The sequence below is a fragment of the Pogona vitticeps genome, chromosome 1 (assembly GCF_051106095.1).
Source record: "Pogona vitticeps strain Pit_001003342236 chromosome 1, PviZW2.1, whole genome shotgun sequence".
Taxonomy (NCBI): domain Eukaryota; kingdom Metazoa; phylum Chordata; class Lepidosauria; order Squamata; family Agamidae; genus Pogona; species Pogona vitticeps.
The window spans coordinates 53,656,620-54,218,946 of NC_135783.1; the positions used below are offsets into that span (position 1 = coordinate 53,656,620).

General features: G+C 40.6%; 6 protein-coding genes across 10 annotated transcripts in view; 1 reads left to right on the forward strand and 5 right to left on the reverse strand.

Moving 5' to 3' along the window:
* Positions 1 to 3,669: 3,669 nt before the first annotated feature.
* On the reverse strand, positions 3,670 to 381,841 carry KIF26B (kinesin family member 26B). 2 transcript variants are annotated; one of them, XM_078383091.1, is made up of 15 exons: positions 381,190 to 381,841; positions 380,011 to 380,436; positions 260,834 to 261,235; positions 225,588 to 225,754; positions 137,596 to 137,779; positions 95,756 to 95,962; positions 95,283 to 95,376; positions 93,974 to 94,236; positions 91,219 to 91,402; positions 85,872 to 86,031; positions 33,210 to 33,372; positions 26,175 to 29,574; positions 13,215 to 13,414; positions 11,956 to 12,106; positions 3,670 to 7,643 (listed from the first exon to the last, which is right to left on the reverse strand). In XM_078383091.1, exons 1-15 carry the CDS (start codon positions 381,250 to 381,252, stop codon positions 7,495 to 7,497), a joined length of 6,213 nt encoding a protein of 2,070 aa, XP_078239217.1. In that variant the 5' UTR covers positions 381,253 to 381,841; the 3' UTR covers positions 3,670 to 7,494. The 2 variants fall into 2 exon arrangements, with proteins under 2 accessions (XP_078239217.1, XP_020644059.3); XM_020788400.3 differs by having other exon boundaries at positions 260,702 to 261,235.
* A 25,345-nt stretch (positions 381,842 to 407,186) lies between these two features.
* DRC8 (dynein regulatory complex subunit 8) lies at positions 407,187 to 428,761 on the reverse strand. Its single transcript, XM_020787909.3, has 7 exons — positions 428,158 to 428,761; positions 419,271 to 419,355; positions 417,506 to 417,578; positions 413,899 to 413,978; positions 411,846 to 411,888; positions 411,690 to 411,756; positions 407,187 to 409,599 (listed from the first exon to the last, which is right to left on the reverse strand). Exons 1-7 carry the CDS (start codon positions 428,213 to 428,215, stop codon positions 409,484 to 409,486), a joined length of 522 nt encoding a protein of 173 aa, XP_020643568.1. The 5' UTR covers positions 428,216 to 428,761; the 3' UTR covers positions 407,187 to 409,483.
* A 19,098-nt stretch (positions 428,762 to 447,859) lies between these two features.
* HNRNPU (heterogeneous nuclear ribonucleoprotein U) lies at positions 447,860 to 459,272 on the forward strand. The gene is made up of 14 exons (XM_072992893.2): positions 447,860 to 448,689; positions 449,381 to 449,489; positions 449,576 to 449,649; positions 451,615 to 451,754; positions 452,379 to 452,478; positions 453,328 to 453,440; positions 453,636 to 453,899; positions 454,113 to 454,232; positions 454,845 to 454,973; positions 455,297 to 455,465; positions 455,920 to 456,165; positions 456,698 to 456,900; positions 457,554 to 457,625; positions 458,167 to 459,272. Exons 1-14 carry the CDS (start codon positions 448,005 to 448,007, stop codon positions 458,218 to 458,220), a joined length of 2,478 nt encoding a protein of 825 aa, XP_072848994.1. The 5' UTR covers positions 447,860 to 448,004; the 3' UTR covers positions 458,221 to 459,272.
* Positions 459,273 to 465,455: 6,183 nt separating this feature from the next.
* Positions 465,456 to 472,900, reverse strand: COX20 (cytochrome c oxidase assembly factor COX20). Its single transcript, XM_020787879.3, has 4 exons — positions 472,567 to 472,900; positions 468,255 to 468,369; positions 467,509 to 467,572; positions 465,456 to 466,296 (listed from the first exon to the last, which is right to left on the reverse strand). Exons 1-4 carry the CDS (start codon positions 472,594 to 472,596, stop codon positions 466,155 to 466,157), a joined length of 351 nt encoding a protein of 116 aa, XP_020643538.3. The 5' UTR covers positions 472,597 to 472,900; the 3' UTR covers positions 465,456 to 466,154.
* Positions 472,901 to 485,894: 12,994 nt separating this feature from the next.
* On the reverse strand, positions 485,895 to 504,173 carry DESI2 (desumoylating isopeptidase 2). Of its 4 annotated transcripts, none has more exons than XM_072992928.2 (5): positions 503,990 to 504,173; positions 491,748 to 491,820; positions 491,204 to 491,297; positions 490,184 to 490,325; positions 485,895 to 489,348 (listed from the first exon to the last, which is right to left on the reverse strand). In XM_072992928.2, exons 1-5 carry the CDS (start codon positions 504,026 to 504,028, stop codon positions 489,190 to 489,192), a joined length of 507 nt encoding a protein of 168 aa, XP_072849029.1. In that variant the 5' UTR covers positions 504,029 to 504,173; the 3' UTR covers positions 485,895 to 489,189. The 4 variants fall into 4 exon arrangements, with proteins under 4 accessions (XP_072849029.1, XP_072849020.1, XP_078239218.1 ...); XM_072992919.2 differs by having other exon boundaries at positions 485,895 to 489,423; XM_078383092.1 differs by lacking the exon at positions 503,990 to 504,173 and adding an exon at positions 499,595 to 499,618 and having other exon boundaries at positions 485,895 to 489,423.
* Positions 504,174 to 527,838: 23,665 nt separating this feature from the next.
* CATSPERE (catsper channel auxiliary subunit epsilon) overlaps positions 527,839 to 562,327 on the reverse strand; it is a 171,240-nt gene continuing 136,751 nt past the window's right edge. Inside the window, exons 13-22 of the mRNA XM_078383093.1 lie at positions 558,528 to 558,603; positions 555,487 to 555,539; positions 551,648 to 551,689; positions 540,491 to 540,527; positions 540,293 to 540,372; positions 534,942 to 535,041; positions 532,794 to 532,904; positions 530,132 to 530,289; positions 529,038 to 529,091; positions 527,839 to 528,737 (exon numbers count right to left, since the gene is read on the reverse strand). Coding sequence (XP_078239219.1) covers positions 528,554 to 528,737; positions 529,038 to 529,091; positions 530,132 to 530,289; positions 532,794 to 532,904; positions 534,942 to 535,041; positions 540,293 to 540,372; positions 540,491 to 540,527; positions 551,648 to 551,689; positions 555,487 to 555,539; positions 558,528 to 558,603 — 895 coding nt within the window. The 3' untranslated portion in view covers positions 527,839 to 528,553. The remainder of the gene's footprint in view (positions 528,738 to 529,037; positions 529,092 to 530,131; positions 530,290 to 532,793; positions 532,905 to 534,941; positions 535,042 to 540,292; positions 540,373 to 540,490; positions 540,528 to 551,647; positions 551,690 to 555,486; positions 555,540 to 558,527; positions 558,604 to 562,327) is intronic.

The window sequence follows — 562,327 nt, forward strand, 5'->3', positions numbered from 1 at the left end:
CATCTTCTTCTGGTTTGCTTCACAATAGTGGAGAGCAGGGTTTCACTTAACTAGGGCTTATTTTGGGGGTAGGGCTTATATTACGAGCATCCTGAAAAATCATACTAGGACTTATTTTCAGGTTAGGTCTTATTTTAGGGGAAACAGGGTATGTAATGCCACATTTTATACTCACCAAATCTTATCCCAACAACCTGTTGAAATAATTTTTTCCCCTTGAAGTCAATTTTTTTTTTTGTTTTAGAAAGCACAAGAATTAATAAGATAAAAGTAAACATTTAATGCCACTATATTGATATCTTTTAAACATCATATTTTTGAGACAATATGTTTCACACCTCATATACCACAAATGGTAAGAGTTTCTTTTTTTAAGCCAGCAAACAGAAAACTTTACATTTTAACGGCAAAAGGCTTGATATATTTGTTCAGTGAAGCTTCAGATCCTGTGCTTCTCCGATTCTTTTCCTTTCTTAACCTACTGCTGTCTGTTTTCTGTTGTTCCAATAAACCTTAGCTGATATAGCACTATTTAGCTTTGTGGGTCTGTCTTCTTGTGGAACTTCTCATCCTTGTTCTGCCCATAAAAGAGGGCACCTTCCAACCTTACGTGACCGTATTATACCACTGTTACTATGAAAAAGGACATAGCCACAGACAGAATGAAATGGATCCAGCAAATGTACACTTCAATGCATAGCACTTAGATAAGCATTTCCAATCGTAACGGGTAAATAAATTATAAAGTACAAGCAATTCTATAAAGCAAGAACATCCTGAGTTTACAAATAAATTATGTCCTTCATATGTCAAATATGTGATGGATGTCCAATAGCAGTTTCAGCTGAGGAAAGGGAGGAAAGCATTAAAATGTAGAAAAAGTAGTATCTATGTATACATAAAATCTCTAGGTGAATGTGGTTTATTTAGAAACAATTCAAATGCATATTATATAATATACAAGACTGCAAAATTCATATAGAGAATATATGTAATATAGATAGAGCTGAAACTGCTTTAAGCACCATTTTAATACCATCATTTTAATATAAAGTATGCTCCGCAGAAGAGTAGGACCACTCAAAGTTGCACAAAATGCATGTTTCTGATTTCCTTTGGAAGAGACTGAAGGCTAATGGGATGAGTATTGCTCAGTTTTTTCAAATATGAGCATCATCCAAGGAACTCATAATGGATTTTCCTACAACATGAGCATCATGGACTACTCTGACTGCGTTGGGCCTCCATATAAAAAAATCTAACTGCCAGATATAGTCTGACAAAAGATGCTCTTTGAGAAACATGGGTCGAAATCCTGTCACACAGTTACATGTACGCAACTCAAGGTTTCTCCTGTGGTTGCTGCAATAGCACTGAGGCGCATGTGCTGTCCACAAAGCACTTTCAGCAGCCCATTGCACAGTTGGTTGTGTTGGAGACATGCAACTGGTTGCGTAATTGAATAGTGTGATGCCTTGTTCATGGGCATAAAATCTGACACATTTACACTGGCATATCTTTGTTATTATGCCTGCATAAACAGGATTTTGCTCGTATATTAAGCCTGGACCAAAGGGAAATGGTTCATTAAAAATGTTAATTTGGAAATCATTTACAAAAGTATGATGGGTGGCTTTCATTTCTTGACTGGATGTTTCTATTAATCATGAGTGTCTATTTATTATTTTGTAAACGTAACACAAAATAGATGCTATCAGCTACTCCATCCCAAATAATATTAGTTTTATAAAATCCTGTATGTTCTGAGAAATCATCACAGCAGATATTTTACGATACAGCACGCTGCTGCACACTACAGTAAAGTACAGCAATGAGAATATATGGGCTGACGTTTAGTCTGCTGACATTTGTGATAGCATGTCACTACTTAATGAGAATGTAATGTTTTACATTTTGGTTATGATCACAGCAAGAAAGCAGCAGCCATTTTGGATGCATATCAAGACAAAAGAAAAGAAAAGTAAAGAAATAAAGAAGACAAAAACATTGTGGCACCTTAAAGACTAATTAGTACGTTTTAATGTGAGCTTTGTGGGCAAGTCTTTCCTGTCTGAGGGAGTGAACTGTCCACAAAAGCTTACACTAAAATATGAACCATAACATTTATTATGCCACAATTTTTTGTCTTCTTGATTTCTCTTTTCTTTTGGCATAATATACTAGCACAGACTAACATAGCTACCTCTTCTAAAACTACATTTTGGATGCATGATTCTTTCATCTTATGTGTGTTTTTTACCATCATGTATATGTAGTGTATATATAACATGGCCACACATATTGATGCCAAAATGTCTGTGGTATAACTCTTTGCCTCAACATGGCCAGAGAACAAATTTTTAAATATAATGGCTCATACGCTTTGTTGCAATTCTACACCAACTGGACAAGCCCATATATTGGGGCTAGAAATATCACAACAGTGGTAACGGTGAGTGTGCAGAGAGAAAGAGAGAGCACAAAGATTTACTCTTTGTTTTAGTCATACTGTCCCTGTTTGTATTACTTGGGTGACAGAGCTAACCTGGCAAGTCTAGAGTACATCAGATGTTAAATTAGTTACACCCAAATGTGTTTTTCTATTGATTTTATGGATGTTAAAATTTTTCAAAGGTTTATATGAGGCAAACACAGCAGCTTGATTTTATAAACTGAAGAAGCAGCATACATGGTAACACAATACTTATTTTTAAAATACAGTTTCCATAAAATGTGGCATACATAAATGGTCAGGTGGCTGGTGAGTGGGGTTGTAAAGGTTTTATTGATATAGCTTAGTATCAAGCTTCATAAGTTATGCTTTGCTGCTCATGAGAAATTACATTAACTCAAACACATAATGTATCACACAGATTTCTGCCTGTGTTTCTCTATGCATTTCTTTTATTGCCTACACTCACCCTCCCCCAACCCTGTTGTTTTATCCCAGCAAACTGAGAAATATGTGTGTGCAGTGGTTGTTAAGAACCATATCTGCTTTCTAGGGCCAAGAAGAGTTTAAAATCATAGATATGGAACATAGGGCCAGGGATGGTTGACTGACAACAGGAAATAGTGTGCTAGTTCTATGCCCTGTTGCAGGTGATTTGGGAACGAATGGAACAGGATTTCTACATTCGTTCTTCACCAAACTGCCCTTCAAGAATTGAATCTTCCTCATGGGGAAAACAGATTACAAACGGAGATCAGAGTTTGTAAAATGGCTCAGATAGAAGGCTTAAAACTGTTCTTTTCCAGAGCAAGCTCTGTCAGCATCAGAAAGCCCATCACTTGTATTTCGCCTTTCAGAAAACTGCTGCAGTCTCCCAACGTCCCATCTAATGGGGTCCAAGAATGCAGACTTCCATGTGTTTGATGAGCATCCAAAGGTTACCTACAGGTCCCAGGTTAGCAAGTGATACACGCACAGACGTCCCCTTAGCCTGATCTAGTGAAGTTCTCTCCAAATAACTGGAAATAATTTATCAGGGGATGTCTTCAAACTCCTAAGGGGCAAGAATCATATGTTGGTTCTAGCAAGCTGAAATGTTTTGTTGCACTCTAGTAAATTCAGATTGTGGGGTATAATCAGAACTGCTGATTTTAATTTTTTTTTTTTTAAAGAAAATGTCAAACACATGAATGCTGGTCACAAGAATGGGGAATGAGAAAGAAATGTTATGGAAGACATGCATCCTGATCCCAGGGAGACAGAGGGAGGAACACACGTTGAAACACTGTGGCTGTTGATACAAGTAGACAGGGACAGCCTATATGCTTGTCATTCTCTCTCAATCATCTATCTGACTGCATATGAATGAAAAAACTACCCAGATTGCATGCTTTAATTGGACAGATGTTCACTGTACTATTCCTTGGCTCATGCCAAGTACTGGCTGCGGTTGAAAACAACAACAAGAAGACTTTACTTGCACTTCCATAAGTGGGAGTCAAAGACAACTGAATTTATATGAGAAACCAGAATTAGATTCACAACCCTTAATGCTTCCAAAACAGAAGCACTACTATGGATAGGGAAGCACGTGCATTATTTTGTCTTTGTGCAGCTAGAAGTCCAAAATAGGAGTGATATTATACTACTCATCACAACAGCAAGCCATTAATTTAATTACAGTCAAACACTGCTAATTGTCATACTGCTATATTATATTCCTGAAACAGCTCTTACTGGCTGACTCTATTATTCTGATTCCATTGTGAGATGGGGCCCAGCAACAAGGCCTGCTCTTGTTATTTTTCAGTTCAAAAAAAGTTAGGGTGAACGCTGCTTGCATAGATGTCTCCCGACCTCGTAAAATTCTGCTGATACATAATTTCTTAGAGAATTACTGATTTTGAAGAAAATGATCTGCTTCTTCTCCCAAAAGGCAGAATGATAGCATTTGCACTTTATTAAGAATGGTCTTTACATGTGCATCTGGCTGTGGGATCAGGTAGGGAAGGCAGATGCTAAAGATCAATTCATGCACAAAGTTCCTCACACTGATAATGGAAGTCTCCCATGTCCTTCATTGAGCCGGACTAGAATAACTGAGTAAATGACATTGCGTCTCTACGTGTACATCCCTGGTAGTGATTATGGACTTGGTCTTCCCCCTTGAATATTTCTAACATCTATGAGGATCATTCCATTTTGAATAAAGGTGTCCATATTATTTATTTATCAACAAGAACAGAAGCTTGAAAGTTACTTTGTTGACATAGTTTACAATACCCAAGGCAGTATAGCTCATAGCCACACTAGCTGGTGGGTTCTCAGTGCTGTAGTCTAAAAAAATACCTTGCCCAAGTTTTAACCAAGGCTTTAGATAGAAAACACGCAAACAACTTGTGCTATGATTTTCTGAAAAGCAAAATTGCTGCTGACATTTTTATAATGTTCTGATTACATCTGATTGATCTGTTAGGACCCTACAATACTGCTTCAGAGGAGAATATTTCACATCTAATATATAATTGATCACATATTTATAAAACTAGGACTAGAACAGGGAAGTTCATGATAGGACCTTTCAGAGGTCATTAATTCAACTTGATGCCATGTAATAACAAGGCTAGAATCCTCAATGCATACTTACTGGGAATGGGATCAAGCTCCATTTTAACATCAGAGATCTTATTTATGGCTGAATGGCTCAGGGAACCTATGGGAGGGGATTGTGCAGCCCCTCTTGATTGAAACTATTTGGTCTGGAAAAAATCTGCAAATGTATTGTTGACATGTTTAGCACATAAGCAGAAAATCTGGTATTCCTTTGGTGACAAAAAAACACGGATTAATTTTTAATAAAGCAGGAGTGACGGTAATTTATGGTGATGACAACTAACACTTCTGAAAGTCTTGTTTTGTGTCTAAGAATAACTAACTTAAAAACAAGAAACTTTAAGTAGATATTCAGTGTAATGTCATTTTGCTAGCAGAGGGGAGGCCCAAATCTTCATTTTTGTTACAAACAGCTTGGTAAAGTTACTTTTTAAAATGAAAACTCCCAGAATCCCCCAGCCAGCATGGCCAATGTCAAGACTAGGAAGAGTTTTAAGGATTCATAGCACAGAATCAGTGTGTCCCCTTCCTGACATAAACCAGAGGGAGGCACTCCCCTTAGACTTCCATTGGGGCACCAGTGTCTTCAGAATGCTAAAACACTGCTCTGCTTTTAAATGCACAAGAAAAATGATGAGTGGCCAGCCAAGTGGTCATATGTCACCTGTATTTATTTCCAAGCTGAACAGAACACAAGTTCCTCCTTATGTAAAATGGTGATTATCAATGGAAGGACAAAGAAGGTACATTTAGAAATCAAATGATCCAAAAAAACTTGATTTCTTAAAAAGTTGACGTGTCTTATTTTCTGAAACTTATGCTGGACAGTATTTCACACAAAGTACTGTAATTTTAGCAGGCAAGTTCTTACTTTTTACAACCTAGTAACAGAAAAGTGTAGGACTGAGGTGTGTCCAACTTTTTATCTGATGATGCAAGGTACAGAATGTAAATGTTCCCTTAGAACACAGACAGAAAATGGTCATCCTACAATTGATCTATGACTGGAACCTCCATCACCTCAAACCACTACACATGGTAGCTAGGCCTGATGGGAGCTGTAGGTTAAACAGTGATTATTTAGTTCTTCTAAATGGCTCTTAAAAGTGCCCTTGTAAGGTTATATTTCATGCAACTATGACCAGTTTTAATTTTGGTGGTCACATAAAATTTGCCAACTGTCTTGTAATTCTAAACTGGGGAAAGGATGCAGAAGTGAGCTTCACCTCGATGTGGCCCAGCGCCATTGCATTGGACATAAGACTGTGATGTGAAGATCTATCTGAAGCTCTGTAGCAGCTGAACACTACTACAGAGCTCCCTTAATCAGGAACCCCGCCTACACACAAGCAAGGATCAGCTTACACAAGCCTATTATTTTCAGCCCTATCACAGAACAGATCTGGTACAAGAACCCCCAGCCCCATTTAAGAATGGGCAGTTGATAGACTTAGTTGTGTACCACAAACTACAGGATGGCTACAATGATCCCCCAGGAAGAAACCATTGTAATGTTTCATTTGAACATCTATTGAAAACGCTTGGTATATAAAATTGTTTCAGTGCTTGCTTAAACCCCCAAAGACCCCATTTTAATCAGTGAGGTCAATGCTCAGTCTTGCCCTGTTGCTGGATAATCCACAACTGTGTTATTTAGCAACAAGAGTTGGGGGAAACCTTTCTTCCTCCATTTTTCTTAATTATTTTGAAAGTTTATGTGGGCGCTTTTCCTTTGAGTGGCCTTACTCTGATGTGTAACAAGAAAACACAGTTAACATTTACTTATATGCTGCATCAGTTATGAAATATCTCTATAAACACAAGTTACATAGAAACAGCAAGTCAGAAACAGGATAAAACACCAAGGGAGAGGGGGAGTGAACAAGTTGTAAATACATTTCCAGAAACAAAAAGGATTGATTTTTTGTCTTTTTTCTTTTTCGTGACTAGCACCATCTGTACACGACAATGTATGGACATAAATGTTTGGATAATAAAGGTTTGCAAGGCACTTAAGACAGTTTTTCTGTGTATTTTACTTTAATGGTGCTCTCAGCAGCGGCATTCCTACACCTGCTCTGCCTCCCTCTTCCATTATTATTCAGGAAAAAGTCACTTCTGCCAGCAGTTCCTATGTACAAACATGTCCTTAAAGATTTCTCAAAGTGCTCTTTCAGGCTAGGAGAATCCACATCCTTTTTTTTCCTCAGCGTCTTTGCTTTTCATCCTCATCATCTATCCAGTTTATGCTCTGCTCTTCGGCATAACAGAGAGCGGGGGAAAACATTTCTGCTCACACTCATGCACAAACAGTCAAAACGTGACACCAACCTTCATTCTCATTCTGCGTCTTTGGGGTGCTGTTCAAAAGAAAGAAATGGGGGTGGGGTGGGGGCAGCAGTAGCCCAAACCTTAAAGATGGATCTTTTTCACCGACGCCTCGAAGTGATGTCGAAGCACGTGATCATCATGAGGTGGGCCTTGCAGTAGTTGACACGGTTTTCTAGCCGCTCAGTCACACATTCGAGAGCCTCCAAGTATTCCAGGGAATCCAAGTCAAATACTTGCTCCAAGTCAACTGTGAGAATGCAAAGGAAAGCTGGTAGAGAGAGGACACATGGCCAGAACAGGATTTCTTACCTGTGAAACCCTTAAGAGTTAATTCAGACATGCACATGTCACATTTAGTGGGATGGAGTGCAATGCTGCTGTCACAGAAAAGCTTCACATCAGGCCTTAAACCTTCTTGACATTAATCTTTATTGTACTAGCAGCACTGCATTCTACCTCACTTGCACAGATTCTTCTGCAGTACAAGCACTATCTATCTCATTGTTGTTTTCATTTTGGTTTTCGTGCTGTAGTGCTTTTGTTCTTAATTTGGCTTCATCAGAAATGGGAAGCATTTGGTCGTTTGCACTACAGCTCACAGTAGCCATTCTGGCTCTAGGATTCCTGTTACTTGAAAGCCAAAGAAAACTAAATGCTTCCCATGTCAGGGCTGTAGCTGTAGCTGTAGCACGTGCTGACTTCATCTGCGGTTTTGTGGTTTATTTTTAGTATATCTATTTAAATATCTGTTTGAACTGGGTGATGTTTTTGTTCTTGTCTTTATACACTGTCTAGGTACCTCTGACTTATGGTGACCCTATAAATGAAGTGGCCTACAAAGTGTCCTGTCATTGACAGCACTGCTCTTCTGAACTCAATGCTATGGCTTCCTTTATGAAGTCAATCTATCTCCTCTTTTCCTGTCTTCCATTTTTCCCAGCACCACTGTATCTTCCACAACGAGTTTTGTCTTCTCATGATGTGCCCAAAGTCCAACAGCCTCAGTTTTACCAATTTTTGCTTCTAAAGAGAGCTCAATCTTCATTAGATATAAACCCCACTTGTACACTTTTTGATAGTTGAGGTTGTCCACAAAACTCTCTTCTAACACCACATTTTAAACACATTTTTTCCCTGTCAGTTTTCACTACTGTCCAGCGATCAAACCCACAGATAGTAATTGGGGATCAAACACTGTGGATGATCTTGGCCTTGGTCTCCTGTGACTCTTCCTTACTCTTAAAGTCTTCTCTAGTTCCTTCACTGCTGCCCTTCTGAGTCTCGGTCTTCTTTTGATGTCCTGGCTGCAAATCCTCAGTTAGATTGATGTTGAAAATTTCTGAGGGATAAATCTTTAACATATATGGTCTTCAACTTTTCCTGCTTTAACAATTAAAATATTTAACAATTTCAGTTTCTTCATTCTCAACATTAAAGCCACGATTTTTGTCTTCATAATATTCAGCTGCAGTCCTGCTTTGGCACTTCCTTTCAATTTCACTAAAAGTCATTTCAAGTCATGACTACCTTCTGACAGCAAGATGGTGTCATCTGCCTATCTTAAACTACTGATGTTTCATCCACCAATTTTCCTTCCTCTTTTATTTGAATCTAATTCAGCTTTCTGTATATGTTCTGCATACAGATTAAACAGATAAGGAGATAAATGCATACTTTTCTCCATATTTTACCCCCCTCCCTTTTTGTTGTTCTTTTCTAATTCTTTAGAGAAGAACCTGTCACTTTTTGTATAGGTCTTTAGTATATTTCTCTTCATCCTATCCTGGTTATATATCATGTCCTCCTGTTAGGAGGTTATAATTCATGCAACTATGACCAGTTTTAATTTTGGTGGTCACATAATCTAGGTTGAAAAATGTTTTGATCCTCTGGAACAGCTCTCCCCCCCCCCCCCAATCTCTTTTGTTGCTCTTTTCTAACTTTTTGCACTGGCCATTGTAATTATCTTTATTTCTACACTATACTCACAGCAAAGCTGCATTCAGGATTCTGACCCTGCTTCTTTTTAAATTCTTTAAATAGTTTTTGCATATTTAAAAGTCTTTTGCATATTTAAAAAGCTCCTAAAAGCAGATCTGTTCAGAGAAGCCTTTGGGGAGAATAGCTGCGACACTGGTGGAAAGAGGAGACGAATAATATAGTATATATTCCAGAAACTGTAGAATATTCCAGAAACTGTTTTGCCACCTGTCTTTGGTTATGATTTATGTATGTTTTATAATCTATGTTTAATTTGTTGTATTCCACCCAGAGTAGAAGTTTGCTAGATGGGCAGTATATAGTAAATTGAATGAATGAATGAATGAATGAATGAATGAATGAATGAATGAATGAATTCTTCATTAGTAATATCTGTGGTTTCAATCCATAGTTCTTCTGGTTCACTGATAGTTGAATTTAGAAATGCAAATTTATTCTTTATGTGGAATTCAAATTAATAAAAATGTTCTTTATATTATATTTCTTTTACTGATTCTTTTAATGTTTTTTTTTCAGCTCTGCAATGGTTTTTGGCATTAACCATCATTAACTTGTGATCAGTAAGACAATCTTCTATTCCTTTTCTTTTGGCAGAAGTTCCATTTCCTACTTTCAACTATGTAGTCAATTTGAGTTCCATGTTGGCCATATGGTGGTGGTATTCAGGTATGCAGTCATCTATTTTGTTGCCTGAGACATGTATTTGTAAGAATCTGATTGTTGACTTCACAGAATTCTGTGGATCACTCTCCAGCTCCATTTCCGACCCTAAGGCCAAATTCTCCAAGATTTGGTTCAGTTTTGTTTCCTACTTTTGTATTCCAGTTTCCATCTTCTCATATTCAGACAGAGCTCGCACTGTGACCCCTAACTGCCTAAACTACATCTTGTCTCAGTATTAGAGCTACTATATATCATCTGAATTTGCCATTTCCTGAATAAAACACTTTATAGTTGTCTGACTGAAAATATTCTTGTTCACTTTTGTTTGCTCACATCAATAAATAAATAAATAAATAAATAAATAAATAAGTACTATAACGCACAAATGTTTCATTTCTTGCTTTACAGTTTCCAGTTTACCTTGATTTATACTTCTTACTTTCATGTTCTAATTGTACGGTTGGCAAGCATCAGAATTTTCTTTCACCTCTGTGCATGTTGGCCACCAAATGTCCTTTCAGTTTTAATTTAGGTGCATCATTAGCAACAGCGCTATTTGTACCTGTCCTTTGCTCTTCCCCAGTGGCTGATGGAATACCTTCCAACCTGGGAGTCACAAGTTCCAGCACTTTCTTTTGTTTAATTTTGGATTGTCTTATAGGGTTTTCAATGTAAGAAATATCCACCAGTGGTTAACCATTGCCTTCTTGTCAGCAGTACTAACAAAAGTTATCTTGAGGGTCATTGCTGCTGTCTATGAAAGATCCTCCATCCTTATTACCTTCCATTACTACTTTTGCCCAGTAGGTGCTTCTCTGCCTCTTCACCACTGGAACTAACTATTAGTGGCTCATGCCAAGTACTAATTGGAACTTCCCTACAGGAACACCCCTAGCCCCCTTCAGCATATTATATAACATTATATAATGTTAGCTGGGTTCTATAGGTGATAGCAAGTATTTTTATGTCACCTTCTCCTCTGCACCTATCCAGCAGTTGACAACTCCACCCAAACAGTCTGGCCAAGAAGTCATACTGGGTTTCCTTTTCATTATATATAACACGTTAATATCGAACAGGTAAAAAAATTATCACAAGTGCTGCTGCAGATGTTATACATTCTCTCCCTTTTAACATATACATCTCTGTCAACCGAGATAACATTTTATGCCTCTGATAAAATGGAACATTTTTCTTTGTAAGCATGGAATATTCCTTTGGTTTTATACAAGATCAGATTGTCTGCTAGTACTAAGTATGAAAACCACTGGGTTTTAAAAAAATAATGAGTCCCCACCCATTGCTCCCTGACAGCTCAAAGCAATTTGTATCAAAATTATATATATAGTTTTGGTCGTGTCTGCATCTTTTAAAAATTAAAAATCCTCTTTAGAAGTATCCTTCATACTTTGAATGTAGTAATCCATTTACAGCTGAGTTGTATGAACTTAGTATATATAGCAAACTAAATTAATCTCTTTTAACCAAGGGTCAAATTTGCCTCAAAAGTATTATTTCACAGCAGGGAGCAAATTTATAATATAATTCATATGTCTGGGCAACCTGAGAGCAACAGGCAAGCAAAAAAATAAAAATCTAATTTTCAGAAGCTGTGGAGTGAGACGCATAATCTAATGACGGCAATATTCCTGACTAAAGTACCTTACAGTTCCTCGATTCAGCTCTTGAACAAATGGGCCCGCTTGGTTCCAGTGTCACAATTTAAGAGAAGCATTTGAGAGCTTAGGTCTGGAAACATAGCCAGTTCAAACCTGTCTAAAATCAATATCAGCTCAGTCTTCGCTTATGAATACTGTGGCTCATGGTTTTATTCTAACACCCGTAAACTTTTATATTCCTTAAACAGAGGGGAAAAAATAGCAATGATATCTTACATTCAGTAAGCCATTTATTAGGATCCAGCATCAGGTACTGTTTGGTGACTTCCAGCTCCCTCATTAACCACTCATACTTGGCCTTGACCTCTGCAATTCGCTGCTGACGGTGTTCCAGGATCTTCAGTTTAGCATTGAAACAAATCACCTCCTGCCCAATAAGGCATGTGAAGAGAAAGGGGGGAGGGGGGGAAACAGAAGGGGAAAAAATGAGGCAAGATTAGATTTTCCCCAATTAAACTATCTTCCATTCAGTAGTAAGAATTTCAGAAATTTAAGTGAGGAAAGTGATGGGAATTAATTAAACAAGTAAACCTTTGCCACTGAAGGGATTGTTGGATTATTGTGCTTTATTTGACACAGGTAACGATCAGGCGTCTCCTTAGACTGAGCATGCTTAAGGTAATGATAATACATAAAATATTTTTCCCAGTTTTGAATGGGAAAAGTATTTTATTATCATTACCTTAAGCATGCTCATGTTTTAAAAGCACAAAACAAAAAACAAAATTGTGTTACAAGTGTCTGACTAAAAAACTTTGGGTTGCCAGGTCCATATTTCCCTCACTAAGTGCTAAGGGGTTTTGGTATGAGGGAACCATGGGTAGGGCTGAGATGTTTGCCCTTCCAACACAAAACCTGTTTTTCCCCCCTTATAAATGCATCTCCTGTGTCAGTGTTTTCTCCTGGCTAGTGTTTGAAATCAGAAATGAACCTATCTGACAGAAAATGAGTGAGGTGATATTGCAGGGAGATACATTGCAGGGAGAATTAAATGCCATCAGGTGCCCTTCCCTCCAGCTTGTTCTTCTGCCTTGGAAGGCTACTGCAGTCTCATGAGCTTAGAAATGGGGACTAGACAATCTACTCCTCAATGTAATACCTAGTTTGGTTCTGAAAGCAGAATACTAATGTTCGGTAAATGCTATATAATGCTCATATTCCAGCACTAAAGTCCCAGCATATAAGGCATCTATGGTGGTCGGTAACGCGTTACATTATAATTCACTGTTATAATTTACTGTAGGTAACTCTACTAGCTGTAACATCTTTCCAAACTCTGGGTTTTAAATGGGTGTTTCGGGTTCAGTGTTAGTTTATGAAATAAATGAGGATCTTGAATAGGATATAAAGAGTTATTGCCTATGGCACAGCTTCTTTATTATTTAAATTTCCTTTACTGAGCAAAGTGGAGTAAGATAAAATTGCCATCTTTGCACTTAAAAGGAAGCAACATCTGTCTATTAGAATGGTCTTACATTGTTGTCCCCCATGCGCCGTCGCTGGAGCCTCTCCACATCATCAATCTCATACACTTTGATCTCAAAGGGCTCCCCCATTCCTCTCTGGGCACTTCGCAGGGGTCCATCCACCCAGCGTACTGCTGGGCTGGTAGGTTTCCGTACAGGAGATGTTGTGTCGAGTGATAACGCTGGAATGAGTCTCCGTCTCTGAGAACCTAAACAGTATCAAATATAAAGTTTTGTTATTAAAAGATACATCTTTTGTCCTACAAAAAGTTTACACCATGCAAGATAAATACAGTGAAGGAGATTACCCTTTAGCTCTGTGTTATGAAACATAGTTCTGAGGCATTTTGTGGAATGAGAATTATGAGGTGAGAGAAGAGCTGAAAAACACTATGTTGTTGTTGTTCTGCCATCACGTCACCTAGATAGTCAATCCATCTTGTATTTGGTCTTCCTCTTTTCCTGCTGCCTTCACCCTTTCTCAGCATTAGAGATGGGGGGTATTCGTATTAGTATACGAACACCCCCGCACAGCCTGACTTAATGAGGGTCCGGCACTCACGCATCTGGTAGTAGCCCCTCTCTTCCTTCCAATCACTCCCAGAGCCCCATTTGGCTAGCGACTCAGCAGCCTTGCAGAAAGACTCATCCTCACTCCCACTGCCAGGAGTGGCTAGCTCAGCAGGGCTCTGTGAGCAATGTAGGAAGAGAGGAGCCACTGCCGCACACATGAGTGGATAGCCTGGCCCCAAGGGGCTGGACCCTCGTTAACCCCATCTCTACTCAATATCATCGTGTTTTCCAGAGAATCTTGTCTTCTCCTGATGTGCTCAAAGTAGGACAGCCTCAGTTTCAGCATTTTTGCCTCCAGAGCTACAATCTAAAGGGAACTTCTTGACTGCTGAAAATTAGTCCTGTGCTAAAGGGGAAGGGGGCACACATAATGATTATTTTTAGTGAAAATAAAATAATTTTGATGATTCTAAGACGCATATTGGACACAAACTCTTACCAAGTATTGCCAAAGTGCTGTTTGTTTTATTTTGGAAAAATTACTAGAAACCCCTTGCCCAGCTGATATTATTATTCCAATAATTTTAGTAGCTAATTAAAAAAAATATTTAGAAAAAGCTGAAGCTTTTGATAATAAATAGAATTATGGTTTCGTATAGCACTGTTTTGTTTCTGCCTGTAAAAGAGATCTTATTTGGCAGTTGTACTTTCTGCTACAAACTTAGAAACTGCTATTGTTAAGCCAACATGTGGATTTTCTCAGGAAGGGATGGATAAAAAGATGAGCAGCTGAGCAACAAGATCACAACCCCCACTTGCCTTGGTACACTATCTACCCATTTCAGATTATTATTAGTTGCAGTTCTGGAAGCAGATCCATATCTTTTCTGTTGATCTAGTTGTGGATCTGACTCACTGGAATCCTGTGTATTGGGATTGTCATCTTTGAACTCCATTTGTAAGTGCTTATTCATGGATGAGATGGTCAGACAGTGTCACTGAAGCTACCAACATGAATTTGACCCAACTCCATGAGGCAGTTGAAGACAGGAGGGCCTGGCATTCTCTGGTCCATGGGGTCACAAAGAGTCAAACACAACTTAACGACTAAACAACAAATTCATGTTGTTGAAAGCAAAAAGAAGCAAAGTGGGGAGAAAGCTATAAATTGCAAGGTGTATTGGCCAATTTGTCTGTATTCAATGGCACAAAAATCAACTACCTATGATTTTAACTTATCTTTCATGTTCAGGTCCAAAGTGAACATGGCAGCACCTCCAGAAAAGTTCAATGTAGAAGATCATAGGACCATAATCAAGTACCTGTTCCTCCAAGGGAAAGGTGAAAAGCAGATCCATGATGAAATGTCACAAACTATGGGTGACAGTGGCCCTTCATATGCAACAGTTAAACGTTGGGTTGTCAGTTTTATAACTGGCCCTTTCAGTGTGGAAAGTGAGAAACCGAGTGAAAGGCCTGTTTCTGTTTCTGTCCCTGCAAATGTGAAAGCCATCCGTGACATGATCATGGAGGACCACTGAATATCAGCCAGAAGTATTGCTATATATCTGAGAATATCACATGAGAGAGTTCGTACCATTATCCACAACGACTTGGAAATGAGAAAGCTGACAGCAAAGTGGATCCCCAAACTTTTGACAACTGAACAAAAGAGGAAACTTATGGAGTCATCGGTGGCTGTTTTGGAACACTTTGGAAGAAATGAGTCAGATTTCCTGGGCAAACTGGTAACTGGTGATGAGACATGGATCTACTGTTATGATCCTGAGACAAAGGAACAGTCTAAGGAATGGAGGCACAGTGGTTCCCCCAGGCCAAAGAAGTTCTGAGTGCAAAGGCCGGTGCAGAAGCAAATGGCAAGAGTTTTTTGGGATAAGAAGGGAGTTCTGCTGGTGGACTGCCTCCAACAGGGTTCAACCATCAATGCAAAATATCACTGTGGTTTATTGATGAAGCTGAGGCAAAACATCAAGAAAAAACGTTGAGGGAAGCTCTCCAAAGGTGTCATCCTGTTGCATGACAATGCCTCATCACACACTGCAGGTGAAACAATGGTAAAACTGACTTCCTTAGGGTTTCAAGTGATGCCCTATCCACCTTATTCTCTCGACCTGGCTCCTTCTGACTATCATCTGTTCCTCAAACTCAAAAAACACCTAAATGGAGAATGATTTGGGAGTGTTCAGGAGGCAACTAATGCTGGAAATGAGTGGTTACACCAGCAGTTGGAAGAATTTTATTTGCAGGGACTTAAGAAGCTGCAGGACAGATGTCGCAAGTGCACCGACTTCCTGAGGGAATATGTAGAAGAGTGTAGCAGTTACAGCTTACTAGCTCAATTTTTTTTCTGGGAAAGGCTCAATACTTATCTGCACCCCCTCATATCCAGTGTGTATCTGTGGTTAAAGTGATGGACTAGGACTCAGGAGACTTGGGTTTCAATCCCCTGCTCAGCCATGGAAATTCACTGGGGGCACTGGCAGAACCACTCCTTAAATATCCCCCTCACCTCGAAAGCTCTATTAGGGTCACCATAACTCAGTTCTGATTTGATGGCACAGAACAACAACAAAGTACTACCCAGGAATTGCTCCTCTCAGATGTTGGGGAGTAGACCTGTCTCTGACTCCACTGCAGAGCTCCCCTCTGCTGGAAAAGTGCAGAGCTCTCTGTTGCCCCTCTGGAGGGTCCAGGTTCTTCCTGAGCTGGAGTGTCTGGTGGGGGTTCTGGGTCTTCACCTGACAAGGAGTCTTCCAGCAGGGGCATATCTGCTGTTGATTTTGATTTGAGCCTAGCAACATAAGCCTTATAGTATGTGTAGATACCGAGTCCACAAACCAACCACCAATAAAGTGTAGCAACAACTTAACAATGCAAGGAATAAACAAAGTTTCCTCCAAGGTGAACAACTCTTACTGTTCCAGTATTTCAGCATACCATGATGTAGCACTGACCTTTTCATTCATGGAAACTCAGGAGTGAAATCTGAATAAAAATCCACATTTTCCCTCTCCAGTCAATTTATCCATTGTGCATGCATGTCTACCAGTTAATTCTATCAGCCATTGCCACAATCTTTCCACATCTGCCCTGTGTACCCTTATCTAACCTCATTTCAAGGCAGACCATTTAGAACCTGTAAATGAATACAATTTCTCAAGAGGCCAGCCCCTCAATGAGTATGGCAGATTGACAAGCAATTTGGGAGTCCCAGGAAAGATGTAGGTCATAGCAGACAGGTCATAACATCCAGCCACCAGCTGCACAGTGACTCCTTGCACCCTCTAAAAGCTTATTTTTTCACAAAAGCTAGGTTTCGATCCACTATGTCTATGTCAGTTGTTTGGCACTACTGCATTTGGATGATACTGATCTGGTTGTTGCCCTAAGTACAAGGCATTTTAAAATTATTTAATGAATTATCTTGGTCACTTTTCTAGCCTTCCTAAAGAGAAGTGGCTCCAGACAAGCCAGTAGCAATTATGTCCTTGTGAGCTAATTCCAAGCCAGCCAAGTTAGCAGGTTTTATTTACTAATGGTGTCCAACTCAATCATGCATGTTCCACAGAGTTTTCAATGTGCACAATAGCCCAGTGCTACTTTCTCTATTAAATCATTCCTATATTCATGCGGTCAAAAAGCTCAGTGCTGGCATGTGGCAGTCAAGCGTGTAAAAAATGATTACTTGAGTCCCTTTCAGCACAGATTTGCGGCACAAAATGGCCTAGCTGTGACCTGAGAAAATCAATGCTGTTGTTTTTAATGAACAACAACAAAAAAATTGTGATTGGGGGCCCATTCCACCATCTATGCTTTGAATTCAACACTTCAAGGGTTTAAAAGGGTCACCAAGCACACTGAGGTTCATCAGTTCCTTTACTATTACGACCATCACCTGTAAGGTTAAAAAATAACTCTGTATATGAATTATCATTATATTATGCATTAGCATAAAAATAATTCTGTATATAAATTAGATGCTATTATCATGATTTATGGATGAACTAAGAAGCAGCTGTGCATGATGTCGCTTTGGTTCAGGCATCATTCCAAACACTGGTCACAATCCTGCACTGAGTTCACTATAGTGCAGCCACATTTTACTCTGTTGCACTACAGCTCCTGCACAGGAGCCACATTTCTGTTCTTTTGGATACAGGAAGGAAAATAATCCACTTAATCAGTTCACCATAAATATCTACATATTTTCTAATGATACAACTGTTGGAAATGATTTAATTGATTTGAGGGTTGGACTCCAGGACATCTGTTCTTCACTCAAATAATAGTACAGCAGGAAACAACCAAAATACCGTTAGTTCCTAACCTGCTCTCTTCTACACACTTCTAGGCATCAGCCCCCATAGCCACATAATCCAGAACACAGGTAGCATTACAAGGAACACCTGTTATGCAGTGGGAGATACAGTGGAGCCAATCTGGTCTTGGATAAAATAATATTTTAGATTCCAAAGGACAACTGCAAGAAAATGAGTACACCGATATAATTATCTAATGCTCACTTGATGTCCACAACCACATAACTTTTTAAGTTTAGCACTGTCATGAGAAGATACTTTGTTACCATTAGTAGCCCCAATATTGGAAAGATTCTAGCTTTTTCAACAAGCCCAACCGCCCTCTCCCACATGCCCCCCTCCAAAAATCAACAAATAAACCCATAGAGCAGTGGTCCCCAATCTTGGGGAATCAGGTGTTCTTGAACTGAAATTCCCAGAAACCTTGGCCAATGCAGCTGGTGATGGTGGGGGGCAGAGGGGGGGCAGGGGTGGGTGGGTGTGTTTTTAGTAACCCCCACAAATTGATGAATAAATTCATTATTCATCAGTTCATGGGGGCAACTTCGTGCTTCATGTTTTGTCAACTTTTGACGACTCAAGAAGCAGGATGACTTGCCAAAATGGTGAATCATCGCCATCTCTAGCAGGTCTCTTTCTGATACCAATGTCAAAACATCCTTTGTCTTGTTACTTGACTGTTGAGGTCATGGCTAGAGATGGGGGTATTTGTATTCATATACGAATATCCCTGCACAGGTGGAAATAATGAGGGTTATAACTCACGATTTCACCACTGCCGCCGACTCTGTAGAAGCTTCCTATTGTGCTGTTCTCCACAGTGGATTAGCCACTCTCTGACCTAGTAGAGAGGCTTGTCATCCCGCCTCCTGCCAGGACTGGGTGGAGCCAGCCCTATTTATTTATTTATTTATTTATTTATTTATTTATTTATTTATTTATTTATTTATTTATTTATTTATTTAATATCCTGCCTATCTGGTCGGTTATGTGGCCGGACACTCATTATGTTCACCTGTGTGGGGATATTCGTATTCGTATCCAAATATCCCCATCTCTAGTCATGGCCTCTCAAATCTTCACAGAATAAATATGTTTTTCTTTAATAGATTTCATTTATTTCCACACTTCCTCTGCCACCAACCTTCAGCTGCCCCTATGTGTGTAAATCTGCCCCTTTATTCAGAACCATATAACACTCCCCACATAGCAAGCCCTCAGGTATTGAACTTGGCGCTACTCTGCTTGAATTGAACAAATACGCAAGGCTTTATCAAAATAGTAGTGTTGATCAAACGTTGTTTACGCCTAGACTTCAAATTCTCAGCTAATCAGAACCATTATTAGCAACATTCCATACTCCTCACTCAACCCTTCCCATCATATACTTACCAAACCAATGCATTTCAAGTAATAAATCTATTGTCATCATAATATAAATACTGTACATTTAAATTTAATTGTAATATAAACAATACATGTAAATATAATTGTGTGTCTGTGCATGCGTGTGTACAGATAGCTATATGAATGCCCACTTTTGCTCTAGCGGTTTCTGACTCCATCTGTTAACGGCTGCTGTGCTGTCCACCCTGCTACCTACCATGGGCAGCCACTGCTACTAACCCTGAACAAGGATGCTTCTTTTAGGATGGAGGACAACGTTTTTGTTCCCGGTCTTATTGGTATGGATTCCCAAACTCTGTACTGCCTTCTAGAAGCTGTTGTAGTTTGGCTAGTCCTCTCTTAATGAGCACTTTTTTTCTATATGACGTGTGGCGGCCAGATTAAGTCCTACTAGTCAGATCTGAAGAACCTGCGGCCTGATCCTTTCTCCCAGAATGGTCATCCATTCAAACAACGGCATGCTTCCATATCCACAACCGGATCTCCCTTCCAAGTGAGCTAGCCCAGTCTGTGCCAGTAGCCAGGCAGCCAGTGATCTTGTGACAAAAGGATACTGGGGCCCTTCTCAGACAAGCTGCTCTCTACAGGCTGGTCCCCAAGCTTCCATTCCCTAAATATCCAAGCCTGCTATTTGGATCCATCTCTTGTGGGCTTTCCATAGTTCACATTCTGGGCTAATTGCTTTGCAGAAAAGTAAATGCCTTATAAAAGAAAATGAGTGCCAAGGATCTATAGCAGCCCATGCAGGCGCATGCTCTTAACGATGGAAACGGTTCTCTCCTGAACCAGCATCAGAGGCAATAATTAGTCACAGTTTCAGACAGGCCAAGAGCCCTTTGATCTATCTGTCTATATTAAACGGACAAGGGCCTGTTTTATAGAAACCAAATAAACTTTAAAGGGCCAGAGGGTGGGGAAGCCTGAGGAAGATCTCTCTAGCTTCCTTAGAAAACCTCACACTGTTTCAAATGATATTCATTCAGTGCTCAAGGGCTTGCTGTGGACTGCAAACACCACAGGGGGACAGGAACCGCAAGCCAATAAATACTGTGTTGGAAAAAGCCAAATCCTTTGAGAGCTTAAGTGGTGCCTTGGTACATGAGGTAAACCTAATTACAAGTTTGAATTTGTTACATTTTTCACCATTTTCTTTCTACTTGCTTGGAGTGATACGCCTGAAATATTTGATACTTGTACAAAGAGCCTCAGATTCAGCTCTAATAAGATTTGCAGTATGTTTCACTGGCTAACACTGGAAAATAAAGAAAACTAATAGGATCACCTAAATACTATATCATCACACTATATTGTGATTTCATTCTTGCAAGTGAGAAAGATGAATTTCAAAACTATTTCCTGATCTGGGAAAGATTACATAATGCATTTTTTTTTATAAAAAGTTTCTGAGAGTTTTTGTGAAAAACTGGCTGAATTCTATTGGCTTTGTCAGGGTAATGCTCACATTGAGTAACTGGTATGCAGAATTAATCTAGTTGGAGGTCACATGCTCAGACGTGCCCAGGTCATGCACTTAGTGGCACCCTTGGTTACACACCTAGAAGCAGGGCAGACAGCTAGAAAATTGTGAAGATACTTGCACAATTTTCCTTATAGATGTAGCATTTCCAAAAAGAATTCTAGTCAAAGTATATTTTTCAGGGGGGAAAATGCTTTTATTTTTTTCCTCAGAATCTTTATATTTTGTGCAAAATACTTTTTTGTGTGCGCAAAACTGAACTGTTGAGCAAATCTCTCCCCCCCCCTTCTTCTAATGGTGCTGCTAACGAAGAAAAGGCTCTGGTCTTTTTGCCCTCATGCAGGAGCAAAATGTTTTGCAGCAGTTGACAGTTCTTTTGATTGGTGTCTCAGTGTGTTGAGACATCTTCTTTCGACAAGGATGAGAAACCTTGTACTGTATCTGTTACATCCTTACTGTGAACTGCTCCACAAATCAAAAACAGGAATATATTTAACCGGACTGGAACTTCCTTCATCTCTCCATCTTGGCTAAACTGCTGATGAGCTGATGAGCAAGCCAACAATATCCAGAGGCCCACACATACTCCACAGAAGTTCTCTTATCAGGAGAAAGGGCTTTGACAAAGCAGGCTGGGAATGTCAAAGATAAACCATTTCCTTCATCTTGGCTACACCTTCAAGACTTTTAGCAAGAGACAAAAGGCTGAACTTAATTATGGAAAGAAAGAAGGGTCATAATCTCAGGGGTAAGCAGTGCCCAATATTGTAATTCTGGAAGAATAACACAATTTGGTTTTATTTCCATCAGTGTTGTAATGAAGTATCGCATGATCACCTTAATATAACAACAACCAGAACCTAGAATCCTTATGATTAAACAATGTTTTCTGATTTTGACAGCCATGCTAGTTGGAGGACCTTAGGTGTCATATTCCATAAAATGCACTTTTTCAATCTCTGGTTAAGGGCTCCTGATTTAGCCCTCAAGGTTAAGGTCCTAAGTCCAATGGCTTCTTCATCAAAAAGAAGTGGTGTGAGGAAATAACTCCCACTAAAAGGGAGGAGAGCTAGGAAGTATCTTTCAGGGAGAAGGGCTGGAAAATGCACTGGAAAGCCACTGTCACATAGGTTTTGCTTAGCAGGAAAGGACCCTATGGACCATCGAATCCATCCTCCGTCAAGGAGGCACAGTGGGGAATCAAACTCCCTGCTTCTGGCTCCACAGATACCTAAACCACTGACCTATCCAGCATTGAGAGAGTAACAAGGAGAGACTAGGCTTGGTTATTATTAACAACGGCATTCCTGATGTTTAAAGCATAAGGTACAGTTTGGCCAAAATGAAGAATATTTGACTTCTACTAATTTCTGTGGGAGAAAGATAAGTAGCGATTGAACCTACAATAATCAACAACCAGCTATTGAACACTTAACTTATTTATTTATTTATTTATTTATTTATTTATTTATTTATTTATTTATTTATTTATTTATTTATTTATTTATTTATTTATTTATTTATTTATTTGACTTATATGCCGCCCACACTACCCGAAGGTCTCTGGGTGGCTTGAAGTCAGTGGGACCTGAACATCCTCCAGTTTTCTCCACTGCAACTTTTTTCTTTCCCTACCACCTGCTATACCAGAGTACCTTCTCTTCGGTACTGATAAAGCCTCTTACACTTTGTTGAAGCCAGAGATGTTATGCATGCCATGCTTATAAGGAGTCACACTTTTAACTTAGGGTCACTGTAGTTATCTCCTACTAATGGCATTTGAGCTCAGTCATGTGTGTGTGTGTTAAGTCTTGCCTCCTTGAGCTATGCTGCTACTAAATCACACTTTCCTTTCTAGAAAAATAAAATGACTGCCACTCTTGGAGGCAGAGGTTAGTGAGGGGAAGGAAGAAAGCAAAGAATAGATAGCGGCACAGATGATCAGAGGTGTCATGGGAGAGAAGATCTGTCACAAAATGACAATTATAACTCAAATTCTCCACTCAGATGCTCTAAAATGACAATGGCTTTAGGAAATATGAAATCCTGTTAACTGAGCCCAAGGCCAAGAGCCAGAAAAAGCTGCAATCTAATTGCATGGGCCTGATTCTGATTTGCCTTTCAGCCCAATCCCAAGAACATCTCTGGGAAATAACACTATAATGTTACGCTCAGTCCTACTGAGTTCAGCAAAACATCTTCATAGAATCTGAGAATCTTTCTCTGTGCTGCTCTTTTTCTGCATCTTGAATGATATAAAGAGAGGGAGAGATAACAAGGCTTACAAAGAAGAAGTGGATGCTAGACACATAATGAAAAGTAATGAAAATACAATGGAATTTAGGAACTTCCATGCTTTTATTCTTTTAAAGGTTTTAGTAAACTGAGTAGAATGTACAGCGTTAAAAAAAAAAAAAAAGAAGGCTTGCGATTTCTGGAAAAAAAGGTTCCAGGAAAAGCCAATATATACTTAGAAATAGAAAGATACTCAGTGACTAAAGGAAAGATCTGTCCACAGAAGTAGCTGGGCTAGTCTATCTAAGCATGTTGGCAAAAAGAAAAGAAAAAAAGATAGCGGTGGTGGAGACTAAAGACTAACAGATTTATTTCAAAGTCAGCTTTTATGAATCAAAATCCACTTCCTCAGACACAAAGCATAAGGGATTTGTATTTGTGCTACTTGTGCCTGAAAGAGTGGATTATGATCCCCAAAAGTCTTTCAAGTGCCACGATATTTAACTGTTTTTCCCTTCCTCCCACATTTATTTTTGCCAACATGGAAGGATATCCATGTATGTACCTAGAAAATAATCAAGCATAACTGCAGTTTCTTCTGCTTACTCTGCAAAGAATCGAAAATTTAATTTGGTTTAAAAATGAACGATAAATTTGTCTTGGCTTTCAAAACACACCATGTACCTTTCACCACCTAAGGTTCTAAAATCTTTACATAAGTATATACAAGAAGTCCACTTAAGAACAAAACAAAAGGCAACAAGACCGCAACCTTTCAGAGCCAGGTTAAAGAACAACAGCAAAAAACAGCCTTGGCACTGTGTTGAAACTTCAAAAGTGTCTGTGAAATCTAAGAAAACCGCTGATGGTTTCCTTAAAAGTCTTTGTGCCTCTCTTTAAAGGGGCTCTCTTGTGATTCATGTTGATCATGCCTGACAGCTAGCATTTCCGTTAATAATAATCATAAATAAACTGGACAAGGTCACCTGACCTGAAATGAGCATAGCTACAGAGCCGTATCCATTATAGCAATGTGTACCTGTGACAGCAAATCAAGATGAGTCCAATGCTCTTGACACCACAGATTAAAATAACAGCTAAACGGAAATGCCTGAGCTTCTGAAATATTGTTTTTTTAATTCACAAAGGCAATATTTTATACAGTAAGAAGGATTAAGGGAAAGATACCTTTTGTTAAAAGGAGTAAAACACTGACGTACTACTCTTCTTATCCATAGTTAATGCTAAAAAATCCCCCTTTTGCATCTCTGCTAAATGTTGACCTGGTACTGAAATCATAATCTTGCTTTTATGACCTCATAAATCCACTGACATGTAAAAGATTGTGCTTCCACCAAATCCAGAAGTATGATTTTATTGCTGGGAGCACAATGCAAAAAGGAAACCTAGTGGAAGGCTTTAGTCATTGACAAGAAAATGTTTAATGGGGAGAAAAAAACATTGTGAATTGATTTTTAATTTTAGTTTCAAAGCATTGTGAGATGGGTAGGAAGACCAGTTAGAAGATTAATTAGAACAGGTACAAGTCATTGAAAATGCTGATCAGAGAATGAATGAATGAAAATAGAGGCACCCACAGTAAAAAAAAATTAAGCCTCTCCATTTGCACAGCCTTCCTTGCACAATTTTGTAAAGATGTGCTTTACACATTGTGCTGAAGGTCAATGGATTCAAACTCTAGCAGGGCTAACAGGCCAAGCAATTCCCTGGGAGCCTGAGTACTGGAAGGGAGCCCAAGGGTCAAGCCATCCAAACACCTGCATTATACTAGGATTTGCTAGACCTAAAGCATTTTTGACAGATGCTTTATTCAGCTCCTTCTTGGAGCTCTAGAGGAAAACTCCCATAGATGAAGCAGACCTTGGCAAAGGTAGTTTTTCTGTACTGCACATCCCAGAATTCCTAGTTAGTATTGCCAGTTGCCACGTTGGCTACAGGAATCTGGGTAGCCTGGATTTAAAAAAAAAAATCTAAAGTTCTTGTATCATGACAAAACATGTTCTGCCTCTCAGCAAGCTATAAAATGGCATGAACAAAAAGAATGGACCTATAGGTCTTCATATTTATGAACATTCTCAAGCAAAAAATACCCTGCTTCATTGGCACAATAAAACCCATTTATTCATAATAAAACCCATTTATTTATATACTTATTTATGGAATGAAAAAGCCAATCAAAGAGGCTGAGGTCTAGTACTGTAACGTTATGCCATGAAAAGCTGGTGAAATATATCAGTTGTGGCTGTTTTGGGGGAATTAAAAACGACTGATTCCCCCTGCCTCTCAATTTCCCATGGTTTCTTTAGTCCCTTTTATCCCGAGGAAACCCTTGGGGGTTGTGGGATGGGGAAAAATCTTTAATTTCTGAAAATCACCATTCCCCAGAGTGATTCATTGGTCACAGAGTTAAAAAAAATTAAAGACCCCCCCCCCTTGGGAGTTCTCACAGGAGTCTCAGAACGTTGGGGTAGGGGGAGAGATATTAGAAACTTTTATTTCCTGAAAAACAGCCATGGCTAATGACATAATCAGCCTTAGGTAGCTTATCTTCACATTGTTAGATTTCAGCTATAGGGTGTTACAATGAACAAAGCATTGGCCTATACCTGGTCTCCTAAATCTGACCAGGAGGTTCCAGTAACTTAAAAAACACATGGCATAACTTGGGTTGCTAAGGCCTAGTTTGAATCCCTGTCTTAAATGTAACTGAGTGGCCCTGGGTCAATCTTCCTCAGCACAATATATCTCATAATGTTGTTGCATGAATAAAACTGATGATTCCCATACTGTACCTCTAAGCACATGAGAGGAAGAAGTCGAGACTCTTCTTAGAGCCAATTTGTGTGCAAAAGACCCCCAAGAGTTAAAATATATACCTTCTGCAACTGAACGGGATGTCCTATAGTGTCACACATTATTCCAGTTTACAAGTTAGGATTTCCGTGTTATTCTTAATTGATACAGCCAAGGACATACCTGAATTTGAGCGCTTCTTTGGATTTTTGAGACTTCGGCACCTCCCACTGACAGAGCTGCTGTTCTCGCTCATAGAGTCTTGAGCTGACGAAGTGCTTCCTGTTGCTTCGCTATCTCTCATCATGCTTTCATATCCGCTGCTTCCTCCACTGTGGTAGAAAAGGGCTGTTTTCCCCATGGCGGGGGGAAGTTCCCCACTCAGGACGCTACTGTTGTCACTTCCATGGCCACTGCTGCAGCGATGGGGCTTTCGAGGTGGGGTGATCTTGCTGTAAGGCGAAGGCAGCAGATGAATGAGGGGCTTCTCCTCTCCGTGAATGACACCACGCTCATCAGTGTCTGAGTTTCTGCGCAGCTGCAATCCTCTGGTACTGGTGCTTCCCTGCAGCAGTTCTGAAATTCTACCATTCACAGCTCTCAAGGGCAGTTTTGAGGAGAGGCCAGAATTCCTATTCCTGCTGAGAGACTGAGTGGACCAGGACATATTCTTTCCATTCGGAGGCAAGTTTGAACTCTGCCCCACAGACTGAGGAAGGGACTTCGTTGAAAAGCTAAGCGTTTTGGTGGTTGAAGCAGCTAGGCTTCGGGCTTTTGGACTTGCCAAAAGCAGCTTGCTCACCGCAGAGATCTTGGACTGACTGGCCTTTGGCGAAGCCCCTGCCGATTGAGAAATGGCCGAGTTTGTTGGTGAGGACATTAGACTGCGGCTGAGACTCCTTCCCGCTCTTGGCATTGTGGTATCTTTCCCAGGACTCATCTTGGAGCTCACAGAGGAGAGACTCTCTGCCCTTTCCAAGGACAGGCACTCATAATGGCTCCCGCTGGGCCTTCCTAGGGAATTACTTCTGCTAGCCAGCTGTTCAAGTTTGGCACTAAATAACTTACTACTGCTATTAGTACTATTCTCTGTAGTGGCACCCTTTTGTTTCCCGTTCAGGTCATCATTAAAACTAGCCAGAAAAGATACTGGTTGGTTTGAAGGGCTGTTGGTGCTACTACTGCAAGCACTGTGCTGAGGGCTGGCCCTGTTCTTTTGATCAAGGCTTGATTTTCTCACAGGAGGCAGTGGAGGGTTTCCTTTTGGACGTGTAAGAACACAGTGCTTAGGGGAAGCAATTCTTCTTTCCAGGCTAGCTTTTGAGGTCTGAGATAAAACTGGAGAGCCAACTATATTGTTCTCTTCAAGATAAGGAGAGGACGCCAAATCCAGTTCCTCTTGCTTGCTGGTCTTCTGGAGTGCCCTTGTGAGGCTCCCGTTTTTAAAGCTCTCGGTAGAATGAACTGGGCTATGGGTTCCAGAACTGGGCAGTCCCATTTCACATCCATCTACAACTCTTCTCAGGTTTTCTGTTCCTGGAGAGCTAGAGGTATCTCCACTGCTGCTACTAAATCTGTCTGCCAAGTTCTGTTTCTTACTTTGGTCAGGTACAACCTCGGCCTTTGGACCGCCATTTTCTTTCTTTACACTGTCTTCCCTCTTCAGCCAAGGATCATCAAATTTGATCTCTTTCCTTACACTGGATTCTTTTACCTCTTGAGGATGGGGAGCTCTGGCTGGTGACGTGACAGCCGAGATAGCCTCATGAGTCCCTTGTGCCTTAAAGGGACTAACAGCAATACAAGGATAGACGGTGATGTTGGTCTTCATTGGAATGAAGCCTTCACAGCTGCTCAGGCCCGCAGCGTTTGATATTGTGACTGTAGTCTTTCCTAGGGCTGATATTTTACAACCTTTGATGGATGACATTTTATTAATACTTTCATCAGCCACCTCGGGTAATAGAAATATATTCTCTGTCGCTGGCTTTTGCTTATCACCTATACAAGCAGCACTATTATTCTCCCCAAGCTCGGCAAGCTCAGGAGCAGAGGTTTCAGCCATTGCTTCCCCATGACCATAGCATGCTTGGGCTATGAAGCTGTGGCAGGACTGTTCCCCATCACTTCCAGTGCTCATCTCACTCAGCCAGGAACTGATAGATGAGCGTCTGCTTTCATCTTCTTCGGCTTTGTTGCTCGGGCCCATTTTTGGAAGGGGCAGAAACTGAGTAATGCTAACCTCCGAAACGGGAGCTGTACTGGCATAGCATTCAAGATCTTCACTAATACTGCTGATAATGCTAACTGGCCTGGACCCAGAAGCCAAAGCCTGCACAGAACAATCACTGTTAAAGCTGATGATACTTGTAGGCCGTCCATTCTCCAGAACCCCACTAATGGTCAGCTCTTCAACTAGGGTGAATACCAGCTCGTCCTCCCCATTCAACTCTAATGGTTGCTGGACTGTGACCATGGTGGTGCTCAAAATCTCCTTCTTTGACTCTGGGGACCGTTGTTCTTGCTCTGCACTATCCATCATCTCTTCATAATTGCAGCTGCTGGAAGACAGTGACCTTTTCATGATCTGTGGGCTCATTCCAATGGGAGGGGTGCGGATCTCTGGTTGCATCAAAGACTCACTGGACACCATCCCCGAATCTTTGCTTAGTGATGATGGTGGAGGTGCAGGGTTGGGCAAGACCCCTTTCTGGGTGTACACCTTGCACCTCTGTGAAGGAGAAGTGGGTGGCTTATACTCTGATGTCTTGGAGAGGCTTGCAATGCCAAGCCGTGGTGAGCCCATACAGCGAGGTTTGGTTTCTACAAAGCCACAGGTGTTGAGACTTTCTCGGCTGCTTTGCAGGTCTGTGCAATGAGATTGCTGGGAAGAGGTCATTTGGTTACTAGGGCTGCCTGTAACACTCCTGGGGGAGGGAGGAGTGGAAATCTCATTAAGTACCCCGGAGTGGACAGGGGAGTGATTTCCTTGAATTCTGTTGGCTGTTGCATTTAGGTTTTCCCTGACATATTCATCAGTGTCCTGGCAGCTCAGCAGGCCTTCTTCCTTGTCTGTCTCTGATGTATTACTGGGCTCTGTCACTTGGCTTGACCCTGGGCACTTCGTTGCGTGGTCTGAGCTATACTGAACAGGCAGCTCTTCAAAAGGAAACTGGTCTGTCTCCTCACTGCCATCAATGCAATCTAACCGCTCCTGAAGTTCCGCAAATGTATTGCATTTCAGGCAGTCTCTCTCAGAGGTGCAGGGGGCTGTCTCACTCATTTCCTCTAGCTTGCCTTCATTTTTCATTTTCTGAAGGGCAGGAACGATGGGGACAAAGTCAGGCGGTCCTTCATTATCTGTTAGCTCCTTATCTGAGAGAGCTGTGCCATTAGGGCCAACATAAATGACAGTGTCACACGACTGTTCACTGCTAGAAGAATAGTCAGGGTCACTTGACAAGTGAAGAATAGGAAAGTCTGGATCAACAACGTTCCGAGAATGGAAGGGTCTCAGCTGGGTGGGCCTCCGCATTCTCCCTTCCTCACAAGAACTTTCTCCCCCAGAAGAGCTTGATGTGTACTAGGAAGAGGAAGAGAGATAAATGGTTAGGTTTTCAAACCACTGAGAAGTAGAGATGATGTAGATCTGGTACATTAATACAGCCAGTGATGTGCACAGTGGTGAATTAAGAGGTGATCCAGTGGATTGTTTCACCCAACATCAGGTGAGATAATCCACTTGACTGTAACATGGAATGGGGGCCTTCTTCAAACCAAATACAATCTGTTGCTCCACTGAGTCTTATTTCCTCCCATGAATGCCACACTGGCAGTGTAACATCAACTTGATTGTGAAAAACCTGCATCTCCTAACTTCAGCATAATGAATTAGATGTTTGAACTAACTAACAATTATATAAACAGTTATTCCTTTTCTACTAATATCCTCATATTTGGTTCCAACACATGGCAAAAAGTGAATGAAAATTCTGTAAACAAAGCCCATCACTTAGGCTGTAACTGAAAATACACTCATTTGGAAATATATTGCACTGAAATCGCTGAAGCTATTTTTCAGGAAATCTATGTATGATTATACTGCTGGAAATGAGAGCGGAAACTGAGAAATAAAACAATGCCCTTACTTTCAATATTCTCACTCATTACCAATTCCTCCACCCAAAAAACCAAAACAACAACACACAAGTGTGGGAGCGACTTCAGACAGGCTATTCTCTTCTCAGTTTTGTAATTTCCCTCCATTTTAAGACCTTCCAGCATGGTTTGTTGATGGGGGACACAGCTTCCTGTACCTCTAGGTCTAGTAACATCAAATACTGTAAATACATATTGAGTAATTTCTTTAAAACCCTCTAAAAATGTATTCCACAACTCCTCTGGGCAAGTCATACAAATTTAATTACAGCTACGACATGTTTCCTTATATCAATCCGGAACACAGTGGGACTTGTTTCTAAATAAACATCCTTAAGATGTACTATAAGAATCATGTGAGTTTTATTTATTTATACATTATAGAAACCTCCTTTCTAAGTGACTTCCAAAGAACTTCTGAAATGAATAGCAAAGAAAAGAATAAGCAATATAACAAAATAAAAGGATCTGAACAATCCTACACATGAATTTGACATAGCTTTCTCTCAGGTAAATAGGTGTAGGCATGCAGCCTTAAGCTGAAATAATAAAAGCCCATTTTGTGATTATGAGGAAGAATTTAACAAAACAACCTCTCTCCCAGATGGCATAAACTACAGAGTGGCAGAATCATTTGGGAGGAGCTTCCACATGCAGTCACCAACAATGTTTTGGAAAGCTTCACAGTGCTTTTTAGATAATAGCTCCCAGAATATTCCAGCTTTTCAGGATTTGTAGTACAAAAATCTACTTCTAGGCTCTGAACACCAGCATTGTGATCTAACTTTTAAAAGGAAGGAAGATGAAACAAGCGAGCACTAATAGATATCAGTGATTCAGGGTGGGGAAAATATATTCTTTTTCCAAAGTTCTAGGCAACTCTGAGCATGCACTCCTGATATCAGGGTACTCTGTTGCTTTTGAAAATTTACTGGGCGTTGTACAGAGTAACACCTATGGTTGTATGAACAGACTTCAGCGTGTATGAAAAGACTGTGCCCCTTCCTCTTCTCCCCCCTCCCCCACACTTCCTACACAACCTAAATTTACCCTACGTCCTCTTGAGGTAGTTCAAACCAAATTTTTGAGATCTATTCTTACAGTACCCCCATGTATACCTAATGTAGCCCTTTGTTTGGAGGCTGGCCTAATCACCATAAGAGCACGTGTCAAAGTCCACATGTTTAATTACTGGCTAAAGCTTCTCTTCTCTTCAGAAGGCTTGGCACAGATGTCACTTTTTGACTCCTTTCAATCAGAATGGAAACTACAATTTACGAAAGAAATAAGGCAAATGGGCTTTTCCACCAGTGCTCTTTTGGCGATGGGGCATGTCGGTGCTAAAGCAGCACAAAAACAAGGTTCACTGATTTTAGCATGAGGGTGGTTTGTAGTCAAATGTAGAGAATGTTGTGGTCCCAACTGAAGGGAGGAAATATTTACAGATCTTTACAAATATGTAGGAAGGACTCCCTATAACCCAAAGACCCTATCCAAGCCAGTTTGCCCTAGACAATCCAATGGTTCAAAGGATAGCTATAAAAATACTGTATTTGATTCTCCCCATATTTTACAGCCTGTACAACCAATACATTATTTGTTGTACACTTTTAAAATTGCATTTTGTATATTTTAACCACATAATATGTTTTATGAACTGATTGTATATTTTTAAACTGCATTTTGTATATTTTAGCCACATAATGTTTTATGAATTGGTTGTATATTTTTAAACTGCATTTTGTATATTTTAGCCATAAATATGTTTTGTGAGCTGCTCACCTGACCGTAATAAATAAATTAATACTCAAAGGGGGGTATATACTGCTGTGGGTAAGATGCAGTGAAAAGAGAGAGAAAAAATAACCTTTCAGCAATGGTAACTGTTCCACTATAACCAGAATAGTGTAGTGGATAATGCCAAACTGTCACTCAGGAGAACTAGGTTCAAATCTATTCGCGAAGGCTTTCACGGCCAGGATCTAACAGTTGTTGTGGGCTTTTCGGGCTCTTTGGCCGTGTTCTGAAGGTTGTTCTTCCTAACGTTTCGCCAGTCTCTGTGGCCGGCATCTTCAGAGGACAGAATGCTGTCCTCTGAAGATGCCGGCCACAGAGACTGGTGAAACGTTAGGAAGAACAACCTTCAGAACACGGCCAAAGAGCCCGAAAAACCCTCAACAACCATTAGGTTCAAATCCTCGCTCGGCCACAAAAATTTACTGGGGCGGGGGGGGGGCTGGCAAATGAACATCTTGCATAGCACAAAAACTTTGTTAAGCTCACCACACATCAGAAGTGACTTGATGACACATACAACAATAGCATATTTTTCCCCCTGGTAGAGGAATTTTGCTTACTGTCTCCATACATTTGTATTAGAGAACGAGCATTGAAAAATGGATCCAATGACAATGGCTACTTGGTGTTCCTTCTCACTACAGACATGAACGTCTAAAAATAGCATATAATATTCATTCTGACTGCCAAGTGTCTTAAGTGTTTTTTTGGGGGTGCGGGGTCAGTCACAAGGTAAAAGACCAGACTGATGCATTGACTGAACAATTAACCTGACTACATCTACACATATTGTTTTATAAAAGAAATTTAAACTTGTTGAAAAAAATCATACACTATAGCCTGTTTTATTGCAGAGATTCCTTTCTGTGAACAAATTATTGTGCAGGCACATGTGTGGAATCTGTTAATTGATCTCTGCTCAGATTTAATAATCTCAGCTTGGGTCATTTCATGTGAACAATCATAATAAATTATACTAGCCTGAAATTTCACTGGGATTCATTGCCAGAGATATCCTCAGAAAACCACTTGAGAGTTTGAACTCCCTGTAGAGTAGATGACAGGTATGAACACTGAATCATTCATCTCTTACTAAATATATTATTCTTTCCCCCCTCATGCATTCTGATGTACTCCCATCCACTTAGAAATTACAGATATTGATTTTGTTAGAAACCGTGCTTTCAGGCCTCTTCTTTAAAAGCTCTGACTGCTCTGCTGTTTCCAAAGAAAGACAACAAAAGAGTTCCTCCTTGCCCTTACCTTTGTTTTCTTTTTCTTCATTCTTAAGACTCTGGATGCAATCTGGATGGTGGAAAGTGTTTCAGCATAGTTCCCTGCAGCTGCCGAAATGTGAGCTATCATGGTGGTACGGCAGTTCATGTTCCCGAGGGACTCCCGAAGCAACATGGTCAGCTTGCTGTCTCTGCAAAATAAAAAGAATTAAGCTTACATTAGTGAGCCATGTTTCACGTCGACTATTGAGATGCAACTCCGGGTCTCAGCAACATGTGTTCCTTTTTAATGGAATACTAATTAGCATTGTTCTTCGGGATTCTAGTGCACTCCATCTGCAGCCGAACAAGCTGGAAAATCCTTATGCTGAAATGAGAGCCTAGCCTTTAAGAATTTTCTGCCTGTCTTGGTTTTCTGGGCTAATTTCAGCAGTCATGTTGCTTTTAACATGGGACAGCAACTCGCAACCATAGTGGACCGGAGTTTTCAAAGACGGTTTATAGCTAATGTCCAGAATGATCAGGCCTTTAAAAACACTATTTGCGACACTCTGTTCATTCTTTGCAATGACTGGAGATGGGATGAGTTTGTGCTGTCTTCCTTTCCTGTCAGTCACCATGTCACTGAATAGATTCAGTTTTAAAATTCTAATACCCTGTCATCACCACCTCCCTTCCTCTGGAACTCCCAATGATTGTAATGAGACCTGGAAATGGTATTGCATGACAATTGCTTTGGAAATGAAGAAACTGTGTAAACATAACCCATTAATACAACCAGCTTATTACTGTGAATAGTGGTGCAATGTCAAAATTTCAACAAAAGAGAAAGGAAGAAAGGAAGAAAGGAAGGAAGGAAGGAAGGAAGGAAGAAAGAAAGAAAGAAAGAAAGAAAGAAAGAAAGAAAGAAAGAAAGAAAGAAAGAAAGAAAGAAAGAAAGAAAGAAAGAAAGAAAGAAAGAAAGAAAGAAAGAAAGAAAGAAAGAAAGAAAGACATCTGTCTCCTGTTAGCAAATGCATAAAATAATTCAGGAGTAAGACAGCTATTACATGTATGCGATAGTGGTGAAGAACATTAATTCAAATGCTATTAACAAGGACACAACCCACTGGGGGTTTCTCCTGTGAAAGCCCCAATGAAATGAGGGGGAATTGTGCTGAAGACATGTAAGGATTCACTTTTTAAAATCCTACGGTATTTTTTTCTTGACTTAACAGGATTTCATTCCCCAAACCTTAAAGAGAACTCACTTCAAAAGGTAATGATTCACGTACTTATTCTGACTGAAAAACAGGCAGTGTATTTGGGCAGTCTCTCCTGTTGGCTAGAGAGTTATTGTGACAAACCCAGACCTACTGGGATCTGCCACACAGTTACACTAAGCTGCCACCAACCATTCCCTATAAAAAGTCACACAGACCAGGGATGGATTTTTAAACAGTAAAAGAATAAGGTTTATTTTAAATACAAACAGGGTAAATAAAACAATCAGGTGAATAAAATAAAGTAACGTGGCTTATTCTCACACACACAAGCATACAGTTTGGTTCACCTAGAACCTTTAACTTAAAGCACAGACCCTGAACCCATCAGTTCTGGCTAACCCACAGACCCCTGAACCTTTCAGGTTGGTACTCTGACACACAGTAGTACCCTGTCAGACACCCAGACTCCCACAACAGCTTCTTCTTCCCCAGCTGCTGCTTCGTCCCAACCCAGTGTCTCACAGTCTGTCTCAGCATCTCCTCTTCACCACACAGGCATCACATATTTATACAGTACAGCCCCTCCTCCTGATGTCCCGCCTTCCACTCCCCATAGGATGGAACTTTCCCTCCAAACCCATGACAGACAGGTAACATCAGTGCTGTTATGTAACACCTCCCCTCTTTATAAGTTGTTTTGTAGGGGGAAAGCTAAGGTGCTTTTCACCAAAAAACAACCTGTATAAAATACACAATAACAGTTATACATACCATATTATACTCACTCATACTTACATTCTAAGTTAACCATAGCAAATAGGCATTTAAACATTTACCATATACAATACATCCATTTACCTTTATTCATACAAACCAAATTCAAAACCAGGTACATTTTAACTTTTGTCATCATTATATACACATAGTCCATGTTCTTTCGCCGTCTTCAATCTTCAGGTCTTCTTGATAAGGCGTCAGCAACACAGTTCACTGACCCTCTGACCACCTTCACTTCAAAGTCATAGTCCTGTAGGTTTAAAGCCCACCTCATGAGTTTGCTATTGTGGGTTTTCATTGTCTTTAACCATTGCAATGGTGAATGGTCAGTACACAGAATAAAATGTCTTCCCCAGATGTAAGGCTTGGCCTTCTGGATCGCGTAGACTATGGCCAAACACTCCTTCTCCACGGTTGCCAAATGTCTCTCACCTTTTTGAAGTTTCCTACTCAGGTAGGACACTGGATGCTGGTCACCATTCTCATCCTCCTGGCACAGAACTGCTCCTACCCCGCTGTTAGACGCATCGGTGTAGATGATGAACTCCCGGTCGAAGTCTGGAGCCCGCAACACTGGATAGTTGATTAGCGCCTCCTTCAACCTCTGGAACGCCGCCTCACAGTCGCTGGTCCACGGGATGCGGTCATCAGCCGTCTTCCTCGTCAGATCGGTCAGCGGAGCCGCAATCTCGCTAAACCTCGGGATGAACTTTCTGTAGTAGCCCACCAACCCAAGAAATGATTTGACTTTTTTCTTGGTGTTGGGTCTAGGCCAATCACGAACAGCTTCTATTTTGGCCTCCAGGGGTTTTATCATTTCTCCCCCTACCATGTGACCCAAGTATTTTATTTCTGGGCTACCCAGCTGACACTTGCTGGCCTTTACTGTTAGCCCTGCTGCACTTAACCTCTGCAGCACTACCTCCAGGTGTATCAGGTGATCTTCCCAGGTATTACTGAAGATCCCTATGTCGTCAATGTAGGCCACTGTAAAGTCACTGAGCCCTGCCAAGGTCTGGTCCATCAGCCTTTGGAATGTGGCTGGTGCATTTCTGAGACCAAAGCTCAGGACTCGAAACTCATAGAGACCAAAAGGGCTGCAAAAGGCAGTTTTTTCTTGATCCCTGGGATCAATTCTTAATTGCCAATATCCCTTTACCAGGTCCAATGATGAGATGAACCGACAACCCCCTATGGTTTCAATCAGGTTGTCTAGCCTGGGCATTGGGTAGGCATCAGGAGTGGTTACACGGTTTAATTTCCTGTAATCAACACAAAACCTAATGCTCCCATCAGGCTTGTCCACAAGGACTATCGGAGAGGACCAAGGACTAGAAGAGGGGACGATTATGTTCTCCCTCAGCATCTCGTCCAGCTCCTTCCGCACCTTGTCCCTATAGGGTCCCGTTACTCGGTATGGGGATACTGCCTGCGGGGGTGCATCCCCTGTGTGGATCCGATGCATCACTCCCTTCACTATCCCCGGCTTGTTGGAAAACACCTGTTGATATTTACTAAGCAGCATTTTTAGTTCTTGCTGCTGGTCTTGGGTGAGTGCAGGACTGATCTTTACCTCCTCTGGGTTGTATTTTACTTCCCCTCTACCCTCCCAGAAGGGTAATTCAGCTTCCTCACTCTCAGCTGCCTTTATCGCGAATAAAACCCTCTGTTCCCCTCTGTAGTAGGGTTTTAGGGCATTCACATGAACCACCCTCCTTGCTTGGTTCTCCTCCTGCTCTATTAGGTAGTTCAGGTCTGACATCTTGGAAATGACCCTATATGGTCCTGCCCATTTGAGCTGCAGTTTATTCTCTCTGCAGGGCCTAAGCCAAAGCACTTCCTCCCCTGGGTCAAAGTGTCTCTCTCTAGCTTTGTGGTCATACCATGTTTTCTGTCTGACCTTCTGAGCTTGCAGGTTTTCTGCTGCCAGCTCTAGATTTCTCCTTAGGTCATTCATCAAGGTGTCTATGTAAGTCACAACGTCTTGTGGGTCATCCTGGGTGATCTGCTCCCAAATTTGTTTGATCAAATCAAGGGGCCCTTTCACCCCTAAGTGTGCAGCAAACATGTCAGAGTGCCCCCTTTGTAAGATCATGGGGCGATACTTTTCAGGTACCACCAGCTGACTTCTGATCCCATCTCCCCCTTTTGAGACATTCCTCAGGGTTTCTCTATATAAAATCCCCTTTTTCTCCAGAAATCTCACTGGGGTTTCAGGTGTTAGCTGGGCGTCAGTCACCTGTTCAAAACACTTTTGGAGAGTGGCGTCTGCCTTTTGCTCCTGTCCAAATCTGCTGTCTGTGGTTAAGGTTTCCACCACAGCTTCTGAACTCCCCTCTGCTTCCGCCTCTGGCTCATCATTACCCCCCTGAACTGTCCCCGTGGTGGCTTGTGAGCGTGTAATCACTAGCACCCTTTTCACATGTTCAGCCAGGTCATTTCCCACGAGCACGGCTGCTGGCAGAGTAGATGAAATCGCTATCCGCCAATCTCCCCTCCAGCCTTGAAAATTGACAGGTACCTCTGCTACTGGCAGAGAGATTACCTGCCCCTCAATACCTGCTACCTTTATGCTCTCATTTGGGATTATAAACTCCCGGGGAATGATATCGGGATGGCACAGGGTTACCTGGGAACAAGTGTCCCGCAGCCCCCTATACTGACGGTCAAGTATTCCTACGTCCACCCCGGCTGTCTCAAACAACTGAGAATCTGTTTTTATCAGCAAGCAGCGCTTTACCTCCACAAGAGGACCATTTTCCTCAGCCTGCTCAGCATAGGTAGCTGTTCCAGACTGAGTGGCCATGGCAACAGGCTCCCTCTGTGACACTGAGCCTTGCTCTTGCTGGACACAGAACACAGCTTTTGGCTTGGTCCCACTAGAATTCTGAGGCACCATTCCTTTTAGCTGCTTCAATTTCTCACACTCTGAGATCAGATGACCCTTTCCCTGACAGAAATAGCATTTTCTGGTGTATTTTGATTCTCTCTCCTCTTGTTTGGGTTTTCCCTCCAAATTCTGAGGGCTTGGTTTCATGCCTGAGGGCTTCCCTTCACCATGGGCCCCTCCCCCTTGCTGGCTTTTCCCTGGTCCCTGAGAGTACTTGCTGTAGGTTTCTTTGGGTTTACCTACAGATTTCCCCTCACCCAAGGGCTTTCTTATTTGGGAGATAAAATCCGCGATTTCTGCGGCTGCTGCCACAGATTTCGGTTTCCTTTCCCTCACCTGGAATTTCAATTCCCCATGCAGAACTGAATAGAACTGTTCCAGGGCTATCAAGTCTTTAAGCTGTTCATAGGTCTCTGTTCCCTCCTGCGACAGCCATTTCTCAAGCAGCCTCACCAATTGGGCCCCCACTTGGGTAAAAGTCTGTTCTGGCTTCTTGGTGAGGGACCTGAACCTTTGTCTCAGCTGCTCTGCATTTATCCCATGTCTTGCAAACACCAGTTTTTTAAACTCTGCGAAATCTTTCATCCGTTCCTCAGGCATCTCGGCATAAACCTCAGCCAGGCTACCACTGATTAAAGACCGCATGATGGTCATCTTCTCAGTTTCCCTCACTGAGAAGTCCACAAACGCTCTTTCCACTAAGGAAAAGAACACCTCGGGACAATCTCCCTTGTGGTACACAGGGAATTTCTTCAGGTCAGCCTTAGACAGTTGGCCCCCCTCAGAATCCCTATTATTATTATTGTTCTGGTTCATCAGTTCCAATCTCTTTAATTCAAACGCCATTCTCTCTCTCTCTAATTCAAATTGCCGCTGTTTCTCTCTTTCCCTTTCCTCCATTTCCCTCACCCTCAGTTCATGCTGTTGGGCTATGAGTATTTTTCTGAGTTCTGGGTCTTGCTCTCCTGTGCTGTCACCTTGCACTGAGCCAAATTCATCCTCAGAACCTTGGTCAATCTGGGGGTCTTTCACTTCACTCATGTCTGCTATCTTGCTTCGAGTCAAGGGCATAATCCCCCCTCAGAACAGGCGGCTTTAAAAAGTCAAGCCTCAAAATAAAACGACCACTTTTTTCCTTCTTGCCTCAGAACCAGCTCTCCCTAGAGATTGCTGCTGTTCTTCAGCACTACTTGCAACAGTATCGAGTCAGAGCCTACCCCCCTCTGCTGGGCCTCTCAGCTGGCAAGCTAGCTCGCTGTTGCTACGCAGTTTTGCCTCAGCGTTTTCCCGCCAAAATCAGGCTGCCTCAGAGCACCTTAATCTAAGTCTCCCCAGTTGGCACGTTCTTCTACTAGCGCACCTCCCCGTGAGGTACACCTAGAAGATTACCTACGCGCCTCAGACTGTCCCTGACTAGACCCCCCTTGCTCTGGGCACACTTGCCAAGGCTTTGCTGGACCGCTGGACAACTGGACCAGTCGTATCCCACACGCTGGACACCAATCAATGTGACAAACCCAGACCTACTGGGATCTGCCACACAGTTACACTAAGCTGCCACCAACCATTCCCTATAAAAAGTCACACAGACCAGGGATGGATTTTTAAACAGTAAAAGAATAAGGTTTATTTTAAATACAAACAGGGTAAATAAAACAATCAGGTGAATAAAATAAAGTAACGTGGCTTATTCTCACACACACAAGCATACAGTTTGGTTCACCTAGAACCTTTAACTTAAAGCACAGACCCTGAACCCATCAGTTCTGGCTAACCCACAGACCCCTGAACCTTTCAGGTTGGTACTCTGACACACAGTAGTACCCTGTCAGACACCCAGACTCCCACAACAGCTTCTTCTTCCCCAGCTGCTGCTTCGTCCCAACCCAGTGTCTCACAGTCTGTCTCAGCATCTCCTCTTCACCACACAGGCATCACATATTTATACAGTACAGCCCCTCCTCCTGATGTCCCGCCTTCCACTCCCCATAGGATGGAACTTTCCCTCCAAACCCATGACAGACAGGTAACATCAGTGCTGTTATGTAACAGTTATGTAGGCGTAATAGAGGAGCTGAGATGAATCAGATATTAGAAGTTTCATATGAGACTACCCGCCTGCAAGAAATAGGGTGGAAAGGTGTGCCTACATTTGTTTCATTGCAGTGCCATTCCAGTTTCAACTGCTGCTTTCAGACACAAAGAAACGTCTTCTTTAAAATCTGTCACAACTACAATAGAAAAAAAGATTTTTCTGGTAGCTATAAGCAGTTCGCAGTTATTTCTTGGCTCCTATAAATACTTTGTGTTCTTATCATGTGTAGGCTAGGAATGTGACAGGTCCTTACAAATGTGGTGCCATATGTTTCTCATTCTCAGTTATTTTTCAAGTTCTGCCATGCTAAGACTGTCTACTGAAACTTTCCCTTTAAACCAGGAAGATTTCTTCACTTTCAGCAAAATGGGACCCTGGTCTTCTTTATGTTTAATATTAATTACAGACAGGGTATTCATACACTAATACTGCTGCACAGGGGGACATAATGAAGGTCCACCCCCATGTGGCCGGATGGTCTACTCACTGATCCGTCATGTGCGCAGGCGCTGCGGAGCCTTCCAATGGCTCCAGAGATCGCATTCGGCTCGCCACTCATGGTAGGAGGTGGGACGACAACAAGCCTCTCTGCTAGGTCAAAGAGGAGTTCGTCAAACGTGGTCTCCAGAGCCATTGGAAGGCTCAACAGCACCCGCACCCATGGCGGATCGGTGAGTGGAGCATCCGGCCCCATGGGGCTGGACCTTTGTTATGTCCACCAGTTCGTGGGTATTTGTATACGAATACCCTCATATCTAATATTAATAATTTTTCCCTGCAACAATGGGGTTTTCTTAGGGATATCTGCTCCATCCATTAGATTTTCTGACTAAATCTGTGCTTACGTTCAAGAACAAATCAGAAAAATATGCATGTTAAATGCATGAGTTGCAGAAGAGGAAAACTATGCAGCACATTTGCCATTTGAGGGACCATCTCTTCTAAAACTTGCTAAATTTATCATCTAGTTTGATTCCTAGTCTTTGGTACTGGTAGCTAATGGCCATTGGGTAGTGTCATAATGTGGATTATTTAGCATTGATTATTTCATCAAACATCACAAGTCTCTGACAAAGATTATTTCAACCCAGCTCACTTGACTTTGAAGCAACAGATTTATATTCTCTGAGACACACTTCACAACTGTCGAGATATATGCAAATACCCAGATAAAGCAAAATATTAGTCTTTTGTAACAAAAGCAACAAGGATACCATAGGCTCTTTAAAGATTAACATGTTTTATTTGGCACTGTGGACCAGAAGACTATGGTCCACAGTGCCAAGCGTAAGAAAAATGACATTACCAGAGAGGCAGATAATAGTTTATTAGAATCCCCACTGTGATTCCTCATGGGGTTTCTTGTTGCTTGCAAGCTGGGTGACTTTGTGTTTGACCAGGAATCCAACATGGGACTTTTAATTAATGACTGCCACCACCCAATTTACATGCAGTGAGGAACTTCCCTACATAGGGATATCTTATGCAACAGGATTTTGGCATCCATCTCTTTAAAAAGAAGTGTAAGACACTGGCTACAATACTGCCACCCAGATTGATCCATTCAGCAGCAACTCATTTTAATTTCCTTAGCTTTAAGTTAAGTATGATATTTTTTTTACTGTGTGCTAATTTTGCCTGTTGTTTACTTCTTGTGAGCAGATCAATCAACTGCCCCATAGCATCGTGGTGAGTGACATCTACAAAAGTCCATTAAGCAAGAGAGCTGTTCTCACTGATAACCTAGCTCAGCTCTGAATCCACAGTTTCAGAGATAAAAGGATGTCATGCAAGGTTTGGTCATCTTCTGTCCATCAAGTGTTGTGCCAGAGAGTAACCACCATTCCAAAGATGATGCACATGGAAATTATTAACATTTTATAGGAATCAATACTGTGACTTTCATTTTACGCATGCTTCCATCAAAGCAAAATGTAGCATGACAATGCAGAAGGGCAATGTGCTACATTTAGTAGGTCTCCAGAGGATGTGGAGCGATAATCAGTAAACCAGTGTGGTCTTCCCAGAGATGAGAAACATTGGTTGCGCATATGCTCTCTGAACCTTATTTGTATTAGACAAAGTGTCTCACCCTTAGAAGAGAGATGGAATACAGCAAATTCTATGTTAATAATAGAAAGAAATTACCTTTTCAAAGACTATTCTGAAAGCGAGTGAACCTTCACTCCCAGCTACAAACAACAACGTACACAACATTCTTATCTAGCTTTGTCACATTGATCTTTTCCATTTTGTTGCAGACCACAGTCAACTGCTTCCCTTCTTATCATTCATATCTGGTCAAACCACTTCCATGGAGAAAATTACAAAGGGAAATGTTACTAATCACACAATCTGCAAACATTCTGCATTTCATATTCAGAGATGGAATGTACATTTCAATGGTTCAATTATTTCTTTAAATATGATCTGTTAACAAGTGAGTTGTTAAAAACCACAGCCAGAAATATATCATCAAATAGTAGCCAACCTGTCTCTGCCTTTTCTGACATGTTACTTTGAAGTATTTTAACCCATGAGATTCTTTTTTTATATTACAACTATTTTATTTTAAAATATACCTAGCTGCTGTTTTTTTTAAAGTGATGTTACTTTACTGTCAGAATAGAGGACAATGGGATTTTAAAATGCTTTAAGGAAAACCACTGTTTTCAGAAGCCAGGTCTAAGTTCTTATAAGGCAGATATTCTGATAGAAAGGTATTGAAAAAGGATATTTCTGATGTTAATTTTTTTAAAAAATATGTTTATATAAGTAACTGCTTATATAAAGTAGCATACTGAAAAATATGGATTGAAATGCTTGAAGGCCTTTTAAATCTGAAGTTAAAAATCCCCTTTCCTATGCCCTAACGGGGTGGCAGACCATGTAAGTCTGTTCCAAAGATGCAGTTAGAATTTTGTGTTATAGAATATTAGAAAACTGAGTCTGATGGCCACTTTTTCAGTGATTGATGAATGACTCTATGAAGGTTCACTAGTGCTGATTTCAGCCATCAATATAGCTGCTCGAGGCATTCATTTAACTGACTTAAGTCTTCCCAGCTGATTGAATGTTTAGGGCACACACATGAGAGATGAACCTATGCAATGGTAGAATAGCACTTTACGTCAATGGTGCCCTGAAGAAATCATTATGATAGCAGTATTCTTAATGGTAAGAGATGTAGAGAGCTTCTTGGGTCTCTGAGATTGAACCACCATCTTGTTTTCTTATTAGAAGAAAGTGGAACTGCTTGGGTTCCCAGATCCTTTATTTATTTATTTATTTATTTATTTATTTATTTATTTATTTATTTATTTATTTATTTATTTATTTATTTAATTCATACCCCGCCTATCTGGCTCGCCGGACCACTCTAGGCTTTTAATAACCCAGTTGTGATTTGCTGAAAAAAACTCTAGATTGCCTTGACAAGTCTGAAAAGGATACTACCATTCAGTCTGAAAAACAGTGGTAGGCTTTGGTCTGCAAGCTGGCAGGGCTCTAGTGTGATATGGAGCCAATGACAGGGCCAACACAACAATGCACTGAGAGCTAAGGCTTACTATTGCTTGGGGACACCTGTTACCCTTTCTTTTTTGATCTGCAGAATTAGTTAGGACCTCAATTCAGATCATAATTTAGTCTGCCACAAAACTGAAGTACAGTATGGATTTCAGTGCAGCTTCACTGCCGTATCTCCTCTGTAATAGCTCTTAGTTCAAATAAATTACATTTATTGCTGAACTGTGGTCAATACAGTTGGTCCAGCTCAATGGGGTGGAGCTCCTAGGACAGGGCCAGCCAAGATCATTCAGCATCGCTGATGGGATTATGCTCCTTACCACATGTGAGACCACAACATGATCTCAGAGAGCTACAAGGAGGAGGGGTACTGGATCCATTCTGCCTGATCTTTATATTGATTATTCAGCCAGTTAGTGCCCCATTTACTGAGCTTTTGCTCCTGTTGCTTCTGAACTGTTGAAAAGAGCAGTGGTATTGCCTTATTTTCCAGTCTGATAAATATCCACAAATACTTATTTCTACGTATACTAATATGTTTTTCAACATATGTTTGATGCCATCAGTTTCACCACGCAAGAATCTGAAATGATATACAAGAGTTTCCGGCACAGATTTCTGTCTGTTCCACACAAATCAAAGCTCTATTCAATTGTTTATTACACCTTCTATCCAACATACTTAGACAGAAACACCTCATCCCTCTTCTCTCTGGCATCACTTTTCTCTATATAGGAAACTGATGACTGGAGGGGAAAGGGTTATGCACCTGTTTTGCTCAAACTAGATTAATCTAGGGAGAGACAAAATCAATGTTGAATGGAACTAGTAATTCAGAGAGGAGCAGATATCTACTATGGGCTTCAGAAATCCCATGTAACTCAGGTTTTGCATCTGTTTACTTTTATCTATTTGGTTTCATTATCACAAAATGGTAAGTGACTACAGTTGATATGTATGTTCTTCTACAAGTACTGTATAAAATAAAGAGAGAGACTGTATCTTTCTTCCAGATATGTTAGCTTTTTTATAGGCAGGAATGGTTTTATGTACAGAAACATTCTATCAAGTGAATCCTCACCTGAATCCTGTTATAGTCCAAGCTTGGATAGTAATGTGTCTAATTTTACAGAGTACAGCTCTCTGTGTGAAGTCTGATTTAAAGATAAAGAACTGTAAGAAAGGAAAACAGCAGCCTGGCATAGTAAACTAATAGACAGCAACCTAACAGACAGCAGACTGAGCAGCCACAAAGTTCACCTGGTCAGTCTTCACTGTGGTGGTGAGATGATTTCTATTTACTGTGCAGTAATTGCTTCTAAATATGCATCTGTGTACATATTGTAAATAACAATCACAATTTTGCCACTTTGCTTCCCCTTTTAATTCCCCTTTTTTCTTGTGATCCATGTCCTCCTTTTTTTAATATATGGAAGTGGCTATCCTGGCCCCAAAACAGCTTTTTGGCATCAGTAAGAACTAGGTTTCTGAATGCTTTTCTGCTTTCAGAAACTTTGAAATTCATAACTGTGAATTACTAGAAAGGAGAAAATATTGAAGATGATCAAGTTTTTTTTAATGACCATGAAAAAGGAAATTATTTGAAGGGACAAGATCCAATTTAATGACATTGAATCAACAATTTCCCTAACCCTATTCTAATAGATTATGTTTATTACAGGTTTTAAACATATTAAGGCACAAGTTTTTTTTTCCTTTTGCTCCCTTTCACACTTTCCCCACCCCTTTCCATTTCTTTTAGGATCATCACCAATAAAGGTTGCAAGCATCACTGACAACACAATTAAAGCTGCAAACACAACATAACTTTTTTTAAAATTAAATATAACACATGCTAGGGCATGTGTTCCTGTACTCATACAGTGATGTATCATGATGTCTTTCTAGGCACTAGGCCAATGGCAAATGCTATTAACCATGCAGGTGCATGAATATTACACGATAAAATAATGTATACCCTCAGGCCTGCTGTAGTACAGAAATTTATTGGCACATACTCAGCAGATGCAAATATATTCCATGTCATTGGTAAATATAAACGTTAAGTCTGAACATGCTTCTTTCCACACAGTCAACTGATGAGAACTAGTATGATTCAGTGCAGCATACTAGTAACAGAACGTGGGACATCCTGAGTCCTTTGATGAATTCGGTTTAGTTGATGTGAGTCCTGTTACTAAGCTCATTCTACACTGTGAAGGTTCATGATCAGATCTCTGCCCTCTTTTTTGGCTATGAGATTGTCGATAGTCTCCAACAGAAGGAACAGGAGACACAACTAGGCTTCCCTGCCCAGCAGCACTACCTGGGCATATTGGATACAACCATGTAGCATAAGGGCGTCCTTGAAGTAACACAACATTTTGAGGTGGACACTAGCTTAGATGACTGTTAAAAGATGACAACCCAGAAGAATGGATGCTCCATGGCCAGGGCTTTCTACAGTTATTAGTTGTTACAGTTAGACTGAACTTCTGTGTCAGGAGGCACTAGGCCTCTGATGATCACGTGCTGGGGACCAAGAAACAAACAGCAATCAAACTTCTGCAGGCACTTCTGCTAGAATGGAAATATCAGATCCTCACTTTGCTCAAGAAGCCACTGTACTGATATTGATGTGGATAATTAGAAAAACGTTAGTTAAATGCTGCATAAAATAAGACGAACCTGTTGATCGAAGCACAGTGTACTGTGGGATCTCCTGTTTCTTGGTAAGCAAGGTATCAAGGATTTCCTTGGTGCTGGCCAAAGTAAGTAATCACAAAAAAGTGCTCTGTTGCTCAGGATAATTGCTTGTTTCCAGGTGCAGCCAATCAAAAATACAACATGCGTGTACACATGTATTAATTTTGAGACTGAGTGTCCGTCATAGAATGTAATCACAAGCTGGTCATAAACAATAAACTAACATAGAATGGCCAGATGGCACTTACATTAATTGTCCCAATTAATCATGGTCAAAATGTCTTAAGCTGTGATTTTTCTGTTACTGAGATATTGTTCATCATTACTATTGTCCCACTTTAAAGACAGATATGAAAAAAAAAAGAGATATGTGAATCCAGGATCTTTTGATTCTCAACATTATATCCTAACAATATCCCCAAACATCTCTGATGGGTACTATTAAGGTTAATGGAAACTATTCAAATTCTGAGTGTCACAGAAGAGCAGCATATTGTTGCACTGCTATCGTATTTTGACTAGGATGGGGAGAAATTTGTTTACTGTACATTTTAATATAAATCTATTTAATATAAATCTGGTTTTATTTGTAGAACCAATCTACAAAGAAAAATCCTATTAGCATTTCAATATATAATTGATAATTACATGCCATCAAAGTGATTCCTGCTTATGTTTTCTTTTTCCAGGATTTTCTGGGTATGCACTATTCAGAAATGTTTTTACTATTTTCTTTGGTATATATTCCTCTTTAAATTTAATTTAAATCAATAAATTCTCTGATCAAAACTGGTTTAAAATGCATGATATAAGTGGGAATTATTTGGAAAAATGAATATTGCAAATAGAAATGAGTGCATTTATAGGCTTGCGCATGAAAATAGGTACAAAATTTTATGCAGGTTTTCACAGAAATACTGCAAACAGATGTGAAGAATGTAGGACAAGATAAATAAAAAACAAAGTGAAATGAAAAGGACAAATTTCTTCTTTCTATATGTTTACTCCCAAGAAACAAGGAGAGGCACTTGAATGGTTTTCTGCCTCAGGTGCTAAAATAATATGTCTACCCCTTTCTCACTGCACATCATGATGTGAGGAGGATAGGTGGCAAAGCAATGCTTCTAAAAACACTGCTTTTAAAAAGATGAAAGAACTGGAGGGGAAGAAAAAAAGATATTCTTTGTGTGGAGTTCAATTATGTTTTGTATGCTGGACAAACACAGATAAGATGCAATTCCAGTTCTTGAAGAATTGCGAGTTAAAGAACAAACTAGGAAAGGGAAAGGGGCTGAGGAAGAAATGGTGACAACCATCCTGAAAAATGGCCACAGCCCTGTTTGCCATAAGTCTTTGAATGATCTTTGTGATCTATTACTGGCCAATAACTTTTAGTGAGCAAGCAGTATTATAAAAAAGAGCTTAAATGCAAATATCAGAATTGTTTCTTGTGTCATTTCTTAACAAAGATGTATTTAGTGGCTTTGCTACTGAGAAGCATACAGAACAACAGTACTTTAGTCAAAGTAGGACCCCACATATTTCTGTATACATCAAAACAAAAGTCAGACAATCTAAGGATAGATCACCTTCATTCATTTCTTGTGAACTGTTCAGGCACTGGTCAATCAGAGAACCTTGTGAAGCAGGGAAAATGGAGGAAGCTCACTTTAGCCATAAACTTTGTCACTGATGTAAACCTAAGCGCTGATTCACTGACTCGGTGGAATTCAAACAAGCATCGCTTTACCATTTAATTGGCCTCTTCAGTTAGGATTAGCAATTGGATTTATACATATGGTGCCATCTGTTTCAAGAGTTCCACACCAATATAAAGCAGAAATCATATTTTTATCATTTGTAATTACTTAATTCAAAGTCTGAAATTTCTCAAAGTGGATCAATTGTATTCTATACTCATCTATACAGAAGGAAGTTCCAATTACTTCAATGGAACTTTCTTGTTGTTCTATACCACCGGGTTGCCTCTAATTTATATCAACCCAATGAAAGACTAACATCCAGAATGTACTATCATTCACAGCCCTGCTCAACTATTCCAAACTCAAGGCAATGTCCTCTTTTATGGAGTCAGTCCATCTCATTTTTGGTCTCTCTGAACTTACGCCCTGGCATATAGGAGTAATACATATAAATAATAACCACATGCCATCAAGTTGATTCTGACTTATGGTGATCCTTTTCAGGGTTTTCCAGGTGAAGAATACTCAAGATATGATTTACCATTCCCTTCTTCTGGAGACGTCCTGGGACTGTGAGTCTTGCCCAAGGTCATACAGGCTGTTTCTACTCACAGGAAGCACACAGGGGGGAATCAAACTTCCAACCTCTGGCTCTGCAGCCAGATACCTAAACCACAGAGAAGTAACATAGATACTGTACAAGAGTACAGTCTCAATATCCCAAAACTATGAATGTTTATTCAAAAGTCATCACCTACATCTAACGAGAGACTTATTCACAAGTAAATGCATGTACAACCTCTCTCTACAAAGCAACCTTTAGTTGATGCAAGACTGAACCATACAATTGTACCAACAATGGACAAAATCCAAGAATGTTGGAATGGCTTTCTGTTTGCCCAATGAGACCTTATCTTTTTCTCCTCCCCGTTGCAGACCTAGGCACAGGTCACTCCTGGGAGATAACTGCCCCCTCTATTTTCCACCAGTAGAAGCCACTCTATGGGTTAAAACAGTTAGCTGAATATTACCTAGTACCGTATAATAATATGAAATACCAGAACAGTTACGGTAATCCAAATTATATAAATCTTTATGAATAACTGAAATATAAGCAGCAAGCAGCACGCTTTTGAAATTCTAGAAGCAAATATGTACTGAATGGATTGATGATTGCCACAATATACTTATCATTTGCTATATACATTTCTATTTCATCTCCAGCTTTAATTTAATTTAATTTAAGGGTTCATTTTGAAAACTTGTCAACTACCTTTGTACAATCCTGACATTTAAAAACTCTTGATAGAAATAGGAAAGATGTTTGCTCAGATGTCTCGAAACTGGCTGCATATACAATGTGGCCCTTTCAGAGCCCATTGCCATAAAAGTTTGACTGTATCCTGTCCCATTTTCACAAGGTGCTCCCAAAAGCTTTACTTAGACCCATGAAGAACAGTCCTAATGAACTTTTCCATCTTTCTTTTTGTCTGCTCTTTGAAAATGACTTGTGCCCCAGGCACACAAAAGAAATAAAAGACATGCTTAGTTGAGTTTATGTAACTGTGAGCTTTACTTCTCGCATCTACTGTATATCTACAGAGGATATAACATGGCACAAATGTCTTACTGTTCCTTCCCAGAAGTACAGAAAGCTTTTCATAGCAAGGATGGCAGTGGGTGGGGTGGAGATATTCAAGCAAAGGATCTCCATGCTTTCCGTGAACTCAACTAATTTTGATAACAAACAAGGTATTCAAAAGCAATAACTTGCCTGATAATAACTCCCTTCTCTCCAAATCTAGGGGGAGAGAAATTTCAAAGAGCTTTAGAAGATGTCAGATTGGCTAGGCCACTAACTATTTGTAGCATAAAAATATTTTGTTCTTTAAACTCTTTTAAAGTTTAGAAAAAACTTGTTGGGTGTTGCATATATCTAGCACAGTTATACAACAACCTTTTTCATTCTGACCAAGGAAAGGTCTGCAGACGTCTCATGTGTCTTTCAGTTGAAGGAGAACCCAAACACCAAAGTGGGTGTCATGTGTGGGGTTTGGAAGCAAGCGCTCTGTGTGGGATTCCATTTTTTGATCCAGCTGCCAAGATGATGAGGTAGCATCAACTTTGACTTTTTCCCCAAGTTGGCTCTGAGTGTAATGCTATGGCTGCTACGTCACAGAGAGAAACTATGTGTATAGCATGTGGGGCTGCACACCTGCGCACTGTACAGTTGGACAGTTCGTTTTTCTTTTCTTTTTTGAAAAATTACAAAATGATCCCACAAAGGCTTTTTTGTAACATCTGAAAAATTTCTCTAGTCCCCATTCTCACACAGTGAATGTGCTTATAATTGGAAAGGAAGGAACAATTATAAGAAGGAATGTAATTTTTGCTTGCTTAGGAAATACATACAGTATACGCAGGGCTTTTTAAATGAGAGTAATGAACATGGCTTGTATGCTGATAGTTACTCTTTCATTTCTCATAGACACAGAACTTAAACACCCATTTTGTTTTGTAATATCATTTCCATGGTCTTTCTTTCTTTCTTTAAATTACATTTTTGAGTCTGATTTTATTTTTCTGTATGACAGGTTCCTTTCTTCTGATAGCTCAACATTTCATAGTCCAAAACTGACCTGTGACTGTGATTTATTTATATTGTTTTTTAATATTTATACTTATTTATGTTATGACTGTGTGTTACCCTGCTCTATTAGGTGAGAAAAAACAGAACTCTAAAATAAACCTGTATATCTTTATAGATGGCAGTTTGTAATAAATGGTGCTAAATAAATAAATGAATGAAGAAGAAAGTCTAGTTAACCAGTGAGCTAATTAGGCTGGCAGATGCACACACACAAAATTTCAAACTGCTAAAATAGTGCTGATGAAAGGTAGGGTAGGCTCAATAAAATAGTGCTGACGACACACATTATGGCCAACAGATGCCTAGTGATGTACTGTGCGCACACCTGGCATTGTTACAGACACAAATAACTGACATATAAATTAGTCAGTTTTCACTAATAATGATAACCAGAATACATCCACCATGTATAGTCCACTGATGGAGGAAACCCAATGAGAGGAAATTAGAGGAAGAATAGCAACAACTAGAGAAGGCAACAACTGACATTTGGGTCTTGCTATCTGCCACAACAGTGACCCTCTGAAAATATGATGGGATAATCTCTTAGAATAGGGGTCCCCAACCCCCAGGCCACAGACCAGTACTGGTCCATGGCCTTGGAAGGACCGGGCCACTGAGACAGATTTCCAATGGCTGAAGGAGTGCATGCATATGCATGTATGCACACATGCATGCACTTCCACCCACTCACACATGCGTGCTCCCGCATGCACACCCACACTCCCACCCATCTGTACACCCCCGCACATATGGACACCCACCTGCCTCCCACATGCACGCATGCACACACTCCCACACAGACGCCGCCACCCCCAATCCTTGGGAGAATGGTCCTCAACTAAATCGGTCCCTGGTTTCAATACAGTTGGGACCCACTATCTTAGAAAACAGCCACATTTCACACACCATGTACCTAAGGAATATTGGGCATATCTCAGGGCTTAGAAATAACTTGTTAGAATTAGTTTGTTGCCCCAATTTGCCTTTTTAAACCCAATAATTAAAAAATATATACAATTTTTCTTAAGATATGGAATATTTATAATGTTAAAGGCCAAGAAATAATTTAATCTTCCATCTGGTTAGATTATTTCTTTGTTTCTTTTAGGATTAATTTATGGGGTTCATCTTTTTCAAAAGCATCTATTTATTTGCTCTGGTCAGTCACCTCTCCTGGATAGCAAAGGCTGTGATTAAGGTGACCTATTTGGCTACTGAGTCTGCTATCCAGGATTAACTCTGGGTGGGCCACATCAAGTTACTGAATGCCCGTCTTATGGTTCTTTATCAGTATAGAGGGGACATAATTTTATACTCTTGCCCAGGGTGCAAAATTAGCTAGCTACATCTCTGTCCAACTATATTCATTTTTCCCCTTCCCAAACAAGAACGTCACATGTTATACAGGAAATATGTTTGACATGCTCACAATTTCAGCATTTTTAATATGGTCTGAAGCTTCCCAATTAGGCAGAAACAAAAGGTTGAAAGGGATAGATCAGGTATTGCCAAATGAACTCATGCCTACTAATGCCAAATGGATGATGCAAACTCCCATTTACGAATGAGGGAGTACTTTACATTATATATTTACATTATTATATATTTATACTACTGGGACTCAGAAGGACAGCAATGAAGGAATTAGAAAAAAAAATAAGAGTAATTTCACTGGAGACCAAAACCAAGATCATCCACACTCTTGTACATCCAATCACTATGCGTGGTGTGAAAGCTAAAAAATGAAGAAAACTGACAGGAAACTACTGAGTTGTTTGACGTGTGATGATGGAGGAGAGCTTTGCAAATACCCATTTGACCATTTAAAATATTTAAATTTTAATGAGTCATTGTCTGAATATTGTATTTTTTAATGATGTTTTGCATGTTATATTTATTTTATACCTATACTTATGCTTTTTGTCTAACTGTTGTGATCCGCCCAGAGTAACTTGTGTAGACACACACACACACACACACACACACACACACACACACACACACACACACACACACACACACACACACACACACACACACACACACACATTCTGACTGATAGGAAGGCGAGCAAATCCTAGATCAGATCAGGTCTGAATTGTCTGTGGAGGCAAAAATGTTGAAACTCAGGCTGTCCTTCTTTGGGCACATCAAGAAAAGGCAAGATTCTCTGAAAAAGATGCTGGGAAACGTTGAAGGCAGCAGGAAAAGAGGAAGACCAAATACGAGATATGTTGACTCCATAAACAAAGCCACAAGCTTGAGTTTACAAGAGCTGAACAGGGCTCTTGAGGACAGGACATTTTGGAGATTTTGCATTCATAGGATCATCTTAAATCAAAACTGACTTGACAACATGTAACAGCAACAACGTACTTCTTTATATAATAATATATCTTTTGTTTACACACAGTGTAGCATAAAATCATAGCAGAGATAAATAACAGAATATCAAATAATTTCCAAAAATTACCAATTACTAACAAAAATAAAGAGTAGCAGCATAGACAATTACAGCCCAGAATACATCTCTGTATACGAGTCCTTTTTCAGAACGCATTTGCAACTTGCCATTGTTTCTCCATCTTGAACTACACAAGGGAGAGCATTCCATAGAATGGGTGGCGCCACTGAGAATATCTGCTTTTGTGGTGTTACACGGCAGCACCATTGTAGCACCTTTCGTGACATTTCCTACTGTGTCTGGACGTTGTATGGCCAAGGGAAACTTTTCCTGAGTTCCCCAACTCACCTGGTGACTTCCCGTAAATGTCACAAAGGCAGAATCTACATTGTTCATTGGCTTCATTGTATGCAATAGCAATTGGAAAAAATGAGGTAACCGTAATGTGGTTTTGAATTGCTGCTTGCGTTCCCACAGGCAGGGCCAACCATCCGTTGATCGGTGCTGCCTGGGAAGACAGAGAAGCAGCAAAGCCAAATCCCACAGCTGGGAGGAACCCCCACCCCACCCCACAATCCCAGCTGGGAATTTGGCTCCACAGCTTCCCCTGGATTTCTGACCTGGCACCTGTCAGCTGATGGTTAGCTCTCCGGCTGCTTGGAAAAAGCTGTGTAGGGAATTTGCCAGCTGGGAGGAGGCTGCCACTGCCACGGCTGCCTGACAAAACAAGGGGAAGAGAGGGCACAGGGTGAGGATGGGAGGGCACAGGAGCAGGTGACGGAGGGGTGGGCGGGCCGTGGGGAGCGTTATTTTATTTTATTTTAAAAATTCCAGCTATCTGGTATTGTACTGGAACAGATAGCAGGGATTTTTTAAAAAAAAATAGTGGCAGGGGTATTCATAGATGTGGAATCTATTATTCAGCATTCCTATAAATTGATTTCACATCCACCCCCAAATAAATGGATTTCTGCCAAAGGAGCCGAATAATTTGATCCCCTGGCACAGTAGCCCACTCATGCATGTGCCTCATATGTATGCTTTAAATTGTGTCATTTAAAAAAAAAGAGAGAGAACCCGGCACAGCAGCTGGTTTTTTTTTTTTTGTCTAGGTGAAATAAGGCCCTAAGATAGCTAAGATTTAGACCAATTTTCAGGATGCAATTGGATTGAAAATGCCACAAAGATTTTTATGATTGTAATGGGACAATACACTGGATAACACACCCTACAATGCTTTCCAGCATCACTTTTCAGTACAGTACAATAAATTCTGCCTCATATTCCCCTGCTGTGAGTTTCATACAATTCAAATGTGGAATGTCAGGGTTATTTCCTCAAGTGAAATTAACATCAAATATTGGATATTGTCTCATGTATATGCATGAACGTTTGAGATTTCATAATTATATCGCTTGAGTGAGACTCCCTTGATCTAGCAAAAAATCTCCTCCTTGCTTGTACCAAACTTCCCCCAACCCCCAAAGATGCCAGCAATCTCACAGCATGACTTTCCCAATTTCCTGCACTGGAGAGCTGATCTTTTATCCTCACTGCAATTCCAAACAGAGTGATACCTGAAAATAAAGCTGTTCAATTTTAGAAACTACTCGGTTTGAGACTGTAAATAGTATAAATAGATCAACTCTCTAGGACGCTGGAGAGGTCACTCCATCAAGTATTCGGCCTCTGGAGGACAAAGCCTTTGTGTGCCAGTCTCCTTGTGCTTTCCGCCTGCAGCACAGTAGTTGAGAAAAGCATAACTATTTCTGTGCTACAAATTAAATATTCCTTGCCTGAGGATGTACCTCAGTTCATACAGTTTATTCCGTCCAAAATAAAACCATGAAAGCATGTTTCTGATCCACTGGGGTCATTTGGGAGTTACTATTATACAGTTTACCCTTGTTGGGCCTTATCTCCTTTCCAAAATGGCATCAACTCTTGCAATCGGCTTTGTTCCTTCCTCTTTCTTAACACAAAATCAATGAATTCTCCTCATATATATGTATATAAATGCATCTCTGCCAATACATGCTACCCAAGAGACACATTTTCTTTGACAACAATCCTGGCATTTACTTGAGAACAGAATTTTTTCCTCACGTCTCTCTCATTGACAATACAAAAATTCTGTAACTTTTTGATAAAACACTTAGCAATCCCAAAATGTAGTTGCTACCCAGCTGAAACTGTGACTTGAACAAGCCATAAGAGGTGAAGAAGCCTACTGTGCATTGTGAAGGGGACATTCACAATGCACAATTGGACATAGCACCTGCTGGTCATCAGGGGGATGCAGATGTGGGTGGAGTGGCCCAGGGTGAGGAGCAGGAGGTGTCAGACAGGGTCCAGCTGTATCAGGAGATAGGGGCTGGATTGAGCAGGCAGCTATTGAGACCCCAACCCCAGTAAAGATAACTTGGCATTCGGTGAAAACAAAGCAACCCAGAATGCTAGTGCTAATAGCTCAGCCCTCCCCAAAGGACTGAACAGTTGGGAAGGGGTGGTTACTGCTTCTGTCCCTAAGCCCTGCTTCCAAGCCTCAATAGATCAAATGTTGGACTAGGATTGATGACACCAAGCTCAAAAGCCCACCCAGTCATGGTTGTGACTTTGGAGTCATCACCAGCTCTCAGTCTGATCTAACTCAAAGTGAGTTAAGTGCAATGTGTGTGGGATGTGTGTGTCAAGGATGCCTCCCTAAGTTTCATGGAGAAAGGATGGCATAGAAATTTAATGGTCCAAATTCTGTTGCATATCTACAATTACAAACTTTGCAATGCACTTGTAAGATTCACACCAAGGTGGAAGTCATATCCAGCAAGCAGTTCTGAAAGTGAAGTTGGGCAACTAGTTGTGCAATCAATTCCAAGTTGTGCAGTTCTGAAAGTGAAGTTGTACAATCACGTATGTACTCTTCCTAGGTGTAACTCTCAGCAACATTCCACAGGCATAACTTCACGCTATGCCAAACGCAACAGGGTTTCAGCCAAGAAATAAACATGTGTTTCTAATTCTAGTGACTAAGAAATAGTCAGCCTACTGGCTCCCCAGTGTGCAGTCCTATTACATATTTAGTCATCCTGAAGACAAAGGCAAAGAGAACAGACCTTGTGAAAAGTTACTTGGACTACAAAATGGCCATCCGCCATATAGGCTAAGGGGATGCCAAGAGCTTAAATCTTCACAAGTCATTTCCCCATCTTTTGAAGGCACAACATCAACAACATTGCTAGATGGTACTGGACATAATCTTTACACAGCAATCCTCCATTTATATTGAGAAATGCCACACGTATGCATTTTTAAGGCAGCCTGCTGAGTGATCAGTTCTTTTAACACATATTTAAAAGTCCACTTAACATTTTAAAAATAGGCAGCAGTGTTCTTTCCAATGAAGCCTGCCAAGTGACTAGAGTCAGGCTGCATTTCTCCCCTTTCCCCACAATGAACAACACAAAGCACAACTGAGAAACTTGCTACAAACACAGGACTGCAAAGAGCTATTGCACCCAAGAATAAAGAACCTCCAACAAGGCACTAATGCAGAACATTTCAATATGTGGTTCTAACACGTGAATCACTCCCTCAAAAAAACTCATGTACTGCACAGCAATGCAACCCATAAAGAACACAATATACTGGAATAATAATTCTTTCAGTGTTTGCTGCTTCAAGCAATATTATCAATCCTATGCCCTTCCTTTGAGAAGTACAATTAATCAGAAAATAGTGGCAAACTAGTATATTAAAGCTAAATCAAAGAACACCCTGTATCCTATGGGTGGGGAACATGTCTGATCCACGTTCTTAAATATAAGGTATAAATGAATTGTGCAGCAGTGCGTAAATTACTTCAATTTATTAAAGCAGGCTAAAAGCCTGCAAAAACAAGTTGGGAGGTGGGTGGAGACAATTTGAAGAAGACTGAAACCAGGAATATATAGTACAAAGCACTGGCTCCTTTTTATCTCTATGCTGTCGAATCCAGACTTGTGCTCAATATAGCTCCATTTGTCCCAGAGGAAAAGAGTCAGGTTGTGATATTTGCCAATTCCTCTTTCCCCTTCCAACCTATGAGGCTGCCTAAAAGTCTCCACTGGGGGCATGAGGGACTGTCTGGAATAGCACGGAGAGGCATGGTGTGGGAAGAAAAACTGGTGTCAAGAGCTGCAGCCTTCTCTGGATTCCCACTTTCCTCCAAAAAAGAGGAGAGTTTATTGGCAGAGGGACAAGTCTGGATCCAACCTGTTGGGCTCAACACCCGGCAAATTAGTGGGACGGTAATCTGACTGAAGTGGGACAACACAGTTGCAAAAGCTCTATATTGAACTTTAATCACAGCTGTGTGTTTATGCATTATACCAGATGTATTTAGCTTTTAAAAGGTTCTCTCTTCCTTTCCTTGTGACAAATTACTTTCCTTAAAAGAGAGAGACTTGTTGGGTATCACTCAGAGCAGAATGTGATCCACTTAAAAATAACAGCATTATATACAATTCTTAAAAGACCATGTAAAAGCAAACATATGAGAGCACAATTATATTCCATGCAATTTCGCCTCTTAACAAGAACACTGCTTCTTGAAAATCTTAGCTTTTCTTAAGCTACAAACAAACTTACACAAACAAAAGAGGAAGGGGAAGGGGGACAGAGAGAGAAATTAATATTTTAAAAACAATTCATGGACGTGTGAGGCAGCAACTGACGACAGCTGGGTGATGGAAAGAGTTATGTTTCCTATATCTATTTGATTCTAAATATAGTCCATCCAAACAGCCATGAATGGTTCACATCACAGTTAATGATGAAAAGAATTAAATACAGTCTAAAATCAGTAGAATAGTTTGCATCTATAAAATAGTTTAAATTCCCTCAATGTGGAAGAATCAGAAAATTACCTAATTTTTTTTTTTTTGCCTTAGCCCACCCTCAAACCTGTTATGATACTCCAGACAAGAATATGATTGCTTCTCACTTCCCTTTCAGTCATCCGGCCTGCCCGAATAATAGCTGTAGTGGTAGCACGAGATGTCTAGAACTTGAGAGCCACCCTCCTCCACCTTCCTCTGTGGTACCTAGAATGTCAGCATTCTAGGTCCTAGCACTCATGGGAGAGTAGATCTCCATCTCCCATAAATACCAGGAACTGGGACAATAACATTTCGAACTTTAGGACACTGGGACTCTTTGGCACCTCTACATCTCTCTTTCCACTGTTTCTGGTGATGATGACACATGATAACAAAACATAAACCTAAATCAAAATTAATAATTCCAACTATCACAGACCCACCGAAACAACTTATTGGATGGTAAGTTAAAATTTATGCAAATTCCATTGTATAATGGGCCTACTATATTTGGGACTACAACCTGTATCCAGGCCTACATCAGATATAAGGCAGGAAAGAATTCAAGGGAACTAGAACACAATGTTAGGTATATAAGTAAGCTGTACCAGCCCCCTACAAATTTGGCTACATTAACAATAAAAACAACTTGTTATGTGTCATCAAAGTGGAATTGAGTTACAGCAACCCTAACAGGGCTTTTAAGGCAAGTACAGTATTTAAACAGTAGCTTGATCAGTGCCACATTCCACTGAGTTTCTGTGGCCAAGCAGATATTCAAATCATGGTCTCCTGAACTCCTAGTTTATCGTTCTATCTACTACATCACACTGGGTATACATATATATAAATCACTGCTGGAACTGATCCTCCATTGTGATCAGCAGAGCATTTTAATTCATGTCATGCAGTAGGAGATTAAGCAGTTAAAATTTGTTGAACTTGCCAAGAAAATGTGTATAACAAAAAGCTGGGAGGAGAAGATTGCACTAAACTGAAAGAGGATGTGCCTTACTTCATTTTCAGTAATTGTAAGAAAATGGTAAAGAGTCGTTTCTAATTTTGCTACACAGAAGCAAAATTCATATAATGAATAAAAACAAATCACAGAACATGGAAGGAATTATATTCTATCAAGACTACACAGTCATGCAGCAGATGAAATACAGAACCTAGAAAATGCTGCTTTTTCCTTTTGTTGTAGTTGATACAGTATTACTTTAGACCACTACCCTGTTTCAGCTGCTTTGAGTGATATCCAAACAACTCTCCCTCTTCTAAGGAAAAGCAGTTGTCACAAATCACAATCAGAGGAAGAGAGACCACATAGGATCTCTTCCTTCCTGCAGACGCTCCTACACCTCAACAATATGTTCTGGAGTGTTGGGGGAATTTTTGGAGCAGATTTGAAACACAGGGGATGTAGGGAGAGGGGGAGTCACTGGGAAGAGCACTGTGACATCCACCCTCGTGCCCCTTGCTTGACCTTCAAGCCCCAGAGCACACGAAGGCAAACAAACCTCACTCTTTTCATTTGCTGCCACCAGGTGATCTCTAAATCACCATTTACTTCAGAAAGATTCAGGTTCACACTTCAAGTCCTTTTAAATAAAACTTTAGTTTATTGATTACATAGATTGATTCATAATATTTTCTGTAGTTAATCACATCTAAATTTCCCAAACTACACACTTTATTACTCAGTCTGGCTTTTCTCTCCTGCCTGACTCTTACATTTCTCTAACAGAATCAATCTCACTCCATCTACTCACTGACTTGAACTCCCTAATCTGACTTCTGACTCCGCCTCTTATACTATCGCTCTTGGCTCCGCCTTTCAGCAACATGAATATTCATAAACCATTACATCATACAACAAGAACCATAGATCTAATAAATGGAGACCGCTACAAGCACCATGCTGACGGATGTCTTTCATCAGGGGAGGAGCACAACCTTCTGAATTTTTCTGGATAGAAAATGAAACAGAAGTATTTAAAACCAACTAAGAAAACTACATGAACATATCTGCTCCAAAAGTAATGGGTTACAAAGGCAGGGCTTTTGTTGCCATCTTGGTACATGATTTGATGTTTCTATAGGAGATTCCTGGAAACCAGGTTTGTGGTGATGGTACAGGGCAAGGTGGAACATCTCCTGTTCCATTGTAACTGGAATGGCTCATTTATGCATGTGTGCCATCTCTTTATTTTTCAGTCACTGAGAGATGAATACAAGTGTGGATAAACCTAGGAAGCCATTTACTGCACACTTCAGGCAGCTTTTGCAAAGTACTGTAGCTCCCAGTATCCTCCACCAATGACTACGTTGGCTAGGGCCAGAGAGTTGCAGTCCAACAGCAGCAGGAGCGTCCTAGTTTGCTATCCCTGAACGAGGGTATGTAATTATCATAATTTCTAAGGTCGGCTCAGTTTCTCTTTTACAAAAGGCACATAATGTTGTTTTTTTCCCTTGTGGATTGTGCCAGACTTCTTCTCCTCCCCCCCATGGAGTTCTACAACTTGAAATTGCTAACTTTGCCACTTAACTGAGGTCCCCTGATGAAATGTGTATGCCTGTCCCACCCCAAAATGACTGTCACAGGCCTTGCCTCATGCCCACTGATGACTAAGCCAAGTCTACAGAGAGTACCGTGGTCAGCCTCTCTCTCTTCAGATGGCTCTTCTGATTGTAGGCTGTGTTACTGCAATGTTTGGAACATTGGGTTTCTTTTGAAGACTCATAAGAAGCCAGTAAAACTAAACCAAAGCTTTCAGGTTACTGAGATGAGACAAAGGTGAGTATGTCTTCTGTTCTTAAACCTACACTGCCTGACAGCACATAATCCAAAGTGTCAGTGCTCATCTTTAAAGCCCTAAATAGCTTGGACCCTGGAGATGTAAAAACCCTCTCCCCCCCACAGCCCCCCCCCCAAAATCTAGATCTTATGCTCATCCTCAGAGGCCATTCCATGTATTCAAGAAGTGGGCAAATTCTGCCATGTCCAGGACTACTCTTCCAGGTGGTTAACTGCTCATGGGCCACAAATCTAAAGGAGGCATGGCCTTAGGAGAAAGGATGACATTTTATACTTCCACCAAACCCACTCAGGTTCAATCAAATATCTAATTAATTATAAAACATTTTGAGTCAACACTGGGAAACATTCAAGTTAAATTTCTTCAGGGTGGTAGAAGCAACAGCATGATTATTAACCACTGTCCATTTAAATACCTCAGGCGAGAAGGTATCCTTTTAAACAAAGCCTTGCAATTAGGTTTAAATAGCAGCTGTTGCTTTTCTTTTTTAAAGTAATGCTGGGAAAATGCCTGTAACTAGCCGTTAATAAAGGGTTTGCTGTTTTAGTAAACTCTGGGGCAGAGCAGGGGAGGGGGGAGAGGCTTGCAAAGAGTAAGCAAGAGATTTGTTGGGTTGCTACTGAATTTCAGAAGTCAAGTCTGACTTTCAAAAAATATAGTTCTTGGGAGTATTAAAACACTGGCAACGATAAAGGCTTGGAAGACTATAATGCAGGTCTTGGGTCACACTTTCCGCCATCTTTCAGGGCCTCTGTTTTCTGAAGACTGGAGAGGGCGAGTGTAAAGGGGCTATTTTCAGTCCTGAAATTGTTCTTGTATTCCAGGCAGCTTTGGAGTCTTTGCAGACTTTTCCCTGTGCCAGTTTTGGAGACACTTTGCTCAACTGTTGGTATAGCTTGCCAAGGTCAACCAAAGCCTATTTAAGAACATAAGAAGAGCCCTGCTGGATCAGGCAAAGGACCCATCTAGTCCAGCTTCCCATATCTCACAGTGGGCCCCACCAGATGCCTCTGGGAGCACACGAGACAGATAGAGACCTGTTTCCTGATACCCCTTCCCCTGCATCTAGCATTTTGGAGGCACCTTCCTTTTAAGCCTGGCGATTATACATCCCTATTATTCCTTGTAACCTGCAATGCACTTTTCCTTCAGAAATATGTCCAATCCCCTTTTAAAGGCATTTAGGCCAGATGCCATCACCACATCCTGTGGCAAGGAGTTCCACAGACTAAAAACACACTGGATAAAGAAATATTTTCTTTCAGAAAATTCAAGTGTGTGTCTCTCACAATGCTTCTTTTCCCCCTTCAGGAACATAGGATTAAAGAGGGAAACAACGTGTAAGAAGGCACATCTACCTTTTTCTATGACTAAATCTCACATCCAGAAGGGGATACAACATTTTGAAATGTTCTCCTGGTAGTGGGTATTTCATACAAATAAACTGGTCAGTTTAAATATTTCAGCTGTTCAAACATTATTATATGTTGTAGTTATTCAAGTGTGTGTCTCCCTGTGTTACATAACAGCACTGATGTTACCTGTCTGTCATGGGTTTGGAGGGAAAGTTCCATCCTATGGGGAGTGGAAGGCGGGACATCAGGAGGAGGGGCTGTACTGTATAAATATGTGATGCCTGTGTGGTGAAGAGTAGATGCTGAGACAGACTGTGAGACACTGGGTTGGGACGAAGCAGCAGCTGGGGAAGAAGAAGCTGTTGTGGGAGTCTGGGTGTCTGACAGGGTACTACTGTGTGTCAGAGTACCAACCTGATAAGTTCAGGTGTCTGTGGGTTAGCCAGAACTGATGGGTTCAGGGTCTGTGCTTTAAGTTAAAGGTTCTAGGTGAACCAAACTGTATGCTTGTGTGTGTGAGAATAAGCCACGTTACTTTATTTTATTCACCTGATTGTTTTATTTACCCTGTTTGTATTTAAAATAAACCTTATTCTTTTGTTGTTTAAAAATCCATCCCTGGTCTGTGTGACTTATTATAGGGAATGGTTGGTGGCAGCTTAGTAACTGTGTGATAGATCCCAGTAGGTCTGGGTTTGTCACATTGATTGGTGTCCAGCGTGTGGGATACGACTGGTCCAGTTGTCCAGTGGTCCAGCAAAGCCTTGGCAAGTGTGCCCAGAGCAAGGGGGGTCTAGTCAGGGACAATCTGAGGCGCGTAGGTAATCTTCTAGGTGTACCTCACGGGGAGGTGCGCTAGTAGAAGAACGTGCCAACTGGGGAGACTAGATTAGAGTGCTCTGAGGCAGCCTAGTTTTGGCGGGAAAAAGCTGAGGCAAATCTGCGTAGTAACAGTGAGCTAGCTTGCCAGCTGAGAGGCCCAGCAGAGGGGGGTAGGCTCTGACTCGATACTGTTGCAAGTTAAGTGCTGAAGAACAGCAGCCTAGGGAGAGCTGGTTCTGAGGCAAAAAGGAAAAAAGTGGTCGTTTTATTCTGAGGCTTGACTTTTAAAGCAGCCTGTTCTGAGGGGGGATTATGCCCTTGACTCGAAGCCAGATAGCAGACATGAGTGAAGTGAAAGACCCCCAGATTGACCAAGGTTCTGAGGAGGAATTTGGCTCAGTGCAAGGTGACAGCACAGGAGAGCAGGACCCAGAACTCAGAAAAATACTCCTAGCCCAACAGCATGAACTGAGGGTGAGGGAAATGGAGGAAAGACTAGAGAGAGAAAGAAGGCAATTTGAAATAGAGAGATTGGAAAGAGAAGAAAGATTAGAGAGAGAGAAAATGGCGTTTGAATTAAGAAAACTGGAACTGATGAACCAGAACAATAATAACAATAGGGATTCTGAGGGAGGCCAATTGTCTAAAGCTGACCTGAAGAAATTCCCTGTGTACCACAAGGGAGATTGTCCTGAGGTGTTCTTTTCCTTGGTGGAAAGAGCGTTTGTGGACTTCTCAGTGAGGGAAACTGAGAAGATGACCATCATGCGATCTTTAATCAGTGGTAGCCTGGCTGAGGTTTATGCCGAGATGCCTGAGGAACTGATGAAAGATTTTGCAGAGTTTAAAAAACTGGTGTTTGCCAGACATGGGATAAATGCAGAGCAGCTGAGACAAAGATTCAGGTCCCTCACTAAAAAACCAGAACAGACTTTTACCCAAGTGGGGGCCCAATTGGTGAGGCTGCTTGAGAAATGGCTATCTCAGGAGGGGACAGAGACCTACGAGCAGCTTAAAGACTTGATAGCACTGGAACAGTTCTATTCAGTCCTGCATGGGGAATTGAAATTCCAGGTGAGGGAAAGGAAACCAAAATCTGTGGCAGAAGCAGCCGAGATCGCAGATTTTATTTCCCAAATAAGAAAGCCCTTGGGTGAGGGGAAATCTGTAGGTAAACCCAAAGAAACCTACAGCAAGTACTCTCAGGGACCAGGGAAAAGCCAGCAAGGGGGAGGGGCCCATGGTGAAGGGAAGCCCTCAGACATGAAACTAAGACCTCAGATTTTGGAGGGAAAACCAAAACAAGATGAGAGAGAATCAAAATACACCAGAAAATGTTATTTCTGTCAGGGAAAAGGCCATCTGATCTCAGAGTGTGAGAAATTGAAGCAGCTAAAAGGAATGGTGCCTCAGAATTCTAGTGGGACCAAGCCAAAAGCTGTGTTCTGTGTCCAGAAAGAGCAAGGCTCATTGTCACTGAGGGAGCCTGTTGCCATGGCGACTCAATCTGGAACAGCTACATCTGCTGATCAGGCTGAGGAAAATGGTCCTCTTGTAGAGGTCAGGCGCTGCCTGTTGGTGAGGACAGATTCCCAGTTGTTTGAGACAGCAGGGGTGGACGTAGGAATACTTGACCGTCAGTATCGGGGGCTGCGGGACACTTGTTCTCAGGTGACCCTGTGCCATCCAGATATTATTCCTAGGGAATATGTAATCCCAAATGAGAGCATGAAGGTGGCAGGGATTGAGGGGCAGATAATCTCACTGCCAGTCGCGGAGGTACCTGTCAACTTTCAAGGCTGGAGGGGGTTTTGGCGGCTAGCGATTTCATCGACTCTGCCAGCAGCCGTGCTCGTGGGAAATGACCTGGCTGAACATGTGAAACGGGTGCTAGTGATTACACGTTCACAAGCCACCACGGGGACAGTTCAAGGGGGTAATGATGAGCCAGAGACGGAAGCAGGTGGGGGGAGTTCAGAAGCTGTGGTGGAAACCTTGACCACAGACAGCCGATTTGGACAAGAGCAAAAGGCAGACGCCACTCTCCAGAAGTGTTTTGAACAGGTGACTGACGCCCAGCTAACACCTGAAACCCCAGTGAGATTTCTGGAGAAAAAGGGGGTTTTATATAGAGAGACCCTGAGGAATGTCTCAAAAGGGGGAGATGGGATCAGAAGTCAGCTAGTGGTACCTGAAAAGTATCGCCCCATGATCTTACAAAGGGGGCACTCTGACATGTTTGCTGCACACTTAGGGGTGAACAAAACACAGCAGAGAATCACACAGAATTTCTACTGGCCTGACATAGGGAAGCAGATCAGGGAGTTCTGTAAGCAATGTGATGTGTGTCAAAGGCAGGGGAATAACCGCGACAGGACCAAAGCCAAGTTGTGCCCTTTGCCTGTGATTGACACTCCGTTCAAATGCATAGGGGTGGATATTGTGGGACCTTTGCCCAAGGCCACAAAGAGGGGGAACAGGTTCATCCTAACAATTGTGGACCATGCCACAAGGTATCCTGAAGCCATACCCTTGACTAACATTGAAACTAACACAGTGGCCGATGCTTTGGTGGGGTATATGTCCAGGATGGGATTTGCCTCAGAGATAATCACAGATTTGGGAGCATCGTTCACATCAAAGCTCATGAAACGCTTATGGCAAATCTGTGGAATTAAGCACAAGGAAACCACTGCCTATCATCCGGAAAGTAATGGGTTAACTGAGAAGTTCAATGGGACTCTAATGCGCATGATTAGGGCTTACTTGGCAGAGAATCCAAACAATTGGGACCAGAAGCTGCAATCCCTTTTGTTTGCGTATCGATCAGTGCCACAAGCCAGTACCGGGTTCAGTCCATTTGAACTTTTATTTGGGAGAAGGGTGAAAGGGCCCCTTGATTTGATCAAACAAAATTGGGAGCAGATCACCCAGGATGACCCACAAGACGTTGTGACTTACATAGACACCTTGATGAATGACCTAAGAAGAAATCTAGAGCTGGCAGCAGAAAACCTGCAAGCTCAGAAGGTCAGACAGAAAACATGGTATGACCACAAAGCTAGAGAGAGACACTTTGACGCAGGGGAGGAAGTGCTTTGGCTTAGGCCCTGCAGGGAGAATAAAATGCAGCTCAAATGGGCAGGACCATATAGGGTCATTTCCAAGATGTCGGACCTGAACTACCTAATAGAGCAGGAGGAGAACCAAGCAAGGAGGGTGGTTCATGTGAATGCCCTAAAACCCTACTACAGAGGGGAACAGAGGGTTTTATTCGCGATAAAAGCAGCTGAGAGTGAGGAAGCGGAATTACCCTTCTGGGAGGGTAGAGGGGAAGTAAAATACAACCCAGAGGAGGTAAAGATCAGTCCTGCACTCACCCAAGACCAGCAGCAAGAACTAAAAATGCTGCTTAGTAAATATCAACAGGTGTTTTCCAACAAGCCGGGGATAGTGAAGGGAGTGATGCATCGGATCCACACAGGGGATGCACCCCCGCAGGCAGTATCCCCATACCGAGTAACGGGACCCTATAGGGACAAGGTGCGGAAGGAGCTGGACGAAATGCTGAGGGAGAACATAATCGTCCCCTCTTCTAGTCCTTGGTCCTCTCCGATAGTCCTTGTGGACAAGCCTGATGGGAGCATTAGGTTTTGTGTCGATTACAGGAAATTAAACCGTGTAACCACTCCTGATGCCTACCCAATGCCCAGGCTAGACAACCTGATTGAAACCATAGGGGGTTGTCGGTTCATCTCATCATTGGACCTGGTAAAGGGATATTGGCAATTAAGAATTGATCCCAGGGATCAAGAAAAGACTGCCTTTTGCAGCCCTTTTGGTCTCTATGAATTTCGAGTCCTGAGCTTTGGTCTCAGAAATGCACCAGCCACATTCCAAAGGCTGATGGACCAGACCTTGGCAGGGCTCAGTGACTTTACAGTGGCCTACATTGATGACATAGGGATCTTCAGTAATACCTGGGAAGATCACCTGATACACCTGGAGTTAGTGCTGCAGAGGTTAAGTGCAGCAGGGCTAACAGTAAAGGCCAGCAAGTGTCAGCTGGGTAGCCCAGAAATAAAATACTTAGGTCACATGGTAGGGGGAGGAATGATAAAACCCCTGGAGGCCAAAATAGAAGCTGTTCGAGATTGGCCTAGACCCACCACCAAGAGAAAAGTCAAATCATTTCTTGGGTTGGTGGGCTACTACAGAAAGTTCATCCCGAGGTTTAGCGAGATTGCGGCTCCGCTGACCGATCTGACGAGGAAGAAGGCTGATGACCGCATCCCGTGGACCAGCGACTGTGAGGCGGCGTTCCAGAGGTTGAAGGAGGCGTTAATCAACTATCCTGTCCTGCGTGCTCCAGACTTCGACCGGGAGTTCATCATCTACACCGATGCGTCTAACAGCGGGGTAGGAGCAGTTCTGTGCCAGGAGGATGAGAATGGTGACCAGCATCCAGTGTCCTACCTGAGTAGGAAACTTCAAAAAGGTGAGAGACATTTGGCAACCGTGGAGAAGGAGTGTTTGGCCATAGTCTACGCGATCCAGAAGGCCAAGCCTTACATCTGGGGAAGACATTTTGTTCTGTGTACTGACCATTCACCATTGCAATGGTTAAAGACAATGAAAACCCACAATAGCAAACTTATGAGGTGGGCTTTGAACTTACAGGACTATGACTTTGAAGTGAAGGTGGTCAGAGGGTCAGTGAACTGTGTTGCTGACGCCTTATCAAGAAGACCTGAAGACTGAAGACGGCGAAAGAACATGGACTATATGTATATAATGAAAACAAAAAGTTAAAATGTACCTGGTTTTAAATTGGTTTGTATTAATAAAGGTAAATTGATGTAATGTATATGGTAAATGTTTAAATGCCTATTTGAAATGTTTAACTTAGAATGTAAGTAAGTATAATATGGTAGGTATAATTGGTGTTGTGTGTTTTATACAGGTTGTTTTTTTGGGAAAAAGCACCTTAGCTTTCCCCCTACAAAACAACTTATAAAGAGGGGAGGTGTTACATAACAGCACTGATGTTACCTGTCTGTCATGGGTTTGGAGGGAAAGTTCCATCCTATGGGGAGTGGAAGGCGGGACATCAGGAGGAGGGGCTGTACTGTATAAATATGTGATGCCTGTGTGGTGAAGAGTAGATGCTGAGACAGACTGTGAGACACTGGGTTGGGACGAAGCAGCAGCTGGGGAAGAAGAAGCTGTTGTGGGAGTCTGGGTGTCTGACAGGGTACTACTGTGTGTCAGAGTACCAACCTGATAAGTTCAGGTGTCTGTGGGTTAGCCAGAACTGATGGGTTCAGGGTCTGTGCTTTAAGTTAAAGGTTCTAGGTGAACCAAACTGTATGCTTGTGTGTGTGAGAATAAGCCACGTTACTTTATTTTATTCACCTGATTGTTTTATTTACCCTGTTTGTATTTAAAATAAACCTTATTCTTTTGTTGTTTAAAAATCCATCCCTGGTCTGTGTGACTTATTATAGGGAATGGTTGGTGGCAGCTTAGTAACTGTGTGATAGATCCCAGTAGGTCTGGGTTTGTCACACCTTGTAACCTGCAATGCACTTTTCCTTCAGAAATATGTCCAATCCCCTTTTAAAGGCATTTAGGCCAGATGCCATCACCACATCCTGTGGCAAGGAGTTCCACAGACTAAAAACACACTGGATAAAGAAATATTTTCTTTCAGAAAATTCAAGTGTGTGTCTCTCACAATGCTTCTTTTCCCCCTTCAGGAACATAGGATTAAAGAGGGAAACAACGTGTAAGAAGGCACATCTACCTTTTTCTATGACTAAATCTCACATCCAGAAGGGGATACAACATTTTGAAATGTTCTCCTGGTAGTGGGTATTTCATACAAATAAACTGGTCAGTTTAAATATTTCAGCTGTTCAAACATTATTATATGTTGTAGTTAGGAGATATGAACAGTAATTTGCCAAGCATATTGTACAGTAGGACCACGGTAGCTGCAGGGTCGGTATCTTGTGGTTTCACTTATCTAGTGCTTATAAATATTAAATAAAACTCCCCAGAAATACATGCTTCCACAATGTATTACCAGAACTGGCCACCAGAGAGAACCAGGGACAATGCTATATATACCATTTCTACACCCACACTTTTCAACATCTGGAGGGGCCCCTCAAACCAATCCCCCATGGATATCATAGTCCCACTGTATTTCAATGCCATAGAACTGCAAGAATGGAAGAGACCTCTGAGTTCACCTTGTTCAACCCACTGGCAATAAAGAAAATCCTAACTAAATAATCCCCAACACATGGCCACCAAATCTTTGCTTTAAAAATTCCAATGATAGACAGTCCATCTCTTCCTGAGGTAACTGGTTCCACCGCTGACCAGGGATTATCCCCTAAAATTTCCCCTAAAGTTTAGTTGAAATCTCCACATAATATTTTTTTCACGTATTTGAACATAGCTATGAATCCCCTCTGCTCATGGCTAAGCATATCCATCTCTTTCAACTGTTCCTCACAGAGGTTGATTTTCAGATATTTCACCATTTTGATCATCCTCCTCTTGGCAATTTCAGCTTGTTGATATCCTTCTTAAACTCCGGTACCCTGAATGGGATGCAACACTTGAGGCAAGGCCTGATTAAAGCAGAATACTGTACAGTGGTTTCATTACACCTCTTGAACTTAACATTATATTTCTGTTGATGGAGCCTAGCACTGCATTTGCCCACCCTCTGCCAGACCCCAACCTCATCACACTGTTTAGCTTCTGGCTTTCTAAAACTCCTAGCTATGTTTCACTCATATTACTACCAAAATTGGTGTCACCCATCTTGTATCTGTGTATCTAAGTTTCCTGCTTAAATGTAGGACTTTACTTTTCTCCCTGTGAAGACCCATTATATTTATCTAGTCTAGTTCCCCAACCTAAGGTCATCTTGAATCATGACTCTGGCCTCAGAGTATTAACTATCTTTTCAAAGTTTGCAAATTTAACAAGCATCTTCTCCTTCATTCAAATCATTCAAATAAAGACATTGGATAATGCTAGACCAAGAACAGTAACTCATAGCACTCTATTCTTTTATATCTTTACATTACCTAATGTGTTTGGTTTTTTAAAAAACGGACACTATCAGACAGAGATGGGGAAATCTGATTCTTTGAATTATGGCTCCTAGAGTATTCTAACTAATAGAGCCAGTGGCCATACTGGCCAGGATAATCTGTGATGTTTCCCATCTCTGTACCAAGGATGAGATGAAAACAATGATCAGGAGAGTCTGGAAGCAGAAGAAACCCTGAAGTCATAACTGGCAGGAACAAAACAGTCAAATAACACTGTGAAACATACTGGAGACAGAATGAAAGCTGTGCTCTACCTATGCCTCCTGTCTAGAGATGGGGAGCACAGGTTGTTCAATGACCATCCTGGAAAGATGGGGTTAGTCAAGAGCACAGGAATTGTGCACTACACCCAGGGAGGGACTCCACACTTAAGCCTTTTCTAGAACTTTACATTTATCCCTATAGAGACCTATTTTGTATCATAAAAATGTATAAAAAGGAGAGAAAGAAAAAAAAAGGAAAAAGAGGTAGTACCAGAAAGCAGAGAGGAAGAGGTTTCACCGGGATGACATTCAGACACTTTTCAGAAGGCAATCATATCCCAATCATAAACATGACTTGCTAGAACAATTACTAGCTGAAATTAATTACTGTATCCTTTCCAAAGGAGAAATTCTGTTATTATTCAGTTGCATTTGAACTAGCTAAAAACAGTGAAAACACAGGAGATCCATGGCCGGATTTCTCTGACTGAAATGATTAATGCACATGAGACCATTTTACTACATTAAGACAAAACTGACATGAATGCGTAATTGAGTTCTAATCAGGTCATTTTTGAGCAACAAGAACACAGTGGTGGCTGATATATGAATTACCAGATGTGTTCAATTCTTATCTCCTCATTACCCTTCCCTCTTATACAAATCTGGCAGAAACTGTAATGTATTGGGTTTTATGCATATATACCAACAAACCACATTTTGTGATTCTATTCTGCAGTCCAGTATTATTTGTCTGTTATAGTATCTATATAACATACCTGATCTGCTCTAAAAACACCAAGTATAAATCTGTTATACTTATACCAATATTGCACTCCAACAAGACACACTAATCACCCATCTCCTGAACAAAAGCCTATCTCACGGCCATAAATACTTCACTCCCAAGCAAACTACACCAGAGCACAGAGTGCTGTCCTCTGATGATGCCAGGAACAGAGACTGGCAAACATTAGGAAGAACAACCTTCAGAACACTGCCAAAGAGCCCGAAAAACCCACAACAACCAATAACTCTGTGTACTTTGGGCTGCAACTGAAATCAACAGGGCTTGAATATAATAGTGTACAATCCCATCAATATCTATTTAAAGAAAGGGTACAAATATACTATGGGGGGGGAACATATGAATCCCCTCTGAATTCACACCTGGGATTTTGGGTTTCCCCAGGTGAATTCACTTCAGCTGACTGGGCATGAGTCAGCAAAGAGAGAGAGGAAATTAGAAATCAGTCCTTCCTGCAGCTGGTTAAAGCAGCTTCTGCTGTAGCCCTCAGATTTGCAAGAATCATGACTTCAGCAGAGCTTCCTTAACAAGCTGCAAAAAAGTGCTGATTAGCAATTCCCCCTCTCTTTCCTTGATTTTGTTGTAGCACATGAGACCATTTTACTAAGATTTTTTTTCACTAAAGGAATAGCAGTATTGGCAAAGATTCAAATTCTTCTTGTCTGAGTTGACCCAATGTATTGTAGTTCAACTTCCTAAAAGGGATGCTCATTTGAGGGGAATTGACTCCAAGTGCTCCTTTTTATTCCCCTATCCCCACCGGGCCTAACACCAAAATCTTTGTTCATCCTTTTCTGCATTAGCTCAAGCAATCACACAGGCAGAAAAGATGCAAATGTGTTTGTGACAAAAAAAAGCAGAAGACCCACCATCAAAGAAAAAAAAATCAGATGTAGGGAATTTTAGGATGATTTGCATTGATTTGTATGTCATGAAGTCAACAGAAAATAATACAAATCTATCGCAATCTATAGCATTTCCTTATTATTTGCCAATGCAGTAACTCTTAAGGCTAATGAGTCAACGAGTAAATGGGAACAGGATTTCAGCCTAAGTGTGTATCTTGAATTTAATTTATCATAAATTAACCAAATTTTGCTTCCACTAGATTGCAAATGTGTATTAATGAGACCAAGCACAGGAAAATCTCAGAAGTTGACTCCTTTTCTTCATCAGTTAGCCCAATTCTCACCCAAACACAAAGCAATTATCATTGTTATTCAGACACAAATCAGCTTGAATGGTAGTGAGCAGAAAAGGGTATCCTGTAGAATACCAGTAGTCCCCAAACTTTTGGGGACCGTGGACCGGTTGAGCCTCTGAGGAAGGCATAGCACACACACCCCTGCGCTCATGCTCTCTCTCACACACACATGGGCAAAGTGGTGGGGGACCACGTGCATGCCAGCACCACCATGAGTAGTCTCCCACCCCTTCAGGCATGTGCAGGAGCGCCTGCACACCCACCCGCCCATGCATGCACCCACCCCTTTGCACGGGCGCATGCGTGAAAGGGTGAGGGAGTGCTCATGCCGGCGCTGGCACGCATGTGCAAAGCTGCTGTGGGGAGGGGAGTGCGTGCAGGGGGACAGGCGGTCTGTTTCCACGGCCTGATGCAGCTCAGGCCACGGACCAGCACTGGGCTGCGGACCGAGGGTTGACGACCTCTGGAGTAGACCATCTTGACTACTGCTATTGGTATTGTCAACATTCCAGTCTGCCCTTTACTGTGTAAAGCTTGGTAGCCCTTTTCCTGTTGGCAATACAGGCATGATATTATGCAGCAATATTGCACCATTTTCTGGCATTCTGAATTGTAGATACAGAAGCACAATATCCCATGTTCATTAACTGCAGGGTTGTTGTTGTTGTTGTTGTTTTGAGAACTAAATTTCCTGGCTTTTAAAAATAAGAAGTTAAGTGTATATACACCATACACAAATTCCAGCTGAGAATTCCCTCATGTAAAATTACCCAGTGCTGGAGGATCCCAGAAGATGAGCACATGATCTGTATGTACTATAGTTGCTGGGAGGGAGCAGAAGCAGGAACAACTGGGGCGTGGCTGTGGTTCTTCTGTGCCAAAATATTTTGAAGGGCTGTTTTTGGACTTAATGAAATAGTGAAGCAAAAGTGTGAGTAAGTGCAATCCACACAATGGAGAAACACACACACCCTTTAATCTCTCAGGTAAACTAATATTGCTATGCCCACTCCACATAACACAGACCAGAAAGCTACGTTCCAGTGTCCAAACCCTTTCTTTGAGTTAGGCAACCGGAAGAAGAAAACCAATATTGGACCAAAAGCATTACAGATACATGTGTATGTTTTCCAAAATATGTGTCTTCACGTTCTGAATTTTAAAAAAAAAGGAGAGGATGGAGTTTGTAAAGATTGTCACCAAGACTGAAATCATCCATACTATGTGAAAGAAAGATCATGAAGAAAGACAGGAACAAAAATCAACTCACTTGAAATATGGTGTTGGAGAAAAGCCTCACAGATATCACAGTCAGAAATACAGAAAAGGTGTGCAGTCAAATCAAACCTGAACTCTCACTAGAGCAAAAATTCGGCTGTCCTACCATGCACATACAATGAAAAGACAGAACTGACAAGAAACAACAATTTTACTGGGGAAAGTGGTGGGGCAGTACTTGCTATGTTTATGTGTGTCCCCACTCCCAGTCAAAAAGGAACCTTGTGTTTCACTAGAGGGGGGAAAGTATGTTGAATGACTGGCAATCCTTGGCCTATCAAGACTGGGAAAGGTGTTCCAGTCAGCACCACAAGAGATGAAATCTGAAATGGTACCTCTGACTTGAGTCTGCAGAGCCTACTTTGAATCTTTTAACAAAGGAACCTGGCCTGTACTTCCGGTCATGACTTTGGGAGCGTTCTGCCCTATCCATAGCACTGTGATGCCCAGCCTGCTGAAAACTCATACAAGTTGAAAGTTAGCTCCTGTTTGTAATTTTTTTAATGGTCTAATAAAGTTAACACACACTCTCATGCTTGGATCTTTCAATTTGGTTTCCTTATGCAACATTCTAGTGCAAACTATTAAAACGTGATATCAATGAGTCCATTCCAATAAAGCACACTCCTGTACTGCAGTGAGTCATGGACCCTTTGTGCACGGCAGGAGAGGAAGCTGAACACCTTCCATATGCATTGCCTCCGACGGATTTTTGGCATCACCAGGCAGGACAAAGTTCCAAACAGAGCAGTCCTAGAACGAGCTGGAATTTTCAGCATGAACACATTACTGAAACAGCGACGTCTACGTTGGCTCAAGCACGTCGTGAGAATGGCTGATGGTCGGATTCCAAAGGATCTCCTCTATGGAGAATTAGTGCAGGGAAAGCGCCCCAGAGGGAGACCACAACTGTGATACAAGGACATTTGCAAGCGAGATCTGAAGGCCTTAGGAATAGACCTCAACAGATGGGAAAACCTGACATCTGAGCGTTCAGCCTGGAGGCAGGCGGTGCATCACGGCCTCTCCCAATTTGAAGAGACCCTTGCCCAGCAGGCCGAGGCAAAGAGGAAGTCACAAAAGCAGCAAAACCAGGGAGCCGGACAGGGGACAGACTGGATTTGTCTTCAGTGCGGAAGGGACTGTCACTCTCGAATTGGCCTTCTCAGCCACACTAAGCGCTGTTCCAAGCCCTCCATACAGAGCACGCTACCATAGTCTTTCGAGACTGAAGGATGCCTAATTAACTAAAAATTCCAATAAACAGATTAATGTACCTATTGTAAGATATCTCTCACTGTAATAGCACTTTGACAGAAGGCCCCATATATCATGGTTATACCAGATTATACCAGCTCTTACATCACCTTACATCTTGGTGGACCCCTTGTAATACTACAGGGTACAAAAATCCAATTATTTTTTGTCATTCTTCGTTTGCCACAACTAGTACCCTGTTTTCCCGAAAATAAGACAGGGTCTTATATTAATTTTTGCTCCCCCCCCAAAAAAACCCCCGCATTAGGGCTGATTTTCAGGGGATGCTTTATTTTTTTCAGGTACAATCTACGTTTATTCAAATACAGTCACGTCATCTTCTTCTGGTTGCTGCACAGTGGTGGAAGGCGGGCTTTCGCTTAACTAGGGCTTATTTTGGGAGTTAGGTCTTATATTACAAGCATCCTGAAAAATCATACTAGGTCTTATTTTCAGGAAAACAGAGTAGATGTTCATTTGTCACCAGCTGCCAAATCTGTTTTGCCTCCTCTCTAGAAGGGCAGAGATTCCACCCAAAGCAAGAACTGGGGTTAATTTTGCACTTGAGGTACTTAGCTGCATTTTGATTTTCTTAAACAAACCAGGCTCTGAGCCATTTAATGAATGGTAGCATCAGGAAATTACTGTAAACAAACCTCCATAATTTTTAACTGTAAAATTTTACAGAAGGATATAAAACAACAGCCTCTTCATGTATTGATGCCTTGTCGAGGCAAAGGGGGTTAAGTAATTCAAAGAAGCTATGGGATATGTTGTGCAGGGCCACCCAAGACGGACAGGTCATAGTGGAGAGTTCTGACTGAATGCGATCCACCTGGAGCAGGAACTGGAAAGCCACTCCAGTATTTTTGCCAAGAAATCTCCATGGACAGAAATAATAGGCTAAGTGAAGGCAAGAGAGAGAAGAAGGGACAACACAGGACGAGATGGTTGGACAGTGTCACTGAAGCTACCAACATGAATTTGACCCACCTCAGGGAGGCAGTGGAAGACAGGCGGGTCTGGCGTGCTCTGGTCCATGGGGTCACAAAGAGTCAGACACAACTTAATGACTAAACAACAACAACATAAAACAGCAGAGTTACATTCCATAAAATCAGCAAACACTGGCTTATTTGATATCTTTCCTAAGAAAAATGCCAATGTGACCAAGAGGATATGTAAAAATGAGCCAAGGAGGGTATGGCATTGACCAACTACAGAATGAAATGGGTTTCTCTGCTTCCAGCCACCAGCCCCACATGGGAGATTCCTAAATACATCTAGGAGTGATTCTTTTACCAGCAGAAAAGTAGGGTGAATGTCCGTGGTCAGCACTGTTAAGCAGTAACCAAGAAGAAGATTGTCCCATGTAGACATAGTGTACTTGCATGGTCCTGCTCATGTGGCTTTTGATCCCATCAGTAAGGACATGTGACATCCTTCAGAAATTCTGCTCTTGTTGTGCTCTACTGAACGTTACAAGTAGTTATTGCAGTGGCTATAAAAATCAGTGGCTGCTCTTAGGTACTCTTCTGGGGCCTACCTAAAAGCAAAGGGTCAAGTCATAGCCACCATAGTAACAATTCCCATCATACAAGGACAAATCAAATTTTTAAAAAGTTTTACCATTCTAATGGTTAGCAAGAAAATGTCAGATTAGTTTACCTGGGTCACTTGCAATGTGATTCCCAAATACTATTAACTGAGTGAAATCATTAGAAAGCACCAGACACCAAAAATGCAGAATGTTGCAGTACTCAGATGCACTGCTAAAAAGATTTATGCCCTAATATAAATTAAACTGGAATTATTTAGCAGAGATTTTGTAAGTACTTACATATTTCTAAACACATATTTTACATTCTAATACTCCCCATACTGCATAAAATGATCATTTCCAAAACAACGCTACCATGAATTATCAGTCCCGCTGCCTAGCAACCAGCATCATTTTTTTTAGCATTGAGCTGTATAAAGTAGTATCTGGAATTTGTGCAAATGAGTATTCATTTGTGAGCTGAAGAGACACATTCGTCTTAGAAATCAGACAGAGATAATACAAAGCATTTAGAGAAACAAAGCACTAGCAACCATTTCTGCATGCATCTTAGTAAAAAAAAAATCTCACTATCACTTGTTATGCAAATCCTGTAAAACCCAGCTATAGGACTGACTGCCATTTTTAAAACTCCTCTAGAAGGCTGTGGAGAGTTTTACAAGGCTTGTTATTTAAGAAACAAATACCAAGCCCTGTACATTTTATTTAGAAATAAGTTTCTAATAAGTTTACATTTCTGATATCCATGGATCTTTGCATGGAAATATCTTCATTCATTTAAATGACTGAGACAGCTCTAGTAAATATACAGTTGTGTTCAAAATTATTCAACCCCCAATGCTGTAAAGGGGTTTAGGGACTATAGTGTACATTTGGAATTGTATTCAGAATGAAATCCTACAAGGACGTTTTAAAGAATCAAATGCAACTAAAATAACATCAATTGTTTATGTAATACAGTAGTAAATGTTTCTTTTGTGGTTTCTTCATTGCCACAATTATTCAACCCCTTAAAGACTACCACTCTGAAGAAGAGAGGTTCATTCAGGTGTTTTCGATCAGGTATTGAAAACACCTGTGGATGTCACCGAGCACCAATCAAGCATAATAAGCACCAATTAGGCAGCTTTAAAAGGACTGTGATACTCAGCTCCTTCTAGACATTTACTGGTGTAGTTACAAACATGGTGAAGTCAAGAGAATGGTCCAGGAAGACAAGAGAAGAGGTGATTTGTCTTCACAGGAAGGGCAATGGCTATAAGAAGATTGCAAAGAAGTTAAACATACCAAGAGACACCATAGGAAGCATCATTCGCAAATTCAAGGCAAAGGGCACTGTTGAAATGCTACCTGGTCGTGGAAGAAAGAAGATGCTGACTTCGACTGCTGTGCGCTACCTAAAGCGTAGAGTGGTGAAAAGTCCCCGTGTGACTGCTGAGGAACTGAAAAAAGATTTGTCAGATGTGGGTATAGAAGTTTCAGCTCAGACAATAAGGCGCACACTGCGTAATGAAGGTCTCCATGCCAGAACCCCCAGGCGCACCCCCTTGCTGTCTCCCAAGAATAAGAAGAGTCGACTGCAGTATGCCAAAAGTCATGTGGGCAAACCACAAAAGTTGTGGGATAGTGTTCTGTGGACTGATGAAACAAAATTAGAACTGTTTGGGCCCATGGATCAACGCTATGTTTGGAGGAGGAAGAACAAGGCATATGACGAAAAGAACACCTTGCCTACTGTGAAGCATGGCGGAGGGTCAATAATGCTTTGGGGCTGTTTTGCTTCTGCAGGTACAGGGAAGCTTCAGCATGTACAAGGTACCATGAATTCTCTTCAGTACCAGGAGATATTGGATGAAAATGTGATGCAGTCCGTCACACACCTGAGGCTTGGGAGACGTTGGACCTTTCAACAGGACAATGATCCCAAGCATACCTCCAAGTCCACTAGAGCATGGTTGCAGAGGAAAGGCTGGAACATTTTGGAGTGGCCATCGCAGTCACCAGACTTAAATCCGATTGAGAACCTCTGGTGGGACTTAAAGAAAGCAGTTGCAGTGCGCAAGCGTAAGAATTTGACTGAACTGGAGGCTTTTGCCCATGAAGAATGGGCGAAGATACCCGTAGATCGCTGCAAGACACTTGTGTCAAGCTATGCTTCACGTTTAAAAGCTGTTATAACTGTAAAAGGATGTTGTACTAAGTACTAAGATTGAATGTCACTTGGGGGTTGAATAAAAACTAATAATGATGTGAGCACAGAAAAGACATTTGTGGTTATTTCATTATAAACTTAAGGTTATATTTCTCTGACCTACAAGTGCCTCTTTCATGTAAATGTAAGCAAGATGACTGAATGATCAAAATCAATGTCAAAATGGCCAAAACATTCAATTTCAGTGGGGGTTGAATAATTTTGAACACAACTGTACATTGATAACTTGGTCTGGGAAATCCAAGTTTGAAATTCCTGGGTTTGAATCCTGAGATTCTATTCCAAATTAGGTCCAGCCTTCTCAGAAACCTGAGCCCAGCTCACAAGGGCTGTTGAGCTTGCTGCATCACCCTTCCCGTCCTCTTGTCCCGCAGCCACATAGTGGAGGGCTGCTCAAGAGCCTCTTGTTGTTCATAATGAATGTTGTTCATAATGTGTCTCTTGCTTAAACCTAATGACCACTTAAAACACTAAGCTTATCATGGTGTATCATTATCATCATCATGATCATGTTATAAAGTGCAACAAAGGCATGATCCTTCGTAAGTTTGACATTTTTAATAGTTTCATTTTAGACAATATTTCAGGTCAGTTTTGAACTGTTGTTTTTATTATGGGTTGTCAGGTTACTTCTGACCTATGTTGACTCTGTGAATTGATTTCCTCCAAGAGATCCTGTCACTGACAGCCTTCTTCAGGATTTGCAAACTAAAGACCGTGGCTTCCTTTATTGAGTGAATCTATTTCATTTGACGTTTTTAATTTTCCTCTTTTTGTTTGTGTACAAAACACACTCCTACAAATTTTTCAGAAAAGAGATCTCATCATACAAAAATGCTTGAAATGTCTTTTTGAAATGTTTCCTTTCTCATCCACAAGGGGGAAAAACATCCTTGTGTCCTACAACCCTCAGTTTCACTTAGAGAGTATACTTTGTCAGTTCTGACAAAAGGTACAGAAATTACATTTCTTCTTTGATTTCTAATGACAGTCACAAGGGAAGCACAATGTTTTGGATTTGAAAAGAGAACATCAGATTAAAACACAGTCAAATCAGCTGTCCTCCAAATCAGTCCAAAGAAAATAATGTTACCTTCCCAATTGTAAAAACTGAGTCCAGACCAAATCTATAGTCAGTACACACCTAATATTCAAAGATAACAAAGCTAAAGAGGCTGCCTGTGAGGGCATGATTAATTTAGCCAATTTCAAATAATGGCGATGTAAATTGCAGGAACAGTAATGGAGACTTTTCTCTTTAGCTACAACTAATAACATTTAATTATTATGGCTCTTCTTGTCTGTTTGTTTGTTTGTTTGTTTGTTTAGAAAGAAAGAATATGTACTGCAGTTAAACAGAGAACAAAGAACGATATAGAAAACACATTAAGCTAATGGATGAATGTAGCCTATCCTGTGTTTATTAAAACAACAACAACCACAACCAGCCTGGTTGGTACAATGGCATACAGGAACACAGGCTTAACTATTTTCTCCCATGCTACAGTTCTGGGCTATCCTTTCCCATCCTTGCTTGAACAACAAATCAGAAATTGATTGTAAGTGATGCTATGAGTATTTGGGATGGGTGCACACTTACCTAGCTCTGGAAATCCTTAATTTATTTGTTACTTTATGTTCACAAACATACTGCGTTGTAATACTGTGGTATTATAACATACCACTATGCAACTTTGCTCCCTCATCTCTGTCAAAACTCCTCTGGATACTCGAGTGATGTTGAGGTATTACCTTTTTTTCTGAGCACTGATCTCTTCTGTCATTGTGCCTGAATGTTGTGCAGCCTTGTTCTGAACGTGATCCCATGGAGTCTCTGAACTGGGTGCAATACCCACTTATTCTTGTCCAGAATTGATTTTCGAAAGGGATCTCTTGCTCTAAGTTGATTTACAGCCCTCATGCCAGTTTATAAAGATCTCTGTGTTCTTACAATACTGTACATTACATCCTCAGGACTGCTTCTGTTTCATGGCTGGCAAGCCATTGGAACAGGCCAACTGGTTCTTTTCAAATAGATTCTGTGACTGAGAAAAGGCTTTGTGTCTCTTTTCATGAGTAAGATGCAACGACGAGCAAGTGTTCTGGCACCTGTATGTCTGCAGAAGAACTATGGAGTTGACAGCTGTGAAGCACTGCAACAGGAGATGGCAGAAGAAGAAGACTTTTCTAGCATCAGAAAAATCTTCCCTGTAGACATGCATTGCCCCCCCCAAAAAACAACAGCAACACACATGCACAGCTGTTAGAGTTCACTAACAGCAATACTTTGTGAGTTAAAACTAGTGGCTTCCCTCTCTTTTTCTTTGGTCTGAGTTATTCCCGGGTCCAGACTATCACAAGAAGGGATACAGACATGACAATGATGTTTTAGATTATATTGAAGAACATAATTAGAAGCAAGATTCAAACCAGCAGTTAAATTGGAAAATAAAACCAGGATCATTCTAATGATGATATTTCTGGTGAAACGCAAACTCCACTCTAAGAATTGGATTTACTCAGGTACCCTTGTTCAAAACTGATAAAGTGGACAAAACAAAAATTGGAAACTTAACTTCAGTTTATCATGTTGAGATGTCTCAAAGGGTGAAAGAAAAACATGGTAGCTGAAATCTTGTCTGTGTTAGCTTATGATGCACAACGTTGCTGATGTTATCTTCAGAGGTAATAAAGTCATATTAGTGGTAGTGATTTCCAGTCCTTCTATTCCACAGCAGTTAACAGTTCCCAACAATGAAAGGAATTAAAAGGGAGCTGTGGGTGCCTTGGGACAGGATTAATAAATGTTTAATTTTAAAAAAAATTGTCCTGGCTAATGGCATCATTCGCCTTATGTGGTGTAACTGATACAAACAGCTTTCAAATTCAATATGAGCTATTATTCATTATAAACTTTAAAACTGAGTTATGATTTAGATGCTATTGGTTGATGGTAGGAACACGAGCGGTAAGGAAGGAGCCTTATACTAAGGGAAACATTTGGGATATTTAGCTGAGAATTGTTCACATTGTTTTCAGATTGGAGTAAGGCATCTTTCCCAGACATACTGTGACATGCCAGGGATCAAACCTGAGAAAACTTAAGCCACAATCCTTCAGACCTGGGGAACAACTGAAGAGGAATATCTCCCTGTCCCAATTAAATAAATAGAAGCTGTCCAGAAGCACTTTCCGAAGGATTACCCTCTAGTTTAACAGTGGCTATTGCGTTTGAACATGCACATATGTGAACAAAATACATTCACATATAAACTGAGGATAAAGGCTCTATAAAAAAGGGAGGAGCCCCTTCCTTAAATCCAAACTGCATGATGGTCATCGGTATGATGGGTATGAAGGATTACTGTAAGAAAAGAAAATTTATGAGGCTTCAGTTATGGACCTGGTACTGTATAAGAACTCACCCAGAAGGCTTAACTCGAGTATTCCATGCCAAAAAGAAGGCTGACACAGCTGTTCAGATTGAGGCAGCCACAAATGACATGGCTCCAGCCTATATTTATTATCAACCTTGCTTCAAGTCTGGTGGGGTAACACGTAACAGCTGTGCTGTATCAGACCCACATGGGCCAACACAATCACTTGCTTATGGGAAGCCCACAAAGAATAATGTGAGCAAAATGGTGCATTCTCAGTGGTGGAAACACAGCGTGAAAAAGAAGCATACACATAAAAATCAGAAGTTAAACCATACTGAAAAGTCCGCAATGAAGACAGAACAAATAAAACCCAGTTGCAGATACAGATAACAAAGTTAATTTAATGAAATTAATGAGAATTAAGTCTGTCTTAACAGCCACTGTGGTGTATGGACACAATATCAGCCGAAGACTCATAATACTGGGGTTCCAATTTCTGCTTTGCAATGGAAAAACACTGATAGGTGGCCATGGTAAACCACTCCGTGGACAACTGTAAGGGTTGCCATGGATCAGAAGCAACCTGATGGCATATAACAACAGGTTTGTCATGACAATGTAAACCTTATTGATTTAAATGAGTCTACTCATTGCATGAGAGCCAGTGCAGTGTAGTAGACAAGGGTTGAAGTCCCTGTTCATCCATGGAAACTCACTGGTGGGTGACTATAGTAAACTACTCCTTGAACATCCTAAAAATGCTGATTAGCCTGCCATAAGTCGGAAGTGGCTTGGCAGCACATAACAACAATAGCTCACTGCAGGGTTAATTTAACCAGCACCTGGCACAGAAAGACACTCCTTTAAACACTGAAAGTAATAAACAGCCATTATGAACAGCAGCAGTTGATAGTCATTCCTCCAAGAATCTGTCTAATTCTCTTTTCCACAAAGTGTTTGGGCATCAGTGCAGTAAACAGAGTATTTGGAGATAGGAAGGCAGGGGGAAACATGATGGGATTCCAGGAGAAAAGAGAGTTCACTTTAACCACTAAACCTCCAATACAAGAAAAAGAAAAAAAAAGAAGTGCAGTCCTCGTACATAATTCAACGGCAAGACTGGGTGATACTTTTTTAAAGACCACTAAACAAATCATCAACAGAAGCTAGCTTTCAACCCTGTTCAGGTCTTCATCATGCTGTGCACCTGAGAGCTGAAGGTGGAACAGAAAAATCATGGAAAAATAAGTAATTGTAAGCAAGCACACTAATTCAGAGGCTTCATTCATTCTTGCATGTTATGTAGATCGGTAAAGGGGCCAAGAATGAATTTGAATAGCCAATGTAGACTAGCACTAGCTTTCATACTGATGCCTGTATCTCCAAGGCATGTATCACTTTGCAATAGATTTTGCATTTGCTGTTTTTTCCTTTAAGTGAACGTATATCATAAATTAACATCACATGTTTCACTGTGGTCTCCGCATTTGCATTAAGTTTCATAATCTTTCCTCTCTCCCTCAATATGTGCTTGGTTCAAGTAGGAACTAAAATATAAGCACCCTCTAAAACAGCTGAAGTCTCAAATTTCAATAATATCTGCCTCTATGTTTATGCAAGCATTGACAGGCTATATTTCAGGGCATCGTAACACAACCGCTCTTGCTTACTGTATATGAATATTCATATATCTCATGGGGCAGGAAGAGACTGCTCTTCCTTTTCATTTTACAACTGTGCCTTGTGGAGTGTCTCCTCCAGGAAATCCTACCTCTTCTCCTTCTTCTCAGATGCTTAGGTTCACGAGGCAGAAGACGCCTGACTATTGCCAACCTCTGCATTGTTTTCTCTTTTTGGTATTTACTAGAAAAGCAACATCATTCACAAAATCAACACTATCTCGAATCTGGGGAGGCATCACTGGGTGACTTTGGCAAAATTGCAGTAGGATCTTGCAAATCCTTCCTTCGCTCATCCTTTCAGACAAGAATGAGAAACTGTAACAATTTTCTCCTTGCAAGCAAAAATGGCAAGGAATTTCTTGGTGTTTGTGACACAGTTTTGGCATTGGTAAACATGGTATTTTGCACAAAAATGTCCATTGGCTACTGGTGCACAAAACTGCCTATTCTTGTGAAAATTGCACTTTAAAACTTTTTTTGCAATTGGTCAAATTGTACAATTTGCTCTGAACTAGGAATGGTGATTGTTTTAGAGAATGTGAAGCATTAATTAACACTTGCTGTGTGTGTGTGCTTTGCAATAGCTCTTGGAAGGAGGTGAAGAACCTTGCAGAGCTTCAAAATGCCTCTTTGAGGTACTTCATTGTTTTGAGACAGCCTGAATCTATGGAAAGGTGGAACTGAGGGGGTATTCCTTCCATCCCTCGATACATCCCCTCAGACTGGAACACACAACATAACAGGAGCCAGGAAATAAAGGAAACAAGGGCCAATCATATTCTTTGTAATGGAGATGGGCAACATGAAGTCCTTGGCTCCCTGCAGAAATCAAAATGTCACACAGGGCCCCAGTACCCTTTGAGCCATATGCTCCAAAACATAAGATTTCCTCATATCCTGTGGAGAGTGTGGAAGTAATTCTTAAATGATCCCACCTGAAGTATCCTAACCCCTCAATGAGATCTTTTTTTTAACTATGACCACTAGGGAGTACAAGAAGGATTTCTCACTAAAAACACCCAGTTTAGTAAGAATTTTAGTAAGAAACATTTTTGGGGAATAGGAGCCACAAGAGAGGTGCAGCCCACCAAGGTCTGGGGATGGGCATGGGCAGCCCCCTGATCCGCATCCCTGCATTAGGTAGAGCTCTCGCCTCCCTAACTTTACTGCTGTAGTACAGACTCCCAAGTTAGGGTTAGAGGTGGGCACATATCACTGGACTGGCAGAAGGGCACATCCCCCTTTCTTTGCAGCAGTCAGCAGAAGGAAGATGTTGGGTTTCATTCAGTATATGCATGGATCAGTAGAACAAATATGACACAACATTTTGCATCTTGATTGTGATGATGTTCAATAGCACCCTCAGTTTTAAGTGAATTAATGTCACTGGAAAGACTTTTAAGCTTTAAAGATGTGGTTTGTTTGAGTTGTTCTAGCAAAAAGAACGCCACTGTGGCAGTTTGAACCCTAACCCATTTACTCTGGTATGATGTTTCATAGACTAGAGCTCATCAATTGCATCCGACAAAATGGGCCATCAAACTTTGTTTTTCAATGAAGTGCCAAAGTTGTAGAAGTGGCCTCTGAAGACATTTGAAATGTTCCACACAACTATCTTACAGACAGGAGGAAGCAAATCCAATTCTAGAAATGAAAATGACAAACTCTTTAAAAAACAAACCATCCCAGTACAAACCACACATCTATGTTGCTTATTTAGGTTTGTCAGTGATATTTGTTCCATTTATGTTTATATCATATTTCAGACCGACTGCTTGAGAAAAGACAGTGAACTCTCTTCCAGATTTCACTCATATAAGTGTTCCCATGCAAAATCACCTGCAAGCAATTCCTTCTTGCTGTAAGGAAGCTAGCAAGTGGTTCTGGTCCATGCCATCCCTCTCAACACTGGAAAAACAAGGTTCAGAAATTAACTACTACTTCAGATAGCCATCGTATACTAAGCAATCCGATTCTGTCATATTGCTACCCGTGGACCATTTGCCTCTCCGTTCCTTAAAAGAACTGGATCTGGTGCATGATCTTCCATTTATTAGCCCTGCAGCTTTCATGTGTTGCTCCAGTACAAACCAGACAGCTTTGGTTTACCTGTCACCAACCACCACCTTTACAATTATATAGGCAAAATCACTTACTTGTATGGAATGTGCTTGCTGCCATTGACTAAGGCAAGGATGACATTGCCCAATGCAGACAATGAGAGGCAGAGTCCGGAACCTCCTTCACGATTTTTGCTGAGGGGTTTAACACAGCTACCCAGGTCAATAAGGTGTAAGCGGCTACGGCCTCCGGACACTACCACGAAAGAAAAAGGGGAAACCAAGTAAGAGTTATCTTTAAAAAGAACTGTCATTCCAAAGTGTGGTGTGGGGGGAGGGGAGGACGCTTTGATCCCATGTCATTTTCTGAAAGTAAGTACTATGGAACTTAGTGAGACTTGCTTTTGAGTAGATATGTATGGTCTTGTACCAAAATTAAGGTTAATGCTCTTTGTGATCTGCTGAATGGTCACAGTAAAAAAACATAATTCTAATTAGACTTTGTATTAACAAAGAAAGAGAGCCCTTTTTATTCATCTCCAGCATTTCTCATCAACAATTCTAACCACTAAATATTTACCTTTGTAGTACAGTCAGTTCTCAGCTATTTTTAAGTGCCTTTCATATAGTATTCACACCTCTGCTATTACTTCTCTGAACATCTTTGTCAGAATTTTAGGTCAATTTTAAAAATGCATGTATGACAAACTCCCTGGAAGACTTAAAACCTACAGCCTTTTCCAAGTGTTAATACGAACAAGAGTAGATCTGTTGAATCAATGCAATTTATACCAGTGTTGACTTAACAAGTGATGTGCATTCACTGGGTCTATTCCAGATGGCACTTTGATTCAGCTACGAACAGCCACCTGACAAATGAGAATTAACGAGGATTCATCCATTCTAAAATGTTTGTTTTCTAAGTATTTGATAAAGTATTTTTAGAAGTGCCAAGAAACGTATAAACAAATGTAAACAAATGTAACAGTGTCTCAGGATGTAAACAAGGTAGAATGCAAGGAATTATAACATTGTAAATGCCAATCTTGGATGCAGAGAAGATATACATTAATTGTGAACCATTTGTACTAACAAGATTCAAACCCTGCTTAACCATGGAATCTCACTGGGATGTGAAACTGGTAAAACCCACTCCTTAAATACCTCACTTACCTTGAAAGCCACATTACAGTCACTATAAATCAGTTTCGATTTGATGATACATAACACCACATACAATTCATTAACCTTTCAGAGGTTTGTCCCATGAAATTAAATTGACTTCTTACTCCCAACTAGTGCAGACCATTAAACTAATGAGACTTGGGTAAATCAACACTTATATAAGTTTCATTGATTCAGTGGTTCTACTCTAGTAAAGACTAGCAGCTGGATTTAGTTCACAGAGACCAAACTGCAAAATGGTATCTGTTAATATAAAGTTATACGGAAATGTTCTTAGAATAGAAAAGACATGATTTGTGGATTAGCTGAAGTGGTTTGTTAGTTGTACTGGCAAACTTCAAATTGCCACCTTTAAAATGTGTATCTCTATGTCAGAAGTACTAGAGCAAGCCTATTGCAGCATCATTTGACCATGAAGCCTCTGCAGTATCCAAAGCCCAGCCAGGTTCCTGCAGGCAGGATGGCACCTCCATTTTTTATTTGTTTTTCACTACTTCCCTCCCACAGGAAGCAATAAGAGGAAATCATTTCAACCAACGCCAGGAAGCTCTAAATGTTTCCTTCCCTTGGCAGCATGACCAGGGAATGCCTTCACCTTACACCGTGCCTCGCTCTTCCTCATCTTCCACTACCACAGCTCTTATGGCGGAGAGATAAAGGCCTCAGGGATTTCCATGGAGGCAGGGATTTCCATGTTGCATTCCCCCTTGAGTAGGCTGAGTAGACTCACATGTACTCTGAGGCAATGGCTTTGTCACCTGACTCATAGTGTTGCCTGTGGTTTTCGTGACAAGAGTCTTAGATACCACAGGACTACGATACAAATCTGTGAAAAAACATGGTCTGGGTAGAGTTGACCATACCATTAGGCAAAGTTAGTTAGCTAATTCAGTGGACCCCTTAATCTTGCAGATGTTTGGGGCAACAAATCCTAAAGTCCCTTCCCATTGATCAAGCTGGCTGGGACCTTTTGGAATTAAAAGTCCAGAAATCCCCACAAAATAGAACAACCAGAGGGCCAAGGGTCCTTTACTTCTGCTCTAAATAAAACATTTCCTAGGGTATAGTGTGTCTCCCAGAAGTCTAAATTAAGTGAACATTTTACCTGAAGCAATGGAAATGGCGGGAGGAGGAATGTGATTACTTTTGGACAGCCACCAATGTAATGTTTATTTTTCTTTGCAATTTTAAAAGCAAAAATATTGGGTTTAATGAGCTCAGTAGGTCACCTAGAAGCGGAATGTGAATGAAACCAAAACCTGTGGGATTTTGATTTGTTGCTGTATAATTTGTCAAAACTGACTTGAAAAACTATAGCATTTCTCTATTTACCTGCATTAGAAAGTAATTACAAAGATACGTATGAGTGTAAAAACAAATAATTACATGAGTTCAATGGTAATCTCCTTGAAGCAAGCTATTCTAATTTCTAATAGCAAGTTAGTCTGGGCATTCCCAGTCTTCCTTTCCACTGAAGTGTAGTTAATTACTAAAACCTTTGTTAATTGAGTTTTGTCTGGCAATTCAGTAAGGGTTATTAATGAAAGACAAGCAAACAAAACTGTCATTTTACAAGATGCTTGGACTGTAATGGATATAAAGACAAGCTGGAGCCGGATTTAGGCATTTTCCTGGAAAATCAAATAGAGGTACCTTTCATGAGCAGAGTGGGAGGCAGATCCTGAATTCAACCCTTTGTGCATAAACTGTTTGGTGGTCTAAACTCAACTGCTGGTCCCAATTAGCGTAAACCCACTCAGTCAGTGGCTAAATGGGAATGTAACACTTACATAAATCACACTGATTCAGTTAGTGTACTCTAGGCGGGACTGCTGATTGGATTCATGCTTATACAGTAGATTTTATACTTATGCAACTGTACACACAATGGCTAAAATCCTGTTCCTTAGCATAGTAAATCACAACTAGAGCTAGCCAGTGGAATCAATTGAACTTATGGAGGGTTTGACTTACCAAATCCCCACTGATTCAGTGGGCCTACTTGAGTTACAACTTACTATACTAAGCAACATGATTTCAGCCAATGTGTAAATGTTTGACATCACAAGTTCATTGTTTGATAAGTGGTGATATTATATACACCAGGTAGTGTGGAATACTCTGAACTGTATGTATTCCAGATAACTTCACCAACAAAATTCTCCTTGGACATTGCAACATCGTCTAAGGCCTTATTCCGAATCTACATCAAAGCAGTCAATTTAGCCTGGCAGAATAAGCACTGTAAAAATCTGAACCATGAGGCAGCATAATTTCATTATTCAGCAAAAAAGAAAGTCTGCAGTGGATAATTCCATCCTTTTAAGTAAAGGAAAATGAATTCTTAAGGATAAGAGAGAAGATTTTATTACAGTCATTAAATTTTGGACAAATGTGAAAATATGAACCAAGCATGAGGCAAATGCAGGATGGACTAAGAAGAGTCAAAGGGTACTCAAAGGGCACAATCAGCGCCCTCCACAAACCTCTCATGCTAAAGCCAGCATGTGTGGAGCTAATAACGTTACAATTAAAAATATGTATTCTTGCATTGAGCAGGGGGTTGGACTTGATGGCATTGTAGGCCCCTTCCAACTTCACTTTTCTATGATTCTGTGTGTTCAGTTAAAAACAAAGGGAAAGGAACTGAAAGAATCAATACCTTAAGGAGGACAAGCTGGTGCCAAAGGAGGAAGAGACTGACAGTTTCACTCCACAGTGAAGCACAAAACCTTGCCACAAACTCCAATTGCTGAGGCACTGGACAGGGTCTCTGAAGGAGGTCATAAACCCATCAAGCTATAGCAGCTACTAACAATATTTTGCAATTTTTCTTTGGCTCCAGCACAAACTGAGAGACTTTCATTCAGTGGAGCATACTGCCCTGATTGGGTCTTTAGTACTATTTGTACATACCACCTCTCAGAATGGATTTTTTCCTTTTTAGTATTTGCATACTTATTTTTTTACCTTTAATATTGGCTTTTGACAATATAAGCTGCATTTTTATAGTCATTGTTATTAGTTTTAAATAATGTACAATGTTTTAATGATGTAAACCACCATTGTAAACTCTTTGTTTTCAGCTTTGAATATTGCATTTCAAGGATGTAAGCCACCTTGGGACCTTTTTTTGAGGAGAAGAGTGGAGTAAAAATAGTTTAACTAAATAAAATAAATAATTTCCCCGGTTATTTTAAAAACATTTTGGAGTTATCCCACTAGAACGTGTATGTGCGTACAGGAAAATGCCTGGAATCCTGTGGTCAGGCTGGAATTTCACTTCAGAGTGTTAGGGTCTGTCACCCCAACCCTGCTTTGCCTTCTCCTTTCTTCTTCATGCTGTGGTGTCATTGCCAAACTTCACAATAGATGTCTCCTGCTTTTTGTTTTGTATATGTGTGTTCTTTGGGCTGGAGGTGGGTAAATAATTCTAACACAAATAATTCTGCTATGTACTCTCTAACCCTGACTGAAAGCAATAACCATTGCGAGTTCCAATTCATAGGAATGTTCTTCTTGTTGTTTTCCACAGAGATCTGGAACCACACAAATACCAACATGGACACAAATAATGATTGGGCTGCAGCATCTCCAGAAGAGTACAGTGCAGGTTGAACCCCAATCTGTTTGCTGTTATTCAGGCACTGACTACATCAAGATGTCTGCAATGAATTAATGACCATGTCTTATTCATACTAGAAAGAGCAATCCATGATGGCCCTTTTAGTTCAATACTGCTGTGCCGTATCTGGAATCTAGGCAACAAATCACAACTAATGAAAATGTGATTAGGGCTGGAACAAGGGGCAAGAAAGTCACTCTGTTCTCTCTGAAGAACTGCTTAGATTGAGAGTAAAGGTAGATCTTGGAATTTTTAGGACTTGGTGATCCCTTTGGTTTCTTCTGTCACTTGCAAAACTGCAACTCAACTTAACCATGTCAGATAACAAGTTGCAGTATCTCCTTCCAGTAATCTGCAACAGTTGAATTCAAAATCAAACATGAACAGAATTTTATAGGTATGCATAACAATAATTCATTTCTGGTTAATCTTGAACTGGATTGCTTAACATCACCATACCAATAGATCCTCCAAATCTAGATTTAACCATGTACACTCACATTTCAGGAATGGCTCATGATATAATAAAGTCTTGAGCACATGTTACTTTCTGGTATATTTTCATCAGTTCCATAGAAGTGCATAAGCGTAATTTAAACAACAGTAAACTAGTACAAAAACAATGCAACTTACTTCCCCCTTTGCCACTTTTTTCCATTCGGTACTGATAGATGTGCAATGTGAAGAGCATGTGAGAATTCTTATGATCTTCCTCCCGGCAATCTTGTTGGCTGCTTCGGCGTGAGGCAATAGCTGCATCAAGGAAGAAGGCAGCTTTCTCTGCAGTGGGAGCTCGGAGTTCACTTTGATTCTGAAGCTGCAAACACAAGGGATGGAAAGCACACAATATGTGCTTACTGAGATCAACACTGGTAAGAAACTTTCTATTAGCAAAACCAAAATGCAAAATACTTTGGAGCAGAGAACAATCCTGTTTGCAGAGTACATGTGGCAAACTGGAATTCTCATACTGAAATGCCTTCACATTTTTAAAAGCAAGGTGTTTTATCCCAGACCAATTATGCCAAGCATTCTTGCCCCCACTCCCACTCACTACATGTTTCCATATTTTTCATTTCCAGCCAGATCCAATTCATCATTTTACCAATAACATTCTTATCAAGCAACCTCTCATCTACACTTTCTTGCTCTTTCCAGCCAACTTATGGTGGGGAAGTCGATGCCTTGTTATGGACCATGTTACATACTACCTGACCTTAGCAGTTGCTTTGAGGATCCTCTCTCTCAAGGCCAAATTAGACGTGAAACTGAAGACTCCAGATACAGTTTCTCCTTTCCTATACTTAATGTCTGGTACAATTATTCTAGAGGCAACCATACCATTGGTAAGACACAAAATAGATCTAAGAGATCACAAAAGAGTTTTCATAACATTTACTTCCCTCAATCCATACATCCTCCTGAGAGAGAGAGAGATATGCCATCTCTTCGAGATGCTATCTGACAGATTATCTATGCATGACCTTTTGGCATGCTAGAGATCAGTGTTACTTTACCTACCGTTTCCCATAATTGAATAGGCCAGTCTGTTATCAATGATAAATATAATAAATAACAGAATGCCTATAAAATTGCAAATGTCCTTCTCAAGAAATGGTGGACTTTTTATTTCTATCTTGGTTGGGCTCAATTCTGAAGACAGTGTCTGGTGGACTATAAAGCAAGAAAGGCTAGGAAGCAGTAAAATGAAATTTGGATTTGGGAAATCCAGATTCTAGTCCTCACTGAGTGATGAAACACATTGGATGGCCTTGGGCCAGTGACACTCTCTTAGTCTGATCTACCCCACTGGGCTGCTGTAAGGAGAAAACAGGGAGGGTGAGAGCCAGGTACATGCCCAGAGGAAAGGCAGGAAACAAATGTAACTAATAAATAAACACACTGAGACATTCTGTGCCTCCATGTCCTCTCCCATATTATTTTTTGCCAGTTCTAAGAAACAGAAGCACAGAACGTTATGGTATCAGGACTAGAGATGGGGGTATTTGTATTCATATATGAATATCCCTGTGCAGCTGGACTTAACAAGGGGTCGGCGGCAGCCTTGATCATCCTTCCAATTGCTCCCGGAGCGCTGCTCTCCTCCTGCTCGCCTGGCCACTCCAGCCAGTGGGAGGGAGGACAAGTCTCCCTGCATAGCTGCTGAGTCGTTGTTTTCACTATTTAATACGCCCACCTCTAATCAGGACACTATTCAGTGTTACAGAGGGAAACTCGGGAACTAGATATCTGTTCAGAATCACATCTACATTTATGTTCTTGTTTTGTCACTTGATAGTGACAAATGACCCTCTGGTCTTTATTACCAGAATTCTTACTCATTCCCTAGTCCAGTGACATTTGGCATTTTTCACAGAATGCTACAAAGTCACAAATTGCCTGTCAGTAAACCAAAGGCTGAGAGGTAGTAGTATGATCTGGTGCAAAAAGGGGAGTCATGGTCTTTTGAAGAATCTGAGGAAATCACTGAAACCCTGAATGGACAGTAAGGTGTACAACCTGTGCTTTTGGACCACAGGCAACTGGGGGAACTCTGGGAATTGAAGTCCAACAAGCACAGATCTGCACCCCTTTAGTTCTTTGTTCTCCAAACTTAATTTCATGTTACTTTCCCCCACCCCTTTCTTCCTCCAGAAGTCTTTCCACACACATTAACACTGGAAGAAAGGAAAATCACATACCATAAGGTCATGGTCCCACATTTTGTACAAACATTTTGTCTATTAGCACCTCAGCAAGATGCCTAAATGATTAGATTTAGCAATAATGGTGGAAGAGGGGAGGGTCACAAGCTTACTGCAACATGTGTATCTTTCAGCTTGGACAGGAAGCTGTTTTTTGTTTTGTTTTTTAAACCCAGTTGATTGCTTCTGTCTGAATAACACAATAATTCTTGGCTCAGCCTGGACTTAACATCCACAGTTTGCTTGCAATTAATAAATAGCTATTAATACTTCCTACAGTGTTACTAATCCTGCTACTATAAATAATGTAGTTTGTGCAGATATAAACAAACATATTATTCACCTCCAGCTATTTGTGCAATATTGTAAATATTTTAGTGTGTTGTTATACATTGGAGAAATTATTACTGGACGGAGACAAATTTTGTTTGATCTGAATCCTTTCACATTTTATAACAAACAGAGGTCCCTGCTCAACATCAACTAATGCCAAAGGCACAAATATTTAGGCCAGGAGAGCAGATGGTCCTGCAGCTGCAGGTCATAAAATTCTTTGTGTGCCTGACAGTAAACACTTCCAAGTTAAAAAAGTTTATGTTTGGGGCAATTTATTATTTGAAACCACCCTAGTAAAAACATGGCAACCAGCAGTATATATTGTGACTTAAAAGAACTATATTCACCTGCATCCCACAGATCGGGTCCTCACAAAGGTAGACACCTGGAGACTGGCCATCTTGTAGGCTGCCTGTTGCCACTTCTGACAGCAAGTCCCTCAAGTTTTCTTCTTTCCCCCACACTTCTACTGCTGAGATGCGGACAGAGAACCGGGCTCCTGTCTTCTCTTTCCGCTCATTAATCAGCTTGAAAAGCCAAGAGATGGCACAGGGGATTATGCCAAGGTTCTGCATTGAGTCATCTTTTCCAATCATACTGTAGGACTTTCCTGTGTGAAGTAGAGGAAAGGAAGATAAAACAACTGCAGTTGTAAAGAAAAGAACACTATATATGCATGCTTAATGAAAGAAGCTTCATGCTGCTAAATAACAACATACAAATCCTCCTATTTTTGTTACTGGCTGAGGATTCCACTGGCTACATTTATTTTATTTTTGTCACTGAGAATCCAATTTTTTAAACTAGATGTGATAAAGCCCACCTCCAACTATAAAGTGTTAATAACCACGAAAAGTGTTATAACCATGACATATATCGTGGAACATTAATCGGTACATAAACAGAGTCTATTTAAAAAAAAGAACAACAATAATCCTGAGTTCAAATAATACTGGGGATAAAATAAGCTATCCAAGAACCAATGAAACTGGAAAAAGATGACATGTTCAAAATGTGAAAACTCAAAGGCCTAGGTTTTGTTTGATGGTGGCAGATGATAACTGCATCTGACTGCACTGTTGCTAAGGAGGAGATTTCCAACTTATGTGGCTGCATTTGGTAGCCATTCATGAGGGAGGCGGCGCTGCACAGGCACTTGGTTGGTGCCTTGCTATTAGGCCAATAGGCAGCTAGAAATTATGCCTCTTAGCCATTTTGCATCTGCCAAGAACCACTTGTACAAGGACCGGAATGTCTCTTTGCACCAATGAGAAGAACTTAGAGCCACTCACACAACCTCCAGTTCTGTATGCATTGAGTCCCAACAGGAACCTGGGGCAACTGAGAGATGAATGAATGAATATACATGTTATGTGCATTGAGTTGTGCTGAATGTTGGACATCTTTCACTGCAACAGAAACAGCTGGTAAGCTGGATTTACCCTCCTTGATGCAGTGCCCTCACATGTCCCCCCCAAATCTGCTCTGGGTAAACTTCTGCAGTAGATTCATGGGGGAAACAAAGCAAGGAGTGGTCATACTGCAGAAGTGGATACCACCTTTCCTGACACATCAAACTATTTCTATCCCACAGAAGTTCTCTACTCCTGGGATTAACTTCTTGTACATTACTGTTTGAAGATGAAACATACAAACCTAGTTTGGCATGGCCAAAGCAAAATACACATCCATCTGCACCATTCACCACAGACTGGATCACTTCAGCTACAGTTCCTGCACATACTTCAGCCTGTCATAAAGTGAAAATTATTTCTTTATTATTAAATATAAATGCAATCCTCTCTAGAAAACAGGAAGCTAGTGATACTTCCACAAAATAAACAAATCCCTCACTCATATAATTATATATATCAAATTCCGTATGATTTATGACAACCATAATAGGATTTTCGAGGTCTATTTAAGGAGTGGTTTTACCATTGCTGACCCCCCTTCCCTCATGAGTTTCTGAAGCCAAGCAGAGATTTGAACCCAGGCCTCCTGAGTTCCAGTCCCTCACTCTATCCACCATAGCATGCTGGCTCTCATATAATCCCAATATCAAAACAATATTGTGAATAATGGTATGACAATTCCTAAAAAAGTTGTGCAAGCTGCTCACAACATACCTGAGAGGCATCCTGAGGGAAAACAGCATCAAAGGCAAACATCTTGGGTGGCACTTGACTACTTCTTTTTTGGAAAGCATTCTGACCTCCACAAGACAAGGGGTCATATAAGGTTATTTGCTTCTTGCGAGGATCAACCTTTAAGAAGGAGCTGGATTCAGAGGAGTCCCTGGCCAACGTGGAGCAAATGCGCACCATGACCTTCACCTGTCAGCAAAAGCAAAAGAAGAAAATTCTCACATATCAGGCTATAAAATAATGGGGGGTCACTTAAATTGGCCTCATCTGAAAGTTTTGTTTTTAAGTGACAACTCTATTGACTGTCACTATGAGCACTGCATATGAAAGAGACATGCAAACAATTAAATAAACTGATATTTTAAAAGCTATACAAGTGCAGGTATATTCTAAGCAGAAGCTGAGATTGCTGTTAAAATTGTCACTTCTTTCTCTAATAATATGTGTTTCTTAACGTGGGCAATAACGCTCCCCAGGGGGTGATTTCATTTTTCAGGGGGGCGGTAGAACGAAAAGGGGGCAGTGTGGGGGCAAAAGAACAGAAGGGGGGCGGTAGGGGGGCACTGGAGAAGGTGACTGAAGCCGCAGTGCTGGCAGTAGATCTAGTGCTGCTGCTGCCGCCAAATGATCCAGCTCTTTCTACCTGCCACATCTCGCCTTTCTCCGTTATGGGAGCACTGAGTGTGGATCGGGTGAAAAGAAAGGGTCTCTTGGGTCCTCATCCTCACCCCATGAAGCGCTGCCTCACACCCGGGTGGGGAGGGAGACTAGCTAGCTAGCTAGCTAGCTAGCTAGCTAGGTAGGTAGGTAGGTAGGTAGGTAGGTAGGTAGGTAGGTAGGTAGGTAGGTAGGTAGGTAGGTAGGTAGGTAGGTAGGTAGGTAGGTAAGATATCATCACCTCAGGGAGGGGGGCAATGATAACTTCTTCAATGGCTCAAGGGGGCGTTTCTTTCAAAAAGGTTAAGAACCACTGACATAGAAAATTACTTGGCAAGATCTGCTTATAGCCATAGCATGTAACATCTAGTTTGGCTTTGAATACAAGATGGTTTTGTATATGTATAATTGGCAGGGCTCTGCAATTATTACCACTCAATGCCATATGTGGTTGTCTTCTCAAAAAAGTCAGTATTTCATAAGGCGGTTATGCTGATTGAATGTGAGAAATAGCATCTTGATATGCACAAGGCCAGTTCTTATTAAGTCAGTTTTTTTATTTCCCCCTCCCCCAGCTTGACATTCAGATTAGATAATGTGGAAATTTGTATTGTCTGTACCAAAGTGACCTGTTATAGAGAAGGTGAAATGAATGGTATGGTTTAAATTCTCAGTGAGTCCAGCCCACTACTGGAAGTGTAAATCTAAAATGATTCTGTTAACATATTAGCTTAATTCTGTTGTGTACCCTGATCTGTATTCTGATTGAAAACATATATAACTCAAAGTAAAGTTTCATTTGAGAGGGTAAAACCAGCTGGTTTCAAAAGTGCACTTTCGGGGAATTTGCAGAGGATCAATTATTTTATTCCTACTCAGATATCATAATCATAATCTTAGAACTGCAGAGCCGGAAGGGACCCTATGGTTCACTGTGTGGGAAATCAAACTCCCATCCCCCGGCCCAGATACCTAAACTGTTGAACTATCCTATAAGTATAATTCAGTGGAGAATATTAAATTTCATTTGGTTGTTAGCTACAGATTTCTGTGATGTCTGGATCTAAAACAACAGAACACTTTCGTATAAGAAAAAAAAAGACTTGTAAGATTCTAGGGGTATGCAGGGGAGGGGAAGCAAAAACATTTTACATTTGATCTTAAACTATATGTAGCACTGAGGAAATGAACTTCAGTTACTGTCATTTTTCTCAAGTAATAACTCATTTAAAATATATAGATATTGATTTGGGAATCAATAATTGAATTTTCATACAATTCTAAATGCATGATGAAAAGCAAACATGCTGAAGTTTGAGGAGTGAATTGGGCTTAATGTAGGAGACTGTGATTAGATTTCTTGTTAAAAATAATTATTATGACACTTCTTTGAGCACTTATCGAAGGACAAGTCTTGGAGACCATTTCAAATAGTATACATTGGATTTTTCATTTCTCTGCTGTGAAGAATTCTGAGAACCCAGGTTCGGCCTGTGTGCATTTCAGTTACTCAAAACATGTAAATTTCAGATCTAGTCTGTGTAGCTTGTGCTTCATTGATCACTCAGCAGCACTAGATCTGAAACCTTCGCCTTTGAGATTATCTTTTAGTTTCCTTTCATTGTGCCTGTGGAGAATAGTTAATTTTAAATTTATTTAAGGGTAAACTTTACACGCTTAAATAGGCTTTAACAGTATGTGGACGGAGAACTCCCAGAAGTACAAGCTGGATTCCGAAGGGGCAGAGGAACTAGAGACTAAATTGCTAACATGCGCTGGATTATGGAGAAAGCCAGAGAGTTCCAGAAAAATATCTACTTTTGCTTCATTGACTACGTAAAAGCCTTTGACTGTGTGGACCACAGCAAACTATGTCAAGTTCTTAAAGAAATGGGAGTGCCTGACCACCTTATCTATCTCCTGAGAAACCTATACATGGGACAGGAAGCAACAGTTAGAACTGGATATGGAAAAACTGATTGGTTCAAAATTGGGAAAGAAGTACGACAAGGCTGTATATTGTCTCCCTGCTTATTTAACTTATATGCAGAATACATCATGTGGAAGGCTGGACTGGAGGAATCCCAAACCAGAATTAAGATTGCCGGAAGAAATATCAACAACCTCCGATATGCAGATGATACCACTCTGATGGCGGAAAGTGAGGAGGAACTAAAGAATCTTGTAATGAGGGTGAAAGAGGAGAGTGCAAAAAACGGTCTGAAACTCAACATCAAAAAAACTAAGATCATGGCCACTGGTCCCATTACCTCCTGGGAAATAGAAGGGGAAGATATGGAGGCAGTGACAGATTTTACTTTCTTGGGCTCCATGATCACTGCAGATGGAGACAGCAGTCACAAAATTAAAAGACACCTGCTTCTTGGGAGGAAAGTGATGATAAACCTTGACAGCATCTTAAAAAGCAGAGACATCACCTTGCCAACAAAAGTCCGAATAGTCAAAGCTATGGTTTTTCCTGCCGTGATGTATGGAAGTGAGAGCTGGACCATAAAGAAAGCTGACCGCTGAAGAATTGATGGCTTTGAATTGTGGTGCTGGAGGAGGCTCTTGAGAGTTCCCTGGACTGCAAGGAGAACAAATCTATCAATTCTAAAGGAAATCAAACCTGAGTCAGATCCTGAAGCTGAGGCTCCAGTACTTTGGCCATCTCATGAGAAGAGAAGACTCCTTGGAAAAGACCTTGATGTTGGGAAAATGTGAAGGCAAGAGGAGAAGGGGACGACAGAGGATGAGATGGTTGGACATTGTCATCGAAGGAACCAAGATGAATTTGACACAACTCTGGGAGGCAGTGGAAGATAGGAGGGCCTGGCGTGCTCTGGTCCAGTGGTTCTTAACCTTACTCAGGTGTTTTTGGACTGCAACTCCCAGAAGCCTTCACCATCAGCTGTGCTGGCTGGGGTTTCTGGGAGTTGCAGTTCAAAAACACCTGAGTAACCCAAGGTTAAGAACCACTGCTCTGGTCCATGGGGTCACGAAGAGTCGGACATGACTAAACGACTAAACAACGACGAAACTTTACACCCACATCCCAAAGTGGTATGCAGCCTTTGTTTGAGAAGATAATGGGTGTTGTCATATACAGTGGGGTCTTGACTTGAGAACTTAATCCGTATTGGAAGGCGGTTCTCAAGTCAAAAAGTCTGTAGGTCAAGTCTCCATTGACCTACAGTGCATTGAAAACCGATTAATCCCGTAACAGGCCGTTTTTGTTCTATTTTGTTTTTTTCTGGTCTGTAAGTCAATTCTCAGGCTGCAAGTCAAACCTAAATTTTGCGGCCAGAGAAGTCTATAACTCAAAAAGTCTGTAAGTCAAGCCGTCTGTAAGTCAAGGGTCCACTGTAATGTCATATTTCTTAATTACAAACCCACTGTTCTATGTGGCTGGGGGAGAGGGAATAAAGCATTCCCCATCCCACACTGTAACCCCAATATAAATGGAGACACTCCCCAAACAGATGTTTTTAAGGGAAGAAATTATTTTGAGGATACACCAAAGATTTTTCTACACAAATAACTTTTAATTCGGCCCTAGGGTATGTCATGAGTTCATCTAGCAGCGTACGATCTACAAATATCTCTTTAACATTTCACGCAACAAGAGGCCCCCCCCTTCATAGGTGTCTCATGGTCCAAGAGGGTGGGACATCTCACCCCTCTGTTTTGAGAGAATGGATCCCACTTGACTTTGGCTATGAGCTGCCCCTGCCCTTCCTTGCACCACTTCCTACAATCTCTGCAGGTGCTAGGTACTGAGATAGATTATGGAGCCTTCCCAATGCTTGCAATGCTATACTCACAATTTGGGGAGAGCTCTATTGAACAGCGCAGAGATTATTTCCTAGTAAACATGCATAACATTGGGGGATGTAATTTTCTTCTCCCATTTCCTCTGGAAAGGAGATAGTATTCGGTATAGCCGTTGTTACAAGTCTCCCTTTTGTACATTCAGAAAAATAATTTTCCTTTCTCAGAGAAATTTGAGATCTAATAATATTTGTAAAGTGGTTCAGGTACTGTCAGATGAAAGGTGCTATAGACATGCAAATTATGGCAGATTCGTCTTCTGTAGATAACTTTAAAAAACCGAGTAGATAGCACAGCCCTAGTTGTGAAAATAGTAAGTCAAATGGACTTCATCAGGCAGAACTGATGGAGCCATACGGCCGACTGCATTCCTATTTCACATGCAATTTATGAGTAAGTAGGGGTACTGGATTTAAAGTCTGGGGATGACTATGAAATAAACTACACTAGGGAGCTAACCTGAAGGAAGAACAGCAGCATTTCATTCAACTCAGGGATAGCCTGAAGAACTTAATGGTCTTTAAAAGAAAAAAAAAACCCTTCAATTCCATTTTATAGTTAAATATCCCAACTAATACTACTCTGGCTTAAAAATACAGACAAGAAATGCATTTTCAAGTTAAAGGAAATAAATTAAAGTTATACTTTCTTTGCACGAATACTATAAAGAACTTACTTCCTCTACATATGACTGTTGAGATATATTATTTAAGGTTAGTCAAGCCAACTGCTAGGTGTTGCATTTTGTTTTCAGTAGAATATATTCAAGTTTTGCCAGAAGTGGAAAACCAAACAAACAAATCATGTCCCTGTTTGGTAAAAGGTTAAGGTTCCCCTTGACATTTTTAGTCCAATCGTGTCCGACACTAGGGGGCGGTGCTCATCCCATATTCAAGCCGTAGAGCCAGCACTTATCCGAAGACAGTTTCCGTTGTCACGTGGCCAGCGTGACTAGGGAAAGCCGTTTTACCTTCCCACCAAGGTGGTACCTATTTATCTACTCGCATTTGCATGCTTTCGAACTGCTAGGTTGGTGAGGAGCTGGGACAAAGTGACGGGAGCTCACTCTGTCACGTGGATTCGATCTTACGACTGCTGGTCTTCTGACCCTGCAGCACAGGCTTCTGCGGTTTAGCCCACAGCTCCACCACATCCCTGGTAACTGTCCAATACTCACTTTTCTTATTCATTTATATTACTCTCAGCTCTTTTATTTGCCCTTATTGCCACAATCACAAGAGGAAATATGGTGGCCTGTATGATGACACACAGTTTACTGCATAATCACAAAATGGATGATTACATGTGAATAAAGTGAGAAGCACTGGCTATGTTTAGCATTGGCCTAATTAGCCCCCAGTGATATTCTCAATATGTAACCTAACATGATTGGCAACAAGCCATTGTGAAGTCAATCCTTAATTGATTTGTTCTGGAACTGCCAAGGAGTCACATGAAAAAGACACAGCACTGAAGACAATCAGAAAACTAAACACTTAAAGTCTATATTTCTGCATCTGCTTCATTGAACTCAATGGACCATGTTTCTGTTAGGCATATGCAGAATTCCAGCACCAGAACAACTTTCATCCCACTGAAATATCTAATGAAACCATAGAATATTCAATGCATTCCTTATTTCCAGAAACTGATGCTCTTCCTTGATAAGCCTCACACTGAATTTTGTTTTGTATCAATTAAAAATGAATGGCACGAACTAATTCCAAGCTTGTTTTCTTTAAACAAGAAATGCTGTATTGAGCAATCTGGAATAGCTCTGCCAAATTCCTTGGTTTGAATGTGTATTGCAAAGGCACTATACAGTGGTGCCTCGCTTAACGAGTGCACCGTTTAACGAAAAATCCGTATAGCGATCCCTTTTTGGGGATCGCTATACGGATCAGCCCCAATCGCCGCACTCGCTTTGCGACGATTGGGGCTCCGGCGGCCATTTTGGAGCCGCCAAACAGCTGATCGGCGGCTCCAAAATGGCCGCCAGATGACCCGAAATGGCCCCTATCAGCGTTTTCGCGCCCTCCCCTTGCTTACGGAGGTCACGAAAACGCTGCGGGGGGGCATTTCGGGCCATCCGCGGCCATTTTAAAGCAAGGGGAGGGCGCGAAAACGCTGATAGGGGCCATTTCGGGTCATCTGGCGGCCATTTTGGAGCCGCCGATCAGCTGATCGGCGGCTCCAAAATGGCCGCCGGAGCGAAAACATCGCTGGAGGGGGTAAGTTTACACACTTATTGGAACGCATTAAACTAAGTTTAATGCGTTCCAATAGATTTTCCTGCCCCGCACAGCGATGTTTTCGTATAGCGAAGGTTAATCCGGAACGGATTAACCTCGCTATACGGGGCACCACTGTATATTCTTGCATGAATATATAGTCCTCTTGCAAGGATTTGTTATATGTTACAAAAGAGCTATGCTAGCAAGACTATGCTCAAATCATCCAAGGTAGGCTTCAGCACAATGTGGACTGAGAACTCCCAGAAGTACAGGCTGGATTTCGAAAGGGCAGAGGAACTAGAGACCAAATTGCTAACATGTGCTAGATCATGGAGAAAGCCAGAGAGTTCCAAAAAAATCTACTTCTGCTTCATTGACTATGCAAAAACCTTTGACTGTGTGGACCACAGCAAATTATGGCAAGTTCTTAAAGAAATGGGAGTGCCTGACCACCTTATCTATCTCCTAAGAAATCTATATGTGGGACAGGAAGCAACAGTTAGAACTGGATATGAAACAACTGAGTACGACGAAATTGGAGTACGACAAGGCTGCATATTGTCCCCCTGCTTATTTAAATTATATGCATAATGCGAAAGGCTGGACTGGAGGAATCCCAAACCGGAATTAAGATTGCCAGAAGAAATATCAACAACGTCAGATATGCAGATGCTACCACTCTGATGGCAGAAAGTGAAGAGGAATTAAAGAACCTCTTAATGAGGGTGAAAGAGGAGAGTGCAAAATATGGCCTGAAGCTCTACATTAAAAAACAAACAAATAAACACCTAAGATCATGGCCACTGGTCCCATCACCTCCTAGGAAATAGAAGGGGAAGATACGGAGGCGGTGACAGATTTTACTTTCTGGGGCTCCCTGATCACTGCAGATGGTGACAGCAGTCAAAGCTATGGTTTTTCCAGTATGGAATGTACGGAAGTGAGAGTGGGACCACGAAGAAGGCCCACTGCCGAATGATTGATGCTTTTGAATTGTGGTGCTGAAAGAGACTTTTGAGAGTCCCCTGGACTGCAAGGAGATCAAACCTATCCATTTTGAAGGAAATCAACCCTGAGTGCTCACTGGAAGGACAGATCCTGAAGCTGAGGCTCCAATACTTTGGCCATCTCATGAGAAGAGAAGACTCCTTGGAAAAGACCCTGATGTTGGGAAAATGTGAAGGCAAAAGGAGAAGGGGACGACAGAGGACGACATGGTCGGACAGTGTCATCGAAGCTACCAACATGAAGCTTCCAGGAGGCAGTGGAAGACAGGAGGGCCTGGCGTTCTCTGGTTCATGGGGGCACGAAGAGTCAGACATGACTTAACTAAACAACAATGAAAAGAACTTATACCAAAGCAATTGTTTCACAAGTAATTTTATCCTTTCCATTTCTTTTCTCCATATAAATATTAAGAATATCCAGAGAATCCAACAGGAATCCCCCCCCCTTTTTTTTGACACTGTGGGAAGAAGCCTCTTCACCAGCACTGCAAGCACAATGCAAGCACATTGTTTTCTTTTCCCCAACATTTGCACTAGACAACACTATCCTTCTACTGGTGCAAATGAAAGCCCCATGACATTGTCACAACTGCAAGCCAGAAAAGAGGCTGAGGAGAGCTGCACTCATGCCACGTTGTGCTCTTCTACCCTATGCTTTGTATGAGTCATAGAACGTTATGAGGTGTGTTTAAGTGCTTTATGCGTTTTCTGAGTCCAGCACAACTACTCCAGAGAATTGGCATTATAATTCTTATTTCCTGACTCTTCAGTACTCAATCTCTGTCATGCATTCCCAAGTGTTTTTCCACCCCTTACCTTTCAGCTGCAGTGGAGGTAGACATGAATTATTAAGATATTGGGGAAGGGGAGCATATCTTTATCAGGAGTACTAGATACCTTGCCTAACTTCATACAGTAAGATTCCTAGTTTGGATTGTTTTGCTTCTTGCATGTTCGCATAAAGCTGATATATTTTCTGCATGGTGTCTTGGTGTCTTTAGGAGCAAGGAACCCAATCAGTCATTCCGGCACTTTCCATTGGATGTGCATTGTACGGGGGAGGGGGGATGACAGGCTTGCCACTGTCCATTGAGACAGAGGCAGAGCACAGCTATCAAGCTCTATTAGGAGTCCATCAAGGTAATGGCAATTGCTGACTATAGAAACCGACTTATTGGAGGTTAATGAAGACGAGGCTCTGAAATTCCTCATTGCTATAGCTTTAAATAATAGGGAAAAGCTGACTTCTTTTTTTCTGTAAAGCAATCATAAAACAGAGTGCCATCATAAAATCTATATCATGTAATGACATGTACATTCCTATACAACAGAAGCATCTTGCACAGAAGGAAATTAGGGTTCTAAATAAATATACAGTCTACGGTCACTATGCTTCTTTCACTTGCATTCTCATTTTCAATCATGGAAGTATATATCAGCATTGGCAGCCATTCAGAATTTCACCAACACAGCTGCAATAAAAATCCAGAAAAATTGGAGTGCTCAATGTTTTCTTTTCTCCCAATATACATAACATCTTAATGGGTATTAAAGATGTACTCAGTAGAAATTGTTTTGGGGTCAATTTTTTTTTGTTATCTGGAAATCTGCAACATTTTTACAAGCTGCTTTGCATTTTTACAAGTGAGGAGCTTCAGTCCCAGAGGAAGAGCTTTCGCCAGATGCTTGAAAATACTCTGTTTGTGGGTATTGCTGCCACTTGCCACCCAGTTGTTTTCAATTTATGATTACTGTAATAAATAATCTTTAACATCCTTTCTCAGATCTTGCAAACTGAATGTAGTAGCTTCCTTTTTTGAGTAAATCCATTTCATGGCATGTCTTCCTTTTTTTCTACTACCTTCCACCTTTCCCAAGATTTATTTTTTCCCCAGTAAGTTTTTCTTCTTCTCCTTATATGTCCAATAATAATTAAAAAAAATAACTTTAGTTTCTAGAGAGATCTGGTCTAGAATCCAGCTCTCTCTCTTTCTACAGTCCATGATCTCCACAAAGATGTCCTCCAGCACTACATTTTAAATGAATTCACTCTTTGTCCTCTGAGCTTTCTTCACTGTATAGTTTTCACATTCATTTATCATAATCAGGAATTCTGCAGTATAGATAGCCTTGGATTTGTTTATTAGTAACTTAATTCCTTCAGAGTTGCCTTCCAAAACTCAGTTTTCTTCTGATTTCTTGGTTTCACTATGCATTTGTATTGGTGATCGATACAACCTTTTACCATTCTGATTGTTTTTTCAAATCAGTCACAGAATGTGGTAACAGGTACAGTATACTTATTGTTTATCTGCTGCTATAGAGCTGTGTATATTATATAGAGCTGTTTGTATATTGTTTATCTGCAGCTATAAAATGGGGGGGGGGTTCCCTGTCCTTCTGCCCCTTGCCTTATCAAGAGCAAATTTTATGGACCATAAGGGAATCTCTGAAGATTGCCTCCTCTCCTATTCAACCACAGGAAAAGCTTTGCTGGAACAAAAGCCCCCTGCAAATTAAGAAAGCTTTTAAATCTAAGGGAGGCCTTTGCTAGATCTAACTCCATGTTTCTGCTGCTTCTGCTTTGCTCCTGTCCTCATGTTTTTTAAACATGATTTATGATTATTTGATCACTATTTTAGTGCACAAGCCATTCTGACAGACTATTGTTTGAAGAGTGTCAAGCAAGTAGAATAATAAAATAAAATATGGAAAACAGAATGTAATTGAAGCAAGAAACTTCAGGTGTGTGTGTGAGTGAGTGAGTGAGAGAGATTTTCTTGTCTGAATGTTTTAAGTCTAAAACGTTTTTGAAAATGATAGATAGATAGACAGACAGACACAGCCATGTATCTATCTAAAGTCTGCATATTTAAAACAGCCCTGTCATAGCTTGATAGTTGTAACTCCCAGTATCTTTCATTCTTTATTACTATGCAGTCACAGACCCAAATTAAAACAGCACAATATGAACAAAATAATAAAATAATCATTAAAACATACATATATTTAAGAAATAACCACCAGTCAAAACAGCAGTGTTTTGTTTGTTTGTTTTTGGAAATCACAACAGGAAACTAAATGTTGGCCACAGACTCTGTGACTATTTGATTTATACCAGCTAACAAATGCTCCATATACCACATGAATGGCCTTTCAGGGCATTTCCTCACAGTGGGACAGAGAGGTCTGTTACACTATTTGTGGAGCCTACATTCAAACAAGGCTTGACTGCTTAATCTCTGTAGGCACAAAGCCAATCTTCATATGGAATACTGCGATAGCACCCTTCCAATACTGCTGAAGGGAAACAATGGAAGCTAGTTCTGGAGAAAGTGTGCAGGTATTTGGAAACAGTAAATTTATCTAGATACCTAGCATACTTAAGAAACTCAGAATTGAAGCCAAATGCATTGGAGAACAGATCATAGAGAACATTCAAAATCCTTCTTTAATTCATTGTTTAATTCATAGAGAATATTCAAAATCTGTCTTTAATTCATTGGGTTTTATAATGCAATAATCCTGTGTGTGAAGAAAATACATAGAAATGTCTAATAATCGTAATTTAGCTATAAGTCCTTTGAACTGAGAACTACGGTAATAAAAACACCTTTTTGCAAGAACTAAAGGTGGCCTATGGATGGGTCAACATGCACAACCTTTAACCAACAGTTCAGACAATACCATGCCACAGGAACCTTCAGCCTGCTTCACTAATCTCAAGCAGGCCTCAGGTACCCTTGACATGGCACTGGCAAAACTAATCTGGCTCCATTCCTTCAAGCATTTGGCAATTTAACAACAAATGGTCTACTGGACCACTAGAAAACAACACTCCTCACTGAAGATTGTTCACAAAGTGTTCTCAAAGTCTACAGTCCTGGTTTTTTAAAAGTAACTGTAGAAGATCCATGTATTAAAACACCCAGATAAATTATGTACCTTCTGCCACAAGTACAGTATTACAGTACTAGAGAAGTACATATGGCTCCTCGTCACTCAGTTTCAAATTAAAAAGGTAGAAAACAGAAGCTGGATCTACTGTTATGAAATTTAATGATAATCCAAATATGGGGAAAATAATAAGCTCCTCCTCAGCACCTTCACAGATAAGCATGACAGGCAAAGAATATTCTGGGCTGACCCAGGAAGCAAATTATCCTAAATGTTGTTTTGATTTATACCAATATGGTTTCTACGATTGCATGCGAAGGAAGTAGTCCACAGTGACAGTTTTCCAGTCCATAGTGCAAGTGAGGAAATAATGAGCAGCAATGCAATTAAATGGGAACAATTACGTTCTTTAAAGCTGAAAAGGGCAACAAATTGTGATTTAAGGTAACCATGTGTGCAAGGGACAGGACAGGCGGGAGAATGAAGGATGATAAGTACATTCACTCAATACAAGCAGCTTAATTCAGAGGACTGGGCAAGGAAAAGGGGGCTAGGTGCTCACTAGATGGAAAGCCAATCTTGGCCAATAAATGTCTGTCTGTGAGGAGAACACAAAGCAGAATTGCTGCTGGGGTTCAATATACTGTAAATCCAAAAAGGTGGTGTTACCATATAAGGAAACATATCTGTTATCTATCATGCCGCTAGAAGTGGAACAAATCACCATAAAGCGATGTTCAGGAGAAAGCAATGAGATTAAACATGCCTTCTGGGACATAAAGGCATGAGACAAGAGGAAACTGCATGCAGATGTGTTTGTTTTCTTCTACAACATAAAATGATTCTGTATTTAAATCAGAAAAGGGGCGGCAGTGTGGATACTTAGTAAAGGAAGCACTGAGCGCTTATCAGTGGAAAGTCACACATGAATAGTGTAAGGAAGAACTTACTCCTTATAAACTGCTAGATTATACCCCACAGAGGTTAGAATGTCACTGTTCTAATGCCAGGAGCATAGCATTTTTAAGTTAAGTGTAGGTTTAACAAGATAATTTTGAGAACCAGATAGCCCCTATTTTGCTATATAAAATCACCCTCCCAGCACTACTGCTGACTCCTAATCCTGAAGACTGAGCAACGTAGTACCAACACAGTAGTTAAAACAATGTACCTGATTGGAATAATGATCTCTAATGCTGCTTAGCTCTTCGTAAAGTGCACCATGTAGTACATGGTTACAGTGAATGAGAAAAGTAGCTAATTGCCACAGAACAGAATAAAGGGCTCGTTAGCATTCACTTCGTAAGTGACCGCTTGCAAACTTTACCTTTAACGTGGCAATATTATCATATTCTGTTTCTTAATTTTGGCATGACTTGTTGACAGACGTTCTCATCAAGCCACCTTAACACTTGCTCACAGAAACTCTTCCCAACAGAATAATTCATGACTTTATGTGTAGCTCAGGGGCTGTGAAGGGTTTTTTTTCCTAGTGTGTAGCAACCTTTAATGAATGGCACCTGATCAATAATGTAGAATCTGACATCTGAGAATAAATAAAAAGGCCTTCCGTGTGGGTTATGTCTGTAGAAAATGTCACAAGCATTTATCATGGGCCTAGATTGATGCCCTGCAGCTGCAGTCCACAAAGACTCTAAAATCTAACTTTACAGAGTCTTGCAAATCTTGTTTTGTGTCCCCCATAATTAGCTTTCCTCCATGACTAAAACCCCAAATAAAGTCTGATTGAGAATGTGTGTGGTGGCGATTATCAGAGCTTTATTGGAAGCCAACTTTGCCATAATGGCACTTTGTTTCCAAGCTGCCTCTTCCATAGAGTTAATTTATCTTGATTTCCAGGTGCGCTCTTAAACAATCCTTTTTGTAACTCTATACAGTCTGAGCTGCTTAATCCAAACCACTTTGCAAATTGCATTTATATTGAGATTTTAAAGCCACAGATTAAATAGTCAATTGAGTGAACAAGAGAACCAAACAAATGGCAAACACTTTGTGTCTTCTGACATCCAGGCATAAAGCAGAAGAATGCAGGTTCAACCTGGACTTGCTGCTCCATGAAAGGCTTCACTGAATGGAGAGCAACCAAAAAAAGCAGAAACCAACTGCTCTTTGATTTCACAAATCACCTGCTAAAATGAAGACAGAGAGAAGAGAGAAGTGGGGGAAATATGCTTTTGAACTGCAGAAATTTAGCAGGGAATAATCATCATGCTGTGAAATTTTCACTGAGTGGTTTCTGCAGGTCAAGCTACTGTTAAGGATACTGGCGCACTCCAGATGAGTTGGCAACCCTACACCTGACTTTCTGGGCTGACGTGATTGTATAACTACAGTGTCTAGCACAAGCCAATGGTTCCTTTCAGCCTTTGATTTCAAAGAGAGCTCAACCTCTCTGCTCAGTGTTTTCTTTTGCTCTCTTTAGTTTGTTGGTGGCAGTGGGTTTCTCTCTCTCTTGATCTGTAACATAAGCCAACTATAAGAAAAGATATTCTTTCCCCTATGAATGTCTCAAAGTGAGTTAATTAGGCTCTAAGTACCAGTTAATGGGAAAGGGGGAATCTGTGGAGTTTGAAGCCATTCTCCTCTGTGGGTTCTCTATACCTCTACTGTGTAGCAAAAAAGGGAGTTTTATCAGAAATTCAAAACTCTGCAAAAAATCAAGACACAAAGCTCACTATAAAACTCACCTATCAGTAATTTCAGTGCACATCATGCCCACAGTACCAGTGAGATCTTTTAGGAATTTCAATATTGCCACTTTACGAAGCTTCTCTAGCCAGAGGAGTCCACAGTTCTGCAGAATGGGACCTCCCTCTTATGGACTAGATAGTGGCGGGGATAGCGACAAATCATCATCTCTTGGATTGGCACAGATATAATAGGCCCATGGTACTGATATTTCTCACTGGAGCATCCTACATTTTTTCCACATTTCAAAAGATTTAAGAATCAAGGCAGCAGCCAACCAGACAAGATAGAAGGAATGGTGTTTTTTTTTAATGTGCAAGTGGTATCCTCCGATTTTATTTGATATTGCTTCTAATTTGGTTTTAATTGATTTGTGTTTTAATATTACAGGTTGTTTAATTAGGATTTAATCTTCTGACCTTTTGAATTTTTAGCTGCATCTTTCCACATGAACCTTGTTGGGAGCCAAATTGTGTCTCACTTTTAAGAGACAAGTAGGGGACAGACATCAAATAAAGAAATACATTGTTGACTACATTGTTTTCATTATTTCTAGTTACACACATATTTTTCAAAAACAGAATGGTACTTATTCCCAAGTACAGTATATCCCTTTGGCATCTGGAGCAAATTCTACTTTTATACTGTACATAAGATGGTGGTATGGTTTAACTTTAAAGTGTGAAACTACATGCTCAGTATATTTCATTTTTTAAAGGAAGCTTGGGAAAGTTTCATTGCTTGCTCGTCTAGCAAATCAGTAAAACACAAGCAGTTGTAAAGCACAGAATAGAATGTTTGTGGGAAGCTAGAGAGAGAAAAAGGATATCCAATGTGGTGTTGTGGAGACCTGAGTTTCGATCCTGATTCAGCCATGGAAACTCACTGACACGGGAGGGGGCAGGAGGGAGTAATATGGGTGAAGGTAAAAGGTAAAGGTAAAGGTTCCCCTTGACAATTTTTGTCCAGTCGTGTCCGACTCTAGGGGGCGGCGCTCATCCCGCTCTTCAAGCCATAGAGCCAGCGTTTGTCCGAAGACAATCTTTCCGTGGTCACATGGCCAGTGTGATTTAGACACGGAACGCTGTGAAACAACTTCTTAAATATCTCAGTTAGCATGAGAACTCTATTAGGGTTCCTATACTGTGATGGCACATAACACACATACAGAAAGGAAATGAGAGCCAGAGTGGTTCTGATAATGGGTCCTGTAATCTGATAATGGATCAGATTACAACTCACAGACCTGTTTCTGTTTTTGTTTTCAGTGGGAATAGGATTTGGAGTAGGGGGTGGAGGGTAAGGGGAATGGCTGTGGGTCGGGGAAAGGTAAAATTCCAGACAGCGAGAGAGTACTTTTAACATCCACTTATATAATTGTGCTAAAGAGGAAGATAACAAAAAAACTATTTAACAAATCTTACCAGAATTTTTATAGTTACTAATCCATTCCCTAGTTGGACCTTCACATTTTTCTTTTATCTATGCTTTCCAATCCATATTTTGAGTCCAGCTATAAAATCGTTCCCAAATTTTGAGTCCTTTTTGAAATGAACTTTCATTTAATGCTTCTGTTAATACATCCATCTCCATCACATCCAGTATCTTTTCTGTCAGCTCCTCTAGGGACGGTATTTCTGCTTTCTTCCAATATTTCTCATGTAGTATCCTAACTGCCGCAGTTACATGTGTTATCAAATTTCTCATTTGTTTATCTACAATCCCAAGCATAATATTAATTTAAAACAATTCCGGTTTAAATAGTATCACACCAGATACATTTTTGTCACATTTCATGTACTGATTTCCAGTAATTTGTTGCTTCCCTATATGTCCACCAGATATAATCAAAAATGCCCTCCTGCATTTTACATTTCCAACACTTTTGGAGACATTTTCACAGCTGGAGTCATATACCATCTATAAAACATCCTATATATTTTTTTCTTTCAAATTGACTGATTTTGTAAGTTTAATATTATTCTGCCATATTAGTACCCTCCTGATTTTTTTAAATTTGTCAACAGACTTGTTTTTAAATCCCCACTTGGCCTAGAAATTCACTGGGATGATGGTAGACAGCAATAGCAAACCACTTCTTTAACAGCTGACATACCTTGAATATCCTGTTAGAGTCACCAAGCAACTTGACAGCACATAATAACAACTGAGAAGACAAACGTGTGCTTCAGCTACACTTGGGTGTCTATAGGAGCCGTTGGTAAGGCCATTAAATCCATTGCCTAGCCACACCATTGAGGCTTGTTCCATTCCATTGCACACAAAAGCAACATATGTTTGAATGAAGAATTGACTGTTGCTTCTTATTTATTTGTTTTCCACAGCAGCATATAAAGATCAGTAAAAAGATGATATCTGCACTCAACATGACAATCTAAAAGACACCACACAAAAGGAAAAATGGGTGAAGGGGAGAAAGAAACAACAACCAGCTTGGCCCTCGTTCTTATTGAGAAATTTCTGTAGGTTATGTTGATTGATCTAGAATTAGAATAGAAATGCTTTAGCTTCTTGTCCTTTAAGGGGCCTTAGCCATGGTGACCGATTGCTGGAAGGATCCATTTACCTGGACAGGTGCCTAAGTGTTGCTGCTTCTCCTTTTTATGCCAACTAGTGGTTGGAGAGAGCAAATGCCCACCTCTCTAATTAAGGAATAGCCTTGACCTGAAAACACGCATATTCTATAAAGGATAAGAGCTTCTTGTTCTATAGCTACCTCAGTTTCATCATGTAATAGTAAAACACAAATCTTTCTTTTTCACAGGCTGTAATAATTCCTCAGACATGTTCTGGGATATGATTCAAGTTTTAGAAAAGTTGATAGAGGTGTTTTCCCTTACCCTTTCCTTTGACGTTACTATTCACTGGTATGTACTGTAAGTCCTCTTGGAGAATGCACTTCCACAGGCTAGACCTTCTTCTGAAATTTATGTGTAATTGCAACCGACCAGACAGACTTAGCCAAAGGGAGGAAAGTGTGATTTATGTAAAAGCAACTTCCCGTTATGAAAAACTTGGATTCTCTCCTAGTAGCTCAACTGGGATTTAGATTTCTTTTTAATTTACATCTAATACATGAAATCTCAAGGCTGTCAGTTCAAATTTCAGCTGCTGGGGTTATGCAATGGTTACCACTACCACCTCAACACAAAATATTCCAAGATGAATTTTATGGCCTCACTATTTCTACGAGGATTTTGTTCCTCAACAGCATTGTTTTCCATGAGCCCAGGATAACTGGGAGTGCTCTTATCCTGCACAGCAGTCACATCTGAAAGGCAGAAATTTTCTGTTGTGCAAAATATTTATTTCAAATAAACGTTTAAGCCTATTTAAGGTTAAACTGCAGGGCAGGCAGCAGGGCACGGAGCACAACGGCAACAGCACTAGCAAGAGAAGGAGGAAGAGGAGAAAGCAGGACTGGCAACAGGAGAGACATGTGGTGGGAAGGCAAGAAAGAAAAAGTTCCCAGGATATGTGGGTGATGAAAAAGTTTAACAAAATAGAGAAACACGGGGGGAAAAATTCTTGTGGCAGAAGTCCCTCTCCCTGGCAGAAGAAATAAAATGAAATGTTTCCGATCCCTTCCTTTGTTTATATGAATCCTCTGGGTTTCAATATCTGGCTGCAGAACCAGAGGTTGGGAGTTGAATTCTCACATTGCGCCTCCTTGACAAGGCCTAGACTCAATGATCCATAGGGTCCCTTCCAGCTCTGCAGTCCTAAGATCCTTATCTTAGTTCTTTTAGGAACCCACTAGTACGATTAGCACCATCCCTCCTTGGTTTCAGGACACAAGTTTGAACCTGGCTTTTCTCACAAGCCCTCCATAGCCTTACCCCAAAGTAGTCCTGTCAACTGGTGGTTCATGTACCTACCCTGTTTTCACCACCTAATATTACTGTATTTCACATTTTATAGTCTTTATTTTTAACTAGCTATTTTATCCTTTGTTATTATCTTTCAACTTTTAACAATTATGTGGGTGTTATTGGGGTTGTTTGTATTGTGCTATTATGATTTGTTTGCCACTCTGAGTAATGGCTCTGCCACTAGCTGAGGGGAGAATACGAATATAAATAAATAAATAAAATAAGAAAATTGGGGGGGGGGAAACTAAGAGAGACTTTCCTTTTTTTTTTCCTTTGAGTTTTAAATGCAAGTCCCATCCCTAATATTCTTTCACATCAGCTTAATCATTCTAACTTTCATTGCAATTAGCAGTAACTAATGCATACACCTGGTGCATATCCATATGTGCCTATGGACCCAGACGCAGACCACGCATTCAGCTTGAACATGTGAGCTTCTCCTTATAGCAGCACTCTGGTATGTCTTAACTATGAAATTGCAAAAACACTGTCAGGGAGAATCAAGCCTTCCAGGGCAACAAAGAGAGAGTAATCATTCCCATCTGAGAGCACAGACTTTTAATATGCTCCTTTAAAGAAATACAAAGACAAACTGTTTACTGAATGTTTCTAGTATAACATGAATTTTGCCGCCAGCTGACAAGTAAATGTATCCAATGAATTCCACTGCTGTGACCTTACAGCAAACAAACACCGAGGTCTTTTTAAAATTTTACTAGTGCTATTTCTGTTTTGTTAAGAGACTTTTATGAAGTCTGCGCCATTTAAAATGCTGATCTAATTATGTTGATTGTTATGGGTTAGATTAGCTGCAGAGTATTTTATTGATTTAGTGCAGGGGAGGAAAAGAGCACACAACATGCAAAGACAATCCTGCACATGCAAATGAACAAAGTACAAGCAATCTCACTTAAATATTGAAACACACACACACACACACACACACACAAAGAGTACACATGTGCACAGAACACAACAAAGCCCCCACACCAAAGTAGTGTGAGCACAGTATAGTACATCCACGAAATCTCAGGCAGCCAGAGGAGCTGCCCTAATCAACCTTGCTGGCACGCAATCTCACCCAATCGTAGGGGAGGGAACTCTGTATCACAAAGCAAAGAGGATCCAGAAATGCCCCATAGCACTTAATGGACTCCTTCCTATTTCTTTCAAGCCCACACAGTGGAGCTTGATCTGCTGGCAGTTACCAAGTTAAGACTCTGAGACGTAACACATTCACTTTCCAACAGGATATAAAGTTGCCTCATTCAAAAGATATCGTCAACATTTGTGCTAGGGATGGGGATTAATATTTGTTGCAAGAGCATGCACACAGCAAGAAGAAAGTTTGTTTAAGTTCTGACTCTCTACCACAGCGGTCTCAAACTCAATTTACCTGGGGGCCGCTGGAGGCAGAATCTGGGTGAGGCTGGGCCGCATCTGATTCTCTGCCAAGCGGAGCAAGGGTCCAAGGAAGCCACCCAGGAGTTTCCTTAGCCGGCAGACAGGCGGGCTGGCTGGCAGGCTGCAGTTCCAGATGGAGGGTGCAAGAGGCCTTGTCTTGGGAGAGAGTCGGCGAGCGAGGCTAGGCTTTTTTTTTTACTCTTGACAGCAGTGGATGCATGGGTGCTTCAGGGAGCCAGGCAAGGCGGGGGCCACAAACTATCATCCGGTGGGCCGCAAATGGCCCCCGGGCTGCATGTTTGAGACCCCTGCTCTACCACTTGCTTTTTCTTCACGCCTCACTTTGGGAAAGAGGGATAGGATAGCAAAGGACTTCAGTGACAAGAGTCTTATCTAGGAGAAAGTAAAACTTTGAGCACCTTTTCTTACCACTGCCATCAGGGGCCATGGGTCTGGCATTCCAACACAAGGTTGCTGCTAATCCTATTTGGGTAGCTGCCAGGGCTCTAGAACCCCACAATGGCCCGCTATTGACATTTGGGCTGTACCCCTTTGTGTGCCATCCAATCTGGCAGTCTTAAGCAGCTTCATGGGACCACTATTTTAATTTCCTACAGTGACCTGGAATAACCTACAATGAGCTGCCCCACCACATGTGCAAAAGATCTAGCAAATGGATGAGATAATGATATTGAAGTTGCCCACTTCTGGTGACAAATAAGTCTAATTATCATAATATTTTAATTTGTTTTTAATTTTATTTTATTTTAAAATTTATTTATTTATTTATTTATTTATTTATTTATTTGTTTGTTTGTTTGTTTGTTTGTTTGTTATTTATTTATTTATTTATTTATTTATTTATTTATTAAATTTATACCCTGCCCATCTAGACCAAAGTCTACCTTGGGTGGCTTTTTATCTCTGTTTTATATATGCCCATAATTTTAAACAGTGAAACACTCTGATATGAAGAAAGAAAGAACAATGCAATCAAGATAGTCCATTCCCAAATACAGCCTTGAATCTGTACTGAAATGTATCTTTAAAATGGGCTGCATCATTATTGTCTGGAACTGCCCATCACCCTCTCAGGCACCCTGCCAAGAAAATATATTTACTGACTTCTAAACCTTAGTTAGCAGTGGATACTATTTATGAAGATATTTTTGCAATGCATAGAAACACTGAAAGACCAGAAACCAAAATATTGCAATTAATTTTTTAATGAGGGGATTACATCACATGCCTTAATCCATTCGTGGTTAATTTGTACATCCGAGGAACCAAAAGAATTTTCAGTCATTTTTTACTTGTGACAACTGTAACATCTCGTCCTCTCAGGATCACTAATCTAGCAACAGTGGAGGGTGCTAAACTAGCAGTTTCTCTAAAAACTTTGGGAGGTGGAGTCCTTTCTTGAATAGGCAGATCTTCCCTAATCCTACAAATAGGTCAGTGACAGTGACAGTTTCACACTGTTCCAGCACCAAGAGAAGTGACATTGAGCACAATCATATACAGCCTCACCAATTGTGTACAGTAGTGGGGCTTACTTGCATAGGACTATGTTGCTAGTAATGTAAGAAATCAAAATTATCTTATAAAATTGGGTGCAGTACAATTGCTATCCAGATTGCTATCACCCAGATTCAGCAACATAGAGTGAATGCATGAAGCTCCCTTATCTGCAAGGACTTGCCCATTTATCAATGGAGGAATAAAGTAGCACTTATTCTTTTTTGCATAAAGAATGCCTTCTTCTGTAAAAATAAAGGAACCTGATTTTTTCATGTGTCTCCTAGTTCTTCTGTACACTGTCAACCCGAATAGATGGAAGGTGGTCTTTGTCTTTAGTTTGACTTGAGGCCTGAGGCCTTATATAACAGGAATGCATGGTCCACAACTTACTATTCAATGTCGTGAAACATGACTCCTCCAGTCCTAAAATGCTCATATTCAACTCATGTTATACTGGCCTTTTTCTACTTGGTATGTTATTTGGACAAAGGAAAGGTTGTATATTTCACTAACCAATCACCAATTTAATGACGACAAGTTCTGATCTTCAGGCAAGTTGTGTTCCCCCCTCCATCCTCAGTCCCTACTTTGAATGAATGCCTTGTTGAATGCTATGTTGATATAAGGCGGAGACATGCACCATAAGGGACCAGTTTCTATACAGCAGCCCACACAACATTTCATTCTTTTTCTCCCTTTTTAATTAAGGCAATATATCACTCAGCATATATACGATGTTTAAAAAATAGATGGGATATGCAAGTACGTTATGATTGAAAGTAAAAAAGTTAAATTTGTCAGAAAAGATACTGAGGCCATGACAGAGCATATGAATTGGCAATATTTCTTGTGTATTAAAAGGCAGAAGAACAACACATTAGTGAGATAAAGCAGAATAGACAGGGTTGAATAGAGAACAGCTGGGAAAGGGGAAAATGAGCAGAGATGGCTATGATAATAACAATAACCTTAGAACGGCATAGCTGGAAGGGACCCTATGGATCATTGAGTTCAGACCTTGTCAAAGAGGAGGCACAATGGGGAATCGAACTTCCAACCTCAGACACCTAAACCACAGAGTTAACCAGCACCTCTTTATGCTGGTTTACAGTAAAGTGCGCACATTCTTTGACTGCAAAGGCAATCAAATGTGAGGAGCATTATATGAAAGTAGAATTAAAGAATAATGTACCAAATATATATTTATGAAGTCTTATTATATCTATCTATCTATCTATCTATCTATCTATCTATCTATCTATCTATCTATCTATCTATCTATCTATCTATCTATCTATCTATCTATCTATCTATCTATCTATCTATCTATCTATCTATCTATCTATCTCTGAGTAAATAGCAACTTTCCCCAATAGGCCATGATACATGTTATGCAACAAAAGAAACTTTGTGTCCCATCAAGTTGCTTTGATTTATGGCAACCCCACAAAATTGTGACTTCCAAAACCCACCCTATACTTAACAAACCTCCTCGTGTCCTGCAAACTCAAGGCTCTGGATACTTTTATTCAGTCAATCCATCTCATATTTGGTCTTCCACTTTTTCTGATGCCTTTAGCTTTCTCCAGCATTAAATTCCTTTTGTGATGAGTCTTGCATTTGCATGAAATGTCCAAAATATGACAGCTTGTCAGCTTTCTTCACTGCTCAGTTTTTACAACCAAACCTTTTAAAAGGGAGTACCAAAGAACAGGCAATCTTGACCTTCATCTCCAATGATAAATCCTTGCATTTGAGAATCTTCACAATCGCCTTTCCAAGTCTTCTGTTTTCTTCACTATAGCCTCTGTTTAGAATGATTGATGATTGAACCAAAGTATGCAAAACCTTTACCAAATTATATAACTCCATTCCCTACATTAAAGTCACACAATCCTTTTCTAGTTATGATTTTAGTCTTGTCAATATTCAACTGTAAATCTGCTTTTGCCCTTTCTTCATCAATACTCATGTCAAATTACCATTTCTTTCTGCTTACTGTTACTGTATATAGCTACCATCAGGCTGCAAGTAACCCTCCAACCATTTAGAAAACTCAGGCTTTTTCATGGAAGGCTCATGACCACATGCATATGATTTATAGTAATACAGTGCCATGTGCATATAATAAATTGCTAATGGTTTTAGCCCTCAACCTAATTAAATCCAAATTTCCTTGTGTATTCATTGGAAGACTATAACTACATCTGTTCCCATCATCTTGGAAGGCCACATGGATAACAACATGTAAAAAAAAATAGTACATTTTATGTCAGGAACAATTTTTTTTTCACAATTATTTCCCAGTCAATCATCATGCAAATAAAATAAAATAAAATAAAATAAAATAAAATAAAATAAAATAAAATAAAATAAAATAAAATAATAATAATAATAATAATAATAATAATAATAATAATAATAATAATAATAATAATAATAATAATAATAATAATAATAATAATAATAATAATAATAATAATAATAATAATAATAATAATAATAATAATAATAATAATAATAATAATAATAATAATAATGAAAAATGAATGAATGAAAATTTTAAAGCCCATCAAGAAGTCCAGAGGTTTATCTACATTGCACAGTTATCATAGTCTGGTACCCATTCAGCTGAACATGCTTGGCACTTCCATGACTGAGAATCCTAATAAGACAGGCTCCTTGATCATATTAGTGTTGTGTGTCCAACTGAACATGCTTACAAGTATCTCTGCAGTTCTTCATAGTAAATGCACCAAAGACTGCCTCATTTCCAGGTGAGATGGGAATGTACGTGATGGGATTAATGTGTTTCCCTGTGTCTAAAGCACACATGTAAATCTCCACCCTTTCTAGCTTAACTCCTTGGTGACTATACCACCAAAAGATAAATATGAGGCATCTACAGCATTTTACCACTTAAAGGCCAAAATGTTATTATGCCTGGAAGACAAGTGATGTACCTCAAAGCAACTTCTTGCTGGCTAGTAATGAGTCCCATTTGGATTTCTGGTCTCATACTAATTCACCTGACTGGCATGTGCCTGAGAATCCAAACAGGGATTCGTTAGTTAGTAGAGAGGCTGCTGTGACTTAAGCCATTCACCTCCTTCAGGTGTAACTGCACAATAGGATTTGGGCCAGAGTGTGTAGGTTATGACATCACCAAGAAAGCTAAAATTAGGAAACTGTTATACAGCTACCTTCAGACTGCAAGTAACTCTCCAACCATTTAGAAAACTCAGGTTTTATCATGGAAGGGTCATGACCACATGCATATGATTTATAGGAAAATCTAAAAATCTGCTGGATTAGATGAGAAGAGGAAATAATCCAAAATGCAGATCAACCTCCCACCATTGAATGCTGTCCCAGACGTAATAGATTGTAACTCTCTTATTCCCTGCCAGCATGCTGGGGTGATAGGATTATAATTTGGACCTTTTTCAAAAATTATATTCTTTTAGGTTATGAATCCCATATAGATGATAGTCAGCAACATTTACCAGAAGGTCACATGCAATGTCAGATTTCAAGGATGAAATACGATAGAGCTACCAATTATGGTAACAGGACAATAATTTCATTTCCACATTAATATAGGCAGTAGAGTACTTTACCGAGACTCTAGCTGTCAGTTCTCAATCTCTTAAACACATAAATCAGTTTGGCTACATCATCTTATAATTTGAGCCTGTGTTGCTTTAAAAACTTTAATGACTATGGATGAGTGAAGTTGATCTAAAACTTTAAATGGTCATTGTTTAAAAATCACATTTAAAAATATACATGATTTTGTATACACTTTTGCCATAAAATATGCATGCAGAATGCAGTAGCCATTTCCTCCACATATAGCAACACAATGTCCATTTTGACCCATGTAAAGCAACATAAGCTGTTTATAATTCGAACCTATGTTTTTCAGGAACATGTGTGAATAGGGATAATTTTGTTTTTTGGTTTTTTAAAACTATTCTGGAGACATACAATTTATAGATGCAAACCCCCCATGAATCATTTTAAAAAGAAAGCTGCTTTTGTGCCGTATATTTGTTTTTTTAAATCATCCTTTAATAGAAAACAATTTTGAAATTAATGGAATTAAAGACTTAAATTAGAATGTAGGTTCCATTTCTCATTCTGACATTGCTCTCATGAAGGAACAAAATCAACTTAATGTGGGTACAACTGACAGCCTAAGGAATGTTCCTTTAACTGATTTATGTCAGCAAGCCATTTCTGCAGTTATTTAATGACGCTTGTACATTCAATAAGTTCCACAAAGAATAAAAGTCCCCAGATGTCCTTGGACTAAAAGCCCCAGAAGCTCTCACCACTAGCTGTGCTGGCCAGGATTTCTGGGAACCAAGGGTGGGAACCACTGGTCTAAACCAAACAGGTCAATACATTGCCCGACACAACAGATATCTAATCTGCCTGTCTACAGTAATATGTCTATCACCCTGTAAGAAAAACACAAGAAGCCACATGTATAAAAGTAAGTGCTCTGCTAAACACAACAGAATTAATAGGGGAAGGGGAACCAAGCAGTATGTTCTTTAGTCGTACTGCCCTGATTCATTTAAAGTAAATCAGTTCCCTAGAGTCTCAAATGGCCATTTATCTTCCCTATCTAGTTATTTTTAATTTATACCTCTGTTATTATCACTGCATTATTAATATGCTATGATAAGCTGGAAAATAACTCAGTGGTGCCTCCTCCTGCCACATAATAGCCCTCATGATAAATTGTCCCCCCGCAATCTGAAAAGATTCACAATTCCCACTGTATGTCAAGTACCAGTCTCCCGGGGAGCACCATTTCCTCACTTGTGTTGCTGCTGAACTTTCCCAAAAGGAGCATGGGGCCTCCTTATGTTTATCGCATCTGCACATGCTGTTATCAATCAGTGTGCATGCCTTCACCTTCTGTGTGGCCAGACAGCACACACATCCTTTGTGCCGCTGTTAGATCTTGTGCCAGCACAGAGCTCAGTACGCTCCTGAGAGATGACAGTAATTTAAAGGCAAAATCCAATGTTTAAATTATTTGCAGGCAAGGCAAAGACCTTTGGAGAAGGGCAGATGCCAGAGTTTGGGGTTAAGGTGTATGGGCTGACTTAGCTGAATGAAGATTATTATTCATCATGTTTGGAATACAGATATCAGTTACCCATATGCAGGGTTGTAAAACAAAGATTCCTAGGAAGGATAATTATGTCTCACACTATTTTAATAGACATGTTGCATTTCAGGTGGGAGAAACATCTATACATTTGTAGCATTCTTATTCAGTAATTTTTTTTTTTTAAAAATGCACATCTATTTCTTTCATGAGAAATCAGTGAAGAGCCTTGTGATACATTGAAAACAAAGAAGTTTTACACGGCATAAACTGTCATGGATTGCACTCCACCTCAAGAGATGCACCAAGCAACAATATGCTTGCTTTTTCTGCAAGAGACTAGCAGAGTTTCCTTCTTCTTAGTAAATTTTCTTTTCTTTTTAATTCTTTTAAATTATTTTTCAATAACACTACAGAAAAACCTTAAAACATAAAACACAAAAACAACACAATGATACAAAGTGCTCACACACACTGGGACCACCTGGAGATAAAAACAATTTTCATTCTAGTTTACAGCACCCCATTCCTCTTCCAAAACTGCATTGATTCTTATGAAAGCATGCAGCCTTTCCCTTTTTAAAACACGAACTCAATAAAATTCTCCCCATGTGTCAATAAAAATATCCTTATTTAACCATTGCTTTTTAATTTTCATATTAAATATTAATTTATCATTAACAGCCATATTCGAAACTTCTTTATACCATTCTTCCAATTGAAAACCATGCTTAACTTTCCATTTCCTCCCTACCATTAATCCTGCTGCTGTTAATAAATTTTAAATTAGTTATTTCATTGCCCAGCTCCACTGATCATTAATAAATATTGATGAAGGTGCTATTTTAGGGCAAACCTCTATATTTAACTTTAATATTTAATTTATTTCCTTGAAGACAAATCTCCAGAATTTCAATATATTCTCATATTCCCACCACATATGGAAATAAGTACCTTCTTCCTGACACACCTTCCACTGTGGATTAGAATATTTAGTCTCCATATGATTTAATTTCACCAGAGTTAAATATAATCCCCACAGTAATTTATACATTTTTTTTCCTTTAATTGTCTTTTAACCCATTTATTCTTCTACAACTTGGTACTTATTTCCTCTCTCAAATCAAATTCCCATAATCCTTTAAGAACATCTTGCTGGGGATTTGAAAGAGGGACTGCAGGGTAGACGGACCACAGGACTCCAGTCCACTTGCCCAGCGTAACACTGGAGCTGGATAAGTGCCCTGGCCAGCCTGCTTGCTGGTTTTTCCCTTCCTCTGCCCCTGTCCCTATTGTATGGGGCATGGGATGGTATTACAAATTATTTTTAAACTGCATTATGGGTATTTCATGTTTGTGGGTTTTTTTTTTTTACAACTTCAGATCCATATGGCATGAGGGCAGCAGGCAACAGCATGTTTGCCCAGGATGGTAAAGGAATCTATCTGTACAAGGAGCTGGGGTACAGGGCTGAGGGCCTGGCACTGCCCTCAGGCGGTAGACAGTCATAGAGTGGCATACACCCAGATAAGTGACCTCCAGAGGACTGCTGCTCCTAGTGGAATCTTTAGTGGCTGCTGAAGCAAATGCTGGTTGGCCTCTCGATGCATTGGAACCAATCTCAATGATGGGCCAGGGACAGCTACTGTAAGAAACCACTTCTGAGTATTCTATAGCCAGAAAAAATTGGAAAGGATTAATGTAAACTGGAGTCAACTTGATGACATGTAATTATTACTAATGATGAGATAGCATACAAAGGTGCCCAAAGATGTGTGTAGAGTTTAAGCAGTTAGGAGCAATGACATAGGGCTCAAGGTTTTCTGATTATTTGCTTTCTATTCAGTTGACATTGACTGATAAGTTCCTTCTACTTCTTTCTTCATTCAGATAGATATTTGACAATCTAGTGTACTCAACAAGCTCAGAAAAGAGTACCTAGTCACACCCCTAGTCACAAAATAATACTCTTCTTTCTATAATTGCTTTCTCCACTTGATGTCTTCCTTATATGTTGGTGGTTCCCACATTTCTTGGCAGCACACATCATTTTTTATGTTTGAGAAACTCTCAGGCCCTCCAGCTCTTCTCTACTAACATTCTACTTGCTCTGAAAAAAGATTTCAGTTATAATTTAAAATTACAGGTAAACACAAAAACATACCAAAATATTTTAAATTAACTCCATATTATGCAATTTGAATATTAAAGTATTTTTGTCTTATGGAAACTGTATAATCTTGCATCTCCTTGGAATTTATTTGAACCTACAATATTATGCTGAAAAGCAAGTTGAGTTGTGGCAAAATTATCAATTTTAAATTGACTCACCATTTTATTTCTACATATGTCCCTCTGACAAATGAGGGTTGGTTTGGAAACACTCTGATTTAATTGGACCTGCTTCTTAATAGATAGTGGTTTACTTTGGACAAATCCTGAAATATTCCAAAGTAGCTCTTCTTCATCTCTAGATTTAAGCTTTGCCTGAAGCTTAATCCATATCACTAGTGTGTGCTGAAAAAGTTGATAACTGAGCAACTGATTAGCTATGCTTTTAACGCAACTTACAATATTTATTTCAAATGACAATATGTAACACACAAAAGAGCCAAATGACAGCAACGAAAGCACTAAATAATAAAACACAAAAGGAAATATCCAAGACCCAATTTCCAAATTTGTTCATATGTTGGGCTAAAGATGGAAAGATAATACAGAATATTCTCACCTTTCACTTTATTCCATAATATAGACCCCTGTTTGCCTTTATGCCACCTTTTGGTTTTGAAACACAGATACAGTGGTGCCTCGACCTACAGCCGTCCCAACATACGACCATTTCGAGTTGCGACCAGCTCCAGCCACAAAATTTTCTTCGACTTGTGGCTGGAGCTTTGAGTTGCAAACAAAAGAGGCAGGGGAAAAAGGCGGGAAATTCAAATTACAGGAGTAACCATTGGTCGACAAAGAGCTTCTTTGTAGTTCTTTCGCCCCAACGGTTAGAGTGTGTGCATTTGTAGAGAGGCTTCGGATTGCCTGGTGCTGCTTTCTGCTCCTAAGTAAGTACATTTACTTTGTTTTGCAGCATGGGTTTGGGTTTGGGGGTTATGTTTCTGTGCTCTGATATTTTGGGTGTGCTTGGTGTGTCTGTGTTTTTTTCAGCCCCATCGCGTTCCGGTGGGGCTGGCTGTGTGTGTAGTTTTTTTAATTTTATTTTCACCCCCATCGCATTCCAATGGGGCTGGCTATGTGCCTGTGTGTTTCTTTTATTTTTAGCCCCCATGGGTCTGGCTTTGTGGTGGGTTGTGTTTATTATTATTATTATTATTATTATTATTATTATTATTATTATTATTATTATTATTATTATTATTATTATTATTATTATTATTATTATTATTATTATTATTATTATTATTATTATTATTATTATTATTATTATTATTATTATTATTATTATTATTATTAGCCAAGAAAGGGTTAATGGGGTTTCAGTGCATTTTAATGGGAAATGGTGCTTTGACTTTCGATGGGAAATGGTACTTTGACCATTTGGAGTTAAGACCGTTCTTCTGGGACCGGATTAAGTTCGTAAATCGAGGCACCACTGTAATTTTTAAGTGTTAAACGCTGCATGGGTGGCTGCAACTTATTTAAAATCTCACTCTGCTATGACTAGAAGTCCTAGGAGAGCCAATTTACCTCTCATTATTGAGAAAATGGGGGTTCAGATGAGTCTAGGGACTAAAGGCTGCAAAATAGCCTTGGGTGCGTCATTTTGCCCTCTGAACACTGTTCCCATCCTTGTTGAGTATCATTTGAGGCCACAGTTCTTCTACTCATGAAGTGGAATTGTCTCTGGTACAACAGAAAGCCATGGAACTTGCCTCCTATGTACTATCTTGGTACAGCCTCATATCTTCAATGCACCACAAGTAATATATTTAGCCAAGACAAAGTGAGTGTCTGGCGAAAGAGCAGAACTGTGTGACCTTGTGGCTGAATCAATAGACTCCACTGGATCATTAGTCTCTGTTATTACAGCACTGCTTTAGTGCAGCCTCCAACAGTGTTTCCATCCTGTCATTTTCCTCTGAGCAAGGCTCATGGGCACATGCAGAGAGGAATCAAATAACAAAAGGGTTTTAGTGAGAAGAATAGCTTCAGAATAAGAACAAATACATTATACACAAGGCTTTGTTTCAACACAGATTTGCTTGGATCAGAGCAATATTGCATCAGTTCCAACTAGATCTGAAGCATTTCAAATCTAAATTCGTTTTATTCAGCATCACAACAGAACCAACATTTAACGTTAAGACAAGGGTGGGTGCTTTTTTAAAAAAGTTTTTTTAGACCACTAATGTTACAGAGCTAGGAGTGGAGCAGAAAAAATGTTCCAAAATCCAGTGGGAGGTGGGAGGTCTCATATTTCATTGCTCACTAAGGGTGCAACCAATCCTGACCTGGGTTAATCTAGATCAGTAGATCTTAACCTTGGGTTACTCAGGTGTTTTGGACTGCAACTCCCAGAAGCCTTCACCACCAGCTGTCCTGACTGGGGTTTCTGGGAGTTGCAGTTCAAAAGCATCCGAGTAACAAAGGTTAAGAACCACTGGTCTAGAACAGTGGTTCTTTAACCTTTGTTACTCAGGTGTTTTTGAACTGCAACTCCCAGAAACCTCAGCCAGCAGAACTGATGGTGAAGGCTTCTGGGAGTTGCAGTCCAAAAACATCTGAGTAACAAAGGTTAAGAACCAGTGGTCTAGAACATCCGAAATATTTTTTTTTAAAAAAAAAAGAGAGAGAACCACACCTCTGTACTGCATAGCCTGATTGTGCACATGACTGCCTTGATCTAATAAAGGTATCACCTACCCCACTGTTCATTTCAAAAAGTGTACAAGGACCACACTATTTTTTCTCCTTTTCTTATAATCTTATTCGTCTCCAAAGAACTAGCTGTGCTGGTCTATGCAAGCATATCATACAAACAAAACAAAGAAAAAACCAAGAAACACGAAGTTTCTCTTTTTCTCGCCTTTTTTGTTCTTTTATTAGTTTCTTTTCTAATTTACAGTAAACATTTCTATAGGGAGTTCAGCTTAAATATATTTAGAACTCTGTTCAAAACACAATTTTGGAAGTTGCAACAGAACAAACAGATTAATTAATTTGGCCTAGTCTAAGGTCAAAAAAGCCTGTGTAATATGTAGCACTCAATAAAAAAATGGTGAACCAAGAAAAAGAAAATATATGGCTATGTGTGGGGTAAGGTGTTGGAGTGTTTTAATCAAGCTATTGAGAAGTATAGGTGCAAATTATGCCATTTCAAAACTTTTAATTCCAAGATTGTAGTTTGCTTTATTGAATTCTACTATAATCTGTGATTATGACGATAATGATGATGATTCAAAACACTAGGCAGTTGTTTATTATTCTTATTGTTCTTGTTTTCTTATTATTCACTTTGTTATTTTAAGAAGAGAAGTTATTAATTTAGGGACTGGCTTTTTGCAGAAGAACCCAAACTCAACAATTTCTGAGTCTACTTCACTAGCACTCTTAACAAACCTGTCATATAAAGTGTTATAATACAACTGACATTTGAAACATTAATCTTATATTAATGGGAAAGCTTACTATGCCACTCCGTTTTTGAGAGCAAATGTACCTCAAAAGAGATAAACATAGTATATCAGGAGGAAAAATATTAAGAATGATACCATTGATGAGTAAAGGCAATATCATGCTTCAATAAGAATATTGCTTTCCCAGTAAAAGGATATAGCTGTAAAGTTGTCACTGGGGTCAGCAATAGGTAGCAGAATTGGAGTACAGAACAACTGAACATCCGATATTTCCACATAAAATAACATATTGTGCCATTAACAGAGTAACACAATTATAGCAGAACAGAAGTAAATTACTGCAATGCTCATGAGTTGTGAATTACCTGAAACCTCAACAAGTTTTTACCAGACCTGCACTTACAACATGTACTACACCTGCTCTTTTTCTTAGTTACTACAATCATGGGTCCTACAAGTTCTGAGGTTGCCTCTTTTCATAACACATTACCTGTGTTTCTAAAGTCAGCTAAAGCTTTTCTGGATCTCAGCTTCCAGAACCCCTTGAGAATGGCCAGTGGAAGCTGTTGTTCAAAAAGGCAGATTTTCTAAGTTCTGGACTTAACCCAGATTTAACCAACTCCAGACCCAGGTCTACCAGGAAGAGGTCTGCTTTGGGACACTCATCTTCCAAACAGAATAGGTATTTAAGAATGCAGTGTTTGCTACACATAAGAAAAGTTGCTATTGGCACTAATTGATAATGCATATGGAAACATAGAGCAGTACAGTGAAAGCTTGACCTAAAAGCTGTGACTGCCATGAGCAAAAGAGTGTTGTGAATGATAGTCTAAACTAGAAAATCCATTAAATGTTGCATTCATCCAAAACTGAAAACGGAGTTTGTTACATTACTGGAAGTACATTATCCCCACTTTTAATTTCAGTTTGACTATTTTACAATATGCTACAGACCAGGTTGTTTGGCCAGGATTCACCCAAAACTACTGTGTGGATTAAACTCACAGCTATCATTGAAAACAAATACTGTAAGTTATTGTCTAAGTTAAGCGCTTCTATGTAACTGCATCTGTTTCGCTCTACCAGTCAGATACTCAAAACTCATGGATTTACTTGACAGTACACCAATTGGAGTCATCTGTATCTGCCAGATAAGGCCACTTAAATGTATCATCAAGGATCTACTGCTGTAGAGTTTTGAATTTTTGGTTAAATTCCTCTAGCTGCATAGCAGAATTGCAGAAATTCACAAGGAAGAATGGCTTCATGTTCCCCAGAGTAGTCCACCCATTTTTTATTAACTGGCCCTTACAGTCTCAACAATTCACTCTCAGACATTTGTAGTAAAAAGAACGCAAACCATTTCCTTTACTTACAGTTGTGAACAGATCAAACAGCTGGTTTGCTTCTTTTGCCTCTGAACACATGATGTATACATGCCATTGCAAACCAGCCCACCCTAATCAATGCCTATCTGCATTGGAATCCTTGTCAAGAGGCTACTGGTGTTTTTAAAATGCACATAGGACTGCTCCATTTTGCTTCAGTTCCACTGTGTGTGATCACTGGGATCAACCCAAAGAACTGGTTGGTAGTTTCTTTGCTTAAGCTACTTAACGATCATATGAAATGGGTGGCTTCTTTGCTGCTTGTCTGTAGAGGGGATGGGAGAGGAAGTTTTGTATTTCTTTTTAATTGTTGTTAACACATTAGTGATACTTTGAAATGTTTTTTTAAACCTATCAAATCATTGTTGGTGCACTGTGTCAGTTAGCAAAAATTGAAAAGAAATGCAAAACTCCCTGTCCCCCTCCGCAGATGAGCAGCAAGGTAGCTTTCAATTACTCAAGATCATTAAGTGACTTAGGCAAAACCTGGAGGAAGAGACAGGAAGGGGATGGGGGGGGAGAGAGTCTTGTTTTCTTTTGCCTTTAAAGGGAAAAGAAATTTGTTTATAGTGCTAAATAGGGTTGTTTGTGGTGTGGTTGCTCAATGACATACAGTACCTCAAAGCAACCCTATTTATCATAATTTAGACCAATTCAGACCATGATAATTGGGTCATCTATTTGCAACCTGATATGACTGCCCACAAAATCCAGTTGCAGAACACTTCAGTCTCCCAGGACATTATGTTACATATCTCAAACTACCTATGTAAAGAAAAATATTTAGAAACAAAGATGGATTAGAGGAAGAGAGAATCACAGATCTCAGAGAATAAATAAGAACCAAGGATTCTTAGGACACTATATGCAGTATATTAATACTCTTAATTCATCTATAGTTTTGGATATGTGTGTACTGAAATGTTCTTTTCCTTGACACAACACTAATGTTAATGCACTTCATGAAAACCTTCTGATTGCTGATAACAGACTGCCTATGTGATAGCACTTTGACTGATAATTACATACAAGTATCAGCAACATCACTATTATTTTGAGAGCTCATTAGAAACTACTTATCATCGACAAGGCTATGGGGATGGTCCTGCTGCCTCTTTCTAAACACTGTTGTACCCCTTCATGTATATAAGGCTAAAAAGAACTTTATTTTATATTATACCATTTGTACAGCACATATACCCTAAAATACAAGCAAAGATCAACTTTGCCATTTTTTTAAGAGATGATGGACTGGAGATGTAATGGGTTCTTATCCCTGATCTCTGATCACACCTAAGCACATACATGGTTCCTAGTGCAACCAGCAAAAGGACAATCTACTTTATGGTAAGGGGCACACATAGAGTCAGATTTTCTGGTTTAGAAATCTATATTTAAACACGGAAAATATGCTTTAAAAATGGTTTTGTTTAGAAACATTGTTTATGGTTTGATTACTTGAAAGTGTTTTGTGGCTGCTTTTGGTTTTTTAAGACAGGTCATTTTGAAATGTATTAAACATTTTCTCGAATATGTAGTGTTAGTTGGACCTCAGCCAGTAAAGACCTCAGTCAGATCCATCAAACCTATTTACTGAGGAATATCACTTGTCATGGGCCACTCTAACATGAAGGCAAAAGGCCACCTGGCTTTCATTCCAAGTGGAACTATTTAATGTATAGAACAATCGGTTTGGCTACAATGATGAACACACATGTCTTCTTTAAAATGGCTCATGGGGTATTCCTTCTTGTTTCTATTTCAGTAACCATGGAAACTCTAAGGAGAAACAGTTTTTGTTCTTTCTCTCAGAAATTGTTTCCAAGGGGAAACAGTTTTAACTCTCGTGAGTCCTACAACAACTCTCTTTTGACTTACTATGTGCCCCAAAGCTGAAGTTTCAAAAGGAAAGACAGTTTTTCTTTCTACATTCTTTTTAAAATATTCTCAGGATGAATATTTGCAGTACATATTTTAGCAGCTCAATAGGCATTACACAGAACATAGGAATATTGATAAATATTTGTGCAACCCAAAAAATCTTCCCATACACAGATTTTCTAGAGTCAGCTCCAGAGCTGTCTGCTAGAGCTTTCCTCTGTTCCTTATCTCTTTTTCCTGCTCTTCAATTGTCCATCAAGACCGACAAACTGAGCAAGCTAATACAGTGGTGCCTCACTAGACGATGATCATCCGTTCCACTGAAATCGCTGTTTAGCGAAATCATTGTCTAGTGAAAAGCATTTTCCCATTGGAATGCATTGGAACCTGTTTAATGCGTTCCAATGGGGAAGAATCGTCGTTGTCTAGCGAAGATCGGCCATAGGAAAGCCACTTTGCGAACCGCCGACCAGCTGTTTAAATCACTGTCTTGCGAAGCTTAGGTCCTGAAAACACCTGTTTTGTGAGCACAGAGGGAGCTATCAAAATCGTTGTCTAGCGAAAATCAGTTTGCGAAGCAGGGACCAAACATTGTCCAGCGAAATTCCCCCATAGGAATCACTGTTTTGCGAATCACTATAGCGATCGCAAAAAGTCAATGTCTAGCGAAAAACCTGTCATGTGGGGTAACTGTCTAGCGAGGCACCACTGTAACTTCTTTGACACAGATAGGCCAGAATCCTGTTGCTTAAATTGTACTAAATAGGCCTACTGAATCAATGGAAATTTAGTGAGTAAACATCCCCGTAAGTTCCATTGATTTCAAATGATACTCTACAGTGACTCACTATTTACTATTAAACTCGCATTCAGAAAGTGACACCAAGCAAGAGGATATTCCGGAAGCTGACTCCTTTTCTCATCAGTTAACCACTTCTCTCACACACACTAAGCTATTTTTAGTACTGTTTTCTGACAAGTATGAATAGTAGTGTAGACCATCTTGACTGCTACCATTGGTGTCGTCAACATTCAGGCTGCCCTTTGCTATGGAAAGCTTGGCATCCTTTTTCCTGCTGGCAATGGGGGGCATGACACTCTGCACCAATATCAGGCCACTTCCTGGTGTTTTGAATTGCAGATACAGAAACACAATACAGTATCCTCACATTTATAATCTGGAGGGTTTTTGAGAATTGAATCCATGATTAAGATGACATTGAAATAAATCTGCTGTACCATGGCAAAAATACTTCCATGTTTGTTTTGTTTCTGTTATATATATATTAACATGGAAGCATTCTTAGTTTGAAAGGAAAAGCAGAAACATATTATGTTCTCACAAAAGAGAAGGGAAGACAAAGAGCATCCAATGCATAGGCACTAAGGCTTGGGCAGGATCATATAGCTAGAAATAATGTTTAATTTTATTGCTGTAATGCCCAGCCACCCCAAGATCTGGCCCAGGGAGAAGGGATTAATTGAATACTTTGATCAACAAGTAAGTCACATATCCCTGACCACCTACTAGAAGACCATGAGGGGAGTTATGTAACCATGTGGGATAATCCTGACTCTGCCATAGCCCAGTCCTCAGGTAAGGTAAAGTAAGGTAAAGGATCCCCTTGACATTTAGTCCAGTCGTGTCCGACTCTAGGGGGCAGTGCTCACCCCGTCTCCAAGCCATAGAGCCAGCGTTTGTCCGTACACAGTTTCCGTGGTCACATGGCCAGCACGACTGGACACGGAACACCGTTACCTTCCCACCGTGGTGGTACCTATTTATCTGCTCACATTTTTACATGCTTTCGAACTGCTAGGTTGGCAGGAGCTGGGACAAGCGAAGGGAGCTCACTCCATTACGTGGATACGATCTTACAACTGCTGGTCTTCTGACCTTGCAGCATAGAGGCTTCTGCGGTTTAATCCGCAGTGCCACCACATTCCACAGGTACTGTTACTCTAAGCAGAAATCTATTACTATCATGTACAGGTTCAGAAGGTATAGAAAAGGGTTCTACAAACATACTGAAACACATACACAGTGTTCCTCCATGTGAGGACGGACTGTGAGTCAGTCAATACTTCACGTGGTGTAGTGGGGTAGTCAAGTTGGCTGAGTATCACTGCTGTGTTTTTTTAATTATTAATATATTTTAGAAAAACTCTTCTCAGGATTTTTTTAGTTTGCTTTAAAATGAGGCGAAACAATTTACTTATTTATGAAGCAATAGCCTTAATATAAATAGATTCCATTCATCTTCAGGGAAGCCATTTGCCATACTGATTGGGGGTCTCTGGCAGTTGTAGTCTCCCCCACAAAGTATTCCCCCCCCCCCAATCTCTGAAGCAAAGCACTGCTCATCAAACAATTCAATGTATGTTCCAGGAATAACTATGGGAATTCATGATAACATCTGTCTGCAATCCTGCTCTTGTCGCAACTAATTGTACAAGTGAAATTATCTGTGGAGTAGATGAGTATGCAGAGATTTGTATTAGTGAGTTTGAAACCAATTCTAAACCAATTCTGCTATATATAGCTCATAATGCTATACACATTTCTTACTTTAATTGGATTTGGTTGGGAATTGATCTGGAAGGTTCATGGAAGATAGGTGACGTGTACATTACTTCATTCACTGTTCCCTCATCAGGATTTTTGAGTCTCAGCTGCAGTATTGCATTTGACACTGGAGCACCTCCATTAAAAAGTAATGTGAGTATGGTGTCAGAGCGGTGAAAGTTATATTAAGGTAAAAAAATAATGAAGCAATCTCATCAGCTCTATTGTCACCTTTAATGTGCTGTTAAAGGCAGATGTACTTGAGAAGAATTATTTCATCCTCCAACAAATCTCAATATGTCACACAAAGTACCTAATGACAGTTACACAAAAAACAGTCACACAAGATACCTAACAACAAGCAATCTGTTATTTTTCATATGTGTCAGTACATTTTAAAAATACACCAATGGGCCAATAATGTACTAAGTTTCAAGTGACCAGAAGTCCCACCACTGCAACAATGCTGGATATTACTGCTTGTGAAAACCTCACTGCTTAAGAGGTGGGCAGCTTTCTTTCTGGAGAATACTGCTTGTGCATTGGCAATGCTGGTACAAGCAGTGCAATCCCCACATTGTGAGACTGAGAGGATTTTTCCCCTTAAGAGGAGGTCAACAAGAAACAGCAAAATTGACACTTTAGGCTGCACTCTTCTGTGAACTGTCCTACACTCGACCTGTTCAAAAACAACAGCCTAAGCTAGAATAGAATTCTAGCCTGAACTAGAGTAGAGCAAATAATTAGATGAGATTTGTTAAGCCAATACTTTTGTAAGTCCCCTGGGATATATGGGTCTACTCTAGTTCTGACTAAAAACCAGAGCTAGCTTACTTAGGACAGTAGAAGGAGCCTCCTTAATGTCTCTGAAACTGTATAAGATAGCAAGAATCTTTACAAATAAATATTAAGAATGGATATCCAGATGCTTCAGTCCTAAGCAACAATTAAATCAGAAAGATACTACACAAGTGCAGTTTAGTACCTATTGATTATTCCGAAAAATCCTCCAAATAAATGAAACATCATTCTGTAAATTACCCCGTGTAAAGTTGATGAAGTTATGAACTGCAGTGATTTTTTGGAAACAAAATATGTCCAATCCCCCCAAAGATCCTGAGGCTCCTGTGAAATCCCTTTTGTCATCAGGAAGCCATTAGGAGCACAAGCTGGGGTAGAGGAGTCTTTAATTACAAAAAATGTCTGCCACAGGGATGATTTTACTGGTGGCAGTGATTCTCTGTAATAAAAGACTGCCCTCATCTCATGGCGTTCAATGACTTCTGGATGACAAAAAGGATTCCCTGGGAGCCTCAGTACCTTTTGGGAGTGGGGTTTATAATCAGAAACACTTAAAAAAACACCACAGCTGATAACATCAGCAGTGTTACGCAGCATAATTTTTAGCACCAGCCAATATTGTAAACCTTTAGATATACTGTTTTTGCTTAAACCCAGATCATATGTCTTAGGGTCATTTTTGATGTTTAACCTTTGTAAAAATGCTTTCCAAGAAATGTGCATAAAAGGGATATATTTCCCTCTACAGCATGGACACAACTACAGGTGAATTGAAGTGGAAGGTTTCTTTTCACTGCATCTATGGATGAAACTGCACCCATTCCAAATGCAGGCAAGAATGCTCAATAATAGCTCTCTGCCACTGGAACCCTTCTTCTGCATCTACCAAAGCATTTGCACATCTTGCAACCACTAGGTATAAAGGGCCTTAGGAACTAAGGCAAGAAACAAAGAGCTGGCTTCAGTTTAAGTAACTACATGATGCCAGCCAGATATCTCAGTGAGTTGGGAGTACCTAGCTGAGGAGCCAGAGTCAGGAATTCAATTCTCCATTGTGCCTCTTGGGAGAAGAGCCAGCTCATGTGCCTTGGACAAGTTACATGATCAGAGCATCTGCAGGAGAAAAGGTCAACACACCATTTCTGAGTACTCGGTACCTAAGAAAACCTGGCAAGGATTGCCACAAGTTGGAATTGCATTAATGATACGTAATACACACGTAAAATATGATTCATTAGTTTAAAATCATGTAAAGAACTCTGCTTGTCCCAGCTCCTGCCAACTTAACAGTTTGAAAGCATGTAAAAATGTGAGTAGATAAATAGGTACCACCTCAGTAGGAAGGTAACGGCATTCCATGTCTAGTTGCACTGGCCACGTGACCACGGAAACTGTCTTTGCACAAACACTGGCTCTATGGCTTGGAAACGGGGATGAGCACTGTGCCCTAGAGTCGGACATGATTGGACTAAATGACAAGGGGAACCTTTACCTAAAGAACTCTGCATGTGGAAGAGGACACATTGCTGAATAAATGAAATTAATTTCATAAAAATATGTGTATTTGAACAGAGATTAGAAAATTAGTTGGGGGGCATGTTAGCTGGAGTATTTGGAGTGTTTTAGTCCAAAAAGAAACATTTCCCATCTTTGCATTTGAAAAGAGAATGAAGAGTTGCACAACGTACAGGATCTAAAGGATGCAAACTAAAGGAAATATAAATAAATCAGTGACATCTGTGAGACAGCCACTGATTTAAATGAGAATTTAAACCCTTCATTTTCTTCACTTCATATCAACTCTACGTATGCATATGCCCGAGTAAGCTATTATCATTATCTTACCATTTGACCATGCTTGAATTTTTTATATACTGTAACTTTTGTGTCCTTTAAATTTTGACTGCACAAGTCATATTTTTCATCTGCAATTATTTACATACATTCCATAGTCCTATCTCTAATGTATTAAAATATACAACATGCTGCAAATGTAAAATAATGAGACACTGAAATGAAATTATATGAGCTTTAGGTCATAAAGACAGGGTAACTTCAAGACACACGGAGGAAAGCAGGAATGTATGCTAGAAACTGCCGATTACATGAATTAAGCATTGTTTCTACCATCCTATCATTTGAGAAGCTTCTGTTTCATTTCTTCAAACATGTCCTTTCCATAATATCTCTGATAAATTGTTGTGAAAGGAAATAAGGACCCTCTTGTGCACCCTAAAAATAATTTTACAAAGGCTCTTCCCAAAGGGAACCAAACAAAGAGTTTGGTAGTAAGAGCAGACAGATGTTCTGATTTCATTCCTGAATTTAATGAAAACGAAAATGAGTTCACAATGGATGGTTCATCCACAGCCATTCACAGTTTTCTGCCAAATGTATTACTAATTTGTAATGTTCACACTAACCTTTTAGGAGTACAGCTAAAACTCGAGGATTTGAAGTTTTTCCTCAGCCTGACAGTTTCCATAGTTTTCCCCTCTAATGTTCCACAGGCTGGGGAGTTGCTATCCCCTAAAGAGTCCATCTAGAATCTCAGATAACTGCTGAGGCAGCCTCAACAGGCAACCTGTCGTGACAGGATGTAATGGGGGAAGGTCTCATTCCACACAAGTAGGAGGAATTGGTGCTGTGCTACTCAGACCATGGGCTGCTGGTAGCTGTCCACAGACCTTGTTGGAGGCTACAAAAAGATCTGTGCATCCTGATGAAAGAAACAGGCGAAGGTGCCCAACCTAAACAACATATCTCACCAATCTCCTCGGAAAGTGCTTGTTGTATTTTGTGATGGTTCTTCCCCCCCCCCCCGCCCCGTAACTTAATGATGTAAATGGCTTTTGGAAAAAAGATGGGATATGAATGTAGTCAATAACATGAAATATGAAAATCAAGTGAATGCTCGGCATTGGTTGTATTCACACCATAAAGTGTGAATAAAAGTGCTTTTAAATCTCAGTAATAAGTCAAAAGAAAAATCTGACGTGTGGCACATGTCTGTTTAGAAAAATTTGTTTGCTGTTCATCTGTAAGGCAAAATTCCTACATCGTCCACTTCAGGGCAGGACTTAGGATAATATTCCTCAGAACTCAATAAATTATAGTAATATAAAAATATACAGAATGTACTATAAAGATTCATTTTAGAATACACTTAGTAGCCCTAGTATAAGGACAGCATGCAAGTTTTCTGCATAAAATATAACATAACTGTCCATCTTCTGAATACAAAGGTTTCTTCCCTAATAAGAAAAAGTAAATAATGGTTAAATAAATATCAGTTACAGGTTAATCCCTACCTTGCCCAAACCAGGAGTGTCTTTCACTTTGTTGACAGCTCTCAGCAAACATGGTGGAGCAGGTGGAGGAGAAGTCTGCAGGATAGTGCTAAACTTCGTAGTAAACAGATGAGATTCAGAAACAGAGGACGTAGAAGGTCTATGTTTCTTTTTCTTGGATGACAAGTTCAACTTCTGTGCAGCTCTGTAAAGGAAACACAATAAAGAGTTTAACAAATAGCTACATAAAATTAATAGCATCTTACCGACAGTGGATATCGAAGCAGGCTCACTGACTAAGAAAAGCTTTTTTTAAAATCAAACCCATTTTAAGTCACTTCTTTAAGAGAAAAACTGTACTGATCCAAATGAATTTCCTTACTATGAACCAGTAAATAGTTAAATAGAGTCCAAATTATACATTTCCTCCTTATTCCACAGAGTTCTTTAGCACACAGGCTCCATTGTAGCCAATCATCAAATTAATGAAGCACAGAAACTGCTATTTGTGTTTGACAATTCAGTTTCATAAGTGGACTTTTTGCTCACAAAGAACGGTTTTCATTCCTACATGTTTCGAAGCAGTGTGACTGCCCGTGGAGTCTCTGGAAACAAACAGCCAATCTTAATTACGTTAATGCTCATTATTAGATGCCCAAGTGAAATTAACAAACATGTAAGAGGCTAGCCTTAGCTATTTTAAACTTCTGACACCTCATAAAGATCCAGCCTACTTCCTGACGTGTGCTTACCAATCAATTTTATGCTATCTGTAAAGAAAATGGAGAACCATACAAACTAACAATTCAGTAGGTTAAATAAATTAAGACTTTGATTTAGGTACTGAGAGCTAAGGTGAGGCATGCTTTCAATTTAAAAACAGACGTTTCCTATATCCAAATGCAGACTTTAACTTTATTTGGTCACAACTTCTATTTGTAGTAGTTGGCAATTGAAAATGGAATTGGCATTGAAAAACTACTGAATACTGAGCAGGGGGCTACCTCCTGAATTTGACATCTTTAAATTCGCACCTTCTACAGTACACAAAAAGCAGTCTTGCTCTTTAAGAAAATTAAAATCCCATGTCCACAGGTAACACATTTATTAAGACTGACCAAAATGTCTCTATATGGTAAATAGGTTCTTTGTCTCTCAAAACTGTCCATCAAGCCAGATGTGCAAATAAAAAAATGATCTGATGTTATACCACAAAGACTGCATAGTAGGTGGGAAATTTTGGGAGATGTAGTTTAAAAAAAATCCAGGTTCTGGAAGAAAGCTATAGATCTTTATGGTAATTTCACAACTAATTGGATGCTCAGAATCTTACCACATGAGTAAAGATGTAGTGTTTTATTATGCTGAGCAACAGTATTTTGGCCATTGTGTCTGAATCAGCTTAGAGCTGAAATAAATGCCCACACATAGTTTAACTTTGCTGTTCCAGTATTGATGGAGTGGAGGTGGGAATGACTTAAAAAAAGGAATAGTAATAAAGGCAAATCTCAAAACACACTGCAAATGTAGAATTCTAACTCAAAATTTGAAATTCAGGTACTTAGAGCTTATAAGTTAATTTTTTTAAAAAAAACAATGCATTATGTATCAACTATTAAATATTAGACAGCTTTACAAGGGCTGTGCATCAACCAAAACACACCACTAAATACAGCATTATTTATAATATACTTTTTGTCCTGTCAGGGAAGATTGAGATCCTTTGGATTTAATAAGAAAACAATTAAAAAGCAGCTCTGTGATCACTACTCATCTGCCTCTGTAATGCCAAACCACAGAAACTTGAATGAGTTTTAGGACATTCCACGAACAACGAGTGACAGTTAGGACAATGCTTTCCTTTTTCTATGCCCTAAGACATCCAGAGTAAATCCTGAAAAGTGCTCATGAAAGGGTAGTTTCCAACCACTCCTTCAACAATATTAATGATAATTGTGTTGTGTCAGGTAAATTCTGACTCGTGGTGACCTATTCCAGGGTTTTCGAATTATAGAGTACTCAGAAGTGGTTTTTGCGGGGGCACCTTGGAACTGTGCAGCTTCCCCAAGGCTACACAGGCCGGCTCTTCTCCCAAAATAGTTGAATAGCGGCTCAGACATCCTAGCATGCATAATTAACTCATAGTGATGAAAAGTAAAAGTGGAAAAGGAAAGTCAAATCAGAACATATTCTACAAAGAACAGATTGTTCACCATATGAGGAGGTGTGAACTTGCAATCTGCTTTCTGGCAGATTCGGTGAATTCACATAAACTGGGCTACAAAAAAAGGTTCAGAAAAAAAACTTTAGGCAACCTCATACTGTGGCTAGGTAATTTTAGCTAAGAACATTTTAAAAAGTCTGGCACCTTGCTAATCTGCTGAGCTCAAAATGAATGCCCAATTGTTAACCATGCCCTTCTGATGTTTATATGTTGGACTAAACAGTGTCTTCATTTGTCTGTTTCTCAACGTCCTACCTTCTGCTTTACCTTTTCTGACCCTAAATTAATTTCTTTCATTAGAAAGAAAAAAGATCATTTGTATACAACTCTAAAATGAATACAATCATATGTATACTTTTTATTACTCAAAAATGTTAACTGTTTAGTTTAGATTACACAAATCCCATTATAGTATTTAGATAAACCTAAATTACTTTTATTCTACAGCATTTAGTAAGTTTCTTAGTCCATCTTGTCACTTCTGTGTCTCTCACACCCTCCTGTTCCACACTGCTTAGCTTTCTCAAACTTCCTCAAGTACTATTCAGCTAGAAGGCCCGATGCTGATATTTTTCCCCTTAAAAAGCAACAGTATTGGAAAGTAACTGGCCTTTTCAAAACCTGAGAATGATATGCCATTTTGACAGTGCTAACCTTTGGAATGGCATTAAACCAGAAGAACCTTAATTCATTCTGGCCAACAATTGGAAAAAGAATGTAAAATATATATGTTACAACTCTTTTTTTCTTTAAATGTGAAAAACAAAAAAAAGGAAAGAAAGAACAGAATAACTGCACTGTTTCTACTCATGGAAAGGAAGTCAAAAGATACATCTCTCTCTAACACCAAATAAAAGTGGATCTAGAAGAAGTGGTTGATGTTTATAAGATACCTCTAAAAACTGTATGCATAAAAAACAACTATCTACATTTTAAATAAGGGATGGTTGTGTGGAGTGGATCTTTTGGATTGCCCTGGACTTCAGGACATGCACATTAGCTATTTTAAGGGTTGATACAGCTAGAAGGGTGCTAGAATACAGAAGTCTAATGAAGAAACCAGTACAGTACAAATTAAGTAATGAGAATATATTCATTAAACCAGACCTTTAGCAATGTAATGCATAAGTTTGAATTCCTCAAGTAGAATAGTCCCTTAATTCACATATTGTCCCTCAGAAAACAAAAACAGAAAAAAGCAAAATTTAACTTAGTTAAAAGTAATTAGCAAATGGTTTATTAGGTACACTTTGCTGTTAGAAGAGAAGAGAGTTTCTACTCTTTTTCCTACAAGGGATTTAAAGCTTCCATTTCTGATTTACTCTAAACTTATTTTTAATATGGGTTGGTGCAAAAATACTGTATGGCAGTTCGTCACTGTTACTTTAATTGGATCGTGTTACTATAAGGAAACTACCATTCTTTATAATATACCCCCTTTTCATCTCAGAGTTTCAGAGGAATCATAACACAATACGAGGAGCCAAACAAGCCTTCTGCTTCATAGAACAACTATAAGCAAGATATGATTCTAAGTGGTCCTGGATTTTGCCTCCCCCACCCACCATCAAGTGGAAGAGGCCTGTGTGAGTTTACCAGCACAATTGCATCTCCACAACACATAGGAATGGTGGCTACTAAGTGCTGCAGAGTTGACAGGCAGTCAGTAAGTGAAACCTCTCCTCCCCTTCAATGCATCTGACATTTTATGGGAACAAAATAGGATAGGGACCACCACCCCCTTTTTTTTCAGGACCTCATGCCAGAGATGGGCAGGGTGCTCCCAAAATATTGGTAGGCTTAAATATGGAGTCTAGAGAAGGTTGCAAGGAAGAACAACATGCATTATGCAAAAATAAGTAGCATCATGAATGTTATTATCAAATCCACACCAAAGCACATCAAAGGATATCTCCTGAACGAGCAGTTTACATAGGTTAGAGCTGGCATCTCCTTCCAACAAAGCAAACACTTTTTAAAAAATAAATTTTATTGAATTTTTTAACATACAGAAAACCACAAGATACCAAAAAAGAAAAAGAAAACCAAAACGAAGAGACGAAGAGAAAAGAAAAAAAAGACCATATAGCAAAGAGGGGAAAAAAACAACGAAACTAACCCCTCTATCTGAAGTGCCCCCCCCTTGGAGTCAAAGATTCCAGCCTCATTAGTCCTCTATTCTCCCTATATCTGTTTACAGCATATACTAATAAATTTCTACATGTATCCTAAATTTCACCCTAAACTTCAGTCTTCTTCTGGGCCCAGAGATATATTAGTTCCCCAGCTTTGTTTTACATAATCTCTTGGCTGTTCCCGCAATGCTTCTGATAGAGTGTCCAACTCTGCCATGTCCCATAGTTTCTTTAACAGCTCTTCCATTGTCGGAACCTCTTCTGTTTTCCATTTCTGGGCCCAGAGTAATCTAGCTGCTGTGAGTATATACATACAGTAAGACAATGCTTCAATTTATTGTCATTTACACCTGAAATGACATTCAGTAATGCCATTTCAGGTTTCAGCTCTAATCTCTGCTGTATAATTTCTTTTACTAAGTCCCATACCTGTGTCCAATAGATTTTGACCTTTTCACATGTCCACCACATATGGTAGTAAGTTCCGACCTTTTTCCTGCATTTCCAATATATGTTACTGTTACCCTCTGACATTTTTGCTAATCTTATGGGTGTATAGTGCCATCGGTAAAACATTTTGAGTACATTTTCTCTTAAATTTGCTGGTTTCAAAATCTTACTGCTTTCTTTCCACATCATTGTCCAGTTATCAAGATCTACATTATACCCAAAATTTTTTGCCCATTTTATCATTGTTTCTTTCACCCTTTCATCTTCTAGTTCATATTCTAATAGATAGATATACATTTTCTTAATTATTGCTTCATCCGTATATAACCACAGTATGTCTACCTGAACTTTGCCCTTAAAAAACCCCAGAGCCCTGTCTTTTTTATATCTTGATTCTAATTTTGCCATTGACCACCAGTCCACCGCTATACCCATTTTTTCGAGCTCTTGTTTATCCCTTATCTCCAACTCATTTGTTAGCAGATTTTCATATGTGGTTAACCTTCCTTTCTGGTTCAAGGTTTTAAATGAAAATGCTTCTATTGGTGCTACCCATATAGGGATTTTTTTCATAAGTTTGTGCTTGAAATTTCTGCCATTACATCCCTAAAGCCTTCCTGATAATAACAAAGCAAACACTTTTGACTGGATTTAGTTCCGGTCAGCAAGGCCTGCTCAAACACATAAGCAGAGAAGTGTACTAAGCAGTTGCCTCCATTTGAGGGGTGCTAATTAATCACTGCTGCTCCTAGTTTACACATTTACTCAGAAGAAAGCTTCAATGGAGTTTCCTTGTAAGTATATTTAGGATTTTAGGCTAAGCTTAGCCAACCAAGCAAATGGGAACTATATGTGACAATGAATCAGACAACTCATGAATAAAATGAAACTCTTCAGATGAAATTAATCTCAGTCTGGTTCTCAAACATTTGTATTTTCCCCCATTTTACCATTCCAAGGCAGACTTAAGAAGATCTGGATATAATTTTAGTTTCCGCTTGACTCACAGTGTGGATATGCTCATGTGTGAGAGCATTTCTATGTCTGCCAGGATCTATAAACACGTCTCTTAAGAGCCCAGTAAACACTTTACGCTTGTTGTTCTTATTTTTATGCACATATTCAATTTCATAGCAACAATAAAGCTATCCAAGCTGTGCCTTTCACAACTCTTTCTATTTTACATCTTGGGTGGTTTAGCTCCTTCAGGTTTTGGCCTCCTACAATACCCACTAACCAAACTCTGCTGGAGGTGGTATAATCACACACCAAAGCATTGTCACAACTTGTTACATAATAATTATACACAGTCAGAGCCAAATCTGTAATCCTAACACAGAGCCTGACCCCCCAAATCCTCAGTCTCCTTTGTCAGACATGTAATCGCACTGAAATCAGTGGGGTCATACTCTAATCTGAGACACCAATCTTATACTTGCTGTGAATCTATTGACTTGAGTCACTGTCAGCATGCATCGTTTCCATGCAAGGTTGTGGACTGTGAGGATTTTTCACTGGGGCTCCTAATGATACCGTCAGAGATATCTTTGCACTTTTCGTTCGAAATGTTAAGACATTCCTACTGTTTGGTTTTTTTGAAAAGGGAAGAAGATTACTTGGTATCATAAAGTTTGAAATTGTAAAAAATAAGGCCAAGAAGAAGAAGAAATCAGTATATACATTCATAACATCCATCAAGGTGATAAAAGACAAGTAAGCCATTTCCTTGTCCTAGATCATAACTTTGAATAATACTCACTTAGCTTTCTTTTACTTCCTGTCCAAGAGACTACAGTTGGATTTGCTGGGATTAGAAATGATATTATTCTTTGAACAGCTTCTATAGCCAAGCTCTGTAAGATTTTCCACCATACGATTTTATATGATTTTAAAATCCAATAGGCTGACCATTATGTCTTGAAAGGAAGACGTCAAGCATTCCCTGCTTGAACCAAATAAAACAGTTGCGGTTCAGAATAAAACCCAGATCTACCCAAATCACCTGTCATTGCCAGCAGGGACAGCTGAGGGGTCTGACGCCGAGAGAGGCTCGGAAGCAAAAAACTAGAAACCGGGCCTTCTCGGCGGTGGCCCCTCGGCTGTGGAATGCCCTTCCAGCAGAAATTCGGCTGGCACCCTCGCTGGGTGTTTTTAAAAAACAGCCAAAAACTTGGATATTTAAGCAGGCCTTCCCTCCAGTCAGCTAAGTTTTTTTATTTTTTCTTTCTTCCTTCTTATTCCATTTTGCTAACTTTTAATCTAATTGTATTAATATTTTAATTGTATTTTATGATTATTTATATTTTATATTGTCCATTTTATGTTGTAAGCCGCCCCGAGTAGACATGGTCTAGAGGGGCGGGGTATAAATAAATAAATAAATAAATAAATAAACAAACAAACAAACATACATACATATATATATATACATATATTAATGATTTTGATTAGGCATCCTTCAGTCTCGAAAGACTATGGTAGCGTGCTCTGTATGGAGGACTTGGAACAGCGTCTAGTGTGGCTGAGGAGGCCAATTCGAGAGTGACAATCCCTTCCACACTGGAGACAAATCCAATCTGTCCCCTGTCCAGCTCCCTGGTTTTGCTGCTTTTGTGACTTCCTCTTTGCCTCGGCCTGCTGGGCAAGGGTCGCTTCAAATTGGGAGAGCCCGCGATGCAGTGCCTGCCTCCAGGCTGAACGCTCAGATGTCAGGGTTTCCCATCTGTTGAGGTCTATTCCTAAGGCCTTCAGATCTCGCTTGCAGACGTCCTTGTATCGCAGCTGTGGTCTCCTTCTGGGGCGATTTCCCTGCACTAATTCTCCATACAGGAGGTCCTTTGGAATCCGACCATCAGCCATTCTCACGACGTGCCCAAGCCAACGTAGACGTCGCTGTTTCAGTAATGTATTCATGCTGAAAATTCCAGCTCGTTCTAGGACTACTCTGTTTGGGACTTTGTCCTGCCAGGTGATACCAAAAATCCGTTGGAGGCAACGCATATGGAACGTGTTCAGCTTCCTCTCCTGCCGTGCACAAAGGGTCCAGGACTCGCTGCAGTACAGGAGTGTGCTTAGGACACAGGCTCTATAGACTTGGATCTTTGTATGTGTCGTCAGCTTCTTATTGAGCCATACTCTCCTTGTGAGTCTAGAGAACATGGTGGCTGCTTTGCCAATGCGTTTATCCAGCTCGACATCCAGAGAGAGGGTGTCAGAGATGGTTGAGCCAAGGTACACAAAGTCATGAACAACCTCCAATTCTTGTGTAGAGATGGTAATGGAAGGAGGTGAGTCCACGCCCTGGCCCATGACTTGTGTTTTCTTCAGGCTGATTGTTAGTCCAAAGTCTTGGCAGGCCTTGCTGAAACGATTCATGAGTTGTTGGAGGTCTTCAGCAGAGTGGGCAACGATGGCTGCATCATCTGCGAAGAGGAAGTCCCGCATGCATTTCAGTTGGACTTTGGTCTTCGCTCTCAATCTGGAGAGATTAAAGAGCTTTCCGTCTGATCTAGTCCGGAGATAGACACCCTCGGTTGCAGTTCCAAAGGCATGCTTCAGCATGACAGCAAAAAAGATCCCAAAAAGTGTTGGTGCGAGGACACAGCCCTGTTTCACTCCGCTTCGGATGTCAAAGGGGTCTGATGTTGAGCTGTCAAAAACTACAGTGCCTTTCATTCCCTCATGGAAAGATCTGATGATGTTAAGGAGACGAGGTGGACATCCAATCTTGGGAAGTATTTTAAAAAGGCCATCCCTGCTAACCAGATCAAATGCTTTTGTAAGGTCTATGAAGGCCACTAAGAGTGGCTGTTGTTGTTCCCTGCATTTCTCCTGCAGCTGTCGGAGGGAGAATACCATGTCAGTGGTGGATCTATTAGCTCGAAATCCGCACTGTGATTCTGGATACACTCTGTCTGCAAGCACCTGGAGCCTCTTCAGCACAACACGGGCAAGCAGCTTCCCTACAACGCTAAGAAGAGAGATGCCACGGTAGTTATTGCAGTCACCCCTGTCTCCTTTGTTCTTGTACAATGTGACAATGTTTGCATCCTTCATGTCCTGTGGTACTCCACCTTCCCTCCAACAGAGACAAAAGACTTCATACAGTTCGGTGGTGATGATCTCCTTACAGCATTTCAGCACTTCAGCAGGGATGTTATCCTTTCCAGGTGCCTTGCCGGAGGCAAGGGAGTCCAAGGCCGCTTTTATTTCTGCTAGGGTTGGTTCGCTGTCCAGCTCTTCCAAGACAGGTAGGCACTCAATGTTATTTAATGCTTCTTCGGTTACTACATTCTCTCTGGAATATAGCTCAGAGTAGTGCTGTACCCAGCGTTCCATCTGCTGTGCTCGGTCCTGGATGAGCACACCTGTAGCAGACTTCAAGGGAGCAGATTTCTTCTGTATTGGACCTAAGGCCTGCTTGATACCGTCATACATTCCTTTAATGTTACCTGTGTCTGCTGCTAACTGTATATGAGAGCAGAGCTGGAGCCAATAATCGTTGGAGCATCTCCTGGCAGCCTGTTGGACTTGGCTGCGAGCAGCTCGAAGAGCTTGCAAGTTGTACTCGCTAGGACAGGCTTTATATGCTGCTAGAGCTCTTCTCTTAACCTCGATGGCTGGCATTAACTCCTCTGAATGGGCTTCGAACCAGTCAGCCATCTTTTGGGTCTTCTTGCCAAAGGTGGACAAGGCGGTGTTATAGACAGTGTTCTTGAAGTGTTCCCATCGTTCAGGTGCATTTGCATTAGCCGGACCTGGAAGGGCGTCCTCAAGTGCTTGGGCAAATTCTTTCACTTTTCTTTGATCGCGAGTCTTGCTGATGTCAATACGTGGTCTTCCTTCCTTTTTCGTGTGATATACTCTCTTTGTTCGCAGTTTTACTCTACTACACACCAGGGAGTGATCAGTATCACAATCAGCACTCTGGTAGCTGCGTGTGATCGTAATACTAGGAAGGCTGGAACGTCTAGTGAGGATTAGATCGAGCTGATGCCAATGCTTGGATCTTGGATGTCTCCAGGAAACTCTGTGTTGCAGCTTCGTGTTAAAGAATGTGTTGCTGACGCAAAGACCATAATGGCAGCAAAGCTCCAGCACGCGTTGGCCATTTTCATTCATCTTTCCAATGCCAAAACGGCCTAGACAAGTGGGCCAAGAATTATGATCAGCACCAACTCTAGCGTTAAAGTCTCCAAGAATGAACAGTGCCTCTCTTTCAGGGACTTTTTGGATAGTAGCTGCCAGATCGTCATAGAATTTGTCTTTCACTTCTGGAGTGGATGACAGTGTTGGTGCATATGCACTAATGAGGGTTACTGGTCCTGCTGATGAGTGGAGCTGCAGAGACAGGATTCTTTCACTCCCCACAGTAGGTGGAACAATGCATCTCAGAAGAGTATTTCTGACTGCAAAGCCAACACCATATTCCCTGGTCTCATTCGATGGTTTTCCCTGCCAGAAGAATGAGAAGTTTTTTTCTTTGACAGATCCCGAGTCTGGCAATCTTGTCTCTTGCAGGGCAACAATGTCCATCTGCAGTCTACTCAGTTCCATGTCAATGACAGCTGTCTTGCGCACATCGTCTATTTCTTGCAGGTCGTTAGGAAAGCCGTAGTCAGGAAAGCCAGGGGTCATTGTCCGTACATTCCAGGTGCCCAGCTTTAGGGCAGGCGTTTTCTTACGATTGTTGCATGGTGCACAGTTATCGATCTGCTTGTCGGGTTTGACCCTAAACCCCACGCACCCCGTGAAGTTAACAGACCGTGGCGAGGTAGCACCTTACTGGCTGGGGGCTGCCCAGCTTAAGGCGGGCGGTATCTACCTGGTGAGGTGTAATGACCTCTCCCACCGTCAGAAGTAGCCCCTGGCGTCATGCTCTACGCCAATTGAGCAAGGACTTATAACCGGTAACTGCTACTTCCCGTGTTGTTTCGACGCTGTATGCGAAGCTGGAGTGTCCTCTCCAGAGCACGAAGCCTGGGTAAAATAATATGGAGGATAGGCTGTTACCCAAGCAGCAAATCCCCCCTCTCCACGTCACTGAAATAGCCCAGTGGAAAGGCAAGAGCCAGTACAATTGGTTCCAGTGACGTCGCAGGAGTTGGCGGAATGATATAAACTGCCTCCGGGACTCCGGCTCCGGATTTTGCCTCGAGGTTATCTCCTGAAGCCCTTTCCATAAGTGGATATAGCCACAAGGCAGTGGAGGTTTGAAGTCGGAGTTTTCCTTCTCCTACAGTAGATGGGCTGCCTTCCAGGGCTGACGAGCCCCACCTACCCGGCCTCCTCTCTAATAGTGTGGAAGTGTTCTATGTTAGTTGTCATTCCAATTTATCAAATTTCGGTAAAGATAGGATTTGAAGATTTAGCACGCCATTTGACACGCTCTCCTACATATATATATACATACATACATATATACATACAGTACATACATACATACATACATATATATATAAACCAGATAGTATTGTTATTACAGCACACAATGTAACAATAAGCCTCCACAAGTAGAAAAATTAATTTACAGTAATTTATTTTTTACAAATTAGGATTAATTAACAGAATACTTTCCTGTCACATAGGGAAGTACCATAGCAAAGTGCTAAATGTTTTCTATTTCATGAAGAATTAGTAGATGCTGGCAATAATCAATACTAAAGACACTTTATATATAGATACCTTTCAAAAGATGGTATTTAAAAGCAAAGTGTAACCTTTAAAAATAAGGGCTAAAATTGTGTCTGTCCTCTTTTACATGGTGTCAAGAAACTGGGGTGCAGAATTCATCTTGAGTTAGGTCTGAGTCTGTCAGAAAATGGTGCTTTAGAAATTTGCCCAGCAAATGGAAGGAAAATGCATGTGTCTTTCTTTATCTCTTGAGAACAATCATCCCACGGACAAATTGGTACAGTGCTCATTAGAGAACTGGTCTTAACTAGACTGAGGACAAGATAGGAAACACTGCCTGCCTTCCAGAATATTCAGAGAAGAATGAGACCCTGGCTGGCTGATAGCATGAAACAGACTATAAATGGACTTTAATGTATAAAAGGGGGTGAGCTGTACATTAATTGGCTTAGCTTACTTCTTAGGAGGATGCTGTGCTTAGTCACTATCCTGTTGTTTTGTTATTCTAAGCTTCTGTGTATGCTCTGAAGCTATACTGAATTTTATATTAGATAGTGATTTGGTTTCCTGGTTTCCTTGTTGTGATCTTCTGCTTTTCCCTAAATTTGTTTCATTTAATGATTTTTTTACTTTTTGCTTTTTCTGGTATTTTGGTATTTTTTCTTATTTTTGCCTTTTTTGCCTTAAAATATATATATATTCTCCATATTAAGGAGAATATATACTGTACTAAAAATCTTCTCCATATTAAGGCCTAGTCATTGACTCAGAGAGTACTCATACTAAATCCATCCTAGACCCTTGAATACCTGTGAGGTACAGTATTTTGGGTGTTACATTAGTGCGGTGAGAGTAATACTTTACAAGGCTAGTGTCCTTTATGGAGTTACAGAGATGTCTACATGTGTCTGTTGGAGGGTAAAAATACCCCGTTTTGTAAAATTTATACACTTGATCTCAAATGTAGGTTGACTGAGAATTAGTGTTTCCTGAATATCAGATATGCTATGCAAATTATTATATGTCAATATTTAAAATAAATGAATTTGGCAAGAGCTATCACTTTAATTATTGAAAGATCTGGCTTGTCTCCACACTGTGATCAAATAGTCTCAGTGCCTCTACAGTTGGAAATGATTATTATTCATTAATGCATTCATTTATTTAAAAGAAGAAGAAAACACCTCATACTTGTCAATATACTCTGATGCACCCCCCTTTTTAAAGCTCTGAAAATGTTATAAAGTTAGTTTTCCAATTTGCAGCTTTGTGAGTTTACACCATTTGTGCTCCACCATTCACAACAAGAAAGTTTAGACAAGCACACACACACACACACACAAAAACACAGAGAGAGAGAGAGATTTTGAGAGAGAGAGAGAGAGAGAGAGAGAGAGAGAGACAGACAGACAGACAGACAGACAGACAGACAGACAGACAGACAGAGGGGGGGAGGGAGGAGATTTTGGTGTGCCCTTGCTCCAGTCAAAAAATTCAGCTTGTTAACAGAAAAACTACATAAAACCGGAAAGAAAGGAAATAGCTATCTCTGCCTTTTGTACTTTTTGATTTATTTACACACACCAAAAATGTACTTAAGACCACCGGCGTATGCCAGCCCTCTGTGTTGAATTACAATTTAAAACTCTGTTTAAAATTATCTGAACAGTTTAATATCATTATACTGTATAAGTTATGGGCCACCACCTTGGTGTAACTAACATTTCTTAATAACAACGTGTCACAATTACTGCATTACATAAAATATTTACAATCTAGCCTGTTCTAATTGCAGTCACGTTCTCTTGAAACTGAACCAAATATGAATGTGCCTTCAACTTGCCCTTAAAATGACTCTGAACATCTACTGTTAAATACCTTTTCCTTCCTTCCTTCCTTCCTTCCTTTACATTTTTATCCCGCCCAACTAGTAACATAGCTACTATTCCTGGTGGCACACACAACCAAATATAAAAATAATAGGAAACAATAAAAACCACTGGTAAGGAAAATTCCAAATTCCAGGACCATGATAAACAACAACTGATGGGTGCAATGATCCAACAAGCTTCTAGGGTGCAAAAGATTCACAGGAACAGACCAACAGAGGAACACAAGTTTGGGGCAAACTAAAGAAAGGCTTAGAAAAACAGCCATGTCTTTCAGTTGGCTCCTGAAACCTAAGAGGGAAAGGGCTAACCACACCTCTCGTGGAAGGGAATTCCAGAGTGAGGAAGCCACCACAGAGAAGGCACAATTACTGGTGGACAACTTCTGAGCCTTGGGGTGGCCAACTGGAGCATCCCCATATAAGAGGTACAGGTGGGATGGGTACATGTTTTGAGGGAGAGGCAGCCATGCAGGTAACAAGGTCCTAAACCATTAAGGGCTTTAAAATCTAACTTAAACACCTTAAATTTGGGGCAGAAGCATACAGGCAGCCAATGCAGATGGGCCACAATAGGAGTTATATGGTCACATTGAGATGTTCCAGAGACCAATCTGGCAGTAGCATTCTGTACTAGCTACAGCTTCCAAACTGCTTTGAGGGACAGTGTTGCAGTAGTCTATTTTTCAGATAACAAGCTCATGGACCAATCTTGTGGGGATTTCCTGTTGAGATGGGGTGGAGGTGTGCAATCTGCCTCAGATGGTGAAAGGCAGAGTTGTCCATGGCCACGATCTGATATTCCATTGTGAGGGCTAGGTCCAGCAGCACACCAAGATTTTGCATCTTAATGGAGTGTGACCCCATAAAGACCAGGCAGACAGATGGATACAAATCTGTGCTTCAGCTGGAATCTTATAGGGAATAGTCCAAAGGACTTGTGAAGTGCTCCAAAGGATTCAAAGAGACAGGGAGGGGAAAAAGTGAACGTAGAAGTAACCACACCAAATAGGTAAACACTGTGACAAACCCAGACCTACTGGGATCTATCACACAGTTACTAAGCCGCCACCAACCATTCCCTATAATAAGTCACACAGACCAGGGATGGATTTTTAAACAATAAAAGAATAAGGTTTATTTTAAATACAAACAGGGTAAATAAAACAATCAGGTGAATAAAATAAAGTAACGTGGCTTATTTTCACACACACCAGCATACAGTTTGGTTCACCTAGAACCTTTAACTTAAAGCACAGACCCTGAACCCATCAGTTCTGGCTAACCAACAGACCCCTGAACCTTTCAGGTTGGTACTCTGACACACAGTAGTACCCTGTCAGACACCCAGACTCCCACAACAGCTTCTTCTTCCCCAGCTGCTGCTTCGTCACCACCCAGTGTCTCACAGTGTCTGTCTCAGCATCTACCTTCACCACACAGGCATCACATATTTATACAGTACAGCCCCTCCTCCTGATGTCCCGCCTTCCACTCCCCATAGGATGGAACTTTCCCTCCAAACCCATGACAGACAGGTAACATCAGTGCTGTTATGTAACACCTCCCCTCTTTATAAGTTGTTTTGTAGGGGGAAAGCTAAGGTGCTTTTTCCCAAAAAACAACCTGTATAAAACACACAACACCAATTATACCTACCATATTATACTTACTTACATTCTAAGTTAAACATTTCAAATAGGCATTTAAACATTTACCATATGCATTACATCAATTTTACCTTTATTAATACAAACCAATTTAAAACCAGGTACATTTTAACTTTTTGTTTTCATTATATACATATAGTCCATGTTCTTTCGCCGTCTTCAGTCTTCAGGTCTTCTTGATAAGGCGTCAGCAACACAGTTCACTGACCCTCTGACCACCTTCACTTCAAAGTCATAGTCCTGTAAGTTCAAAGCCCACCTCATAAGTTTGCTATTGTGGGTTTTCATTGTCTTTAACCATTGCAATGGTGAATGGTCAGTACACAGAACAAAATGTCTTCCCCAGATGTAAGGCTTGGCCTTCTGGATCGCGTAGACTATGGCCAAACACTCCTTCTCCACGGTTGCCAAATGTCTCTCACCTTTTTGAAGTTTCCTACTCAGGTAGGACACTGGATGCTGGTCACCATTCTCATCCTCTTGGCACAGAACTGCTCCTACCCCGCTGTTAGACGCATCGGTGTAGATGATGAACTCCCGGTTGAAGTCTGGAGCACGCAGGACAGGATAGTTGATTAACGCCTCCTTCAACCTCTGGAACGCCGCCTCACAGTCGCTGGTCCACGGGATGCGGTCATCAGCCTTCTTCCTCGTCAGATCGGTCAGCGGAGCCGCAATCTCGCTAAACCTCGGGATGAACTTTCTGTAGTAGCCCACCAACCCAAGAAATGATTTGACTTTTTTCTTGGTGTTGGGTCTAGGCCAATCACGAACAGCTTCTATTTTGGCCTCCAGGGGTTTTATCACTCCTCCCCCTACCATGTGACCCAAGTATTTTATTTCTGGGCTACCCAGCTGACACTTGCTGGCCTTTACTGTTAGCCCTGCTGCACTTAACCTCTGCAGCACTAACTCCAGGTGTATCAGGTGATCTTCCCAGGTATTACTGAAGATCCCTATGTCGTCAATGTAGGCCACTGTAAAGTCACTGAGCCCTGCCAAGGTCTGGTCCATCAGCCTTTGGAATGTGGCTGGTGCATTTCTGAGACCAAAGCTCAGGACTCGAAACTCATAGAGACCAAAAGGGCTGCAAAAGGCAGTCTTTTCTTGATCCCTGGGATCAATTCTTAATTGCCAATATCCCTTTACCAGGTCCAATGATGAGATGAACCGACAACCCCCTATGGTTTCAATCAGGTTGTCTAGCCTGGGCATTGGGTAGGCATCAGGAGTGGTTACACGGTTTAATTTCCTGTAATCAACACAAAACCTAATGCTCCCATCAGGCTTGTCCACAAGGACTATCGGAGAGGACCAAGGACTAGAAGAGGGGACGATTATGTTCTCCCTAAGCATCTCGTCCAGCTCCTTCCGCACCTTGTCCCTATAGGGTCCCGTTACTCGGTATGGGGATACTGCCTGCGGGGGTGCATCCCCGGTGTGGATCCGATGCATCACTCCCTTCACTATCCCCGGCTTGTTGGAAAACACCTGTTGATATTTACTAAGCAGCGTTTTTAGTTCTTGCTGCTGGTCTTGGGTGAGTGCAGGACTGATCTTTACCTCCTCTGGGTTGTATTTTACTTCCCCTCTACCCTCCCAGAAGGGTAATTCCGCTTCCTCACTCTCAGCTGCTTTTATCGCGAATAAAACCCTCTGTTCCCCTCTGTAGTAGGGTTTTAGGGCATTCACATGAACCACCCTCCTTGCTTGGTTCTCCTCCTGCTCTATTAGGTAGTTCAGGTCTGACATCTTGGAAATGACCCTATATGGTCCTGCCCATTTGAGCTGCAGTTTATTCTCTCTGCAGGGCCTAAGCCAAAGCACTTCCTCCCCTGGGTCAAAGTGCCTCTCTCTAGCTTTGTGGTCATACCATGTTTTCTGTCTGACCTTCTGAGCTTGCAGGTTTTCTGCTGCCAGCTCTAGATTTCTCCTTAGGTCATTCATCAAGGTGTCTATGTATGTCACAACGTCTTGTGGGTCATCCTGGGTGATCTGCTCCCAAATTTGTTTGATCAAATCAAGGGGCTCTTTCACCCCTAAGTGTGCAGCAAACATGTCAGAGTGACCCCTTTGTAAGATCATGGGGCGATACTTTTCAGGTACCACCAGTTGACTTCTGATCCCATCTCCCCCTTTTGAGATATTCCTCAGGGTTTCTCTATATAAAATCCCCTTTTTCTCCAGAAATCTCACTGGGGTCTCAGGTGTTAGCTGGGCGTCAGTCACCTGTTCAAAACACTTTTGGAGAGTGGCGTCTGCCTTTTGCTCCTGTCCAAATCTGCTGTCTGTGGTTAAGGTTTCCACCACAGCTTCTGAACTTCCCCCACCTGCTTCCGTCTCTGGCTCATCATTACCCCCCTGAACTGTCCCCGTGGTGGCTTGTGAGCGTGTAATCACTAGCACCCGTTTCACATGTTCAGCCAGGTCATTTCCCACGAGCACGGCTGCTGGCAGAGTCGATGAAATCGCTATCCGCCAATCTCCCCTCCAGCCTTGAAAGTTGACAGGTACCTCTGCTACTGGCAGAGAGATTATCTGCCCCTCAATCCCTGCCACCTTCATGCTCTCATTTGGGATTATAAACTCCCTAGGGATGATATCTGGATGGCATAGGGTTACTTGGGAACAAGTGTCCCGCAGCCCCCTATACTGACGGTCAAGTATTCCTACGTCCACCCCTGCTGTCTCAAACAACTGAGAATCTGTTTTTATCAGCAAGCAGCGCTTTACCTCCATAAGAGGACCATTTTCCTCAGCCTGATCAGCAGAGGTAGCTGTTCCAGACTGAGTAGTCATGGCAACAGGCTCCCTCTGTGACAATGAGCTTTGCTCCTTCTGGACACAGAACACAGCTTTTGGCTTGGTCCCACTAGCATTCTGAGGCACCATTCCTTTTAGCTGCTTTAATTTCTGACACTCTGAGATTAGATGACCCTTTCCCTGACAGAAATAACATTTTCTGGCGTATTTTGATTCTCTCTCATCTTGTTTTGGCTTTCCCTCCAAAGTCTGAGGTCTTGGTTTCATGTCTGAGGGCTTCCCTTCACCATGGGCCCCTCCCCCTTGCTGGCTTTTCCCTGGTCCCTGAGAGTACTTGCTGTAGGTTTCTTTGGGTTTACCTACAGATTTCCCCTCACCCAAGGGCTTTCTTATTTGGGAGATAAAATCCGCGATTTCTGCGGCTGCTGCCACAGATTTCGGTTTCCTTTCCCTCACCTGGAATTTCAATTCCCCATGCAGAACTGAATAGAACTGTTCCAGGGCTATCAAGTCTTTAAGCTGTTCATAGGTCTCTATTCCCTCCTGCGATAGCCATTTCTCAAGCAGCCTCACCAATTGGGCCCCCACTTGGGTAAAAGTCTGTTCTGGCTTCTTGGTAAGGGACCTGAATCTTTGTCTCAGCTGCTCTGCATTTATCCCATGTCTGGCAAAAACCAGTTTTTTAAACTCTGCAAAATCTTTCATCAATTCCTCAGGCATCTCGGCATAAACCTCAGCCAGGCTACCACTGATTAAAGACCGCATGATGGTCATCTTCTCAGTTTCCCTCACTGAGAAGTCCACAAACGCTCTTTCCACTAAGGAAAAGAACACCTCAGGACAATCTCCCTTGTGGTACACAGGGAATTTCTTCAGGTCAGCTTTAGACAGTTGGCCTCCCTCAGAATCCCTATTATTATTATTGTTCTGGTTCATCAGTTCCAGTTTTCTTAATTCAAACGCCATCTTCTCTCTCTCCATTCTTTCTTCTCTCTCCATTCTCTCTCTCTCTCGCTCTAATTCAAATTGCCGCTGTTTCTCTCTTTCCCTTTCCTCCATTTTTTCTCTCTCTAATCTTTCCTCCATTTCCCTCACCCTCAGTTCATGCTGTTGGGCTAGGAGTATTTTTCTGAGTTCTGGGTCCTGCTCTCCTGTGCTGTCACCTTGCACTGAGCCAAATTCATCCTCAGAACCTTGGTCAATCTGGGGGTCTTTCACTTCACTCATGTCTGCTACTTGGCTTCGAGTCAAGGGCATACCCCCCCCCTCAGAACAGGCTGCTTTAAAAGTCAAGCCTCAAAATAAAACGACCACTTTTTTCCTTTTTGCCTCAGAACCAGCTCTCCCTAGAGATTGCTGCTGTTCTTCAGCACTAAATTTGCAACAGTATCAAGTCAGAGCCTACCCCCCTCTGCTGGGCCTCTCAGCTGGCAAGCTAGCTCGCTGTTGCTACGCAGTTTTGCCTCAGCGTTTTCCCGCCAAAATCAGGCTGCCTCAGAGCACCTTAATCTAAGTCTCCCCAGTTGGCACGTTCTTCTACTAGTGCACCTCCCCGTGAGGTACACCTAGAAGATTACCTACGCGCCTCAGACTGTCCCTGACTGGACCCCCCTTGCTCTGGGCACACCTGCCAAGGCTTTGCTGGACCGCTGGACAACTGGACCAGTCGTATCCCACACGCTGGACACCAATCAATGTGACAAACCCAGACCTACTGGGATCTATCACACAGTTACTAAGCCGCCACCAACCATTCCCTATAATAAGTCACACAGACCAGGGATGGATTTTTAAACAATAAAAGAATAAGGTTTATTTTAAATACAAACAGGGTAAATAAAACAATCAGGTGAATAAAATAAAGTAACGTGGCTTATTTTCACACACACCAGCATACAGTTTGGTTCACCTAGAACCTTTAACTTAAAGCACAGACCCTGAACCCATCAGTTCTGGCTAACCAACAGACCCCTGAACCTTTCAGGTTGGTACTCTGACACACAGTAGTACCCTGTCAGACACCCAGACTCCCACAACAGCTTCTTCTTCCCCAGCTGCTGCTTCGTCACCACCCAGTGTCTCACAGTGTCTGTCTCAGCATCTACCTTCACCACACAGGCATCACATATTTATACAGTACAGCCCCTCCTCCTGATGTCCCGCCTTCCACTCCCCATAGGATGGAACTTTCCCTCCAAACCCATGACAGACAGGTAACATCAGTGCTGTTATGTAACAAACACTATTCCTGTTATAGCTTCTGAAGAATTCAAGAGAGTATTAGCAACTAAATTGTAGATCAAGTAACTAAGGCCACAACATAAAATTACAGCTTTGTCTGATGTGATCACCATTGCTGTAACTCAAAGATAGATGAACTTGGAGGTAACTGTGGACAGTCCTGGGCTACAGGAAACAAGGAAATGCACAATGATTAGACTGGAAAAAAGCCATCTCCAGCTAACAGCATAAGGCATAAGAAAAATTTAGGGGGAGACAATGGACAATGACAGATAATGCAGGATGTATTTCTGTATCAATTGTTGATATTTAGTCATTTAGTCGTGTCCGACTCTTCGTGACCCCATGGACCAGAGCACGCCAGGCCCTCCTGTCTTCCACTGCCTCCCGGAGTTGGGTCAGATTCATGTTGGTTGCTTCGGTGACACTATCCATCCATCTTGTCCTCTGTCGTCCCCTTCTCCTCTTGCCTTCACACTTTCCCAACATCAGGGTCTTTTCCAGGGAGTCTTCTCTTCTCATGAGATGGCCAAAGTATTGGAGCCTCAGCTTCAGGATCTGTCTTTCCAGTGAGCACTCAGGGTTGATTTCCTTCAAAATGGATAGGTTTGTTCTCTTTGCAGTCCAGGGGACTCTCAAAAGACCATCATCACAGTTCAAAAGCAACAATTATTCAGCGGTCAGCCTTTTTATGGTCCAGCTCCAACTTCCATACATCACTACAGGAAAAACCATCGCTTTGACTATGCTGACTTTTGTCGGCAAGGTGATGTCTCTGCTTTTTAAGATGCTGTCTAGGTTTGTCATTGCTTTCCTCCCAAGAAGCAGGCATCTTTTAATTTTGGGGCTGCTATCACCATCTGCAGCGATCATGGAGCCCAAGAAGATAAACCCTGTCACTGCCTCCATATCTTCCCCTTCTATTTCCCAGGAGGTGATGGGACCAGTGGCCATGATCTTAGTTTTTTTTTTTTTTTTTTGAGCTTCAGATCATTGTTTGCGCTCTCCTCTTTGACCCTCATTAAGAGGTTCTTTAATTCCTCCTCACTTTCTGCCATCAGAGTGGTATCATCTGCATATCAGAGGTTGTTGATATTTCTTCCGGCAATCTTAATTCCGGTTTGGGATTCCTCCAGTCCTGCCTTTTGCATGATGGAGTCTGCATATAAGTTAAATAAGCAGGGAGACAATATACAGCTTTGTTGTACTCCTTTGCCAATTTTGAACCAATCAGTTTTTCCATATCCAGTTCTAACTGTTGCTTCCTGTCCCACATATAGATTTCTCAGGAGATGGATAAGTTGGTCAGGCACTCCCATTTCTTTAAGAACATGCCATAGTTTGCTGTGATCCACACAGTCAACAGCTTTTGCATAGTCAATGAAGCAGAAGTAGATGTTTTTCTGGAACTCTCTAGCTTTCTCTATAAACCAGCGCATGTTAGCAATTTGGTTCCTCTGCCCCTTTGAAATCCAGGTTGTACTTCTTGGAGTTCTCGGTCCACATACTGCTGAAGCCTACCTTGTAGGATTTTGAACATAACCTTGCTAGCGTGTGAAATGAGTGAGTATACCATCTTTATCTGTACCAATAAAGATGGTCATCTTTATGCTGGTTATCATAGAAAGCGCCTCTGCCTGAAGTTACTTTAATTATATTAAAATGAAAGGAGCCAGTCCCTCCCTGCATTTCTTTAATGCATGGATCTGCTTCTGAAAACAATCATTGGAAATACAGAAGAATCATAGTTCTTTAAAAGATCAATATGAACAGAGTTCTGCAACAGGACAAGAGTTTGAAGGTTTTCCAATAGTGAGGAGGTCTCATGTTTTCCATTAAAAAAAAAATCCTAAAATCACACCGTGTGTGATGCAAATATAGAATATCGGCATTCTACAGTAAATGTGTTGTCTTCTAAATATATGTTTCATATTCAGAGTTTGCAGAATTACACATATTCTTACTCACCTTTTAATGTATTAATATCTTGGCATGAGAAGATGAAGATTGAACCTTTTCCAAATGCTTGAGGGTTGGGTTCCTCCCCCCCTCCCAATTGCAACTAACTAAAATGCATACAGTATTACAGGTCAGGAAAAGTACTACCATGTCAAACTACTCAGCAGCATGATTAAATAGCATAAAGGAAGCTACGGTGGGGAGGGGGAGTCCCTTGCCTAGACCTGCTTCCTCTGTCACAGCCTACTCCTTAAATATAAACGATTACAATACTACTCCTGACACAGTGCTAGATTTGTGGAAACTTCGCCCAGACAAGGAGAACTTACCTGAACACACAAAAATGGATCTTGAGGAAGATGTTGGTAGTAACATTAATACAAATAAATAAAATATGTATTTGTGTAAATACAGTGGTGCCTCGCTTTACGATTGCCCCGCATCATGATGAAATTGCATTACGACAATCTTTTTGTGATTGCAAAACGATGGTCTAAATGGGTTTTTTTGCTTTGCGATGATCGGTTCCCTGCTTCGGGAACAGATTCTTCACAATACGACAATTTTAAAACAGCTGATCAGCAGTTTCAAAATGGCCACCAGGTAAACAAAATGGCTCCATGCTGTTTTCTGAGACGGATTCCTCAGAAGACAGGCAGCGAAAACGGCTGCCCTATGGAGGATCTTCGCTGGATGGTGAGTTTTGACCCCATTGGATTGCATTGAAGGGGTTTCAATGGGTTTTTTTTTTTGGTTTTACGATATTTTCGCTTAACGGCGATTTTCCTGGAATGGATTATCGCCATTAAGCGAGGCACCACTGTATAAAATATAATAAAATTTGTTCAAATGGAATTGGAAGGAGAGGTGCTCAGAGAGGTGAATGATGGTAATGGGAGGATAAGGAGATTACAGAGAAGGCATATAAACTGTTAGCATGAAAGAGGCTGCACTATGAAGAGGTGGAGGAGATTCTTTTTCTTAACTGCTATCTTTGGAAAGGTAATCTATGGAACAGAGGCAAAAACTGGTGACAAGAGACAGTGTCTTTGACCATACTGACAAACTGAAAACAAAGAAGTTATGGGGTCCAGATGGTAGCCACTCGAGATCTCTTTAAATGGCAAATCAGTTATCTTCTAATGGACTCTTTCCCCCTACTCTCTCTTCAGTTCCTGAATCATTCAAAGACCTCTTTTCTTACCCCTATGATTCAGGAATCTTTGGTGAAAGGATTTTCAAAAATCTCATCAAACAATGTCAACCAGACCACAATTCTATGCATGGTTGCTTGTCAAAGAACTGTTTCTGGGCACAATTCAAAGTGATGCTTTTTTCATCTATAATGCCCAATTGGCTTGGGTCCAGGCTATCTAAAAAGACCACATTGCCCTCTATGAATCTGCCCAAGCTTTAAGATCACCAATGGAGGCCTTTCTCTGGGTCCCATCACCCTCACAGGTGCACTTGGTGAGGACACAGGAGAAGGCTTTCTCTCTTGCTGCTCCCAGACTCTGGTACTCCCTCCCACAAGAAGCGAGGCTGGCTCCATCTTTGTTGTCTTTCCTCAGGCAGGCAAAGACCTTAGTCTTCAGGCAAGCTTTTCCTTAATGGCGGGTGGTCTGAGAGGGTTTTTTAAATGGACTGTTGTGTTCTGTAGTTCTATTTTTTAGTATTGATTTTATTTACTGTATTTAATATAATACTTGTGATTTTAAAAAATATTTGTATACTTACTGTTTTAGCTTTTAAATATTGTCTTTTTTATGGTGTAAGCCGCCTTGGATCTTTATTAAGGAGAAAGGCGGGAAATAAATAAATAAATAAATAAATAAATAAATAGAATGAATGAATGAATGAATGAATGAATGAATGAATGAATGTTTGCTTCCGTGGGTGTGGTGTGTGGGTGTGGGTGTTTCTGTCTCGGACCTCTGTCCCTTCTTCAAAACTCACCCAGTTTTGGCTCTCACGACTCCATCTCCTTTCAGTCCCAAGCAGCAAGGCCAAGCCTCCAGACCTTGGTGGTGCTGCTGAATTGGAATCTCCCAGTGAAATCAAGGGAGAAGACAGCAGTGGCCCTCCAAAGGTGTGTGTAAGAAAAGCTGCCTGCATGGCTCCTACTGGTGTGCCTGGGCTTTGCTGGGGGCAGGCTGGCAGAAACGTTTCAATTGCAACCATTAAAAACAACCACCACCATGTAGTAACCTCAACAAATATACGACACAGCCTAAAAACAGTTGTACAACTGTATACTTAACATATACTGTAATCTGGAGGAAACAGCACTAAGATGACTGACATCACCTATATTTCATACTAGGTTCTGAGAGATACTTAGAAATAAGCATGGATTGCCTTCCCTCTAGTCAATACTATGACCAAATGTTTGAAGGCAAATCATTTATTATTTATTTATTTATTTATTTATTTATTTATTTATTTATTTATTTATTTATTTATTTATTTGATTTATATCCCGCTCATCTGGTAAATCTATACCACATTTAGGTTAACTAGACACATTTAATAACAGTAAGCATGCAATGAAGTCCATTAGGGCTTATGGCACCCCTTCTCAACATTTGTATATATAAAATATTCAGACGTGGGTTATATCCCCTTCTTCTAGGGCAGTGGTTCTTAACCTTTTTGAAAGAAACACCCCCTTGAGCCATTGAGGAAGTTATCATCGCCCCCCCTCCCCGCGGTGATGATATCTTTTATTTATTTATTTATTTATTTATTTATTTATTTATTTATTTATTTATTTATTTATTTATTTATTTACTTACTTACTTACTTACTTATTTATTTATGTATTTATTTATGTATTTATTTATTTAAGACACTTAAATCCAATGACCCCTGAAAACAAAATTCAATTCCGAGAAAATGAAATGCCCCCCAAAAGTAACATTTAATGATTTAGTTGCAAGCGAATTTTAAGACGCAAAAAGAAATATAAAAAGGGCATAAAAACAAACCGCAATGCAGAAACTAAAAATTTCAAGATGAAAACTCTGAAAGTAAATTAAGATTGGAGGAAAATATATATTCATGCACATTGTAAAAAGGCTGCAGCCATCTTCATAGGTTTGGCTTGCTCCAGTGCCCCCCTACCGCCCCCCTTCTGCCCCAGCGCCCCCACACCGCCCCTTTTCGTTCTAATGCCCCCCTGAAAAATGAAATCGCCCCCTGGGGGGCATTATCGCCCACGTTAAGAATCACTGTTCTAGGGTATCCTATATATAATGTAGCTTCCCCAAGATCATATGGACTAGTTGTCCACCCAGGAGGCATAGTAGGGAATCAAGCTCCTGACTAGAGATGGGGGTATTTGTTTACGAATATCCCCCCACAGGTGGAAATAATGAGGGTCCGGCCCCAAGGGGCCAGACTGTCCACTCATCATTCTGCCATGGACACGAGCTAGACGGAGCCTTCCGATTGCGCTGTTGTCCACAGTGGATTAGCCACTCCTGGCAGGAAGCGGGATGACAAGTCCCTGTGCAAGGTCGCAGAATAACCAATCCATACGGACAACAGTGCAGTAGGAAGGCTCCGTCAAGCTTGCATCCACCACAGAATGGCGAGTGGGAATAACCCTTGTTATTTCCACCTGTGGTGGGATAGTCGTATATGAATACAAATACCCCCATCTTGACTCCTGACATACACTCCTTCTATAAAATGTGCTCCTTTTTCTTCATGAGAGTACCATAACTTACATTACTTAGAACAAAAATTACAAGTCTGTCATGCTGTTGCATTTTTAGCTTTTAGTGCTGGCATTTAAATAAGCCCTTTCTTCTCAATCTTCTACTTTCAATCAAATGAAATGAAAAATGACATTAATTGAATACATTACTCAAAAGAATAATTCATGGGAAGGAGCAAATTGTATGAGGTGCGAAAGACACCATCAGGAAAAAAAATACACAGGGTAGAAATCTTTTATAATTGGCAACTCTTCTCTCATTATCTTTTGGTCATTCAGTAAAAAGCTAATTAATTTTCAATTATGGGGAATACGTAACATTGGTTTTATGGCTGCTACATAATTAAGCAAAAGTCTGACATTTGGGTTTGTTTCCAATGAGCAACTGTTCCGTTTTATAAACTGAAATGAAACTATATGGAATTGGAAGAGGTATCTTGCAAGTAGGCTTATAATGGAAAGAGAAAGGCAAACACCAGACTGTATATAGACTACTGTAATGCAAATACTGTATGAACACATATCCCCAGTCTTGGCATGCCTTTGTTGGCTCCCCATTAGTTTCTGTGCCCAATTCAAGGTGCTGATCATGATCTATAAATCTCAAAGACTGTATCTCCATTTATGAGCATGCCTGGGTGTGCAGATAATCAGGCAAGACCTTTCTGTCCCACAATCCTCACAGGTATTCTTGATGGGGATCCAGAAGAAGGCCTTCTCTGCCGGTGTTCTTATCCTCTGGAACTCCCTCCCATGGGAGGTCAGGCTGGCCACATCACTGCTGTCCTTCCACAAGTAAGTGAAGAGCCTATTCTTCAGAGAGTCTTTTCCTTAGTGAGTGACTCTCTAGCAGGGGTTTTAAAATAATAGAATATGGTTTGCATTTTGTTGTTTTTAAATCTGTTTTAGTAATGCTTTACCCAGCATTCTTAACATAATGTTAGTAATTCATTTAATATTTGAGTGCCGTAAGTCACAGTTTTTAGCTTTAATATTATATTTTAAAGATGTAAGCTGACTTGGATCCTTTCTTAGGACTTTTCTTAGGACCTTCTTTAAATAAATAAATAAATAAATAAATAAATAAATAAATAAATAAATAAATAAATAAATAAATAAATAAATAAATAAATAAATAAATAAATAAATAACCGCCTCTTTCTGCAATAATTCTTCCTTTTCTATGTGGTATTATATGGCTTTGTATGATGTGGGTTTAATGTTTTCTATTTGTAGGCTGATTAACAGCTTCTAAGTTATTCATAAAATTAAATAATAAAGAGTGGTAAGTTCTGAGCAAAGAAAAGGGTTTTATTAAGACAACATAAATAAATGGTAGGGAAACATAGATTCTATATCAGATAAAAGGTAGAACTACTAAAATTTTAATACAGTATATTTTTCTGTATTCAAATTCAGAAGAAATACTTTCACAGACTTTCTACCCAATGCACTATCAATAAGATGTCTTTCAGCTCTCTATCACAAAACTAACTCTGTATATTATTCAGGCATTCACAGCCATTCATCAAACCTGTTATCAATATTCTTTACCAATATACTTGCATGACTGTCGAACATGTGTAGAACTGCCACATGGAGTATCATCTTACTCTCACCTCTGTTTTTGGCAGCCTCAAAGCCTTTGGCCTTTGCGGCAAACAACAATTTTTTCCACACAATGACTGAAATCCTGTAATGACGCTACACAACATGTGAAACTTTTGGAGCCAATTGCCTCAAATTAAGAAATCTCCATCAACACTGCATGTTGCATACTCAGTGTGCAACAGATGTCTATGGAGATTCCTAACTGGAGACAATTCACCTCCAACAGTTATGCCTCTTGTATAACAGGATTTCAGCCCATATATAGCAAAACCCCACAGCCAATATTGCTAGGCTTGAAGAAGACTCACAATTTAACACCTTAATCTTACATTTCTATATACTTTTTTAGCAGAATTAATATTGAAGGTTCATGTTCATTACTGCTAGAAGCTCTGACATGTTCCATTTCATGACATGTAGAAATGACCAGAGTAGAATATTACTTTTTAGGTCACAGCTCCCAGAATCCCCCACCTGCAGGGATATATAATGGCTAAGGGATTTCAGGAGTTATCTTAAAAAGCAACTTTCCCAGGCTCTGGAAACGACCAAGGGAGAACTACAGTCAGTGTGTAAAGAAGTAGACAGCGAAAGCATAAGTGCACTCTGGCATCTTAGAAACTCGCAAGCAAAATTAAATAGATCTTCTTTCTGTTTATCTTTTAAAAAGAACAATCTCAGATTAAAATGAAAGCTTTATTTTTATCTGCCAACTATTGATTAGTTTAGGACTTATCTTTGCTGGCTGGTTTTATCACTTTAGAGCTTCTGGGATCTGAAGAGCACCATATGTGACACTTAGAGGCAACCAGAGGTTCTTTTTTCATCTTCTCCTAGCCTCTCACCTTGACTTTACCATTTCACTGTTCAGCACTTTTACTGATTTCAATCAAGGCTTTTCTCAAAGACTCTTTGAAAACCGCAACACATCTAAACTCTTGTTCACAAAGAAAAATTCCTCAGCAGCCTTCCTCAGAAACAGTGCCCTTGGCAGCTAATAATTTTACTTTTAATAGCAAAGGTAATACGTTTGGTGAAGGTTTAATAGGAAGCATTAGGGGACATCTATCGATGGCAATGAAGAGATCTGAAGAGATAGCAACCTGCTATTCAGGAATTGATGTTATTGTGGTCAGTCTACCTTATTTCTGAGTTGTTCCTTCAAATTGTCGTTATAATACACAAGCACTGTGCAACCTTACACAAACGCAGACTTTAGAAGAAATATAAGACATGGTCTGCCTGGAGGCCTGACGCATTAAACGAATTCGAAACATCATCTGGATAATATTCCGAACATGCCACATTTTCAGTAACCTTTGCTTAGGTCTAGATTTCACAGCTAAATCCACTGAGTGCATGGACTTCCTGCTAAGGAAAGAAATTAGATTGGTTGGCATGGTTTGTTTGTATCTAGTAAGTGGATTCCATCCAACATCAGAAATGCTGGGAGTTGCAGGCCAAAACCACAAAAGAGCACACTCCCAGTGGTTCCACTCTGTTTGCTCCATGCTTCTATAATAATAGGGCTTTTAAAGAGTAGGCTTATAAAGTATAAAGGCAAAGGTAAAGGTTTCCCTTGACATTTTTAGTCCAGTTGTGTTTGACTCTAGGGCGTGGTGCTCATCCCATTTTCAAGCCGTAGAGCCAGCGCTTGTCCAAAGACAGTTTCCATTGTCACGTGGCCAGCATGACAAGGGAACGCCGTTTTACCTTCCCACCATGGTGGTACCTATTTATCTACTTGCATTTACATGCTTTCGAACTGCTAGGTTGGCGAGGAGCTGGGACAAGCGATGGGAGCTCACTCCGTCGTGAGGATTCAATCTTACGACTGCTGGTCTTCTGACCTTGCAGCACAGAGGCTTCTGAGGTTTAACCCGCAGTGCCACCACGTCCCTCCTATAAACTGTACTGATTTACAACTCAAGAAGAAGACCTAGATCCTCATCAGGTCAGGCAGGAGGGAAGTCACAAGGCCTGCACTGCTCTTTACAACACTGCACCACTGGATGGTTAATGCCTCATTGTGTAACGTGGTCTGTTTCCACAGGATGCTGCTTTATATTGAATCAGATGATTGGTCTATAGCTCAATGTTGTCTACAACAGGAATGGTCAAGAAGTGGCCTCTAGGGGCATTTTGGCTACATGCAGGATCCCTGGTTTCTCAAGCTTCCACACACTGGGTCCTGCAGTGTGCAACTTTGCCATGTTTGGGGGCCCTCCCATATTCCTGGCCCTGCCATATGACTTCAGTTTTATGATATAAGAAGACTCAAGGGGACTTTTATACTTAACAAATTTTTAAAGGTCAAAACTATTTTCAGTGAACAAAAGCCTGGATTAGCAACCTTTACAAAATTTTAAAAAAATGCAGATCAGCCTTTTTGGCCTGGTCTTTCCCCAATATGAAAAACAATCCTTGACCCCACTGAGATTGCCAACCTCATCTATAGCAAGTCCTACAGCTCTCAAGAAGGTTACTTTTGTTCAGAAGCGAGAAACCAGGGTTATATGGGTTGAACCAAAATTATGTTCCTCATCTAGAGCCATTAAAGCTGCACATGAATAAATGGTAATGCAATATGCTAAATCACTGCCTTCTGGTATATTAATATCTCATGCTTTTGGAATAGCTGGGAGAACTGCATTTAAAAAAAATAACTAATTGGAGCATGGTTACAAACCACTCAAAGTATTGAAAACTACATGAAAATTGATGCTGTATTTATACTCGTGCCCAGTCAAAATAAGATACAGAACTCAGTACTAACCACTTGTCGGTTCTGTGCTTTCTCTTAATTTTTCCTTTGTGCGGGTTTTACGCTGTAATCCTCCAACCACAGAGGCAAAGAAATGTTTAGTGTCTTGTCTAATATAATCAAACCATGGAGGATGTACTCTTCTCCCAATTGCAATGTGTGCTACAAAGGGGATTTTTATAATAATCTAAGATGGACTCAGGAGTCTTGTAATGAGATGTGCACTGGACAAAGCATGCCCAGCTCTGTTAAGACCCTGGATCTGAGATTCCTACTAAAAACAGAATTAGAAAAGCTTGTAGTTATGGTGTTTCGCCTTAAGGCAAAGTGAAATACTAGCTGAAATTATAGGCAAACTGTACTCATTGTGTTAATCCCCAGATATTTTAAGTGTATGATGTCAAGTCAGGGTGGATGGATGGGAGGAGGGAGACCCTAGCTATTTTCAGTTCTCTTGTAAGGCTAGAAGCCAGCCAAATCATTCTATACAATGTAAGGTTGCCCTGTGAAACTAGCATCCCTTTCCATTTGGAGAACATTATTTTTAATTGGTCCGTACTAATTTTGGGTGCAGTAATCCTCTGCAGACTAAATTTAGCACAGCAACAGTGGCAGCAGGCAAAAGTAGCAACAGCACAGATGAAGAGAGGGAGGAAGGGTGACAAAGGAAATAAGTCAAAATTAAGATTTTAAATGGCTTGTTACAAGAGAAGAGACATTTGCAGGTGGCCTGTTAGCGGAATGCCCCAAAATGCATACAGTAATAGGAAAGGCTACTTAAGGTAAAACACTGAAGGTGTTTTTATACCACTAAACACAAACAATATGGAGTTTACTGCAAAATAGGCATGGGGAGTCCCTCCCCCCAATACTTTTGCATCACTACTTCCATCATCTCTGGCTACTGGCTATGGGGATTTATGCTGATTGGAGTTAATTTCCAACCACATCTGGAAGGCCACACATTACCCATTCCCACAAAAAACATGTTCCACCGCAATTAGTGCAATGTTAGTGTCTTCATCAATGATCTGCCTGTTGTAATTGAGAATAATATGCAGACCGTACAAAACAGGGGAACTCCAAAAATATCAGAGGATATACTAAATGTTTAAAATGACCTCAAGTGCAGAAATAAGTGGACAACAACAAAATTAAACTGGGAACAATGTAAAGTGCTTATCTAAAAGGAACAACTAGCTAAGCAGCATTTCTTAGGGACTGGGGTGGGGAAAAGAAATAGATTGAAAATAAACCAACAATTTTTAAAGTTGCTTTTTCAGAAATCCAATGTCATTGTAGGTTGTATTAAAGATGGAGAAGAATAGTACCGTTATCCTCAGCAATGAACATTTGCACACATCAGTTTAGGAAGATGGTAAGAGGGCACAGGCAATTTGGAAAAGGCTTTCAAAAAGCCACAATACAGAATCTAGAATACAGATCATATGAAGATACTCTGATGCAACTGGACATGTTTAAGCAAGATCATGTCTACACAACCTGTGAACCACCAGGTGGAACATGGGAGTTTATTGAGCCTGGTCAGCTATAAACCAACTACGGCTGTGTATGGCTATAAACCATACACAGTGGCCAACCAGACTTGATAAACTCCCCAGTATATGATAGGCAAAACAGAACAGTGATACAGGTATATTCCCCCGGATATATATTTTTCCTCCTTATCAGCAACAATTTTGTGACTAAAGCTACCTGTTGGGACTCCCGGATCATATACAAGCTAAATAATAATTTCTACCTATTCCAGTCCATGCACTCCACCAAGGCAGAAACTTGAAAAGGATTCCACCCTTGGGATCCCACAAGGAAGCAAGTTGTGTTTGGTCACACAACTAAAATATAAGATTCCCTTTCTCTGTCAGAGCATCAGAAAATGTAGAGTGGGGCATGGAACCTAATATAAGGCCTCTGAGCAATTTGGGGTCCTTTATTCTCTACAACAATTTGAATTACCGTGTGACTCAAAACATATATTTCCTAGTCCTGCATTTTTACAGCATGGTCACCTCAAGCCATCTGATTGGCTGACATTCTAATCCAGCGATGGCGAACCTATAGCATGTGTGCCACAGCTGGCACGCAGAGCCCTTTCTGCAGGCATGTGAACCATAAGTCTCCGGATCACTACTCCCCCACTCCCCCCCCTGCAGCCGAACCTGAGGAGGCAGCTGCAGCCGTGGTCCCGGTGCCTGGACAGGTGGTGGGCCAGGATCCAGAGCAGCTGGCACAGGCTGCAGATCCGGAGTGGGGTCTCAAGGCTCCTCCATGCCCAGATTCCCCCATCCACCACCACTTCCAGTTCCGCCACCACCACTCCCAGTTCCGCTGCCACTGTGGCCCACCAAGGGTTCCCCCCCCCCTTCTTTTCAGTTTGGGCACTCAGGCCCGAAAAGGTTCACTGCCACTGTTCTAATCTATGGCACAAAACCTGTCCTTACAGAATCTTGTACTAGGCCCTCTAAGGGCTGATTGCAGTAACAGCTCATCCTTGGATTAAGTCTTTAATAAGCAAATTGGCTGCAACACAAACTATGCTGCCATCCCATCCTAAAAGCAGAGTGAGAGTAATCTGAGGCTGAACCCGGACAAGACGGAGGTCTTGAGCGTGGGTGGTCCCTCCATTAGCGGTCTAGGTGACTCCCTTTCTTTTGGGGGGACGACCCTTACCGCAAAGAGCGATGTCCGCAGCTTGGGGATACATCTGGACCCGGTGCTTACCATGGAAACCCAGGTGGTGTCCGTGGTCCATTCCACCTATTCTCATCTATGGCGGATTGCCCAGCTGCAACCTTACCTTGATGGTGGGGCCCTCACTACTCTAGTCCACACGCTCGTAATCTCGAGATTAGACCATTGTAATGCTTTCTACATGGGACTGCCTTTGAGATTGATGCAGAAACTTCATGTGGTCCAGAATGCGGCAGCCAGGCTTCTTAGTGGAGTGAGAAAATATCAGCATATGTCCCCCACTCTGGCTGCTGGATGCCCATCCATTTCCGCATTGATTTCAAAGTGTTAATGATTACATAAAAGCCCGAAACGGTTTGGGACCTCGATATTTGGCAGATTGTCTTCTTCCACCTAGATCTACCCGAATCACTTGACATAGCCAGCAGGGACGGCTGAGGGGCCTAACGCCGAGAGAGGCCTGGAAGGAAAAAACAAGAAACCGGGCCTTCTCAGCAGTGGCCCCTCGACTGTGGAACACCCTCCCTACTGAAATTTGGCTGGCACCCTCGCTGGGTGTTTTCAAAAGCATTTAAAAACTTGGCTCTTCAGGAAGGCCTTCCCTCCAGTCAGTTAGCTGATCTCTATTTTTTCTTTCTTGAGTTATGTCATCTTGGTAATATGCTGTTTAGAAACAAGTGTTAAAATTGTTTATTGTATGATTTTTTATATTGTTATATTGTTGCATTTTTATCCATGTCTAGGGGGGCAGGGTAAAAGTCTAATAAAAAATAAATAAATAAAAAATAATCACTTAGCTACATCTAAGTTACTGTCTCATACAGGTTCCCACTTAAATACATACAGTCGAGAAACCCATTGAAATGAGAAATGATGTGGTTTCTATGAGCCATGTTCTTCTGAGAAAAGTGTACAACAGTCATATACCAAGAACCCTAAAACATGGTTTCTTCTTATTAGATTATTTTTCTAATACATCAATAATACTGTAGTACTTACATGAGGCAATAAGCTGGCTCTAGTCAGTGCCTCTAGCTAAGGTAAAGAAGAAAAAATCTCTTCACTTGGGAGTCCTGCTGCCTCACGTAGTCACACAGCCAGTGTAACTGAGAAATCTTCAGGGTTTACTCTGCACTAGAGCTGTCTACTCATATACCAGAACCGAGAGACGCTGCAAACATGTCTCATATCAGCTAAAGAGCAAACCCTTAAATTTGGCTACATCAGAAAAACAGCAACAGTTTTTACAATTATTTACAATAAAACCTGTTTTTGATCCATCCAGGCATACAGTAGATTGCGCACCAAAAAGATAAGGAACAGTCTAGACTCAAGCTTGTCACTCAAGTGCATTATTCAAACATCCTTCAATAAAAAGACTGTATAATTTCACCACTACCAACATGTCTACATTAAGTGAAAAGCAAAATCAGGAATGTTCTAATCGTAGCTTTAAAAGGTATACATTGAGAATTGTTGATGTGGTTTTTAAACAGAGGAATGAAAACCCTTGATTTACTGCCATAAGTAAACAAAATGATATCCACTTACACAGCTCTCCAGTCCATCCTCAGCAGTTCTACATTATACCTAAATAATTGAATGTGCAATCTGTCTCTTCAAATCAGTTAGCAGGAAGGTTCTCTCAAAACGTTCCTCACAGATCCACGGCCATGTCGCCAAGACTTGCAACAGTAAAGAAAGGGGGGGAAAAAGCACGGTAAAATCGACAGGGGGCTGAATATTCCTGGAAGAAACTCAGGAATCCCAAGTATTAGGTTATTCCAGTCCCATCAGGCTGCTTCAGACTCACAACACCGCTTCTGGATCTGAACCAACTGTTACTTCTTATTCCATACAGCATCTGATCCATCACAAGTCTTCCTCTCTATAGCAGATCTTAACATTTTCAAGATGATCTCTCAGCAGTTGGGAAGAAATGGCATCAGCCACTCTGTTCTCTGTGGTCTCAGAAAGGATTTCGCGTGTATGTGAGTATGTATGCATGTATGTGTATATGAGAGTGGGGGAGGAAGAAAGGTAAGAGTGTGTGTATATGTGCTTTGCATGTGAGAAAGCGAGACACAGAGATAAAGATACACCTTGCTGGTGCTGCCATTAGCATACTGTAGCTTGGGAAATCTCTAACAGAGCAGCAGCTGTGAAAAAGCAAACTGTCAATTCCGTGTTCATATGAGGTTATCTTACTAAGATGGAACCAGTGGTTCATCTTGTTCTCTGACTAGTTTTACACTGAATTGTAGCACATTACTAGGTCTGCAACATTGCATAGAAGTACCAGCAACTAAACCTGGGACACAAATTCTAAAAGTGTGATACAGTCTTTCACTTAGGTTGTTACCATGCAAACCTTAAGTTTAAGTAAAATCAGTGTAATTTTACAATTGTTATAAATCTGTCTATTTAAAAAAATCAAAGAGTTAAAGTCAGAGGTAGAGGTAATTGGTCCTTTTGTTGTTGTTCAGTTGTTTAGTCGTGTCTGACTCTTCGTGACCCCATGGACCAGAGCACGCCAGGCCCTCCTGTCTTCCACTGCCTCCCGGAGTTGGGTCAAATTCATGTTGGTAGCTTCGGTGACACTGTCCAACCATCTCGTCCTCTTGGTCCTAGATCAATCCAAATAAATCAAGTCAGGGTGACCAACCCTCTGTGTGAGATGATGGGTTGAGTGTGCAGGTGACAGAAGAATAAGCAAGACAAACTTGGCTTAGAGCCCATTTGAAGGTCTGTTCTGTGACAGCACCAAGAAAGTTTAATGCCTCATCACCACATTTACTTAGTGTCACAGAATGTTTCCAGACACTGCACAATCAACAGTCACTAAAACCTTTGAACCTCTAGAAGTCTGCTGTGGCTTATTTCCCAAGGAACTTTGCATGCCTCCATGTTAACTCAGGTACCACAACAGCTGCTCGTTCTATGATAGTATTACTCTTAATCAAAGCCAATTACAATTCACTTGGTAAATTTCAGCTGATCTTATTTTACCATATAGACGGAGTGCCTGCAGAAATCGAGGTCTTAACATGTCCTGTCAACCCTACCCATCTTGGTTAATATTATGTATCTAACCATGGAAGACTAACCTGATGATTCAGTATGTTGGTCATTGTGTCATTATTATTAGAGCAACATGTATCTGGTAACTTGAAGGAAGCAGTTACACATGCACATCTGAAGAAATCTCTTACTGACTCTACTTATGTAATTAATGAGCAGTTCCCAATTTGACTTTTCCCCCCAGCAAGCTATTCACATTGGTAGCTGGAAGCTGACTCCAAATGCTTTTAGATGAAGCACATAAATTATTTATTTATGTATGTATGGTTTCTGGCTTGGTTCTGAAAGTAAATCCTGGTCACCATGACTGACAGTCTACACGAAAAAAGCATCATGGGAAATATAACCCACATGGTTCTCACAGGAAACTTAATGGCATTCAAGGTACCCCGCTGGACTGTGTTTTTGGCAGTGATTGAATAGGGCTATTAAAATATGCTCTTTTTCTACTGTTATTATATACTTGGGATAGTAGATGCATATTTTATACATACTGTATATACTTTCTGTGTCTCTCTATTTTGTGCACCCACAGCAAGTGCCTCCCCTTACCTTGGGCTTGTACAGTGGCTGCTGCTACAGTGTTGGGATTGATCACAAGCTCATTGACCCATTACAATGCCAGCAACACCAGAGGGCAAGGTTAGTAGATGCCGTGTCTATCCCACAACACGAGCCATTCTTTCACACCTTTCTTTAAGCAAGTGTGACTGAGCGACTGCAATGCTCACACTTGTGGCAGCATCTAAACAGCTGAGGAGCTCACGTGGTGATGTGATCTGGGAGCACTTGGCCAACGAAGGCATCTTGTGGAAGTCACCCCACAATATCTGGAGAAGAGCCAGATTATATTGGTTCTGCTATACTGCACATCCACTAACTTGCAGCAAGTATCAGTCCATAGGATTGCCCTTATTCTTAATCTGGAAAAGTTTAAGATACTTCCCCGCATATTCATGGAAGAACAGACAAAATGATTTGGATTAGTCAGAAATATGTATTAATGTCATTCCCGCCTTTATATTTTCAGCAAGTAAACCAAAAATCAAACAGACAGCTTTGCCAATTTGGAGAGAAAGATGATTGTACTTTGATTGACACAGTGAAGTATCCACAAAGCAAGGAAGCATCTGCAAAGGGCAGCTGTGGAGGCATATCAAGCTGTGCTTAAAAACTGGGTGGGGTGGGGGAGAAACGGCAGTTACGGCTCCACAGAACCCTTGTCCAAAGGAACACAACCGGTGCAAGACAGACAGTGGCAGTTGGCAAGTCCCCAAACCAGTGGTTCCTTCTGTTCCACAATGTGATTTCAAGAGCACTTCTTCATGTACTCAGGAAAAGGAGGTGTGTAAATAAAATATGAATGTGCTCAGTTCTGATGGAATTGTTCTGATATAACACTGTTGTAGTAAACCTGTGAGATAATAATTGTGTTGTCAAGTCAATTCCAATTATAGTGACCATTTCCAGGGCTTTCTAGGCAGAGAGTACTCAGAAGTGGTTTACCATTCCCTTCTTCTGGGAGTACTTTGGGGACTATGCAGTTTGCCCAAGGCCACACAGGCTGGCTCTTCTCCCAGGAGGGACAGTGAAGAAGAGAACTCGCGGCCTCTGCCTTCACAGCCACATACCTAAATCACTGAGCTATCCAACCAGCAAAGCTATGAGATACCATAAAGCAAAGAGGAGCTAATTTAGGACATTTGTGCATAAATGAAAATGAAAATTATGTACCATTTTATGACTGAAGTTCCATTCCCAGAAGCCTTCACCACTGGTTGTGCTGGTCATGGTTTCTGGGAATTGCGGTCGCGGAACATCTAGTTACCCAAGGTTGGGAACCACTGACCTAGAATGATCTGTGTCTCCCTTTCCTTTCCTTTCCTTTCCTTCCCTCCCTCCCTCTCTCCCTCCCTTCTTCCCTCCCTCCCTCCCTCCCTTCCTTCCTATTGCACAATTTAAAATTATGGACATATATGAAATACAGATAAAATTAAAAACAAATTTAAAAGTTAAGATAATTGCACTATTTTTGCCAAGAAGCAATAACATTATCTCAGTCATCTGCTAGATATTCTTTGGTACATGCAGTGTGGTATAAATTGCATGCGCATAAGGGTTGAACTGACTGAATTTCAACACAGTCACAGAAAATTTGTCCTGCAGCCAAGTTTTACTTGATTATTCTTTGATCTTCCTACATTGCTTTGTTGTCTATTAAGTGACTTCCAGGTGATCCAGCTAGAGTCTTGTGCTGGTGGAAGGCACTCCCGGCATTCAGCCATGTGAGTTCTTTTTGTTCTCCATAGGTTTAGTCTAGCCTCTTCTGGTCTAATATTTACACTGGGTCAAATCACTTGACATGTATGAACACATGCCTATATTAACCCCTTGTGGCAATTCACCCACAAGATTTACACCAATTGCATTGCAGCACTGGGTGTAACTAATAGAATTTTGGCTATTATTTGTAGAAAAATCCGGATAGCTCAAGTGTATAAAGCTAATATAATATGCAATACTTTAGTTACGGGGAAATGAGGGAGTTCTCTAGAGTCTTGTTCAGTACTGAGAGAAAAACAAAGCAAGAGACCTTCAGGGGTAAAGAAACAGACAGGATGACATTTGAAACAGTAGTGGAGAAAAGTCCTTCTATAATTGAGCTGTTGGTTCCAAAGGAATCAGTGAAATTAAATATTGAAAATGTATGCATTCTTTCTAGAACTACTGTTTATGGTTAGAGGGGATGACAGTGACACAGCCTTCTAAAATAGAGCACAATGTGGGGTATAGCTTTACAGTTTTAACACAACTAAATACTTACATGCACCTGTTGCTCAAGAAATATGGAGTATTACTGTTCAATAAAAGCTTTAAAAACATTTTCAAGCAAGTAATGAATTTTGAAATCACCATTCATAAAACTCAGATACACTGAATGGTTTGTATGTCCTCTTCTTGTCCACTTTGATTTCTACTCCCTTATTTATTTCTATTATTATTTTACTGCTTTGTATATTTTTATCACTTTTTTTTAACTCACTATTATATTTACACCACAATGTTTTGTTTAAAAAAATGCAGGAAGCCTAAGACCAATAAAATCCACAACAGAAAATCATTAACCCATATACCATAATGATCAGTGGCATAATAAAAATATACAAATATCAGATAAGAACAGTGTTTTGTTTTGCTTGTTTAAAGGCAGCTAGTTGGAACACAATTAAAGTAAAACTACAGGTTAAAAACCCATGGAAATTGACATTAATATAATGGCAGACACATTTTGGTATATCAGTATGTCATGATCCCCAAGGGGTCACAAAGTATTTCTGGGGGTCATGGGTCACCTTTTATGTGTTGTAGCCCTTGTTAAATAATTTCTTCCTTGACTTTTTAGAGCCAGATATTAAAGTTAGTGTATATGCGTATATATGAGAAACAGGCCCTTTGGGGGAGAAAGGGATTACTTTCTGAGAAGCGATGACTATACCCCATTAAAATGCCTTTTTATGAAGACATGGCAAGAGGTGTCACGGACTACTTGGATATTATAAAAGAGGGTCATGACTCAAAAAAGGTTGAGAATCACTGTGTTGTACTGTTCCGTTATTTTACTACCAAATTGAGGTGGGCCTTAACAGAAAAGCGCTCTGCATTTTATGTATCTCATTTGTAATGCCTGCTAAAAATAGTTATTTACAATGTAACTAACTCCTAATAGAAAGCCTCCCTCTTTCCATTTCAGTATCTACTACAAAATATTTCTCTCCAAGAAAAGCTGTTGCCTTTAAAGAAATAGCTGGTTGGAAGGGTCAAGTTAATGAAGCAATGCCTAAGGATAAACCCAGTGCTTCATCAGGCCCAAATTTAACAGCCAGATCAACAGATCATTTTTCTTTAGGGTAAAGAATACTCAAGGGAGAGACTACACCAACCATTAGTCTCAGTCAGCAAACGAGCAATCTAACTCATGAACAATGACTCCTATAGTGCAGTCTACAGATATTTAAGTATCAACTTTAACTCAAACTGTGTACATCTCTTAAAAAAATTTTCCCTAAAAGGCTTCACACTCTTCAACATGATGCGGTCATGAGTACTCAATTTAGAAATGTAATTATCTTGACTGCAATGAGACTCACTCAGAAAAATAACCCAGAGGCACTGAGCATGCACAGAGAACAAGGAATAACTGCAACCACCGACTGCTTCCTGATTCCATTAGACTGTGAAAACTGTCTCTGCAGTTCATGCACTGTGCAGAGTCACCTAGGTGATCAGGGGTCAACTGAAAACAGAGAGCCTGTATCAGAGCCTTTTTCCATTGCCGGAATAAACAAGCAGAAGGATGTGTGTGTGTGTTTTTTTAGGGCTAAATATCACATGGACTTGAACCTGAATCCAAAACATTTATGGCAGCATGTGCATCCACACTGCCACGGGTGAAAGGGCAATCCAGTGGGCAGGGGCAAGTGAGTGAGGGGGGCAGGTGGGTGGGCACCCACTTTCTTTTTTTAAATTCCTGCTATTTGGTTTTGTGCTGTATCAGACCGCAGGAATTTTTTAAAAAGCAGATGGGGTATTTAAATATGCAAAATTAATTCCAGTGAATCAATTCCATGTCTGCCCCAAAATAAATGGACCTCTGGCAGAGCAGCAGAAAAACGGACTCCCCTGGCACAGTGCTCTGTGTGTGCACGTACCTCGTGTGTATGTTTTTGTTTTTAGATACAACAGCAGGTTTTATTGTCAGTGGAATTAAGCCCTAAGTGAGTACCCATTTCTCAGCATTATTTATAATCTTGCTATGCCAAGACATGTCATGAGTCTTTCCCCACATCAGAAAATCCCCTCATTAATTAAAAATGACCATGAAAGGGCTGATAATTTCTGTGAGATTTCTTATGAGATTTCTCAGGGGCAGGGGGAGCCTTACACAGATAAATTTTACTTCAGTTTTTTGTTGAAAGTGAGGAGCTGTGTGGTTCACATCCCTCACCTATGGGCATATAATCTCTCTGTGTGTGGAATATTTGTAAGTATGAACACGTATAAGTCAATTTTGCACATCTTGGTAAGCTAAATTCTAATTTGTTGAACCCAATTTTTCTGTCATGTCAAAACCTATCCTTGCTAATAAACCATAGTTCGTTAACTAGAAACAAATCATTTTTTTCAATGCCAAGAGTTGTAAAGCTGTTTTATTAGAAATGTGGCTTGTTTAAACTTTGATTTGTTATTACATCAAAATCTAGAACTTCAGCTTGTTCTTTCTTTTCCAACTACTAATCTCGAACCAGTCACTCACAAAAATAATGCAAGAGAAACAGAGCAGAAATAGGGAAATTAAACTGTTTGGCTGTTTGCATGACAAATCATGACTAAAGTGAACACAATCTATGGCTTAGTGTGCCAGGTGAATCCAACCATATATCACAGCAGGGCTTCTTGCCACATAACTATTTTCCATTCTGCATCTGCCATTGCTTCTGTATTGTCTGTCTGAATAAAGTTCTTCTTTGTCTCCCCTTCCTTCATGTGTACTATTTACAAGTTAAGAAGCGGATTGTATTTGGTTTAAATAACTGAGTGACTGGCAAGGTGACACAGGTAACTACTAATTGACTCTTTCTAGAAGCCCATAATATTCTGGAGGCCGGTCAATCTGTACAGACTGTATTCTATAGAGTATGTTAAGTTAGTGAAACACAGCCATAGATGTTTTTAACTATTTAGTTAAACTGCATTTACATTGAAAGGTATACTTTTTAATGATTATGTTAATTTTCAATTGGCATTTAAATTTGTGATACTACACTAAATACTTTTATCAGTCCAGAAGAAAGTCCAGACCCTTTCTTCCCTACTTTTGAATGTGTACTCTTTCAAAGATTGTATACACTGGCTTGGCAACGCCCAACTATTTTCTCTCTTCATGCAAGAAATGCTTAGAAAAACACAACAATGTTTCTTTATTCATACAGTTAATTGCTTTATGTGACTGATTGCTCAGTTCAGTTGCTACCCATCTTCTTGCCTTGACAACATGCTGTCTCTCCTATACTTTTCCTACCCTGGCTAATGCTAATTTATCATATTGCTAAAGAAATACACACACAAATACACACACTTCATCCAAGCACTTTTGTTTTGAAAAGACATTGTCATTTTTTGTTACCAGACGATCAAACTTAAATGGAACTTCATTTATTATACGTAACACATGAGAAGCAATCTGTGTTCTATACTCTCTTTAAAGTAGAATTGTAGCAGTGTGTGGAAATTATACAAGCATGGACTAGAATTATGTTCAGAATCTCATCTAGCCTGTTTTCCCGAAAATAAGACCAAACCTAAAAACAAGCCCTAGTAGGATTTTTCAGGATGCTTGTAATATATGCCCTACCCCTAAAAAAAGCCCTAGTTAAGTAAAACCCCACCCCCCTCCACCATTGTGCAGCAACCAGAAGATGACATGACTGTATTTGAATAAATGTAGATGGTTGTACATGAAAAAAATAAAGCATCCCCTGAAAATCAGCCCTAATGTGTTTTTTGGAACAAAAATTAATAGACAGTGAGTCCCTGTCTTATTTTCGGGGAAGCACGGTATGTGTTTTTCTCACTAAATAGTTAAAAGGAAAGGGCTGACAATTAAGAATAACACCCTTTTGCATGTGGAGCATGACCAATCTGAAGAGGAACAGGCCTCACTACCTATGGGAGTGCATCACATGTACTAAAAAACTGGAAAATCAGAGTCCTGACTCAAGTGAGAAGCCCTCACAGAAAGCAGAGGATCACCTCCTCAGACCAAGCACTTTCCATGTGTAATGACATCATACAAAACAGGGGCAGGTTGGATACGGGTTTCTGTAGTGACTGTAAACAGATAGAAAACAACTGAACTTGGCTTAAAATATACTTTTACATTCAACTCCTGTTTTGCATCTTCCAGGAGTCTGTCTTAGCAATGAAGCTATCGGACAGAACAGAGAGAACTGGCAGTAAGAGCCTGTTTTCCCTCCCATTACTATTCTCACCTATCATGTTCTCTTTTGTTACAATGTCATGATTTTCTTATGGGGTTGGCCAAATATATATACATGTCAAAAGCAAGATGACCTCCCCCTCCCCAAAAAAGGAATATTCTACATTATTTTTTTCAGAAAATATTTGTTTCATTATTGACACTTTGTTTGGCATGAAAGATTGGTAGTATTTTATGGATGAGCAAACCAACTGTTAAGACTTAAACTGTCAGGACTGTTGTACTTCCCAGGAGGGAAGAGTTATATCATACTGTTCTTGAGTTGCGATTTGAAAGGGTCATGGTTTTGAAGAAAGAAAGAAAAACGAAATCCCCTGAACCCAAAATTTTGTCAGTTAGAACCACCACTGGAAAATGATCTATTTTTTGTTGTAAGATACAAGTTCTGCAGCAAAATATAATCTATTCAGATAAAAGTGGCATTGCTGCTGCTGATAGTTCTCATGAAAGAATAAAGCAGAGAAAGAAGAAAAATGTGAAGCTCCAAGCTGGAGAATTTACAAAAGTGAACAAAAAGCAATTTTGAACATGCCACTGGCTTGTTCTATACAGCATTGTGGCCTTCACTTTACAGTCTGAATCAGATAAAGCACGGCATAAATGTCTGGTTTATCAGCCTTCCATGGGGTCTAATGACTCCTTATCACAATTAATTCTTGCTATTTTTCCCCAGGAGTCTTATATCACAGTGCCTGCAAGCAATATCCTTCTTATAATAATGTTGGTGGAGAGACTGGTGTTGGTAAGTTCTGGGGATTTTTATCATTTCTGTAGTTCAAATATGTTATTCTTGCTTTGCTGCCCATCTATCTAAGTACCAACAGCTACTTTAAATGGGTGTGATTAAAAAAAGATCTTACCATCATAGAACAGAATGATCCCCACATACCTAATTTGAAAAACAGGGCCAGGTGGACTAGCCGAGAACATTTTAAGCAAAATCTAATACATATCTGGTCAACTAAATGAAATACGTAATTTTTGGCTTCATGCTTTAATATAAGGCAAAAATCAGAATAGAATTAAAAAACATTTTAAAATATCTCAGTTAAAAACAGTAATTTCAATAAAACAACTGAAAAGCGCAATGTATTTGTCCATCAGTTGCCAAACTGCCTAAATAGGAAAGTGTTTCCATGCCAGCAGGATGGTATTAGAGGTGGCCAGCCCAGGTTCTCTTCTCCTATAGTTTGCGAGTGGCCATTGGGAAGGCTGTTTCTGATGTCCTCACGAAGGTGGTGGGACTAGAAAAGGGGCTTCTCTCACAGATCTATGAGGCTAGAAAGACTTGTATGGGAAAATGTGGTCTTCTATCCATTACGTGCTTCTGCACAAAATGGTGGCTCTGCACATGGGGAAATTCAGTCCTGAACCTAAATCGATTGCTAGCCTCCAGAGTTCTGACTCCTGTCCTCTAAAGATGCCGGCCATGGAGACTGGCGAAACGTTAGGAAGAAAAACCTTAAGAACACGGCCAATAGGCAACAGTCTTATTATTGTCATACTTGGGTATCTCCAACACTGCCTTGGTGCAAGGAGCCACTTACCATTTCCCTTACCCACTCAGTTATTCCCTCACCTATCACTTTTATAAGGCAGCAAAGGCAAAGGTCCAACATCCATTTAGTGGCCCTGACAGTTGACAAGGTTGGGAGAATCATTCCTATTCATCGCTAGTGGGCTTTGGATGAATGACGGTGAGGACTGCCTCTCTACTGTGCAGTGCTTGCTCAGCACTGGTGCAGCCTAACTCCGTTGGGGAGCAAGGGGGCTGGACTACACCAGTGCCAAGCAAGTAATATAACTGATGATGACAATGATTATTGATGAATCTGATATAATAAAGAGTTGTGCCATTGCCTACACAGGTCTGATGATTATGATGATGATGATAGGCAGTTTTTTTGTTCACATCTGTACTGTTGCCAATGATGATGACAATGGCTACCATGTGATGTGATGATGATTCTGAATGCAATTAATACAAAACACTGTACTGCTTGCCTACACAAGTCTGATGAGTATTGATTTTTCTTCCTCATGTTGTGTCCACTTCTGGAGTAAATTATTGTTGTCTGCTGCTTTTGCCTCACTTTTTCATAGCTGTTTTTAAAGGTTCCTTTGGGTTTTGAAATTGGGACGTGGTGGTGCTGCGGGCTAAACCGCAGAAACCTTTGTGTGCTGTAGGGTCAGAAGACCAGCAGTCGTAAGATCGAATCCCATCACTTTGTCCCAGCTCCTCGCCAACCTAGCAGGTCGAAAGCATGTAAATGCGAGTAGATAAATAGGTACCACCTCGGTGGGAAGGTAAATGGCGTTCCATGTATAGCCGCGCTGGCCACGTGACAACAATGGAAACTGTCTTCGGATAAACAGTGGCTCCACGGCTTGGAAACGGGGATGAGCACCGCCACCTAGAGTCGAACACGACTGACTAAAATGTCAAGGGGAACCTTTACCTTTGGGTTTTGAAGGAACACCAGATAGGAAAAAATGGTCAAAAACAAAAGAATGAACACTTTCACCATACACATCACTAATGCCTATTACCTCCCTTGATCTTTTTATGCATAGTTGTGGATCTACACTTTCTGTTAATGTTCATTATTCAGATTACCATTTTCTCTGGCTTCTACCATTTTGTTTTAAATGCTTAAATACAGTGGTACTCTGATGTTAATGCTATTTTTTTTTTCATTTTCGACTCTCTTCTATTCTGTCTAAAAAATTATCCAATCATCCCTTTCTTTTCTACATTTACTTCTTTAATTTTGAGGTTGCTTTCAGTTGCAACTTACTAATTTAAACATGAAGCACCTGCCTCTGAGCTATCTCAGCTTGCAGTCTTAGTACTGCCTTCATGAATCCCTTCTTTTCTAACAGTATATAAAATTACATCACCTGCTTTTTAAGTTTCAAAGCTGCTTCTCTTTCAACATTTTTTAAACATTTTAATTTGAAGAAAACAGCCACAAAATATTGTCATTAGTCGTGCAGGGACTTCCGTGTTTACACTGTCATTGGTGGCAATTTGAATGTGATGCTAGTAACTATAAGGTTCACAAAACTGTGTGATTCATTTTTCATATGTATGCCATCTTCCTATCCATATTTTCCCACAAAAACTATGCAGGCTTCCTTCATTCTTAGTATTAAAAAAGTCATGAATCCAAAACTGCTGGATGGCTCAGTAGTTTAGGTAGAGGTTGGGAGTTTAATTCCTCACTGTACCTCCTTGACAGAGGCTGGAGATGATGGTCCATAGGGTCCCTACCAGCTCTGCAGTTCTAAGATGATGATGATGATTAAATGTATGTATTTCTTTTTTGTATATAGTTATTGCTGGGTTCTTCACTGAATTTTTCTTCATCATAATCAGTGACCAGGGCATGTACTTGTCGGATGCTGATGTCTGCTGGATTTACCTTTAGTTGAATAAGCACCACCCAGTCTTAGTCGGGAACAAAGTTTATAATGGCTGCACTTACACCTTTTGTTACTTCCAGCTCAGTTCCCTTGTGCATGATGCCCATCTGGCTGAGAGGTTCATTTCCTTCTGCCAGCTCCCCTAAGATCTCTCCTACATAATTTCTCATTAATCAGCTCAGACACACATCTCTTAGTTTCCAGTGGTAAAATATTTAAGCCTTCATGATTAGACAATTAAATATTTACTCAGCATTGCACAATGACATATTTTAATCTTTAAATTACTTTCTGCTAACCATTATTTTATCTGAGGTGCTGGTAATTACTTACGTGCCAGCCAAGATGCCTCATCAACATCTCAAATATAGGACAGTAGTATACTGGTAGTATACATCATAGAACATAAGGTTGCCTAGAAAACAGGTATGAAGGATTCCATTGTAGAATTGATAACTGCATATATGCAGAACAGAGCAATTAAACCATCATCCTTGTGCCCAAAAATCACAAGGCAAGGCCCTTTCCTATGTCTCCACCTACAGTGGAGGCAAGGTTGATGGCAACAGGATAAAGGGCCTTTACAGTGCTTGCACCAATACCATGAAACACCTTGTGACATAGAGTACATGTGGTCATATCTCCAGTTCTGTTTCACCAGTTAGACAAGAGGACGTTCCAATCTGCAACTGTCAAAGGGAAGGACAGTTGGGTGAGAAAGAAAATGTCAGTATACAGAAATATAAAACCCTGTTTTCTGACCTTCACACAAAGGATCTAATATAAAAAGGGGAGCAATCAATCAAGGAGGAATAGATGTCGAAAGAGAACATGCACACACAAACTCCTGGCTTGGTCATAGCTCATCTCAGGGTAACAACGGCAAATCTATGTGAGAAAGAACTCAGGAAGAACAGCAAATAATGTTGAAATGTAATTCACTATTGAACACATAGCTGCACACTGGGGCTGTCATGACTTTCCTACTCCAGAATGATTTATATGCTGAGGCTGATGATGGATATTGTGTCCATTCATTCCCATGATAGTCCACTGCCACAGAGATGTTTAGATGAATGTCCATTGCAAATGGGACGCCACTTCAAAAAAGCAAAGCTGAGATCTAAAACTTGGGAAAATGCATTCTTTCCACCTAATGACCCCACTAGGCATCTTAAGAAACTGAATCAGTGGTCCTAACCGACCAGATAGGCAGGATATAAAATAAATAAATAAATCAAAGTCAAATAGCAGGATACATTAATTTTCCATATTTGTCCAAAGTTGTTGTGTAGTTTGAATTATCCATGTACTGTATAGCTATATGCTCTTTAGCAAAACACTTTGGTGGTATATTGTCCTCTAAAGCACATAAAGATACTACACAGTTTGGAAGAGTTACTTTTTTGGACTGAACTTCCCTGACCAGCATGGCTATGGCTGGGGATTCTGGACACTGTTATTACAAAAAAATTTTTTTCCAGAACCTCTGATGTTGTCACTCAACACATAAGGGTCACTCTTAACTTGGGAGAACCACATTCCACATTGCTCATCTTCCTCCAAGGGTCCTGCTCTACTCTCATTGCCCACAAAAGTATGATATAATGGGAGAAAGAACTAGGGACAGAAAGAAAGAAAAACTTGGCATGTAGAAGTTTGGTGTGATGGCCTCCATATTTATTATTATTTATTTACTTTATTTAAAATTGCTTAAGCTACCTTACCCCTTAAGAAGTACTCAAGGTTGCTTACATAATTCAAAGACAATATGCTGAAAGGTAGGCCAAATATAATAAAAGAATGGACAAGAAAACAGTGGAGTAAATTTTACAGTTAACTCAAAAGTTTCATTGCTATCCAACATATTTTGGCCCTTCATCAAAGAAATCCAGAGCAAATATACAAATAATCCTTGATTATAACATTTAAACTTACTGATATCTAAAACCGTGTTTTGAATATGCAACAATGCTGCGAATTAAAATAATGTTATACAGATGTCCATGCACCAGGCACAGGTTTCTGCTTATTATTGAGAATAAGAAGCTTCTCCACTAGCATTGCCTCTTTGCATTGTCATTCTGCAAGGGGTTTGAGGACCATCTGGGCACTTTCAGGCTGAATGAAATAAACATATAATTTGAACATTTTGCATGTTCCGAAGGGTTACCATTATAAACATTTTGCCACAATTTGGACTACATAGATGATGCGAACCTGATGGGACACATGTCTAGCACACTGACTCATCTATTCCTGTTGGATTAATTACTGGTGATGAGACCTGAGAAGATGGACAGAGCGATGCCATCTGTTTGCCCAACCATGCTCGATCCTCAACCATTTTACGAGATTGGAGCTGATCCATCCAACTTGAGGACCTGGATCCAGAAGAAGATTGGAGTTAATTACCAATCTCTTTAAAAGAAATGACCTTTCCAGGAGAAACATAGTGTGAACACATCTCTGTAAGTTTTTCTAGATTCCTCAGTTGCTTGTTATACCATTGGCCACAGTGCCTGTCTGGGGAGGCTGTCTGAGTTGAGGGAAAGTATCTTACAGGAAATATTCCCTGCTCCTATTGGGATGAACACCGGGGAGGAGAAATTTTGGTTCGGCTACTTGCTCACCCTCTAGGCTCTTTTTTTGTCTTTTTTTACATCTACACTATGAAAAACTTGAGGTAACATTATCTGGACCTATGTATATGTCCTCAGGTCAGCTATCGCTCTCTCTCATTTTCTTCAAATACTGTACAGTACCAGCAAAGCAGTGACAGTCCTGAACCACTGTTTAGGCTCAGTAAAGAGGTGGAGAAGGACAAACAGAATGAGACTAAATCCAGACAGGATGGGGATTCTGGAGAAGGTGTTTGGTTCTGCCAGTTAGGTAGTGTTCACTTTGTCTGAAATGGAATTGAACTCCCTTGGAAGGAACAGGTTCATAGTTTAGGTGCATTCACAGAGCTATATATCTTGAGGCACGAGTAGCCTCAGGATGACACTGACTTTTATAAGCTTCAGCTGACATAATAGGATAGTAATAGTCTGTTTGCAGTAATCCATGTACTTGTGGTCTCCCACTTGGATTACTGCAGTGGGTTATATTATTTTATATTTGGGGCTACTTTTGAATACAGTTTGGAAATTTTAGTTAATACAGGCTGCTCTCTGGTACTCTTTGCTTCTACATAGGTCTGCATGGCTGCCTGTCAGTTCCAGACTTAATTCAGTGTTTGTGTTGACCTGGAAAGACGAAACAATTTAGGAAGAACTCAGAAGACTTATCTAGCATTCTCATTATATCCACTGATATACAGATTAAGATCTTCTTATGATAAGCAGTTGAATCTTTAATTTGATGCTTTTTATCTTTTTACTGCTTATTTTTAATATATTAATATTTCAGTATAGAAATTTTATTATTGTTCTGTTAATTATAGCCAGATTTTTATTGCTGTAAAGTCCTCTCTCTCTCTCTCTCTCTCTCTGTGGTGTGTGTGTGTGTGTGTGTGTGTGTGTGTTACACAATAAATAATCATAAATAACCATTCAGTCAGCTTGTTTGCTTTTGACTGCATACATTTATAAACTGATGGAACAATTCCTTTACTGGTTCTGACAAAGTATCGTGAATCAACAGTCCTGGCATTCAAACAGTATTTACATCACCTTCCAAATATAGCCCAATGAAGCAACCTCCTTTGGAATGCATTTCAATTCTCTCTCTCTCTCTTCCTGGGCATACACTCAGTTCCCTCTTCCATGATCCTTATCAACAGTTACCTTCTGATCTAGGCCAAAAGCAAAAGTCTACTCATTTTTGTCCTGATGCTCTTGTCCTTCTCTATTCTAATTTACTGGACCTTTTTAGATTGTTCCTCTGGGCTTGTACATGTGACACCAGAACAAGCAATTTCATCTGGGCCAACATCTGGAACCTGACACATATGACTATATTTTGCCTCAAGGAAGTTGCACTAAGCTTCTACACCAGCACGTACAAGCTGAATTTTCTGAGCCAGTGCTGTTGCTTTTACAGCTTTTCCAAAACAAGCCTCTGTCTGTAAGCAAAGCCAGCTATGTTCCTCCTATGACCAATAAAAATGCACTCTGCAGTCTTTACCTGAGCTCTGTGCCAAGTTAGAAGACATTAAAATACTCTCCCTGCACCCCTGTGCTTCTTAGATTTATAAAGCAGACACTGATTTCGAATGAGAGGAAAAATAGAATATTGAGATATCAGAGCAAGCTAAGCAGAGTTTTAACTGCAGCACTTTCCCAAGAGAAATCAAGAAGCAAACACCTATGCCATTTAGCTTTATTTATGCATCTTGATCTACTTCCTCTTCCTCTACTCTGCTCCATTTCATAGGTTGATACTGAGTCACTGTAAGATTGTTGCCCTCTGCCAACAAGGAAGTCCAAACACCACCCATTCCCCCTCCCAGGAAGATAAAACAACCTGGAACAGACCCGGGGATCATAGAAGAGAAGATGAAGGAAATGTTGGTTAAAGAAGCCAGGACTGTTTTGGCAGGAATAGAATGGAAGCCCCAGGTGGAGGCGGGGGCTGGTGGATATAAAAAGGGGGGAACGGGGACCTGCCCTGTGGTTGGGAGTAGATCTGGTTAGAAGATCCATGAACTGGGAAGGTTGAAAAGTTAAGGGTCCCAAAGGAGGAGGCGGATGCCAGAAAGGAGGAGTGGGAGTAACCCCAAACCCTCTTATTGGGGAGAGCGAGAGACGAAAGAGTGGAGGAGGAAGCTGAGGAAAGAGAAGGAGAAGGTTGAGAGAGAGAGAGAGGAGAGAAAGATTGGAATGGAAGGTGATGGAGCTGGAGAGAAGGGGACCATCGGAAGACTCTGGCCGGAGGACTCCCCTTTACGAGACCAGGTCTGGACAGATGACCAGGATGAGGACACAGTCCCCCTACTGGAAGGGGAGACAGGACAATTATTGAACACAGATTTTTCACTGGACTGGCTGGGTCCTTGGAACGTTCAGGGGTGTAATCCCTTCAAAGTTAAAGAATGGAAGCCCTCATCTAACCAGTAGTTGGAGGGAGGAAATGGCTGGAGTACTTTTGTTCAAACAGGTTACTTGTTAAACAATCCAATAAATGTTAGCATGATTTTCAAACCAAGGAAATCTGTTGATTTATTTGAAGAAAAGCAGGAGCCCAACACTGAAGTCTCGCAGTCATCCTTCCCTATTATCATGATTTGTGTTCATTCTTTTTTAAATACAATCAGTGTTATCAGTTATTACCAATTAAAGTACAAATAAGAAAAATCAAATAACATCTAACTGAACCCTAATGGTCATCTTTTATCCTCCCTTTTCTCATGCTTGTACTTTGCCATTTTAAAATGCCAATGCAGCAGCAGTGTATTGATTTAAAATAGAGATTCAGAAGAAAGGGGAGACATAGATCAATTTTTCTAAATCTAATATTTATTAACTGTTCTAAATCTAATAAAAATCCAATATTAATTTTGTCACTCAGCCTTACAGTGGAAGGACAGCATGAGTTTACTGGGTCTTCCTCACAAGCAGTTGCAAGCAGGGATGTAATTTGAAGCATATCTAAGTGAGTGCATACCATGAACTGTACCATAAAAGAACTCAAATTAATATATTTAATTTTGTGCGCAACATTTGTCAAGAAATAAATATATATATTTCTACCCCAACGAGCAGAAAATATTGATAGCAAAAATATCATTACTGCAAGGCATTTTAATGACGGTTCAATCATTCATGATGTGTCAGTTGCTTTTGAAAAAACTTTATTAGATGAAATGTTTTAAAATTAATGCAGTGAAAAGAAGCACTTCCAATGGTGTATATAATGCACTATGGGGCATGCCAAATATGACCTGCCAAACTAATTCAAGTCCACAGCAATCGCTTGAAGGCAGTCTAATTAATTAGGCTCTGATGGAAGGAGGAAAGGGGTGATTACGATGAATTCACAGATAGCTGACTGCATAATATCTTGAATTTATTAATCCACATTTATTCCCACAATGAATAGTAGCCGGTGGTTGTTGTGGATTTTTCGGGCTCTTTGGCCGTGTTCTGAAAATAGTAGCCAGATTTTCTTACAGATCAATCTGAAGGTCAGTAAAAACCAGAATTTTTGCATCAGAGCCAATCTATACTTATTACAACTAGCTTACACTCTAGAACCATCTAGTGGCGTGAACTAATCTATGAACTAATCTTAACAGGGATAAATGGCTGCCTCCATTGGGATTTAGGATCACGTAAGAAAAATATTTGTACCCTTCTGAGAAGAACCAGAACATATCAGATGAGCTATTGACGAAAACAGTGAAAACCACTGACAATACCATTCACTGTGCCAACAGGTGTCACATACAGCATGCCATTCATACTGGCCACCTTAAATGGGGTTGAGACTATCTTGACTCTCATCTTCCGTTGAGACAAAAATTAGGATTCCAAGCACAGGAGGAGAATCTGCCCTTATCTTGCTTCTCCTAAGGGCATCTGGAGTGAAGCTCTTGTTGCTGCCTGAAGAGAAAGTGGAGGTGACAGATCTGTCCCCCCCCCCCCACAACAGCCTAGCAACTGGTTGGCACGGGCCAGATTCTCCACCCCACTCCCAGCAAAGAAACAGATATGATAAAATGGAACCGTACTGAACAAATACATGAGACTATTCTTTACTACAGTTAAATATTACATGCTGAAGAATTGTAACTTAAGTGTCACTGTAAAGGAAGAAGATAAGAAGAAAATCAGAGTGTGTTTCCGTTGGTTTCAGCTTCCCTCCTACTAGGAACTCTGCCCTGTCAGATGCAATGGGCACCAGCATCCACATAACATCAGAAAAGATTTTACCAGAGACTTAAAAAAAATTAGTTCCAGTCTATGTAAATCTACATAGAAAACCTACCAAAAAGAATGCAGGATTGATCACACAGCCCAAAGGGAGGCACTTTGATTTTTTTTTTTAAGGGTGGTTTTCAATCCTGTCAAACCTCTGTTCAAATTTCTCCTTGCAAACCCATTTTCATCTGACCTTTCTGAAAAGGGGAAGCACAGGCCATTATTAAATTAGCCCACACCAAAATCAATGAAATCAGGGACAGAGTTTTAACCTTTTAGGAAGACATTCTGAACACTAATGAATTTTACAGGAACATTTTCTTGTCCTTAAATTTTTACTACCATACTGCAGTGAGGTGCAGTCGATAGAGTGACAGACTAGGCCTCTAAAGACCAGAGTCTGAATCCCCACATGGCCATGCATGAAAGCTCACTGGAGATGTGGAACTCATAAAACCACTCCTTAAATATCTCAAGTACCTTGGAAGCCCTATTAAGGTCACGATAAGTCTGTTGTGACTTGAGGGCACAAAGCTAACTAACTGCAGTGAGATATGAAGTCCCGGATGATGCTGGCACTCAGCACAGATCTGCCCACAGATAAAAGTTGCAAACAAAAGTCCTTGGGCAATTCCGCTCTAGCATCCTGCACATTAGCGCTTTCAATTACAAATGCTTTTTGAAAGGCTCATTGCAACCTACAGTTCTCTTCCCATTCACATGAGAAACATTTCAATTTGCTTACTGCTGCCTTCCCACTACCTACCACTTCAATAAGTTATCTGATGGACTAAATCAACAGCTGGAGGTGAAACTGCAAATGGGTTCATTAGCAAAACTAACATAACCAGCAGTATCTGCAAGGTTCTGTTTATACAGAAGGAGAGAATGTTACTGGAGTTTAAGTATAGGGAAGACTTTTTTTTTCTCATGTGGAATCCTCTGCTGGTAATTTACATTTTTAGCTTTACCATACCACTGCATGCTAGTCATTTCAAGATGCTCTAAACAGGAAAATACTGGTATATACTCCTAGCTAAAATCAGGAACAAAAGGGTCCATAAGGATGTCAGAGAAGCACTGTGCACCCGCTTTGTGTTTTTGATTTGTTTTGAATTCAATAGTTGTTTACAATATGTTTACTAAATACGGTTTATTAATTAATTTATTGATTTCATTATATTAAATACAATTAAATGTTACTGTTTTTGCAGACGTAATATGGGCCATTCATATGTCTGGCGTCCCACCTCTTCAGGTGCAGTGGAGGACAGCTTCCCACTGCCATTGTGGAACAAAGACTGAACTAAGTCCAGTCTGCCTTATGCATCAAATGAACTTTACAGAGACTGAGCTGACTAGACCGCAAATAGATGAGGCTGGCTATGGGATGTATTCTATTTGCTAGCATATCTGAAGGACACCATGTAAGGCAGGGCTGAGAAATAAAGTTTCTGAGCTCACCTTTCAAATAAAAATAGCAATACCACTAAAAAAAAGTAAATAGGGCAAACTCTTCTCTGTACATAGGAGAGACTTTGCAGGCCTTCATTGCAAGGTGGTAGCATCTTACAACTAATTATTTAATTGCATGCTTCAAGCTCTGCATAAGAAATGCCAGCCAAAGCATTTTTCCCTCTTCCTCTTTCCAGTGGTTGCCCCAGATAAACAGGTTTTAGTTATGGTTCACAAACCTTGTTTTCCACATGCTTTTTGTGATCAGTTTCATTTCCAGCGATAGTTTTTGACACTCTGGTAGAGTAAACGATAATCTTTTCCTCAACCTCTAATTAAGCATATGGAGCTGACAATGATAACCTTCATATCCTGGCTGTCTTATCGCTTTGCAAGCTCTTGAGGTTTCCAATTCAATTTCTAGCTCCTCTGATCACAGAAGAGTAATTAGGATGAAAATGCAAATACTTCCAGCACAGGAAGGTTCCTTCATTTAAGATCATCCACAGGTGGCAGCAGTCAAATCTCTTCCTGGCTGGTGGGACATGAGGACACAAGCAGCAGTTGGAGATTATTGTTTTTTGCACCACACCTCCACGAATTCTCTGGCCAGGACTCTTGAAGTCTTAGTCCAAAAAGGTAATGTTTCCAAGCTGGGCGCTTGCATAAAGCTACCCACCAACTGTAGCAACAAGAACACAGTGGTTCAAATCCTGCAGCTTGGCATAAGAAAATTCATAACTTTCAGTTCATTTCTAATCAGCAGGAAAAAGTTGCCAGCTGTACTCCAACTGTACAAGTAAGATATATTAAAGTGACTGACCATGTTTTTCACAAGAAACAATTGGATACCAAACTGCAAAGAAGGGGCAACAAGGAACTCAATCTGGGCTAAAAACCTTCCCACACAGCTGAGCTGAGGAATCTAGTCATCTTTTAAGCCCCACCGGCAGTGCTTTGTACACAATAATTTCCATACCTGTAGAATCTGGGAGGTTATGCCCTTAGTATTTCTGAACACAATACCTTCCCCTGTGTATTTGGTGTAATATGTTCCCATAATTATGTACAAAGCTGTAATTTTCTTCGAACAGACACAAAGAACAGAGCACAGGACCCTTCAAGCGAACTGAGCAAACAAGTATGAATCTGGCTTGTAATTGTTGTAGTCATAGGAAAGGGTCTTCAAGGAATATATTCTGTTCTCTGATTGGCAGTTAGTAGCAGGCTCCTCTTATAATATCTTCTTTATCTCTCACTGTTTTGTTTTAACAGAGTGAAGCAGCAAGGACAGACACAGTGCTATTTCCCAAGTAACCATGATTTCAGGCCCAATTCCCCTTGTCCCTTACAGCTTACAGGGCAGCTCTAAGAGGTAACTAATTACACCTTAGTAAATGTTAATTTACCCCCACTGTCTTTCATTCATCAACTCCCGGGTTATATCAAAACAGAGAGGGAGAACCCTCTCTCTGCTTTCCCTGTTCATGTATTTCTGCCTCCCATTTTCTCAAGCAGCGCTCACCGAATGCTGTTTCATCACTGACTTGTCAGAGCTGCACAGCTCTATGAAACAGAATTCATAAAATGGAATGCCAGCACTATAATATATATGAATGTGTCTGAGTCTGTGTATCATTTTTCAAAATGGAGCTTTTAAATGTTTGTTTAATTATTTAATTTAGTTTGATTTTGCCAGCTATTCTGCAATTTTTACTCAGCCAAGACGTTAACGATCTTAACTGAAATCAAGCATAGGTTTATATTAAAGCAATGTACAATTAAAGGTCAAATTGCTCTGCCCTGAGAGACACTCACAGGGGAAGCCTTCGCTTACTTGGGCCAGTTATGGTTCTGTCCCTTAAATTTAGCAACATATCAAGAAATGAGCAAGATCATCCCCTCTTGTTACACAGCTCTAGATCAGTATGTCATCCTTGTGCTTCATTAGCAGAGCTTCTGTTCATTCAAGTGCTAAAGCTACACCTTGCCAAAAACACTTAGAAGCACCTTGTCAGATGCATAAAGGTCTGACACACACCCTTTGTGGGTTGGGGAATGTTGGTCAAGGGATTACATGTGCCCTTAGGTCCTCATAAAGCCTCAATATGGCTACAGAGTATATCTGATTTTGGAACAACTCTGAACGCAATTTTCATCATTTTACTTCATAATTCCCTTCACTATCAAGATGAAATTACAATTATCTTAAGCATATGGAGGGTTCTGTTCATTGCTAATTTAACTTCTCTCTTACTCTATCAGAATCATCACCATTCTTATAAGATGTTCTACAGCAAAATTTCTCATCCTTTTCTCCTTAGGTTTCTGCTTTTGTAAAACATAAAAATGTCTTCTAGCCCTCAGACCTTCTGAGGCAGACTCCTTTTGGACAAGCAGTGAGTGGGCATTGTCCACACCACATTTAATCTAGGATTATGTCTGGAAAAATTTTGATACTGGAGGAATCCATACATTTTGGGAGAACTTAATGGGATTGCTTATGGCATCATTGACACTCAATAAATTCCACACTACAGTGCAAGCCAGAAAAACAAGAAAACAAACAAACAAGAAAAACAAAGAAAAGATAGTCAAACTACACATAGTTCCCTTGAAATGTTAGCACATGCATCCTTGAACACAGTACAGTGATTGAGAATTACTATTCTGGATTATGGTTTATGTTGGCACTGAAAGGGAAGTACAATAATTTTACAGGATTTGTACTAGGGTTCAGTGGATGCATTTTGGCAATCCTGAGTAGTAAATATATTTTGTATTGACATGTAAGTGATCCATACTAGAATACTACATTACCTCTTGCATTCACAGTGGTGGTTTGTATTGTCAGGAAGCTCAAACTATGAATCAAACAAATAAGAGTTGTATTATCCATTTCCAAAAGCAGCCACTGAACTTTCCAAAACCCACCGAACCAGGTATAGAAATGGAAATTGCAAAAGACAGAACAAATAAAACACTTTTATATATACTACTTTTGCAACTCATCTACATTGGTTCACTTCTACAATTCTTAAAATGTAGACGTCATTTTAATACTTCTGCATTCAAGGGCAAACATGTGAGAAACAAGCAGAGAAATGGAAGCAAATGAGGAACGAGGAACCACTTTCAGCATACTGATCATTAAAACAAAAACAGAAAAGATGAATTACTGCTAATGTCCTGTGGATGTTGCAGTATACCGTTCTGCCTTAGTGGTTCAGATAACAAACATTTCTCCTTTAAAAATGAGAGGAGCCAGAGATTGTTTTGTATGGCCTATATGAAGCAATAACCGTTTTCTCATTTGTGACTTAAATGAGGATAAGTGCTTACAGGGAAGTGTAAAGCACCGCAACAGAGCCTTACTACAGAAAGGGTGAGAAACAAGCAGAGTGTGGAGAAGTTACTTTGGGAGGGAAGCTACAACTCCTGGAAGCTCCAACTGGCCCTGGTAGAGGAATCCCTGGTAGAGGGATTCTGGGAGCTTCCATAGCAAAAAGAAATTTTATCAAACTCTGGGAACAAGGAGCTGGAAAATGGCCACCTAGAGATGAGCAAAATGCCAAGCAAAAGCTGCTGTGAGAATAGAAAAGGAGGCAATTATCTGAAGAGTCGGGATCTTACTCCAACATCTGTCCATCTCACACATTCTGCTTTTATTGATAGTATTGATAGTACTTTAACACAGTTAAGTTGCAATGCAACCTGATCCTATGCAAGCTTACCATAAAGCCTAACCCTGTTTAGAAGTCCCAATGAACTTAGTGTGGCCGAACTCTATAGCTTTTATTTGCAGTTAGATCATTTCACTACATCAATGGTCAACAATAAAATATGAAATGCTCTTCACCCTTGCACACCAGGGGTGGGCACTGTATTATTATTATAATTATATATTATTGAGTAGATGTACCTACTCAACAGCTGAATATTACTACTAAATATAAATTGAAAACACAGTGCAAAATGATGCCCCAATCAACCTCAAAATGTTCAACAGCTTAACAGGGATTAAAAAACTTGTATATATTTAACAGGCATTTTTCCGGTACTAAAACAGCAACAAAACAGGTATCAGGGATGACTCCCAAAGAACAGTGTTCCACTTTAGGGCCCTGCCACCAATCTCACAGCCATCTGTCTTCCATTGAGAAGCAGACATTCCTGGAGCAAAAAGGAACTCTTTTAAGATGAGAACTTCAGAGTACCGGTGAATTGATACAGGACATGGTCTGGGGAAACAATATATCTAGCTCCCAAGCTGGGTGGTACTTTTAGTAAGCACCAATACTATTTAATTTCACCTCCCATTTAATCTATGAGATCTTGGACAGACCCTCAAAATTATTAAACCAACAAACATGATTTACGAAGAAAGAGACCAAACTGTATCACCACCCAACTGCTGGAAACCACTTCCCTCCATAAAAAAAAATGTTTTACACACAATCAATCAAAACTTCTAATTCTTAGACGTCTATGGAACAGAGACAGCTATCATAGTTCCTTGCAACTTATGTTTTTGCAAAAAAAAAAAAAAAGTATACGCCCATTCACCACAGATGTGAGGTAGATATATGACCCAAGTAAGAAATTCCCCTTTAACTCTTCAGTCTCCAATCCAGTCATCTTGCCTCATCTCTCCCTCTCCCCTCATAGTTACTGGGATGACGCTCTGCACTCCAGCAGCAAGTGGTAATGAGAAGATGTATAAACATCATACCCTGTTTCCCCTAAAATAAGACCTAACCTGAAAATAAGCCCTAGTATGATTTTTCAGGATGCTCGTAATATAAGCCCTACCCCAAAAATTGTTGAGAGTTCTGGTACTGTACTGAATTCCAGTACAAAATGCACAGCAGAAGTGCCAGCCGGTTCAGGCAGAATTAGCCAGAAGTTTCCCTTTGTACCCGCCCCTCACCAAACACTAGCACTCAAGAATAACACTCAGGAGGCCTTTTTGTATAAAAGAAAGAAATCTATATTGTACTCACGAAGATAAGCATTTAGAAGGTTTCAGGTAGATACAGGAATAAAAATAGCGAATACAATGTTCTTCTGTTCTGGCCCCACGTGGCTGGAGAGGTCTCCAGGCTCAGTGGGCCGGCATGGAACCTTTACATCTTTCCAGGTGAAGAGCGTGTGCAGGAATGGTGACCAACAATGGTGGTTCAAACACCTCATGGCCAGGAGGGCCGGAAACAGGGGTGGAGCCTCCCTACCCGGGAACAACAAAACTCTCTAATTGGTCAGCATGTAAACAAACAAGCAAACAAGTTAGTTTGTGTTGCAGGCCCTTCCCCTTTGAAATTTGCATCTAGATTGCTTGATCATCCAACACCCCTTCTCAATCTAGCATGCTAAATTTCAACAAGTCCCATCAAGCTTCGCAGGTTCTGGAAGCGATCTCTTGGTAGAGGTTTAGTCAGGATGTCTGCTGTCATCTCCGTGGATGGACAGTAGGTCATCTGAATGGTACCCCTCTGGACCAGGTCTCGCGCTAACTCATGTCTCACACTAATGTGCTTGGTGCGCGCGTTCATCTTTTCTGCATGCGATAGCCTGATGCAGCTTTGATTGTCCTCCATCATCTGGAACGGTGTTCCTCCTTCTATCTCGAAGTCCGTCAGCAGCTTCTCCAGCCATAGCAGTTCTCTGCATGCTTCTGCCGCTGCAATGAACTCTGCTTCTGTGGAAGACAAAGCTACAACCTCCTGTTTACGACTGCCCCATGAGATAGGACCATCCCCATACATAAAGAGGAAACCACTAGTGGATTTACAATCTTCTGGATCCTCAGCCCAGTCCGAATCTACCATTCCCACAAGTTTTGGAGTGTCACTAGCTGGCAGTCTTAGCTTAAAGTCCATGGTCCCTTTCAAGTATCTAACTACTCTTTTTACTGCTGTCCAATCACTCTGTGTCGGTGAGCTGACTTTTCTGCTCAATATTCCTACTGCAGTGGCAATATCAGGTCTTGCAATAGTTGTCAAGTATAAGAGCTTCCCTATAGCTGCTCTATACTGGTTATTGTCGGGTAAAGGTTCTCCTTTTTCTTTACTTTTGTAAAAATCTGTAGTCATTGGTGTAGCAGCACCATGGGCATCCTGCATACCTAGCATATCTAACAGTTCAAGTATCTTTTGTTTCTGACTCAATAAATATGAGCCATCTGCTGCTTTCTCAATTTGAATACCCAAATAATATGTCGCATTTCCCAACTCCTTTATTTCTACCTCTTTGCTCAGATTCTGTACTATACCTCTGTACTCCCCTTCTTCATGGGTTGCTACTATGAGGTCATCAACATAGGCTAGAACATATGTGTAGTGTCCATTCCTGTTCCTAGTATACAGGCACTGTGTGAAGCCTTGCTGAAGTAGCATTTTGTTCAACTTCTCATTCCAGGCTCTGGCTGCCTGTTTCAGTCCATAAAGGCCTTTCTTCAGTTTGCAGACAAAGTCGGGGTGCTTCTTGTCAATGAAGCCTGGTGGTTGTCGCATGTAGAGGTCTTCTTCAATTTCGCCATGAAGAAATGCAGTTTTGACATCTAGATGCTTGACTAGCATCTGTCTGGATGCTGCAATACTCAGGAGCATTCGTATTGTGCTGTGTTTCACAACTGGAGCAAAGGTTTCATCAAAGTCTTCTCCATACTTTTGTAGAAATCCTTTGGCAACTAATCTTGCTTTGTAGCGTTCCACTTGTCCATCTGCTCCCTTTTTCTCTTTGAATACCCATTTGCATCCGATTGCTTTCTTTCCTGCTGGTAACTTTGTCAATGTCCATGTTTCATTCTTGTGTAGGGCTTCTATCTCCTCTTTCGCAGCTTGTTTCCATTTGGCTCCCTCTTGTGCTGGCATTTGTTCAACTTCTTCCCAGCTCGCTGGCTCGTCTGTCTGCGACGACCTTGCAAGGTAGGACAGGCGAAGCGGCGGCACACCTCTGTTGGACCGTGATGAGCGTCTGACCTCTGGTTCTGGAACCTCTGGCAGCGTGGTGCCATCCTCTGGTTCTGCAGAGTTGTTGACTGCTCCATCCGTATCCCCTTCTGTTGGTGTACTGCTCTCATTCTTCATCTCATCCTCATCTTCCTCTTCCTCTGGTTCGTTTTGTGAGGGCACTGGGATAGGTATGTCTAGGAGAGGTTGGCTGTATTGATTCTGTTCATCAGAGTTGTCTAGCACAGTCCCTCTCTTGTCAGCCTTCCTTTGTTCATCAAAGTGAACCACGTGCCTTGTACTGACCTCACCAGTTCTCAGATTCATGACTCTGTAACCCTTGACACCTGAATCATACCCAATAAGAATTGTTTGTTCAGTTCTAGAGTCCAACTTATGCCTTTTCTCTTTGGGAATGTAAGAGTATGCAATGCTTCCAAAAACTCTAATGTGTGAGATGTTTGGGACTCTACCATGCCAAAGTTCAAAGGGTGTTTTTGTGGTAGCTTTTGTTGGTAGTCTGTTCTGAAGGTAAGTAGCAGTTATAATAGCTTTACCCCACATCCTGGTGGGTAGCTCTGCATCTGCAAGCATGCATCTAGTCATCTCCAGAAGAGACCTTAGTTTTCTCTCAGCTACTCCATTTTGTTCTGGTGTGTATGGAACAGTCCTTCTGTGTAGGATACCTTGTTCCTCAAAGAATGTCTGTGTGTGGTTTGAAATGTACTCACCACCGTTATCTGACTGAAAAACCTTAGGTTTTCTTTCAAATTTGTTGCTCACCATGGCCACGTATTTCCTCAGAAGGTTGTGGGTTTCACTCTTGTCCTTCAGTAGGTAGGTGACACAGTACCTTGAAAAATCATCCAGAAAAATTAGAATATATCTGTTGCCTCCCATCGATGGTACATTAATTGGTCCACATAAGTCAGTGTGAATCAAGTCTAACACTTTTGTGCTTCTTTGTTCAGTACTTGAATGAAATGAGGGTCTGACCCCTTTTTCTGTAAGGCAACTTACGCACCTGGATGTCTTGTTACTGTCATGTGGCTTTACCTCAAGTCCTTTGACCAGATTCCTTTTGTGCAGTTCCAGGATTGCACTTGTGTCTCTATGTGCAAATCTGCGATGCCACAGGTCCAGGCTGCTCACTTCTTCTTGCACTGTCTGCGCTGTGTTGATCTGCACCTGTTCATCTAAGAGACTGACTTTATATATGCCATTAGATTCATAAGCTTCCAAATATATTTCATTGTCCTTTTCAACTGTGCATTTTTCACCATAAAAATGTACATCAAAACCCTTTTTCGCGAGACTTGACACACTGAGCATATTGCAGTCAAGGCTGGGAACATAGACCATGTCACTTACAGTAGTTTCATAGACTGCATTTGGTGTTAGACACATCAAAGTTCCAGACCCCTTGCCTTCCACCTCCACACAGTTCCCATCAGCCACCTTAATTTGCCCATTGGCTGATGAATCAAAAGTTTTAAAAAATGTTTTGTCATGCGTAGCATGCTGTGAACATCCACTGTCAATAATCCATGAGCCTCTATTTCTCTGGTAGCTCGGTGTAACTTCATAAGCTATAAATGCACTCTGTTTAGTTTCTTTCTTTGGCCTTTCTGTAGCTCTGTCCCTCTTGTGACCAGAAGCTGCATTCTTGCCTTTGCTAGCTCTTTGTTCAACTTGGTGAGAGCTCCCATTGGCTGGAGCCTCCTTGTGGGCGTCACAGTCCCTTGATTTATGTCCTTTCCTCCCACAAGACCAGCAGCTGATACGTGATTGGTCGTGGGGCGGAGCCTTTCTATGGCTCCTGTTTTGAATCAGGTAATTTGATCCACTTGCCTCTTGGGAACTGAAATAGCCTCCTGCCTGGTTTCTGCATTCATCTCTCAGAGCCTTAACACTGGCATCAAAAGACAACTGTTGTGCATTTACAACTGAGGCAAAAGCATCAAAACGTTCTCCTAGGGATGCTAGCAGAAATCCCCTTTTCATCCTATCAGGCATTTGATGACCAGATGCAATCAGATTATCTGTAATATTTAAAAATTCAGATATGTGTTTTTCACAATCCTTCTTATTATTTAAGCGGATCCTGGTTAAATCCTTAATTAATGCTGCCTCAGTTTGGTGGCTTGCAATCCCAAAAGATTCCTCCAGATTTTTGAGCATTTCTTTTGCTGTTTCACAATTTGCAACATAGGCCAATTGTTCATCAGTTAGGTTGCGAAAAATTATTGTTTGTGCAGTTATATCTTTCTTTTCCCATTCTACTTTAGCTTTGCTTTCTTCTGGTTTGTCTGAATTTAAGCAATCATTGAGCTCCATGCCCTTAAATTCCAGTAATAGTCTTTGTTTCCATCTCACAAAATTAAATGAGGTTAAGGCTGGCAATTTAACTTCCTTCTTTTCTGCCATTTCTGCCTCCTTTTCAGCACAAAATCAACAAGCAAACAATAGCAAACTCTCTTCAGCTAGTTTGGTATATTGAGGGGGGGGGAGAAAAACAAACGCAAGATACACTTGGAAAACAACAAACGCCCGAAAAATACTTCTTAGCTAATCTTTTCCTTTTTGCTGGCTGTTTAGTCATTCTCTGGGCCACATAACCTGTTGAGAGTTCTGGTACTGTACTGAATTCCAGTACAAAATGCACAGCAGAAGTGCCAGCCGGTTCAGGCAGAATTAGCCAGAAGTTTCCCTTTGTACCCGCCCCTCACCAAACACTAGCACTCAAGAATAACACTCAGGAGGCCTTTTTGTATAAAAGAAAGAAATCTATATTGTACTCACGAAGATAAGCATTTAGAAGGTTTCAGGTAGATACAGGAATAAAAATAGCGAATACAATGTTCTTCTGTTCTGGCCCCACGTGGCTGGAGAGGTCTCCAGGCTCAGTGGGCCGGCATGGAACCTTTACATCTTTCCAGGTGAAGAGCGTGTGCAGGAATGGTGACCAACAATGGTGGTTCAAACACCTCATGGCCAGGAGGGCCGGAAACAGGGGTGGAGCCTCCCTACCCGGGAACAACAAAACTCTCTAATTGGTCAGCATGTAAACAAACAAGCAAACAAGTTAGTTTGTGTTGCAGGCCCTTCCCCTTTGAAATTTGCATCTAGATTGCTTGATCATCCAACAAAAATAAGCCCTAGTTAAGTGAAACTCTGCCCTCCACCATTGGGCAGCAACCAGAAGATGACATAACTGTAAAGTAAAACATCCCCTGAAAATAAGCCCTAATGCATTTTTGGAGCAAAAATTAATATAAGACCCTGTCTTATTTTCAGGGGAACACGGTAACCAGCAAATAAAATGTGTTGTATTAATAGCAATTTACACTGTAAAGCAAGAGGTAATCTGGTGGGCTCACAAACACAATTGTGATATTCTGCACCAGCCTATGGCAGAAAACAATAATGACTCATTCTTTCTGTTCAGGTTCTTAGGTAATAGCACTTTTCATTCACATTCCCCTCTAGCTTTCAGCCCCGCTGGGTGGGGCTCCACCCCCCCTTGCAACTCTGCCCCCTCCATGCACAGCTCAGTCCCCCTGTGGAGTTCCATTGCAACCGGAACCAAAGGGGATGGAAATGCTCACTGTGGGTGCACAGAAGAGGGAAGCTGCACAGAGGCTAAGGCTGATAAACACTGTAGAAAGTAGGAAGTGGGTAAGGAGCATCATACTTGAAAAGCCAGTAAAAGAAAATATTGATTTGTTACATCATACTGAGGTGTGGTAGACTTAAATAACTACACATGATTTCCAGTCTGTCTCCTTGGTATGTAATGTACAATGATGCAAATGTTCTCCGTATTTCCTTTCAATTATTATTATTTATTTATTTTTTTGAGTTTCTTAGGGAACAAGAGCTCGGTCAAAAACACACACAAATTGTTTAATCTTTATCTGAATATGTTACAGAACTACATTTGGTGCATCAATGAATATGCAATAATATGAATGGAATTAGCAGAGCCTGGAATGGTAGTTTTCTAGACTGCAATGCCCAGAAAGCCTCAAGCAGTGTGGCCACAGGCCATGCTAGCTGGGCAATCCTGGAAGCTGTTTTTCTAAAAACATTTCCTAACCTGGTGGATAAATGCCATTTGGGGGGTCAAACTACACAGGCAAACTTTCTTCCTACGGCAACTATCTAGATGTGTCTGGAAAGAACATGAATGGCACAACCCTTCCCTGTTGTTCTCCTAACACTTGGAAATCAGAAGTATAATCACTGAAAAAGATATCCGGTTTAATTATCAAGGTGGTAAAATCACCACAGTATGTGGACAGAAATTAACCTTCCACAAGATGCTTCACTGTATCTCCAACCATAAACTTGTTTTGAATCATTGGAAAAGATGGCTTCATTTAAAACCACAAATAAAACAAGCCACAAGCCTTTTCAGGGCATTTATGAGAATCCAGCCTTGTTGAAGCTAAGCCACACAAGCCTAGATTCATTTTTTTCCTTCGGGTTCTAAAACTCAAAGGCTATAGGAGTCCAGAATTTAATTTAATGATCAAGGGATCTGAACATTTTTCCATGAGAAAATGCTAAAGCATAAAAAAAGAAGAAGAGAGAGAACATAAATAGGTAAGAGGGTAGTCATGGAGATGTACGTATGGGACTCTGCATGGAGTAAACAGACAAGGAAATTTTTTCCCTCACCCTCATTCTTAACACTAAAACCTAATGTCACTCAGGGAAATTGATGGACAGAAAGCATTTCATCACAGAACACATAATTAAGGTTTTGGAATTTGGTACCATACAATGTGACTTAGATGGCTTCTAAATAGGATAATTTGTGGGGGATAGATTGATCAATGACTATATTAGCCATGATAGCTAAATTGAACCACTCCACTGTGTTCAGAGGCAGAATATCAATTGCTACTGATGACCAAAAGAGATTGTGATTGCCTCCATTATCTGATGCTGGGTTTGCTGGAAGCATTACGCTACTAACTACTGGAAATAAATGGTTGAACTAAATTGACTCTTTGCCTGGCCAAGCTTGGAAAAGTTACTTTTCTCTAATACAACTCCTAGAAACCCTCAGCAAGCAAGACCAATGGTCTAACCAACAGGGATCTTCTTAAGTTTGAAGTGTGAAGACTACTCATTTAAATTCTTTTCTTCTAATAGATTTTGGTAAGACATTAGGTCAGGGACATTCTAACTCTCTCTGGGTATCATCTCCGTTGCTGAGATTGGCTCAGCATATCTCCACCGATCTCTAATATATGGATTAGATGTTCTTTATTAGGATCCAGCCAGTCTCTGGTGTTACCCATTCAATAAATTTTCAAGTTGTGCAAGATTCCTCTCCCCTAGAGGAGAAAGAGAGAGAAACAAGGACTGCTATATTTTTCCTATCAAGATCTCTGTACTTTGGAGCATCTTTGCATAAATCTAGTGCCCTTTCCCTTTCAGAAGTAGAGCACATACACACACACAGCAAATACAAAACAACAACAGCCATTGTCACTACGTGCCACTTATTTGAATTGTTCATATTACCTTCCCCAATAATACATTGTTTTCCTTAATCTGCAAAAAAAAAAAAAAAACTGTTCTCATTCTTGTTCTCTTGCTGAGTGTGCCACAAAATATCTCACCCTCTCCACAAAGTGAGGAGAATAATTTTGTGACTCCTCATTTTGTTACAAACAGGTAAAAAAAGAGAGGCTTTCTTCATTTCGGTTAAGTTGATACACTTCTCATAACCAGCTAATGACAATGACAGTGTCTGCGCTCGCCCCTGGGAATTGCAGCATCAATGCTTTGTTTGCTAGGGAGGCACACCATATCATTTAGAATTGTAATATTATTTATTCTTTCTCATTCACAGGAGTTAGTTTTATAAATTTCATATAATTTGCCAGGAAGGAATGGAGAGAAATTGACGTTTGGGCTTACTTCAAGCAGGATTTTAGCCAGCATTTAAGTTTAGCTACACTAAGATTTCCAGGTTTTAAATATTTAATAGCGGGCTTTATCTTTGTTAATTACAAACAAAGAATTAAACACCACACATTTCAACGGTTATTTTCCTTTTTACACTGGAAACCACAGTTTCCAAGTTTCTTGCCTTGAATGGGATGTAATAAGAGCTGCTAATCCATGCTGCTGCAGGCTTGTGCAAATATTGGTTTGAAAGGAAAACATCTGGCTTTCGAACATATTCCCAGAAATATTTTCATCTGTGGACCTGGAGTTCCACTTTACATTATTAACTCTCCACTAGAAGCTACATGACATGGCAAAATGATTGATTTATTAGACTGTTTTGCCCAACCATGTGTGCTCTTTAGACTTTTCTTAGGAAGAATAAATGGTGGTGGCTGTTGTCCAAGGACATAAACTGGGTCCACTAGAGCAGAATTTTGAAACTTCTACCAGTGACAGAGGTTTCCAGAAAATGTTGAACTGAGTGTCAACATCTGACCTTGGACCACTTGCTTAGCCTTCCTTACTCCTCTCACAGCAGTCTTTAAAAAGGCTGCATTCTTCCCTTCCAAACCTAAAATACATCAGAATCTTAACAGAAGAGTCAGTGTCATACTGTGATTATGAGATTAATGGTTGTTATGACATTCAGTGTTGCCGTCTGTCCAGGCTCAGGGAAAGAAATCCAACAGTGTGCTGTGTTTTTTTGAAAGAGAAGCAAAAAGATCATGAGTCTAGGTTCTGATTTTGATTTCAATCTGATCTGATCTGCATAGCCAGAAGATGAATTACTTTGGCTTATTATTTCCAATTTTTGTTTGTTCTTTTAATATTCCTCCCTTTATTTACAGATCAAGCAAACAAAATATGTATCCTCCCAGATACAAAATATGTATCCTCAGAAATATTCATTTAAAATAATCATTTAAATATTCATTTAAAATAATCATTTAAAAATGCAGATTTCAAAATGGCCACAAAAAACTACATTCTGATCTCTTGCACAAGGATAAAAAATGGCTGAAATCTTGTTGCTTAGCATAAATTGCATTAGAGTCAGCCCACTAGATCAATGAGGATCTGGTGAGTCGACTCCTCTGAAAGTTCAATTGATTCAAATAGGCCTCCTCTAGTTGTGATTTATTATGGTAAAGTAAGTCAATGTCTTTGATGGCTAAGAGAAATTTGAGACTGCCAAACTGGCATAATATTGCATTTGTGTCCATTAATTGTTATTAATGTATTTTTATGAAACAGTGATTTGTGTATGTCTGTACTGCATTTCACCTAATGTTACTTCTCCAGCAGTGCTCCCTGTATATTTCAGTACTGCTTCTGAAAAATACATTTTATTCTGTTTATTTAATAAAATAGAAGTAATGATTTTTTTTTTACAAACAACACAGTTCACTGTTTTAACCATATCAGTTGAATATGCATGAAAACTCTCATACTTTTAGGATGGCTTTTATTTAACAACTGTTGCACTACATTTGTTTTGTTAGACATTACACAGAAACAGGTGCTGCAAAGTGAAGCCCTGAAGAACCACTAAGAAACTTGAACAGACTTTTCTGTAGTGCCCCCTGATGCTTAACAATTGCAAATTGCCAATTTTTCTCCCAGTCTTTCCAATTTTACATAAAGTTTGGGGGGGGGGAGAGAATCTTGCCATTAGAAAATAAAGCACAGTAGATTGACCCCCTCCCTCACTTCAAATAATCCCATCACAGCCTACTGTCAGCAAAAATACCTCTTAATAACTATAATTAGTTTACTGCTTCTTTTGGTCAGGTCAATTGAAATTTAATTAAAAGTATCTCCAGAAAGAAGCAGGCTTTGCCTAATCCTTGTTCAGCATCATTGATTCGGGGCAACTTGCACTCAAACAGTTGCTCAATGGCTCAGAACACTTTTCAAAATGCATAATCAACAGCAGTGGCTATGAATTTTGTAATGGGAATATACAGCTAATGAGTAAGTGTGTTTCCAACACAATTATCTTAGCTGCTAAGTCTTATACACAGTCAGTTATCAGGTATTTGTGGCCCACAGCAATAGAACTCAGGTCAATGTTTCAATCATTTGAACAGGAAGCAGGAAACCTCATTTTACTTTGGGAAGAATTAATTTATAGGGCGGACTAATAAAATGCTGTTTATGAATGCATTTTGAGAATTTGTTCCTTTCAATACATCAGTCTTTTTCAGGCTATCCAGCTTCAAGGAATACTGTAAAAGTCAACCCGTCTAGTTAGGGGTTCACTGATTACCTGTGTGCCCGTGCATTGCAGATTGTTCTGTGCCATGTTACAAGGTTTATGTTCTGTTTACTTAGAGCAGTGGTTCCCAACCTTGGCAAAGCCAGGTGTTCTTGGACTGAAGTTCCCAGAAGCCTTCACCACCATATGTGCTGCCAAGGGTTTCTGGAAGCTGCAGTCCAAAAACACTTAGGTTTGGAATCACTGACTTATAACACTGGCAGAGCTCATCAGTGGATAGAAAACAGTGGAGATTAACCCACTAGGGGAAAATGCAACCCTGCTCTACTTCAGGATCTACTGTTGGCCAGCCTATTCTGATCTTCTTCCTCACCACAGATGCAGGCTCACAGCCCTGAATGTGTTCGCTCCTAAACACCCTGCCTTATGACCATGCTTTTATTCAATTAATTTTATTAATAGTTAGATTTTTGCTAGGGACATTTTTTGCCTATTTTATATATTTATTGATGGTTATTTGTTGTATTTTAGTGGGACGTGGTGGCACTGCAGGTTAATCCACAGTCTGTGCTTCAAGGTCAGAAGACCAGCAGTCGTAAGATTGAATCCACGCGACGGAGTGAGCTCCCGTCGCTTGTCCCAGCTCCTCGCCAACCTAGCAGTTCGAAAGCATGTAAATGCAAGGAGATAAATAGGTACCACCACAGTGGGAAGGTACAGTGGGGTCTTGACTTAAGAACGACTTGAGTTAAGAACATTTTGACTTAAGAACCACTCTCATAGGAAAATATTGACTTGACTTAAGTACTTAGATTTGAGTTAAGAACTGAAAAAACCCACGTGGGAGGCAGGGAAAGTGCAAAATTTGAACTTTCGGTTAACTGTTGGCCAGTGAAAAGGGTGCTTGTCTGCTTCCTCACTCTTCCCAGCGTTTAGAGAGTGGATTGGGAGTCTTCAGACTGCCTGGTACTGCCTGGGCTGTATTTTCCCTGCCTTCCCTGAACCTTTCTTGACCTAAGAAAAAAAGAAACAAAATATCCCCCTCTAGTGGTCGAAGGCAGAATAGCAGCTTCCCATTAGTTTCTATGGACGGAAAAGAGCAGATACGGATCAAATGGTTTTCAATGCATTCCTATGGGAAATGCAGATTTGACTTGAGAACTTTTTGACTTGAGAACCGCCTTCCAATACGGATTAAGTTCTCAAGTCAAGACCCCACTGTAATGGCATTCGATGTCTAGTCACTCTGGCCACGTGACCACGGAAACTGTCTACGGACAAATGCTGGCTCTACGACTTAGAGACGGGGATGAGTACCGCGCCTTGAGTCGGACACGACTGGACTAAATGTCAAGGGAAACCTTTACCTTTACCTTACTTGTTGTATTTACATGTATTTTAACGAGCTGTAAACGACCCAGAGCGTGTGTGCACTATGTGATGGAATTCAGACTGAATAAATGAATAAATAAATCCCTAAAAACCTCATCAGCCCACAATGAGAAAGAAACATCTAATCTATGATTTTATTCCCCTTCTTCAGCTGGTTCTGTTAGGTTTTGGATAGAAGGAACCAGCTTCATGAATTTTTGAATTTTCTTTTTTGCCTCCCTAACATAAACATATAAATAAATAAAAAGAACTCCTGGATAGCTCAGTGGTTCAGGTATCTGGCTGCAGAGCCAGAGGTTGGGAATTAAATTCCTCACCGTGCCTCCTTGACAGGGAGTGGACTTGATGATCCATAGGGCCCGTTTCAGTTCCACAATTCTAAGATTATTATTAGATTATAAAGGGGAGGGGAGTTCCTCCAATGGGAGGTGGTTAATTGATTTCATTTTCTGGAAATCACGCCTTTTATCTTTTTCCAATTTTCTATTCTTTTTTTCTTTTCATCTTATTCTCTTACATTATCTCCCTGCCAAATGTGGTGTGTTTATTTCCATTTCAGGTACACACACACACACACACACACACACGAGTACTTTCATTCACATCAGAGGTATAATTTGATGCTCCTTTTGCCAGGTGCATGCACCTCCAAAGACTGCATAAACCAGCTTGTTCAAAACAACAGGAGGAAGTTTCTTCATTCACAAAGCTAGTTGCTCAATTCAATTACTATCATTCTTGTTGCCTTGACAACAGGCTCTTTCCTGTACCCTTCCTTCCGTGGCTAACATTAATCTAACATATTGCTGAAGAAACACTCAGGCAAAAAAAACAAACAAACAAACAACAGCCCAAACTTAAGTCAAGGGCTTTATATATATATGGTGGTGCCAATCCCTGCTTATGATTCTTTGTGTGAATGTCTCAGTGAGAGTAGGGGAAGAGAGAGAAAGAAGAAATAGAGAGAATGGATATAAGTGAGAAATTTAATGGCCCACATTTTGTAATTTGATAACATAATATATTTTTCTGCTCCTCAGCTGAATTGTAGAATAAATGATGAATGAAAGGGGTAATGGTAAGGTAGCACCAGACTGAATGCCTCCTTCTGTATGCATATGTGTGTTAATGCCTGCTTGTGTGTGTGTGTGTGTGTGTGTGTGTGTGTGTGTGTGCGCGCGCGCACGTGTGTACCAACTTTTGCCCGAACTCTGCCTGTGACCCTTGACTCCATCCACCATTGTCTGCTGTGCCATTCATCCCATCAACCTAAGTGAACACCAGCTGCCACTGGTGGGAGTGTGTCCTAGAACACCCCCAATGTTCCACTGTATCTGGACATTACAGGGATAGGCAAACCCCTGCACAAAATAACAGCACTAGTATTAGAAGAAAAGGATCTTTATTTATTTAATAGTAGCAAATGAACCCGGCCTGACTAAAACCCTATGAGCCATATTCTTCTCCCCCTCCTTTCTCCAACCCCTGATTTTTGTACTGGTCTTTCTCTCCACCCTGGTACTCATCCTACTTGAAGCCCCTTTGTCCTATCTCCCACCTAAGTGCCTGCTCTCTTTTATTCTATTCTCACCCTAAATACCTTCTTTTGCGCTGGAATGTCTTCTAGAGTTATACATTGGTTGGAATCCTATCGTGCAGGTACGCAGTCATAATGTTGTGCTCTTAAGAGTAACAATAGCACCAAGTGCTATCCTCAACATACTTCTGCTGATGCATTGTACAATGGTCACAATGGGAAACTTATGAACGATTGTACAATCAAATTTGAAAATTCCTTGTTCTTTTGGTGCAGCACTCAGAAAATTTCTGCAGGTGTAACTTTACATTACACCAGCACAAACAAGATTTGGACAATTATGTTATTTCCAGTTAAACATTTTGAGAAATATAGTAACATAAAACAAGTAGGAAAAGTAGAACAAAATTAAGAGCAGCAGGAAGAAAAAACATTAAAAGCAGTACACATATTAAATCACTTTTAGTTTCCTGAAATTAAAAGTCTTGAATGCATAAAACTATTATTACTTGATGCCCAAACCATATTAGAGTAAGGACTATGCACATAGTTCTGGAAGGACAGGTTTACAGATGCAGGGATCTACAGACAGCCTTCCCAGATGGTGTCAGATTCCACAAGTGTTTCTAGCTCCTTGATTTGTATTCGAAAGCATCCCTGACCAATGCCTGGATAGCTGGACTTGCAATTGCCACATTTGGTTCATTCTAGATAATTTATTTATTTTTATTTATTTTATTTATATGCCGCCCACTCTACCCAGAGGTCTATAATGAAAGTATAGTGTCAGCACTGTCGTTACCAGGCTAGGTAGGGCAGAAATGTGGAGAAAAGTGTAGTGAGATATCTAATTTTGATAATGATCCCACAAACACAATGTCTGTGAGAAATGTTTGCAAACATTTCTACTGTTTTAATTTCCTTGTCAGTGAGAACAACAGAGGAGCTCAAATACATTATCAGATTTATTCAGCTGAAAAAAACCATTTATATGTCAAAAATTCCTCAAGAGATGATGTTTGTGTAAATGACGAAAGGCGCCTCTAACCACTGCCCCCTTTTCACCCAAAATGATAAAGTAAATTATTTCCCAGCAGATGCCATGGGCTAAATACTGCTAAAACACTCAATGTATATTTGAGTGGCAGTTTCGAAGTGACAGTTCCGCACAGGCTTCATGACACAAAGGCGCACGAAGAAGTAACTCGCTCTATTTACACAGCTCAATTATGAGAGACAACCATACGGTCAACTCCTGTGCTGCCATTCCAGTATCCAACTAGGATTATTCCTAAATCATTCTCAAGGAAATCTGGACATTATGTTTCAGCCTGAGAAAGGATCTTCTGCTACATGTCAGTCCTCATCCTCATCACAGAACTGCAGAGCTGGAAGGGACCCTATAGATTACTGAGTTCAGCTCTTGTCATGAAGACACAGTGGGGGAATTGAACTCCCAACCTCTGGCTTCTAAACCACTGAGCTATCCAGCAGCTCTTATGTACGGGATGTGGGTGTGTGTTACTTATCTCTTCACAACTGTGAAGAACTGTAACAACTTCTGCCATAGTAATCAACTCGGTAAGTTAAATGTACGTTTATTTATTTGTTTGGAGAATAATTGTTCTCATCTTTTTTCGTGGGATTTTGTCTCTACTTATTACACAACACCAATTTTTTTTACAACTTTGCAATTATGTTATTTAAGAAAAAGAATAATGTTATGCCATTATTTTCCCCAAATGTAAAGCATGATAGTTAACTTTTAACTTGCCACTAATTATTTCCATGTCCAGTCTGTTTCTCAACAATTCTCACATTGTACACTAAAGGCCATTACAGTACTTAAATTTGGCAAGGAGGGAATGGGATTCCAAAGCAGCTGCTGATATGGCTTAAAGAGTGGGCAACAGAACAGGCTGTATATATAAACAAACCCTGAGGGACTTATAGCTTCATTGCCCCACAAATACTGGACCAACCGCAATGCATGCATAATGAGGGAGACATCTGACAAACACAGATCCATTACAGTGCTTCACCTCATGCTGAGCAAGTGCTTATATCCATATGTGTTATTAGGATGAAAAACTGTTCCACAACAAAGGAACATCCAGGTGAGAGACAAGTATAACATATGAGGATGTAAATTTTGCAGGGACAAAGTACATCTTGAATAAGAATGTATACTGGAGAAGTCCCTGTCTAATACACAGTTTAGTACTCCCCCTGTCCTTTGTTTCCAAGATATAAACTTCATTCCCTTGGCTCTCTAATCTATGCATGAAATCAGACTGCTGGATAGTCATTATGATGCAATTTGAAAGATGATCAATGTCATTTGCAATATTCATTTGATTCTATTGCTGTTAGAACTTAATAGGCTTTTCAAACAATTCTGATATCATTTGGAATTTAGCAAGGATACCCGTCATCGTTTAGTTGTTTAGTCGTGTCCGACTCTTCGTGACCCCATGAACCAGTGCACGCCAGGCCCTCCTATCCTCCACTGCCTCCCGTAGTTGTGTCAATTTCATGTTGGTTGCTTCGCAGACACTGTCCAGCCATCTCATCCTCTGTCGTCCCCTTCACCTCTTGCCGTCACACTTTCCTAACATCAAGGTCTTTTCCAAGGGGTCTTCTCATGAGATGGCCAAAGTACTGGAGCCTCAGCTTCAGGATCTGTCCTTCCAGTGAGCACTCAGGGTTAATTTCCTTTAGAATTGATAGGTTTGTTCTCCTTGCAGTCCAGGGGACTCTCAAGAGCCTCCTCCAGCACCACAATTCAAAGGCATCAATTCTTCGGCGGTCTCCTTTCTTTATGGTCCAGCTCTCACTTCCATACGTCACGACAGGAAAAACCATAGCTTTGACTATTCGGACTTTTGTTGGCAAGGTGATGTCTCTGCTCTTTAAGATGCTGTCAAGGTTTGCCATTGCTTTCCTCCCAAGAAGCAGACGTCTTTTAATTTTGTGGCTGCTGTCTCCATCTGCAGTGATCATCGAGCCCAAGAAAGTAAAATCTGTCACTGCCTCCATATCTTCTCCTTCTGTTTGCCAAGAGGTGATGGGACCAGTGGCCATGATCTTAGTTTTTTTGATGTTGAGTTTCAGACCTTTTTTGCACTCTCCTCTTTCACCCTCATTACAAGGTTCTTTAATTCCTCATCACTTTCTGCTATCAGAGTTGCATCATCTGCATATCGGAGGTTGTTGATATTTCTTCCGGCAATCTTGATTCCGGCTTGGGATTCCTCCAGTCCAGCCTTCCACGTGATGTATTCTGCATATAAGTTAAATAAGCCGGGGGGGGACAATATACAGCCTTGTCGTACTCCTTTCCCAATGTTGAACCAATCAGTTGTTCCATATCCAGTTCTAACTGTTGCTTCCTGTCCCACATATAGGTTTCTCAGGAGATAGATAAGGTGGTCAGGCACTCCCATTTCTTTAAGGACTTGCCATAGTTTGTTGTGGTCCACACAGTCAAAGGCTTTTGCATAGTCAATGAAGCAGAAGTAGATATTTTTCTGGAACTCCCTGGCTTTTTCCATAATCCAGCGCATATTAGCAATTTGGTCTCTAGTTCCTCTGCCCCTTCGGAATCCAGCTTGTAATTCTGGGAGTTCTCGGTCCACATACTGCTGAAGCCTACCTTGTAGGATTTTGAGCATAACCTTGCTAGCAAGGATACCCACCAAGAATCTAATCTTCTGGTAGTCTTCTGAGTGGAGCACAACCCGCAGAACACAGCAACTGACATGTCCAACAGCCATTCATGATTGCTGTGCTCTGGGAATCACAGTCACAGTCACAGTAACTTTTTCAACTCTAAAAATCATCAAGTATTAGACAAGATAAAACTTAACACAAACTCAAAGCGCCCAATACAGGGCAGAACAAGCCTGAATGTAGAACTGCCCGAGCCAAACCACCCACCAGGCTTCAAAGCTTCAACCATAATATATAAATAGAATTTGATCTCATCTACAATATTCCATGTTGCTTCACTGTACAGTATATGCCATTCCAACACAGCTGGGTGTGGGTGAGGCTGGGCAGATACAGTTGGATAAATGAAAGCGTGTGAGTGTGCTGGCAAGTTTCTACATCTGGTTCTCTGCCAGCAAGAAGAAGAACAGCAAAGAAAGCTATATAACTTGGCAGCATGCAATAATTTTTCATACTCCAATGTCATCTTTGTATTTCTCCAGCCATGCAGTTGCACTTAATCAGCTGTCTGCAAATCAAAGGGCAACGAGGAAGCACTCCATGCAAACCATTATCAGCATTCACTGCTGAAGCTTGTGAAGGCAAAGTGTTTGACCTGAACTTCTTAGAATTATAGAACAGGAGTGCTGGGAGGGATTCCAAGGATCCAGCCTCTTGTTGATGCCAGAAATTCACAGCAAACGCATCCGTGACACATAGCTATCTAGCTCTTGTTTCAAAACCTCCAGGAAAGGAGAATCTGCCCTCTCCTGAAGTAGCCCATTCATTCCCCAACCAGATTCTTCCTAATATTTCATCTCTTTTTCTGCCATTTGAATCTATTGGTACAGATCCTACACTCTGGACCCAGAGAAAACAGGCTTGCTCACTTGCTCATCTTTTGTGTGATGATACTGGGAAGGGTATGTCTTATCATGTCTCTTCATATCAGCCTTTGCTTCTCCAAATACACCTTCAGTCTCTTCTTCTAAGTCTTTGGTCCAGACCCTTCAACTATCTTCATTAATCTCCTCTATACGCATTCCAATTTCATCAGTACTCTTCTTAAACTTCCCAGATTTTTATACAATGTTCCAGGTGTGTTTGATCAAAGCACAACAGAGCAGTACTATTACTTCGCTTGATCTGGTCACTAGATCAAGTTATCGCATTACTGCAGCCTAAACCTGTTTCCCCCATCTCCTCACCACACTACTCTGTTAAATTATGTTTAATACCTCTGGATCCTTTTCATTGACAAGCCAGATTTCTGCCATCCTACATGTGTTTTTGATTTTTTTTTCCTGCCTTAATGTAAGACTTCATGGTTTTCCCTCTTGAAGTCTGTTTTGACCTACTTTGACAAACTGTTCATGTCATTTTTGGCCCCCATTTCTCCCCCCCAAAAAATATATATATTGGTGCTCTCTCAAAATTTGGTGTCATCTCTAAATTTGATGTGTATGCCCTTGTATGCAAATCCTGATAAAACAGAGGACTAACATGAGGTCTAAGATACTGACAAATAAATCTCAGCCACAGATTTGGTAGAACAACCAGAACTAATGAAGAAAGAACTAGCCCTCTGAAACAAAGTTGTGGCAACTGACATCCGTATTTCCACTGGAATCTACTGAACCCTGCCAACATTAGAGCCATATGATAGTTTGACTCAATTAAAATGGAACAAGGAAGAGTTCCCTCTCCCAAAAATTTTCTGAAATCTGGCCTGGATATGAATGCTTCAAAATGTCCTTCAGTGACTACTGGTGTGAGTGTTCAGAGCCATCAAGATGGAATCAACTTAGAGTGACCTTAATAGGGCTTTCAAGGTAAGTGACACATTTAAGAGAGTATCCATGGCCTAGTCTGCCACTCTATCTACTGCATTATACTGGGAAAGAATATACTCAGGCTTAAGTCTACCTGAGTAGCTGATGACAAACTATGTGCCATGTGTCTGATCACAAAGTTAGGCAAAAAGCAGGCCCTTTCTTCCACAAAAGTAGCTTTCCCATGAGATGGCACAGTAGGAATGGCAATAAACCATGTGCCTGCTTACCATCAAGTACTGCCACATCAGCAGAGTGCTATGCCAGCAAGTGGGCAGCAAGGGTCACCAGAGCAGCAAACCCCCTGAGTGGGTGAGAAGGCAGACTTTCAGAAACAGAGGGCCGTCAGTTATCTGGAGAGTTACACTGGCACAAGAAAGTAACTGATGCAGCTTCCTAAACAGCTCAGATCCCTGGCCTTCAGGCAAAGCTTATTCATTCATTCATTCATTCATTCATTCATTCATTCATTCATTCATTCATTCATTCATTCATTCATTCATTCATTCATTCATTCATATCCTGCTCTCATTAGTGCCAAGAGCTATGCAGTGCAGGAGATATATCTTGAAAAATCCCTTGTGCCTTTTGAAGCCATAGCAAGTCTTCATAGAAGGCTTGGCTGTGTAGTGATGGGTAGGAACCAATGATGGCAGTAGCACTGATGCCCTTGTGCCTCAAATGGAAGAAGTGCTTGCAACTCCTGCTTCTTCTCCAGTAGATAGCTAGATTGGATGATAAATCACCACTGTGGCATGCAACTCAGCTGGTGATTACATGTGCCTATTTCACTTTGGTAAGGCTCTTGTTTCTCGTGAGCACAAAGTGTTAGGACAGGTGTCTAATTTTTACAACCAGGGTTTCCCAAAAATTCTGGCTTGTCTCTTCCCAGCAGCAATCTTTGTTATGTTTGATCAGTAACCTTGAACACCGTAAAGGCTGAAACTGGCACATTTCTGGACATGAATCTCACTAGTCACTTAGGTGAAGTCAAATTAAATATAAATTGTCATGTGCCACCAATATTTTTTTTTTAGGTACGTGGTGGAGCTGCGGGCTAAACCGCAGAAGCTTGTGCTGCAGGGTCAGAAGACCAAGCAGTCATAAGATCGAATCCACACGATGGAGTGAGCACCCGTCGCTTGTCCCAGCTCCCGCCAACCTAGCGGTTCGAAAGCATGCAAATGCAAGCAGATCAAAAGGGACCACCTCGGTGGGAAGGTAACAGTGTTCCGTGTCTAAGTTGCACTGGCCATGTGACCACGGAAGATTGTCTTCGGACAAAACGCTGGCTCTATGGCTTGGAAACGGGGATGAGCACCGCCCCCTAGAGTCGAACACGACTGGACAAAAATTGTCAAGGGGAACCTTTACCTTTTAACCAATATTTTTAAAAATCACAAGGATTAAAAGCAGGTTTATTGAAGCATTAAGTGAGCCCACGCTTAGAGGAGGAAAGAAAGGATCATCAAAGAGGATGAGGACGAAGTTAAGAAATGCATGAGACTAGAGAAGTAAAGATTCAGAACAATGCTGCCTGAGATAAAAGCAAAGAACAACCTTAAAAAGCAGCTATATACTATTATCAACAAAAAACTAAAGAGGGTATCTTAAAAGGATTATAAAGACTTTAGAAATTGAAGACATTATGGGATAAAATGGACCAGGGAGTTTTCTTTAAAAAAACAAACCCAAACCCAAATGTCCAGCACTAGAAGAGGAAGAAAGAGAAAGTCCAGCAAGGGATAACTAATGGTAACACTGATCACATGGTACAGAGCAAAAGGGGGGAAAGAAGAAAATCTGCTTTAGTTAAATTAAATTTTAGAAAAAGAATAGATTAAAGTGGAAGCCATTAATACATTAGCAGCCAAGCGCTATGGTCGAACACATGGATGAACTTTTCAAAATGAACTTCCTATGTAAGTAGATCACTAATCCTTGTGCTTAAACTTGCTATGGAAAAAAAACAACTGTCCTAAAGCTCTCTGGAACCCAGATGCTTTTTGTTCTTGCTGATTCTGCATTTCCACACAAAGGGAGGACAGGGAATTGCTTAATCTATTGACTCAGGCAGGGTTATCTTATCACTTAGTTCTCTCCACACAGGTGAACAAAGCAAATCTTAGTAGAGGCCCTGGCACTCACATTCCTATGATTTATGTTAGAGCAGCTTTGTCAATTCTGATTTCACCTTTCCTCAAGCCATCCAACAATCCACACATGGATGCCAAAGTCTTATATTGCAGTTCTGTAAATCGGCAGCTCCAGATTTTCCTTTCTGCTGGAAGGTAACTTTGGGGCTGACAGAAGGGTTTAGGGGTGCATGGCAATTTAAATAACAGACACTTCAGCTTCTGTTAAATTAAAAAAAGGAAGTCTCACACAGGATGCTGCTCAAGGTAAATGTCCAGCTGCTGTCATGGTCCCTTCCATTTGTAACCCATCCTTTATCTTAGGAACTAGGGAAATGGTTAGTTTATTTGACGTTCACAACAATTATGTGAAAGAGTGACAATTATTCACACACAACCTTATAAAGCTCATTATACACCATATGACTTATACAGTCCTCATTCAGCCTATTTTCTTTTCATACTCGGTTTATGGCCATGGCCAAAAAAAGGTTGAGAATGGCTGAGGCATACTCCTTATAAGGATGTACATTCTAATACATTAGGGTTTTTTTATCTATAAACTTTGCTCAGGGACGCAGCATCACCAGGTGAACAGTTTGACTGGATTCAAAGCCCAGTGTTTTGCTTTATGAAAGAGCCAGCTCAAAGCAAAGGTACAATGAAGTATTGTTAATATGCTGCAAATCCATCTATCTGTTCAGAAAACAGGGACATTTCACTATTCCCTCTCACTGCCCAGCATACTGTGGTCTTGTTATTAAAATAAAACCAAGCTGGACAGAGGTATACAACCACACCAAACTGAGAGTGACCAGACATAGGCTCCCTTGCCTTGATGTTAAACAGAGGTTTCTTTACAGCTCCACGTGGCCATCAGTTTTTTACCCACTAATTGCAGGGAGAATGTTGACTGAATGAATTGCTCTCTTTAGCAAAGACTAGTTCTTTTAGCAGGCTTGTTAACAGAACTCAGCAGACATGGTAAATCTTGGCTGGAATCTAAAAAGACACTACAGCTGTATTTTAACAACTGTCTTATTCAGTAATTGTCATAACAGTAAGACAGTTATCAAATCAATGACTTGTGGTTTAAAAATTACACGTGTATAACTCTACTGTTGAGAATTTTTACATTGGAGCTATGAATGTTCGAGTCTTTGATTATTTAGTAACAAGACACAGAACGTGGCTTGTATTTCTTAATGTGAATATACCAGTTTATCAATATTTTTGTCCGATCAAGAGACCAAAATGTAAAAACTATTTATGAATCTTGTGCCAACCTTTAAATATGCAAATGTAGACTGATATGTTATATAGCTCTAGCCACCACGCTGTTATGGTAAATGGCAGGTTTCTATATTATCTCCCCTATATAATAAATTGTACAAACGAGTTTTTCCTTTTTGGAAAACTTTTTACTATGGATGTTATTCACTGACACTACAGTTCTACTTCTCAATCCTGTCAGCTTTTGAAACTTGAAGTCCCTATTTGCACGTTCTGCCCAAGTGGTCAATATAGATTGCTAATTATGGGGTAAAAAATATGGTTTTCTAACCACTGCCCTGGGGTAGGATTAACTTCTGGCAGAAAAGCTGGAATGTATTTCCTGGGAGAAAGCTTTGTGTAGCACCTCATAGGAAAGCACATTGAGGACTAACACCTTCTAGGCCAGAATACAATTGAACATTAACAGTGTTAAATCGCTACTACTTAACGAGCCTCTAAGTGAATTCCTAGTAACATGTTGAGTCACAAGGAATTAAATCAGGAACTCACAAATTCACCCTTCCAAGTTACTACAATGCACTTACATTGGTGGAAATATTCAATTGTATTCGTCATAGGAAGCACCACCTGTCTCCTGGTGAGACAGACTTAAATGGCTACTGCCCTATTTCAATAGTGGCATCTTATCTAAGAATGGGTGTACTACTGATTAAAATTTTCAGTTTTTGTTGAGGGATAAATTTTCCATCGTTGCTGAACATGATTAGGTACATGTTTAAGGCAGGGTAGGCAACCTGTGCTCTCTAGATGTTTTGAACACCAATGCCCATCAGCCTGAGTCAGCATAGCTAATAGTAAGGAAATATGGGGACTGCAATCCATCTGTAACACACCAATTTGACTCTTAATCCATGAATTACATTCAGATTTGCCATTGTTTAAGGAACTGGAACTCTAAACAAACTGCGGATGGCATGCTCAAACAAAGCATTCTTTTGTAACAACACCAGGTGTTTGGGTGAAACATCTGAGTGCTAGGATCATTATAACAATAGGCTGAAAGTCTTTCCAATCATGTTGTACTTAAGTAGTCATTTAATACAGAATTCTATTTCTATTTTCTTGGCCTCATATATACCACACAAAATGCAGCATCTAAGCAGAAAAAAAAAGGAAGTCATTTCTAGTCACTTCTGCCAATGCAGAATGTTCCCACTTGCCATTGAGGATTAGAAGGCTTATATGCATGAGTATATAAGTTCAGCAGGTAAATCATTCATATTGGGATAAGTTTTCTGCTATAAGACTATTTTGGGCAAATATTCTTGCTAATAGATATAATCTCAGATGCTTGGCCATGTAGTTCTCAAAAATGTCAATTTGTGTCTCCAGAGATACCATGCCTTGTCTTAATAGCAAAAGTGTTTTTATTTATTTGACAAAAAGACCTCAATCCTATTAGTTCCCTGCAAATGGATGCTTAAGCAAATGCACGAATACATATGCTTTATATAAGGTTACTGATTTAGTTACCATTTTTAAAAAAATTAAGTAGTTATTGTTATTGCTAATGATAATTTTTCTCCTTTGAATAAAGTATAGCAGGAAATTGTTGTTATGGGTTTTTTGGACTCTTTGGCCATGCTCTGAAGGTTGTTCTTCCTGATGTTTCACCAGTCTCTGTGGCTGGCATCTTCAGAGGACTAGAGTAGGAACTCTGCCCATGCTCTGGTGCAGTTTGTTGGATAGTTGGGTATTTATAGCTGTGGGAACAGCTTTTATCCTTTTCAGGAGATAGGGTGATGAAGGTGATCAGAGTGCTTTTGTTGTGGATGTATTATTGTGATAAGGGGGGAGAGATTATCTGCCGCTGTGATTAATGGGTGTCTTTAGCTGGTCTTTTTTGTGCACAGGGAAGCCACTGAAATCTATAATCAGAAGAAGAGCTTCAACAACAAAAAAGAAAGTCTAAAACTTAACAAGGTCTGGCTCCCAGCACTGAAAAATACAGCCTGCAAAAGGTCAACGAACTCTACCCAGCCACAAGGACCAGGGATCATTGCACAAAAAAGACCAGCTAAAGACACCCATCAATTACAGCGACAGATAAACTTTCCCCCCTTATCACAACAATACATCCACAACAAAAATACGCTGATCACCATCATCACCCTATCTCCTGAAAAGGACAAAAGCTGTTCCCACAGCTATAAATACTCAACTATCCAACAAATAGCAACAGAGCATGGACAGAATTCCTACTCCAGTCCTCTGAAGATGCCGGCCACAGAGACTGGCAAAATATCAGGAAGAACAACCTTCAGAACATGGCCAAAGAGCCAAAAAAACTCACAACAACCATCATATCCCGGCTGTGAAAGCCTTCGAGAATACATATAGCATAAAAGCTATCCCAGTATGAATGATTTACATGTTGAACTGCAGATATTTCACAATTATTTCAAATGGTAAATAACTAAACAATTATTAATTTTCTTACTGTACAACTAACCTGAAAAGTTATTATTCTAAAAAAAGAAACCTCCATCTGTTGCAAATATTAAGATTATAGCAACCAGCAGAAATGAGCTTTTATGTAGAAAAGAATGGTTTAAATTGAGTTTTACTAACTAGTGATTTAAATCAAGATTTAAATCAAATCCACCCTGACTATTTCCATAATACTTTTTCCAAGAAAAGAGTGAATTTTGCAAGCAGACTTTCATTTTCAACAGATGTCTCTAATTTGGGGTAATTCAGTTTCCTTCTTGCTTTCATTTTGGAAACATAATATCTACCACTGTAAATAAAATTAAAGCCATTTACAAATGCCAGAGGTCCAACTTTAAAATAATCACAAAAATCAAGCATAGCATTTTTACAGAGGGGAAACTTGAAGAGGGACATCTTTTAAACTACTTCAAGACTGACAAAACTCACTTTTTTCCAGCCCTTGTTAACATAATATACTGAACTGAATAAGAAAGATCAGGTGTGTGATGAAGAAAGGGTACGCAACCTTTCATCCTCCACATATTTGGACTTCAGTTCTAAGGGCCAACATGGCCATGGTCAAGGACTCAAGGTTTGTGTGTTCCAATCCAAAATGTCTGGATAGCCAAAGTTTGAATATTACTGTTATATTAAACTACAGAATTTTCTGCAAATACCAGAAAATTCCAGCCCCCACATTTCAAATATGTTGCGATAAGATTTAAGAAAACTAAGTCAAGTACGCCCAAAGCCATATTTGTTAATGTCATCTCCTTTAAGAAGCCATTCCACAGCTCTGCCATGGGATGTAAGAAACCAAGCCAGTTACTTGCTTTTGCCTTAACTTACCTCAGACACCTTATTCCTCCTATTGTTCAGTCCCTCTATGAGTTTATAGGCACACTACACCTCCCTCCCTCCCGTTCTTCCTGCAAGTCTTCATTTAACTTAAGCCAAGCTGAGCAACCTCAGTCCTTCACTACTATTCACTGAATGCAAATTTCAGATTACTTGATGCTTCTGTGGATCAACCATCTCTTGGATTTTGTTTCAAGGTATTTCCAGCTCTTTTACCAAAGACTAAAACTGCATATTGGCCAGTGCCTGTTTGCCACCCCAAACAGCAGCCCTGTATCTTTTCTTCTTCTTCCTTAGTAATTATTAGTAATACAATCAACGTGTACATCAGTGTCCAATGAAGTGGAGGGAAGAACGGAAACATGCAATCTGATGACACCACGTCACTCATTTTGCAATGTTAAATATTACAGCACACAGAAGATAAAGAGCACACATCTTGGCAGCAGCCACATCTTTGGCCCTGCTGTGCAGTTCTGGATGTAGTTTTATCTCTACCTGGTGACACACAAATGTCTTTCGTGGCAACCCAAAAAATGGATGGAAGGAATCAGGCAGTAAGGTGTCTCCATTTGCCTTATCGGTCAAGATATTGACTTTGCCCGTAAATGTGAATAGTTTAAGGGCAAGGTCTCTGTCTATTATTGAGCATATATTATTTATATATTTCTGTTTCTCTGAACATTAGATGGGATCACTTTGACAAGTAAGCAACAATGTCATCCCTGTCATTAGGAAGAGAGAAGTTAACAACGCTTGACAGTAGATACTAAGGGCTGATCACAACAGTGTCCCTACAATGGTTCCTGATGAATATCTCAGTAACTCCCATATTACCATCTCTACACAAGAACTGGAGGTTGTTCATGATTTCATGTACCTTGGCTCAACGATCTCGGACACTCTCTCCCTAGATGTCAAGCTGGATAAACGCATTGGCAAAGCAGCTACCATGCTCTCTGGACTTACAAAGCGAGTATGGCTTTAATAAGAAGCTTGACGGGATACACCAAGATCCAGGTCTATAGAGCCTGTGTCCTGAACACACTCTTCTACTGCAGTGAGTCCTGGACCCTTTGTGCACAGCAGGAAAGGAAGCTGAACACGTTCCATATGCATTGTCTCCAATGCATGTTTGGCATCACCTGGCAGGACAAAGTTCCAAATACTGTAGTCCTGGAACAAGCTGGAATTTTTAGCATGTATAGATTACTGACATAGCAACATCTACGTTGGCTTGTATGTCGCGAGAATGGCTGACAGTCAGATTCCAAAAGATCTCCTGTATGGAGAATTAGTGCAGGGAAATTGCCCCAGAGGGAGACCACAGCTGTGATACAAGGAATGGACCTCAACAGATGGGAAACTTTGACATCTGAGTGTTCAGCCTGGAGGCAGGCGGTGCATCATGGCCTCTCCCAATTTGAAGAGACCCTTGTTCAGCAGGCCAAGGCAAAGAGACAGTCACGAAAGCAGCAAAATCAGGGAGCTGGACAAGGGACAGATTGTATTTTTAGTGTGGAAGAGACTGTCACTCTCGAATTGGCCTTCTCAACCACACTAGATGCTGTTCCAAGACCTCTATTCAGAGCATGTTACCATAGTCTCTTGAGACTGAATGATCCCTACACAAGAATTACAGAACTGCATTTACCACAGGGCCTGTTCAGGGCCTCTAAACTGTCCTCCCACCTCAGATGATGTGGAGGAAATGGTATATTTAACAAGCAGTTTGGGGGTTTTTTGAATGTACATCCTCTTCTTACCATACAGTATTTGCTTCAGGCAGGAAAATGTATTGGGCTGGCCATACTAACCAGTCATCTTATTCTGAAATGTGTGGAACTCTGAAAGAAGATGGTGTAGAGTGTAGCCTATAGCAGGGGCCCCCGATCCCTGGTCCGCAGTTCGGTGCCGGTCCATGGCCATAACAGGACCAGGCTATGGAAACAGATCTCACACCCTCTCGCATGCACTCCCCCCATGTACCCCACGTGCACACATGGCCTGCCACCTGCACGCACTGTTGCCCCTCACCTCTGTGAGCATGCCCCTCCCCTCCACACATGCACGTGATCACCCCCTCCCCTCCGCAAGCATGCCCCTCCCCTCTATAAGTGCACCCCGCCCTCGCATATGTGAATGATTGCACCCCTCCCCTCCATGCATGCACACAAGCATGTCCCACCCCCAGCGCACAGATCCCGCCCCCCAACTGGTCCAACTGGTCCACATTTGGGTGCCCTAGAGCACCCAACGACAAGTTGCAGGTCTCTGCTATATGCTGCTTTCCATTACAGTTAATCCAGAATGGAAAGAAACACATGAACATCTACCACATTCCTTAAGCAAGAGTCACAATGGCAACCATACATATGTAAGCTTGGCATGAGAGGCCACATTTAGTAGAATGAGATGACACATTACCCATACATGCAGCAAAATAGGGTGGATCATACCACTATATGTGATAGACGAAGAAAATTTCCCACACAATAAACTTGGTGCAAAACATCCACATCCACCAGAGAGAAAGATTTTAGTCCATTCAATATTCTGCTAGCTTCCTGAGCTAGTTCTCTGGGTGGTAGGGGAGGAAGAATCATTAAAAATAATGATTCCCTACATACAGCTGCAGGATCATTTATAATTTATCATAACCTCTTTCCCAAAAAAGCACATGTACTAAAATTATGTTATTGTCCTTATACGAGGAAAATTCCATTTTGCAGGTTTTGTGGAGATTCGAGGTGATTAAAAAAAATAATCTGAATATAAAATGTTTACCTTTTGTTGCCCATTTAAATGAGCTGATGATGGAGGAACCAAGAACATAAAAATTTTTCTATTGCACCAAATCTAGACAATTATTTCACATAAATCTTTACAATGTAGCATTGATTCCATTATCCAATCCCTCCAGTGATCCTTTCAGACTTTTTAACTTGAGATCTAAATGTGCTGCCACCAAAATGCTTGTTGATGGTAAGCCAAGATGTACAGAGAAAAGCCACACTTTCAGACTTACCTGGCAAAAAAAGACGCTGCTACTGAGGTTCCTGTTGATGTATCAGTGGCCACACAGGTGCTTTGGGAGGCAGGAAAGCTATACATAGAAGGCTTGTCTGCATTGTAGCGGTTCAATACAGCTTCAGTTAATCCCTCTCGGCCAGTCTCGGTCATCAACTGGGAAATCTGAGATTTAAAAAATCGAAAAGATGGGGAAAGCTTGTTGAGTGGAACTTTACCTCATCACAATGTATATCGGAAGAGGTGGAGAGAAAAGTATCACATTCAGCACTACTGTGACCTTTTAGATGCATTTCTTGCCTGTACAAAGCCATTCAGAAGCATTTCGGCTAGGACTTCACCTCATTTTCATTAAAAGCAATGGGCTAAAATAACCCCTGACATTCTAGGTTTCCATTATGGCTTTGCTGCTTCTTATGTCTGAAGGAGAAAGTGTAAAGCATTATCATTGCTCCACTTCAACACCGTGAGGAACATGAAGACATTAGTCAAAGCCTGTTTAATAACAGGAAATCTTCACAAATGTTGTAACTGCTATACAATCTAGCTGTTTTTCACACAAGTCAACCTGGTGACCAGGAAGAATAGTAGGCATATTAATGTCTTCTGAACTTCAAAGATAGGTGATTAGGAGTAATGCAATAACTTAATCTATATTTCATAGACTGTTAGCTATGATTTCGTATGGAATAATAAATATCGATGTAAGCATAGAATGTAAAGGACAGCACACATTCATTGGCTGAATTCCAGTAGTAAGTCACAGTTAGAATAGGTCACTGAATCAACTGAATTTACAGAAGAGCTTACTCACCAAACCCTTTACTGATTTAATGGGCCTATTCTAGTTGCAACTTACTATTGGGTTTCAGCCATTGTCTGAAAATGTGGTTAGTGATATAAATTTTTCTTGTACGTCTCAAATGACATCATTAGCATCTGTTGTATCTACAACTTTCTCTGCCCTTCCACCCTTTTTCCTCTAAGAAGGACCACTGTCTGCAGTGGTATATTTACTCTAGATAATAACTGGTGTGTATTTCATAAGGAAGGCTACAAGAATACACATTGCATATCAAAAGTGATACATAGTTGGTAGCATTTCACTCTTGGTTGATTCATTCCTTATATTTGGATCAGTAGATCAAGAAATTGTGTGTTTTTTAAAGTCAAGTTTTGTGTCCCTTTGAGAATTCTGTTGCACCTGTCAGGTGAAAAGTTCAGCCTTCTCTCCTTGGTTTATACAATCTGATGGCCAGCAGAGCTAACATTTTACAGATAACTAGAATTCTAGCAACAGAGAACTAATAGATAAGAAAGACATCCCCATCTATATATGGAAAGAGTGTCTGTTTCCTATTGGGTCTTTCTTGTAGGAGCAAACGTCTATCACTGTTGCCTTCCTTTTCATGCAATTTACAGTTCCTCCCATGACTTTTATTTCTTAGGCTAGTCCTTTCCTTTATTCTAGATCTATTTACTTCAAGAAGAGTAACCTTGATTTCAGAGGACTGTAGTTCCAGGTAAACAATGGTAGCATCTGGTTGTCATAGCTTAATCATTTCCAACCATGCGCTGCATTCACCTTCCTGTGCAGTACTGTTTTATGTACATCTGCATCAAGCCTGCACAATGTATGACCCGAAGCTGTAGGCAGCTGACAGCTGACTGTGGGCTTGTTAAACCTCTCTTTCTCCCCCACAAACAGGCATCAAGCACCTAGGAAAACATAATATGTCGCTGGCGTGCCATCTTCAGCTTGGAAGATCAGAGGTTGTAAAGGTCTAATCTTCATGCCAATTCTACTACAGAGCATAAAAATAATTTCCTCTTGTGAGGAAGGAAGAGATTCCAAGAAATGATAGGGCATGGCCTTCTGCAGCATCACTCCCCTCAAATAATCCCAGTAAGATAGTGGTACCAAATAATGGATTAGTGTTTACACAAAAGATCACAAATTGATACAGTCTCTCCACCTGGACCCGGCGCTCACTATGGAGTCCCAAGTGGCGTCAGTGGTCCGTACCGCCTTTTTTCACCTTAGGCGGATAGCCCAGCTGCGACCCTACCTTGATGTGGGGGCGCTCACTACCTTGGTACATGCGCTCGTAATCTCCAGATTAGACCACTGTAATGCGCTCTACGTGGGGCTACCTTTGGGGTTGCTGCGGAAACTACAGGTGGTGCAGAATGCGGCGGCCAGATTAATCAGCGGTGTGAAAAAATACCAACATATTTCACACACTCTGGCCGCCTTGCATTGGCTGCCCATCCGTTTCCGCATCGACTTCAAAGTGTTGATGCTCACGTATAAAGCCCTAAACGGTTTAGGGCCTCAATACTTGGCGGAACGCCTTCTCCCACCAAGATCTACCCGTGTCACCCGCGCGAGCCAGGAGGTGAGGTTGAGGAGCCTAACGCCGAGGGAGGCCCGGAAGGAGAAGACAAGAAATCGGGCCTTCTCGGCGGTGGCTCCTCGCCTCTGGAACAACTTACCTCCTGTGATCCGCAGGTCTCCCTCGCTGGGTGTCTTCAAGAAGCAATTGAAGACATGGTTGTTCCGGCAGGCCTTTCCATCATACTCCTCTTGACCCCCCCCCTTTTTTTGTGTGTGTGTATTATATGATTTAATGTAGTGCCTTCTTTTTTTTTTTTTAGAATTGTCTGTTTTCGTTGTTTTATATTATTTTTACGGTTGTTAGCCGCCTAGAGTGGTCCGTTTGGACCAGATAGGCGGGGTATAAATCAAATAAATAAATAAATAAATAAATAAATAAATAAATAAATAAATAAATAAATAAATAAATAAATAACAAACCAGGACCAATAAATTGAACTATGAAAACCTAATCTAGCATGCAAATGGAAGTGTCACATGACATGTTCCCATGTCAGCCTTGAATATCTATTCCAAATAGTATTCCAAGGGAGAAAAATTCACTAATAAAGGCCAATATCCTTTTCAATTCTAGACATATGGACAATGACAATCACTTCCTCCATTTTCCCAGATGGCTGTCATGCATCTGATTGAGCAGTCAGGGGATGACCAGGAGCACAACGCCAAACCCAGAAAAGAGCTCACTCTGATGGCACAATGGCTGTTGTGCAATGGCATAACCCAACAGGGTTCTGGTTAATAACATTAGCAACAACAATAATAGCATTTCTAAAACTGTAACAAGAAGATCAGGTGAAGAAAACAAAAAGGCATATTTGTGCTCTACAAGCTTACCCAATGCACATTATCAGATCAACAGTGTTTCAGAGTTTGTTTTGTCATTTCATCCCAAGATATCAGAATAGTTTTTAGAAGAATACTTCAGTATATTAAAATTGACCCAATATTTGTGACAAGTACTATGTTTTCTGTTATCTGTCCACATGTGATAACTAGACAGTTTTTATCCCATGGCAGAATGACAAAGGCCAGGTAAGTGTCCGCTATGAATGCCAAAAGGAACAGGATACAAAAGGAAAAAAAATGTAACATGCACAGTTAATAGTGAAATAATAAAGAACCTGACATGGGTTGTATGTTCTGCACAGCCCCACATTTCTGCAACTCACTTTGCAAGACAGTGTACATTCCTATATCCAAGTTTCCTACTAAATCAAGAGAAGATATCCCTGTGTTCCTATTGTATCACAGGAGATAAAATAGCAACAGTGAAGAAAAAATTGATTGAACATTATTGCCTAACTCAGCTACAACAGACAGAACACAACACAATGTAGTATTTCATGCTATACTGAGAAAATATTTAACAGCACACGATCAACACATATGTTTCTCCCAAAGTCCCGTTCTTTGCTCTAGGCTTTTGTTTCTGATCATGGGGCGTTCTTGGCAAAGATACTGGAGTGGCTTGCCACTTCCTACTCCAGGTGGATTGCGTTTAGTCGGAACTCTCCACTATGTCCTGTCCGTCTTGGGTGTCCCTGCACGGCATAGCCCATAGTTTCTCTGAGTTACTCAAGCCCCTTCGCCACGACAAGGCAGCAATCCATAAAGAAATGGGAGTGCCTGACCACTTTATCTGTCTCCTGAGAAACCTATATGTGGGACAGGAAGCAACAGTTAGAACTGGTCATGGAACAACTGAGTGGTTCAAAATTGGGAAAGGAGTACGGCAAGGCTGTATATTGTCCCCCAGCTTATTTAACTTATATGCAGAATACATCATGCGGAAGGCTGGACTGGAAGAAACCCAAGCCGGAATTAAGATTGCCGGAAGAAATATCAACAACCTCCGATATGCAGATGATACCACTCTGATGGCAGAAAGTGAGGAGGAATTAAAGAACCTTGTAATGAGAGTGAAAGAGGAGAGTGCAAAAAACGGTCTGAAACTCAACATCAAAAAAACTAAGATCATGGCCACTGGTCCCATCACCTCCTGGGAAATAGAAGGGGAAGATATGGAGGCAGTGTCAAATTTTATCTTCCTGGGCTCCATGATCACTGCAGATGGAGACAGCAGCCCTGAAATTAAAAGGCGCCTTCTTCTTGGGAGGAAAGCGATGACAAATCTTGACAGCATCTTGAAAAGCAGAGACATCACCTTGCCAACAAAAGTCCGAATAGTCAAAGCTATGGTTTTTCCTGTCGTGATGTATGGAAGTGAGAGCTGGACCATAAAGAAAGCAGACCGCCGAAGAATTGATGCCTTTGAATTGTGGTGCTGGAGGAGGCTCTTGAGAATCCCCTGGACTGCAAGGAGAGCAAACCTATCAGTTCTAAAGGAAATCAACCCTGAGTGCTCACTGGAAGGACAGATCCTGAAGCTGAGGCTCCAGTACTTTGGCCATCTAATGAGAAGAAAAGACTCCCTGGAAAAGACCCTGATGTTGGGAAAGTGTGATGGCAGGAGGAGAAGGGGACGACCGAGGATGAGATGGCTGGACAGTGTCTGCGAAGCAACCAACATGAACCTGACACAACTCCGGGAGGCAGTAGAAGACAGGAGGGCCTGGCGTGCTCTGGTCCATGGGGTCACGAAGAGTCGGACACGACTAAACGACTAAACACACACACACTTGCTCTAGGCTGATGAAGTATAAGAACCACATAACGTCACTCCTTTTTTTTTCTTTTTTTTCTTTTTTTTTTTGCTTGACAACTGAAAATGGGTCTCTCTGAAGATCCCAGGGGAGTATCTATGAACTTTGGAAGTATAAAGGAAGGAGTTCCTTATCAGAAAATTAAATGATACTTGGGGTTTTCTTCATATAATGTTATTAACATGTTCTAATAGAAAGCAGTAATGCTGTTAGCTACAAAAGTAATGGAGAGGGATTTTTTTTCTTCCAAGAAATTAATTTGTATTTCTTCTGCCATATCCTGCTTTTTCTGGGATGATGTTGGCACCTCTTTTCTTCCCTGGAAGCAGTGCGCGGGTGCAGCAAGAGGCTTGGAACAGCTACGGGAACAGCACCCCCATGTGGCAATTTTAAGCACTTTGGGTGCACCTAGGAAAGATTTCGTAGGACATACAGCATTAGCAAGCTGTCAATGTTTTCTTGATAACAATGATGTCTAGAAACTTAAAAACAAAGCTACAGTAATTTATTGGCCATTATTTTTTTGCCTAGTCATGTGCACTCCCGCTCCAAATTATTTACTACTTTCCACTGATCCTCCCAGTTCTTTATGGAGATTACTTCAGTATTTATATGGTGGCTCTAAGTGCTATTCAGTTATGGTTGATGAGAGAGTTCTGTTATCTTCTCCACAGTATCGAATGGTGGGAAGTGAGCTCCCTGCCCCCAGTCTTTCTACTAGAGCTACTAGTTACTGATGTTTCATTCCTATCTCTTGTCTTGGCATCTTCTGAAAACATGAAGGTTCTACTTGTGCATTCTAACCAAGGGGATGGATGAAAGAGAGTGGGAATAATGGATGACAGCTGTGGTTTCTAAGCCCACCTATTTGCATAAGATTAGCTTTTGCTAGAACACATCTGATCCTGGAATGGGTTTTCTGGGTAGAAATGCTGCCCATCAGTCCCCTAAGGGAACTGCTGGAGAGCTTAGTGGTTTAGGTGTCTGGCTGTAGAGCCAGAGGTTGGGAGTTTGATTCCCACACTGTGCCTCCTTGGCAAGGGGCTGGATTCAATAATCTATAGGGTCTCTGCCAGCTCTGCAGTTCTAAGATAAGACTGCGACTACCATCTCAATGGCTGTGCTGGCTGGGGGATGCTCTGAAAAGTAACATTTCCAAGCTTTGAAATATTATTTTTGCATTTTATAATAGCAAGTGCTGAGCGTAACAGCCCACATTTTGATCAGTTGGACCTCTGCCAATTTGGAACAACCGATGAACAGCAGTCAAAACTGTGTGCAATCAAGTCAAACTTGGCTTATGGCAACCCTTTTCTCCGTCGTTGAACGTAGAGAGTACCTAGAAGTGGTTTACTATTCCCATTTTCTGGGGCCATCCAGGAACTGTTCAGCTTGTCCAAGGCCACATAGGTTGGCTCTTCTGGGATGCACAGTGGGGGAATTGAACTCCCAACCCCTGGCTTTGCAGCCAGATACTTAAACCACTAAGCTATCCAGCCAGCTCATTCTGGTATTAATGGTTCTAAAACTCATTTCCTGTATCCCAATCATATAGGAATATAAGAGCCAGTTTTGTGTAGACCAATCCCATATCACTTTGATTCTCAGTATAACCTTCATCACCACCATGAACAGATCCTCTGGTGTCCCAAATAAGATAAGGTATTTATTCCTCTTCAGAGTCCATCACTGATGCAGGTTTGTTTCTGCCTTTAAAAACTTCGATGTGCATACTTAAAGAATGTAGCAGGGATACTATCTAAGCATCTCAGTCTTATTTATCTGCTCGTTTTCTGGAAATTTAGTCGATTTTTAATAACTCACAAAAGTGAAACTAGTAATCCAGTAATCTGGAGCAGACAAAGGCTAAAACCCTGTTGTGAAGCTCTGTCTAGGCAATGGGAATGATGTCACAGGAAGCAGTATATTGCTTCTGATTAAAGGCTTCCTTTTGTGATTTTAGGGTGCATATGACTTGCCTACAATGTAATAAAGTTGCCTGTACCCCAGAATTACAAAAGAAAGAAGTTAATGAGCAGCAGAGCCCTACCCAAAGGGATTTTAGCCAATGACTTTCTTCTTACCAGATGTTCTGAAAAGGGAAAGAATCAGCTGTGGAAGTGGATTTGAATTTTGGCAGGACGGTCAGCTTCTATAAGTCAGTCATCTCTCTGGAGAACACAGGGACCCAAATTGTGTGTATATAAGGAGCTGATCTGTATGCAGCTCATGTGTACAGCTCTCTGTGCATAGATGATCAATGAGTGAGTAATGGTCACAACATGCCTGTCAGTAATCCTGATCCCACCTGTATCCACTGATAAACTTTAAACACTGCCCTATGATTTTCTGGATTGTGCATGTCTGTGTTTTGCACTGCCTATCTGTTAGGCAGATTGAGAACCATTATTGAAATGTACTGTTGAAATGCCATAGTTTTCTTTTCTCCCAATAATGTTAAAATATAATGATGCCGTTTCCATTTAATTAGAAGCCCTTGCCAACATGCGCTGCATTATGGAGAAAGCCAGAGAGTTCCAAAAAAAATCTACTTCTGCTTCATTGACTATGCAAAAGCCTTTGACTGTGTGGACCACAGCAAACTATGGCAAGTCCTTAAAGAAATGGGAGTGCCTGACCACCTTATCTATCTCCTGAGAAACCTATATGTGGGACAGGAAGCAACAGTTAGAACTGGATACGGAACAACTGATTGGTTCAAAATCGGGAAAGGAGTACGACAAGGCTGTATATTGTCCCCCAGCTTATTTAACTTATATGCAGAATACATCATGCGGAAGGCTGGACTGGAGGAATCCCAAGCCGGAATTAAGATTGCCGGAAGAAATATCAACAACCTCAGATATGCAGATGATACCACTCTGATGGCAGGAAGTGAGGAGGAATTAAGGAGCCTTGTAATGAGGGTGAAAGAGGAGAGTGCAAAAAACGGTCTGAAACTCAACATCAAAAAAAACTAAGATCATGGCCACTGGTCCCATCACCTCCTGGGAAATAGAAGGGGAAGATATGGAGGCAGTGACAGATTTTATTTTCTTGGGCTCCATGATAACTGCAGATGGAGACAGCAGCCACGAAATTAAAAGATGCCTGCTTCTTGGGAGGAAAGTGATGACAAAGCTTGACAGCATCTTAAAAAGCAGAGACATCACCTTGCCAACAAAAGTCCGAATAGTCAAAGCTATGGTTTTTCCTGTCGTGACGTATGGAAGTGAGAGCTGGACCATAAAGAAAGCAGACCGCCGAAGAATTGATGCCTTTGAATTGTGGTGCTGAAGGAGGCTCTTGAGAGTCCCCTGGACTGCAAGGAGAACAAACCTATCAATTCTAAAGGAAATCAACCCTGAGTGCTCACTGGAAGGTCAGATCCTGAAGCTGAGGCTCCAGTACTTTGGCCATCTCATGAGAAGAGAAGACTCCTTGGAAAAGACCTTGATGTTAGGAAAGTGTGATGGCAAGAGGAGAAGGGGACGACCGAGGATGAGATGGCTGGACAGTGTCTGCAAAGCAACCAACATGAATTTGACACAACTCCGGGAGGCAGTGGAAGATAGGAGGGCCTGGCGTGCTCTGGTCCATGGGGTCACAAAGAGTCGGACACGTCTAAACGACTAAACAACATGTGTGGGAGAAGAACAGGCACTCACCACGAGTGTCCCCATAGTCACACACAAAATGAAAATTAAAAATGCAAGAAACAATGCATATGTGTGTGTAACTGCGCTATATGTGTGCATATATCCATGTACACACAGTCACGCAAACATTTTGCTTTACAGCAGGATCACTCACAACAGAATATGACTGTTCTTGTGAGAACTACAGCTCTGCTCAGATGAAAGAGGGAAATGGGGCCGGGTGACAGATGATGTCATCAACCCTCCTAATCAAAAAGTCCTGGCACTTTGATTTTGCAAGCCTGGGTTCCCCTATAATGCTGCCCCTACTCCCTTCACAGGCTGCACCTCTGCACTACCATAATTCTATTCCATGGAGGATGCTTTGAGAACAGCCACCATGACTTGCACAACGTCTGCCTGCAGTATTTATTATAATTAGGTATTTCACTTATTCCCCCAAACAAGCTGCCAGCCAGCAGTGTCAGGACCTTGTAAGAAGTTGAGATCCTACTATAAAGGGGCTGCCACACCACAAGAAGCAATCTGTAAGCCATTGACCTTGCACTTATGGGCTGACAGGAATGGCATCAGGAGCTACCCAAGTGTGTCAGTCTGCAGCCCCTGCCTCAATGGCATTATTGAGGCTGCGAACAGCCGCCTTCTAATCTCCAGTGAGACAGTAAGCAATGCTGAGAACTGGTACCTCTTCATACAGGCAACATTTTAAACCGCATCATTAGTCTTTATTTGAAAGAAATATGACAAACTTCTACTGCAGAGAGAGTGGCAGGAAGGGAATTACTACTCATGGTGCTCAAGACAAAAATTACAGAAAGACAGGCACTGAATGCAAAAGCAGAGAAGGCTTATTTCTTGAAATCGGCTATATTAACTCCACACAAAGGCAAAGGAGCTCCCGCTCCGCCTTTCCTGGCACTGGATATCCATCATATCTTACATATAAAAATGAAGTCGTTAAGCAAAATACTGCTTTCCTAAGGAAAACTGCCAGAATTCAATAACCTCATTAGTTCTAAGCAGTGCTTTGGGCTGAAATCCTAAACACACTTACTAGGAAAATATAAGCCCCTTTAGACCCTATGGTGAAAAGGAGGACATGATTGCACAATCAGCCCACACGTACTTGTCATTCAGGTGTCACTCTGCAGACCAGCAAGTGTAGGTTTTCTTTTCTGCTTATATTTCCTGCACCAAAGGCCCTTAGCAAAAATCTTGGATCCAACCAAATCTCAAAGGCAATTTTATTTCATTTCCACTCACTAAGAAAAATGGGCTGGGCACCGTTTTCCACATCTATCTATAAACACCACATTCCCAGAATTGTAGGACAAAGTAGGGTGAAGCTTTGACTTTGTATAGAACGTTTTTACTAAAGGGGGGGGGGAGTTATGTACCATCATCATGTTGATATCTGAAATGAAGCCCAACAATACTGTTGCCAGACAGCTGCAGTCGCCAGACCGTCTTCAAAGGCAGCCCCACGTAAAGCACATTGCAGTAATCTATGTGAGATGTTACCAGTGCATTGTGTAACTGTCATGAGACTCTGCTTGTCCAGGTAGGGCCGTAGCTGGTATAATTTCCACAGCTGAAGGAAGGCGCCCCAGTTCACAGAGTCCACCTGGGCTTCCAGAGTTAGACTGGGATCCAGGAGCACCCCAAGGCTGCGGACCCTGTCCCTTAGGGGGAGTGAAACCCCATTCAGGGCAGGGAAATGGCCCTCCAACCTGTCTGGTGAAGCACCCACTAACAGCACTTCCGTCTTGTCTGGATTGAGTTTCAATTTATTAACCCTCATCCAGTCCATTATCACGTCCAGACACGAGTTCAGCACGGAAACCACCTCACCTGGATTGGTGGAAAACAAGAGGTAGAGCCGAGTGTCGTCAGCATATTGCTGACTCCTCAGCCCAAACCTCCTGATGACCTCTCCCAGCGGTTTCATGTAGATGTTGAACAGCATGGGGGACAATATTGAGCCCTGAGGAACCCCATGACATAAACGCCATGGGGCAGAGCAACTGTCCCCCAGCATCACCCTCTGGACACGGTCAGCTAGGAAGGAGCGCAACCACCGTAAAGCAGTGCCTCCAACTCCCAAGCTCAATTGATTATTTCAGCATGTGAAAAATACATATGGGATAAGGTTATCCTTTAAGTATTAAGATACCAAACCATTCAGGGCTTTGTGATGAAAGCAAGCATCTTGAACTGACCCCAAAAGTAGATCAGGAGCCAATGAAAGTGGAAAAGAGCTAGTGCAATATGTTGATAATGACAAGCTGTACATTTAAAACCTCACTTGCTGAGTGGAAACTAGAGAAGCAATCGCGTCCATAGACTTACTCTTTATCCAGCTAGGTTGTAGACTAGGCATGTGATAAGTACTTGCGAAATTTTCCCTTCTTAGAGATTCTCCACTCCACATATCAGGATTCTGTACCAAGACATCCCCAACATCAGCAAGATTTCCTGGTTTCCGAAGTAAAATTATGTCCTAACATTTTCCATTTTTCTTCTGTTTGCTTTTCACCTTTTGTTCTAAGCAGCTTCATGGCCTTTCTTCTGAGTCCTGCAAAGGAAAGATGCCATACAGAGACTGGTCCCCCCCCCCCCTCCCCATCCTTTCTGGTTGAATTCTGAGCAGGGAAGATGCCATTCTGTGCAAATTTATAATAATCCCATGTTGTTCAGCCTGTCTTCCAGAGAAGAAGGGAAAAAACTTTGATTCTTCTTAGCAATCTTGCAAGATTTTCCATGAGATTTCCTAGTTGGGGGGGGGGGATCTCACAAAGAGAAATCTCACTGCAACAATTAAAAAAAAGGGATTTTTTTTTTTGATCCTTGCAGGATCAAGCCAACTACACTAGAGCACAGAGTGCTGTCCTCTGAAGATGCCGGCCACAGAGACTGGCGAAACATTAGGAAGAACAACCTTCAGAACACGGCCCAAGAGCCCGAAAAACCCACAACAACGATTTTATTCTTGTTTTCTCTCCAACAGATAAAGGCAGCAGGATTTACTTACAGGTTGTGGAGAGCTCACTGGGTGCCCTCATCACTGTTATTGCAAAACAACTCTCATGTGGTGCTCAGAAGGCCACAATGGGACACCAGCTCCAAAATCTGACACACAAATTCCACAAAATACCTTAATTAGTAACTTTCAACTCCAAAGGGATGAAATTAGGAGACAAGTGGTTTCATGATTCAACCACCAACTGATATCGCCCTGGTAACAGAAGTAGCACAGAACTATTTAATCCAACAGAAAGAACTTCAAGAATACCCCAAAGTTTCAGATAACCGAGCCAAAAAAAGCTGTCTGTTGCCTCAGCTGAATTCCTTTCAGATCAGAATACTCCAACTGCACTGAGGAATAGGAACACTTCAGGAAACTTAGGACATAACCAAGCTTCCACTGTACTGCAGCCAAAACTGTGCTCACGACCTGGGGTTCAAATCCCAGGTAGCCGGCTCAAGGTTGACTCAGCCTTCTATCCTTCCGAGGTCAGTAAAATGAGTACCCAGCTCGCTTGGGGGGGGCAATGTGTAGCCTCCATAATTAACTTGTAAACCGCCCAGAGAGTGCTTGAAGCGCTATGGGGCGGTATATAAGCAGCACGCTTTGCTTCTCCAAACTGGTTGTGCAGCACTTTTTGCGGGGGAAGGGAGTGTTCCCACAAGGTGCAAATGAAGACTCTGTAAGTCTTCAGTTTCTGGCTACCCACCACTGGCTTCAAAACTCACTTGCAAGCCTTTGGCTTTGAAGCACTACTCCAACTGCAACCATCTGCACTGTTCTGAATTTGTGTTGCCATTAGAGTAATCCATACTCGCCCATGTCCAGCAAAACAGTTCTGGATTCTGGCTCCTGCCAGATTAACTTCTATCACCTCTGTTTTGGTCCAAGGTTGACTATGCCCTTTCTCACAATAAAAGAACGTGAGGTGTGGTTGTGGCACCCAACGAAACTGAACAGTAGCAGACCAAAGACAGAGAACAGGAAGGGTTTCTTAATGAGCGTGCAATAAATTTATGCAACTCATTGTTGCAAGATGAGGTGATGTCCATTAGTATAAATGGTTTTCAAAAGGGACAGGCCAAAGTTGTGGAGGGAAATTCTAAAACATGGAGGCACTCTATTCCTGAACACTGGTTGCAAAAACCAAGGGAGGCCTATTATATTTAGATCAATGTTTAGGCTTCTCGGACGCATCTGTTTCGCCCCTGGGGGAGAAAGGCTGGCCAAAGACCTTTTGCCACCTTAAGTAAAAGACAAGATGGCACCCTCCCTCCGTTTACAGGAGCCTATTACACTAGTCATTGAACATTAGACTGTTACTCCAGTAATGGGGCAACATCCTCTTTAGGGTACTTAACTGAGCCAGCAACAGCCTTTTTATACTTCTTGTTTCTTATAATAAGCACCACATTATTCATCAAAACACTGCAATGTTGTCCCTTCTTAGTGAACTCAAACATTCTTACTGGGATGCCATTTTTGTACTAATGAGTTACCTGTTTGGGAGGTTATCTTATTTTATGACACCAAGCATTTCTACACATTTAAGATGCAGAAATGAATTCAAAGGGAATAATCAATGGCCTTCAAATGTGGGCATAATGAAGATGAAAACAAGGCCTTCTTAATCCTGAAGGTAATCATCTGAAGGCTTGTTTCGAAAAGTCTGACTGCCCTTATCACCGTTGCAGTTTGAACAGCTAAAGTACTAATTAGGAACCATAAAGTCATTAAGTGATCTAAAGATCTCTTCTGGCGATGAATCTCACAGACTTCATCTATTGAAGCATCTCTTTTGTGCTTCCTGATTCTTCCACATTCCTTTCTATTGGTCAAACAGAGAGATATCCTTTCTCCGTCATGATTTTAAGGTGGGTGGAGTGGGGAAATGTAAGAGGAATGGAAATGCGTAGGTACTAGCAGAGCAATGGACTCTGTGATGCTACAAAACCCTCTTTTTATTGTTGTTGTTGCAACAGACTAACACAGCTGCCCCTTGGGAATTCCAAGTAGCATTTCTGAGAATGAACCCACTTCTGTTAGAACCATGTGTTTTGGAACTCAGGAAGTGGTTTTACACCAAGTCAGGCTATTGGTCCATCTTACTCAGTAATGTTTACCATGCTAGCATTTTCCAGCTTGATGCTTCTAAGGTATCTTGGGCTTTAATCCCCATCAGTGCCATCTGGCATAAGTATTGGTGAGAACTGATGTGAGTGTATTTAAAAAGAATGTGAAGAACAACAGGTTGGTAATACTAGTCTACAAAGACTGGCAGCACCTTTTTCCAGCCCTTTCTAAAGATGCTGAGGACTGGAAGTCTCTGGTGCAAAGAACATACAAAGGCTGCTTTTTTCTTTCTCTTCAAACACAAGAGTGCATACAGATGAGGCAGGCCAATAATGTGAATCTGTTAATTTTTGCCTCTGATTTTGCAACCCAAAATTTCTGACAAACTAATTTGTAGAAGTGGCAAGGAAAAATGTCGCAGAGCTACTGCCGCTTCCTAAATCCCGTTGGCTTACTCTTGCTAGACTGGGAGTCACGCAGTGACTTTTTCAGTGCTGTGGCCACCTGGAATAGAGAGGCAACAGCCAGGTAAAGGAGCAGGTGCTGGAAAATGCTTCTCTTCAAGTTCTTGAGATCCTTGATGATGTGATCTGAAATTATATGCTTGATAAAATATTCAGTCATAAAAGATTGACCAAAGTGGTAGAGGCAGTGCCTTCGATACACTACAACAAGACCATGAAATGCTCGGTGGGTTGTCATGAACAGGATTCAGAAGGCAGTGGCAATAATGTGGCTCAGCACTCATGGAAACTAGACACTTCTAATTTCAGCAGATAATTGCTCACTACTAGCCTATCTACATATACATCTCAGAAAATCGTAACAGTGTTGAAGCAATGGAGTATTAGATTAGCTGGACCTCATATGATATTTCCTTAAGCAGAGAAAATAATCTTATATCATTAATACCACTATGCATGAATGTGGGCATGTGTGTGTGTTAGTGTGTGTAATTATATACAGACCACCATAATCTATCTTCACTAAAACATCTGAATGCCAGACACGTCACATTCCTCCTCTCTCCCTCAAGGCATGGAGCCTTCTGGGAACATTAAGGAAAGAAACTCGACTCTCTCAACTGGAATTTATTATTCACTGATTAAAAGACTAAGAAGCAAAGGACTCTTTGACAGTTAGCACAAAAACCAATGCAAAAGGGAAGGAGGAATGTTTCAGAAATCTACAGTTTCACACCCCAAACAGAAGCCAATGTTGCACTGCCTTAAGAGAAATGTAGATGTTTTCATATTCCACTCCTGAATGTTTCCTGCTGGCATTTACCAGCCTTATATACCAACAGATATGCCAGCATAATGCCATGCCCTATGCTGCCGCTCTGGGGCATATCAGTCAGTATAACACTTCAGCAGCAGTTATCAGATGCATACAGTAGCTGCAATCCTGGGGCTGGCCAGTTTAGCTCTTTTTTCAAAAAACAATTTAATTTTTAAACATTTTAGATAATGGTACACTGACCCCATGATTATTCTCCATGGCCTCAGGTATAAAACTCTAGAGTCAAGTGTCTATGAAAAACCCACAGTTTGGTTAGAATATTAAAGGAATGAAACTAAAGTGTACATTTGTTACATCTGACCTATGGATACATTTGAAAAAAGTAAGAAATAGGTTTGGTCATTCCCTATTTTTAGAACTCAAGGATCTCTGGATTCAGGGAGGTCCACACTAACCACTAAGCCACATTACCTTAGCTGTCCTGGTGGGGTTGAAACCAGGAGGACCAACTGTGCTGATGGCTGGGGGGAATCTTCCTGCCTTGCAAACTCCCAACTTAGTCTAACTCAACTAAGCAGTGCTTCCAGGGAGTCCCCAACAATCTAAAAGGTTAAGTGCTTTGACTTGAAAACCAACCCTACAAGGAAGGAATGCCACCACACTCACAAAACAGGGTGGATAAAAAAAATCATTGACTTTTTAAAAGTCATATTGATATAAAACACATTTTCCAACAATAACAATAACAATAACAATAACAATAACAATAACAATAACAATAACAATAACAATAACAATAACAATAACAAAACAACAACAACAACAACAACAACAACAACAACAACAACAACAACAACAACAACAACAACAACAACAACAACAACAACAACAATAATAATAATAATAATAATAATAATAATAATAATAATAATAATAATAATAATAATAATAATAATAATAATAATAATAATAATAATAATAATAATAATAAAACCACCCTGCCACAGGCTCCTGGTAGATAGTCAGCTCAAAGCCTGGTTATCATATAGAGGGTACCATATACCCTCTTAATTCAAACAATTACATGAAAATATTTTCTTTTTTTTTATTAAATATAGTGAAAAAGTCTTAAAGAGCAAAAGAGTTTCAAACAGTTGTAACAGTTGCAAAGAAAGTCAAAAATAGGTGTTGGAGCCAATAATCACTTAAAAGCTTGAGACAGGAACAATAAAGACCAGGTACATAACAAAGTAAGGAGATCAGCTAAAATATTCTAGTACTTGCACTCTAGCATAGCTTCAGCATAGTCTCAGAGCCTACAGAAAGTGCAGGGCATCAAACAAGCATAGCATCTCCTAAGAAATAACTAAGCCAACCAATGTACCTTCTGACTTCATTTTAATACTCAAAGCCTCTGCTTCTGGACTCTTCCAGGGGATCTTCCAATCAGGCATCAAGTCACCATGAATGTTCATGAAGGCAAGAGTGGTTTCTGTCCCCTACACTCACTCAGCTAAAAACCATCTTCCCAATTAACTTAGTATGAAAGAATGAGCCAGCCAGGCCTTGAATGTTGCTCTCACGCAGATATGTTGCAGGCGTTTTTCCCTTCCAATTACTGATGGGTATTATCCCCCTTCTCTCAGCCAGCCTGTTTGAGGCACTGACTACAATGTATATTTATATTTTTAGAATGCATGTTAAATACTGACATCTAATCAATGTCATGTCTACTTTAGGTCTTAAATTTCACATATTTTGTTTTGAATTTTTTTAATTATGTGGCACCTGTCACATAATGATTAGCAGGCATTGGAATGCCACATGTCAATATATGATCTAAGTTCAGAGTATAGTATTATACTTGTGAATACATGCTACATCTACTGGATTCAAATCTTTCTCTTGCTGAGGAGCCCCAGGCTCTGAGAAGCCTTCTTACTTCTGAGAAGTCTGGTGTCTAACACCTCAAAACACAATGTCATGCTATCAACAACAAGCCTGATTAATCTATTTTTAAAATAAAATAAACCTATGAGTAGATATGGGGGTATTTGTATGTGTATATGAATATCCCTGGACAGCTGGAGTTAACATGGGTCCGACCCCTCGGCCGGACTGTCCACTCATGCATCCGCCAGCTGCAGCAGGCCCTCTCTTCCTTCCAATGGCTCCTGATCTCCACTCGGCTAGCCACTTGGCAGCCTTGCAGGGAGACCTGTCCTTCCTCCCTTTGCCAGGAGTGGCTAGCCGGCCGGGAAGAGAACAACATGGTGAATATAAATATCCCCATCTCTACTTATGAGCCCCCCCCCCCGGCATGTACACTAAGTTTCAGAATTCTAGGTTTCCTGGTCAAAAAACAGACAGGCTGTCTGTTTCTATCACTTATAATCCTAAATTTTAATTTGTTCATAGGAGAAATATGGTGCCCCAAACAGTTCTTACCATACCTGTATACGCCTGATGAACTGATACTTTTATAAACGTAAGCATTTGTTACCAATCCTTACATTAACAAGAGCCAAAGACCTTAAACCAGTGGTTATCAACCTTGGGTCCCCAGATGTTCTTGGACTGCTACTCCCAGAAACCCTGACCAGCATAGCAAGTGGTGAAGGCTTCTGGGAGTTTTAGTCCAATAACTTCTGGGGACCCAAGGCTGAAAACCACTGCCTTAAACCAGTTCATCAGCTATAGTAAATAATACTCTTGACACGAACCTCTGAAAACATACAACTATTCAAATTAATTTCAGACTTGGCTGACACTCCCATAAGCAAACAAGAAGATTAATTTAATTGGCCAGCTGGGAATATGGAACAGACTTACAATAGATGTAATTAAAATCATTCCAACTAATTTTAGATCTGATGACAAAGAGACTTATTATCAGAGGTGATCCGTGAACTCTACTAATTGGATCTAATTCATATTAACTGCATAAAAGATTCTGTCTTCCACTTTTACTCACTCTAATGCAACTTTTAAGTGCTTCTTGGACAGCATACTTCTTACAATAGATCAAAGCTACTACAGCACAAAGTATGAACTTTGGGGCTAGATTCCCACTGCAAGTATACACAGTTCATTCTAGAAATTCCTTCCTTTTTGTCAATGGCATATCATATGGCAGAGTAAAACCAGCAACATGATGTGTGGAGAATAAGGTCTCACATGGTGTACCCAACAGAGAAAATCCTCCTTAATCTTCCTTGATCCCGAAGCCTCAAGAATGTATTGTAAAAAGACCACATCAAGTCAGTTCCCAAAATACAAATTTGCTAGTGAAACAAAATCTGAAAATGTCAGTATCAGTGCAACTTGTTGAATGTGCTTATTTAGAGCAAGGAAAAACAAATTCAGAATGATTTCTCTGTGGAATGATGGGAAGTAGATGGGAAATTTGATCGACATGTCCTCTCTGCCTTGGAACTGGGGAAACATACTCTTGTCAATTTTAATACATTCTTCCCACTACAGACTCTTGCAACCTTCAATGTTCTGTGCGTTGGAGTTCCTTCAGAACAATGTGCAAAGTGGCAAAAGGACAGATTTGGAAAATCGTCATCATCACCACCATTTTAGAACTGTAGAACTAGAAGGGACCGTATGGATCATCAAGTACTATCTTCCTGTTTTCCACCAGGGGATGGAGAGAGGTCTATTGTTTGTGGAGAATGATGAATGGATACCTCTTCCTGTGGCCTGCAGCTTCTAAAATCCTCTCTTTAAAAAAAAAATCTTTAATGTTCACTATCCAAACTATTCTCCACTATCTAACCACGTGTCGTCCGCTAACTTTTCATTGCAGCCCAAACTGAAACAGATGAATCAGCCTCTGCCAATGTTTAAAGTGCACTTCTAAGTCTCAGGGATAATCAGGGAGCCAGTTAAGATTTGGTTGCTAACCTTTCTTCAAGACATTTAAGATTATTATTACTGAAGGTATAGGTACCTGTAGCGCCTTGCCAAGGTCAGTAGGTAAGGCAACAGGTAACAAAAAGCCCATTCCCAACCCTTTTAAAAAAGTGCTAAGAACTTCATTCAGTTGAAAACAACAACTTAATCCCAATTTAGTATCTGATCTCACAAAAAATCATTACTGGATTAAGTATATAAATGCTGGCACTTTCAGGTGCTCATCAATGACATTTAGAGGAAGATCTGTTATGTGGAAAGTTGATTTTAAACCTGAAAGCTTTCAGCTGGCCAGTCTGTTCAATAAAGGCAACAACAACAAACAAACAGCTTCATTGGTTTGAATTGCTTCCTAAGCAAACAATTGAATGAACAAATCTTGATTTAGGAAAAAAACTGCAGCAGATCTTAAACTAGTATTTGATGCCACGTATTATTATATTGTTTTCCCCACTTTTTTCAAACACACATTTTATTTTCCCCAAACAAAATAACTGGCACATAGTGTAGATAGCTAAAGCAATAGCTATTAGAATTTTGGTTTATCAACTCTGAGGTGTGTGTTGGGTGCACTACTTGATCTTTCATGCTTGTACTGAGAGTGGTTAAACAAAAGACAACTGTGAGCCATGATCTGTTTATTATGTCAGGTAGACAAGGATGACTACTCTTCTCTGCTTTGTCCTTCTGGCTTAATATAAAAGAAACAAATAAAAGAGAAAATGGCTGTGTTCAGACAACACAATAGACATGGAGCTGAGAAATCTGAACACATGCTCCATCACACCACTAATATATGAGTAAACTGAGTTCCTGCATTTTCCGGGATTGTTCTGTCATTCAGATTCATCTTAGGTTTCTCAAAGTACCTCAATCTTTTAAAACAAGGGGGGTACATGGGGTCTGCCTTCCCTAGATCGCAAATGAACAAGACAGTACACACATCTTCCCATCTGGATTTTGGGCTGAAACATCAAGTGTGCATCCACAGACCATCAGGGCACGTCATTCATGATCAAAGGATACAGCTATTAAAGCATCAGCTGCACCTTCCAATTTCCTGGCTCTGTGGAGATTTGAGTTCTAACTCTGGTCATAAGCTCAGAATGTTAGAAATAATTATGCCTGTTTTCTTTTAACTCTACAGCCAGGTTTTATTTTAAATATGGAGTACATTTTTCTATATGATGCTCCAGCTTTAGATAGATTTACCAGGTGCTCCACTAAAACAACACACTTAGCCCAATTCAGGAATCTAGCCTAACAGCATGTATGATGCAGAGAGTGGAAGCGAAGTGGGGATGAAGGTGAGCCCTGTCCACCAGCTTCTGCATGTTCAGCACAGAGATCTGCAGATGTACCGTAAACACATTAAGATGAATGAGTGCTTTTGTGTTCAGCAGCATTGCCTTATCAAGGTTCTGACTATGAACCACTGTAAGCATGTTCAATTCAACGCTCTTACAAAGTGTCCTGCTTATATACCACCCCATAGTGCTTAAATACTCTCTGGTCAGGTTATAATTTAATTATGCAGGCGACAAATTCCCCCCTCCCTTCCGCAGCAAGCTGGATACTCAATTTACTAAACACAGAAGGATGGAAGACTGAGTCAACTTTGAGCCAGCTACCTGAGTCCATTGGGATTGAACTCGGGCCATGAGAGAGCAGCTGGGCAAGACGGTCTCTTCCTCTTGGACTCTAAATTGTGGAGTCTCTCAGGGATCAATAATCTCCCTGCCCCCCACCTGCCCCCACTATTTAACATCTACATGAGACCACTGGGAGAGATCATTCAGAGGGAGTGCAGGGAATAGTTGTCAAATTTGCAGATGATACTAAATTGGGTGGAATAGCTAATATCCTAGAAGACAGAAACAAAAATCAAAATTACCTTGATAGGATGGAACTGAAAGCAACAGAAAGAAATTCAATAGGGATAAATGCAAAGTACTGTACCTGGGAAAAAGAAACCAATCGCACAGTTACAAGATAGGGGATACCTGACTCAGCAAAACTATGAGTGAGAAGGATCTTGGAATTGTCATAGTTCACAAGCTAAATATGAGCCAAGAGTGTGATGTGGCTACAAAAAAGGCAAATGCTATTTTAGGCTGTATTAACAGAAGTATAGTTTCCAAATCCTGCGAGGTACTAGTCCCCCCTCTATTCAGCACTGGTCAGGCCTCCCCTTGAGTATTCTGGACACCACATTTCAAGAAGGGTGCTAACAAATTGGAACAAATTCAGAGAAGCGTGACAAGGATGATCACAGCGCTGGAAAACAAGCCCTTATGAAGAAAGGCAGAAAGAATTAGGCATGTTTAGCCTTGAGAAAAGAAGTCATAGGGGTGATATGATAGCACTTTTCAAATATTTGAAAGGCTGTCATACAGAGGATTGTGGTGACCAGAACTGGACACATCACACCAAGTGACGCCTCACCAGCACAGTATAAAGTGGTACTATCACTTCTCATGATCTTGACACTATCCCTCTGTTGATGCAGCCTAGGACTATGTTAGCTTTCTAGGCAACTGCAGCACGCTGCTGACTCATCCACCAGGACACCTAAATCCCTCTCACAGGTACTACTGTCGATCCAGATACCACCTACCCTGTATTAGTGCATCTGGTTTCTCCAGCCTAAGTGCAGGACCTTACTTTTCCTACCACTGAACTGCATCTTATTGGATAGGGTCCAATGTTCAAGTCTGTCTACTCTAGATCCTTCTGAATGTTGAGTCTATCTTCCAAAGTATTAGCAATGACCCCCAGCTTTGTATCATCAGCAAATTTGATGAGTACTTCTTCAATCCCCTCATCCAGGTCGTTTATGAAGAAGTTGAAGAACCTAATCTCAAAAATATGTAAAGGTAAAGGTTAGTTCCATCTCATTTAGTCCAGTCGTGTCCGACTCTAGGGCGCAGTGCCCATGCCCGTCTCCAAGCCATAGGGCCAGCATTTGTCTGTAGACAGCTTCCATGGTCACATGGCCAGCGCAACTAGGCATGGAATGCCGTTACCTTCCCACCGTGGTGGTACCTATTTATCTCCTTGCATTTACATGCTTTGTTTGCATGGTTGGCAGGAGCTAGCACAAGCAACGGGAGCTCACTCCGTTGTGTGGATTCGATCTTACGACTGCTTGGTCTTCTGACCTTGCAGCACAGAGGCTTCTGCGATTTAACCCACAGCTCCACCACGTTCCATCTCAAAAATAGGTTATTGCAATACACTCTACGTGCTGCTGTCCCTAAGGCTGATGTGGAAACTTCAACAGGTCCAGAATACAGCAGTCAGACTAGTGAAGTGAATAAATAAACACCCCCTTATTTCCCCAATTCTGCCTGAGCTGCTCTGGCTACCTGTCCATTTATGCATCATCTTCAAGGTGATGGCATTGGCCTATAAAGCCCTAAACAGTTTGGGCCCTCAATACATGGCAGAACGCCTACTCCCAACCGGGATTGCCTGTCCTACGCGTACTTCGGAGACTGGACGGCTGAGGATGCTGACCCTGAGGGAGGCCTGGAAAGAGAGTACAGGGAAACAGGCTTTCGCTGTGGTTCCACCCGCCTCTGGAATGATTTACCACCTAAAATCTGCCTTGCCCCCTCCCAAATATCCTTTTAAAAACTTACAAATATTCCTGTTTCTCCAGGCCTTTCAGAATGCACCAAATTAAGACCTGAGCACATTAGTCTTTTATCTAATTAGTGTCTTTTTGATTTTCTTAATAATGATTTACAGATTCTAAATGTCTTAATTGTTTTATTATTTAATTTAACTTGTTATTTATTTTATGTTATCACTGACTATGCTATGTTTTGTTATGTTTTTATTATTCATATTAACCACCCAGAGTAACCAATTGGTTAGATGGGTGTTACAAAAATCAAATCAAATCAAATCAAATCAAATCAAACCAATCAATCAATAAAGCAAAGCAAAGTGTGCTGCTTATATACCAGCCCATAGCCCTTAAAGCACTCTCTGGGTGGTTTACAAGTTAATTATTCAGGCGACACATTGCCCCCCCCCCCCCAGCAGGGTACTCAGTTTACCAACCTCAACAGGATAGAAGGCTGAGTCAACCTTGAGCTGCCTACCTGGGATTGAACCCCAGGTTGTGAGCACAATTTTAGCTTCATTTTAACCACTGTGCCACGAGGCTCCTAAAATAAATGAGCAGAGGCTGGGCTGCAGTACTGCAGTTTAACTACTGCACCATGAGGTTCTTACAGTGACCATGCTAACCTTCTTACGGAACATACCGACCTCTGCAGGATTTCTAGCTGGGAAAGGGATTGATGGTCCCTTCAGTAGCACAAGCAGTGTTCTGCCCCATGGCAACAAAATGCAGAGGGTACTGAAATCTAGAGGTGAAGGCATCAGTTAAAATAACAGCAGCAGTTCCCACCCTATCCTTTCCTTTTATGAAAGCACAAAATTTCTCTTCTTTTTTGGGGGGAGGGACAGCACATTCTCCTATGCCATGCAAAGATGTGGGTGGGGAAAGTGCCATTTGTCCTGAGTGCAAAATAGCTAAGCACAGTCCCGGGGACATGCACCCCCCCCCCTATTCCCGCCACTCCTGAAGCTAGCCCTACAAACTTGCAGACTCAACACCTGAATGGCATTTTTGTCTCACAAAAAAGAACTTCCACAGCTTCTCAGCCACAATCTGATTGTGACAGATTGTTTACAGGGTTTGAAATATAATTGAACTGTTACATGTTCATACTACCTGGTTAATCCAGCATGGAAAAGGCTGCAAACAACTGTAGACAGGCAGATTATTTATCTGACTTTTGCTGTACTTTTTAGTCTAGTTTAATTTATTCTAGTAATGAACTGACTTGTGCTTCCTTGTGTAAAGAACTTAAAATATTGATGTTACTTATAAAACAGAGTAGCTACTGTACAGTATTTACTTTCTACTTTTTTACAGTTCTATATTTCTATATTGATAGCTTTCTACTTCTATATTTCTAGTATTTCCTGCATTAGCTAAAAAGTCATTATTGGGTTATTTACCTTTGAACTGCAAATCACCTAGTATCCCTTTAAAATATTTATAAAAACTGTAGATTCATCTACATCAAAAGATCCGAATTATTAAGACTGCATGCAATTCTTTCTTTCTGCATGTCTCTCTTTATGATTCAAGATTACAAATGTTTAGTTAAGATCTTCTAGTGACCTTAAGCATGACCAGCATAGTTCTTTCAAAGGTGACAGGTCATTATCCTTGACTCCTCTGAGGATAACCAGAGAGGTGAAGTGGTTGAGAAAGCTAATTTTGCCAAGTCATTCTGCTATCTGAGAGGGATGGCCACTCACCTCTGGCTCTTTATTCTTCAGGAAAAAGCAGCCAGCTTCAACATAAAGTTCAGAAGCTGGTCAAATGGCATTCTTTCTTCCTGTCATTTATGCAGTCCTTAAACTCAGTGCTGGCAGATATCCTGAAGTAGACCTACTCTGTCAAAGAGTCAGACCATGGGCTGCTTGATATCTTACATTATTGTACAAGTACATATTAAAAGCATACTTGATGTTATGTAAACTGATAACTGGAGCAATACATGAGCTGTATAAACAGTATGATGATTGCACATGAAGAAAATAAGTGAAATAGTTTAGAAATTATATTAGAACAAAATCAGTAATAATGTCCTTATGGAATCGCCACTGAAGATGCTTGTAATGCACAAGATCCCTAAAAGAAGGTTCTTGTAAATAAAACTGTACACACTGTATCTAAACCCAGTAAAAACGAGACAACACTGCAGCTCCTTGAATCTGGCTATGACCACCTGAAAAGGTGAACACCTTTACTGAATTTTGTTTAGAGATGCTCACTTACCAAGGCCCAGATTATTCTTATTCTAGATCGCCTACCAGAAAACAGAGAGTGCTACATCTGAACTAACTTGACTGCAGAAAGTCACGAATCCATAAACCTTACTAAATTGTGGATTCCTATCATGTACTATATTAAAGGATTATTGCCCTCTTTTTAAAGGCTTGCAGTTTGCTTCATCCCAACACAGCTGAGTCATGAGGCTCTCACAGGATAAGCCTCCTTAGCTATTTCTAGTTGCTGGGATACTCTTTCCCTCTCACTTCCCTTGTTTGGTCTGGTATCACGAAGGAAAAAGGAATTCTAGGGTCATGAAGCCATGCACGAAAATGCCATGTGAGATCAAATCCCATCAGTGTGTGTTTAAAAAAAAAAACAACCACCTTAGCATGGCATCCAGCTTTTTTCATGGTAAAAACTTTTTTTTTCCTTTAAAAGACATAACAAAACTAGTAGTCTGGAAGTCAGGTATAATTAGCTAATTACTGTAATATGCCAGCTCAAGTGATGACTTCATGGTAAGAAGGTCAGGTGATGACTTCTCAGTCCACCAAAGCTAATTATGACTTGATTTTTAAAAAAAAAAAAAAAGAGAGAAAGACCACTAGTCTGCTGAGAGGAAATCTTTTAAATTACACATAAGCAAAAAAGAGAAGCGCCAAAGGCTTTCCTTTCTCTCGATAGATACAGATATCCACATCCACATAGTTCTCAGCAAGTCCAGGGCCAGAACACAAAATAACCACAAACAAAAGTTACATTTTGGTATAAAACTGGATGTAACTTTATTGGCAACTCTAACCAATAAAGTTGGTTACTGGAGGTAACATAGAGGATGGATCCCCATCAGCCACCCTGCCTGGTCCCTGATGCTGCCCAAGGAGATATATTCAGAGTTAAACAACATGAATGTAAGCCACTGTGTGGCTCTTGATTGTCCCCCAATGGGGCGCAGAGCATACAACAGCTCCCCAGCTAAGCATTCACATGATCTCTCTCTGCTTCCACCCACCAAGAGGGTCCACCAGAGGGTCCTTTTACTGCCACCTGGGCCCGTCCTCATGCTCTAAAATACATTCCCAACCAAGCTGTGACAAGTAGGTAAAATTCCCAACCACAAGCTCATACCAACACCAAGCATACTCTCTATTCCAGAGCTGACCAAAATATTTCAGCCAAATACTGTACAATTCTAAACTGCAGTGTTCACACAGATGCATACACATCAGCCAAAACCATGGGTTATGGGCTGCTCCAAAGAAATGTTCCAAAGCTGTGAGAATGCAGTTCAGCCTTGGACGTTGGGTTGAATACTCTGTGGATCAGAGACACTAAGAAGGGAGTGGGCATACTGGACAGCAGGATACAATGTCACCTTGCCCATTCCCATCTACCAACAGGTATTGTGCCTCTCTATACTGCAGTTAGTTATCTCTTCATCACATTTTGGAAAGGGCTGCCAGGTGAACTTGAGCAACTGGGGAAACTACAGAAGAAACATAAAGGCAGGGTGAAATGGCAAAGTCTCCTCAAATTCTAGAAAATCAATGGTGAAAACTCTTCTCCCTCCCCATGCCATTCTGCAAAAGGAAGCTCCACAAGCAGCCTCCTCTGGTGTAAACCTACCCATGAGTAGATCTTTATGACATATTGCTGCACCACCTGCACAGGGCAGTACAAAACAACATTTAAAAAAAATTAAAGGAAGTCATAGGTCATGAGCTTGAAGGAACTAATAATGAAACATCACACCCTATTCCAAATGCCACCTTCAATGTGATCAAGACATACACAGACAACTTCCCTGAAGGAACATTATAAGCAATCACACAAGCCAGGAGGCAAGACAAAATGAAATGACAAAATGAAAGCAGAAAACCCTACTAGGTTTGCCCAGCATGTGTTGACAAAGAAAAGAAGAAAAAATAACAGTGAAAATTCTAGCACAATGAGCAGGGGAAATGTCTACCTACTCACATCCTTATTCAGTATTAGAGGACTGGTAGCTGCAAGTGTAACCTGATCCAATCCAATGCTTTAAAAAGTACTGGCTCGGACTGTCCATTTCCATCACTAGACAAGCAAATGGTATATCAAGATACTGCTCTGCAGCTTTGGGGGAGCTTTGAGACTGGTGTGAGATATGGTACATTGGCTAAATTGGAGGAGCACATGCTCAGAAATAGATCCTATAGGAATAGGAGAGCAATGTGGGATTCAATTCATTCTGCTTGAGATCAGCGTTTGGAAAAGTTACTTTTAAAATTATAACTCCCAGAATACCCAGCCGGCATGGCCACTAATTAAGCAAAGTCTGATTCAGATGATGTGGGATGCTATGAAAACTCTTCCTTGGTCATGTTTGAGGAGGAAACGGAGGTGGACAAGCCAAAAGTCATTCCTGTCATGATAAACCACTGTTGATCAGAACTTAGCCAAATGTCATTTGCAACCCAGAATCAAAAAAGTGACTCTTCAATTAGGAGCAATCTGCTGTGGCTAGTGACTTCACTCTTGTGGCAAAGACAGAGAGCTATGCCAAGAATACTAGCCAATATGGAAAGCTTCAACAACAGTGATAGTAACAACAAAACAGGCTTACAGGCTGGTTTTAAACCTAAAAGTTTATCCAACCAAGATTTTTATCCTGCAGTTTTCCTGCCTTATTCATATACTTTTACAGATGTAAATAATTTCCATTTCCATTTCCATTCCTAGCACTCTCATGTTCTCTTATCTCTTCTTCCACCTTTGGCTCACCACAAAACACTCAAACATAACTGTTAAGAAGAAACAGATGGAATAGCTATGTAGCAAGGGGCAGGCGATGCTAGCAGTCCTCCCTGTAAAATCACCCAGAGTCTATGAAATCTTAACAAAACTCTACGACATTTTATTGAAAAGCCTGATTTCTCCGTCGTTGTCATTTAGTCATGTCTGACTGTTCGTGACCCCATGGACCAGAGCACACCAGGCCCTCCTATCTTCCACTGTCTCCCGGAGTTGGGTCAAATTCATATTGGTTGCTTCGATGAAACTGTCCAACCATCTCATCCTCTGTCGTCCCCTTCTCCTCTTGCCGTCACACTTTCCCAACATCAAGGTCTTTTCCCAGGAGTCTTCTCTTCTCATGAGATGGCCAAAATACTGGAGCCTCAGCTTCAGGATCTGCCCTTCCAGTGAACACTCAGGTTTGATTTCCTTTAGAATTGATAGGTTTGTTCTCTTTGCAGTCTAGGGGACTCTCAAGAGCCTCCTTCAGCACCACAATTCAAAGGCATCAATTCAATTAGGTACTCACTGTTCTCCAGTGAATATCTAATCCATGCATTCACCTTCAATGGTGAATACGGATATCCAAAGTTTTTGCATACCTTTATGTTGTGTGTTTTCCTAGGTGCCAGTTCTAGTTAATAGGGAGCAATATTTACTTACACCCTTTTCAACTGATGCAGCAGTACAAGTGGATTTTGTAGGTGGGCACCCATACCTAAATATACATTTTTTGTAAAAAGTTGCCAAAAGTGTCCATTCTACCCAATCTATGGAGCCCACAGGTGAGAAACAGATGTTAGAAACAGCCCATGGTTGGAAAAAGGAAATTCTTCACTAATGTGATCATCTGAGTGCCGCAGCACAAGTGTCTTTTGAGTTCAGGATTATGCAGATTAACTTGAGTTGTCTGGTGACTGATCTTCAGGATTTAAACCCATGATTCCTTTGAGGTCTGATTTCATGAACAGAGAAAAGCTTGCTCAGAGTCTGTTCTCCGTGGCATATATTTATGATATATGGTTCCCTGATAGCAATGCTTGGCATGGAAAAAAAGACTTTACCAGCTTGTGTGTCCCCTTAGAAAGATCCCCCCCCTTTAAGAACTGACCTGTATCTTTCTGGCACAGGGCTAGGGCATGCAATATATTTGGACAATTCATTGAGATGCAAAATAGCTCGTTCTGGCTTCACAGACAGGAGCAAGAGTTAAAATAAGGACCTTTTAAGCACCAAATATCAGACAGGCCCTCAATCACTCCTTTGCAATATTTGCACACGTTGAGCTCTGATTATAGAGCCATCTCTAACATCCTCTTCTGGCCTATGTTTGCCATATGAACTACTACTGTACACTATTCACTATTGGATAGCTCCACTATTATGGCTTGTGAAATCGACTTTTCTATTTGGACACACAGCAATCCTGAACCCTATTGAACAGCTCAGACATTTCTAAATCCAACAGGAAAATGTTTGCTATACCATCGTCTTTCTGTTGCTAATGTCACTCCTCATTCCCTGCGGGGGAGGGGGGGAGTGAGGGAAGCTGGGTGTGGGGGCTGAACAGAACATCCCTGCACTTTAAGGATCAAGGGCTGTAAAAAGATATTTTCCACCATCAACTTCAATAAACCTTTGTTGTCCTGGAAAAACTGGGAGTCACCATTTAAATACATTACAAAGAGCATCAATGTGCATATTTCATGAAAAGGATCTTATTCAAGACACAATAAAAAGGATCTCTGTTTTCCAGCACAGTTCTGTTCTCAGTAATGTCAGTGGCAACTTATTAAAAGCAGATGACATTCTGTATAAGCTGTTTTTTAAACTGCAAATTCTTTTGCCAGCTTTTGTCTTCTTGATCATTTTTGACCAAAGTTATTTCCATTATGCAGACACATAATTAAACCTGAGGGGTATGTCATGAGACATACACATCCCTACTTATTCACTATTTTTCAGATTACAAGTATAATCTCTTTTTGTACAATCTCATGCCAAACTTGATAAACTCATAGTTCTAAAAGTAAAAATTATTTTTAAGCAATGCAAATACTTCTTTCCTAGAGTTAAATTCAAGGTGGCTGATAAATCATATACGTAGCCATGTGATACAGTTACATAGGACATCTCTTCCCCTCTATATGCAATCGATATGAGGAAACAACTGTGCCACATTAGTCTTATCCTTAGACATCTAGATATAGACAACAGCTCCCCCAGAAAGGGGAGAAAGACTAGACTGCTCTTGTGCCTTTAAAGTAACTTCATGTTCAGCTTCTGCCATAAGCTCTTCCATCACATGGCATCAAATGTCCTGCTCAAAGCTTCATAACTGGATACGGTGAACACACTTGAAGGGAGACATGTCCTCTCTCCAATTGAAGCATGAGCAGAACACTATATGCCTAAAACTGTACCCATATAATTCATCTGTATTGCTAAGATTCTCGTTAAAACAAAAACAAGGGTTTCCAGTCATGAGTGCAATTCTATATGCCACGGTGGACGAAGGCCTTGGCCTTTTGCTGCCTGAGGTAAGGATAAGATGGTGCCCCACTTCATTCAAAAGACATCAATAGAAACCAGTCCTACCACTAGATTTTAGCAAATGTAGAGGGCACAGGGAAGTGAAATTGATCATTCCATCCTCAAAGGTCTCACACTATTTCCGCACTCCAACATTCGTTGCTTGAGGCAGCTACTTTATTCTGCCCAATGTTAGGGCCAGCCCCAGAGCTGCCCACTGCACAGCTAGGTTGCAATTCACTGATCAGGCAGTCAGAGCGGCAGCACCAACCCTTGCATACATTCAACCTACTACATTAGGGTAGGCAATGAGTATTTTTTAAAATGCTATTGGATTTCAAATCTCACCAGCCCCAGACAGCTTAGCCAATAGAGGAGGATGCTCGGTATCGACAACATGAAGAGGTGCACAACCCGCCAGCCACTGCACTACATGATTCCAGAGGTGTGAACCAGGCAGCAGATGTTATAATGCTAAAAGCAGAAGATCACACTGTTAAAAGTACAGCTACTGGAAGAGGCTAGTTCAAAATGTGGTAGAGGGTTGTGGGAAATAGTTTCTATGGGACACGAGCTCTTGGCAGCATGGCATTTAGGTGTTCTTCTCCGTATGCAACTCTGCCTTAAGGTGCAGCACCACATTAGTATGCTGTGGTCTCAATCTGAGATGCAGAGGATTGATAGGAAAAATAAAATCCTCAGGGCAGTCAACCATTGCTGGAAGGCTGTCTAGACTAACTGAAAGCTAATTTACAGTGAGGAGATGCCCACATCAGGAGCCGTTAAGTCTAGCCAGTCCCATAGCTCTTGTTCCTGGGCATCAGTCTGACAAATTATGATCCAGCCATGAACTCTGCTGCTGGAATGGAAATGCTTTTTATCTAGTAAGATTTTTTTTGTTCCTGTTGTTCTGGTCCCATTAGCTCAGCATTTCTCAAAAGCAGCCTCTAGCATGATTTTGTGTGGTTTCAGCATTTCCTTTTTGCACCTTCTCAATAATATTGTGCTCAGCTGTGTTATGCACTTCAGAGAAAAGCTCCCACACTTTTATTTTCAAAATTCAAGAAAAAAAATCTGATAAGCACCACTGTCACCAGCATCACCTATCCTCTGTTTCAGATTCATGGCTAAAAATAAACAGAAAAAGAATCAAACAAAAGACTTAATTGCAGAACTCTGCTAATTATTTTAAAGCAGGTGTAGGGAATGTGTGACTTTACAGATTTTGCTCAATTGCTACTCCCACCTGCCTACCGTTGGCTACACTGGTTAAACTGATATCAGTCCATATCAAGTTCCGGGGGGGGGGGAGGTACAAATTCTCTAGTCCCATTTTAAGATGTGTTCGCACACAAGGCTAACTTGTACATTACAGACAGCTCATCACTAGGAGAAAACATTCCTTAAGCACTGAAAACAGCTTATTTTCAGAGCAGGCGCTTTTCACTTCTCTGATGTTTGCAAATTAGCTTGATTTGTTTTGTTTTGTTTTTAGTGGATGATCACTGAGATATAAGCAGAAGCATAATTTACAAATACAATTTCAGATTTTAAATGAGTTATAACAGAGAACCAGGTAATGCAGGGAGAAAGCAGGAAGCCTGGAGCATTTGTTGTTTAGAATTTGACTTGTGTGAGGTTCTAAATCAGGCTTGTCCAACCTTGGCCCTCCAGATGTTCTTAGACTTCCACTCCCAGAAGCCTTCAGCACCACCTCTGCTGGCCAGCACCACCTCTGCTGGCCAGGATTTCTGGGAGTTGAAGTCCAAGAACATCTGGAGGGCCAACGTTGGACAAACCTGTTCTAAATCATTGGTTCCCAATCTTGGGTCCCCAGATGTTATTGGACTACAACTCCCAAAAATCCTGGCCAGTATAGCTGGTGGTGAAGGCTTCTGAGAGTTGCAGTCCAAGAACATATGGGGACGCAAGGTTGGGAACCACAGTCCTAAATCAAGAATGGCACCTGAATCTGTAGAGCAGGCTTTTGTCTTCAGACCTGCCTCCTTAATTTCTGGGAAATGAGGCTAGCAAAGACACAGATGTAACTGAATTAGAGTAAAATGGCATCCAAGGGCTGATATTAACTCCCATATACATACTCCCCGTATCTTTGGGAGACAGGATTCCCACTGCTTTAACAGTTTCAGTGACCTGCTGAAATTTAACAGTGACTGTTTTTCCTAGCAGGAATGAAGAAAGCCTCACCTTTTGCTTTTCTACCTCTCATGAACTTGTCAAGAAAAAGAGGACAATTCCACATCTGCAGAGAAGAACTAGAATCTTAGCATCATAGAATAATGAAGTTGGAAGAAGCCTATAAGGCCATCAAGTCCAACCTCCTGCTCAATGCAGGAACACAAATCAAAGGATATCTGCCAGGTGGTTGTCTAAATTTCTCTTGAATGCCTCCAGTTTCGGCTCACCACCTCTTGAGATTATTAGTTCCACTGTTGTACTGCTCAAACAGGCAGAAGTGAAAAAAGTGCTATCCTATCTCCCCTCACTCTTCTTTTCTCAAGGCTAAACATGCCCAGTTCTTTCAGTCTTTTCTCATAGGGCTTGGTTTCCAGCCTCTTAAAGGATTATTTTGCCCTCCTCTGAACTTCTTCCAATTTCTTGAAATGTGATGTCCAGAACTGGACACAGTAATTGATTCTCTGTTTCTTTAACTATTCCATCTTAGCAATGTAAATAGAAATACGTTTTGTAAGTTGTGTAGGTTTTTATTTGTATGCTATAGACATTGTCTAGAGCAGTGGTGTCAAACTGTGGCCCTCCAGATGTTCTTGGACTTCAACTCCCAGAAGCCTTCACCACCACCTCTGCTGGCCAGGATTTCTGGGAGTTGAAGGCCAAGAACATCTGGAGGGCCACAGTTCGACACCACTGGTCTAGAGGGACGGGGTAAAAAAATAAAATAAAATAAAATAAATACTATTGTATTTTATTATTCATGTAAGCTACCCTGAGTAGACTTTGTGTAGGGGAGCAGCGTAAAAGTAAAAAAAAAAAGTAAAAAGTAAGTAAAGTACTCAAGATGAGGCCTAACCAGTGCTAAAATCTTGCGGGATTTGGACACTACACTTCTATTAATGCAGCCTAAAATAGCATTTGCCTTTTTTGTAGCCACATCACACTGCTGGCTCACATTCTGCTTGTGATCTACAACAATTTCGAGATCCTTCTCACTTGTAGTATTATTGAGCCAGATATCACCCATCTTGTAACTGTGTGTTTTGTTTCTTTTTCCTAGGTGCAGTAGTTTGCACTTATACCTGTTGAATTTCATTCTGCTATTTTCAGCCCAGTGCTGAAGCCTATCTAGATCATTTTGAATTTTGTTTCTGTCTTCCAACATATTAGCTATTCCACCCAATTTTGTATCATCTGCAAATCTGATTAGCATTCCTTGCACACCCTGATCCAGGTCATAAAAATGTTGAAGAGCACTGGGCCCAGGACTGAGCCCTGGGGTACCACACTTGTGACCTCCTCCCAGTTTGAGAAGGAGCCTTTAATCACTCTCTGAATATGATTCTGTAGCCAACCGTGTATTAACATGACAGTTGCTCTATCCAGCCCACACCTAGTTAGCTTGCTAATTAGCGTGTCATAGGGCACTTTGTCAAAAGCTTTGCTGAAGTCAAAATATACTATGTGAACAGCATTCCCTCTGTTTATCCAGGAAAGATACCCTATCAAAAAATGAGATCAGATTAGTCTGGTAGGATTTGTTTTTTAGACAAATCTGTTTTGGCTTCTAGTTATTACTTTACTCTTTTCTAGATGCTTGCATAGTGACTGCTTAATAATCTGTTCCAAAATTTTCCCTGAGATTGATGTCAGGCTGACTGGTCTGTAGTTCTTAGGTTCCTCTTTCTTGCCTTTTTGGAAGATAGGGATAACATTAGCCCCACATGAATCCTTAATTATTATTACTCTTACCCTGTTTGTAACAACAAAGCTATTCCAACTATACCAGTTATTATGTTTTTTAAAAATCAAAACTATGATTTCCACTATGAGTAGTTCCAGTGAATTTACTACTTATATACTGCTATAAACAACAATTATGCTTCGAGCTATGCAACATGTATGTAGATAATTCTTCCAGCTAGAGAGCAAGACACTATTCAGGATGTTAGAAGATAAGCAGGTGTACCTTATGCATGACCTTCTGACATTATTTGTGGTGTTAATTTCCTAAATGATAGAATGTCTGATCAGAAAGGATGGTAGAAATATGGCTCCATAATAATGTTTTATTCTTGTAATTCACTTCCTATTCTTGTTGTTGTTGTTTAGTTGTTAAGTTGTGTCCGACTCTTTGTGACCCCATGGACAAGAGCACGGCAAGCCCTCCTATCTTCCACTGCCTCCTGGAGTTGGGTCAAATTCATGTTGTTAGCTTCAATGACACTGTCCAACCATCTCTTTGCAGCATCGGACTTTCTTTTCACTTAAATGCACGTCCACAGCTGAGCATCCTTTCGGCTTTGGCTCAACCACTTCATTAGCTCTGGAGCTACTTATACTTGTCCTCCGCTCTTCCTCAGTAGCATGTTGGACACCTTCTGACCTGAGGGGCTCATTTTCCAGTGTCATATCTTTTAGCCTTTTGTTTCTGTCCATTGAGTTTTCTTGGCAAAGATACTGGAGTGGCCTGCCAGTTCCTGCTCCAGGTGGATCACGTTTAGTCAGAACTCCCCACGTTTAGTCAGAACTCCCCTCTTGGGTGTCCCTGCACAGCATAGCCCATGAATTACTCAAGCCCCTTCACTACGACAAAGCAGCAATTCGTGAAGGGATTCCTATTCTTACCAGCTAGAAAAACTAAGCTATATTAAGTAACATTAGAGTGTAGTGCTGGATTATGACTTAACTGATATTATTTAAAGCCATAAAGTACTCAATATATATAATAATTGGGGAACATCCTTTCTTGTGCTACTTACTTGATATGGATACAAAGTAACCCCATTTGTTCTTGACAAGGACCAGATGCCGTCAACGTACTGATGAGCCTGGATAGCCACAGAATTCAGGATGTTACCGTTGCTTGGACTGGTGGCCATCTGTACACTGACCTTTGTCTGATGTCCCAAGGAACCATTTTTCTTCTCTGCCCCATTAACGGTCCCTACGTTGTTCGATTTCCCACTAAGCTTGTTAGGTAGAAAGCCAGCATAATTGGAAGTAGCATAAGGAGCAGACATATATGCCCAGTCTCTGGGTTGCAGGCTGCCCATGTGTCGAGAACCCACTAAGGTGGGAATACTGGGAAGGGGAGGAGGGGAGCCAGGAGAAGCATCACCATGTTCAGTGTTGGCAGCCTGCTCAAGTGTTAGTACCATCTGAACAGCCTCCTGCTTCAGCTGGTTCAAGTGAGTGGCACACACATCACACCGGTCGTCTCTCTCATTCCATGCCTTCCGGGTAGCGTTGGGCACCTGTAGTTTGTCATGAATTGCTGAGGAAAATGCTGGATCCTAAAAATCAAAAAGAAGAAAAGAGGAAAGTGTTACATTGTGACTATTTCTCTCTCCATCAATTCTATAGTATCTTTTATGATAGGAATCAAAAGAATTCAGACATAAAAATCTCCATGCTTTTATCAGATACAGTTAGAGGTGATATTCTTGAATGCCACTGAAAGTCCCATTTGGCTGCTGACTTGTGAATTTGCCCCATATGCAATTCTAAAAAACACCAAAGGGATCCATTAAATCACATCAGCCTCACCAGAACAATCAATGATCTCTCCAGTTATTATTTAGATCCACTTATAAATCATAAATGCCCTTAAAGGCAGGTTTTACTTACAAATTCGTAAGCACAAATGCAATGTTTTTGAATTTTCAAAAATTTTTAAAATTTATCCATTCCCCACCATCTAAGAGACAACTACCAGCTGTACAGTCAAAAGACTGCTCTTAACCTTTGCACATAAAATGAAAACCCATACAGAACACTGGTTTCTATCTCATCATTGATTCTTCTAATTCTTCCCTCAGAGTGAGTATTTGTAATCTGCTTGGAAGCCTAGAAGATAACTAGTTCTAGCTGGATACTAGGACAGGATCCCACATATTTAACTCTATTGTACAAGCTCTCATATACACAATGAATCCTACTAGATTAATATATCAGAAGAGTCCTATTCTGAAGTACAGAGAGAGCTTACTCATCCTTCCTCCTATACTGAGTCTACATCATTCCAATAAAGTGCTGCAGACTGAATGACAACAGCAGAAGTTGGCTCTACTCATGTAGTTTCCCTGTACAGTACTCGTAGGTAGGTAGGTAGGTAGGTAGGTAGGTAGGCAGGCAGGCAGGCAGGTAGGTAGGTAGGTAGGTAGGTAGGTAGGTAGGTAGGTAGGTAGGTAGGTAGGTAGGTAGGTAGGTAGGTAGGTAGGTAGGTAGGTGCACATGTGGGTGATGTGTCATCCATTTCACTTCCACTATACAGTGCCCCATGAATTATGAAAAATTCACAAGAGCAGTCAAGTTTGATTTAATCTAGCACTCACTGTCTCACTTTTTAATCTTTTCAGCAGTCCATGGTATCCACCAAACTCTCCCCCAACACCACTGTACCATTTGGAACTCTGGAGACTCAAGGCTCTGAATCATGCAGGAAGCCATCCATGGTGGAAAAGACTCCTGGCTACAGATGTTGTTCCCCCTCTAAAGCATGTGGAACTGCAGAGATGGGCACTAAGGATAAGGCCACTACAGTATTTGCATGCAGTTCAGATCATGAGGGACTGTACTTCTGAAGGAGGCTAAGCAAACAGTACAGGGAAATGATCCCAGAGCAGCCTCCATATATTCAATTGTGATTTAATAAGACACTGTATATGCCTCATTCAAATGAACCAACTCACACCATTGCCATTGGTAATTAGTCTCCCTGTGGGGGGGACTCTATACCTTAATGGTCTTCTACTTCGATTCTTTGTTCCTGCAAGGTGAGACATCCACTTTTCATAACCATTCTGACTCTCTGAAGCCTTCCCACATGTCCTAATTTCCATAAACTGAAGCATCTGCCTCTAGGACAAATGTGCTGTTGGATACAACAGCAGTCTCTAAATTATATGGACCAGGAATAGGGAAAGTGTAGCTTCCCAGATGCTGTTGGATTACGAGCACCATCATCCGTGACAATACACCATGCAGACAGAGCAGCCTGACAAGGTCTACAGGCTGACCGTCACATGACTTCACATAATAAATGAACAATACACAGAGCAGGGGAGGACATGGAGCAGATGAGTGTATGCATGCGCGCATACATGTATGACAGAAAGAAAGATGGAGAGACAGACTGGATGCTAAAAAGAAGTGCAGTTTAACCTATATGCAATGTCTGCCAAAGGATGTGAAGTTTGACTCCAATTGTTATAAACAAGATTGTTCCTGAAAATTCAGTATCATATGCAGACAACTTGAACCTATAATATCGCTTTCTCTCTTCTTCAGCCCTGGAAGAACATATTTTGATAATAATTTGAAAAAAATAATAATAAAAAATAAGGATATAAAGTTGCTTCACTGGAATAAGTCAAAGCCTGCTGGGTCCAGCCTTCTGTTTCCATCAGTTCTTTCCATTTTCAGCATGCAGTTTTATTTAGATGGGAAAGAGAACAAGACAGATGGTTACTCTGAACTGGCAACCAAAGCAAACATAATTCCACAACAAAAACATTTCTTTATCTGAGGAAAGGAAAAAAGAAAAATGCCAGCAAGTTCTTAGGACAAAGGGATAATGTAATATTTACTCTTGGGAAGTTGTATTAATTACTCCATGTTCGTTACATGCTGAAACATTTGTTATTGTAACTGTTTTAACTACCATGAAAAAAACTATTCAGCATGCTGTGATTAATAAATCATGATAATTTTCAATGCCAATCAGCTGTATATGTACATGGGTGTGTTTTCTTTTGTTCTTTCTTTCCCTTCCTTCCCTTTTCCTCTGTCTAGGCAGCTGACTATCTGATGATCTGCAGACTTCTTAATACACAACACTGTTCCTACGGTCACTGTGCAATATTATAACAGAGCCACCAGCCTGGAGTAGAGATGACACAGGTATGGCCAGAGACATTCAAATCTAGAGCCAGTTTTCCTTCTTGGATGATTTTAGTTCTCCGAGATGCAAAGAAAAATTGAGTCCACATGAAAGAATAATAAAGGAGTCCCACCAGAGTGAGGCTAAACATCTATGAACTGAATATCTGCTTTTCCTAGTTCCCTGACCCACATGTTAACAATTTGTTTCTGCTCCCATCACAGCTGCCATTTAGCACCTCAAGCTGTGGCAACTATTTCATACTTACAACATGTAGCCTGAATCCAACTGGTAGCCCCAATAGAGTAGCCCAATGGAATCAATGGAATTTATATAAGTATTGACTTACCATTCAAAAATTGATTAAGTGGGTTTATTCTAGCTGGAACGAGCAACTAGACTTAGACTGCTAAAGTCATACTGAGACCATACAGTATTTGCTTCAAATTAAATTTCATTACATTCATATCCTACCATTCTGTATCCCACCCAGGTCCCAGGCTTTTTTCCACAGAACCTTAAAGAGGCTACCTATCTTTACAGCAAGACTGAGTCCCGTCCCTTCAGTATAATTTGTTTTCTACCAGGTTCATCAGTTAGGCTATAAAACCTTTGCCAGTTCTCCTGTTTCAGCTCCTTAAGAAACCTAACTACCCTCTGCCAATGATCTTGACTAGAGAGTAAGAATGTCTTATGTCCACCTCTAGACACTGTTCAGCATCAAAGATCCTTGGTGCTATTATAAATAAATCTGCAGAAATTATATATTTTCTAAGATAGACCTAATGTCCAAACAATATAAATATTCCACTGACTGCAGCAGTTTCAGGGAGGGCTATCTCCTGGCAGGTTCTGCTGTTTATCATTAATGAGACAAACTTCACTTCTTTCTCAAATACCATCAGGCACCGTGCATCTGGATACACGACTTCCAGGAACATAGGCAGAATTTTATTCTCTGCAGGACCAAAGCAGGCAGGTGCACTGCATTTAATGCAGCCTGACAAAGCAATCAGCTGTTCAATCACCTGACACTGAGCTCAATATAGCCAATCACTTCTAGATCCTGAGTATGTGAATTTCTTTTTCTCACTGTCTCACTGAGTGCATTGTCAAGGATTTTCACAAATCCCCCTGCGCAGATCCAATTGAATATGTAAAAGTTCGGCTTCTCCGCTGTGTTCACTAAGCCTATGCTAAAAGGTTGACCCTTCTTCCACTACAGCTACAGTGATAAGTAGTTAAGCCATACAGAAAATCACTCCTTATCAGAAAAAGAAATAGAAACATGAGTCCAGATTCCCAGACATAACTAAAGTGACATTAGGATTTAAATCATGGGATACTTAAACAATCATCGTCGTTTAGTCATTCAGTCGTGTCCGACTCTTCGTGACCCCATAGACCAGAGCACGCCAGGCCCTCCTATCCTCCACTGCCTCCTGGAATTGTGTCAAATTCATGCTGGTTGCTTCGCAGACACTGTCCAGCCATCTCATCCTTGGTCGTCCCCTTCTCCTCTTGCCTTCACACTTTGCTAACATCAGGGTCTTTTCCAGGGAGTCTTCTCTTCTCATGAGATGGCCAAAGTACCGGAGCCTCAGCTTCAGGATCTGTCCTTCCAATGAGCCCTCAGGGTTGATTTCCTTTAGAATTGATAGGTTTGTTCTCCTTCCAGTCCAGGGGACTTTCAAGAGCCTCCTCCAGCACCACAATTCAGAAGCATCAATTCTTTGGCGGTCAGCTTTCTTTATGGTCCAGCTCTCACTTCCAGACATCACTACTGGAAAAACCATAGCTTTGACCATGAGGACCTTTGTTGGCAAGGTGATGTCTCTACTTTTTAAGATGCTGTCGAGGTTTGTCATCACTTTCCTCCCAAGAAGCAGGTGTCTTTTAATTTCGTGGCTGCTGTCTCCATCTGCAGTGATCATGGGGCCCAAGAAAGTAAAATCTGTCACTGTCTCCATATCTTCCCCTTCTATTTCCCAGGAGGTGATGGGGCCAGTGGCCATGATCTTTTTTTTTTTTTTTTTTTTTTTTTTTTTTGATGTTCAGCTTCAGACAGTTTTTTGCACTCTCCTCTTTCACCCTCATTACAAGGTTCCTTAATTCCTCCTCACTTTCTGGCATCAGAGCGGTATCATCTGCATATCGGAGGTTGTTGCTATTTCTTCCGGCAATCTTAATTCCGGTTTGGGATTCCTCCAGTCCTGCCTTTCGCATGATGTATTCTGCATATAAGTTAAATAAGCAGGGAGACAATATACAGCCTTGTCGTACTCCTTTCCTAATTTTGAACCAAGCAGTTCTTCCATATCCAGTTCTAACTGTTGCTTCCTGTCCCGTGTATAGGTTTCTCAGGAGATAGATAAGGTGGTGAGGCACTCCCATTTCTTTAAGGACTTGCCATAATTTGTTGTGGTCCACATAGTCAAAGGCTTTTGCATAGTCAATGAAAGAAAAGCAGATGTTTTTCTGGAACTCTCTGGCTTTCTCTATAATCCAGCAATTTGGTCTCTAGTTCCTCTGCCCCATCGGAATCCAGCTTGTATTTCTGGGAGTTCTCAGTCCACATGCTGATGAAGCCTACCTTGGCGGATTTTTAGCATAACCTTGGTAGCGTGTGAAATGAGTAAAATTGTACGGTAGTTGGAGCATTCTTTGGCACTACCCTTCTTTGGGATTGGGATGTAGACTGATCTTTTCCAGTCCTCTGGCCACTGCTGAGTTTTCCAAACCTACTGGCATATTGAGTGCAGCACTTTAACAATGTCATCTTTTAAGATTTTAAATAGTTCAACTGGAATGCCATCACCTCCACTGGCCTTGTTATTAGCCATGCTTTCTAAGGCCCACTTGACTTCACTCTCCAGGATGTCTGGCTCAAGGTCAGCAACTACATTGTCTGGGTTGTCCGGGACATCCAGATCTTTCTGGTATACAGTAGTTCCTCTGTGTATTTTTGCCACCTCTTCTTGACGTCTTCTGCTTCTGTGGGGTCCCTCCCATTTTTGTCCTTTATCATTTCCCTCTTTGCACAAAATGTTCCTATAATATCTCCAGTTTTCTTGAACAGATCTCTGGTTTTTCCCTTTCTACTATTTTAATCTATTTCTTTGCATTGTTCTTTTAAGAAAGCCCTCTTGTCTCTCCTTGCTATCCTTTGGAAGTCTGCATTTAATTTTCTGTAACTTTCCCTATCTCCCTTACATTTTGTTTCCCTTCTCTTCTCTGCTATTTGTAAGGCCTCGTTGGACAGCCACTTTGCTTTCTTGCATTTTCTTTTCTTTGGGATGGTTTTTGTTGCTGCCTCCTGCACAATGTTACAAGCCTCTATCTAAAGTTCTTCAAGCACTCTGTCCACCAAATCTACTTCCTTAAATCTGTTCTTCACTTCCACTGTGTATTCATACGGGAATTGGTTTAGATTATGCCTGACCAGTCCAGTGGTTTTTCCTCCTTTCTTCAGTTTAAGGTTGACTTTTGCTATAAGAAGCTGATGATCAGAACCACAATCAGCTCCAGGTCTTGTTTTTGCTGACTGTATAGAACTTCTCCATCTTTGGCTGCAGAAAACATAATCTGTTTTGAACTCCCAGGCCAAACTTTCCTGTTGCTCCTTTTTTTCCTCTTGACTCCCGACTTTAGCATTCCAATCCCCTAGAATGAGAAGAACATCTTTCTTTGGTGTCAGTTCTAGAAGGTGTTGTAAATCTTCATAAAATTGGTCAATTTCAGTCTCCTCAGCATTGGTGATTGGTGCATAAACGTGGATTACTGTGATGTTGAAAGGTTTGCCTTGGATTCGTATTGACATCATTCTATCATTTTTGAGATTATATCCCATTACAGCTTTTCCCTCTCTTTTGTTGACTATGAGGGTTACTTCATTCCTTCTACGGGATTCTTGCCCACAATAGTAGATATGATAATCATATGAATTGAATTCGCCCATTCCTGTCCATAAAATAATACAGGATAATTAAATAAATATACAGTGTGTTTTTATATGAAAATGATTAAAGGCAAAAGAGGTTTCAAACTAGTCTACTACTGATGTTATTATATATAAAGATCTGGGCTTAATTATTTTAAATTGTTTTAGTCAATTTTAGCAAATCAGGGCAATCAGAATGAGATGGTTAAGAAAAATTCCTTATCAAACAGCTTTCATTGGTGGACAGGAACTTAAACAGCAATAAAGTGCAAACGTTCTCCTTGGCAGATATGTTACAGAGTTATTGCAAGAAAAGCTTCTGAGACTGGGATGGCCACCCAAGACTACATATGGTATGGAGGGAAGTTAGATCACTCTTACGCACATCAACGCTTCCAAAACAGATTGTTGGAATAGCATAACTGTTGTGTTTTGGCACAAGTATGCCTTCCGTACGCGTTCCAGGGGGCATGTTGGTTGGTTTAATGAGCAGCAAGTTATTAGTCCCACAGGTGAGTATAAAACAGGCAGGAGGACTCCAAGTTATGTATAGTTTGGGTTGCACAGCATCAGCAACAGGAGGAAGCCAAGTTATGCACACTATTTGAGCTCCTTCAGCCTTAAAAACGCAGCAGGAAACATCACAGAAATAGGTCTGCTTGTGAGACTTCATGTCGACTTGAAAAGTCCATGGTATTTTGGCATGCATTTCCAAAGTGCCAGCTGGGAAGAGAAGCTCCGAGCTTTTCAAAACTCAGACAATAATTCAAGGTTGTAACCATATGTTTATTTTTTAACAAAGGCTGCATACAGAGTCACTGATTTCTTTATCCCATGCAGTATAAGCTAGTAGCATGAGGAAAAAAGAAAATAAACAAGACTCATGAATGTACCTACGGATGAAGAATCATGTAACACCAGACTGAAGAAGAGTTGCAAAGATGAGTGCAACACAAATTACTAAGTTAAAAGAGGTCAGACAGATGGCAAGCTATATATTGTACATAAAGCTAGGATATGCAAAAAATGCTGTCCATACTAGTTCCTTGTTCTTCTTCCCCAGCCTCATCTGCTTGAGTCATCCACCTGCTTCATCTTGTCACTTAAAGAACTGAAATGCTCTTCAATTCAATCTGCTCAGTATATACAGAAATGGACAGCTGATTGTTGCCATGGATTTTAGGAATTATTTTCATAGGAATAATATGTACACCAACCTATTAACACCTTCTTACTAATAATTTCATGGAATGTGCATAGGTCATGTCAAACCTCAACTGACCTACTGGTTAGATTGACAGCATACAATGCAACAAATTATTTAACACAAAGTAATCTCACAGCAAATGTAACAATAATTGACATGAGCCTGCTGAAAAATAATCAGTAATGTAACTAGTTCCAAGTTGCCTGTAGTTCTCATGTCACTCATTGGAGTCTGGAGGTTTTGACTAGTTTTTGTGCCCAACTAAAAATTTGTTTACGGACAAACACTAGCTCTACGGCTTGGAAACGGGGATGAGAACCGCCCCCTAGAGTCAGACACAACTGGACATTTGTCAAGGGGAACCCTTACCTTTACCTTTTTTAAAAGTTGGAGTCACTATAACCCTGCCCATATTCCCCAGTGTCTACACTGCGTACTTTTTCTGAGATACATGCACCAATTTATTCTGTTGAGCTCTCAGTTATCAGGGGGTTTTCTGCTCTGGCTCTGCATTACTGACTTCTATGATTATTTTGCAGTGCTTTTTGGGTTTTATTTACATTGCACTTGTTTTTCTTAATGATTTCTAAAATCTGATTTATTTTGTACAAAACTTGGAAGATTTTGAGTGGAAAGGTGGCCTATAAATACAAATGCAACTGAAACACAATTTCATATTAGAACATGAAAGGGCCAATAACATGCAAGACGCAAGTGAACCATAGAATTTGCCTCTCCTTTGAAGATATGCTGTGCAGGGCCTCAGCTTCCAAACAAATATGGTAGCAAGAACCTGAGTTAGGTGTCAAACTAACTGGTGGGAAAGGTAGAAGAAGAATGAAGATCAAGGCTTGCACATCTTCGTCCTGACAGAATTGTGGTTTCCAGACCTCTACTTCCAGCATGGAGTATGAAAACTAGTTTTTTTAACTACTAGGAAACTCTGATGAGAATGGAGACAGCTTCTCTGATAGGAATCTCATGGATTGTTTATTTCTACCATTCTAAAACATGCTGGCTCCCTGCATCTTGTAGCTCTAGGTTACCAGCACAGAAGCATTCTGTTAAAGCAACCTCTTTGCCATCTTTTCAGGAGACAGAATGGAAGAACGAAATGATTTATTTACTTGGAGAAAACCACATGTGTTTTGAATGTGTGTGTGTATATATCTGGGCCACCTTCCAGATTATTTTGTGCCTTAAAATATATACACACTTACCCCTGAAACTGAATGAATGGTCAAGACTTGCCAACTTTCACCAACTGTAGCATTTGAATGCTGAAAAACCAACGCTCCCAACTATTAAAACGACACCATTTCTGTTGAAATAACAGAATGCTTGAATAAACTGAAGTTGGTGGGAATCCTGTACAAACAGGGCTTGTGGTTTTAGGGTGAGGAATACAAATGAGCAAAACTGCATACAGCAACAGTTACAAATCAGAATGATGATGACAGTGATGATGATCATTTTGCCAGAAAAGAAAATGAAAAGATTACTGTCTTACATTTCAAGATGACTTTCCACAACAGTTTCCAAAGAACTTGGTATCAGACACTTTTTATCTTCTAATACACTCCCCCCCAGGCACTGTGCATGATTACAGTATCTATCATATAAAATCCTGCTTCTTATTAGCTGCTAGCTATCATTTTGCATACCCAGTGCTCTTCGTTTATTTGATCAAGATCATAGTAGACAAAGTGATGGCCTAGAATCTAAGATTCCTGAGTTTGAATCCTTGGTCCAGCATGGAAACTCATGGGGCGGGAGGGGGGGGGGTCACACTGGTAAAACCACTTCTTAAATATCTTAACTAAAACTTTGCTACCCTTTCGTAACACTTGTAACCTGAGGCAGCCGCCTCACTTTGCCTAACAGGATACTTTCATATTCAGATATTAACAAAACTAACATGCATATTAATCTATAGCCATGATTCCCAATCTTGAGTTTCCAGATACTTTTGGACTACAAAATCCTGGCCAGCACAGCTAGTAGTAAAGGCTTCTAGGGTTTTAGTCTGAGAACATCTGGGGACCTAAGGTTGGGAACCACTGGTTTATACTCACAATCCTCCCCCCTCTCCCGTCCATAGTATTTGTCCATGGGAAGAGGGGTCTTTGTATCTTAAGTTTATCACGAAACCTGTTTGTGTTCATTCATTTTATTTATACCCTGACTTTGGCTTTGTGGCACTAGTATACTTATGACACTCCAAAATATCAAGGAACTTTGTGTGGATGTTAAATAGCAAGGAGGATAAGGTGGAATCCTGTGGTACACAACAGATAATTCTTAATTGTCTAATTATACTACAGTACAAGGAATGCACTGAGGAGAACAAAAATCTGGTTTCTTAACTACTCTAAAGGATAAATTGACATTGTCAGGTTACCAAGTGTACACATTGGTACACCGGGGTTCGTATTATTGATTCGATTGTGAAATCTGACAATAGATTCCAACCATCATCAGATATTTAAGAAAGCATGAAGTAAAGTCATAGGAACAGATTCCTGCCCCATATGTCTCTACAGAGAACTAGTTCATACCAGATACATTGCTGGACTTTGGATAGTTGAATGTTAAGATTCCTACTTAATCATGATATGTACTGGATGACCTTGTGTTCCCTCCTCACTCCGAGACTAAACTACAGTACAAGATTGTTATGCAGGTCATTCATTCTACCCCCAATTCTCTCACGTGAAACCAGGATTTAAAATAAAATTTAAGAAAGAGGAAGGAGAGGAGAACTGAAACTATGTCTGCCCCTGAGAATTATACATATCTGCACATTCCAGAATATTCAAGCACTCGTCAAATGCAGAATTAGCCCTGATTTGAGATATTTTATCTTAACATTTTGCCCTAGGGCTAAATAAATATACGTAACCAAGAGTAAGAGATGCCAGAGATAAAACTCCTTCCAACACCTCTAAATTCTAGTTTAGGGAAGCATATACACAAAGAGATATAGAACAGATTCCAGCATGCATTTATTAGGTTCCTGCCACCGGTCCCCAAATGCATAGAAATGCTCCATGTGTAACAGACACTACAATATTCTCTTTAGACGGTCCTGTTCCCCTTGGAAACAGCAAAAAACAAACAAACAAACAAACAAACAAACAAACAAACAAACAAACAAACAGGGGCTCTGCTAGAACTCTCTCCTTGCTCACATGCTCAGATTCATCCTTTCATCCTGAATGCCATAAGAGTGTGTCTTCCTTTTTTCCTGTCTTCAAACAGCAACTTTTATATCAAAAAAGGATCCATAATAAAAAATTGGCATAGCAAAACCTCACTCTAAGGTCTTGGAAATCACTGGTCCTTTTACGGCCAGTCCTCAGCAGAAAAGTAAGATTAAAAAAATAATCGGTCTCTTGTCAAATGTGTCATGGATCAAGATGAAAAATGCTACTTCACAATGTAAAGTTCCATGAGCTCTCATCCTAGAAGGATAAAACAACAGCCTAGTAAGCTGCTGTAACTCCTGGCATCCATACACAAATTGGACAGATGTTTATTATCTAAGAAAATGGGGAGGGGATGATTATTCATTTCCATCAGGTGTCAAAATGAGGAGTTGATAAAACACTTCGTCTATCAGTAATGATACCTTTTCCTGACAAGGGCTTTGTGAGATGAACCCATTACAATGACATCCACATGGCATTCCATAAGGAAGAAATATTTAAAAATTATGGTTCTAAATGCTGCAGCTGCCTCTCTGGCATAACCCCAGGTGGTCCACCGTTCCAACACTGTATAGAAGTAGTTATAGCTCAGCCTATTACTTTTTCTTTTTACAATCCCACAGAACTTGTTAAATCAACAGTATAGACTGAAACATCCCCTTGCTCTCTGGAAAGCTGTTCCATGCATTCCTGCTGAGTGTTCTTTTACTATAAATTCACCCAGAATAAAATTAGGATAAAACAAATTCAGACTCTGGACTTTCTACTGGGGTGCATAGATGCAGCCAAAATCAAACTGCAGAAATTCCTTGGACAATGGGGACTTCACAGCTTGAGCTTTTCTTGATAGCAATTCAAGAAAAACTATCTGCTGAAGAAGAAGAAATAAACAACAGTCAAGGAGGAGAAGACATGGCACCAATCCACCAGGATCACTCAATGCTGTTATTGTCTTAATTCCTTCTAATACCATACTTGGGTGGTCCAGTAGCTTTCTAAATGGGACCACCCAAATATAAGGCAATCATTTCTGCACATTTGAAGGACTACTGAGAACAACATTTGTTTGCAAATAATAAGAAATGACCTTTTTTAGAAAAAGCATTATCGGTGATTTCTAAGCTATTAAGAATGCCAAGTTCACTTGAAACACATTTAGAACAGTGGTGGACAATTCTTCAGATGTTCTGAACTGTGCCACAATCACTGACCTTTTGCTACTCTACTTTGTGCTCACGGGGAGCTGCAGACCAAGACAACAGGTGGAGATAACCATGTTTACTGCTGTTTTCGAGTGTCAGTCTTCTTAAAGAAAGGAAAGGAAATTGGAGGCTATGGGAGAGCTTTGATCTATTAGAGCAGTGGTTGCCGATCTTGGGTCCCTAAACGCTCTTGCACTGCAATTCCCATAAGCCTTTGCCAGCACACCTACTACTGAAGGCTTCTGGAGTTGCAGTCCAAGAATATTTGGGGACCCAGGGTTGGGAATCACGGTATATGGGCCCATTAAGCTGGGATCTATTTGTGTGCTGAAGGTCACAATGCCATTCAAAAGAAACCATATTATTTTCATCCAGTCACTTGACTGTTTATCATTTCACAACCCAACCCAACACTTGTATATATAATCAAGCACAAAATGTTCATGTTTTGGTGGACTGGGCTATCATTAAATCAATTTGTCACAGAAACTATAATTACTCCTCACATGATAGTATTGTTCTGCAATTCTCTTGTTTGGTGCTACAACGTAAGGATTATATTTATTGGAAAATATAACAGATTATGTGCATTGTACATTGTTTAATGATAAGGTTATACTGAACAGTATGCTATTAATACTAAACAGCTATTAATATGAAATAAATGGCACTGTCATGGAATATCATATGTAAGTCATTACAATTTTTAAAGTCATTATAGGTTATCCAATGCTAAATTCAGGAATATTCTGTGTTCCGAATTCAGGCTTTGCACTATGAATTAGTGGGATGAGAACAGGCTATTAGTAGCTAAATAAATGCTTGCTTGCTTGCTCGTTTGTTTGTTTATAATATTTCTATCCTGCCTTTCTCCCCCAAAAGGATCCAAGGCAGCTTACATCATTAAAACACTATTTAAAGGCTAAAAACAGTAAGTATACAAATATTTTTAAAAAATTAAACATGATTATATTAAAATGCTAGCAAAGATCAATATTAAAAGACATTTAAAACCACAGAGCACAACAATCCATTTAAAACTCCTCTCAGACCACCAGCCATTAAGGAAAAACTTGCCTGAAGACAGTCTTTGCCTGCCTGAGGAAAAACGACAAAGATGGGGCCAGCCTCGCTTCTCGTGGGAGGGGGTACCAGAGTCTGGGAGCAGCAACTGGGAAGGCCCTCTCCCGTGTCCCCACCAAGTGCGCCTGTGAGGGTGGTGGGACTGAGAGAAAGGCCTCCCTTGATGATCTCAGTGCCCTCAGACAGGCTCAAAGAGGGAGATGCAATTTTTGTTTTGATAACTTGGACCCAAGCCATTTAGGGCTTTGTAGGTTAAAACCAGCACTTTGAATTGGGCTTGGAAACAGATCAGCAGCTAGTGGAGCTGCTGTAACAAGAGAGTTATATCTTCCCTGTAACCAGCCCCAGTTAACAATCTGGCTGCAGCAGTCTGGACTCGGCAGTTTCTGAACACTTTTCAAAGGCAGCCCTACGGATAGGTGTGTTATAGTAATCCAACCAAAATGTAACTCGGGCATGTGCCATCATGGCCAGATCAGACCTCTCAGGAAAGAGAGACAGCGGGCACCCTGGTTTTAAATGTGCAAAGGCATTCCTGGCCACTGCAGAGACCTGGGCATCCAGGCTCCAGGATGAATCCAGGAACACCACAAAGCTCCATGCCTGTCTTTTCAGAGAGAGTGTAACCCCCACCCAGCACAGGCTGTAACCCTATTCCTTGAGCTGCTTTGCAACTGACCAGGAGCACCTCTATCTTGTCTGGATTAAGTTGCAGTTGATTCACCCTCATCCAGTCCATTACTGACCCCTGACAGTGATTTAAAAACAAGACAGCTTCCTTGGATTTAGATGGGAAGGAGATATAGAGTTGGGTGTCATCATCATAATGGTGACACCAAACCCTAAAACTTTGAACCTCTCCCAGCAGTTTCATGTAGATGTTAAATAGCATGGGGGGCAGCACAGAATTCTGAGGGACACCAAGGGCCAAAGGCCAGGGTGTTGAACACAAGTCCCCCAGCACCACCCTCTGGGTTCTCACCTCCAGGAAGGACCAGAGCCACTGTAAAACATTGCCTCCAAGTCCCACCCTGGATAGACAGCCCAAATGGATACCATGGCCAATGGTGTCAAAACCTGCTGAGAGGTCCAGCAGAACCAACAGGGATACACTCCCCCTGCCCAGTTCCTGGTGTAGGTCATCCACCAAGGCAACCAAAGCAGTCTCTGTCCCATAACCAAGCCTTAAGCGAGACTGAAATGGATCTAGATAATCTGTCTCATCCAGTGTTATATACAAACGCCTTGTGTTTGTTTATGGGCTGAATATCCCAGAGGTCTGCCTGGAGAATTCTTTGAGAATTCTGGGAGTTGGAGTCCAGAGATTTGAAAATATCTATATAAAAAAGCCACAGCCCTAGGTAAGTGGGGAGAGAAAAGGAGAGAGAATTTGAGATTTAAAAGAGGTACACCATGTGTGAGGCTATATGAAGTGTTATGTATTGGTGTTTATAAATGAATGGGGATTTTTGTATGAGAGTGTGAGATGGTCCAGCCCATTTTTGTAAAAGGGCCCCCTGTACATAAGCAACAAGAAATGCAATTTTCAGGCTAAAAAGGTTTACTGTGCTGCACTACACTATAAACACCTGCCCTGATAATAAGACAGGGTCTTATATTAAGTTTTCCTCCAAAAATTGCACTAGGGCTTATTTTCAGGGAGTGTTTTATTTTTATCATGTACAACCATCTACATTTATTCAAATACAGTCTTCTCATTGCTGCACACTGGTGGAGGGCGGGGTTTCACTTAACTATGGCTTATTTTTGGAGTAGAAAGAAAGGTTACTTACCTGTAACCATGGTTCTTCGAGTGGACCTCTGTGAATTCACACATATGGGTTTAGTCTGCGCCTGCGCTGACATTCTCGGAGCATTCTAGAGCCAAAAGTAACAATTTTATGGTGTGATCCCCCATGAGGCACAAGCTCCTCCCACCCAAGATTCCCCTCAGTTCCTGCAATTTGTCCATCGGGCATGAGAGTTATACAACAATAAGATACCCGTGACGACAGAGGGGAGGATGGGTGGGTAGTGTGAATTCACAGAGGTCCACTCGAAGAACCATGGTTACAGGTAAGTAACCTTTCTTTCTTCTTCGTGGCCTCTGTGAATACACACATATGGGTGACTGGCAAGCTTACTTATTGGCAGGTGGGACGTCACGGTAGTAAGGATGGCATCACATTTCTGCCAAATCCAATGATATTGCATGTACCTACGTGCAGCCAGTATTGCTTTGCAAAGGTAGATGCCATGGATCATATTGGTGCACGGTAGATGTCAAGAGTCTCGATTCTACTCTGGATGCAGCCGAGGTAGACAGCACTCCGTGGAGCGAGGCTAAAGCTAATTAGACGGTGACTCGTCTGACCGCTGGCAAGCCATAGATACAGTCTGGACCATCGATCTAGATATGGATAGGAAGAAACTGGACTTTTGAAATGAAAAGAATGAAAGCATCAAAAGAGCCTGTCATCTGTTTAGAAGCTCTGGTAGTGTCCAGAGAAAATGCTGGTGAGCATCTTACATAAATATTGTGGAGCATGTGCTCTAAAGGAGATGATGGTGATCTGAAGAATGATGGTAAGATGAAGCATAGATAAACATGAAAATTAGTCGAATACGTCAGGAATGAGACATTAAAGTAGGAAGTCACTTTATCAGGAAAATTGAATAACAGGTGGATCGAATCACAATCCAGCTATTTCCCTTGGCAGATATGACAGCCACTAGGAAGGCTGTTCAAAGTAAGTAATTTGGCATTTGAAGAGAAAATGGGCTCAAATGGCGGGCACATGAGTGAATTTAGAAATCTATAGACCATTGAGGAACAATGTGTTTACATGGAGGACGGGTGGTACTGAGTCCTGTGAAAAGATGTTTGACCCTAGAGTGAGACAAAAGTCCTACCTACCAGAATAATCTGGTTAATGGGCAACAATAGCAGATATATAACATTTTAAAGCATAAACAGAAAGCCAAGTAGGCAACAGTTTCTAAGAAAGTTGGTAAGGTAGCTCTTTGTTTCAATATATTTAATAAAGATTTATTTATTTACACATCGACATCGAGTTCATGGTTTTTGAGCTCGATCAAGCACTGATGCCAAAGTGGGAGTATTTCCCAGGTTGCCAAGTTCATGGAAGTTAGGAGGTGAGGAACCAGAGGGAACTGACATGTGTCTCTCTATATCGATCTGAGACAGGCGAACTAGAACCAAGTACCTCAAGGAGGTATTTGGATCGCATTTGATTAGGAATGATGGTGATGGAAGATTCTCCGTAGAATGAAATGTATCAGAGGGAAGAGTTATGGCAAATTCCCTGTCCACTGCCATATGAATATGTCCCTGACAGTGTTTCCGTCCGCACCTGCACAGGAGCAATAAAACCTGTAGTTGGCGTACGGACCCCAGTGAATACATTGAAGGTCGATACTTTCCAATGGTGATAGAACCAAACTTGCAGTTACTTGGATTAGGGATCCCCTAGTTGGTCAAAAAGAAAAGATACCACTATTGGAGTGGTTCGAGGCTGAGTCTGGATTGCTTTAGCACTGAAGCCGTGGAGGTCATGAATTTGGGGAGATGATTGCTAGTAATTTTTTTTTTAAAGAAAAACATACACTATAGTACCAGTACAGGTAGATGTCCATATCTCGCAGGGCAAGGTTATTATCAAACAGATGTCCTGTACCATCTGAAAGACCTTGCAAATGTTGAAAAATTGAATGGCAGTGAAACCTTAGGAATTACTGATTAGATAATAGCGTTGAGGCTGTAATCTGAAACTTACGGTAGAATACACATGAAAAGATTTCTGAGACCAAGGATGGGACGGATGCCTCCGTCCTTTCTATGTATATAATAGCACAGAAGTAGAAGCCATGCATAAGCCAGATGTAGGAACTTGGATTATGGCATGTTTGCCCAGGAGGCAGAGGTCTCTTCCTGGAGGATATAGACAAAAAGAGTGAGTCTAACGTTACTCAAAGGGGAACAAAGACAATTATATAACGTAACCTTGAGAGATGTGGTGACATTCTTGTATGAACCGAAATGTCTGGGAGGCTGAAACTCCAGATATGATTGAAAGGACTATGGGTAGAACTGAAAGAGGGATGAAAGGGCTGTCGGCCCATATATAATTTAGCTGTTTTCCTATTCTGTGTAAATAATAATAATATTTCTAGTGTCACCAGTCTAAGACTGAAGAGACTGGTACCATGTAATGGAAGACATTCAGTTCTGTCCTATGTGTCCCTGATGAGCCAGTGGATCGTGACTAGGTGAGCCTTCTATAGATACTAAGGATGCGACAGTAGTTGAAGCCCTTTGCATGTCAAGCAGCAATCCTGTGTTGCTTTGCTAGAGTCGTGGTCTCAGAGCAAGTATTTCTAAGTTCTGTCTTAATGGATTTCAAGAGAGGTAGAATTTGAGACCAAAATTGCTCCAGGTAGGTGCCTATTGTGATTGATAGTTGGCCACATGGAGCAGAAGTGAATGAAGGGAATAAGTCTCCCTGCCAAAGACATCAATGTTTCCGTATTCTTATTAGTAGGGTTCAGGGAAATCATTTCTCGTTTTGGATAAATTTGTTCTACGATGATAGAAATGGGACTGGAGTCATCCCAAAATTTCTATGTCATTTCCTCGTACCTTGTACCTGTGATACATTCTTCCTAGATCTTTAATAGGAAGTGGCTTGGTGCAAGCATCCTTTATTAGCTTCAGCATAGTTAGTGTAAGTGCTCAGCTAAGTGATGGCTGGGTCTGGAAAAGGCGGTTCCTCCATTCCCAATAGACGGGATGCAGTGAACTGAGAAGTGAGCTGTGCGAATGAAAAGAAGCACACTGAAGGTGACAGGGGATGATAATGGATCGCATCATATTGGAGGGAGATTCGTTCAAGGAGTGAGATCCGAGCTTATGTCCAGAATTGGCAGATTCGAAGCCAGGACCGGTCGCGCTCGATCATAATGTGCCTTGACACGAGATGGATTGGAATTTGGAAAGCATCTTTTCCTGCCAAAGTGTTGTATGGTAGAGAAAAAGAACAAATTTTTTTCCATGTTGAGGTCGATCCTAATGGATTCAACGTACATCGAAGATAGTGGCAAAGCTGGTAGCTACGATAGAAAGAAGTCAAATGGACTGACTGGTCAACAGCAGAGAAGTAAAGAGCCCGCTCAGTTTGCAGTCCTACCAGCAATTCTGCCAGTCAAGGCACTGCCTCCCCACATGTCTAGGGGCGGCGGCTGGTAACTTTGGGGTTGAGGCTTTTAACGTTCCTGGAATGCCATAGGCTGATGGGAACATCTTCAGGCACTTGCAGATGTTACAGCACAATAAATGTGCCACCTTCTAGAGCCTGAGCAGGTTATCAAAAATAACAACCTTTTTCTGGCTAAAAAGCCATACACCAACAAATGGCAGGTCCTAACCTGTCAGTTGCTTAGACACTGGTTTTTAGGCATATCGAGCAGCAGTGCGCTCGTGATGCACCTGCAACAGTGCCTCCCAGTGATGTGGAAGGCCTGAACTGTAAGCGTGCACATGAGCTACCTGCAGGGTGGGCAGAACCAAACTCCATAAGTGGTGATAAGCCCTGATGGCAGAGGAGTACGTGGCTACACGGCGACCAAAAACAAATAACAACGCCGACCAAAGAACTCATCTGTTGACAGTAAAGGAGTGTGACCATCTGCGACAACCGAGAGGGGTGTAGGAAGATTGGTTGGAAACTCTTCAACCCCCCAGCGACTCATGTGAGTCTCAAACCTGAATGGGTTAACAGCAGGTTTGATCAAGGCTCCAAACATTATGATGCCGGAGCCGAGTTCGAGGGAGCACTACATCTGTAAAGTGCATGTGGAGGCATAAAGTACTCCATAGCCCATGGCTCAGAACGATGGCAGGTAGAGTGGGATGGTGATGGTGGCCGAGAGCTCATAGCTCCTATCCCAAACAAAAGGGACTGGTCCTACGCAACCTTGTCAGTGTGACAGGACCTACCTGAGGAAAATTATCCAGACTTACCAGACAGCGGCAGGGTTCTCGGGCGGACCCTTGTGAGTCCTTTCCTTATGAGCCTATGCGGGCACTGGCAGCTGAGACAGGGCCGCAGGCTACTTTGTGAGCGAGCCCATTGATAAAGAGGGCTGTTTTGTGCCAAATTAACAGCCACCAGCAGGTGCTACCCCAGGCAGGAATATCACCGACTAGCAGGGGTAGTGGTGGGAGTTGCTGCAGCCCCCCCCCTTTCAGAGGCAAACTAGGGCTGTCAAGTGCTGCCAGAAAGCTTTCGCCTCGGCACCTGGTTTTGGAAATAGCAGCCACGTGAACAAGGCCTCTGATAAATCAGGCCCAATACACCAAACACCCAAAGGCGTTACCCCAGACAGGCAAAGCACTGACATGCAGGGCTAGCCGCAGGAGCTGAAGGGGCCCATTGTATCCCCAAAGGGAAAACCCAAGCCTTACCATATGTTGCTGGCACATCTACAGCCTCGGTGTGCAGCTCCCTCCAGAAGTCGTAGCTACCTGAGCAGGCGCACGAAGGAGGGTTGGTGTGCGGCACTCACACACAGAGGCGCTTCCCATGTCAGGAGGAATCACTGACAGTCAGGGAAGGAGACCGGGGCAACAGGAGGCCCTTCTTCTCCTAGGGACAGGGCAACAGAGCCCTAACTCCTGCAGGGTCCCTTGAACAAGCCCCTTGAAACAATCATCCATCGATGATTCACCAGTCTCTCTCATGGTTGCTCATAGAGAGGGTGTGGTGAGACATGCCTCCTTTTCACTCTCTTCTCCTCATGAGATAGAGAGACTTAAGCTCCAACTCTGGAACGTCAAATGCCCGCCCTCACGTAGGGCTAAAAAGGGCCACGGCCGGACTGGACGGTAGCGCAGTCACTAAATGGCCAGTTGGAGCAGAGGCTATCAGGCGATCCCGGAGTCTGTGCAGGTAGAGCTGGCACGTCGTCTCCTCAGAGGCAAGGATTCCTCTGTTAATGTAGACTTAGATTTTAAGGACTCCTTGGCATTGTCGGGTCCCCTACTGCGGCCTGCACCTATCTGGGTAAGATGTAGCTTACTCAGGCAGAAAATCATTAATGTGCCTGAGAGTCAAAATGAGTAGGCTGAAAATGGCGGGAAAGGAGAAAGAAGCAAACAGTTGAAGTGTGTGTGTGTGTGGGTGGGGGGGAAGCCAAATAGCTGGCAAGCAAAAAAGAAAACAACTCACGGGGGATCATAGATTAGATAATTGAGAAGGGAAAGAATCTAATTTAGAGGGAATTGATCAATAAGCTAAGGGCAAAAACCCTGTGGAAATAGCTCTATGCTCTGTAGAACTTTACAGCACGGCGGAAAAAAGGAACTGAGGGGAATCTTGGGTGGGAGGAGCTTGTGCCTCATGGGGGATCACACCATAAAATTGTTACTTTTGGCTCTAGAATGCTCCAAGAATGTCAGCGCAGGCGCAGACTAAACCCATATGTGTGTATTCACAGAGGCCACGAAGAAGAACTTATATTACAAGCATCCTGAAAAATCATACTAGGGCTTGTTTTCAGGTTAGGTCTTATTTTAGGGGAAACAGGGTTGTTGGCTGGATAAACATTTTACGATAAGAGTATTTTGATCTCATATTTGTCAGTGGTATTGTAGGTTCCCCCCTCACGGATTGCTGCCTTGTCATGGCACAGGGGCTTGAGTAATTCAGAGAAGCTATGGGCTATGCCATGCAGGGACACCCCAAGATGGACAGGTCATAGTGGAGATTTCTGACTAAACGAGATCCACCTGGAGCAGGAACTGGCAAGCCACTCCAGTATCTTTCCCAAGAAAACTCCATGAACAGAAACAAAAAGCTAATAGAGATGACGCTGGGAGATGAGCCCCTCAGGTCAGAAGTCATCCAACATGCTACTGAGGAAGAGAGGAGGACAGAAACAAAAACCATCCCAAAGAAAGGGAAATGCAAGAAAGCAAAGTGGCTGTCCACCGGGGCCTTACAAATAGCAGAGAAGGGAAACAAAATGCAGGGGAGATAGGGAAAGTTCAGAAAATTGAATGCAGACTTCCAAAGAATAGCAAGGAGAGACAAGAAGGCCTTCTTAAATGAACAGTGCAAAGATAAAGAGGAAAATAACAGAAAGGAAAAAACTGAGATCTGTTCAAGAAAATTAGAGATATTAAAGGAACACTTTATGTAAATATGGACATGATAAAGGACAAAAATGTTAGGGACATTACACAAGCAGAAGACATCAAGAAGACATAGGAAGAATACACAGAGGAATTATACCAGCAAGATCTGGATGTCCCAGACAACCCAGATAGTGTGGTTGCTGACCTTGAGCCATACATCCTGGAGAGTGAAGTCAAGTGGGCCTTAGAAAGCACGGCTAACAATAAGGCCAGTGGAGGTGGTGGCATTCAGTTGAACTATTTAAAATCTTACAAGATGAGGCTGTTAAGGTGCTACACTCAAGAGGAAGCAAGTTTGGAAAACTCAACAGTGGCCAGAGGACTGGAAAAGATCAGTCTACATCCCAAAACCAAAGAAGGGCAGTGCCAAAGAATGCTCCAACTACCGTACAATTGTACTCATTTCCCACTAGGGACCAAATTGCTAATATATCGGAATCCTGTGTATTGAGATTCTCATCTTTGAACTCCATTTGTAAGTGCTTATTCATGGACGAGATGGTTGGACAGTGTCATTGAAGCTACCAACATGAATTTGACCCAACTCTGGGAGGCAGTGGAATGCAGGAGAGCCTGACATGCTCTGGTCCATGGAGTCACCAAAGAGTTGGTCACAACTTAATGACTAAACAACAACAACTGTAGGTTCACTGATTATCCTAAACAATGCTTTTCAAAAGTATAAAATATAGAACTATGAGCTCCCTGGTCTGTTAATTAAGTGGTTAAATGACCATTCTCATCAGTGAAAATTTCCCCTCTACAGTAGTTTAGGTTGACCAAATTAAATGAACCTGATTAACTTTACATTTAATAATGGTATGCAGAAGAAATATGAACAATTTTCTCTACCACAACGAGCAGCCAAAACGTCTCTATGCCATGTGTTCATTGCACCAATTACCACAGAAATCAGTCTGCTCCACAGTCTTCAATATTCTTTCATTACAGCACAGTACGAACACCATTCCGTTTATTTTGTTGTGTTAGTTGTAAAGTGCCAAGACTGTGTGCCCTTTGCAGAATATCAAAGCTCTTTTATGTTGAAAAAATTATTTTCATTCAGCATCAAATTTAAAATATATGTTTATGCATTCAAATGCCTCACACAGCATCTGTGTCTTTTAACTGGTGGTTATCAAAATATCATATTAGTTTATCACATTTTAAAAATCCTTCAACCTGTTTGATTAATTCAGGGTATAAACAGTCTCAACTGGAGAGCCTTCCTTAACAGGACTGAAAGAGACTATTCAGAGCTCAGTCAAACGACAACTATACACACACATACACGCTCCTTCAGACAGGCAGAGGCCCCAAACAATCTCCTGTTACTAAACAGCTCTATTCTTGCTCACCCTGTTGCACTTATCTCCAAGTGCGGGCTGAAAATATACCATCACCCCAGTCCTCCTACGCTGATTAAGTCAACTGCTGACAAGCATGAGTGGGTGAACAGCTTCTTGACTTGTGTGGTCCAACAAAAAGACTACAATTACAAATCTCTTCCCAAATATTCCCCAAGTGCCCCCCCTCACTCTGGCTCCTGACAATTGGGGGAGAAAAATAGAATGGAAAAAAGGGCTTTCAGCATAGCTGGTAACCTTACCCATCTAGGCCTCAAATCAAAATACACTCTTACTTGGGTTACAGAGTCAGCTGGAAAGGTCTTTAATTGACAAGGGAAGGGAGGGAGAGATGCTCAAAGACCAGGCTCCAAACTCTTGGTAAAGATGAAGATCTTGCATCACGATTCAGAAATACAACAGCATTCTCTTCGTGGCCAGCATCTAAGGTGCAGTCATCTGGGGAAAAGTGCTCTTCTTGCTGCAGTTAGCTTTGGGCTGTGCTACTTGATTAATTAGACCAATATACAACTTTCTCACCCCTTGGCCCTCTCTGCAATTAATCCAGAATTTTGTCAAAATCAACCTTTTTAACATTCAAGTGGTATTGGTTTGGCCTCTGTTGACCTGCTGCTTGTACAGTATTGAAATCAAACTTGGCACCCAACATCCCCACTAGCTAAAGCTCCTGAAATGAAGATGGATTTTGTGGTTTAAAAAGTAATAACAAGAGCCAGGTGCCTCGTCAGACCCTTTATACAATTTCTATCTCCTATTGATTGTCCTGATGGTGTGCAATCTAATCTCTGTGGCCAGGTGCTCTCCGAGCTGAGAAAAATCTCTCCTTATGATGCATATAATGATGATGGACACACTGACACCTGTATTTGCACTCCAGTATCGCAAATAGCTTTGCCTAGAAACAATAAATTTGTCAGAGGATCATCAGGTAATATTCATATTCTAGATTTCAACAGGTTTTGCAATCATTTCCAAAGAACTGGAAGCTGTGGCTATACAGATATATCCACAGGCATGAGGTTTAAATCACATTTGAACATCCATGCAAGCAGATTACTCCGTTTTCTGCCTTCATTGAGTATGGACTGATTCTGCAAGGTATTTTTCCCTCCTAGTTTCTTCTACCTTAAAAAAAAAATTCAAACTTTGGGATTCTCTAAGCATGCTAATACCTTTCCTTTCTCAGTGGCTCTGTTTTGGCTATAATCCTGTCAACACTCAAAAAGCCGATTCTGCTATTTGCAGTGATCTCTTTGGCCATTTCTGAGCTCCCTATGCATATTTTCAAAATATGAATAAAATTACAGTACGGACTTCTACACACTCCATTCATTACCAAATATTTGCTAGAACATCCGTTAGACACTTCACATGCATCGGTTCTTCAATTAACCACTTCCTGTTCACACTGCTTTCCAAAGAGAGCCAATGCATACAAGTCACAAAGCTGCATCTGAGAATTTATTGTTTATTTTAGTTGGCAGCTGCTACTGTGGTAACATTATGTGACTTTACTGAAACACAGTATCAATATTCATTGCTAGAGAAAGGAAATGATTTTCTATTCATCACGTGTCATTCAGGACACATAAAAATCTAGTAATTTGACACGTCTGTGATACAGTGTGCCCTAAATTTTTCAAATGAAACAAAAACAACTACAGTATCTGCAATCTTTCTGTTCTTTTCACATTTCAGTATGCTGTGCTGCAGAGGACAGCCCTGTACTCTGAACTACGATTGTTTGTTTGTTTGTTTGTTTGTAGGCCTGTAGAAATGAGTGGGTCTTAAGACTCATACCAAGAATCCCAGATTGTTTTTTTTTTTATCACTTTCATTGTGATGTAATGTGCATAGGCAGGACATTAATTTTGAACCATTTATTGGAGTGTGTCTAAAATGGAGAAAGTTTCTACTGTATTTTATTTGATTTATTCTTCTGTTTTAGTTCAGAGTAATTATTTCTGTACTGTATTGTTACCCTGAGCGGTTTTGGCAGAAAGGTGGAATATAAAAGAAAAGGAAGAGGAAAGAGGAAAAAAGAGAGAGAGAATGGCTGAAATCCTGTTACTTAGTGAATTGCACTACAGTGGGCCCTCAGAATCAGTGGGGATTTGTTGAGTCAATTCCTCTGTATGTTCCACTCACTCAAATGTGCCTATTCTAGTTCTGAGTTAGCTGAGCATAGAAAGGGCTCAGTCTTATTGACAATAAGAAACACTGTTGCATTGTTTTTTTTTTAAAATGTGATTTATAATCACATGACTCATGTGAATATAAATTGCTGTTAACATTCCCACCACCCATCAGCTGGACATGTGGGGTGTATGTGTGTGTGTGTGTGCGTGCGCGTGCGTGCCCGCCCATTCTTTCCTGCAGGAGGAGGCAACATTCCCCTCTTGGCTCCAGACCAGATGGCTCACCTGGTAGTGGAGGGGGCTCATTGCTTTCTGCAGGCATGGCTGGATGAGCATCTGGTCCCGCTTAGCTGAGATGGGGGGACGGCAGGGAATATACTGCTCTGCTTGGTGCCCACTACCTGCCTCAGCCCCACGGGCAACTAAGAGGAAGATGGTATAGCAAGAGGGGGCAGATGGGATGAGGAAGAATATGTGGGAAAATGAATGGGGGGGACAGGCAATCTAGGAGGTGGAGGAGGACAAGAGGGAAAGGGGTGGAAAGGGAAAGATGGGGGCAAGGGAGGAGGATGGGCGTGGTGTGGTGAAAGGTGACCGAGCGAAACAGCAGGCAGGAAGATTTGGAGGGTGGTGGGGTGAGAAGAGGTTGGTTGAAGGATGGGGCAGGAGGGGAGGAAGGTGGTGGGGGCTGAAAGGAAAGCTAGGCTCAGCTGGCTGGTGGCTGGGAATCAGCTGTTTGGTGCAGCACTAACTCTTTTAGCAAGCAGACCATAATGCTTTTATTACTATTTTCAATTCCTGTTCTCTAGTATAGCACTGCATCAAATAGCAGGAATTTTTTAAAAAAAACAACACACACATAAGGGCATTCACATATGCGGAATCTATTTCAATGAATCAGTTCCACAGACCCCAAATAATAGAATAAAATAAACAGACCCCAAATCTGAAATAATTTTGGCAACTTGAATTCTCATGTTGCTCATTGATTTACAACTGGGAAACAAAAACAGCCTTACCACCTTTTTCCTCACACCAAAGGGAGTCTCTTCAGAGATGACTGTCTTTCACAAACTACAGACAGGTATGAAGGGAGGGTGGGTGTTTTAGTCCTTAAACATTGCTTTCATATGTTTAAAGTTAAATATGTGCTGTTTGCACTGTGGTACTGTCTATGCTCTTTGTGTGCTGCTTGCATACCAAGACTCTATGGCTCTGTGGAGCTACATTGGGATACTGCTAACAATGTGCCTTTTGGAGGAAAACAGCCTCAAGTTATAAGATCCCCATAGGCATTAGGTGTAGCACACAGAGAATAGCTGCTGCATAATGCTAGGCAATTCATCTTCAAAAATTACACTATTAGCATTATGCTGGTGTTGCTTCACAAGAGGATTTTGGCCTTTGTGTGACAACTAGAGATGGGGGTATTCATATATGAATATTCCGCCACAGGTGCAGATAACAAGGTTCCGGCCCCCTGGGGCCAGACCGACCACTCACAATCTCTCCGTGGTGCCTTCCTATCTCTCCATTGCTCATGACGGATTAGCCACTCTGCGACCTGGCAGAGAAGCTCATCATCCCACCTTCTGCCAGGACTGGGTAATCCATTGCGAGCAACGGAGAGATAGGAAGGCTCCACAGAGCTTGTGGCAGCGGCGGAATCATGAGTGGTCGGTCTGGCCCCAGGGGGCTGGACCCTCATTATCTGCACCTGTGGGGGGGAGATATTCATATTAGTATACGAATACCCCCATCTCTAGTGACAACTCTTGGTGAACACATTACAGACTTATACAAGAGAAAATGTTCACACACACACACACACACCAACATAGTTGGACCAAAAATGGTGTGTGGATAGGTGTTAAGAGGATAATGGAATAACTGATGCCTAATAAACTTACCCAACACTGGAAAAAAAATACTCTCCCTCCTCCTAAGCCCTATGTTTACAGAGGGCTGCTATTTTTGTCACACTCCAAATGTATCATCTACCTTCTGCACTCCCACAGCCTGCCATTTTTCTTTCATTTTGTTGCTTTGCACAATTTTGGAGACATACTTCCAGCTTTCTTCCACACCAAACCATCCCAAACCAATGTAGACCCACTCCAGACCCAGTCCAAAGCCCTCAGCAACCAGCCATGCGGGCAATGGGACTGAGAGGATCCTCTGATGATGTTCAGAGCCAAGAAGGCTTATGTGGGAAGATAACAGTCCTTCAGGTAGCTTGGACCCAAGCTGCATAGGGTTTTATAGGTAATGACCAGCAATTTGAATTGGATCATATGCGCAGAACTAGCTTTTTCATATTAAAGAGGACTCCCAATTTATACTCCTGCCAACCTAGTAGTTCAAAAGCATGTAAAAATGTGAGTACATAAATAGGTACCCCCTTGGTGGGAAGGTAACGGCATTCCATGTCTAGTCGCGCTGACCACATGACCACAGAAACTGTCTTTGGACAAAACGCTGGCTCTATGGCTTGGAAACGGGGACGACCACCGCCCCCTAGAGTTGGACATGACTGGACTAAAATGTCAAGGGGAACCTTTACCTTTAGCCAATTTATAAACAGTTCATTTTGCTATCCCTCATTTTACGCCAATGCCCCTTCCAGTGATTTTCCATACTAGTCCCATGGCCCTTACAACCAATGCGTTTACATCATCAAGCAAGCCAAAAAACAAAGGTGGAAGGGAAATACAGTGCACATGTGGAAAGAGAGAAAATTAAAGATGTTTGTTGTGGGTTTTTCGGGCTCTTTGGCAGTATTCTGAAGGTTGTTCTTCCTGACATTTCACCAGTCTCTGTGGCCCGCATCTTCAGAGGACTGGAGTAGGAACTCAGTCCATGCTCTGTTCCTGGAGTCCACGCTCTGAACTGGAGTTCCCACTCCAGTCCTCTGAAGATGCCGGCCACAGAGACTGGCGAAACATCAGGAAGAACAATCTTCAGAACATGGCCAAAGAGCCCAAAAAACCCACAACAACCATCAGATCACGGCCATGAAAGCCTTCGAGAATACAAAATTACAGATGTTAGAGATGTGAGGATAGCTTTACAAGTTTATAATTAATAAATAAATATTAAATGAGGTCTGCTAATTTTGAGGCATTGACATTTTCCAGGAACCAAGCCCTTACTGTAATACTGAGTCTAATACAAAAATAGGATTCAGCTAACACCAGGAAACCAGTTAGGTCATATCATACATGTGGTGGTCTGATGTATAATGTGGAAGATAATAACACATACACCTGAGATAATCATTAATTTATATTCCACAAATAGAACTTGAAATTTGACCACAGAGCAGATTGAAGGTGAAGAGCATTTACAGAGCCAAGGGGTATTAAACTCTATTTTGTAAGATGTAACTGCAGTCTGTAATTAAGAGTCTAATATTGATATCAGCAGGTGTTTCCCACTTAAAACGAAAAGCTTTTATTTCAAGACAGATCTCTAATGGATTCTGTCCAGCATCTGGAAATAGTGCACAATGGCAATGGAGGACTATAACACTATCACAAAGAAATACTTTTATCACAATTCACATTTAGAGGTTTCTCCCAAATAGGATGATTAAAGGTTAATTTAATCATAATTTTCATCCAGATAAGCACAGGATATATTTTAACTAGTACTTTTAAAAAAAGTGCACATGTTTCCATGGAGAAAAACCTTCAGGATGATTTTTCTCAATTTTTCTGTGTTCTTTTAAAAAAAGATGTTGGTAGTTAACTGGCAAGAGCGAGATGGCAGACCACCAAGGAGGCTGTCTTGATTGGTCTGTCCTGTGCTGCCCAACTAATGGTGCTATTACATACAATCAAATCCACTCCTGCCTGGAGGAGTTCTCAGAAAAAAGCACACAATTTTCTTGAAACTTGAACATGAGGTAATACAAAACCCAAAACCAGAGGACTGAAAGGCAGACGTTCCAGCCTTTCAAGATGGATTTAGAGTTGATTTAGGTGCACATACTGTATTCTCACTTCCCATGGCAGGAGTACCTTTGCAAGGTATCTGAAACTGAAAGGCAAGTTCATCTGGGAGGAAAGTTCATCCTGAAAAGTTTCCAAGTTCTGAACCATTCAGGTTTTCAAGGTTAAAGTCATCACTTCCAGTTTTGTTCATATACAGATCAAGAACCAGTGTTGTGTTTCAAAACTGGCTGGATTACTTTCCTTCTGCCTGCATTATTTAGCCATCTGGCTATACTAGAATCAGCAGAAATTTTAAACTAGTCTTCAAATGCAGGCCTACATACAGTGTGCTGTAGTAACCTGGGCCATAATAGAAAACTGTGATAAATCTCTGTGATTAACAATGTCATCCACTGAAAACACAGACTACATCTATCCATTCCACTAACTGGAAAGTTCTACCAGCACAGTAATGTAGGATCATGCTACCTGTGCAAGCATTGCCACTGTGTAAATGGAAAAAGCATCTTTTCTTCATGAAGATCACTGCTGGCGTAACAGAGACACTTGTGCAAGCAACATTATCCTGTTGGTTGTTGTGGGTTTTTCGGGCTTCTTGGCCGTGTTCTGAAGGTGGTTCTTCCTAACGTTTCGCCAGTCTCTGTGGCCGGCATCTTCAGAGGACAGTTTGCTGATGGCCAAGAAGCCCGGAAAAACCCACAACAACCATTAGATCCCGGCCGTGAAAGCCTTCGCGAATACAACATTATCCTGCATCACTATACTAGTGGGACAATCTATTCAACAGAAACTCAACAGTACATTGACCACAGTACAGTTTATTAGCCTAATTATGAACACTCAATGCTGTTAACAGAATGAAATCAACTCCTTGACACACACATGAACATAAATGATGCAAATAAACATTATCAAAATATTGTCATAATGACTCCCTGTCTTTGTCTTTTTCCTACTGGTCAATGATTTCCTCGCTCTATATTGGGGGGAGTAGCTCCTTGGTTCTGGTTTCAGCAGGATGTGGGGCTGTTTTTCCTTCTACAAACAAATAACACACATTGCATTTTCAGAAATAAAGTTGCAGACTAGAACAAGCACTGGCTGTAATTCCTCTCAGTGACTTGACAGGTCTACTCATAGGTAGGTCAAACTGAAGTAAATGGAGCGTACTGTCATTATATGTGCCTTACGTACCATCAAGTCGCATTTGACTTACAACAACCTTAAGAGGGTTTTCAAGAAAAGTGAAATATTTAAGTTGTGGTTCCTCCATGTCATACCCCTGTGAGTTTGTATGGCACAGTTTGAACCAAAATCTCCTGAGTCCTATTCTGGCACCCAATTCATCACACCACACTGGATAAGCAGACAGATAAAGGATGCAGCCTGAATATTTTTTTCTTTTGAAAAACAAACATAGATGTATAAAATCCAAAGAAATACACCTCTTTTCTCCTCTAGTCTTATTTATTCAAAGCTCTTTGAAGAACTAATTTAGCTGAATTGGTGGGGAAAAGTTAATAGAAATTTGAATGCAAACATAAAATGTTAACAAGATTTTATCTCACTTCCTTTGGTATGTGAAACAAACAGTTACTCCAGGAGGCTTTGAGAAACAGTTATGGAAAGCCACAGGTGATAAATTAACCACAGAATGACTCCTCATTTGGTTCTCTTTTTGGAATAGAAACATACTGAGATTTGAAAATAACTGAGCAAAACAGGCTGTGAAGGTCAAAGTCAGTTTTGTTCTTGCTATCTTATCTCCTAGTGGAAAAGAATACGGGAAAATGAGAATTGTCTGCTTAACAAGGAATATTCTTTCCAGTTCTTTTTCTCCCCCTCTTCCCATATATATGGTACGTGAACAAACCAACCACTAAAAGAGTTTTAGAGTAGGCACATCCATGTCAAAAAAGACTGATTGTGTAACACAGATGAATGTAATCTGGATACATAAAATGTGCTGATGAAGACAGCAGACTACTGTGCAGAGTAAAGAGGGGAAATTAGACACATAAACCCAAGCTTTCTGGACTGCTATGGCTAAATCAAATTGTTTCTCCGAACCAGAGTAGGTCCACTGAACAAATGAGACTGAGTATTGCTTTAACATGATCCTCTCATTCTATAGCTAGACTCCTCTTGGTGTTTTCGGCCTAAATAAGTGAAATCATATCAATTGTAGTTGCAAACTACTGCTAATTATCAAAGTGCTGGCTGTGTCATACGCCAATCACATTTTAGGCACATAACCAGGTACATGATTGGCGTACTGTTAATTAGTGGCAATTTGCATCCTGACTTACTCAATTTCACTTACACACATGTAAACCACCAATAAGATTCTGGCCAACGAGTCTACTCTATTACAAGGCAAAAGCATTTTCCCCAGTGAAATAAACAGCAAATCACATATGAGTGCCAGCATATACATTCCTTGACTAACATGAGAACAGCTGCAAAGAACCTGTTTTGCAGGTCCTAAGACATACTTGGTTGACCACTGCTGGAAACAGAACACAAAATCCAAGTGTTAATCCTAGTTGAAATGGCCGAAATCCTGTTGTTTGCGTGATAACTTCCAAATAGGCCCACTAAATCAATGGAACTTATGGAGAATGTGACTGTCTAAATCTTCACTGATTCAATGGGCCTACTCTAGTTATAACTTACTATACTAAGCAACAGGCTTTTAGACAATGAGATTTTGGTAGGCCAACACTTTTGCAAGTTATAAGAAATTCAATGAACTACTCACAACTAATAATTAGTTTTAGCAAAGAATAATGGACCAGCTTAGTGTTCCCCAACCTTCAATCCCCAGATTTTGTTGGATCACAATGCCTGTCTTTGTGACCTGATGGTGGAAACTCGGGATGACAGGATTCATAGTTTAATCTCAAATAGTATCTGTTGCCTCAAAACTGGGAAAGGCAAGACAAGATGGAAGGACAGATCCTGAAGCTGAGGCTCCAATACTTTGGCCATGTCATGAGAAGAAAAGACTCCCTGGAAAAGACCCTGATGTTGGGAAAGTCTGAAGGCAAGAGGAGAAGGGGGTGACGGAGGATGAGATGGCTGGACAGTGTCATCAAAGCTACCAACATGAGCTTGACCCAACTCCAGGAGGCAGTGGAAGACAAGAGGGCCTGGCGTGCTCTGGTCCGTGGGGTCACGAAGAGTCGGACACGACTAAACAACTAAACAACAACAACAAGTCAGTGATCCCATGACAGTTGCTGCTGCTGTGTAGAATATGTTCATATATGCAGAAGGCAATCTAAGCAAATTTCAAGCAGTCAAACAGCTGATGATCAGAGAATGTGGATCAGTTTGACCCCAACTGCTACTGAGTGATATGAAACAACATATGAAATGCTACTGAAGAATATTAAACTTGGCATCCAGAGGAAAAATCCCAGTAGAGTTCTAACGGAGTCATAAACCTCTTACAATTTACTCAAAAACTGATTTCAGAAAAGTGAAACATTCCATACATATCAGAAAAATCCCATTATTCTAACAGAATAAAAGAGGTGATATACACAGATACTATGATCACTCAATATATTATAATGGTCATTCACTTCACAGCTATATTTTTTCTAAAATCTCTTTTATAGTATTGAAAATATAACTTTAAGTTCCAGCTGTTTTAGCAGATCTATATGGAGAGAAACTGAAACAGATATTGAGCTCAAGACATACAAGATACCCTGAACAAGCTTGAAAGAATACAGCAAACAAGATTTTCTGTTACTCTTGGGACCGGATTATAAAAGATTTTCAGAAGTCACAAGACTGGGGCAGAAGCCTTTCTAAATTGCATTTCTGGGATTTTATGTTATTATCTTTATGGCACAGTTATTACATATTAAAGCTAATGGCTCTCTTTTGCTAGTAACCTAATATAGAATGTGATTGATATCCCTATCAGGGCTTCAGAGAAATCTTTGGATTTCATAAACAGAATTAGAAGAAGCTGAAGCAGGTGAGTGGAATGTCCTTCTATGTACAGTATACTAAGCCCAAGGTTTTCATCAGAGCTTATCAAAACTCATAGCACCTTCCTTCACTGAAAAACCTTAAAGTGGAACATTCCAGCTTCTCTTTTTCATAACAAATTTACTCTTAATACAATTCTTCTTTATAAAATTCTCAAATATTACCATACTTTCATTTGAGAACAATCATACCACAATTATATGTAACTCCTTTCTCTCCCTTTCCTTCCTTTCTCTTGTTTCAGATGCCAAGACTAGCTTGTATACCTTATAAGATAGGGTTCTTTCTTTTTTATCTTATGAAGCACTACATACTTTGATAATGCTATTTTTAAAAATTGTGATCATAATGTGATATCATGCCCCCTGTGCATAGTGGGCATATTTGCTCCCTCCCTGACTTCAGGGAACAAAGATGGGGTGGAGCAATCCCAGTATGAGGCAGAAGACACCTGCCAATCAGAGTTTGACATGAAGATCAGCCATTCTAGACTTACAAAAATGTAAGCTGCTGCCTTATATTGCATTAGAACTCTGGTTCATCTAGTCTAATATTGTCAACCCTAACTGTAGTGGCTCTCCAGGGTTTCAACAAGATTCTGTCTTAGCTGTACTTGGAGATCCCAGAATCATCTCGTAGTCTCCTGGGCCTGTCCCTGCTTAGTTTCCATAATTAGTCAAAAATTCGTGTATTCATTATAGTACTCCACCACTCCCCACTTGCAATCAATCTCACACACATCATGAGTTCTGGGTATTCCGCAACCTGTTCTCTCTCAAATGCTCGTCAGTCACAGAATACTCCTTGAGTTAAGCTCAGTCTTGTATACTAGCTAATACAGTGGTGCCCCGCTTTACGATTACCCTGCATTACGACGAATCCACTTCACGACGATGTTTTTGCGATAGATTTTGTGATCGCAAAACGATGGTCTAAATAGGGTTTTTTCGCTTTGCGATGATCGGTTCCCTGCTTCGGGAACCGATTCTTCGCAAAACAATGTTTTTTTAACAGCTGATCGGCAGTTTCAAAATGGCCACCGGGTAATTAAAATGGCTCCGCGCTGTGTTTAGGGACGGATTCCTCGCTATACAGGCACCGAAAATGGCTGCAGTATGGAGGATCTTCGCTGGACAGTGAATTTTTAGCCCATTGGAATGCACTGAACAGTTTTCAATGCGTTTCAATGGGCTTTTTATTTTCGCTTCACGATGTTTTCGCTTAACAGCGATTTTCCTGGAACGGATTATCGCCATTAAGTGAGGCACCACTGTAAAGTGATGGAGGTTGTCAGGGCCTGTGAGGCACTGTTAGGAAAATGTGACACTTTAACTGCTGTCCACACACCTTGATTACTTTAATCTGGGGTAAGTACTCTGTAGCTAAGGCCCTGCTGATGGGTCTGTCCATATCAGGCACAGCATTTAAAACACTTTGTTTTGTAATGCACTCGAGCAGACTCTAAGATTTACAATGAAGCCAAGATCAACTGCTAACTACCTTGATGATTACACCTACTTTGTGCATCCCACAGAGACCGAACAACATCACACTCATATGTCAGGATTTGTTTGTTTTCAAAAAATGTAGGCATTGCACTAGGCTAAAAAAAAGTCAATTAAAGCCACACTGGTAGCCATACATAGGAGACAAAACACTTACTGAAGTGTGCTTGGGGGGTAACTTTTCCCTAGGTATCTGATTATAGAAAGTCCTGTAATACATTTTAAATAATGTGCACATGACAAGAGTCCTATTGGATATTTATACACATGAAGAAGTGCTGTCACATGTCAGTTGGATGCTTAATTGCATACTCAATCATGCACCCAGCACGCATGCTGTACCTTATAAATTAGTTGCGACAACGTCCGTATGCCTCTTGTGCTCACACAAGTATCTGACAGAAATTCTGACCTATGTGATCCATGAGTTCAAGCCATCCACATATTTTGTATCATTTAAACCTGAGGGAGGGTTCTGGAGAACTTGAAAAGTTGTCATCGTAGCATTTGGTTCTCTAAAAGTATTATTTAATGCCATGTTTTATATCTCATAGATTCCATGGCAATTTTGTTTGTTTGTTTTATTTGTTACTGGACCAGACACCTAAGGACGCATTTGCTAAATCTTTTTTTTCCCCTATTAGAATGCACTTCAATTAGGTTTTCATCTCTTCTCAACCATTAGGTACAACTAACGATCAATTTAGTTTTCCTCCTCACCAAAGTGCCTGCTAATACTCACGTGTCTAGTATTCCAATACCACCCAGAACCATCCCATCGATTTAACTGTTAAACTTCTTAACAGAGCAGTACGACAATGGAACCAACTATCTCAGGAGATGGTGAACTCTCCAACTCTGGAGGCATTCAAAAGAAAATTGGACAACTATAGTATCTGTCAGATCTGCTTAGGTTTGTATTCCTGTACTGAGCAGGAATGGTTGGACTCAACAGCCTTGTAGGGCCCTTCCAACTCAGTTATTTTATGATTCAATGAGTCTATGCATCTAACCTTTGTTGTTGCAGCTCTCTTTGTGCCTAGGTCAGCATTCTGCCATTATCTGTTGTCCCTTTTCTCATCTCTATGAAAGAAAATTGTATTCTGATAGTATTCTGATGCAGGTAAAGATTTTAAGATGTGAATGATTCCATATGTCCGTTTCAACTTTTTGCCAACACTTTCCTTTCTAGCTAACTGGATAGCCCAGTCAGTTAGGTATCTCGCTGTGGAGCCCAAGGTTGGGAACTCAGTCCCCCACTTAGCACCCCAGATGAGTCAGTCTATGTGGCCTTGGGCTAGCTGCATAGTCCCAGGATTGACTTAGAAGAAGGGCATGATAAGTTACTTCTGGGTGTTCTATACCTAGAAAACCCTAGAAAAGGTCACCATGAATCAGAATTGATGGGACATGATTATCATTATTTCCTATCTACTTTCCATAATTTAAGAAGCGGAATGCAATTTGCTTGTTGTAGGAGAGTTCCACATTTTACCTAGGTTACTGTGGAGTAAGTAGCTTGTGGATCCCAATCTTTCTATTTCCTGAAAATGTACTCTTCTTCAGTTCTTTATGTCGCTTCATAGCTACAGTATCTGTTCATTATGTCTTTTGATGTTAAGAAAAGTCTTTGGTTTTCAGTTTTGCAAAAGAGGTCCTAAACCTTCTTCTGTAGCTGTTGCAACAACAACATCGACTTTTTAAAGGAATTGTTTAAATGACAACTTGTTTCATTAGGAAACAACCTAATTTTTCTAGGAAGCCAAAATATATATATATATATATATATACACACCACACACAAAAACCATAGAAGGTCTCATGAAATATAGGCAGAAACCTTCTGTTTGCAAAGCCAAAACAACTGGATGATGATAAACAGCATCCTACTGAACTCAGCCTCCATCAATTAAATAAAATAAAGAGCAAAACCCTGTCAGGCTATCTGGTTGTTGTCACTGTTTTGCAACAGAAAGTTTTTTGGGGGGAAGGAAGGCTGATAATTTGCAGACTGTATGTCTCCTGTTCAATGGGTGTTTGACAGTGAAGAGAGATTTCCTACAAAGAAACTTGAAGTAACCTGGAGGCTTGTCTATGCTCATGAAAATTTGCACTGATGGTAATATCTAGATCCATTCGGGGACACCATGCACCCCTCGATATGCCTCGGATAATGTCACAGGCACAAAATGGCATATGGTGTTAATGACGTGATTGTCACGATATACCAGTGAGTGGAGAGAATGTTTCCATTCTGGAGGAAGATATTAGAGATAACCAACACTGTTTTAATTTACATCAACAACTTTCGAATCTTGGTGAGGAGTGTGATGCACACTTGTTTAGCAGCCACACTAAGAGTGTACCTGAATTGTAAATAGTTACTTCCTTTTGTTGCCAGGGTTGACTGGAAAGTGTAGCATCACTGTCAGCATTCTGTTAACACAGAATTTTTAAGCATTTTAGTTAATTACCCAGGATTCCTTGGAGGAAGCCATTCAATTTTAAGTGGGTTTAAAATAATATATATTCTTTACAAAGAGATACCTTGAGGATTTGGATTAGTAAAAAGGATTTGGATTGGTAAAGAACTCTACCTACATATACCTGTCTCAGCAATGTATAAATTGTCAGAAGGCCTCTCTGTGTCCCATTCGGAGGAGCCATACATCAGCTGGAAACACAGGAGAGGTCTTCCTCCATAGCAGTGACCCATTTGTAGAATGGACGACTGGTTTTGATGCTGGCATCATTTTAGCACCAAATTAATTTGTGACTTTCCTAAGTTTCGGAGTTTAAGGGTCTTGATCCGAGTGTGTAGTAGAATACTGTAGGTGTACTGTTTTATAGTTTTTTAGTTGCTTAGCTTTCTTAAATTGTTGTGCATTGCTTAAGTTGTTTTAACAGAAGGAATCCTATTTGTATTTGCCTAAGGTTTACATAACTTGTAATCAGTTAATTGTAGCTAATTGATAGGTTAACTGTAGCTAATTGAATCACTCTGAATTACTCAAGCCCCTTCACCACGACAAGGCAGCAATCAACGAAGGGGCTTGAGTAATTCAGAGAAGCTACGGGCTATGCCATGCAGGGACACCCAAGAGGGACAGGTCATAGTGGAGAGTTCTGACTAAATGTGATCCACCTGGAGCAGGAACTGGCAAGCCACTCCACTATCTTTGCCAGGAAAACTCCATGGACAGAAACAAAAGACTAAAAGATATGACGCTGAGCCACTCAGGTCGGAAGGCATCCAACATGCTACTGAGGAAGAGTGGAGGGCAAGTACAAGTAGCTCCAGAGATAATGAAGTGGTTGGGCCAAAGCCATTTTAAATTATTTTAATTTTTTCTAATTTGTTCCCAGTGGTGAGAAAAAAATCACTTACAAAATGAATTATTATGGCAAAGTCCTAAAGAATTTATATTGTTTTAAATCATTTTAATTGTTTTAACTAATTTAAACTCCCACTGTGTAAGCAGAAGTCCACTTGTGTGATGTTTGATGAAGCCCGATGTGATGGTATTTCAATTCAACATACACTAATCCTTGCATGGTCAATTTGTGGGTTTCTGGATATTACCGAACTGCATCTCCCTTCACCCATAGCTGTGCTGGCTAAGGCTCATAGGAATTGCTATCAAATAATATCTGGAGGTTGCCCATTCCCACTCCAATCTGTTGGCAATTGTGGCATTCGCCCTTGTGGCCCCTGTTTTATTTCGTCCTCACAAAGGCTTACGCTCCTTCCTCCTCCTCACGCTGCCATCGGATGTTATTTCTTTAACATCAAATAAGTACTGGACACTTATGCTGCCAAACACAATCAGTTTATTGAACAGGGTGATGTTAATAATCAGTTGGAAACTGCAGTATAAATCACAGGAAGGTATCACATTTATTAAACAAGGTTTGGTTCATTCAAATCACTCTTTTAATTCTATCTATCTATATCTGACCCTCCTGGTCCAATTCCCAAGCCTCCAGCTCTCTAACCCTCTTTCCAGCCCTCTCTCTCCTTCATCCCGACTCCTCAAACTCTCTCTCTGGCCCCGCCTTCCGGTCTCTCTATTGGCTCTCCCATCAAGGTTTCGCAGTGACGGACAGGTGACGTCTGGGCTATCCGCTACAGCAATATTTTCTTTCAAGAAAGTACTTGCAGAGTAACCTTTCACGGGGATACCAGATACAGCACTAATCCGTAACCCTATTTTTTGCAAGTCTGGAAGTTTTTTAATGTGCAAATATGGTGATATTTTCATTCTTAACATTGATTAGTCACCCCTTTAAAATTGCAGTCAGGCACATCTTATTTGCTCCCAGTTTTGAAAACAAGTCAAAACAGTGGGAACTTTGTGGGGGAGAAATAGTGAGGGGAGGCAAATATCCTGGGCAACATTCTCAGGGGGAAAATGGAGGAGGGGAGATAAATTCCCCCAGTGTAGAGTTCAGAGTAGATCCTCTCTCAGCAGAAGATCTAATCACAGATCTCTAGCTTCATATCTAATTATGCCCTAAGTTGAGGGTCTTTCAGATTCAGCATTTGTTCCACCTCTTTTGTCACATGGATAACAGGAAATGACATTTACCATGATTTGGCAATGCTGTGCTAACTTACTTCAGTAGTATTGCCGCCATGGCCACTATGGGCTTACAGCTCTCTGCAGATTGTGCCTCATGCCTGGGAAGTACCATAATGCTAAGCTACACACACACACATGTGTGCGCACACACACGCACACACACTCATGGACAAATATATACTTCCAGCAACCTATTGGAAAGGGATGATGAGAATGGTAGTCCAATTCATCTGAAGGGCACGTGGTTGTAGAAGACTAGCCAAACACAAAAACAATCCTGGGTTCAGTATTATGGATATAAATCATGATCTCCTGATAGCAGTCTTGCTGCCCAACTGTCTTTTTCATATTGCATTAAATTCAGCCTTTCCTTTTACAAAGCTGTTTGAGCTTCTGTTTTGATGCTTCAAAGGAAGCATTGTACACATAAGATAGGCAGCCTGCCAAGACTACACAGACATGAACAGCTTAAAGCTCTACCAATTTGTAGGTATGGACACACAATTTATTTTCTCAACTTAACTTCTGTCATGCCATTCAATCTTAGGAGGACCAGGAATCATGTACATGAGCCCATTTGTTATAAAGTAATGCCATTCATTAAAACACTGGCAAACCAACAAACCAACCATTAAGCTAAACTTTTAAAGGGTTCCAAGCTGTTGTGACATAAAAGTGGGCTAGCTGACATACTTTTGGCCGATTGAGAGCAAAGGAGCTGTCCTTAAGTAATATGAATCCTATATTCTGTAGTTTGCTTTAAACGGGAGCACAGCAGTGTATGTATAATCTGTGCATCAGATAATACTAAGGGGAATACCAATCGGCACTATAATGACAGCTAGTCTGGTTTACAAAGGAAAAAGTGGGAAGGCACAAAGCCTCTTGAACATCAAGGTCACAGCAAACTGTTTCATCCCCATGCCCCGCAATAATCATTTATTAGAATCCTTCCTTTCAGTTGTCAAGCAGAAGCAGAAATCCTAGTGCTAGTGTTTCCAATGCTGTTCAAGACATCTAATGTCCAGATTCTCCACAGCTCTGCCAATGGCATGAAAGTTTCTAACCTAGGTCCTAGAACCTAATAACATCACAATCTCTAGGCCCAGGATAGGGAGTTCCAGATGTTTTGGATGGCACCTCTCTGAATTCACCATACCACATCGGGCTGACAGGAGTTGTAGGCAAAAACAGCTGGACAACCAACTTTTCCCTATTCTTCATTTAGGTGATGTGGATGGAGCTATGACACAGCTCCTTCCCAGGAGAATGGTTTCCTGTTCCAAAGCAAGGCTGGTATGGGAATGAACTATGGACTTCCCTGTTGCTATACCACTGAACATTATAGTGCAATAAGGAAAAGAATCACAGTGCTGCAGCTCCCAAAGTACTAGAAGTAGCATGAAAAGAGGAATTCCATAAAAAAACCTAAAATCTACGATCAGGATGTGTTTGGATGAGATCATTTTACTATAACCCATTTTAATGTTTTAATTTCACATTATGAGAGGTGTAAAGCAAGGGGCAAGGGACTCCACTGTAAATATATGTGTCACTTCTATACACCAGTAGTTTTTTTATGGATACCAGCCAAGATAAGTGTAAAATGCTGTGCCTTTGGAAAATTGTATTTTTCAGCCTACAACTGTTGACTGTGACTCACAAAAGAGTGAACACAATTAACAAATCCTTTTCTGCAAAACAAAGCTGTTCAGATCTGGGGCTCTTTCATCTCTTTAAAAATATTATCCCAGTTAACAGTTAATATTATATACAATCCATTGACTTGTTTTGCAGTTTCTGCACAACTACAGTTTCCACTTACATATTGCCAAGGAAGAAGAAATCCATTAACAAACAAAGAGGACAAAAAGGCCTTTTGTGGATTTTACACTAAAAATGTATTTGCCAACTTAAATACAGGTGCTGAAGTAGAATGATATTAACATAAATACCATATATTACTTTAAATGAAGTACATGCCGTTACAATGGGGAAGGCAGTTGTGTCCGCTCAGTCTGCTGTTCATGGGCAAGTTTTTAGAACTTTGGGTTGACTCCAACTTCCAATGAGCGGTTAAAACTCTGCTTTCTGCAATAAAAATAATAATATGCTATCAAGCTGTTCCTGACTTATCAGAATCCTCCAACAGTTTTCTAGGTGCAAAGTATTTAGAAGTGGTATACTTCTTGTGGCTCTCTAGGATCATGCAGGTTGCCCAAGGCAACACAGGTGCCAGGGCATGTGACCCAATCAGTCACAATACACTCAAGGTGATCACAACTGACCTCTCTCCTGTAAGGCACAGAATGGATACAAGCTCCAGACAAAGCAAGGCACTCCGATCCCATAAACTAGATCAGATTCACATTTGGTTTCTTGGACTGTGTTTTTTTTTTCAAATGGTCTTTCAGAGATTAATTTAAATCCATGTTTAAAAGTTTTAAATCTCATTTTCAATGTTTTCAATTAGTTTTTGAATGTTTTTATGTGTCTTTATTATTTTAAATTTACTGCAAATCAGCTTGGAGCCTTGGTAAGTAAAAAGGCACTGAACAAACGAGCAAATAAATTCAAGGTCACTTCTTTCCCTTTCTAAATTTCTTTATCTTTACATCAGATTTTGCCTGGACAGAGCATCAAAGAGGATGCCTTTGAAAAGAAGACAATCATCTGACAGCCCTTCTATGTGAATTTGTCCTCTATACATTAGGGTGTGTGGCTTCCTTACCAGAGGATGCTTCACTGGCAGGATGGCAGTGTGCTTTTTCATGGCTACAAAATAAGATGTTACCAAGGAGCTTAGTAGTACAGTACTGTTATTTTTGAAGTATGCCTCACATACCATGGCTCTAGAGTAGGGGCAGATTTGGTAAGACAACACTAATGTAAGTCTCATAGAATCAATGGGTCTACTATAGTTAGGATTAGTACTTGAGGTTTAGCTTGATGTAAACCTAAAGCAATGGCCCTTAGTCTATAATAGCTGACCAGGGTTGCTAATGAGGGAACGCTCTGGATTATACTAATTGATAAGGTAACGATGAGTCAGAAGTGGCACATACAGCAAGCTCAATGCCAAACTAATGGTCAATCTCTATTTTCCCTTGTTATATCCATATACAAATAACCTATATTTACATGCAATGAAGTGGACTCTACTCCCCAAAAGCGATACAAGAATGCATACAGTAGCCTTTAAGGTACTATAAGACTCTGCTGTTTCTGCAGCAAACCAGACTCATCTAGTATTCTGCAAGTTCTCTTCTGAACATAACTTTTTGCAAGTTTTTAATAGCATTCCCCATTGTAAAATCTCTTGCAATTTTTCTCCCTTAAATTATATTTTTACGATAACTAGATGTCGGCAGCATTCAGTTATATATATTTTTAGCTATGCTCCAATAGTAATTCAACACACACACACTTTATCATACATAGTTCTGTCTGTAAGTAACAAAAGCTGAAAATAGCAGAAGTGATAAATGATAAAAGAGATTTTGGAATGAGGAAAATTTGTCTTTTTGACAGCTAAGTTAAGAGAGAGGTTGTTGAAGTCTCTCCTCCAGTTGTACATTAGTACTGTACTTTCCAAAATATTGTTCAAGGTTACAGCAATGAAAAATATACAACTTTCTGATTTAGCGAAAGTCTGGACAAAATTAATAACATGTCACTGTATGTGTGTGTGAGAGAGAGTGAGAGAGTGAGTGAGTGAGTGGGGAGGGGGGGGAGAGAGAGCACTGCACTTCTCTTTCTTCTGGACACCATACTGCATGAGATCATATTTGTAATCTTAAATATAAATCCTTAACATATAAGACAATCAGCACTATATTTTCTCTATACCATTATATCTAAATGTCCCTCTGAAAATCTCTTTTCCCTTTTATAAATTCAATCCAGACAAACCTAGGAATTCATGTACAGATGTGCCAGTTGTTCTTAGCCATACTGTCGTAGAATTTGACTCTCCAGTTCCACAGAATTTTAATTAACAGAATGGCTCACAGTCAAATTATTGCTAACTATCCTACTGATTTGGACATTTGTGTATGAGGGGTATTCTAAATAAGTTAACATTCCTTTTCATCTACAATATGGACTGAAGCCTCAAATGAGCTCACATTGAAATATGTCTACCTCTTTTGTCCTAGGTACAATTAATGTATTTCAAAATACATTAAAAGATTTGAAATTACTTGTAGCAGAAAGATGTTCTACTTTTTTTTGGTTAGTTTAATAATTGATTTCCTATTTCCATACCCTCACTTTACTACAGTTAAACCAGGGGAAGGCAATCTCTGGTCCTTGACTTAATTTTATATACCCTGTTTAGCCAGATTTCCAAAGCCGTCTGCAAGCATCAGTGTTGACTTCTCAAGAAAGGAATCTTTCCCTCCCATTGCAGCTCAATTCATGGCAGCAGAATTTAGGACAATTACTTTTTTGGACCACAAACCCCAGAATTCCTATGCCAGCTTGACCATGATAGTTCAGGGAGATTTACTTCCAGAAAAAATAATATTTCAGAACTCTGGATAGAAACTTAATAAAGTTACGTGCCCAAGAATTAAACTTATTCTTAGCCACTTCATAAATGCAGTTGGAATCACCTATCACATCCAAGCTAAATATTTTTCATTCAAGTCTGTACCATCTTGTGAAACAATATTTCCTTAGATTACTGCCTTTGGAAAGTAGTGCAGATTCCATTTTATACAATTACCTATAATATCCCCAGCAACCCATGATAGTCGTTGTCTTTAACACCGAAGTGTGTAAGAATCTCCTGCTTGTCATACACACTCTAAAAATCCTATGGAGTTCTGGGATGGGCTAATTCTTTCGAATTATGAGCTTTCATTAATAATCTGAAAATTGGGTGTAACATCATGAATTTATCTTATGGGAGATATACATTATTTGAGTTGGAAATGTAACCTGAATTATTCCAATCTGTGGATCATATATCTAACCTTAACCCTTCTGATAACACACAATACATTAATATTCCCACATAAGGTTAAAAAAAACCAGGCCATTTAATATATTCGCGAAGGCTTTCACGGCCGGGATCTAATGGTTGTTGTGGGTTTTTCAGGCTCTTTGGCCATGTTCTGAAGGTTGTTCTTCCTAATGTTTCGCCAGTCTCTGTGGACAGCATTTTCAGAGGACAGCACTCTGTGCTCTCAGAGCAGAGTGCTGTCCTCTGAAGATGCCAGCCACAGAGACTGGCGAAATGTTAGGAAGAAAAACCTTCAGAACATGGCCAAAGAGCCCGAAAACCCCACAACAACCAGGCCATTTAATAATTTTTTTAAAAGAAAATTGTCTGGGTGAGTGTTAAGAAGCCTCCACATGGAATACTGTATGTTCATTCTAAACCAAATGCAGATTATAATGTGAATAAGATGACTGTGCCCTAAAGCTTTTTGAAAACTTGTGATGGGATACAAACTGGTATTTCCTTGTAAATAGTTTTTTTTAAAAAATATATATAGTCAATTAGTGTTGAGGAAATCAAAAAAAATCTTGTAGTAGTAAAAAAGAAGTATGTATTAGAAACAAGAGGTAACATCTTTTAAAAGACTGAGAGGTACAAGTAAGTATTTGAAGAAAGATTAGTGATGTGCTCTGTATTTGGGCTTTTATTTTAAGCCACGTCTTCTACGCATGTTTTAGCTTTGTAGAATTTTGAGAAGAAAGCCTGCTACTTGGTTGGCACCAGCCCCATTTCTTGCCTAACATTTCTGAAAGAAACTCAGCTTCATGATGAGCAGGCAGAGCTTGGGAAACAGCCAGCTGCTAATCACCCTCCAAGAAAAAAAAAATCTCATTTAGTCATTTTATGTTTTCCAGGCATTTAGACCTGCTCATTTTTCAGCCATTTTAGAGTGTGAGCACTTTGATCACATTCCAACCCAAATATGATTGTTTACATACAGTATAGCAGCATACAATTTGTTAAACCTTGATCTGAATTTTTTCAGACACTAGCTGCATACTTCACACGCTGTGCAGTTTACACCTGAGGCTTTTCTGGCTCAGAAATGCTGGGGTTTCTTTTTCTTTCTTCCTTCCAGGTAAACATTCATTCCCATTCTTTTCAATAGAAGCCTTAGTAATAGCCTCTCCAGAGGTTAAGAAGTGCAGGGCGATGATTGGCACCAGTGACTTGTAAGAGGCATATCCAATGCTACAAATAAAGAGAAAAGCAGACTCGTTGCCTGGTGTTTGTAAAGCTGTATTGAAACAGCATTTCCCCCTCCCTTTAATTATATGAAATGTTCACTTAGCCCTGACAGAAACACAAGGGTCTCAAGAGAAAAGCAATTGCTTCATATGGAAAAAAAAGCTTAGGGAAGGCTGGCATCTCACTGTTCTGTCGTTTTGTAGGCATCTTGAGGCCATGCCGTAAAACTGCTGAGTATCATAAATAATGTATCTCTCTCCAGTAGCAGAAAAGATTGTAGAAGAAAGTCATAGGTAGAAAATATGACCAAGATGAATCACCAGATTCGGATCACAGAAGAAACTAAACAAGGGAAGTTATTGGCAAAGCCTAACTTCCGCTTTATGCAGAAAGCAACCCATTCACAAGGGCTGATTTCTTGCTGCAGCCCAGGATACAGGGTTGTGTGGGTGCCCCTTGTGGATGGAATGAGGAATAGTTTCCTGGGATGCCCCCCAGCATTAATACTCCTCTTCTGTTGTAAACTAGAATTCTCTTCAGTAACAGGGCTCATAAAACATTATCACACACCTTTTTATAATTACGAAACAAAGCCCCTTCTGATCTTTACAATTAACTATGTTGATAAAAGTAGGGGACATGGTGGTGCTGCGGGTTAAACTGCAGAAGCCTCTGTGCTGCAAAGTTGGAAGGCCAGCAGTCGTAAGATCGAATCCACATGTCAGAGTGAGCTCCCGTCGCTTGTCCCAGCTCCTGCCAACCTAGCAGTTCGAAAGGATGTAAAAATGCGAGTAGATAAATAGGCACCACCACGGTGGGAAGGTAACGGCGTTCTGTGTCTAGTCGCGCTGGCCACGTGACCACGGAAACGGTCTATGGACAAACGCTGGCTCTATGGCTTGGAAACGGGGATGAGCACCGCCCCCTAGAGTCAGACACGACTGGACTAAATGTCAAAGGGAACCTTTACCTTTACCTATGTTGATAAAAATAGTTTTTGAAAAGAGTCTTTGTTTTTTATTTAAAGGAAATTCCATTGGTATGTTGTTGTCATATGCTGTCATCTTATGGCAACCTTGTGAATACGTGACCTGCAAAATGTCCTGTTATTAACAGCCCTGCTCAGCTGTTGCAGACTTAACACTGTGCCTTCCATTATGGAGTCAATCTATCTCCTATGTGGGCTTCCACTTTTCTTGCCGCAGTCCACTACTCCCAGCATTATCTTTTCCAGTGAGTCTTGTCTTCTCACAATGTACTCAAAATAAGATAGCCTCAGTTTGGTTGCTTTTGCTTCTAGGAAGAGTTCAGACTTGCTGTGATCTGAGTCCTACTTGTTTATCTTTCTGGTTTATCTTTCTTGCAAATCTAAAAACATCACTTTGCTTACATGGGAAATTAATACGATGGTACTATAGTTATAGCACTCATTGGCATTTTGGGGGGACTGAAAGGTACATTCAGTTTTGATTTCCATATTGGTTGGCACATTATTCTAAAAACCTGTGACAGATTCAGTCTGTGTAGTATGGGAACAGATCTCCTGGCAGGCCATCTACTCCTGCTCATTTATTTACTCCAAGGGTTTTCAGAGAAAATTTCATTTCACTTTCTGAAATGGCAGTTCTTCATCACAAGATTCTTCTTCAAAGGAATCGGTCATCCCTTTCATTTCATTCTTTGATTTTTTTTTCCTGTCAGTTTTCTTCACTGTCTGCTGACAACAACTTGTGAGGAAGGTGAAAGAGAGAAAAGCAAAAACAGAACTGAAGTTAAATAAAAAGAAGTGCCTTGTTTCTGTCTTCTCTTTATCACCTCAGTGGGATAGAATTGATAGTTCCATGGTGATGTAGGGGGAAAACTCCTGAAAGCAGCTACTGGGCAGTAGAGGCAGAGAAAAGTGACATTAGCAGAAGACCTTTCACAAATAATGGCAGTAAATCGAATATGTGTGAATTAATATAATGTTTTTATAGATAAGATCAGATATATAATATCTTTTTGTCTGTAAAAATGGAGATTTTTAAGGAATGTATCGTCCTGGCTTAGATCTTATTGGTGAATAAGCAATCTTAAAGATAGAATTAGGAATGTTTATCATGAGTATTGGATAGATGGTAATGCAGGTGAAAGAATTTATATAATATGAGTATGTAACATGAGGTAGTATGGAAATAGGGTATAAGATCTACTGTAGTCAGAAGTATATAATGGGTAAGTATGTATGGAAAATACCTCCCCGCCTATATGTTGTGTCTGTCTTATATATTTCTTTGTTTTGTATTACAGGTTTTTGTTTGTGTGTATGTAGATATGTTTTAAAAAATAATAAAAAACTGAAATTGCAAAAAAAAACACCAACCAAATAATGGCAGTAATACCCAGACAAACTCTTGTTAGTATTGTGCAGAAGGGTGTAATGATAAACTAATTTTTAGTATTTCATATCTTGAAAAATTTATGATGAGACAAACCAAAATGAAACAAAGGATAGTGCCGTAAGATGAAGCTCTGAAATTGAAAGGCAATGATTCAGCTAATGGGGAAGAATTTGAATCAGCCGGAAACCTTAAAGCAAAAAACAGAATGTTATACATTGAAGTACTTGGTGTAAATTAAATAAAATGGAATACAACATTTTCAGTCAGACAATTACTAGGTGTTTTACTCTAGAAATGACAAAATCAGGGAGTGGAAAAGAACAGCTCTGATACTGAACTTAGCTGGCTTGATAGCTTGGTGAGTGTTCGATACCTGACTGTGGAGACAAAAGTCAGGAGTTGAATTCCCCACCAGGGAGAAAAGCCAGTCTGTGTTTACTTGAACAAACTGCACAGTCCCAGAGCATTCCCAGAAGAAAAGAACAGTAAGTCACTTTTGCATTCTCTATACGTACCTAGAAAGGGTCACCGTAATTTTATGGCATATAGGACCAGGCAGTTAGGGGCTATAATACAGTCTGATCTGACTGAGTGATATCAATCAGGCTTCTTAGAAAATTTATCAACATAATCATCAGTCTACTCTGCTTGAATTACAGATGCTGCTGAGGAAGAAATTGAAAGCTTTTATGCAAGTGTCAAAAAGGTAACTGGCTGCACTACAAGATATGCTGATAGTCATAAATGACTGGAACACAAAAGTAGGGAACAATTTTTTTATTTTATTTTATTTATACCCCGCCTATCTGGTCATTACGACCACAAAGCAGAACCAAACATTATTTATAAATAAATAATAATAATAATAATAATAATAATAATAATAATAATAATAATAATAATAATAATAATAATAATAATAATAATAATAATAATAATAATAATAATAATAATAATAATAAATAAATAATAATAAATTTAAGAATTTGGCCTAGGAGTCAGAAATGAAGCAGGGGAACAACTCATAGAATTCTGTGAAGTCTGTTTATTGCAAATGCACACTTACATTTATATCCAAAATATAATTCAAATAACATTTCTGATGAATTTAGCTGGCTATATGGATTAGTGAGTTTGTTACCTGACTGTGGGGCCACAGGTCAGGAGTTCATTGAGCTTCCCAGGCAAGGAGCCAGCCTGTATAGCCTTGGGCAAGCTGGATAGAGCACTCCCAAAAGAAAGGAATGACAAGGAACCCCTGGGAATGGTCACCATAAATCAGAATTGAATTTATGGCATGTAATTATCATTTGGATGAATTTAAGGTTTATATAAGGAACAGATTTGCATTATAAAACCCAGCCAAAGGAACTGTGGATTGAAACCTAAAATTCTCAAGGAAGAATACAAAATTACAATTCCTTTAGTAAAAAAAAAAAACCGATCCCTTTATGGATGCTGAAGAAACTCTTAGAATTGTTAAATACTAGAGACAAAAAGAACTGTTGCAATAACCAGAGTGATAAAATAGGGGGAAAAAGTGGGGGGGGGACAAATTATCTGTTCCATGAAATCCAAAACAACAAAAGGAAATTTAAACTTAGATTAGGAATGCTGAAAAATCAGCAGCAGAATATATTATCTCACATTATATTGGTATAAGCGCCTTGAGACTCTGGGGTGGGATGAAACTGAGATTGAAATGAAATGAAAATAAATAAATAAAATGTTAATATATCCGTATTAAATTACAACTGGATAATTTTAGCACTAAATTAAAATACTGACTAAAAAAAGTAAGTGAGGCAATAAAATTGTTACAGTGCCATGTGCGTTGAGCCTGCCTAATACTGTACATTGTTACCTATATCATGCTGCATTCCTTTTAAGAGATGGAAAGGTAGAGCTATGGGTGTAAAGATTAGACCAGTGGTCATCAACCTTGGGCCTCCAGATGTTCTTGGACTTCAGCTCCCAGAAATCCTGGCCAGCAGTGGTGGTGAAGGCTTCTGGGAGTTGTAGTCCAAGAACATCAGGAGGCCCAAGGTTGGGGACCCCTGGATTAGACTACTGTTAAATGTTTTCTGCAGTTTGAGTAAAAGTAGAATGAAAAGACAGCTTGACATCATGTAGATTAGATTAGGCATCCTTCAGTCTCAAGAGACTATGGCAACGTGCTCTGTATAGAGGTCTTGGAACAGCGTCTAGTGTGCCCGAGAAGGCTAATTCAAGAGTGACAATCCCTTCCACACTGAAGACAAATCCAATCTGTCCCCTGTCCAGCTCCCTGATTTTGCTGCTTTCGTGACTGCCTCTTTGCCTTGGCCTGCTGAACAAGTGCCTCTTCAAATTGGGAGAGGCTGTGATGCACCGCCTGCCTCTAGGCTGAATGCTCAGATGTCAGGGTTTCCCATCTGTTGAGGTCCATTCCTAAGGCCTTCAGATCCCACTTGCAGATATCCTTGTATCCCAGCTGAGGTCTCCCTCTGGGGCAATTTCCCTGCACTAATTTTCCATATAGGAGATCTTTTGGAATCTGACCGTCAGCCATTCTCATGACATACCCAAGCCAACATAGATGTTGCTGTTTCAGTAACGTATACATGCTAAAAATTCCAGCTTGTTCTAGGACTACTCTATTTGGAACTTTGTCCTGCCAGGTGAAACCAAAAATGAGTTGGAGACAATGCATATGAAACATGTTCAGCTTCCTCTCCTGCCGTGAACAAAGGGTCCAGGACTCACTGCAGTACAGGAGTGTGCTCAGGACACAGGCTCTATAGACCTGGATCTTGGTATGTGCCGTCAACTTCTTATTGAGCCATACTCTCTTTGTGAGTCTAGAGAATGTGGTAGCTGCTTTGCCAATGTGTTTATCCAGCTCAACATCTAGGGAGAGAGTGTCAGAGACTTGTGTTTTCTTCAGGCTGATTGTTAATCCAAAGTCTTGGCAGGCCTTGCTAAAACGATTCATGAGTTGTTGGAGGTCTTCAGCAGAATGGGCAACAAAAGCTACATCATTGGCAAAGAGGAACTCCCGGACGCATTTCAGCTGGACTTTGGTCTTCGCTCTCAATCTAGAAAGATCAAAGAGCTTTTCATCTGATCTAGTCTAGAGATAGACACCTTCTGTTGCAGTTCCAAAGGTGTGCTTCAGCATGACAGCAAAAAAGATCCCAAACAAGGTCGGCACGAGGGCACAGCATGTAGATGGATTGTAAAATATAAACTAACAAAGCAGGGATATTCTGCAACATAGGCATAGTGAAATCACACTGAAAGAAACTACATATGGCAGTGCTCCAACTTTTCTGTCTTGGGATTTAATTTATACTGGTTTCATGGGTCTAAAATTTATTGTATTGTTAACTGTTTAAATTTGAATAATATCAGGAGTAAATCCATGAAATCATTCGGAATGGGTAAGTTTCACTCTATAAGAGAACCAAATTCTCCTATACCCCATTACTTTATTATGTAGTTGTATCAGATACAAATTGGTTTATTTAAACCTCATGCTTCTGTTTGCCTTCAAGCAGCGTAAACACTAACTACATGATGATAGCAGAAATGATCATTTTCACCATATACTTAAGAGCTATAGTATGACTACTATTCCAGTTTCTGGTTGTAAGCAAAAACTGGCAACAGCTATCTAGTACTATTAAAGTACAATTGATTCCCTCATTAATGCTACTTTTATGTTGGTTTTTATGAGGTGTTTTAATTTATTGTGTAATTCCATCAATTTGTGAGTCCCAAGTGTCACACTGGCAGGATAAGGAGATATATATATTTGTAATGAATTAATTAATGAAGAAGAGGAAGATGGTTTGTATTGGAGCACAATTAATTTCTTTTATATAGGAACCAACATTTTCCCAAAAACCAAACACTCCTGCCCGCCTGCCCCCCCCACCCAAAAAATGCAGGAGGCTCAAGTGGTAAGACAGCGGTAGAGATATGTTTTCTCCATGGTGATACTAGTGAATACTTTGCAGTATTTGTTTTGTCAATGTTTGCTAACCTTATGGAAGCCACAGCAAAGAGTGCCAAAAATTACAAGGACAAAAGAAACTGAACCTGATTAAAAGCAGATATGTTTCTGGCACCCACTCAGAAAGGTTAAGCACTACATAGATTGAAGCATGCCTGTGTATTTTAGACATTCAACTGCCTGCTTAGGAATGTTAGCACAATTTTGTTGACAATTCATGACTTGTGGGTTCAGACAACGCTTGTCAGGATCTTAAGGGTGTTTCATGTCTGTGTGAGGGGATCCTACCCTGGCCCTGTCTTCAGGAACCCCTTCAGCAAAACTTCAAAACTCAACTTCTTGTTTGAACATATCAATATCTGTTGCTGGTTTATCCAACAAAACATCACAAACATCATTCTGTACCAACTTCTTCCCCCCCCCCCCAACAGGGAGAGAATGAGGTTACACATGCTTGGAACTAGGTCTTTCAGTTTTAACAGTTCCATTCACCTTCGAGTCTGGTGCCCTCTCAGTCTCTACCTTTAGGGTTGGTTTTCCTAGCATAGGCTGCCACAACATGGATAATGGGTTAGTCTCCCACCACTCCTGGGGTTCTCCCAGCCCTTCAGGATGCCAGGCTTCCCAGTCCCTTGTGAAGGAAGGGGCCCACTGTGATGGTGGGGAGGTAGTTGTTCCATGATGGCCTCATTCTCCTGGAGGCTTCTACAAGGGCTGCTGCCTCTTGCTCTCACCTCCTCTTTTCTTGCCTCTTTTGTTCACCCAAATAGGATGGCCTCTGCAGCTCAGCTTCTCCTTAAGGAAAAAATGAATCTCTTCCATTCATGGATCCATGGGTTTTGCATCCATGCCCATTCCAAACCTCAGGGAGGGAGCCTTTTTCCTTCTAGGTTTCCACTACCCCTGCTTCTCTTAGGTTTTCTCTCGTATTTATACCTTTCCCTTTCCATTTTTCCTGCCTTTTCTTCTCCATGCATTTTGTCATTTTCCTTCAGCGGTCTCTCTTCTCTCTCCCTTTCCTCTGCTAACAGCCTGTGAGTTGGGCCTCCTTCATTTTCCAAGGGAGAAGGGATGACACTCAAATAAAAGACACTGCTTTCTCACACTGTGTAAATGAAATCAATTATGTTGTGATGGAAATTATTGCTAATTAACAAGGTACTATTTGCATTTCGGACGGCATGCCTAGTCACATGATGGGAATGTAACCAGGAACATGATTGGCATCTTGGTGGCATCTTGGTAGTTGTTGTTGTTTAGTCGTTTAGTCGTGTCCGACTGTTCATGAACCTATGGACCACAGCACGCCAGGCCCTCCTGTCTTCCACTGCCTCCCAGAGTTGGGTCAAATTCATGTTGGTAGCTTTCGTGACATTGTCCAACTATCTCGTCCTCTGTCGTCCCTTTCTCCTCCTGCCTTCACACTTTCCCAACACCAGCGTCTTTTCCAGGGAGTCTTCTCTTCTCATGAGATGGCCAAGGTACTGGAGCCTCAGCTTCAGGATCTGTCCTTCCAGTGAGCACTCAGGCTTGATTTCCTTTAGAATGTATAGGTTTGTTCTTTTTGCAGTCCAGGGGACTCTCAAGAGTCTCCTCCAGCACCACAATTCAAAAGCACCAATTTGTCGATGGTTAGCCTTCTTTATGGTCCAGCTCTCACTTCCGTACATCACTACTGGGAAAACCATAGCTTTGACGATGCAGACCTTTGTCGGCAAGCTGATGTCTCCGCTTTTTGAGAAGCTGTCTAGGTTTGTCATCGCTTTCCTCCCATGGTTTCCTCCTCCTGGTTACATTCCCATCATGTGACTAGGTATGCAGTCCAGAATGCAAGTAGTACCTTCTTAATTAGCATCTTTTAATTTTGTGGCTGCTGTCACCATCTGCAGTGATCATGGAGCCCAAGAAGGTAAAATCTGTCACTGCCTCCATATCTTCCCCTTCTATTTGCCAGGAGGTGATGGGGCCAGTGGCCATGATATTAATTTTTTTGATGTTGAGCTTCAGACCATTTTTGGCGCTCTCCTCTTTCACCCTCATTAAGAGGTTCTTGGTAATCAGCGGCAATTTGCTGCTGTGGCTCAACACAATTTCACTAACACATGCATAAATTGCCAGTAGGACTCTGACATATGAAGGAAAATGAAAACAAACCGTGGAGTAATTTCAAGGAAGTATTATTGTATACTAATCAGCAAATACAAAACCAAGGCCAAGATTCAAAGTAAATGCTGGAAGAGCAAAAACATACTGCTGGCACTGTTCTGAGATATTATCTGCTGCAGTTGTTGAAGACATGATGATCACTATCATGAAAACACAACTTCCATTTCCACCACAAGGCATCTAATGCTTCCATGTAGGAGTGTGTGAGGACCAAAGATGTCAAACTGCTCACAAAGGATCATTGCTTTGCCACCATTGCATCCAGACCCTAGCATTTCTATATAATAATCACATGCTATCAAGTCAGTTCTGATCTATGGTAACCATTTCCTTGTTTTTCTAAGTAGAGAGCTCTCAGAAGTGGTTTACCATTCCCTTCTTCTGGGAGTACTTTTGGGACTGTGTAGTTTGCTCCTTTCCCAGGTGGCACAGGAGGCAACTGAAAATATGGCTCTGCACCCATATACCTATCCAGCCTGCTTAAGCATTTATGTGGCAATTTGTCCTTCAATTTCCAAGGTTATTATCTCCATCAGATTCACCATTTAGGGAAAAAGAGAAGTAAGTAGTTAGGATTGAAGAAGAGCATGTTGACAGACATACAGGTGACTAGCTAGCTAAATACAAGCCCAGGAGATACAGAAACAGTAGGGGCAGGTTAGCTGATCTGGGGCTTGCTGGGCTGTCAAGACATTACATCCTTGCTCTGTCATTTCTCTACTCTTTGTGAATCCTTGAGTCTCACTATTCTGAATTCTTTAGCCCCTTATCTGATTAGTATTTCACCAGGCACTTTGGTTTTGAGTGACAGCTTCGCAATTTACATTGTTAGCCTTTAATTATTTCAATATTATGACCAGTGTTGAATGGTTTATTTTCTCTACCATGCAATCAAGCATGGGCTACAAGCTCTCCATAGAAGATACTTTTTGAGAGACAGTCGTCCAACATCTTGACAACATGGCCAGTCCACTGAAGTTGTCAGGGACCTTCTCCTACCATTTGATGCTGAGAATTCTCCGCAGATAGGTATGAAAATAATTACGCTTTCTTGCATGGTGTTGATAGATTTCCTGCGTCTCCACTCCATAAAGTAGAGAGGACAGTATGACAGTTCTTACAGCTTCAACTTAACAGAAAGATTGATTCCATGTCAATTCCACACAGATGATCAAACTCTTCGAAAGGCACAGCTGGCTTTGGAGATTCATGAAACTATTTAATTGTCAATGAGAATGCAGCAGAAGACAGTGATGCCAAGGTACATGAACTTATCCACTGCAGTAAAGGGGTATTTGTGTACCTTCAGAACTGGTTCCTCATAAAATACACCTGGAAGAAACTGGTACATCCCCACAGTCTTATTGGTACTGATCTTCAGGCCAAAATTGTTGCTGGCAAAAGTGAAGAGATCAAAAGTTTTTTGCATATCCAATAGCATGGTTGCATTAAGAGTACAGTCATTGACAAATAAAAGTTCATGTATTGTGCAAATTGGAATTTTAGTTATAGTCTCCAGGTGCTATAGACTGAACAGCTTCAAATCAGTGTGATATCAAAGGTCAACAGCAATATTTTCTTCCCTATAAGCATTGCAGAAAACATGTAACAGGAAAGGGATCAAAGAGGATGGCATTGTTGAAGACATGAGCTTGCATATCGTCATGGAATTCTTGAACAATACAGTTATGGCCAAAAATATTGGCACCCTTGCAATTCTGTCAGAAATTGCAACCTTTCTCTCAGAAAATGGTTGCACTTGCAAATATTTTGGTACTCACACGTTCATTTCTTTGTTTTGCGTTGGAACAACACAAAAAAAAAAGAGAAGAAAAGTCAAATGTGATACAATCCCACACAGAAACCTAAAAATGCACCGGCCAAAATTTTGCAAAAGTGATGATGATGATGATGTATTAAATTTATACCCTGCTCCACCTGGCGACCCCCTGGGCAGGGTATGTATGAATAAATAAATAAATAAATAAATAAATAAATAAATAAATAAATAAATAAATAAATAAATAAATAAATAAATATTAAAACATGATAAAAAAATTAATACATAGCCAAATAATGAAAATTATTTTTGGGTGCCAATATTTTTACCCATGACTGTATATGTGAAATTCTCAGGTCACCCAAATTTCTTTGAGTTTTTCAATAGACCTGCTCTGCAGTGCAGACCATATCCAAAGTTTTAGCTACATCTACGAATGTTGTGTTGAGGGTGACATGGCTGCGCTTGACATGCTTCTTCTCTGTTGAATAGCAAAGATCATGTCAACAGTCCCTTGATCCTTCTGGAAGCTACACTGAGTTTCTGGTAAGGGTCCTCTCTCCAACTGACACATGACACAGTTCAGAAAGATTCTTGCCAGAATTTACCCAGCAGTATTTAGAAGTGAAATTTCTCAAAGAGTTGACAGTTTATAAAGGCGGGAAACTGTTGAATCTTTGAAGGGATTTTGCCTTGTGCCCACATGTCTTGAAATAGGTGGGTCAGTCAGTTGTTGAAGGAGTTTATTGCCACTTTTTAAAATTGATCTCTGACGGAACTGCATCTCCTCTTAGGGCTTTTTCATTGGAGATTTGGTTTATAGCCTCTGGTTTTCTTCCAGAGATGGAGGGAGGTCCATGAAATTGTTGATTAGCAATTATGGCAGCCTGGTAATTGCCTTCTCACTACTTTATATTATTTGTTCAGCACATCTGTGCAAATGTGTGATTTCTCTGTGATGAGTAATGAAGTTTTGTCAGAACCAGCTAACAGGTTGGGGACCACATATGTTTTTGGTTGCTTCAAATAATTTCTTAGGCTACTACACACTGAGGCAAATGTGAATTAATTCTGATTCTTTTGCTGTGAAGTCTCACTAAGCCATTTGGTTCTCTCCGGTATAAATGGCTGCAATAAGCAGCAGAGGAAAAGTTTTCCACTTACAGTTCCATTTGAAAAGCCTGTAGGTGGTACAGTTCAAAGGAACTGCTTTCAGAAGGACTTCCTCCCAATTAATTTCTGTCGCTTACCCCGCTGGCAGAATTCCTTAAGCTGTTAAAAATGAATAACCAAGGCTAGAGGGAGCTGTTTAAAGATGAAGAAGCGGCAGCTTAGAAGAGCAGAGGCTTTGCAAAGAGGAGTGAATGCTGGCACTGTGTGTGCACAAATACATGCACACATGCACCCTCTCTCTCTCTCTCTCTCTCTCTCTCTCTCTCTCTCTCTCTCTCTCTCTCTCTCTCTCACACACACACACAAACACACACACACACACACACACACACACACACACACACACACGTATACACACATACCACTCCCGCTCTCTTTCACTGTCCCCTCTCATGCTCCCTCTCCTTTCTCCTGGCTGGAGCTTCTCCTTCTGCTCTTTCTCCAGTCCTCTTCTACAGACAAGGCCTTCCACTGTCCACACAGAAAAAAAAACTCTGGTTTTGATATCACACAGAAAAAAACTCTGGTTTCGATATCACACAGGAAAAAAAGCCGTTTCAAATCCTTCCAACAAGAAAAAAGTAGAAACTCCTCAGCAGGAGGGAGAAAAGCTGCTTAGTGAGCAAAAAGGGCTGGATGGATTTAATTCAGCCTCTATATCAAGTGGGCAGGAAAATTTACTTCAAATTCAGTTTTATACACAGAGCAAATTCCAAGGTATTTGATGGTGTAATCCAGTTCTTAGTTTCTCCATTATCAGCAAACTCCTGAATTTCCTCTGCCTTCCTGCTGAGTCAAGAGTTCTACATCTCTCACAGTTGGAACTGAAACTCATGACTAATTTCGTTGAAAGTGGCCCTATTGGCAATTGTTTGTTGAACTGATGTGTTTTATGTAGTTGTTGGTTTTATTCAAGACAATTTCCTCATCATTCTAATTAAATTATGTTTCTCAGGTCCAAGAAATTTCATGGCAGAAAATTAGCATTTATATACTTCATTTCAAATTATCTAAATGCAATGCATGACAGTTTCTCAAACTGTGGCACCTTCCGGATGTTTTGGACTGTAACTCCTATAATTCCCAGTCACCACGGTTATGCATAACACATATGGAGAGTTGAGGAAGCCTTTGTTATTTAATTAATTCCTGAAACAGTCTGCTCAAGATAATCGTGTACTTGTCTTATATGAGGTGACAGAAAGTGAGACAAGGCAGAATAGTAGTTTTCAAAAACCAGGAATCAGATACTTGAACTAGGGACTACACAGCTTCACAAAACAACAAAGAGTTCAAACTAAATAGTTTTATTTTGTGTATGAGTATTTTGGACTACCCACTTCAGATATTATACAAATTTATTACAGTTTTATCAATTAAGCAGTTGGACAGTCAGGTCAGAAGTCAGAAGAGTAGTAAGGGGGGTGGAATTAACCAGTAAATAGCCCTCTGCAAGAGAAGGAAGTTTTCAGGAGAAAAATCATTCACTTCCAAACAGATCATCTATGCACTTCTGTTGTTCATTGCTAGCAAAAGCAGAAACTTCTAGTCTGGCTTGAGACAAATTACCAAACCTCTGTTTCAGATCATCATCTATAAAACATCATCATTGTGGTTCTGTGCTAGATAAAAATATGGGAAGGTGTGTAATTCTTGTAAAAATTACTTCTGAAGACTACACCTCCAGAATCACTGGACGGTGATTTTAATAGTCCAAAAAGCAACATTTCAAAGCTCTGTTATATACTGTACTAACATGCAGAATACACTAATGATTGCCAGATGCTCATATGTTTCACTGATGAGGATCATAAAGTACTTAGATCAAAAGAGGAGCCATTGAAAGGGTCACTTATGGGAGACTTTATTAACAATTTGGGGAGGTAATTAGTCCTCAACTTAACTGAAGTATTTTTTGTTTTGTTTTACTTCCGTTGACAATGTAATCTGTCCTAGGATGAACACATTAATCTGCTAGCAAAGTAGCAAAAATAGCAATAAAATGAGGCTCTTATGCCAATTGTACTGAGTCTATTTCTTCTAAGCCGACATTAAAGATATGGATTCTATGTGCATTTATAATTTGCAAGCAGTGTGAAAGCACACTGAGATTTAACTGAAACACAAACAGCAACATAACTTTATAAAAAGGAAAGAAGGCAGCACAGTCTTTTTCTAGCATCCATCTGAGCAGAAGGTGCCGATTAGATTGGCTAGGAACCTTACAGCTCGTTAAATACACATGCCATGCTGTAGCACAACTTGCTTTCATATTGTTAGGAATACTTAGCAGGCCCCTAACACAAGACACAGTGGGGAATTAGCCGCTGCTGGGTGACTGTATACCATTCAGATTCCAGCAGCAGAGCAGCCAAACCCCACCAACAAATTTTCTCTCACAATTCCCTGTACCAAATAGCTGGGTGTCATCCAAGGCAAGCCTAGCAAGGCAATGGCTCCAGAGTTAAGATTTAAATAAGTTTGTAGCTAAACTAAACTATGTTATTTTGAGAACTAACAGAGTAGGGTTTTGCAGAACAGTAGGGGCAACCCCTCCCAGCTGACCTAGGCCTCCTTCAGGTCAACCGAAAGGAAATAAAATCAAAAATCACATTATTGTTTTCTGGTCAATCTAGAACAGATGTGGTCCTCTGGGGCCATTTCAAACAGCATGTGGCTATGAAAACGCTGACTGAACAACTACAGAATATCCAGCTTTTAAGATTACAGGAAAGTAAAATGGGCCTAGGCTGCCTGCATGTTTGGTGTTTCGTTTGGCTTTAACCTCTGGGAGTATTTCAGCGTCTTTTTTTTTTGCTGAAAAATGTGTGCCATTCCTCTTTATTTGAGAGAGAATGCAGATTCAACTGAGAAAGAAATTAAGAACTAAAGCCCTTCATGGTTTCAGAACGGTACATTATTCGGAACCAACATAATCACATTCAGTTCTGCAGAACAAAATCAAGGATATACTGTACACATTTCTACCTTCTCTATATGCTATCCCCATAATTAAAACTGCCCAACTAACCAACACACACAAACACTATTCTTTTGACATACAATGCTACTTCCCCTTCCATTTTAAAGATCTTATACACTTGTTATATTCCTGTTACCTTCAGATATTTCTTCTTAAAGTCTAGCAATGAGATCATGGGTGTAGGGTGTGAGGCCACAGCACATTCCTGCATGGCAAGGCAATGGAAATACGGCTATCTATTCCCAGTTTCAAGGTATCACTATAAGCTGCTTTGGCAACCTAAGAAGGGATGAGAAACCTGCAGCTCCCAGAACCTCTTCTGGATGTGGGATTCTGGACGTTGCAGCCCAAAAAGATAGCATTTGCTATTGCAGACCATAACAGTAGAGAAGGTTGCAATGGGAACTCATAATCATGTTACACCAGTTTTGCATCTCTTTATTGGTTCCTGGCTCTTGGCCCACCTCAGACTGTTGCTGTTAAAGACATCTTTCTATATCTTCCTTATCGCTGAGTCTTGAGATCATCACCCACAGACCTTGTTCAGCCATGTGCGCTGAGCTGCGACTGCTTGGGAGCTAATCTCTGCACTAAGAGGCTCCCGGTATTGAGACGACTGCAGAGGCGTCCCAATATATTTTGTCACCTGAAGCACAGTACAAGATGGCACCCCCGTCCCCCGCTCCTTGTACAGAAGCTGACTGAACTGTTGAACAGTTCAACAGTGGTGGACCAGGCACAAGGAAAACAAAACAAAACAAGAGGCCAGAATCTTATTGCTTTCTTACGCTCATGTAAGTGCAGTGATGTAAAGCACAGCAGGAAATTGCCACTTGTGAAAACCTTATGTCCCTTTACACAAAATACTAGCATGACTTAATGTGTAACAAGGAATGCAAGTACCGACTACTTAACTAGTGGCAAATCACCACCATGCTTCACACTGCAGCACTTCACATACAAGGACTCTGAACAGAAAGCCATGAGGCATCTTAAAAAGCAATAAGCTTTATTTGACATGAACATTCATGGACTGTCGTTCTAAAAAGCTCGTGCCAAATGAAACCTACTGGTTGTTAAGGTGCCATAAGACTCTATGAATGTGATGTGTTTCTACTGCATATTCCTTTGATGACTGTAAGTAGACAGGGCCTCCAGTTTCTGTTGGGACTGCACAACCAAGAGTGAAACAGGCTGAGAGTTGTATTTTCCCTGCCCTTTCTAAATCTAGCAAAACCTAACCTTTTATATTAATAACAAGGATGAAAATGGCACTCATAAGCAGTCACATGAAAAAGTGTATAAATATTAAAATATGTATATTTGTTCTTACACCGAAAAATATTATAGTAATAAAAGTGTTTCCACATATTGGCATAGAACCAATACATTTTCATTTAAACAAAACAGAATTCCATGTAAAAAAAGTTACAGACATATGCAAACATCAAATGAAAATGGCTAATAGAAATCCTTTTTTAAAAGCTTAGTGCAGTTTCATAAGCGTAAAAGACTAAACCATTACATTACATTTCAAAGCAGAAACATGGTTGGTGTGGGGATAGTTCTCTAAAGAAATGTATTTTTCTTCTTTGAAACCCAGGACAATTCTACAGAACACAAAATGCAAAGACAAAAGGACTGTGGTAAATCAATTTTTCTTGGCCACAGTACAGTCTAGCATTAGCCATTTAGTTAATCTTCATAAACAAGTAATTCATTCAAAGGAAAATAAATTAAATGCTTTGCCTTGAGGAATTGTTTTATTTCAAATCTTTTGTAGTTATAGCGGCAAAATGTATATCCTGCTAATGTGAATTCTCTTTTGTCTTCTGGAGCATCTTGCAAATGATTTGGTAGAAGAATGGCTCAGACTAATTTTCTTCTTCAGCAAAACAATTTGAAAAACAAAAGAATTTCTGTGGCCCACATACAGGAATAACACAGAAAATCAACGTATCTTCTTCAAGTAAACACATCTTTTGCAAAGCCTTTGTAGTATCTTTCAGAATGCCAGTGTAATATTGAAGACATTGTTACCAAACACTTAATAGCCAAAGCCAGCATTAAAGTGATGACATATTACTGGAATGGAAAACTATGCTTTTAAGTGAAAGCACATGAATAAAATAGATACAAGTTGCACATTATTTCCATGATGTCAGCAATAGCCCTTCAGTAATAAATAATGGATATTCAATGTGGTGTAGTGGATAGAGTGACAGACTAGGGCTTTGGAAGCCTGGGTTTCAATCCTTGCTCAGCCATGGAAGCTCACTGGTAAAACCAATCCTTAAATGTCTAATTTGCCTTGGAAGTCTTATTAGGGTCCCTATAAGTCTGTTCTCACTTGACCGCATATCATAACAACAAATAATAAATAACCCATAATGATGAAATAATATTTATATGTATGGAATATATTTTGTTGCCTTTCAAATTCCCTAAAGAAGGAATTGCAACAGGTGTTGTCTGTGAGCAATACGGAGCCCTCAGGGACCCAAAAGGACCCCAAACGTGTCGGTCCTTGACTCACCCACACATAATCAGACTTCGTTTAGACAATCCCCTTCTGTTCTCTAAAGACTGTGGAATTGTGCCATGTTTCCCCCAACACCAGCAGCATCTTTTTGCCTCTCCCAAAATTGGGGAGAGGGAAAGGTGTCCGCGTATCTGGCGGAAATGATGGTTTTTCAGAGTAAATTGAAGTTCAGGCAGTCCAAAAATAACTCACACAGAGTCCGGCAGCATTTTTTTCAGCAGAGTGTATTTACAGCAAACTGGCAGCATGACGGGTAGCAGTGATCTTCAAGCAGGAAGATGATACTAACTATACAGCTTTACATATATACATTTCCATAACCAATCACAGTTTAGATTACATCATAGCATTACCTCATTTAAGTTACATCACTCTGGTTGCATCATCCTTGCTGAGTCATTATAGCACACCTGATAGACATGGATGATCATTAAACCATTCTACTTCTGCTCAGGCCTTCTATTTTCCTTGACAAAAGGTTTTGAAAAAAAAATAGCACTAGAAAATGTGAAGAGGTGGCTGTCGTTTTTTCATTTAAAAAAATAACAATCTCCATAAAGAAAAGTATATTATGATTGGTGGGCGCAGAAACTACCTTCATAGGTCTCAGGATAGGCACCAGAGGTTGACTTACATTTAATTACAGACTTCAAATCATACTGGACAAACAGATACATACTTTTCTGAAAATCGGGATTACGGCTGGCTATAATTTCACTAAAAATAGCATGAGGGAGTTATTATTGAAAATACATCTGCAAAAAGGGATTTGATTTTGGAAGTCATTCATTCACTGAAATGTGAAATACAACATAGGGGTTTTTTTTATTCCTCAAAATGAAGTACACATATTTATGTACATGTGTAAGAGGCTTCATTCACTCTGAATTACCACTATTTCATAAAGACAGATGTGTACAAGACTACAAATTGAGGTCACTCTTAAAGGTACCAAAACACCTGCCAGAGATATTTTGTCTCGTTCTATGACTACTATTTATTAGACTAATTGAGTATAGCTCTTCTTTAATACATACTCTTCAAAGCTACAATCAGAAACCAAAGTAATGATACTATTATGAAAAAGGGAGGGTCGACACATATCAAGAGTTGACTGACCTTTTGTGTTTTTAACACATTTATTTCATATGGCAGACATCAAGTATAGTAGAATAATTTCCAAAACACCTGAATATCCTAATTAAAGGGCTGTGTGCTACAAACTATGCAAGCTCTCTCTTTTTTGCCAGTCAGAAACTGTTACTTTCCCACTGGCAGCAATCTGTTTCACCAGGTTCTAATAGCCCTAAAGCCTTGTTTTTTAAAGCTACCCATGCTACCCTTCTGATAGTGATCCAAGGCTAGTCTTCTCAATCTCCCTTTGTATTGCTGTTGGAAGATAAAGTTAAAACATTCATTAGAAAATCACGTATTCTGGCATAGGCCAAAAAAAAAGGCTTTTATCTCCAGCTTCAAAGATACAACTGTCACACAGAGCCCTTTGGGAGAAAGATTCTGGAATTTCAAATTCTTATAAATCTTGAGGAAGGCATGCCAAAGTAAGACCTGCAGTTGAAAAGCAAAGGAAATAAGAAGAAAGCTGATATTTCATATTTAATCATACACTGGGTGGCAAGAGAAAGAAATACTCCACTTGGCAGCGGATAGAAAACTGTATGTTTGGTTTATGCTGGACTGTGTGCCCCCTGCAATCTGACCAAAATCAGAGATGGGAAAAGTTGGGTGTGTGTGTTTGTACTGCAGCTCCCAGAATCTTGCAGTCAGCAAGGTCATCAGCAAATAACTGCAAAGAGGTTTGCAGCACAGATGGGCACAAACTGAACCACAAACCAGAAAAACTGAGAAACCAGACTAGTTCGTGGTTTGGTTCATGACCCAGTTCTGCGATCCTATATTGCCAAAGCAAAATGAAGCGCCAACATTTTTCCTGCTTGGTGCTTCATTTTGCTTTAGCAAAACGAGATGTCCTGCCCACCCTCTTCCCGCTGCCCCCAGTGCCTCTACCCGCCTGGTCCTGCCGCATCTACATGCTTTGCCACCGTCACCAGCCACTGGTGCCATCTTCAGAGGCAGCAACAGGCTCTTAGCAGCGAAGCCAGGTCTGCTGCCTCTGCTCATTTGCCCACCTATCAGCTGGGCAGCAGGTACAACACACAGAGGCAGTGAGCCCATTTTCTCTGCTAGGAGCCTGCCGCTGCCTCAGATTATGGCACCGGTGCCCCATGGTGGCAGCAGAGGACACAGAGGAAGCAAGACCAGGAAGTCCTCCCCTCCACACATGCCTGAAAAGCAAATTGTGAACTGGTTCATTTTGGGTGGGTGGGGGTTCACGATCGCTCCAAAATCTTAATATGTGGGTAACCACCGTATTTCCGGTTCATGCTCATCTCTGCTTTGCACTAAACAAATGGTTATGGAAGGGTGAAGAAATGACAGAATTTGCAGAGAATCAAGCAGCCGCAAAAGTAGTACATCTATATACAGTAGTACTCCTCAGCTGTTGTGATATACAGCTGAAAGTTTAATAATTAACAATCTAATCTCAAGATTAGATTACTGTAACGCGCTCTATGTGGGGCTGCCTTTGAGGCTGATGCGGAAACTTCAGGTGGTGCAGAATGCGGCGGCCAGGCTCCTTACAGGAGTGAGAAAATACCAACATATCTCTCCAACGCTGGCCGCATTGCATTGGCTGCCCATCGTTTCCGCATCAACGTCAAAGTTTTAATGCTTACTTATAAGGCCCTAAACGGTTTAGGACCTCGATATTTGGCGGAACGCCTCCTCCCACCAAGGTCTACCCGGATCACCCGCGCGAGTCAGGAGGTGAGGCTGAGGAGCCTGACGCTGAAGGAGGCCCGGAAGGAGAAGACACGAAACCAGGCCTTCTCGGCGGTGGCTCCTCGCCTCTGGAACAATCTCCCTCCGGAGATTCACGTGGCCCCCATGCTGGGCATCTTTAAAACCCAACTAAAAACATGGTTGTTTATTCAGGCCTTCCCTCCAGCCAATTCTTTATTTCTCTCTTACTTTTTCTTCTTTATTTTACTGTTGTTGTTGTTCGATTACTATGTATTTGCCTATGTTTTTATTGTCTGATATTATATTGGAAGCCGCCTATCCAACGGGCCAGATAGGTGGGGTATAAATCAAATAAATCAAATAAATAAATAAATAATAAAAATCATGGTCTTCCCATCCCTCTAAAATTTGAATGAAAATTAAAAGACATTATTAAAGTCTATGAGACTCGTTATCAAGATTGGCCAGACAAAAGTCTGAAAAAAACTACTTTATAGAATTAATCCTTTAAGCATTTTAGCCCCATGTAAATGTTATGATCAGAAGAAGAGGAAAGAAGCATTGTCTGTGTTCAACCAAGACACCTTTAGATATGCAAGACTGATACATACTAGGCCATTTTGTTGCCTGAGACGGAACAGCAAACATCACACCTTTGTTCTCAAAGTCATTATGTGTAATATTCACATCCACCCATGCTACTTCTACACTTGAGTCAGAAATTCCCACAACCTCCTCCTTTGAAGGCAATAATTAATAAATATTTGCTGCCTATTTATTGACAACAAAAAGTTGTTCCCTGAGACAAATACCTTAATTTGCTTAGAATAAGGCCAGCCTGGAATGCAGACATCACCCCATATATATTCAAAAAAATGAGAGTGCTGTTATTATCCACTCCACATGGATTCACACAAACTGCATCTACCTATCAAAATGTCTATCAAAACAGAAAGGAGAGAGTCTAGTTTTCAGCACAGTTTTAAGCACAATTTAACATTTCAGAATCAGCAAAAATCTTAAAAGAAATATATATATTTGTCTTGGATTGTTGCATTGCCCTAAAGGGAGGATACCATTACAGTATTTGAGTATCTCTCTCACCAAACTGCAGCCCACTGCCTATTTCTTTACAACAGCCATCCTGCCATTTCTTCAGTTATCTCAAAGCATCATATAGATAATTCTCAGTTTAGGCTGAGTTTAGATGGAATATGAGTCACTCAATGAGCTTCATCACTGAATGGGAATTCTAATCCAGATCTCTCAAGTCTTAGTTCAACATTCCAATCACTATGCCATTCTCGCTCAGCAGCCTGACCAATCTGGAGACAAGAACCCAACCAGGATTCTAAACTCCTCTTTATGGAAAGGAAATCGTCCCTCTGGTTAAAAAGTTAAGCATTCAAAGGCAAGCTCTACATGCAAAGAGGCAAAGCTGCTTCTTGTCATTTTTACTTATAGAAGCCAACCCAGCAAACTTCAGCAGGAATTTCAAAGGATTTTCTGTGTAACACACTTTGTTCTTGTTGTTACATGCCACTTAGCTGCTTATAATGAATTGTGACCAACATTCTCTCCAGTTTTCAGGAGCACTAAGCAGGGCTCTATCCTGTGCCACAAGTAGAAGCAAATGGCCAGGAACAGTGGCTTGGCTGCATCGCCCGATACAGTGCTGCACACCAGTGTGGCTTAGAGAGAAGGTTGACTGTGACCCTCATAAGGGTCATTTCAAGGTATATAAAATATTTAAGGAATGATTCACCACAGCTACCTATCCAATGTGTTTTTATGGCTGAATGGAGATTTGAACCCAAGCCTCTGAAGCCTTCCTCAACATTCGGTCCACTACAACTATCACGGTTCCCATGTCACACACTTCCAACTCTCTTTTACAATTCTGAAAGATATCCATTTCAGCTCCTAATATGATGGCATATGAAAGTGCTACTTTCATAAACCTCTCCAGTGTTGGATAAGCCTAATCAGTAAGATGGCAATCACAATCCCCCCTTTCTTTCCTTAAAAAACAAAAGCACTCATTAAAAAGTAATTTCATATCTGAAATTATGGACAGTAACTGCCAGTGTAGTATAAACAGGACAGGAAAAATAAAACTGGGTTACAAGACACTTAACTTATCTGAACTGGCTGTTAAATGAGACAATAGTCTACAAGATGCCGTCTGCACCATCTCATTAATAAAATTCCAAGTTGTTTTCAGCAATTATGTGCAATCATTGTCACGTTATCACTGGCCAAGAAACATCCCTCTCTGTAGGCTTCAAACACATAATTATAATCTCAGAATGCCAAGGAAATCATCCTGTGTGCAGAGAGGACACGGAGCTGCATCATCCCACTGATACAGGAAAACGTATCAGCAAGAAAGAAATTTCATTATGCAAGGAACCTGCTGTGAAAAAGAATCTCTGCATTATTCTTGCAAACCTTTAGTCAGAGATATTCCTGTCCCTGCCCCCAGTTTGTGCATCAATGGCTAGAGACTGCAACCCCTGCACACCACTCTGTTCACCCAGGTAGCAGGGACCCAACTTCACTTCCTACCACTGCCTGTCTCGTTCACCATTTCAACTTCTGAAGGAAAAGTACTGAAGGTGTTTTTAAAAAACAGTTAAAAACTTGGCTATTTAAGCAGGCCTTCCCTCCAGTCAGCTGTCTTTTATTTTCTTTCTCTCATCTCATTCCATTTTGCTAATTTTAATCTAATTGTATTAACTAATATATTAATTGTATTTTATGATTATTTATATTTTATATTGTCCTATTTTATGTTGTAAGCCATCCCGAGCAGACATGCTCTAGAGGGGCGTGGTATAAATTTAATAAATAAATAAATAAATAAAAAGCTAATGTGTCCGCTCCCCTTGAACCTTTATTTCTAGGTGACTTGCTTTAGGGAAACTTGGGAGGTAAGAAAACAAAAGGATAGTGATATCAACAAGGTGCTTCAAGAAGACAGTGCACTTTCTTTAAGACAATTTCCATCCAGGACACTTGTGACTCTTATTGTACACTCTTCTCATCATTTTCTTTATTGGGCAAAAGTCTCTATGCAAAGACTATGTGCAAAGTTAGGAAACCAAGATACCTGAAACTTGGTCTGTGCACTACGGAAACTTGGTGGGGGGGCATTTGGGGGTGATTTTTAAAACACGTTGGTCAATGTTTACATGCGGACTGCTCCAGCTGAGGAAGCTGTTTATAATAACTGCATGCCACCAAGTATGTAGATTCTGACTTATAGCAAACCTTTTCAGAGTCTTCTAGGTAGAGTGTACTCAGAAGTGGTTTACCATTCCCTTCTTCTTGGAGGCACTCTGGAACTATGCAGCTTGCCCAAGACCACACAGGCTGGTTCTACTCACAGGAAGCACAGTGAAGAATCAAATGTCCAATCTCTGCTACAGCAATCTAAAGAGGTGCCATCTATAATCAAGTCATGCAAATATGTACAAGCAGCATCACACTGGATCACAACGGCAGTTTCTGCAACTGGAGCTCTGGGTATACAAACACTGAACAGGACACTGGCCATCAATTCTAAGTAATGTAAATAAGTATGTGTTTTTCTAGCCCTACAGAATCATCTCCAGAAACCTTGTGGCACATTTCAGTGATCACTGCATAGTTTTGTTGTCAATAAAAACAGAAGCAACACTAATTCAAAAGATGGAGTTACAATACTGCCCCTACCTCCTGTGGGATTACCCCTCACTTTCATGGAATGGGAAGACCACCCTCTCAGCAGGCTTTATAGGTACATCATCACACTTGGTACCGTTAGAAGCCCCAATAGGCATGTCTTGTTCTCTCAGAAGAACAAGCAGGGTGGGTGTGGCGATTTCCTCTGAAGCCCCTATCCCCTCACGTCTTCACGAGGTTCTCGCCCTTCTTCTTTCTTCACTGCCTAAATACCATTCAATCAAGGAGACGTGTGTGCTTTTAAAACTTAACTCAATTTATTAGATCAGGGAAGTTAACATATGACTACTATTCAATAGGTAAATCACAGGTTGCTAATCACTTGCATTTGTATCAGTCCTACTCTGACTTTAAAATTCTATTAACACTCTGTTTCATTCATCGTTCTCACAGATCTCTAACTCACTCTTAGTTCACTTTTAAGTTTCACACTGTCTCTCTACGGCTCCATACACCAGCCTTTATATCCAGCCCCCTCCCCCTTTGGCTCCGCCTTCCATCCTCTCATAGGCTCCTACTTCACTGTTCAGCTGTGACGGACAGGTGAGGGCAGGGCTCTTCGCTAGAGTGGGCAGAATGGGTTAAATTCTGACAGTTGTGTAAAATTGCTGGTAGGCTTGGGTGTATCAAACAGATTATGACCATTGCAGAGTGAAGTCTCAAGCTTTAAAACAAAATACTGAAGTTAGTGAAAATATACAATTGTGAACAGATTCTAAAAACAGAAACAGAAGATTATAAAGCAGCTCTCGAAATAAACAACCAGCTGGTGATAATAGGCAAAGTAAATCTCCAGTCCAACTTCTCTATGCAGATAAATCTATTCATTCTTATCTCATTCTGCAAAATTACAGCTGATGTGTTGTTGGTGCTGGAGTGAAGGATTCATTGTTCAGAACACAGCAGGGGATAGTTCTAAAAGTGCCTTCTCCCTCCCCAACAGTTTCTTGGTAACTTTTTCCGCAGTGCCATTGTCCAAACACTTTCTAGACATCTGCATATATTCAGATTTTCCCAACCCTGGATGATCTCTACTACAAATTCTAGCATCACTGACATAAGCTCTTTATCATGGTTATTGCAATAAAAATGACAATAACATTAATGCCCCACTTGGCTGAACTTGCAGTCCAGAAATTAGAAACAAGAGTTCCATTACAGATTCCCAAAGTTATAGTCCCCTGGATAGGAGACTCGCATACATATTAATGATCCCAAGTAGAGATTGGCATGAACCACTGGTTGGGCACAGTTTGTTTCCCTGTCGAACAGCTGATTCATGGTTCAGCGTCCCGCCTCCTCCAGCGAGAGCTCGTTCAGCAGCAGAGTCTGGAGGAGGCAGGGGATGAGGTGCTGCTGCTGAATGGGTATCTGCTGGAGGGGGTGGGGGGCCGAACTGCAGATCAGTTGTTCAGCCAGGAAAGAACCCATGCCAAACCAGCAGTTCATGTCTATCGTCACTGCAAGTCCTCCTCCAAGAAATTACAGTGATCTGGGATCATATGGGAAGTAATTTGAATATACCTAGATAACGTATCTACTAGTGGTATATTTCTTTCAAGCCAAAACTTGAAAATTGATTGGTTAAAAGTATGTGTTAGAAATTAGGAAAGTGCCTGTATGAATACAACAGAAGATGGGATGATTAAAGAATAAAGAGCAAAAATCAGAACTTTTCATTGACACCAGGGCTAATTAAATTTAATTTAAAATGAAAGTTAATGAAAATATAAAATGATTAATCCAGATTAGCCCCATACCCTTGTATTTCACCCCTCCTCCTTCCCACAGGAACGCTTCGTCTAAATCTTTTCTTCCTGTTCTTTTTCGTATTCATCTCATTTTCTGTTTCCTTTAAAGAAGCAAATTTTCAGCCACTCTAATACTGCCAAAAAGAACTACTGTACATTCAATTGTAGCAGTTTAGCTGTCTGCACTAGCCAGCTTAATAATAGGCCTCTACAACTTCTGCAATAAGAAAATGAGCCCCTCCAACAGAGGGCATGTCAAAATTCCAGAGGGCTTATCAAACACTATTTTTAATAAATGAAACTCTTTTCATGTTACATTTGAAACATTATTTTTCAATGGTGACATTTTTACAGATTTTTTTTCCTGGCATTTGCCTAAATGTGTAATGAATCTGGCAAGGATTGGAGGCAAAAGGAAAAGAGGAAAATCAAATGTGTTAAACCTAACATGCTATTATTACATTTGGTTTCAAACTACTGTACATTCAGCTAGGTAGCCAGTGAGTTGAATGATGGGGACCCTAAAATCCATTTCCACTTGCCCTTCTGAGATTGAGACAGTTTATCTTCCATTCAATTTTAGACCCAAATAATTTGTCGTGATTTCTTGTCTGTTATCGAAGTGAACAATTCACATATGTGTCTGCTGGTAATATTGTCGGGGGATATGCAATCTGATATATGCACAGAGGATCTGCCTTAAGTGAAGCCACATAGGGTTGGCCCCCTGAAGCTTGGATCTTGATTGTTCTTCTCAGTTGTGAGAAGACAGTATCTCCTATTATATATGTGTTTCTGGAGCATTAATCTCTATGTTGATTTAGTTCATGTTTAGAAAATAGTTGAGGGTAGTCTGCTAGTCGGAACTACAGGAGATCAGACTGGAACTAAACATTTCAACTGGGGCACCAAGTTCTCAATGACTTAAAAACTAGTAACAGACCACAAGTAGTGTGTGTTCATTGAATCACTGATTCAATGAACACACTGATTCCAGTGCCTGCTTTTTTTGCAACGTACTACTGGATTTCAGCAAATGTGCCTGCTTAAAAAAGACTGGTGTTCCTACCTGAATGTTTTTTTGTTAAATGACCCAAAAAAGGTGTTGAGTTGCAACATAATACCATCCAGATGCACAGTTTTCACATTTCGAATCTCTATATTACATGTCTGTACTTAGTTTTAAAGCTTTCTTTGATCCTCTAAAAAGCAACTTTAACTTGTTTTACTAGCTGTATTGCATTTATTACATGGGATTGGAAACCTCACAATGACTAATTAATTGATTTGTACAAAATGATTGATTTCATGCTTTTTCTTACTTGTCAAAGTAATCATCCTGCCTGTCACTTTGGTTTTTTGTTTTTGTTTTTTTGTTTGTTTGTTTGTTTTAAATGATGCCATTATGCCTCTATTATCCCCAATGGAAACACATTACCAACAGGGTCAATATTTGTAACATATTACTCCCAAATTCCAAATTAGGTTGGACCTAGAAAGGACTAGATGATTTGTATCACTGTTGGTATGATTTGGTTCGAATCAAATTACAGCATCCACATGTTTCTACTTAGGTCGATCCATCTTGCCCCTTTAAGAGCTGTCCCACTTTTTTCTGGCAAAGGACGAGGGGCTTCACGGTTCCTTGGTATGATTCAGCATCTAATTATCCCGTTGTGTAGTCCATTTAGATGGCTAGTTTGCACCCAAATGGAGCTGTGGGTGGCGTTAACTAAGAAGAAACCCCTGTGGTGTATTAGGTTAATTCTGACATTAAAAGGGAAAACAGAGAAACTCCCTTCTCTCTCTCTCTCTCTCTCTCTCTCTCTTAACTATTTCCCTAACTGATGCAGTCTATAAGATGCATTGCAATTTCAATCAGATACTTACTTTTATTTAACAACAACAAAACGGGAAGTTACCACAGTCTACTGAACAGCATCCGGGGAAAAGGTGAGGAAACGGGCTAGTTGGCTCCAAGGGCTCTGCCCCCCCAACAAGGCAGCACAGCCTCAACTGAGGAGAAAAGTGGGAAAAGGGGATTACCAATATCCCCAACCTTCACCTCAGTGTTTTCCGTCACACTACTACTGTCTTCCACTGCTGTTGTGATTGCCTCCTTACTCATGAGTAAACCAGGTAAACCTTGCATATGTGTAAACTCAGAAGACCTATGTGGGCCCTTCTCATGGGAGAATAAACATCTCCAGTGTGAATAGAAGGATCCTCAAGTAAAAGATCAAAGTAAATCACACTGAAGATAAGAACTACTGCAGCATGAACCAGACTGCAGGGAGTTCCCCTGTCTGGACAGGCCCTGATACAAAGAGAACAAAGGCTTAATTCTGACAAACTTTTTGGTTATTCAAGTAGAAGCTTCAGGGAGGCTCCTCAACCCTTAACTAATGTTACACCCAAGCAGCAACTCAGCACAATATTCAAGACAAAAGTATATATAACTTGGTTCATTTAATGTTTGACCCCACTGAACTGGTAGGCAAACAGAGATGCTTTAGGACTGATTGTTTTTCTTCTTCTGTTGTTGTTACATGCCATCGAGTTGCCTTAAACTTGTGGTGACCCTATGAATAAGATGTCTCCAACATGTCCTCTCCTCAATAGCCTTGCTCAGCCCTTGTAAATTCAAGCATGTGGAATCCTTTCGGGAGTCAATTCATCTCACATTTGATTTTCCTCTTTTCCTGTTGCCTCCAATCCTTGCCAGCATTATTGCCTTTTCCAGAAAACACTGCCGCCTTATTATCTGCACAAACTGGGAAACTTCATTTTCATCATTTTTGCCTCCAGATATAGTCCAGCACTGATTTGATGTAGGACCCACTTGTTCATCTTTCTGGCAGTCTGCAAAGCTCTCCTGCAGCACCATATTTCAAATGAATCATTTTTTTCCTAGTCAGCTTTCTTCACTATCTAGTTTTCACACCTATACAAAGTGATTAGGAATACAATAGTATGGGTGATCTTGGTTTTGGTCTTCAGTGACACATCCTTACACTTGACTATTTTTTCTAATTCCTTCATTGCTTCCCTTCCAAGTCTCAGACTCCTTTTGATTTCTTGGATGCAGTTTCCATTTGGATTGTTGATTGAACCAAGGTATGCAAAACCTTAAACCATTTCAGTTCATTCAATGTCAGCACTAACGTTGCATAGTTCTGTAGTAATGACTTTTTCTTTTTCGTGTTCAACTGCAGTCCTGTTTTGGCACCTTCTTTCACTAAAAGTCATTTCAAGTCATTCTTTCTTCTGCGAATAAAATGGTGTAATTTGCATATCTTAGATTATTGATGTTCCTTTCAGTAATTTTCAATCCTCCTCAGTCTGAATCTAATGCAGCTTCCCATATGATATGTTCTGCAAACAGACAGATCCGATCAATCTGTTTTTATTACTATGCCCTTTTTGGCCAATTAAAAGTTACACCTTTAGGTTAGCAGGCTATAGAGTAAGGTAGATACTTGCAGGATTTTTCTAGACACAGAGAAACAGTCCTTTTAATGAAATCAACCAAGAACTACAGACACTGGGTGTCTTCTGTACCTTTGCACCTTAATTCCATAGCTTTAACCATGTTTGGACTCCTGTTTTACCACTGAGATTAATCAACCAGGGTGACAGTAATTCAATAAATTAAAAGCACATGGAAAAAGTAAATAAATCTAAAACATATAAACAAAGAGCCAACATATCTGAAGCTTCTCTGCAACTGCTTATATACCAGGACATGATACAAGGTTCTGATCTGAAAGGGGAAGATTAAGAAAATAGCACATGGGCACATCATGGCCCATTCAAGACCCAATAAGCCATGGTTTGTCAGCATAGAATTGTGACATCTGAATGGGCTACTGCATAAAAAGAGGTCCAAATAAAAATGAAATGATAAAACTATTTTTAAAAGTTCAGTCACTTTGGACAGGCTTATCAAAATTCTGTAGTCCAATAAATACCTCTAGACCAGTAGTTCTTAACCTTGGTTTACTCAGATGTTTTTGGAATGCAACTCCCAGAAGCCTTCACCACCAGCTGTGCTGGCTGGGGTTTCTGGGAGTTGCAGTCCAAAAACACCTGAGTAACCAAGGTTAAGAACCACTGCTCTAGACCACTGGTTCTTAACCTTGGGTTACTCAGGAGTTTTGGACTGCAACTCCCAGAAGCTTTCACCACCAGCTGTCCTGACTTGAGTTTCTGGGAGTTGCAGTTCAAAATCATCCGAGTAACAAAGGTTAAGAACCACTGCTCTAGACCACCTTACCACAAACACATTGAATATCAAATCACAAAAAAGTCCCAACTCAGACCCCAAGCCAGTAGTTGTAAAAGAGGTAAAAAGTTAAACTGTATATTTGGAAGCAGGGTAATAAACTGTGGGTTCTTGATCAGAACTAACTAGCAGAAGCACAGCACTAAAAGTGGTACTTTTCTTAAAGGTAAAGGTTCCCCCTGACATTTAGTCCAAGGGCTCATCCCCGTCTCCAAGCCGTAGAGCAGTTTCTGTGGTCATGTGGCTGATGCGACTAGACACGGACTGCTGTTACCTTCCCACCGTGGTGACACCTATTTATTTATTCACATTTACATGCTTTCGAAGTGCTAGGTTGGCAGGAGCTGGGACAAGCGCTGGGAGCTCACTCCGTCGCATGGATTCGATCTTACGAGTGCTGGTCATCTGACCTTGCAGCACAGAGGCTTCTGCGGTTTAACCGGCAGCAGCACCCTTATTTTTCTTAATTGTCTGTAAATGTAACAAAGGCTCAAAGTTACAAGCTGGCTTGAACACACATATTTTGAGTAAACTGGGTTTTGGTCTGGGTGCTCAAACACTCCAGCTTAATTAGTTTATGCACCACAGCCTGGGATAATTCACAATTGTTTAAAAGAATTGGACTGTAGTAGAGACATTTAGGGGAAATTTGCCATTAAAATCACTGTTTGAACATAATGACCTCTTTCACATTTTGTTCTAATTGAAATGACTGATCCTCATTCCTCAGAATGTAAAGAATCAGAAGTGTATTCAGCAGTCAATATATTTATTGAGATGTTTTCCTTAAACTGTTCTTTTAAGGAAGTGAAGTTTAGGAACTCAGTAACAGCTTCAATTAATCTTTGTTCACTTACAGAAATTTGTTGCTACTTGTTATATTAGGGCGTTGTTCTTCTGTCTGTTGCCTACCCTTTTGAAACTCTTTGCTCCATTACATGAAATGTTAATATAATCATTCACTCACTTGTCAAACTCTTATTATTAAATCTCTTGTAAAGTAGTTTTCCTATCAGCTACTAAAGGTTTTCCTTCATGCTTCTGACTACCCCCAGGGAAATTTGGTTGCTTCAAAAAGTTAACTGCTTAATTAGCTCTCAACAACCACCCTGTCGCAAACATTTCATACACTTTATATCTGAACTCAACTCTCCTGATTCAAAAAATGTAATGTAAAAGGATCTGGAGAACAATTAAAGAAATTCCATTGTATTCTAAGAATTCTATCTTAATCTTAGCAATTCCAAATAGCAATATAGTCTATAATACTTTACATGTTTCATTTAATTTTCAAAAGCAGAATTGGAACTATGTGAAATAAATTTTACAAGTAGTATAAATAATCTCTTTTATACTAACTTTAAATAATTATTTCACATATAATACCAAGTGTTAAAAACTAAATTATGATTTGAAATATGTTAAGATTAAATTAGAATTATTAGAATTACTTGTCTAATCAGATTTTCAGAGGCAACTGTTCCCTGTGACACTTCAGGTTCAAACAAATGTCTGTGTTCTACAAGCTACTGAAAACCAATGTGGAATAGCAGATAAGAGTGTTAGGACAAGACTCAGAAGACATGTTTGTCCATGGAAACGTACGGGAGTGTGTGTGACAATGGTAAATTCATTCCTTGACTGCATCACATACTCAGAAAACTCTATTAGGGCCATTATATATTGGAAGTCACCTAATGGCACATAACACGAACAATAAAGTATTCTAAGAGAGTAAGCCTGGTCAAAAATAAACAAAAAAGAGATGGACCTGAAGAGCTACCCACCTGTAATTGCTTTGAACATAGAAGAAATCAGAGTTATATGGTTTGGGTTGTTTTTGTTTTGTTTTGTTTCCCTAGTTTGAGTTATTTTCACCATTCCAGATGTTGTTCCTTGAATTTTGGGAACCACTGGAGTATGCTACGTTTAGTGATTTACTTGTGCTAGTTAGTGAATTGCATGCAGTTAAGAAATCAGTCCACCATCTTTTAGGATTTTAGATTTAGAGAGATCTTGATCATTAATTAATTTTAACTGAATTGTGTAATGTTTTCTTTGTGGTATTGGGTTGTTTGTTGTTCTTTAGTCATTAAGTCATGTCCAACTCTTTGTGACCCCATGGACCAGAGCAAGCCAGGCCCTCCTGTCTTCCACTGCCTCCCGGAGTTGGGTCAAATTCATGTTAGTAGCTTTGTTGATACTGTCCAGCCATCTTACCCTCTGTTGTCCCCTTCTCCTCTTGCCTTCACACTTTCTCAACATCAGGGTCTTTTCCAAAGAGCCTTCTCATGAGATGGCCAAAGTATTGAAGCCTCAGCTTCAGGATCTGTCCTTCCAGTGAGCACTCAGGGTTGACTTCCTTCAGAACAGATAGGTTTGATCTCCTTGCAGTCCAGGGGACTCTCAAGAGTCTCCTCCAGCACCACAATTCAAAAGCATCAATTCTTTGATGGTTGGGTTTTTTAGATATGCCTTTTAAAAATTGCCAACTGCCCAGAGTAATGCTTGTCACCAAATCAGGCAGTATACAAGTATAAGAAATCTATCTATCCAGCTATCTATCATAATCTTGGACCTCCAGGTCCAACTTCAGTCTTCAGTTCACTACAAAGCCAGGATGCCTCTCAGGCTGCGGTCACACCTGCAAAATCCTTCCAATTTACTCCTCATGAATTTCAAGGGTTTTTTTTGTCTTCAGACAATGCATGGCCATTACTGAATCTTTTGTTCCCCCTCCATGCTATATCCACATCAAATCTAACCTGCTGGGAGGCTTCTAGTATATGAGTTCCATGTTTCATCGCACATTACATCTGAAATTCCATCATTTGTGCACTACAAAAACTATTAGTTTTCATTAAATCTGGTGTGCAGTTAACACCCCCATGTCATTCCAATCCGTTTGTTTGTTTGTTTGTTTAAAATACAAACCAGAGTGTTGGCATGTTGGTATACTTCTGTCAAATATGACTTTAGTACTCAAGGGGTGGGTTTGTATAAGGAATTGTGAATCCCAGAGGACAGAAAAGGAGAAGGAAGATCAGTGACAATGGCGGAAGTAAAAGGCTATCTGAGAATAAGCATGTGGAGCATCATTCTCCCTACTGTCTTTGGACCGCCACAACATTGAGGATAACACAGTGCGGAAAGAGAAAAAAGTGCCTCAAATCAGCATGTGGCCAGCAAGGACATTTTGCCAACATAGCGATGTACCCACACACATTTTTTAAAAGGGTGGGGAAGAGGGCACAAAAATGCACAAAAAGAGGAAGACATTCGTCCTGGGGTGTAGATGAATATACCACATCTAATTTACCTTTAAAAAGCAGAATGGTTTAAAAATGTGTGAACCACTATCATGGGATATTTGTCACATGACTGCAGCACACAACTCTACAGGAAGCAGAAGATGTGAGAAAATGGGGAGGGGCATTTCTACAGTGTGACTGTAGCCTCAGTTTTGTTACTGATAACTTTTTTCCCGCTTGAGATAATAAAAAGATGGAGGCTTGGTTGATCTTTTCTAAATTATGTCTATAATTTTATTCATCAGAGAATTTCACCGTGGTTCAAAAGCTGACACAAGCACTGATGATGATAGAAAAGGATAATTCAGTATATAAGCAGCAGCAAAAATCCCAAGAGGGAACAGCAGTGACCTGTCTATCTTAATATCAGCCATTATCATCTGTTGTAACGATTAAAATAGCCACAAAATCATCCCCTAATTGGAAACCTAAGTATCATCTATGTATGTATATAGTCTGGAGACTTTTATTGTAAGGAAAGTAGCCAAGACCAAAGACTCAAAAGAAAGCTGAGAATCAGCAATCTATAAATGAGATCAACACACACACAAAGATGAAAGCTAAGATCTAAATCATGTTGAGAGAAGCCTGGAAATACTACAGAGCAAGACTGTCTGAGCAAGCTTTCTGATTGCCAATCAATAAGGAAGCTTAGAAATGTGACATGAACCGCCTGATCCTACTCACAGAAAAACAAATAAGACAATTAAAGGGAAGCTTCTGTAAGCCGTTGCTATAGAATAATTCATGTTTAAATGTAGAAGCTCGAAAGCAAGTTAGACAAGTTGAAAGAAGAAGTGAAGACATGAAGGAGGTGGGAAATTCATGATCTTGTTCTGCCAAAAGAAACAGTAGTAGTATGAGTAGTGGGAGGAGCAGCAGCAGCGAGGAGGGGGGACATGGAAGGAGGAACTCTGTGAACACATGCAAGCATCCCCTGAGCCACTTTAGTACCCTTTCAGTTGATTCTTCCCCTCTGGAAGCACCACTGGATTGCTTCTGACATAAACCAATGAGCAGCTAGTAGTATATTAAAGATGGCTTTACGTAACTTTTCCTTGGAAGGAACCACCATTTTCTGTCCTTTAATTTAAAAAAAAGCTTCAAATAAAACATAAAAGCAGAGAAAGAGCATTGTAATTATTTGCTTCTTTCTTCCTGTCTCCTGTTTTATTTGTATAGTGTGACTGTATGGAGAAAGATAGGTCAGGTCAACCATCAAAAAGAGGGTTTTAACAAAGGGCAGGCATTCTCTCTAGCATGTCCTCCCCTCTGTAGTACGGGGGGGGGGGGGAGACTCAGAAAGACCCTTATGGCAGAGCGTTTTTCTCCCTGTAATGCAGGTATGGTCAAAACCATATAACATGTTATGTTTTCTTAACAGTTTACCAGGAAATACAAATCAAGTTTATTCCTGCTCAGTTTAGAAGGCTTTCAGGCTATTCAGATTCTGAGACTGTTTAAAAGGTACTCACAGGACTCAATCTGCAAACGACAGGTTCCTGTGCAAGGTTTTTTACAGCCACCGGTAGAATTCAAAAAGACATTTTATCTAATGAATAAATTTTTCATATTATTCATTCTAATCCTTAATTGTGTAGTTCTGAATCACTGTGAAATGTCTTTATTTATCTAAGACTTGGACCACTAGTAACATATCTTTGATACAGTACTTGTAAATGCTGTAATGTGAGTTGCGCTGGTCGTCACCTTATTAGTAAATGAAAACGAAACAAAACAAGCAGGACTTGCAACAGCAGTGTCCCTGTGTGTGTGTGTGTGTGTGTGTGTGTGTGTGTGTGTGTGTGTGTGTGTGTGTGTGTGTGTGTGTGTGTGTGTGTGTGTGTGTGTGTGTGTATAAAATTAATTGATTTTATTTTATTAATATATATATTCTCTTTTAAATAACATTATAGCTGGGATCAAAAGTAGACATTTTTATGAAAAATACAAAGGTTGGACAAGTTTTAAACTAGCCAGGTGGAAAGCTTAATCCTGGTCAATGGGAGGTTGCTGATAACCATCAGCTCATTTCACATAAGTCATTAAACACCCATTAGAATGTAATTAGTTTTTTATCACTATGGACCTGTGCTGACCTGAGAGAGAATTTGAGTCCTGGCCCCAAGCACACTGTGAAGTCTCTGAATAGTTCAGTTTACCTCTGTTCTTAGACGCCAGATTTCAGCCTTAGGTATGTCTGTCGCTTACGATGGATAGAATGCACAGGCACCTTGATTCTGCTCACTCACTGACTAGACATGGTCTAGAGGGGCGGGGTAAAAATCAAATAAATAAATAAATAAAATAAATAGATCCACGTCCGGCTGGGTTTTTGGCAGTTATCAAATATGGAAAAATTTGGATGAGAAATAGAAATTACTGGTACTATGCAATGGACAGAGTGGCAGACTAGGCCTCAGGAGACCTGTGTTCAAATCCCCACTCTGCTAAACAAACGCACAAGAAGGTGGCACTGGTAAAACCATTCTTTAAGTATCTCGCATACCTTGAAAACCCTATTAAAGTCACCGTAAGTTGTGCGTGGCTTGATGGTACATAACAGCAACAACCAGGTGTTGTAATAACTGAAGCATACTGTATATAACTTGAACAGTCACAAGGATGGATATATCTTGTATATGTAACAGATGAAGAAATAAAAAATAAATAGGAAGGAAGGAAGGAAGGAAGGAAGGAAGGAAGGAAGGAAGGAAGGAAGGAAGGAAGGAAGTTCCCCTGTATACTTTGGAGACATTGTAATATCATACTTTGAAGGGCTCCCACCACCTCTGGGGTCCCATAATTACTTCTCCCAAACTTTTTAAAAACTGGCCATTAGAGGGCATGGAGGAGCTCTTTCAGTTAAAGTTTTAAAAGAATCTAAACACATTTTAGATTCAGGGAAGTGGATGAAGGAGAATTATTTTTTTCAGTTGCATCTGGTCTATGAACTGCAAGGCAGCTCTCTCTGGTCTAAGTCATCCTGAGCCAGGCTTCAATGACATTTGATGTAAGGGGAACCGTTTATAGTTATTCCCAAGTATCTATATGTGTGGTTTGTTTGTTTTTATTAAATACACATGGTGTGTTTTATTTTGTTTGCTTTCGTATGTGTGTTTTGTTAAATGCACATAGATGAATGCCCACGTACATACCACCTTTTTGCCTCAGAAATACTTCGCTTATCGCAGTAAACAGTAAGAACAAGAACTAAAATAATTTTTTTTTAAAAAAACCATGTAGTAGATGCCAAATTATATAAAAGCTGTTTAACAAGCAGTCAGGCTGAAGAACAAATACAAGAGCAGACCATCAGCTGACCAAAGAACCAGTGTGAACAGCTGAGTGCATATGCAGGTCTTCAGTTTTGACCCCCCCCCAAAAAAAAGAATCAGCTGGGAGAGGACCAGATGGGTCTCTGAGGATTGCACACAGCTAGGAAGACCTACAAAGCAGGCACTTTTGTATGATCCTCCTAAATTAAATGCAGATGAAGGCAAAATACACAATGCAACAAAATGTTGTAAATCTTTAGTAACAGAAGACGGCATTATTCAGAATGGGCAGATTAATTACTATGTTCTGGCTTGAGACAACAGGAGTCTACAGTAGGGAGTGCAGAACCTTTGGTCTGACAGATGTTTCAGATTACAGCTTCCATAATCCATCACTGTTGGCCAATTTGGCTGAGACTTCAGGGAGCCAACATCCAAAACATATCAGGACCATAGGTTCCTTGTGCCTGCACTTCAAGAACTAAGAAGGGACAAAACTAAGAAATATACAAAGCAGAAACTTTGCTTAGAAGCTGCTTATACTTATCAGAATAAGTATCTAATTATCTAGAGATGCACACAAACTGCAGTTCATGCCCATTCATTTAGCAGCTGGTGCTTCAAAGCCCCACCTACTTTGGCGGGTTCCCACTCAGATGCAGTGCCCAGAGGAGGTGGGGCAGGAAGCTCAGGTTGCTGCTTCTGAGTGGGCACCCACTGGAGGAGGCGTGGCTTTGAACTGCCGAATATTTGTTCAGCCATTAAATGAACTGGTGGTTTATGCACATCTCTAATCACAACACACAGCATAGCTTCTTCAGACGATCTAAGTAGGCAACATGATATGAAAGGAAACAGTAGTTTAGGTGCTCTTTTGTCCCTAATCACCATTCAATTCAAAAATAATGACCACAATTTCAAACTGAACTTGGAAACAGACCAAAAGCTAATGAAGGTGGTACGCAAGAGAAGTCACTTGCTATGAATTACCATCTCCAATCTGAAGTTTTACAGCTGTTTCTGGACTACACACATTTTATAGACACTCTTCCAATCAATTCCATGTGGCTCCATACACAACACACTAACTCTTGTTGCAATGATTTCTGCTGCTAGCACTTGTATGGTGCATTTTATTTCCACCAGTTTACTCATTACTGGTTGGGTTTGCAATGTGGAGACTCTTCAGAAAAGTCTTGATTTTCAGTTTCACTTTGGTTGTCCACACCCTCTGGTGCTCTCTCAGCTAAACCCTCCTGAGTTGACAGGAAGGATGAGATGGAATTGCTGGATAACGCAGTGGCTGAGGCATCTGGCCCCAGAGACAGAGGCTGGGAGTTCAATTCCCCACTGTTCCTCCCTGACAGGGGTTGGACTTGATAATCCACAGGTACAGCTCTACAGTTCTAAGTTAATCATATTAACTGTTTTTATCTTGTCTGTTGTGAGCCGCCCAGAGTAGACAATGTAAGTGCAATCAATCAATCAATCAATCAATCAATCAATCAATCAATAAAGATTTGCTGGTTGTCGCATCAAAACGTTGGGGCACAGGGTGAATGCAGCTACAACAGAGACACAAATCAGATGAGCAATGGGAACTTTCTCCAACCCTTAAGCGAAAGTGCTATGTCCTGAATACACATTTATTATGCAGGATTTCTTATTAATGTCTTTATAAAAATGATTTATATTTCACCTTTCTGCCTCTGCGTTGAAGAACAAAAGTCTGCCAGTTACTGGTTTTTAAGTAATATTGTTCTTGACTGAAGAGCTGTACGTATGGGTATACATCTCAGTCACTATGGATAGCAAAGCAACTAAAGGAACACTACTGGTTCTAAACCACAGGTTGTAAAATTATTAGTGCTATCTCGTAGCTCCTAAATATCTGGTGGGTTTAAAAATAGTGTTTGGGTCAAAGGTTAACCCATCAAAAATCCTGACCAATCACTTCACTTCCTCATGGATACTTTTTAGGAAGAAGGGAGAGTAAACATATTTTAAATAAATAATAAATATAAATAAATATCCAAGTAACCAAGCTTGTACTTTTCCTAAAAGCAGCATACCCAGCTTTATTCCTTAAAACAACCCTGTTGGTCAGCATTCAAGCTGTGAGACAATTATGTGAGGCACCTAGTGAGCTTCATAGTTAAGCAGGGATTTGAATGTAGGCCTTCTCAATCCAAATTTATCACTCTGTGGGCTGCACTAGACACGTTCTCAATTCTCCATTACTTATTTTCTCCATGGGGTTGTATATCTTGCAGCTGTCAATAAGATAGTGGCATTGTTGAAAAGCAGTAAATCTGACAAGACTAAGCATAAAAGATACTTGTTTGCAGATCAGAGATGGAGAATGCACGGCCTTCGAGCTATTACTGAACTACAAAACTTCCATAAAGGTCCACCACTGGCTATGCTGGCTGTGGCCTCTGGAAATTACAATCCAATAACATCCAGAAAGCCATACATTCTCCACATGTTTCAGACAAAAATGCCATTTGTATGTATCAGAATGTCTATTTTCAGGGGAAAGGGTAATCTTCAAAAAGTTGCCTATTACTTCCATTGCTCCAAATCAGTTCTGGAAATATATCATTCAAACCACCCTTGGAAAGCTAAATAACAAATTCTGGAAATAGCTGCTGTGAATTTTTTAGAGCAACGTCTTCCTTCCCACCCTCGCTTTCTAAAGGAATATCCTGAACATGTGCTAAGGTGAAAGATCTATGACCTAAAATTATAGGTCATTTACCTAAGTTCTCTCTCCTTGCCTTTGGCAAAAATGTCCTAAAACAGCTATAAAGTTCTAATTATCCAGGTGGCAAATAGACCCTGAAGGCTAAAGTTTACCAATGGTCATAAAAACAGCTGTTAAAAAGAGGGCAAGTAGGAAGGAAAAAAAGAATGCAAAGGAAAAGGACTGTTAGTTATCTCTTGAAGAATTCCCAAACACACACACACACACACACACTCATTAAATAAGTCAGACAGCCTTGCTTTACACCAGGAAGAAAAATCTGTATGAAGTTATGGCAATTGTTAATCTATTTAATGTGATACATGGGTTGTCTGTAATAACAGAAGTAGTAGTCAATAGGAGGTGAAATTTAGCATTTGTCCAAAATAAAGTTGTTATTTATATATTTGTTATCCATTATTTTATCATCATTTGAGAAGCTGAGAAGTTTACATTCCTAACAGAATGTACTTTGGAGCCAGGAAACTGAGAAGAATTTAGTTTTCAGCCATCTCTTATGAATCCAAGTCTTCCCATATCTGATGGACTAGTTCAATCTTCTCCATATGCTCAAGCTATTCTGGACTGCAAGCCCCTTAATTCCAGACAGCTTGGCTGGGCCACAGTCCAAAATATCTGGAGAGCAACAGGTTGGGGAAGCCTGGAAAAGTATTTCACACCTCAGTTGTGCAACTGGCACTAGCAACTCATGCGTGCTCACAGCACAAGGTAGGCAACAATGCATACTGCAACGTCAGCTGTGCTACAAGGTTTGTAGACATCCAGAGGGCCTTCTGGTGTATCTTCTTCTTTGAACAGCTGACAACATGTATAGATTCTTCAGAGTTTCGGCAGTAATTCTCTGCACGATAATGTGCTGTTTTACAGAAATAAGGAAGACCCAAATACTGTGCCATGCAGACAGAATTACTCATACATTTCTCCTGTTAAAGCCCAATGTTTCCATCTAGTCCTTGTAAGGTGCAACTGAAGCCAGTGATCCCTAAACAGGACACTGGCAAGGATGTACATCAAAGGAAGCAACTTACCAGTCAAATAAGAACCAGAGGTGCCTCTCTGCTTCCAAACACAAATCGTCCATTCTAGATCAGGGCATGTGCTTCTAAACACAGTAAATAGTAGACACATTTTGACACCGTCCTTGCATAATGCCATACAGATGTTTTAAACCAAAATCTCCCGTTGACCATTGGCTGTGCTGGACAAGCTTGATGGAAGTTGAACTGCAAAGCACCTGGAGGGTATGAGGTCAAAGAAGGTTGTTCTAAACTGTCAACATACACGTATGCTTATCGCTAAAATATGACTATCTTTCTGAAGAGTGCAGCAAAATATTTAGCACCTCTTTATATAATTCTTCTAATACTAGAGTATTACGTTTCACACACTGAAGTAAGGCATGAAGACCATATGCACAGCCTCTAACAACAAAGGAACAAAACTGGGCAAATTTCCTCACAAGACAGAAATGTAATCACAGCAATGTCATTCATTTGCTTTCCAACTGAGAGAAGAGTTTAACTGGACTTAAATCTGAAGTAACATTTAGCTAAATGATCTCTAGTCAAATTTGGGTTTGGACATAAAATTATCAAGGCCTGAGGCTCAGGAGTTTTTAAAAAACCAAATTATGCATAATTTGGTTTTTAAAAAACCAAATTATGCATAAACTTGCCTAAGCTGATTTACTTTGTATACTTTGTTCTCTAGCACTAGCAGACATGGACAGTAGGGAAGCAACACATGTTGTAAATGGCAAACGTATTATAGAAGCTGAAACCAGAAACCACAAAGTCAGTCTGGATACTACGCTGAGAAGCAACAATGAACCCCTTCCAATCAGCTCCAATTTACAGCTTAGCCTAAGAGATTTCTAATTCTGGAGTGGAATTGCCAGCAGCACACTTCCTCACTCCTAGCTGCCACCACATGCGTTTAGAAGCACAAGGTCTTAAAATTCACATCTTAAATATTAATGCAGAAATTCCAAAAAAAAGAAAGAAAAAAAAGAAAAAGAAAAACACAACTTTAGGAAAGAGTATACAATCATAGTTCAATCATGTTGCTGTTGTTGTTGTTCAGTCTTTTAGTCATGTCCGACTCTTCGTGACCCCATGGACCAGAGCACGCCAGGCCCTTCTGTCTTCCACTGGCTCCCGCAGTTGGGTTAAATTCATGTTGGTCACTTCGATGACACTGTCCAACCATCTCATCCTCTGTCATCCCCTTCTCCTCTTGCCTTCACACTTTCCCAACATCAGCATCTTTTCCAGGGAGTCTTCTCTTCTTATGAGATGGCCAAATCCTCTCCCCACATCATCCCCTCCATATGGCCGACCCACCCACTTTGTTTCTGCCAGGAGAGGGAGGCCAGGCTACTCCAGGTTGCCCATTGTCCTGTGGGCCACCCTCTCCTAGGAAGCAGGTCTATTTGGCCTTCATCAAACTCCTCCACCATCGCCTACCAAGAGGTGGAAATGGAGCAAACAAGACAATGACATCCAGAAGAGGGGACGAGACTCTCATGCTTTTTCGTCCCCTGGACATTCCACCTCGCCCGATGGCTCCATGGCAGGGCTGAAATTTTGTGCCCCTACGAATTTTGTGTTGGCTAGTTAGCAGTCTTTATGTAAATTTCAAGTTATGGGAGGATTAGTTAGCATGCAAACAAGTAAGCGAACAAGACTAACTTTTTTTCTTGTATGCTAACTAATCAGAGGGGCTTGTTTTTCCCGGGCTAGAGAAACTCTGCCCTTTTTCTTCCCTTCTCCTCCTCACGCATTTTGAGAGACTCCATTTTGTCTCAGACATTTCTTCACTTTGGAAGATGCTAGATCTACAGGCTGGATCTCTGCATCCTAGAGATCCTCCCAGCCATGTGGGCTGAGGAAACAAACCTTGTTTTTACTGTTTTCCTTTTTATTAACTTTAAGCCTAATGTGTGCCTGTTTTAGAAATGGAATTTTGTTAGCGTTTCTTAGAGGTTTAGCAGAGTAATTCGCAGTCCAGGCAGTCCAGAAATAACTCACGCACAGTCCAGCAGCATTTCCTTCAGCAACGTGTATTTACAGCACCATTTACAGCATTCTGGCAGCATAACATGTAGAAGTGATCTTCAAGCAGGAAGATACAACTGACTGTACAATTCACACTTATATACACATCCAGAACCAATCATATTACTGGTTGCATCATCCCTGAGTTGCATCAGCACTGCTGAGTCATCCTGACTCAGTTTTAACACACCTGATCATTATGGCTTCTCATTAATACACTCTATTCTGCTCAGGCCTGTAATTTTCCTTAACAAATTTAAGTGAGTAAAGTACACAAAACCTTTTCTACTTAAAAATCACTTCCTGAGTCTAAGTGCTATGCTTTGGAGAGGATGGATACCAAGAACAATTGAGTAAAGAAGGGGACTTCTACAGCAAATTCTAAAGAGCTGGCCTTCCGCTGTGCATTCTACTGGAACTTAAGCAAGTTCCCAGAACTCTCAACATTTTCACCCAGGGCAACCAGCCTCGTGGCCCTGCCCATGCTATATAATAAATAAATAAATAAATAAATAAATAAATAAATAAATAAATAAATAAATAAATAAATAAATAAATAAATACTCTCTCAGTTTCAAGATCTTAAGGGAGGTCCACTGCCTTCAGAAGCACGACTGGAGATGATACAAGAAAGTGATCTTTGGTGGCTGTTTTAAGTTACAAAATCCCCTCCCATGGGAGGTTAGGTTGGCCCTTTCTGATCTTTTATTGGCAGGCAAATAGTTTTCTATTCAGCCAAGCCTTTGGAAACCCAATGGACTCCTGTTAATGGTGAAACATAGGACTTTTTACATTTTAAAAAGTGTTTTAAAATGATTTTGAATTGTTTTAAGGAAATGTTCATTTAATATTATTATGTTTAACTGTGTTGTAACATTTTACATTGTGTTATTAGTTGTGTTGGGTTTTGATAATTTGAGCCTTTCTAGTGGAGGGCTTGTTTGACTGATGGAGGACTTCATTAGTGAAGTGGAATCCTCCAGGCTGCCAGGTGCAGAACAGGTAAGTCTGGGTGGAGTACTTGGGCGTTGTTCAGCGTGAGGAGGTGGGGCAGGTGAGGGAGGTGATGAATGTCTGATGAGAGAGTATGAAGGACTGGAAACCAGGGTTGTCTCGGCCACCAAGGGGCTATAATGATGGCATCGGGTTTGTCTTGTTGTAGATGAACCATGACTTTGTGAAGAAGCGGGAATGGTGGGAAAAGGTAAGTGAGGGTCTTGGGCCACTGGCCGATGAATGCATCTCCCTGGGAGTGTTTGCCAATGCCAGCTTGGGAGCAGTATTGTTTACATTTCTGATTTACGTGGGAGGCTAAGAGGTTGAGAGTTGGTTTGCCCGATCATCCACATAGGCGAAGAAAAACTGATTAGTCTAACTCCCATTCATGAGCTTGAGAGTTTGTACAGCTGAGTAGATCCGCCAAATCGTTGTCATGCCCAGCAATGTGTAAAGCCATGAGGCAGATATGATGTGCTAGGCACCATTCCCAGAGGTTGACCGCTAAATAGAGGAGACTTGGAGAGTGGGTGCCACCTTGTTTTAGAACATAGTACATCGCTGTGGTGTTGTCGGTGGCAATTTGTACCATTTTGCCAGTGAGGAGGTTTTTGAAAACTTTGCCAGCTTTCGTTCGTTGATGTGAAGCAATTTCTCTCTGGAAGACCACTTGGTGTGGATTTTGAGAGATCTGCAGTGAGCTCCCCAGCCTGTGAGGCTGGCGTTGGTGGTAACCTGTATTTGTGGTTGTGGTTGTCAGAACAGCCGCCTGACGGATAGGTTGGGAGGAAAACGCCACCACTGAAGTTGGGAGGTGAATTCTGGGGTCACCCTTAAAAGAGTGTGAGGAGGGTCTGTGAGTGGGTCGAAGAGGACGAAAAACCATGACTGAAGATACCTCATCTTGAGACACACGTGCTGGACTACTGAAGTCATAGAGACCATGGTGCCTAGTACATGTTGCACAGTCAAAGCAGTTACCATAGCATGAGGGGTGAAAACTTGAAGTAATGCAATGAGATTTACTCTTATCTGGAAGAAGAAAGGCGTGAACTTGTGTGAGATCTATGTATGCGTCTATATAATGAATAACCTTTGTAGGTTTTAGATTTGATTTTTGTTCATTGACAGCGAGACCGAGATCGTGGAGGAGGGTAAGGGTGGAGTGTCTTGTTGGATTTTGGGATGGGAATGAGCTATGAGGAGCCAATCGTCGATATATTGGAATATGAAAATTTTTTGCAACCTGAGGTAATCAGCTACCGGTGCATTGGGTGAATACTCTTGGAGATGTTGCAAGGCCAAAAGGAAGCCTTTTGAATTTGTAGGCTTGTGATCCAAGTTGAAATTGAAGGAATTTCCTGTGTGAAGGGTGTATGGAAATATGGAAGTATGTGTCTTTGAGATCTATGACAGTGAACCAGTCGTTTTTGCGGAGTAAAGGGAGAACTGATTCGAGGGTGACCATATGGAATTTTGTGGTAATGATGTATTTGTTTAACTCTTGTAGGTCTAAGATAGGGCAAAGACCTCTGTCCTTTTTGGGCACGGTGAAATAGCGAGAGAGAAACCCTTTGTTGTGCTGTGATACGGGTTGTATGGCATCTTTGAGAAGTACATTTTTTATTTCTTCTTGTAGGGTTTTAGATGGTGCAGTTATGACGTGTGTCGCTTGAGGAAGTTGGAAAAAATGGATGTGGTAGCCATCTCGGATGATGTTCAATAACCAGGCATCTGTAGTGATGGATTCCTAGACGGGTAGGTGTTTCCAGAGGGCAGGATGGGTGGAGTGGTGTGCAATTTTGGTTGTGGGAGAATCAAAGGTGATGTTTGGGCTTGCGGTCGTTGCGCTTATTTATTTCTTTGATTTCTGAAATAGGGTGTATTAAGATGTTTGTTTTGGAGGATCACACTGGAATTTTTGGTATGAGTTGTAGGGTCATCTCCGCTGATTTTGTTGGGGTCGTTATTGGTAAGATGAATAAACTCCCCAACGTTTAGCTGCTGCTCTTTTCTTTTGCAGGTTTTCCAGAATATCATCAGTTTCAGCATTAAAGAGGGCTGCCCTGTCGAATGGAAGGTCTTTGATATGTTTGCGGGCATCCTCAGCCAGGCTAGCTGTCCTTAGCCAAGAGAAACGTTGTAAGGCTACTGAAGTGGCCATTGACTTTGCTGTGGCATCTACCGTGTGCCTAGCAGAAAGCAATTGTTGTTTGGCAATGGAGAGACCTTCTTGTTGAAAGGTTTGGGCAAGTACTTTTTTATCTTCTGGTAAAGATTCGACAAAGATTGACAGATAGTCCCAAGGGAAACGTTGATATGCACGCATGGCTCCCTGGTAGTTAGTGACACACATGGTGAACGCTGCTGATGAATAAAGCCGTCTTCCCATTGAGTCAATCCTTCTACTGTCATTACTTGGTGGCATGAGGGTGTCAGTAGAGTTTGGAGCTGGTTGTTTTTGAAGAAACAGAGCTCCACAATCATTGACTCTGTAGAGATTATCAATTTGTTTAGACATGGTATGGGAAGAGGTTGGTTTTATCCAGGATCGTTGAGCGGTGCTGAGTAGAGATGGAAGCATTGAGATGTGTACTGGAGTAGTTGTATCTTTAGAGATTGGGTCGTATAGATGATCAGCTAGTTCTGTCGAAGGATGGTGGATTTGGAGATCGGGAGACTCAGCCATATGAATCCGAGAACTCCCAGAAGTACAATTGCACTCATTTCACACGCTAGCAAGGTTATGCTCAAAATCCTACAAGGCAGGCTTCAGCAGTATGTGGATCAAGAACTCCTAGAAGTACAAGCTGGATTTCGAAGGGGCAGAAGAACTAGAGTGGTCTTAGCCGCCTAGAGTGGTCTTAACCGACTAGATAGGTGGGATATAAATAAATAAATAAATAAATAAATAAATAAATAAATAAATAAATAAATAAATAAATAAATAAATAAACTAGAGACCAAATTGCTAACATGCGCTGGATTATGAAGAAAGCCAGAGAGTTCCAGAAAAACATCTACTTCTGCTTCATTTCCTACGCAAAAGCCTTTGACTGTGTTGACCACAACAAACTATGGCAAGTTCTTAAAGAAATGGGAGTGCCTTACCACCTTATCTATCTACTGAGAAATCTATATGTAGGGCAGGAAGCAATAGTTAGAACTGGATATGGAACAACTGATTGGTTCAAAATTGGGAAAGGAGTACAACAAGGCTATATATTGTCTTCCTGCTTCTTTAACTTTTATGCAGAATACATCACGCGAAAGGCAGGACGGAATGAATTCCAAGCCGGAATAAAGATTGCAGTAAGAAATATCAACAACCTCCGATATGCAGATGATACCACTCTGATGGCAGAAAGTGAGGAGGAACTAAAGAACCTTGTAATGAGGGTGAAAGAGGAAAGTGCAAAAAATGGTCTGAAACTCAACATCAAAAAAATTAAGATCATGACCACTGGTCCCATCACCTCCTGGCAAATAGAAGGGGAAGATATGGAGGCAGTGACAGATTTTACCTTCTTGGCCTCCATGATCACTGCAGATGAAATTAAAAGACCCTTGCTTCTTGGGAGGAAAGCGATGACAAATCTAGACAGCATCTTAAAAAGTAGAGACATCACCTTGCCAACAAAGGTCCGAATAGTCAAAGCTACAGTTTTTCCAGGAGCAATGTATGGAAGTGAGAGCTGGACCATAAAGAAAGCTGACCGGCAAAGAATTGATAAAGTGGTGCCTCGCTTGACAACGTTAATCCGTTCCAGCGAAATCGCTGTAGAGCAAATTCATCGTCAAACAGGGGCAAACCCCACTGAAACGCATTAAAAACCAGTTAATGCATTCCAATGGGCTAAATACCTAATGGCGCAGCGAAGATCCTCCATAGGGCGGCCATTTTCCAGTGCCTGTACAGCGAAAATTAAGTCCTGAAAACAGCGGGGAGCTCTTTTCTGATTGTCGTAAAGCGAAAAATCGGTTCTCAAAGCAGGGAACTGATCATCGTAAAGCGAATTTTTCCCATTCAAACATCATTTTGCGATCGCAAAAACCTCATTGTCAAGTGGATTCGTTATTTAACGAGGTAATCGTTAAGCGGGGCACCACTGTACTTTTGAATTGTGGTGCTGGAGGAGACTCTTGAGAGTCCCCTGGATGGCAAAGAGAACAAACCTGTCCATTTTGAAAGAAATCAACCCTGAGTGCTCACTGCAAGGACAGATCCTGAAGCTGAGGCTCCAGTACTTTGGCCATCTCATGAGAAGAGAAGACTCCTTGGAAAAGACCCTGATGTTGGGAAAGTGTGAGGGCAAGAGGAGAAGGGAACAACAAAGGATGAGATGGTTGGACAGTGTCATCAAAGCTACCAACATGAATTTGACCCAACTCCGGGAGACAGTGGGCCTGGTGTGCTCTGGTCCATAGGGTCACGAAGAGTCAGACACGACTTGATGACTAAACAACAGCAACAACCTTTCTTTCCTTACAGTAGAATGCTGCATACAGTATACATGCACAAAAGCAAGTCCTTAACAAGCACAGCCTCTGGAGCCTCATATATTTATGTCTCCACAGAATGTAAGTGATGGAATGTGCCCCGTATGCTTCTAATTTCTAGATGCTGGACACATAATGGACTATCCATCACGATGCAGAGCTATTTCAGTTATCTGAGAACTATGAATATCAGGATTCAGTGCATGCCTTATATTAATTAACTGCCATCATGATTATATCAGCAGGTCTTATTCATACACAGAATTGTAGCCCCTGCAGAGAGCACTTTGTTTATTGGAACATCTGGTTATCTGAATGTTCTGGACGTCCTTCAAAACTAGGCAGAAAATGTACACACCACAGAATTCTAAAATACAAAATACTCAGAAAATAGCAGTTTGCATTTATTCCTTTAAACAAAGTCAGTGAACGTATGGTACAAGTCACTCAAAGTACCTATACTAAGTCAAAACACGCTATGCTATCCTTCACAACAAATCAAGACATTTGACTTTTAAACCTTGGAATGATCTGGTCATCACAAGAACATCTGCCCTGAAGTCTGCTCTTCACTGTGACTGTACAACAAGCTTAAGCTTTAAAATGAGGCTATCCTGAGTTGCTCTGTTTTATCAGCTCCTATAAATACGAAGCCTGCCTGGGAAGGCAACGGACTGCTACCTTTGTAGTGAAATTTAATTGTTACCTTCATAGAACCAGGGTGAGTCTTATCCAAATGAGCCGTTAGGCAACAGACCAAATGAAAGAAGTTTAAAGTTTGAAAGCACATGTTTGAGGGAAGAAGGTGCATGTAAAGAAGTCCAAAAAAAAACCTATAGCAAATAGGACATCCCTTGACTTGATTACAGAATCCTGGCCTTGATGAAGTATATTTTGAATTCTGCTAGAGAGGTCCAGAGTATCCCCCCCTGAACTATAGGAGAGACGTCTAAGTACTTCACCACTAAACCACAAACCCCAGGATTCTACAGGATGTAGATATGGCAGTTAAAATGATTTTAAAGTGCTGTAAGTGTACTGTATAGTGTGGACACCACCTTATATTTCTTACTTATATAACAGGACATACTTAATGGGAAACATAGGCTTTCGCATGACTTTAGCCCACATACAGCTGTCCTTCATGTATGACTGCTGTCTTGGGACTCAGCGTTGCTGATTATACACTCTGTCAATAGAAAGATCAAAATAGGGGCATGTACAGCTAGGGTTGCCAGACGTCAGGCCTAATGCCCTCCGTCTGGCAGGCAAAGCTAAAAACCTTTAAAATGTCAGGCATTGGTAATATTTTATGTTATAATTTTGGATGGGTGGAGGAGAAGTGGAAGGTGGAAAGCAGTCTCTGATGGAGTCACAATCGAAGACACCACTTTGGGCTGTAAATCAGCCATGCCCACGTGGAGCCTTTGCTTCGGGAGATGATTTCCTGCTTCATTTTGAGCAAGGAAAGGTGAGCAAGATATATACATACATATATATATACACACACACACCGTGAGTGAGAAGGAATGGACAAAACAAAAGGGAGTAGAGAGAGTGTGACAGCCTGAAAAGGGCAGGATCTCTTTTTTTAAGGGGGAAAAAAGTTTGTGGATTTGCCCAGAGGTATTCAAGCGAGCAGCAGGAGTTGAGAAAGGAGAGATGCCAGCGGCAGCTAGAAAAGATTGAGGAAGGCTGGTGGAGAAGAAGTGAAGCTGAAGGGAAGGGAAGCCAGAGGAAGAGGGAGGCTCCGCACCAGGTGCCTGCCAGAGAAAGATGGAGAAGAGGCAGCAGCAAAAAGGTATTTTGAAAAAAGCCTCCATTGAATTTATTTTTATTTTTTAACATGACTGTTTCTTGGTTGGTTCACTAAGAGACGTTTATTGGCAGCTATTGTAATAAAATTGTATTGATTGCAGTTTGAAACCAGAACGATTCAAATGAAACATTCAATACATCCTCCTCTGTCCTCTTTTTTGTCTTTCGATATGTCCTCCTTTTGGTACCCATGTATCTGGCAACTCTATGTAGAGCAGAAATCTATTGATATAAAAACACCAACAAAGTTAGGCTCTTTCCTTTCATTTGGAAGTCCCTGATATTTAGTTCAAAGCAATAAAATCAGAAAGTATAAAAGAGGGAGGATGTTCACAGTGCAATTATCATCTCACCAACACCTGAAATAAAAAAAAATAAGAACTAGGAATGGAAAGAGGCTGAAAGAAGAATCTATCAACTGAACAAAACATAGTAATCACCAGTTGCCAAGCATAGTAAAGTCGATATATCTATGAACAATAGACACCTTCTAGAAAAACATGTGAACAAGTAGAAGAGTCTGCACGTCAGTCCATGGGAAAGATATGATGAAATTGACTCAAGGGAACATTTCTGATCATCCGATACAGATTATTAGCATTTATATGATGTCAAGTATAGCATTAACTCTTTGATCTCAAAGAAGACATAAGCTGCATATGAAGTAGTCAAAAGTGAATGACATATGAGTTAAGAAAACCAAGGTACTCCTGCATCACCCAGTAAACTAGAGAATGTTAAGGTGCATATTGCAACCAAGAATCCACCCCAAATCAGAGAGACTCGGGCTGCAGAACTGTCATTACAGGGATTCTGACCCCTGAATATCCCTATGAGCCCCTTAGACTTCTAGGTAAAAATCAGACTGTGTTTGTCACAGCAGGTTTTTATCCCAAAAGGGTTAATTCCAGAATGAAATCAGACAATCATTTCCAACCATATCAAAATTCATCTGAGTACTGTACAAGATATACGTGTTTTCATTGTTGTAATAATTCCCTGCAACATCAGCTTGTTTAACTTTACAAGCTTTATTTATCTACATTGATTCTGTTTCATAAGCACAAAAATATCACGGAATTTATTTATTTATTTATTTAATTTATACCCCGCCTATCTGGCCCACCGGACCACTCTAGGCGGCTTCCAAATATAAAATCAAATAATAAAACATAGACAAATACATAATAATCAAACAAGAACAGCAGTAAAAATAAAAAGGAAAAGTAAGAAAAAATCAAGAGTTGGCTTGGAGCCTCAGCTTCAGGATCTGTCCTTCCAGTGAGCACTCAGGGTTGATTTCCTTCAGAATTCATAGCTTTCTTCTCCTTGCAGTCTGCAGTCTGGATGGTATTATGTTGTAAATCCTCCACATGCAATTCAACAAATTTTTGGGTCATTTAACAAAAAACATTTAGGTAGGAACACTAGTCTATTTTTTTTAGCAGACACATTTGCTGAAATCCAGTAGTAAGTTGCAACAGAGCAGGCACTGTAATCAGTGTGTTCATAAGTTAAATAGGTAAGGAGACAATATACAGCCTTGTCGTACTCCTTTCCCAATTTTGAACCAATCAGTTGTTCCATATCCAGTTATAACTGTTGCTTCCTGTCCCACATACAGATTTCTCAGGAGATAAATAAGGTGGTCAGGCACTCCCGTTTCTTTAAAAACTTGCTCTAGTTTGCTGTGGTCCATACGGTCAAAGGCTTTTGCATAGTCAATGAAGCAGAAGTAGATGTTTTTCTGGAACTCTCCGGCTTGCTCCATAATGCAGCGCATGTTAGTTCCTCTGCCCCTTTGAAATCTAGCTTGTACTTCTGGGAGTTCTCGGTCCACATACTGCTGAAGCCTACCTCGTAGGATTTTCAGCAGAACCTTGATAGCGTGTGAAATGAGTGCAATTGTACGGTAGTTGGAGCATTCTTTGGCACTTCCGTTCTTTGGGATTGGGATGTAGACTGATCTTTTCCAATCCTCTGGCCACTGCTGAGTTTTCCAAACTTGCTGACATCTTGAGTGTAGCACCTTAACAGTGTCATCTTTTAAGATTTTAAATAGTTCAACTGGAATGCCATCACTTCCATTGACTTTGTTGTTAGCCATGCTTTCTAAGGCCCACTTGACTTCACTCTCCAGGATGTCTGGCTCAAGGTCAGCAACCACACTATCTGGGTTGTCCATGCAAGTTACAGGACCTACAAACTCCATATCTGGTCATATCAACACATTGCAACATAAATACATTCAAATGTCAGCCATAGGGGAAAATCCTTCACAAGGCAATACAGTATTACATTTCCAGGCTTTTCTGGACAGCTGGCCAGTTGTTTTGCAGTTACTCTTAATAAACTGCTGTTCAAACCTCATTTTAATACACAATGTACATTTTCATGGATGTATTTTCTATACTCTCCTTAATTATTTTAGCACTCTATAAATGCAAAATTTTACATTTTGACAAGAGACACTGAGTCATGTTATCCTAGAGTGTAAAATTTATGAGCAGATTCAGGAATGGCTCATAAAACCTTGTATACCCTCTTTGGATGGCAGAGATAGAAAGGAAATCCTTCAGAAGCTTCTGGAAGATAGGAATAAGGAGGTAACAAATAGAGTGGCCAAGTTTGGACGGCTAGCGATAAAATTAAGGGATAGCTGGTTGAATGATAATGATAGAATAGGAGGTACTGGAGATATGCTATAGAATATGGAGCTGATTAGATGTACAATATTACCACTGTTATGTCATCTTGTTGTGCATTTTTATGTATATGTACATGTCTGTGGTTTTAACGGTCAGCGGATATAATCATTTTTTATGCTGTGGGAATACCTCATACCCCATTTGAGGACCCACCTGAAATGACTTGGTTTTTAGAATTGAAATATGTGTACATTTTAATCCTCTTCTATTATGTTTTTAATTCAGCACTTTGTAGAAAGTATGTATTTGTACCTATACTTTTTAAACTTGCTAGTTCTGTGGATGTTCAGCTGGCTCCAAGCAAGTGTATATTTTTGTATTTATACTTATGTTTTAAATCTGTGGATGCTGGATGACCAAAGTGGTCAAAACAATAAACAATACATTTTGACAGTATTGTACTGTAAAACAAAGGAGAGCTGTCAAATACCAGTATTTGAATGATCACTTATGTGAAATGGCTTGTCCCTTCTATTACATTTTCTTCTGACTCTTCCCCCTCCCCCATTAATTCCATTTGTTCCTCAAGAGATTTATTTTCTTATTCTTCTTATTTAGTTTACTCATATCCTGCTTGGACTTACTGCACAAGCTACCAGGAGTCATCTCTAACATAGACAGCCTATTGGATTATGTTGTATCAAGTATATTATAAATGAATCTACCATGGAATGTACAGTACTGTGTTCCAGTGCTGCAGAATTCCCACATGGTGAGTGTCCAGCAAAGTTTGAACCCTAAGCATCTTTAAACAGTCTTCTAGGATCTAATCTCAAATACTGGTCAAGTCATGATCCACTAGCATTTTTAAACTTTTCTTGATTTTCACTAAACCAGATAAAATATACTTGAAAATATATTTAGTACTTATCTTGGTGCTTTCTCCCAGCTACAAATTAAAAAAATCAGGACCAGCAAATTCATTTCATTTCAGTGGAAACAGGATGTGAGAACTGAGAAAGCAAGTACTTTACCCAGAAAACCACTTAACTCCCTTGTTTTTCCCAAAGAGGTATGTATCTAATCAGAAACAGGCTACCCTGTATCTGTCACTGCAAAAAGCAACAGAAGAAAAAGAAATAAACTTAAATATACAGTGCATTAAAGCAAAATCAAATCAAACCTGCAATAGGGCAATGAATCCTATCCCTCCACATTTCACAGGTAGATGGGTAAATAATGGCTCGACAGAGATTTCATTCACACAGAGGAATAGAGTATGCCGGGAACTCTTCTCAATCTGACAGTTTGCTGCAGATGCTGGCTTAGGGGAGCCATTTATCAATGTCATCCATATACATTACTCTACACTAGTTCCTCTGCAGCACAGCTCCTCCCTTGCTTCCCACATAACAGTCTCTGGCCTCTGACATTCCAGCCACAAAAAGACCCCTTATCCTGCTTTCTCCACTAGATACCTACCACAGGAACCACTGCAGTCAAAACCAGGACACTTTCTCCTCAGGTTCTTCGAGGGGCATTTAACTCTGATCTTTAAAAAAGCAAATACAAAAAGAGAGGGGTTTTTTTTTCCAAACCCTTCACCTCTATCCCTATCACTGTCCTTTCTTCTTTTCTCTTTCTATTTATGTGCACTTTGGTGTTTATAGCCATCCTGTGAATTTACCCCAGTGAAAATGACTCCTGAAGGATACAGAGAGTTTAGATGCATTATATTTGCTTAAACTGGAACAGAATATTAAACAGGCAGAATAGAAAGACATAAAGCTACAGAGAAGCAGTCATGCACCCACCATCCATTATTTAATTGCTGCATCAGCAGCAGACAAAGCAGCTAATACAAGGTGAAGCCTTCACCTGATGGTTATTCTCTTATCAGGGATCATAAGAAGCCAGTCCCACCTTATCTGCACATCTAATATGGGAACTTGGACCAATCATTTTCTACCTGCTACTATTCTCCTAACTCATCCATCTCACCTCTTTGAAACACATGGCCTACAAGGCCCTTCTTCCCCAGGCATACATATAACACATTCTTCACTCATGTGCTATGCCCTGTACTTCCATGTTCCAAAATCACAAAGCAATACTGTAGTGCATTACTCCTTCCTTGCTTTGTACATATTTTAGTGGCCAGTGTAAGGTAGCTCATCTAAGGTATGGGAAGGCAGCAAACACCCCAGCTACACCACTAATTCCCCATCCCAAATGAGAAAAAAATGGCTATTTTTCTGCTCCTTGGAACTTTTAGAAGGGGTGATTTTGCAACAAAACAGGATGAAGATTCCCAACACCCTCAACTCCTAGGGTTCTTGAACGATCATATTTGACTGCTATTGTGTGAACTTGCATATTCTCTACCATGTTCTCTATAGTCATATGCTACAATGCAGCCTTTCTCCAGCCAGCATGGCCATTCCTGAGGCTCACCAGATGCCTTAGGATAGATAGTCTGGGCTGATAGGCATTGTAGTCCAACACATCTACAGGGCATAGGATTACATACGGCTGTTCTAATATTTACGAGTTCAAATCTTCCTGGCTTGCACCAGTCCATCTTCCTGCCAAAGTACAAACCGGCACAAACCACCGGTTCAGTGTTTCATGTCCATCTCTACACAGGCTTACAACCAAATTGGTTTCACAACAGTTATAAAATAATGCACTGTTAAACTGAACACTATTTTTTCATTAGTCTCGATGCAGTACCAAAATAGGGGTCTGGTTTCTTGAGGATTTTCGTACTTACGAATGAAAACTTTGCTCTCTTCTCACTTCTCTGACACATCTTTTTCTCTCTTGTTTGTTTGATGGGTGCGCCTCTCTGACCATTTCTGTTCTCTCCCTTCTCCACCCCATCTTGTCCCTCAAGCTTGCTAACTGGGCATTCCATCTTGACGTCTCCTTATTCTCCCTCACACCTTTGTTCTCTTGCTTGCTGGTCACTCACCTCTAACTTCTGACGTTTTCTTCCTTCTCCCTCCCAATTCTGCTCCCTCCCAATTCAGAATATTTTTTTATTCTGCTTGATGACCAAAATGTGCCAGTTTATAGTGCTTGTCACTGTGGCTGCAAAGGTGAGTTTGGATGTGAGAAGGGTGCATTAGGTAATGCTGGAATGGCTGTAAAAACAGAGGTTGCAAAGCAAGCTGTTTTGAGCCAAGGTCTCCTGCATATTACTTTTATGTATGTAAAAAGTATATTACTTTTCTGCATGGTTAAGTCCCCCAGGAGTGAACCATTCCCCTAAAGTGGACATAAATCTCTAAGTAACTAACTGTGACTGGGTTCTGATACAAAACTAAGCAGTTCCTCCCTTTTGGCGGAATTAATCACAGGAGACATAGTTCTATCAATCAAACTTTTACTTCCAAATGGGGTAGGGGATTCAAGAATAACTTCTGTGGGTCCAACAGGACCAGCTATTAACGAAGACTCTGTCGACAGCATTGGAAGTCCATTGATCATTTCACTGTCCCTTAATGCGGAGATGCTCCAAATCTCTCTCTGTGTCTGTTGGTTTTCTCATGGGACTGCTCTTCACTGCACAAATGATTCCACAGCATGGATGATGGGCCCAGTCCCCCTTTCGATGTGTCTGAGCTGCTGGAAGCAGATCTGGTCAGACCACCTTCCTCCATGGACCTTTCTCCCATGGGTACACATATATGGTCCATTCCAAAGGGTCTAGTTCTCCAAGTTGTATCTCTAGACCATGTCCTCCTCATCCTCACATATATCCACCACCTCTCTCTCTTCACACTTCCTCTCTTCCTCCTCTCCCCTCTTCAGGCTACCTTCCTCTTTAACCTCTCGCTCCGGACTAATCCATTCTTTTCTTTTTCTCTCTCCCCTCCTCCTCCATCATCAAGAAACCTTTTATCACCTCCTCTCCTTTTCTGCCTTCTCTCCCTCTTGCACTTCAGTCACCCCTCCACCTACATTTAGATCTTTCATCCCCCCAAGCAAGGTGGACATAAGGGTGTCAAGTCTTTCTACCCCAGACGATTGAGGGGACGGCTCACTTTCATCCTTAACCACAAGTGAATAAAATCAAGTTATAATTAGAATAAATATTAAGACGTTTGCAATCTGTATCAGATATAATGTATCCTATTCTGTTCAGTATAGGTTATGTAAGGGTTAGATGGTACAAAACAGGATAAATCCTTATTATAAATCCTTATTATCACGTGTGCAGCCCATCTATCTGCCAGCACTGTATGCCTCTAATAGTGACATCGCGGGTGTTCAGATACTGCATATACTGGAGAAGCTTCGTAAAGTTACCTTTTTTCGACTACAACTCCCCAAATCGTCAGGTAGTTGAAGGATTTAGGGAGCTATAGATATAAAAATCCTAGTTGTGGGCAAAGCTTTGTAAAAAGCAACTTTTTCCTATGCTTAATTTCTACAAAAAAGAGTGAATGAGAGTGAGAGAGAGAGATACTTGGATTCGTGTCTTTCTGGAAACAGAAAGTTGTGGAATAAATTAACAGTTGAGGTGCACCAGACTCATACCCTCCCGATAGTCAAGAAATTTCTCAAGGCAGAATTATATAAGGCAACCTTTAAGGACATTTTATCTTCAAATGAACCTAACTTTCGTGTTTGAATCTCAGATTTCTGTAGTCAGTTATATCACCATTTTGATTATGTTATGATGTTTTTATGGGAGTAAAGTGGGTGGGAGTTGTGGGGCTTTGCTTGTTTGTACACCACCCAGAGAAGTGTGAATTTACTAATAGGATGATGTATAAATTGATTGATGCCAATAGACAGCAGACTGAGGAAGCACACACTGGTCACCTACCCAAGTCTCCCTCACTATGGTTAAGATGTATGATACTTCTGTTTAAACTACAGTTTAAATATATAAAATTTGCAGTTACATACCTACCTGTGAAAAAGTTTCTGAAAATTTGTGTGCTTCTTCTGTGATGCATTCTCTTTTCTTTATTCTTCTCCTTTCTTCTTCTATGTTCCTTTCTCTCATTTATTATGTATCCATTCATTACTGATGCTTAACTGACTACACTATTGTAAGGGGTTTTGACACAATCCTAAACACACTTCCTAAATAGTAAATTTCACTGGACACTTACTTGTAAATACGCATCAAACTGCACTATAAGAGTCCCTTACATACAAAAATGATCCTGTATACTTACTAATACATAGACTACTTTCAATAATCCTACTCTAAATAAGAAATTTAGATGTGGTTGAATACCCATAACATAAATATTAAATGTGTAAGGGGAATGAAATAATTGCTGATAAAGCAGTTACAGCTTCTGTACTAAAAAAAGATTACTTAATTATAGCAATATTTTAATAACTATACTGTAGTTTGAATCATTAAATATATTACAAGCCCAGTACATTAGCTTCCCTAAGATGTTTACCCACCGAGAGAAAGTGCTTGTATATAGACATCCAGTGTTGTCGTTTTGCTTTGTTTTTGTTTTGTTTTTTTAAAAATCATTAATTACATTTTACAATACACTCAAGAAGCTACATCTATTTTTCTCAGTCCAGCTGTGGTCTCCAGTTCAGCATCTGTTGATTTAAACACTGATAACATAACAGGAATTCATAATCTTCCTTTTTTGTGGAAAATATACCACAGTTACAATACTTATTTACTATTTGTTGTAACTCCTTTAATTCCTGCTCTGAATATTTAACTGGAATCATTCTAAACAAAAAAATTAATTTTGGTAGTATTTTTATTTAGCACAATGCAATTCTACTAAACCAAGATAATTTCAATCTTTTCTATTTCTCTAGCTTATCTTTTACTTCTTTATTTTTCCCATATTTATTTTCTTAAAAATCTTGTATTCCTGTTGTAAAATCTATATCCAGATACTTAATACACTTTGTCTCCTTAAATTTAGTTATATTCATTTATTTCTATTTCTTCTCTATAATACAGAGGTGCCTCGCTTAACGAGCGCCCGTTTTACGACGAAATCGCATAGCGATTAACATTTGCGATCACTTTGCGATGTTCCCTATGGGGAAAAATCGCTTTGTGATGATCGGTACCCTGTTTTGCTTACCGATCATCACAAAGCGATGTTTTTTTAACAGCTGGTCGGCGGTTCTACAATGGCCACCGGGTAAAAAAATGGCCGCCCGCTGTTTTCTGGGATGGGTTCCTCGCTTACCGGGCAGCGAAAATGGCTGCCGTATGGAGGATTTTCACTTAAAGGTGAGTCTGAAGTCCATAGGAACGCATTGAAGGGGTTTCAATACATTCCTATGGGCTTTTTAATATCGCATAGCAATGAAATCGCTTTGCAGCGATTTTTGCTGCACCGATTATCGTCACTACGCGAGGCACCACTGTAGTTGTAAAACATCATTTCACATTTATTCCAATTTATTGTTAATCCACATAGCCCCCCAAAATCCTTTTAATGCTTTTGGATCTTATCTATAACTTTTATTGGGTTTTTTCTCCTTAACAATGTATCATCCACAAATAGACTTATTTTGGTTTTCTGCGATATCCTATCCCTTTTATTGATTCATCTGTTCTTACTGCATTCACCAATAACTCCATTAATAATGCAAACAATATTGGGAATAGGGGACATCCCTGTCTTGTTCCTAGACTTAGGTTTATCATTTCCATAACACCATCATTTACCATCACCATTGCCTTATTACCAGAATATAATTGGTTTTTTAAAAAAGATTTTTATTTAAACATAAGAGATTCCAACCTCGTTTGGGTGTCAGATTTCTCAGATTTCCAGTGAACATTGAAGAAAAAAATAAACAAAAAAGGTTTTGCCCTAAACTTTCATTTTTTTCTGGGCCAAAACATATATTAAGTTCCAGCTTTGTTTTACATAGTCTCTTGGTTGTTCTCGTAGTGCTTCTGAAAGTGTGTCTAGTTCTGCGATGTCGAACAACTTATTTAAAAACTCCTCCACCATAGGTATTTCTTCACTTTTCCATTTTTGGGCCCAGAGTAACTTAGCAACTACGAGCCTATACATTAAACAATATTTAATTTTCTTATCAATAATTTCCGGCATAATATTTAGTAGTGCTATTTCAGTTTTAAAATTTAGTTTCTGTGGAATGATTTCTTTAATTGTTTCCCACACCTGTGTCCAATATCTCTTGACTTTTTCATATAATAAGTTCCTGCATTTTTTTTACACTTCCAACAAACATTGCTGTTATGTTCTGATATTTTTGCTAACCTTACAGGGGTATAATGCCATCTATAAAACATTTTGAGGATATCTTCTCTTAGATTTACCAACTTGATCATTTTATGACACTCTTTCCACATCATTGTCCAATCATCAATATCAATATTGTGTCCAAAGTTACTTGCCCATTTTATCATCCTCTCCTTCACCCTCTCATCTTCCAAGTCATATTCCAATAGGTATATATACATTTTAAAAATTATTTTCTTATCAATATAAATCCACGGTTTATCCACCTGGACTTTACCCTCAAAGAAGCCCACAATTTTATCTTTTTTATATCCCAATTCTAGTTTGTTCATTGACCACCAATCAGTTGCTACCCCAATTCCTCTAGCTCTTGCTTACTTTTTAGATTCTGTTCTTTATTAAATAATTCTTTATACGTGAGCAACGCTCCTTTCTGATTCAACACTTTCAAAGTAAATGCTTCTATAGGCACTACCCATATTGGAATTTTCTTATAAGTTTGTGTTTGAAATTTTTGCCAAACTAAGCATAGTGCCTTTCTCACAATATATTCCACAAAATGTGATTGCTCTTTGTATTTCCCATACCACACATATGCATGCCAACCCATTCTTAGATCATGTCCCTCCAATTTCAGTAATCTTTGGTTTTTAAGAATTATCCTCTCTTTTATCCGCATTATAGCACAAGCCTTATAGTATAATCGCCAGTTCGGTAGTCCTGAACCCCCCCCCCCCTCTTTCAAGTCCTGTAATAGTCTGGGTTTTATTCTTGGTTTCTTAGTCTTTCCTACAAGTTCTTGGTAAACTGTCATCAGAAATTTCCTTCCCCGAAGCATCTGGTTCACACAGCCAGGAGCAGACAGCATCTGCCGGCTTGGACCCAGGTTCTGGAAAGAAGGAAGAGAAAGAGGAGAAGGTACTACCAGGCCAGGCTGCAACAACAGGAATAGATGCCACGCAGCAGGAGGTAGCAGTTAGTGCTCATTTTTGAAGCGGGAGAGGACAGACCCCCAGTGGCCACTTTATCATCCCACCTCCCCCACCTCCCAAAAGGCAACCTGCACCCCAAAGTAATCACACAACACTAAGAGGAGGAGGAAAGAGGACATTAACTTGTTTAAAATTGTATATCTCACCTTTGTGGGTGCTGATACAAAACAATAAACGTTTTTAAGAACTAAAAGAGAATTGCAACCTATCTCACACATGCAGGGAGGACTGTGAACATTGAGTGGGCTGATTTTTTAAAAAATGTGGAGCAAGTAACACAAAGAGTGTGGAACATCATCTAAATAATCTGAGTATCTTAACTGATTTTGGGAACAGGATACTGAATGGTAGGTAAATTAATTGGACAACTAACTGGCTTGTGTGATCTGAGATGGAAATGACTTAAATAAAGAATCTGGAAATCTACATGGGAAATTGACTTACCCTTTCTGAAATTTAAAATCTAGTACTTATTTCTAGCTATAGTCTAAGTATAGATTGGCATATATAAATTTATTTCAGATGATACATCTTATTTGATTATGTGTACAGGGCCACTCCTGCCCACACATTTAAAAGAATGTTTTTAATTCTTGATTACACTGAAGCCTAAGTAACACATGTTAATTTTTGCTCATACTGGCAACAACAGATGGGTGAAATTGTCAATGTAAAAAACAGTCCACATGCTCGAAACACTTTCTTTTGTTTTAGCAAGAGCTGCTAAAAAGATTCTTGCATCAATGAAATGCACAAATGGCATTCCAACTACTTCTCCAACAGATATCAATGAAACTTTTTAAAATATATTTGACATTTTATATCAATTTAATCTCAGTTCAGCCCTAAACTGACCACAAATAATCTCCTAAAAGATTTTTTTAAATTATCCATTTAAAGATGATCACAGGGGATCCCTTAATAAAAGGAGCTCTATGGCAAAAAACAGAAACCGCATCAAAATAAATTTACAGATGAGTTTACCTGGGCATTCTACAAGAAATGTAAGGGCATTCTCCTTCTATGTTATAAAGTCTTCAGAACAATGTATTATCTGGGGTTAACATGACCAAACCAAGAGCACGCAGACCAAGTCCAATATCCCTATTAAATCAACATTTGAAATTGATAATGGCCATTCTGGCAAGGCATATATAACTGATTAATAGAGAAAACGTATGGGGTTCCAACAAGAGTCAAAATAGCACAGAAATCAGACCTGAACATAGCAATCCAAGTATCGATTTGGAATAAGTGATGGAAATCATCCCCTGAACAGTCCACACTTGTCAATATGATTGAAAATGCTCTTAAATTCATATAGAAATGGCATCTTTACTCCACAAAATTGGCAAAAATTTGCACAGCTTTTCACTCACCTTTTGGAGAAGTTGTGGTCAAAAGAGAATCCTCAGTGGTTGTTTGTGTTGACTCCCCTAAAGTTAAATGTTTTGCAGGGTGCTCAACACAACTGCCAGAACCCATGTTGGTGCCCTGCCCTATAAACCAGTAATCACACAAACAAGGTGTGGATCTTGCTGGCAGCCAGTTGTGTCCTTGGATGTGCTCACATTGCACATTGGGTTGCGCTGCTGGTTGTGTCCCCAAGCACATGACAGACAAGTGGCAAAATGTGAACACTCTTTACATGATAGCCCGGAATGCATGTACTGTAGCGTTATATATATAATAAGCCAATATATAAGTCAGGAAGTGAGAAAAACTGAAGGTCCATTGGGGAATTTGATGTGGCAAATTGGATAGACAAGGTCTGATCTACCACCCAGTCTGAAAAAACGTATACTCAAACTATTAAGTTTAAACTGAACTGGACTTGAGCAATGACATAGTTTCTTAAGTGTCTGGTTTTTTTATTGTTTTTACAAATATTGCAGAGACCACCAAGCCAGTAAATGAAAATTTTGAAAGATGTACTACAGTCAGCATGTGCACATGAAGTTTTTAATTGTCAAATTTGCAGTAATGTACCTAAGAATGTGACATTGCGACAAGGCTCAAGGTGCTTGTACAGCTAAACTTAATTTTATTGTTTCATTCTTGACTTAATTTTCCCTTCCCCAGCTTTTCCATGGCAACTTTTCTGTGCAAACTGTATATTGTGAAATGAAGCCTATTAATTTTTAAAAACTCTTTAATGTGAATGCTGCCTGGTGCCTTGAAAAGTGCCCAAGTTTAGAAAACTCATAGCACTAACTCAAAACTTCCTCTTATTATGCCCGTATTAAACATACAATGTTAAAGCGTGTTAATTCTTCCAGTGGGACACCTGGGAGTGATACCACCAACATTAACCTGATTTAAAGAACTTGTTAACAGTTAAGAACACCCATTAGAAAATGAGAAACACATGAGTCATGGCTTCCAATTTGCTACAGAATGGGTTTTTATTGTTTTTCTTTACCAAATGCTGTTAACCAAGCAGGGTAGCTAACAGATGGATGAAGAGTAATCACCTTTGTTTTGGCAATATTACAACTAAGAGCTAAAATTGCTCCACACCACGAATGCCTTTCGGACTCATGAAGAAAAACCTTCTGTGATGAGTGAGCAAGAAATGAAGGTTTGTCGATGTTGGAAATGTTGTAGGGGGCAAGGTTTTATTTAGGGACAGGCATCTGATGATAATACTTTCAGTCAGTTTAAGGTAACAGAATCCCAGAAAACACCTAATGTATTAGGACAAGGCAAACATAAAGATAACAGTAACAAGCTGAATAAATATCAGTGATTATCTCAGGGATGAATGTTGGTAGACAAAGAAAATCCAGGTAAACCTAATACAAGCAAATACCACTGAAAAATTTTAAATATATATTAATTAGTTTTTTTAAAAAAAATTAGTGTCCTCCCAGTATTCCATCATGTCACATTGGAAATGTATGATTAGCTGCTCCTTCAGATGGGGCAAATTATGATTAAATGCTTCTTCTCATCAAGAAGCCAGGAAAAAGTTTCTCGCTAATATTTCTGTCTGAAATGCTAATTTCCTACATCAGATGTTATATATTGAGAAACTCTCCTCGCCCTTGCTCTAGCCCACCCCTTTATAATAATTTCTATTCCCAATTCTGTATGTGCATGAAGAGAATGAGCTTTCCTAAATGTCAACACTCTGAGTCGGGACTCTGGAAAATCAGAGTCCTGACTTATGCGGCAAGGCCCATGAGTGGCAGGATTCTCACTCCTCAAACTTACTGATCTCCTCACCTTGGAGCCTTGTAGCACAGTGGTTAAACTGCTGTACTGCAGCCAAAACTGTGCTCACTGCCCGGAGTTCAATCTCAGGTAGCTGGCTAAGGGCTGACTCAGCCTTCTATCCAGATAATGTCGATTTCTTAACTTACAGCAATTCACATCTAAAAGTTCCATCATTTGCTCAACAGGATTTCAGCCAGTGGGTCTAACATATTACTCAAGATTAATGTTATGTGGTGACTGACATATTATAAATCTCAATCCAAAGAAATGAGCATCTAATAAGAAAGAATACAGTTGATCCACCTACTCATATCATTTTGCTACCTGTACATGCCCAGAGGTATGGCAAAAAGAAGAAGTAGAGCCACAGAAAAGAAAGCCAAAGATGAAAGAGTGACCTGATAGAGAGCTCAATTAAAAATTAGGAAAAGGAGTGGTTTCTGCATTATGAGGACTGTTTCCCCATATGAGCCTTATTTGCGTTTATGATTGTCAGAGGAGGCCCTCCTACCGGTCCCACTGCCAGTGCAGGCACAGCTGATGGGGACACAGGACAGGGCCTTCTCTGTAGCAGCTCCCCGGTTATGGAATGCTCTTCCTCAGGAGTTCAGGCTGCCCCCCTCCCTTTTATCCTTCCACAGACAGCTGAAAGATCCAGTGCTTCAATTGTATTTTAATTGTATTTAATTAACATAAATTTTATTTATTTTTAATGTTTTAACTTATTACATTTTTAACTCTATTCCTTTTAATACTGCGAGTTACCTTGGGTCCCCTTGTCAGGAGAAAGGTGCTATATTATTATTATTATTATTATTATTATTATTATTATTATTATTATTATTATTATTATTATTATTATTATTATTAGTAGTAGTAGTAGTAGTAGTAGTAGTAGTAGTAGTAGTAGTAGTAGTAGTAGTACTATTACTATTACAACAACAACAACAACAACAACAACAACAACAACAACAACAACAACAACAACAACAACAATAATAATAATAATAATAATAATAATAATAATAATAATAATAATAATAATAATAATAATAATAATAATAATAATATAGCTCTTAGGAAGTAATAAGAATGTAGCTATACAGAAGGTACAGTTAGTGCATAAGAAGAAAAATAGTAATGTGCCATACCTTGTCTTGTCACATCACAGAGTCATTATTTAGAAATAGGAATCTGAACAGCCCAGTGTTACAAAGCTAAAAGATTTCACACCAACACCTGATATGATAGGTCTTAACAGTTTTTACATTTGTGACAGTCACATATCACATATTACAAATGGCTGAAAAAAGACCTGAATAAAAATGCACAACATCACTGTGGACAAATGTTCTTCACATAAAGCTACAACAAGCTGTTCAATCTGGTGTTTGGAACCATCCCAATTATCTGATGTTCCTAAAAATAATCCAGGGTATTAGACTGCTGAGGCGGCTGAGTCTCTGTGAACTGCTTTCTCTCCTATGTACACAAAGCTACCCTGCCTCTTAACAATTTCCTGATTTGGGCAGCCTGCCCAGGAATACTGCTGACCCATATTCAGGATGGATGGTAATTTTAATGAAGAAGGAGAAGTCATTATGGAACAGTTCTACAGTAAAACGATCCCTGTACTATGCAAGGCTCATGCTACAAAGAATAACATTCCCTTTCTTATGAGAGAATATGCAGGTATTTAAGAAAGGAAAATATTAGTTAACTGGATAAATATTCCCATGTGCAGCCGCATAACCAAGAGCTAGTAAAGCGATTTGGGCAAATATTCATGCAAACCCATGTCACCAATCAGATCAACAACATAACTAGCCAAACCCTCTTGATATAATTATGCCAGCATAAACCACATCTGCAAATAATTAATTTAAACAAATTGAAAGTTTCATATCCCCACCCCTTTCAATTTCCAAGACTCGCTAGGGCTTCCTTTTGCCTGAGAGAAGGAACGTTGAGAGCCTCAGGACAGGGAGGAGCCTTTAACACTATAAAACTGCTGCAGGATTACTACCAAAAGGACTGGGCTGTATCTAAACAAAACTATTAGGATCACCACGTGCGAAATATTAAAAGAATGGTTTATCATTACTGATTGCAGTGAGTTTCCACAGGGATTTGAACCCAGGTTTCCTGAATCCTTGTCCGACATTCAAGTACAGCACAGTGATTACTGTTTGCAATTCACAATTGCAGACAACTGCAATCCTCAAGAAATCGAGCCTTCTCGGTCATGGCCCCATCCCTGTGGAATGGGCTCCCATTAGAGCTTTGCCAGGCCCTCTCCTTCTCAACTTTCAAGAGGATGTTAAATACCATTCTTTTCAAAGCTTTTAATTTATTGTGTATTTTCCTGTGTAAATATACAGTAACATACACAATAAATTAAAAGCTTTGAAAAGAAAGTTGCCTGGTCCCGCCATCATTTAAGTTTCAGACAGGTTTCGATTTCTGGTTAATTTTAATATGTATTGTTTCATGTTGATTTAGTGGTGTTAGGTTTGCTGGGATAATGTTCCTTTTTATTTTTATCCACCCAGAGTAGTGCTTGTCACTGAGTTCGGCAGAATACAAATATTTGAAACAAACAAACAAAACCCCCAAACTCAACTTTTTCCCATATATAGAGTACAGTACTCACAAGCACTTTACCATTCTCTTTTTCTGAAGGGTGCTGTGGCTATGTAGATCACTCAAGACTACATCATCTTCTACAAGGTACTGTACAACGAGGAACCAAACCTCTGGCTCCACAGCCAGGTACCCAACTCACCAAGCTAACCTCATTACCATCAGATTTAATAGCAAAGCAAGGAAGCTGGTATAGTATTCTTCCCGAAAATTAGATACATTTAGAGACAATAATACAACTATGGGAAGATAGATACAATATATACAATAGATTTGTATAATTGGTACTGGATGAAATTGGATTATGTATCTAGAAAAGCCTTCTTCAGTGTTGTAATCCGAGAGGGTTTATATTACAACACCCACCATTCCCGAAGAGTGCCTTACTGGCTGGATGGATGGGAACTGAACTCCAAAATACTGGCAGAGCCACAGGGCAGAGCCAGGCAAAGTTAAATAAGGTGTGTTTTTTTTAACCCAACTGGTTTTCTGTATTGATTTCAATAACAGATGTCCAAATAGATAAATGGACTATCTGAGAGGCTTCAAATAGTCTTCTAGCCAGGTTATTTCCCTGAAATAAATAAATACATTTTAATAAGATAAGATTCATGAACTGGATAATCTGTCTTTTTAATGAAAGAATATAAAATGATGACATTATTCGCAGTGCAAATAGCAAGAACTGACAAATCTATTTCTCTGTTTTTATTCCGTAATATTAGCAGTGTAGTGTTGTATTGTCAGGGCAAAGAAACAATTTGTGGACATTCCCATTGCTGGGGGACACATACATTTCAAGTAGGAGGTCCACAGGTTATGCTTCAAATTTGGTGTTGTGACCTGTGATGCAATACAAAAGACTGGTTGTTGCTGCTTAAACTTTAGCAGACTTAATCCTTCCAAATGCTGACAAATTACTGCTCTGGGCCATTTAAAATCACATTTCTAATGCATTAATCCTATTTGCATTATGCTGAGTTGGGATGAAATGATTAGGTGACTGAGACTCTGCACTACAAAATTAAGTCCCCACACAGACCGGTTGTGCTTATTCACAAATTAGAGATCTGGATGTAAATGAAATTCCATTATTCTGCCGTTTGCTAAGCTCTCAGGAAAGTTTATTACTGTCCTGTCCTATCTAGGAACGTCTCTCTCTTTCTCAAGTAGCCACAGGCTAACAGAGGCCTATTTTCCATTATATCAGTTGCAGGGCTTCTTTCATTATTAATATTATTAGTCAAGTATTTGACTATGAAACACCTCTGAAAGGGAGGTGTGTTATGCGAACAAAACGTTATGCGAACAGAAATGTTGGAAAGCATCAACAATGGTGATGAGTTCCTATAACTCAGTTTCTGACAGGGAGGAATAAACCAAACCCATCCAACCAGCATTCATCTACAGGATCTGTCAGGAGAGTTCACAGCTAAATGGTAGGGAGCATACTGTACTTTTAAAGCAGTAACAGCAAAGCCACCATTTTTCCCCACAGGACCTGTAAGCAGAAAAATAAGCATGCTGTTGCTTTTCATTAAATACATTATTCTTTGTCCTTCACAACATTCTTCATATATGTGGTAGAAAAAAGAACACATCTTCCTTTCTTCCACAGTATGCCAGGGAAAATAACATTTAAACAGCTCTGTAATTAGAGCTCAGCAACACAACTAAACTTGAGGCCTCTAAATTCTCCTCCTGTTGACATATTGTGAGTGAATGTTTCTTGTTAAAGTTAATGTTCCACACTTCAGTGATAACTATGAGCTACTCAAAGGTACCCTTGTTCCAAGTTAAGCAGTCATTTCTTTGCACTAAATGTTAACACCATACTGTGGTGTTTCATATACAAAGGGCCTAATCTAGCTGCAAGTTACTGTAGCATAGTATTCTAGTGCAACTTATTACACTCAGCAACACCATTTCAGCCAATATCTTGTATTTCTGTCCAAACATCTAATAGATTACTACATTCACTGTTGCTGTACCTTCACCTATCCACGTTATATGCATATTAAGTAAGGAATACGTGCAAAATGTAGAAAATATATTGCTGACAATGGTTATAAGGCTGTTTTGCTGACAACAGTTATGAAAGCTAAGGAAATTTCCAGGCTGCTATCAGCAGGAGTCACATAAAAAAACCTTATAAGTCAGCTGGATTCATAAATGATAAATGGGTAAGAATTAGAACACACATTTGGTGGCTCTTCTTGTAGGCTACTCTTACAATTGTGTATTATCAGCAACAGTTTCTGTCAGGAAGCAAAACACGATTTACAGAAATCAAGTTAATTCTGCTCATGCTTAATTCAGTAGCTGGTCATACATATGACATCACTGAAAAAACTATAAAGCTGCCTAGTTATTCATCTACCTGATGCACACACTGAAAGAAACAGCTGCCTTCACTATATTACTACCAATAAGGCACTAGCCTAAACATCTTCTTAATGCAAGAAGAGAAGTGCATTAAAAACATGATGCCCTAGGCTTCTATAATAGACATATTTATAAGAGATAGGGAATTAAGTAGGCAGTTTCAGTAGCTTTAGTGAAAGGGAGAATGAAGCTAGAAAGGGAAGCAAAAATAAAGACCCATTCTTTTATCCTGTTAATATGTGAAACTACATAACTGAAGAAGCTATTTCTGGAAAGTCTAATACACACTGCTGGTGGTGGACCATGATTTTGCCTGTTTCAGGAAGTCAGCCGTTTGAAAATTGTTTCACATATAGTCCTCATAGTCTTCTCCGCACCCACTGTGGCAGCTGTAGTGACTCATGCTGACCCAAAGTACTAGTTCTGGCAAACCTGTAACAAGCAGTAGGTAAACCTACAGCCCCCATGTCACACAGTTTAACACCTACAGGGAAGCAAGGTGGTCTTACTGGCTGACCTAGAAGCAACCTATCATACTGGCTATGAGCAAGAATGGGAAACTGAGGCTTACCATTCATGAGCAACACACCTCTTTTTAAAAATATGTTAAGTCTACTTTTACTCTGACAAGGACTCATCGCTTGTCTTCTCCAAAAAAGCCAAGATGGTACTCACCACCTTCAGACCCTGTTACAGGAGTGACAAATCAAGAATCCCACTCAGACTCCTACCTTACCTTTTTGTCCTTGTCTTTGAACAATATTTCCCACTGACAGCTGACAAATATACTGAATTGTCCCCACCAATAAATTGCAAGCACTGATGATCAAGACCATTTCCAATAATTAGCGGTTCTACATGTAGAAGTCCTAAGTGATCTCCACTGCAGTTCTTTTCCACACGACTCTTTCCAGACATTTGCTATGCAAGTTATTTACTAGTTCTTGCCCATCAGACAGTTTTCAATTTATTGCTCCATTTCATTTTTCCTTCTACATTTTATCCTGAATCTATGAATTTGTGTTGCAGCACAACTTTTTGTCTTCAGTATTTTCACCAACTTAGAAGGTTTCCCAACAGTCGCTGGTTTGGTTCTGTTAGAGAACCAAACCAACATTACAACTATTTCTTGAGCTCAAAGGACTACTTCTTTAGGATTCAGTGTCACTTCATTTTGACACACTCTGAAAGAGCAGCTTTTGGCAATGAATAATTCATATACCGGTAATCAAACCTGCTCCGTAGTCGAAGGTACTTCAGCAGAAATTTAGGAACGTCCCTGGTTTTATTTCAAAGAGCACCATAAATAAACAGTGACAGATGCAATTCAACAAACAAGTGCTAGAGACCCTTCAACAGCACACACTGTTTTCACTTGATGCCCCTTGATCCAAACCACCAAAGAAAACTCTTTGAAGTGGAAGAGTAAATATTACCATTTGATAACTCTTGGGTTTGACAGTGCAAATGAAGTGGCATGGTATCTCATGCACAGGCGCAACAACATTCACATGGTTACTATGGAGAAGAGCCACACTCACACAATACCTTTAACACTTCATCAGCAAAAGAGCCCTTGATGGAGCCTTCTCTCAGAAGCAGTGATTTATCTATTAATTTATTTATTCAATATTTCACCTTTCCTCCACAAGACTCAGGTTAATGGACATGACTTTGTTTTCTTCTCCTACTTTTATTGTCACAACAATCCTACAAGATAGGCCAGGCTAACAAATATTATCTGTTTTGTGGTTACCCACTGAGTTTCATGACTGAATGGGGAATCTGAATTTAGTCTGGTACTGTAAGCACACCTTATGTTGGCTCTCAGTAGATGTAGTTACTGCTACTGTATCACAAACATGACAGAAGCAGGCAGAGTTTTCTCCTGACCCATTAATAGGCATGTGCTGTTTTTGGTTCTGGGCTTCACACCCAGAATTTGCCATTTTCTGAATTCTGCCTATCAGACTCATACTTCAACTGTGCTCATCCAGAGAAAGCCTGGGCCGGAAGGCTTCATGCCCTAGCCTCGGCTTCCTGTTAGAAAGGGAAGTTGTCCCAGTGCTCATTGGAAACTCCCAGCAACCCCTGGGGCAACTTCTTGTTTTAACAGCAAGCCAGTCCTTTCTGAATTGAGCATATTGGTAGCTCTGATGATCTGTGCCACATTACTGTGGAGCCTTAATGTGCCTGCTAGCAGGTTCATCTTTGGAAACCAACCATAGGTGCACACTGCACTTGAGCTGGAAGATGAAATGCAACAAAAGATGAAACAACACACAGGAGAAGTAAAATGAGAACAGAGCAACAGTAATAGGGAGCAACTGAGAGAGTAGTGTTTGATTTAGGTTAGTGAAGGCATGGAAATACAAAATTAATTAAGGCAATTTAAAGGTCATCTTAAAGGCTAAAACTCTGACAAAATTCACAAGTGAGTTATTGTTACCCCTAATGGCTAGTATGGTGGAAAGCAACATGAATTCAAACGCCTAACTTATGTGTGAAACAGGAAAAAAAAATAAGGTTGTGATTGTTAAGTACCCTCACCTGGGATCAAATCCTATTGAACTCGGGGAGACTTAATTCTGAGGAATGCACTACATGCAATCAACACTGGAGTGTAGATGAAAATAAGCTCCAACCTCCTAATGAAGTGTTCAAACCAGGCTAACTTTTTTTAAAAAAACACCATCAAATAAATAGCTCCTTTATATATAGTTTACACTTACAAACTATCCAGCCACCTTCATTGTCCTTACATTTATGACCTGCTGTGAAAGCTGATCACGTTAATTCCTACCCATGATCTTGATCATGATACACAAAATCTTGTTGCAAACCCATAGTCGGCCTGTAGTCTCAACAATGGCAAGCTTCACCCATACATTTTGAGGCGGGGTTCTCCCACCTTACACCACAAGCTTCTACTGCTAAGATCCAGTAGCTTAACTATATCAGTTAAACCTGTGTTTTAGCTGTACCACTAATGACTAAAGGTGCAAACTTAAACAGATTAAGAGCCATACAGGAAGATCCCACATACAAAAGTGTGTGCGACATACACATTCTTGATAGAGCCCTAGGCCCAAATGCTTGTTTCCATCATTACTGTTGCTCTAGCCAGTCTGCTAAAAGGCTAATAGCAAGCAATTCAAACATCTCATTCACTCAATCACAATTACTCAGAACATTAGCTTGAAGTACAGTCATACGCTGCACATCCCAGAAACCTTTGCAATGCCTGAGGACAACTCTCCACCTGACAGTGTCAATGTGCAGCACCTATGGCCAGAGGTCACCATGCACCAACTAAAAACAGTAGGAACTATACGCAGGGGGGTGGGTGGGTTTAGAAACATTTGGCCACAAGTTCGCAACTTGCCCAAGACCATAACAGGGCTGATTCCCATCATATCAAACTGACTTCTTTAGCCAATAGACTGCACCATTCAATGTAAGAGCTAAAGCAAGTCTTTACACGGCAGTCCAGGTCTCCCTGAGATCTATGTGACCAATATCAACAAAAGAGTGCAGTTCTAGGCCCACTTACCTTGCAAAACAAGTCCCACCAACAAAAGTGGGATCTGAACAAACATGCATACATGTTGGATGGGTTGGTGCACCTGGATGGCAAGCCTGGGATTCAGGCAGTGACTCTTGTTTCCTAACAGGGACCAGCCAAGATCATCTATTCTGGAGGATATACAGTATGGCGGATGAGATGAGGTGTCCCATTATCTGTTTAGCCTTAGACAAGCTGCAGAGTCCCACATTGCCAACAGAACAAGGCACTGGTAAACCACTTCCAAGCATATTATACAGAGAAAACCCTGGGAGATTCGCCATACATCAACTTGACAGTGCATAATAACAAACATGTACAGGCTTGAAACATGTGCACGGAATAGACCACAGCTTGAATGTTTGTGGACACAGACTCCTCTCTACTTCTTTACTTCATGTTCTGCACGTAGGAGTGGACTTGGGGGCAATGTTTGGTACCCAGGGCAACTCCAAATGACTATCCAGAGGGCCTACAAAGGATCAGAAAGGGAACAGCAGGTAATGGGACCACCAGGAAACCGGCCAAGGCACTGGTTCCTGTGCCAGCGCTTTTACCAAGACCAAGACAGCTTGCTTTCAAAAATCCGTGTTAGTCAGGGGGCAGAGGGCCAGGCATGCTCATGGGTAGAAGTGCTTATTCATTTGTTTTACCGTCCAAATATATTATCCTTTTTCTGGACACAAAATGATGCTTTTTTTGCAGCTGCTCACTTTTAGGGCAGCAATTCCTGGAGGCACTACCATGTTAAGTGGGCTTACAGATACAAACCTGCACATGCTCAAAGTGTTTCTTTCCCCCACCCACCCCCATGAGGACAAATTAGGAATACTACTATACACCAGCAAAGAAACAACAGCAGAGGGGAGAAATATTAGCTCGGTGCTTCCTGACTGAAGCAATGCACATGGCCTGGAGGAGGGAATCATACTATCACTTAAATGCAGTCTCTTTAAAAATACATATACTCTAAATGTACAACTCGGAGGTGTTCCTTTAGCTACCCAGCTCAGCCGGGCAAAGACGCTTCTCTTTAGGCAAGCCTTCCTTCCCTCAGTAACCTGCTACCTGTATGTGACTTTTAGATAGATTGTAATGCATTACTGCTTTGACTGGATTTTCAGGACTATATATATATATATATATACTTCTTGATCTTTGTCTTAATATTGCTTATTAATGATGTAAGATGCTTCTTTATTCATTATAGTTTTAAATATTGTCATTTAATGATGTTAACCACCGTTGTGTACTCATTGTTTTCAACTTTAAATAATATCTTTCTTTCATTGTTGTAAGCCGCCTTGGGTCCTCTTCAAGGAGGAAGGCAGAATACATATAAGTCGACCAACCAACCAGGCGGGAAGCAAGAAGGGCGCGTCTCCTCGCTTTGTTTGGGGGGGGGGGATGTTTGCCCAGACGACGGGACGGGTCGCCTCCGGCGGGCGCCCCTCCTCGCTCCCGCGGATCTCTCCGCGCAGGGCCAGCCCGGGCTCCCCCGGGGGGGCCCTTCTCCTCTACACCCCCTCATCCGCCTTCCCGCCCCCTTCTCCTCACTCACCTTGTTGCTGCCGCCGCCGCCGCCGCCGCCGCCGTAGGGCCCCGGCATGAGCAGCTTCAACGCCTGTCTCTTCAGCTCCACCAAGCGGGCGTTGCAGTTCTCGCACCAGACGCCTCGGTCGGAGCCCGGCGAGGAGCCTCCACCGCTGCCGGAGCCGGGCGAGCCGGTGCCGAAGCCCGGCGAGCCCCCTAGCGAGCCGGGCGAGCTGGTGCCGATCCCCGGGGAAGCGGGGCCGGGCGAGCCGGTGAAAGAACCGGGCGACGAGGTTCCCGATCCAGGGGAAGGGGTGCCGGAGGAGCCCAGAGCGGAGCCGGCGCCTTCGGGGGCGGGGCGGTGGCCGGCCCGGGATTCCTCGTAAGCTTTCCTGTACCAGCTTTCCGGCGAGAAAGGAGCCGCGGGTTTGGTGGGGGAACAGGGGTCGTTCACCTGGGCGGAGAAGGAGAGGGAGCCGGTCAGTGCGCGGGAAGGAGCCGGGCAAAGTTTAAGGGACGGATCGAAGCGAGTTCCGCAGCGACGCGTGGCCATTAACAGTAACAATAGCCCCGGGCGGGCGACACACGCCCCCCACCCCACCCCTCTCTCGCCTTGCCTCATCTTCCAGCTAAAAGAAATCGAGGCAGAAAGAAACCTGTGCGCCCCCCCCCCCCCGCCGGCGATCTCCCCAGCCTAAGGGAAGGCGCGATGGAGGTTCGCCGGGCAGCCGAGATGAGGGTGAAGGTCGAGCTCGCCCTGTTTTCTTGACCCAACCCTATGCACGCAAAGGCCCTTTGCTCAAGTCAAGACTGTGGCATGCATGGGGTGGGGTGGGGTGGGGAGACAACTCAGCATATTTGGCAAAAATGCCCCCCCACTCATCCTCAGGAACCTGCGGTTGGCAAAAGTTAAAAGACTGCTCCAGAGGCGCGGGGAGCGGGTGGTTGTCGTGGGGAAAGGAACAAGCGTGTACGCGTGTGTTTGTTTGAACGGGTTCGTACGCCTGGTGATTGAAGTGACCTGGTGAAAATAGCCACACGGGGCACCTAGGTGGGAAACATGCAGCTGAACAAGGTAAAAGAAGGCGGCGGAGGGTTCGCTTCTACCTGCCCGCTTTGCCTCGGCGAGAATACAGCAGCCCTTTCGGATCAAAGCACCGGCAGGTTTACAACATCCTTCCTCTCTCCGGACTTGAGGACAACTTACCCCGTATTTCCTGTTGCGGGTGCTAACTGCGATTCTCTCCTTATTCCCAGCCACTGAATGCATGATGATTGCGCTGCACACGCTAGAATTTCCTCCGAATTTGTATCCAAGGGGGTGGGGGCGGCCCGGATTGTCAGATCCAATAAGGTTATGTGTGTGAGCAGGGGGGGTGTTCTTTCCCCTCCGCCCCCCCCAAAAATGAAAATCCTGGAGCCCAGAGAAACACCGCCAAGGTTCAAGAAAACCAAAAAAAAGAGGGGAGGGGTCACAGAAGAGGGCTTCTTCCTCCGTTCACGTTTGTCCTCATTGTCTTCTGTTTCATTTACTTCCACTCTTTCGTTTGTGCAGAATCCCGAGGGATCCGCATTTTTCCCCCTCCCAAGCCGGCGATGCCAATTTCTCCCCGCAATTCCAAAAAAAAAAAAAAAAAGCAATCGCCTCTGAGGTGGAGATCTGAGAGGGGCGGAGAGCTGGGTGTTCCTTGAAGCAGCGATTTCTGCCTGCGCTCCTTGCAGGGGAGGTAACTTGTTCCCTTCGCCAAAGGTTCGTAACTGAGTTAAAAGAAATCGTCCAAAAATCTCGGGATCCGGGCTCGGGGAGGAGCCTCCGAGTTGCTGGCAGCCAATATCTTTCTCCCCATTTTTCCCCCCAAACGTCTGACGGTTTTGCAAGCGGAAGGAGGGGAACGGGGGGGGATCTGGGGCTACACAGCACGCCTGGCGTCGCCGAGTCACCCGCCGCAAGTGCCGCCTTGGTGAAACCGGTCGAAACGCTGCCCGTGCGCCTCGGTTGCCGCCGACTGACTGACTGACTGACTGACTGAGGATGGGATTTTGCCGGCGCGGGGCATGCAAGGGGGGGAGGGGTGGCGGCTGCAAATCCATTTATTTTTGACAATAATGTTGAAGACACCCGGGCCTCTCCCATTAGCCTGCCCTCTAGACAAAAGCCTCTGAATCTTAGGGCTGAGGAATCTTACTTTTGGGGGAGCCACAACTCCCAGAATTTGCTAGCTAGTGGCTTCTGGGAGTTGTAGTCCAGAAAAAGTAATGACTCCCAGCTGTTCCGGATACCCTAGCAATAAAATTCTGAGGAGCTTAACAGGGAGCCTTTAAAAACATATTATTCTTTTGCCTCAGTAGGAAATTCCCACAGTTTATTTCAAGCTATAAAGGGGCACAGGAAGGTTTTTCCTCAAACATCTGGAATGACTAAAATGGCTGAAATGAAGGCAACTCCCCCCCCCCTCAACTTGTTAAAGGGCGTGAGGAAGCATTTTTGAAACCATTCATTCATGGCACTTCTACCCCAAATCTGATATTGGGTGTGTATTGAGCAGTATCTGTTCACCATAAAAAAAAAAAAGATTGCCCCATTCTTCCCTGCAGGCTTCTTATGTGCCTCCCCCCTTGGTTTTCCCTGGAGTAGAAAGAAGGGTGGGAGAGCCTTTGAGAGGGGTAAGAGGAAAGGCCTATTTTATTAACATAATTTTACATCGGACCCTTGCACCACAAAAATGTAACATAATAGAAACCAGTATATTTTCTAATATATGTTCCGGTCCATGCTGATGTAATACAGTACAATCTGGAATCATGCAAATGAGTGCCATGGGTAAAGCAAAAGGGTAAGGAAGGGCACTTGCTAGAAACGCAAGGTGTGACTCATGGTCCTGCCAAGCTCAGTGTGAATGCGTCCCTCAATACATGCTTTTTTAGACTTTGGAGTGAAATCCACATCCTATTGTAAAGTAAAGGTAAAGGTTCCCCTTGACAATTTTTGTCCAGTCGTGTTGGACTCTAGGGGGCGGTGCTCATCCCCGTTTCCAAGCCATAGAGCCAGCGTTTGTCCAAAGACAGTCTTCCGTGATCACATGGCCAGTGCAACTTAGACATGGAATGCTGTTACCTTCCCACCGAGGTGGTCCCTACTGATCTACTTGCATTTGCATGCTTTTGAACTGCTAGGTTGGCATCCTATTGTGGTCAGTGGCAAATATACCTATACAACTGTGATAAAGAGAAAGAAGGCAGCAGTTTAATGGAGGGAGGGAAAGGAATGAAATGCTTCTGTAGCAACACAGAGACTGAGATTCTTAAGAAGCTGAGGAATCCATACCGACTCTATATGGAATACTAATAGCCCCGAGTAAACGGGTTTGATAAGAATTTGGCTTCTAGCCCAACCTCTCATGTCACTGTTATGTAATGTGTGGTGCATTTATTTTGCCTACTTAATCAAAGCCTTTAGGCCCCATCTACACATTACAGTAACCACATGGAAGCTATTTGAAATCATTCCATCTGGCACCAATTATTATATTAATACTTAGCAATTGTACCATTCTGGTGTTCAAAGCACTCCGCATTCATTGTACAACCCAGTACAAATACGTTAGTGTTCTTCTGTTCCTTGCCAACATAACAGGGCTAGCCATGATATTTCACTGCATGGGATAGGGTGGTTCCTCCCCAAATTAATGTTTTCAACCTTGTAGCCATGTTAGTCTGTCACAGCAAAAACACCAATGAGTCATGTGGCACCTTTAAGACTGACAATTTTATTTGGCACAAGTTATTGTGGACTGCAGACAGTTTCAAATGCCCGGAGTGTAGCCTCTGTAAACAGACATTTATACAGTGATGAGGAAGATGGACCTCAACATTTGCATTACATATCAGAAGTCTAGTTCTTTCATGACATTTAGTTCTTTTTTAGAACGAGCAGTATGCAGGCCATCCTGACAAATTTTTGAGACTTTTTCCTTAGACAAACTAAAAGGCAAGAAATCTGTAATATACATTCTGTACATCACAAAAATCCATCATATTGCTAGGACGCAGTGAGCCAATCCACACATGCACACACATGGCCTCTGACTTACAGAATGGCTCTGCAATGTACAAAATGGTCCTTTATGCTTATTCTAACATGTTTGTTTGTTTGTTTGTTTGTTTGGCTTTTATACCACCCATCTAGATAAATCTACTCTGGGCAGTTTACAATCCAAAAAACAATAAAATTAAAAACATCTATTTTTAAAAAAATGAAACAAGCAAACATAATCCAAGATGGAAAAACAAGGGGAAGAAATTAAGTAGTCAGGAGGGAAGGCCTGCCTGAAGAGCCAGCTCTTCAGTTTATTCTTAAAAACACCCAGCGAGGGAGCCAGGTGGATCTCAGGGGTAAGGATGTTCCAAAAGGAAGGGGCCACCGCCAAGAAGGCCCAGTTTCTAGTTTTTTCCTTCCAGATCTCTCTTGGAGTTAAGCCCTTCAGCCAGGCTAGAATGAGTAACATGGCTAGAACTAGGTGGAAGAAGGTGATCTGACAGGTATCGAGGTCCTAAACCGTTTAGGGCTTTATATGTAAAATTTTGGTGGCTCATTCCTCCCCCTCCATATTTAATTGACGTATAGCATAGATTAGTAGAAGATAGTTGTCTTATTTTAAGGTTTAGGGGGAAAAATAGCACAGCTAATGTGTCAAAACTTGTTTGCCCAGATATTAAATACAACAGGGGTGAGGAAATGGAATCCTTCTAGATGTTGTTGGACTCTACCCCTCCCCCCCCATCATCCCCAGCCAGCGAAGGCAGTGTTTAGGGATGGATTTATTCATTGGCTTTATTTAGATCCCACCTTTCCTCCAATTAACGGAAGGCAGCATACAGAGCTTCTTCCCCCAACATCATTTTATCCTTACGACAAACTGTGAAGTAGGTCAAGCTGAGACTCTCCCAAGATAACCCAGCAAGTTACATGGCCAAGTGGAGATCTGAACGCTGATCTCCTAAGTTTTAAGACACTATACCTATTGGCCCATTGTAGTTTAGCCAAAAACACCTGCAAAATCCTAGGTTTCCCACCTCTGAAAGAGAAAGACAGTATTAAGCACCATATTATTTATTAAGTCTTAGGGGTAGCATAAAGTACAGTACCCTATCTTCTAGGGAGAGTTGATGAAGAGACATTTACACCCGGTCCGTGAACTTCCTGAGATGTCCAGCTGGGTGGCTGTTCACTGAAGCAGAATACAGATTATATACAAACATTAGTCTAGTCTAGTTGAAATAGTCTAAAGTGAAACAATGGAGATACAGAGTGTATTTAACAGGAAACAGTGCAAAGGGGTTCTCCATTGTGGCTCTCCCAGTGGTAGCATTGTTATTATGGTAGCCTAAAGTGCAAATTCTACTCTTCAGCTATGTGTTCATTAGAAAGCAGCCAGTATTCAGAAGATTAACAGCAATTCATATATACAAAACATGGGTAGCATATCAATGCTCGTGTGCTGATTTCCATTTGTATACATATATGATCATTATTCACTCAGGAAGCCACAGATCAGTAGCACAACTGTGACATAAAATTGACTTCCAAAATCTTGCATATACAAGAATATCAAGAGAGCTTTGGTTGACCATTCATGCCCCGATCAGGTGGTCACTTATGGGCAGCAGGATGCTGGAATACACACCTTTAATCTGTTCCTGAGAGGTCATTCTTGGGTTCTTATACATTTATTTTGATCTCAAAATATTGGGTCAGATCCAGAGTTTTATTCAGCTAGCAGGAAAATGGCTACATAGAATTCTGATTAGGATATAGCTGGTGGCAAGGAGTTGTGGGAAGACAATGCTTTTTTCACAGAAGTCACTCTCCTTTAACAGCTCTTAGTTCCTAAATCTTCTGTAGTATAATTTTTTAGGGTCATAGGCAACTGTATAAAAAGAGAGGAAATGGGGAAGGCTCACTTTTGTTCATCATTCAATCAAGGGAAAAAGCTCCAGTGGATCCAGAGTTGTCTAAAAGTTGTACGTGTGCAGAGAAAGTAGATTGGAATCTGCAGCAGCCCACACTGGATCCTTCCACTGGTGGGTGATCCAGGGAAGAAAAATACTTCTTTGCTGAAGGCATTGTTAAATGGTGGGCTTCACTGCCACAGGATCTAGTGATGGATAACAATTTGGATGGCTTTGATAAGGGACTGGATAAGTTCATAGAGATGAATGTCATCAGTGGCTACTAGACCATATATCTCTTTGCAGCATCTGAGGCAGTACACTTGTGTATTATCAACTACTGGGTAATGTGAAACAGAGGGTGCAGATGCACTCTCATCCTTCTGATGGGCTTTCCCAGAGGCATCTGGGTGGCTGCCATGTGAACAGGCCTTCAGTCTGATCCAGCAGGTTCTCCTTATGTTTTTATGTACTGTCAGAAATTCCGCAGGGAAAACTATATTTGTGTGTTCCAGCAAAATGAATAAAGAAGCCCATGGCAAATTAAAGGCTAGAATATTTATTATACTGTGACCTGTTGTGGACACTGGCCCACATCATCAGGTCTCTTTCCCTCCTTGGGATGCTTTTGCTAGATGCATATCCATTGCATTTGCCTCTTGCTATTAGGACAATAAAACATTAAAGCTAGAAAGAAGGATGTATTAATATTGTTGTCTGGCTCCTGGTCTGGCACAGTCACTGCAAGGAAAGGTAGGCATTTGCCGTATACCCCACGGCATATAACTATATTTTCCAGCACCAGCAGTTCTTATGACGAAAAGGCAGGTTTGCTTTGTTCTTCATCAGCCCTCTAATTAACACACCGTTAGATGTCCCTGCCGAACTGCATCAGCTGTGTTAGGGATCGTCAGATTCTGTATGTAATGGTATGTCTACCATGGGAGATTATAGAATATGAAGATCAAAGGGGGGTGGCTAACAGATTGGCCTGCATGCTTATAAATTCGAATTTGCAACCCACTGCCTTGTTACAGACCAGGAAGCAGAGGAACTGCATTGTCTCGGTGTCTGTTACCCTCGAAAGTTTGCTGACAAGGTACAGTAAGGATGCATGACACCAATTCAAACATGGTCAATGAGGCAATATTTTACAGCTGACTGGTGGAGCAGCAAGCGCAAAAGGCCATTTAAATATCAGATGGTTTTCCACCATACAGAAAAGAGAAATGCTTCAGGGGAAATTGCAGCAGCTGTCTCTTCAAAAAAATAAGAGAAGGAAAGACAGATGCTAAAATAGAGAAATCCAACTACAGTTAACTAAATATTACCTGGAATCAGTCAGTGACTTGAGGAGGCTATGGAACATGCTGGGCAGACGTTTATCTGGCTAAAGGAAACTGGAATCATTTGCCACCTGTTCAGCCTGCCAAGGGATGCCAAAACTGAGCTGCATACAATGCCTTTGGCCAGGACTGCTTTCAGATGTCACATTATTTAACCTACTGCAGTGTTCTGATAATGCCAACCCCATTTTTATCATGTGACAGCTGCTCTGTATATCCGGGCATAGCCTCTCACATGGATCATGACATGGAATATTTCTGTGCCAATGTGAGCCCAAAATGAGATCTACTGGCCTAGAAAAGTTGTACTGGGCAATTTGTGCTCTACATTTTGGGAACTATGCACAGAACATACCATTTGGAGCTGTTTCAGGTGGTAAATGCATAATTTAATGTGCAGATTAGTCCAAAAGAGTGGCAGTTAAAAGCCAGAATCCAGGTGACCATGTATGCTTCTGTAAGTGAAATGGCGTAAGTTGTGACAGCAAATTGAGGGTGCTGGTTGCTTTCTTGGGTGCAAAATGGGTGATTGGGCCCAACCAGCATGAAGTTAATAATCTAAAGTGGCAATTTGCCACTTAGACCATTTAATTTATACAGCCTATGAATAATCTGTTTCATAATTTTCACCTCAACTTTCAGTATCTTTGAAGGCAGTTTATAATTTTTTTAAAAAGAAGCAAAGTATGTACGGCAACTAATAAAAGTAAAAGGAATTATAAAATAATAAATTTTAAATAATAAACACAAAGGATTGTGTTTATCAAGAGTTTATATTCATGGATGCACCATGTAATTCCTTAGAACTGCAAAGAAGATGTTTTATATGTCTTCAGATTCTGGTAGGTCTGTTTTCTTACTGGCATCTAAAGTCTAGACTCTCGGAGTGATGAGAAAAAAAGAGACCTACCCAAATAGACTCTAGATCATCTTCAGACACACTCAGTGCACAGGCATAGAGTTAAACATAGATTAGGGCCTTATAAGGCTATTTTTATAATTCCTGTATACCCCCATCCCCACTAAAAATAATTTGGGGGGAGTAATGATTTAGTCTTGGAAGGAGCAATAATTATGTGATAAACTGGGGTGCAGAATCCCCCAACATGCCCTCATACTTAGGAAAAAAATGAAACGAGGATTTGAAGTAACATTTTAATGTTTGGTATTCTTTCTGAATGGGGGTGGTGGTTCGTGGGGCTACTGGTGGGTCTTGGATTTTGGGTCTTAGTCCCTTGAACCCTCTAAAGTTACCCACCTTGTCATTAAGGAATAAAAAGGGATGGGTAGCCAGTTTAGTGGTAAGGAGATGGCATAGGTCTACTGAGTCCATAACTTTAGCTGGTAGAGTGACAAAAATATAGACACACAACAGATCAATTTTAACTTATTCTTCCTAGTCATAAGAGAGTGTTATAAGAAAGTGTTTTTAAAATTTCAAAGTTCAAAACAAGGAGAAAGGTGAAAATAGGCTCTGATTATTTTGATAGCTTGTTAGGTGTTTGGATAGAATGCAGCCTTCAAGAATGAAGTCTTTTAATTCTGTGGCTTCTTGCCCTTAAAATTGCCCCCTACATACATGGATAAAAGGCAGTCCTCTAGCCTGAGGTGAGAGCTGGTTTTGGCAGAACTACAGTATAAGTGTGTGTAGGCTCCATCCTTTCTAGTATCATATTCAAATCCCCTCAGTTTAGCATTGGCTTCTGGCACACCTTCACAAAGTATTTTTCAATTTTGTAACACCGGAGTAGGATGTTATTTGCCCAGCTGCTGAATAACTAAGCCTATGAGTGGAATGGCAAATTAAAAATGCTGCCTATTTGCCATATGGAATGGCAGTACTGTAGTTTCCATCCCAAAGCAAGACTCTATAGAGAGATTCTATACTGTAGGATAAGAGTGCCCTCTACTGATGACAGTGTGCAAATTATATGTACAGGGATGCATCAATAATTTACAACTTCTGTACTAAATCATGTTGCATTCCAAATGTGTGGATAATTCAACAGCAGAAAGAAGACACGTACCATAATGCAATCTAGTCACGTTTTTATAATGAGATCAACATTCTCATCAGGAAATACTGAATTCACCTCAATGCAGTTCAGTTGACTGGTGCTTTGCAGATTTTTTGCATCAGTCTCTTCAGTTTAGAAATGGTTTAAAATTACTAAATCATCTTATAAAAATGGTCCAAATAATGCAGTCCCCAAAAGTAATGTGTCATAGTTTTTGTGTCCTCTGTATAGCTTTCCCCAGCCAAGACACAAAATCTCTATGATGCTTCCCCCACAATAGCTTAAGGGGGCAATTTCGCAACAGCAGTAACTGTTTGAACAAATCAGTAGGGTTTATTTGATAACTTGGCTTGGGTTTTTTTGATTCCTATCTCACAAGTGCATGTACTTTGGCTCTGAGTCCTAGAAAAGTGGAACTAGAGAAGACAATGTTTTATTTGCAAGTGGGCTTAGAAGGTAACTACTAAATTAGTATATGTGTCATACACAGAGAAAGATATAAAACTGATTGCTATCGTCCTTTATCACCACAGAAATGTTATTCAGTATTTGTTCTGATGCACATTTTCAAATCCAATTTGCATGTTAAGTTTAGCAACAGTATGCCTTTGGGGTAAAGATACTGTACTTTTCAGGAAAGATCAGTAAAGCAGGCTCTGCTGTCCTTTGGGGCATCTACACAAATACCATTTTGTAATACAACTCTGAGAATCCCACAGCCAGCCTGGTGAGTAGCCATGCTAGGTATGGGATTCTCAGAACTGTAGTACAAAAGCATAACATTTTCTCTCTCAAGGAACTGAGGTCTAGATACCTGTTGATCTATTTCAACTCTGCTGAAGGTATGATTTTCTAGAGACTTGCCAATCATTTTTAAAGCACTTAGCTCATTATCAGGACAGTTACAAGACAGGCTTGGGATAAAAGGATGACACATTTAGATTGTCTTCTAGAACAGTGGTTCCTGACCTTGGGTCCCCAGATGTTCTTGGACAAAAACTCCCAGGAGCCTTCACCACTACCTGTACTGGCCAATATTTCTGGGAGTTGTAGTCCAAGAATATCTGGGAACCCAAGGTTGACAACCATGTTCTAGAAGATCACTTGGTGCCTCCAGATGTATCAGAGCAAGGCTTCATATTTCCCAGCCAGCATGGCCAACAGCCTCCTGAAGTGTGGCAGACTTAAGGGGAGGCTATTCTAACAAACAAACAAAAAATGGTCTGAAGTTCAACATCAAAAAAACTAAGATCATGGCCACTGGTCCCATCACCTCCGGGGAAATAGAAGGGGAAGATACGGAGGCAGTGATAGATTTTACTTTCTTGGGCTCCATGATCACTGCAGATGGAGACAGCAGCCACGAAATTAAAAGACACCTGCTTCTTGGGAGGAAAGCGATGACAAACCTCGACAGCATCTCAAAGACATCACCTTGCCGACAAAGGTCCTCATAGTGAAAGCTATGGTTTTTCCAGTAGTGATGTCTGGTAGTGAGAGCTGGACCATAAAGAAAGCTGACCACCAAAGAATTGATGCTTTTGAATTGTGGTGCTGGAGGAGGCTCTTGAGAGTCCCCTGGACTGCAAGGAGAACAAACCTATCCATTCTAAAGGAAATCAACCCTGAGTGCTCACTGGAAGGACAGATCCTGAAGCTGAGGCTCCAATAATTTGGCCATCTCATGAGAGGAGAAGACTCCTTGGAAAAGACCTTGATGTTAGGAAACTGTGAGGGCAAGAGGAGAAGGGGACAACAGAGTATGAGATAGTTGGACAGTGTCATCGAAGCAACCAACATGAATTTGACCCAACTCCGGGAGGCAGTGGAAGACAGGAGGGCCTGGCGTGCTCTGGTCCATGGGGTAATGAAGAGTCAGACAAAACTAAACGACTAAAGAACAAAATTCTAAAAAACAACTAAGAATGCTCTCAAAAATTACAATTTAGTTAAAAATGTGTGTGTTTGCATTTTTCTGTTTGTGTATACATAAGATGGCTATTAAGTCCAGTTGACCAGACTGTGAGTCATAAGACAGTGGATGAAATCCAGTAGTAAGTTGCAGCTAGTCTGAGTTCCTTGAATTAATGGAATTTACACAGGTGTTGATTCATCAAACTATTTGATGGGCCTACTTTAGTTGCAATTTATTTCATTCACAGATATTGAAAGATTAACTTTATCATTAGTTACCTTTCACATAAAACATTTCAAAGCTTTATCTCGGAAAAAGGAACTTGTTGACAATGCAGTGAAATAAACTGCCCTTCTGTTACTAAGAACATCAATTGCTTTATGTTTCTTAATTTACAATGTACTGTACAGGATTATTTATTGAAATAAAACTCATTATCACTTCTCATAGCTATACATTTCATCATTTTCATGAAACTGTAGTTTCATCTCCTTGTGAGGATTCAAGTGTAGCCTCTGCTTTATTTTTAAATAAAACAGGAGTCAGTTTTGAACTGAAATCCAAACTGGTGTTTATTTCATTAGTCAAGGGTAAAGCTTCTTTAAAAGTGTCCTTTTGTAATGACTCTTGCGATGCCAACAGGCCCCGTAAGGATAACCATAATTCAGAGTCAAAGGGGTTCAGTGACTTAACTTCCCACGGTTCCGTAAGAATGGGTCATAACTAGGGATAACAGGTTCCTCTTCATCGTCTCTTAATAACAGTAAAATCTCTTCATCTCCATCTTCTCTCCATAGCGGGTCTCCCTCTCTCTCGAAAGGACCCCACGGTCCTGGTGGTACGCCATCCTCTGTGCCTCCTCCGCACGCCATGCCCAACGTTCCTCTACTTCCCGGGCCACTGCTTCCCTTTCTGCCTTTAACCTCCTCCTCCTCCACTCTTTCACCTCAGACTCTCCCCAGTATGACGGCCGCTGTGGAAGCCCCTTTCTCCGGCGATAGTCTGCTTCTTCCCATGGGACCTTTATCTTTTCCCATTTATCCTCAACCTAGATGAGTTCCCAACCCCCCCCGATATACTGTCGTGCTCCCTTTTTATAACACCCATTCCCACCTCCACTACGGACCTCCCCCACTCTTCTCTTCCTGCCAGTTCTCCTCCTGTCTGCGTCGCCACGGTCAGACCCCGTAGGTTTGCTTCCAGCTCCCGGGTGTCTATTCCCTGGTGTACTCTTTCTCGAGGGGCTGGCAGAGGAGTGGTCTGCACCTCTTTAGATATCTTACAGGTGGACGACACTCCAACGGGAGCTTCTATGCTCTCCACCCGCCTGTCACACTCCTACTCTGCTTTGTCTTGATTCCCACCATGTTCCTATCAATGGCACGCACCTAGTTCCTGACAGTTTTTCACTGCTAGAAAAATTAAAAGCAAAGGGAAGTTTATCAAGCCACTAGTGGTAAAAATATAGCTAGGATATGACTAATGTGTGGCTTTATGGAATGATTCCTCTTTGAGCTTCAAGCAAAAAAGAATGTTTTCTTGTGACCAAGATCAAACAACAGTGTAAGAGAAGATCAGAACAAAAAGAAAATATCTCTCTCTATAAAAATGTAACAATATAATCATGTATAAATAAACACAATAATAAAATGCAATCCATCTAAATTTCCAACAACATTTTCCAATATTGTATATACTCCTATTTATCACCAATGTCCCACAACTGTGGGTTTTGGGAGAGGTAAGGGGGTATTTGGCTTCTTGGAATATTATTTTTAAAATTTTAAAGCACACAGATTGACTGTTTAGGAGTTGGGTGTGTTATGCACAGGAATAGTGCCATTTCCTTTCCTACCTTCCCAACTCCTGAGGAAAAGTCCTGTGAACATTCTTGTCCATAGCTTTTTACACAGGTTGTTTTCTATACCAATAAATAAACTGACACAAATGTGATTCTAGTAATATTCAAAAACTAGTAGAAGAGCACTGCAGTCTCCTTGAATGCTCTCTCTTTCACCTCAAAGCAGCTATCCCTGAAGAGAAAAACTTCACAGACAAAAGGAAAGAGCCAAACTAGAATACATCAAGAGGTTCAACTCTAGCTCCATTGAACAAGAAAAAAGGCTTTTAATCTCACCATATATGTTAATCAGCTCATTATGCAGGTTTGCCTCTATTGCAACTCAGCATTGATAACTGTGATTATGATAACTGTCTGGACAATTTTCTTTATTTGTAATTTTTGCTTTCCTATCTTCCAGCCCTACTAAATGGGCATTAACTATATATATCAATAGAGGAAACACTTATTTTATACTTGGCTTTTCTGTATCATGTGTATGTTATTCTAATTATTAGTGCTTAGATGTACCTGATATCCACCTTTGGACAATCTTCACCATCACCAGCACTACTGAGATCTGTATTTTACATTTCCCAATGACTGTTAAACAGAAACTGCTGATAAGAATGTTATTATGCTGGTATCTTTTGCATTGAGAGCCAATGTGATGTAGTGAGTAGAGTGTGGTATAGTATCTGACTAAGAGAATAACTGGCTTCAAATCTTAGTTATGGAAATTTGCAGGAAGTAGCAATGGTATCAAATCCTTTACGTTTCACATACCGGAAAACCTGATTAGGGTTGCCATAAGGCAAAAGAGATGTGATGGTGCATAACAGCATGATTCCCCCCCCCCCCCGACCAGTCCCAAAATGCAATAGTTGCTGCATTTGATTTTTCTTTCAGGGTGGTGGGTAGGCAGGTGGAAGGTGAATTATGAGCTAGCTTTGACATAAGAGAACGTATAACACAAAATGACTAAGCAGTGAATGAAACAGCCTCTTCGTAATGGTAGTACACTAAACAAATAAAGATCAAAGATCTAATCAATATCTTGGGATAGGCATATTCCCTACTCGAGGTCACAGTGGTTTTGACATACATAAAATCCATCTGACTACATGTTACTTCATTTGGAGATCTGATTGAATTCCATGTTATCCGGAAATTTCAGAGGTACAGAAGGCAGCAAATTTCCCCTTTTCATCATATTAGAAAAATGTATATAGACAGAAGACTAGGCAGAAACATGATACTGTAGCTCTGTGGTTTAGGTCTCTGACAGTGAAGTCAGAGGTTGGGAGTTTGATTCCCCACTGTGCCTCCTTGATGGGGGGGCTGGAATTGATGGTCCATAGGGTCCCTTCCAGCTCTGCAGTTCTAAGATTATTATTATGTAGCTGAAGGGACACCCTGTTGTGTCTTTGATGGACATTTTGTTCCCCAACCCACCCATTTTTCATTCATTTTTGCTCAAAAGACAAACTTTCATTTTAGATTTGTGAGATGAGTCTCTAGGGAGAATTATACATCCTGTCTCAACTTGGTATTATCTTTAAAATCCATCTATGAGTTCTCTGATGCAAATCACTGTTGGAATAGTGAGATCTGTATTACAGAAGCCTTGTTGTGTCATGGCTGTTTTTCTTCAGTAATCTCTACTAGCCACTTTTCTTCCAGGTGTCACTAGCAAGTATGCTTATTCAAATGTAGGCACAATTAGTGTGAACAAACCAAGATACATACATTTTTGCAAACAGCTCTGCAAAATAAAGGTGAGGAGCAGACTGTAGTACAGACAATGAATTGTTAACATTAAAGACAATTGCATTATCTGCAAACCAAAGAGTAAAATGTCTTTGGGTTCTACCACCAGTCTAGATTCTTAGTGCCAAACTGATCAACAGTAAGGAGGGTACAGGACTAAATACTTGAATGCAATATAGGTGAAAGAAAATGGAACATAGGGCCAAGTTGAAGATCATCACAATGTGCAGGCCAAAAAAATCGAGACCAAAAGATTTCCTACAGGAAAAGTTGTCATCATGTGCATATTCTCAACATTACAAGTTAAGAGAGAAACTTCCAATATGTATTTTATGAGTTTGTACTTCCTTACCTCATTCCTTCCTGAAATTTATTCTGATTGAGTTCCTGATTTTGGCATGTATATCAAAGTAAATAGCACTTAGTACTCACAAATGTTGGAATTGTTACTTGCACGATGCATAACTTGCACAGGGCTGGCATTTCAAACAATTATTTCAAAGAAGAAAAAGATGGTGATTTTATTTTAAAGAATAAGCACGCTACACCCAGAAGGCTTCAGTCTAACTGATTCTGATAATCTTTAGTAGTTTGTCTCATAAAAATGCTAAAAACCATTTTTGACATACCCAAGAGAAGAGGCAGCTTAGTTGTTTTGAGTAGGGCTGCATACAAATAAGCTGAAACAGGACTAACAAGAAATATCAAATGAATGTTTAATGAGAACTAATTGTAAAAATATATGAGTAGCTAGACAGTAGCAGCCATAAATACATTTTCAAAGACCCTATTAATTAGAGGTGCTGGCTTTCTTAAAAACAACACATAACCTGGAGTTTGGGAGAATATTCTTGCCAAAAAGTACCGTATATCATCCAAAGGTATGTCAAGTAAACACGAAGACATAAAAATCTGCTCTGTCATGAATTTTATCCAAGCAGGGATTTGTTTTCTCATCTCATTTTCCTACACACCTACAGCCTGGTATGTAAAGGCATACAAGAAAGCTCCAGAGGCCTGTAGAAAGGCTGCTTCAAGAGGCAGCTATTTTCACAGATGAATACAGGACAAGTAGAAAGGAACTGCTTGACGCTTTCTCCATTGCTTTTCTACCACCTGCAACTTCCATTTCCCAAAAGAAACACAAAATTTCTCTATTTAATTGATTATAACACTCTATTACCTCTCTACATCAGATTTCTCTCCCTCTATGCTACATCTCCAATTACAGGTCAAGCTCAGTTATCTCCAAGACCAAACTTCTCAATCTCTTCCAAAGTCTCAAGTCCTGATTCATCTGCGGCATCACCAACCATCCTACTGAGTCATCAAAAACTACTGATTAGCTCTTTGATTCTCTCTCGTTTTTACCTTTTCAGAAAAATCACTAAATCTTACTTCTCCCTTAGCAACATCATGAAAACATGGTCTTTTCTCTGTCTGTTCAGCAAAGCCTCTTGTCCATGCCTTGGTAAGCTCTTACTTTAGATTGCTACAGACCTCTCTCTAGCTTTTACTCCTTCATATTCATAGAGTGCTCTGCTGTCAAAACAGTCAACCTCTCAAATTGTTCTCTGTGATCCCATTCTTTAAACCTTTTAACCGACTTTCTATCCACTCCTGGATCCTGCCTTCATTTCTTGTCTACACCTTCAAAACCCTTCATGGTCTTTCCTCTCATCTATCTGCACTTACATCTGGACACATCAATTCTTGCAACCTAGTGCATGCAGACAACCAAGTTCAATCCCATGTCTCCAGACAGGAAAAGGGAAAACTCCTCCCTGAGTTTTGCTACTCAATATCATCAGTACTAGATGGACCCACAGTCTGACCAATATAAAGCAGTTTCCTATGACATCTCTATCTCTGTCACTGTCTGTCCCAAGGTTTCTTACTACCTCAAGTGATTATGTCCTTTGCTGCTCTATGCTAGCAGCTGCTAAAATAACCCCTGTAGTATCATCTTCTGTATTAAGTTGTTCTCAAAAGGCACATTTTTCAGGAAGCCTTTGCATCATTCCTTTAAAGATTGTAGTATGTATGTCAAATTGCACACACTTACATGCTGGGTAGCCCACTGAGTCAAGCTGTATGTAGTCCTTGAGGCCAGAGGTTGAAAGCTGGCTATTCCTATCTTCTAGGTCAGAAAGGTCACCATGACCTAGGTAACCAAAGTATTAGTAGAGCATAGCATAACTTTGCTGAAACTGGCAAGGAGGAATGCAAAACAATTGCCATTCTCTTGGGGGATAGGGGGACTGATGTGTAAGTGGCACAAAATCCTTCTCTCACCTTGAAAAGTTAAGCTACTCTTAGAACAATAGTTTTATAAGTTCAGGATCCTATGTGCCGTTTCTGCTATGCTTATGAAACAGTGTATACACGTGTTCTGTACAGGAAATTTCCCATACAGTATATTACAGAGTATGGGCTTATCATTCCAGTAGATTTGTAAAGATAACAGTGAAATCAAAGAAAATTGGTTATATAATTTTTGCTGTATCTTTCTTAAAATTCTGGCCACTCAAATTTTGACAGTTATGCTTTCCATATCTTTCTTCTGTATTTGAATTTCTAAATAGAAGTAGCTGTCAATATATAAATCCAAATGTAGAAATGACTGTAGACAGGAAAATCCCTATTTCATGCCTTCATGGTTATTTGAGTGTGTAAAACACTCTTCTTGTTGCTCAGATGACATGTATCAATAGGGTATTAATAAATATGCAATGATTTTTACTGAAGAGAGCAAAAGATTTATAAAAGCCTACCGACTTGCATGGCATGGCAGAAAATTAGAAGAGATCTTTGTGAACAATCAATAAAACACTTTGAAATCCAGAGACTACTGTCCTTCAGAATTAAATAAAACCAGTGAAACAGCATCACCTGCAAAAAAAAAAACCTGGCTTTGACTTCAGCTACACATCATAATACTTCTGTTTTTGCATCAGATTTGGCATCCTTGAAGATGAATTAAAAATCTCCAACTACACAATATAGTTGCAGATTTTTAGCCAGGAATCGGGAGGCGGGCTTAAATATCTATGTGGGGTTGTTTGTTTTAAATCAATCCAGGTCATTTATTTTTTTTAAACTCATTTTGGCATGTGTGGTTGCCTGTGCTGAAGGAAATCATGTATGTGGGGGTCTGTGAGGTTTGCCAAGTTTGGGGTATCCTATTTAGCCAATCCCTCCCTTTAAAGGAAAAGAAATTTAAAGAGAGAGATTGAGAAAGAGAGAGATCCCCTTCTATATCTTCTCCTGACCCCTCACCCTTGTGTGCTGCAGAGAGAAGTCTCAAATAAAATATATATATTTATAAAGTTGCATATCACTTCACATACACACACACACACACAGAGAGAGAGAGAGAGAGAGACAGACAGACAGACAGACAGACAGACAGACAGACAGACAGACAGACAGACAGACAGACAGACAGACAGACAGACAGACAGACAGACAGACAGACAGAGAGTAGCCCAGTCAGGGACCCTGAAAGCTGCAGATGGCCATGGATAAGGGTCGGGCTGGTTTGTGACTGACTGTACATCACAAAGTCACTAGAAAATGGAACAAATCAGCCTGTTCCCAAAATGGTCAAAACTGAAGGACAAAGCACTGTTTGATCACAACCTCAGAAAGAAGAGTGTGAATACTTAATATTTTCTCTGCCTGGCACATTCTCACGTGCAATTTTCCAACCACTCTTTTTTTCTTTCTGCTAGCCCCACCCGTTTTGGATCACACAATAAAATAAACAAATATTTTAGCAGGGTTATTTGTACCTTTTGTTTTTCTCTTCCTTCTTTTTTCTTCGCTAGCAAAAATTCGTGGGACTTGCTGGAAATAGTGGATGGTGGGTGGTCTACCACTCAATTGGTTGTCCACTTTCCTCACTGTACTTGTGTTTGGCAGTGCCTAGCAATAAAGCTGATGTGCGCTTCCTTGTGCTGAAATTCTCACAGAAAATACTGTACACTTGCAACTTGGGAAGCTTCATGGGAGGGGCATGCTCTGATGGAATCTGCCTCCACATGCTGTGACCTCTAGCAAGTTTTCCTGGGTGAATGTGAGGCTGGGAGTACCTCCAAAGGTACTCCACAAGGTGTACTGTCCGTCTCTTCAGGAGGAAACACCGAGGGACACTTGTTGGGCATAATAGATGACTTTCAAGGACTATGCATTGGGAAAAAATGACATACGGCGCTACTGCTGCGGGAAAAAAAAGAGGGATAAAAGAAAGGGAGAAGGAGGGGGAGAAGTTAGTGGAAGTGGAGACAGAGGAAACCTGTTAGATGGAGAAAGTAGAGGAAAAAGAAGACTGAGTAGAATTAGTGCAAGAGGACCCTTGGACTGGGGAATGGGTGGAATTTAAGGTACCCCGAGAATATGCTGAAAAGAAGTGGAAAAGGCAGGTGTACAAGAAGCCACCTTATTGGGGGGGGGGGAAGAGGAGAGAGAACAAAGAAAGCAGTTCAAAGCCTGGCAGCAGGAGGAGGCACAATGGAGAGAACACAGTCAAAGTATGGAGAACCCTGGGAGGCCCTGTGGGCCAGTCCATTTCGTCTGAAGTTGAGACCCAACCCAGGCAAAAAGGTATGGGAGTCGCAGGTGGGCTGGATCTTTCGGTCCCCTCAGTAATAACAAGCACAAAAGCACCAGAAGTCCTGGGCTCTTCACCTAAATGGAATGGACAAGTCTGGAGTTCTTTACCCCTCACATTAAAGGGGGAATTTGTTAGAGTTTGATGATGAAAAGTTTTATGATGCCTCAAGGAAGCAAGAGGCGGATGTTACTGTTGATAAAGATTATGATAAAATGTTCAAGAATAAAGATGTTTTATTAGAAATTTTGGACTACATGCTTCGTCTTTGCACCACCATGTCGCAGAAGGAGAGAAGGGGGCTGAACGAGATCACATTGAACCACCCAGTTAGTAGACATCACTTTCAGTGATTGTTCTCATTGTTGAACAAGTCCCCGTATGTAAAGAGATACTGATTCTTGATGTTGTGTTTTACAAATGTTCCCTTTTAATGATTTGTTTTTATTTATATTCTTTTATTGTATCATATTTCCTTTTTCTTGAAAGCTATTTTGATTTTCTTTAAGTGGAAAAGTAGATTATAAATGATGAATTAAAATTAAGGTGGGAAACGAAGGCAGAGTGTAAATGATTTGCATAACGATTAATTTATGAAAGCTAAGTAAGTGTTTAACATTTCCTATAGTGCCTTAGTGCATGCTCATGTGTGGTGATGACATAATCCAGAAAGGTTGTGCAGAATCACTGTGACTACAGATTAGTAGTAGAAAGGGCAGTTGACCCCTTTATCCTCGTTGCTATGCTATTGTTTTATCCTACTTGTATGCCACCCAGAGTAGCCTTGGCAGCTAGATGGGTGGTATAAAAATCAAATAAATAAATCAAATTCTGTCCATGCTCCCTTCTGGCAGTCACTGCTCTCCACGTTTTCTCCCATAAAATGTTATGCATCATAGAATAGTATAGCCAGAGCTTACAGTCAAAGTAGCATGACTTTACGATTTTTTTAATTTATTTATTTATTTATTTGATTTATACCCCGCATATCTGATCCGAAAGGACCACTCTAGGTGGCTAACAACCATAAAAATAATATAAGACAATGAAAATAGACAATTTTAAAAGAAGAAAGCACTACATTAAATCATATAATACACAAAACAAAAAACAAAAACAGAAAAGAGGGGGGTCAAGAGGTGTATGATGGAAAGCCCTGCCGGAACAACCATGTCTTCAATTGCTTCTTGAAGACACCCAGCGAGGGAGACCTGCGGATCACAGGAGGTAAGTTGTTCCAGAGGCGAGGAGCCACCGCCGAGAAGGCCCGATTTCTTGTCTTCTCCTTCCGGGCCTCCCTCGGCGTTAGGTTCCTCAGCCTCACCTCCTGGCTCGCGCGGGTGACACGGGTAGATCTTGGTGGGAGTAGGCGTTCCGCCAAGTATCGAGGCCCTAAACCGTTTAGGGCTTTATACGTGAGCATCAACACTTTGAAGTCGATGCGGAAACGGATGGGCAGCCAATGCAAGGCGGCCAGAGTGGGTGAAATATGTTGGTATTTTTTCACACCGCTGATTAATCTGGCCGCCGCATTCTGCACCACCTGTAGTTTCCGCAGCAACCCCAAAGGTAGCCCCACGTAGAGCGCATTACAGTGGTCTAATCTCGAGATTACGAGCGCATGTACCAAGGTAGTGAGCGCCCCCACATCAAGGTAGGGTCGCAGCTGGGCTATCCGCCTAAGGTGAAAAAAGGCGGTACGGACCACCGACGCCACCTGGGATTCCATAGTGAGCGCTGGGTCCAGGTGGATCCCCAAGCTGCGGACCACATCCCTGGCGGGCAGGGTCACCCCCCCAAAAGAGAGGGAGTTTCCCAAATCCCGAGCTGCGGGGGCGCCCACCCTCAGCACCTCCGTCTTGTCCGGGTTCAGCCTGAGCCCGTTCTCCTGCATCCATTGCAGTACAGTCTCCAGGCAGCGCCGAAGGGACGGAACGGCATCTCCTGCGGTTGGCAAAAAGGAGATATAGAGCTGGGTGTCATCAGCATACTGATGACACTTGACCCCACACCCCCTGATGCCCTCTCCCAGCGGCGTCATGTAGATGTTAAACAGCATTGGGGAGATAATCGACCCCTGCGGAACCCCACAATTGAGGATCCACGGGGCCGAGACACTCTCCCCAAGCTGAACTCTCTGAGGACGGTCCTCCAAGAAGGAACGGAGCCAGGACAATGCCAGGCCACCTATTCCCAGCTCGGAGAGCCTCCCCAGGAAGATACCGTGGTCAATGGTATCGAAGGCCGCTGAGATATCAAGGAGGACCAACAGAGACACTTTGCCCCTGTCGGCCTCCCTCAATAGGTCATCACACAGGGCGACCAATGCCGTCTCCGTACCATGGCGCAGCCTGAAGCCCGACTGAAATGGATCCAGGGCATCTGTTTCATCCAGGAGTGCTTGCAGCTGATCGGCCATCACCCTCTCCACCACTTTGCTTAGGAAAAAAACGTTGGCGACGGGCCTGTAATTGCCAATTTCGTCCGCCGCCAAACTAGGTTTCTTCCTGATGGGCCTAATGAGTGTATCCTTCAGGGCAGATGGAAATCTGCCCTCAAGGAAAGACCCATTAATTATAGCCGTGGCCCATTCTGTTGTTAAAGGCCTGGCTGATTTGATTAGCCAGGCCGGGCAAGGGTCCAAGGAGGAGGTGGTGGCACGGCAGCGATCAAGCACCCTGGCCACAGTGTCAGGCGTAACAGGCATTTTCTCACATCATCTGCCAACCCCCATTCCCGGGCTTCTCTGTCTCTCTGAGTTTAGCAGCTATACTCATAGTAGGTAAGGGAGACAGATTTCTCCAGGAACAATATTGTATTGTGCACTATCTGTACTGTAAGTCAAAGAATTTGATGGTGGTGCTTGATTCCAACTAAGCAATTAAGAACCATCAGCCTATAAAAGATCTGGTCCTGACTAAGGCACTAGCCCTTTGCCCTTCCAAAGTTATTACCACAGCACTGAGTATGTCCCCTTGTCAAGATAATAATGTCTGGCAAAGAAGGTGGATATTTCTGCATGCTGACTCAAAATTCTGGGAGTTGTGATTTTTTTAAAAGTGCTTCCCAGCTTTGGAAGAGTACAAATGCTCTTGCTCATGCTGTATTTTAAGTTCTGCTGTGCCCCATTATGCACTAATAATCCAGTTCTGATGTTCACGTTCCCATTGTACATACTTTTGGCAGTGGGCAGGGTCATTATGGGCACTCTAACCAATCTGCAGTTACGCAACCCCATATGCAGCAAACTGCTATGCACTGTTTGTTCTGACACCTTTCTATCATGGCCAGCATTACATTTTTCAGTAATTTGAGCTACAGTGATCAGACCAGATACGATAGACTTCACTCCTCATGTGCATCAATGAGCCTCGGGCACCTGCAAACCTGACACGTTCACTTCCTTGCACCACTTTTGGAAGGTACTAACCACTGCATACCAAGAACATTCCACAAGGACTTGCTGTTTTGGAGATGCTCTGACCCTCTTGTCTGGCCATCACTATTTGGTTCTTGCCAAAGCCATTCAGATATTTTTCCTTGCCCATATTTCCTGCTTCCAACACATGAAATTCAAGAACTGACTGTTCACTTGCTGCCTAATATACCCCATCCATTGACAGGTGCCATTGTAACAATATAACCAATGCTATTCACTTTACCTGTTAGTGGTTTTAATGTTGTGGCTGATCAGTGTATCACTGCTCACACAACCGTTATGGCTCAAATCTGCTTTGCCACATCCAGTTTAGTTTCTATAATCCTAATAGCAATCCTTTAAACCTGATCAGTATTATTATTTTGTCATGAGAGATGGCTGATGACAGAAGCACCTGGCACCTGCCTAAGGATACCAAGTGAGCTCATTATGAGTGTGTTAAAATTTTAACCAAGAACTGTAGAGCTCATATATGGCCTTCTTAACTACCGTGTGAAAGCAAGGTTCCCACAAGTAGAGCATTTGCAGATTAAAACCAATCAAAGCCGTTTTTCTCATTATATTTTGGCTCTTCAGTCTTAATTTGCATTCACTCATTGCATTCAAGGGTGCTCCACTGCTACTCTTATTAGAAAAAATTAATAAATGGTGGCATTACTTGTTTATTGCACTGAAATGAAATGTAACTCGGGCTAATTAGTCATTAGCATTGTATGCAGGGAAAGGAGTTATTAAAACCTAAGTGAAAATTTAATTGAAGAAGAAATTAAAGATACAGAAGGCAACAATTGCAATTATTCTTTATCCTTTAATTAGATATTCTAGCAAAAGAAAGCCTGATGTCTCATAATAGTGCATTCATGGGTTCACATTCAAATAGTTAAGTATATTTTTCTCCAGAACCATATAAATGAGTACAGTAGTATTTTGAATTAAAACTAGGAGCTCAATGTTCAGTTCAAGGCACAATACACTAGGCCTGGCTATTGTGTAGCCTTCATTCAGCTCTATTATCACAAACAGAGATTTGTAGTAGAGTACTACCACATCCTGGATTGCCCTGTGTTGCAATCACAGTGCCACTGGTTTTTAACTTCTGAGAAACATACACCTGAATTATTTGCATAGGTGTGAGAGATCTGTTTTACGGTCACAAGATACGACCCTACAATAGATTTTAGTATAGTTTAAGCCATAACAGATACTAGGATTAACTATGATTCAACCAAACTGTGGAAGCGGGGGATGCAAATATTCAACTAGATAAAATATAACTTCTCTACTAAAACCAGTCACTGTAGCACTGCGATAAAATGTGGTGATTCTGTTTCTCTAAAGAAGGTCCACTGTATATTCCTATGACACCTAATGCAATTATATATGTAAGCTATTCTGGTAGAAAGCGTCTAGAGTTGTGCTCATAGTCACACTATATGTTACAAATAGCACATCCTTTGAATCTGAAGTAGCATTAGTGTCAGAAAGATATGATCCCAGCAGTCTTTGGCATCTGCACTTCCAAGGAAGCCTGTTTACTTCCTGATGATCAATCACAAAGCAAGGCAAGCTAACTTGAACATTATGGGAGCCATGAAAAACGTTTGCTGTGACAATTAGAGACCTTCTAATACTTAAGAAATTCTCTCTTCTAATGATGAGTTAGAAATGTAGTTTAACCCTCAGACCCATGGCTTCCAAGACTCTTTTGCAAGCTCATCGCCTTCAGATGTGCCTGATGAAGCTGGTGCTAGTCTTCGAACTAGGATGACAACTGTGCACCCAAACAGCAGCTGAATGATATTTTTGAAATATTTTCCAACATTCTTCAATGATTTATCCTTTTCACTTTTCACCTTTTCACCATGGCATAACATATGGTTTGACTTCCATGAAAATAGTATATATTGATATTAATAGTATATATTGTATATTATATGAGAATCTTGATAAAAACCACAAATATTCAAAATGCATGGTTCTTCAACCCCATTGTTTTATAAATGTTTTTTTTCCTACTATCACTGTTCTTCTTTCCTAGTCATTGTAGACATTGATGTTTTGAAGGTTAGAGATTAATTTGAATGCTTGTGGATTTTTCAAAAGGCAATGTTTGTTCTAGTTATCCCAAGTATTAAGAGAGTGAGTTATGAGATTTAGTATATTAGTTGTCTTTCATTAGGTCAATTATAGTTGATATAAGACTGTGAATATTTTCTTGTTTTCCAATGCCTGTTTTACACAATAATGCCTGAAATTCTGATGCTTTGTGTAGTGTTGTAGCCAGAGTAGGCCTATTTGAATCAGCAGAACTGACTCACCAAATCCTCACTGGCTCTAATGTACTTCACTACGATGAGCAACAAGGTTTCAGCTACTAACTACTAAAGACTTATATATTTATGCTAGCTTCTTATTTTAAGTACATAGGCTGGATTACAATGCTTCAGAAAGTTAGTTTTTGTATAACAACTCCCAGAATTCCTCATTCAACATTTCCATATTGACTGAGGGCAGTTGCATTGCAAAAAAGTAACCTTTTCAGCCTCTAGTGATGAGTGAAGAAAGGCATTTCAGTAATGTACTGATAAGTCAATATATTATTTCAATCCAAAACACAGTTGCACAGTCTTAAATGTGTTAGTTTTCCGTGGCTTTAAAAACACTTAACTCTCTATTCAGTAGTGGACTTTGTATCCAAAAGGATTTTATGTACAACAAGTTACTCCCTGAACAAGATTCTTAAAGCACGTGACACTGCAAAATAGTGATGATAATAGTAATTTAAACCATTTCTGAATCCAGGGAAGCAGCTAAAACACAGCCTAGCTAGCACATTAGCAGCAGCCATATTCTCTATAAAACAGCAAAGTTATGCCATGTAAATCTCATAATTGTCTCAAAAAAGCCTGATTAACAGGTCAAGGACTGCATGAATTGCAGGTATTTGAGGACAAAGTCTTCTCCCTCTATCTCTTAAATGCCCTGTTAATAGAGTTGTCTGTAAACCCCAAAACGATCACCAAAGTCATAAACTTTCATTGTTCAAACATTGTTTGAGCTTTCTGATATTTACTGGCAGAGCAAAAGTTGATTGTGTTTTTCTTAAAGTTCATATTTAGTTCACTGCATGCAGGCACTGGTCAAATATTAAAAACACTCATGTAAGAAAAATTGACTGAATGTCCTCTTTATTATGCCAGCCATTATTTTCTCTGCCATACGGTAAATATTTTTTGCAGGACCAAAGTGTTTTTGTCTCTCTTGAATATATTTGTTACCTGATTAACAGTTTAGATTAGTAAGGTATTCAGGATAAGTTCTGAAAAACTTCTAAAGCTGTGCACTGACAGTTTTTGATACTATTAGGAAGACCTAAAATAGGATTCATAGTTCAAATGAGAACTCAGAGGGTCCATGTAACTCTGAGCTCCACCCAATGTTATACAGACAGATTTCAACTTATACAGACCTCCTTTTGCTTTCTTCCCTGCTACACTGTTGTGTATGTCCCTCATTGTGCCAGGGTTTTCTGATGTTTCTATTAATCACAATTTCCTGTTACTATTTTATTTATTTATTTAGTATTTATTTATTTATTAAATTTATACCCCGCCCCTCTAGACCATGTCTACTCGGGACGGCTTACAACATAAAATAAATCGATATAAAATATATATAATCATACAATTACTATATTAGTTAAAACAATTAATTTAAGAAAGGATTACCAAGATGGGGTAGGATAAGGAAAGAAGAAATAAAAAAGACTTACTATCAATAATCTCTTTTCTGTGTAGACAAACCATATATTTAAGAGTAATGTTTAAATGCCTCCTTGACTTGTCTCTATCAAAACCATAGGTGGGGAAATGGCAACCTTTGAGTGCTGGATCCATCTCTCAGGATTCGTCATTACCTTGGCTAGGATAGCTAGAACTCCTGGGACCTGCATTCTGGTAACAATTGGAGGGATAAACTTTACCTAACGATGATTTATATATTTCTATGTCAGCGCTATTTAGCCTAAAAGCAGCCAATAAAGGTGCAGTAACATTCACGTGATTACAATTAGCAGAATCCTGTTGGTGTTCATGTACATTTTGTGCAAGTTGCCACAGCTAACTGCTGCTAATTGATGCCAGGGTCAGAGATGGTTGCCTGCCTGGTCATATATACAAATGTATTAACTGCAATCAGCTGCAAGTTACACAAACATGACATGAATACCAATAGGATTCTGGCCAATGACACATGGGAGAGATGATAAATAATACCAACATTCAAATGGCATGAGGAAGTTCTTCGTAGAGATATGTAACATAACACAAATTTAGGAAATTTTAATAGCAATTCAGCAGTATTACATCACCAATATTAGCAGTTTGTGCTAAGGTAGCATAATAACGTAGATGCAGAAATCATAGGATAAGCTTGCTTTTCTATTACCTTGTAGGTCTTATAAAACAGATGTTTCCTCTTTCATGACATACTTTGCAGTTACTTTTAATTGAAAAGATGTGCACAAACACTAGTGACCTGCTCCTTGAAGTCCAACTTAATAATGTAGAAGCAAACCCCGAGTCTCCTTTCCCGTCCATTCCTTCAGAAGAGACAATATATATTCTATAACCAATACTTTATCTAGCACAAATATTTCCACTCCCTGGATCATATGTTTATGGATTATGATCTTATCTGGACAGCTAATACTCACTACAGGCTCAATCTTCCAAGTGCCTTGGTGCCCTCACCCTCTGGCTGCTATGATGTAATGGAATGTTCACACGCAATCCTTGGGATGCTTCCAGCAACAGCAGCACACAGAGGCCCCAGTGACAAGTGGTCTTGTCTGTGCGCTATTTACAGAATAAGAAAGGAAAACAGAGGTGGGAGTGCTAGGGAGGTAAGGAGATTATCACTTGAGAAGCTGATGGGCAAGAGGGCCCTGGAGACAAAGGAGAGCCATAAGACCCACTTCAGGACATGAAGCCTGCAGCAATCTGAACATGAGTTGGCCCAGTAAAAATAAAGTGTCCCACATGTTGTTTGCTTTTCACTTAAATTCCCTACAGGTCCATATTACATGGAAGCCTTCTGATTATACTTACCTTATCTACTGCTTTTCCTTTATTTGCTGACTCTGGGGGAGGTATGTGTCTCCAAGTATGTTTGTAAAAAGCCTTAAACACAATGGAGTTTGCTCTTAACTGCAGCCTCTCCGATCTACTCCTAAATAAGTATTAAAGAGTGTCAACAAGACTGTATAATGTTGTTAACCTCTGAAGAAAACTCTAGCACTGATATAATTTAACTAGGAGAATCTTCTTGAGTGTATATCAAGTCCCCTAGGATGAATAAATTAAAACATATAGTGTGAACAAAGAAGTGTTGCAACATGTCTCAAAGTGCTTTTCTTTGGACAATGAGAAAACAGTGCTCCGAAGTCAAGAGCCCTTGCTTACATTCTTTGAGTTCAGCAACAGCTCCCCCACCGATTTCTGCAGAACTTTGCATAACTTTCTTAGCAAACCTTAAGCTGTGTAACTTTCTTAAAGAAGCTTCACTGCCAAAGTCACTTTTAGTGTACATCAGGCTCTGTGGCTTGTGGCTCTCCAAGTGTTGCTGAACTGCAACTCCCAGTGGACTGCATCTCCCATTAGTAAGCTCCCATGGAGTCTCTTTGGCATCTGGAAGCCATTAGGGGCCATGGGACAAGGGAAAGTCTTTAAGTACTGAAAATCACATCCACAAATAAATCACCCCAGCTGTGGCAAGCTGCAGTAATTAAAGGCTGCAGTCCCCATGGCTTCCCAGTAGGGAAAGGGATTACATAGGAGCTTTGGGACTTTTGAAGGGAAGTTAGAAATGTTTTATTTCCTTAAAATTGCTAATCTGATGCCATCAGCTTTATTTGGTGTAACTTAGAAAATGGGGCCTCAGTCTGCATCTCCTTCAAAATGTTCACCATGACATTATTCTTCTGCTTATCCCCATGGATTTTTAAACTCTTGCTTCTTCTAGTTTTGTCTACATTGGAATAAGTTCAACAAATCATTTGTATGCTTTTTTTCCCTCACAAATGTTATTGTTTTACTGTATGTGCAATATAATCCTATACATGCTTACTTGGAAATGACTCACACTGCTTTCAATGTGGCTTCCTGTACATGTATTTAGTAAGTGCAGTGTGATAGTCAATCACCTGGGAATGAGCCTTGCTGATTTGAATGCCCTAATGCTAGTTTCAGCGAAAGAGTATACCGATTGAATGGTAAGTCAACACGTACATAAATCTCATCAATGGGTCCATTCTAGTTGAGACTAGGAACAGGTCACTAGCCAATGTAACTTACATGTGAGTAGTCACACACAGGTGTTTTCCTTGCAAAATGTTAGCTCTACTTCTGTTCTCTTATCCAAACAGACTGGCATTTTAAAACTAAGTTTTGGAAATCTTGCATTTTTCTAAGTAAAAAGAACAACATTTTCACACATAAATGATTTCACTGTGAGGTCTTCGCTAAAATCCTGTGGCAGATTCAGAAGAACTCTAGTGAAGTTAACTCACAGGTATCCAGGAGAAAGTTCAAACCAATGAGCTACATGAAGTACTTAGTTCTCATCCACAACCATCATTGAAATGTAATCTTTGTATCGAACAGTATTTGTTTCTGGATCTACAGCAGCAGAGAGCATTTCCTCCATTTCTTCCTGTGTGAAAGGCTCACCTGCAGCAGAAATAGAAATGTTTACAAGGAATTGTGTGGGTTTTTTTGCCCTACTTAGCCATCTTCAACAATAAACTTATTTATTGTTTATTGAATAATTGCTTCTCAGCCCATGAGAGTTCCCAAAACAATATATAACCACTAAATGATGAAATCATTCCATTAAAACATATAAAGAATGTTAATAATCAATGTTAAATGTCAGAATTCTTTAAAAAAAAAACAGTTTTAAAACCACTACAAAGGCACCTACAAAGGAAGGCTGCCTTCCAGAAGCTCACAAAAGATGCAACAAGTCTGACATCCCTTGAGAGGGAGTTCCACAGTTGAGATGCTACAATAGAGAAAGCCCTGTCTCATATGCAGAACTAACCTAGCTTCTTGGGTGATGGGACTTGTAACACAGGGTCTCTACTGAAAATCTCAAATTCTAGGCAGGGACATAAGGAAGAAGGTGGTCTTTAAGATATCCTGCCCCCAATATGTTTAGAATTATATAGATCAAGACTAGCACTTTGAGCTCAGATTGAAAGCAAATTAGAAACTAATATAGTTGGTTCATCATACATCACTGCTAACATCCATATGCAGATAATGGACTATTATTAGCTGAATTTACATCAGTGGTCGCAAAAGTTACTCAATAAAATCAAAGGTATAGGTAATGAACATGGTCTAAAATTAAGAAAACAAAATTGGTGGTAATTAGTGAAAAGCATGAAGTCTAACGAAATGCATCTACAGATTCAAATGAAAGTGTGGAGCATCTTGACAAATATGAAATTTTGAATTTGGTTGAATGAGCAGTAGGGTTATAGCCATACAAGAAATGCTAGAACAGAAACGGCCCAGAGTCCTTTCCTTAAGATAAGAAATGTAAGATGCAACAAAAAAGTAAAGTTTGTGATGCTGCTACGTATTCTCAGTTCTACTGTATTTAATACAGGTTACTATAAAAAAAGAAATTGAAGTGTAGATTTATCACAGGACAATAAGAATTTGCTGAACCAAGAACATGACCGATGAAGAAGTACTAAGGTGAATGAATAGAGATAAAGAAATCACAGTAGTGGGATTTATGCTACAGAAATACAGTAGTGGGACTTTATGATAAGTAAGGCTAATGATGTCATAAATTGTGGTGGTCTTCCACAAATCAAATCTTTCCAATTCCTTCTCCCACTAAAGGTCTTGAATTTAATCTTGGGGAAGCCACTGGCGCCATGGGCTCTTTAATTTTCAAAAATTGCCACCTCTGGGAATATTACTGGCGGTGGTGATTACTGGAAATTAGAAGCTCCTCTAGCCCTGTGGCCCCCAACAGTATCCTCCTGATGAAAGGGGTCACATAGGAACCACAAGACTTTTGGAGGAGAGGAATAAGAATTTTTGATTTATGAATAACCACTGCAACTGCTTTATGTGCCATAAATTCCGCTACTGAATCTTAGCCACTATGTACTAAAAGCAAGAATACAGTACTTCAGTCACATAATGAAAAACAAAGTTATGGATTTGTTCAACTTATCATCCAAGGTAAATAAATGGGAAAAGAATTACTGGAATGAAAATTTATTGTTAAAAGAAGCTGGGAGACTGGTTTGGGAGCAATATCTCATTGTTTACAGTTGCCACAGACAGGGTGTGATAATATCAAGTGTCAGAAAGTGATATGCATTAGAAGTTGTGTTCTCCATATCCCATTTATATTTCTCTGTTTACTGGCTATATTGAACTGTTGGGAAGGCATGCAGAATGAATCAATATGGTGTACAAAAATCCCAGATTAGCAGTACCTAGAGTTATTGGAAGGGCCATTTAAGGAGAGAAAGGAAGAATGTGGCTCATTGTCTATCCAACATTTTCTGATGGGAGATGCTACAATATCAGCTATTGACTCTCCTCCACATACTGTTGAGCTGACAATGGAACAGCATAATGCATTCACAGGGGCTGGATTTAATCTAAGGTCTCCATCTACAAATCCCTAGTATTGTAAATTGTCACATGGTCATGGCCAGGATATAAAGATGGCATTACCTTTTCAAATGTTTGGCTAATTTTAGAACATATACAGTAAGTATATTTACCTTCTTCAGTCATATACTTGATCAACTCATCTTTAGTAAGATGTCCACATTTATTCTGATCTAAAACCTAAAAGAATGAGAGTATGTCATAGAACCTGTTGTACTTCAATGTATGAAAGTCATTTTTCCCAGTAGTAGAATTTTATTGATACAAACCTCAAATGCACGTAAGAGAACATCTTCTGGAATGGGTCGGTATCTGAAATAATTAAATTAATAAATAGTGTTGAATAAGAATCTAATACTGTAGGTTGCTTTCCTACTGTAGAAGACTATTTTTCCTGTTCCTTGTTTAAGAACTGTAACATTTATACTGCCACACTTGTCTGTTGAATCATAAAATTGAGAGAGGAATATCACTTTGTTGGCTTAATTTATGGTACATTCCACACTAAGTAAAATCTTAGAAACTGACTGACAAGAAGGAGGGGAACAGCATAAATAATCAACAACATTAAGGAGAAAAAATCATGTAAGTGAATATCCAATTCAAGAATGGATTTTTCCAATAAACATTAGGAAAAATTGCATTTTAATTATTTTGCCCTTTCATTTTGCCTTTTTATTGTATTTTAAATGCTGTAAGCCGCCCAGAGACCTTCGGGTAGTGTGGGCGGCATATAAGTTAAATAAATAAATAATTTAAATAAATAAATAAATAAAAACATGCAATATTAAAAGGGAATTAACAATGCCCTGGGCTTTATTTTACTAGTGGCTCACAGGATTCATCTTAGAATCTATTCTCAGGCACCATTTCTAAAACACATTGAATAATTGTAATAAGGTTGTCTGCAGTTGTTGTTATATGCTATCCAGTTGCTTCCAACTTATGACAACCCTATAAAAAAGTAAGTGATTTCCATAAGGTCTTTAACAGACTTGCCCAGTCTTGCAAACCTAAGGCCACATTTTGTCTTCTTTTTCTGCTGCCTTCAGGTTTTCCCAGCATTATTGTCTTTCCCAGTGAGTCTTGTTTTCTCATGAAGAACAAAACTACTACAACCTCAGTTTAGTCATTTTTGCTTCTAAAGAGAATTCAGGCTTGATTTGATCAAGGACTCATTTATTTGTTTTTCTGACAATGCATGGTATCCACCAAACTCTCTTCCAACATTATACAGTATTTTGAAGGAAGCCATTATTTACTCTTTCTTCACCATCCAGCCTTCACATCCATATACAGTAACTGGGAATAACAGCAAACAAAACTGTAAACGCAGTTAACAAAACAGTTGACAAAGATAATGACTATAGAAGTACTATATAACTTTAAGGTTGATAACAAAGAAATTGAAATTGTTAAAGATTTTGTACACCTTGGTCCAATCATCGAATCAAATGGAGACTAAAGCCAAGAAATCGGAAAAGCTGTAAGGGCAGCTATGAAGGACCTAGAAAAGATCCTCAAGTACAAGGATGTGTCACTGAAAACAAAAGCCAAGATAATCCACACTACTGTGTTCTTCATTACTATGTATAGATCGTGAAAGCAGGACAGTGAAGAAAACTGAATTATTTGAAATATTGTACTGGAGCTTTATTTTCTTTGCCAGTAAGTCAAACAATGAGGTTCCAAGTCATAGCAATGAAACTAAGAGTGTCACACTTCAGGGACATCATGGGAATTCAAGATTTGCTGGAAAAAATAATATTGGGAATGTTTTCCTATCACAATGATTTTATTCTTTAAAACCTGATTTTATCTCTTCTTGTTGTTTTTACTGTGTGCCATCAAGCCACTCATAGGTGCACACTTCAACATAGTGAAGTGGTTTGAGTGAGTCAGGGAAGCCGAGAGCAATGCCATTAGGAGACTCCATTATGAGCCTGGACTCCTAGCAGGGTGAAATAGTCAAAGCTGAAACACCAGAGGAAGAACCATCCACCCTCTTCAGGATTAATGTTTACATCAGCAGAAGATACTGTACTGTAATTGCTAGTTCCAATGGTGAGACTCCTAGAAAGCAGCTATCAGGCACCAACTGCTGTGGAAGTTGACACTGGGGAAGGATCCTTAAACATGGCAGTAACTGTTAACACAAGGTAACTGTTAATACTGCACAGAAGGCAACAGCAAGCCATTTCTGAATACTTCTGTACACTGAAAACCCTATGATTTTATCTAACCACCTAAAAATAATCATAATTAAAATTAGCCACAAATGCAAGATGCGAATTATCCCTCTCTGAAAACTTTTGCAGTTACCTTCTTTCCATTAGTACTCTAGTCATCATAGGAAGAAATTTTTCCAAACGTATAAACCCAGTTGGTTCTTCTTCTTCTACCTAAAAACATTATTTTGAAAATGTCAATATGTAATCTAGATGACATGCTAGATAACAGGAGTAAAAGCTAATTGGCCTGGAACAAGCCCTTAAATGCATGAAATAACAAAATAAAGGCAGTAAAGGCAAGGCAAGGTCTTAAGGCCTCAGTGAAGAAGCCACATGTTAATGATGGGAAATGTATGGCCCTCCAGATCTCGTTGGCTTGCAGTTCCCATCAATCCTAGCCCACACAATAAATGCTGATGATGACTGGAGCTGTAGCCTAACATTTAGAGTGTGTGACACATGGTTATATTTAAATATTTATATTTTATGCTTTTAACTGTAATTTGTTGTATCGTACTTGTTTTACTGCACTTTATGATATTTGATTTATGCCCCAATTGTATTATTAATATTTTGTATATGTATTATTTTGTTACTTTGTTGTTTTAGCTGATGTAAACCGCCCAGAGTGGCCCAGGCTGCCAGATGGGTGGTATATACAGTAAATAAAATAAATAAATGCATTGTGATGGTAAATGTATTGTTTGAAATGCAATGATTGGGGAAGTATGCAATGGGAAGGGGTTAATGAGAAGCATGGAATATTGGTAAGAATGGTTCAGGTTGGTTGGGAAAAACTAGAGGAGTGGAGTGTTAGTAAGGTTTTTGAGCAGTCTGATGTGGAAAAATCAGGGAGAGGGGAGTTTTTAGTCTGGGCTCTGACACTGAAGTTAGAGAAAGCAGCCGTGAGGGAGATTGAGGGGGGAAGACGTAGTACACAGAGAGGACTGTACTGAATAAATTTAAAACCTAAGAACAAACAACGTTCTTTTTATACAATTATTTTTAATAAAACATCATCATTTTTATCCAAGCTGAGTGATGCTGAATTCAATACTTGAGGGCTGGCTATGTAGAAGGTGTTATAAGGGCCTGAATAAAGGGGCAAGTACAGCCACATGGGGTAGCTGAAGGTTGGTGGCAGTGAAAGAGGAACTTAATGAAGATTATTAAATAAAATACATTTATTCCTCTGATTGAAAGAGACCATGACAAGTGGCAAGGCAATGGGCATTTTGATACCAGTAGCAGAGAGAAGGGGGTCAGTGGCTCCCATTCTGCCATAGGTTGTTCCTTTTATTTCCTTCTTTGAGTTCAGTTTTACAAGCAAAGGGGTGCACAAGCACATTTTCTCTATTGATCAACATTTCTTTTAAAGTTGCCTGTTCAGAGGCTACACTCACACTGTTCCTACAACAATTTGGCGCATTAACTACTGTATTTAAAGCATGTGAGGGGAACCCCTTTCCTATGAAGGGCCACTGCATCATAGGAAACATCATGGGGAGGGGCACAGCCAAGGGTGGGTGGGAGCTGCAGCCCAACTATGGCAGACTTGTAACATGTAGCCTTATATACCGTAGCTATTCCTCTCTATGCCAACTCAACCTCTTTTCTCTCCTTGCCTTTTTCCCACCTTATCTCTTTCTTTTCCCCACTCTGTGTCCATCAAGAAATTAGGCTGCAGATTGCATGCAGCCTGTGGACCACAGTTTTCCCTTCCAGGTTTGTAAAATCTTCAGGGAAAGTGTCAGATGTGAACCAGGAGCAGTTTTCCTTCAAAGTATTCTCACAGCAAAATCTCAAAATACGTTTTGAACTTGAAACTCTCAAAAAGTAGTTTGAGGGTTTCTGAGGGCATCTTTGGATTAGAGGAAGCTATGTTATATCACAGTCTGGCTGTGAGCCCATCTACTTCAATATTTTCTGATTAGCACTGATTAACAGCAGTTCTTCAAGGTTTTAGACATCTCCATCTCTTAAAGAAGTTACAAATTGAACCCTGAACATATTGTATCCAATAAGCCTTCTCCCGAAGAACTTCTAAATATAAGTAGATGTGTTTCTATAAAATGTTTATAAAGCATTTTGCTGTCTGAATAAACTGGCATTTCCATCTCAAAAATCAAAAACATTCCAACAGTATCACTGATAAATTAAAATGAGAATCCTCATAACTTAAAATTAAGAAAACCTAATTAATAGAGGATTCTTACAATTTTACAGTAAAAGAGGTTTGAAATTTGCATTGACTATTTAAGTTAAGTCAGTTTATTAATTCACTGTACTCCCAAGACATGCTCAAATCAAGAGAAATAGAAATTTTCAACAACTCAACACTGTCCTCTAGTGGTAATAGGCCATTGATATAAATCCTTCCTCTGGCACCTTGAACATGAATTGGTTTATAATGGCATCAGCTTTTGGTGACTAGAGGTGACTTACCAGTTTCGTATTTTGAGCATGTACCCCTACATGTGGATGGGTATATACTTCTCTATGATATAATAGCTCTTAAATCCGATGACAGGAACTCTAGTCCTCCAAAAAACTTATTTCATGATAAATATTTTAGCCTGAAAATTTCAAAAGTGTTTGTTCGTTCGTTTTTTCTGTTTTCTGCTACAACAAAATAACAGGGCTACTCCCTTGGAACATCTTTCAAAAAAGACTTTTTTCCCATGTTGAATAGTATTTTTACATGCTTTTTTTATGCTCTCCTTATGTAATTCATTCATTTCAAAATTAATTGTGACGGTTTGACATTTTTCTTTCCAGTATCCACAGAGTAATAGCTATTATAATAGTTTTACGTGAAACAAACATTGCATAAAAACATTGCATTATAATGAAAATTGAATTTTTTTTTACCGGAAATTTTCTAGTGCCTTCCACCAACATTAGATTTAAAACAGGGACAGTGGAAATTTAAAAGCCTCCTTAAGAAATAGTTACAGAAGTGCTCTTTTTACAAAAGTAAAGTGAATTACTGCATTCACTTTTGAGATGGTAACAGTATCCAGCCATTTTTCTACTTCATCCATTTCACAGGTCAGTATTTCCTGAAACCTGGTATTTACTAGATAGATGTGGAGTTTCCTCTACATTGTCTGGGCTGCTAGAATTACATTACAAGCTTTACATTAACAGAAGATAAGGAGGAACATATATGCTGATGCTTGGTCAGTGGGAGATCAGAATTTTAGCTGGTACTCACCCTACTCCAGATTAAATAAATCACAAATCAGAAGAGGTTCATTTGCCCTGACATAGACTAAGAGTAAGTTATACAAGGAGCAACAAGATGGAGGACACATTGCCAGTACTCTGCCCCACTTGATTGCCTGCAGTCTATCCAAAAATCCTACCTTTCACATGTTTGTTTGTGACATTTCTATCCCTCCCATCGAGTTACAAGGCATTATTCTGAGTGGCTAACAACAATGGAAAATAAATACTCACATACCACGCACAAGCACATAAATACTATAGACCAATAAAAATGCTTAATATACTGTAATGTTTAATATAATTTGTAGCTTGGTTCTTATGAATGGCTATAAGGCAAAGTTAGATACCTCATTTGTTAAACATAATTCTTCCATACTATATTTCTAACTTCTTCCAATTCAGAGGAAGAGTACAGATTTCCCAGATAAAATTATAAAATAGGAGAACCTATATAATATCTGAATTACCTCTGCAAGCATATCATGCAAATCACCTTCACTTGGGCAGCAGCCTAATGACCTAATGATTGTGCCAATCTCTCTGAAAGAGAATATAATTATTAGCAAAATTACAGGGCGATGCAACTTTTCTTCGGCTCAAAATCTGACCAGATGTCTCCCCCAGCACTTCTCTGTACTCCAGTCCTCAGAAACTACCATCCACTCAATACTCAAGAGTGGCTTTTCTGGGGATACAGGTATCTTCAGGGAGAAGAAGGAAATAGGGAAATCCCCTTTTCTGAGATTTCTTAAATTCATTTGTCTTAGGATTCATTATTAGTGATGTGGTATTCATATATGAATACTAATACCCCCACACAGGTGGACATAATGAGGGGGGGGCGGATGACCACTCATCTTCCGCTGCTGCTGTGGGCTACGCCCTCTCTATCACTGTGGAGCTTGTGGTCGACTAGCCACTCCTGGCAGGAGGCAGAACGACGAGCCTCGTTGCCAGGTCAAAGAGTGGCTTGCTGACTGGGTGCTCCGAAGCGATAGGAAGGGAGTGTGGAGACCACAGCAAAAAGGTGAGTGGACGGTGAGAAGGATAAATGCCAACAATACTCTCTCTCTCTCTCTCTCACACACACACACACACACACACACACACTAACCCAAAGAAAGAGAGTGGAGATCAATGGAACAGACAGTAGACTGAACAGTTAGTATATAAAATACAGTAGTAAAGAATAATGAATAAAAAAATTAATCAAATCTATTTCAGCTAAACCACCATTGATTACTTTATACTTCAGTTGTATATACAGTACAGAGAAATTAGCCCAACTAGTGGGCAGTAAAGCAGCAGAGTAGGAATATCTTCTCATTTATGATAGGTTGTGAGGTTACTAAATTCTGTTAAATATATGTGTGTAACAAATGTAGTAAAATAATAAAATATTAAATAAAATCCCACAATAATAACTGTTTATTTTGACACACCAAATAAGATTATAACGCATAATTTATTATTAACAGCGTGAGAGATAATAATGAAGTACTAGAAATCAAATAACTTATGCCCATTGAAACACCGGCACACCAACATACAAACAATAAAATTAGCAGAAACACGGAACACATACAAGTAGTGAGAGAAGACATGAAAGCAGACAACTTTATGAAGAAATGGCTTGGGCCCAGATAAGGCTTTATTGTTCAATTGTGATATATTATTCACATAATTTTACTGGACCCAAATAAGACAATTTTCCATTTCTAATTTCTTGATTTTTTCTTACTTTTCCTTTTTATTTTTACTGCTGTTCTTGTTTGATTATTATGTATTTGTCTATGTTTTATTATTTGATTTTATATTTGGAAGCCGCCTAGAGTGGTCCGGTGGGCCAGATAGGCAGGGTATAAATTAAATAAATAAATAAATAAATAAATAAATAAATAAATAAATAAATAAATAAATAAATAAATAAATAAATAAATAAATAAATAAATAAATAAATAACTTCATATGCTGATATAATTGCATAATGCTGTGACAACTCAAAGAACACATTCTATCGTAGAACTGAAATACAGTCGTTTGTTACTGAACTTATATTATTCTTACACCACATAGTGCAAAGTAATTATGCAAGTAACTATTGTAAACATATTTTTAAAATAAATAATTACTTTTCTTAACCAATATACATTGAAGAGAGATTTCTTAACTAGTGTTATTAAGATAAACAGTGTTAGTACAAGCTAAAATATGGTAAAAGATCTTCCAAACCTGACATCCACAGTTTTATTACACTCATGATCAAACACCTCAAAAGCATCTGTGATTTTCTTCTGGATTTCTGCTATTACAGACTCTGCAAAATAAAAGGGGAAAAAACCTGCAAATGTTAAAAATCCATCATAATTTAATGTCCTTTATATTTTTCAAATTTACTACATAGGAGCATCAGTATTTCAAAGAGCCACAAATGCAATTAAAGAGTGAGCAAGCTCTTTAGTTCTTCAGTAGATTCTTCCCCACTTTAATTCTGTTTTAGTTACTAAATTGATTGCAGTTGTTGTTTTAACCACTTCTGGAAAACCCAGGTTTTAAGTGGTCTTTGAGAAGGTGCAGACCATCAGCTTAGGAAAAACATAGTGTGACATATTAGTCACATCTTTAGCCTTGGCATACTGTGAGTTCTTCAAATAAACTGCTTTCACAAACACTCCACTAAAAAAAGTTTGATCCAGGCATAGAGCAGGGTTGGCCGGTTCATGATCTCATGTACATTGTCTGGTTGCAGGCAAATAGATTAACCCAGACCATGCTGTAGGCACTCCAAACAGCAAACTAAATAACAGTCTGACTCTACCTTATGACAGCAATACTTCCCTGATTGCTAATTTATGACAAAGATTTGCACACCAAAGAGCTGCTAAATTTGAGATATGAAGAAATTAGACCTTTGCATTGAAAAATGGGTAGAAAAGAGGACCCCAACTTCTTCCATCTTTATCAGTGGAGTCCCACAATTGCAGTTCAAAGAATAAACATAACCTTTATTGCAAACTACTGTATTTAACAAACAATGAAATAGCCTATCCCTGCTCCATGCCCATTTCAGACTTTTTTCATAGTGGGCTGGAGTAATTGGGACAGTATCATATTTGGACAAAAGGGTCATTAAGGGTTGTGATACTTAAAATCTTGGGAATTGCTGTATTAGCTGTACCCACATCTGGTTGAATAACTGTATTCACCAAGTGCTTATGAATGGAGTGCAATAGAATTTCATCCTAGGATCATTAACCAGCAGTGGGATATCAGGCCAAAACAAAAGAAGAAAAATGAAAGACAAAGATGTGGCCCTGAAAGACTAAATGCAATATTTTAATTGTGAGTTTTTGTGAATTAAGTCCACTTCCTCAGACATGAGCATGAGATTTCATGGCAAATTTTTATACATTTATACATGCCCCAAAAGAAAGAGGAAGTGATTGGTTAGTAGGTATAAGTTGAATATTGTGTGAGTCAATGTGGTATTTCACACCTAGTAATGATTTCTGTTTAATATTCAGACCTATTCTGTTGAAGGTTTGCACAGGAAAAAGTAGCAGTGGTTAGTGGGTAAAGGAACTGTTGGCTAAAAATAACAGCAGCAGAAACATATTCTCGAAGGCTTTCATGGCCGGGATCCGATGGTTGTTGTAGGTTTTTCGGGCTGTTTGGCCATATTCTGGACAAAAGGGTCCAGCCAAACAGCTGGAAAACCCTACAACAACCAACATAATTGTTAATTATACATAGTCAAAAATAAGGAGACTAGCATTTCACACCTGGTAATAACTTTTAAGATCCCTGTTTGAAATTCTGTTTCATTTCTAGATGGTTTTATTTTATAAACAACAGCAATGGAGATGGCTAAATTAACCTCAGGCTATAGATAACAGCAAGAACATGGCAACAAGTTAAGAAACTCTTGATTGCCTCTGAAGCTTGTAAGGTGGATCTGGTTAGTTAGGAAGGAAATACAGCTGAGAAATACGACAGCAGATACAACACAATTATTTTAGTGTTTTACATTTGGTAATGCCCTCAGAAAACCTTGGCTAATATTGAGTCCATTGAGATGGGTTTTAAGCATAAGCATATACTGTATTTTAAATCAGCTGTCTCTCCCTCTCTGGATTCCTGTCCTGTATTTTCTCTTTTCCAGTGTGATGTAGCTGCTAAAAATCTATATACTGCACAGTTGCGGCAATCTGATATTACTTTAACAATCATGGTTCTTTTCAAAAGAATCAGGGATTTATAGTCTTCTGACAACAGCACAGAACTCACAATATTTCCATCAAACTATAAGCCTCAAAGATATATATTGTATATATGTATATATATACATACACTTCCAAGGTTTATTAACAGAAGCCGAGTGCATATATAAATAGATCAGTTTCACTCCATACTCTATTGCAGTTTGCTTTTTTTAAAAATAAAGACACATATGGTCACCTCTAGCATAATAATAATAATTGGGTGCAATAAAGTCAATTCTGACTTATTTTCACGGTTTTCTAGTTAGAGAGTGTTCAGAAATAGTTTACCATTCCCTTCTTCCAGGCTACCCTGGGACTGTTCATCTTGCCCAAGGCCACACAAGCTGGCTTTTCTGAAATCCATGGTGGGGAACTGAACTCCCAACCTTTGGTTCCACAGCCTAACTCAGATACCTAACACACTGAAGCCACTAGTTTAGGCTTCATAAAAATGACAGAAACCCAACATGGAAAGTGACAGAACACATAGCTGCAGCAGAAAATATCTACTGCAGGCAATAGCACATCAGATGCCTGACACTTAAACTCTTGCAAAAAGTACAATACTGTAGAAGACAATGTTGCTTTGCAACATTATATTGCTTTGCTTCTCAAGATACAAGTGACACTTCATAGGTATCACAACTGGGAAAGTCTCTCTTGATATTTATTTGATTGTAAATTCTACTGATTTTTAAGGAATGACACTAACATTAAGTATCCAAGCAACCATGCATTAGGGAAGCTCTGTGTAAGTTCCAGTGCTGTGAACGTTTCTTCACTAATTAAGTTTTCTTTTCACTACATTGAAGCTTTATAGAGCTAGTCTGAAATACATAGGGAGTCTTCCAGATTTAGAAATCCTTTAAAAATCAATATAAGGAGTGTCTTATATGTAAACATTTAAGACCTATGAAATATTTTCAAGCTTTCCTATTATCTGAATTCAATATATAATTTGCAACTATATTTGGCCATTTCTAAAGATGTGCCTGCTTCTTGGGAGGAAAGCGATGACAAACCTAGACAGCATCTTAAAAAGCAGAGACATCACCTTGCCGACAAAAGTCTGAATAGTCAAAGCTATGGTTTTTCCAGCAGCAATGTATGGAAATGAGAGCTGGACCATAAAGAAGGCTGACTGCCGAAGAATTGATGCTTTTGAATTGTGGTGCTGGAGGAGACTCTTGAGCATCCCCTGGACTGCAAAGAGAACAAACCTATCCATTCTAAAGGAAATCAACCCTGAGTGCTCACTGGAAGGACAGATCCTGAAGCTGAGGCACCAATACTTTGGCCATCTCATAAGAAGAGAAGACTCCCTGGAAAAGATGCTGATGTTGGGAAAGTGTGAAGGCAAGAGGAGAAGGGGACGACAGAGGACGAGATGGTTGGACAGTGTCATCGAAGCGACCAACATGAATTTAACCCAACTACGGGAGCCAGTGGAAAACAGAAGGGCCTGGCGTGCTCTGGTCCATGGGGTCACAAAGAGTCGGACACGACTTAATGGCTAAACAACAACAACAAAAGATGTGGAGGGCTTCTGTATTTAGGTGATGCTGTTGTCCTTTCCACTGCCACATATATGAGTTATGCATATTTTATTTTTTAATTTATTCAGCTTATATATTGCCCAACAGCACAATATGCACTTTTTAAGCAGTTAACAGCCTATACATAAATACGAACAATCCAATAAATTAAAAGTAAATTAATACACAAGTAAACAATGCAATACAATAAAACACAACATAACTCACCAAAGTCCATATAAACCAGATTTAAAACACAAGATGTCCAAAAGAGGACATTAATAAAAGACTGCTTTATATAGTTCCATTTTTTGAGTTTTAACAAAGTGGGGAGGGTGGAAACCTGGCGAATCTCAAATAGTAATTTATTCCATAAATGAGGGGCTACAATAGAAAATGCTCAGTTTCTAGTGATGACTCCTTTGGCCTCCTTTGGTCTTACAGTTTTTAACAGTAAAGAGTGTGAGGAGTGGGTTGGATGGGTAGCTGCTCTGGAGGAGAGATTTCCGGCAGGTATCAAGGTCCTAAATCATTCAGGGCTTGAGCACAGAAATTATCAAGAAGCCAGTGGCAACATGCCAGCAGAGATATGTGATCATATCTGTTCATATTTATAATCCACCCATGGTTTTCATCATCTTCTAGTACTACAGTATTTATAGTTCATTAAATTACATTGTGAAATAGAGAACTACATTTTGTTGCTATGCTAGCAAAACACTTAGGGAGAACTAGGTGATGCTGTTTAATTAACATCTTTCCAGTGAGTAAAAGTCCTAAATTCAACAGATGAAGTGATTGTTGTGGGTTTTTCGGGCTCTTTGGCCGTGTTCTGCAGGTTGTTCTTCCTAGCGTTTCACCAGTCGCAAACTGCACCAGAGCACAGAGTGCTACTCCTGTCCTCTGAAGATGCCGGCCACAGAGACTGGTGAAACGTTAGGAAAAACAACCTTCAGGACATGGCCAAAGAGCCTGAAAAACCCACAGCAACCCGGCCATCCAAGCCTTCACAAATACATTCAACAGATGAAATTTCAGGCAGAGGTGGCTACTGATCTGTACATATATCCAAAGGTATTTATGAGTAGGTATTAATTCTCTATCTGAACTTGAATTTAAACAATATTTCTAATACAGTACCTAGTTTCCACTTTGAGATTCCCACCACCAGGTGTTTAGGTACTCCCTATTTACAGAAGTGGACTTTCTGATCTTACCCCACACTTTTATACACCAGCATCTGAGAATCTGGAACTCTTCACTTCAGACTGTTCATTTGTAACAACTGCAGATTACATCACACAGGATAAATCACATACAATAAAAAGGAATCAAACAGTGATACTCTTTATTTATTTACTTATTCCATGTATACCCCACCTATCTGGTCACACGACTACTCTTAAACACAGAGATGCTAAAAAATCAGGGTGGATTGTATTGCCACTGCACAGTCTTAGCGACACAACAATGATCTGTGTGAAGCAGTCGGACATTTTATCAGTTCTAAAAACATAGCCTTTTTGAGATTGCTAATGCGATTGCTTACCGATGGCCTCTATGGCCAAAACTCGCATTGCGAAGATCAGTAAGCGTTTTGCTTACCGATCTTCGCATTGCAACGCCAGGAAATCAGCTGTTCAGCGGCTCCAAAATGGCCGCCGGATGACCCAAAATGGCCACTGCAACCATTTTCGCGCCCTGGCCTCACTTACCAAGGGCGCGAAAATGGCGGCGCTATGAGGAAACTTCACTTAACTGTAACTGTAACTGCTGTACTGCAGCTAAAACTGCTCATAACCTGGGGTTCAAATCCCAGGTAGCTGGCTCAGGGTTGACTCAGCCTTCTATCCTTCCGAGGTCGGTAAAATGAGTACCCAGCTCGCTGGGGGGGCAATGTGTAGCCTGCATAATTAAATTGTAAACCGCCCAGAGAGTGCTTGAAGCGCTATGGGGCGGTATATAAGCAGCACGCTTTGCTTTTTGCTTTTGCTTTTAACGGTGAGTATAGAAGCCATTGGAACGCATTAAACTAAGTTTAATGCGTTTCAATGGCATTTTGCGTCCCGTTTAGCAATGTTTCCTCATAGTGAGTGTTAATCCGGAATGGATTAACCTCGCTATGCGGGGCACCACTGTAGTTAGTACATACATACACCCCTGCTACTACTTGTCTCAATTTCTTTCTCAGGAAACAACATGTGTTGTAGAATAGGAATCAGACTATAAATTTGGATGAGGAAAGAAGAGGCAAGAACAACTACAACTGAAACTTTCACATAGTTCCCTCTATTAATCGGATAGCGAGAAACATTTCTACCTCTTTGTATCTTGCCAGGAAGTAACTTTATTTGGAACCATTTCCAACAGAATGTAGGAATGGAGAATGAAAACCAGAATTTGGATTTGTATATTTATATGGGCTTCATAAGTCATTTTTGCACTGGGTATTCAGCAGTAGCAGCATCAAGACTTCCACAGGGAGTTATATAATGTAATATTCAGCATTGCTAAACAAATAAGTAGACGTAGAAAATATAAATGAAGGAATATACTTTTACACTGATGTGGAACAATTGATTTTCAGAAATGTCTTTGTTACCATAAATGCTTGTGCTATACCTCTAATACTTGCTTACTACAGGGTAAATATATCAGCACAATGTTTGCAGGAGTTATTTCAGGATAACAATAACTGAATAGTGAAACCGAAGTAACAAGAAAATATTGACATAACTTACAAAATGCTCTGCACTTATAAACACACAAGCCTGTTCACAAGGAAAAATGTCCAAGAACTATCCATGTGACCTAAAGCCCATCACATTCTTTGTATCATTTAACCTTTATTGGCTGAAATTCTGTTTCTTAGTACAGTAAATCCCAACTAAAGTAGATTCACTGAATCAGTGAGGATTTGGTGAGTCAGTTCCTCCATAGGTTCCACTGTAGGAATTACAGAAGGGTACTTATACTGTTTTCACCTCAGCTGGTCATTGCAAGAACTGCATCCTGAAACTGTTTGTTTGTTTGTTTGTTTGTTTATTAAATTTATACCCCACCCACCTAGACCGAAGTCTACTCTGGGTGGCTAACAATGATAGATAAAATAAAAACAATATAATGAAATAAAAAACAACAGTAGTAACATAGTTCAAGATGGGAAAAATGTTCAAGTGGTGACAGGAGGGAAAGCCTGCCTAAAGAGCCAGGTCTTGTTGGCTCTTTAAAACACCCAGTGAGGGAGCCAGACAGATCTCTGGGGGGAGACTGTTCCAAAGGCGAGGGGCCACCGCCGAGAAGGCCTGGTTTCTTGTTCTTTCTCTCCTGGCCTCCCTTGGCGTTAGTCCCCTCAGCCGCCCTTCCTGGCTAGAATGAATGATTAGGGTAGATTTAGATGGGAGGAGGCATTCCACTAGATATCAAAGCCCTAAACCATTAGGGCTTTATATGCCATCATTAACACTTTGAAATCAATGTGGAAACGAACAGGCAGCCAATGCAAGGCAGCCAGAGTGGGGGAAATATGGTGATTATTTTCACACCCCAGTGAGAATTCTGGCCGCCGCATTCTGCACCATTGGAAGCCTCTGCATCAATCTCAAAGGTAGCCCCATGTAGACTGTGTTACGGTAGTCTAATCTCGAAACTACAAGTGCATGGACCAGAGTGGTGAGCACCCCAACATCAAGATAGGGACGCAGCTGGGAAATTCGCCACAGATGGAAATAGGCAGAGCGGACCACTGACGCTACCTTGGTTTCCATGGTGAGCACTGGATCCAGATGGACCCCCAAGCTGCAAACCTCATTCTTCGCAGTAAGAGTCATTCTCCCAAAAGAAAGGGAGTTTCCCAAACCAGCAATGGAGGGGCCACCCACCATCAGGACCTTTGTTCTACCTTCTATATGCTGTCAAGTCAGAACTGACTTACAGAGACCCTAACACAGCTTTCAAGGTGAGACATTTAATAAGTGGTTTTACCAGTTTTACATCCCCAGTGAGTTTCTATGGTTGAGCAAGGATTTGAACCCTACTGAAGCCTAATCCATCACTCTACCCTCTCCATTACTTATCTCTTCTTTCTTGTGTGATAATTCAGATTATAAACCTAATGACAGAAATTGTCATGGTACTGAATTTTATATGCAACTCTGTGGGGTGGGATCTTTGACTAAAGAATGGGCAAGAAAAACTAATGCTGTTTAATGCTAATTTGCCAGTAATAATAACAGCAATAATAGCTATTGTGTGTTGTGCTAAGGGTATTCTTATAGGATTTAAGTGTCACCTATAAATACAGCCTTAAAGCCTTCCACATGTTCCTAGGATGCTCTACCCATGTAGCAATGCTAGTTAAAATAGGGCCAGAAAGCAATTAAGTTTTAAATACAGCATTTTTACATCTAATCTCAAAAAGTGGTGAGTGCCTCCAGGAGCATATCAGTGTATCAGAGAAGGCAAGCATAATTGGAAAAAAAAACCGTATCTGACACACAGAATCTGAAAGCTTGGGGCAGGTCCGCAGCCTCAACTGAAGCAAATGTGACTCAGAATTGTATTGGTGTTTGGTTAAAGTTTGCAGGGCTCGCTGTGGTCACATGTCCAGTCATACACCTGACCACACAGTTGGGATGCTCTCCACCACCTTCATCATAGCGCAGCAAGTTACACAAATCTTACATGAACACCAATATGATTCCAGCTGTTGTATGTTTAATTAATGCAAAAACAACTTCCATGCTGGTTAACTTTAAAGTAATTCCGGGATTTGTGGGTTTGTTTATATTTTGTTTTGTTTGTGCAGCTAAAGGTCGGTTTATCATGCCTAATCTTGAGTAGTTACTAGTAAGAATAACAGACCAACTTGAAAATTAAAACACTTTCCCCTTTTATGTATAAAGGTTTTGTTTTTGGTGGCGATGTTTCACGTTTGAAATAACATTATTTTAGGGGTAGGCATATAAGGTCATGGCCCATTTAAGATACTCAAAAGAGCTGGAAGGGTTAAAAACATATTGAGACGACCACATTTTGCTGCAACTACTGAGGAAAGAAGCGGCCGATGCGGGCAAGTGCTGAGGATCAAGAACGCCGAAGAGGAGGACCGCCAAATGTCGGGGGTGGGGGCGGGAACAGCGGGCGGTGGGGCAGCAAGGGAGGGGCGCCTACGGTAGGAGGAGGAGGAGGCAGCAGCTGCTGGCCAGGCTGTACCTCCGGCGTCCCGTTCTCCTCCGCCGAAGGCTCCCTGCTACACACAACCCAGGGACACAAGGAGAATGACTGAGTTCCTCTTGCACCATCCGGGAGGGCTGTTCTTACCCGCAGCGGCGGCAGCAGCAGAGGCGGCGGCCCCTCCTTCCTTCTCTTCCGTCGCCATGCTGTTCCGTCCACGGTCGCCATGGAGACGTCGGGTACTTTCTCGGGCCGAGCCACCCCGGCTCTTCCCTCCCCCGCGCCCTCCTGCTGCTGCTGCTGCTGCGTCCTCTTAGGCGCCTGATTTGGCGGCAGCCGCCCAGGCGTTGGTCAGTCTAATGATCCCACTTGGACGTAAGCTGCTTTCTCGCTACCCCACTTCGTCCCTGAGTCGTCGTATTTCAATCACCGGCCGTTCCAGTGGCCTTTGGCTAGAAACCGGATTGCTGAAGACGGCGTTTGGGCTATTTCACGGAACAAGGGGCGGATAGGACTTTAAAGTTAATTCCTCTGGTAGCTTTGACTCCAGAATACTGTACTTATGCGTTCAAGGGACTCGCCACTTGACATGATTTTTCTGCGCTCTTGTTCCCTCTCAACAGTGTGATATTTATTTATTTATTTATTTGTTCGATTTATATCCCGCCCATCTGGTATATGCTACCACTCTGGGCGGCTTACAGAATATCAAAAACAATTAAAAAACATAAAAACATTAGCATACAGCAATAACAAACAGTGCAGGAATAAATAAATAATAAATAGCAAAGAAATCAGTAGTTGACAGGAGGGAAAGCCTGGATGTACATCCATGTTTTCAGTTGGCATTTGAAAGTACCCAGCGTTGGGGCCTCGCGAATTTCCGGAGGAAGGTTCTTCCAAAGGCGAGCCAGCGCCGAGAAGGCCCGGCTTCGTGTCCTTTCCCTCTGGGCCTCCCTTGGCGTCAGGCTCCTCAGCCTCACCTCCTGACTCATGCGGGTGACCCGAGTAGATTTTGGTGGGAACAGGTGCTCCGCCATGTATCGAGGTCTTAAACCGTTTAGGGCCTTATAGGTAAGCATTAGAACTTTGAAGTCAATGCAGAAACGGATGGGCAGCCAGTGCAGTTTGGCCAGAACAGTAGAAATATGTTGGTGTTTTCTCACTCCAGTAAGGAGTCTGGCCGCTGCTTTCTGCACCACCTGAATTTTTCCGCATCAGCCTCAAAAGTAGCCCCACGTAGAGCGCGTTACAGTGGTCTAATCTTGAGATTATGAGCGCATGTACCAAGGTAGTGAGCGCCCCCATGTCAAGGTAGAGTCGCAGCTGGGCAATCCGCCAAAGGTGGAAAAAGGCAGTGTGAACTATCAACGCCACTTGGGTTTACATGGTGAGCATCGGGTCCAGGTGTACCCCCAGGCTGCAACCCCCATTCTTAGCAGCCAGGGTCACCACCCAGACCACCAACCCCAAGGGCGCCCACCCTCAGAACGTCCATCTTGTCCGGGTTCAGCCTCAGCCCATTTTCCTGCATCCACTGCAGTACGGCCCCCAGGCAGCGCTGGAGGGACAGGACGGCATCACCTGCAGTTGGTGAAAAGGAGATGTAAAGCTGGGTGTCATCAGCATATTGATGACACGAGGCTCCATACCCCCTGATGACCCCGCCCAACGGCCTCATATAGATGTTAAACAGCACTGGGGAGATAATCGACCCCTGTGGGACACAATTGAGATTCCACAGGGCCGAGACACTCTCCCTAAGGTGTACTCTCTGGGGTCAGTCCTCCAGGAAGGTACAGAGCCAGGCTAACGCCAAGCCACCAATTCCCAACTCAGAGAGCCTCCCCAGGAGGATACCGTGGTCAACGGTATCAAAGGCCGCCAAGATGTCGAGGAGGACCAACAGAGACACTTTGCCCTTGTCATCCTCCCTCAACAGGTCATCGTACAGGGCGACCAATGCCATTTCTGTACCGTGGCATGGCCTAAAGCCCAACTGGAATGGATCCAGGGCATCTGTCTCATCCAAGTGGGCCTGAAGCTGATCAGCGACCACCCTCTCAACCACTTTGCTCATGAAAGGAACATTGGCGATGGGCCTATAATTGCCAGTCTCGTCCGCCGCCATATTAAGTTTCTTTCTAATGGGCCTAATGAGTGTCTCGAGGGCAGATGGAAACCTGCCCTCAAGGAAAGACTCATTTATTATTGCCGTGGCCCATTCTGTTGTTTTCGGCCTGGCTACTTTGATTAGTCAGGCCGGGCAAGGGTCAAGGGAGGAGGTGGTGGCTCAATAGCGGTCCAGCACCTTGGCCACAGAATCAGGCGTGACAGGCTGAAAGGTGTCGAAAGTTACTGGGCAAGACGGAGCGCTGGGCATCTCTGCTCGACTCACTTGATAGAAACTTGCTGGGGCTATTCAGACGCATGCTGTCCCTGTTTAAAACAGACGTACTTCCCAGCGTTGCAATGCTAGGAAAAGGCGCTCTAAATGTACACAGCAGAGGTTGAGTAGATGCAGCGTTTTCACAACTGTTCTAAGGCACTGATACTTTAATTTCTTCCTAGCATATATTTGGTAAAAGCAAGGCAAGCTCAGAAAAATAGATTTCTATTTTCAGGACTTTTGGATCCAAGCCTCTGAAATGTAAGAAATCCTTTTACCTAGAAACATAAAGCATGTATATTGCAGTGTCAACGAAATTTAAGTCTGACAGTTTAATCTGGAAAGGAATACAAAACAAAATTAGCAACATGAATTCATAAATATCTGCATTGCTTTTGTTGTGAACCATACCAGTATTGTGAATAAACTGGTAACAAAAGCCCCAATAGGATCTTTTATATAGGTTTGTCCTAACTCCAAAGTACTGTAACTGTTAATAAGTGCAAATGTATTTCCTTTTTTAAAGTCCTTATGTTCTCACAATTTAGCCTCTGGATCATGCCAGGTTCTTCTATACAAAATAATTCTTTATCCACATGATAACTAATTTCTACACAAGACAGAAATACATAAATTAGGCATGGTGTGAATACTGTAAAATAGATCCCTATTTTTTCCTAAAATAAACATTCCAGATGTTTAGCTTTCCACATAGAGGGGGTCTGCCAGTTCTTTCATTTCACTATTCTTTTTTTCACCATCTACAGCTTTTAATATGCATTTTAAGTGCAGTATTCTCAGTACAGCACACCCATACATTTGTATAGTATAAGGGTAGTATGTTAAGGTCAGTTTTGTAACTGACATAATTTTTAATATCTCAAAAACCATATCTCCCTTTATAAGCCTGCCCAAGTGTTAATATCATCATGAGAAACTTTTCTCTTGCTCCCGCCACCTTCACAGATGCACCTGGTGGAGATACAGGAAAGGGCCTTCTCTGTTGCTGCCCCTAGACCAGCATGGAGAACCCATGGCATGCATGCCACACGCAGAGCCCTCTCTACAGGCACATGAGCCGTAAGTTGCCGGATCGCTACTCCCTCCCCCGCAACTAAACCTGAGGAGGCGGCTGCAGTCACAGTGCTGACACCCTGACAGGTGGCAGGCCAGAATCCGGAGCAGCTGGCGTTGGCAGTGGATCTGGAGTGGGGTCTCGAGGCACCCCATGCCCAGGATTCCCCCTTCTGCTGCCACTTCTGGTTCTGCCACCTCCACCCTGTGGTTTTTTTCCAGGTTGGGCACTCGGGCCCAAAAAGGTTTGCCGTCACTGCCCTAGATGCTGGAACTCCCTCCCACAGGAGGCCAGGCTGGCACCATCTTTCCTGTCCTTCCACAAGCAGGATTTTTTTTCCTAAGCTAAACATTCCAGATATTCAGCTTTCCACATACAGGAGGTCTGCCAGTTTACTCATGATTTATTTAAATCATAGGTAAACATGATTTAAATAAATGAATGAAATGAAATAATTCCTTTTCTAATTGTGCTCAACATGGAATTTGTGATATAAGGTCTCCATGTTTTCATCAAGGCATTCATCACAACAGCAAGACTGCCATCTCAGTTCACATTGATTCTGGCCTGAACCAAATTGCTAGACCAGGTGAGATCAGAACTACTGAATCCTTTATTGAACGTGAAGTCGCTTCTGTAAGTGTATTTATTTATTTAAAACATTTTTATTCCACCTTTCTCTTTTAAAGACAAGAGGCAGCTTATATAATTAAAAACACAATATTAGAGTGTTCTTGGACTGCAACTCTGATAAACCCTGGCCAGCACATCTGGTGGTGAAGGATTCTGGGAAATGCAGTCTAAGAACAGCTGGGTTAGTCAATATTGGGAACCAACATTTTTTTTCCTGAAACGTGCATCATTTTACCCCAATTTATGTGTAATCTCATTTGTCATTTTAATGCCTGTTGCTCCTCTAAATAAAATTGTGTGATCACGTAAGGTCATACGCTCATACCAACACTAGATCACTGACGAACAAATTAAAAAGCACTGGTCCTAATACAGATTCCATTTATATCACTCCATTCTGAGAGCACAGTAAAAATATTTAACATGCATTCGAGTTCCAAAGAAAGAAAACCTAACAACAGCACTAACTATAGGTCATTGTATTAATTTCCTATGCAAGCAAAGCGATGCTTAAGATTTTAAAGCACATACTTTTATCAAATATAGATATAATATATGATAAAAGTATGTGCTTTAAAATCTAAAATATGCCAACTATTCAGAATAGATTCTGGAGGGAAAAAAAGGTACTAGAGATTATACTGCAAATATATATTGGCTACTGAAGGATGCCAAGGAATTCCAGAAGACTATTAACCTGTATAAATTACAGCAGCACCATTAATGGTATGGGTCATGAAAAGCTATGGATAATTCTAAAAGAAATGAGTATTCCACAATATTTATTGTGCTGATGGACATTGGTAAAGGCAATAGACAAAGAGGTATTTTATTTTCATATCTGTTCCATCTGTATGCAGGACGTATATGAAAAACTGTAATAGATTAAAATTGAGGAATGAAAATTATTGGTAAAACATCAGTACTTTAAGAGATGTGGATACTTTCATATTGAGTCTCCATATTAGTCACACATTCTTACTCTGTCAATGTAAATATTAGTAGTTAGTTTCTGCAAGTTAACAAATTGACATAGGCAGTTGTTGAATATCAGTTGCATGACTCAATACAACAGCAAATATTTGTGCTTAACTTTAGAGAAATTTACACCTGAAATTTAAGTCTACGGAGTTATGGCAATATAATATTTCAGCTGGATTCTGGCCATTATAATCTATTTAGAGAATCTGCTCTGGTTCATTTTTGTTATCACTTCCATTGCATGGCTATGATTATAAGCAGAATATACTGTACATGTATAGGCAAACACACTTCCATAAGGACACAGTTGATCTTATAGTAGCATATGATACTGCCCACCATCAACTGCTCCTCAAAATCTTTACTTCCGTGGTTCCCTACCTTCGGTCCCCAGATGTTCATGGGCTACAACTCCCAGAAATCCTGGCCAGAACAGCTAGTGGTGAAAACATCTAGGAGCTGTACTCTAAGAACCTCTGGAGACTCAAGGTTGGGAACAACTGTTCTATCTCCTTACTAAAAATCATGGATTAACAGAAATAGTCAACATTCTACTTCGACACTTAGACTGGAGAAATCAAATCAATGGTCTCCCATAGGGTAGTGTAGTAGCACCATTACTTTTAAACGTTTACAGATATTCTCATATTCCAGGAGTTTCATCTATGCTGATGAACTTGCCTCAAGCACCAAAAACCAAAAAGCGTGCTGCTTATATACCGCCCCATAGCACTTCAAGCACTCTCTGGGCGGTTTACTATTTAATTATGCAGGCTACACATTGCCCCCCCAGCGAGCTGGGTACTCATTTTACTGACCTCAGAAAAATAGAAGGCTGAGTCAACCTTGAGCCGGCTACCTGGGATTTGAACCCCAGGTCGTGAGCACAGTTTTAGCTGCAGTACAGCGGTTTAACCACTGCGCCACGAGGCTGACTTCTGTATTAGAAGATCTTTCCTTATATTCTTAAAAAAACACAGCTGAAACCAAACCCTTTAAAAAACACAGAGGAGTTAATTGAGAGGTTTCTCTCTGCTTCTGTGTTCACTTAAAGAACAGAGAAGCAGAGATGAACCTCTGAGCTGGAGAAGACAAGATTTTGGAACACTGCCCTACCCCAAAGTACTTGGGTGTCACTCTGGATTGAATCTTGACTACAAGAAACAATGTCTAGATAGCAACTAGAAAATTGTCACCAGAAATAACATACAGTACTTAGGAAACTGACTGGGTCAGACTGGGGTCCAGACCCACAAACAATAAGAACATCTTTGGCCCTGTGCTACTTCACAACAGAATATGCTACTGCTGTATCATATAAATTAGCACATGCCAAATAAGTGGATGTAACTATAAATTAATCATGCAAGATTCTGACTGGCTGCCTGAAATCTATCCCACTTTTAAAAGTCTATTATTTGTCTGGCATTGCCCCACATTAAGAGGTGCTAGCAAATACAGTAATAATGTACAAAATAAGGTAATACAATATCAAATCTATCCAATTCATGGACACCAGTCTCCTAGACCAGTGGTTCTTAACCTTTGTTACTCGGATGTTTTTGAACTGCAACTCCCAGAAACCCCAGCCAGCACAGTTGGTGGTGAAGGCTTCTGGGAGTTGCAGTCCAAAACTCCTGAGTAACCCAAGGTTAAGAACCAGTGTCCTAACAGCTAAAATTGAGGAAAAGTTTTTTGCATGCAGTATATCTCAAACTCTAAATATTAAACCAGGGGTCTCAAACATGCGGCCCGGGGGCCATTTGTGGCCCCCCAGATGATAGTTTGTGGCCGCCTTGCCTGTCCCCCCAAGTGCCCACACATCCTCTGCTGTCAAGAGTAAAAAAAAGCCTTGCCTCGCTCGCCGGCTCTATCCCAAGACAGCACCTCTTGCACCCTCCATCCAGAACTGCAGCCTGCCAGCCAGCCCACCTGTCTGTCAGCTAAGGAAACTCCTGGGTGGCTTCCTCGGGCTCTTGCTCTGCTTGGCGGAAAATCTGATGCGGCCCAGCCTCACCCAGGCTCTGTCTCTAGCGGCCCCCAGGTAAATTGAGTTTAAAACCCCTGTATTAAACCAAAAGAAGCTAGGCTAAACCTAAGGAGAACAAAAAAACAAAAAACAAAACAAAACACACTCTCACACCTTGCCGATTGGATGAATGCTGAAGCATGTCTCCCACCAGGACAAAACTCTAGCTGGACCATCTAGAAGTAACTGGATAGAATTTGAAGTGAAGTGGAAAGATAAAAGAATAATCAAATAAAATAGAGTTGCTTGGATTTTATGTGACTGGAGAAATTCAATCAATACAGCACTTTTATGCAGTTCATGTCCCATAACGTGTACAAAAATGACGTAGCAAATGGCTGAAATGATGCTTTTGTTATACTAATTTCAGATTTAAAAATAATCTAATTATCTTAACATTTTAATTTGTTTATAACATTATCTATATTTCATATATGTCCATAATTTTAAATTGTCCAACACTCTGATGTGAAGAAAGAAAGAAATGGACAGCAGATCCACAGACAACAACTTAAGATATCCTCCCAAGGTGGTGTTCCCAATTTTAGCTGCATCCATCAATTCCAAGGTTAGAAATGTTTTTTCTCTCCCTATTTCAGATGCAAGGCTGCTGTTTCTTATGCAATTCCCTTCAGGGCACAGCATTCATTCACAAGAACTGCATACTCAGAACATATCCACAGGCATTAACAAACATAATCTTTTGCAAAACAAAAAACTTGGCTATTCATTCATAGTGATGGAACCAATCAGTTGCCCAACACTGTTAGCTCTCTCTGAGGAAATGTGCTGCCAAGCTAAAATAGCTATAGTGATAGCTGAAATGACTAATGGCTTTTGTTTTGTGAGAGAATGTTAGATGAAGTGGGCTGCAGAATACAAAAGCTTATGCAAAATAAAACTTAATCTTTAAGGAGCTACCAGACTAATGACTTCAAGTTTCCCAAGGAAAAGACAAGTGGATAAATTAATAAAAGAGTTCTAGAATGGAAAACATACAAGGTAATATATGGTTTTTCTTGAGTTGCTGGATCTTTAATATTATCAAGGCAAAAAGTTATGTTTGCCTTTTACCTAAAGCCATTGCTCCCCTCTGTGGACTATCTTGTTTACATCAAGAGAAGAAAATGAATCCAAAATGTTTTATCACAAATAATGTGCACTGGAAGGCTTTCACTGCCAGGATCCGATGGTTGTTGTGAGGGTTTCGGGCTGTTTGGCCATGTTCTGGAGGTTTTTGTTCCTAACGTTTCGCCAGTCTCTGTGACTGGCATCTTCAGAGGACAGAGCTAGAATGAACACAGATGGAATTCTAGCTCCTGTCCACCGAAGATGCCAGCCACAGAGACTCTCAGCACTCTCTTTAACTGACCAGTCCTCTTCTTTGTTCCCTCCTTTAGCTATAAGATGAAAGGGGAAATAAAAGAGTGCTTCATTTTTAAAAACCGACATTCAGATATGTATAAAATTCTAGGATCAAATTAAATCCAAGTTCTCATTTTGATTCCACAATGACTCCAAGTTCATCCCCACAGACAACCCAGTTTTCTAGAGCAACGTTCAACTCATCAGACACTGGATCATACTCGGTAACTTAAGCACTGTAAATGAATGCTGTAAATAAAATGGCTTATATTCCCGTAGGTTCAAGTATCACCTCTGCATAGTACTAAACAGCACTACAGTGTCCAAATGTTTTCATTTTGATAGTGGAAGTTTCTTTGTGGTCTGGAAAACTCATGCAGGCCACATTGATGTTTGAGTCATAGTGCTGCAGTGCACAAACCAGCTTCTTTTAGTACCTCATGGACAAAATTTCTGAGATGATACTAGCAAGAATAAGGAATGTAGTGTACATGGTAGATATCTAGCTCAGGGCCAAGGCATAATCACCTTATGAATTATAGTGTTTCATCTGGCAGTCTTGAATTACAGATCAATATGTACAGTATTTATATAAAGACACTAAGCACATATGAAGTATAATATGATTAAGTAGTCAATGTTAGATGTATTATTTTGCGGTTCTGCTTTGTTTTCTTTCTTATGGTGTGGTTTATTGTTGCAATACAGATTCTTTATGATGGTAGCATGAATATTTTGAGGAATATTTGGTAGCCAAGTATGTGAGAGAAATAATTATTAGAATTAGTACAACCTTAGGACGGATTATATTTGAAATTCTTATAGAGCAGTGGTCAGGGAACAGGGGTAAATTACCCCAAATGGGGTAAAAATGAAAATCCTGTGGGTAATGAGGATGAGCAGAGCGTCAATATTGATGCTCTCATATCCAAGATGAAGCAACATCATTTCTCCAAAACCTGAAGTTTTCAAGCAAGTTGAAGCTTTCGAAGTAATTTTGAATATACAGTGGTGCCTCGCTTAACGAGTGCACCGTTTAACGAAAAATCCGTATAGCGAGCCCTTTTTGGGGATCGCTATACGGATCAGCCCCAATCGCCGCACTCGCTTTGCGACGATTGGGGCTCCGGCGGCCATTTTGGAGCCGCGGATGGCCGAAATGGCCGCGGATGGCCCGAAATGCCCCCCCGCAGCATTTTCGCGACCTCCCTAAGCAAGGGGAGGGCGCGAAAACGCTGATAGGGGCCATTTCGGGTCATCCGGCGGCCATTTTGGAGCCGCCGATCAGCTGATCGGCGGCTCCAAAATGGCCGCTGGAGCGAAAACATCGCTGGAGGGGGTAAGTTTATACACTTATTGGAACGCATTAAACTAAGTTTAATGCGTTCCAATAGGTTTTCCTGCCCCGCACAGCGATGTTTTCGTATAGCGAAGGTTAATCCGGAACGGATTAACCTCGCTATACGGGGCACCACTGTATTCAATAAGATTTCGAATTCAAATAATGTATGATTTCCTTCCTTTCAAATCAAGGGGGTAATGTTGGCATATATAAATTTTTTGGGGGGTAAAAGGTAAAAAAGTTTCCTGACCCCTGTTATAGAGTAATAAGGTTGATGCAGTCAGACCTTTAAGAATGGATAATACCGTATGGAAATGCCTACCCCCTGCCTATATATGTGGGGTTTTGTTTTGTCTTTGTTTTTGATTTTATTTGCATTGTGTTTTGTGTGTGTGTGTTTTTAATATGTAGAAAAATAATAATAAAATATTAAAAAATATATGTACAGTATAGGTTGCCAGATGCTAACCCAAGACTTGGAGACCTAGATTCAAATCCCTACTCACCCATGAAAACCTGTTGTGGGATAATAATGGTAAACCACTCCTTGCACATCTTAAAATACCTTTAAAACTTTGTTATGGTCAATATAAGTCAGAAATAACTTGACAGCACATAAGAAGCATATTTTTAGACAATAAACAGAATGCAGCGTAGGCAAGAAAACAGAACCCTGAGGTACTCCACAGGCCAAAATCTAGGGTGTTGAAGAGGAGTCCCCAAGCACCACCCTCTGAGTTTTCCTCTCTAGGAAGGGCCGGAACCACTGTAAAAACAGTGCCTCCAAATCTCATCCCACAGAGATGGTCAAGAAGGATACCATGGTACTGAAAGATGCTGAGAGGTCCAGCAGAACCAACAGGAACACGCTTGTACTGTTCAGTTCCTAATGTAGGACATCCACCATCAACTAAGGTGACCAAAGCAGTCTGTCTCATAAGCAGGTCTGAAGCCTGATTGAAATGGATCTAGATAATTTGTCTCATCCAGGAACCCTTGGAGTTGAGAAGCCACAACCTGTTCCAGCACCTTGCCCAAGAATGGAATATTAGAGACTCTCTGCTAATTATCCAGTATTGTAGGATCCAAGGAGGGCTTTTTCAACAATGGTCTTCCCTTCTTTAAGCATGTTGGCATCCTACCCTGCTGCAAGGAAGCATTCACCACTCCTACTCATTCAACCAGTCCCTCTCTGGCATTTGTTACAGAACCCTTAAAATATGTTGGCTGAATGCCTGTTGGTGATTTATGTATGCATGAGTTAAAACTGTATAACTTACTGTACTAAATTGCTGCATTTAGCAATTAATGAAGTACCAATCATATCACAAGATGTACACCTATTGCACAATTGGGTACATGTCCTGTAATATGTTTGGCACTTCACTGGTGACAATTCATTGTGCTGAGTTATACAAATTAATGCATACATGTATAAGTTACCAACAGGAGTCTGACCACTGATTCTGTTTCACAAATACCATTTATAAAGCTGGCTTCAGGCAGCCCTTGTCTATGGAACACTTCTACTAAAATGCATTATGCCCTGTTAGATGTGCCTAATTTCAGTTGGCCTGAATACACAGTAGGGGACCTCAGTTATGGACTGAAGAATTCAGGGAACCTTGCATAGGTGTCTTTCAGATATCTACATTTCAAACTGTTTCTGAGAGACAGAATTTGAATTAGAGAATTGTGGGTTACACACACCTTAGCCCTGCACGTTTGCTCAGACATCCTACTGAACTGAAGTAGGTTTTCACAGGAATTCCGAAGGAATAAATCCATTAATCCAATCACTCATGCAAAGGCAGGGTATCTGCTCTTTCTGTGTTTGCCTTTTGCTTGAAACTGCCATGGATGACAATTACACCCTTTTTCTAGGTTTCCAGCATAGTTTTCTTTGGGTCCCACTTATCACTGAGAATATTATGTCATCTCTCTCTTCTATAACATGTCTGTCTTATTTAAAGAACTAGTAATTTTATTCCAGGGATTTTAACAGGGTATAAAAGATGTATTTCACATTCAAAAGCAAACGCATTTTCCATTTTTAGGATCCTCTCACAAGACTCATTATTGTTGGTTGTTGAAGGTGTTCTGTTTTACATCTGTGTACCAGAGTTACAGGGGAAGTGGCTTTGGGCATCAAAATTGAGTTGCTTAAAACACATTATTCTTTATAACTGATTACAATGATTTTTTAAATATGCTGTTTTTTAATTGTTTTGTTCCTTTAAACTAGTGAGGAAAAGATGTATTATAACTTCATAGAATAATCGAATAGTGAAGTTGGAAGGATTTGATAAGGCAATCAAGTCCAATCCCCTGCTTAATGCAGGAATACAAATCGAAGGATATCTGGTGGATGTCTAAGTTTCTCTTGAATGCCTCCAGTGTTGGAACACTCATCACCTCTCAAGGTAATTGGTTTCACTGTCTTATTGCTCTAACAGTTAGGAAGTTTTTCCTGATATTTAATCAAAATTGGACTTCCTGTAACTTGAGTCAACTGTTGCATGTCCTACACTCTGGGACGATCAAGAACAGATACTGCCCCTACTCTGTATGACAGCCCTTCAAATATTTGAAAAGTGTTATAATGTCACCCCTCTGTCTTCTTTTCTCAAGGCTAAACATACCGAATTCTTTCCTCATAGAGCTTGGTTTCCAGTCGCCTGATCATCCCTGTTGCCCTCCTCTTAATTTGTTCCAATTTGTCAGCATCCTTCTTGAAGTGTGGTGTCCAGAACTGGACACAATACTCAAGGTGAGGCCTAATAAGTAAATGCTGAATAGAGGGGAACTAGAACATTGTGGGATTTGGAAACATGAGATCAGTTATTTAATAAAATTCATCTTATTTCAATTAATTCAAATCTTAAAGAATTCCCCCCCCCCAAAAAAATGATGTATCCGTGGTATTATACTGAGTCAGCCTGTGTAGTTTTGGTCAAGGTGCACAGTCCCAAGAAAGCTCACAGAAGGAAATGGAAAAGTGCTTCTGAGTACTCTATACCTAAAAAAACACAGAAAGGGTCACCTTAAGTCAGAATTGACTTGATACCATGTATTGATTATTATTATAGATTTTCTAAAGTTCTCAGAAAGTATATGCATCGTTGGAATACATAGTCATTTAACAGCAGCACCCTCTTAAGTTTTTTGGTTCTGTAGAAAAATACAAAAAAATTTGAAGGCCATGTTTATGTGATTCTAGAGAGCACTGGATATAATCTAGCCTCTAGCCCTAAAACAGATTTTTTAAGTATTTCATATTTAGAAATACTAGGAAGAAATTCTTTTGACTATGGCAAAAACCATAGAGTTTTGAGTGATAAAATATCTACAGAAGGTCTTGAAGCACTGTGATGGTTTTGGAGTTGCAACTATAGATTTTAATGTGTTATTTGTTGTTGCTTCTTTCATACATACACAAACACAGATGGATGAAAGATGTAAGAAGGCCATGCCAACTTCTTGAATGGCCACTACATTTCTTCTTCTATCCCCACTTTTGTTGTTTAGTCGTTGTGTCCAACTCTTCGTGACCCCATGGACCAGAGCATGCCAGGCCCTCCTGTCTTCCACTGCCTCCCAGAGTTCGGTCAAATTCATGTTGGTAGCTTTCATGACACTGTCCAGCCATCTCGTCCTCTGCCGTCCCCTTCTCCTCTTGCCTTCATACTTTCCCAACATCAGGGTCTTTTCCAGGGAGTCTTCTCTTTTCATGAGATAGCCAAAGTATTGGAGCCTCAGATTCAGGATCTGTCCTTCCAGTGAGCACTCAGGGCTGATTTCCTTCACAATGGATAGGTTTGTTGTCTTTGCAGTCCAGGGGACTCCCAAGAGTCTCCTCCAGCACCACAATTCAAAAGCATCAATTCTTCGGCGGTCAGCCTTCTTTCACATAGTTCCCTCTATTAATAGGATAGCAAGAAACCTTTCTACCTCTTTGCATCTTGCCAGGAAGCAACTTTATTTGGAACCATTTCCAACAGAATGAAGGAATGGAAAATTAAAACCAGAATTTGGATTTGTATATTTATATGGGCTTCAAAAGTCATTTTTGCACTAGGTATTCAGCAGCACCAGCTTCAAGACTTCCACAGGGAGTTATATAATGTAATATTCTGCATTGCTAAACAAGTAAGTAGACATAGAAGGTATAAATGAAGGAATATACTTTTGTGACATCCCCAAGATGCTATGTAAAGGCTAGGCTGTGGTAATTTACGCTCAAGGCATTAACAAGGAATCAGGGCCAAAGAGCAATCAAAATCACTAGGGAAGGGAAAAAAGGACAAGAAACACATGAATACAGTGGTGCCTCACTTGACAAACCGTTCCAGCAAAATTGCTGTAGAGCAAAATCATCGTCAAGCGAAAGTAAAAAGCCCATTAGAATGCATTAGAAACTGGTTAATGCATTCTAATGGGCGAAATACCTCATCGTAAAGTGAAGATCCTCCACAGGGCGGCCATTTTCTGCTCCCTGTAGAGCGAAGAATCCGTCCCTAACACAGCGGGGAGCCATTTTGCATAGCATGTGGCCATTTTGGAAACCTGGCAATCAGCTGTTTTGATCGTCGTTAAGCGAAAAATCGGTTCCCGAAGCAAGGAACCGATCATCGTAAAGTGGATTTTCCCCATAGACACATCGTTTTATGATCACAAAAACCTCATCGTACAGTGGATTCGTCGTACAACAAGGTAATTATCAAGCGGGGCACCACTGTAGTTTAGGACCTCAATACCTGTCAAAGCGTCTCAGCCACTGCTTGTTCCACTGGGTCCTCCCAGGTCTTGTTGTCACAGGTGGCAATACCAAGAGAAGCAAAGAGTGTTTCTACTAGGAATCAGACCTTTTTGATAGTGGCCCTGTCATTCTGGAATGATCTCCCTTTGGAGATTTGGCAGGCCTCCTCTTTGGCAGCACCACAATTCAAAAGCATCAATTCTTCGGCGGTCTGCTTTCTTTATAGTCCAGCTCTCACTTCCATACATCGCTAATGGAAAAACCAGAGCTTTGACTATGCGGACCTTTGTCAACAAGGTGATGTCTCTGCTTTTTAAGATGCTGTCAAGGTTTGTCATCGCTTTCCTCCCAAGAAGCAGGCGTCTTTTAATTTTGTGGCTGCTGTCTCCATCTGCAGTGATCATGGAGCCCAAGAAAGTAAAATCTGTCACTGCATCCATATCTTCCCCTTCTGTTTGCCAGGAGGTGATGGGACCAGTGGCCATGATCTTAGTTTTGATGTTGAGCTTCAGACCATTTTTGACTCTCTCCTCTTTCACCCTTTCATTAAGAGGTTCTTTAATTTCTCCTCACTTTCTGCCATCAGAGTGGTATCATCTGTATATTTCTTCCAGCAATCTTAATTCCATCTTCGGATTACTCCAGTCCAGCCTTTCGCATGATGTATTCTGCATAGAAGTTAAATAAGCAGGGAGACAATATACAGCCTTGTCGTACTCTTTTCCCCGTTTTGAACCAATCAGTTGTTCCGTATCCAGTTCTAACTGTTGCTTCCTGTTTCAGGAGACAGATAGGGTGGTGAGGCACTCCCATTCTGTAACAATGTGAGACCCGAGGCGAGGCTATAGAAGGGCTCACCGGAGTGTCGTCCTCCTTTAAGAGAGAAAAGGAGACCCAAACGGAATCTGCAGCTCCCCGTGTCGCAGTCAGGCACCAGGGAATAGATACTTGTGACTTGGAACAGGGTTTGAAGAGACTGTCGGTGGCCACTCAGACAGGACTAGAAAAGGCGGGAATGAGGGTGAAGGAGCTACTGTTGGTAGAGGCGGGGCATGGGGATATAAAAGGGGAACGAGACAACATACCGGGGGTTGGGGGGTTGGGAACTAATATGGGTTGAGGATCCCTGGACGGGGAGGTGTGAAAATGTAAGAGTGCCTCGGGAGGAGGCTGATTATAGGAGAAGAAGGGGTTTGCCTCCTAAACCATCTTATTGGGGGGAATCCAAGGCCAGAGAGTGGCGGAGACGCTTGACAGAAAAGAAAGAAGCGGTGGAACGAGAGGAAAGGGAAAGAAGAGCATGGCGTCTGGAGGAGGCTCGCCGGAGGAGGTATTTACCAGACCTCCCTCCCTATGCAGAGGGAGCAGACCTTTTCAACCCCGAGAGGGGAGATGAGGAGACACTACCCTTGATCAAGGTGGACCCTAAAGACCAGGGTGAGACTAACCCCTTCTCAAAGGGGCCCTGGTATGATCCCAGTTACAACCCATTTTTACAAGATGTATGGACACCCTCATTTGACCCGTTAGCGACGAGAGAAAAGAATAATGACAAGTTTAATGTTGATACTTCTTTATTTGACTTTCCAATAAACCCTAGTTCTGTTTTTCAAAAACCTGAGCCTTCTGTATTCGTGTCCAATCAGCCTGAGGTTAACCTAGAACCCTCACAAACAACTTGCCATAATTTGCTGTGGTCCGCACAGTCAAAGGCTTTTGCATAGTCAATGAAGCAGATTTTTTTTCTGGAACTCTCTGGCTTTCTGCATAATCCAGTTCATGTTAGCAATTTGGTCTTGTGTTCCTCTGCCCCTTCGAAATCCAGCTTGTACTTCTGGGAGTTCTCAGTCCAAATACTGCTGAAGCCTACCCTTGTAGGATTTTGAGCATAACCTTGCTAACATGTAAAATTAGTGCAACTATATGGTAGTTGGAGCATTCTTTGGCACTGCTCTTCTTTGGGATTGGGATGCAGAATGATCTTTTCCAATCCTCTGGCCACTGCTGAGTTTCCCAAACTTGCTGGCATATTGAGTGTAGCACCTTAACAGCGTCATCTGTTAAGATTTTAAACAGTTCAATTGGAATGCCATCACCTCCACTGGCCTTTTTGTTAGCCAGGCTTTCTAAGGCCCACTTGACTTCACTCTCCAGGATGTCTGGATCAAGGTCAGCAACCACACTATCTGGGTTGTCCGGGACATCCAGATCATTCTGGGATAATTCTTCTGTGTATTCTTGCCACCCCTTCTTGATGTCTTCTGCTTCTCTGAGGTCCCTATGATTTTTGTCCTTTATCATATCCATCTTTGCACAAAAGGTTCCTTTAATATCTCCAATTTTCTTGAACAGATATCTGGTTTTTCCCTCTCTATATCTTTGCACTGTTCATTTAAGAAGACCCCTTTGTCTCTCCTTGCTATTCTTTGGAAGTCTGCAGTCTCTGAAAGCTAAATACACTCTCTTAAGAATGACAGACACTCTATATTATTTTTGCTGCAAAAGACTACCAAGGCTACTTGCTTTCTTTTCCTTTCTTTTCTTTTCCTTTCCTTCTCTTTTATATTTTGCAGTAGTAGGAACATTAATGTTATGTCAAACCCACATCTATTTATTTGTAGCATCTCTATTCACTCCTTCTTCCATTCTGTCCAGTGGGCTACCTGGGAAAAGACAACCAACCATGTCACAGAGGTCTGAATTAACTACTTCAAGGGGCTTTTGAAATTAGGAATTCGGCAAAAGTCCTAAAATTCCCAAGTCTGCATATCTAGGGGAAAGACTAGGTACATTCCTCCAAGTGCAAAATATTGCTCACACTGTCTGGGAATTGAAGTAATGCCCAAGTGTCATATCTTCAGAGAATAACTGAGGTGTACACAACACACAGAGGAAAGAGGTACATTTTTGTAAAAAAAAAAAAAAAAAACTAAAAAAATTGCCACAAAGAAAAGGGAGAAAAAGGTTAAGATGAGGAAACATGACCAGTTATACAGGCAAATGCCGTTTGTTTGCATATATGTGATTATATTGCTTCCCTTCTTGTTTCCTTTCTTAGTGAATTGGGTGTGTAATATGTGTAGATGTACTGGGCACTAAAATGGGTTAAAGAATCCTAAGGAGGGTCTTTGCAGAGGGGGTACCCTCAGGCAAACAGAATTATTCTGTTTTAGTTAAAAAGAGGTCTTGCAGTCCTCCGCAGAATGACAGGACTGTGTACTTGAGCTGCCAAAATGTATCTGAACTGGCTACAGAGAGCAACCCACAAGGAAAAGATCTGCCCTCCTCTCTTAGTCTACATGCCCAGGAGAGTGAGACAGGAAGCATTAGCAAGAATGACATCCTCCTGCAACTGCCTTGCACCCCATTGTTGAAATGGTTTGTGCCTACTTGGAGGGTAGGGAGCAACTGGACAGGGAGGGGATGCCTGAATGGAAGAAGGTGGCGTATCTTTCCTTCTACTGGGCTCTCTGTCAGCAATGTCTTTTCTTCCTCTTTCCCTTTTTTACTTTGAGGAAGAAGAAAAAATGTGACACCTAAGGAGGCCAAAAAGCTAATGCCAGGAAGTGTGCTTTCTCAGTTATGGCCCCTTCCCTCTGGAATAAGTTTCCTACAGTTGTGTGTCAGGCGCCAACCCTCTCATTTTCAGGAAGTTAATTAAAACCAAACTGTATAAAGCTGCCTTTTACTAGTATTTTATTGATTTACCTGGGATGTTTAAATTTGTTTAACTTATTTAAATGCAGGTTTTGTTGATTTAGTTAGACACAAGGTCTTTACTGGTTCTGTTGCAGTTATTGCATTTTGTGGGGGTTTTTATATGACTGTAATTACGTTTGATGGGTTGTGAACCACCCAGAGTGTTCACACTGATAGGGTGATATAGAAGTTAAACAAACAAGTATTCATATCACTTTAAATCACCCCATAATCTTCACACAGGCTGTCTCATTCTGTTGTGAATTCTTTTTTCTTTTTTGTTACAAGAATACCTCGGTCTATAAACCTATAGGTATTTAGGCAGAAATAAGCCCCAGGTGCAGGTAGGTTTTTTTTTTTTTTTGGACTTATATACCGCCCCAGAGCGCTACAAGCACTCTCCGGGCGGTTTACAAATTTAATTATACAGGCTACACATTGCGCCCCCAGCAAGCTGGGTACTCATTTTACCGACCTCGGAAGAATGAGTCAACCTTGATTTTAAAAAGTACAATTGTTTTTAAGTGCAGCACAAGGGTCTGTATAAGGTAGCATCAAGACACAGTGTCCATACATTTAGCCAGTACTTGGCATCCTTTCCTAGTTGTCTGGACCTGCTAAAGCAACACGTCTGTGTGTGTGTACACATGCATGTGCAACTAAAGCACACGATCAGCAGACGGACCATTTAATCCTTTGCTCGTGCCCTAGTGCAGTGGTTCTTAACGTGGGTGATAATGCCCCCCAGGGGGCGATTTCATTTTTCAGGGGGGCAGTAGAATGAAAAGGGGCGGCATGGGGGCGCTGGAGCAGAAGGGGGGCAGTAGGGGGACGCTGGAGCACGCCAAACCTGTGAGGATGGCTGCAGCCTTTTTACAGTGTGTATGAATATATATTTTCCTCCAATCTTAATTTAGTTTCAGAGTTTTTGTCTTGAAATTTTTAGTTCCTGCATTGCAGTTTGTTTTTATGCAATTTTTATATTTCTTTTTGCGTCTTAAAATTCGCTTGCAACTAAATCATTAAATGTTACTTTTTGGGGGCATTTCATTTTCTTGGAATTGAATTTTTCCCCAGGGGTCATTCGGATTTAAGTGTAATAAATAAATAAATAAATAAATAAATAAATAAATAAATAAATAAATAAATAAATAAATAAATAAATAAGATATCATCACCATGGCGAGGGGGGCGATGATAACTTCCTCAATGGCTCAAGGGGGCGTTTCTTTCAAAAAGGTTAAGAACCACTGCCCTAGTGATGCGCCATAAGTGTGCAGTATATCCCCAGCATATTATACCCAAGCTGAGGATGATATTCAGCAGTTAGTGCAGTCCACACATTTCCAAGTACAGTACATGAGATTCTGATAGATCGCACGCACTTCTTAGGTTGCCTTGATTTGCGCACCAAATATGTCGCGAACTAACACACAAGCCAAGTTCGGATCTCACTAGCGACTCGTGCTGCGCCAAATCGGATACTTACGGTAATAGGAGGTGGGAGGGGCGGGGAGCTATATGGCGCGCAGCTGGGGCGGGGAAAGAGCAGCACCGCCTTGCGTGCTCGAGCCCGTGAGGCGCGCTCACCGTCCCTGCCTCGCGAGCCTTGGTGAAAGGATTTGGCGCCAGGCGGGTCCCTTTCTGCAGCTGCCGCAGCCACACGAAGCGGAGCCACCTACGCCCAGACCGCATCGAGCCCTTACCGTCGCCGCTGCCGCCATGAGCTGCTCGCCGGTGAACGTCAAAAAGTTGAAGGTTTCGGAGCTCAAGGAGGAGCTGAAGAAGCGGCGCCTGTCTGATAAGGGCCTCAAGGCCGAACTCATGGAGCGGCTCCAGGCCGCGCTCAACCAGGAGGAGGCCGGCGGGGGAGGCCTCACCGGCGTCGAGCCCGGGAACGGCAACGCCGAAGAAATGGGGGAGGCCGCTCCTGGTAGCGGGGGCGATCCGGAGCAGCTGTCGGGCCGCGGAGGGCCCGACCAGGCCGCGGCCTGCGACGACGACGACGAATTCGGCGGCTGCCAAGGGGAAGAGGAGGAGGAAGAAAACATGGAATTGGGCGAGGAGAACGGCGAGGGGGTGGCTGCCGGCGACGAAGAGGGGGGCGAGGATCTCGAGGACGACGAGAACGGCGACGACCAGGGTTTCCAAGAGGGAGAGGATGAGGAGGAAGAGGCGACCGCCTCAGCTGCTCCTACGGCCCCCGCCGCCGCCGCCCCCACCTCCAGTCCCGGGAATGCCAACGGCCATGGCGCCGCGGCAAAGGAGGTGCCCGGGAAGGCCGCCGCCCCCGCCGCCTCGGAGGCCTCCGGGTCCACTCCCGCGCCCTCGGGCCAGCCAGGCGCTAAGCAGGCTTCACCCGCCCAGCAGCCACAGCAAAAAGCCGGGGGCCCTGCTCGCTCTGGGGGTGAGTAGTGTGTGGGGCCCGGATGGGCGGCGGTTGGTAGCTGAGGAAAAGGGCCCGGGCGCGCCGCCATCTTCCTTCCTTCCTTCCCTTCGTTCTCCCTCCCCCTCCCGCCTCGGTGCTGGCGTTGGTGGCGAAGGCTTGTCTCCGGGGGTTTCCAGGCCTGGCGAGCCGCGTGTCCCGGCGGGGGAGGGGCGCCTGCGCCATTTCGCGAGCGTCGTGAGGAGGGGGCGCGTGCGGAGGGGGGGAGGGGCGGCACGCAGGAGCCGCTGGGGCGCGCTGTGGAACGCGTGAGGGGACGTTGGTGCCGATTGCGTCACATCCGCTCGCGGTGCTTTGCGGGCTCGAGTTCAAATAGTGAATACCACGAGGGCGGAGGGAATCCTTTTCGGCCTAGGCCGCGCGCCGCGCTTCGGTAACCTGGTGCCCTCTGAGCCCTGCGGCGCTCGCGGTCGATCGGCGGGATTGGCGGCCTCTTGGAGGCTTAGCTGTTGAGCCTGGGGCTAGGTAGGCAGTGGAAAGCGGCAGATGGTACCTGCGCACGATGGTTGTTAGTGCGCTGGAAGACAGACGTTTTGATGAATGTGGGTGGCAATCCCGTGTAAATGTTCCAGGAGCAGGATGTCTTGGTTTTAGATCTTTTAGTTGTATTGTTTCCAACGTACTCTGTTTTTCCTTTTGCAAAAAAAATAAGACGCTAAAACTGAACAAAAACCTGGTGAGAAAAAAAGGGGAGTGAAAAGGCCACGTGAAGACCATGGTCGAGGATATTTTGAATATATTGAAGAGAATAAATATAGCAGGTAATTTATTCTACTGCCTGATTTTGTACACCATAATTGGAAAATGTTTTCATTGGTGAATTCAATTGTTTTTTTTAATTGTACAGGGCCAAATCTCCACAGCCACCTGTTGAAGAGGAGGATGAACACTTTGATGACACTGTGGTTTGTCTTGATACTTGTAAGTAAAAAGTATACTTTGATAAGTAAGGCTACAGAAATACATTGAAGACTATGTACATATTGCCACAGCTGAGGTACAGTTTCCACTGTAGTTCATCATTTGACTTTTCAGACATTGAAAAAGGAAGTCACAAAGGCACTACATTGACACTGTAAACTTCATTTACTTGATGTCTCGTATAATTTACAGTGCCAGGGAGCTTTGACCTTTGTCCACCAGTACAGGTCAAGGAAAGAAGTGAGGTGACTTTTTCCATGTTTCATAAATATCTGCGTTAAAAATAACTGATCAAAAATATATTGATGAGAAAAATTTAAAGCAGCATACTTTGAACACTGACTTACACACACACACACATCACTTGAAAGCAGTGTGTCCCACTCCTTAACAAGTAAGGGTATGAGTGTGGCTGTAACAGGTAAAGAAGTCTTAAACCTTTATTTGGGTTTCATCTGAGAATGTTTATAAATGCTTAAGAAAACAAAAAAAATTATAATATATCAATAGAAGCTTAATGCAAATAAAAATAGGCTGTTCATATTCCAGGATAAGAAATATGTTGGTGTTTCTTTCTGGGGGGAAAAAACTTTGGAATTTTCCTAAATTGAATGCATATAATACCAGCAGGTGTGTTACAACATATGCCAAATCCAATTTTAGAAATGAAACTTCCATGAACAAATGTGGAAAATTCCACCATTATACATTGTTCAGTGGGCAGTGTCTCTCTCACAGGATCACACAGAGTGATGTCAGTGTTGCTAGAATAATCGAAAACTGAACAGCATGATTTTTAAAAGGAAGGGTTTTCTTGTAGTTAAAAGAGAAGATTTATTGAATAAAGTCCTGCTTTGCAGGGAAAACCTACTAGATGAAAAGTATTCAAATTAATATGGAGTCAAAGCAAGAGAACCAAATCCTCAACAGTTCTTTTGAGCGCTCATCAACTGCTACTTGTCATTGATCCACTTTTTTGTCTGTTACATGATAGTGAGCTACTTGGTGCAGCACTTGGATTAATTTTTGGCATACTTAGAAAGGGGGTAAAATATTCTAAATAAACATATCCAGTTATGGTGGTTTTTCCCCTCTATGACTTCTATAGCACTGAGACGTGTAGTATCTTGACACATCATTTTGAAAGGTTTTCAAAGCAGTGTTGTACATTATTACAGAGTTTGATGCAAGCCTAAACTTTGAAGAGCATTAGATTACAATGAGTGTTTTGAAGCAGCTGCTTCAGGATTGTGGGATCTACTTTTTTGAGTTAAGCCTGAGATATAACCACCTGGGTGCAAAGAAGAGCTGCATGCAAAGTACAGATGTAAGAGAGTGAAGATGTTTATGCATTCATTCTGGCTTGCGACCTGTAGGCTGGGAGCAAATACATGTAAAAATCTATTTCTTAATTAAAGAGCAAGGTTTCTACTAGATTTTCAGAAATAATCAGCTGGGGAAAGAGGTAGTCAAAGCCAGCTGTAAAGGATGTTGAAGCTGGGAAGCAAATGATTGAGACAGTCAGCCAGGCAAGAAGCTCATTCTTTTATTTGCATTTTTGTTTCTGTTGTTACATTGTTGAGATTTTGAAAGTCTTGATTAGTTAACAAGGACCATTTTGAAATCTGTCACATGCTAATGTAGTTTTCATGTGGCCCTGTTTTAAAGCAGTCATCTATACAAATAAAGCAGCTTGAGGCAAGTAAAAAGAGCCACCTTGACCAAAATGGCTAATGTTGGTTTTATTTCTTAGGTTGAATTGCTTTGTAAAAGAAAAAGTGGCTTCGTTATGATATGACAGTGATTCATTATCTTTTTTTCAAAACAGAAAGTAGAGAGCGCCATGTCCTAAAAACGGATGTTTAAACTAAATGGAGTTATGTAGCTGTATTTGTAGATGTTGTGTATATGTTGGAATGTCTCAGAACAATTTTCAACCATGGGTTTTCTTTTTTGGGGGCACAGATAACTGTGATCTACATTTTAAAATTTCAAGAGACCGGTTTAGTGCTTCCTCGTTGACTATGGAAAGTTTTGCCTTTCTCTGGGCTGGAGGGCGTGCATCCTATGGTGTTTCCAAAGGAAAAGTCTGCTTTGAGATGAAGGTGAGCTGCATAGTTACTGAGTGCAGTTGCTTGCCAGTAGTGTGTGTAAAATAATGGAAAACAGCTTAGAGTAAAAAAGAATAAAGTTTATCACAGGTTTGAAATGGTTCTGAGTACTGTACATAGCAAGATTAGATGGGAAATTTTAATGTATAAAAAGCTGTTTTTTTTTCCCATTAAATCTCTGAACTTCACTATTTTAGTGTAAAGTGGCAGTAAGAGGCAATCTAAAATATGTTACTATATAAAATTTGTTCTCAATATGTGGATCCTTATGTACCCAGAAGAGCACTATTCATGCAAAAGAGGGAGGGGGACATTGCTAGGCTTGGTTCTCAGGAATTTTTTTTTAATTCCCTTTAAAAAGCACTGTATATCTGAGTGAGGTCTATGAATGATCAGTGACCACAGAAGTTGGTGAAATATGGAAAGGGTAGTATCCTGGGCAAGGGCACAACTACTAGGAATAGAAACATCATTTGGTGCCTTATTATTCATTTATTTTCTTTCACTGGTCTTTCAAGCCAAGATGAATTTGGTATATTTCCTTAAATCGTTGCAAGCCTTCATTTTTTTTCTGTTGTTATAGCTATAGTTCTGCCTAAAATGTCTTTTAAAAAACAGGTAACTGAAAAGATTCCTGTCAAGCACCTATACACAAAAGACATTGATATACATGAAGTGAGAGTTGGCTGGTCACTAAACACAAGCGGAATGTTGCTTGGTAAGGATTTTTCTCCATGTTGATACAGGTGTTTCTTTGGAAGCATAATAGAAAACAGAAATGTAGACTTTTAAAACTATACAGTGGGCCCTTGTATCCACAGGGGATTGGTTCTATGATCTGCTGTGGATGCCTGAAACCACAGATCACAGGAAACACTTTATATAACATACAAGGGGGCAGGAGAAAGGCCACAAGGGAGCACCATTCTGTGTTGTATATGAGGCTGTAGCAAACAGTGGATAAGTGAAACTTTGGTTATGATCCTGTAGTTAGGGAGATATCCTGTATTTGTATTTCAGTGGGATATGCTTTTATTGTAATATGCTTTCAGTTGTTACATTGAAATTATGTTAATAGCTGCTGCAGGCTTGCTGACAGTTATTATGATACAGGCAACACAAGATACATGGAGAAACTTGAAAAATCTGATCAATTAAATGCATCTTTGTGTTAATATATGTGCACAAAAATACGTTAGATATGTTTTGTTTTAGCCTCCATGTAACATATCTGACATGCTACTATTGTAAGCGGAGAGCTATGCTTTTTGGAGTCAAACAACAGTGGCGTCAAATTCTTTAACAAATATTTTTAATAACACTTAGGTTCACACATTATCTGGTTTGGGAGCCCAGTTCAGGAGTACCCAGAGGCTGTGTTAATACTGTGTACTAGTAGTGGGTCAGAGACTGGAACAGCATTATAAAGAGCCTATCTGTTTGGTGGGAGGCAAGTTATGGGTTTTGCCTGTCTAGTTTAAGCACTGAGGTGAAAAAATGAATTAAGTAACTGATCAGCTGCTAGGTGACCCACACTTTGAAAATATCAATTGTTTATATTTATCAGGTGAGGAAGAATTTTCTTATGGATACTCCATGAAAGGAATAAAGGCATGCAATTGTGAGATTGAAGATTTTGGTGAGAAATTCGATGAAAACGACGTGATTGGATGTTTTGCTGTAAGTCCTTGGTTTTTTGTATTATTTGGATTATGTGTTTATTGTTCATACTTCTGCTTTTAGTATAGTGCTCTACGATTTTCTTGTTTTTAAATCTGTACTGCAAGTTTAGTTCAGAAACTCAAAATTTATTTTTCTAATGTGTGAACTTAAGAATTGCTATTGTGTTAATACAAAATATGTTTTTTACAATAGAATTTTGATGGTGATGAAGTGGAGCTCTCTTACACAAAGAATGGTCAGGAACTTGGAGTTGCTTTTAAGATCAGTAAAGAGGTTCTCTCTGAAAGACCCATTTTCCCACATGTCCTGTGCCATAACTGTGCTGTTGAATTCAACTTCGGCCAGAAGGATGAGCCGTACTTCCCCATACTAGAGGGATATACTTTTATCCAGAATGTTCCCCTGGAAAATAGAGTAAGAGGACCTAAGGGGCCAGAACACAAGAAAGATTGTGAAGTAAGTAAAAGCCCACTTGTACTTTGCCATAAAAGATAAAACATGATAACTAGTATTTACCTTTTTGGAACCTCTGGCATTTAAATGTTACTTGGATACATTGTGCCCTCAGTACTAAAAAAGTTTGTAAAATATTGCAAATGAGAAGTTTGTCTGCTTCTGTAAATTCTTTGAGGTCTAATTTAATGAGAATTGTATCTGTACTGTCATTAGGTAATAATGATGATTGGTTTGCCTGGAGCTGGGAAGACTACATGGGTTACCAAACATGCAGGAGAAAACCCTGGGAAGTATAACATTCTTGGAACTAATACTATTATGGACAAAATGATGGTATGTTTTCTTTGCAGCAACAGGTTAAGTTTCAGCACAGTCTTAAGTATTTTCTGTTTAAATTTGCGGCCTAACATACTTGGTAATGTTTTAGATACTTTGCATTTCTAGCGATGAAACTTACTAGTTTAACACATTTCAAGACCCTTTTTTATTTGATGGACCTGCTAAAAATATGTGCCACAGGGTTTCAAAACTGTCCCTTATTATATATGGTTCATTTAAATTGCTGTATGGGAATTCTGAATTAAAAATTAATCAAGCCTGATCAGATCTTAAGTTCTAGGCTTTTCAGGTGAAAGAGTCTTGTATGGTATTTGCTTGCCAGTCTATCATTTGGTAAGGGTCTGTTTACAAAAACAAAACCCTAAAAACAGGCTGCTTGAGAATGGAACTGTGTGAAGGAAAGCTGGTCTCCAAATTATGGTGTGAATTGGACTGGCATATTTAATTATTAGAGCTTGATATCAGGTGGCTAAGATTAACTAAAATAGCTTTATTTCAAGAGTTTGATTCTTTTTGAACTTAAATGGACTTGTTAATGGAAGAAAGCAGTGAAAAATCAAGATAAATTATGGCAATGAATTTTGGTTAACCTTTTTTAAAAAATAGGTTGCAGGTTTTAAGCGGCAAATGGCAGATACTGGAAAACTTAATACACTGTTGCAGAGAGCACCACAGTGTCTTGGCAAGTTCATTGAGATTGCTGCTCGAAAGAAACGAAACTTTATTCTGGATCAGGTATGGGGGCCCGCAGTTCTTTGTGTTACAAAATGAAGTTAAGATGCAGTTTGTATAGGGGATGGGTGTTGTAAATTTGAATGGGAAATGCAATATATATTTGAGATGTAATGCTGATGTTACAGCCCTTATGATCAATAATATAATATATTTGCAGTTGGGGAGAATGATTACCCTAGAATTTAGGGCCTAACATGTACATAACTTCCTTCTACTTGTAATCTTCAATGCATTATACATGTGGAGGTGAAATCTAAGCACACTAATTTAACTTAGCTCTAACAATGACAGCTACGTGTAGTAAGTTACTGCATTTTTTTCAGACAAATGTGTCTGCAGCTGCGCAGAGGAGAAAAATGTGCCTGTTTGCAGGCTTCCAGCGCAAAGCAGTTGTTGTTTGCCCAAAAGATGAAGACTACAAGCAAAGAACACAAAAGAAGGCAGAGGTGGAGGGAAAAGATCTTCCAGAGCATGCAGTGCTCAAAATGAAAGGCATGGAACATAATCTATACTGTGTTCTAGGATGTTGAGTATCTGTTTAAAGGAATAATGTAAAATCTAAAGATTCAAAATTTCTTGCCTTAAAACAGTTAATGCCTCTTTAAAAAACTGGAAGACTTCTGTAACTTTGTAAGACAACACTATATTGTGTTCCCTCTGCTGCAGCCCTTAACACTACTCAGTCATGATTGCTTCATGCAGATGCACAAAGCTGTCTTGGCATAAAGTGCCCTAGAAAATTAAGCTAAACATGTTTAGCAGACATGTGTTCCCAGTGCAACTTAATAGGGAGAATTTGTCAAGTTTTAAAAAATCTTGCTCTTAGCATCTTGCGTGATCATTACTATTACTTGTCTTATATTCCTTTTATATAGGAGGGGAACTTTGGCTTGTTCTAATTGCTTTAGAAACAAATACTGAATAGTCTGGATTCTCTGTCTTGTAGGAAACTTTACTCTGCCAGAGGTGTCAGAATGTTTTGATGAAATAATCTACGTAGAGTTGCAGAAAGAAGAAGCTCAGAAGCTTCTTGAGCAGTACAAAGAAGAAAGCAAGAAAGCCCTTCCTCCAGAAAAAAAGCAGAACACTGGCTCAAAGAAAAGTAATAAAAAGAGCGGTAAAAACCAGTTTAACAGAGGTGGACAAAGAGGACGTGGAGGATTTAACATGCGTGGCAACTTCAGAGGAGGAGGTATACTGTGTGTGGCTAGGCCTTGTTTCTTAATGTTTTCACACTGTCCTGGAATGGGTCACAGCCATAATCGCTTGGCCCAGACAAACAGAGTAGTGTTTACAAAATAATATTTGAAGCCATGGTTTTGTGGGAGAATGCCACTGATCAGCTATGGGTATTTCCCTTTTAACAAGGAATAACTAGACATTATAGCTGTGAAAAGCTTGAAAGTTGTGTCTGTTTAAATCTCATCGCCCTTAGAGAGGTGTTAAATAAGTTTTTAGGAGTGGAATTTGCCTTCTCCCTACAGATCTTAAACAACCTCCATTTGGGAGACTTAGACACATTTTGCTTTCTATGTAGCACGTCATCTTTTGAGTTGGCATTTGAATTCTGGCCTCCATATTGAACTGTTTCCCCTCTTTTCTTTCTTCTTAAATAATAGAGGAAACAGGCAGAGCTTTATTTGCCTGAAGCAAAACACAGACATTTAAAGCATGATGACAAGATGATGTGGGGTAGACACAAAACTCTTTTTCCTCATCCACAGTCCCTGGAAACCGTGGTGGATACAACAGAAGAGGTGGTAATATGCCACAGCGTGGAGGCGGAGGTGGCAGTGGTGGAGCAATTGGCTATCCATATCCTCGTGGGCCTGTCTTTCCAGCCAGGGGTGGTGGTGGCGGTGGTGGCTATTCAAACAGAGGAAATTACAACAGAGGTGGCATGCCCAACAGAGGGAACTATAACCAGGTTTGCATTAGTTTAGCCAGAAAAATGGCGTAATATCTGAATCTTGAATTTGTTATTGCCAATTACTAATCTTTGCTACATTAAAAGTAACGTGGGAATAAATCTGCTCCTAATGCTTATGAAAAATACTTGTTATTTCACTCCTCTTGCATGGGAAACTTTATTGTTTCTCACCCAGAGAATATACAAGACTTCTGTTGAGCTTCAACAGAGTCAGATCTTCTCAGGTCACTTGCTAAGCTAAAGGTTTTGAAGTTGAATGGAAAAGTGTAATAGACGTAGGTTGAGAAGGCATGAGCCTAAAATGAAGACAAGCAAATATTGGATTGCAGTAGTGCTGTTTGTAATATTTTGCTTGCAGCCTATCAACAGCTCGCTTTAAAAAAAGCACGTGGAATATGCTATGTCAGTCAGCTTGTCTGATGCTTCTTGAATGATAATTAGCAGCGCTTTGTAGCATGTATACAACTACTTACTGGTAGTGACCTTTGTGGAGAATCCTGTTGTAGTCTGTAACTTGATAGCTGTAGTTGGACTTGCGCTTTGCAATTTGATGCCAGAAATTTTAAGGAAAAGCAGATGGGAGTCTTATCAGTTGTTGGCTAATAGCTTGTCAAATGGTTAATCAATAACATTTGGGTCTTTTATTATAGAACTTCAGAGGAAGGGGAAACAATCGTGGTTACAAAAATCAATCTCAGGGCTACAACCAGTGGCAGCAGGGTGTAAGTAGCCTTTTTCAAGATTGTAGCAATATTTACTGCTCTTAAGAATTTTTTGAGAATAAGATTATTGTGGCTTCTAAGTAAATTTAAAATAACAGGCATAGGAGTTATTTTTTAAAAATCTTCAGTAATAATTTTTTTTGGGCGGGGGGGAACTACCATGCTGGTTATATTGTGGGACAGGCACCACAGACCTTTCTTCCTTGCCACTGCAGCTGGTGTGATCATCCCCAAAAACAGTTCTAGAAGGTTACTCAACACTCCAGAGTAGAAGTTTGTGGTGCATGGGTATTTATAGCTGAGAGAATGATAATCTGTTGGAAACATTTACATATGCTATATGAGTTAAATCACTGAATTCTGATCACTGACCATAGTTGCTGTATGACTATGTATGTCACATTTTAGCAGTGAAACCTTTATGCAAAAGTTTGCCTTTCTTTGTTGGATGCATCAGAAAATCCTTATAATTCTATTCCTTTAAGGCAGTAAGTACATATGTGACTCAATATTGACTACATCGGTCTTTGTTCTGTTGCAGCAATTCTGGGGTCAGAAGCCATGGAGTCAGCATTATCACCAAGGATACTATTGAATTCCCAAATAAAATGAACTGATCCATATTTCTTCAAAACCTTCACAAGAAGTCGACTGTTTTCTTTAGTAGGCTAACTTTTTAAACATTCCACAAGAGGAAGTGCCTGCAGGTTCCTTTTTTAGAAGCTTTGTGGGTTTTGATTTTTTTTTTGTACATTTTTAATTGCAGTTTTAAAGTGAATCTTAAGAGAACCTCAGCATTGTGCACGATAAGAGAATGTGTCAGTATTTCAGGGTTCTGCATTTTATCTGTAAAATGTGATTTTTTTTACCACAACAAAAGTAAAATGTTGCTTTGTATCTGGTGTCCTCTTATTAAAGGTTTTGTTTTTCTCTTCTCTGCCCCCTTCCAAATTTCTAAGAAACAGTCGTGAGTCATCAAAACAGAAATGTTTGCAACCAGGCTTTTTTTTTTCTTTCTGCCCCATGAATATTAAAGCTATGTAAATAATGCTCATTACACTCCATCTTCCACTCCATCCTCTCTATGCAGTTTCTAGGTATGGAAGAGGGAAGGGACATCAGAATAGTCTTGGCAATAAACTAGGGTGTGCTTTTGTTTTTCTTTTTCTTTTAATTTGGCAAATGGATTTTAGAGGGGCAAAGCAAACCTAAAGCTAAATAGTGAAGGTGGAGTGCATGTAAAACCTGGTTGCATTTATCTGTAGAGGCTCAACTTGTGAAGGTAGACAACATCAACTTTTCCATTTGTTCTGCATTTTGATTCTGAAAAAGCTGGCTCTGCCCATTTCTTATTAAACAAACTTGTTGTAAATTCAGTTGTCTAATGGGATCTATATGAAGTTAGCTGTGTGTCTGTAACCCTTTTCCCCCCAAATACTGTGTATTTAGTGTGCTTGTAGTAGTAAACTCCACCGTTTTGTAAACAAATGAAATTGTGATTCACCCATTTTATATCTAATTTTTAATCATGTTAGTTCTCAGATGGGTGTGTCTCCTTAGCCTGCTGATTTATTTCTCTAAAGAAAGTAGGTGGAGAAATTAACTTTAGTCGTTTGTTTGCAATAAAATAAAATCATTTTACTCTTGTTCTGGGATTCTCACCACATTGGTCTAAAATCCCTTTAATGAGTTTGAGAAGCAGGATACACAAATGTAGTGAGTTGTAATAAACACCATATGCATGGTTGCACACAACTGAAACAGATGCTTCAACTTTCATCTAACTTGAAGTTTTGGCAGGCCTGCAGTTACATGCACTCTTATTGCACCCTTATTCCTATTCAAATGAACCCATTTGTTAGCCACACAGAATTGATGCAAATATATGCTGTAAACTAAGCAATGTATGGATGGGATGGTCAGACTGATTGGTTGCTTACAGGTTCTGGTAGAGATGTGTGAAAAGATCAAATAGTTTGAGGTGGGGAATCCTAGAAATATGTACATACAGCCCTTGGTTCTGAAATAAATACAACTAAAAACTATTACTAAATAATAATAATGCAAAGTGTTCAAATGTTTTTTATTAACTCCATAATTAACACTGGTTATGTTTGGGCTTCCAGGCATGGAACCTCTAATATCTAGAAGTCCAGTGGTTTGCTTAGTATAAATCTCACGGGAAGAAATCTCCCCAAATCTTTGTTGAGATGACCTGGCAAGAATTTGTTTCACCTATGAGATTTCTCCCATTATGTGAACAAGCTTTGTATGTCAGGAGTTTTGCAGTTTTAACACAACAGTTGTAAAACTCCTTTTGTGAAGCATACACTGAAGAACATGCAGATTGATCACTCAGCTGTAGCTAACCCATTCTGCTTTTATGTTTAAAAAATAATGAAACAAAGCAGCAACTATTGTAGTCCTGTAATGTGAAAAAAATGGTCTCACAAATACAAAAATCGACCCAGAGAAAAGTGTGATTGTTGCATATAAATAAGCATGAAATAAACAAGGATTAACATTGCTGATCAAAGGTGAATGATGGATAGCAATGCCATATTAATGGTTACTTGGTACAAAAACAAGTTCATAGGTTTGACTGTTCAGCAAATCGTTGGGCCTTTTTATGTTCCAGTTCCGGCTAGAAATTTCAATAAGTGGTTTAAACAGTGCATTCATGCATTTGTCTATTTGGAAGTTGATCCCCTTGAGTCTGATAGGATTTAATCTCAAGTAAAAGTGTTGTGGCATAGTGGTAACATCTGTAGGGCTTCTGTCTTCTCCAGCTATAGTTATCACATTCTGAGGTTGCTGTAAATTGATGCGTTTTTTAACATGTAGTAATCTGTTGCCAGGAGTTTCTATAATAGTTTTTCTACTTGTATTCATACTCATTCCTGTTTCTAGCAGTACCTTTATATTGGGTAATGCTAGTTGTACATTCTGTCAACATAGAATGTGGGAAATCTCAAAGGACTTGTTGAGCTGATAGATCAGCACTGTAGTTGGTAAGGAATGTACTTATATGCAGGAGAAAGTGGGCACACTGAATTTATGAAACAAGGTGAATATTAAATACAATTTTCTACTCTTGAATGTTGTTTATGGTTGCACTAAGACTTGAAAAGACTGGTTTCATGTTTCCCCTTGGTCATGAAAGTGTATTGGGTGATCTTGGGTTATAAAGAGGAAGAAAAGTGAGTGCTTGCTGAGGGTATAAATGAAAGATAAAGGATGATTCAGTATTTCATAGAAATACAAGTTCTAATGACAGTCTCGATTAAACAGCTGTGCTATTGCTTCTGTCTTACTAACAGCATGTAGATCATCAGATCTTTCTAGATTGGGATCTCAGGCTAAGCAAGATCTTACATTTCATCCTTATTTCTATTCTACAGCTCAGAGTGACGCTTTGCTGGTTTTTACAGATGGAGTGGTAGCATCTATAGGGGTATTCTTCCAGATCATACTATTTATCCATTTAGCAGTGTAGAAAAGCTGTAGGTCAGATCTTTGGGATTGTTTTGTTACCAGATATTACACGTCATTGTGGCCCTACTAACTTTGGGTATGGGAACTCCAACCAATGATCTGTTGCATCCAAACAAGTCACCCAAGGTTGTTTCTTATTTTTAAAGCCAAGAACAATTCTTGTATATCTCTTTCCATGTATTCTTACTTTGAATAACCAGATGAGATAGTGAAAGTTTCTCTTTTGGCGAGCAAAGTAGTATTTTTCTGGATTTGGGGTTTCATTATTTTTTGGCTATTGACCTTACTGTGTTTCATTGTTCACCTCAATCCACAACATTCTGAGCATCCACCAATAAATCCCATGTTCCAGATGCTTCTGTCTTTTTATAGTGCTTGTAAAAATCCCTCATTCTCTTTCCATATAGTAGAACAGAAACTATGTAGCACATCATGCCCATCTCTATTCTGACATAGTTGTGATCCCATTATTCTCTCTCCGTATCTTTTCAGTTTATCTGTGGAACATAAATGAAAAACTAGATTTAAATAAAGGAGTAAAAATTGATGAAAAAATAATTTTAAAATAAGCAGATGACACCACACTATTGGCAGAAAACTGCAATGAGTTGAAATGACTCCTAAGCAAGTAGAAAAACAAGATTATAGTTAAACAAGTAAAAAAATCATGACTACAATGAAAAAAATGAAATTATTTTGTATATTTCTGCTATTGTCAATACAAACAGACTGAAGAAACAAAGACAGACTTGAAAGGGCAGCTATGAGGATCTAAGATCCTGAAGAGTAAGAATGTGTCACTGGAAATCAAGGCCAACATTATCCATACTACTACTGTACATTCTTGATTACTACTGTATGTATGGCTGTGAAAGTTGGACTGAAAAAAAATGAAAAAAACATAACTGAAGGATAATTTTTGGCGAGTGGGGGAGATATAATTATAAATATGGTGGGCCAAGAGAAAGATACACAGGTGGGTGCTAGATCAAGTCTTAACTCTAGAGACAAAACCAACAAAATTTCAGATTATTGGGCTTTGTGCATGTCACATGAAGTCTCACTGAAAAAGAACAATGCTAGGCAAAGGCAGCAGGAAAACAGGAAGATCAAACAAGCTCGGTTGACTCAAAAGGAAGCCATCACCTTCAGTTTGGAAGATGCAAGCAGGCCTGGTAGTAAGACCTTTCAAAGGTCACTAATCCATGGAGTTGCCATAAATTGTTTAGGTCCTTTTTTAGAAGAAATGCAGGGTAGAAATATTTTAAATAAATGTTAGCAAGAAACTATTTCCAACTATTCAGACAGTTGCATAGTTATTCTAACAAATTGAGCAAACTTCCACGTAGGGTAAAGGATGAGTTCTACAGTCATGGCTTTCTTCCAGATGGGAATTACACAGCCCCAAACCATGATGGGGATGTATAATTTCCAACCTTAAAAGGAAGGTACCTCAAAATGCCAGATGCACGGTATGGGTATCGTACCCTGTTGTCTTGTGTGCTCCCAGAGGCATCTGGTGGGGCCACTGAGATACAGGAAGCTGGACTAGATGGGCCCTTGGCTTGATCCAGCAGTACTCTTCTTATGCTCTTAACCTCACTGGAAAACTCAAATCTTTATTTGTGCTTGGAAAAATAATTGGAAGAAACCATGATCCAAATTTTGTGAGAGTTAATACTGCTGAAAATGTACCAGATTATAATGTGATTTCCCCTAAATGCTCTGGTGTAGATTTTGTATAAAATTTCAGAGAAGAGCCAAGCAGTTAAAGAATAAACAAAGCCCTAGTAAGATGTCATAACCATGGCTCTTGATGAGGAACTGTTTGCCAAATAGCTTGCAGGTTTAGTGGAAAAACACATTAAGGTATCATCAGATTGTGGCTCTAGTCAGACAAAACTGGCTAGGAACTCAGCAGGTGTTATTGACTTGGAGACACGAGTAGACTCGAGCACAAAAACCAAGAGTAATGAGTAGCCTGTGTATTAGTACATTAATAACAAGGAGGCGGCACACAGAGTTAAAAAATCATTGGAATTTGCACTTCTCTATTTGTCTTTGTATTCAATGTATTCACAAAGGCTTTCACGGCCGGGATCTAATGGTTGTTGTGGGTTTTTCGGGCTGTTTGGCCGGGTTCTGAAGGTTGTTCTTCCTAACGTTTCGCCAGTCTCTATGGCCAGCATCTTCAGAGGACAGCACTCTGAAGATGCCGGCAACAGAGACTGGCGAAACGTTAGGAAGAACAACCTTCAGAACCCGGCCAAACAGCCCGAAAAACCCACAACAACCATCTTTGTATTCAAATAAGTTGTCTAGTTTCTCCTGTTCTCCACCATCACAGAATCTGGAGAGTGTTCTGAATTATAGTTGGAGTTTAGATTTTTGATACACAAGTTCTGAAGAATTTGAATTGTTTCACATACTTTGCAATCTGACTTTATTTCATATATACTGTCTTTGAAATAGATTTAATTAAAATGTCTTTTAAAATGCATTATTCTTTTGTGCATATGCCCTTAGCCTCAAAGTTAACAAAATAGTTAAAACCTACTGTCTTGGGTAGTGCTTATTTTATGAGAAAAAGGAAGATTAATACAAAAAGGCAGTTGTCTGAGCTTTTCACTTTCATAATACGTCTCCTGCAATAGAGATTCTTGGCTTCAGGTCCATTGTGAAGGTAACCTTTTAGGCACAGTAGCTCTGTGAGTTAGGTAACTGGTTTGCAGAGCCAAAAGTTGGAGTTCAATTTTCCTGGCCTCCTGCCAGAAAAGCCAGTCTGTGAGGCTTTGGGCAAGCTGCATAGCCCCATGATGCCTTCAGAAGAAAGGAATGGTAAACCACTTCTGAGTAGCGTCTACCCAGACAACCCTGAAAAGGATTGCATAAGTCAGAACTGACTTGACAGTACACAATTCTCATTAGTCCATTACAGCCCACAACAAAAGACCAATGAAAATGTAACAGAGACTCAGTCCATTTCATCGGAACTACCGGTATCAGAAAGGGTTTATCTCTGTGAAAGCTTAGTATGTTAATCTAGAGCCTTTTTAGGTAGAATTTCCTTCCCTTCTCGTTACTATTGCAGTTATCCAAAACATGTATTTGATTTTTCCATTCTGTGCACAGCTGTGCTGTATCTGTAGTAATATCTAAACAAAAATGCACAGTGAACACTATCTTCCAGCAACTCCTGCCTCCCAACCATGACATGCAAAATTAGTTCTGCAAGAATATTCCATAACTATTTGATCCAAGGCTCGACTGCTAGAATGAAATTTACCTGCTTGCATCAGAATATTGATAGCCTTTCACCAAATCACATTTAAGTAGGCCTGTCACAGAATGTTTTAAGTCTCAAAATATTGTGAAGGCTAATTAAGAGGACCTGGACAAAAGGTTATTGAACTGGGCTGTGAATTCAAGCCAGGAGAAGGAATGGTGGGCTAATAGACCCACTTGACTCGCTTTCCTTACACAGTGGCACTTTCAGTTTCTAAGCATAAATCATCATACAATCTTTCAACTGTTGCATAATGAAGGACTTCCAAGATGGATTTTATTCACAAGTATACACTGTATTTAAATTATTTTGGAAACATGGAAGCATGTATAGTGTTCTCATCAGCTTAAATCATGTTTTGGAGAAACTACAGAAAGCGAGGCCAAAAGAGAATATAACAAATTTCTCACACCCAAAGGCTAGTTGGGTAAAGAAATTCTGTTTTCAGAAATACATTTGCTGCAGCAATTCTCACAGGATGCTTAAAATGCCCTACTTGTTTAGCTCACTTTTGTACTACTGAGCACTATGACAGCAAGACTGGAGAATTGTGTCCCTCTTGCATAGGTTCCTTAAGCTGCCGTGACAGCAGTGTGAGTCTTAATTCATCCTGCTTCATACTTCTTGTTCTATATAGTAGTATGAACAGCACTTTGCCATAATAATCCCTACTGATAGTGAAAATACCTCTTTAAATATGCTTAGGTACAAATATCACAGTTTTTATGCAAATCCTTAACTGTTCACTGAGGCAGAATCATGAAACAATATAAGAGCCTATGGTGCAAGGCAGAAGTCAACGTTTATACATTGTCACATGGGTATTATAACCAAGTACATTCCCTTGCAAATATTTTGCATTGTGATAGTCAAGCATTTACATTACTGCAAAAAGATTGTATTCCTATTACCTGTACTCTAGTGGAGAATGATAACAGTATAAGCAAAATTACTTTCCATAGCACTATCATATTTCATAGCCCCATTAAAAATAACAAGAGGGATTACAGGAGTATCTGGCAAACTCCAGTGAAAACAAGCACACAGGACATGATGCAGTTCTATTTAATTGAAGAAACAATGAATTAAATACAGGGCTAGTATCCTATTGCAAGTCTCAACAAGAGTAGACCCACTGACAGTGGAGTTCACATATGTGTTGATTTACCCGTCAGCAATGGACTATTATCCGGTTGGACCCATTGTGTCAGTGGTCGAATGGTTACCCCATGTTATCCCGTTACTAGTAATGATCTCCTTGCAATCCTGCACATGTCTGTGTAGTAAGAAGCCATTCTCACTTATTTTTTTTTCGTTGTACAGTAGGTAGCTGTTACCATTTAGCTTTGGTTAGGTTTTGCCCTTATACAAGCTGTGTCTTTTAAAAGACTCACCAAAGTCTTTTCATGTATGTAAACTGCTACTTGTTTTACAGAGTAACTCCAAACCCAAAGAACATATAGCTAACACAGACATTCATTCTGCAAAAGTCTTTAAGCATCACTGTTAACTTTTGCCAATCTGTTGTAGATTTATCTCCTGAAAGTGAGCTAAAATGTGCACTAAAATGTGCATGTGCACTAAAAAGAAAAATGTGAAATATCAGGAAAAGTAAGATATAAATGAGAACTTGAAGAGGACCAGTTTGCCTTATTTTTCATCAAGCAAATTCTGTTTTTTTTAATTACAGAGAATCCTTAGAAATAGTATAAGAAGAGATACTCCTTATTTAGGAACTTTTGTAAAAACTATAGACGTCTTTCCTCAGTGGTTGTTGCTTCCTTTGTTCTATCATACTGAGTACCTTCATACAAAATCATATTTTTTATCCCTTCTTGAATCATGCGTTGCTCGAATCTTTTTTTTGCACGATCATATCTACAGCAGAACCTGAAGAGAAAAAAAAAAGCATGACAGCTTTACACAATGAAATTATGTGTTCAGTTTTTATTACACTGAACCAGCTATTACTGTAAAAAGGATGCAGATGTTTTACAAAATCTTTGCTCTGGTAACATGCCTATTCCTGAGACCAAAGGATGGAAATTGTGTGGGTAAGAGTGTATCTGCATGTACACTGCATGTTTTTGATTTCAGTTTGGGCTAAGGACCCCAAAGAGCCGCCCTTCCTTCCCGTCCCTTCTGGTTGAACATATCGCACAAGATGGTTCTCAAATCTGCCCAGCAATTATATGAAGGGCACAAGCATGCTGTACCTGTACCACCCTAAATGTAGAAAACCCTGGAAAGCCATAAATCAGAACTGACTTGACAGAATGCTAAAAAAAAGTGTGATGATGTTACTGGCAAGCAGATATTTTCAGTAATTAAAGAGTTCTTGATTTTGTCCCATAGCAAAATTAGCCTTTAATTACAGCAAATCTCTCCCTGCCAATACTGTAAAACTCTGGGCAGAGTACTTAAATCAATCTCTCCTCCAGGATTCAGTCTCGTATAGGCCACTGGAAAAACCTGCAGTTCTTAAACTGGATTTGTGTCTCCTAAGATTAATAGCAATATATGGAGTTGAGAAATAACAAACCCAGTCAGCCCTGCTTTTCAACTCTAACTGAAGTTACTCCTGAAGATATTTTTCACTTTGTGTGAACCCTATCAGAATCTCTGGAATTGCTTTCCATTCTTATTCTGATGCTTTTTCCTTTAGGGTCACAACCTTAGTTTTTATCCCCTGGAACTTTATACAGAAAATAGTAAGCCCATACTTTTCTTTCTAAAGTGCACGCTTTCAGACACTGGAAATGTCAATAAACAGACATTGGAAGTGGAGACAATCTGGCCAAGGACTGTGTGAAAAATACAGACTGTTAAAATGTATTAAGGTTGTAGCAAGCAAGAGTGCACTTTTTCATGTGAAAAAAAAAAACCACAATTAATTTGTGTATTTCTGAGAAGTGATTTAAATCAATCAAGCCGACCCTGAAAAGCTTGTGGGGCGGGGAACACTTCAGCATATCAGTGAATGGTATAGCATGCTGTAGGGTTAAAATGTAATTTTAAAACTATTCTTCCAGATGGGAATGAATGTGAGACTGTGGTATTACCCACATTTGTGGATTATAATTCTGGGAACAGAATACACACCAAAATACTGTTGTGCTCAGGGCATAACCTCCAACTGCAACGTAATAAGATCGAAGCACTCTACCTAAAGAGAGGTGAAAGAAATCTATTCATATCGAGAATATATAGACAGCTACAGTGGTTAAAAAGGAAAATGCAAAAGAACACACTTCAGAAATGTATACAGCTACATATGACATTAAACCTAGCATTGCATACTCTTTAGGACATGTTTGGCTTTACAGAGATTAATAAAAATATGGTAAACCAAATTATTACACTGCAGAAGATTTGATGTAACTGAGGAAGTATACTAGTATCAGATGAAGTTGATGAAGGGAGAATTAAGGAGGCAACTACAGCTTGGGCTAAGCACAACACGCAAAGAAGGCAGGATCTGCTGCAAAAGCTGTGGATGCAACTAACTCAAATGAACCCTGTTCAGTTATTTGATCCATCTATAATAATATGATTTAAAAAATATTCCAATTACACAGAATGTTAAAGAACTGTCATTTCACAAGATTTAGTGACAAATGGGCATGCACGTCTCTACCGGGAAGCACAAGGGAAGCCAGCATCCTTTCGTATGTTGGCCAATGGTTATAATGTGGTATATAGATAGTAAGGAAGAATAAGAACATGAGAACATCAGAAAGACACACCAGCAATGGTCGTTTTGACCAGATAGGTGGGGTACAAATAGAATGAATGAATGAATAAATAAATAAAATAAAATAAAAGACTGCATAGGTACGTTTACTTACTTGTTGCCAAAAAATGTACAAGCCCCACAGCTACACCGCCCAGCGATCCATAAAGGAATGATTCTCGAGCACAAGGGATCTTAAAGACGTCAGCTATACCCAGGATTTTGAAAGACTTGAAGAAATTAAATATATCATATCAAAACATTCTGACAGAACAATACCCTTTCATTAGCTAGCTTTCTAACTAATAGGTAAACGTAAAGGTTCCCCTTGACAATTTTTGTCCAGTCGTGTTCGACTCTAGGGGGTGGTGCTCATCCCCGTTTCCAAGCTACAGAGCCAGCGTTTTGTCCGAAGACAATCTTCCATGGTCACATGGCCAGTGCGACTTAGACACGGAACGCTGTTACCTTCCCACCGAAGTGGTCCCTATTGATCTACAGTACTTGCATTTGCATGCTTTTGAACCGCGAGGTTGGCGGGAGCTAGGACAAGCGACGGGCGCTCACTCCGTCACGTGGATTCGATCTTACGACTGCTTGGTCTTCTGACCCTGCAGCACAAGCTTCTGCGGTTTAGCCCACAGCGCCACCACGTCCCTCTTCTAACTAATAGGGAACCGACAAACCATTCAACAGAATTGCCAGATTTGCCCCAGCAAAGGATTCCTGTCCCTTTCGTTGTAGTGCAGTGTGAAAAGATAATTTTAGAAGGTGCAGTTTCTTCCACTGGACCAAAAGCACAAGAAAAGATGCACCTGGAAAAGTGTCTGCCATAACTATTAGAGAGAAACTGGTTTATCTTATTAATCATTACTATAGCCCAATAAAATTTGAAGAGAGAAAGCTGTTATATCACTGTACAGTATTTAGTTCTTCAATGTGTCCCTGAGCCCTGGTGGCAGTGCTTGGAAGCTAACAATGCACACAATGTGTATCTGATAACTGGAATCCTTTGAACAGTAAAGTTCACACACCTACAAAGGAGCTGGAAAATCACTGTCACTGAAGACTGTGAAAACACAGAGCTGGAAGGAACAATGTGTATGTGTGTTTGAGTGCGAAAGCATGACTCTGCTGATTCAGCTGAATATCTCCGTGACACTTAATGGTGGTGCAAGTAGCAGCCACCTCATGCTTCTGAGGTGCTGGGGGACTATTTGTGGTGGCTTTCACCCTTCTTAGAGAAACTGGTGCTGGAAGACTGCTGCTCCACACTGTAATCACTGATGAACAGCAGAGACTGGCAAATGATAGACGTCCAGAAGCTGCCATTTCCAACTTGCCTCAGCCCTAGCTATGCTGGATGGGGTTGGTGGCAACTATCAATATCTGGAGAGCTCCACTTTCCCTACCTCTGTAAAAGGGGTGTCTCACTGTCCTATGGTCATCTCCTAAGCTATTCAACTGCCAAATATCAGCAGGCCTAGGGACCACACTCAGCCACAGTATCCACCATGGGCTGCTTTAGCTTGGAACTAGCCAAGAATGTCCTCCTGCCATTTACACCAGAAGTAACCGGGCACCCCTTCCTGTTTCGACTGGATACTTTCTGCACTCTTGGAAGTATTCAGCAATCCCAAAAATATTTGGCTTAGAGGGCTTAAAAATGGCTTTCAATACCCATATGTCGCTGGGGGCTGCTCCCTGCACAGATAGTCTAAACAAAACTACTTGTTGGGAGTATGCAATGCAGACCATCCATTGCTAATGACATTCTTCTTTGCATTGTGTCCTGAAGTAAAACTCTGAGTTTGGTACCAGCACCTGCACTTAATAACATACCAAATGAGAGGAAATACACTGAAATGTATTCCACATATAACAATGTATTGATAGTTGAGAATTCTACAGATTAGTATACATTCTACAGTGTATACTGTATATTCTACAGAGGTTACAGAGTGAGCCCAACCAAACACAAGCTAGAGCTCATCTGAAAGCCTATGCCGTGGCATAGAAAGTTGTCCAGCAGAGTTGTTTCAATTGATCCAGAGCTTAATACAGTACATGTATTAAGAATAACATACTGCCCATTCAGCAACCAGCTGTCAGGAATCTCCATAACACATTGCAGGCAAAGTTACTTCGATCTGCTCTGCCTTGGGATTCTGTAGTTGATACAAGTCCTTTGGGTGTAACTTTGGCCCCTCCTTGTCACATTATAACGGATACATTACAACTGGTGCAGCTCAAGGACATGGACCAGATTCTTGGAGAGGTGAATGCCCCCAAATGTATGCTAGAGCTTTGCTCTTCATGGCTTATAAAAGCAGTCTGATCAATTGAAAGGCAAATGAAGGCATGGGATGCAACCTGTGCTGGATGTGACTACACTCCTCCAGAAAAGCATGTGTGTACTTCTGAATTCATCCCTGAGCCTGGATGTCTCAGTTTCAGCAGTATCCATGAGTGCATTCGCACAGTTAAAAGTGATGCGTCCGCTGGGCCAATTCCTTGAGATACAGTACAGTATATGATTTGACACATGCCTTACTTACATCCCGCTTTGATAACTGTAATGTGCTCTGTGTGGGGCTGCTTTTGAGGACAGGTCAGAAGCTTCAGCAGCTGAAGATGAACCTGCCAGACTGCTCACTGAGGCCAGTCATAGGGAGCATATAACACTCCTGCTACAACAACTGCATTGGCTACCAGTCTGCTTCTGGGTCCAATTAAAAGGGCTGGTTCTTACCTATAAAGCTCTATATGAGTTTGATCCAGGCTATCTGAAGGATTGTACAGTATCTCCCCATATGGACCTTCCTGGTCCTTAAAGACTTCAGAGGAGGCACTTCTCTTGGTCCCCTTACCAGCCTGGGTGAGTTTGAGGGCCCCACAGGATATTGTTAAGAATTCCTCCTCCCACATAAAGAGTACTAGCATCCAGATATGTTACGTTGCATTCACCTCAGTTTGTGAAATGCAATTGGTGGCTGTACAAAAGACAGCCTTTTAACTTGCTTCATTCATTTGTGACTGAATCATCCAATAACAGTTTAAAATATGGTTACTGCAAACAACATGTAGCCTATGACTTTCATTGACTTTCCTTTTATGCAGCACATCACATTTTGCTTTATTTGTTTTATTTTTGTAAACTCATATGCAAATATAAAAGACTAATATAAAATATGTTTTAAATATTTTTTATCATTGTAAATTGTCTTGGATGTAAAAGTTGAAAAGGCACATATCTCCAGAAATATCTTCTTGATTTAAGCTACTTTTTGGTTTTCCAAGATGGTACTGTTACTTTAGCATTGACATTGCAAATATTTGACTATGCCTGTTTCTGTGTCTGCTGCGTCATCAATTCAACTCATAAATTTAAAGTAAAACTAATATTAAATATTATTTAAATATATTAAATTTTATCCATGAAAGCTCACATTACAATACATACTATTCTTTAAGATGCATTGTGGTATTTATTTATTTACTTATTTACTTCTGTTTTGACTGATATTATATTAAATATATTTTCTTTCCACAATACTGTACAGTAAAAGGTATTTTAAAAGCCTGACTTACATTTTCAACTGCAGAAGAGGAAACATAAAACAACAGATAAGAATTGTATTTAGAGCTACTGCTACACTGCCATGGAACAACTGGCTCAAGAGTGTTTTCAATAGAAATCGGTGGATATATGGTTGTAACATTCTAATTTAAAAAAACACACACACAAACATGTAGCATAACTTCTAAAACTGAGTTGTGCAAAACATGCTTTTAAAGCTTTCTTATAGGAGCAATAGTAACGATTGGCAGTTCACTTATTTGGGAATGCTTTTACACTCGATGATTTATAAGCCAGGCGCGTTGTCAGCCCGATTAAAAACAACAACACGATTTTACAGTTCGGAAGCCTGACCTAGTATGCTGTCGTAAAGGGCGCCCTTCAATCCCTTCAGCCAGACTCTGGTTCTTGCCTTCTGCTTTCCGTGTCTGATGCTGGGGCCAGGTGAAATGTGCTAGCGATGGTGAGCAAGGAAATTGGGTGTAACAACAGCTTTTGTACCCGAGAATAGATCACGACTTTGGCTTTACGGGATCAATTTTTAGGCTAAGGCTGGGTCCTATACGTCTATGCTTCGGGGAGGGCTCTTCCAAGGATTTGAGCCACCGCAAGTTAAACAGAACCTCCATGTCCAGTAAGAATGTATCTGAATACCACCTGGTGGAGGAGCCGCAATGCTAGGCTCGATTTACAGGAAGGTCAATCTGCCTACAGAGAAGTCATTGCCCTTAGAGAAGCCAGAGCCCAAGGTGCGTGCAAAATATACTACGACTCTAGCTCCGTATGCGCGGTGTGTGACGGCAATAGCTACCGCGTAACATGTGTCACCGCCTTCACAGCGCATTACCTTCTCGGAGTCCCCTTTTTCGCTCGCCATGATCACGCCAGTTCAAGATCCCTGCTTTCCTCCCCCCCCCTTTGCGCACACTTCTACCAGAGAGCCGGAAGCGTCAGCTGCGCAGAGAGACCTCAAGCCAGAGGCTGCCGCTCTACCCATTTCCCTCTCCCGTTCGCTTTTGTTTTAACATGGTTCCTCCTTCATCTCTATGGTGCGCGGAGAAGGAACGGACGCCATTTTAGGTCTGGAGAGGAGATTTCGAGCAAGAATCCTTTGTTCAGTGAGATGGGTCACAGAGCAGCATGGGCGCGCGCATACGCCCGCCCGGGGGCTGTGCACGTACAGGCGTGGGCGCGCGCGCGCGCTGCTTACTTCAGCTTAGGCTTTTCGCGCGCTCTCGCGTCCGGTCCCTGGAGCGCGCGGAAACCTACGCCGAGGCAAGCGGCGCGTACAGTCACGTACTCTCGTCTGTAGGGTGTTGGTGCGCCAGTTGGGGTTGGTGCACTATTTTTTGTTTTTTTTGTGGGAGCATATAGAGTGCAGGAGGGACGGTGGCAGGAAGGATGCCATCATTTAGTCAAATAAAAACTGAATGGGTGAGGTAAATAAGTTATGTGTGTTTTAGCAAGGCTTTCTCGGGCAGGCGGGTTTTTTTTAATGAACAAGTTTCCCTATTACAAGAAAAATTGGGTTGGAGGTTTCAACTGTGCAATAGTAAGCCTGTGCATTTTTTAAAAAAAGCACAAGAGAGTCGCTTTTTTCGCGTGTTTCACGGAAAGCAAATGTCCTGTGGCATGTTAATTAAAATATTTTTACCCTGCATGTCTCCTTAAAAAGAACCCAGTGATGCTTACATCATTGAAATACACTATTTAAAGCTAAAACTTAATAATTTTTAATTTGGCATAAACTTTAGTGATCTGGAGCCTGCTTTTTCACACTTTTCCCTCCCTGAGCTGTAAGGACACCGTAAAAAACCCCATATATATGGGGAACTGTTGTGTTCAAATTGTGCATCTTGATATGGGCTGCAGTCTGAAAATAAATGCCATGTAAAACAGGTCAGGGACTACAAGGCACTGTTAGTGAAATCCAGTGAAAATGCAACGTGTTGCAGAAAGGGGCAAAAACATCTGTTTAGCACATATTGTACTGGTAGGTAGCAACTGAGTTGGCAGCAACTGATAAAGTAAGGGATCTTGAGGTTCTTGTGGACAGCATAATGAAAATGTCAGTCTACTCAGTGTATGGCTACTATAAAAATTCAAATGATATGTTTGGCATAATTAGAAAATAAATACAAAAATAAAACTGCCAGTATATAAATTTTGACCTATCAATCCATAGGGCAAATCTACATCACAGATTATGTTCACCACCACAAAATGGAGTATTGTAGGACTGTGAAAGACGTAGAACATGACAACCAAGCTGATAGAGCAACTGCCCTGTGATGAAAAGTTACAGTGTTTGGTTATTTTAATTCAGAGAAAGGATGACCAAGGAAAAACATGGTGGTGTATAAATAATGCACAGTGTGCATAAAGTAAATGACGAGAGTTTTTCCCCACTTTCATACAAGAGTCCTGGGTCATCCCATGAAGCTGAGTGGGAAGATTTAAAGGACATAAGCAGTTGTAGTTCTTCACACATCATAGTTGAGTGTAGTGGCACAAGATGTAGTTCTAGCTACCAACTTGAATAGGTTTGGAAGGGAATTAGATCCATGGAAGTCAAAGTCATCAGTGGTTATAGCCAGAATACTGTAGCTACATATCACCTCAGGTATTAGAGGTACCTGTGTTTCTCTGTATCAGCTGCTGAGACGTGAAATGCAGACATTGCTGATGCAGCTGGCTAGCAATGGTTGGGAGAGAATGTTGGACTAAGTGGACCTCTGTCTTGTTCAAACATGGATGCTCTTACAGTATGTCAACCCAAAGGTTGGAGAATTTAAAAAATGTCTCCATATTTCTAAATGATCTTTCAAAGCATAATATAAACAAACAAACCATATATGATATAGCCAAATGAATGCAAAGGTGAATTGCCAGAATTTTTTTATTTTATTTTTATTCTTTCTCCCAGTTATGGGACCCAAGGCAGGTCACATTTAAAAAAAAATAAATCAGTTAAAAGAACAATAAAATACTACATTAAAAACAAATGTATATATTTTAAAAATCTGGTAAAACTTAAAAACACCTTAAAAGGAAACCAAAACATACACAAACTAATATACAGCATCCAAAATTAAAACTCATCCCTACCCTGTTAGCTGCTTAAGAGCTGCCTAAAAGTATGGTCTTTGTCACCAGAAAGATAAGATGGATAAACCTGTCCTCCCAGAGTCCACGGATGGCTTTTTCAGAAGGGCTTTTGCAATTGCCTCTTTTAAACATGCCAGTAGCCTGTCTTGTTGCAAGGAGGCATTTAGCACCTAGCCAGTTCAGCTCTGGCAGCTTTTATAAGCCAGGAAAGCAAGGGATGCAGCATACACGTGGTAGTTTTCACCTTTGCAAGGTTCCTTGTCTGTATCCTCAGGCTGCACAGATTGAAACATATCCATTATAACAGGACAAGCGGGAGCTAGAGTTACATTGACAGGAACTGTTTCAACCATAATTACCCAAGTCAGAGTGAGTCTAAACAACTTTATCTGTAAAATGCCATGCAGATTCTTCATGGGCTGTAGAGTAGTCAGCATCTTGTTCTTGTGGGTGTACGTGTAATTTCCCCCTAACACCTGAAATAGCTGTGCTGAGTAACCATGTGCAGACACAATGGCAGCAGAAAAGAAACATTTCTTCACTGTGACCACTGCCACAGAGTAGGCCTTTAAACTACCCCTAGCCTGTGTTTGGTCAGATTCAATTGGAGTTTTTTGCCAACAGCACTCCAGTTTGTAAATGTAAGGAGGGGTCTAATGATAATTTGAAAGACTGTAGAATAAATCAATTTCCCTGTCTTTTCTCCCAAACACGTACAGTTATATTACCATTAGGACAGAACGTATCATAAGGAAAGCTGGACTGGATTCAGATGGAGGAGTGAAAATTTGTGGAAGAAACATCAATAATTTAAGATAGGCAAATGACACCATCTTATTGGCAGAAAGCAGCAATGACTTGAAATGACTTTTAGAAAAAGTGAAAGAAAGTGCCAAAACAGTTGAACATTCTGAAGACAAAAACATGACTACAGAAGAAGTACAGTGGTGCCTTGACTTACGAATTTAATTGGTTCCAGAACTTCAGTTGTAACTTGAAATGGTCGTACGTCAAAGCACATTTCCCATAGGAATGCATTGAAATGCAATTAATCCATTCCGACCGAAGGAAAAAACACACCAAAAAACACAAAAAACCCACCGGAAACACGATTAATCCATTCCAGTCGAAGGGAGAAAAAAAGAAACGAAAAGAAAACCATGCAAGGCCCTTCAGAAATGCAAAAAAAGCAAAGCAGAAAGCAAACAAACTATGCAAGACCCTTCAGAAATGCAAAAAAACCAAAGCAAAAAGCAAACAAACCCCGCAAGACCATCAAAAAACAAGCAAACCCTACATGACCCATCACAGCACAGAAACGTAATCTCACCACCCAGCCCAAAACCACGCTGCAAAACCCACCCAGAACAGTTTTTAAAAAGTAGAAAGCAGCACCTTACCTTAACCAGGCACTCCAAAGCCTACTCCAATCGCGCTCACTCTAACTGTTTGGGCAAAAGAGCTACAGGAGCCTCTTCGCCTACCAACGGTTAGCAATTTGAATTCCCTGCCTTTTTTTCCCTACCTTTTTTTTGGTTGTAACTCAAAGCTCCAGCCGCAGGTCGAAGCAAAATTTTGCGGCCTGAGCTGGTCGTAAGTTGAAATGCTCATATGTCGGAACATTCGTAAGTTGAGGCACCACTGTACATCACTTTAGTGATAAAGAAATTGAAATTGTTAGAGATTTTGTATACTTACAGCCAACATATCAGAAGGTATGTAAGGAAAGGAAGCAATGAAGGGACTAGAAAAGCTCATCAAGTGTAAGGATGTGTCACTGGACACTAAGACTAAAACCATCCACAGTACCTCTTGTATTTCCAGTCACCATGTATTGGTGTGAAAGCTGGACAGTTAAGAAAGCTGAAAGGAGAAGAAAAAACAGATTTGTTTGAAATGTGGTGCTGGAGGAAAGCTTTGCAGATACCCTGAACTACTTGAAAGGCAAACTAGTGTGGTCAAATAAAGCCTCAACTAGCTCTGGAGGCAAAAATGTTGAAACTGAGTCTGTCCCACTTTGGGCACATCATGAGAAGGCAGAATTCTCTGGAAAAGACAACAGTACTTGGGAAGGATGAAGGAATCAGAAAAAGAGGAAGACCAAATATGAGGTGGACTAACTCCATAAAGGAAACCACAGACTTGAGTTTGGAAGAGTTGAGCAGGGCAGTTGAGATGATTTTTTGGAGATTGCTTATTCATAAGTCATAACTTTTTTGCTTTACTACTTGTCCACCAAAGGCGATAGTAAGTTCCAGTTCGTTTGTGACATTTCCAGCATTTACTTGACCGATTAGAAACCATTTTAGCTAGTCTATCAGGTGGTAAATGGCATCTATAAAACATTTTGTATAAATTCTCTTTATAAGATCATGCCATTGTCATTTATAGTTTCTAGTCCACAACTTTTGCCATCTTTCAAGTTCAATATTGTATCCAAAGTTTTTTTGCCAATTGTACCATTGTTTCTTTGACTTGTTCATTGGCCATTGTGGCGTTCAGCTCTGCTCTCACCTGTCCGTCACAGCTGGGCAGGGGAACCTCAGCCAATGAGAGGACGAAGGGTGGTGCAGAAGTGGGAGGAGCTGGGTTATATAAGGTGTGTGTGACGTGTGAGAGGAGATCAGTTTGAGATATGAGTGATTAAAGAGATTGATAGTAAGTGAGAAAGAGCCAGTCAGTGAGGGAAAAGTCTGTGTGAGCTAGTGTCTGAGAAACAGTGATTGTCAACTTAATTTTATAACAGTGATTTACTACTTTTATTTCTTGTAATAAATAAATCTTTCATTTGTTTGAAAAGAAACACTTATCCTTTTGATTTAAAGGATAGGTTGGTGGCAGCAAGTTTTTGGTGAAAAGTAGTGGGCACTCTTATAGGCCTGGATGGGTAGAGGCTTGAGAGTGGCCCGCTACAGCCATTTTCCAATTTAAGAGATATTTATAGATTTTCCCAATTAATTTATCATTTGACATTAAAATTATTTGGTCAAGTGTTGTTTGTTCTTTACAGAAATCATATATTTTTAAATCTCTTTCATACCTAGATTGTCATTGCATTATGGGCCACCATAATAATGCACTTGTTATCTTGAATAACTTGTTTGTAAAATACCGTAAGTTTAATTTTGTTGCAGTTAAAAAATTCTCATATTTTCATAGATAAATTGGACAATTGGTAAGGATGTTTTATAGGGATTTCTGGGGTTTATGACAAGGATTTTCAATTTTCAAGAATATGTAGTTAATGAAAAGTTTTAGCTTCATATGCCATCTGGTGGTAGCTTATGAGATTGCCTTAGCTTTGAAGAACTATAGTTTCTTTCTTCATGTAACTTAGTGTGCATCCCAACATATACAGTATAACCTATTTATTTATTTATTTATTTATTTATTTATTTATTTATTTATTTATTTATTTATTTATTTATTTATTTATATACTGCCCATCTGGCAGCCAAGGCCACTCTGGGCAGTTTACAACAAATAACAAAAACAACAAAGTAACGAAATAGCAAATAGCAACATTAATACATAGGGGTGAAAATAAAAAATCATAAAATACCGTGAGGATAAAATTATAATACAATAAATAGAATTAAAACATACTGTATTTTTCAGTGTATAAGATGACCCAATTTATAAGATACCCCCACTTTTCCAACCCCAAATAAGAAAATTTGATTGCTGCTTTCCCTCTCCACTTCCTAAGCCCAGCGAAAGCAGGATGAAAGGGCTGTGGAAGTGGTGGGGGAAAGCAGCAATCTTAAGAAATGGAAGAGTAAAGCAGTGATGAAAGGTTTGCAAGATCGCAGCCCTTTGATCCTGCAGTGGTTTCATTGCTGCTTTACCCCTCCATTCAGGGCTTTGGAAATGGAGGGGTAATGAAAGGGCAGCAGGATCAAAGGGCTGTGGTCTGCAGCCCTTTCATTGCTGCTTTACCCCTCCATTTCCTAAGCCCTGCAGTGTGCATGCACACCACACTCCATATCCACTTGCAGGCGAGGAGGAACAGTGCCTGCTGCTTTAGATCTGTGAAGCAGCAGAAGCAGAAATGGAAGGGGTGGGTCCAAGCATGGAGGTTCCACCAGACCCCACTGATGAGCATAAGGTAGGCAGTTTTACTACCGCATGATTTTCTCCTCAGCTTACTTCCATGTAAAAGACAACCCTCATTTTTCCTCCAGTGATTTTAGGAAAAAGTATCATATTTTACACAGAAAAATACCATATATAACATACATAACCTTAGATATGGGTGAGTCTCTTGTAGAAGAACAGTCATTCTAGTTGGGGTAAAAGGGTAATATCCTCTCCTTTGGTTGTGGGATTTTCGGGCTGTTTGGCTGTGTTCTCCAGAACACGGCCAAACAACCCGAAAAACCCACAACCATTGGATCCCAACCATGAAAGCCTTTGAGAACACATCCTCTCCTTTATTCAGTTCAGAGATAATCTGTTTTTCCTGTTTGTGGCTAAATGAGCTCTGTGTAATGTTGGCACTATAAAGGCCACCACCTTTATTTTTCAAGGTTTTTCAAAATTAAACTTTCTTTTATTCTAAACCAAGTTGTTGTTCAGTTAAATAAACATGCACAGGATCTGATGACAGGGGAGGAAAGAAAGGACAAGGAAGTACCCTAATCATTCAATGTAGAATTACCGTATATGTCTGTGTATAAGACACCCTCATGTATAAGACGCCCCCACTTTTCTAACCCAAAATTAAGTTCTAACCCAATCTAAGTGGGGCTTAGCAAGTGTAGGGTGAAAGGGATCAAAGCACTGCAGGATCGCTTTGATCCCTGCTTTCTCCCTTCGTGCTAAGCCCCGTGGGGCTTAGCAAAAGGAGGGGGAAATGGATTAAAGCAATCCCGCAACTGCATGATCATTTTGATCCCTTTCCCCCTTATACAGCCACGGAATTGCTTTGATTCTTCCCCCCTCCTTTTGTTAAGCCCCATGGGACTTAGCAAGCATAGGGGAAAGCAGGGATTTAAGGCGATCCTGCAACACTTTGATCCCTGCTTTCCTTTTGCTAAGGATTCGCGAGTGGAGGGGAAAACAGGGATCAAAGCCTTGCACGAACAATCTGATCCCTGCTTTCTCCTCCACTTGTTTTTGTACTCTCCTCAGCTTACTTCCGTGTATAAGACGGCCCTCAATTTTTAGTCTAATGCATGTCATTTTAGAAGTAGCTATAACATTCATCTCCACTCTTGTCACTGCAACTCCCATCATCTTCAAGCCACCATGAATGGCACATTCAAGGGGCATTGGACTGGGAAATCTGAAATAGAGGAAAGCTGCTTCCTTCAGAGCAATTTGTTTGTACATACCCAAATCATCCCTTTGGCACTTACTTTCTCCAAGACTGGTTTGCTCAGCCTCCTGCCTTTGGACTAACTGCAGAGTCGCCTTGCCTCTTCCCTGGGGGTGGGAAAGGACTGGGATTGAATCATCTATACCCTGGACTTTGCTCTCCTTTATGCTCATGCTTAAGATCTTTGCGGCTTGCTCCACGAATAACATCTGTTCTCCAGTAACTTTGTTATCAACACCATCAACATCTGCTTCAACAACAGCAAAAATAACATTGGAAGTTGCAATATTTGAAAGGACAAGGTCACGTGGAGGAGGAGGAGGAGGAAAGACAAGGGCTATATGTGGGATTTAAGCACACGGTTTTTCTTAAATTATTTAATTTTTATACACTAGGGGCTTATAATTTGGGACTTGTTTTTTCTTTTAGTAATATTGTATTTGATTTATGCATTTTTTGTGTTTAAGTTCATGTGTTCTATTAATTTAGGGTAATTCTTTATTGTCTTTTTTCCTTCCCTCTTCCCCCTCCTTTTTCCCCCCCTTGGAAATGGAGTGGAAGGCTTGTCCGCCTAGCGAGGGGCCCAGGAACATTCCAGTGATTACGGGTAGAGGGAGATATGGTGTTGGCACAGTCCCTGCTCGTGTCAGAAGAACGATGAACAGATGTTTGGCTGCGACCAACCCTCAGTATCGAGGTAGCCAGCTCAGTCAGCCCTCCACTCTAAATCTGGTGCTGTTGAATGCCAGGTCTGTGTCCAACAAAGCCCAGTTGATCTATGATCTTATCCTGGAGCAGGATGCAGACCTGGCTTGCATAACCAAGACATGGATTAGTGGGGAGGGTGGCCCTCCCCTGGCCCTCATCTGCCCGCCTGGTTATGCTGTCCAGCACCAGGGTAGACTGGAGGGGCGGGGGGGAGTAGCTATTGTTTACAAATCGATCTTAGAGGTTACTAGGCGCTCCTCAGTGGTGAAGCCAGGCCTAGAGGCACTCCACGTGTTGATTGGGGCCAGGGATGGTATTGGGATTTTGCTGGGTTACCGCGCTCCCCGCGATCCAGCCATTTCCCTACCGGAGCTGGCCGACTTTGTCTCCACGGCACTGTTGGGGTCCCCGAGGCTCCTGGTCTTGGGTGACTTCAACATGCACGCGGGGGCAGAGACTACTGGGCCAGCTCTTGAGTTCTTGGAAACCATGGCTTCCTTGAACATGTCCCAACATGTCATCGGCCCCACCCACGTGGGTGGCCATACGTTAGACCTGGTCTTTACCACGACATGGAACGAGCGTGATCTGATGGTGACTGACCTCGTGTCAGTCCCCTTGTCATGGTCAGATCACCACCTAATAAAATGTAACCTCTCAGTGGCACTTCCCCCTCGCAGGGAGCAGGGACCTATTTCTATGGTCCACCCTTGAAGGCTACTGGATCCTGCCGGATTCCAGGATGCCATGAGAGGTGTTACGGCTGACCTGGCCAGCGCCCCTGTCGAGGCTCTGGTTGACAGCTGGTTCACTGCTGCCACCAGGGCCGTAGACATGATAGCGCCTAAACGCCCTCTCCATCGCAGAACCCGCCCGACGCCCTGGTTTAACCAGGAGCTTCGAGCGATGAAGCGATACAGGAGAAGACTAGAGCGTAGGTGGAGGAAGAACCCGAGGGACTTTAATTGGATAGCTGTCAGGTTGCAACTAACCTTTACCTGTCTAAGGTAAAGGCTGCCTGTCGAACTTACTTCGCTAATCGGATAAGCGAAGCATCCAACCAGCAGGCGGAGTTATTCCGTATAGTGCGCGACCTATCCGGAACTGGTCTGGGTGATAGGCCTCCCCCTAGTTTCTCACCTGACCAGTTTGCAGCCTTTTTAAAATCTAAAGTGGAGGCCATCCGCCAGGACCTCTCTCCTTTTTTGAATACAGTGAGTCGAGCAGAGATATCCAGCGCTCCGTCTTGCCGGGTAACCTTTGACTCCTTTCAGCCTGTGATGCCTGATACTGTGGCCAAGGTGCTTGATCGCTGTCAAGCCACCTCCTCCTCCTTGGACCCTTGCCCGGCCTAGCTAATCAAAGCAGCCAGGCCGATAACAACTGAATGGGCCACTGCAATAATAAATGGGTCTTTCCTTGAGGGCAGGTTCCACTCTGCCCTCAAGGAGACACTCATTAGGCCCATAAGAAAGAAACCTAGTTTGGCGGTGGACGAAATTGTCAATTATAGGCCCATCGCCAATGTTTCTTTCATGAGCAAAGTGGTGGAGAGGGTGGTGGCTGACCAGCTTCAGGCATACTTGGATGAAACAGATGCCCTGGATCTATTCCAGTCGGCCTTCAGGCTGCGCCACGGTACAGAGACAGCATTGGTCGCCCTGTATGATGACCTGTTGAGGGAAGCCAACAGGGGGAAAATGTCTCTGTTGGTCGTCCTCGACATCTCAGTGGCATTTGATACCATCGACCACGGTGTCCTCCTGGGGAGGCTCTCCGAGTTGGGAATAGGTGGCCTGGCATTGGCCTGGCTCAGTTCCTTCTTGGGGGACCGCCCCCAGAGAGTCCAGCTTGGAGAGTGTGTCTCGGCCCCGTGGAGTCTCAATTGTGGCGTCCCACAGGGGTCGATCATCTCCCCAATGCTGTTCAACATCTATATGAGGCCGCTGGGAGGGGTCATCCGGGGATGTGGGGCTTTGTGTCATCAATATCCTGATGACACCCAGCTATACATCTCCTTTTCACCTGATGCAGGTGATGCCGTCCTGTCCCTTCAACCCTGCCTGGGGACCGTACTGGGATGGATGCAGGAGAATGGGCTGAGGCTGAACCCGGACAAGATGGAAGTTCTGAGGGTGGGTGACCCCGTGGTTGGCGGCTTGGGGGACTCTCTCACGTTTGTGGGGTCCGCAGTTTGCGCATACATCTGGACCCATCGCTCACCATGGAAACAGGTGGCGTCGGTAGTCCGTACCACCTTTTTCCATCTCTGGCGGATTGCCCGGCTGTGGCCCTATCTCGACACAGGGGCACTCACTACCTTGGTGCATGCACTCGTAATCTCAAGATTAGACCACTGTAATGCGCTCTACGTGGGGCTGCCTTTGAAGCTGATGCGGAAACTTCAGGTGGTGCAGAATGCTGCAGCCAGACTCCTTACCGGAGTGAGAAAATACCAACACATTTTTCCAACGCTGGCCGTATTGCATTGGCTGCCCATCCGTTTCCGCGTCGACTTCAAAGTTTTAATGCTTACTTATAAGGCCCTAAACGGTTTAGGACCTCGATACTTGGCAGAACGCCTGCTCCCATCCAGGTCTACCCGGATCACCCGTGCGAGTTAGGAGGTGGGGCTGAGGAGCCTGACGCCAAGAGAGGCCCGGAAGGAGAAGACACGAAACCGGGCGTTCTCGGCGGTGGCTCCTCGCCTCTGGAACAACCTTCCTCCAGAGATTTGCGCGGCCCCTACGCTGAGTGTTTTTAAAACCCAGTTAAAAACATGGTTATACATCCAGGCCTTCCCTCCAATCAATTCCTGAAATCTTTTTCTAATTTCCCTTATATTATTTTCTTTATCGTCTGTGATTGCAATTATTATTTTACGTTCATGCACATTCTTGTATTTTAGTTACATTTTATTTTTATTATATACTGGAAACCGCCTAGAGTGGTCTGGTAGTCCAGATAGGCGGGATACAAATCAAATAAATAAATAAATAAATAAATAAATAAATAATAAATAAAATATATATCTAATTTGTGAGTGCCTAGGTAATACATTTATATTATTAAAATGCACTCAAGAGTTTTCTGGATGTGCAAGAATGATGAGAGACTAAATACTAAGATAAAATTCTATAGTAACTGTAGCACATTACAGAAAGTGGGGGGGGGAAGATAAGCATACTAAAATGCTTACAAATATTGTATGTAACTCATAGAAGTTTAAGGCTAAAGTCCAAAACACTTCTTAGGAAGGAAGTTATACTGAACACAGTGGACTTACTTCAGATTAAGTATTTCCTGAACTACAGGTCTGTAAGTGTACAGATTGAAGAGTGCCATTTTTTCCAGTCATCACACTCATCTATGCAAGTGGAACCTTGAGATTAGATACTGTAATTTGCTCTTTGTGGAGCTAACTTTGAAGACAAATGTTTCAACCAGTACAACATGCAGTGGATAGGCTAGTAATGAGTACCTCCTGCTGTGACAATATGACACCAATTTTGCACCAGTTACATGGGCTGCCAGTGGTTTTCAGGTGAAGATGTTTATTTAGAATTCTTCAGTGCTTGGGACCCACATACTTACTAGACCACCTCTACCCATATGAAGTCTAACACCAGTTGAAGTAATCCAGAACTGCCCTTCTAAAGGTCCCAGCTGTTAAACCTGTTCGGCTGGAATATACTGTATCAGGAAAAGATCAATTTATATTGCTGCTCATATGCTGTGGAATTCTGTTCCTGGATCCCCAGGAAGTATGACATCATGAATTCAGGAAGAGATGCTAGACAGAATAGTTTTGGTAGACCTTGGGTTGTTATTAAATTGCAATTATACTGCTTCTGTGATAAAGTATTAAGTGGTAATACATATAAGATGACATTGTTTGTCCAGTCAACCCATTCCATCTCGGGCCTCGTTACTGAGTGTGCCCACTCCAAGGAAGAAAACTATCACAAGGAATTGGGCATTCACATCAGTGGCACTCTCGTTGTGGAGACTAGGCAGGTCCCCTTCCCACATTCTTTTAGTAGATTACTAAAGACAGAATTGTTTAGGGAAGCCTATGGCAGCATTCAGTGTTAATTTTTATGAGCCTTATCTCTGGTCTGGATGTGATAGTATTTATTATTTGGATATATTATATATCCATTTATTCTGTTATATTTAAGTAATTTGGTTCTAGTTATTAATGACAGGTCAGCTGTGAGTTGCCGTTTTTGTTTTTGTTACTGTTATTACACTACTGAGGGTATTGTCTTTGATTATTTTTATATTTGGTTGTATGAGTTGTTTTGTTATTTAACCATCCTGATTTCACTACGCTGGGCAGTCTACCAACCTTATGAATAAACTAAATGGCTTTCTGGAAGTTACTGATTTGTTCCTCATTTGGAGTAGACAATTCCCCTTAACCCTTGTATGGGAGGAGAATGCCATGTCTTCCATTTCCTCTTTATGTATAATGCCATAGAAGCACATATGCTTTTAATGAACGCCTGTGCCAAGATTCTCTAGTGTAAGCTTTTAGCTTTCCTGCGGTCTGTTCATAAGACGTTTTGCAGCAGGTTGCTGGTCCTCAGAACCCCTGCACTCTTTTTTTTCATGTGCAGGAGGAAGCATTGCTAAGTGAAATGCTTTACAGTGGACCCTCTACTTAAGGAATTAATCCGTATTGGAATGGTGGCTGCAAGTCAAAAAGTCTAAGTCGAATCTCCATTGACCTACAATGCACTGAAAACTGATTAATCCCATAACCAGTGGTTTTTATTCTATTTTTATTCCATTTTGGTTTTTTTCTGCTCTGTAAGTCGATTCTCTGGCTGCAAGTCGAATCTAAATTTTGCAGCCAGAGAAGTCTGTAACTCGAAAAGTCTGTAAGTTGAGCCGTCTGTAAGTCGAGGGTCCACTGTAATTCATTCTAGCAAACCAGTATTTAGACACAGAAGATCAAACATAGTTTTAATATAGTCTTAATGCAAAGCTGAACTGAAACTTAAATACTGATACTGACGACAGAACACGTGGCATTTTAATATAAAAATCTTTTTAATAAATGGATGGATTCAAGTTTATAATTATTTGACATGTCAAGGTAACAAAAGTCAAAGTTCTCTGGTTATTTTATACAAATACTATGCATTACAGTAAAATTATCTTTACAAAAAAAGTGTCAGTGAAGATTCCGTATCTTTAACCACCCAACTGAAAATTCTCTTACCAGTTGTGATCAGGATCGTACTGCATGTTTTCAAGGGGAAACCCACTGCATTCTTACCATGAATCTATTATCCGGTTTACTGATGCACACTGATGTGTAGAATTTGTTTTTGGCTACCTGAATAAAAGTGGCATCCGAATAAAAATGGCTTTCTTAAGTAAACATACCAAACAAATACAGTATTTGTGTTGAACAAAAATTAACGAGACATTAGAAATTAGATCAGAGAACCCTGAATTTATTTCTTCTACCCGTTTTGTTGCTGTTGTTGGAAAAACTCCAGATACCCAATATTTCAATGAAGAACAGTGTTCAAGTTTTTAATGCACGCTATGGCCACTGGCAGACGGTGTACTCCCTGCTGAGTACTAATGCTGGTGAAAGGTAACTTGAACTATTGCTGTGAGAGCAGACTTTGGCAGAGAGTTTTTAAAGGAATCTTGAGTAGAGACTGTGTGTAGCATATTTACTAAGATATAAAACTACCATCACTTCTTAAGATGTTGCACCATTTTCAGGGTTCATATACCAGGTTTGTTCAAGGGGATACAATAACAACAAAAATGGTTTATACAAATAAATACTGGGAAATTCCAGTGCATCTGGAATGAACAACTACATTATTAAAAACCTGTTTTTAGTTACTGTGCCATGTATGTTGTCACATTTTTTACATGCTGTGTGAGATCAGGAAACAAAGGTGGTGTTGTGTGATGCTGTGAATATTACTTGAATAGCGCCGATTATTTCATAGAGCACTGAGGGACACTGAGTTAGTTTATAATGTCTACAGTATCACCCCAGTTCACTAATCCCATGTGCGTCCAACAGCCACAGAGAAACCACAAAGGATCCTCATTTATTTCAATTTTGCATGTGCCAATAAGTACATGAGCCAAGCTTCTCTGCCACTGAGGCAGATAACTTTTCACATGGGAGAAGGCTATGTATGTATCAATACATGTAGGCTCAGGACTGGAGTCACCTTTGTCAGCATTCATGAACTCCAGAATGAAGCTGAAACATCCCACTTCTGCTTCACTTCTAACACAGAAGTGGAAAGGTGTAGCACACCTCTTCAGTTCCATTATCATTCTGCTTAGAAATGCACCATTAGTATGAGGGTCCCAGAAAAAAAATGGGACAATTTTAAAATTCAAGTTAGCTAAAGAAGTTGCAGTGTAGGGCTAAATTTTGGACATCTTCTGGACATGTTCTGCTTACACGGATTACACTATCTACAAAATAAAATTGTTTCAATTAGTCATCATGGCAATCTTAAGACAATTTAATTTCTTGAAAGACTGGCTACAATATGACCAACCTCAATAAATCACATTTTGGGGAACTGCTATTGTTCGACTTAATAGGATGTTACATACCTGAGTATAGTTTGTAACAAGAAGTGTTTTCCCACAAAGAGAAGCATAAAATATTTAAATAAAAATTGACATGGACTGAAAAATGACTGTCATTCTAATTTAAAACAATCTAGGGCTTTTGCCATCTTCAGTGCGGTTGTTTGTAAAATCACATGGCACAGCCTAATGCCAATTTATGAAAAAAATAAACACGCTAGAACATTTCAGGCTTGTCCAAATATATGCACTAAAATAATGACTGACTTAGCGGACTGAATGTGTACATCCTAATTTGAAGAGTTTCTGCCACAAACCCACCAATGTAAGTCACACAGGCAAGAGTTATTTTCTTCACTGGGGAAGACAAATGTAACCCTTTGTTCATGCAGAGATTTCCACTTGGACTCCATGAAACTGGAAGATCCTTAAGGCAGCATATATAATAATTTTTAAAACGGAACCCAGTTCTGCTTTATCATAACTACTATTATACCTCTCCATCCTTCACGAGATGTGCTAGTAATGGGGTATACTAAACAGATGAATTTTCTCTGGTATCTCGCTAATCTTAGTTGATATTTTCTAGTTCACCTAGTAACTATTAGTGTTACTCTAAAACCATTAAGGAAGCAGTGGCACCAAAAGAAGCATCTAGGCAATTTGCTCACGTAGAATATGTAGTGGTTCTGTTGGTACACTTTCAGTTGGATAAAGCCTTTGCATTCCTGGTAGTTTTGGGTAGGTCTGCTGAGGACAGTCATCACAGCACAGTTGTCATTGTTCTTGATGTTTCCACTGTGCAGTTTTTCTTTTGAATAACAGTTTACAATTGATTGAAATGGCTGAAAAACTCACATGGTCAAACAAGAGTTTAGTCATGAGCCCAATGCTACCTCATCCAAGTTATGTTGTCTAATGATATAGGAAACTATTCAATTATGTTTTTCATCTGCATGCACACTACAATTCCAAGTTTTAAGTAACACGAGACAGTCCCTATTATCTGATCACAGTGGGAGGGGGGGAATAGTTGAAGCTATATGACTATATGTTCAAATTGAACCCCAAAAAGTGAGGAAAAAGGCTGCAATCTGAAACCAGCAAGAACATGCTTGGGTTTGTAATAAAATACTAATTCTTTTTTTTTTTAAGTGGATAAAAACCGACAGAGAAGTCACATTTTTAGAAACATATTCTCAGTTATATAACAAGGTAACTTCCTAGCACAGATTTCTTTGCATTGATTATGTACCCTGTTTACATACACTATTCATTTATTCCCTGCTGCATTATCAGCAACAGTTGAAAGTGAAACATTTTAACCTATCTGGAGTCAAAGTAGTATCAAGGAAAGCTAAGTATTATTACACTTCCATTGGTACTGATGAAGTTATATAGTCCTAATTGAGCTGATTAACATTTTGTCTTTCCATGGCAGGCATCCCTTTGGGACTTGTAAACAGCAGCACACAATACTGTAAACAGTTTATCTTCTGCTCAGTTAATTCAAGCCTATTGATTAGATGAAACAAAGATAGCAGTTCCACCTTAATTTCTTCCCATTTGTCCCAGAAATCTTTTTCACTACATATAAAATCCTGAGCAGAAAACGATGGGCTTGAGTTGGAGAACTAATTGCATAAAAAAGACTTATTAAAATGTCCACTCTCCGAAGTTTTGTAATGAAGTCAACTACTGACAAGACTTCCAAATAATTTTATCTAACAATACTTTGGATTAAACCTATATTTTAGCATGATGTCCAGTTCTTGCCCCTGATGCTGAACCTGGCAAGGAAGCTGATGCTGCAGCATCTTCTGCTTCTTCCAGTTCTTCCTGAAGCTCTTGGCTTACACTAGATTGAAGGGCTGCAGGTGTAAGCCATTCTTTTGGTAGGCAACTCTGGAGAAAGGGGATACAGGAACTGAAATAGGCAAGGCGATTCACCCAACGAGGAATCTCTTTTCCACAGAGAATCTAAATAAAATTCCACAAGTTATCCAGTGTTTCTAATACTTGCAGGTTTTTAGATGAAGCATAAGTACGAATACAAACACATGCTAGTAATGGCACTGGATAGACACATGTTTCTTCATACTGTCTGTCGGACTGCTGACACCAGCACTAAATTAATGCTAAAATATATAATGTTTTCACACATTAGCAAACAGTCTCTCCAAGGATTACTGTAAGTGAGGCATCCAAAACTGTCCTTACCCCTGCTGCTTTTACCTTAACTATTATAATCAGTCAGTAAGGAACTATCCATGATGATAAACAGTTCAGTAGCCATCATGTGATGGCATGTTACTGTGGTTACAAAAGGTCACACTAATAAAACTACAATTATCAGTTTTACTCTATATTTAAAATACAGCTCTTATAACACAGCCTTAGAAGTTATGTTCTTCTTAATTATATAAATGAAAATGACTAGATGTAAAGCTAAAGCCTTCAGTTGCATTTTATGAAACATGGTTGACCAAGCTCTGAAAACAGTGCTACACCATTCCTGTAACCAGAAGGTTTTAAAGTTTACAGATGTCTTCCTTTGCAGTGGAAATAAAGCATTATGGTGTAGACCTGCCATTAGGCATTTGGGATTTCAGCTAATCTTTTAATGTAAATATATAAATTTAAAACATGGAGTCAAACCTTAGCTTATACAGGTGCTGAACTGCTGTTTTTGTTTAAAGTAATGACAAATATGTGCCCGTGCTGTATAAATTATACTTGCCTCTGATAAAGCTGAAGAAAAGTGATTACAGTTTTTGTGCATTAAATGATAGGCATTTCCTTTAAATTCTTTTCCAAGTTCTTCTATAATTTTTTCTATATCCTCTTCCATAAAGTCAGTACTTCCAAGAACAACAGCTTCTCTAAAAATAAAGAGTAAAAATAAAAATCTGACTGGATAGTCTTTCTCACTTTCACTCTTGAGAGCACATGTATGCCTCCAAAGAACTATCCATAGTTCAAGCCTCATGTAGCCAGATGTGACATCCTAATCAGAAAGGACCAATGTGTGACTGGAAGAAATGAACAGGATCCTGATCAATGTCAATGATGTCATTTTGAGATTATTTTTAAACATCACCTCTCAAGAGCCCCTATTTCTTTCACACTACCCCCTTCCTCATCTTTTGCCCTATTGCTTCCACATTTTGGTTCAAGAGTCTTCTCTGTACATCCAGCTTTGTGCATTTACATCAAATGCCAGTTCTGATGTACAGTTTTATCACTGTATCTATACAATTCAATCTTGCATCATCAAACTTCTCAACAATGGCATGAGTATTCTATCCATAACTACTACAGCTGAAGTGTTAGATTCCGTGTCTGTCTTTCTCTTACCGCAGAGCTTTACTTATAGAAGGTGTATCCACTAGGGTTTCTGGGGTCTGCCTCTCTCCTCTGCACTGCTGCTGCTCATCTGATTAAACAAAATTCCTAGTCTCTTTTCTGAGGTTTGGAGGAGTTGAAATAGAGAGGAAAGGGAAATTCCTTTCCATCAGCCCTGGTGCACACATCTAAATCTGGATCCAAACCAAAGCATTTATTTGACCCAATATTACAGATGGCGCCTGATAGTTTTATACAGGTATTAAAACCTGCTTCTTCTATTAAGAGGAGGTGGCTAGCTACTTTTTAGTTTCTTCAAAACATACTCTGAGTTACCAACCAGACTGTAACCAACAGATGTCTGAATCCTTTTGATTTATGTCATAGGCTACCGAAATAATTCAAAATTGCTTACTTAAATTTAAATGTTTCTCCCAGTTCGGATGCATTTCCTGGAGAAATTTCAAATATTCCTGAAAAGGGGTATGGATGGCCACCATAAGCAAATTCTGAAAAGCAAATGGCAAGCTATTATGTGCAGGGCCACTAGAAGCAAATTCTGGAAGAAAATGGCAAGTTGTTACCTACTGGGTGACTTTCTTATCTTGACAATACTATTAGCATGCTTATAAGTGGTCAGATGGAAATCAAGCACAAAAGTACTGCCATACAGTAGCTTCTATTCAGCCAGAATAAAAACATACCATGCTTCCATTACATATATATACTACTAGTTTAATATATAATTTTAAAAAATACTATTAAAATCAGTATTGTATAGACAGACATATTTTATCTAAATGATAAGTGAACATTTACCATAAGCGAACATCTACAATACTTTTAATCCAGTTTGTTGGAGAAATAAAGAAAGGAAAACAGGAAGTGAGGTACAATTCTTCCTGCCCACCAGTACAGAAATATACTTTTAACAACAATATTAATAACGTGCTACACACCTCTGCCATATATCTCTATTCCTGAATGAAATACTCCAATTCCAAGAGATGAGGTGTATTCATTCATCCAATACTAAAAAAGAGAAAACAGGAAGCTTTATTAATTGACTCTTAAGTACATTTACCAAGACAACATTCTGGTTAGAATCCATGTTTCTGGGCAGACACTTAATTTTTGCCTATTCTCCAAGGATGTCTCCTTTCCCTACTTTTATGGGCCATAGCTTTAAAACCTCTAGCAGAGAACATAAAGGAAGAACCCAGAGCTGGAAGGAGTGGAACAAACAACACTTAAAATTAGACTTTATGCAGATGATATTTGTGTAAATAAATATTTATTTGTGTGTGTGTTTAGTCGTTTAGTCGTGTCCGACTCTTCGTGACCCCATGGACCAGAGCACGCCAGGCCCTCCTGTCTTCTACTGCCTCCCGGAGTTGTGTCAGGTTCATCTTGGTTGCTTCGCAGACACTGTCCAGCCATCTCATCCTCGGTCGTCCCCTTCTCCTCTTGCCATCACACTTTCCCAACATCAGGGTCTTTTCCAGGGAGTCTTTTCTTCTCATTAGATGGCCAAAGTACTGGAGCCTCAGCTTCAGGATCTGTCCTTCCAGTGAGCACTCAGGATTGATTTCCTTCAGAATGGATAGGTTTGTTCTCCTTGCAGTCCAGGGGATTCTCAAGAGCCTCCTCCAGCACCACAATTCAAAGGCATCAATTCTTCGGCGGTCTGCTTTCTTTATGGTCCAGCTCTCACTTCCATACATCACAACAGGAAAAACCATAGCTTTGACTATTCGGACTTTTGTTGGCAAGGTGATGTCTCTGCTTTTCAAGATGCTGTCAAGATTTGTCATCGCTTTCCTCCCAAGAAGAAGGCGTCTTTTAATTTCAGGGCTGCTGTCTCCATCTGCAGTGATCATGGAGCCCAGGAAGATAAAATTTGACACTGCCTCCATATCTTCCCCTTCTATTTGCCAGGACGTGATGGGACCAGTGGCCATGATCTTAGTTTTTTTGATGTTGAGTTTCAGACCGTTTTTTGCACTCTCCTCTTTCACTCTCATTACAAGGTTCTTTAATTCCTCCTCACTTTCTGCCATCAGAGTGGTATCATCTGCATATCGGAGGTTGTTGATATTCCTTCCGGCAATCTTAATTCCGGCTTGGGTTTCTTCCAGTCCAGCCTTCCGCATGATGTATTCTGCATATAAGTTAAATAAGCTGGGGGACAATATACAGCCTTGCCGTACTCCTTTCCCAATTTTGAACCACTCAGTTGTTCCATGACCAGTTCTAACTATTGCTTCCTGTCCCACATATAGGTTTCTCAGGAGACAGATAAAGTGGTCAGGCACTCCCATTTCTTTAAGAACTTGCCATAGTTTGCTGTGGTCCACACAGTCAAAGGCTTTCGCATAGTCAATGAAGCAGAAGTAGATATTTTTCTGGAACTCTCTGGCTTTCTCCATAATCCAGCGCAAGTTAGCAATTTGGTCTCGAGTTCCTCTGCCTCTTCGGAATCCAGCTTGTACTTCTGGGAGTTCTCGGTCCACATACTGCTGAAGCCTACCTTGTAGGATTTTGAGCATAACCTTGCTAGCGTGTGAAATGAGTGCAATTGTACGGTAGTTGGAGCATTCTTTGGCACTGCCTTTCTTTGGGATTGGGATGTAGACTGATCTTTTCCAATCCTCTGGCCACTGTTGAGTTTTCCAAACTTGCTGGCATATTGAATGTAGCACCTTAACAGCATCATAAATATTTATTTATATCTGTGTAAATATAAGCCAAGAAATAAGGAAATTAGGTAATAAGCTAGGAATGAATACAGATTCCAGAAACACAAAATATGTAGGCATAATCACACTAGAACACTTAAATAAGCTTACCTAAATATTTTAACATTCTAGCACTTATCAGAGAAGATTATTAAAAGCGTTGATAAGAGTGGAATTTGAATCAATGCTGAGAAACAGACATTTTTAATGCCAATGGCATAAAACAGAATACATAAAGAAAAATTTAAACTTTTCTCCTTGATATCACTCTTAATTCCTATAATTTACAATCCATTATTATACTGTTCTAACAAAGTCAGTCATTTTCTGTATGGAAATTAACAGGACTTTAGACTTTGTGACTTCTTCTCGAAAGGTTGTCAAATAGGAAGTTGAATACAAATACTCCTAAATTATCCAAGTTTATGGTTACAATAAGATTTTCAAAAGTTGTGGACTACAGCCTCAAGAATTCTGGCTACTAGTTTTAAAAGCAATTCAACAACAGATGCAGGCATTCAGAACCAACTGAGATCAATTTCACAGATACTAAAGCCAAACTCTTAAAAGAGCAACAGTCAAAAATGAATACAGTTAAATAATTTAAAAAAGAAGTTATCTGCATAAAACAGTACCATGTTAACTAGAGCTCTGGCCAGAAATGTGGCTAGAGAAGACACAGCTCATCTTCATGCTTCCATGTAGCCAATAAGAGTTGGGTTCTCTGGTATATTCTCTCTGGAAAAGAGCCCAAAAGGCACTGAACAAGATTTCATCCAGAGTTGGGGTAAGTCAAATTTGCATCTGGCTCTTTAAAGCCCAGTCTTGTAGGCAAGAGGGTATTCTTTGAAGGTCAACTGATACTGTAACTTCCTCATTCCACCAATGATATCTTCTGAGTTTTCTGTGATGATGGCACAGAAAACTTGATTTTCTGTCAGCTTTTAGATTAGTTTAGGCATCCTTCTGTCTCAAGAGACTATGGTAACGTGTTCTGAATAGAGAACATGGAACTCTGTCAGCTAAAACAGCCTTTATTGTTACCTTCCCCCAGGATATATGTATACAGTATGTCAGATATTGAGGTCTAACCAAAAATGCAGCCAGGTCTCAGCCATTTCCTCTCTCCTGTTGCAACGTAAATCTTGTATACTATTCCCCCACCCAGACATCTGCAGATTTTTATGAGGTACATCACTGTTATGACCTCCCACTATCCATAGATGTCTGTCATAGGACTGCTGTAAAATGTTAATTACTGCAACTAAGCACCTGTCTGAGACTCTTCACAGGGCATGTTCAGCACCCCTCATAGAGGGCCATCTTCCTCATAGTAGTCACTGCAGCTCAGAGGATGTCCAAGCTGGAGACTCTCTTTGCCAGATCAGAAATGTATTCCACACAGTCTGAGGAAGTGGTGCTACCTTGAGATCCTCCATTTATTTCTAAAGGGAACTCTGCTTTGCACAGGACCCAGAAAGTGGTTTTCCCCTTCTGTCTGGAGAAACACAGCACACACTGTATGACTAAAGAGTGGTCAAAATCTGTGATGCGCTAAATCTTTTACAGCCTTGGATGTTTTCTTTTAATTTCCTTCAAACCAGGCAAAATGGGCAGAAGTATTTCTAGGAAAACCCTGCATGAACTGAACTGTGCACTGTTCTGAAATATCACATTTCAGGTTTGGCACAGCCTAACGTAATTACGGTGTGTAGCTACTTCTGCAGCCTTTGGGACCAGGCGTCATCTCCTTGATATTGACAAGTGGAAGTCTCCTTCCACTTTCACTAGGCATTTGCACCCTAGAAAAGTTTTCCTCTGTAGGAGAGCAATGCAATGTTTTGTTAGTTAGGCATCCTTCAGTCTCGAAAGACTATGGTAACATGCTCTGTATGGAGGACTTGGAACAGCATCTGGTGTGGCTGAGGGGGCCGATTCGAGAGTTTGAGGATTTTCACTTTTCTTTGCACACTGGAGTTACCTGCACATTGGAGAGGAGTGGGAAGTCTTGCTTGTCTGTGATATAAGTACTCACTTTAGTACGTTAAACAGTTTAAAATGTCTTCTTCTAATACAGGAAAAAGGAACACTGATACTTATTGTTATGCAGTAGTTTTCTGTAATAGAACAAGGACATCATCTTCACCTAATGACTGTTGTTTTTGCTGCTGTGGGGTTGTTAACTGGACTCTGTGGTCTAGTTGCTTTACTAGCCAGGAAATGTAGAGGTTTTTTTTTTTATCTTGGTGTTTGTTTTCCTGCGTTTTAAACTGGTTTGGACTGGGTTGTTTTCTTATGCTAGGGGACTCTCTAGGTGAAATCTCATTAATTAGTTGTTCCTGCTTGTCAAAACAAATGGGCAGGACAATCAATTATTCAGGGTTGTCCTGCTACAAAAAAGGAATCTATCACAGTAGTACTTCTATTTCATTGGGGAAATGGATGATGAAAATATGTTTAGGATTTCAGCAGATATTTCCAGAACTCAGTTTTACTATTCCAACCTTCTACTCTGAATGTCATAGAGTTATGAATTGTTCAGACAAAAGGATACTGAAACCTCCTTTAACTTTACTCCTTTCCAATTTAGTGATAATGTTTTGCCTTAGCTGTTGAATTATCCCCAGAGCTTTGAAAATTTACTTATTTAAAATATAAGTCCCTGAATCCCCTAGTGGTCACTGCCACCACTTAATATCTGGATAATTTTTCTTACTAACATGGCTACACAAAATACAAATTAGAACAGGCATATAAAATTGAAAAGAGGGACAACCCCATGTATTTATCAGCAATCAGAAACTAAACTAGGATGTGTAACCTATATTGTGGACAAAAAGCTCCTGTTAGGACAGAAAATGGAGAGACAGGATGGTTTCCTATAGCCAAAGGTGTCAGACGAGGGTGCATTTTATCCCCTTATCTGTTCAATCTGTACACCAAACATATTATACAGAAAGTCAGACTAGACTGAGATGAAGGAGGATAGAAAAATGGTGAGGAGTGAAAATTGGTGAAGAAACATCAATACTTTAATACAATGGTAACCAACCTTGGGTAGTCCAGATGTTCTTGGGCTGCAATTCCCAAAAGCCTTCACCACCAACTGTGCTGGCTGAGATTTCTGGGAGTGCAGTCCAAGAACACCTGGGTTACCAAGGTTGGGTACCAGTGCTTTAAGATATGCAGATGACACCATCTTAACTGGCAGAAATAGAAATGACTTGAAACAAGTGATTGAAGAAAGTGCAAAGCAGGGCTATAGCTGGAACATGAAAACAAGAATCATGACTACAGAAGAAATACACAACTTTAATGTTGACAATGAAGAAATTGAAACAGTTAAGAGATTTTGTATACCTTGGTTCAATCATCAGTCCAAATGTAGACTGCAGCAAAGGGCAGCAATGAAGGAATTAGAAAAGATCATCAAATGTTAAGGCTGTGTTACTGGAGACCAAGATCATCCACACTCCTGCATTCCCAATCATCATATGTGGCTATGAAAGCTGATAGGAAAAAATGATTCATTTGAAATACAATGCTGGAAGGCGGCTTTATGGATACTCTGGACTGCTAGAAAGATTAACAAGTGGGTCCTAGAGCAAATCAAGCTTGAACTATCTCTGGAGGCAAGACTGATGAAACCGATGCTGTCCTAGTTTGGGCATGCCATGAAAAGGCAAGATTCTCTGGAAAAGACAAGTGTTGGGAAAGGGTGAGGGCAGCAGGAAAGGAGGAACACCAAATATAAGATAAACTCTGTAAAGAAAGCCACAGGTTTGAGTTTACAAGAGCTGAGCAGGGATGCTGAGGGCAGGACATGTTGGAGATTACTCATTCATAGGATCGCCATGAGTCAGAAGTGACTCGGTGACATGTAACAACAACTACAAGGATCTATGAAGGCAAAGGTGACACCACTGCAGTCTCTGGAGACAGAAAGAATTGGGAAGACTTATGCTACCCCCCACCCCACAACAAACCACAGTGCATTTTTTGTATCTCTAACAAAGAGGAGTGGGAAAGGTAGGCCCATTTACTTTCAGAAGCCACAAAAGAGAGTAAGTTGGGCAGCCTGCAGCAAGTTCTAAGGACCAATACTGCCAAGTACCTGCTGTTTATACTTGAAAGAATTATTGAGGCAATTGTAGACTGTAATATCTGCGTGGCTGCTAACACGAAAACAGACTCGCAACTTGCTCCTTAGATAGCAGTATAATTGGCACTGATAAACATCTACCTACACACTTCTAGATACTCTCCCCCCCAGCAGTGAGGGTGAACGCTATTAAGATCCAAAAGATTTTGCAGAGCAGCTGTAGAGCGTTGCTTGTCCACATTTTTTTTGAACAAATACAACAATTTTTTAAAAATGTGAAAAGTGTAAAAGTGTGAAAATGAACAAGGAGTGTCTTGCACTAAGGCTTACACAAACAATATTTAAAGCTGAGGGGGAGAGAGACTATTTTAAATATATATATAGTTTATATATATTTATATTAACACATTGATTCTTCTCCCGGTGTACACCCCCTTCCTGAGAGACTATTATTTTATGAATTATTGCTTTTGTGCAACTAATAAGATCTCAAACCCAGCAGTAGGGTTTGTGATCTTATTAGTTTTTAAAAATGTATTTATTTTCTACTTTTCATCTACTCATTTCCTCCCACATAAGAATACAGTACCTTGCTAATCTTTCTGTATTAAGCATAAAGTTACAGTAGGAAAAAGGCTAAAATTTTATTGTTTTTAAATGCACAGTTCAAGTAAGTGTTCATTCTATTTACAATAACATTCAAAACAATATAAGTTTTTGTCTAACAGAATAGAGATTGCAAATATCAGTAATATTTCAAGATAAGAATAACTCTAAACTTTCATCACTGTCTTTACAAGGACCTATGTTGATAAAACTTGCACATAATACCTTACTTGCAAATCTGAAAGAATTATGTATGCTGAACCATAAATGGGAAGTGACAATGAATATTACCATGAACTGTATTGAAAAAATCCTTTGAACTGGTGCTTCCCTACAAGCAGTCTTAACTAATTTTTCCATTAAATAAGATTAATCCTCCCTCCACCTCAGTGTAGGTTTAAATAATTACTTTTTGTACCTTATTCATACTGACAGCACAAACCAAAACACCTTAAAACTTGAAAACAAGTATTTGAGTTACATAAAGTTCACATTATAAAACAGATAGAATAACAACATTGTACAGCTAAGAAAGGCAACTTCATTCAGTGAGCAAAGGTACAGACTTTTAAAGATCATCACAGAAGCAGCCATATTTAATTTTATTTTACAGCCTGATCCCATTAATCATCAAGATCTACTTCCTATTAAAGCAGGAAATCCATAGTTAAAGCATCCCTTAAATGTGGTCATCTAACCTCTGCTTACAAACCTTCAATGAAGTAGAGTCCACCACCTTCTGAGATAATACGCTCTGGATGATGGGTACAAATGAGTGCTGGTTGTTCCTTTGCATCTGGTCTAATAAAGGTATGTGTGGTGGTAGTGAGGAGTAGAAAGGAGGCAAGAAAAGAACCAAGCAGCCATGTTCAAATTTTGCCTGTAGGCCACAAACGGCTGGTGATCCCAGTGTAATTTACTGAAATTTCCCCATACTACTGGTTGGTTTAAATGATTTCCTCCTTATAGAAGTGCCACGGGTGAAGTGAATTGACACCACTGGGCTCCAGCTTCTGATTTTTCCAAGTCCCTTGTCTTGAAAAGAAAAGCAAAGAAAACAAGAGTGTTGTTTAGCTGCTTTCCTTCCATCCCAAATTCAAAAGCAAAGCTGGGGGAGACAAGCAGTTTACATGCGCATCCAGAGAGGGAACTTCCAAGAAGCCATCCAGAGATGCATGCCAGTTTGCTGCTCTCTATTGTGCTGCTAAGGAAGGTGAAACTGGGGCTATGACAGATTGCTGGATACCAAATAGTTTAACTGCCTGTGCTAATGGTGGAGGGGGACTTAGGGGAGGGTAAGGAAGCAGTGAATGCACTACTACTACTGCCACTACCTCCTTCCTTTCTTTCATTTTCTCACTTTGGAAATGTAGGTTTTGCCTCAAACAAGGCACAGCGACAGCCACTCCCTCGCTTCTTCACTGACTTTCCTCAGCTGGAAACCAGCTGCCCCAGATACTGCACTTCCCTGGAAGAAGAGAGAAAGAGCAGGAAGGCTAGAAGGAGTGAAACTAATTTTTCCAGGACCCTCACCATGTTTTTTTAATTTCAAAGTGGAATAGTGCTACATCAGTGTTAAAGATTTTTAAAAAATAAAACAGATCAGTCTGCAAGGTTACCTTACAACTCAAAACCCATGATCCTGACATCCAGTACTTAACAATCCCCACAGACACAATTTAATCTGATACAGGTGAGCACACATGCCAAAACAATTCAAAATAAATTGCATTCACAATCAAGATAAAATAACCAACCCCCTCATAGCTGTTTAACTCAGATTCTGAGCAAAACAAGTATACAACTATGTAGATGGATACTTTTAAAATGATTTCAAGCATGCTAAACTTGATACAAAACCAAGATTATTGCAATGTGTAATCAAGCCCTAAGGTAAAGCCAGTACTGTATACATTAGTCAAAGTTTATGGATACATCTGTTGCTCATTTAAACTGTGACTTTTTACACATTCCTTTATGTAAAATATTTCAGGTTCTCAACTCACTGTCACACTTTCCCCCCTAATTTTGTCAGCAAGGCATCTGAACTTTTTTATTCCCCTTGGCCCCAACAGTGCCCACTAATGATTTACACTGCAAAGCAAAATACATTCAAAATAATTAACTTCCCAAAACACATCCGTTTAGAAAAAGAATGGTATAATGGTTTGTACAGATTATAGTTGATAAAGAGGGGACCATTGCCACCGCTGAATAAACACAAGTCAGTTTGCAAACATTTACTTAAATGCTTTATTCAAAATTGTCCCCACCTTTGCCCAAAAGTATACTGGTACACTGCAGCCTGTGTTTCTATGAAGCAATCCTTCTATTTGTGTCCCTTGACTGCCAGAAGGTTCCATGAAAATGCAATGCAAGCTATCTTTTAATCACATCAGATTACAATTGTACCTCCGGATAAACCAAGACAACCATGAGTTGCAAGATTTAAGAAAATAAAGAAAGCTTCAGTGAACATTACACACAAAAAAAAAACAATTCTGTGCATGTCTGCTTCAAAGTCCTATTAATACCCTGATTAGTCTATTTACTATTACAACCTCAGTATCACTTGTTCTGTTTATCAAACCAGCAGACAAAGAAAGCAAGCCCATATTTTCCAGCTCTCATTCTTTTTTCCTCAGATTGGGTAATATAAGTCACGTAAGCACAGCTGTTCTCTTAATGATACATAGTCTGTTCAAGAATCTAATGTGCAAATCTACTAAACAGAATGGACCTCAGCAAAGCATGAGTCACATCACTACAACATTTGGGTCACAATTACTCTGAAGAATATAAGGTTAATAATGCTGAAAGGCACTACCTCCCACAGGAAGATGACTATGTCATCCACCCATTTCTAAAGCCTGTTTCAACAAGCTGGTATCCCAGGTTTTGTTGGAGAAGAAAGCAAAGCCACATGGGGACATTCAACAGGTGAGAAAAGCTATAGCAGCTTTATTTCCTATTTGGAAGAAGCTTAAAAAGTATAGCAAGAGAGCCTCTCCAGATAGCAACCTGACAATCTTAGATAGCAGGTTTAGGATTGCAGAGAAAAGATTTATTTGTTAATTATACTTTAGCCTCCATCCATTTAGATTTGGGTGGAATGTGTGGGTCAATTCCTTTAATGCTGTCCTCAAAACAATCCTCAGAGAGGTGTAATATCTTACATGAAGAGATATCAAAAACCCACAAGTTCATCTAGGAAACTTCATAACTTAGTCGGCATTTGAAGCTGGGTCTTGCTTGGGTCCTACCACTAAGAGTTTCGGAAGTAGGACACTGGCCGAAGTGTTAAAAGATGCTGCAATATTTTTTGTTTTTCTGAAAAAACATGGATATGGCTATTTGGAAGTTGAGTCATGGCAACTGGACTTCTTTCTTATTAGGTTGAAAGGAGGGGCGATAGCTCAGGACCACAATCAGCAGTTTTCCTTCATTTGAAGGACAAAGAACACTCATTTCATGACCAAGATGTACTCATTTTGAACTGAGATCAGAGAGGCTATACATGTGCATACAGAAAATCCCTCACTCAACAGGGGTGGAAGCCTTAGATACAATCTTTCTCCTATCTACATGCTGCCCTTTCATCCCTCCCCAGAAAGATCAGGAGTCAGACCACACCCACCAGAAAGACCACTGTTAAAGACTCATGACAACGGGTGGAGAAGGACTGAAAAAGTGGGATTTTCACTCCCCCCCTCCTTTGTCCATCTAATGAGCTTATTCAGATCAGGGGAAAGTGAAACCAAAGTGGAGGATATTTCATGGGTCTGTGAGACAGAAGGCAAGAGGGATACCCCACTCGCTGGAGAGCTGTCTCTCCTCCACTATGAGGACAAGGAGACAAGACCCCAGCCAGCACCCAAACCAGTGGAGAGAGCTCAGCAAGGGATAGTGATAGAGGAACTGAGTGAAAGAATGCAGAAAACAATGATGGAGGAGGTCCAGGAGGAAAAGGCGAGAAAGGAGAGGAAAAAAGAGGATGGAGTTTGAGGAAGGAATAGGGGAGGTAAAAATGAAGGAAGGGCAGTTGCCACCAGGATGGGAATGGGTGTGGATGGAGGATCCCTGGACTGGATCATGGGAAAGGCTAAGAGTGCCTAAGGAGGAGGCAGACTATAGAAGGATAAGGGAGATCCCACCCAGACCTTCATATTGGGGAGAAGCCAAAGCAAGAGAGTGGAGGAGGAGACTAAGAGAGGAAAAGGAGAGTTGAGAGGGAAAGGAAGGAAAGACTGGAATGGAGGATAAGAGAGATGAGGAGGAAGAGTTACAGGAGCAGACCATAAGAGACTGGGTTCCCTCAGATTTGCTGGAACCATGGAACGCTAGTCGTGGGAATCCATTCGATTTTGAAGACTGGAAACCCCTTCGAGACCCGTTGGTGGAAGGAGACGAACTACAAGATCATATTATGGACACTCGTTTAATGTTAAATATACCAATAAATCTTTCACCTGTTTTGAAGGAACAAAAATCTACTGGTTTCTTTGAGTTGAACATCGAGGTCAAAACTGAACCATCACAGAGTCTCCTACCAACTCTCCTCCAAATGAAGAAGCTATGTGGATGAGTAGCAAAATGCTTCAGCCTAATAAGAAAGAAGTGCAGTTGCCATGACTCAACTTCCAGATAACCTCACCTGGATAACTGAGAATTTTCACAGATGGATATGGCTACTTCTCTGAAAACAGGGCTTAGTGTCATCCAGTGAACTTCACAGCTACATATGGTTTTAAGCTTTGGTCTTTGCATTTCTAGTTTTACACTCTAACCACTACACAATGATAGCTCTCTCCTTAAGTGCTAGGGAGCAATTGTGCAATTCTGAAGGAAAAACAGGCAAGTTAGATAAGAGTGGTGTGGTATGTGTGGGCTCAAGAGAGTGGAAAATTGCACAACTTTCACCTGAAGTACCATGATAAAAAATATCTTACAAGTTTTTCCAACACATAAACCGGTATTGTGATTTGGGGCCTAAATTTTAGCATTGCAACCACATGCCTATACAAGCACTGACCAGAAAAGTAAAGTTTATGCCTTATCCTTTAATCCTTCCCTCATCTCCCCCAGGTACTTTGGCAAAAAGAGTATGAGGATCTAGTGGTCAAGGTTGTCCCTGAGGCCAGAAAGAGACATTGGAGATACCCCATAATAACAGGTGAAAGCACATTAATACTGCAGAGAGGTCCATGCTGATGAACTCAAATTTCAAAGGAATTCGGTGATTAATCTTAAAGACCAATCACCAAACACAAAAAGCTAATCTGCAGAATCTGGGAGACAGAAGCCTGCCCTGCCACACTCAGGCACCCACCTTAGTTAAAAACTTCGCTCTTCCAAGTCATGGGCCATCTCTAACATTTGATTCTGACCAGGATGTAAGCAACCTGAGGGGACTGGGCATCCAAGGACAGCTCTCACCTGTCCTTATTAAAACACAGAGGTTGACTGTGATGGGGAATCCTCGGTGGGGACAAAACGAGCATCGTGTCATTAGGTACAGCTCTGTAGGGACCAGCGCGGGCCGACTTAAACGCTGAGGAGCTTGCCCGGAGACATTCCTGGGGGGTTTCGGTGGGAAAGAAGGGGAAGGGAAAGCAGGCGGAGGAGTAGCTTTTATCCGCGAAAAGTGGGCCTGGGCAAAAGGTGAGGCGGCCGGATTTCAAGGCCGGTCCGGGGGGGGGGGGAGAAAGCGCGGCGCTAGCCGGAGGGGGGCCCGCTCGCTCGCTCGCTCACTCACCATGTCGTAGACGTTGAGAACCACCAGTTGGTTCGCCATCCTCTGCCCGCGCTCAACGGCCGCCTCGGCGGGGGAGGGGGCGGGGGGACCCTCTCAGGCCGCGGGCGGCGGCGGCGGCCTCCGGGTGCTCACGGGCGGGACCCCGGGAGGACGTCGCCTCCTCGTCCTGCCTGTTGCTGAGGGGCGGGAGGGGGCTGCTGCCGGCAGCATGGAGCCGCCTCCGTTGCTGGGAAGGGGGATTTGGGCCTGCGCCCCTGAGGAACGCGCTCGCCCCACTCGCCGCGGCAGGGAAACAGAAGCGAGGCACTGCCGGCACCTGGGTGGAGCCGGCGGCCGGCTTCCCTCCCTCCCTCCGTCCGTCCGTCCGTCCCTCCCTCTCACTTCAGCCCTGAGCCGTCGCCCTCCTCTTCCTCCCAGGCCGTGGAGACCGGGGAGTCTCCACTGAGGGACCGCCGCCGCCGGTCCCGGCGCCTGTCGTTTCCGTGACCAGACGGCAGAAAGAACTCTCCGAGCCCGCTCGCCTCATCGTCCGCGGCGAGAGGATGATGAGCACAGAGACTACAAGCCCCAGCATGCAGCTCGGGGAGGATTCGTTTCCCAGCAGGTCGCGCTCATGAAGAAAATGCCCGAAGCATATTGAGCAAATAGTTTGTAAAATGCTTTTAGAAAACGTTTGTGCATTTTATAGGTGAAAATTGCAGAGGCTAGGGTAGTTCAAACGACAATCGGCGAGTCAACAATAATAAGTGATGGTTACAAGCTTCCAAGTTGATACTGATAGGATGAGACTTTCCAAGGTTTTCTACGTAGAAAATACCCAGAAATGGCTAATCATTCCCATCCTCCGATCCCCTGATGCGCTCTGGGGATGACCAGTCTGCCTCTTTTCTCAAGAGGCACAGTGAAGAATTGAACTGCCCACCTCCGGCTCTGCGGCCAGATGCCTAACTCGTTGAGAAAGCCAGAAGTTCAAAAATCCAAACAACAAAAAATGAAAAAGAAAATAAATTAATCTTTTTTTAGCAGCAGTTAAGTAAAAATATACAGTATGTGCAATCAAGTATTTGGAAAACATTCTAATCTCATGTCTTCATCAGCTCTTAGATACTGCTGGGCTAGTCCTTGACAGATCAAACAACCTGAGGAATACTGCTTCCACTGCCAGCTCCCAGTCTAAAATGCAGTGTACTGTATCTGGAAAGCAAACAGGTGGGCACTCTTCCTGTTGCTTCTGCTGGGCAGGCAATATGAGATGGTGGGGCAAGGAGACACCACTGTTGCCAGAAGTCTTGTGGTTATAGGAAAGTCTATTGTTGTTGCTCCTCCTGCAGATGTTATCACAGCTATAGCATATGTCTTGTGTGCTATAGCCACACACCTATGTATTGTATTTTTATAGTGTGGGCGGCATATAAATTAAATAAATAAATAAATAAATAAATAAATAAATAAATAAATAAATAATCTATCTACATTGTTTTGTGCTTATCAAACATCGTGTTACATGCTTTGCCTACAATTATTTGTTTTTTACATCTCAGTGTCTTCCTGGTTGTCCCCCCAAATTCCAGACATCTTTCAAACATTCAATCCATTCATGTACAGATTTTAGTATATGACTACTATCATAATATTACTCTCATATTGTATAATCTTCTCAAGGTCTTCTAATAACATTATTATTGAAAGTGGTTCCAGATCCATGACCCAGCTTTATATCTAGTTCAGTTTACCTAAAATAAAAAACCACCATATTACCTCTTTACCCTGATTAGGGCTCCCTTATTTCAATTTAATTCTTTTTAATATACAAAATATACCCTTTAACGATTCCCGGTGTTAAAAATATACATATTTCCAATATTAAGGGGCCCTTCCTTGTTTTCCCCTTTTTCATCTTTCTAGGTAATTCCCTCTCTGATTTCTCTTTTTACATTTAGTATTTCTGTGTCTCTAAGCATTCTGTCATCTTTCATGTCCTCTGAAACAATTTTATACATCTGATTTATGTCCACTAACTCTTTATGTACTTGGTCTATCTTCAATGGATCTTCCAAGTTTTTCCTCTGATCCAAGACTGACATTTCTCTTAGATTAATTTCCTCCAGCTCTTGTTTTGATTGGCATACATCATCTGGAACACTCTCATTTCCTTCTTCGTTGTTCCCTGTTGCTTGCGGGCTATAATTCTTCTGATGTTGATTAGATAGTTTTGTCTCCTGGTAATGGGATCTCACTATTTCTAGTATTGTTTGAAGTGTAGATTTTATTTCATCCCAAAATTGTCCTTGTTGTGCCATTCTGTTCCAGCTGCCCAAGTGTTTAGTCCAAGATTCAAGGTCCCCAAATATTTGTGTCTGTGGCCTGATGGCCTAATTCCACAGGTTTACGAATATCCAAGGCACATTTTCTTTAACGGTCCACTCTAGGGTTAATTGTCCAGCCAGGCACAGAGAAAAAAAAAGTCAAAAAGAAGTAAACAGATTCTGAGGCTTTAAGCAACAGCAGTGTACTCAAGGTCACCCCTCCTGGGCTCCATGCCAAAAGACTTCAAATCGTCAAAACAAGGTCCAGATTTATCAAGTATAACGGAAAGTTTCTTAAGCTTTATAACGCCAATTGTAATATTCTTGAAGTATGTTTTAAATGTATTGAATGAATATGTTCCATAATCTTTAAGAATATGTTCCATAATCTTTAATCTATCCCTCTCACCAGATTTTTTGCCGCGTTGTAGTTACTGAGATAGATAGCGGTTCTTTTTTCCATATATAGAAATCTCCAGGGGTACAAGCAATTAGTTGTAAAAATATATCTCACCCGTTGGTAAACAACGATGCAAAAAAGCTGATTCTTGCCTCTTTTAGCCGGCTGCCGACGACTTGCAAGCGAGCCTAAGCTGCTTGTTTCTGCCTGTTGGCTGATTAGGGAGTTTCCTGGATCAAACGGGGATGGCCGCCGCCCCTCCCCGTGATCAACAGGTTTCCCCCCCAGTTCACCACCCCTCCGGGGTGGTTCCGACACCCTGCGATGTCCCAAACAGGTCAGAATTCAGCCTAGGAGACAGAGCTCTGTCCTTCTGCTGCTGTCTCGTCGCGACATCAAGTCGGAAGTCAGCTATGTACTGTATTGTTGTGAGAGATCTGTAAGGAGATAGGTGACTTGCCCTGCCAATGGATTTATTTGTTATTGCAAAAGTCCCCCTCCATTACTAGTATGCTGCCATCACAGAGTAGTCCTCACCTGATGAATTCAGTTCAGGTGTAGGATTTTTAAAGAGTATACTTTGTATTTACTTGCCCCAAACCCAGACACAGGCCTTAACAAATCTTGTGAAAAAACTAAGAACGTAAGGGGTAGCTTAATGATCATGTAGTTCTAGTTGCCATTGGCCCGTCCCTTCTCAGCCTTAAACAAGGTTCTTCACTGAAGCTTTTGAGGGCATCCTCTCCTAATATTTTTATGGTCTTGTTACACTGGTGTTGCCCATCTAAGCACAGTTTGGTGTGTTTGATTTATGAGCTGAGGTTTGGTTTAATTTTTTTATTTATTTGATTATTAATTTGTTTGTGAATAGCAGTTTTTTGTTGTATTATTTTATATTGTCTTCACTTTAGATGCCTAGCACTAATCGGGCAATATGCAAGTTTAACTAACTAACTAACTAACTAACTAACTAACTAACTAACTAACTAACTAACTAACTAACTAACTAACTAACTAACTAACTAACTAACTAACTAACTAACTAACTAACTAACTAACTAACTAACATAGTTCTAGTTACAGGAAAGGTTTAGCAAGAAACTCCTTTTTAAATCAACCCACACATTAAAAAAGTTATTTCAAGAAATGGAGCTTAAAGGGAAGGACAATGCAAGGCAATAATCAAAGACACAAAGTTACAAATAAAAAATTAGTAAAATCAGTTTATCATAGATAGTTAAATGTTACCTATATGAGTAGAATCTTGGGTGAAATATGCAGTTTCTTGAAGAAAATGTGGTCAGAAAGAGAGTATCATGGCTTCCCAGTTAGATGTTGCTAGAAGAATGCAGACTGAGAGGAACATCCATTCTGCTTCCAAATTTTTAAAACCGGGTCTGTGCTAGCTTCCACTGGTGAAATTGCTGCAGTTGTCAACACCAGTATGATTATTTAACACATTACAAGAGTCCACACCGCTCTTCCCAAATTGGTTCACTTACCAGGAACACAGTCCCACCTTCTTCCTCACTCTTTCCCTTCCTCCTCTCTCTCTTTTTTATTGTTATTTTTCAAAAGTGACATCGTGCTTATATGATACAGTGCTGAATTTGACAAACATAATTTTAATTTTTTAAAAAAAAATTGTTTGGAGGTGGGAATACAGGCACTGAGAGGATTTATCCTGTTGTCGTATCATGCCCCACTGTCAGCTTCACAATAGACACCCTGTAACCTTCTCTTTGCATTGAAATATGTATCTTAAATACCAAAAAAGAGAGAAAAGGAATGCCAGCTCCACTGGAAAAAATAAAACCACCCCTGCTGATTAAACAAAAAGAGATAATTTCTCATGGAAAAAGACTGGCTCTCAATGCTTAGCTAAATGCCATGTAGTTACTGGTAAATACTTCAGTTCTAACCATGTGCAAACCATGGGGTAAATTGCAATGTAATCACAGCTTGAAAGGAAAATTACTTATTTATTAGAACCTGGTATCAGCTGAAGCCATCTTCTTCATAGGACTGGCTTCTATTTCAGTATCAGCTGTAAGCAAACACGGGTTCGAAAACACACGTGTAAGCTTGGACAGAGAGCAATCAGGAGTTTGCACATGCTAAAATGGGCTGAAGAGTCCAAATTCAGCTAGCCATGCTACAACACTCCTTCTCACAGGTCTGCCCACATAAGAACACCCTGGTACTCTCAGATATTATTGTGAAAAGGTCAAGTGGGCTTTGTAGTCCTTAGACTTAACTTGCACCACTGACAGGACTCTAAGTAAGCTAGGCCGAGGCAGCACTCTCAGATGACCCTATGACAAGTGTACTGTTCAGGAAACCAAATGAGTTTTATAATCTTTACTTTATTAAAGAAAAAGCATATTACTAAACCAAATTAAACCAAAACAAATAATCTAGCATTGTGCTGTTTAGTTACACAGATGTAGTGAGGTAAAGAAAACATGAAAAATATAAAAGAGTTCAAAAACCTTATTAAAAATACAAAAAGACATTAAAAAGAATCAAAACAGTTCCAGTCCAGGAAATCATTAGTAAAACAAAATAATCCAAGTAGGTATTAAAAAAGGCTATAGTCCTCAGTGATACTATAGAATAAAAACCCCTAAACAAAAGTAAAAATCCCTTATATGTCCCATAGTCCTTAGAAAAGAAAAATCCAGTAAATATACCATAGTCCTTACAAAATTACAAGAGCATAGTCCATATGGAGTATTCCAAGAAAAGGAGTTCATAAAGAATATTCCATAGAACAGTCCATAGAAAATAGTCCATGCACAGTCCTTAGGAAAAATCCCATAAGTCCAAAAGTAATCCAGCAAAGCATAGAAACCAGTCCATGTAGGTAGGCCACCAGTCCCAAATGGCTGAAGAGTAGGTCACGAATCACTGAAAGGTCGGTCTTGGAAAGACAATGTCTATAGGCAAAAAGTTCCTTTTTCAAGAGTAACTGGCAAGGGCTCATCACACCTTCCCACAATGTCATCCAATCAGAGTTCGTTACTAGGCAAACAGTCCTGTTGCACCACATGACTTCTTTCTCATACACAGCAGATGTTATTTGGGTTACGGTGGTTTCTCAAAGAGTCACAACAATTCCCATCTATCTAATCACACAGAGTCCTTTCTCAGGCTCTCAGAATAACATTCTCTCGGCTCGCCTGGAAAACACTTGTCAGCATAGCAAAGATACTTTATACAAAGAAACAAGATGGAACCTCTCAGGCTTATTTCTTAATTACAAAACCCATATGCCTTTAAAAGATTTTAACTCAAAAACCCATCTCATCACATCAGCTAATCAGAACATTTTGCTGAAGACAGGGCTAACTTTATGCACTTAGAGGTCAAAATTGCTGGCTAGCTCAAGCATGAGGAAACATTTTGAAAAATAAATTAATCAAAGGACTTCACTATTCTGACTTCCTAGCAGGATTCTGAATGCTGTAAGAGGGCAGTGTTGACTTTCTTCAGAAAATAGGGTTATCAGCACTTCTCTCTGCTGTATCTCCTTCAGGCTAATTTTAAGACAAGGAAAGGAGCAGTGTATTTTACATATTGGTTATCCATGGTTTAAATATAAGGTAGACTCAACTGCACAGGTGTAGTTGACTCAGACTGGAGAAATTGCATAGCCTGAAACCCTGGGCCTTTTATGGGCCTGTCAGGTGATCTGGTTCACCCCAGCCCTAGATGGTTTGTGTGATTATCACTGCATGAGAGAGCAGTGATATCCTTGTGCTGGCAGTTTATCATAGATATCACAGAACAATTCAACATGCTACAAAGCAACTCTAAAAATTAGGGCAGCCCAAACAAGAAAATATTTCAGATCAGCACCAAATTTGGCATAGGAGTGCTTTCGCTTTCTGCGAAATGTGGAGACATTTCGGCAAAGGGTTTTTGAGTTATGATTTTCTAAAGATAAAAATGTTCCCCCTGCAGAAACAAGTGACCTTTAAATTTCCCCAGATTTAAAACAGATCAAATAAATCAAAAAGATCAATGTTGCTTATCATGAAAGGGAATAGTTGGCCCCTACCTGCCTTTTTTTTTTTTTAAAGTAGAAGGAATCATGGCTGCAGGAGTTGAGATATTGATCCTCAAATAAGACCTTTCAAAGGGCGAAAAGAATCATTTTTTACAAACTGAGCATGAATGGAACAGGCTTATAAGTAAAAATATTCCCGAGTAGATAAATTGTTGCAGCTTCGTGAACCAGGAAGAGAGGAGTTTGGAGTGTAGTAAAAAGTTACAGAAACAGTCAAAAGACAGGGTTTCTTTGAACAGTAAAAAAAACAGGCTTTCTTTAAAGAAAGTAATGGAGTGACAGTCCTCCAGAAAGGATGACATTTTGTCATGTCTCTCCAGGGAATTAGCATACAGTTTTGTAAGGCATATTGAAAGTATTTCTGCATTATGTTTGGAAGGAACCCAAGCTGCAGAGGTTGAAATATTGATCCTCAAAAAAGGCCTCTGAAAAAAGAAAATTGTGACTTTGTTATAAACTAACCATGCACGGAACAGTGTTCAAAAGTAAATACAGTGGTGCCCCGCATAGTGAGCACCCCGTTTAATGACGATTCCGCATAGCGATGTGGATTTTGCGATCGCTAATGCGACCACATTGCAATGTTTTAGGTGGCAAAACATTGCATTGCGATGATCGGTAAGCGTTTCGCTTACCAATCTTCGCCTGCAATGTTTAGAAAATAGCTGATCGGCGGTTCTGAAATGGCCGCCGGGTGCAGAAAATGGCCGCCCGCAGCGTTTTCGTGGCCTGCCCTCACTTACCGAGGCAGCGAAAATGGCGGCTGGATGGGGAATCTTCACTTACCGGTGAGTTTTCCCCCCATAGGAATGCATTAAACGGAGCTTAATGCGTTCCTATGGGGTTTTACGTTCCGTATAGCTATGTTTCCAGATAGCGACGTTAATCCTGGAACGGATTAACGTCGCTATGCGGGGCACCACTGTACATTGTTGTAGCTTTGTGCTGGGAAGGTTGGTGGGCAATGAGAGGTCAGGGAGGCAGAGTCAAAAGACAGGTATTCGTTAAAGGGTTAAAAAAAGTAGGGTTGCTTTAAAGAGAGTAATGGAGTGAAAGTCATCCAGAAAGGGGGGCATTTTGCCATGTATCTCCAGGGAATTAGCATACAGTTTTGTTAGATATATTAAAAGATTTCTACATTAGAAGAGTAAAGAGCAGTTGTGTTTGTCCCAGCCCTGAGTGCTTTCTGCAAAGATTATCACAGGATTTCTAAGACCAAGCTCCTTGTAAGGTTAGAGATGTTAATGCCTAATTTTTGGCCCAAGAGTTTTCCAGACTTAGATACCTCGGGTGAGGGGGGGGGATCAGAAAAATTACAGGGCTTATAGGCAAATACTTAAGATACAAGAAGAAAACTATAAGAGCAAAATATATTTTTAGAGTGAAAGAGGACAAGAATGTTTTAAGTTACATTCTAAAAATATAAAAGTTTATACAGTGGATATAAAAAGTTTAAACATCCCTGTTAAAATGTCAAGTTTCTGTGATGTAAACATAATGCAACAAAGATAAATCATTTCAGAACTTTTTCTACCTTGTATGAACTGTACAACTCAGTTTAACAACAAACAAATATTTTAGACAGAAGGAATAAAAATAAAAAACTGAAATAATATGGTTGCATCTGTGTGCACACCCTCTTATAACTGGGGATGTAGCTGTGTTTAGCAGTAAACAATCACATTCAAACTCATGTTAAGTAGGAGTCAGTATACCCCGGCCATGATTTGAAGTATCTCTGAGAAATCCCAAATAAAGATCAGCTGTGCTAGTAGGTCTTTCCTGGCATTTTCTTAGTCACATCCTACAGCAGAAGCCATGGTCCACAGAGAGCTTTCAAAGCTTCAGAGGGATCTCATTGTTAAAAGGTATCAGTCAGGAGAAGGGTACAAAAGAATTTTCGAGGCATTAGATATACCATGGAACACAGTGAAGATAGTCATCATCAAGTGGAGAAAATATGGCACATCAGTGACATTTCCAAGAACTGGACATCCCTGAAAAATTGATGAAAAGACTAGAAGGAAATTGGTCAGGGAGGATGCCAAGAGGCCTACAGCAACATTAAAGGAGCTGCAGGAATATCTGGCAAGTACTGGCTGTGTGGTACATGTAACAACAGTCTCCCGGATTCTTCATATGTCTGGGCTATGGGGTAGAGTGGCAAGACGGAAGCCTTTTCTTATGAAGAAAAACATCCAAGCCTGGCTAAATTTTGCAAAAATACATCTGAAATCTCCCAAAGGCATGTGGGGAAAAGTATTATGGTTTGATGACACCAAGGTTGAACTTTTTGGCCCTAATTCCAAAAGATATGTTTGGTGCAAAAACAACACTGCACATCACCAAAAGAACACCATATCCACAGTGAAGCACGGTGGTGGCAGCTTTGGGCCTGTTTTTCTTCAGCTGGGACAGGGACCTTAGTCAAGGTAGAAGCAATTATGAACAGTTCCAAATACCAGTCAATATTGGCACAAAACCTTCAGCTGTCTGCTAGGAAGCCGAACATGAAGAGGAACTTCAGCATGACAACAACACAAAGGATACATCCACATCAACAAAGGAATGGCTTCACCAGAAAAATGTTTTGGAATGGCCCAGCCAGAGCCCAGACCTGAATCCGATTGAATATCTGTGGGGTGGTCTGAAGAGGGCTTTGCACAGGAAACACCCTTGCAATCTGACCGATTTGGAGCGTTTTGGTAAAGAGTGGGCAAATATTGCCAAGTCAAGATGTGCCATATTGATAGACTCATACCCAAAAAGGCTGAGTGCTGTAATAAAATCAAAAGGTTCTTCGACAAAGTATTAGTTTAAGGGTGTTGCTCACAGATGCAACCATATTATTTCAGTTTTTTATTTTTACTTCCCTCCACTTAAAGATTTCAGTTTGTTGTTCAACAGAGTTGTACAGTTCATAGGTCTCATTAAAGGTGGAAAAAGTTCTGAAATGATTTATCTTTGCCTCATTTTTAATATCACAGACAATTGACATTTTAACTGGTGTGTAAACTTTTTATATCCTCTGTAGCCTACAAAGGAAGAGAATGGTAAAAACATAGTAACGTTAAGTACTCTTTAACAGTACTTCAAAGCATATTAAAAATATAAAAGAAGAAAAAAAAGTAAAAATATATTAAAGTAAAAGACATTGTTTAGCCTCTAAGCATAGTATTAGACCAGGGGTCTCAAACTCAATTTACCCGGGGGCTGCTGGATGCAGAGTCTGGCTGAGGCTGAGCCGCATCAGATTTTTTGCCAAGCAGAGCAAGAGCCTGAGGAAGCCGCCCAGGAGTTTCCTTAGCCCAGCTGGGGCTTCGAGGAGGGGGGAGCACTAGCCCACATCAGCAGCCACGACCCCCTCCAGCTCCTTCTTCACTACCACCACCACTACCACCATCAGCAGGATGAAGAAGCGGAGAAGGGAGGGAGAGCCGGCGACCGCCTAGCCAGGAGGGGAAGGAGGGCACGACATAAAATAATAGTAATAAAAAACCCTCACAGAATTTGTCTTGCCAAAGGAGAAAAGCCCCCTCTGGTACCCGCAAAATTAAACAGAATGGGGTGGGGCCCACACACACACAAACACACGCACACAGAGGTCTGGCAACCTTCCTCTGAGGCCCCCCTCAAAAAAGGCGCACTCAGCAGCAGTAGCTACCGCCACCACGACAGAGGAGCAAACTTTGCAAGGTGAGCCCAGGCAGCCTCTAGAGCAGAAGCGGCTGAAGCAGAATGAGGAGGAGGAGGAGGAACAACCACCGGCTCCTGAGGCGGCCACTGGCCGAGCTGGTGCTGGGGGTACCGAGAGAGAAAGACAGCCAGAGAGCCATTTCCCTGGAAGAGGCAGAAGCAGCAGTAGCTGCTGTTGGCGGCTTGGAGGCGCTTTTCGAGGATGGGCCGGGAGCGACCTCTGCTCTCAGGCATCGCTCGGCGGCAGCTCGGGCACTCGGAGGGAAAGGGCTGGCAGCACACCTTGCTCTCCGGCTCTCCCCCAAGACAGCACCTCTTGCAGCCTCCATTCGGAACTGCACCCTGACAGACAGCAGATAGGCGGGCCGGCTGGCAGGCGGCAGTTCTGGATGGAGGGTGCAAGAGGCGCTGACTTGGGGGAGAGCTGGCAAGCGAGGTGAGGCTTTTTTGACTCTTGACAGCAGAGGACACGTGGGCGCTTTGGGGGGGCAGGCAAGGCGGGGGCCACAGACTATCATCTGGCAGGCCAGAAATGGCCCACGGGCCGCGTGTTTGAGGCCCCTGTATTAGACAGACACACAGAGAAATATTTACTCAGCAAGCCATACCAACTGGATTTTCGTCTGCCTCAATATTATCAGTATTGTTGATACTCAGTGTATATAACACAACACAAAGCTGTCTTATTATGAATGAATATCTTGATATGTGTGTCTCCTGTATCTCCATATTTATACTGGTTCAGATCTCCTTGATTTCTAAATAATCTCTTTTGCAGAACTTGGCAAATACAAGAGTCTGTTGTTCCAAGAAAAGGTTCCCCAATCTGAATTCTCATTACAGTATTTTTACACCCCCTTGTGACTCTAGGGGCTTGCAAACCTATATTTGGCTTACTGCCACTGGTGATAAGAACTGTTGTGACTAACTTTCTGCCAATTTCATAACCCCCTCCCCAAATGTGTACTTCTAAACTTTACACTAGCAAAGACTCCAGGGTTCGAATTCATTGCTAAAATGTTTTGAACACCAGTAAGGTGTACTATTGCGTTGACAAACACCATATAATTCGTATTTTCAACATTTGAACAACTCCATCTCATTACATCATTCCAAGCAGGATTTTAAAACAACATTCTTTTTTTCTTTCTTTCTTCTCTATGTTTACAAATCATTCATTCACAGCCTTGCTTTTTATGCTAATCTTATCTTTAGGTTTCAGAACACTCAGTCATTTGCCAACAAATGTTTATGCTTCACTGACCTTGCCCTGCTGGAGCTGGCTCATTGTTCTGCAGTGACTTAATGCAACAACTATTTTAAGCTGCAAATCTCAAAATTACATTCTCTTTAGGGCAAATATTTCTGCACTCTTTCAATTTTTCTAGCAGTCTTAAACATACTACTCTGTTTCCCCGAAAATTAGACCTAACCTGAAAATAAGCCCTAATAGGATTTTTGAGGATGCTCGTAATATAAGCCCTACCCCCCAAATAAGCCCTAGTTAAGTGAAACCCTGCCCTCCACCATTGTGCACCAACCAGAAGATGACATGACTGTATTTGAATAAATGTAGATTGTTGTACATGAAAAAAAAATAAAGCATCCCCTGAATATAAGCCCTAATGCGTTTTGGGGACAAAAATAAATAAATGGGAGTGAATGGGGCCTGGATTTTCCTGTTTCGTGGTTTTTGATCTCATTTATGGGACCAATAACTCACATGGTGGCGCGGTGTTACGATCCACGGGCCTGATTTGCAACCTGATTTCAGGCGTAACACTACTGAAATCAGGTTGCAAATCAGGCCCGTGGATCGTAACACCGCGCCACCATGTGAGTTATTGGTCCCATAAATGAGATCAAAAACCACGAAACAGGAAAATCCAGGCCCCATTCACTCCCATTCGAAATTAAACTGCTTGAGTCAACACAGTTCCCGGGACATGAACTCTTGGCAGCCTGCATTTAAGTCTGTTTCGATTTTATTAAAAAGAAACCACTTAATACCGTATCTTTACTGTTTAATGACTCAATTTTGGTAACGTAAGCCAAATTAATTATCTATAGGGAAACTGTTCTGTTCAAAGGACTAGAAAGGCCAATTATTAAACAACATAAGTTTATTTAAGTGAACAAAGAAAACATTTCTCTACAGTTTCATTTCTAAGCAACAGCATAACGGTTCAGCACCTTCTATAAAAGTAAAACAAAACAAAAACTAAACTATAAACTAAGGTAAGCAAACGATATTCTTACGCAGTCCATATTGTTGAATTAGGTTCCTTTGCTTGGATCAAAGTAATGCGACGCCATGTTTTCAGAATCCCCAAAAAAACCTCTCTTCTCCCTCTCAAGTTACTTTTTCCAACCTCTTGTAAATTTCTCCAACCTGCCCCCTCCTGACATACTCAACCAATCACGAAGGCAAGAATTAGCATAGGGTACGCCCTACTTTCCCACCAACACCAAAGAATTGTTTATCATTCAGGTTAGAGATATTTTGACTCTGCCGTGTTTTCCTCTCCAGCTGCGGCGATAAGAAAAGCTGAAAATAACTACTAGTAATTTTCCAGAACTTAGCCTGTGTCAGACTCAAAATGGATTCCTCTATGGTTAAGACATGACTACATAACCCATCTCTAATTAGAAAAATACATTTCATCACACACCCCCGCTAAATTTCTTCTAAATTCAGAACAGTTATTCTGAGCTAATTTGAAGTAAATTGATAAAACAACTAAAAGTAAATGATTATATATGGATTATAACAAACAATACAGCAATACAATATCTTGGCACACCATTCAGATATACAAAAAGGAAACAAGCATGTTAGTTCATTAGCCACAGTAACTACTCCAACCGTCTTCCATCTTCTTTAGCGGTCAGGAACATCTGGATCCTCACAGTACATCCTGGAAAGTCCATCTGCCACCACATTTAGCTTTCCAGGTATATGTTGAACTTCAAAATCAAAATCCTGTAATGCTAAACTCCATCTTAACAATTTTTGGTTCTGAGACTTCATCTTTTGTAACCAAACTAAGGCTCTATGATCAGTTTGGAGTGTAAATTTACGCCCCCATAGATAAGGTCGTAAAAGATTGAGAGACCAATATATAGAAAGAGCCTCTTTTTCAAGGATTGCATAATGTCTCTCTCTTTCCAAGAGCTTTCTAGAGAAGTATGAGATAGGATATAGATTCCCATCCTCCCCTTGCTGTAACAAAATAGCTCCTAATCCAAATTCTGAAGCATCGGTTTGCAAAATGAAAGGCTTATCAAAATCAGGTGATTTCAGTATAGGGGCATGAATAATCTTCGCTTTTAAGGCCTCAAAAGCCCCTTGGCACTCGGGGGTCCAATTAACTTTGACAGGCTGTCTCTTCTTAGTTAGCTCTGTCAGAGGTGTAGCCAATTCACTGAAATCAGGGATGAATTTCCTGTAATAGCCAACTACACCTAAAAATGAACGCACTTGTTTCTTGGTTTTTGGAATAGGCCAATCATTGATAGCTTGAACTTTGGCTTGCAGAGTATGAATTTCACCTTGACCAACCAAATGACCCAAATATGTGACCTTCCCTTTCATCCATTGACATTTACTAGCTTTGACAGTAAGGCCAGCTTGATGAATTCTAGACAATACAGTTTCAACATGAGACATATGAGAGTCAAAATCAGAACTGAAAATAGCAACATCATCCAAATAAGCACTAGCAAAAGGTAGACCTTTTAAAACTTTATCTATCATTCTCTGAAATGATGCTCCTGCGTTTTTCAATCCAAATGGTAGCCTTTTGAATCTAAAAGTGCCTACATGAGTGATAAAAGCGGTCTTATCTCGTGAATTTTCGGCTAAATCCAGCTGCCAGTAAGCATTCTTTAAGTCAATTATGCTGATAAAATTTGCCTTGGCCAATTTTTCAATTAAATGATCCATTCTAGGCAATGGATAAGGATCTGAAACAGTCACACTGTTTAACTTTCTGTAATCCACACAGAATCTTATCTCATCAAGAATCTTGCCAGTGGAATCTTTTTTTGAAACCAGAACCACTGGAGATGAGTATGGGGATGATGACTCCTCAATTACATCCAGAGATAACATCTTTTGTATCTCTTGTTCAATCCGTAGAGCATGATCACCAACTGCTCTGTATGGACTAGATCGAATTGGCTGACTATCGGTAGTGATAATTTCATGACTGACCAAATTTGTGTAACCTGGCTTATCTGAAAAAACATCTTGATATTTTTCTAAGATTTGGTACAGCTTTCCCTTCTGGAGTGAGGTACCTGTCAAAACAAGGTTGTCAGCCCAATCACCAGCATCTTCTAATTCAGCTAGCATATCAACAGGCTCATATTCAGACTGATGACAAGCAACCTTATATTGCAAAACCATTGCAGTTCTGTCTTTATACAATTTCAACCTATTGACATGGTAACTTACAGGCTTTTTATCAGAATTCAACATTTTTACTAAATAATTGTTATTCCCCAGTTTCTGTACCACTTCCCCTGGACCTTCCCAGCCAACTTCTAATTTAGAAGGTCTGAGGGGGTTTAAAACAAGAACCAAATCTCCCACATCAAATTCCCTGTGTCTGGAATGTCTGTCATGGTAGAGTTTCTGGGTTGATTGAGCATTTAGCAAATTGTCTTTGGCCAATTCTTGCACAGCTAACAGTTTTTCTTGCAGATTTCTGACAAAATCAGCAACTGGAACTGTGCTGCTTTTCACCACACCTTCCCAATCAGATTTCAGGAAATCCAAAGGTCCTCGTAGATTCCTCCCAAATACCACTTCACTTGGAGAGAAACCACCAAGAGAAGTGTGAGCAGAACTTCGATAAGCAAATAAAACAAATGGTAACAGATCGTCCCAAATGTTACCATACACCTGTACCATGGTCTTGATCATCCTCAGTAAGGTTTGTTGACCTCTCTCAATTAACCCATGACTTTCAGGATGATAGGCGGAGCTAAATTTTATTTCTATTCCACTAAGTTCACAAATTTTGTCCATTAAGGAGCTACGAAACGCCCCCGCCTGATCACAAATTATCTGAGATGGTACTCCAATACGTGAGCACAAGTCTATGATGATGCGGGCGATGGTGGAAGCTCTTAGATTACTCAACGCATAGGCCTCGATCCAACGACTAGCTTGGCAGATGAAAGAGATGATGTATTTCTTCTTAGACTTAGTTGGAACAAAAGGTCCCATGACATCCATTTGCAAACATTGGAAAACTTGATCAGGTATTTCCATTAAGAGCATTTCCGACTTCGTTTTATCGGTCTGATAACCTGTTTTTTGGCAATAGTCACATGAACTGACATAGTCCTTCACATTTTTGTTAATACCAGGCCAATAAAAATGCTGAGAAATTCTTTTTAAAGTTTTTTGCACACCTTGGTGACCACTAGATGGATTGTCATGAGCTAATTCAAGAATCCTCAGTCTGTATTCCTGTGGTACTACCAGCTGTTGTGTGGGTTGCATGTTCAAGTGTGATTTGGGATGATATTCTCTATACAAAAGTCCATTCTGGCCCCACACAAAGTTAACTTGCTGTGTTATTGGGTTTTGAGCATAGTCATCTGCTTGTGCTCTCAAGGAAGCTAGTGAGGGATCAGTCATTTGCTTCACTTTAAACTCAGCTGACCCCATAGGCACTGATTCCTCTATTTCCACTTCTGTATTAGCTGCATTATCTTGTTCTGCCACTAGATGTTGCTGCTGGTCTAAGTTTGTAGTAGGGACAGCTTCATCAGAAACACTCCCAGTCTCTGCTTTCTGGGTTTGGGAACGGGTAACCACGTTAACAGCAGGACCTTCCTGACTCTGCTTAAAATTCAAATAGGTGAGGTCATTTCCCAGCAAGAAGTCAGGTTTCCCCTCATGAGTGAGGCAAAGTTTAGTACCACGCCAATTCTTGAACGATAATTCCACAAACGCGAGAGGAATATGTTGTTCTCCCGCCTCTCCTGAACCATAGGTCCTAATGGGTAACCTTAAATTGTCCAAAATCAGTTCTGGGTGCAAAAATTTTCGGGATATGGAAGAAAGTTCAGCACCAGAATCACTGTAAGCATTTAGAACCACCTGTTCCTTATCAGTATACAAAATCACCTCTTCAGAATAAGTCTTCATAGCCCATTCTTTCTGAGACTCAGGGATTACGCAATCCGGGTCCATTAGGGTATACTTTTTCCCCTGTGGAGACTGTCTTATAACTCCTGCTTGTTCTCCTCCACGAACGTCTAATATTTGAGGCACGTAGTAATTTACCGCTGCCTGTCTATCACTGGCTAGTGAAGCGGTAGTACTCCCACTGGGTTGATTCGGTCTAGGCACTGTGCCCATGACAGTCTGGCCTTGAGTTGGTACTTGTTGACTCTCTGGGGTGTTAGGGCTTACCAGAGATACTTTGGGTGTGCCTCCCTTGGATTTGCGTGGCGCTGGTACCGGTGTCCTAACATCTGACTTCCTAGCTTGACTAGGGGGCCCTTGAGATAGTCCACAGTCCTTTTGTAGATGAGGGCCACCGCATTTAAAACAAGCAAAAGTGGGTCTGCTTTGATTTGGAGCTAAACTCCTGTGCTGATCAGTTGAAGTCTGCCTATACTCTTGATGGTAAGGCTTTTTAAAGTCAGGCTGGCTTTGTCTCTTAGGTGCCTCTGCTCTAGGCGCCTCTGCTCTGGCTCTAGGCGCTGGTTCCGGCTTTCTAAATGATAACAATTCGTCAGTCCTCAGCGCAAGGGATTGGAGGTCTTTAAATTCTCTCTCTAGTAAAGAACTCCTCAACTCTAAAGGGACCAAGTTCATAAATTGCTCCATGAATAATGCCTTTCTCATATCTGCTACAGATCTGATTTTCAAAGAGTCCAGCCATTGGTCTCCTAAAAATTCCAGCCTGTCAGCTAAAGCTGCATAACTCTCATTAGGCAGTTTTTTGATTTTCCTAAAATTCTGCCTCAATAGCTCTTTTGTATAACCATAGCGCTGTTTAATAACCCAAACTAATTCAGACCAATCATAATCTTCCTCAGCCACTTTGGCCACGATTGTGGCGAGTTGACCGGAAATTTGGGTACGAAGGAGTTTGGGAAGCCACTCTCTAGGTATCTCCAAATCTTGGCAAGATTGCTCGAAATTCTTAAGGAAGCTCAACACACAATCGCCCTCCTGGTATCTAGGTAGACTTCCCCTATCCACACTGGCTATAGAGTCTTTAATTGCCTGTTTGGCCTTTCTCTTTTCCTGCAGCTCTTGCACTTTTTGCTCCCTGCACTTATTCTTCACTTTCTCAGCCTGATTCAAAGTGTTAACAAACTCCTTTTGGGTCCTCACTAGATCTGCAACCAGCTGGGTCAGTTCCTCAGTCGCTGGCATCGGTGTGGGTGGATTTCGCCCCCCCGCACCAGACGGATTCTCACCAACGGCTTCCTCTGTAGGTCGGGGATGTTGCTCCTCCGCTCGCCCTCTGGAATCTCTCCGGCTTGGAATAGGCAATGGGTCAAACTCCTGGGGGTACCCAGCCATTTGTAAATCCAATTGGTCTTCTTCAACCGAATCTTCCACAATTGATTGTTCTCCCTCCGATTCCTCCATCAACAACCTCAATTCGCTGGATGTTTTTCTCCAGTCATTTCGATGGCGTGGGTTCGCATCCCACCGCTGCCACCATGTGAGTTATTGGTCCCATAAATGAGATCAAAAACCACGAAACAGGAAAATCCAGGCCCCATTCACTCCCATTCGAAATTAAACTGCTTGAGTCAACACAGTTCCCGGGACATGAACTCTTGGCAGCCTGCATTTAAGTCTGTTTCGATTTTATTAAAAAGAAACCACTTAATACCGTATCTTTACTGTTTAATGACTCAATTTTGGTAACGTAAGCCAAATTAATTATCTATAGGGAAACTGTTCTGTTCAAAGGACTAGAAAGGCCAATTATTAAACAACATAAGTTTATTTAAGTGAACAAAGAAAACATTTCTCTACAGTTTCATTTCTAAGCAACAGCATAACGGTTCAGCACCTTCTATAAAAGTAAAACAAAACAAAAACTAAACTATAAACTAAGGTAAGCAAACGATATTCTTACGCAGTCCATACTGTTGAATTAGGTTCCTTTGCTTGGATCAAAGTAATGCGACGCCATGTTTTCAGAATCCCCAAAAAAACCTCTCTTCTCCCTCTCAAGTTACTTTTTCCAACCTCTTGTAAATTTCTCCAACCTGCCCCCTCCTGACATACTCAACCAATCACGAAGGCAAGAATTAGCATAGGGTACGCCCTACTTTCCCACCAACACCAAAGAATTGTTTATCATTCAGGTTAGAGATATTTTGACTCTGCCGTGTTTTCCTCTCCAGCTGCGGCGATAAGAAAAGCTGAAAATAACTACTAGTAATTTTCCAGAACTTAGCCTGTGTCAGACTCAAAATGGATTCCTCTATGGTTAAGACATGACTACATAACCCATCTCTAATTAGAAAAATACATTTCATCACAGAACCCTGTCTTATTTTCAAGGAAACAGGGTAGATTTCAGGCCTTGACATCTTGGAACAAGTCTTCAAAGGGGAAATCACCTCCAAGTCTGGGACAATCTGAACTGTTGACCCTCTCAGTCTGGATCCAATTAGCTGCCTTTCAAAAGGAGAACATTTTAACTCCTTCCTTGCTAAACAGGCATTCCAGGTTGTAAAAATATTTTAAAAGATATTTTAAAAAAGAACAGAAAACAAATATTTAGAAGCTCTCTTGATGAAGCTGTGAATTTATTATTATTATTATTATTATTATTATTATTATTATTATTATTATTATTATTATTATTATTATTATTATTATTATTATTATTATTATTATTATTATTATTATTATTATTATTATTATTATTATTATTATTATTATGCTTTGTGGATGGAAATGGTCTTAGTCAATTTTTGTTGCTATTTTATTTTTATTAAAAATATTTATATGTCACCTTTCTCCTGAAAGTTCCAAGGTGGCTTACAGTATTTAAAAGAAACAGAGTTAAATCTCAAATAATAAATTGTCACGATATTTTAAAAAGCATTAAACAAATATATTAAAACTTACAATAACAATATCAAAAACTCATGTAAAACACAGAAAGAATACTCCCTTAAAAACTCCCATTGGTCTATCAGCCAATTAAAGAAAAGCCTGCCTAAATAGAAAGGTCTTCGTGGGAAGGAGTACCAGAGTCCGGGAGTAGCAACAGAAAAGGTCATCTCCTGTGTACGCACCAAAAATGCCTGCGAGGGTGGTGGAACTGAGAGAAAGGCCTCCTCTGCTGATATTAATGCCCAAGTAGGCTCATAATGGGAGATATGGTACTTGAAATAGCTTGGACCTACAATATATCAGTGACAGATTTTACCGTCTTGGGCTCCATCATCACTGCAGATAGTGACAGCAGCCACAAAATTAAAAGACACCTGCTTCTTGGGAGGAAAGCGATGACAAACCTTGACAGCATCTTAAAAAGCAGAGAGATCAAAGCTATGGTTTTTCCTGTAGTGATGTACGGAAGTGAGAGCTCTTGAGAGTCCCCTGGACTGCAAGGAGAACAAATTTACCCATTCTAAAGGAAATCAACCCTGAGTGCTCACTGGAAAGACAGATCCTGAAGCTGAGGCTCCAGTACTTTGGCCATCTCATGAGAAGACTCCCTGGAAAAGACCCTGATGTTGGGAAAGCGTGAAGGCAAGAGGAGAAGGGGACGACAGAGGACGAGATGGCTGGACAGTGTCATTGAAGCTACCAACATAAATTTGACCAAACTCCGGAAAGCAGTGGAAGACAGGAGGGCCTGGCGTGCTCTGGTCCATCGGGTCATGAAGAATCAGACATGACTTAACAACTAAACAACAACACAGTATATCACAGAAGTGAATACAACCCCTTACATTTCATAAATATTTTAGTACAGTATATCCTTTCATGTGACAACACTGAAGAAATCACACTTGCTACAATGTAAAGCAGTGAGTATACAGCTTGTATAACAGTTTAAATGTGCTGTCCCCTCAAAATAACGCAAGACAAATCCATTAATGTCTAAACTGCTGGCAACAAACATGAGTCTCCGAAGGGAGGGGATCATGATCTGCTTCAGTATGTCACAGTACATGTTGGCATTCATTGTTCCCTCAATGAACTGTAGCTCCCCAGTGCCAGCAGAACTCATGCAGCCCCAGACCATGACACTCCCACCATCATGCTTGACTGTAGGCACACCACACTTGTCTTTGTATTCCTCACCTGATTGCCGCCATACACGCTTGACACCATCTGAACCAAATGTTTATCTTGATCTCACTGGACCACAGGACATGATTCCAGAAATCCATGTCCTTAGTCTGCTTGTCTGCAGCAAACTGTATGCAGGCTTTCTTGTGCATCATCTTTAGAAGAGGCTTCCTTCTGGGACGACAGCCCTGGAGACCAGTTTGATGCAGTGTGTGGCATATGGTCCAAGCACTGACAGGCTGACCCCCACCCCACCCCTTCAACCTCTGCAGCAATGCTGGCAGCACTCATCCATCTATTTCCCAAAGCCTTTGACCCGCGGAAGTTTCCAAAGAAAGCCTCATGTAAAACATGTTACAGCAATACAGCTGAAATTTAAGTAAGGCATGTGTTACCATGGCCAGATAGGGTCTCTCAAGGAACAGGCACAGTTGATACACTAGTTTTAATTGTGCAAAAGCACTGCTTCTACCATTGAAACCTGGGCATCCAGGCTCAGAGACGAATCCAGGAGCAAGCCCAAGTTGCAGGCCTGTGTTTCCTTTTAGCAGATCAGGTATGTTTTGTCTGAATTAAGTGACACCAAACACTGATCTAGAACTGAAACAACTTGCTTGGATTTAGATGGAAAGATTTAGGTATCATCCACATACTGGTGGCACTAAACCCCAAAAAGCCAGACAATCTTTCCCAGTGGTTTCATTTAGATGCTAAATAACATGCTATCAGAGCTTTGGTGCCAGTATCCTGTCATAGTGTCCATTCCACCCATTTTTTCACTATACAATTGCTTGGTAATTAAAATAAATTACAAATATGTTATGTGCTGTCGTCACTTCTGATGTGTGGCGACTATGAGTTTATAACCCCCCAAATGTCCTGTCATTAACAGCTCCAGTCACATCTTGCAAACCAACCTCACCTCATGTTAGGTTGTTCCCACTTCCTACTGCCTCCCCCTTCCTAGCAATATTATCTTTTCCTGTAACTTCTGCTCCGGTCTTGCAAATTAAGAGCTGTGGTGTCCCTTGTTGAAACAATCAGCCTCATATTAAATTTTCCCACTGCCCATCTCCCATCCCCACCCCCACTTTTCCCAGCAATACTGTCTTTTGTAGACAGTTCTGTATACTCATCATATGTTCAAGGTAGGATAGCTTAAATCCACTTATTTTTGTTCTAGTGAGATTTCAGGCTTTACTTGACTTTTCTGCCTTTTTAGCTGTTTGTGGTGTCTGTAAGACTCTCCCTCAACACCATGTTTCAAATTAGTTGATTGTTGTCCATTCTTTCATCACTGATATTCTTTCACATAGTATGGATTATATTAATAGTAATCAATTTATTTAGTAATAATCTTTGTTAACTCCTGGCTCTCTTTTATTCCAAAAGGTGAGGGGACATCTTTTGGAAAACATGCATACAATGTGTTTATAGAGCTTTTGGTTCAATTTAGCTTTTCTTCCTCAGGTTGCCTACCTCAAGGAAAGGTTTTGGAAACTGGAACATAGCTTTCTAGTCTGCCTTTTGCAGAGCAGGCATGGCACCATTAGTTTACCTGAGAGGTTAAAAGGTGTGTATGTTTCTCTATTGTATGTCTTGCACTTATTAACACAATTTCTTTGCCATTTCATTAAGTTCAAACTTAATGGACCCAAACTCCCAGAAGCCTTCACCGCTAGCTGTGCTGGCCATGTTTTCTGGGAGTTGTAGTCCAAGGACATTTGGGAATCCAAGGTTAGGAACCACTGCTGGAGACCATCTTGACTGCTACCATTGGTGTTGTCAACATTCAGGCTGCCCACTATCCAGGAAGTATGAAGGCATCTGCCCATAATTCATATAGTTTCTCATGAGTTCTGTCACTTTATGAATGGGGCAATTTAGCCCCTCCAGGAAGTGTGAGTAGTTGCCTCCTATACTTCCTGGGTTGTGGTAAAGAAAATTGTTGGAAAAACAGATGATCCCATGCTGTTCTGAGGGGTGGGAACCTTCGTTACTTGACACAAATAGAATGAAGATAAGTTGGTGTTTGGGTTTAATGAGAAGTGAATCAAACATCCTAGTAAGTAATGCAGTAAGTTATTTATGAAAGTAATGAAATGAGCTCTGGTATTTACATCCCAATCCCTCTGCTGAGTTTAGTGGAACATTAGTGTCATTTCTTTTTCTGCTCTGTACTTCTAGACTCAACTTGCAAGGCAGAACTAATTGTAAATATGACTGGCGAATTGCTTCAAGATAGAAATACACTTTACATCTGTTGCTTATCGAGTTATATAGCTCATGACGATAATGGTAATGTCTTAACTTCAGGTAATTCACCTACAAAAGTTACACCATTTGTGTAGCTACACAAAAGGTTTTAATCACCCTCATCATTTTAGAACTGCAGACCTAGAAGGGACTCTATGGATCATCGAGTCTAGCCCTTGTTAAGGAGGTATAGTGGGGAAATGAACTCCAAACCTCTGGCTCCACAGCCAGATAACTAAACCACTGGGCAATGTATATTAGCAATACAACTTTCAGTGCCTCTTCCTTTTCTAAATTTAGCTTGAACATCTGATATTTCCTGCTCCACATGCAGTAGAAATCTATCTTGTAGATTTTTCTTGCACAGGAGATTAATATAATGGTCCAGTAGTTGCTGCGATCTTTGACATGTCTTTAAAAAAAAAGAATTTGAAACACCACCCATTGAAGTGAATGGGAGGGTAATTTTTCATAGTGTGCTGGGTATCTGTAAAGCTCTCTTACTGGTGGGAGCAGAATTGTGAGTTCCAGGGTGATAGAGTTGGGCATGTGTGCTCCTCCTCTACTGCTGCTTCTATCATATCGATACCTGTACCACATTTCAGCCATTCTGCCAGCTGAGTTTTTGGCCCTATTGGCTAAGTTCTACCCATAAATGTGTCACACCAGCAATTTATCTCTACTATGATTGGTATAGCGGGGCTTCTACCAGCTCCTAAACCCTCTTAACTGGCAGATGTTGAATACAGTGCTGCATGATTAAGTTTTTGCTTTCTCAGATACATTACAGATTCATCTGAAAATGAAAGAATATTTCATATATTTAAATTTTATTTTTTTAAATGCTGAAACAAACATTGTGCGAAACAGTTTTTAATTATGCAAGCTATTGAAATGTTTGTGGGAAAATACCTTCAAAACTGGTAAATTACAGTGAATTTAAAATATATCACACATGGTTTGGGAATATAATATACAACAGTCTGAATTAAAGCATGGGGTGAAATGCTAAAAATGCATGACTACAAGAAACTTCTACGTTGCAAATTGGCAGCTCAGTCCTATCTAGAGTTAAATGTATTATTCATTTAACTATGTTCATTACCCTCTTCATTAGCCTATTCATTTCAGTGGAGTTAGTATAACATTAACTTTTCAGTGGATTGGTCTGTATATAAGTGCCAAATCTGCCCAAGCATCATGCCTTATTAAATGCAGAAGTTGTACCACTACTTGTCCATATACCAGTACAGTCTAAGAAATTCAGACTTGGGAGACTGGACAGCTGATATAGTAGGAAGTTAGGAAAAAAATTAACTATTGCAATCCTCTCCCCAACATATAGTTCAAAATTTAAAACAACAACCGGGGAAGTTTGAAGATGAACTACGCAATATCTCCTAGAAAAATGTTAAAAAATTGAGTTCTGATGTTTGAATGAAAGGGGCAGGAAACTACTTGTCTTACAGTTAAATTTTGGAGTTCACTGTAGAATACCACAATAATTCATAAGACATTACAAGTGAAGTCACTCTTTCTTAAGTCTATCTGTTGGCTGTATTACACTAGCCCGTGGGCTAGGTGTCAGTATGGGATCAACAAAATTGAGTGTCCGAAATGTCTTCACGTATCTGAAGTAGCTGAAGACTAGGACTCCCAAAAAGAGAGTCACTAGCATGGTAGACCAACCAGCCACCACCAACCAGTTTGGTCTGAAAGATAACCAAAACATATTTTAGATATTTAAAGTCTCTTATTCAGTTGATTCATCAAAACAAAACAAACATATACAGGAAAGGTTGTAGAAAGGAAATGGCATTTCTAAATACATATGCAACTATCTACACATTCCTAGCACATAGCAGAAATTAACATTAAGATCCATGCGTAGTCAAGATGAGTCTGTCACAGCAGAAAGCATCTTTTTTGCCTCATCGGACAGTAACTCACAGCTGTGTGTTTTCCAAAGATATGCATGTTTTACACCATTTAAAAGGGCCTTTGGCAATTACCTTTCAATGATACCATATGTACGGACGCCAAATAACGCAAAGAAGTTACAAAAGCTGTAACAAAGAAGAGACATACATCATTATTTTGGTATTCCATGTCCACCTGTCAAATTAAAATGATGATGATGAAAATAAACTCCAGACCAGCCTGCCCCAGTGTAGTGCCTTAGGGTGTTTCAGACTTCACTTTCCCTCAGCCCCAGCTAGTATGAGCAATGATGGGAAATACTGAGAATTTCAAGCCAAACTGGAAGGAGGCATCAGAGTAGGGAGACTTCTCTGAGCTATACATACATCACATTTAAATATACATAATTACGTATAATTTAAAAATACGTAATTCAAATTTTGATCACTATACAGCATGATTTGGGGTCTTAAAATCAAGCTGTTATGTGATTTAATGTACATGTGTATTTGTATACACACACACAAACACAGACACAACATAATCAGAATTTTTAAAAATTATCTGGAAGTATAAACACACCACTACCAGTTCTTTAAAATAGCACCAGCACATTATTACAGATTTGGGATGTATGAGAAATTCAGTGTTTGGTAATTCTAATAGAAATGGACATAATAATGCACATCCTGAATATTACTAGTGTTTGGCTTAAAAAAGGAGCAAAACATGTTGAACTGTGCATTTTGAAGAAGAAAAACTATAGAGATGTGTATTTAAATGCATATTGGTGCAGACTTAAATTTATTTTGTGGATTAATACAGGCAGGAGAATACAGTGTCTAAGCTTAGACACATGTTAATGTGACACAGATGGAGAAATAGACTAATATGTTAATCCATATTTAGCTGTCATTCCAGTGCTGCTACTAAAGTTGTGGAAGCACTGAGAACAAGTCATTTGGTAGGTCAGTTGCATGGATAAACTACTAGTTTTTAACTATCCTGTGAAATTATGTAAATGAGGCAGGGCAAATGCACAGTAAAAGCCTCATCTGAACTCTGGAAGCATGCTTAGTTGTGGGATCACCCCTTGTAAAGTGCATTAGAGTAGTATAGACTTAAATAGACGATCATGAATCATGTTTACAAAGTTCAAATCAGAAAAAAAATGGTTAAAGTTAACCTGAAGTTTGGGTCAACTATCTTCAACCTGAACATATAAATTCCAGTATTATACTGAGGCCAGGTGATAGAGTTGATGCCAGAATGGTTTAAGATCTCATATGGATTATCTAAGTCACTTAGATCTTCCGTGATAGTTGCAAAACAGGATGCATAATTCTGGGGAGGGAAAAAGGAAAGGAGCAGGGGGGAGATGTGGTTGTTAAATTATCAGGAAACATGTTACATCAGTTCATCCCTCTTAATTTTCTGTTCTAGACTGTGTCAAATAAATATTCTGTAGTATTTGATGATACAAATGAAATCATCCCCTGAATGTGAAAGCAGAGGCTAAGAAGCAGTGCTTGAATTATGAGGGCTCTTAAGAATATCCACAGACCCCTTAGCTGCTCAATTCAGTTTTAAATAAAGCATGGCTCTTAGCTTTCTAAAAAACGGTAATTGGGGGTACCCTCATAAAAGGTAACAGGGCAGAGGAATCTGAGCAGTGAAATGTTGAGAGTAACTCTTCATCTTAAATGCAGCCTAAAATCCAGACTGACACCTTACTATTGCCCCTTCTTTAAATTTGGGGTACAGAAAATCTGAGTTAAGAAAACCTATTGTTTTTAAACTTTGTTATGCCGCTCAGAGTAGACTATCTGTCTAGATGGGCAGGGTATAAATCTAATAAAATAAATAAAATGTAGGACTAAATCTGGACCTAATGTGAATTCTAAGAAATTCATTTTGTTTGAGGCCTCCTCAAGCCTTCCCACTTCCTTCCATTTTCTGCTATTAGCTTAACCAAGTAACAAAGGCAGAAGACACAGAAGAGTATATTAAATTGTTAAAGTTTGGGGGGGGGAGATGAAACAGAGCTGTATGGTCCTTGTGTGATGGGCCACACGGCCCTGTAAGAAGTTAAGAGGAGAAATCCAATCAACAGCTAACAGGGGTAAGCTTTGGCAGCCATGCTTTCTGAATTCACCTTTGAGAACCAGATGGATACAGACAATTGGCAGGAATGCTGAGGACTCTCATATGTCCGTAATATTTTGGTGCACAGCTTGAGGGAGACAGATTTATGTTGGAAGCTAGCTACTGCTCAGTTTTCGAGTGGTCCAATAAAGATATCACCTTCCATAGCTTTTAGGTCTATCAAATATTTAAGTATAAGATGCCAGAAGAAGTGCATTTAACTAAAATGTGTTTAAGCACTTTGGCCAACATTCAATTGTTACTCCCAATTAGAATAGACTCAATGAATGAACTGCTGAATAGGAAACCAACACTTATGAAAATCCTCTTGATTCACTGGGTCTGCTGTGGGTGGAACTAGCAATTAAATTTAGTGTATTCGCGAAGGCTTTCACGGCCGGGATCTAATGGTTGTTGTGGGTTTTTCAGGCTCTTTGGCCGTGTTCTGAAGGTTGTTCTTCCTGACATTTCACTAGTCTCTGTGTCCGAATCTGAAGATGCCGGCCACAGAGACTGGCGAAACGTCAGGAAGAACAACCTTCAGAACATGGCCAAAGAGCCCGAAAAACCCACAACAACCAATTAAATTTAGGCTAGACAATTGACTTGAGGAAACACCTGTCCCTCAGTAAGGAAAAGAACTGGAAGCTTAAACAGGCAAAACTAGTTATTCAGTTTGAATGAGATAGAGTTTGAAGCAGCTAGAGAAAAACAGCTAATTTACAAATTTTAGGTTGTAAAGCAAAGCATGCTGCTTATATACCGTCCCATAGTGCTTAAAGCACTTTCTAAGTGATTTATAAGTTAATTATGCAGGCTACACAATGCATCCCCGCCCCCCAGCAAGCTCAGTATTCATTTTACCAGCCTTGGAAGGACAGAAGGCTGAGTTAACCCTGAGCTGGCTACCTCAGATTGAACCCTGGGTGATGAGCACAGTTTTATTTTATTTTATTTATTTAACTTATATGCCACCCACTCTACCCAAAGGTCTCTGGGCGGCCTACAACAATTAAAATACAATAAAAAGATAAAACAATTAAAATAGATACTCTAAAAACTGCCATCAGGACCCACAGTTGATATTATTTCAATTAAAAGCCTTCTGGAACAGGAAGGTTTTGACTTGGTGCAGAAATGTCATTAGCGTCGGTGCCTGACGAATCTCAGTTGGAAGGGCATTCCATAGTCTGGGGGCAGCTGCCAAAAAGGCCCTTTGTCTACAAGCCATCCCTCTTACCTTCTTGAGGGATGGCTCTTTCAAAAGGGCCCCCTGGCTAGATCTTAACTGCCGGGTAGGCTCATATGGAAATTTTGGCTACAGAATAGCATTTTAACCACTGTGCCACAAGGCTGTAATTATCTGACCTGTGCCTTCACTGAGAAAAAAATCATGAGGCTGATTGTGCAGCATTTCAACTAGAAACTCATATGTAGGACAATTTTTAACAACTATCCAATGTGAATTGAACCAGGTGGGTGGGAGGACCATGGTTCATAAAACTATAATTACTGGATTGCTATATGAAATATCATACATTTATTTATTTAACTTATATGTCACCCACACTACCCAAAGGTCTCTGGGCCGCTTACAACAATTTGTATTTCCCTCATCTCATGAATATATATAGTTAATATTAGATACAACTTTGAAGCTGATTCATTTCAATACTGTATTGATGCAGTGTACTACTCCATACATGTGGTCCCCAAATCATATCTGCTTCCTCAGGTGTAATGGAAGACGTTTCATTAATGCCATAACTATAGATCATGAAATTCCAGCTCTGGGCCCTATTTACACACCGAACCTGTTAAAAGAATATAAACATACAAAGTATACCACAAACAAAACAAATTCTGACAAATGTGTAAGTTTTGAAGGTCATACACACTACATCCCATGCTTTTGTACTTTTACAAACTTTCAGACAAGTATTTAATAGTAAAGATTGGAAATTCTTTAATAGTAAATATGGTAATTTGTTTAGAAAACTCATGTTTCTATGAAGTTAGTCATGCAAAGAAAAAATAGTTACAGCTTGACTCTACTAATTGACAGAAGTTGTAGTAATATGGTAAGTGTAAACGCTTCAGTGTGCTCATATATCATACTCCCCCTCCTGGTACTCTTAGTTTAGTATAAGATTGCTAATATGTAGACTAAGAACAATGTTTACTCTGTTATTCCAAACAAAATTCTTCCTGTTATGACTCCTAAAATGCCAAATTATTGAGATCAATAACAGGTCATTTAATGACTCTGTGGGTCATATTAGAATATTATTTCATGGTTTAAATTAATGTGCTTCAATGTGATTAACCTTTAAATGCCAACCCCTGTTCTCAGTTTATTGTACATTTTGATAGTAGCAATTTTTAGTAAAGTATTTAACATTTCTTATAGGAGAGGGCTAGAACAAATCAGGTTGATCAATTTTCTTGAACAACTACCAATCTAGTTCCTTTTATCCCTTCTATATTTGTTCCTTTGTTTTTGAATTTTATCTTGTTGGGTTTGGCCAAGTATTCCAGCCCATCCAGATTGTTTTGAATCAGGGTGTGGCTGCTACATCACCAAGATAGATGCATAGCCTTGAAGTTCCACAATCCACCTGGTCTTTCAACAACTCAAAGCTGTACTTCACAGCTAGGTACTATTGCCAAATATCTCAATTAGAAATGAAGTGGGGCTTTGGCACTGCCAAGTGTTTTTATGGGATTCGTCATGCCTAAAAATATTTCTGACACTCAAAAGTTGTCTGAGGCTCTTATAACTTCACATATTCTACCGAGCTTTTTTAAAGCAGCCAAAGGCAATGACAGTATTCATTAAGACCAATTCTCTCAAATCAGAATTGAACTCCAGGATTGGGCTTCACACACTGGATACAAAACTGATTATCAGAAAGTGCACAGCATAAGCAGCAATGAATTTCACACAACGCCCATAAAGGAAAATTAAGAAATTGTCTACACTGATATAGATCATACAAGCCAAGGTGGAAGGTTCAGGTCACAGGTTCAGGTCACATGGTAAATCTTAATCTTTTAAGTTGTGGCAAAACTTGAAGGGGCAAGGGAAGAATATTATAACCTTTCTCATCTCTGAAATACGCTTGAGTCTCCAGCTAGCAAATAATGGTAGTGAAAGAGCCAATCTTGCTCAGGGTCCTAGATCTCAACTTTGTATCTGCCTAGAGATATTTTAGATGCTTTGTTTGGTGCTTTCAGAAACTCCAAACTATGTAAGCCATCAACAACATTAGATCTTCTAGATCTACAGGCAACCTGTAATGAAGAAGGCATAAGCCTTGCTGATGTTTGTTGTCTTCTTTTCCTCTGGTACCCAGACCTAAGAAGGTGTCAGAGTGGAAGGAGCTGGGTTTTCTGTCCTCTAAGATCCACTAATTCCACAAGCAGCACACCCCGTTCCAAAGAAAACATGGATTTTGGAAGATGAGATAATACTCATCTATCTTTTTAGATGGACCACAATGACCTGACAGCTAGCTTCCTTCTCAGGATACGTTGGCTTGTCATTATGATGTGATGCCACAAAATATCAAAATGTGTGTGGAGGTGTAATTCTTGTATGGGAAAACGTTGGAGGTGGGGGGAAATGAAAGTAAAAGGAAAGAAAAAAAGGAAATTTAAATGAAAATATGGCCATTTCAACTGGGGCTTATCCCTACCAGTGTTAACGCTTACACCACAGCCACTATTTTGAACGAGGTACACTGTAGTGAGTAATCAAATACTACAGACATATATTTTCAAGAAATATTTGTTTTCAACACCTCTTTACACACCCAAATCATCAATATATAAACATTACAAGTATCTACCTGTTCCATAGTTGCATTGTAGCCAAAATCATTCCTGCCATTCATTTCCCACAATACATAGTTTGCATCAACAATACTCAAAAATTCATTATCAATATATCTGAAAACAAAAGAAATATAATCAATATCTTCTATAATCCATAGAAATATACTAAAAAGTCTTTGCCTGAACCACATCCAACAAGTCTTCCAATTCAGCCAATACTTCTCCTTTGCCAGTGAAAGGCACGGTTTTCTGTAGAGAAACAATGGGGGCAACCGCCCCCCAGCTCTGCCCCTACTGTTAGCCTGTTGCCTCAGACAATAAAGCAATGAGTACAGTGAATTCATTGCCTCTCACCACCTCCCAGAAGACCTCTAGCTGTGCTGCAGAGCTGCTATTGCTCTGCACAGGTCTCTGCTGTGGTGTTTCCTAAGTGAAGAGAAGGAAGACTGTAGCTGTGGCTGTAGCAGCCTCTTCTTAAAAAAGTAACATGTACAGGCATCAGCAGTACTTTCCCCTGCTGCCTGAAAAAGAAAAGGAAGAGTTATAGCAGGCCTTAGTGCTCAAAACCTGAAAAGGAAGATGTGGTAAAACTGTGAAGTAGTGAAAAACTGGCTCCACCAGGATGAGAAGAAGGATAGCTTGGCTATACTTTATAATGTGTGGGTAATTGAGCCAAGACATCCCTAACACCTATGAAATCTTATCTGTAGCTCTAGAATATCTTCTGAGAATAATTCCCAGCCTGGCTTTTCATGAGATGTGGATAGTTTGCACCTGTGAAGATCCAGGGGCGCTCATGCAGCAGAAACCAATTAATTGGTTTAATCTGATTGGTGGGTAGTTTCACCCATCATGAGGGGATGCAAGGTTAGATGGAACAATGGAGTAGTGAAGCAGCAGCTAACTTGTAGAAATAAGCTTCTTCATCTTTGCTCCAACATGTAACTATTATCATGCTGAACTTTGCTTATGTCTTGGAACTTTGCTATGTTATAGCTTAGAGTTAGATAACTTTATTATTTTATGTGGGAGTGATTCCTAATCACCTGAAACTCTGAAAATATTTTTATTTTTCCATAATATGGAACTGCTTTGTTATATTAATCTTGCCAGAGTCATTAAGTCTTTTGCTGAACTTGTATGTTTTACTAAAATTTCTTTAATAAAATTACAAAATTTTACAGCTGTGCTGTCATTTAGACAATGGGAGGAGTTGAAGGTTCTAAATCATGTGCCTTATGTACTCTGAGGTTTTTAAATATCTTTGTGGGTTTTTATGTTTCTACCTTGCAGGATTGGTTTGCAACCCGGAGCAACAACCTGCTTGTTCTTCCTGAAGCATCGAGGAACAAGAGGTTTAGAGGGTGTTGGGAGAAGGGGATTGCAGGAAACTCTCAATCACTAGTGCACTGACCCACCTGGCAAGCACCCACACCAGGTAACACAGACTTCTCTCTTTCCCCAAAGCTTAACTGTTATGTCACTGCAATTAAGAGATAATCCATTTTCCCCAGGAACTCTATATTGTTGTAAGTGATCTCTGCTATAAAGTAAATTATTTGACAGCTGTTTAGTCTTGAATGGGCTAGTAAAAATATTAGCTTTACAAAATATATGTTCCTGGTGGAAACAATTTTTTTAATTCATTTGCTCATATGGATAAAGCCAGCTTTCTGCATTTTCAGCCTCTCTTATGACTGGCATAATAACTACATGCATTTCCAAATTTTCTACCACACCCCTGCTGAGGGATTCTTAGAGCTATGCAGGGAGGAAGAATCTAGCTGTGTATAGTTGGTATGAGCCAACCTGTATGGTGATCTCAACTACCACGGAGGAAGTGTGTGGTCCAGTAACAGCCTGATACCTCATGCAGCTACCAGCCCATTTGCCATTTAAGGTTTGGGACACTGAGACCCTCTGTGCCTCTTCTTTGGAGTGGGCAGACACCTTTTCATCAGAGTCTTCTCCTTTGGGTGGCTGAGGCTCCACCTCTTTTTTGGCAAGAGAAGATGCTGCAGCTATAGCTACAATCATAATTTTAAAGCATGGTGCACAGGTTTGGGGAATGACTCCAGCACACTTCTGCCACCCTCATCCTTGGCAGTTTGTGGAACAAGAGGATGGACAGCATTTTGTCTCTTCTTCATTCTCTATGTGTGATGGAAGTGCCACCACTGACATGGCATAATACTGCAGTGCTTCCTGCCTTAAATAGCTAGAGAGCCTAGCCAATCCCTGGAGGGCCCTTGGCCTTAGTACTGCTTAACAGCTTTTCTGATGGTGGTTGCAGACTCAAAGAGCAGTACATGGAGGAAGAATTAAATAACTTCTTTGTTCTACCACTTTTCAAATGGTGATCTAGCCCTTCCGTTCTCACAATGCAAAGGGGAAGATGATGCTGTGCTCCGAGGGGAGTGTTCTCTTACTGAATATAGAATATATATGGATTGCCCAGCTGCGTCCCTATCTTGATGTTGGAGCACTTACCACTCTGGTCCATGCGCTTGTAATCTCAAGATTAGACTACTGCAATGCACTCTACGTCAGCTACCTTTGAGATTGATGTGGAAGTTTCAAATGGGGCAGAATGCGGTGGCCAGACTTCTCAGTGCGACGAGAAAATATCAGCATATTTCCCCCCACTCTGGCTGCCTTGCATTGGCTGCCCGTTCGTTTCTGCATTGATTTCAAAGTATTAATGATGACATATAAAGCCCTAAACGGTTTAGGACCTCAATATCTAGTGGAATGCCTCCTCCCACCTAGATCTACCTGAATCACTCGTTCTAGCCAGGAAGTGCGGCTGAGGGGCCTAACACTGAGGGAGGCCCAGAGAGAAAGAACAAGAAACCGGGCCTTCTCGGCAGTGGTCCCTCGCCTTTGGAACAGTCTGCCCTCAGAGATCTGTCTGGCTCCCTCGCTGGGTGTTTTTAAGAGCCAATTTAAGACCTGGCTCTTTAGGCAGGCTTCCCCCCGTCATCACTTGAATATTTTTCCCGACTTGAAATATGTTACTACTGTAGTTTTATATTTTATTATATTGTTTTTATTTTATCTATTATTGTTAGCTGCCCAGAGTAGACTTTGATTTAGATGGGTGGGGTATAAATAAAATAAAATAAAATAAATATTATTTCTGAAGAACTTTTTGTCATTTACCAGTATGCTGTTTTGTAGCTCTGCCTGTGCAATGAAAGTGCCATCATTGTCAGCAGCAGATTACCACTAATTAAAGAGTTCCTTTTTGGATTTTGGTGTGCACATAACTTCATATCATTGCATAAGATTCACAACACAGGCAATTAAAAAAAAGGAATCCCTTTATTAGCAGCAGCCTCCCACTGATATCACTCCTATTGCATATTCAGAGATATGCCACAGGATACTAGTCATTAAGACATACTTGATCAGAATCTTATCAGCAATTTTATGCTTACATGAGGGAAGCTCTGTAACGAATGGGGGCAACTTGCTACTCATTAATGATGTGACAGTTATATTTCTGGTTCATGCCTTATCATGCACCTGAGTACACATTCTGGAATGCACCTCAATAATGAACAGCAATACACTGACACTATTTATTTATTTATTTGTTTCTTTTTTTATTTTTATTTATAGGCCACCTTTTTCCAAATAAGGGGACCCAAGGCAGTTCACAATATTAAAAAGACTATAATTAAAAAATAATAAATCAAACTTAAAAAATTTAACTATATGCAAATTAAAATACAATAAATGCAAATTAAAAAGAATTAAAAACTATATTAACTGTAAGAACTGCATTCAGGAATTCAACTATGGTTGTCAAAAGCCTAATGTAGCGTTCACCCCAAGTTATATACTATGAGTTATGCATTATTCATGTTATATGTTAATGTGGTTAAGAGGTGGGACCAAAAGAGATGTTAAAAGGTGGAGCCTGAGAGGAGAGAGTCAGTCAGAGTCTGAGCCTTGTGAGCTCTGTGTTTGGGGAACAAACAGGGGCCACAAGGGTGATCGCCACACCTACGTAAGGAGATGGGTCTTCATTTGTCAGTGGAAACATAAAAGGGAGGGACCACTCTGGTCTCCTGAGGGAGAGCACTCCACAGTCTGGGAGCTGCTACTGAGAAGGCCCTCTCGTGTCCCCATCAGCCATTCCTGCACTGGCAATGGGACCAAGAGGAGGCTCTCCTCTGATGATCTTACACACCAAGAAAGCTTGTATGAGGAGATAAGGTCCACACCCAAACTGTATAGGGCTTTAAATATGTAATGACCAGCACTTTAAATTGGGCCTGGAAATAGACTGGTAGCCAGTGAACTTGTAACCGGGGCGTTATATACTGCCTATAACTGGCCCCAGTCAGTAGTCTGGCTGCTGCATTGTGAACCAGCTGAGGTTTCCGAGCTGTCTTCAAAGGCAGCCCCATATAGAGCACATTACAGTAATCCAAGCTGGATGCAACTAAGGCATGCGTCACTTTAGCCAAATCAGACATCTCAAGCAATGGGCACAACTGGAACACCAGTTTTAACTATGCAAAAGCACTCTTGGCCATCATCAAAACCTGGCCAGCTAGGTTCAAAGATGAATCCAGGAGTACACCCAAGCTGCAAACCTGAGTTTTCAGGGGAAGTGCAACCCCATCTAGCAGAGGTTGTGTCCCTATTCCCTCATCTGATTTCCGGTTGTCCAGGAGCACCTCTGTCTTGTCTGCATTAAGTTTCAGTTTGTTTGCCCTTGTCCAAACCATTACTGATACCAGGCACTGGTTTAGAACCAAGACAGCTTCCTTGGAATCAGATGGGAAGGAGAGATAGAGTTGGGTGGTATCTGCATACTGATGATACTGAACTTATAGGATTTCTCCTAGAGTAACTTTCCAACAGGATTCTGGCCACTGTATCTAGCACCAAGAGGCTGAGGGAGGTAATGGAGTTATTTGAGTCAAATACGTTGCGGGTTGTCTTCCTGTAATTTTATTTATTTATTCATTTAAAATATTTTTATTCCACATTTCTCCTTAGAAGTACCCAAAGTGACCTACAAGATGGAATTTTAGAAGTTCCACCCTACCTGAAAGAGAAAACTTGGAACCATTGGCTCTCAAATACAACTACTAAAACATTAAACTCTCAAGAAATACGCTAAACTCATTTTTCTTTTCCTCTTTATTTCTGCCTTTGCTTAACATATATCTCCTTCTAAGGACATAACCTGTATTAATCAATAATACACTTCTGCAAAATCCTAAATGTACTGTCCAATAGTAACTTAAATTAAATTTTATAATGTGGTTTTGACAAAAAGGATTAATGCATAAAGGCTTTTTAATGCATTTTTTCTAGATACCTATAGTTGTTCAGTTTTACTTACAAGCCAATTGTAGGACGAAATGTATCTGCATAATGAACATCTATTGGGCAACCATAGGTTTGGAGATCATAGTCTATTTCCTAGAGGAAAGGTAGTTTAGTACAAGTTTTCTTTTTCCTTCTATTTGCATAATAAAATATAGATAGAATAATAAATAATAATAAATAATATTTTAATAATAAAATATAGAATTTTTACCAAGTCTTCTTGAATTGTTTTGTTCCTGAGAGATTTCCTAATAGGAGAGAAAATGGGTTTTCAGCTGTAACCAACATTTACTAAGAGTGGTTAACCACAGCAATGCAAATTGATGTGGCTTCTTCCTTTCTGGAAAGTATTCTGGTGGTCATATAATAAGTATAGATTTTCCTTGCCCACACTACTAAATAGCAGATGATTTATCTATCCCTTTGCCATTTCATAATGAAGTAGTCATTATAGAGTTGGCTAATTGAATCAGTGGGGATTTGGTGAGTCAACTCCTACAGAAATTCCATAGATTCAGTTGGTCTGCTGTCGCTGTGATTTACTACTAGATTTCAGCCAGTAGGATGTGCAGAAGTAGGGTGTGCAGCTGGAAAGCCAGGATGAACTAATGAGAACTTGCTCCACAAAAGCAGTGAAAATGAGGACCGCATTAGAAGTGGATGATCCCATGAATAAAAGTCTGTTGCAAGCACTGCAGCAAGTTGTTCTAGACCTGAGAGCCATATAGTAGGTGATGGTTATGAGGGACTCTCCCCTTCCCCAGCTGTTCAGGATATTCTAAGAGTTTGAGGGATATTAGTAAAGTAATGAACATATCACTGAAATATCAATTTTGGATAGGATCTCAGTTTCACTAAGTTCCATGGGAATTTTTGTAATAGGGATACAATAAGGAAAACTTTAGAATGTAAGCAGCTTAAATAAAAACAGAACTTAAACACAATAGTAAGGGCCCAGGAAAGAAAGGTTACTTACCTGTAACCATGGTTCTTCTAGTGGACCTCTGTGAATTCACACATGTGAGTTACAGTCTGCGCTGGTGCAGGGTTTCTCGGAATATTCCAGAGCTTTTTCTGCAAAGGTAACAATATTAAGGGTTGCCCTATCGTGCATGCTCCACCCACCTCAGCATTCAGTTCCATTTTATCCGTCACCTGTAAAGCCGAAAACCCAGTAAACTAAAAATAAGTGACAGATATTGGGGAGACTGGGTGGGTAAGTGTGAATTCACAGAGGTCCACTTGAAGAACCATGGCTACAGGTAAGTAACCTTTTTTGTTCTTCTTGGCCTCTATGAATGCACACATATGGGTGACTAGCAAGCTTCACTTATCAGAAGACGGGCCTTCACTCCAACATTGAAGTTAGAACTCCTCTCCCAAAGCGTGCTTCCTTTCTGGCCCTGAGGTCAAGCCTGTAGTGCGCTACAAATGTAGACGCATTGAACCAAGTAGCTGCCTTGCAAATGTCCAAGACATCCACACCTCGTAACAACGCAGTGGATGTCACCACAGCCCTAGTGGAATGGGCTCTCAAGGGTTCTGGAGGATCCTTGCCAGACAGTACATAAGTCAAACTGATGGTGGAGACAATCCATCAAGAGATGGTTGAAGAGGAAGCAGGCAAACTTTTGCGTGAACCAAAAAAGCAGAGGAACAACTTGGGAGAAACATGAAAGTCCTTAGTTCTGTGTGTGTAATATGCTAAGGCACGTCTCACATCCAAAGAATGAAGTGATCTGTCAACATCTGAAGAAGGGTTCAGAAACAAGGTAGGTAAAGTTAAAGACTGGTTAAGACGAAAACTGGAGACAACTTTTGGTAAGAAAGAGACACTGGGGTAAAGGACCACTGTAAAACTGTAGATAAGGAGGGTTTGCTCTCAAGGCAGCAAGCTCACTGGCCCTTCTAGCAGAGGTTATGGCCACCAAGAATAATGTTTTAAAGGACAGCAGTCTGATGTCAGAAGTAGCCATCGGCTCGAAAGGACGACGAGTGAGAGCATGGAGGACAAGCTGTAAAGACCACGGACGAATGTTGTGCAGGCCTTTCATGAAAGATTTAACAGTAGGATGGGAGAACAAAAGAGCCAAGTCGGAATCACGGGGTTGATATGAGACTATTCCCAAAATATAGACCTTTAAAGTTGATAGAGACAAGCCAAGATCAAACAGGTAACGTAAATAGTGAAGAAGGACTTCCAACGAAACTGGTACCGGCTGAAAGCCCTTAGACTGGGCAAACTTCAGAAAATTATTCCATTTATAAGTATAGAGAAGCTTTGTAGATGGCTTTCTGGCCTTGTTGAGGACTTTGTGGATTAGGTGAGAATCCTCCAAGCTGTTAGGTGGAGAGACTCCAGGTCAGGGTGATGGATGTTGCTGGTATTCTGGGTAAGAAGATGAGGCAGAAGTGGTAGTTTCACAAAATCTGATGCCATTGCTTTGAGAGTGGCAAACCATGGCTGCCAAGGCCACCATGGTGCCACCAGAATGACATCAGCCCTTGCTTCCCGGATCTCTAGCAGGGTCCTCTGAACTAACGGTATTGGTGGAAACAGGCAAAGAAGCTCTGTTGGCCATTTGACCATGAATGCACCCACCAGGGATGAGGGGTCTCTGCCTGCACAAGAGCAAAATACCTCGCATTTTGCATTCAGCCGAGTTGCAAACATGTCCACTTTGGGATGACCCCATCGTGCACAAATCATCTTGAAATTGGACACATCCAGTTCCCATTCGTGAGTCTGTCCTGTCATATGACTCAGCCTGTCCGTCACTTCGTTCTCTGATGTGGAAACATAAATGGCTACAAGAAACACATGCCAGTCGTAACACCACTCCCAGAGGTGAACTGTCAGATAGAGGAGTGACATGGAGTGGGTGCCTCCTTGTTTGTTTATATAATACAGTGGTGCCTCGTACAACAATGTTAATTGGTTCAAAAAAAAAAACCGTTCTGTGAAAACATCGTTCTGTGAAACACCATTTCCCATAGAGATGCATTGAAAACCGGATAATCCGTTCCAATTGGAACGGATTGCCGTCCTTAAGCGAAAATCTCCATAGGAAATATCGTTGTGTGAAACAATGTATCCACCATTCAAATGCATTGAGTAGGCTTCAAGGCATCTCAATGGGGGAGAAAAAAATTCACCAAACATTAACTCAGAAGACTCAGAACAAAGCCAGATTAAGTTTGCAAAGGTTTCACAAGCTGCACCAACGAGTCCAAGCATTTAAAACAGTTTCTGAGTCTTCGTTAATTTTTGGTAAAAAAAAAATTTCTGCCCCATTGAGATGCATAGCCCCCCCCCCCAACCAAGAAGCAGCATGGCAGCAGTTAAAATTTTTTTAAAATCAGATTTGAACTTGGGCATCCAAATCCCAGAGGCAGGCATGGCCACAAGAGAACAGCAACCATTTCCTTGCAGAATTCCACACACACAAAGCATAACCCCCCCCAACCAAGAAGCAGCATGCAGGAAAAAAATTAAAACCAGGTTTGAATTTGGGCATTCAAATCCCACACAAATCCACAGAAACCCCCAGCCAAAAAACCCCCTGCAATTTCCCCAATGAAAAAAAACCCCATAACCAAAGCCAGACAGACCCAAATTCCCCCTTGCAAAAATCATCAGAGTTTTGCAGTACAGTACAGTACAGATACACTGTAAAACCCACTACCCACCCAGGAGAAGAAATGCAAGCTTACCTTTGAAAGTTCTCCAGCACAGAAAGCACCCACAAGACAGAGCAAAGAGGCAAAGCCAACCTTTGAACTGCATGTGGGAAAGTAAACCCAGGATGCATGGGGAAGGTTTTTTATCCCTTCCCTGCACAGGCGCAATGCATCCTGGGTACAGGCAGTTAGAAGAACAAATTAGCATTGCCAAACAGCCACCTTTCCCGCTCTTTTTTGAAAACATTGTTAAGTGAAACAGGGGACCCAAAATGCAATCGTTCTGTGAAGCATGGTCCCAAAATCGTTGTGCGAAAATTCCCCATAGGAAACATCGTTGTGTGAGGCGGCAAATTTTTCAGAAAAAAGCCATCGTTGTGTGAATTTATCGTTGTGTGAGGCACCACTGTACATGGTCTTGGTGTTGTCAGTCACTACCTGAACCCCACGACCCTGTATTAGTGGCAGGAATGCACAGAAAGCCTTTATCACTGCCAACATCTCCAAATAGTTTATATGAAGAACACCTTCTCGCCTGGACCAAAGGTCGTGTACTTGGTGAGTGCTGCAGTGAGCTCCCCATCCTGTGGGACTGGCATCTGTGGTGACCTGTACTGTAAGACGTAGTGGGTGAAACGGACGTCCCATGAGGAGATGGGGAAGGACAGTCCAACACTGTAGTTGCTTTGCAAGCTCCGGAGTGACACAAAGGCGTTTCCTTGGACTGTCTACCATTAGGTCGAATTGGGACAGGTACCAAGTCTGTAAGGATCTCATCTTTAGCCGTGCATGTGGAAAAGCTGTTGTTGTAGAGGCCATGAGACCTAGAGATGTTGTGTGTGATGAGCTGTGACCCTGGAGAAAGGACGAAAGGGGTGGATTGCGCGATATATCTTTTGGACCCGTTCCGGAGGTAGAAAAATGCGGGCCCGAACAGAGTCTAGTCGCGCTCCTATGTAGTTGACTACCCGAGAGGGAACTAGGTGGGATTTCTTGAAGTTCACCTTGAGACCCAGATTTTGCAAAGTCTGAAGAACCAATTCGGTGTCTCGAAGGGCTTTTTGATGAGAAGCAGCTACGATTAGCCAATTGTCGATATAAAGAAAAACCATGATGTTGTTGAGGCGCAGGTGAGCTGCTATTGGGGCCATACACTTCGTAAACGTGCGAGGAGCGGTGGACAGCCTGAACGGAAGGGTGCAAATTGATAAGCTGTATCTATAAAGAAAAAATGGAGGTATTTTCGATGCTGTTGGTGAATGGAAATATGAAAATAGGCGTCTTGTAAGTCTATCACTACAAACCAATTGCCATGTCGCAACAGGTGAATTATGGAGTCTAAAGTCACCATATGAAAACGATGGGTTCAAAGATAGGAATTCAAGTCTCTGAGATCCAAGATTGGCCTGATACCTCTGTCCTTTTTTGGTATGGCAAAGTAATGGGAATAGAAGCCGTTCCTGATGTCTTGTGGCTGCACCCATTGAATGGCTTGTTTTTTGAGTAGAGCCAAAATTTCCTCTTTTAGAGCAGGATTGAACGAAGTAAACTTGACGTTTCCTAGGGGAGGAAGCTTGAAAACTCTACTCAATAACTGAACCGAACAATGTTTAACACCCAACTGTCTTGTGTAATCTTTAACCAATTTTGAAGAAAGGGTACCAACCGGGTAGGGGAATCTGCATCGGGAAGAGACGTGGTCCTTAAGTCAAAGATAATGATTTGATTTCTTTGCAGGTGGATGATAAGATTGACGTCTTTGAGAAGATCCTTGAGGCCTGAAAGTAGCAGAAGTGGATGATGCCTGTACAGGCTTAACGTGGTTCTGTGGTTTGTAGGCACGGTAGGGTTGTGAGGATGTCTGCTGATATTGCTGCTGAGTATATGGCCATTGCTGTCTTTGGTGCTTAGGCTGTTGATAAATGGTATAAGACTTGGCTTTCTTTTTCTTGTGCAGGTTCTCCATGGAATCATCGGTCTTTTCATTAAAGAGACTTGTGGCATCGAAGGGGAGCTCTTCTATTGGGACTTGGCATCCTCCTTGATTCCCGAAGACCTTAACCAGGCATGCCATTGTAAGGATATGGCAGCAATCATAGACTTGGATGCAACATCAGCCGAGTGTCCGGAAGCAAGCCTCTGGTGTTTAGCAACTGTGGTGGCTTCTGAATATATATTAAGGAGATCAGCCTTCATATCATCTGGCGCTGCTTCAAGGGCTGAGAGAAACTTAGCCCACAACTGTCTCTGGTAAACGCCCATAGCCGCATGATAATTGGCTACCCATAGAACGAAGGTGGCGAAAGAGTACATTTTACGCCCTAGGACATCTAATTGCCTCCCTTCTCTATTAGTTGGAGTCACCTTAGCTCTTCCACCTGTCTTAGATTAGATTGGACCACAATGGAATTAGAAGCTGGGTGCTTGAATAAAAAGGCAGTATCAGTTCCATGAGTGTGATAATGATTCTCAATCCTTCTAGTGACCTGAGCTGATGTGGATGGGATTGCCCAAGACTCTTTAACCAATTCCATGAGAGCAGGAATAAAGGCAATACTGAGAGGAGGGGAATGTTCCTGGTTGATGTCTCCGAAAATCAAATCCTCCTTGGGTGGTGGTGGTTGCTCAATGTCCAGTTTTAAGGATTTGGCCTTTCTAGAGACCATCTGGGCATATGAGGAGAAATCCTCTGATGGAGAGGATCCGTGTAGGTCGGCAGTATCCAATTCCGGAGTTCTGCCATCCACCGGGGTTTCCATAGAAGAGTCAGAAAAGTTTTCCTGCTCTTGATCCGATGGTCCAGAAGAAAAAGACTCATTCTGGTTGGAAAGAGGAGGCAGATGTGTTGCCTGCTGCATTTTATGCCTAGAAATAGATTGCCTAGGTTGTTACTGAATGGGCTGTGACTCTTCCTGCGGGTGAGATACAGCCCTGTTAGCACTGCTGTGGGAAGGTAGTTTAGAAGTAGTCGTCTTGCTTGTGCTCTGATGCTTCAGGCGCTTTAGAGCAGCTCTGTCAATGTTGTGGCCTCAACGCCGATGTCTAGGCGGAGATGGAGAGGATGAGGACAACGTAGAAGCATGAACATAGCGGAGCTTTTTCTGCCTAAGGCGCTCGTCCAGCTCCGAATAATAGTCGTCATCGACCTTGTCCTCCCGGTGTCGACGGCGGGATCGCTGCCTGTTGACATCGATGTAAACTGGGTCCTCATAGGATGACCTTTGATGATGTTGAGTAGAGCTAGGGATCACTACAATCTCTCGACGAGAACGATGCCTATGCGGAGAGATGAGTATCTTCTTAGCTGTTCTTTTTTGAGGTGGAGACATCGACGCTGACGAAGCCGATGGTGATAACTGAATAATTGTAGCCCGCCCGGTAGACACAGGGCTTGAATGGGCAGACATTGAGCTAGATGGAATTACATTCTCTAGCTGGCGAGGACTAGGCGAACGGCTCGGCATTGATGGTAACCCGGGCGTCTGTCAATGTGGCAGTGACACAGTGCCGTCTGACAGGGATTCACGGTCCTGTGAAGAATCTTGTAATATAGGAGAAGGCAATGAAGCGGAAACTGGGGGAATATCTCAGGGCCGATCCTTTTTGGTTGTTGGCTTATCTTTCTTCCCCTTAGCTGAGGTCTTTTTTATTTTCAGGAGATCCAGAGATGGGCTTCAAAGGGGCTTCTGAAGACGGGTGACTTTCTTGAAGACAAGGCAGATTTTTTTTAGTGTTTTCTCTCCCGCCCTGGTCTTTATTGGAGGTTGTGAGGACAGAGAAGCCTCTGGGCGGGGAGTAGCGGAAGGAGTTGAGCCGATCTCCATCGCGAAAGGCTTGGATGCCGAAAGGGTCTTGTCCCAGAACAATTTAAGCCTCTGCTCCCTAGCTTTAAGTGCAGGCTTTGTGAGATTTTTACAATGCCTGCAGGATCAGGGCTGATGACCTGGCCCACACAAAAAAGGCAGTGTTCATGACCATCCAAAAAAGGAAGTTTACGGGTACACAAAACACACCTTCTAAATGGACCGGATGGGGACATAAACCAGTAGGCTGGAAAGAATTCAAGGACTCACAAAAAACGAGGAAAGAAGCCAGTAATAGCAAGTCATGGTCGGGATGAATCAGAAGACGGAAGTCATTAATCAGTCTGGGTCAGAAACAATAAATCCTAATAATTCAAAGGGTATTCAAAAGAATCCAAAGTAGTATTGAGTAGTCCAAATAAGCCAGATAAGCCAAAGGAATAGTCAAAAACCAGTCCGTAGTCAAGTGAAACACTAAGTCCAGTGCGCTAGAAAGTGCAGGAAGCAAACCAGTCCAAATCAAAACACAATAGAGTAAATCCGTAATCCGTACGATGATCAAAATTCAAAGAGGGGCAACCAGAGGGACAGCAAAACCGTAATCCAACCAGTCCGAGTTACAATTTTTTTTTTAAAAGATGAAACAGCAAAGCTCTAAGCCGAGAAGCTCCTAACACCTAAGCGGTAAAATGGAACTGAAGGCTGAGGCGGGCGCAGCATGCGCGATAGGGGCAACCCTTAATATTGTTACTTTTGCAGAAAAAGCTCTGGAATATTCCGAGAAACCCTGTGCCAGCACAGACTGTAACCCACATGTGTGAATTCACAGAGGCCACGAAGAAGAAGTAATCTTACAACATACCCACTCTTCTCACAGGAAAGCACTCAAAAGAACTTCATGAGAGTAATTACTAGTGGAGATTTAGAAGAGGTAGCTGTATTAGTCTGTGCTGGCACATCAGGCCAAAAAATAAGAAGAAAGAATTATAGCACCTTAAAGACTAACTGCTATATTTTAATGTGAGTTTTAGTGAACAAGCCCACTTCCTTAGACAGTGTTCACGAAAGCTCACATTAAAATGTAACAGTTAGCCTTTAAGGTTCCATAATGTTTTTGTCTTTTTTGTTTGTTTGCTTGCTTGCTTATTTGTTTGTTTTGGTCTGATACACTACTGGAGAGAAAATGTTCCCCATACTGTCATGTTCAGTAGCCTCACCTGTTAGAAAGCTGCTTTATACGGAGTCTCACATTTGGTTCCTCTAGCCCAGTGGCTCTCAACCTTGGGTAACTCAGGTGTTCTTGCATTGCTATTCCCAGAAGCCTTCACCACCAGCCATGCTGGCTAGTTGCAGTCCAAGAACACTTGGATTGACGAAGATTGGGAACCACTGCTCTAGCCTGATATGGCTGACACTGTCTATTATGATCTCTGAGGTTTGAGGCCTATGTTTTCCAGTCCTACCCGGAAGTGCTAGAGATTGCAAAGCATATACTCTACAACATAGAACTATGGCCTTTTTAACTCCTCCTGCAACTCAGAGAACAAGCTGGAAGATAAATCTTCACTTCCATCACAGGGTATTTTACAATTATGAGACATGGCTTTCCCTGACTTACTAAAGTCAGAGAAACTCTCTCCTATTCATCCACCATCACCTCTATGACAAAAAAGGGCCACTAACTGGTGAATAAAGCAATGGCAGTTAAACATCCAGGCAGCTCCAAACAGGCATTATTCCACAGAAACAGGGATGGGAAACTTTTGGTGCTCCAGATGTTTGAAGTATGCAGTGCTGTAACACTAGACATGTTACCTGGGATTTGAGGGAGATCAAATCCAAAGCATCTGGAGAACCAAAGTTTCTTCACATCTGGTTTATAAGGTATCCAAAGTCCTTTAAACTTTACTGAAACAATAGCTCTTCTTGCTGTAAATGAGAAGCCTCTAGTCAGTGCTCTGTCCAAGGTCCTGACTGTCAATGCCTAATTCTAGCCCAAATCCAGATGTTGCTAACACTTTACTTTGCTCAAGCTTCCCTCTGCTTCATCTACCATAATATACTTTGAAGATGTCCAGTCACCATCCATGATGAGGCATTATAACAACTGCTTGCTGCCATGAGAATTCAGAGCTTAGCAGTGGAGGACTTGGCACACACTCTCCACCCTCTTTCAGATGTAACACACACAAAATACAGACAGTTCAGATCTATTAATGTGTGTGTAATTTCATAAGCTGGTAAAATATGTCCCTTGCCAAAGAATAGGGCTATAGAGAGAGATCTGCAGCTTTCAGAGCCTTGCCTCTTTTTGACACAGTGTACCAAAAGACCGAAAAGGATTAATTTAGTAGAAAGAACCAGGGGAGACAACTATTGGTCACAATAGTACAGAACTTCCTTTTGCATAAATTTCCATGGGAGTACCCATATTAATCCTCTGGACCAAAATCAAGGATTTTGGGGTCACCTTAGAGATTAAGTTTAATTTGATAGGTTTTTTTTGGACTATAGCCTACTACTTCCAGTGTACCTGAAGAAATGGCCTACATTTCACAGAATATTATGCATAACAACATTTGCTAGTTTTTAAGATAGTACAAGACTCTTTGTTGGTTGTATTATTTTTGAATAGAAGTTTTTAAAATTTAAAAACAGGTTATTACATTAATATACATTTAAAAAACAAATCATTTTTAAAATGACAATCACTGGACTAATACACAAAGGTTGTATACAGTATTTATGTTTCAATCAACAAATATTTACTTTGTTCTATTCTATGCAGCTCCTCACAATCTAAAATAAACTCCTCATGAAGTTCTACTTAACTTTTTTCTGTAATGAAGAATATTGTAAAGAAGTAGTCTTTTTTGTTTTGTGTTTTTAAACACTGTATATAAGCAGCTGCTTTTCTGCATCTTTCCTCTATCATTTTTGGTAGCACAATTCCAAAAATGATATTTCTCTTGTTCTCTTTACTGGGTGGATCTTTTGTCTTCCCCAAACTGTTATGTTTAGTGGCACTAATTTTAGGCATAAAATTATTTGTTAGGCAATTATTTTACAATTTTATTGTGAAATAATTCTACTCAGAAATTTTGTGCAAATTATGGAAGGCAAGAAAAGCTCCTGAAAAAGCCTCTCTCTCTCTCTCTCTCTCTCTCTCTCTCTCTCTCTCTCTCTCTCTCTCACACACACACACACACACACACACACACACACACACACACACACACACACACACACACACACACACACACACAGAGAGAGAGAGAGAGAGAGAGAGAGAGAGAGAGAGAGAGAGAGAGAGAGAGAGTAAAGGTGCAATTAGATAGGATTTTGTCCCAAGCTTTGCTCTACTTTGGGGATGGGATGGTTCATTCTTTTTTCCAGTGACCACATGACAGGCAGTCACAAACCAGCCTCTCTCTTAGCCATATTTACCTGCACCAAAGCAGATGGCTGGTTTTCTCTTTGCTTAAGCCACTTCACATGTTAACTAGTTAGTAGGACATTTAAAGCTTTCTCCTGCTTCCCTACAGAGGAGGAACAGAACAAGATGCAAAAGTGAATTTTTAATTTTTTGTATCCAGCACTGGACTGGTTGATTGGCAAGCCACACAGAACTAACAGCTGCAACAACAACAGTTTGCAGTTTCTTCTGGCCAATCCAGCCCAATTCAATTTGGCAATTAAGTTGCACCCTGAGTGTGCTTATTAGCACTTTCAGAGCCGACAGTGCTGACTATTTTGTTCAGAGAAAGACCTTGATATGCAGCAGAGTTTCTAAAGCCCATTGCTTTATCAATACCCTCTGAGTTAAATGACACCAGGAACATTCTAAAGTACTATTTGCTCTATATGTTGCATACATTTCTTACCAAGGTACTGTAAATTTAAAATCGTCACATTCTGAAGGTTTCCTACAACACAATACAGAAATATAATTATATACAAGTATAATAACAATTTTTAAAAACGGTGTCTGACAATGATTTATTTTGATGAGAGGTAACTATTTTATTAATGTAAACTATTTTTATCCTACCTTACTTGAAAATGTTTAAGATAAGTAACAATTTGTTAGTGAACTTGCTCTATCAGTCTGCTAGAATGGACCATCTTGGTGGCCTTCAACCTACCCAAAGTCTGAAGTCCCAGTGAGCCTAAACCCTACCATACTGCAATCTATTCAAAACAAAGGGATTATAATCCCATTAAGCACAATCAAGTACATGTTGCCCTAGGACAGGCCTTGTTACAGAGACGTGTGATTAATATTGAAGTCCACTGGACAATCAGCCTGATAAAATATCTCAGGCAGAGAGCATGGTGGTTGGAAAGATGACCAGTCAGAACCCCTATTTTGTGCTGAACACTCAGACTAAGGAATACATGAGCACCTAGTCAGAGAGATGAAATTTTGCACAGAACATAGAACTTTTCCTTCTCATTCTTCTATATCAACCAATTGTTCATGAAGAGATATGATGGCTAGAGTGGGGATAAATCTTCACTCATATTATCCAATTAGGGTTCTGTGATTCATGTCAGATCAGTGTATTTTTCCAGGATCACATCGTGAGTAGCAGATCTTTTCTTACTTACTAATGAGATAACCACTCAGGATCAGAATATATAAACTTCGATTGCAACTCAAGCTTCAAGAGCCATCTTGGTTAAATGACAGAGGAGCCAAATGCATGGTAAGACCTATATGGTAAGACCTGAAATTACAATGTCCTTATTTACAGCTGTCTCTCTGCTAACCCACTGTTGTCCTAATACAGTGGTGCCCCGCATAGCAACGATAATCCGTTCCGGATAAATCGTCGCTATCCGGAAACGTCGCTATACGGGGCAAAAAACCCCATAGGAACGCATTAAACCCTAAGCCGAAATCCTCCATAGGCCCACCATTTTCGCCGCCTCGGTAAGCGAGGAATCGGCGCAAAAACGCTGCGGGTGGCCATTTTGTTGACCCGGCGGCCATTTTGGAACAGCTGATCAGCTGTTCTAAAACATCGCAATGCGAAGATTGGTAAGCAAAATGCTTACTGATCATCGCAATGCAGTGTTTTCCCTATTTAAACATTGCAATGTGATCGCTTTTGCGATCACAAAATCCGCATCGCTATGCGGCTTCGTCATTAAACGGGGCGCTCGTTATGCGAGGCACCACTGTAGTTGTACAAAAAGGTATCATCTGAAGCATTTAAAAAATATTAAACAAGCCAGTATTATTATGTTACACAGCATTTTCCCATCCTTTGCACAGGAATACATATATCCTTGACGCAATGAAGGGAAATGAAGGATATATTTGTATAAGTTATCTAAAATAGTGTAGACTAGTATTAGAGAGCTGGACTAGGATTAGGGAGATCCAGATGCATGTTTTAACTGAGCTGTGATCTTCAGCCACCACTACAGGGTAGACGGCTATTAATTGCTTTGAATTCCTTCAAAGAAAACAGGATGACTGCATTATATTGGATGCACAAATATAGTCAACATAACAGCAAGAGCCTCATGGCGCAGTGGTTAAACCGCTGTACTGCAGCTAAAACTGCTCACGACCTGGGGTTCAAATCCCAGGTAGCCGGCTCAAGGTTGACTCAGCCTTCCATCCTTCCGAGGTCGGTAAAATGAGTACCCAGCTTGCTGGGGGGGCAATGTGTAGCCTGTATAATTAAAATTATAAACCGCCCGGAGAGTGCTTGTAGCGCTATGCGGCGGTATATAAGTCCAATAAATAAATAAATAAATAAATAAATAAATAAATAAATAATAGCTGTCTACCCTGTAGTGGTGGCTGAAGATCACAGCTCATAACATGCTGGCTCTCCATCTGCAGAATGACTGAAGTAGTAGGTGGAGTTTTTGTACGATGAGTAGGTACTGTATTTTTTGCACCATAAGACTCACTTTTTTCCCACAAAACAGGGGTGTGGAAAGTCTGTGCGTCTTATGGAGCTAAGAAAACAGATTATATTTTCCTGTTTTCTTCTCCTAAAAAATTGGTGCGTCTTATGGAAAGGTGCGTCTTATGGAGCGAAAAATACGGTAAGTTTACAAGGATCTCCCATCACATATCGTTGATTCAGACATCACGATAAATTATGGTTTATTTATTTTAACTGAGTTTATGCTACTCAGAGTTCATATCCTAACTTACTAGACAAAAATGCAACTTAGACAACCATGTTCAGTTTTACCTGCTCAGTATCACTCAGCCAGATCCATTTGCTTCTTTTTTTTGCGATTCTAATTTTTTTATTATTTTCAATGGGGGCAGAATTATGGGAAGGGAATTTAGGGTTAAGGGGGTGGGTATGGATAGGGAAAGGGTAAAATTCCAGAGAGTGAAATAGTACATTAACATCAATTTGTACAATTATACTAAAAAAGAGAGATAAATGTTTCTTTCATGAGCAAAGTGGTTGAAAGGGTGGTCGCCGACCAGCTTCAGGCCCACTTGGAGGGAACAGATGGCCTGGATCTGTTTCAGTTGGGTTTCAGGCCGTGCCACGGTACAGAGATGGCATTGGTCGCCCTGTATGATGACCTGTTGAGGGAAGCCGACAGGCCTTCTTGGCGGTGGCTTCTCGGCAGTGGCTCCTCGCCTCTGGAATAACCTTCCTCCGGCGATTTGTGTGCCCCCATGCTGGGCACTTTTAAGAGTCAACTAAAAACATGGATGTACATTCAGGCCTTCCCTCCTGTCAATACTTAATTCTTCCTTTATTCTTTCTTTCTTTATTATCTGTTTTATTATTGTATGTGTTATGGATTGTTTGTAAAGTCTCTGTGTTTTATTGTATATACGTTTATTGGAAGCCACCCAGAGTGGTCGAACAGACCAGATGGGCGGGATACAAATCAAATCAAATCAAATCAAATCAAATCAATCAATCAATCAATAATAAATAAATCCTTTTCATACACACTACCACCTTCATTTTAGCCATGTTGGCTTTTTCAGTTCTTTGTTATTTGGAGCTGTCTTTTGTCTGTTTCTTGGTTGATCAGCTATGCTTTAAAAGTATTTTCTGCCATGATTCTGAATCACTATATCTATAGTGATTTTCATACATTGTGTTACGGTTATCTGCATATACTTTGTTTTCACTTTGGGTGGCTGATAAAGCAGAGGGCAGCTCAAACCGTGGTAAGCAGAACCAGCCAGTCACAATATGCATGGGCAATTGACCATGTCTTCAAAGTAGAGGGTGGAAGAGTCTATACATTAAACAGAAAAGCAGTCCTTTGCATTCCCATTTGTCCCCTACATCAACAACCAATTGCACAGAGAGAGCAAACTGGAGTATGCAAGTGAACTATAAGCTCATGTGTTAAAAACAAACATTTTTGGAGGGAGGGAAGGCATGTATGTGACACACCAAGAGCACTCTTCTGAATTTGTGGCTGAAATCCTGTTTCCCTGTTGTGTAAATGACATAACTTTTGGAAGTGGATTGCCGTAAGTAAAGAAATCTCTACTAACAGTATCTACTGCATACTAAGTCACACAACTCAGAGTGCAAAAGATAAGTTTTGTCATGTGTGCAACTGGGCAACAGGGTTTCAGCTAATATTTCTCAGCTACACAGAAAGGATGTGAGGCATGCAAATAAACAAGTAAATGTGATTGTTTTAACATTTATTTCAAATTCTATAGTTAAATTCTATAAAGAAGAATAAGGGGAAATGAACTTGCCCTAAAACATGCAGTACTTTCCCTGGAGGGCAACCAACTCTTAAGTGAGTGAGCTAAGGAAAAAAAGTCACATTTAGAACATATAGATGCACTTATAATAATAAAAAATACCTCCTCAAAGTAAGTTGCAAAGTAATATTTTAGTCTCCTAATGGGTTACATAACACAAATCTAAAATCCTCACTGCAGAACAAAACCAGCATTGGAACTAAAGATTTAAAATGTATTCAAATATGGAAACAAATCTTTATTGTTACCTTTTCTCTTCATGAAGCATACTCCATTTTTCTTCTCCTTGGTATTCAGCTACCCTAAGGTCCATCAAAATTCATCTTGCAGCATTGCAACATTACCAAAACAAGGTTGTATGTGTTTGTATTGAAGAACTGAACTTACATATATTTGGCGTTTTAAAAAATTTAGATGGGACATTTGCAAATACTTTGCAATGGCTAGGAAAAGCAGATTTATACATTTCTCAAAAGCTTTAATATCTATATAAAATTTTACTCATCTTTCACACAGAAATTGTACAAAAATATTCTCTCAAATTAATTATTCTCTTGTGAAAAACCAAATTATTTCACTTCAGGGGTGTACTTTCTGCATCAGATCTCAAGTTGTAACTTTCTCCTGATACGAAAACTTTATTACTGTGTTTCCCCCAAATAAGACACACTCATAATAATTTTTGCTCTAAAAAACGTATTAGGGCTTATTTTCAGGGGATTTTTTTTCATGTACAGCAATTTACATTTGCTCAAATACAGTCATGTCATCTTCTGGTTGCTGCATAATGGTGGAGGGTGGGGTTTCACTTAATTGGGGCTTATTTTTGAGGTAGGGCTTATATTATGAGCATCCTGAAAAATCATACTGCGGCTTATTTTCAGGTTAAATCTTATTTTCAGGAAAACAGGGTAACAACACCATCAGATATATCATGACATATACAGTCTAATTATTAAATCTATAGTTTTATCCTCTATTTCCTAACCTTTTAAAACTGTACCATATTGTGGTACCTATATCAGCTCTAGACCTCCATGTAGACAAAGGCAAAATGCAGCACAGGGTAGTAATTATTAGCTATCCTTCATTTAGACACTAGACACTCTGAAAATCTTCTCTAGAGGTCTACATAGCCCTGTGGATTAAGTTTTCAGGCAGCTTTGATGGTTGTGCAGGGGTGTGGTGAAGTTGAAATGGCCAGCTCTACCTTCAGCATCAAGTTGGATTTAGGCCAAAGAAACTTGAAGTAATTTACATCAAATATAAATTGTGAGTAAGTATGCTTTTTCTCGACTTGCTTTTCTCCACGGATTATCTCTTAGTATCTACCCAGCTTAAATGATAACAAGGGCCATTTGGAAGTATAGTAGCCATAGATTAAGTCTATGCTTTCACTCTCTGACTCTACTTCCTCCTGTGTGTATCTCAGGGATCTGTCTCTCCTTTTCCATTGTTGACTCTCCAAAGAATAGCCATGTTATTGCTGTTTGCCCGTGTATACTCCAAGGGCACATGTCTCCCTAGTTAGAATTACAGTTTAAGCTTTTCTATATTGAATTTAAATTTTTAAATAAAGGTTAGTTGTTGGTTTTAAATGTTTCTACATGCTGGTAGTGTAGTGGATAGAATGCCGGACTAGCACTCTGGCGAACACGTTTTTAATCCTCATTTGACCATGGAAACTGACTGGGGGAGTGGAACTGGTAAAACCACTCCTTAAATAATCTCATTTACCTTGAAAACCCCATTAGAGTCACCATAAATTGGTTCCAACTTGACAGCACATAACAACAACGTGCTTTACCAGGGGATTAACAGCCCAATCATCTGTTGTTGTTATGTGCCATTAAGTCACCTTCAAGTTATGGAGATCTTCTGAATAAGTGATCTCTAAAATATCCTGTCCTCAACAACATTACCCAGCACTTTTAAACTCAAGGCTTCCGTTATGGAATCTATTTATCTCATATTTGACCTTCCTTTTTCCTGCTGTTTTCAGTTTTTTCTAGTATTATTGCCTTTTTCACTGGGTCTTGCATGAGTGTGACTCAAACTAGCTTTTATTAGTATTGAACAGAAGAAAGCAATAGCAAACCACTGCTGAACCTTTCTTACCTTGAAAACCCTGACCATATGTCAATGCACCATTTACCGTATTTTTCCGTGTATAAGATGCCCCCCACTTTTCTAACCCAAAATTAAGATACCTAAGTTGGGCTTAGCAAGTATAGGGGGAAAGGGATCAAAGCACTGCAGGATCGCTTTGATCCCTGCTTTCTCCCCTCGTGCTAAGCCCCATGGGGCTTAGCAAAAGGAGGGGGAAAGGGATCAAAGCTATCCCATGACTGCATGATCATTTTGATCCCTTCCCCCTTATACAGCCATGGGATTGCTTTGAGCCTTTCCCTCTCCTTATACTAAGCCCCATTGGACTTAGTAAGCAGAGGGGAAAGCAAGGATCAAAGTCATCCTGTAGCACTTTGATCCCTGATTTCCTTTTGCTAAGGCTTAGCAAGTGGAGGGAAAAACAGGGATCAAAGCCCTGCAGGATCACTTTGATCCCTGCTTTCCCCTCCACTTGTTTCTCTCTCTCCTCAGCTTACTTCCATGTATAAGATGACCCTCAATTTAGTCTAAAGATTTTAGACAAAAGCATAGTCTTATACATGGAAAAATACGGTACTCTGCTATTGAGAAAACTTTTAATCGTTGTTTCTCTCACAACACTTTCCCCCATAACCAATGACAAATATACTCATGCAGTCATATGCTCATCAGCACCATCAGCACCACCACCACCACCACTTTAGAACTGCAGAGTTCAAAGGGACTCTATGGATCATCAAATCCAGCCCAATCTTAGAGGTATAGTTGGGACTCAAACTGCCCACTTCTGGCTCCACAGCTAGATACCAAAATGCTGAGCTATCCAGCAGAACTATTACTGGATAATGTTTTGTCAAACATGGCTCCCCATATACTTATCACTATATTTAATTGTCATTGATTTTTTTTTCAGGAAAGCATACCTTGAATTTTAAATCACATGTTTTTCCAGATAAAGAAGGATGAAGTTCAACAGTCATAATGCCCTGGGATAGTCTTCTGTATAGAAATTACCACCCAGAAAAAGTAGTTATTATCATTTTCACATGCTTTGAAATTAATATAATACAGCCATCATTTGTTTTCATTATTCATGTCTGTTCTTCCCATTTCATATTACTATAATGTCTTGACACTTAGTAGAGGACATAATTCTGTGAAAAGTACTGTAAATATTGCCTATTGGATAGGAAAATGGTCAGGGCTATTGATATAATGGCTCCACTTCCATGGAGTGCAGTCAAATTATCTCCTTGGTTTACAAGGGAGCTGTGGATGATGACTAGAGCAATTATGATGGAAAATTCATAGCAGATCTGGTCAAACATGGTCTAGAGCCTATTGGAAAGCCTACTCTGTATGAGTGGTGGCACCAAAGAAGCTATTCTTCTCTGCCACCATTGTGTCTTCACAGAGCTGTCCAGCAGAGCTCTTTCGGGTGGGCAAGGGCCTGTTGCACAGGTGTGCACAAGAGAGGGCTATTGACTACTTCATGCCCTGCTATGAAGTGTTTGCCTTTTGCAAACACTTCACAGGTACTTTGCAAACAAAGTCACTCGGATCTGCTCTGCCTTAGATGCTGTAGCTGATGCAGGTTTTGTTGATATAACTTTTGCTCCACCCATCCTTTACGAATGGATAAATTTAATTTTGTGCTATCTAAGGATGTGGACAGGATCTCTGGAGATGTGAAATCCACCACGTGTGCTAGAGCTTTGCCCTTCCTAGCTTAAAAAGCAGCCAGAGGGGGACTAGTTGAGTTGGTTAGGGGAGTAATGAATATCTCCTTGCAAGCAAGGCATTGTACCAGAATGCCTAAAGGAAGCAGTAGTAAGACCTTTGTTTAGAAAGTCTTCCTTGAATCTCATTATAAACTAATTTCCAATATTTCATTTTGGACAAATTTTGGGAGTGTGTGGCGGTGTCTCAGGGCCAAAGGTTCCTGGATGAAGCAGATTTTCTAGAGCCATTTCAGTCTGGCTTCAGGACTGGTCATGGGGCAGAAACACCTTTGGTTGACTTGGTGGATGACCAAAAGGAACTGGATGGTGAAATGTGTCCCTGTTGTTTTTGTTGAATCTCCCTGTGGCTTTCAATAGCATCAACCACGGTATTCTTCTGGGGTACCTTTTTAGGATGAGTCTTTGAGGTACTATTTTGGTTCTCATGCTTCCTGGATGGCTGAACTCAGAAGGTGGCTTTGAGGGAATTGTTGCTTGAGTGACACCCGATCACAGTGATGGCAAACCTATGGCATGTGTGCCACAGCTGGCACACTGAGCCCTCTCTGTGAGCATGTGAGCCATAAGTCACTGGATCACTACCCCCAGCAGCCAAACCTGAGAAGGCAGCTACAGCTGCAGTGTTAGCACCCTGACAGGCGGCAGGCTAGGATCCAGAGCAGGTGGCACTGGCAGGGTTGGGCATGATTGGAGGTGGATCTGGAGTGGGGTCTGGAGACACCTCCTTGCCCGGGATTCCCACTTCTGCCACCACTTCTGCTTTCGCCTCTGCCACATCTGCCACTGCCCACTGGGTTGGTTTTTTTGTTTGTTTTTTGGGGGGTGTTTTTTGCAGTTTGGGCACTCAGGCTCAAACAAGTTCACCACCACTGCCCTATCATTTAGCTTGTAGTGTCTTCCAGGGTTCAGTCCTGTCCCCTATGTCCCCAAACTTGGGCCTCCAGATGTTCTTGGACTTCAACTCCCAGAAATCCTGGTGAAGTAGTGGTGAAGGCTTCTGGGAGTTGTAGTGCAAGAATATCTGGAGGTCCTAGACTGAGGACCATTGCCCTATGCTATTCAACATCTACATGAAACTGCTGGGAGAAGTTATCTGGAATTTTGGGATTCTGTGCCATCTGTATGTTGATGTCACCCAACTCTATCTCTCCTTTCCAGCTGATTCCAGTTGTTCTATGCCTAGACCAGTGCCTGCTGTCAATAATGGAATGGATGAGGACCATCAAACTGAAACTTAATCCAAACAAGACAGAGGTGCTCCTGGTCAGTCAAAAGGCAAATCAGGGATAAGGATCCAGCCTAATTTAATGACAGAATTATTCTGATATTTTAGTTGTATTTTGCTATTTTTATGTATGTATGTATGTATGTATGTATGTATGTATGTATGTATGTATGTATGTATGTATGTATGTATGTATGTATGTATGTATGTATGTATGTATGTATGTATGTATGTACGTATGTATGTACGTATGTACGTACAGTGGTGCCTCGCTTAGCGATCGCTCCGTTGAGCGATGAATTCGCATAGCGAGGGGGTCCGGACCATCACTGGAGCGTTCGCTCAGCGATGGCCCCTATGCCGTTTTTTCGCTGTGCGACGATCGCTAAGTGATTCGCTTAGCGATTTTCGCACAACGAAGCGGGGGAGAACAGCTGATCGGCGATTCCAAAATGGCCGCTGCAACTTTTCGCACTGCGCCCTCGCTTTGCGAGGGCGTGAAAATGGCCACCCCTATGGAGAAGCTTCGCTCAACGGTAAGTTTAGGGCCCATTGGAACGCATTAAACCAAGTTTAATTCGTTTTAATGGGTTTTTTTGTTCCGTTGAGCGATGTTTCTCATATGCGAGGCACCACTGTATGTATGTATGTATGTATGTATGTATGTATGTATGTATGTATGTATGTATGTATGTATGTATGTATGTATGCATTTATTTATTTATTTATTTATTTATTTATTTATTTATTCGATTTTTACCCCGCCCCTCTAGACAATGTCTACTCATCTAATGCTGTTCACTGCCTGGGATTTTTTTTCTGATGTAGCAGTGTTACATTATCATTCTGAGCCAGTAAGGGAAAGGTTAAGACTTAATATTCCATTCTCTATTGTTCACTTTGATTAAAAAAAAAATCAAAAAGCCTGATATGTTCAGTTCTCTCACAGTGGCTGAAATTCAGCAGTAAATTGCAACTCAAGTGGGGCTATTGAAACAGTGTGGATTTGTTGAGTCAAATGCTCTGTAAGTCCCACTGATTCAATGGGCGTATTCTAGTTGTGATGTACAACTGGGTTTCGGCCACTGAGTCAAAGGACAATCCACACAGGGTTATATAATAAAAAGTAGCATTATGTTCCTTATCTGCACTTGAGAGCTAAATAATGTACACCACTAATAGCATGGTCCTGTGATCTTCTATGTTTAACCATCATTACATGCAGTGTACTTACAGTGGCAAGAAAATTAAACTCACATCAGTATGATGCAGAAAGCCCTAAATTTGGATACACTTTCCTTGTGACTTTCTCTCATTCCCTTATTTGGAAGGCTGTGCCATCCATGCTGTCATCAGTCAGGTCAGCAGTGACTTGTCTGTATGGATGCATGCCTCTACTTTCTTTGTTCCACATGTACACCTCACTTCCCAGCTTGTGCTGGTGCAAATGACTCTGTATCATGGAGGAACATGTAATTTTGACTTGACTGCACATAACAACAACAGCACTAGATAGTGTCATTTCAAGAAACTCCGTTCTACAAGACTTCTATAAAGCCCTAAAAAGTTTCGATCCAAGGTATCTCAAGGAACATCTCCTTTTATGGGCCTCCCTTTCTGAGTGTTAAGATCAGGAGAGGCCTTTTTCTTAGTCCCACCACTTTCACAGGTGCATTTGTTGAGGACATAGGAGAGGCCCTTCTCTGTGGCTGCTCCCAGACTCTAGAACTCCCTCCCATGGGAGGCCAGACTGGCC

Excerpts from the sequence above, each read along its gene's own strand:
- KIF26B (XM_020788400.3), bottom strand. The coding sequence starts at position 381,252 with ATGCATTCAGTGGCTGGGAATAAGGAGAGAATCGCAGTTAGCACCCGC. Across the intron at positions 225,755-260,701 it reads TTACTTTGTATCCATATCAA|ATTTCCCAGTTGATGACCGA; the intron begins GTAAGTAGCACA and ends TTTAAATCTCAG. Across the intron at positions 12,107-13,214 it reads GGCGCATGGGGGACAACAAT|GAGGTGATTTGTTTCAATGC; the intron begins GTAAGACCATTC and ends CTTATTGGGCAG.
- COX20 (XM_020787879.3), bottom strand. The coding sequence starts at position 472,596 with ATGGCGAGCGAAAAAGGGGACTCCGAGAAG. Across the intron at positions 467,573-468,254 it reads TGTACATTTTTTGGCAACAA|GTAGAGTGCTTCGATCTTAT; the intron begins GTAAGTAAACGT and ends ACCTCTCTTTAG. Across the intron at positions 466,297-467,508 it reads CTGAGCACAACAGTATTTTG|GTTCTGCTGTAGATATGATC; the intron begins GTGTGTATTCTG and ends TTTTCTCTTCAG.
- DESI2 (XM_072992919.2), bottom strand. The coding sequence starts at position 504,028 with ATGGCGAACCAACTGGTGGTTCTCAACGTCTACGACATG. Across the intron at positions 491,298-491,747 it reads AATAGAGATATATGGCAGAG|AATTTGCTTATGGTGGCCAT; the intron begins GTGTGTAGCACG and ends TTTGCTTTTCAG. Across the intron at positions 489,424-490,183 it reads TTTCTTCAGCTTTATCAGAG|ATTCTCTGTGGAAAAGAGAT; the intron begins GCAAGTATAATT and ends AATTTTATTTAG.
- DRC8 (XM_020787909.3), bottom strand. The coding sequence starts at position 428,215 with ATGGCGACGGAAGAGAAGGAAGGAGGGGCCGCCGCCTCTGCTGCTGCC. Across the intron at positions 411,889-413,898 it reads AGAGTACTAATGGAAAGAAG|ATACCGACCCATTCCAGAAG; the intron begins GTAACTGCAAAA and ends TAATTATTTCAG. Across the intron at positions 409,600-411,689 it reads CAAGTATATGACTGAAGAAG|GTGAGCCTTTCACACAGGAA; the intron begins GTAAATATACTT and ends TTTCTGCTGCAG.
- HNRNPU (XM_072992893.2), top strand. The coding sequence starts at position 448,005 with ATGAGCTGCTCGCCGGTGAACGTCAAAAAGTTGAAGGTTTCGGAGCTC. Across the intron at positions 448,690-449,380 it reads GGGCCCTGCTCGCTCTGGGG|ACGCTAAAACTGAACAAAAA; the intron begins GTGAGTAGTGTG and ends AAAAAAAATAAG. Across the intron at positions 452,479-453,327 it reads CACAAGCGGAATGTTGCTTG|GTGAGGAAGAATTTTCTTAT; the intron begins GTAAGGATTTTT and ends TATATTTATCAG.